Source organism: Globicephala melas, chromosome 2, assembly GCF_963455315.2.
Source record: "Globicephala melas chromosome 2, mGloMel1.2, whole genome shotgun sequence".
NCBI lineage: Eukaryota > Metazoa > Chordata > Mammalia > Artiodactyla > Delphinidae > Globicephala > Globicephala melas.
The window spans coordinates 13,224,068-13,721,920 of NC_083315.2; the positions used below are offsets into that span (position 1 = coordinate 13,224,068).

The 497,853-nt window shown below is 38.4% G+C and overlaps 2 protein-coding genes, 1 non-coding gene and 1 pseudogene across 18 annotated transcripts; 3 read left to right on the plus strand and 1 right to left on the minus strand.

The window, feature by feature from the left end:
- The first annotated feature begins 19,267 nt into the window (after positions 1-19,267).
- DNAJC1 (DnaJ heat shock protein family (Hsp40) member C1) lies at positions 19,268-226,869 on the plus strand. The gene is made up of 12 exons (XM_030837139.2): positions 19,268-19,708; positions 93,492-93,593; positions 94,089-94,135; positions 100,712-100,877; positions 101,754-101,851; positions 102,829-102,922; positions 119,479-119,569; positions 138,851-139,014; positions 193,858-193,977; positions 219,850-219,898; positions 221,489-221,919; positions 224,367-226,869. Exons 1-12 carry the CDS (start codon positions 19,511-19,513, stop codon positions 224,433-224,435), a joined length of 1,629 nt encoding a protein of 542 aa, XP_030692999.2. The 5' UTR covers positions 19,268-19,510; the 3' UTR covers positions 224,436-226,869.
- Positions 166,572-167,799, plus strand: LOC115842289 (non-histone chromosomal protein HMG-14 pseudogene; annotated as a pseudogene).
- Positions 226,870-237,999: 11,130 nt separating the features above from the next.
- Positions 238,000-487,192, minus strand: MLLT10 (MLLT10 histone lysine methyltransferase DOT1L cofactor). 16 transcript variants are annotated; one of them, XR_004035214.2, is made up of 24 exons: positions 486,910-486,976; positions 486,618-486,777; positions 484,026-484,105; positions 437,358-437,412; positions 396,689-396,798; positions 382,002-382,105; positions 378,667-378,760; positions 376,663-376,758; positions 349,086-349,181; positions 322,835-323,087; positions 318,987-319,556; positions 313,562-313,606; positions 312,679-312,711; positions 267,151-267,329; positions 254,623-254,740; positions 253,205-253,277; positions 249,780-249,934; positions 247,657-247,845; positions 246,976-247,064; positions 246,479-246,840; positions 245,328-245,424; positions 241,490-241,678; positions 240,687-240,813; positions 238,000-239,748 (listed from the first exon to the last, which is right to left on the minus strand). XR_004035214.2 is itself a non-coding variant. In XM_060292985.2 (23 exons), exons 2-23 carry the CDS (start codon positions 486,775-486,777, stop codon positions 239,704-239,706), a joined length of 3,198 nt encoding a protein of 1,065 aa, XP_060148968.1. In that variant the 5' UTR covers positions 487,035-487,192; the 3' UTR covers positions 238,000-239,703. The 16 variants fall into 16 exon arrangements, 14 of the variants coding, with proteins under 14 accessions (XP_060148968.1, XP_030692988.1, XP_030692986.1 ...); XR_004035213.2 differs by having other exon boundaries at positions 241,484-241,678; XM_060292985.2 differs by lacking the exons at positions 240,687-240,813; positions 486,910-486,976 and adding an exon at positions 487,035-487,192 and having other exon boundaries at positions 241,484-241,678.
- On the plus strand, positions 321,473-321,544 carry TRNAE-UUC (transfer RNA glutamic acid (anticodon UUC)). The gene has a single exon. It is a non-coding gene; the product is annotated as a tRNA-Glu (tRNA).
- Positions 487,193-497,853: the final 10,661 nt, after the last annotated feature.

A 497,853-nucleotide genomic window follows, 5' to 3' on the forward strand; every position in this document is an offset into this window, starting at 1 on the left:
ATACTCAAAGAACTAAGGGAAATTATGTCTAAAAAACGTAAGGAAAGTGTGAGAATGATGGCTCACTACATAAAGAATATCAATAAAGAAACAAATTATAAACAAGAACCAAAGGAAGATTCTAGAGTTGAAGAGTATAATAACTGAAATGAAAATTCACTTCAGGGGCTCAACAGAAGATTTAGGCTGACAGAGATTCTGTGGGCTTGAAGACAAATCAATTCATTTGATCTAGTTTGAGGAACAGAAAGAAGAAGAAAAACACAAAGACCTGTGGGACACCATTAAGTATATCTGAAAGAAAACACTGTCAACCAAGAATTCTTTATCCAGCAACACTGACCTTCAAAAACAAAAGAGCAATGAAGATATTCTCAGGTACTTACACATTGAGAGAATGTTCACAGGAGCATTATTCATAATACCAACAAGTAGAAATAATCCAAGTGTATCAAATGATGAATGAATAAACAAAAAGTGGCATATTCATATGATGGAATATTACTCAAGCATCAAAAGGAATATGCTTGGTATGCTGCAGCATGGGTGAATTTTGAGAATATCCTAAGTGAAAGAGCCACCAACAAAGGACCACATATTGTATGATTTCATTTATATGAAATTTTTAGAATAGTCAGATGTATAGAGATCAAAAGTAGATTAGTAGTTGCCTACGGCGGCAGGGTTGGGAAAAATAGGGCATGATAGCTATATGAAAGAGGATTTTTTTTCAGAGAGTGATGGAAATGTCCTAAAATTGATTGTGACAATGGTTGCACAACTCTGTGAATGTACTAAATATTACTGAATTGTATGCTTTAAATGGATGAATTGTATGGTATGTGAATTATATTTCATTAAAGCTGTTACCAAAAAGGGTGGGGGAGGAGTAAAACAATAAAACTCTTAGAAGAAAACATAGGCATAAATGTGAATGACTTTGGATTAAGCAGTTGTTTCTCAGGTATGACACCAGAAGCAGAGCAACAGAGGAAAAGAAAAGATAAATTATATTTTGTCATAACTAAAAACTTTTGTGCTTCAAAGGGCACCATCAAGAAAGTGAAAAGACAACCCAGAGAATGAAGAAAATATTTGTAAATCATATATCAGATAAGGAAACATATAAAGGATCCAGAATTATGAAAGAACTTTTACAACTCAATAAAAAAAAGACAGGGCTTCCCTGGTGGCACAGTGGTTGAGAGTCCGCCTGCCAATGCAGGGGACACGGGTTCGTGCCCTGGTCCAGGAAGATCCCACATGCCACAGAGCGGCTGGGCCCATGAGCCATGGCCGCTGAGCCTGCGCATCCAGAGCCTGTGCTCCGCAACAGGAGAGGCCACAACAGTGAGAGGCCCGCGTACCACAAAAAAAAAAAAAAAAAAAAGACAGTTAACTCTATTAAAAATGGGCAAAAAATTTGAATATACATTTTTCCAAAGAAGATATGCAAATAGCCAGTAAAACACATGAAAAGATGCTCAACATCATCAGTCATTGGGGAAATGCACCCAAAACCACAAAGAGATGCCACTTCACACCCACTAGGATGGCTATACCTTTAAAGAACAGAAAACAATAAGTGTTGGTGTGGATATAGAGAAATTGAAATCCTTGTATATTACTGGTAGGAAGGTAGAGTGATACAACCACTTTGGAAAACAGTTTGTCACTTCCTCAAAAATTTAAACATAGAATTATTAAATGACTGAGACATTTCACTACTAGTTCTGTGTTGGTTTTAAAATGTACCATGAATCACATTTTGACCAGCCAGAATATAGGGGAATTTGCTGGTTTGCTATACCATAAGGTCCAGAGGTCACAGTGGAAGAGTTTGGAAAGACGGAAAGGGGTGGGAAGGTAGGTCAATTAGTAGAAGCACAATTCATTTAATAAAGTTTTTGTTCTTACAATTTTAGAGCTTTCAGGGAGCAAAATTTAAATCAGTGTTCCCAGGAAGTTATGTGAAGAAACAGTAGTTGGCATTTGGTGGTGGGGGTGGGGAAGTCTCATGATGGTAGGAGCAGATCTTTCTGACAGGCAGCTGATCACCTTCCCCAGGAAAACATCACATCCTCAGCTGACTATATAGTCAAGTGTATCAGGAGAATAAAAAGCTGGGGTGTGTTAGGGGGAGCCCTTTACCCTCCCCCTTTACCTTTCAAAGAAGGGAGAAAATGCTCACTCAGTAAGAAAGAAAAATACGAGAGGAAATTTCTAGGTTTTTTCTGCCCCCTCATTCACTTCTTCCCAAAGTTGAGAAGTAACTTATACTTGAAGGGGTGGAGGATGTATGGTCCAGCCTCTTCTGGGCTTTTTTTTTTCTTTGATGCAGCTTGATATTAAGAGACTTACTCCCTACTCATCTTTCCCTAAACTTTCCAGGGCTGGATGAAGAAAGAGATCTACTAGGGATCCAGATAATGGCCACAGCTCAGATCCTGATCTTTAAGCCTAGCAGGAAAAAAGCTGATGATTCTATTTCAGTCTATCTGATTCCAGCATCTCTTTCTCATTCAGTGGGAGCAGGTCTTCCTGACAGGCAGCTGACCCCCTTGAGCATCCTTTGCTCCCCGTGGCAGTCACATGTCCTGAAGCAGGAAGCTGAGACTGCCACTTATTCTAGCAGAGTGGTAGGGTTGTGGCACTTGATTTAAATATAAACACTGGGTTCAATTAACTGCCCATCCATTTATTCAATATACCTTTGTTGAGCACACTCCCTGTACTCATTGCTTTGTACAAGGTGATGGAGATGTGAAGGGGAACGTGGCAGATGGAGGATACTGGCCCTTACAGACCTTTCATCTCCAATGGAAAGTTCTCTGCCCTTTGGGGGCAGCATTTCACCTCTAGAGTGGAGACTGGTTTTCCCTCTCAAGCCTCATGTACCTGGGACCAGAAGGAGGGGAGAGTCCTTTTTGCCCCCCAAATGCCATCTCAGGCGTTGTATCTCCCACCCTCCTTCAAAGTTCATATCATCAAACATCTTGCTGTACTGATTGTTCCACCTTAGTCACTGATGACTTTAACACCCGGCTCACTCTCTTCTCTTCCACCTCTACTCCTGTTTTTATTTTTTGACGACTTCATTCAACAGGCTCATGGATAAAATCCATCCGAGACAGGGTGTATCTCTAATTTCCTGTGTGCTTTCTGTGAATTTCTTCCCTCTTTTGCTCTCTTTAGAACCCTGAAGGCTGTTTTTCTTTCCCGAAGCACACAGTGAAGAAGAAACAGACTCAGAGGGGCCTCTGCTGCAGCTGTCAGAGAGAAAGATCCAGACCTGGGCTGCTGAGTATGCCGGGGCTCCAGGGAAAGGAAAGAGCAGGTAGGAGGATGGTTCACAGGGAAGAGGAAAGCCTTGGAGGAGCAGAGTTCTTGAAATGGGAAGGGAGAGAAGGACCCTTAGTTGAGTGAACCAGGAAGTGGAGTGGACAGAACTTGGTACTGAGCTATCCGTACTTGGGAAGGAAGCTCCCACCCACTGGGGATGTCCTGCTGCTCCCGGGCTTGTACTGCACCCTTGAGCAGAAGGTGAGGAACTTGGTCATCTTCTGTGCGGTTAGAGCCACAGAGGGAAAAATCACACCTCCTGACCAAGATGGGACAAAAGAGCATCAGATTAGACTTTCCTAACCCCTGCACTGCACTGACACAGCCCCGCTGCCACATGTTTATGCTGCGGTCTCTTAGTTCCTTGCCCTCCCACCTCTAGTGATCACTTCCTCAACCCACTTCAGATGCCCACTATCACGATGATGGTCTTGTCATCAGCCATGACCAAACCCAATCCACACCTTGCAAACCCCATGAACTTCCTGGTCCTCTCTCTCCGTCTGTTGTTCTCTGGCAAAGCCCCAGCCTGGTTAAAACCAACCCTCAGCCTGATCTGTGCCTGTCCCTGAGCAGCAGAGCGGTGCTGGAGAGAAAACGCATGGCCCCGCTGAAAAAACAGTCTCGCTGCAAATCTGTGACCACAAATCACAAAAGGATACTCAGCACTGCCCAGGGTCCTATTTTACATCCCTGGTGTGTTTGGTTTCCCAGCTCCAAAATTACTATTTTATACCTTCTTTCCCATCAAATTCCCTATGCACACCCCCTCCCCCACCTCACTTCCTCCCACAAGCATGTTCTCCCTGGTGGCGCAGTGGTTAAGAACCTGCCTGCCAGTGCAGGGGACACGGGTTCAAGCCCTGGTCCAGGAAGATCCCACATGCCGCGGAGCAACTAAGCCTGTGCGCCACAACTACTGAGTCTGCGCTCTAGAGCCCACGAGCCACAACTAATGAAGCCCACATGCCGCAACTAATGAAGCCTATGCACCTAGAGCCCATGCTCCGCAACGAGAGAAGCCACCACAATGAGAAACCCGCGCATCGCGATGAAGAGTAGCCCCCGCTTGCTGCAACTAGAGAAAGCCCGTGCACAGCAACGAAGACCCCATGTAGCAAAAAAAAAAAAAAAAAGAAAAGAAAAAGAAAGAAACTTATTAAAAAAAAAAAAGCAACACCTACACACGCCTCACCCTACCACGCTCCCTGCCAACTCCTCCTCGTGGGCTCCAGATCCCACCCCTTTCTTGTTCTCAAGGATGGGCTCCTACCATTCCCCCAACTCTTCTAGACTTTTCCTGCCAGCATCCAAACATGCTGTAATCTGTCCTATGAAAAAATAAAATCAAAACACCTCAAATGACCCCATAACACCTTTCAAATTCCCCTCTCATTTCTCTGCTCCCCTTCAAAGCAAAATATTTTGAAGGCAGTGATTATAATCACTAGTGTTTCCACAGTCTCTCCTCAACACACTCTATGCAGTTTCCGTCCACACCACTCCACCCAGACTGCTCTTGTCAAGGTCTCCCAGGGCCTTTGTGTTGCCAAGTCCAGCATCACGTCTCTGTCTTCATCTTACTCACCCAGTACTGGACCCAGCGAACTACTGCTGCTTCCCTCTGCCCTTTGGCAGTCTGAGAAGACAATATTAGAGCTTCTATTTTCACTTATTTTTTTTTTCCTCTAAAACAAGTAAGGAAGAAATTAATCTTTACTAATAGGTAAAACCCATTTTTATACTGGTGCCCTCACTTGGTTGCCATAGCAGACAAATAAATGTCACATGTGCCACACAGGGTGTGCTGAGGGATGCTCCACAATCAGAGGTATGCTGTAGTTTATTTGTGCACAGTTGTGTCGGCTTATGGATTACATTATCTTTAAAAAAAAAAAAAAGCTTTATTGTGGTGAAGCATACATATTGGAATGGCCAAGAAGTTCGTTCGGGCTTTTGGTAGCAGCTGACAGAAAACCCGAACGAACTTTTTGGCCAACCTGGTATCATGAAACTGACCATTTCAGCCATTTTAAAATGCACCATGTAGTGGCATTAGAAGTACATTCACATTGTTGTGCTACTGGGACTTCCCTGGTGGTCCAGTGGTTAAGACTGTGCCTCCATTGCGGGGGGCACATGATCGATCCCTGGTCAGGGAACTAAGATCCCGCATGCCGCGTGGTGTGGCCAAAAATAAATAAATGTAAATAAATTCCATTGCTGTGCTACCATCACCCCCATCCAGCTTCAGAACTTTTTCGTCTTCCCCCACTGTACCCATTAAGCAATAACTCTCCTTGTCCCCCTCCCCGCAGCCCTGGGAAACCATCATTCTAATTTCTGTCTTTCTGAATTTGACTACTCTAGGTACCTCAGAAGCAGAATCATACGTTATCTGTACTTTTGTGACTGACTTCTTTCCCTTAACATAATGCCTTCATAATGGATAAGCATAATGGATAAGCTTCACCCGTATTGCAGTATTTATCAGAATTTCAATCCTTTTTAAGGCTGACTGATATTCCATTTCGTTATATGCATATAGCACGTTTTGTTTATCCCCTCATCTGTCAATGAATATTTGGTTTTTTCTCCGGCTTTTGGGTACAGTGAATCATGCTGCAGTGAACATGGGTATACGAATATCCATTTGAGTCCCTGCTTTCAGTTCTTTGTGGTATATACCCAGAAGTGGAATTTCTGGGTCATATGGTGATTCTAGCTTGAATTTTTTGAAGAAGCACCATACTGTTTCCCACAGCAGCTGCACCATTTTACTGTCCCATTAGCAATGCACAAGGGTTCCAGTGTCTTCACATCCTCACAGACAGTTATTTTCTGTTTTGTTTTATTTTGTTGGTAATAGCCATTGTAATGGGTGTGAAGGGGTATCTCACTGAGGTTTTGATTTGCATTTCCCTAATTACTATTGATATCAAGCATCTTTTCACGTACTTGTTGGCCATCTGTATATCTTTTGGGAGAAATGTCTATTCAAATCTTCTCCTCATTTTGAGGGGTTGTTTTTTGTTTTTAAGCTGTAGGAGTTCTTTATATATTCTGGTTATTAATCCCTTATCAGATGTATGATTTTTTTCCCAGAAAATATATATCAGGTATATATTTTCTCCCAAAATGTGGATTGCCTTTTCACTCTGTTAATAGCATCCTTTGATACACAAAAGTTTTTAAGTTTTGATGAAATCTAATTTAACTGGTTTTCCCTTTTTGCCTGTACTTTTTGCGCCATATCCAAGAAATCATTGCCAAATCCACTGTCATGAAGATTTTCCCCTATGTTTTCTTCTAGGAGTTTTATGGTTTCAGATATTATGTTTAGGTCTTTAATCCATTTTGAATTAATGGGTTTTTTTGGGGTTTTTTTTACGGTATGTGGGCCTCTCACTGTTGTGGCCTCTCCCATTGCGGAGCACAGGCTCTGGACGCGCAGGCTCAGCGGCCATGGCTCACGGGCCCAGCCGCTCCACGGCATGTGGGATCCTCCCAGACCAGGGCACGAACCCGCATCCCCTGCATCAGCAGGCAGACTCTTAACCGCTGCGCCACCAGGGAAGCCCAGAATTAATGTTTTATATGTTGTAAGATAAGGGTCCAACTTCTTTCTTTTTTTTAAATCGATGGTTGTTTAGCAGTTAGTTGTGATTTGGGGTGTGCTCATGAGAGGAGGTGAGCTTCGAGTCCCTCTACCTGCCATCTTGTCTTTCCTGCATTTCCCAACTCTCTTTTGCATGTGGATATTCAGTTTTTGCAACCCTATTTGTGAAAAGACTGTCCTTTGGTCTAGTCGTCCTTGTCAAAAATCATTTGACCATATACGTGAAGGTCCATTTCTGGTCTCTGTATTCTACTCTATTCATCTATATGTCTGTCTTTATGCCAGTACCACACTGTTTTAATTGCTGTAACTTTGTAGTAAGTTTTGAAATCAGGAAACATGAGATCTCTAACTTTGTTCTTCTTTTTCAAGATTGTTTTGGCTATTTGGGGTCCCTTGAGATTGCATATGAATTTTAGGATGGATTTGTCTATTTCTGCAAGAAAAAAGTCATTGGGATTTTGATAGGGATTGCATTGAATCTGTAGAGCAATGCAGTACTTTAGGTAGTATTGACATCTTAACAATATTAAATTTTTCAATTCATGAAGACAGGATGTCTTTCCATTTATTAGTGTCTTTCATTTCTTTCAGCAATGTTTTGTTTTTTTCAGTGTATCTTTCACCTGCTTGGTTAAGCTTAATCCTAAATATTTTTTCTTTTTGATGCTATTGAAAGTGGAATTGTTTTCTAAATTTCCTTTTCAGATGGTTAGGTGTATAAAAACACAACTGATTTTTGTGTGATGGTTTAAAATCCTGTGACTTTCCTGAATTCATCTATTAGTTCTACCAGGTTTTTGTTGTTGTTGTTTTGTTTTGTTGTAGATTCTCAGGTTTGCACCTATCTTTGATACTTCCTCTTCTCTCTTGCTCTCTCATTCCTCTACATGCAAATAGCCACCAATTCATTTCAGTTTGTTTTGATTTCACAGTGTTTCTAATCTTTGACACTTTCTTTAGTATCATTATAATCCAGTGTGGTTGAATGAATATTTCTATCCATGATATCTAGGGCAATGTGTGAGAAATTAGTTTATAAAATAGTCCTTTTATCTCTCTCTCCCACTCAAATCTCTAGGAGTTCCATATAACAGTAGAGGCTCCAGCCTTCTCTCCCATCGTCTCAGAAGCAACACTGAGGCTATGGGCTCAGGAAGACCTAAGGTGGAAGCAGACATGCAGCTTACTAGCTGTGTGACCATAGGCATGTAATGTAGACCCTCCCTGGAAACTGGTGATGATAATAATAATAACTACCTCAAAGGGTTGTTGGGAGGTATAAACCCATTTGGGCTGCTGTAACAAAATACTGCAGATTGAGTGGCTTCCAAACAACAGGAATGTATTGCTCACAGTTCTGGAGGCTGGGAAGTCCAAGATGAAGGCACCAGCGTGGTCACATTCTGGTGAGAACACTCCTCCTGGTTCATAGCTGATACCTCCTTTCTGCGTCTTCACGTGGTAGAAGAGACTAAAGATCTCTTTTTTAAGAGCACTAACCCATTCATAAGGACTCCACCCTCAAGACTTAATCACCTCCCAAAGCGCCCCCCCCAACACTATCACACTGGGCATTATTATTCCAACGTGTGAATTTGCAGGGGTGGGAGGGAGAGGGACACAGACATTCAGACCATAGCAGGAGGCTTAAACAGGACGATGAACATAAAGCACTTCGTAAAACACCCCCTTTCTCCGACTCCCTTTCTCCAAAGACACAGATGGGATTGATCTCCTGAACCCTCTTGTCTTTATTACTCCTTTGGCACTTAACATCTACTGCCTTGTACTATTATCTTTTTATGTGTATCTGTGTTATCTTCCCCACAAAATATATAAATTCTCCAGAGGCTGAGAGTTTGTCTTTTTTTCTTTTTCCCTTCTTTTGTGCTTGTGGCATATTGTAATACAATACCTTATACATGGTAAATGCTCAGTCAATATTTGCTTTTCAGTTGTTTGACATAATGAAATCCTTTATTGCCTGGTTTCCAAAGTCTTCAGAATTGATGTTTCATTTATTTCAAGTAGTTTTTTCCCCCATTTTGATTTTAAAACATCTGACAACACTTAAAAATAGCTAACAAGAAAGTAATGAAGACATCACCACTTCCTGGAAGACCATTTGAATGTATTTCAACCTATGTCTCTATCAAAAGTGGAAAAAACAAAGACAGACCAGGGTTGCCAGATAACATACCCAGTTAAATTTGAATGTCAGATAAACAACAATTAATTTTTGTTAGTATAAGTATGTCCCATGTGATATTTGTTGTTTATCTGACATTCAAATTTAATTAGGTGTCCTGTATTTTTGTTTATTAAATACGACAACCCTACCACAAAGGCTTTAAGTTTAAAAAAAAAATTGTGAGCAAGCATTATTCTCTGTTGAAATGAGACTATTCCCGTGTGCTTAAAGTGTTCTTGTGTCAAAAGAATACAGCTTGAGACATCATTATGAAACAAGCTTTAACCACAACTATGACCTTACATGGAAGAAGCATGTGATGAAAAAGCTAATGAAAGATAACATTAACTGAAATATCAACACACATTGCTTTGGAATATAAATGAAAACAGTTATGTTTCCGTAAAATGCAATCCTGTACTAAATGAAAGAATTGGTTGGGCTTTAAAACCTTTTATAGTGAGTGTGTAAAATGATCATATTTGCATATCTAAGTCTTCTCAGAAATACTATTACTCTTCATGTTGAAGACATGACTTAGAACTTACAGGACAAATCTTGAGAAAAATTAGAATTATCTGTGGCATGTCCTATTGCCACTCGGGAGAATATAAGTATAAATTGTACCTGTCAGCTTTATTTATTCAAGATGTCAGTGAGAACTTCTATGTGACTGAAGAACTTTTGGACCTAGTCTTCATTTTGGCACCACATTAGAATCTGATTTGTTTTTAAAAGTCATGACTAGTTTAATATATACTGATCAAAATGACTAAGAATACCTACAGTGTCCCTGGGGAGTCAGTGTTACTTCAGACTTGTTACCCAACCACATAGTGCAACCAATGATTTGTATCAATACAGCATGTAGGTCAATTCATCACATCCTCCACCATGAACCACATGGTTCTACTAGGTAAAACATGGAACTTGTCATGCACGTAGCAGCTTACCTTGAGAGCTGGCTATTCTCCTATGGCTTGAACTCGGGCAATTCTCCACTTTACTTGATTGTTTTAGAAGTCTGATCCATAATACAATAGATTATTACCCTCGGAGAAAGAAAGGTGTTTTTCTTTTTCAATTCAACAATATTTATTGAAAGCCTAATATGGGCTAGGCACCATGTGGAGGAATGAGCAAGAGAGACATAGTCCTGCTCTCGTTGAGCTTGCATTCTAGTGAGTGGAATCACACAATAAACAAATAATGAATGAACAAGGAAGATAACTGAGAATGGTAAATGCTAGGCAGCGGATTGAATAGGGGCGTGATGTGAAAGAGAGCATCTGGGTGCCCTTTTAGGTTCGGGGATTAAGATAAGCCTACCAGAGGTGGTAGAATTTCAATGCAGGTCCAACGGAGGGAAGACGCCAGTCAGACAAAGATCTGGAAGAGTATTGGAGCAGAAGGAGGGCGAAGTCCCTAAAACGGGATGAGCCTGGTGTGCTCTGAAGGAGAACCAGTGTGCTGAGAGAGAGGATGGTACAAGGTGAGGCTGCAGGTAGACAGAGGCCAGATTATGGAGAATTTAAAAGAACGGGGATTTATTCTAAGTGTGATGGGAAGCCATGGGATTTTTCAATTAAAAAAATTAAATAAACACACAATATAATCCTTCAAAGTAAAGGTAGTGTTTTAACAATGAGGAAAAAGTAAATGCTTTGAAAGAAAATTAAGCAATGGAGAAAAATATTTTTAAAGTTAACCTTAAAATTGACCTAATCATTGTATCATGAAGTATTGATTAAACCAAGATTTTCTCCAAAAATGAAGAATATTATCACCATCTATTTTTATTGAGAGAAAGCTGGTTTAAAATGATGTGTTAATTTAGAAATCTGGTTGAACGTTTTGTGATAAATTAAAGGTCCAATTTTAATTTCAATTTATATAGATGCTTAGTTTGAATGGGTGTCATAGGTGAGAAAGATTCCTCACAAAGAGACATAGATCTAAATGCAAGAAGTGTATGCTTGGCTCTGCTACTAAGTCATAGGCTCTTTTTGCATTTCCATTCAGCAATTGTGCAAAGGTTTTTGCTAAAATTTAGCTTAGTAATTTTCCATCCTCCCTTATGTCAAATAATTATTCTTGAAAACGAACTGAAAATGAAGAGTTTTTATATTCTTAACAAAGGGACTTTAAATCCACTGAAAAGCTACATTTGGAAGATTTAAAACAAGTTCTTAAGAGTCCAGGTAGGAGAATTTTTATTAGTGACACATACCATTTTTGGCAAAAGAAAAAAATCATATTCACCCAATGATGAATTTCCAAACACCCATTTCCCTCCTTTCTCTATAGTATGAGATTCTTTCTCAGTCATTTTTAGAATATTGTCTTAACCTTTAACAGATTCTATGTGGTTTAAAGCTTTTTAGAAAATTGTAGATAGCGTGCTACTGACAACCATTTGCCATTACAAAAGGAGCTCAGAAAACGTGGCCCAAGGCAAGGAGCTTTCTGGGTGCACCTGTAGGAGGCTGGCGGAAGCAGCGTGGGAATGGTCACTGGCCCGAGGTTAGTTTACACACGAGGCAGAGCGGACTTGAAAGGATGCACCAAGTTATCTAACACAGGCTGTCAAGGTTCAGAATGGAAAGGTTAGCCTTCTCCGGCCTGCTGCCGGTGGCTGGGCAACAGCTTGAGGACACACTAGAAAGAAGGATTCCGTCAATTCACACTACAACAAATAGAAAAAAAAGCAAATTGACAACAGAAAAAAACCCGCCCTTTGTCTCTCCGTTTCCCTTTATCACTAATGTGTAAGTGGTGGGTCATAGAATGTTCTTTAGTGTGTGCCTCTAAATAAACCCTTAATGCTGACCTTTTGCAACTTCTCTTTCTCCTTAAGTTTGTAGTCCATATTTGTTTCAACATGATTTCATCTGGACAAAAATGTTCTGTAGGTGAACATACATACGGTGGTATCTGGCCCAATTCTGCACCCCCTGGAGACAGCCCTGGTGCCAGGGGGAGGGAGGGGGGAGGGGTGGGGGCGGCATGGGGGGCTGTGGCTGACAATGGAGATGCTGACCAGGCCCCGGGGAGCAGTAGAAGGAAAGAACAGTAGCAGAGCTTACCAGATCACTGTGTGTCCATTCTACTTCAGGCCTGATTTGAAATAGCGGTATCCTTATAATCGATTCAGGGAAATGTGGTTTCAGCAGCTACTTAGAAGCAGGAAGAGGGGAAAGAAAATAAGCCAAGGAATAAAATGTGGTTGTTTGCCTACACCACAGATACCTTGATTTCAGTTTCACTTCCATTACTGGAACATTCATCAACGTACAAGTCAGAAATAATCAAATCTCCTGAAACTTCAGGATACGGGACTTAACACGTGTTAGACCAAATTTTTCACCTCTGAACGGTAATTTACTATACAGATAATTCTGTTTATTGTCTATTCATGACTCTGGTACTTTCTTAGTAAATTCAACGATATCCAGGTCTCAAAAGAGGTAACTGGTGAATTGATGTGCTTATCAGTTATTTATATAATTTCTCAATTATAAAATTAACAAATGACAAAGCATTAATTGAGTCAATGAACCCAATTTTAGAAGGAGGTAAAGACCTGAGTACATCACTTAATCATATTAAGTTAACAAAAAAGCAGAGCTGAAGTACATGCTTAGGAAACCATTTGTCAAAAAATACCATGAGCTAAAAGCCATTTAAAGACCAGCATAGACAAAGGCTAAATTAATATTTCAAAAGTTCAAATTATGTTTTTCCTCCTCTTGTGCAAACATACAAAAGGAAAGGGAAAAGGGAGGTGGAAAATTTCTTTTTAAGCATCTAAAATGATAGTGAATGAAAGGGCACCTGGTTAATGGTAACTTGTACTATTTTATACACGATTCTTCCTTAAATTTAAAGGTTTCGGTTAGGATCTGTATCTCTTAATTTGAAGGTATTGAAATTCTAACAACAAAAACTGTGTTCACACGAGGTAACTCCTTTAGAATGTCAAAAATAATCTTTGCCTGTAAAAATGTTCTTTGCCCCCTGGTGGTGAAAATATTATTATTTAATTTTTTAAAAGTTAAAAGACTTCCATTATGGAGTCTTGGCACTAAAAATCCTTCCATGGTTGCAAAAAATAAGAGAGGATTATATATTGAAGTGGGAGAAATGAAGCTAGGCCATAGGTGTGGTAAAGGAATTTAAATTTCTCCTATCTTACCATTTAGAATTGTTGATTGCTAATTCAGTATTATTTCAAAACGCCACCTCCTTTTAATAAATTTAATAGTAAGCATTTATGAGGCATGGAATTTCTATGCATAATCTAATGCCTTAGCTGTGCGGCGTGTTGACCGAGGTGATCAGCAACTTTGCACTGTTTCCTTTGTGTTTCAGTTTGGCATCACAAACAACATTAGAGCTCAAGGGCACAATGCCAAAGCCAGCCTGTTGAGCCTGGAAGAATATGAAGAGGCCTGTTCAAATTTTCTTTTGCAGACTAATTGGAGCTTTTGTGTATGAGGGAAGTACAACGATTGCTGTACTCAGTCTGAATGGAGGAGTCGGGAGAGACTATCCTTGTTGGTTGGTTAAAGGTAAAAGGGGAAAAGCTAATTTTCAAATTTAAAAAGTCAGTGAGTTGATGGAAACCTTTGAAAAATGAGGGATAATCTTGGGATTATGTAAGATGTTAGGAGAAAGAAATTTTTACATGGATTCTACTGAGGCACGTTAAAGTCTATGTAAAGCAGAAGACATTATCTGAAAAGACAGAGCTACTTCAGGGTAAGACAATCACCAATGAGTCTTTAATGACTTAATGGTGAATGTATTTTCCTTTCCTCTTGTTCATGTGTGTCACGTGCTTTTAATTAGGTATTTATTAAAGCCGAATTTGGCAGGAAAATCATGAATAATATGTTTTATGGAGTTGGAACAAAAAAAAGTAAACTGACTTTGAGAACCAGTCATTATTTTGTAAAGGTGGTCTTGTCTGCCACCATCTTGGGCAGACAAGTGATTGGACAAATTTCCGGTGAAGTGGGCATTTGCAGCCTAAGTTTAATAACAAATGACTTTAAACACAAAATCTAAACATTTAAGAATAGGTAAGCTTTATTTATGGAGCCCTTAATACAAAGTAGATAGAGACCTTCCATAACATAATGGTAACATTTAAATAGCAATTACTATATACCAGGCTCTAATTATCTCACTTAGCTCCTACAACAATTTTGGTAGTATTTTATGGTCTTGGTAGTATTATTATCCAAATTTTATAGATGAGGTAACTGAAACACAGGGATCACCCAGCTAGTAAGTAATAGAGCCAGAATTCATACTGAATCATCTGGCTCTAGAATCTGTATTCTTTTGCACTATGAGATTAATTGAGTAAACAGTACATTATCCAGAGAAGTAAAAGCCATAGTGTCAACATGATAGAAGTGTATTTATTATTTATAACATGAAGAACATCTGCATTTATTTATGAGGCTCTTTAAAAGATTAAAATTCAGTACTGCAATAAAAAAGGGATTATTTTTCAAGAAGGTGCTTCCCCAAAACAATATTTTTCTAACCTTTGTCAACTCAATGTTTGTGAATGATGTTTGCATAAATAAATTACAAGATAATGTTCCATTAGAGAACAATGATATCTTAGAACTTTAAGTCCATATATTTGAGAAACAGCCAAAAAGGGGCAAAAGAGAAAATTTCAGAATAATATTCCATTGTATGGATATACCACATTTTGTTTATTCATTCATCAGTTGGTAGGCATTTAGGTTGTTTCCAACTCTGGTTAGTATGAATAATGTTGCTATGATCACTTGTATACAAGTTTTATGTTTTTACTTTTCTTGTGTATATACCTAAGAGTGGAATTCCTGGGTCATATAGTAACTCTATCTTTCGTTTTGTTTTATTGTTTTTTTTTGTTTTTTTATCTTTCGTTTTTTGAGGAACTGCCAGACGGTTTTCCCAAGGCGCTGCAGCATTTCACATTCCCACCAGCAATAAATGAGGGTTCCACTTTCTCCACATCTTTACTAACCTCTTTTTTGTCTGTCTTTTAAATTACTGCCATTGGAACGGGTGTAAAGTGGTATCTCTCTGTAGTTTTGATTTACATTTTCCTAATGACTAATGATGTTGAGAAGCCTTCATATACTTATTGGCCTTTTGTATATATCTTCTTTGGAGAAATCCATTGCCCATTCCAAAAAAATGTTGAGTTGCAAGAATTCTTTACATATTCTAGATGTAAGTCTCTTATCAAGTATATGATTTCCAAATATTTTTCTCCCGTTATCTTGGTTGTCTTTTCACTTTCTTGATGGTATTGTTTGTGACACAAAAGTTTTAAATTTCTGTGTAGTTCAATTTATTTTTTCCTCTGTCACATGCTTTTGGTGTCATATCTAAGGGACCACTGGCTAACCCAAGGTCACTAAAATTTACTCTTATTTTTTTAAATAAGAGTTTTATAGTTTTAGCTTTTACCTTTAGGTCTATCACCTATTTTGAGTTAATTTTTTTTTTATCTTTGGTTTCATGTCTTTCATTGGTTTTGTAAAATTCTTGGCCATTGTTTCTATAATTATTGCTTCTGCTTCATTCTCTCTCTCTCCTCTTTTTCTAGGACCCCAGTTATATATGTGCTAGATTTATTCACTGTGTCCCACATCATTTTTTTAAACATCTTTATTGGAGTATAATTGCTTTACAATGGTGTGTTAGTTTCTGCTTTATAACAAAGTGAATCAGCTATACGTATACATATATCCCCATATCTCCTCCCTCTTGCGTCTCCCTCCCACCCTCCCTATCTCACCCCTCTAGGTGGTCACAAAGCACCGAGCTGATCTCCCTGTGCTACCACATGCATTTAAAGCTCTGTTCTCTTACCATTCTTTTTTCTCTCTGCTTCAGTTTGGATGTTTTTTTCTTGACCTATCCTCAAATTCACTAATCCTCTCTTCTGCTGTGTCCAGTCTGCTGTTAAACTCATCCACTGAGTTCTTGATTTCAGATATTACATTTTTAAATTTGAGATTTTCCATTGATTCAATTCTCTGTTGAAATTCTGCATCTTCTAATCCATTTTGTCCACTTTTTCTTTTATTTTATTTTATAAACTATTGCTCTACTTTATAATAGTTATTTTAAAGTTCTTATCTGGACTCCAATAGCTGGCTTATCTGTGGGTCTTCTATTATCTATTTTTTTCTCTTGACTATTGGTAAAATTTTCCTGTTTTTCTCACATCTCATAATTTTTTTTATTATGTACCAGAGTTTTATATTAAAAACAATAGACAATAGGATTGATGTTATTTTCCCCTAGAGATGAAAATAGACAAATAGGGTGAGGATCAGGGATGGAGCTGGGTAGGGATTGGGTTGGAGTTTTAGTAAGATTCATTCAGCTTCTGGTTTCTCTGTTTCTTAGGTGTGATTCCTCTGGGCTTTTGATAGAGAGCCTGCAAGGTTTCTATCTCCTCAACCCAGCAGATTCACTTCTGCTTTTCAGAGGTTTTAAACTTAAATCTTTATCCTCCTATTCATATAACTTCAGAAATATTGCAAATGTCTTGAGGGAGAAGACTGCCTGTGTATTTAAGCAGGCTCCTCTTTTTCGGTAGAGTTCATTTTGTATGCACTGGTAGAATGTGGGGAGATTTTACTCTTCCTATCCTTCAGTCTTTCGGCCTCCTGCATGACCCCAGAATTCAGCAAATATTCTGTGGGAAAGCTGGCTGTAAGTCTGGGCCTCCTCTCTACATTTCCAATCCATTACACAACTCACAAGACTGTTAAACATTTCACTGGCTTCTCTCTTCCTGTGTACATTGCCTCTGCCCAGGTTAAGCGTCATCAGTCCATGCCCAGAATCATTAAATGTCACCAGATAAAGAAAACAGCTGTTCATTGTGAGCTCACTTAGTCCTGGCTTCAGCAAAAGAAGATTTATTCAACTGCATTGTCCTCTGGGGGATGAGACTGAACACGTGAAGATGCCAAATTAGAAGTCTAAATGTAAATAGCACTGTGGTCTTTGCAGAGACCTAGACCAGAACAAGCAAGGACATCATTTCAGAGTCGACTAGTGTTATTGGAACTGGTAGGAAGAAGCCTCCAGAGCAATACCTTATAGCAGTGAGAAGCAATAGCAGTGCTGTATTGAATAGACTTCAGTTCTGCTTTTCAGCTTGACCTTGGGAAGAGAACTATTCCCTTTAGATGGAGGAAGTCCTTGGGGTTCTTGGACAACATAAGAATAGAGCTCAAGAGGGAAATACCAGATCACTAAAATATCAGTGGCAATATGGCACCAGTTTCAAATGTTATACTGCACTTAATTTAATGGTCAAATTAGGAGAAAAGATGAATGTTGGGATATCATGTAGAAGTAGTTCTTAAGATTATTGCTCTCATTTTATTTTGATGTTTTAATCATTGAATAAACAGTAAGCTAACGTAGATGTGGTAAAAATGCCTCTCACTTTAAGAAAACTGATATATCAAAAAATCAAACTAAAAAACTGTAGGGGGAGGCATGGAGGTGGGGAGGTGTTCACAGGATTCCATTCAACTAATTGAATGCTAGCATGTGCTATGCATTGTGCTTGGAACTGGGAATACACAGAAAAGGTGATACCCTTTGCTATGGACTGAATGTTTGTGTCCTCCCCAAATTCATATTTTGAAGCCCTCATTCCCAATGTGATGGTGTTTGGAGGTGCAGCCTTTGGGAGATAATTAGGTTTAAATGAGTTCATGATGGTGGAGCCCACCTTGTGGGATTAGTGCCCTTGTAAGAGGAAATGCTAGATCTCTCTCCCCCTCCCCCACACTCCCACCATGTGAAGGTACAGCAAGAAAGCAGCCCTCTGCAACCTGGAAGAGGGCTCTCACCAGAACTCGACCATGCTGACCTTTCCCCATTACAGACTTCCCAGCCTCCAGAATTGTGAGAAATAAATGTCTGTTGTTTAAGCCACCCAGTCTATGGTATTTTGTTACAGCAGCCCTTGCTGACTGAGACACCCCTGCTCTTGTATCTTTGAAAGTTAAGCCTCATGATGAATTTAAAATGGGATTAATTCAAGCATATATATTATTTTTAAGCAAGATATACTTGCATTCATCTAACTATTTTAAAATATATATATATTTTTAACTCTGCAGTAATGGAATGATTTCTTCAGTAAGATTTACTTCCTGGATCCAGGTATTGTTTTTCTAACCTTTGACAAACATAATATATTTTTACTATGAGAGCTTTATCATTATCCTGTTGAGCTTAATTCAGCTGTCTGGATCCAAGATGGGAAAAGCATGAGATCAAACTCTCAAAACTGGTCAAGCAAAAGCTAAGAAGAAAATACGGTTCACACAAGAGAAAGCAATAGCGGTGAGGAGGAGGATGGAGTAGGAGGTGAGACACTGGTGGGAAAGAGAGGAGGTTTTTAGCCTAAATGTCATTAAAAATAGACCTCAGTTGGGAAGGGAACACCAGTTGGAAATCGGCTAAAGCAGATAAACTACACTTCCCCTAAGACTATGATTGAGTCACGCTTATTAATTTCTGCCAGGTTGCCTACTTTATGGTATTATGCCTATAAATCTTAATTCATTATTAGAAGTATGCTTTTTGTCTTGGTTCAAATTTCACTTCTTCTTCACCTCTCTCAAAAGGATACTTTAGACTACTCACTAGATTTGCCCCTTTCAAGTCCTAGGTTCAATTCCTCCTATATCTTTGGGGATGGAATAATGTGTGGAACAGAGGCCGTAATCAATAAATCAGTTTTCAAATATACTCTTAGTTTTCAATAATTGGGGGAGGGTAAGAAGGTAGCTGTTTCAGGGATATTTGGGATGTTCCAGGTGGATGCGCGATGTCTATAACCGTCCACGTCTCTTAATCTGTGTCAATACACGCACAGCTTCGCAGAGCGCGCCAGCGACTGAGAGGCATTTCGCGGAGGCCCAGCTCTGGGGCGCAGGTTTCTCTACTTCCGGCCCCGCCCCCTCTCCCGCGGTTGCTAGGAGACGTGATGTCACCGGAAGCAAGGCCTGGGATAGGCTAAGGCGAGGGGAAACCTCTCCCACCCGGTGCAACCTCAGCGCCCGGCGCTGGCTCGCCAGCTGTTTGTAGGCCTGGGTGAGGGGCGGGGGTCCGCGGAGGGTAGAACCGCCCGCGGCCCAGCCTGTCCCTCAGGCTAGGACCGGCCGCGGGGCGGGCGACTCCGGGGCGGCTGCCGGTGCTTCCGACTGACAAGCGCTGTTCCCATAGCCCGCGCTGCCCGCCGCGTCCCTGGTCTCGGCCGACGGCGCTGCGCGGCGGGTGACCTCTCCGAGCCCCGCGCGATGACGGCGCCCTGCTCCCGGCTGGCCCGGCTTCCTCCGCGCCGCCGGCTCCGGCTCGTGCCGTTCCCGCCGCCGCTACTGTTGCTGCTGCTGGCGGCCGCGGGGCCGGCGCGCGGCTGGGAGAGCGGAGACCTGGAGTTGTTTGACTTGGTGGAGGAGGTGCAGCTCAACTTCTACCAGTTCCTCGGGGTGCAGCAGGTAAGCGGGGCCGGCCGGCCGGCAGCCCGCCGGAGGGCTGCGCCTCCGGGGCAGAAAAGTGCGGGTACGGGCGGAAAGGAGGGGGTGGGGCGGACTCTGACCCAGTTTCCTCCGAGGGAGCCGGGCACGCGGGGCAAGACTTGGTCATACTGGGCTCGTCTGCCGTCCTCAGCCCGATCCACCAGGATCTCCTCGTAACCAGTCTCAGAGGGAATGACCCGCCTTCCCCAATTCCTCACCGCCCGGCTCCCCTTCTCGAGTTCCAGTCTCAGTGACAGCAGTCTCAGTGACAGCCTGGACGGTGCCACCAGCCTGGGGTGGCGATCCCTTCTCTTTCCTCTGCCATTCTGGGGGAGATCCTTGCACCCAGCTGTGCAGGAGGAAGACGGAAGAGTGGTGTGGGTAGATCTTTTACCCTTTCCTTGCCTGCCCCGTGAATGTGGGAAGGAGTAGTCGTGTCTGCCTCCAAATTTTCACCTTCCCAATTATACTTATCTATATTTTAGCAGCCTCCTTTCCTCTGCCTTTCCGGGAAGACAGGAATACATTTTGGTTGGCCTCTGGGTTGCAGAAATTTTTCTTGCACTGTACTTTGGAATCTTTGTAGCCTGTTGGATTAGGCGTTCGTATCATAGTTTAGAAATCTGGAGGAACTTGAAGCCTCTACAGTGTTGGTCCTGGAAGTCATAGAAGGAGCCATCAAGTGTTCGGGGCAGTAGAGGCACTTGGAGAGCTCCAGGAAGAGAAGTCCAACCAGTAACGCAGGATCGTTGTCTTTTTCTTTTCCTTTCGTTTCGTTTTCTTTCCTTTTCTAGCTTGAGACTTTAACTTGTAATGTCCGTTTGTTGCTATTTACTTACACCCTGGGAGTGGTGAATGAGGGTAGATATCCCGTCTCCGACGCCATTTTACTGGTTTAAGAATTATGGAGTTAAAGACTTAGAATTTCACACTATCTGATTGAGCCCTTCATAAAATGCTTTGAATAGTTATGGGGGAAAAAAAATGTTTACCAACAATTGTCATTCAAGGCACACTTCCCGTGACCAGATGTGAAGTGTACATTTCACTCCTACAGGTTATCATAAATTTGTGTGAACTGTTGAGCTTAACATTAAATGGAAATTTACTTTTCAATTAAATATATATAATTGAATATAAAATAGCAGTTGCCATGGCACCATGATTTTAACGAATTTCAATTTTGTAAGTTATAAAGTAGTTTAAGAATTTCACACTTCAAATTCTTCTGTGCAAACGATTATGTGGCAATTGTCTTTAGTCATTGTCTTCACCTGGTGCCACTTCCTGCTTGTAGAGATAAAGTATACCTCATTTCAAAGTAAATGGTGTCTCAATATGTGTAAAAATCACTAGTGAAATATAAATCTGAAGACTTTTAAGAATGCCTTTAATATTGAGAATATTTGTTAGAATTTACCATAGTTGATTAAATTCTGTAGCTAGAGTCTTTTACATAACCTATCCAAAGATTTTGAAGATATTTTCCAGTTATTCAAGGAAAATTAAGCCCCTTTCAGAGAATACAGAAACTTAGTAGCAGTGGTTTAAATTTTAGATTATGTAATCTAGCTTGCATGTGAACTCTCATAGAATTTTCATTTATAAATTCATGCAATTAAATTTGCAGAGTTAATTAGGCAGTGTGAACAACCAGAGCATTTAACTATATGGGCAAAGGTGGGAAAATAAAGAAGCATAGGTAATTGAGAAGATTCTGTGTGGAGGTAACATTTTAATAGAAGGATCCAGAAAATTGTTTTCATCTGTGTTTCTCTACCCAGTTGTGTTAAATTGGAAAGAATGCAGATGAAACTTTATTCTACCTAAGCAGAGAAACTGATTGGAACAAGTGCTTTACATTACATTGAATCTTAACTTTCTTAGGAGACTTTCAGGAGACCAGAAATTTGGTAGAGACAAATGCAGCCTGTCTTATGTCCTTAATGTGTAATTTTCAGGCTAAAGCCAACGAATCTCTTCTTGACTAGCCAGACATGAGGAACCAGAGCAAAGTAGGTAGGTTACTTAAGAGTGGTGACCTGGCTTTACACACTTAATCAGTTTTGTTGTCCATTCTACAGAGATTTGGTTCATACCTACTAAATATTAAACACTGGGAATTGACCAGTATGTAACACAAAACCCCTAGACTCATTTTAGTAGGGGGAAACAGTAAACAACCAAACAAGTAAATATAAATGTCAGATGGTCAGAGAAGTCCTCAGAAAGAAGTAAGGGAGTGAGCCATGTTGATAAGTGCATTCAAGGAAGGCAAACGGTTAAGCGCAAAGGCCTTGGAGCTTACTTAGTATTTGAGGAATGGCAAGGCAGCCAATGTGGCTGGAGCAGGGTGTATGGGGAGGACAGTAGTAGATGAGATCAGAGTCATGGGGGGCCGGGGAAGATCTTGTAGGGCTTCAACGTAAGTCATGAGGACTTTGGCTATTATAAGTAAGTTGGGGATCAAGGGGGGTTTTGAACAGAAGAGGTACATAATTTGACTTAAATTTCAAAACAATTATTGAGTTGGAGATCAATGATATGTATGTTATCAATTATTGGATAATTGTGGTGTACAATGTAGAATGGACCTGGGTGGTGCAAAGTGGTCAGATTCTGGATATAATTGGAACATAGAGCGGACAGCATTTTGCTAATTGTTTGAATGTGGGATGTGGAGGCGGGGAGTGGGGAAGAAAAGTTGAGGATAATTTGAAAGCTTTTTCTAAACCTCAGAAAGTGAATAAATACTTGTCTAATTGCACTTGCCACTTACTGAGATGGAGAAGCCTGGAATAGAAGCAGGTATGGTTGGGGGAAAATCAGTAATTTGGTTTTGGTCATGCCAAATGTGAGGCGTCTAATAAACTTTCAAGTTGGTTATCTAAGCCTGGAGTTGTAAGGAGAGGGTTTGGGCTGTGCATAATAAATTAGGGAGTCCCTGGCACTCCGTAGGTAATTTGAAGCCACAAAACCAGGTAAGTTCACCAGGGGAGTGAATGTAAAAGAGAAAAGAGGGGTCTGGGAGCTGGACCATGGGAGGAACCAGCAAAGGAGAAGAGGAAGGAACAGCCAGCGAAGTAGCAGGCAAATCAGCAAAAGATGGTCTCTTTCAAGTCAGGTGAGGAAAGTATTTTAAAGAGGAGGAAGCAATCAGCTGGGCTAAATGCTGATGATAATTCAAATAAGATGCGTTCTGAGCATTGACTGTTGAATTCAACAGTGTGGAGGTCATTGGCTACTTTAGCAAGAGCTGTTTCAGTGGAGTGGTGAGATCAATAGATTCGTTACATTGGGTTCAGGAGAGAAGGAAAGGGGCGGAATTGGAGACAATTAATAGAAAAAAACTTTTTTTTGAGATCTCCATACCCCAAACTAGACTCCAGGGATGATTAGTGACTTAATGTGGCATCCATTTTATCCCTTTTTCCACCAGGTCTAAAGTAGTTTGCTCAGTCACTCCCTAAACTCTATAATTGGAATAATCAATTAGATTATTAGACTTTTCGAACTTGAACTAGGCTTGAATTACACTTTTAGAACTTGAACCAGGCCACTTACTGACTTATGACCTTGTCAAGTTATTACTTCATTTTTAGGACAAATGGTATTTTCTTTCTTTATTTACTTCATAGGAGACACTTAAATATTTATTAAATGAAAAAATATGAACATGGTAACTAAAACTAAACAGTAATTCACCGAATGAGTAATTGCTTGACTGTTTTTATTCAATAGGTTATATTTATATTGGCCTTTTATTGCTCTCATCCAGCAAAGGAATCCCTCTCCTTGTATTCCCAAGTTTCAGATTGGTTCTAAAAGCTTTCAAAGGGATTCCAGAAGATTTTAGTGGACATGTGTATACAGGTGACATAGCAGAGGCTCACTCTATTTTTAGAATGGCTTTGATTGTTCACAGGGCATTCCAATTTGGATATTGCATCTTTTCAGAGAATACAAGGTAGAAGATTAGAAGAATGTAGGAGAAAAGTAGTGTTATTGAAATACCTCTCATTAGTAACTTAAATTCTAGGTCCCCAAACAGTATTTATATTTATTCTAACAGCCCCTGCTCCTTGGATACCTGTATTTCTTGTGGGATCAATTTTTTTCATTGTCTTTTGGGTCCATGACTTACTTTATACTTTGTACAGTGTTCTAGCCGACAATAAATACTTCATAGTCATTTAAAAATCTGTCAGTTGAAATTGTAACAAGCTAAGTTAGCTTAAATTTTGCAGCATTTACTTTCTGATGAAATCAGAGTAATTTTCTTGGTGCCAGTCATTACAGATTCCTATTCATAGAGCTAGAAAATGTGCCTCTTTCTCTTAGAAAATTTTTAATAACTGCAGCCTTACATTCAAATGAATGCTAAAACCTGGTTAAAAGAAGAAAACTATTGTTAAGTGACATGTGCTTACAAAATGTTGGATTTTAACTTTTTAATCAGAATTAATAAATCTTTTAAGCTCTTTCAGTCTGTATTTCAGATGCACAGAATGTACAGAGTAGCAGCCTGTATAAGGAAGGGACAGTTACGGCACACTCATCCTACATATACCCAAGGGGAAGGACTCCCTTAAAGAAACAACTGCTGATCTCTTGACTCATCTCTTACGTCTTTCCATGGATGAGTTACTTTGTTGGAGGGTGATCACCTTTGGCCTGCTTTGCTTGATTGGGGAGAGCTAACTAACTAAAAAGCGAGAAGTAATGAGGCTCATTCTTAACAGACCAGTAAGGCAGTTGTTATCCTGGCCAGACTTTCTCTTGAGTGTACTGTCTCAAAGTCTAGGCTGGATCATCAAAAACTCTAGAAACAATAAATGCTGGACAGGGTGTGGAGAAAAGGGAACACTCTTGCACTGCTGGTGGGAATGTGAATTGGTACAGCCACTGTGGAGAACAGTATGGAGGTTCCTTAAAAAACTACAGATAGAACTACCATATGACCCAGCAATCCCACTACTGGGCATATACCCTGAGAAAACCATAATTCAAAAAGAGTCATGTACCAAAATGTTCATTGCAGCTCTATTTACAATAGCCCAGAGATGGAAACAACCTAAGTGCCCATCATCAGATGAATGGATAAAGAAGATGTGGCACATATATACAATGGAATATTACTCAGCCATAAAAAGAAACAATTGAGCTATTTGTAATGAGGTGGATAGACCTAGAGTCTGTCATACAGAGTGAAGTAAGTCAGAAAGAGAAAAACAAATACCGTATGCTAACACATATATATGGAATTTAAGAAAAAAAAAGTCACGAAGAACCTAGGGGTAAGACAGGAATAAAGACACAGACCTACTAGAGCATGGACTTGAGGATATGGGGAGGGGGAAGGGTAAGCTGTGACAAAGCGAGAGAGTGGCATGGACATATATACACTACCAAATGTAAAGTAGATAGCTAGTGGGAAGCAGCCGCATAGCACAGGGAGATCAACTAGGTGGTTTGTGACCACCTAGGGGGGTGGGATAGGGAGGGTGGGAGGGAGGGAGACGCAAGAGGGAAGAGATATGGGAACATATGTATATGTATAACTGATTCAGTTTGTTATAAAGCAGAAACGAACACACCCATTTTAAAGCAATTATACTCTAATAAAGATGTAAAAAAAAAAAAAAGTCTAGGCTGGGAATGGGAGGGCCAGAATTTCTAGCAAGCCCACTTGGCTCCTATACGTAATCTCAATTCTCCAGTAGCTTTTCAGCAATAAAGGTGCTATTTGATCTCTATTTGCCTGACTTCTGTGTTCAGTTTTTTTGGGTGGGAAAAGCAGAAAGTCATTAATGGGGCCTTCTCGAACCCCGGCATAGGGGTTTGAGAAATAAAGAGGAAGATCTCTTTCATAAGTGACTGGTGAATCTGTACTGTGAGTATCAGTTCTCTCCAGTGATTCTTGTAGATTCCACTGAGTTTGTGGTGTTAGTTGAATATAGTGCAGTCTTTCTCTAGTGAGTCTGTTCCCTTGTAAATCTATGTCATGTGATAATCACTCCCCCATTTTCATTGTAAAATCCGAAATTATTTGTTGATTTGGAGAGAGGGAGATGTACAAAATCTGGAATGGTAGATAACCTTCCAGTCATTTATATTTCTGATGTAAAGCGTATCATGTATAGAGTTAGAGCCGAATAAATACTTGTTTAGTTGTATACATATTTGCATCAGCTTGGATTATTGTAAAATTGATTTACTTTTCTTACGTATACGCTGTTTAGTGGAGGTTGCCTGGACATATTTTATGGGACAAAGCAAGTTTATTGGGAAACTTGCCACATAATCTAGAGCTGATGGAACAGAAATCCTCTTCTAGTTGTAAGTTTCTGTTTTCTTTTTATACTGTTTTTTTTACACTAATTATGAGAACAATCCTAGAATAGTTTGTCTTTTATTATTCATAGATACACCCTAAGCTGAACTGGGAAATGGAATTGTCCTTTGTTATTACAATTATTCTTAGAGATACATTCTAAAATCTTTTTAATAAAAGTCACCATTTTACCCAGTGATTGGTGTAATGTGGTGAATTTCAACATCATATGTTTTATTCAGTGTTGGGAATGATACAGGTAGGATGGAGGTGAGGGTAGGTACTTGGCTTGATGATTGCTGAGAGAAGAACCTCCGTGGCAGTTATAAGTAACACCAGTTGATAAAATGCTTGGTATCTATATTAAACATGTTCTGACTTATTCCAAGACTATATGGTCTTGGGAATCTTTTTCTAAGTCAGGCATTATTGGGTCTATTTGGACAGTAATGACGTCAATTAATTTTACCCAGAATTAAAAACAAATCCAAAGCCTTTCTTTTCTTTTTTTTTTTTTTTCCTTTTTTTTTTTTTTTTTTTTTGCGGTAGGCGGGCCTCTCACTGCTGTGGCCTCTCCCGTTGCGGAGCACAGGCTCCGGACGCGCAGGCTCAGCGGCCATGGCTCACGGGCCCAGCCGCTCCACGGCATATGGGATCTTCCCGGACCAGGGCACGAACCCGTGTTCCCTGCATCGGCAGGCGGACTCTCAACCACTGCACCACCAGGGAAGCCCTCAAAGCCTTTCTTGTATAGAAGTGTGCAGAGATGGAAGGAAAGGAGTGGCAGTGAAAAGAGAGACTTCTGATTGGGTGAAGCAGGACCCTAGACCAACTGATAATGAAGCTATAGTCATATGTATTTTCAAAAACCTTTCTTTATTTTCATCAAAACACCTACTTTTGAAAGGTGGGTTCTATACTAATGAATGTAAAAATATGATTATGTTTTACGTAACATCATGGTATTCCATTTGAAGAGCTAAATTTTTTTTTTACTTATATTTACTGAAATTTTTGTCTAAGAGTGTTATTAGCACTTAATTAGAAACTTAATCTAGGATTTGTGTCTCATTCTCATCCTCCTTAATACTACGTTAAGTAAGGTTAGGACTCATGCACTTACTCAGAAAGTGTTTCTGATTACCGTCATCCAGCAACTGGAATCTCACGTGTAATCAGGCATGTTGCAAAAGCAAGGCATGCCGCTGTCTACATTTCTGGTTATAATATGTGCATAAAACAGTATGCTTCATTATTAGACAAAATGCCCATTTTAGTGCCAGTGAAGCAGTGGACATAAAGCTATGTGCAGCTACATGGTCAGCTAATAGAATTTGAATTAAATATTAAAGGTAAGAGTTTAAGATCAAGAATTAAATAAAAAGACACATGTCATGGTATAAGCAGCAGTATTTTTTTTTTAATCTTTATTGGAGTATAATTGCTTTACAATGGTGTGCTAGTTTCTGCTTTATAACGAAGTGAATCAGTTATACATATACATATGTTCCCATCTCTCTTCCCTCTTGCGTCTCCCTCCCTCCCACCCTCCCTATCCCACCCCTCTAGGTGGTCACAAAGCACCGAGCTGATCTCCCTGTGCTATGCGGCTGCTTCACACTAGCTATCTACTTTACGTTTGGTAGTGTATTAAGCAGCAGTATTAAAATGGAAAAAAAGCAGTATTAAAATGCCACTGAGTGCAAACACTAGAATTCTAAAAGGAAGTAATTAATTAAACAAATTCTGGAATACATACAACTCCTGATTATAGAAGGTACAAGAATTTTTAAAAGCTACATGAGACCCCACTGTGACATGTGTAGTAAGCAGTAGTCAAAATGAGTTAAGACCAGAAAAATTGTTGTTGTCATTTATTGGGAAGGTCTGAACAGACCATAGAGAAATCCTAGGGTCCATATATGTACCTGCTAAGGAAAGTAGAGGCTTCATATTTCTAGCCAATACTTAAGGACTTTATACCATTAAAATGGATCAGGTTAAGGAAGCTATCTCATGGCCAATTACCAAGAAGCCTCTGACATTTTTGGAATTAAAAAAAAAAAAAGCAAATCTTATTAGCAGTTATTTTCAATTACCACACTTTTAGTTAACATATAAGAGATTAGTATTTAGGTTCTTCTCTGACTTTAAGTTGTGTTTTGTATTAATATTGGTGATTAAATTTGATTTAAGGAAGTTAATATATGCATGTATAATGTAGGGTGACTGGAACTTGTTGTTCCTTGTACTTAAGTATATCATATAAAGTTCAAATGATTGCCATTCTATGCAGTTCTATAGTAGTTATACAGAATTAGTGTGACTTTTTGTATCACACATTTGCAAGTATATGTTTAACTTAGAGTAAATTAGATCTTGAAATTAGTTTTGTGGAAAGCTTTGCAGGTTTTCAACAATGCTGCCACCTCTCAAAACATTGTTGAAACTTCTTGTTTTGCGTTGCTTTAAAAGCCTGCAACATATTTGGCAGATTTACTCATTAATAGTAAACTTTTAAGATGGATTTGATTTTTGCCTATAGCTTATAGTCATTTGGAGCTAAATTTGATGACTAAATTGGGTTAGCAAACTTGGGTAAGTACGCTTTGGATTGATAAAGAGATCTGAAAATAAATTTCAAGTAAGGCTCATAAACTGCTTTGAGGACTGTTGTCAAAGAAGAATTCCAGGGAAGTTTGGAAGGGTATCAACATGAAGTAAATCTGTAGCCTTACAAAGCAACAGAATGTATTCCAGTAAATGGCTTTTGGAGTACTTATTACTTTGCGGGTAGCAAATTTTTTAAAGAATTTTTACCTATCAGAGAAAAATATGTAAATAAAAATCATCGTTAATTTTAGAGAGGCGGGAAAATATTGAGCTAGAAGTAAATATTTTAATTATTTGCCTGCTTTTAAAATTAAAAAGGATCATAAAAGTATTTATAATATTTCTCTAATAATGCTAGTTAAAACAGAGTGGTGGAGGAACCAATATAAACGTTAGGGATAGAGACAGTAGCTGAGAATACCACTGAAGGAGAAAGTAGGAAATACACAGAAAGAGGGACATGTACACAGAAAAAGAAATACATCAATACAAATACTGTAATGGAGTAGTATCTCCATCTTGTGGCCTTCTTTGTAGATTGTTGTTAAAAATGTTGAGGGGTTGTATTTTCACAACTGTAGGCATAAGTAAGAATAAAATGTAAGTCAGATGAAAATAAAATATGGTTCAGAGATTTTTTTGCAATGACCTTTGAGCCTGAGCTTCCCAGTTGGTGTGCAGTAAGTCAGTGTGCTGGGACGGTGCTGCCCTCCCTGGAAAGGGCTTAACCCCAGTGTGTCTTACAAATGTAATTTTCTGTGAAATGCCACGGTATGGAAAAAGTTGGAAGAGCACTGTGAAGGCATGCAGTTATAATGTTTTTCTTCCAGGGAAAATTTTATAAGCCTGTGTATATATGTGTATACATATAAAAATAAAATTGTCCTATGTAATTACTCTTATCAAAATCTTTGCTATACTAAAGATCTTCATTTAGCTCTTATAGAACCAAGAGCATTAGTTAACATATTGGTGAGTGAATCTGGATATAAAAGGAATCAAGGAATCTGATGAATTAGTGTCCTTCAGTTACTGCTTGATTACTTATTCTGGATGGTGGAGTGACCATTAAGTAACTATGGGTACTGCATACCCATAGTTTGCAGTAACTCAGAGGAATACTTTAATGGTTTGTAACAATCTGTGTGAAGAGGATACAAATGTCTTTGGAATGTATAAGTATACCAATTCTGAGTAGCCTATAATAATACTTTGTGAGAGTAGGAGATCAGGATTTGTAAGTAAAATACCACCTTACTGACATATATTTCAGATTTTTGACAGATGACTTTCTTTTTAAAGCCATTGATCCCTTAGAGCAGCACTGTGTAATAGATACGTAATACAAGCCACATACGTAATTAAAAATTTTTTTAAAGCCACATTTTAAAAAGTAAACAGGTAAAATTAATTTTAAAATATATTTTATTTAATCCCATGTATCAAAAATATTATTTCAACATGTAATCACATTTTTTAAAGTTATTGTGACTTTTCACATTTTAGCTTTTTTACTAAGTCATCAAAATCTGGTATATATTTTTAATTTATACTTCTTAGCACACTTCAATTTGAATACTCAATTTTGATTGAAAATACTTAATCTGTGTTGAGATTTCATAGAATGTGCAGCTAACAAGTAGATTCATGTAATCAAATTCTTCCAAGCTAACAAGTAGAGTCATGTATTCAGGTTCTTCCAAACATACTTAAAAAGCTTTCCAGTAACTGAATCAAGTATCATTAAAAAAATTTTAAATATAAATGACTCAAATTAAATAAAAAATTTGATTTCTGTGTTGCACTAACACATCTCAAGTACTCAGATATGGCTAATGGCTACCACATTGGATAGCACAACCTTAGAGAATGAACATTTCTGTGTTGTATAGATATATCTAAATATTTTTGGATAAAATCACTGATTGCTGTTTCCATTTTGTCAGGGACATTGTTTGTAGGTTTTGTTTTTGTGTCTTAACTCATTGTGGTTTTTACTGTTTTGCTTTTTTTTAGGATTGTTCCAGTTATGCTATATATCATCTTCCTAGTTAGTTTTCTGTCCGTTTTGTCCATTCTTTTCTTTGGCCTGTAAAGGCTGTTAGTATAGTACATGCTGCTCTTCTAGGGACGATGGGTTCTGAACGTCCATGCATAGAGGTCTGTCTGCTGAGGGTGTTTTCAGTAATCGGCTTAATCCAATTTGGTCGTTTACTTTTGCTGACTAGCCTGTTATATTTTATAATTCTTAAAGTGTTATTAAGTTAATATATTAGGTCTTTAATGATGCTTTGACCAAGAAATCACCAGTGTTCCTACTTAGTAATTTTAACTTTGAGGTTGCCTGTTCTCCCTAGTTATTCTGAAACTCATCCATCAAATATATTATTAGTTATGAAATATTCACCATATTCTCTACTGTCATCTATTTTGATTATTATAACATCTTTAATTAAGTAATTTTAAAAAGGGATTTCCAGGTGCAGTTCTATTTGTGTGCGAGTCTTTTGGCTCATTATAATATCAATTAGGGATTCCAGAGTCATCCTTTTCCACTAGCCACCTTTGCCATCTCCACACAGCTCCTAAAAGTACTGCTTTATTTTGGACTGATTAATTGCTGATCTTTTTGCTTTTGTCTTCTGTAATTTCATAAGTTAAGGAAAAGAAGTAAATCTTAATATTGATCGTTCTTATACCTGGCTATTATTGTTTTAAATAGTCCCGTTATAGGAAAGAATTGCAGTGGGGTCAGAGATGTTAAAAACTCTATGCTAAGGGAAAAAAAAACAGCAACGAAAATTGGAGAACGGATATAGAATCCTGAAGTTAGAAGAGACCTCACCAATATCTAACCTGTTTCTTCATGTAGGAGTCTCTTCTGTAGCTCTCCCCGAAGATGGTCATCCAGTCTGTTTGATTTACGTCTAACAATGGGGGATTATGAAACAACCTGTTAAGTTTTTGATAAAGTACTCAATGGGAATTTTATTCTTATGTAAAGCCAAAAATCATAATTCTTATACTTACTTTCAACTTTATTTGCAGTCTTCTTTTGGAGTACCTCTGAGTATATATTCCCTCTAAATTATTTTTCTGAAATGCCTTAAAATAAAATGCACAAGAGAAATAATTACTTGTTGATTCTCTCCACAACAGTAGAGTTATTTAAAAACAAACAAACCACAGTTCTTTGTATAGCAGTTATAACTCAATAAAGTTGTTTAAAAAAAAAATACAGGCAAGCTGAGAAGCCTACTTGGTTTCATGGTCTTTAGATATGTATTAAGTCCACCCTAGAGAAGACCCAAGCCACCGTAGTTACAGTTGTCTTGGAAGTACACCAAGCATGATTTGAAGTTACTATAAATAATTCCCTGGGCTCATCAAAGTCAGCAACAGGAAATTTCTGAACGTTGAAAGCATAAGATGATTTGGGGTATGTTGGCTTTGATAATATGGACCACGGGGTTGATTTAATTAAAACTGTACCCCAAAGTTGTTACAGACTCTTAAAGCAAGACCCGTGTGTACAGTTGTGCAGGTTGTGTGTCTGCTTCAAAACTATCGTGATACAAAGATGTTTTTAGGCTGAGGTTTTTATGAAGAATTGCACATAGGTAATTAAACTGTGAAGGAGATAATTTCTCTTTCATAATTAGAATGTTATGTTTCTGTAGGTAGAATTTTAGTTTTCAGGTCCATCTTGAGTGGCTGTTTCTCTCTCCTTTTTATTCACCCGTCCTCGCTTTATAGTGGCTTTCACTCCTTTCCCCGAGACACCTAGACAAGCAGTCGGTCTGATATAGGCAGCTTAGGGCTCCCTCCTGAGGTTATATTGAGGCCATTGCAGATCCAGATACCAAGCCTGCAGATTGTTTGGCCTGGTTTCAGCTGTTGGGCTGAAACTATGGCCTCTTAGCATCTCAGATACATAATATTTTATAAGCTTGTAGCCTCAGGCAGCGGACTTCTCACTTTTTTTCGCAGGCGGTGGAGTCCCACTGCAACCCTTGGTTTCCAGCATGAGTTTCCATCAGAGTCTGGCTCTGATCCCAGGCCTTTTGTAGAGTACTTTCAGTCCTCATTACTCTGTGGGAGTCACACTTCTCATTTCTCCTGCCTACTACAGGTGTGGAGTCCAGGCTTTTAGCTTAAGCTCTGTTGGTGGCTACACGTTTCCTTTAGTTTTTGTCTACAGAGATACTTAACTGGTTTTGGCCGTGGCTATATGTTTATGATTTTCTCTCTTTAAATTTTATCATTGGTACATATTTGGAGTAGGGTTTAGGAGGAGCAGTGCTACTTTGACTCCAGAGTATTTTTTAAAGCTGCACTTTTTAAATTATTATTTTTAATGCCATTTTTCTATTATCTAAGAACGTTTTACTACTTAACATCCAGAAATATAGTCAGGCCTATTACTCACAGCAATATAAGAGGCTGTTACTTAGGCATTGAAAGTAACAGTAAACCGTCAGTCCCTGTCGCTATCAGTCCACTATTCCTAGACTTGATCCAAGTCTGGGTGCTAAAACAGGCAAGTAACATTTCTAAAATAATCAGATCCCACAGGTTTTGAATATTGTAATAAGTAGATCCATTACCTCAGAGTGATATATGTGGCCCTGTTATTGGAGGTGTACAGAGGAGAGTCCTGAACTCTGTCTTGAATCTAGTTAGAAAACCATGCCAGGTGGAGAAATAGTTACTGAAACTCAGGTACCTGTCAGAAAAACCATTGCTGGAGGAAATGAATGGTCCTGAAATTAAGATATATGCAGATAATTTCATGTTGATGTTTTGTAAATATATACCAATCACAAACCTCTTAAAAAGACTTTTAAGAGAAAAAGTCTTACATATAGTCTTCAAAATTCTCTTACATATAGTCTCTTACATATAGTCTTCTCTTACATATAGTTCTCTTACATATAGTCTTCAAAATTCACAAAACAAAAAATAAGACAGTGAGGGTTAACCTCACTGAAAAACATTTTCAATAGTCAACTTGTTGGACAATACTAAAATCATAGAGTTTCAGTGGATATTAGCTTCACGGAATTGAGTGATCTTTAATCAAAGCTTCAAGCAGTTTGTAGAGTGCACATTTGGAATGTACTTTAAATTATTTTAAGGAAAGAAGTATACAATTCAGACTTACAAGAAAAGATAAAGGGTCTTTTCATATTAGATCCATAGGATTTAAATATAATCGGTTTACATACAATTTGAAGGACATGTTTATCTTATTATTGTATACCTTTAATATTGAGTTGTTAATCTAAGGGAAATCTTTAAAGATACTACCATGGATGAAAACCGTGGTATAATGATCTTCTTAAAAGACATTTCACTTACAGACTGTCATTGTTGCTTTTCTTTAACATGGATAACAATACTCTGTTTCTGCAGCAGTTCTCTGCAATAGTGTTTCTAACCTTTGTTTTTGTGACAAAATAGAATATGCACAGCTATGTAGGTTATGTTATGAAATTCTGATAAAGCCTGTTTTTCATATTTATTAATTCATTTGTTCTTTCTACAGCTCACTAATAATGGTAGAGAATGGAAACAATCAGATTCTAATAGTAGGAGAATATTTGAGTGAACTATGATATGTTCTTGGTGTGATATGTAATCATTAATAACAATATAAGTGAAAAGTACATAGCAACATGGAAAAATATGTATAAGTGGAAAAAGCTAAATAGCAAGTTTTATTCACATTTGATTATAATTTTGTAGGAATCATATATATGCACAAGGGTGAGACAGTAACATGGGCTAATGAGAACAGTTTAAATTGTGGAATTGGTAGAATCATTTTATTTAGGGGTGGATATTTCATTTAGAGTCCTGATAACATTACTAATATATGCTCATGTAAATTCTATTACTTTGGAAAAAAGAATGTTATATAATTAAACCACAATTGGATAAACTAAATTAGCAACATATCTCATATTTATGAGATAAAGTATATGGGTATTTTAAAGTTGCTTTTAACCTATAAGCTATTTAAAATTATGAGTGGGAAATTAAGTAAATCAAATAATTATAGACTAAAAATCCCATGTATTTATTTTGTTATTTAAAAATATTACCAAATAATTTCTAATAATTATTTCAGTGAATCAAACTGTTTCATCGTAAGTCTAATCTTCCAGAAAAGACTATAAAACTCTGTTGTTGAGCTTATAACACATAACGATTACTATATATGAAAATGATAGCACAAAGAAAGGGGCAAGAGATGAAGCTGTAATGGAGCAATGTTTTTATATTTTTCCAGAATAAAGTTAGTATTTATCTGAAATAAATCTTTTTTTAAAAAAAATTTATTTGGCTGTGTCAGGTCCTAGTTGCAGCACGCGGATCTTCATTGCAGTGCACAGGCTCTTCATTGCGGCACGCGGGCTTCTCTCTAGTTGTGGCACATGGGCTCAGTAGTTGTGGCGGATGGGCTTAGTTGCCCCGCGGCATGTGGGATCTTAATTCCCCAACCAGAGATTGAACCCACGTCCCCTGCATTGGCAGGCGGATTCTTAACCATTGGACCACCAGGGAAGTCCCTGAAATAGATCTTGGTAAGATACATATTGTAATCCTTAGAGCAACCACCAAGAACATAACTAAAAAATTTATATAGTAAAAATTCTAACAAAGGAGGTAACATAGATCACTAGGACATATCTATGTAACTAAAAAGAAGGCAGTAAAGGAGGAGAGGGGGAAAAAGACATGAGGTATATAGAAAACATAGCACAATGGCATATGGTAAATGATATGGTAAATCTGACCATATCAGTAACTAAATTAAATATGACCGGATTAAACATTCCAATAAAAAGGCAGAGAATGTTAGGCTGGATTTAAAAAAAAAAAAAAAGATAAAAGATTCAATGATATGCTTTCTACAAGAGACATACTTTAGATTCAAAGACACAAATAGATTGAATGTAAAAGGATGGAAAAAGCTCCCAATTTTTGGAACTTAACACATTTCTAAATAACCCATCAGTCAAAGAAGAAAATCATCAGGGAAATTAGGAAATGTTTTGAACTGAATGAAAATGAAAATAGAACGTATCACCATTTATGTGATGCAATTAAAGTAGTACTTAGGTGGAATTTATAGCTTCAAATACCTATAATAGCAAAGAAGACAGATTTTATTTTATTTTATTGTTTATTTATTTTGGCTGCATCAGGTCTTTGTTGCTGCGCACGGGCTTTCTCTAGTTGCGGTGAGCGGGGGATACTCTTTGTTGCGGTGCGTGGGATTCTCATTGCAGTAGCGTCTTTTGTTGTGGAGCGTGGACTGTAGGCATGTGGGCTTCAGCAGTTGTGGCATGTGGGCTCAGTAGTTGTGGCTCACGGGCTTAGTTGCTGCGCAGCATGTGGGATCTTCCCGGACCAGGGCTCAAACCCGTGTCCCCTGCATTGGCAGGCGAATTGTTAACCACTGTGCCACCAGGGAAGTCACACAAAGAAGACAGATTTAAAATCAATAACCTTACACTTTTGCCTTACAACACTAGGAGGGGAAAAAGTGCAAACTAAACACAAAGCAAGAAAAAGGAAGGAACAGTAAAGATAAGAGCAGAAACCAATGAAATATAAAACAGTTAATAGAAAAATCAGTGAAACCAAAATTTGCCCTTTGAAAAGAGCAACAAAATTGATAAACTGTTAGCTATACTGATCAAGAAACGAAAAGAAAGAAGACATAAACACCAGCCTCAGGAATGAAAGAGGTTGTATCACTGCCAACTCTACAGAAATTAAAAGGATTATAAGAGAGCACTATGAAGAACTTTGCCTGCAAATGCGACAGCTTAGATGAAATGAACAAAGTCCACTGACCAAAACTACTCTCAATAAAAAATCTGAATAGAATTATAACCAGTAAGTAAATTGAATTAGTATTTTAAAGTCTTCCCACAAAGAAAAGCCAGATGGCTTCATTGGTGAATTCTATCAAATATTTAAAGAAGAAATAATCACAAATTTTCAAAAACTTACAGAAAATAGAAGAGGAGGGGAGGGAATATTTCCTAACTCATTCTGTGAGATAAGTATTACCCTGATAACTAAAGCCAGACAAAGATGTCACAAGAAAAGAAAACTACAGACCAGTAACCCTCATGAATAGAGATGTAAAATTTCCAGCAAAAATGCTAGCCAGCTGTATCCAGCAACATATAAAATGGATTAAACTTAATGATCAAATGGGATTTATCCCAGGAATGCAAGGTTGTTTTAACATCTGAAAATCAATTAATATAATACACTGTATTAATAGAATCAAAGACAAAAACTGCATGATTATCTCAGACACAGAAAAAAAAAATTGGAAGACTCTAATACCTATTCATAATAAAAAACTCTCAGCAAACCAGGAATAGAAGGTAATTTCATCAACCTGATAAAGAGAATCTAAAAAGCTATCCGTGTAGACATTTCCCCCAAGAAGATATACAAATGGCTAGTAAGTGCATGAAAAAGTACTCAATGGTATTTGTCATTAAAGAAATGCAAATTAAAGCCATAAGGAGATAAAACATTACACCCACTAGGATGCCTATAATCAAAATAGTGGACAGGAAAAATCATTGGTGAGGATAAACTGGTGGTAATGTAAAATGGTACAGCAACTTTGGAAGACAGTGTGGCAGTTTTTTTGTTTTGTTTTTAAAGTTCAAGTAAACTTAGGATATGCCCCAGCAGTTCCTCCTAGATGTCTATAGTGTCTTAAGACAAAAGTGAAAGTATATGTCCATACAGATTTGTAGATGAATGTTCATAGGGCATTATTCATAAGAGCCAAAATTGGAAACAATCCAAGTGCCCAGCAGCCTACAAATGGATAAACAAAATGTGATATATCCATGTAATGGAATACTATTTAATATTTAGTACAAAAAGGAAGAACTTCTGATATAAACTACAACATGGATGAACCTTAAGAACATTATGCTAAGTAAGAGAAGTCTGACTCAAAAAGACTCCATGTTACATGATATCATTTATATGAAATGTCCAGAAAAGGTAAGTATGTAGTGACAGCAAGTAAGAGTAGTAGTTGTCATAGTCTGGGAATGAGGGTTGACTGAAAATGGCATGAGGGATCTTTTTTAGGGTGATAGAAGTGTTCTAAGACAGGATTTTAGTGATGATTGCATATCTTTGTAAATTTATTAAAATCACTGAATTGTGTACTTACAGTGTGTGAATTTCATGATATGTAAATTATACCTCAACAAAACCGTTAGAAAAAAGATATGTTATTTTATGGGAAACGTGAGGGTTCTCTGAATTGAGAGTCTTGTTTGGCAGATTACTCTGTAAGGAACCTAAATTGTGACTTGCGACATGTCTGAGCATTTAAAAGTTCTTATGATTTGTCCTCTTCCGTACAGATGCACACACACATACACATACCTATGTTAACCGAATATACAGACTTGTTTCTACCATTGCATCTTTGCGGTCAGGGACTTCCCTGGTGGCGCAGTGGTTAAGAATCCGCCTGCCAATTCAGGGGGCATGGGTTGGAGCCCTGGTCTGGGAAGATCCCACATGCTGCGGAGCAGCTAAGTCAGTGAGCCACAACTACTGAGCCTGTGCTCTAGAGCCTGCGAGCCGCAGCTACTGAAGCCTGCGGGCCTAGAGTCCATGCTCGGCAGCAAGAGAAGCCACCACAATGAGAAGCCCACATACCACAACGAAGAGTAGCCCCCTCTTGCAGCAACTAGAGAAAGCCCGCTCGTAGCAACAAAGACACAATGCAGCCAAAAATTAAATAAATAAATAAATAAAAAGAATTTGATCTCACTATGTTCTGGCTTTGATATTCATTAAAATGTAATTTTTTTTTAGTGTAAAATGTCCTAAAGACTTGTTAATGTGTATCTTTTTTATTAGATTTTATAGTTTTTAGAGGTGACTCCAAATAGTAAAGATGAAATTTTAGTTATGAAAAATGCTTTTAAGTATCTGAGGCAGGCTACTAACCATCTATCTATTTTTCTTTTCTTTAGTAGCAGAACCCCTGTATTATTAGATACTGGAGTTAAAAACAAAACAAAACAAAACAGCATTTTCCTGCCTTCTTTACAGGTAATGGTGGCCAGTGAACAGAAGACATAGGGTTGGGCTTCTAGTGAAGGAAGCCCTTAAAGGGCAGTACATCATTTTGTCCTTGTTTCTCCCTCCTTTCTGCTCACTGGAATGTATCAATAGATGAGATGTTAGTAGCTGCTGCAGCAGACATCTTGCAAGTAGAGGTGACCTTGAGAAACCAGGAGCAGAGAGATAGTAGGGGCCTGGGTCCTGGTGACTATGGAGCCACCGTAACTGCCCTGGATGCCCATTTCTGTACTTCTCTTATGTAAGAGAAAAATAGACCTCTATCATTTAAAAAGCCATTTGGTATATTGAGTTTCTATTACAAGCAGTCTATTTTTAATACACTGTTCTTACCTGTATGAGGGGTTGTTCTTTAAATATTTTTTATTAAATTTTTTTATGTAAAAGCAAAGAAAAACAAAATTTTAAAAATCCAAAGAAAACCACTTTTGACATTTTTACCTGTATCATTTCAGGGTTTTTTTCCTCATATATGTTTTTTTACCTAGTAACTCTGCTCATACTGTTAACTGTGCCTGAAGTTTCTTCCACCTCCAAAAATAATCTATGTGAGTACTTTTATGTGAGTACAGCATGCTAACTGCTCTTTTTAAAATTGTGGTAAAATACACATAGCATAAAATTTACTATTTTAACCATTTTTAAAGTATACAATTCATTGTGTATATTAACCGTGTTGTGCAACCATCATCACTATCCATTCCTAGAAATTCTCATCATCTCAAAAAGAAACTCTGTATCCATTAAAAAAAATTGCTCACTATTCCCTCCTCCCCCAGGCCCTGATAACCTCTAATCCATTTTCTGTCTCATAAGACCTTGCCTATTCCAGGCACCTCATATAAATGGAATCATACAATATTTATCCTTTTGTGTCTGGCTTATTTCACTTAAGTCTTCAAGGTTAATCCATGTTGTGGAATGTCTCCAAATTATATTCCTTTTTATGACTGAATAATATTCCATCGTATGTATACACCACATTTTGTGGAATATATACATTCATCTGTTGATAAACTGGGGTCCACCTCTGGCTATTGTAAATACAGTCGACTCTTGAACAACATGGGTCTAAACGGCACAGGTCCACTTATGCGCGGATTTTTTTCAGTAGTAAATACTACAGTGTTGCATGATCGGTGATTGGCTGAATCTGCAGATGAGGGGACTGAGTTTAAGTCGTATCTAGATTTTCAACTGCACGGAGGGTCCGTGCCCCTAAACACGCCCCCTCCCATCCCCACCAACATCGTTCAAGGGTTAGCTGTAAAGTTGCTTTAGACACCGGTTAACAAGGTATTTGCTGGAGCCCCTGCCTTCAATGCTTTTGGGGATATACCTAGAAGTAGAATTGCTAGATGATATATATGGTGATGATCTTTTCCACAGTGGCTGCATCATTTTACATGCCCACAAGCAATGAACAAGGGTTCTAATTTTCTCCACAGTATCACCAGCGTTTTTTTGTTTGTTTTTGTTTTGATAATAGTCTTCATAATGGATAAGAAGTGGTATCCTATTGTGGTTTTGATTTGCATTTCTCTAAAGGATTGGTGACGTTGAACGCCTTTTCATATGCTTGTTGACCGTCTGTATGTGTTCCTTGCACAAATGTGTATTCAAATCATTTGCCCATTTCGGGGGGGGGGATTGTTTGTTTTTTGTTGTTGTTGAGTTATGGGAGTCTTTGATATATCGTGGATATTAATCCCTTGTCAGGTATATGATTTGCAAACATGGATTGCCTTTTTACTCTCTTGATAGTGTCCTTTGATGCACAAAAGTTTTAGTTTTGATGAAGTCCTAACTTACCTCTTTTGTTTCTTTTGTTCCCTGTGTTTTTGGTGTCATGTCCAAGAAGTAATTGCCAAATCCCATGTCATGAAGTTTTTCCCCTATGTTTCTTCAAACAGTTTTATAACTTTAGCTCTTACCTTTAAGCCTTTGATCCCATTTTGAGTTAATTTTTGTATATGGTGTAATATAAGGGTCCAGTTTCATTCTTTTGCATACAATTTTTCTGGCACCATTTGATGAAAAGACTAACTGCTTGAGTATATATTATTTAATCACTAAAACAGTTCTATCAAGTTAGGTATTTTATCAATGAGGAAATGGAATTCCAAAGACTTCCCCAAAACTAATAATTGGCGGAGTTAGGATTTACACTCTTGTTTGTTAGGTTCAAAGATCATAACCATTATTCTGTATTATTTCTTACTATTCAAATGCTGCCTATTCTTAAAGTTCTAGCCTAAATTTAATCTCTTTATTAAGATTTTCCCTACCCTTCCAATCAGATATGACCACTCCATGGCAAATTTTTTATATACTCTTAATTCGTAGTACACTGCAAATGGTATGTATTCAGTACACGGCAAGTGAGTGATAGAATTGTAATTCAGAATAATCTAACTGGTACCCTTACCAGTGTAAAATATCAGCAGAAACCAGAAGGGTGGAAATAATCACAGAAAAAGGTAATTCCACATTTTGCTGAAAAAAATCACTTGCACAAGTATAAAATGGGAAGATCTAATTTGACCTTAGTAAACGCTCAAGTTTTAGTTGATCACAAACTGAATTACGCCAACTGTATGATGCATCTGCTTTTAAAAACCAGCTCTAGGTTGCATTAACATACATATAGTGACTTGATTGTATGAAGTGAGAAATATAATGCAATCTGTAACTGATTATGTACATTCCTGGTAACAAATGGAGTGTTTTAAAAGGGGAGCTGTAAGTATAGTAGGGGTTCTGGGAATCTTGTCCAATGCAGAACATATTAAATGTGAAAAAGAAAGGCTAAGGGGGTGTATGATCACTGACTTTGAATATTAGAATTAAGAAATATATTTTTTAACTTTTTACTTATCTTTCATTTTGGAATAATTTCAGATTTAATAAAAAAGTGGCAAAAGTAATGCAAAGAGTTCTTTTATACTCTTCTCCTAGTTTTCCCAAATGTCTTACATAACCTTAATAAAATGATCAAAATCAGGAAATTAAGATTGATACAGTACTATTAACTGACCTACAGATCTTATTCAAATTTTATCAGCTGTCCTACTAGCATCTTTTTTCTAGTCCTGAATCATACATTTAGTTCTTATCTCATTGATGTCCTCTACTCTGGGACAGTTCCTTAGTCTTTGTCATTCTTGACCTTGACACTTTCCAAGAGTATTAGATAGTTATATTTTAGAATGTCCCTCAGTTTGGGTTTGTTTCATGTTTTCTCATAATTAAATTCAGGTTATACATGTTTTGCATGAATACCATAGACTTGATGCTGTGCCCTTTTCAGTGTATCATGTCACCAGGCACATGATATTGATGTATCACATTGCCGCTGAGCTTAACTTTGATTACTTGGTTAAGTGTATGCCAAATTTTTTCATTGTAAAGCTACTGTTTTCCGTTTGTCATTTTTCATGTGGGAAAATACTTTAAGATTATGCAAATGTCTTATTTCTTTTTTTAAAATAAATTTATTTATTTTATTTATTTTTGGCTGCACTGGGTCTTTGTTGCTGCGCACGGGCTTTCCCTAGTTGCAGTGAGCGGGGACTTCTCATTGCGGTGGCTTCTCTTGTTGCGGAGCACGGGCTCTAGGCTCACAGGCTTCAGGAGTTGTGGCACGCGGGCTCAGTAGTTGGGGCGCACGGGCTTAGTTGCTCCACCGCATGTGGGATCTTCCCGGACCAGGGATTGAACCCATGTCCCCTGCATTGGCAGGCGGATTTTTAACCGCTGCGCCACCAGGGGAGCCCGTTTATTTCTCATCATTCTTTTGCCCAGTAATTTTAGCATCTGTCGATGATTCTTGCCTGTAGCCAACATTGCCATGGTACTTACCAAATGGTGATTTTTCTATTTCCATTATTCTTTCTGTACTGTAAGGAAGAGATAGCCCTTCTCAGTGGTCAGTTACTTATATCAGTATGAATATTTATTTTAATCTATGGATTATGTTCCATTACTATCATTTTTTTCTTGTTCATATTATACTACATTTGGCCATTAAGAACTCCTTCACATTGGATCCTGTGCCTTTTGTCTTACTCCTGTTGTTTTTCAGGGCACTTATTTTCTGGCACCGTAAGATGTTCCAGACTTATCTTTCACTTTCACTGCCCCAGCGCTGGAATCGGTCATTTTCCCAAGGAGCTCAGGTTCTTTTCATTGAAGAATAATATTTAGAAACCAAAATATGGACACTAAGTGTGCTTGTTGCTTTTGTGGTGCCCTTGCATCTAGTATTTCTCGATGGACAGAACTAGGAAATACATGTATGCATATGGTTTGCTCAGTGTCTGGATTTTGTGTCTTTTTGTTGTTGTTTACTGCAATTTCTTCAACAATTAGCACAGTGTTTAGCACTATGGTCAATAGGTATTCGTAACTAACAATATAGAAGGGATTCCTCACTTAGTGAGGTTAGACTATATAACCTAAGGACTTTCTAATCCCATAAATCTGTTGTGTTTTGATTCTGAGAAAGATAAACTGGGGAATTAGACAAAATATAAATTCAGAATAACGAAAATAAAAAGCTGTGGGAGAAGGAAGTTTTGATTATTATCAAAAACAGTGAAGGAGCTGGAGGCCTAGGACAAACTTTGCTCAGAGTAGTAGGTAAGCAAGAGAAGATTGATAGTCCTTTTATCCATTATGCCTTAGTCTGGCTGTCTTGAGAAGGTTGTATCAGTAAGCCATGGAGACATCCTCAGAGAAGCAAATGAGGATATCCCCTTCACTGGAATTCTGTCCTTTTATTTGCTTTCCATTATTTTCTACTTTATCCACGTGGACCAGATCCAATAAGTTATTTCTGCTACAATACCGTATTTGATTCCTTGTTCTGCAAAATCACACCGTGAAAATAACAGATTTTTAGGAGAAATAGGATTGAGTAGAGCCCTCAAAATCTATGGAACTTTATAAACACTAACAAAAGCAAAAAATACTTAAGAAACAATCTCCCACTGGCATTTGTACCTAGCCTCATAGTCAGTCAGTTCTTAGAACCCTTCAAACTCTTCTGTTCATGCTCCTTTATTTGAGATATAGATTTTTTAGGTCATTTGAATAAAAATTCAAAATATGATCCAGAGCAGAACACTTTTCACTGATATACAAGTTTAAAAATGGAGGAAATATACTTCTTCAATTATACTCACAGTTTCATCAGATAGCTTTACATAGTAGAAACCATAGATGTTCTCAGAGCCACTAAACCAGGTACTACTTACATTAAAGGAAGGCATTTCTGTGAATTTTTAGCTTTTTAAAATTTTTTTATTTTTTTAAGCTCTTCAGAAAGAGCTAAGGCTTTGTCTTTAATTGCAAGAAAGCTTGTTTCCAATCATTTAAAAAAAATGAATGAGCTGGGAAAAGATCAAATTGGGCTAACACAACTTCTACATTATAAGGACATCATACCACTATTTACTAATCACATAATAAGGTAGTTCAAGTTAAAGAAGCACATGTCATAGCAGTAATTAACTAACCTGCAATAAACTGAGTAATTGATTGCTAATATGTGTGCACTTCAATGACAGTGTTTAACCAGAGTGGCTATTTGCCTTTTCTTATAGCCTTAGATGTTTCTGATAACACTGTACAAGCATATCTTCTAGTCTTTGAATAGAAGATGGGCTTGTGTGATGTATGTAGTTCTTTAGTCTCTGGATTCTTGGGTTTTGGAGAGGTGCTTTTGGGTAGTGGTTTTGTGTGTGTTTCCACAGTTTTTTAAATTCTTTTCCCTTTTTTTCTATGCCTCTTTCTATTCCTCCATCTATTCTGTTAGTCCCTGGCACTGTGCTAGGTTTTATGGAATCTTTGAAAGAAGAATATAATATAATTCCTGCCGTTTATAGACAGGAGGTAATTTGGTTTCATTGCAAGACAAAATATAATCAGCTGATGGACTGCTCTGTGATGCCTGTAAACAGTAGGCCTGCCTGTGCTCTGCCTAGTTTGGCTGAACACATTTCAAGCTTAAGAAGTTGCTGACCCCAGTCTGACCAGGTTCTGAGCCAATGCTTTCACTTGCTAATTGACTTTCCCACTTTACTGAGAGACTTTCTGAATTCTATAAATTACTATATCAATACGTGAGTACTACGAAATCTTGTTTCAAGAAGTAATGGAGGGACTTCCCTGGCGGTCCAGTGGTTAAGACTCCATGCTTCCACGGCAAGGGATGTGGGTTCAATCCCTGGTCAGGGAACTAAGATCCCACATGCTGCATGGTGCAGACAAAAAAAAAAAAAAAAAAGTAACGGAAACTCTTGTAGAGTTTGCCTGTTGTATTTCTCTCCCTTTCTTCTTCCCTCCCTCCCTGTTAAAATTGCCCTCTCTTAGTGGAGATATGCTTCTAGGTGGCTAGTGGCCTTTTATATTTTGTATTCTTTAGTCTTCTTGACTATTGTATTACCTGTTAAAGAGTTAATCAAGAAAAATCTCTATATATTTGGTTGAGGAGGAAAGAGAAAGGTGTGGAAAGACTTGAAGTAGAAGAGCTTTAGAAAACTATTAAAGCTTATCTAACTTACAAAATAATCTACATGTTCCTATTTAGAAACTAGACACCCTCATTTTAAAAAAAAGGGCTTTTGTAGTTATATATTATCTAAATGTTGGCTTGATGTACAGAATGTAGAAAAATAACTTGGGCATGGATTTTATTCCCATGTCACTTTGAAAAGTATTTTCTTCATTTATTTATTACTTTCCTGTTGACTTTTCAAAGAATTTTTATATTAGACAATCTTGTCAGCTTTCCAAAATAGAGAAAAGACTGATTATCAACCCTTACTACCCAGGTGGGGAAGTGGAGATCCAGAGTGATACAAGGATCGCATGTAGGGTCAGCACTAGAACAAAAGCTTGACTTAAATGTTCTTTTGGATGTATTAAGATGTATTTGCTTTATTTAATGTGAAAAAATCATGGTAGCTGACTGTCGTCTCCTAGGTATGTGTATTTTGGTCCCCTGCACTGGGGATCAATTCTAAACTCAAGTCTAAAATTGGCTCCAGAGACTAGTGTTCAGAAGAGAAATAGGAAGAGATATCTGTACTTCTTCAAATCACACAAATAATTGCTTGGATTAAATTAATAATTACTACTTTTGGAAACCATTTCTCATTCTGAATTTTATTTTAATTCATATTATAGTTCGTGTTTATAAAACAAGGAAGTGAATTCCTGAAGAAAACCTGATAATAGTTGCTTTAGAGAAACCGAGCTTTGTAAATTAATTAATTAGACTATACTGCAGCTTTAAGCTAAATAATGTTTACTTGGCATAGTCTATTATTCATTTTTTACATTTGGTAGTTTTCTTTTTAAAAAAATCACTAAGATAAAACCTTGAATCTTGTCTGGCATTGAAGTACTAAGTACTATGACTTGCATTTGTGAGTGTGAGAATATGTCAAGGGAGCTGGAGGCCAGCTGTGTGAGTGTTCACCATATTCTCTTCCTACCTACAAAGAAGCATCATGTGCCTGACTCATTCATGAGACCAGATTTGGAGTCATCACTGCTCCTTTTTTCTGTCCCTTACCATTGGCCCCATTTCCTCCTCACTGATGCTGCTTGTCTTGATGCGTTGCTTTTGCAGTGGCTGTGTTGGTGCTGTTATGGAAGAAAAGAGAAGTAGGGGAACTTGGTGGGTGGCCTGCATTCAAGAAAAGACTTAGAGAAAGGCAAAGGCTGCTAGCCTTCTCTTCCTCCACTGATTTTTAACATAGCCATAGAAGTCAGTAAACAGCCTCTGTAGCTAGATGAGGGTTGAATTCGCCAGCTCCTTTGCCTTTTGTTACCCATTGAGAAGAACTGAGAAAAGCCACTAGAAAAAGTCCCTTGCTCCCCAAAGCAAGTGTAACCTTTTCAGACAGGTATTGATCTTCGTTGGGTTAAGAAATACAGTGTGTATTCCTTTAAACCCCACTTCAAAACTGTCTGTTGGCATTTTCCCAGTATTCAATTAGCATTTTAAAAATTACTGCTATTAAGACTCTGATAAATAACATGGCTAGGGGGAAGATTTGGCATGGAATTTTAGCTGATAGTGGGATGATATTGGTACCTTCAGGAGGGAGGTATGGGTAGTAGGGAAAAGAGAGTGTTAGGATTAACGAATAAATATTTATGTAGACTGTCTTAACTTACTATTGAACAACTATATTCTTTTATTATTGGCCCTCTTAGCTCATAGGAGCAACGCCTTTCACATATGCCAAACATTTTACAACATTGGTCATTACCAAATATTTGCATGCCTAGTATATGATACTTTTCTAGGTTTTATAGACTGTGTGGAAGGTACGATCCTTGCTCTCAAATATAATTTAAAGACGATACATGGCTGTATTTTGGAATCAGGAAGATGAATACAGTTTCCAGTGATAAACCTATTATTATCTTTAAAAAAAATCTTATATAGCCCTTCAAGATACAAAGTTTCCTTTATAGTAGTAAATTATAATTAGATACAATTGCTTATGCAGCAGCTGGTTGATTTACAAACCTCTTCAGTGCATATTAGGATTACATTTTTGCCCACTTAAATATGTTACTCTTTTCCTAATTTCCCCCTAATTTGTCTAGAAGAAATTTGAAGTGAACCTAACCTAAAAAAAAAACAAAAAATCATTTAGGCTGAAAAACTTGAGTAGTAGTCAATTCATAGTTTAATAAAGGACATGTGTAGTTTGAATTTCTGGATAACCACTCTTCCTTTGAAAGTGTTCCTTGATTAAATCCAGATGAGAGTAGCGAGGAAGGTATTCAGAATACTAAATAAATAAAATGGATGTGCTTCATGGAATTTGAAGAATTCATCAATACATGTAACAATGATTTATAATTGCATTTGGTCCTAACACATATCAGTGTAGATCTAACAGAGGCACAGTAAGGTAGCTAGTGTAAAACGCTAAGGTGAAAGGGTTAATTGGCCTTGCACAGTTCAATTTGCCACTCTAGTGGCACTTTCTGTTGTCTGTGTAAACAGAGCTGCTAAGTACTTTCTCACTAAGCTGCCCCCCTTTTATTTATGCAGTTGAACCACCAATAAGGAATGGATCAGTTTACCAGTTGTTAGGCCTTTTCTTCCTGCCTTTTCTGCCCACTTCATGCTTCCCTCCCCTCCCCCCAAGCTGTTGCTACATGCCTCTCTAATCTTTCCTCAGTCCTTATGCTTTTCGTGGGTTTTATTATTTTTTTTCCAGCTTTTTTCTCTCATTCATTGATTTAACTGTATGGGTGTATGTACACCTGGTTCTGCTCATCTGTACCTCATTCTTTCTCACCCCAACTCCCATTCATTCATTCTACTCCAATTGCTATCTCAAAACTTGCTGCAACTTTTCTATCTTTTTTCAAATAACATTTAAATATTCTTAAAGAATTTAAACATTATATATACAGCTAAAGGCCTCTCTAGCCAGACACTTTACCGTCTGAGAACCCCCCCCCCGGCTGTGAGTTAATATATTAGTATATATACACTTCTAAGCCATTTTAGTAATTTTATATTTGTACGTATACCTATTCATAATCATAATATGATTGCTGGAAATCTGCAGAAATGATAAAATTCTGGAAATATTGTTCTGCTTGTTGCTTTTTTTCACTCTACATTATATATATGTATTTTTCATGTATTTATTTTTGGCTGTGTTGGGTCTTCGTTGCTGCGCGGTCTTTCTCTAGTTGTGGTGAGCGGGGGCTACTCTTCGTTGCGATGCACGGACTTCTCATTGAAGTGGCTTCTCTTGTGGAACACGGGCTCTAGGAGCATGGGCTTCAGTAGTTATGGCATGTGGGCTCAATAGTTGTGGCTCGCTGGCTCTAGAGCACAGGCTCAGTAGTGGTGGCGCACGGGCTTAGTTGCTCCGAGGCACGTGGGATCTTCCCAGACCAGGGCTGGAACCGGTGTCCCCTGCATTGGCAGGTGGATTCTTAACCACTGCGCCACCAGGGAAGTCCCTACATTATATTTTAAAGATATATACATATTACATAGACAGATCTAATTTAAACAACTTTTTCATAATATTACATTGTATTTTGTATTTAAATTATGTGGTTGTGTGACACGATGGATATATAAGTTGTGTCCAGTTTTTTCTCTATTTTAAACAATGCCACAGTGGACACTTTTACAGATGATGTCTTGCACATATTACTACAGTTTTTTAGAGCAGTGTTTTCCAAACAGCAGGTAGTGAAATCGGTTTAGTAGGTTGGAATCTGCATTTTGAAAAAGAATAGAATGTAATAGAAAGTGTCAGTGTAAAGGGCACTTATTTTTTCATGAGACATGTATCACAACTCAGAACACAATTATATAAAATGTATTCCCTACTGCAGGTCTCAAATATATATTTTGTATGGTGTATCTCAGTCTGTTTTGGATTATATACCCAGAAGTGGATTAACTGGATCGTGGGCTACATAATATTTTGAATTTTGTTAGATACAGCCAAATTACTTTCCTTACTGTCTACATTAATTTACACTCCCTAGACCCGAATCGGTATTTGATAGTCTAGTCAGATTTTTACATTTTCTATATTCTTAAGGGTGAAAAATTCCATCTTATTTTCATTTTAAGTAGTGAAGTTGAGCATAACTTCCTTATCACTAAAAATAAAAGTGTTCGGACCCATCTAGTTGGTAAATTGCTATTCTTGCAGATCATATTTCAAACTAGAGAAACCTTCATCTCCACAATCTTTGCCAGCACTTTTTAAAGTAGTGAACGTAAAACTATATGACCTTAGTAAGTAATTGCTACTAAATATAATTTTGTTAACCATGCCACATTGTGTTACATTCAGGTTTATCTCAAATTTGTTTTGAAACACAGTTCTCTTACCCAATGTGAGTAACTTCGGGTAAAACAGCATATTTGAGGAATACTGATATCCCTCAGGGTGTGGATTTAGATTCATTTCAGCAAAATTCTGTCTATCATGCCTATTCCTTCTGTTGTAGAAGAAGAGTTCTAGCCAAGTGCTAGGACGTATTTCGTCACTTTGTGAGGACCACTGTGGACTGATAATGATCTTAGTATTGAGCAGAACATTAGAAAATAATTTTAGTTTAATTGTTATTACTTAGCTACCTTCTGTTTGATTTTCTCGGGTAATAAAGATATTGTCACTTTCTTTCTAGACAGTCTTTTTTGTTGTTAGTGTTGGTTATTAAATTTTAATCTGGGGCTTCCCTGGTGGCGCAGTGGTTGAGAGTCCGCCTGCCGATGCAGGGGACGCGGGTTCGTGCACCGGTCCGGGAAGATCCCACATGCCGCGGAGCGGCTGGGCCCGTGAGCCATGGCCACTGAGCCTGCGCGTCCGGAGCCTGTGCTCTGCAACGGGAGAGGCCACAACAGTAAGAGGCCCGTGTACCGCAAAAAAAAAAAAAAAAAAAAAAAATTTTAACCTGATACCTGTTGGTTTTATTCATTGGTGCCTTCAAGAGTCACATAGGAAAGACTGTACTTCTTTCATTAGGACAGCTCAATATTGGAAGCAACATAATTCTTTGTTATGGGAGTTTCGATCTTTAGAGAGTTGAGAGACCAGAACACACGACCAATAACACGACTCAATTTTTAGAGAATTGAGAAACGGCAACACACAGCCAATAACACAAGCAGCAACAACACACACTAGTATCACTTCTGGGTTTATTACTTCCTAAGGCTTATTCCATAAATTGCCAGTTTTTAGTATTACTTCACTTAAGTATGTGGTTTGTAAAGCTGTAAACAAAGTTGGAAGCTGATTTGAAAAATGGGGTTATATTTTGAAGAGCCTTTCAGCTTTCTTTCTTTTTCTTTTCTTCTTTTTTTTAAAATAAAGACTTTTTACTAGAGTGTATCATGCTATTTAGGTGATCTGGTTCTGTTTTTAACCTGAAATTGCCCTACTTCTGTTTTCTTGGTGTAGAGCATGAAATATACCAGCAACTATTCTCAAGTAGTAGAGTCAGGGTAGAAGTAGTTCTGGATTAAAACCAGTCGGTGATCATCAGTCCATTTGATGCTGCCCATGGCAGTAGCCTCCTGAGCGCTCATTTAGAGCGTTTAGAGTTTTATACTGGACAAGTGGGAATTGTTTATAGGACTGCTTGGACAACCCAGTGTTACTCTTGAGAGAAACAGATTAGATTAATTTATAGTTTCATTTATTTTCAAGACTTAATATTTTTCCTCATTTAAATTAATTGCATGCTCAAACATCATTCAAACTCAGCACTTGGCTTCAAATGTGATAAAGCTGCTGCTTAATTTTTAAGAAAATTGTATTCAATGCATTTCTTTTAGATTTAAATGTGTACTGTTAAACAGCAAATTTATGGAATACTTAGAACTTAAAGCTTTAGTCACTAATTCCGAATTAATTTCTTATTGTTACCTTCTTTCTTGTTTCTGAGATAGTGCTACTCAAGGTGTGGTCTGTGGACTGGTGCTGGTTTGTAAATTGTTACTTGTTTGCAATGAGATAAACACAGACATTGAGAGTAAGCATTTAGACATTTTTATAGCAATTTGACAGAAATTTTGTGCCTGTTGAATCTAATAATAACAAAATTTGTGGTTATATTTTATATATCCTTGTCTTAAAACTTGTTTTTCCAGTAATTAATTTATATTATATTTTAAAAAGTCTCCTTGAAAGCAAAATAAAGATTAGGTCACATTCCATATCAGTAAACAACTACAGTGGAGTGGAGTTCTTAATTTTATACAGCTGTATTAATATATTAAATAAGGAAGATAAAGGAAAAAGGGGGAGATGATGAGCTTAAATTATAGTATTCCAACTCCTGAAAATTTTTCTAAGAACATTTTATTTTGTATTTGAAATCTGTTTACATGATATATTTAGTCATGCTGTCTCGTCTTTCAGTATGCTCCAGTTACTCTATGCAGCTTATAATACCCTCCAGATCGCTCTAATATTCTAAAGTTCTATAAATTATTGAGTTTTTTTTAATGCTATATATTTATATTTGTGCCATTTGCTCTTTAGTTTTAATGTTTACTTTCAATAAATGTAATTTGAATAATGTCAAACTCTCAGTTCCAAATATTTTCCAAATAAGTTTTAGAGGAGTTTCTGATAAGAACAGAAATCAATTATGACAAGTCTTTTAAAAAGTACAGCATATCTTATGTTTCTCAAAGCAAGAAGCTTTAAAAATGACTCTGGGGCTTCCCTGGTGGCGCAGTGGTTGAGGGTCTGCCTGCCGATGCAGGGGACACGGGTTCGTGCCCCGGTCCGGGAAGATTCCACATGCCGCGGAGCGGCTGGGCCCGTGAGCCATGGCCGCTGAGCCTGTGCGTCCGGAGCCTGTGCTCCGCAACGGGAGAGGCCACAACAGTGAGAGGCCCGCGTACCGCAACAACAAAAAAAGGAAAACTTAGAAACATCAAAATGCTGACTAGAAAAAAAAAAAGCTAATAGAAATCAATGAGATTGTTAAAAATTTTCACGATAACAAGGATAATTTAAGAAAGTAACTTAAATGTCTAAAATATTTTTAGTTGTTTCCCCAGCCTTGCAAGTTATATATAGGTTAACATAAAGAACACTAGGAATTGTGTAAATTCAAAACTCATCAGAGAACATTATACTTTATGAATCAGAAAAAACTGGGAAAGTGCCAATGCTATATGATCTGGGTTTAACATCAGATTTTTATCCTCCATAATGCATAAGCTCCTGGTCAAAAGATGAGGTTGGGTGGAAGCGGGCATGATTTTATTGATGTTATATATGAAGCTCAATATTAAGATGTCCTATCGTGAATTATATAGTAAGCACTGGTTTTGCTATCATAGCATGTTGTACCATTATTTTATATACTACTTACAAGGAAAGCATACTGTCAAAACTTTTTACCATTTAGAATTTTCATGTTTATCAAAAGAACTCTGTCAGAATTAGTAAGACATAGATTTTATTGTTTATAATTCTTACACATACCTGAAAATGGAAAATACATGTGAAATAATTTGGTTAAGGGATTTTTAAAGTTCTTTACATTCAGAATCACTTTTTGACTCAGTCACTGATGTTCAGTTTTTTCACACGAAGTCTTCCTCTGTGCAGCATTTCTGACAAAGAATCAGGAACCCTTGGTGCTGAGCTCTTAAGCCAGCTTTGCACTTACGTGGAGTGAACCTACTTTTGATATCCACTTTGGGAGCGCTGCTAAGTGTGTCCGATTTTCCCCACCCCACCCTCTCCTCACAGTTGCTTGCTTCTTAGGAATTAAAAGGAGTGTTCCAAGATCATTTGTAGGATTTTCTTCCAACTCAAATTCTGGAAGTCTTGGTACTAGTACTTTGGAGGTTTGCATGCGCACAGGGAGTGACAGTTGCCACATTATTGTCACTTAGAATTGCTACAACAGCAACTGTAATATACCAACAATTTTAAGATTCACCCTGAATTTAGAGTTTCAAGTGTGGGGGAAACATTTATTTTAAAGCATAGTGGCTAAGAGCTCAGAGTTGGGTTGCTCTAATACTTAACTAATTGTATGATCTCGGGTAAGTAGCATAAAGTCTCTAAATCTTAGTTTTCTCATCTGTGAGATAAGCAGCCCTTACCTTATCAGGTGGTTGTGAGGTTTCAGTATTATGATACATGTAGTACACACTGCTTAATAAATGTTAGCTAATACTTTATCTTAGTTTTTTCGAGAATATAATTTTATTGAGCTCCTTGTATATTCTTTTACTTAACGTATGCTTTTACTTTGAAGGAAGTAATGACTTGTGGAGAAGAAAAGATACTGATAAATTTAGATACTGAGTGAAAATTCTGGAAAAAATTTCTAATGAAACAAGTGTTGGTGCAATATAAAACTATTCAAATATGCGTTATAATTAAAGGATGGTATTGTATATAATGGGTCATTTTGGAAACTTGACACTAAGTTATTTCTGTTGTTTTAGAAGCTAATTAATGATTTTAAGTTGTAGATTTTGAAATGCTACATTTTGTAACCATTATAAGGATAAAAGCTTAAAGCTATTTTGTAACCTTTGTTTTGGTTTTTGATCTGTGATCGTTCAATGAATTATTACCATCTTGTACAGTTTAAAAGAGTAGGCAGTAAATATTGTTTTTAATGTGGTGGAATGATCCTGAATGATCCTGTCAATTGAAACAATTGAAATCCTGAATGAAATGGGAAAAAAATTAAATGCATTGCTCAGCTAGCCTGAGTTCGCATGCCTTAGAGGGTCAAAACTTGCCTATCTCAACCTGGTTGCTTGGTAGAGAGGCAAAAACATCTCCCCTGAGATTTTGTAACCAGGAATGAGTCTTCATAAGTTGGTGGTCCTAAGTTATGTTACTTATGTAGGACAAAACCTCAAGTGGGGAATTTAATTTGAAGTGGTTCTAATTGGCACAGGGCCTCTTGTGCTAGTTATCCACAACGACTTCCTAGTTTATAGATGAATATATGGCTTATAGCTGCCAAGCTGGAAACTATTCACTAACTTCCCTTGAAGGTTGATATGGCTAAGGCTAAGTTTTGGCAATTGATTATGAACAGAAGTCATGTGTGGCCCTTCTATGTCTTGCCTTAAGAAGGAATGCCTGTGCACGACCCCCTGCCTATGTCCCTGTTGTGTACTGATAGCTGACGAAAACTCGAATCAGCAGAATCTGGACACAGAGATTGTAGTGTGTATGGAGCTGCCCGTCCAGCTATACACGGCTTATTTCTAGACTATTACATGAGAAGGAAATAAGCTTCTATCTTATTTAAGCCACTCTATTTTAGAATCTCTTTGTTACAGCAGCTTAGCCTGTATCCTAACTAATGCCCTTTAAAGAATAGCCAAACAGATTTTTAAAAGGACCAATTAGTACTTGTATAAATGAAAAAAAAAGAAATAAAAACTCACTGATTAAATTAAAAGAACCAGGGCTACATGGAGAAATGGTTGATTCCAGGGCTGGGTCATGAAAGATAGAAGATGAATCTCGAACACTGTGCTGCAAGAGAATAAGGCAGTGCTTAAAATATGATAAGGTTGGAATACTGCTCAGTAATTTTTTTAATAAATGAATAACTGATACATGTAATGACATGGGTGAACCTCAAAAATGTGCTCAATGAATGAAGCCAGATACGTACGACTAATGTTGAATTATTCCATTTGTATGAAATTTCTAGAAAAGATAAAACTAAAGAGATAAATTCGTGTTTGCCGTGGGTTGGAAGTTGGAGTGGGGATTGACTGCAAATGGATTTGAGGGAATGTTTGGGCTGATAGAAATACTCTAAAACTGGATTGTGGTGAAAGTTGCATAACTGGATAAATTTATTAAAAGTCATTGAGTTCTACACTTAAGATGGGTGAATTGTTTGTAAATGATAATTTCAGTAATGCTGTTAAAAATATTTGAGAGATACTATTAAAAAAATGATGGAGTGGCAAAAGCTAAATTAAACATAGCAAAAGAAAAAAGTCAGTAATAGTAGCAGGCCTTTAATTGTAGAACAGACTTTAGAGTAAAATTAGAGCCCTCTCCAATTTTGAGGAAGGTTTAAGAAGTGGCATGTCTTAGTAGTTGATCAATAGTTGTTGTTGTTGTTGTTGTTGTTTTTGCCGCACGCGGGCCTCTCACTGTTGTGGCCTCTCCCGTTGAGGAGCACAGGCTCCGGACGCGCAGGCTCAGCGGCCATGGCTCACGGGCCCAGCCGCTCCGCGGCATGTGGGATCTTCCCGGACCGGGGCACGAACCCGTGTCCCCTGCATCGGCAGGCGGACTCTCAACCACCGCGCCAACCAGGGAAGCCCGATCAATAGTCTTATATTAGTGATCAGAATAGTTCACTCTTCATTCACTCAACAGTGATTTATTGACTGCTTACGATGTGCCTGGCACTCTTTTAGGGACACAGCATTGAACAAAATAGACAAAATTCCTGCCATTATGGTGTTTACATTCTAAAGGAAGAGAATGATAATAAATTTGTGATTTATATATACACACACACACACACACACACACACACACACCAGATAAAGTGCAGTGGAGGAAAATAAAGTGGAGAAGAGGGATAGGACATGTTGGGGGAGGGGCTGAGTTTTGAACAGGATAGTCAGGGGAGCCCTTAGTGAAAGGGTGATATTTGAGCAAAGACCTAAAGGTGAGGGGGAAGTCCATTTCAGACAGACGGATCGGGATCAGCAGATGTAAAGGTTCTGACTGTGCCCGTGTGTGTTCGAGGAACATCAAGGAGGTGTGAGTGTGGAAAAAGCCAGAGGGAAAGTGGTTGGAGATGAGATCCAAGAGATAATGAGACATCAGGTCCTGGTGACTTTGTAGGCCCTTTAAAGGATTTTGGAGGTTTTAATGTGATTGTAAAACCTTTGGCTTTTAACAGAAGTGGTTAGGGAATTCCCTGGTGGTCCAGTGGTTAGTTCTCTGTGCTTCCACTGCAGGGGGCATGGGATCAGTCCCTGGTCGGGGAACTAAGATCCCGCAAGCTGCGCAGCACAGCCAAAAAAATAAATTTAAAAAATATAAAGGAAGGAAGGAAGGAAGAGTGGTTAAAATATGTAAAACAAAAAGGTTGCTATTTTAATTTTTAAGTATACAATTCAGTGACATTAAGTGCATTCACAGTGTTGTACATCCCTAACCACCATCTGTTTCCAAAGTTTTTTCATCACCCCAAACTGAGACTCTGTACATATTAAGCAGTAACTTCCCGTCCTTCCTCCCCCAGCCCCTGGTAACCTCTAGTCTATTATTTTTTGTCTCTGTGAGTTTGCCTATTGCAGGTGCTCACGTAAGTGGAATCATACAATATTTGCCCTTTTGTAGCTGGCTTAGCACAGAGTTTTCAAGGTTCATCCATGCTATAGCATATATCAGTACTTCATTGTTTTTATGGTTGAATAATTTTCCATCGTATATATATATACTACATTTTGTAGTATTTGCATTCATGTGTTGATGAACTTGGGTTATTTCCACTATTGTGAATAATGTTGCTGTGGACATTGGTATCCCTGTTGTCAGTTTTTTAGGGTATGTACTGAGAAGTGGAATTGTTGATCGTATTCTAATATGATGTTTGACTTTGTAAGGAACTGTCATACAAACTATTTTCCATAGTAACCACCATTTTACTTTCTCACCAGCAATGTGTAAGGGTTCCAATTTCTCTATATCCTCGTCTACACTTAACATTTTCCATTTTTAAAAATTACAGCCATCCTAGTAGTTTTGAAGTGGTATCCATTGTGTTTTTTTTCTTTTTTAAAATATTTATTTATTCATTCATTCATTCATCCATTCATTTTGGCTGTACCGGGTCTTCGTTGTGGCAGGCAGGATCTTTTAGTTGTGGCATGTGGACTTCTTAATTGTGGCATGCGTGAGGGATCTAGCTCCCCGACCAGGGATCGAACCCAGGCCCCCTGCTTTGGGAGGGTAGAGTCTTAACCACTGTACCACCAGGGAAGTCCCTCCATTATGGTTTTGATTAGCAGTTCCCTAATTATTAGTGATGTTGAGCATCTTTTCATGTACTTTTGGCCATTTGTATATCTTTGGAGAAATGTCTATTCAAGTCGTTTGCCCGATTTTTAACAGGATTGTTTGTCTTCTTGTTGTTGAGTTGCAGGCGTTTTATATGTATTCTGGATATTTACCCCTTATCAGGTATATGATTTGCAAACATTTTCCCTCTTTTGTGGTTGTCTTTTCAGTCTTTTGACAGTGTCCATTGATGTTATTTGATTTCTATAGCTTACGGGTTTTTGTCCCTCAGTTTCTCCATTACTGCCAGGTTTTGTATTTAGTTGAATTTTTGTAGCGCACCATTTTATTCCCTTATTTCTTTACAAATTTTTTTTAAAGTTATTTCTTAGTTGTTACATAGGTTGTTAAAAGTTAAACTAGATTGTTGTAAGTTTAAGGTGTTAATGGTAATCACTAAGGACTTGGACTTTTGATCTGAGTAAAAGGGAAAGCTGTTGGAGGTTTTTGACTGGATCTGTTTTTTGTTTTAGTCTGGCTGCTGTGCTGAAAACAGACTGTTGAAGGAAGGGGCCTGGCAAGGGCTGAAGTCAGGAGTTGTGTGAGAAGTTTTTGTTACGATCCAAGCAAAAAAGGATGGTGGCTTTGGACCATTGTGGTAATGGTGAAGGCATTAGTGTTCAGATCCTGAATATAATCGGATAATAGAACCATCAAGAGTTGCTAATGAATTGGATGTGGACTGTGAGAGAAAGAGGAGTAAGAGTGATGCCAGAATTTTTTGGAGGATGGATTTCTATTTGGAGATAGAATTCCACTTGGGGATAGAATCCCAAATGTTTAGAGACCTGTATTAAATGGATTTCTCATCAATTTTTAAAAAGTATATTCCACAGTTAGGAGAAACTAAAACATCTCAAGGAAACGATATGTTCTTATGTTGGATTTCTGTTTTGTTTTTCGATAAATTTATTTGATTTATTTTTATATTTGGCTGCGTTGAGTCTTCGTTGCTACACGTGGGCTTTCTCTAGTTGCGGTGAGCGGGGGCTACTCTTCGCTGCGGTGCGCGGGCTTCTCATTGCAGTGGCTTCTCTGGTTGTGGCCCACAGGGCTCTAGGCTCGCGGGCTTCAGTAGTTGTGGCCTGCAGGCTCGGTAGTTGTGGCTCACGGACTCTAGAGCGCAGGCTCAGTAGTTGTGGTGCATGGGCTTAGTTGCTTCATGGCATGTGGGATCTTCCTGGACCAGGGCTTGAACCCGTGTCCCCTGCATTGGCAGGCGGATTCTTAATCACTGCACCACCAGGGAAGTCCCTTGTTTTGTTTTTCATTAAACTATCAGGATATGTGTTGGAGTGGATATAGAAAGGTCCATTCCTTATACCTTCCATGTATACTGTATGGAAAACTGTGGTCTATTAACAGTGATGATCACTAAATACTGTAAGAGTGAAAACTGGCAAGAAGAAGAAAGGAAGGAAAGGAGGGAAGGAGGGAAAGAAGGAAAAGAGTTCAGTTATATTTATAGCATCCTTACCAAATGAGCAAAGCATGTTAACTTTTAGCAAAGACTTCAGCAAAATCTTTATGCAAAAAGTATTTTTTTTTTTTGCTACTAACTCTGATATTTAAATATATCAGAAAAACCTCATCCCTTCCATTTATATGAAATGTTCAGAAAAGGCAAATCTATAGAGATGGACATGAGAGATCTTTCTGGGGTGTTGGAAATATTCTAAAACTGGATTGTGATAACCTTGCACAGCCCTTTACATTTACTAAAAAATCATTGTGTACTTAAAACACGTGACTTTTATGGCTTATGCTTCAATAAAGCTGTTTAAAAAAAAGTACCAGAAAGAAAATAAAACCCTAGTTCCTTGATCATTCTGATTAATATTTTAAAACTTAGAGAGAATTTTTTTTTTTTTTTTGCCGTACGCGGGCCTCTTACTGTTGTGGCCTCTCCCGTTGAGGAGCACAGGCTCCGGACGCGCAGGCTCAGCGGCCATGGCTCACGGGCTTAGCCCCTCCGCGGCATGTGGGATCTTCCCGGACCGGGGCACGAACCCGTGTCCCCTGCATCGGCAGGCGGACTCTCAACCACTGCGCCACCAGGGAAGCCCTAAAGAGAATTATTTTTGTTAAACTTTTAAATCCAATTATAGTTTTAGTTTCAGGTCCCTACATATATATTTTATGTTAAAATAGTGTATGTTTTACACCATGGTATTTTCAATTAAATATTTCCAATAATAAGCCAAATCCTTGGTAAAACTAGTGTTACGTAGCATATCTTGTATGCAAATGAATATTAACATCAAAGCCCAGCAAAGCAATGTGTGAATGGACAAAAGCAGACATTAATTATGAGTTCTTTTTTTAATACAAGCAAAGTGCTTTGCTTATTGATGGTATAATATAAAGTGGAAGATTTCTACATGTACACATATGTGAAAGTAAATTAATTAAAAAAAGAAAAAAGATCTAGAAGTGTGTATATGCACCAAACTGATAACCATAATAACTTCTATTGGAGGAGTGGGCTTTGCCAGGGGGGGTAGCTAAGGGGGATGTTTTACTCTGTGTTATTTAAATTTTTATAATAAGATGTGTGTATTTATTCATCTATTACTTGTATAGCTAATAGCTAGCAAAAGTATAACGAGACTAAACAACTGAAAAGAAAAGGAAAAAAAAGATCAGAGCCTAAATAAAGGCAGTGAGGATAGAGAAGAAGGTAAAAATGTGAAAAATATTTAGTTGCCAAGTTGATATAGTAAAAAATCATTGCAGAGATCAACAGAATGGATAAGTAGATTATACTAAATTAAGTGGAACTGTGAACATTACTTGAACATAAACATTATAAATATTACTTTATTAAATTTATGAAACAAAATGGAAAATTGATATGTATACTGACTAAAAGAAAAGGATACAATGTAGTATGTACAATTTAGTTTACAGTAGTAAAAACAAGTAGGAAAATGAAGGAAAAGAAATAAAGATGACAATGAGAGAATTTAAAGTTAAATGAATAGAAGAGTACTTATTACTCTGTGTTTTCTTTAAAGGATTTCTGAATAATCAAAGTAACTGGAAAGAAAACTTGCTATGATTGGGGATTGGCAAAATGTACATGGTTAAAGTTATTGCACAGAGTTCTAGAAAAAATAAGAATTGTTTGAAAATTGTATACCCACTTTTATACACATCTTTAAGCAGCACTCTTGAAAAATACACCTCTAGTAGTCTTTTAATTTGTTATTCAGTTTACTAGTTTTCAAACCCATGGTTAACTATCTAGTTAATATTTTTTGTCTAAGTAAGCACGATTATTTTATCATGAATTTTATTATGAATTTGTTGTATTTCCTACATTAGTATGTAAGATAAAACATAACAGAGAGAAATATGGGAAAACCAGTGAAAACAGCTCATGGGAAAACATCAGTGAAAAAGATTCTTCCAGGCCCAGCACAGAGCATTATGCCCTCTGGAAGAATCGCTGCCTAGGGTGAGAGTGGCGTTTCCTAGGCCATACGTGGCAATGTGGGCCCTGAAGCAGCCTGGTCTGAGCTGTGGACTGAGGTGCTCAGCTTGAGGGCGGGGATGTGTTCTTTCTCTAGCCTAGGTGGACACCGGTTGCCTGGGTCCTTCCTCAGTCTAGCCTCCTTCCCATCTGCAACCCTGTAGTTAATAAGCATAACTGAAATGCTGATGTCAGAAAGAAAACGTTTTTCCTAAAATTTGGTTTCTCAGAAACTTAGTAAAAAACCAAAATGTTATTTGAAAAAAAAGTTAACACAGTACCAAAATACATAAAGTGAAAGGTGATATTCCCATACTTTGTCCCTCAGTCCCATTTGCCAGAGTTAACTACTTCTATAAATTTGGATGAAATTTATGTATCTCCTTATTATTTTCATGTTTGCCTACATAAACCTTGTATGAGGTTTGCCCCTCATATTATGATTTTTAATTATATGACATGTCATCCCCTAAATGGTAAGACTTAGAGTATTGCTATCCTAAACCATCTGTTTTAGATTTAAAATTTTCTGTATTGTGGTAAATAATTTAAAATGGAGGAAAACTAATTTCAGATTAATTGGTCGTCCTTTGTTTCTGCAGTGTTATAACAGATAAACTAATCTTATATCATTGATTTTTAACTGGGGGCAGTTCCCCACCCACCCTCCCTCCCTCCCCCCCCCCAGACATTTGGCAATGTTTGGAGACATTTTTGGTTATCATAACTGGGGGTAGGGGGGTGAGGTCATGTTAATGGCATCTGGTGGTAGATGCCAGGGATGCTGCCAAACATCTTGTAATACACCAAAGAGCACCCTCCCCCCCCAGGTAAAGAATTATCTGGTCAAAATGTCAATAGTGCCAAGATTGAGAAAACCTGCCTTATACCCAGGCAGACTACTTAGGTTCATATCTCATCCCTACACTTAGTGTGTGACTGTGGGTGGTTATTTAACCTCTCTGTGCTTCAGTTTCCTTATCTATATAATATTAATAGTACCTATCTTATAGCTTTGTTGAGAGAATATTTAATACATGTGAAACATCTAGAAAAATGCTTGGCACATATTAGGAACTCCATGAATGTTGGCTGCTATTGTTAATTAACATGGTAATTCATACCTATAATCAAAGCTACAAAATTTTCATGTTCTCTGTGATTTGTAAACAAGTGTCTCAGTAAAAATTTAAATCCAATCAAAAGAATAAAATCAGAGTACTCTGAAATTTTCATGTTACAAATATATAAAACAGAAAGAGTGGTCCATTAATATCTATTTTAGCAATGTTGGAAAATTTCTAAACATGATTATGAGATGAAGTTAACTACATTCCTACATACTATTTTGTATACAGATAATTTTAAAAAATATTTTAAAATTATATCATGAGTGATGCATCTCACATAGCAGCATTCCTTGAACTGAGACATTATTTCATGGGTCTTTTCCCCTAGGTTCTGTAGTTGTAGTTTTGTTTCTTTGACAGTCCTAACTCCTGTAACATAATTCAGGAAGTATATGTTCATTTAAAAAAAAAAAAGGAAAGATATTAAATAAATTTGAATTCACTTTTGACTTGTTTCCTCATGGTTAAATTTTTTACTTTTTCCTTCCACAATGTTAAATCATTATTCTGATCCTTCTCCATTCATAGGCTGTGGAAGACCTTTTGGGGATATTTTGCTATCACCACATCCTGAGAGTACAATGAGAGTGTTCAGTTTATTAAAATCTAGATTATTTGTAGAGGCAATAGAAAATCCTTATTTTAGCCACATCATTTTTTTAAATAACTGTTGTAATGCACTATAAAATTCATCAATCTTAAGTAATTCTTTGTGTTTCTCACTGCTATCCCTATCAGTGAAGTAATTTATGAACTGTAGTTACATTAAATATATCACTAAACTACATAATGACTTAATTCAAAGTATTTTTATGTACCTTGTAAATGTAAAAATATCCAGAAAAGTTTCTGATTTATAGGAAATGACTATTTTCTAGAAACAGATGGCAAATCAATTTTCTCTATAATCACTAAGATAGTAAATGACACAGGAAAAAAAAACAAACTTATTTTTTGAACCAAAAAAAGAGGGTACGTAAGTGGTATAGGTATATCATTTTTTTTCCTTTTTTTTTTTTTTTCTTTTTTCCTTTCTTCCTTTTTTTTTCTTTCAAAGTTCAGTTTTAGCTTTTTACCACTTGATGGCAGTGATGGAGCTAGAGCTACCCTAAGAAGGTTAGGTCAAGAACTCATCATGAATAACAAAAGGGTATATACAAAAGAAATCTCTGACATTTTAATATTATTCACATTTCTAGGTGATATTACTTATATTGCAAGTGACAGTAATAGGGCGAAAAGCCTCTAGATGGAGCTTCAGTACTTTCTAAGGGAGAATGTTTGCTGTATCTTTCCAAATATATGCTTTATATTGTTTTACATAAGATATTGAAGGCAGAATGGATTTTTATAAAATAATATTTAAGGATGAATATATGTCAGTTTTAACTAGGGAAGCTGATTCAGCAAGTCCACAAATAATTTGAAAAAATGGCTATTTAAGTATCTGTTTCATTGTTATTATTTGTTGAAAAAAGTATGTTAAAATTGTTAGTCAAAGGTTCCTAACTAGTATTAGAATGAGCTTGCATATCTAACAAGTTAGTAAAAGACATTTTATTAGTAGGAAATCAGGTGCTTAAAATCAGTATTGCACCATAATTAAACATGACCATCTATATTATTGTTATGCTTACTATCGTTCAACATTTGAGTTCTTAAGAGAACGTATTTTTCCAATTCAGTTCCCTGATTTTTAAAAAAATAAATCAATTTAAATTAATCCAAATTTAGGCATTTTTTTGTAAAATATTCTTATTAGGAACACACATGCTCTTTAAGTGGTAAATATTCTTACCCATCAGAAATGGTTTTCTTTCATAGTCAAATAAAGAGTCCATTGTCACTATATGTAGAAGTGTGGTGGAAATAGGGAAAAAATATGGATGTTAATGTTCTCTGTACACTGTTGATTTTAGTGTCTACTTCTTTTAGAATATCAAGAAAACTGGAAAAAAGAATAGTAAGTTTTCTTACCTTCCTACTCATATACCATTACCTGGATTAATTTTGATGTCTTATAAAGCATTTCAGTAGGTATGTGCCATTGGTTTACAATTGGTATTTTTAATCCTCAAAGTATTAGCAGCAAACCATGAGTAATATTTGGTTTGATATTTACATGAGATAATTGTTTTTTGTTGAAGGAGAATGTATAACTGGAAAATCATATTAGAAGTGTGAAAAATGATATACAGTGGTTTTTTAACTTTTCTTCAGTTTCTTAAATTCTTATTCTCTGTTGAGACAAAAAGCTCACTGAAACAGTCATTGCCAATAACTCTTTTTTTTTTTTTTTTTTTTTTTTTTTTTGCGGTACGCGGGCCTCTCACTGTTGTGGCCTCTCCCATTGCGGAGCACAGGCTCCGGATGCGCAGGCTCAGCAGCCATGGCTCACGGGCCCAGCCGCTCCGCGGCATGTGGGATCCTCCCATACCGGGGCACGAACCCGTGTCTCCTGCATCGGCAGGCGGATTCTCAACCACTGCACCACCAGGGAAGCCCGCCAATAATTCTTTATAATTAACGTTTAATGATAGTGTTAACAACAGTTGATTTTCTTTTCAGCTAAGCAAATATTGTATAAATTCATTTCAGGCTGTGTATAAAGTCAGCTAAATTTGCAGCATAGTTTGTTTGTGAATCACCTCAGTAGTAACAATCTCCTAGAAAGCTGTGTGTCGCTTTATTTGTTTCTTATCTTATTAAGTTTTGGGACTCTAGTAAGAAAGAAACATATTTCAAAAGCATCTTGTAATTTTCCAACCATTTCCTTTTGTTATTAATACCTCCGAAGCCAATATAATTGCATTAAATTAGCTTTTGGTTGTGTAATGACATGAACTTGAAAAGATATAGTCTGTTTATCATTGATAGGCAAACTCCAAATCAAAAAATTGTTATGCTACTACAAATATCTATAAATGGTAACCTTATAATAGTAGTTACTAATGAAATAAATTCATTTTAAGTAGTTATGGTTAAGTTTCAACTTAAGTTTTAACTTGAGGAATCTCTCTTGACAAAGGGAAACTGAAACATTCTCCATTTCTCTGAAGCACTTGCCCTATGAATAAATCAGTTATACGTATATCAAGTTAATTTTACATGTCAAACCTCTTTTAAAAGGATAAAGGATGCAGTTGTTACTTGCTACAGTTTAAGTTTAAAACTGTCTTTAATTCGGTGGAGGAAAAATTCCTCTGTTTTACATTGAGGTTGCTGAGTTGCTTTTTCTCCTTTTAACCAGTATGTTGGTGTTAGGTAGTATCATCTCTAACATTTAAAGTTTACTTAGCTTACCTTTTTATCATGCTGGTAGTAGCGCCGAAACCTGCAGTGAAGCATTCCTATCGCCCAGTACTTACTGTTAAGAGTATTATACTCACTTTCAGTATTAGTACTATAAACATCATTAACAGTAACTTTTGTCGATAAGACAAAAATAAATTAAGTAGAAAAGGACAAACTTCTCATTTCTTTTTGTAAACTAGTTTTTTTTTAAAATAAAATTTCCTGAAATGTAGTCTACTTAACAGGTTTTTATTAAACTGTATGTTGAAAGTATAATAAGCACAAGGAAATCTGTAGTAGTTATTATAGTGGCTAATAAAAATCTTTTGATTTGTCAAAGCATTCTATTAATAAACCAAAAAAAAAAACCCCACTGACACAGCCCCTGCTGTTAATACAGACTTTAAACAATGCAGATCACATTTGTCAATTCTTAGAATGTGTCTGGACAGCTCTATATCCCATTAACTATATATGTGTTCTAATACTGTCTTCTCACTCTGTGTTGAAGTTTCGATTTTACATTATTATTGCATAGCTTTCAGTACTATCTAAAATATGGTCGTACAGCAACTAGAAAAACAGTTTGGCTCTCTAGTTGTTATTTTGATTCAATAAAAATTTTATTCTTTTCATATATTTAGCATTAAAGATTTCCTGCTTTATTTTGCTTTTGAAAATAAAGTATATGTAGTAAAATAATCTAAGTTTCACTTTATTTTTATATCATCAGGCTACCTAAATAGCTATTGAAATACTTTTCAAAGCTCGCTTTCTTTTGAAAAAAATTTTTGTTTATGAAGTTGTACTACACAAATCATGTCTTGCGGTTGTCCCCAAACCTGGATCCATCCGCTTTCCTTAAATTTTTCATAATTAAGCAGAAAATATATATGATTACTTCTGTAACAGCACCATGGCCTTTTTAAACTAAAAAGCAAAATATGTCAATGAATAAACACTCTGAATTTAGTCTTCTCTATCCTTTAAATTTTTATGAAGGTAATTAACACTAAATGAAAGGCCATATTAATTAATATAGGTATAATTTTTAGTAAAGGCATTATTTTACTTTTAAGTATAAATTTTATGTTAATTCTCTTTTAAGTGAAGTAGCCCTGATTTATGAAACAAATTTATATGCATCCAAATACATGTTTGATGGTGTGCAAAATGGCAGTTGTATTTGTATCTCAAATTCATTGATATGCAAAAAAAATTTAGCTGATATCTGTAAAAGAAACTTCAGTATGAATTAGCTTACTAATGAAGGTTAACTAAAAAAGTCATGCCATGTGAGGCAAAGAGTGTATAAAGTATGTAGAGTGGATTATATACTGTATGAATATAATTATAGTACGTATGTCATATAATATTTTATGACACATTGAGGATAATGAAATAATTAGTTATCAATAAGAAGTAATAGTGTAAACATCAGGAACTGTGTAGAAAATTATCAAGTTTCTGTTCATCTGTTCTATAAATGTCAGCTAGATAGTTTATTATTTTAATATTTTGATAAGACCTTAAATTAATCTGTGTCGATTTAGTCCTCTTGCTAACATATTAATTGAACTGTAGTATAAAAGTAATAATTAATAGCTCAGTAAATTTATGTAACTGAGGATGACCAGCGAAAAGAAAATTGAATGGGCATTTATTATGTGTACGTAAAGAAACTAATAAAATAACTTTTAGGGTTATTTCATAAAGTTTATTTTCTTATAGGCTAGCATAAATACTGCATTTAAAACTAAATACATTTTATCTTTATGGGTATGATGTTTTGGTATGAAAAGCTATAACTTAAACCCTTTTATACCAAAAAACCGTAACATGTCAAAGTTTATAAATTAAGAATACTTAAGTACTTAATCAGTTATAGTTATTAAATACTTCATAACAATACATAAAATGATGAGGTTGCAGAATAATAAGAATTTAAGTGCAAAGTGAAACTTAAATCTTGCTTGGTATGCTTTTTTGCATTTAAAGTAATCATGACTGTTAAAAGATTTAAGAGCAGAGGATTAAAGAAACTTTCTCATCTGAATTCCTGACTTCTTGATCACAGGTACTTTTCTCTGTGTATACTAGTTCCTCTTTCTGATTCATTATATACACATGATCATTACAAAAGTATATGATTGTCGAGGTTTCTAAAGGAGAGTGTTTTGTTCTCAATGTAAGTTGTCTTTTAAAAATTAATTTGGTTTGACTTAAAAATTTTTTATCAAATTATCTTTAGTAGAGTTCCCTGCAAAATCACGTAGCCTCACAGAACTGTGTTTGTTACCATTAGCAAAGTAAGCCTAAATTATTCTGATAAGGAACTGTAAGTATAATTAATTATCATCATTCATAGTTTTGTTAGCTTATCAATTAAATTGTTTTCCACATAATTGTGATTTTAATCAATAATATCCAAAGGTTTGTTTTAATTTTAAGTACAATTTTTTTTTCAGAAAAGTTTTTCCAATTTATTTTTTTTAATTAATTTTTATTGGAGTATCATTGCTTTACAGTGTGTGTTAGTTTCTGCTGTACAGCAAAGTGAATCAACTATACGTATACATATATCCCCTCTTTTTTGGATTTCCTTCCCATTTAGGTCACCACAGAGCACTGAGTTCCTTGTGCTGTACAGTAGGTTCTCATTAGTTATCTATTTTATACATAGTAGTGTATATATGTCAATCCCAAACTCCCAGTTCATCCCACCCACCTTCCCTCCTTGGTATCCAGCTGTGTGTCTATTTCTGTTTGCAAATAAGTTCATCTGTATCATTTTTCTAGATTCCACATATAAGCAACGTTATATGATAATTTGTTTTTCTCTTTCTTACTTCAGTCTGATGACAGTCTCTAGGTACATGCATGTCTCTGCAGATGGCACAGTTTTGTTCCTTTTTATGGCTAATATTCCACTGTATATATGTACCACATCTTCTTTATCCATTCCTCTGTTGATGGACGTTTAGGTTGCTTCCGTGTCTTGGCTATTGTAAATAGTGCTGCGGTGAACATTGGGGTGCATGTGTCTTTTTGAATTATGATTTTCTCTGGATATATGCCCAGGAGTGGGATTGCTGGGTCGTATGGTAGTTCTACTTTTAGTTTTTTAAGGAACCTCCATACTGTTCACCATAATGGCTGTATCAATTTACATTCCCACCAACAGTGTAAGAGTGTTCCCTTTTCTCCACATCCTCTCCAGCATTCATTGTTTGTAGATTTTTTTGATGATGGCCATTTTGACCGGTGTGAGGTGATACCTCATTGTAGTTTTGATTTGCGTTTCTCTAATAATTAGTGATGTTGAGCATCTTTTCATGTGCCTCTTGGCCATCTGTATGTCTTATTTGGAGAAATGTCTATTTAGGTCTTCTGCCCATTTTTGGATTGGGTAGTTTGTTTTGTTGATATTGAGCTGCATAAGTTCTTGTATATTTTAGAGATTAATCCCTTATCAGTTGCTTCATTTGCAAATATTTTCTTCCATTCTGAGTGTTGTCTTTTCGTCTTGTTTATGGTTTCCTTTGTGCAAAAGCTTTTAAGTTTAATTGGGGTTAGATCTATTCTGGGTTGGGGTGGAAGTGTGTTTAGCTATTGAAGACTAGTTTGATTTCTCAGATATTTCTAATGTCATGATTCAAAGAAATTGGATATAATAAAAGTATTAGTACTAACCATTCCTTATTTCCTTACCAACTTGTAGTCTTAATATTCAAGTCTATGAGTCATCTGAAATTCTGCATATTTACTGCCTTTAAAAATGTCAGAAACCATTGCACAAAGTAATTTTGGGAACAAAATAAATGACAAAATATTGAATCCAAGGAGCACTTAGATGTAATATCACAACAGTCTCCAAATCATTGCTGGTAGAATCAGTATGGGAATTTAATAATTCCAGGCAGATTGTATTTGGTGACCTGTAGAGTACATTAGGATGAAAGGTCAAAAGAAGCTTAGGACAAGTTAAGAGCAAGCACCTCTTCTTTAAAATACTTGTCACTTGGGGCTTCCCTGGTGGCGCAGTGGTTGAGAGTCCGCCTGCCGATGCAGGGGACACGGGTTCGTGCCCCGGTCCGGGAAGATCCCACATGCCGCGGAGCGGCTGCGCCCGTGAGCCATGGCCGCTGAGCCTGCGCGTCCGGGGCCTGTGCTTTGCAATGGGAGAGGCCACAACAGTGAGAGGCCCGTGTACCACACACACACACACAAAATGTCACTTATTTCAGCTTCATTCTCCACTTCCTCCCAATTGGAGACTTTCTAGGAAAGCAATGTTACTAAAACACATTTAATTAATTCAGAAGAGTAGCTCAAAGAAATTGTGTCTGTCTTACTGAGAGGTCAGACTCCACCAGTTACACTGGAGGGAATATATTTTTAAATCTTTTACTCACCTTCAGTAGATAAAAGTTTTAAAATTTGGATACAGTATATTTGGGTTTTCCTTTTCTATCTTTTCTGTCTACTGCTTAAAAATGAAACAAACAAAAAACAAAAATAAGTAAGGTTCCAGAAAGAGAAGTGAAATATCCCTAACCAGTTTAAGAATGAAGTTTCAAAAAATTTCCCTTATGTTACCCATGTATGAGAACCAGGAATAAATTACTGCAATAATTTCTGGATTAATTTAAGGATAGGGTTTTTTTTCCCCTCTACCTTTAACTGATTTAATAAATGATTTAAAATCATTTCTGGATTCACAAGGATTATGTCCTATTCTCTTTTGAAGACCCCATGTTTCAATAAGTGATTGCTTTCTAACCTCCTTTGTAGCCTTCCAAGAGATAGTACTGTCATACTAATATATTATTTATAAATAAATAAGCATGTTTTGGTAATTCATGCTCAAAATTGTTTAGTGACCATTTCATTATGTTATCTTTGTAAGGTCTGATATAGTGACTCAGGCATTGTTCACTGCAGTAGTCTTTTTTCTTACCTTGTTCTCCTATTACTAAATCCTTTAATCTTGTAGACATTTCTAGCATCTAGTTGTTTTTTACCTTGCTCCCCAGATCACATCAGACTCCCAGGTAAACTCTTCTCTGTCTGCATACCACTGAGGCACTTCCTCCTTGCCTTTCATAGTCACTTTCTACTTCAGCTATTGCCATAATCTCCCCAACCCATTCAGGCCATGTACTAATTTATTGAAACGTAGGTGAGATAGAATTTAGATTTTAGTAAGCTATATTTGCCTTGTTTCTTTCTTTTGTGATCTGTGCAAAGGTGGGCTTACAAATTATTATAAATAATTTGACAAAAATTTTGGCCAACAGGTCAAATGTGACAAATATGCTAAAGCAAAATATTTTTTTTCAGAGGAAGAACTATCAATAGCTTCCTAGAGTGTAATGATCATAAAATAATCTGTAAGCAGCTATTGCATAATAAAATGCCCCTGAGGAAATTAGAGTCTTCTTAAATTCTCGGCATCAGGAGCTGCTAAAGTGCATAGAAAAGATACATAGTATCAAAGTATATGCTCTGACATAGATTTCCTTTTATTAAGTGTTGATTTGCTTCTTAGAAATTTGCTTCATAGAAATTAGACTACCCTTCAAAAAGGGAGAGAAATTATTGCAAATCTTCTCTCTGGTTACAGCCCTAACTACTAACTAAAGAGCTAAGCAGAAGAATAACTCAGGCCTCTATCATTTCATATAGTTTTATCTTTTGGAAGGCTACAAATGAGATGTCTTTACTTTTTTTGTTTCTTCAAGATAAGGAAAGGGAGGAAGTCCACATGCTCCTTGGAATGAAGGTGGTTGGCAGGCAGTTTTTGTTTAATTTCCGTGTAATTTTTTTCTTGTAATAACTATTTTTATTTTAAGTTTTTATTGGAGTATAGTTGATTTGCAGTGTTGTGTTAGTTTCAGGTGTACAGCAAAGTGAATCAGTTATACAAATATATATATCCACTTCTTTAGATTCTTTTCCCATATAGACCCCATGTAATGTTTCTTTTTCTTTTGGAAGAGAGGTTGCTTACATGTTTAGGTTATATATTTTATTTTCCATTGGATTGTTGCTATTTCTGTAAGGAGCTCATTTGAAGAGTCAAATCTACCAAAGTAGTTTAAGAGATACACAGTTTTCTGAAGTAAAGTTTTTATTGAAATGCACATTCGTACATTCAGAAAGATGCAAAAATCGTAAGTATATAGTGAAATGAATTTCCACAACTGAATCCATCCATGTAATCACCAAGGACAAGAAATAAAATGTTACCAGCACTCCAAAATCCCCTCTTGTGCTCTTTCTCAATTACTCTCCCCTCCAAGGACAACTGTTATCCTGCCTTCTAACATCATAAATTAGTTTTACCTTTTAAAAAAATTTACATTCACATAATCATACGGTATATGCTCTTTTTTTTTTTTTTTTGGCTTGGCTTCTTTTGCTCAACATTATGCTCATGAAAGTCATCCATATTGTGTCAAACAAAAGTTCACTTGTGTTCATTGCTGTCTGTGTATTCCATTGTATGGATGTATCCCAATGTATTTACCCATCCTATTGTTGATGGATATTTAGGTTGTTTCCCATTTGGAGCTGTTATGAACAGTGCTTCTGTGAACATTCTTGTACATGTTTTTTGATGAGCATATCTATGCATTTCTGTTGGGTTCATACGTAGGAACGAACTTGCTGGATCGCAGGGTATGTGTCTATTCAGCCTTAGCAGATACTGCCAAACAGTTTTCAGATGGTTGTACTAGTTTATAGTCCCTCTAGCAGTGCATTGATGGTGTAGTTGCTCCATATCCTGTCAACACTCGCTTGTTAATTATCTTTTTTATAAAGAGAAAATCTTTTACAAATTTTCATTGTACAAAAATAAAAAAATTACCTTCTTTATTTTGGCCATTTTGTTAGGTATGTAGTGGTATCATTGGGGCTTTAATTTGCTTTTCCCCAATGATTAATGAAGTTGAATACTTTTTCATTTGTTTGTTGGCCATTTGGATATGAAATACAGATTTTAAAGTATTATCTATTTCTATGTAATACTGCTACACAGAGAGAAAAGCTGAGAATTTGAACTTACTGATCATTTCTAGTATATCATTTCTAGTGATTGTCTAGTATAATTTTTGTGTGTGTGTGTGTGTGTGTGTGTGTGGTACGCGGGCCTCTCACTGCTGTGGCCTCTCCCGTTGCGGAGCACAGGCTCTGGACGCGCAGGCTCAGCGGCCATGGCTCACGGGCCTAGCCGCTCCGCGGCATGTGGGATCTTCCCAGACCGGGGCACAAACCCGTGTCCCCTGCATCGGCAGGTGGACTCTCAACCACTGTGCCACCAGGGAAGCCCTGTCTAGTATAATTTTGATTTTTCACCTGTCACTTCTCAAATTACTAAGTAAACAGTTATTTTGCATAAAATTGGAAATAAGATGAAACAGTAAAGTAGGAGAAAGGGTTAAGGTAAATGTGGAAATAGCCACTATGTACATCAGATCTTCTGTTAACGAATAGCTAGGCAAAGTTGTACAGACTGAATTACTAGTTCTGTCTCTCTGTCTACATGTCCACTTTTTTCCTTAGTATGACCTTCCTACTACCTCTAATGAAGAGTTCAGCCTAAAAGAACTCTCTCACCGTCAGCTTGCATTCTCATTCCTGTTAATTCAAAGAATCCCCCTCAACTTTTATTAGCAATGATATTTATGCATCATCAGGATTTATAACATTTACAGCCAGATACTTGCAGCTTCCCACAATCACCCTACAGACTTACTCTTACGTCTATCCTCTCCTTCTTCCTGAAGGCCAGTTTTTCTCTCACAATTTGGATTCTATCCCCACCTGCTCTGAAACAGTCTGTCAGTAATCCTGTGTATCACTTATATTTAAATTCTCCTGTCAGCTGAATCCTTCTTATCAGTGTCAAAAAGGAAAGAAAACCTTTCTCAATCCCACATCTCCTTTTAGCAGTCAGATCTCTTGAAAATCTGTCCTCATTTCCTCACTTCCCACCCATTCCTTACTGCTCTCTAGTTTGGCATCTGTACCCATTACTCTATCAAAACAGCTCTTCCCAAGGTCGTTGGTGATCTTCAAAATAGCAAATCCAGTCAGTATGTTTCAGTGTTTATTTTACCTAACAGTAGCAGTATTGATACTGCTGACCATTCTTTTATTCTTGGAATAAAAGAAAACCCTTCTGATTTTCTACCTAACTTTGGTTCTCTGTTATTTATTTAGATTCTTCAGACTCATTTAGGCCTTCATGTCTTACCACTCCATACTTTTTTCTTTAAGCAATCTTATTTGTGCCTGTGTTCGATTTTTCTTCATGTACCAATAGCCCCTAAATCTGTATGTCTAGCACAAACTACTTCTTTGAGCTTCAAACCTGTACATTCAGGTGCTTAATCGACAGTTCCACTTGACTACTTCAAAGGCATCTCCTGCTTGGTAAACTCATGATCTTCTCTGCCCTTCTAATCTTACTCTTACAGTATTCCCTATCTCCACCAATGGCACCAGTATCCTTACTTGTGCAAGTCTGACACTACAAGTCACCTGTCATTTACATCCCTCCCCCAATCTAAATTATCAACAGAAGTTCTCTTAATAACATTTCTTAAAGACTTTTTATTCTCTCTCCCCAAAGATTACCTAAGATAAACTCATTGCTACTTTTCTACAATACTGAATTCTGTCTCCCCTGTGATTATCCTAGACTTTTCCAATATCTCTTAATTGGACTGTACTATGATTGCTACAGTTAGGAAGCTATCGTGATCAGGGAACTGTCATGATCAGTTAGCCACTGCAACTGCTGCACTATACCTGTTCCACCCAAAGGAGTGTCTGGCAGCCATGAAGCTAGTGGTTGAAACAGGACTTCTTATACTATCACAGAAAAACCTGTGACCTTGTTTGGCAGCAGAAGTGGTCTTTGCCTCAGTTTTGCATACTAGATCAGAGTGCGTCTAACTTCTTTAGTATGGGAAGATGCTCTAGAAATTCATTGTTGAACATAGTAGCCGCTAACCACATGTGGCTATTTAAATTTAACTGAATTAAAATTAAATGAAATTTAAATTCAGTTCTTTAGTCATGCTTCCCACATCTCAAGTGCTCTGTGGCTACATGTGCAGGTCTGGAACATTTCTCTCATTGTGCAAAATTCTTTTTAGACAATGCTGGATTAGAAAGAAGGTGGACTGAATATCCACTTTATATACCAGAGGAGCCATGATATTTGAAGCAACATATACTTTGAACAGAGTCCCATAGAAGGGCCAAGAATAGGTTGCTTGGACTAGGATCAGGGGAGTGTGTGGACACCTGACAAATTACATAAGGAAGCTGAAGGAACGAAAATAATTGAGGTTTACCGTTAGATTTTTGGCTGTGGCTACTGAGTAGATAGTGGTGCCATTTACCTAAAAGGAAAAACTGGGAAAGGAGGAAGAACTGTATTATTATTGGGAGAACTGTATTATTTATGCTTTCTAGTGGGAACTTATAAAAACATAAATTGAAAGAATTGGTCTCTGTCTTCGGGGATTTACAATCCATACTATGAATAATTTAGAAATTTACCCTGACAGTCCTTGAAGAAAAGGAAAAATGTAGTGGACTATTACACGTCTTTATTTGGAGATAAAGGTTTCACCCTAAAGAAGTGAGTTAATTTCAGAGATCCAAAGAAAAGCATTCAAAAAGCATTTCCTGGTTTGCACATTTATTTTACAAATTTATCAGCTTTCTTAAATGCTGTAAGAATTTATATATTAAAATTAGAGGATGATGTGAGAAAACAAACCTTCTATGTAGTAAATACAGTGGATTGGTTTCAACATTTATTCCTTCCTTCTGGTGTGCTTTACTGTACAAAGCGTGGAAAGTTAATAACTATGTTTCTCAGACTCACTTGCAGTTAAGTGTTCTGGATATAATATAGCTTTGACCAATCAGACATACTTTGGTAAATTTTGGAAGGTGGAAATCAGATGGAGGCTGTGCTTCTGCTGCTTTTACATTTCTGTTAGTAGGCATGGACGCCTATCTGTTTTTCCTTTGGTGTGGCATGGATTTGAAATCATGAAATCACTTCCATTGACTGTAGCCACCTTCTCACTTACCATGTCAGAGTGGAAGCATACCAGTGGGAAAATGGACAAACCATTTAGCAGTAGCAGTCAGTTGACTGTTCTCTAAGAGGTCCAGCTGTGAGCCTTGGGGACTATTCCCTGGGCTGACATTCAGGAGTTGGGGCTTCTGTCATTGGGAAGAAGACTACCAGGGACAAGACATAGTCTGCAAGAAACACAGCAGAAAAAAGCCCTGCAAGGGGAACTGGTGCTCTGGTATTAAGAACCAATCTGTCGGGCTTCCCTGGTGGTGCAGTGGTTGGGAGTCCGCCTGCCGATGCAGGGGACACGGGTTCGTGCCGTGGTCCGGGAAGATCCCACATGCCGCGGAGCGGCTGGGCCCGTGAGCCATGGCCGCTGAGCCTGCGCGTCCGGAGCCTGTGCTCCGCAACAGGAGAGGCCACAGCAGTGAGAGGCCCGCGTACCGCAAAAAAAAAAAATCTGTCTCTGAAAGGGAGTAAATGCAAAACTGATTAGGTGAAGGACAGATTTTGAAAGTTCCCAGTACCACGTCTAGAACTTGTCTTGGCTGAGCTTTCAGATGAGATCGTTTGGCTCTGCTATTGGACAGTGCAGGAGGCGGGGTCAGCGGAAAGGAAAGGAAAGTTGATATGTGAGAATATTCAAGATACAGAAACTGAGGTTTTAAGTGACCATCAAGGCACTCTGTGTCTGGTACGTTTTATTCACTTTCCCAAAGAACCAGCTTTTTTTCCTTTTCGGTTTCATTACTTTCACCTTTTATGTATTTTTGTTCTTCCTATTTTCTTTTGTGTATTTTGTTGTTCTTTTTCTACTTTCTTAGGCTGGGCACTTCATTCATTTTCGGATTGTCTTGTTAAAAGAGTATTTAAAGCTACAAGTATTATCCTCTCAGTAGAGCTTTAGCTGTCATAGGTTTTGATACCAAATATTTTCCTTTTCATTAATTTTTAGGTAATATGTAATTTCAACTTTTATTTCTGCCTTGCTAAATTTTTTTAAAAATATACATTTGGTTCTGTCTCTCAAATCTCTTTAATATAGAACTGTCCATCCTGCTTTGTGCCCCTGCCATTGACTTCCCTTTCAAGATAAATTAGTTACAAAATATAGTCTAAGATAACTAATCTGGTTACCAGAAATGATGATTTTGTTTTGTGAATAGTTGATTTGATGTTCCTGCCAGCTCAGTCCCCCAGTAATTAGATATCAGAAGCAGCTGTCTCTTGAGGCTGCAGTATTTTGTTTATCTACATTTTGGAGAAGGCTTGCATTTTTAATCTTATGGGGAGGGCAGAGGTGTGTTCAACTTAAATAAACATGTTATTAATCCAAATTTATTTCAATGCAAGTTAAAAATAAGAGGATAGAATGCATTCCTCTTTTACTGTACTGGAAATTATCTGATTTGTCAACAAATTATTCTTACCAACCTTGATTCTCAAAAAATAATAAGATGTATGTTCTATATGAGCATCAATAACCAGGATTTTGATATAAACTAGCCCTTTATTGGTTCCTATATATAGTTTAAGGCTAAGAAAAGTGAACTAAAGCTGTCATCTTACATAAATTTTAGTAGTTTTCTCCAAAGGCAATTGACTTTTAACAGTGATCTCCAGTGGAAGAACCCAAAGCTTTCTCCCTGCTTCTTTTGTAGCAGGTCAACCATAGAAGCCCAGACTTAAAATTTATTATGAAGTAAATGACTTTATTATTTATTTATTATTGCCATGAAAAATCATTTGAAAAACATTTTCCTTTTTCAGTTTATTTTGATTTTTTTTTCCAATTTATTTTGAATTTTCTGTGAACCTGGAAAAAATCCCATAGTCCTGAAGTTATGGTGAGCACAAGTTTCCTGTCTTATCCTCCTGGTCCTTAAATGCCTCCTTAAATGCCTCTGTTATTTAGTTCTTCTAGTGGTAAATGCACTTGTATCCAGGCACATAGTTTTTTGTTTAGTTTTTGTTGTTGTTGGCTTTTTTGGGGGGTGGAGGGTGGGAGTGGACTATAAATTTAAGTGCAAAGGCCTGAGTAAAGAGGACAATGTCATTATCAAGAGTTCAGCTTGAGCTTTTTACTCAGTAATATCAGATGAGAAAATGACCCAAGGACTTAGAAAGATTGCATGGAATTACTAAGTTTGAGGCAGTTGACCTTGGGTAATAACATTACAGAAATTAAGATACCCAGATGTCAACCAGAGTTTGAAGTTCTTCAACTATGTGCCTAAATATATAGTTTGGATAACTATAGTCTTCCCTTTTTACTGAATCTGATATATGTTCTTCTCTTGGATTTAATACTCTTGAGTTTTTTCAAGGCAATAGGAAGTTTTATTAAGAACAGTTTACTGAAGATTGGTTCAAGATGATGGAGTAGAAGGACGTGCTCTCATTCCCTCTTGCGAGAGCACTGGAATCACAACTAACTGCTGAACAGTCATTGAGAGGAAGACACTGGAACTCATCAAGAAAGATACCCCACATCCAAAGACAAAGGAGAAGCCACAATGAGATGGTAGGAGGGGCGCAATAGCAATAAAATCAAATCCTATAACTGCTGGGTGGGTGACCCACAAACTGGAGAACACTTAAAGCACAGAAGTCCACCCACTGGAGTGAAGGTTCTGAGCCCCACATCTGGCTTCAGAACCTGTGGGTCCGGCAACGGGAGGAGGAATTCCTAGAGAATCAGACTTTGAAGGCTAGCGGGATTTGATTGCAGGACTTCGACAGGACTGGGGGAAACAGAGTCTCCACTCTTGGAGGGCACACACAAAGTAGTGTGTGCATGGGGACCGAGGAGAAGGAGCAATGACCCCATAGAGACTGAACCAGACCTACCTGGTAGTGGTGGGGGGTCTCCTGCAGAGGCAGGGGGTGGCTGTGTCTCACCGTGAGGACAAGGACACTGGCAGCAGAAGTTCTGGGAAGAACTCCTTGGCGTGAGCCCTCCCAGAGTCCGCCATTAGCCCCACCAAAGAGCCCAGGTAGGCTCCAGTGTTGGGTCACCTCAGGCCAAACAACCAACAGAGGTGGGACACAGCCCCACCCATCAGCAGGCAAGTGGATTAAAGTTGTACTGAGCTCTGCCCACCAGAGCAACAGCCAGCTCTACCCACCATCAGTCCTTCCCGTCAGGAAACTTGCACAAGCCTCTTAAATAGCCTCATCCACCAGAGGGCAGACAGCAGAAGCAAGAAGAACTACAATCCTGCAGCCTATAGAACAAAAACCACATTCGTAGAAAGATAGACAAGATGAAAAGGCAGAGGGCTATGTACCAGATGAAGGAACAAGATAAAACCCCAGAAAAACAACTAAATGAAGTGGAGATAGGCAACCTTCCAGAAAAAGAATTCAGAATAATGAGAGTGAAGATGATCCAGGACCTCGGAAAAAGAATGGAGGCAAAGATCGAGAAGATGCAGGAAATGTTTAACAAAGACCTAGAAGAATTAAAGAACAAACAAACAAAGATGAACAATAATACAATAATTGAACTGAAAAATACACTAGAAGGAATCAATAGCAGAAAAACTGAGGCAGAAGAATGGATAAGTGACCTGGAAGACAGAATGGTGGAATTCACTGCTGTGGAGAGAATAAAGAAAAAAGAATGAAAAGAAATGAAGACAGCCTAAGAGACCTCTGGGACAACATTAAACGCAGCAACATACACATTATAGGGGTCCCAGAAGGAGAAGGGAGAGAGAAAGGACCTGAGAAAATATTTGAAGAGATTATAGTCGAAAACTTCCCTAACATGGGAAAGGAAATAGCCACCCAAGTCCAGGAAGTGCAGAGAGTCCCAGGCAGAATAAACCCAAGGAGAAACACGCCGAGACACATAGTAATCAAATTGGCAAAAATTAAAGACAAAGAAAAATTCTTGAAAGCAAGGAAAAAATGACCAATAATGTACAAGGGAACTCCCATGAGGTTAACAGCTGATTTCTCAGCAGAAACTCTACAAGCCAGAAGGGAGTGGCATGATATACTTAAAGTGATGAAAGGGAAAAACCTACAACCAAGATTACTCTACCCAGCAAGGATCTCATTCAGATTCAATGGAGAAATCATAAGCTTTACAGACAAGCAAAAGCTAAGAGAATTCAGCACCACCAAAACAGCTCTACAACAAATGCTAAAGGAACTTTTCTAAGTGGGAAACACAAGAGAAGAAAAGGACCTACGAAAACAAACCCAAAACGATTAAGAAAATGGTAATAGGACTATACATATTGATAATTACCTTAAATGTGAATGGATTAAATGCTCCAACCAAAAGACACAGGCTTGCTGAATGGATACAAAAGCAAGACCCATATATATGCCATCCACTTCAGACCTAGGGACACATACAGACTGAAAGTGAGGGGTTGGAAAAAGGTATTCCATTCAAATGGAAATCAAAAGAAAGCTGGAGTAGCAATACTCATATCATATAAAATAGACTTTAAAATAAAGAATGTTACAAGAGACAAGGAAGGACACTACATAATGATCAAGGGATCAATCTAAGAAGAAGATATAACAATTATAAATATATATGCACCCAACATAGGAGCACCTCAATGTAGAAGGCAACTGCTAACAGCTATAAAAGAGGAAATCGACAGTGACACACTAATAGTGGGGGACTTTTTTTTTTTTTTTTTGCGGTACATGGGCCTCTCACTGTTGTGGCCTCTCCCGTTGCGGAGCACAGGCTCCAGACGCGCAGGCTCAGCAGCCATGGCTCCCCAGCCCAGCCACTCCGCTGCATGTGGGATCTTCCTGAACTGGGGCACGAACCTGTGTCCCCTGCATTGGCAGGTGGACTCTCAACCACTGCACCACCAGGGAAACCCTAGTGGGGGACTTTTAATACCTCACTTACACCAGTGGACAGATCATCCAAGCAGAAAATTAATAAGGAAACAGAAGCCTTAAATGACATAATAGACCAGATAGACGTAATTGATATTTATAGGACATTCCATCCAAAAACAGTGGATTACACTTTCTTCTCAAGTGGGCACGGAACATTCTCCAAGATAGATCACACCTTGAGTCACAAATCAAGCCTCAGTAAATTTAAGAATATTGAAATAATATCAAGCATCTTTTCTGACCACAACACTATGAGATTAGAAATGAATTACGGGAAAAAAACATAAAAAATACAAACACATGGAGGCTAAACAGTACGTTACTGAATAACCAAGAGATTACTGAAGAAATCAAAGAGGAAATAGAAAGATACCTAGAGACAAATGACAATGAAAACATGACGATCCAAAACCTATGGGATGCAGCAAAAGCAGTTCTAAGAGGGAAGTTTATAGCTATACAAGCCTACCTCAAGAAACAAGAAACATCTCAAATAAACAATCTAACCTTACACCTAAAGGAACTAGAGAAAGAAGAACAAACAAAACCCAAAGTTAGCAGAAGGAAAGAAATCTTACAGATCAGAGCAGAAATAAATGAGGTAGAAACAAAGAAAACAGTAGCAAAGATCAATAAAACTAAAAGCTGGATCTTTGAGAAGATAAACAAAATTCATAAACTGTTAGCCAGACTCATCAAGAAAAAGAGGGAGAGGACTCAAATCAATAAAATTAGAAATGAAAAAGGAGAAGTTACAACAGACACCACAGAAATACAAAGCATCCTAAGAGACTACTACAAGCAACTCTATGCCAATAGAATGGACAACCTGGAAGCAATGGACAAATTCTTACAAAGGTATAACCTTCCAAGACTGAACCAGGAAGAAATAGAAAATATGAACAGACCTATCACAAGTAATGAAATTGAAACTGTGATTACAAATCTTCCAACAAATGAAACTCCAGGACCAGATGGCTTCACAGGTGAATTCTGTCAAACATTCAGAGAAGAGCTAACACCCATCCTTCTCAAACCTTTCCAAAAAGTTACAGAGGAAGGAACACTCCCAAACTCATTCTATGAATCCACCATCATCCTGATACCAAAACTAGACAGAGATACTACAAAAAAGAAAATTACAGACCAGTATCACTGATGAATGTAGATGCAAAAATCCTCAACAAAATACTAGCAAACAGAATCCAACAACACATTAAAAGGGTCATACACCATGATCAAGTGGGATTTGTCCCAGGGATGCAAGGATTCTTCAGTGTACGCAAATCAATCAGTGTGATACACCATATTAACAAATTGAAGGAGAAAAACCATATGATCATCTCAATAGATGCAGAAAAAGCTTTTGGCAAAATTCAGCACCCATTTATGATAAAAGCTCTCCAGAAAGTGGACATAGAGGGAACCTACCTCAACATAATAAAGGCCATATATGACAAACCCACAGCAAACATCATTCTCAATGGTGAAAAACTGAAAGCATTTACTCTAAGATCAGGAACAAGACAAGGATGTCCACCCTCACCACTATTCAATGTAGTTTGGGAAGTCCTAGCCTCGGCAATCAGAGAAGAAAAAGAAATAAAAGGAATACAAATTGGAAAAGAAGAAGTAAAAGTGTCACAGTTTGCAGATGACATGATACTATACATAGAGGATCCGAAAGATGCCACCAGAAAACTACTAGAGCTAATCAGTGAATTTGGTAAAGTTGCAGGATACAAAATTAATGCACAGAAATCTCTGGCATTCCTATACACTAATGATGAAAAATCTGAAAGTGAAATTAAGAAAACACTCCCATTTACAATTGCAACAAAAAGAATAAAATACCTAGGAATAAACCTACCTAGGGGGACAAGACACCTGTATGCAGAAAACTATAAGACACTGATGAAAGAAATTAAAGATGATACAGATAGGTGGAGAGATATACCATGTTCTTGGATTGGAAGAGTCAACGTTGTGAAAATGACTCTACTACCCAAAGCAATCTACAGATTCAATGCAATCCCTATCAAACTACCACTGACATTTTTCACATAACTAGAGCAAAGAATTTCACAATTTGTATGGAAACACAAAAGACCCCAAATAGCCAAAGCAATCTTGAGAAAGAAAAACAAAGCTGGAGGAATCAGCCTTCTGGTCTTCAGACTATAAGCTACAGTAATCAAGACAGTACGGTACTGGCACAAAAACAGAACTGTAGATCAGTGGAACAGAATAGAAAGCCTAGAGACAAACCCACGCACCTATGGTCAACTAATCTATGACAAAGGAGGCAAGGATATACAATGGAGAAAAGACAGTCTCTTCAATAAGTGGTGCTGGGAAAACTGGACATTTACATGTAAAAGAATGAAATTAGAACACTCCTTAACACCATACAAAAAATAAACTCAAAATGGATTCTAAATGTAAGACCGAACCCTATAAATCTCTTAGAGGAAAACATAGGCAGAACACTCTATGACATAAATCACAGCAAGATCTTTTTTGATCCACCTCCTACAGTAATGGAAATCAAACCAAAAATAAACAAATGGGACCTAATGAAACTTAAAAGCTTTTGCACAGCAAAGGAAACCATAAACAGGACGAAATGACAACCCTCAGAATGGGAGAAAATATTTGCAAATGAATCAATGGACAAAGGAGTAATCTTCAAAATATATAAACAGCTCATGCAGCTCAATATTAAACAAACAACCCAATCCAAAATTGGGCAGAAGACCTAAACAGACATTTCTCCAAAGAAGACTTACAGATGGCCAAGAAGGACATGAAAAGCTGCTCGACCTCACTAATTATTAGAGAAATGCAAATTAAAACTACAATGAGGTATCACCTCACACCTGTTAGAATGGGCATCATCAGAAAATCTACAAGCAACAAATGCTGGAGAGGGTGTGGAGAAAAGGGAACCCTCTTGCACCATTAGTGGGAATGTAAATTGATACAGGCACTGTGGGGAACAGTATTGAGGTTCCTTAAAAAACTAAAAATAGGGCTTCCCTGGTGGCGGAGTGGTTGCGAGTCTGCCTGCCGATGGAGGGGACACGGGTTCGTGCCCTGGTCCAGGAAGATCCCACATGCCGTGGAGCGGCTGCGCCCGTGAGCCATGGCCACTGAGGCTGCGCGTCCGGAGCCTGTGCTCCGCAACGGGAGAGGCCACAACAGTGAGAAGCCCACATACCGAAAAAAAAACAAAAAAAAAACCTAAAAATAGAATTACCATATGACCCAGCAATCCCACTACTGGGAATATACCCAGAGAATACCATAGTTCAGAAAGATACATGCAGCCCAATGTTCATTGCAGCACTATTTACAGTAGCCAGGTCATGGAAGCAACCTAAATGCCCATCGACAGACGAATGGATAAAGAAGTTGTGGTACATATATACAATGGAATATTACTCAGCCATAAAAAGGAACGAAATTGGGTCATTTGTTGAGACGTGGATGGATGTAGAGACTGTCATACAGAGTGAAGTAAGTCAGAAAGAGAAAAACAAATATCATGTATTAACGCATATATGTGGAATCTAGAAAAATGGTACAGATGAACCGGTTTGCAGGGCAGAAATTGAGACACAGATGTAGAGAACAAATGTATGGACACTAAGGGGGGAAAACAGTGGGGGGTGCGGGTGGTGGTGTGCTGAATTGGGCGATTGGGATTGACATGTATACACTGATGTGTGTAAAATGGGTGAATAATAAGAACCTGCTGTTTAAAAAAATAAATTCAAAAAAAAACAGTTTACTTTTGTCAGATTCTGTATAAGGTCTTCTCATTTTTGTTTTGTTAACCTCCTGGCAGACCTAAAAATACGTGGGTCTCAAATTTGCAAAGACACTGTAAATAGAATGAGTTTTAGATTATTGGTAATCCACTGATATAAATCAGGGGTCAAACTACACTCCATGGGCCAAAACCAGGCACTAACTGTTGTTAAAAATAAAATTTCACTGGATCACCACCACACCCATTTGTTTATGTGTCGTCTGTGGCTGCTTTCTCACTACAGTGGCCGAGCTGAATAATTGCAGCAGAGACTTTTTTGCCTGCAAAGCCTCCAGTATTTACTATCTGGCCCTTTACAGAAAATGTTTGCCAATCCCTGATATAAAGTAAAATAAGAAACCCCTCTTGGATCACCTAAGACAGAATTTTCAGTGTTCTTACCTTGAAAAGCTTTTATGAGGATAGATTGGGTTTATTTTGTTCACTACTGTGTCCTCAATGGTGGTGCGTAGTAGGTACTCAATAAATATTGTCAAATCAATAAATAAAAACCATCCAAATTCATTTTACTCCTCAATTCCTTAGTACTCACGGTCTGAAGCACAAATCCAAATAAACTGCAAGTCAGGTTTGGTAAGTGTTAAAATGAAAGAGAAATAGTGACTTTCTAGCCTACATATTATAACAGTTTTCATTTACTCAACACTACTATGTGCCAGATGCTATAATAAGCACATTATGTACATATATGTATGTGTGTATGTATATTTACATACATGTATATATATTTAGGTGTTGTAACATTATTATTTCCATTTTATAGATGAGAACTTGAAACTTAGAGTAGGTAAATCGTCCAAAATCACATAGCTAGTAAGTGGCTTAGTTATTTTCAAGCCCATCTTCATCCTAAGCATCATAGTAAGTGGAAGCGGGCTAACTCTAATATAATCTAGAATACGAGTAAATTTCTCTGAGATTTGTCCCACATCTAACATCCTTATCAGATCTGTTCAAAAGTAAATTAGATAAGAATTTGTTCATTTAGATTAATGTATCTACCTCTAGAGGAGTGTTCACTGGGAACAATCCACACATTTTTTTTTTTTTTTTTCGCGGTACGCGGGCCTCTCACTGTTGTGGCCTCTCCCGTTGCGGAGCGCAGGCTCAGCGGCCATGGCTCACGGGCCCAGCCGCTCCGCGGCATGTGGGATCTTCCCGGACCCGGGCATGAACCCACGTCCCCTGCATCAGCAGGCGGACTCTCAACCACGGCCACCAGGGAAGCCCAATCCATACATTTAAAACATCTCTGGGTTGAGTTATATCAGGTTACTACTAATCCTGCTTTTCAGACTCCCAGAGATAGCTGGCTCCATTTTGATGTATATAGCTTAATTTACATTAGAGGATAATCAAGGAGTGGCCATAGGATATGCAGAAAATAGTCCTTAATTCTAGAAGAGGTAGCATGGGAGGTGAGACTAAATTTCTGTCAGGAAATTTCTGCTATGTAGTATCTATGTAACATTTTGGCAGATTACTAAGCCTTAGTTTAAGCCCCAGTTTCCTCATTAAAATAAAGATAATAATTATACCTATCACCAAGGGTTGTAAAAATCAAGGGAATTAACACATATTGTGTCTAGAATGGTGCCTAGCACATAGTGTGCAATAAAGATAATTCTGCATTGTTTCAATTTTTAAAAATTGAGATATTCATGAAACGTAAAATTCACCATTTTAAGTGTACAATTCCATGATCTCTAGTGTATTCACAGTGTTGTTCAGCCATCATCTAATTCCAGGACATTTTCAGCACCCCGAAAAGAAGCTCTGTGTGTATTAAGCAGTCACTCCTCATTCCCCTCTCTCCCTAGCCCCTGGGAACTACTGATTTGCTTTCAGTATCAATAGATTTGTCCACAAAGGACAAATGGACAGTTAAAGTGGAATCATGAAATACATGGCTTTCTGTGTCTGCTTTTCTCATTTAGCATCGGGTTTTCAAGATTCATTCATGTTGTAGCATATATCAGTACTTCATTCCTTTTATGTCTGAGTAATATTCATTGTATTGATATACCTATACCACATTTTGTTTATCCATTCATCAGTTAGCGGACGTTGGGTTGTTTCTACTTTTGGGCTATTGTGAATAGTATTGCTGTGGACATTTGTGTACAAGCTTTTGTTTGGACACCAGTTTTCATTCTTTTCAGTAAATACCTCGGAATATAATTAAAAGGTTATATGGTAACTCTATGTTTATTTTTTTAAGGAACCACCAAACTTGCACAGTGGCTGCAAAGTTTTAAATTCTGATTAAGTACAATTTGTATATTTTTTCTTTTTCTTTTGTTGCCTGTTCTTTTAATATCATAGCTAAGAATCCATTGTAAAAATCCAAGGTTGTATAGATTTACCTCTGTGTTTTCTTCTAAGAGTCTTATAGTTTTAGCTCTTATATTTGGGACTTTGATTCATTTCAAGTTAGTTTTTTTATATCATGTGAGATAAGGGTCCAACTTCTTTCTTTCTTTTTTTTTTTTTTTTTTTGCATGTGAATATCCAGTTATCTCAACATCATTTGTTGAAAAGATTGTTCTTTCTCTATTGAATGATGTTGGCACCTTGTTGAAAATCAATTTGACCATAGATGAATAGGTTTATTTTTGGATTCTGAATTCTTATATTGAGCTGTATGTCTGTCCATATGTCATGACCACACTGTCTTGATGACTATAGCTTTGCAGTAAGTTTTGAAATCAGGACATATGAATCTTCCAACTTTGTTTTCAGGGTATTGTAGCTATTCTGGGTCCCTGGCATTTCCCTATGAATTTTAGAATAAGCATGTAAATTTCTGCAAAATGCCAGGTGGGATTTTGGTAGGGATTGCATTGAATCTGTGGATCAACTTGCAAATTATTGCCATTTTAATATTGTCTTCCAGTCCATGAACATAGATGCCTCTCCATTTATTAAGACCTTCTTTCATTTCTTTCAGCAATGTTTTATAGTTCATAGTGTACAAATGTTACACTTCTTTTGTTAAACTTATTCCGAAGTATTTTATTAATTTTGATGCTATTGTCAAGGATTTGTTTTCTTAGTTTCATTTTTGGATTTTTAATTGCTAGTATGTAGAAATACAGCTGATCTTTATATATTGATCTTGTATCCTACAACTTAATACATTTACTTCTTAGCTCTAATACTAGTTCTGTGATGCTTTAGGATTTACCACGTATAGGATCATGTCATCTGTGAATACAGAGAGTATTAATTCTTCCATTCTAATTTGGATGCCTTTTATTTCTTTTTCTTGACTAATTGCTCAGGCCAGAACAGATATCCCTCTTACTATTGATCTTGGGGAAAAGGTTTCAGACTTCATTCACCATTCAGGTAGGAGGTTACCTGTGGGTTTTTCGTAGATGCCCTTTATTAACTTGAGAAAGTTTCCTTCTAGTCCTAGTTGAGTGTTTTTTTATTAAATGGTGTTGGATATGCTTTTTCTGCATCAATTGAGATGACTGTGGTTTTTTGTTCTTCATTTAATTAATATGATATATTGATTGGTTTTCATGCACTGAAACACCCTTGCATTCGTGGGTTAAATCTCACTTGGTCATGGTATGTAATTCTTTTTATATGCAGCTGGATGCAGTTTACTAGAAGTTTGCTGAGGAATTTTTGCATCTGTATTCATAAGGAATATTGATCTATAGTTTTCTTTCTTGAGGAGTTTTTCTGGTTTTGGTATCCTTCCTCTATGTTTTGGAAGAGTTTAAAGAGGACTGTGATTTCTTCAAATGTTTGACAGAATTCAGTAGTGAAAGTCATCTAGTTTTGAGGTTTCGGGCATTTCTGTGTAGGATGTTGGATTTTTTTGGTTTTTATTAACTGATCAATCTCTTTACCTGTTTTAGGTCTATTCATTTTTTCTGTTTCTTCATGAGTCAGTTTGTGTGTTTCTAGAAATTTGTCTATTTCATCTGGGTTTCCTAATTGGCATACAATTGTTCACAGTATTCTTAGTGTACTATTTGATTTGCTTTTTGTTTCTTTTACAGTAGATCTTTATTTTCTTAGTGTTTGCCATGGAGATTACAACTAATGTTAATTTATAGTAATCTAGTTTGAATTAATAGCAAGTTAGTTTCAATCGTATAAAAAATTTGGCTCCTGTATAGCTGTGTTCCCCTTCCTTATATAGTTATTGTCACAGATTACATCTTTATATGTGTATGCACATAGACGTAGATCTATATTATCATTTTATTTGAGACATAGACATTATTTAAGACATTTATTATTATTGCTTTAATAGTTGTCTTTTACATCATATAAAAAATTGGAGTTACTAACTAGAAATACATGAATATTGACTTTTATATTTATCTATATAGTTATCTTTATCAGTGTTCTTTATTTCTTTGTATGAATTGAGTGACTGCCTGGTATTTTTTTCTTTCAGCCTGAAGGACTCTCTGCAGCACTTTTTGTAGAGCAAGTCTACTAGAAATGAATTCTTATCTTTTGTTTAATTGGAATATCTTAATTTCTCTTTCTTTTTTGAGGAATAGCTTTGCTGGATATAGAATTCTTGCTTAACAGATTTTTTTAAGCACTTTGAATGTGTCATTGCATTAACTTCTGGCCACCATGGCTTCTGATGAGAAATTAGCTGTTAATGTTTTTGAGAATTCCTTGTACATAATGAATCACTCTGCTCTTCTCAGGATTCTCTGTGTCTTTGAACAGTTTGAGTGGAATGTTTCTAGGTATGGATTTCTTTGTGTTTACCCTACTTAGGATCTGTTGAGATTTCTTGGATGTGTATATTCATGTCTTTTATCAAATTTTAGAAGTTTTCAGTCTTTTTTTTTTTTTTTTTTTTTGCCCTTTTCTCTATTCTCCTTCTTGGACTCTTATTAAATGTATGTTGGTATACTTGGTGGTGTCCCACAGATCTCTTAGGCTCTGTTCATTTTTCTTCATTTTTTTTCTTCTTTTTGCTCCTATTATTGGAAAATCTCAATTGACCTATCTTCAAGTTCATAGATTTTTTTCTTCTACCTGCTCAAATCTGCTTTTGAGCCCCTCTAGTGATTTTTTAAATTTCAGTTATTGTATTTTTCAAGTCCAGAATTTTTCTTTAGTTCCTTTAAAAATTTTATGTCTCTGTTGATACTCTCAATTTGGTGAGACATCATTCTTGTTCTTTCTATTAGTTCTTTGTACATGCTCTTGAGCATATTTAAAACAGTTGATCAAAAGTCTTTCTCCAGTAAATCCAGTGTCTGGTCTTCATCAGGGACAATTTCTCTTAATTCCTTTTTTCTGTGTGTGTGGGCCATACTTCCTTGTTTCTTTGCATACTTCATAATTTTTAATGAGTACTGGACATTTTGAATATATAATGTAGTAATTAGATTATTTTACCTCATCAGGGGTTTTTTTGTTTGTTTGTTTTTTGCTGCCTGTGGTTGGTGTTGTTTGTCTAGTGATTTTTCTGAACTAATTTTGTAAAGTGTATATTCTTTGCCATGTGTGGCCACTGACATCTGTTTGATTAGCTTAGGGGTCAGCTAATGATTCAGCAGAGATTTCCTTAAAGGTTTGGGACCAGAAACAAACAAACAAAAAAACCTCAAAATCTTTGGCAGTGGGTCCTGCGTATATGTTGGGGCATGCCTTCAACACTCAGCTAGGCAGTTTACAACTCACCCTTAGACTTCACCTGCTGCTTGTATACAGCCTAAAGCTCAGCCAGAAATGAGAATTTAGGGCCGTCTCAGGTGTTTTTGAGCAGCTACTCTGCCTTGGGCGCACACGTGTGTGGGTCTTCTGGTGGGAGCATTTCAAATCCCATATTCCCCAAAGCATCTCACTTCCCAGTTTTTCCTCCTAAGCCTTTTGTTGTGTCTATTGTTTACCCCAGCTGCCATCCCTTGCCTCATTTGGCACCTGCTGATAAATTTGCCATTAAATGTTTTTGACAAATGTCCTGAACAGTTGCCTCTCTGCACTGGGAGAGATCTGAGCTTAGTAAAATAAAGGTAAGCCCTTTACACAGTCTGTCAGGGAACCAAAAGACAGGCCAGAACAAGCAGCCACAGTTCTTGGAGGACAGAAAAGTCCACTTTGCTTACTCTAACACTAGGAACCCACACCAGTAACTCAGATTGGCATCTTCAGGACCCTTACTGCAAATTAGCTACCTTTTGCTTGACTAAGTGTTTGACTGATTGCTGGAATCCTTTGACTAGTTTGAAGAGTTCAGATTAAGTTGATTCTGACAGGTTTTGCCAGGTTATTTGCTGTTTCTCTTTAGTGACAGGCCCTTGGAGTTCCCTACTCTGCCACTTTCATTGATGTCTCATCACATTTTTTTCAATTTTGACAAACATATTATTTTCATAGGTTGTTGTTATGGTTTTTTGAGTTTTTTTAAAATAAAGAATGACCAGGGACTTCCCTGGTGGTCCAGTGGTTAAGACTCTGCACTTCCAATGCAGGGGGCGTAGGTTTGATCCCTGGTCAGGGAACTAAGATCCCACATGCTGTGTGGCACAGCCCCCCACCAAAAAAAAAAACCCCAAAAAGAATGACCATATATCTCTTCTTTACAGAGGTCATCCAAGTATTATGATAATTCATGTCCAGCTTGCCAAAAAACCATATCGCATTTAGAAGGAAAAGAATTCTGGCAGTTGAACCCTGTAGATCTCCTGATGTCAACAGTGTTAAAGATGGCCAGTTCACCCATAGTCCTATCAAAAATTTTTCTCTGAAAGCCAGAGAGATAAAACGTCTAATTTACTGTGTATGTGAGATGAATGTTCTAACATTCAGGTCTCTAGTAGAAATACGATGTAAAATGTGCCGTAAAAGCCAACATATATCAGGATCTTTACCATTAAAACTGCAGTTGACCATATTCCATTGTAGTTATGTGGATGTTTTCCACATAGTTTATCAGCTCAGTAGGATTGTAGCAGTTGTTCTCACTGCCTTCCCAAAAGCTTTAGCCCTTGTGAAGTGGCTCAGATGAAATCTACTAACTGAATCTAAAGAATCAACATAGAGAGCTATGATTCTGATGCAATATTTTCTGGGTTTGAATTCTGTTTTCTTCTATTTGCCAGTAGTATGAACTTGAGCAGATTACTTCTTTTTGCCTCACTTACCTCATCAGTAAAATGGGCCTGCTAACAACTATACTTATCTTATAGCTTTGTTATGGGATAAAATAAGTTAAGATTCATTAAGTAATTAACTAAAATTTAATACATACATAAGCTAGTTTGAGGTGCATCTTGTCTAGAGCATGTCTTTTAGATAGGAAGACCTCTGAGTTTTTCAGTTCTGTCCACTTAGCATGAAACTAATAAGTTCTTTCCACTTATTAGTAAAATAAACCTACTGGGCAGATTCTCAAGAGGAAAATAGGCAGTATTTCTGTGTAGCCTGAGAGGCCCATTTCTAAGTCAGGAGAGAACTGTCTGTATCCACAGCTGGATGCAAAACAAAAACATCAAGTTGGAGAACAGCATCGTATCGTGTGATGGTTTGGGGGACAAGGAGGATGGACCAAGATAGTGGGATATAAAGCTAAAAAGACTGGAAAAGACAGATGATGAAGGTTCTTGGGCATTACTGAAGGGTTTGAAATAGGAGAGCCATCTGGCCACATTCACCCTTACGATATATACTGCGGCAGAAAAGTGGAGGATTGGGGTCAGCTTGCCAAGACTGGAAGGAGGGAAATGTCTTAGGTGACTGTTACGTAAGTCATAGATGTTCCATAATGAGCATGTATTAATTTTGTAACATAAGCAAATACATACACTCTTATTTTGTAAGAAATCTACTTTTGGAATTTCTCTGTGATATAGTCCCAATTTTAAAAAATCTAAAATTAAAGTCCCAATTAGGGAATGAGAATTCATTTGACACTTGACCTCTTTGCTCAACAAAATCTCCATCACAGAGTTTCAGTAAATAATCATCCTTTTCTGCTACATGCTGCCTATCATTTAAGTATAAGGAACACATCAATTCCATTGAGCAAATGAGAATGGAAATTATAACCATATTACCTGCGAAACTTACTCTGCTAATTTTATAGCTCCTTAGCCCTCCACAAGTGAGAAAAATATTCACACCTAAGTTGAAACTTTAAAGTAGAGTGATTGCCTGGAGCAATAAGCCCCAGAAAACTGGTAATGAAAGTATTGGTTTATAAAAGAGAGCTTGACAGACTAATTGTAGTCTCACTTTGCCTCTTTCCACCTCTGTTTCTTTAACAGCTATTTAGTCCCAGGTACACAGACTTTTGTTATGTTTTGTTTTTTTAGTCATTTGAACTTTTTAGTACATCAGTTTTAGGAATTAATTGAACAAATACTCAGCTAAAAAACAAGATAAAATTTAATAAGCAACTTTATCCTCATTTTGCCCCACTATGAATGTTAGTTTTTGCAATAACTTTTAAATTTAGTGGAGATCAAGTTTTATACCCAACTTAACAGTGTGTTATTTGTTATTGTCGTGTATTTTTTACTGGCCATGTAAAATGATGTTCTCTGAGTTTACACGTACACACGGGATTACATAAAATTCAACTTTAATATCCACTTAAACCAAAGTACTTTTCCTCAACTATTGTGACCTTTTAAAATATATTTAAACTATGTTAGTAATACATAAATAGTGGGCAAATTTATTTCTGCAAATCAGACTATGGAAACTGGACAGCATTGAAAATAACCTATAAAGTACTAACAAAAAAAGTTAAGGACAATATACATAACTATTTCTAATTATAATTATTTTGGGTAAATGCAAAGTTAACTGCCTTCAAATAGGCATACTTTTTGACATGTGAAATTGAGATTCCATAGGTTGTTGCTTCATGGTAAATTCAATATAAATAGCAATGAAGCAACCACATATGGTAAGCCTGGGCTTCAGACATTGGCTTTAGGATTCTCAGATAAATAAAGACCTTCCTTGAAGGCACACGGATGTATTAATTTTTAATTTGTTTCTTTTTGATCTCTTAATTACTGAAAAAGATTTATTGGTTAATTTTAGGAAGGCAAGTGTTTGAAAAGTTTTGCCAAATACTGTCTTCTTTAAATGAATGTATGGTAATGAAAAGTTAAGAGGAGAGCCAAATTAGATTGAATAATTGTTCAGTCATGTGGGTCAGGCTAGTTGCATAGCCTGGTTGTTAGACTGATTGCTCAAATTACATTGCCTGGGGTCCTGCACTTGGTTGGCTGTCTTCTCAGATCTTAACAAGGTTCTGGGAATTTCTTTTACTGACAAAGTTTGCTTTGTGTTTTTCCCCTCCCCCCCCCCAGGATGCTTCATCTGCAGACATTAGAAAAGCATATCGTAAGCTTTCACTAACTTTGCATCCAGACAAGAATAAAGATGAAAATGCAGAAACTCAGTTTAGACAAGTAAGTGAAATATGCTGTTATTGTATATGTATTTTTGTGATAATTTATAAATAAATGTTTATGGTAGAAACAGTAACCGACACGTAGAATATTTCCATTTAAAATGAGATTGTAGTTTAGAAATATAATGTATACGTATTTATTCAGTTTTTTACAAAATATGCTTTTACCAACATTTTTTTATATTAGAATCACTAAATTTTGGGGGGGTCATAATTGTCATAATTTTCTTGTCTAAATTACAGTTTTTGCTTTTAAAAATCACATGTTAAGATAATTATTAGTTTTGCGTTTTTCAAAAAGATTTTGGTATCAAGCCTTTTTTAACCTCTTAAGGTGCTACCAAAACCGTAAAATGTTACTTATAATTAAGATTTTATCTGTTCATTGTATATATGAGTGCATGGGGTTTTTGCATGTGAATTATAGTGTGTTCGTCTCCCTAAGTGATTTCCCTTAGTTGAGATTATTTTTAAAGTAATGCTTTTGTTTTAGTTGGTGGCCATTTATGAAGTTTTAAAGGATGATGAACGAAGGCAGAGGTGAGTGTTCATCTGCTTTTGAATTAAGATGTTATACTTTGATGTCTCAGTTTATAAAGGAGAGAATTGTCTCATTAAACATTTTATTATGTTAGTATTTTATTTTCGTTCCTTTCAAGATGTGCATTGTTTTTAAAATGTATGTTTATAGGAGAGTTAATTTCTATTGAAAATATTCACTAGGTTGATTCAGTACTTATAGACTTCAGGATCATGGCTTCATTAGCTAATATTTTTAACGTGAGTATCTATGCTCTGGGAAATAAAATTCTACTTGACTTCAAACAAATACCTATTCATTTTTGATATATCAGTAATTGCTCCTATCTGCGCTTGGGGGGCTTTTCCCCCCCTCTATTTCTTAAATGTTTTGCAATTAGGCGATTAGTGATATTCAAGTTATTACCATTTCTTGGTGTTTCCTCATCCTCAAAATAATAAACCCCATTTGTGAATGAGAGAACAGACTTGTATAAATCTGAAGAAGATAGGAGTAGAAGAAAAATATTTGCTTCTTTCTCCTATTTCTTTTGCCTCCATCCCTTCCCTTCCTCTGCTCCAGTGATTCTGTGTTTAGGGTCGAACGTCAGAGAAGAGGCAGCCACCTCACTTTGAGACTTCTCTGGGCCTCTTTCAGCAGAGTAGTAATGTATTTATACAGTGGTTTATATGCTAGTGACTTAAGAGGAGATTGCAGAGAGACCCCCTTACTCTGCTCTTCCGAATGTGTGGAAGGTAGACACTACTGTGACCGGTTTCAGTTTTTTTTAAGTCAGACCCACGGTAAGAAATACATTTTGCATCATGCCTCAGGACACACACACACACAGACACACACACACAGACACAACTGAAACAAAAATTTGACAAAACACTTATTGTGTGTGAAACAGACTGATGTTTTCTATTCTAGGCTAGTCTAGACCAGTCTTCTTTCTTTTTAAAAACAATGCTGATTGTGGTCCACTAAGTTGGTTTCAGGAGATATTAGTGAGCTACAATCTGTAGTTTGAAAACAGTGCTTTACAGTAAGAGTACCTTTAAAGAAAAAAGTAGGTATTTGAGATTTTAGGCTAACGCCAGCCTAAATATCTGTATCTCTCTATGGAGGCTAATATATCTTAAAGACAATCCAAAAAAGTATGCAGTGTGACCTTCTGAATCTTTCTTCAGATGTATTACCTGGAATTAGTCTGTATCCTACAATGTCAGCTGCCACTCTTGGTTCTCATCTTAACTCTTTAATTTGAATACCTCAGTTTGTCAGATTGCAAAGCAAGGACTCAGTATATTCTCTTGACGAGTTTTTTGCTTTATAATAAGGGGCTGGCATTGGTCCAGATACCATAGCAGACATTCCTCTGGTTTGAGATAATCCATAGTGTTGAAAGAGTCCTACGGGTGTGTTGAAAGCAGTGTTGGTCATTCTGTGCATATTTTCTAGTTGGTTTCTCTCACTGAGCCCCTAGTTTTGTTTCACACATCAAGAACGTGTCTGTAAAGATAGCTTTATTTAGTCTCTCTACATCTTTGGCATCAGATTTTACCTTTTTGTTTGTTGTTATTTTAAAAGTCAGTAAACTTTGTAACAATTTCTTCCAATTACCGAAATTATTTATATCTTTTCAGAACAAATCACTTCTCATGTAAAAATTGTTTCTTCATTAACATAGACTCACCTAACATTTTCTTTTTAGGATTAGTTTCCTTTGCATTTATTGTAGAGTGTTAGTAGAAAAAAATGGATCTGACAGTTACACAAACAGCTGTAGTATTTATACCCCTTGAGGCACAAGTAACTCTTTGGTAACTGGTTTTCCTTGAGGCAAAAGTCTTAGCTAATCAAGCTGAGAATCATTCCTCTAAAGCTTGCGCCTGAGGCCGGGTGACCTATGAGTATTTATACATATAGGAGAAATGCACCTCTACAGACAATTATCTAATGTTTATAATTCCTTTAGAAAAAAAAAAAACCATAGTTTTATCTTCAGAAAGAAGATTGTCTTATACTGATATTTAAAAATGCTCTTTGGTATCACAATTATTTATTATAAATATTCATTAAATAAGTAATGTGTAACCTTCCAGGAATTTGTAATTTGGAAAATTGTCATAGACATTTTTATCTATTTATTTCCCTTACAAATAATTGTATTTTCACTGAAATCAGGTGCATTTAAAAAATTTTGGTAGAAAAGAGAATAGCATTGAAATAGATAAAATAACAAACTGGGTAACCTTTTTTTTTTTTTTTTAAGGAATAGGCAAATTTTATTTTTTTAAACAGCCTTATTTAGGTATAATTTGCATACCATAAAAGTTACCTATTTTAAGTGTACAATTCCATGATTTTTAGTAAAAATACCTATTTTAAGTGTACAATTCCATGATTTTTAGTAAAGTTACAGAGTCGTGCAATCCACAACCAGTGTTAGACCATTTCTGTCACCTCAGAACATTCCCTCAAGTCCATTTGCAGGCATTTCCCATTCTGATCCCAGCCCCAGGCAATCACTGATCTCCTTTATGTGTCTATAAATGTGGTTTTTTCTGGACACTTCATATTAATGAAATCATCTAATATATAGTCTTTTGCATCTGACTTCTTTCTATTATCAAAATGTTTTTGAGGTACATCCATATTGTAGCATATACCAGTAGTTCATTCTTTTTTATTGCTGAATAGTATTCCACGTTCCACTTTTGTTTATCCATTCACCAACTGATAGACATTGAGGTCGTCTCCACTTTTTCGCTATGATGAACAACGCTGCAGTGAATTATCACACGCAAGTCTGTGTGAATGGGTATTTTTCATTTCTCTTGGGTAGATTCGTAGAAGTATAATTGTGAATAAACTTTTAAGCTTTTTTTCCCTCCCAAAGGCATAGACTATAGCATGAAAAAAAGTTTTCCTGGTTCTTGTAAGGGAGATTAATATAGGAGTCTTCTGAACTCCTTAGGTAACTTGCTTATTTTAGGAAATAGCAGCTCAGCTATGTTCTGACATAAAATTCTATCCAAGTGCCCTGAGTGTTAGCTGGAATAAAGTCCTGAGTAGATCCTAATCACTACATATATACACTAGATTGTGCTTTAGTAATATTAGTATATTTACTTTTGTTTAAAATCTATTTTAAATTTTACCAGTATTCTTTTGCTAATCCTCTTGTGCAACTTAAAATTTTTTTGTCTATTTTATGGTACTATATTTGTAAAAGTTCAGTGTATTTTTTTAGTTTACTAAGTAAAGTCACATTTTATATACAAATCCAATGGAAAGTATAGTTTTCTCAGCTTTAATCTATGAAACTTTTACAAATCCATTACCTCCTTATTGTAAATTTGATTACAGGTGTGTTTGAATAAAAATAAACATTAACCTGAGAATAAGAAATCTATCTTAGTACCTTCCCTAATTAGGAGATATTATAAGACACATATTATATACAATATATAAAGTGCTGTGTACCACAATTTTTGGCACATATGTACATTTTATAAAGGAGAATAAGATCAATTAATTTAAGCTTGTTTCCTGTTTATGATCTTTGTACAATTAATTTTTATTCTTAAGTTTCAGTATGTGACCTAAGTAGATGTTGTTACTCTTTTAAGCTAAAAATTCTAACTTTTTACAATGGGAGATTCACAATTCAGGCAAATGCTAGAATTATTTCAATATTCATTTTCATAATATACATGTTTTCTATTTTAATTTCATAGTTACTATTTTATTCTTCAAAGCATGCTAATAATATTTTTAATTTACATACTTTTTTTTCTTCTGGTAATTTAAACATTTTTAGATTTACTTTCCAGTGTTTGTATTAGGCTAAATATATTTGATGAATTGCAGACTATAGAATGGAACTCACATAATTATGTAACCATTATTATGTTCATCATGGGCATTTTAAGAAAATCAAATGATGTAAACATGTATTAGGCCATAGGTAGAATTGATGAATGTTTTCATTTCTAATTAATAGCTCCATATGATTTTTTATATTAGTGATATTTTTATCATAGAAATTTACTTTTGTATTTTCTTGTAATATTCATACATGTGTACATTCTTAATCTGATTTTAACAAATTGTTAAGAGCAGTTTGTATGAGCTTAATTATTTTAACAGTGTTATGTGTTAAATATAGAAAAGGCATAACAGTGATGTTTTAAATTTTATATGTTGTCAACACAACATTTTTTTCTTAAATAACTTATGAATATAATGTCTGTGTATATTTTAAGAAATACCTTTATTTTTTCAGTGTTTCAGGAAAGCAGTGATTTATCTTTTAACAGCATATATTCTAAAAAGTGAACTATAATAGAAGCTATCTTCCCTTAAAATGGCCAGTCGTGTGAGCCATAATGTTCATTGATAGTAAAATCAATAGAGCATTGATTCTAAGCTTAATCCTTGGAGACTGTTGTTTAGAGTGGCAGACGTAGCCTAGTAAATATCTAGTTTTGTTTAATGTGTTCAGTGCATAAGGTTTTGCTATCTTGAATTTAGCTGTGCACTAACAATTTATATGTGGGGTAGAAAATAGTAGCTATTAACAGACACATAGCATTTCAAAGATGATGGTGATAAAATATTTGATACGAGATTCGCAGCTATGAGCTCAGCTGGGTTTTCTTCCAGTACAGTTTAGATCTAAAACAAATTTAACACTTAGCAATGCTCTTAGGGAATTGTCGCCACTTTCTTAGATGTTCTTTATTAATAGCCACACTTTTTACCTGAAGTTATTTCGTGGGAGAGATGAGCTGAAAATAATTATTTTAATATTCTGCCTTTTTTCCTCAACAAATCAGAAGTAGAATGTAGATTCAGAATAAATTCAGGACTTCATTCACTGGACTTCATTCAGATGTTGTAATCTTGCATTATACCACTTGAAACCTTTTTGCCAATCCATTTCTAATCTAAAATGAGTCAGTTTTTACAGAAATAGATTTAAAGATAAATTTTTTGGACAGGAATGATAACTTTTGATGAAATCGTGTTATTATGTCTTGATATTAGTGTTCAAGAATTGCTGTGTAAATATCGAAAAGGAATATTTAACATCAAACTTTGGCCCAGCTACTACACAACTATATTTTAATTAGCAGATTCTTGTATACTACACAATTTGCCTGCCTTTAAGAGTTTAGTACCACTAATGTCCTTTGCTTTGAACATTGGTTATTCTGATCTGCCATTATTATTAATAATCTAAGTTGATCCTAAAAGTCACGTTTTCTAGATAGCCTGATAAAATATATTTTGAATTTATAACCAATATTTTTTGTACTGAAAAAAGAAGTTGCCTGTAATAAATCCTCTGCTTTATTTTTTTAAGCATATCTCCAAGGTATCAATTTAATAACTATCAAAGTAGCTACTGCAGTTGTTGCATTTAAATTGATTTACATGTCAAGACTGGCAGTTTAGCAGCTGCGCTATTATTCCTAGATCGGTCAATTTACTTGAGAAAAACCTACTACTGAGTTCTACTGACCTGCCTGACAATATAGGCCCTATTTCTATTCCTGTAATTAGGCCTGCGACTAACTCAGAATATTTTTAATTAAAATATTTTGGTCAATGTGTTGCACCAAATTAGGCCTTTCAGTGAAGATTTAATTCTGGAAATAGTGTGATTAGAATATTTAATGAGATGTGTTGAACTAAGATTAACAGGTTGTGTGTTTTGAACATTGTTTGTGTGTGACCATTTTGAGTTTTACAATCATAAATGTTATTCCTGATTTTTAACCTTAAAAATATATGCCCCAATAACTGTCTGACGGGTAAATTTAAATTCAGTTGAAATTTCCTTCTAAAGAAAGCAGATTTAAAATGCATCACTAGGAAAGCTGTTATTTGTTATGTTCTTCCCTTTCAGCAAAGCCAAAAAATGAGGAAATTGCCACTTAAATGTTTACAAATAAACAGTTTTATCGAGAAATTGGTTGTTTCCACATCTCCTAATTTGGGAATTTTTTATTCTCTAAAGGAATGTGACCAACATAAAATTAAAAAGTGCTCATTTTATAGGCTCTTTATGTCATTAAGAAGCTTTGATAAAATGATAAATATTTCAACCTTGAACCCTTGTAAAGGGGTGGAAATAAAAGCACTGACTAGAAAATTTATCCTGATTTTGATTCCATTAATATATAATTCATGGTAGCAAATAGAGCTCTTATCTTGATTTTCTCCCATTGAGAGCCTTCCTCTTGTTGCTGACTTTCATGGCGGGGCCCCTCTGCAGCCTGCAGTGGAGAGGTGGACTTTGGCTCCTTCAGCCTAGCTGCCATTACAGGAGTCACATCACTGGGGTTTAAACACACAGGGTCTGGGATCCACAGCAGATCACTGTGTGCCTTTTTGAAGGCTGTCTGTGATTGGATACAATGTTTTGATTTATAGGCCATTGTAATGCTGATAATCTATATAAATGTTATCTCTTCTGGAGAAATTCTTTTCTCTTTCCTCTTTTTACATATAAGTACAAATAAAGTTTTTTGTTTTTATTTTAAACTCCCTATGAAAAACTGTTACATTTGCTGCTGTAGGTATGATGATATTCTGATCAATGGACTTCCAGATTGGCGACAGCCTGTATTCTACTACAGGCGGGTGAGAAAAATGAGCAATGCTGAGCTGGCATTACTTTTGTTCATAATTCTCACAGTGGGTCATTATGCTGTGGTTTGGTCAATCTACCTGGAAAAACAACTGGTAAGTACTGGTAATAAATCAAATGATCTAGCCTCCTTAATTTTATATGGAATTTCAGACGTTTATTTTTTCAACTGATAAAAATTTCAACTTTTCTGTATATGCTCCTTATTCTAATATTTTTTGTACTCAGCATTTAGTATTTGATATGTTTCTATTTCAAGAATCCATGACATAAGAAGAAAATGTTTCTTTTTAAAAATGTGGCATTTGAGTTTGTTACAAAATTTTGTGAAGGCTCAAATATCTAGTTGAAAATTAGAAGGTAGAGCTATGTTTTGTTAATTGTCACCTTCCAGATATACATATTTTTTATGTAAAATGATTTTAGAAATTTTTGTGTCGCAGGCCCTTACATAAAGAATGATTATTTTAAAAGCTTTTAACTCAGTAAAACTTGAAATGAGTATAAGTTTATAATTTCAGAGATCAGTTGGTTAAAAAATATTACATTTTTCTTAGCCTAATATACTACTACATAGTTTATTCTGCTATAGGCTTTTATTTATATGCTAAAGATAAACATATTTATCAGTATTCATGAATTAGCATCTGTTTACTCATTCTTTTTGAAGTGACATTATTAAAGTTGGATGAATGAGAAAAAGTAAGTTGAATGCCTTCTCTTCTTAGAAAACTTTGATTGCTATGGAGATACACATGACTGACAGTGCTGAACTTCATGTGTGTTTAAGGACTGGTTACCATGGCAACAGTTATTGTTAAAGATTGATGATTTTACTTAATCATGTTGGACCCTACATACATTTGCATAAATGTTCTTCTATAATGTTTACCCTTCACAGAAGACTCTTGATAACATTTGAAGAGTACATGTTAATGATAACCTGTAACCATAATTTTTTCCACATTAAGGATGAACTGCTTAGTAGAAAAAAGAGAGAAAAGAAAAAAAAGACAGGCGGCAAGACTGTGGATGTATCAAAACTTGGTGCTTCAGAAAAAAATGAAAGGTGGGAGCATATAAAAACATTTTATAATTCAAAATTGTTTTAAAATATGTCTTTAATGTGATTCAACTTCATATGTATATCCATTTCAGATATGCTAACATTTACATCTGTATTCAGTTTATAAAAGACTAATACTGTGCCATAGTTTATGAAACACATTCTAATCTTAAGCAAAAGTTCTACAGGTTTTTCCCTTTGTAAAGTGTTCATATATATTTACATAATTAAACCCCTGAATTCTTGTTATTTGAAAATTTTATACTGAACTTTAGAAACGAAGTATTACTAGAAGAGTCTATCACTGTAGTGTTTAGCTCAGGAGTGACAGTATGTAGAGAGACAGTGATATGCAGCACACTCAAAGAGATACTACCATTTCTTCTATTGATTCATAGGAAGAAATAAAGGGTTTAAATAGTTCACACAGCAGGGCAGGAACTGGATCAATGTGAGATGGAGATCAGAGACTATTCTGCCTGTCTTCTGTTCTGATGACATCAGTGAGTAATGCTTCAGTGAACTGCAAATGACATTAATTTTTATGTATTGGTTTGTTTATGCTACAGTCTTCATATCTGCTTGTCAGCACTTGGGGACACTCTGATGATGTTTAGTCTTTTACCGCTGAAGTAATCATAAGGTCTAAGAATTCATTTTGCCAAACTGATGAAAAGTCCAGTTAGAAACAGGGCTTTTGTTTCTTTATCTTTATAACTTGATTACAAGTCCCCTTCCCCAAAATCTTAACCTAGATTCTCTTACTTATTATACATAATTGCATTTGTTGTACTAATATATTTTATGATAGAATACTTCAGATTAAGTGATAACTGTCATAAATATTTCATTGAAAAACTTCTTCCTTTGTTGAAATAGCCATTCAAAACAGAATTCATGATTATTATAAAAATATTTTTGTCTGTCAACTTTCTTTCTATATTTTGCTTCTTTATTTTTGCTTTTTGTTTTCCCTTTAGATTACTGGTGAAACCACAATGGCATGATTTGCTCCCCTGCAAGCTGGGAATTTGGTTTTGCCTTACAATAAAAGCATTGCCTCATCTAATCCAGGTAAAATGTACCTCTTTCTTATAATATTAGATGCTTTCACTTTAATTATTCATGAAATAATTTATGCCTGCTATCTGAATGCTGAATATACAGTAGATGCTTCCTAATGCTGATTGAATGAATAGTATAAGTATAAACGTAATTTAGAATAGTTCTAAAATTTATTTAGGTATCTATTCCTATAACTATCTCTTTTTTTTCCCTATAACTATCTCTTACACTGCTTTTATAACACCTTAGAATTCCAAGACACTAAAAAAAAGGAAAAAGCAATACTATCTTTTTTTTTTAACATCTTTATTGGAGTATAATTGCTTTACAATGTTGTGTTAGTTTCTGCTGTATAACAAAGTGAATCAGCTATATGTATACATATATCCCCATATCTCCTCCCTCTTGCATCTCTCACCCTCCCTATCACAGCCCTCTAGGTGGTCACAAAGCATCGAGCTGATCTCCCCGTGGGATGCAGCTGCTTCCCACTAGTTACCTATTTTACATTTCATAGTGTATATATGTCAATGCTACTCTCTCACTTCGTCCCAGCTTACCCTTCCGCCTCCCCGTGTCCTCAAGTCCATTCTATACGTCTGCATGTTTATTCCTGTCCTGTCCCTAGGTTCATCAGAACCTTTTTTTTTTTTTTAGATTCCATATATATGTGTTAGCATATGGTATTTATTTTTCTCTTTCTGACTTACTTCACTCTGTATGAGAGACTCTAGATCCATCCACCTCACTACAAATAACTCAATTTCATTTCTCTTTATGGCTGAGTAATATTCCATTGTATATATGTGTCACATCTTCCTTCTGATAAATTATTTTTTTTTATGGTTTTCAGTTTTATAATTTTTACTTCTTTTTTTTTTTTGCGGTACATGGGCCTCTCACTGTTGTGGCCTCTCCCGTTGCGGAGCACAGGCTCCAGACGCGCAGGCTCAGTGGCCATGGCTCACGGGCCTAGCCGCTCCGTGGCATGTGGTATCTTCCCGGACCGGGGCATGAGCCCGTGTCCCCTGCATCGGCAGGCGGACTCTCAACCACTGCGCCACCAGGGAAGCCCGACTTCATTTTTTTTAACATCTTTATTGGAGTATAATTGCTTTCCAATGGTGTGTTAGTTTCTGCTTTATAACAGAGTGAATCAGCTATACATATACACATATCCTCATATCTCCTCCCTCTTGTGTCTCCCTCCCACCCCCCCATCCCACCCCTCTAGGTGGTCACAAAGCACCGAGCTCATCTCCCTGTGCTACGTGGCTGCAGCAATACTATCTTTAGGACAGATATAAAAGCAATAAAAATTTAAGGCATATCCAGTAAAAAAGAACAAAGCTCAAATAGTTTGTCACCATATTTTAATAGCATTTAAGTACATAGTGTGAAAAAAAAAACACTTTACGTAAGCATTGGTATAATTAAGCAAAAATATATATAGCTTTCCATTTTATTTGCAACTTTAAGAGGAGTCAAGATATTTTGTCTTAAACTGGTAATCAAAGTTTCTGTTGCTAGTCAGTCTTCCTCAAACAATGGGATGTACATATCATATTGATATGGCAATTTCTTATTTTTTTATATTTAGCATACCAACACATATTCTATTATTTCTTTGCTAATTTTAATTGTTGCATCTGGTTAGAAAATTTCCAACACATAAACAGAATATTTGAAAGAATATATAATTGTTTTGGTGTACAAATTTTGAGATTCTTTGAAGTTGTAATTTTGGAGGAAATGTCTCATTTCAGAAAATACAAAGAGCAAGAGAGACAGATAATTTGTTTAATTCTACTCACTTTTTTTCATGAAACAGCTGTTTTTCCTAATTGTTTAAGGAAGTGAATGACTCCAACTTCTGTACTTTATTCCTCTTTTTCCTCTAATAATGAAAATTTTATATTTGAAGGGAAAATGAACTAAAAATTACTAGTGTGTTTCTTTCTAGCCTTTGAGAAATTATTTACCAGTTCTTTTGTCAAAATTGTTTATCTTAGTAGTTATTGCTTACAGAATCATATATTTTGTTAATAGAGACAATTGAAGTATTTTGGTAATTTAAAAGCTTTTGTTTTTAAGTTGTTTATTTTAAGTTTTATGTTGTTTATTTGAACAAAAATCCACAATCCTCATATGCTACGTATGTAAGAGTTAATAAGAGAGAGGGGAAAGTATATTTATCATGCTGGTATATTTATGAGAAGATGTGACAGAAAAATATTTTAGGACATGATTTCTTATATTTTTTAAAGAATGATTATTTTTTGCCGGCTTTAGAATCTGTGCAGTAGGCAAACCAGAATGTAGATGAATTTAAAAGTATAGTCATGAGGCAGTATAGATAAAGTATCACATAAAATGTCAGTCTGAAACACTTCTTTGTAATTTTAATCTAAGTCATTTGAAACAAAGTTTAGTTGGTAAAATTAACATATTTCTTGATTAGCGTGGAGTAATTTGCAAAAACAGAATCAATATATTAAGATGGCTTAGAATTACAAGTTATTATTTTGCCTTATCACAAATTTGTAGAAAGCTTACAAAAATAAGGAATTTTATAAAAACATTTTAGCCTCTTCAGAAACTTTCTTAAACTGTTGAATCAGTTTGAAGTTTAAAGTTTTACTCATGTTCACTAACAAAATAATGTAATATAGTAGACTCTGATACAAACTGTAATAGTGAAAGTATTTTACATTGATAAACATATAGCTTATACTTTCATAAGCATCAATCAGCAAAGCAATACTGAATAGTTGCTATTAAGATTAGATTGTCTGCTTTTTTTTGTCTGCTTTGACCTTTGTATTAATTTATCATTCATAAAATCGTGTAATATGAATACATATGCCTTATCTACAACACTGAAATTTTCATGTGACACTTCTATGAGATCTTCTTAAATAAGGTATTTATGAAATTTAGAGGAAGCCCTTTTTACCCGAAGTAGTCTGTATTAGTAACTGGCACAGTGGTGATAGAAGAGCCCTACTCAATATAAAAAAAATGATACACATGACCTTCAACATTTTCTTGACCACTCTTGTGATACAGGGCCATTGTTTTATTTTTAAGTAGGAGTCCCTTTTCTTGCGTAAACCATACCTATCATCTTGGTTTCTTTAAGGACAGATTTCCAGTTGATTTCTCTAAAGAAGAGTTAAACCATACTCTTGTGAAGCAATGTAGTTGTGTAAGCCTTAGAGATTTGTATGATATCCGTCGCTCAGTCTTTCATCATCGGCTTATTTACATCTAGTTAACAGCATTTTTAGCAACTCTTTCATTGAGCTTTCCAAAGCATCCACTTGGTTTTCATAGAAACAACTGTCATTTTCTACTCAATTTTCATCTTTTTAATATAATATTTAATTGAATCGTATAATTACAATAACATGTATCACTGACACAAATAGGTTTAAGAGCTAATACAACCAGCTCATATAAGCATACAGTTAGTTAAATAGGTATCAGTTAAGGGAGTTTTACTTCCGTGTGTGAATCCCTTGAATTTCATGGAAAGTTCATTAAAACTGAGCTGCAGATATTCTGTGTAAGCAGGCAGCTGTTGGATAAGATGGAGTATCCAAGCTAAAAGTGGGAGATTCAGAGACTTCCAGCAAATGGCCTCACACTAGCAGAACTGGTACCCAAATTTTGTCCTTGTCATATCAACAGCTCTTCATCTTCAACTGTTTTCCTCCCACTCTTCCTCTAAATACCCATTCCTTTATTACACTCCACATGCATATATGGTTGGTTATCTAGTAAGATTTGAAAAAGTGGCAGTTCTGGTTCAGCTTGTGCTCCTGAATTCACTGTTTATTACTTAGTATCTAAGATCCCTAAGAAAATTCCTTGTTCCCTACTTATTTTACCTAAATTCTTTTCTATCCCTCTCCCCAAAAAATTACAGATGAGAATAGTTATATCATAGTTATTTGATGTATAAAACTTCTTCTGGTTATATTTTTAGAAAAACAGTTTAGCAGGTTCAATAAAAATTTATTAAACACAATATCAGAACAAGAGGCTATAGAGATGAATATGCTTTCTTGGACCTTACAGTCAGGTAGAGGTTATATCACATGAATTAAAATAATTGGGACACAATATGGTATGTAAGCTTCATATATGTAGTATAAACAATGACTTCTGTAGATGTTCAGAGAAGTAAGATTGTCTCTATTTAGGATAACCAAGGAAAACTGAAAAGAGGAGCCACTTGAATTGAGTCTTGAAAGATGAATAGACACTTGACAGTGAAGTACCCACTCTGTGTACTAGTTTGTGTACAAAAATAATTTGATAGATACAGTAACTCCCATATAATCATATGTGTTAGGACTGGAAGAAACCTGAGGAAAACATTGTACAACTGCTTTTTAAAAAAAAAGAAAATTCCACATAGCCCATTGCTATCATCTAAGACTATATCCCAGGTCTCCAGACTCTGAATATAGCCATTTAGGAATTTATACCCTAATAGATAAATCTCACAAATCTATTAAAGGACATTGAGACAGAAGAGTGTTTCCATCGCACATGTCTGTCAAAGATATGTATACATTGTTAGGAATGGGAAAGTTAAAGTACATAGTGGGCAGAAAATACTCAAAGTGGTTCTGTGATCAAGCAGGGCAGAGGTAGAAGTATTTCTTTGATAGCTCCCCTTGCTTTTTGAGAAGGTCTTTATTACCTCCAGCACTGGGTTTTGTTCCTTTCCTTTGTTCTGAAAAATATATTGAAAGAATTATAAGATTTGGTAGATTAGAAGAATGAGGCCAGTAACTGAAAACGATTATACTTGATATGTGTAAAATATTCGATGTTAAGTTAATAACAAACATTTCCTAGATTGGAAAATATTGAAGGGAAAGATGCATGGATATTACTCTATTTAGCAAAGTGTATATCCCTGTATCATTCATGTACCCACATAGGCAGAGAAGAAAAAAGTCAAATGAGAAGCCATAGAAGAAGAATGTGGAGAGTGTTTTTAAATTGATGTGTCCATAGAGAGATGAGAGAACTTTAGAGAGGAGTAAAATGCATGACCGTGTGCAGAGAAGCTTGGGAAACTTGAGAAGAATGTGTTTAGACAGCGAAAACGGTAGGTGGAATGATCAACCGAAGACATGGAATGTGAATTAGAATATAACAAGGAACTTGGCCTATATCAGGAGAGGCATAGTGTGCTTTGAGGCTAGAATTTAATTTTAACATTAAAAGTATAGCCCTAAAAAAAAAAAAAAAAAGTATAGCCCTAGTGACACTTTCATATCTTACCAGTGTTTCTTTTTTCACGATAGTTTGAAGGGAGTACACAATCTCTTGGAATCTGACTAATCCAGTCTTCTGTGTTGACTATATTCAGCCTATAACCCCAAGAAATTTTTCTAACCTCCAAAATGCCCTTCTTGGATATTTTTTAATTGACCATATATGTTCTGAAATATATTCATAGCCATGAGGGTAGCAAACAACTGATGAAATATAACCAATGCTATGTGCATGTTTTCATTTTAACTCTTATAACTTAGTTTATTTTTGTCACTGCCTGTTTGTGTTGGAGCTTCATTTATTTAGGCCCATGATAATTTAGGTCATTAACACCACCGATTTCTCATACAAAGTCAGTAAGTACCAAATATCCCAAGTGATTACCAACCTAAATCATAGTTCATAGTTCTCTACATTTTCTGAGATGAAAGAGGTCTTCAGTATTCAGAATTTATTTGCTCGATAGTTTGTTTGATTTTCTGGGAACTCACCATTTAAATTTCTCTCTACCTGCTGTGTTACATTTCTCAGTAACGCAATTTATAAAATGTATAACTCCTTTAGGTGTGCATGGCCTAAGGTTGTTAATTTCTCTCATTGTTAAGTCCCAGTCCCATCTTTTCTCACTACCAAGCTGATCTAATATGAACACAGTTAGACTAGAAATTATTGTAGGAAATTTCCAGCATGTATATCTCCACCCTATCAGGATTTATAGGTTGCTGAGGAGCAGTGGCTGAGAAAATAATCTTTTCTGTAGTGCTATGATTTTTACCTTAAAAAAATTAAAATAAAGCTTGCCTAAGAGCGTAAACGGAATACTGTACTTTATACAACTATTTATAAATGGAGGCATCCTCCCTCCCAAGAAGCTTCTTCCATGGAAACTACAACTGTGGACAAGCCTGGAGGTCACCCTCTCTACAGTCAGGGCCCTTCATTTCTAGCCCCTTTGCTTCTGCTTGCTGGGACAGAAACCAAATAAACAAAACATTCACAGCTAATTAGCAGGGAGAAAAGCTTCTAAAAGGCTAGGAGGCATTTGTAGCAAGCTCAGTTGCCTGCCCTTCTACTCAGAGTTAAACACAGATTTTCCAAGGGATGAGAAAGCTTACTTTCAGTACTCCCATAACTCTTTGGAAAATTTTGCATACAAACATACTTTACATAGGGAATACGTAAACAAATAAAAAAGGTTGGGAAAAACTCGTCTGAATTTTTATAAGGCTGAAACTCTGCTGCTACAGAAGGACAAAGGGATACAGGAAAACTGGAAAGACCTCACAACATAACAAAGATTCCATTCCTTCTACCCTCTGAAAGGAGGCCATAAGATGCAATTATTCAGAGGTCCAAAGGCAGAATATAGAGGTTTGTAGAAAAGATTTTAAAATCACAAAATGTTAGGTAGGATGTTAGAGATGCATAGTCTCATCAATTCCATATTTTGTAGATGAAAAATAAGTTTAAGACTCAGACTGGTGAGACAATTTGCCTAAAGTGACACTACTAGTCAATGGTAGAAATGAAACTTAAAGCAGACGAAAATAGATTTAAAATATAAGAAATATAAAAGCCAAGAAAGAATAAATTTTTTCAACAGCTGGATAACAAGCTAGATATGTTATGGTGAGTGAATAAGCTGTCTGATCTTACATTCTCTATATGAATATTGAGGCAGACTGTAATTGTTATAAAAGTTGTAGAAGGATTCTTGTATTGAGCTGGGGCTGAATAGATGACTTCTGTGGTGTCTTCTGTCTCTTAGCACAAATGGAAAAAGTTGCTTTGGGCCTTCCCAAAGCCCAATACTGCCTGAATACTACTGACTCAGGCAGAGGAAAGCTGAGCTTGATTTCTGCTTTATTTTTATTACTTCTTGTAAATTTAGTGTTATCATCATTCTGTACAAGAAAATTTACTCTTATTCAGAGTATGAAATTTATAAGTTTTCCTGTATTCTTCATTGTAATTTTATACATTATATGTAATTACACATTAGATCTAATTCTGAGATTATAAGTCAGTTGGAGAACAAAATTTGATATAGAGAAATTGAACTTATGGGCAGATTTTCAGAAGTGCACTTAACGATATTCTCCTGTGTTGATGGTTATATGTAAGCTTCAAACAAGAGATTTGTGCTGTCACACAGTCAGAGAGAAATGTTCCCTATTCCCATTAGGACAGGTGGTACTATTTCCCTGCTTGTACAAATCTAAATTCCTTTCTTTCCTAAGATTTTTTTTGGATTGTTTAATATTTTAAGGTTCATATGGAGAAGTAAAAGAAAACCAAAACATGACGAGCAGTGCCAGCACAGCATGTTATCTTTATCACTTAGATAAACTATGTCGATAGAGTTAAAAAGAAAGATTTATAAGGGATGACTTCCATCTTGTAGCTAACTAACCTTGGGAATACTACATCTTCAAGGCTTAGCTAAATTGTCATCATCATTATGAAACCTTTCTTGATGCGGCCAACTGAAAATTTCCCATTGTATATTCTCTGTACTAACTTAGTAGCACTTACTATTTGTATTAATCAGAATAGACTATGGTGCAGATCACCCTGAAATTTCAGTGACTTAAAATTTTTTTCCAGTGTATGCGACTTATCTATCACTGGTTGGTGGGAAAAGGGACATTCTGCTCTAACTAGCAGCTCTAATTTAGGGACCCAGAATAATGACGTCTTCACCATCTTCTAGCTGTTCGCATCTGGAGCATGTGGCTTCCTTGCTCCCTGTGGCAAGAGTAGAGAGCTGGAGGACTGCACAAGTTTTTTGATGTTGGGTTTGAAATGACACATGATATTTCTAACCGCAGCCCATCCAGAACTAGTCCCATAACCCCACCTAATTTCAAGAGAATAAGAGAATGTGGGGAAACAAATAGAATGTTGGGAGAGCACCACTCTCTCTTTCAATAATTCATTCAGCAAATTTTTTTTTACTCTATTTTTAATTAGTTTTTATCAGAGTATGGTTGCTTTACAAAGCAAATATTTACTGAGTGCTTACTATGTGCTAAGTATTCTTTTAGGCTCTGGAAATACAAAAAATTTTCTAAAAAAGACCAAAATTCCTGTTCTCATGTAGTTTATATTCCTTATTTTGGTTGATATTCATAGATATTTTTACATATGCTTTAAGGGCAACTGCTTGTCTTATCATATAACCCCCATATATCCTAACAAAGTACAACACATATAATAGTGGTTCAGTAAGTAAGTATAAATAAATATTACTTTTTAAAGACCTTCTTGTGCAGGAGCCCATGCTCTACAATTAGATAAAGAACCACTCATAATATATAAATTCTTTAAGTCATAGTTCTATAATGTAAAATCAGTCCTCTGCTTGGTGTCTATGCAGACAAGCTTTGAGCCCTCCAAGAAATTTTAAGTATTAAGAGAATTGATTCTAGAGTAAAAGCTTTTCCTCATGTTCCATCCATAAGGATTATATAATGCTCCTCGAAGATAAGAACTCTATGTTTGGAACAGTGTAAACTCTGTAGTTTTAAGACAGTATTATGCAGCTAAACCTAGGCAGTCCAGAGTCCTGATTGATTAAGCATTCATTCACTCATTAAATACTTATTAAGCATCTATTATGTGCCAGGCAGTGTCTCCAAAGATGGATGAGAAGTTTATCCACAAGAAATTTATCCTTTCCTGTGTAGGTAAACTGGGGCTTATTCTGGGCTCAAAATGAGACTTTGTGTTTATTTTCCCTACTTAACAATGGTATTCACATGAATTAGCTTCTCTTGAAGAATGGGGTGGGGGGGGAGGTTGCAAACAACTGCTCTTATTCAACCTCTTTTGAATACATGACAGCCCAACCCCCAATCCCTACCCCCCACCCCTGTCACTAGCCTGGTCTTTTCTTGAATATTACCTGCAAAGCCAGTCTGTTTCATTTTCGGGTGATTATAATTATCAGCAAGCTCTTTTTTTGTATTTATCCAAAATCAAAACTTATCCCTAATCTTCTCATTTCCATTCCCTTTTAAATACAGTTTCAAGCCCAGATTCACAGACACAGAAGACAAACTTACGGTTACCAAAGGGGAAAGGGAGGAGGGGAGGGATAAATTAGGAGTATGAGGTTAACAGATATAAACTACTATACATAAAGTAGATATGCAACAAGGATTTACTGTATAGCACAGGGAACTATATTCAATATTGTATAATTACCTATAATAGAAAGTAATCTGAGTGTATGTATATGTATATAGTTTCAAGGCCCCTCACCATTTGATCACTTTCCTTTTAAAGTCTTCCAGTTTGTCAGTGCATCTTAAAGTATGGGACACCAAACTCTACAGAAGGATGGTTGGAACAAAGAGTTTGTTGAGTACAGTAGAATTATTTGAGATCGTAGGTTTATTAAAGAAGTAATGCTTCCTAGAGTGGACATATTGTAATTATAATTTGCAAGTACAAACAAGATATGAAGGAAAGAAAAAGCATGAGGAACATTTAAATAATTGCTTAGAAATGGGGCAAAAGGGAGATAGGATTCTTTGCCTAGAACAAACAGTGAGTGAGACAAGGGAATGTGTTAAAACTCTTGGAATTAGATGGAGTAGATTAAGGTGATTGGGTGCATTGCAGTCCTCAGATAAGTGTGGTTTTGAATCTAATGCATATTTCCAAAAGGAATTTTTAGTGGAATTCTGTGCTGCAGCAGAAGGAAGAAACATTTGCAGAGAAATGTTCAGATTTGTTAGAACCACTAGGAAGGGATTGTCCAGCAAAAGGTTTTTGCACTGAGCTGAAGAAGGTTCAGGTAAAGAGAAGTCGTGTAAGTGAGAAGATGCAGGATTCTGCAGGAGTTTTGGTTTACTATGAAGCAGAAAAACTCACCCTGTCTTTGTGGTGGAGAATAAGGTTCTTGGCAAAATGATGAAGTAATAATAAAAATAGGTACCATATATAAGGCCTAACTGTGTGCAAGATGTTATTCTAAGTGTTTCCCATATATTAACACATTTAATCTTTCCAACAACCTTATGAGTTAGGTACTTGTATTATCCCCGTTTGATGGGTGAGAAAATTCGCCCATAGGAAAGTGAAGTAATGCTGAATGTCACATGGCTAGTGAGATGGCAAAGCCGAGATCTTAATCCAGGCAGCTTGACTCTAAAATCTGCCCTCTTCATCACTATATTCTATCTCATTCTATTATACTATGGTGTTTGATTTCAACTCGTCATCTTTCACACCTCATAAATAACTTATCTGTGCCCTTCTTACATGGTGCAACCCTTCCTACTTCCCTAAGGAGGCAATGCCTTCCTGACCATTTCCCTACTATTAACAATTACTCTCTGGAAAGAAGCTAATAAGCCATTCATTCCTTCATACTGAGGAACGAATGACTGGTATGGTTTAATATAAAATAAGACTTTTCCAGGGTTGAGATTTTGGGGGTGCAGGGAGTGTTAAGGGACCATAAATTCTTAACCAAAACTCTGTTGAAATTTAAAGTAAATACGGGTAACCAAGAGATCACTGAAGAAATCAAAGAGGAAATCAAAAAATACCTAGAAACAAATGACAATGGGGACACAACGACCCAAAACCTATGGGATGCAGCAAAAGCAGTTCTAAGAGGGAAGTTTATAGCAATACAGTCCTACCTTAAGAAACAAGAAACATCTCAAATAAACAACCTAACCTAACACCTAAAGCAATTAGAGAAAGAAGAACAAAAAAAACCCAAAGTTAGCAGAAGGAAAGAAATCATAAAGATCAGATCAGAAATAAAAAGAAAAAAAGGAAATGATAGCAAAGATCAATAAAACTAAAAGCTTCTTTGAGAAGGTAAACAAAATTGAGAAACCATTAGTCAGACTCATCAAGAAAAAAAGGGAGAAGACTCAAATCAACAGAATTAGAAATGAAAAAGGAGAAGTAACAACTGACACTGCAGAAATACAAAGGATCATGAGAGATTACTACAAGCAACTATATGCCAATAAAATGGACAACCTGGAAGAAATGGACAAATTCTTAGAAATGCACAACTTTCCGTGACTGAACCAGGAAAAAATAGAAAATATGAACAGACCAATCACAAGCACTGAAATTGAAACTGTGATTAAAAGTCTTCCAAAAAACAAAAGCCCAGGACCAGATGACTTCACAGGCAAATTCTATCAAACATTTAGAGAAGAGCTAACACCTATCCTTCTCAAACTCTTCCTAAATATAGCAGAGGGAGGAACACTCCCAAACTCATTCTACAAGGCCACCATCACCCTGATACCAAAACCAGACAAGATGTCACAAAGAAAACTACATGCCAATATCACTGATGAACTTAGATGCAAAAATCCTCAACAGAATACTAGCAAACAGAATCCAGCACCACATTAAAAGGATCATACACCATGATAAAGTGGGGTTTATCCCAGGAATGCAAGGATTCTTCAATATACGCAAATCAATCAGTGTGATACACCATATTAACAAATTGAAGGAGGAAAACCATATGATCATCTCAATAGATGCAGAAAAAGCTTTTGACAAAATTCAACACCCATTTATGATAAAAACCCTCCAGAAAGTAGGCATAGAGGGAACTTTCCTCAACATAATAAAGGCCATATATGACAAACCCACAGCCAACATCATGCTCAATGGTGAAAACCTGAAACCATTTCCTCCAAGATCAGGAACAAGACAAAGTTGTGCACTCTCACCACTATTATTAGCCACAGCAATCAGAGAAGAAAAAGAAATAAAAGGAATCCAAATCGGAAAAGAAATAAAGCTGTTACTGTTTGCAGATGACATGATACTATACATAGAGAATCCTAAATATGCTACCAGAAAACTACTAGAGCTAATAAATGAATTTGGTAAAGTAGCAGGATACAAAATTAATGCACAGAAATCTCTCACATTCCTATACACTAATGGTGAAAAATCTGAAAATGAAATTAAGAAAACACTCCCATTTACCATTGCAACAAAAAGAATAAAATACCTAGGAATAAACCTACCTAAGGAGACAAAAGACCTGTATGCAGAAAACTATAAGACACTGATGAAAGAAATTAAAGATGATACAAGTAGGTGCAGAGATATACCATGTTCTTGGATTGAAAGAGTCAACATTGTGAAAATGACTCTACTACCCAAAGCAATCTACAGATTCAATGCAATCCCTATCAAACTACCACTGGCATTTTTCACAGAACTAGAACAAAGAATTTCACAATTTGTATGGAAACACAAAAGACCCCAAATAGCCAAAGCAAACTTGAGAAAGAAAAACAGATATGGAGGAATCAGGCTTCCAGACTTCACACTATACTACAAATCTACAGTAATCAAGACAGTATGGTACTAGCACAAAGACAGAAATATAGATCAGTGGAACAGAATAGAAAGCCCAGAGATACACCCACGCACATATGGTCACCTTATCTTTGATAAAGGAGGCAAGAATATACAATGGAGAAAAGACAGCCTCTTCAGTAAGTGGTGCTGGGAAAACTGGACAGCTACATGTAAAAATATGAAATTAGAACACTCCCTAACACCATACACAAAAATATACTCTAAATGGATTAAAGACCTAAATGTAAGGCCAGACACTGTCAAACTCTTAGAGGAAAACATAGGCAGAACACTTTATGACATAAATCACAGCAAGATCCTTTTTGACCGAGCTCCTAGAGAGATGGAAATAAAGCCAAAAATAAACAAATAGGACCTAATGAAACTTAAAAGCTTTTGCACAGCAAAGGAAACCATAAACAGGAAGAAAAGACAACCCTCAAAATGGGAGAAAATATTTGCAAATGAAGCAACTGACAAAGGATTAATCTCCAAAATTTACAAGCAGCTCATGCAGCTCAATTTCAAAAAAACAAACAGCCCAGTCCAAAAATGGGCAGAAGACCTAAATAGACATTTCTCCAAAGAAGATATACAGACTGCCAACGAACACATGAAAGGATGCTCAACATCACTAATCATTAGAGAAATGCAAATCAAAACTACAATGCTATATCACCTCACACTAGTCAGAATGGCCATCATCAAAACGTCTGCAGACAATAAATGCTGGAGAGGGTGTGGAGAAAAGGGAACCCTTTTGCACTGTTGGTGGGAATGTAAATTGATACAGCCACTATGGAGAACAGTATGGAGGTTCCTTAAAAAACTACAAATAGAACTACCATATGACCCAGCAATCCCACTACTGGGCATATACCCTGAGAAAACCATAACTCAAAAAGAGTCATGTACCACAATGTTCATTGCAGCTCTATTTACAATAGCCCGGAGGTGGAAACAACCTAAGTGTCCATCATCGGATGAATGGATAAAGTAGATGTGGCACATATATACAATGGAATATTACTCAGCCATAAAAAGAAACAAAATTGAGTTATTTGTAGTGAGGTGGATGGACCTAGAGTCTGTCATACAGAGTGAAGTAAGTCAGAAAGAGAAAAACAAATACCATATGCTAACACATATATATGGAATCTTAAAAAAAAAAATGTTCATGAAGAACCTAGGGGCAAGACGGGAATAAGGACACAGACCTACTAGAGAATGGACTTGAGGACACGGGGAGGGGGACGGGTAAGTGTATACAGGGACATATATACACTACCAAAGGTAAAATAGATAGCTAATGGGAAGCAGTAGCATAGCATAGGGAGATCAGCTCAGTGCTTTGTGACCAGCTAGAAGGGTGGGATAAGGAGCGCAAAAGGGAGGGAGATGCAAGAGGGAAGAGATATGGGGATATAAAGCAGAAACTAACACACCATTGTAAAGCAGTTATACTCCAATAACAATGTTAAGAAAAAAAAGAAAAAACAAAATAAAGTAAATATGGGGACTTCCTTGGTGGTCCAGTGGCTAAGACTCTGCACTCCCAATGTAAGGGGCCCTGGTTCGATCCCTGGTCAGGAGACTAGATCCCGCATGCCTCAACTAAGAGTTTGCGTGCTGCAACTAAAGATCCCACATGCCGCAACTAAGAAAATAATAATTAAAAAAATAAAGTAAATATGGGCATGGGAGGATAAGTCAGATGTATGACCTCTGTGCCCTTCAAATTATGCTGTTATTTAGCTGGCCCAGGGCTTGTAGAAATCCTTCTATGGGCTTCCCTGGTGGCGCAATGATTGAGAATCCGCCTGCTGATGCAGGGGACACGGGTTCGTGCCCCGGTCCAGGAAGATCCCACATGCTGCGGAGCGACTAAGCTTGTGAGCCATGGCCACTGAGCCTGCGCATCCGGAGCCTGTGCTCCGCAACGGGAGAGGCCACAACAGTGAGAGGCCCGCATACCACCAAAAAAAAAAAAAAAAAAAATCCTTCTAGAAGAAGTGAGGTAGGAACCTAAAAGTGGGAATGGAAGGAATAAGAGGTATATCTTTATTATATTGATTCAGTAATTTTAGAAGTGCCCTGTCGTTTCCCTGATTAATTATCAAGTAAAAGGGTTCTTTTATAACCCTAAGAAACATAGACCCCAGGAGAAAGCTTAAATTTGAACAGTCATAGCTGAAAAGAGATAATCTCATTCTAGGGTAGGTGTTCATGCATTTACATCTGAATTGAGGTAGAGCCAAGGATTGATTTTGTTCCTTCATTTCCTGCAGAACTAAAATCCTCTCAGACAGGTCTATGATTTATATGCTCTAGGAGTCATACAGTCTGGGAATGTTACTCTAGAGTTATCCTTGATATCTTTTTCTTATTCCACACCAGTCATTCATCAAGCTCTTTTACTTCTTTCTTTACTAGGTTTCTCATATATTTCAGTCTAGCTCAGTTCAAAGAATGCTTATTGAGTGCCTGTTTGATGCTAGATACTGTGCTCTGAGCATACAAGTAACCCTGTCTCAGATTTCTCATTTTCTAGAAGAGAATACAGCATGATACAAGCAACCATAGAAATGGGTTTAAATACAGAAGCAGTATACAGGAGAGAATTACTCTTCCAGGGAAGGTCAGAAAGACTTGCAAAAGAGGTGATGCTTGAATAGGGTTTTCAAGGATGAGTAGGAGTTCTTCAGAGTAATGGTAGGGGAGCAAAATGTTCTAGCTAGAATGCAAAGCATACAGAAAGACATGAAAGCATAGCACGGTGTAGCCTGGCAGCTACAAGTAGTATTGCTATAGAACAGATGGAGTTTGAGTCAAGGGGTGGTGGAAGATTATCTGTTTTTGCTTTTTTCACTGTCAGGATCTTCATATGCCTAGAGCACCAACTTGTTTATCTCCATGTCTGTGATTAAAGGCCTGGTCTTTTTTCGGTACTCTGCTAAAGTCTTACCTATCCTATTTGCCACTCCTTGAGACTTAGCCACTGTATCTTGACACCTAAGTATTTGCGTATAGTGTGTGTCCTCAATCCTCAACTCTCAGTGGAGTGACAACTTTCACTTGTATCTATATGGTCATAGAAGTTTCACAATCAGATTTGCATATAGTAATTTTGAAAATCTTTTGGAGTTAAGGGACTAATATGAAAATAGTGTTAGTACTTTGTTAGTCACAATAATATAATTTACTATGATATCAAATAATTCAGTTCAGCAAGTGTGTTTTTCTGCTCTCTGTCCATGCATAATACTGAGAAAATATACAATGGAAGAAAACAGGAAGAGGATACATCCCTTTCCTATCTGAGAGTAAAGGCTTTACTTAAACATATTTATACTCATGTAGTTTCTGGCTTTCATTAGTTCTCTAAGATAGAGAAATCGTAGATAACTGCTTATTCAGTTTCTTCTGTTCATCATAAAATTTGAAAGCATAAACGCAGAGGAAGACTACTTATTAAATGAATATACTGCTTTAAATAGTTTTTTTAATATTTATTTTATTTTTATTTATTTATTTTCCTTATTTTTTTTGGCTGCATCGGGTCTTAGTTGCAGCATACAGGATCTTCCATTATGGCTTCCTTGCAGCACGCGGGTTTCTCTCTAGTTGTGGCGTGCAGATTTTCTCTTCTCTAGTTGTGGTGCACGGGCTCCAGGGAGCGTGGGCTCTGTAGTTTGCGGCCTGTGGGCTCTCTCGTTGAGGTGTGCAAGCTTAGTAGTTGTGGTGCGCAGGCTTAGTTGCCCCGCAGCATGTGGGATCTTAGTTCCGCAGCCAGGCATTGAACCCGCGTCCCTGAATACACTGCTTTAAATTGAAGTTATGTGGAAAATACCATCAAAGCAAACTGACTTTTATGTTAATTTATTTGTTACTTCTTTTTTCAGGATGCTGGGCAGTTTTATGCTAAATATAAAGAAACAAGATTGAAGGAAAAGGAAGATGCATTGACTAGAGCCGAACTTGAAACACTTCAAAGTGAGTTTTAAACATTTTCTTACTGTATTAACTATATTATATAAAACTGATTATTTAAATTTGGATTTTCCCTTAAATTCAATAGTAATTAAATTTTCTGTGCTTTCTTTGCTACTCTGTAAATGGAGTTACTTGTACTTAATATACTATATGTGGAAAATACTATATTAGTAATTTCTGAACCACCCACAGCTCAATATCAGGAGGGGTAAAATTAACATGGGGTCATATAGTTCCTTTAATCTGAGAGGCATCCAAAATCTAGAAAGTCCTTAAATACTCCAGTGCTGCAGTTGTCATTGATATTTAGTGCTGAGTCTATCCAGTTGATCCCCAGCTTGCTGTATTACAGTAGTAAACAGGAAGCCTGAAAATGTCAATGATTTTTGTTTTGAAAGCCTTTGTTTCGTTTGTATTATTGTTATATAACATGAAAAACCTTGGCTAAAGTGTCAGTATGTTGAAATCTTCCATTGAACACTAAAGACAGCTCTTGCTGATTTTAGGAAAAGTTGAATATACTGTTAAGACATTTTACCAGCCCTGGTCTTTTTGTCTAAGTTTGTATATCTACATCTTTCCCACACGTATACGTTCTGTCCCTTTACGTTGCTTCATCTTTATCCAGAGCATTTAACGCTACTTAACTTTAATTTATATATTCATTCTGTTTACTCTCTGGTCCCCCCAATAGAATGTAAGCTTCATGAGGGTAAGGACTTCATCTGTTTTGTTCACTGTTATGACTATCCAAGGACCTTAAAGAGTCCCTGGCACATAGTAGGTTCTCAGTAGGTAATTGTTGACTGAATTCATGGAGGTGAAGTCTATTTTTTAAAAAATTCCAATATGAATGTTTTTGGTTCAGACTTCATTTCTGAATGCTATGCATGGTACCAATCTGGGCACAGAAGACAGTGTAAACACCCTTAATACCTGGTCACTTCACGCCTATAAGTGTATATAAATACACAGCATGTGTAGTTTAGAAAACAACTTGTGTGCTTTAAGGGTAAACAGTAAAAGCGTTTCTGCAGCGCATAGAAGTCATTTAGCCAAATCAAACTGGAAAAGAGCAACTGTGGTATTAGTATGCCACGCATTCGGTTCACACTTTCAGTATATACAGAAAAATGGTCATGGCCATTTCCCTTCACATACTGAAAGTCTAGCTTTCTGTCTTTACCCTGACGCTGACCGTGGTTTGAGAATAGAGGAGAATTATGTTCTCTCCAAACCCAAAGAGTACACTGCTACTACCTAAATGTGTGACTCTGAGGATTTTACTTTCCTCATCTGTCAGAAAAACATGTTGGACTAGATGATCCCAGTATTAGTTTTCTATTTTTGCACTAACAAATGGCCACAAATTTAGTGGCTTAAACACAAATGTATTATCTTATAGTTGTATGGCTCAGAGTCTGACATGAGTCTCGCTGGGCTAAAATCAAGGTTATCAAGCAAGGCTGCATTCCTTTTCCAGCTTCTAGAGGCCTTCCACACTCCTTGGATCTTGGCCCCCTTCCTCTTTCTTCAGATCCAGCAATGTTTCATCTCTCTGACTCTTCTGTTGTCACATCTCTGGCTGATCATAACTGGGAAAAGTTCTCTGCTTTTAAGGACTTGTGATTATATTGGGCCAACTTGGATAATTCAAGATAGTCTCCTATCTCAAGCTTAATCACATCTACAAAGTCTCTTTTGCCATGTAAGGTAAAATATTCCCAGGTCTGGGGATTAGAACATGGTCATGGTTAGGGGACCATTTTTTGCCTTATACAACCTTCAGGTGTCTGGGCAGCTTTAGAACAGGGACTTTCTTTTTCATCTTTGTGTCTGCAGCATTGAATATAGTGTCCTGGCACAGAGTAAATGTTTAATAAATGGATGAATGACTAAATATATGAATTAATATAATCCCATGAATATTAATGAGCGTTAATATTAGTGAAGAAGAAAACCAACTTACAGTTACCGGAGGGAAAGGGGTGGGGAGGGATAAATTGGGAGATTGGGATTGACATATACACACTGCTCTATATAAAACAGATAATAAGGACCTACTGTTTAGCACAGGGAACTCTTCTCAATACTCTGTAATGACCTATATGGGAAAAGAATCTAAAGAAGAGTGGATATATGTATATGTATAGCTGATTCACTTTGCTGTACAGCAGAAACTAACACAGCATTTTAAATCAATACTCCAATAAAAAAATAAAAGTTTCAACAGTTACAAACACAAAATAATATTCAGATAAACTATATCATTGTTTAAAGCAGACTTCTGTTTAAGAGGGAAAGTTTAGGATGTTAGAGAATTACGTATTAAGGTTGACTGATGTGTGTTTTGCAGAGCAGGGTAAGGGTGGACAAATGATTATTATTGTTATATTAAACCAAAGATTGAAACAGAAGTTGATGTTAGAGCAATTGTTGAAATAGTTTTAATGAAATTGAATAAATCAATGAATAAATGAAACTTTAAATGTAATTTTTATATAATTGTTACTTTTAAGTAAAACTGTTACATAAAAATTTTCTAAGCCTTTTAAGACTAGTCAAAAGGAGCAGGGGGAAGGGGCTTCCCTGGTGGCGCAGTGGTTGAGAGTCTGCCTGCCGATGCAGGGGACACGGGTTCGTGCCCTGGTCCTGGAAGATTCCACATGCCGCGGAGCGGCTGGGCCCGTGAGCCATGGCCGCTGAGCCTGCGCGTCCGGAGCCTGTGCTCTGCAACGGGAGAGGCCACAACAGTGAGAGGTCCGCGTACCGCAAAAAAAAAGAAAGGAGGGGGGGAAATGACATTTACAAGAAAAGAGAAAAATATCAAACTAAACCAAAATTTACCAGAGGCAGTATGAATACACTAATTTCATTGCTTTCATAGTCATGTTTTCATGACTATTTTTCCAAAATTGTTTAGAGACTTTTGTTCTGCCTAAGAATTTGATAATAATTCTCAAGCAGATTTGATAATGCTCTTTTAAAAAAATTTTTTTTAATTTTTATTTTTAAATTGAAGTAGAGTTGTTTTACAATGTTTCAGTTATACAGCAAAGTTATTCAGCTACACATATACATACATGTCTATTCTTTTTAAGATTCTTTTCCATTACAGGTTATTATAAGGTATTTAATACAGTTCCTTGTGCTATACAGTAGGTCCTTGTTGTTTATCTATTTTATATATAGAGGTGTATATCTGTTCATCTCAAAGACCAAATTTATCCCTCTCTCTCTTTCCCCCCCCGCTAACTGTAAGTTTTTCTATGTCTGGGAGTCTCTTTCTGTTTTGTAAATAAGTTCATTTGTATCATTTTCTTTAGATTCCACATATAAGTGGTATCATATGATATTCGTTATAATAATTTGTTATTATTTAATAAAAATATTGTGTAAAGAAACATTAATTTAAAAATAGGTAAATATCTGAAAACTCTGTATGCCAGCAAAAATGTGTGATAGTCTTCTAAAAAGGTGGAAAATTCATTACTAGCTTATGGTTTCTTGAAACTGAAAATGAGGAAATTAAATGCCAGAAACTTTATTAAAAACAATACTCATCCTAGGCTCTGAGTAATAAGACTTCTGTCGCTCATGTTTTGATATCAGTAGTATATTTAGAAAAGGTGATGGTATCAACATTAAGAATGTTAAAGAACAGTCACATTACTCTTAATAACGTCAAAAGCTGTCATGTATTTTTAAATGTAGTCTCTAATGGTTACATGCAAAGAATCTTTTAATTAATTTTGTTAACTTCATTACAGTGTTCTACATTGTATACTTTAGAACTAACACATAAAGGCCCCAGATCCCCCAGTGTGCATTTCATTTGCCCCCATCCTTCTTAATTTTAAAGACCATCATTGGAATACTGAATTCATAATAACATTTCCATCTGCTTAATTGAGTAAATTCATCTCATGCAGATTAACAATAGCTATTTTATGCTGCCTGTTTTTCATGACCTAATTGCTAATCTGCCCTCAAGTCTATTTGCTTTACTGCTGAGATTGTGCTGAGTCCTCTAAGAGCTACACTAGAACTACACTGAGTAGGGTGTGGTGGTGTTACTTGCTGAAATGGTATTTTAGGGGGGAAATCTGAAAAAAGGGTAATTTCTTAAAAATAAATATCGTTCTCCTGGGAAGTCTTTATGGAAAAAAATGTGATGATTTATTTGGAAATTTTTGAGCATTTCTTTCTTTATTATAAACTTTTAATCAATTTTATGTTTTAGGTTTAAATCCAAGTTGAATATTTATAAATATAAGACTTTTTCAGTGTTAATAATATTTTTATACATTCTCTAATTGTATGAGTTTTAATCTAAGTCAATAGATGTGAGTTCTAAGTACTATAATGAAACAGCCCATATTGTGAATGGAAAAAAATGAGTTATTTTATGAAGAAATTGATTGTAAAGGTTAAAATTTGAATAGAGAAAAGAGGGGAGGAAAGGTCGAAGGAAAACACAATATTTCCCTTTTTTACTGTGTACTTTATATGAGTTAAGAACAAAAGCAAAATCAAATAATCAAAACCCTACTGTCAAGTACTTCTTTTTTGTCTACAGAGATAATCATTCCAGACATTATATTTTTCTTCTTGTTGTGTGGTCCCCACTCCATGCCCCAGTGATAGCCTAAGTAGGGGTGCCAAGGGGACAGTAAGAACATGGTAGACAGAATATATCTCTTTAGGGTGGCAGGATGGGAAAACATTCACCTTCCCTAAGGTAATGGAAGACTGGTTTTCTAGAAAACTTAGGTTCATGAGGAAAGGAGTTGCTAGTGCTGATTTGTAAGCTAATTCAGGGGTTAATGGAGAAGGAGGACAAAGGAGGTAGGGCAGATGTAATCCCAATGGGTTCGAACATTTTTTCCTTTGGTAATATAGGGTGCTCATGGATGGGAGATTACTCTCTGAGATAATTTATGAAAAGGCATATGACACATCGCTAGCTCCAGTACATTTGGAAACATGACCAAATAGAAACTCTGTACCTTAACTTATTATATAGTAAAACCTGATAGGAGCCCTAGCCCCAAGAGTTTATATGTAGGCAAAGAATATCTTTAAAATAGTATTATTTCCTATGTACTTTGTTCTAATAACAATGGAATGTGAATTTTTAAAATCATATAGCTCAAATACAAATTACAGTTGCCTCGGTATTTCATAATCATAATGCTGTGATGCTTAAATATAATGCAATCTCAGTTTTCTCACTGAAATGATTCAGAAAAGCATTTATTCAATTTAATATATAAACAATTATGGCTATAGATTAACTGGTCAAATTTCAACTAAAATTTTACTTACTAATCTGGAAATGAGTACCTATTTAATGTAACTGTATATAAAATGATACATCACTTTATAAGATCCATGCAGGCAGGTATTTTCGTCTCTCTTGTCTATAGTCATAACCCCAGCACCTAGAATAATGCCAGGCATGTGGTAGCTCCTCAGTAACTATTAATTGAATGAATTAATGAATTTAGAAATACCGTATTGCTCTTTTCTACTTCATACTTCTTAAAGCAATTTATTTAAACTCTTCAGTAACATTTTTGACAGGAGGATTCTTGTCATCAGTAAAACTACTTTTTGAGTCATCAACACAGAGTAAATCATCTTTATTTCCATATATAATGAGGTATGATCTTTTTGATTCCATGTATGAGACTGACAGTGAAAATTTTATTCCAAGTCACAATTCATCTAATATTAGGATTTTTTCCTTTTTTTTAAATATATGATTGTTACAATAAAACCAATGTATTGCTTTATCCCCTCAATAATTTTCATTGTGGTAAAATATACATAACAAAATTTACCATCTTAACCATTTCTAAGTACAGCAGAGTTCAGTGGTATTAAATATATTCATAATGTACAACCATTACCCCCCTCCATCTCCCATAGCTGTTTTCATCTTGCAAAACTGAAACTGTACCCGTTAAATAATAACTCCCCATTCTCACCTCCACCCACCCTGTGGCAACCACTGTTCTGTGATTTCAGCTACTCTAAGTATCTCACATAAGTCTAATCATACAGTATTTATCTTTTTGTGATTGGCTTATTTCACTTTGCATAATGTCCTCAAGATTCATCCATGTTGTGGCATATGTCAGAATTTCCTTCCTTTTTAAGGCTGAATAATATTCCATTGTATGTATATACCACATTTTGTTTATCCATTCATCTGTCAATGAACACTTGGGTTGCTTCCACTTTTTAGCTGTTGTGCATACTACTACTGTGAACTTGGGTGTACAGATATCTCTTTGAGTCCCTGGTTTCAGCTCTTCTGGATATATATCCAGAAGTGGAATTGCTGGATCATATGATAATTCTATTTTTACTTTTTTTTAGGAACCTCCATAATGTTTTCCATAGCACTGTACCATTTTACATTCTCACCAACAGTGCACAGAGTTCCAATTTCTCCATATCCTTGCCAATGCTTTTTATTTTCTGGGGATTTTGTGTGTGTGTGTGTGTGTGTGTGTGTGTGTGTGTTTCCTATAGCCATCCTATTGCGTGTTTCTTTGGAGAAATTACTATTCAAGCCCTGTACCCAATTTTGAATCAGATTGTTCGTTGTTGAGTTTTAGAAGTTTTCTATATATTCTGTATATTATTCCTTATCAGATACATGATTTGCAAATATTTTCTCCTATTATATGGGTTGCCTTTTTACTCTGTTGATATTCTCTTTCGATGCACAAAATTTTTTAATCTTAATGAAGTCTAATTTGTCTATTTTTTCTTTCATTGCCTGTGCCTTTGGTGTCATATCAAAGAAATCATTGCCAAATCCATTGTCATGAAGCTTTTGCCCTATATTTTCTTGGAAGACCTTTAGAGTTTTAGTTCTTAGACTTAGGTAATTGATCCATTTTGAGTTAGTTTTTATATATGGTGTTGGGTAAGGGTCCAACTTCTTTATTTTCACATGGTATCTAGCTTTCCCAGCACCATTTGCCTAACTGTTGCTATTTTTGTTTCAATTTTTCTTTTTTTTTAATTTTGGCTGTGCTGTGCAGCTTGTAGCATCTCAGTTCCCTGACCAGGGATTGAACCCGGGTCACAGCAGTGAAAGCGCCAAATACTAACCACTAGACCACCAGGGAACTCCCGTGAACTGTTGCTTTTCTATTTAACTTTTTACTTTGAAATAATTATAGATTCATAGGAAGTTGCAAAGATAGTACAGAGAGGTCCCATGTACCCTCCTCTCAGTTTCCCCCATTGGTTATCTTATATAAGTATAGTATAATATCAAAACTAGGAACTGACATTGATAGAAAATGTATGTATAGTTCTCTGCCATTTTATCACATGCTTATATTAATGTAGCCACCACCCCAGTTATCCCCTACTGCTTTATCATCACAACCATCACCTTCTCCCATCCCCCCATTATCCCTAACACCTGGCAATTACTAATCTATTTTTCATCTGTCTAACATTGTAATTTTGACTGTATGATTTAGAGAATGTGAATTCGAGAACCATACAGTGTGTGACCTTTTGAGACTGGCTTTTTTCACTCATTGTATTGCCTTTGGGATTTATCCAAGTTGTTCCGTGTGTCAGTAATTCATTTCCTTTTATTAATGAATAATATTCCATAGTATGGATGTACCACCGTTTGTTTAACCATTCACCTATTGTGGGACATTTTGGTGGTTTATGGTTTTTGACTGTTACAAATAAGGCTGCTATGAACAGTCATATGTAAATTTTTGTGTGAACCCAGAAGTGTAATTGCTGGGTCATATGATAAGTTTATGTTTAGAGTTTTAAGAAATTGCCAAACTATTTTCCAGAGTTCCCATACCATGTTATACTCCTACCAGCGTTGTATGAGAGATTTAGTCTCTTTGCAGCCTCACCAGAATTTGATATTCTCACTATTTTTTATTTTAGCTGTTCTGATAAGGTGTGTAGAGATATCTCACCATGGTCTTAACTTGCATTTTCCTAATGGATAGGAATGTTGAAACATTTTTTCACGTGCTTATTTGCCACGTGTATATCGTCTCCAGTAAAATCTTTCTTCATGCCTTTGGCTTGTTTTCTAATTGGATTTTTATTTTTACTATTGAGTTTTAAGAATCCTTCATATATATGTTCTAGATATGATTCCTCTTTTATTTTTTTTTTATTTATTTTTTTTTAACATCTTTATTGGGGTATAATTGCTTTACAATGGTGTGTTAGTTTCTGCCTTATAACAAAGTGAATCAGCCATACATATACATATGTTCCCATATCTCTTCCCTCTTGCGTCTCCCTCCCTCCCACCCTCCCTATCCCACCCCTCCAGGCTGTCACAAAGCACCGAGCCAATATCCCTGTGCCATGCAGCTGCTTCCCACTAGCTATCTACCTTACTACGTTTGTTAGTGTGTATATGTCCATGACTCTCCCTCGCCCCGTCACAGCTCACCCTTCCCCCTCCCCATAACCTCAAGTCCGTTCTCTAGGAGGTCTGCGTCCTTATTCCTGCCCCACCCCCAGGTTCTTCATGACATTTTTTTTTTCTTAAATTCCATATATATGTGTTAGCATACGGTATTTGTCTTTTTCTTTCTGACTTACTTCACTGTGTATGACAGACTCTAGGTCTATCCACCTCATTACAAATAGCTCAATTTCGTTTCTTTTTATGGCTGAGTAATATTCCATTGTATATATGTGCCACATCTTCTTTATCCATTCATCCGATGATGGGCACTTAGGTTGTTTCCATCTCCAGGCTATTGTAAATAGAGCTGCAATGAACATTTTGGTACATGACAAATGACAATGGAGACCTGTGGGATGCAGCAAAAGCAGTTCTAAGGGGGAAGTTTATAGCAATACAAGCCCACCTTAAGAAGCAGGAAACATCTAGAATAAACAACCTAACCTTGCACCTCAAGCAATTAGAGAAAGAAGAACAAAAAAACCCCAAAGCTAGCAGAAGGAAAGAAATCATAAAAATCAGATCAGAAATAAATGAAAAAGAAATGAAGGAAACAATAGCAAAGATCAATAAAACTAAAAGCTGGTTCTTTGAGAAGATAAACAAAATAGATAAACCACTAGCCAGACTCATCAAGAAAAAAAGGGAGAAGACTCAAATCAATAGAATTAGAAATGATTCCTCTTTTAGATATGTGGTTTACAAATATGAAATCTTGATTATTGCAGCTCTACAATAATCTCAAAATTAGGTAGAGTGATTCTTCCCACTTTCTTCTTCTTTTTCAAAATGTTTTAGTTATTCTAGTTCCTTTGCCTTTCCGTTGTAAGTTTTAGGGTAATCTTGTGTGTATCTACAAAAAAAAATCTTGCTGGAATTTTGATACGAATTACGTTAAACTTGTATATCAATTTGGGGAGGATTGACCTATTTACTGTGTTGAATATATCTCTTCATTTATTTATAGCTTCATTAATTTCTTTGGTGTTTTGTAGTTTTTAGCTTACAGATCATGTATGTATCTTCTTAGATTTACATCTGTTTCTTTTTTTTTTTTTGAGTGATTAAATGGTATTGGGTTTTTAATTTCAGTCTCCAAATGTTTACTTTAAGTAAAGAAATTCAGCTGAATTTTGTATGTAGATATTGTATCCTGCACCTTTTCAGATTTACTTATTAGTTCTAGGAATTTTTATGTAGATTCTTTGCATTTTCTATGTAGATAGTCATGTCAGTATGACAATAGGGATAATTTTATTTTTTTCCTTTTTAATTTGTATGCATTTTGTTTCCTTTTCATGCCATATTTTGCTATCTAGAACTTCCAGAACTATGTTGAACATGAGTGGGGAGACAGGGCATCCTTCCTCTGTTCTAAACCTTAGGGGGGAAGCATTTAGTGTTATACCATTAAGTAGGGTGTTAGCTGTATGGTTTTTTGTTGTTGTTGTTGTTGTTGTTTAACATCTTTATTGGGGTATAATTGCTTTACAATGGTGTGTTAGTTTCTGCTTTATAACAAAGTGAATCAGATATACACATACATATGTTCCCATATCTCTTCCCTCTTGCGTCTCCCTCCCTCCCACCCTCCCTATCCCACCCCTCCAGGCAGTCACAAAGCATTGAGCCGATATCCCTGTGCCATGTGGCTGCTTCCCACTAGCTATCTACCTTACGTTTGTTAGTGTATATATGTCCATGACTCCCTCTCGCTCTGTCACAGCTCACCCTTCCCCCTCCCCATATCCTCAAGACTGTTCTCCAGTAGGTCTGTGTCTTTATTCCTGTCTTACCCCTAGGTTCTTCATGACATTTTTTTTTCTTAAATTCCATATATATGTGTTAGCATACAGTATTTGTCTTTTTCTTTCTGACTTACTTCACTCTGTATGACAGACTCTAGATCTATCCACCTCATTACAAATAGCTCAATTTCGTTTCTTTTTATGGCTGAGTAATATTCCATTGTATATACGTGCCACATCTTCTTTATCCATTCATCCGATGATGGGCACTTTGGTTGTTTCAATCTCCGGGCTATTGTAAATAGAGCTGCAATGAACATTTTGGTACGTGACTCTTTTTGAATTTTTGTTTTCTCAGGGTATATGCCCAGTAGTGGGATTGCTGGGTTATATGGTAGTTCTATTTGTAGTTTTTGAAGGAACCTGCATACTGTTCTCCATAGTGGCTGAACCAATTCACATTCCCACCAGCAGTGCAAGAGTGTTCCCTTTTCTCCACACCCTCTCCAGCATTTATTGTTTCTAGATTTTTTGATGATGACCATTCTGACTGGTGTGAGATGATATCTCATTGTAGTTTTGATTTGCATTTCTCTAATGATTAATGATGTTGAGCATTCTTTCATGTGTTTGTTGGCAGTCTGTATATCTTCTTTGGAGAAATGTCTATTTAGGTCTTCTGCCCATTTTTGGATTGGGTTGTTTGTTTTCTTGTTATTGAGCTGCATGAGCTGCTTGTAAATTTTGGAGATTAATCCTTTGTCAGTTGCTTTATTTGCAAATATTTTCTCCCATTCTGAGGGTTGTCTTTTGGTCTTGTTTATGGTTTCCTTTGCTGTGCAAAAGCTTTGAAGTTTCATTAGGTCCCATTTGTTTATTTTTGTTTTTATTTCCATTTCTCTAGGAGATGGGTCAGAAAGGATCTTGGTGTGATTTATGTCATAGAGTGTTCTGCCTATGTTTTCCTCTAAGAGTTTGATAGTTTCTGGCCTTACATTTAGGTCTTTAATCCATTTTGAGCTTATGTTTGTGTATGGTGTTAGGGAGTGATCTAATCTCATACTTTTACATGTATCTGTCCAGTTTTCCCAGCACCACTTATTGAAGAGGCTGTCCTTTCTCCACTGTACATTCCTGCCACCTTTATCAAGGATAAGGTGTCCATATGTGCGTGGGTTTATATCTGGGCTTTCTATCCTGTTCCATTGATCTATCTTTCTGTTTTTGTGCCAGTACCATACTGTCTTGATTACTGTAGCTTTGTAGTATAGTCTGAAGTCAGGGAGCCTGATTCCTCCAGCTCCGTTCTCAAGATTGCTTTGGCTATTCAGGGTCTTTAGTGTTTCCATACAAATTGCGAAATTTTTTGTTCTAGTTCTGTGAAAAATGCCAGTGGTAGTTTGATAGGGATTGCATTGAATCTGTAGATTGCTTTGGGTAGTAGAGTCATTTTCACAATGTTGATTCTTCCAATCCAAGAACATGGTATATCTCTCCATCTGTTTGTATCATCTTTAATTTCTTTCATCAGTGTCTTATAATTTTCTGCATACAGGTCTTTTGTCTCCTTAGGTAGGTTTATTCCTAGATATTTTATTCTTTTTGTTGCAATGGTAAATGGGAGTGTTTTCTTGATTTCACTTTAAGATTTTTCATCATGAGTATATAGGAATGCCAGAGATTTCTGTGCATTAATTTTGTATCCTGCTACTTTACCAAATTCATTAATTAGCTCTAGTAGTTTTCTGGTAGCATCTTTAGGATTCTCTATGTATAGTATCATGTCATCTGCAAACAGTGACAGCTTTACTTCTTCTTTTCCGATTTGGATTCCTTTTATTTCCTTTTCTTCTCTGATTGCTGTGGCTAAAACTTCCAAAACTATATTGAATAAGAGTGGTGGGAGTGGGCAACCTTGTCTTCTTCCTGATCGTAGTGGAAATGCTTTCAGTTTTTCACCATTGAGGATGATGTTGGCTGTGGGCTTGTCATATATGGCCTTTATTATGTTGAGGAAAGTTCCCTCTATGCCTACTTTCTGCAGGGTTTTTATCATAAATGGGTGTTGAATTTTGTCAAAAGCTTTCTCTGCATCTATTGAGATGATCATATGGTTTTTCTCCTTCAATTTGTTAATATGGTGTATCACGTTGATTGATTTGCGTATATTGAAGAATCCTTGCATTCCTGGAATAAACCCCACTTGATCATGGTGTATGATCCTTTTAATGTGCTGTTGGATTCTGTTTGTTAGTATTCTGTTGAGGATTTTTGCATCTATGTTCATCAGTGATATTGGCCTGTAGTTTTCTTTCTTTGTGACATCCTTGTCTGGTTTTGGTATCAAGGTGATGGTGGCCTCGTAGAAGGAATTTGGGAGTGTTCCTCCCTCTGCTATATTTTGGAAGAGTTTGAGAAGGATAGGTGTTAGCTCTTCTCTAAATGTTTGATAGAATTCGCCTGTGAAGCCATCTGGTCCTGGGCTTTTTGTTGGAAGATTTTTAATCACAGTTTCAATTTCAGTGCTTGTGATTGGTCTGTTCATATTTTCTATTTCTTCCTGATTCAGTCTTGGCAGGTTGTGCATTTCTAAGAATCTGTCCATTTCTTCCGATTGTCCATTTTATTGGCATAGAGTTGCTTGTAATCTCTCATGATCTTTTGTATTTCTGCAGTGTCAGTTGTTACTTCTCCTTTTTCATTTCTAATTCTATTGATTTGAGTCTTCTCCCTTTTTTTCTTGATGAGTCTGGCTAGCTGTTTATCTATTTTGTTTATGTTCTCAAAGAACCAGCTTTTAGTCTTATTGATCTTTGCTATCATTTCTTTTTCATTTATTTCTGATCTGATTTTTATGATTTCTTTCCTTCTGCTAGCTTTGGGGGTTTTTTGTTCTTCTTTCTCTAATTGCTTTAGGTGCAAGGTTAGGTTGTTTATTCTAGATGTTTCCTGCTTCTTAAGGTGGGCTTGTATTGCTATAAACTTCCCCCTTAGAACTGCTTTTGCTACATCCCATGGGTTTTGGGTCGTTGTGTCCCCATTGTCATTTGTTTCTAGGTATTTTTTTATTTCCTCTTTGATTTCTTCAGTGATCACTTCATTATTAAGTAGTGTATTTTTTAGCCTCTATGTGTTTGTGTTTTTTACAGATTTTTTCCTGTAATTGATATCTAGTCTCATGGCGTTGTGGTTGGAAAAGATACTTGATACAATTTCAATTTTCTTAAATTTACCAAGGCTTGATTTGTGACCCAAGATATGATCTATCCTGGAGAATGTTCCATGAGCACTTGAGAAAAATGTGTATTCTGTTGTTTTTGGATGGAATGTCCTATAAATATCAATTAAGTCCATCTTGTTTAATGTATCATTTAAAGCTTGTGTTTCCTTATTTATTTTCATTTTGGATGATCTGTCCATGGGTGAAATTGGGGTGTTAAAGTCCCCTACTATGAATGTGTTACTGTCGATTTTCCCTTTTATGGCTGTTAGTATTTGCCTTATGTATTGAGGTGCTAGCTGTATGTTTTTTATAGATGCCCTATATGAAGTTAAGGAAGTTTCCCTCTGTTCCTAGTTTTCTGAGTTTTTAATCATGACTGGGTGTTGAATTTTGTTAAATTTTTGTACATTTTTTTCATCAATTAATATGATTTTGTGATATTTCCTCTTTGGCCTGTTAATGTTGTGGATTACACTGATTGAATTTTGAATATGGAACCACACTTGCACCCCCCCACAGTAAATACCATGATGGTATATAATTCTTTTTATATATTGCTGAATTCTCTTTGCACATATTTTGTGAAGGATTTTTGCATCTATATTCATGAGAGATACTGGTCTATAGTTTTCTCTTTTTGTACTGTCTTTGTATGATTTCAGTATCAGGGTGCCCCCATATAATGAATTGGGAAGTCTTCTCTTCTATTTTCTGAAAGAAGCTGTGTAGAATTGGTGTTAATTCTTTAAACATTTGGTAGAATTCTCTAGTGAAGCCATCTAAGCCTGGATATTTCTTTTTGGCAGTTTTTAAATTATAAATTAAATTTCCTTTATAAATACAAGGCTATTCAAATATCTTATTTCATATATCTATTTAATGATTGAATTAAGGTAGTTTGTATTTTTCAAGCAGTTGGTCAGCTTCACCCAAATTGTCAAATTTGTGTGTTTAGCGTTGTTCACTTTATTATCCTTTTGATGTCTGCATGTCCTGTGGTGATTTCTCCAGTTTCAGTGCTAAAATACTGCTAACTTCTGTTTTCTCACTTTTTTGGTCAGTTTTCCAGATGTATATCAGTTTTATTGATCTTTTCAAAGATCCAGTTCCTTGTTTCATTGATTTTTCTCTATTGCTTTTCTTTTCAGTTTCATTGATTTTTGTTCTCATTTTTATTATTTTCTTTCTTCTGCTTGCTTTGGGCATCTTTTGGGTAAATTCCTTTGCTCTGAATTCTATTTACCTGATATTAATTAGCTACTCCTGCTTTCTTTTGATTAATGTTTTGATTAATTTGTAGTAAGTTTCTTGTAGATAGCATATACATAGGTCCTGGTTTTTCATCCACTGTACCAATCTTTATCTTTTAATTGGTGTATTTAGACCATTTGCCTGTAATGTAGTTATTGATATATTAGGGCTTAAGTGTGCCATTTTATTTTTTGTTTTCTATTTGTTCTGTTTTCTTCTTTCTGCTTTCTTGTGTAGGTTACTAGAATGTTTTTCTTTTTAGAATTCCATTTGAATTTATCTATAGTGTTGTTGTTGTTTTTTTTTTTTTTTTTTTGCGGTACGCGGGCCTCTCACTGTTGTGGCCTCTCCCGTTGTGGAGCACAGACTCTGGACGCGCAGGCTCAGAGGCCATGGCTCATGGCGCAGCTGCTCCACAGCATGTGGGATCCTCCCAGACCGGGGCATGAACCCGTGTCCCCTGCATCGGCAGGCGGACTCTCAACCACTGCGCCACCAGGGAAGCCCTATAGTGTTTTTTTAATATATTATTTTGTATAGCGTTTTTAGTGGGTGCTCTAGGTATTATGTTATATATACATAACTTATTACAATCTACTGGTGTAAACAATTTACCATTTCAAGTGATATATAGAAACATTACCTCACTTTACATCCATTTATGTCTCCCACTTATAACTGTCTTAAATATTTTCTCTACATATATTGAATGTTATAATTTCCATTCAGCTGTCAGATATAACATAGAAAACTCAAGAGGAGGAGGAAAATCTATTGTATTTACCCATATTTTTACTCTTGTTCTTTCTCCTTCCAGCTATTTTAAGATTTTTTTCTTTTATGATTTCCTTTCTGTTCAGATAACTAGCCATTATTATCAGATAGGTCTGCTGGTAACAGATTCTCTTAGTTTTCCTTCGTCTGCAGAGGTCTTGGTTTCCCCTTTATTCCTGAAGGATATTTTCACTGAATATGGAATTTTGAGTTGACAGTTGTTTGCATTTTGCACTTGAAAAATGTGCCAAATTCAGTTAGCATACTTCTCAGTTCTGGTATTTCTATTTGGTTCTTCTGTATATCTTCTGTTTCTTTGCTGTTGACTTTTTATTTCTTCCTCTGTTTTAAGAATGTGTACTATTGCTTGTCAGACCATTTTTATATGCTGTGTTAAAATCCTAGGCGGATAATTTGGATGTCTCTTTCATCTGTTGGCATCTATTGATTATCTTTTTCATTCAAATAGAGATATTCTTGGTTCTTGGCATGATGAGTGACTTTTTTTTTATTAAAACTTGGACATTTCAGGTATTACAAGACTCTGGATCTTATTTAAATCCTCTATTTTACCTGGTGTTCTCTAACAAAGCCTAGCAGTGGAAAGGGGAGGGCTGCTGCCCTGTTACAGTCAGGTAGGAGTGGAATTCCAGGTTCCCTTCATGACATGTATTACAGCTGAGGGGGAGGCTGGTTGTGAATCCTTTCAGGGTTGGGTGGGTGTGGGTGCTCTTGCTTGCCAGTAGGTCTCCACTTACCCCAGCCTTACTGCTCGCCACCTGGCCTCCTCTGACATTGTGGGGGGCAGGGGTGCCTCAGCTGGACAGTTGTGAAAGCCCTGATTGCCCTCTAGGCTTCCTCTGAAACCACCCTGGCAGGGAGGAGGAGGGACACCTCATTATTCCAAATCTACTATCCCTGGGTAGATTTGGAAACCCAGACTACCAACTTAGTGTCTGCTGTTCCCACATGGGAAGGGGGATCCACATCACCTCTCAGCAGACATGAAAGCTTGGCTTCTTACACAGCCTTCTCCCACATCACCCTGAGGTTGGGGTGCCTCATTACAGCCTCACTATGGCAGAAGTCTAGGCTTCCCACTAGCCTTCGCTGGCATGGGGGTGGGGTGTGGCCATAGTTTTTTCTGTGTTGTTTGCCTGAAGTAGATCGGTTATTATCTAAAAGTTTATCTTGATATGCTGCTGCTTTTCTGGTCCTTTTGGCTGGAAAGAGAAAGCTTTTTAAATTTTTTAATATTACCATTATTATTTCTGTGCCTTTCAGTGTTTTTAGGCTGCAAGCCTCCCTGGGACCAAGTCTGGGATATATGAGGCTGTAAGAAACCCAGGGAAGTTACCACCTTGGTGCTCATTGGGTCCTGCCATTCCTAGTTGGTCTGTCTTCTCTCCAACATTCAGATTATTCTTCTGTTTGTTTCATATATAACATTTAGAATTTTTAGTTTTTCTTAGTGAGAGGACTATGAAAAAGTACTTCTTCATTTTTCCAGGAGTGGAAGTTTTGTATTATTTTTTTAAGTGATTTTTTTAAATGCATATTTTAAAAGATTCAGATACTTGCAATTGTGATCAACACCCCAGAAATAAACCAAATTTATTTGCTTCCTTTTTATAACTGATTCTCTATAAGCAACCAAAACTGCATTCTAGTTTATGTGTATTTTCCCTTAGCAATAATTTGTTGCTCAAAATAAAGAAATTGTGAAAAATTGAGTAATATGACCAACTTCATAAGGAATCTTTTTTTTTTTAAATTTGGCTGCATTGGGTCTTCATTGCTGCACGTGGGCTTTCTCTGGTTGCAGCGAGCAGGGCTGTTCTTCATTGCAGCGCGGGCTTCCCATCATGGTGGCTTCTCTTGTTGTGGAGCATGGGCTGTAGGTGCACGGGCTTCAGTAGTTGTGGCGCACGGGCTTAGTTGCTCCGCGGCATGTGGGATCTTCGCGGACCAGGGCTCAAACCCGTATCCCCTGCATTGGCAGGCGGATTCTTAACCACTGCGCCACCAGGGAAGTCCCCATAAGGAGTCATTTATACGGTTTCTTCCTCTTTTCTGAAAAACAATTTTGAAAAACAAGAAAACCTGGCCTCCTATTTGGGCTCATATTGTACTCTGGTGACACTATGTTTTTATACTTTGAAATTAGACTCATATATCATTTAAGTTACTAATTTCCTATTTTGGTATTAGGGTGTTTTGTTTTTTTTTTAAGTCACCATTTCAAAAGCCTGGATGTATAAAGGTACTGAAGCAGTAGAGGATAAAATATGGTATTAGATACCATGTAATTTCTAGAAAGGTAACAGCCTTGTTAAGTAGAACTGTTCCCATAACACTGTATTCTTTTTTTTTTTTTTTTTTTTTTTTTTTTTGCGGTACGCGGGCCTCTCACTGCTGTGGCCTCTCCCGCTGCGGAGCAACAGGCTCCGGACGTGCAGGCTCAGCGGCCATGGCTCACGGGCGCAGCTGCTCCGCGGCATGTGGGATCCTCCCGGACCGGGGCACGAACCCATGTCCCATGCACCGGCAGGTGGACTCTCAACCACTGCGCCCCCAGGGAAGCCCAACCCTGTATTCTTAATGCACATTATTTTTGGCCATTTTTCTCTATTGGGCTGCCTATCCTTTTGTCAGTTTATAAGATCTCTTTATGTATTCTGTATATCAGGCTTCTGTTTGTACTCTGAATTGTAGATGATCTTTCCAAATCTGTTATTTCTCTCTTGATTTGTTTATTCTTTTATCTTTTTTTTTTATATAGCATTTGGGTTTTCAGTCTTAGTTAAGATTTTGTCTTCCTTTAAATAGTACAGGTAGTATTTTAGATTTCTTTTTGCAAGATTTTTATTGTTTTGGTTTTTAAAGTCAAGTCTCTTATCCAACTGGGATTTATTTTGGTATATATTGTAAGGTTGTGTCCAATTTTCTTTCAAATGGGTATTCATTTGTGACAGCATCATTTAATAAATCCTTTTCCCACTGAACTGAAACATTTATGAATTCTCTGTTCTATTCTAGGAATTTGTCTCTTCATATGCCAATATCATATTAATTTTATTACGTTAGTATTATAACAGATACATAGAGGATGGAGAAGATATGGTTATAAGGATGGATGAGTTTGACAGTAGTAATCAAGAGTGAAGTTGCTTCTCAGTGTTAACTTTCTAATCAGAAAGGGATTTAATGGAGAGGCCAATTGATAAGTATCTATTGATAACTACCCTTGATGTTGCCAGGTTATATTTTGCATTTGTGAAATATTGAAAAGATGAATGTATACCATTAATAGCTAATTTTCTGCCAAGTAGTATGTTAGGGGATATATAATTCTCCTCACATCAACTTTATGAGGTTAGATGTAGCTCCCTTTTACAGAAGAGAAAATGGACACTTGTTCTAAGGGTTAAGTTACTTGCCCAGTATTGTGCAACTATTAGATAGTAAAGGTAGGATTAAAACACTAATGACCAGGCTCTTTTCACTATGCCATAATGAAATGTTTCATGAACAGTACTTTGAACACTAAAGATATATACAAATTGATATGATGGTTATATCATAATCTTCTATCATTAGCACCCGTGAGTTTTATTTTAAAACAATGCAGTGGATAGGGCACAATAAAACTTTACAGCTAACTATTTATAGCAAAGCAATTCTATTTTGATGAAAGAACAATATATATTTATGTGTTCTTTCAAGAATGGTCTATGAATAAAATGTTAGAAGCTATTATGTTATTGATTGGTTCTTTTAAACATTTTTTTTTTTAGAGCAGAAGAAAGTTAAAGTAAAAAAACCAAAACCTGAATTTCCTGTATATACACCTTTAGAAAGTACATATATTCAATCTTATGATCATGGAACTTCTATAGAAGAAATTGAGGAACAAATGGATGATTGGCTGGAAAATAGAAACAGAGCACAGAAAAAACAGGTAAATTTTTAAAATTTTGTTTTAATTGAGTAAAATACATACTGAAAAGTACATAAAATATAGATGTACAGCTCAGTAAACTGTCACATGGTAAATCAAGTTACCATTGCCAAGATCAAGAAATAGAACATTGCCAGTGTCCAGAAGCCACACTCATGCTTCATCCTGGTCACTACCTTTCTTTTCTTCTACAAAGATAATGATCATCCTGACTTCTAACCATAGATTAGTTTTTCCGGCTGTTTGAAGTTTATAACTGGAATCGTCCTGTCTTAGTCCATTCAGGCTGCTGTAACAAAAATATAATAAACTGGGTGGTTTAAACAACAAACATTTATTTCTCACAGTTCTGAAGACTGGGAAGTTCAAGATCAAGATGCCGGCAGATTCGGTGTCTGGTGAGGGCCCTCTTCCTATTCATAGACAGCAGTCTTCTTGCTGTGTCCTCACATGGTGGAAGAGGTGAGAGAGCTCTCTGGGGTCTCTTTCATAAGGGCACTAATCCCATTCATGAGGGCTCCACCCTCATGACCTAAGGAACCCCCAAAGGCCCCACCCGCTACTGCCATCACATTGGGGGTTAGGATCGCAACATATGGATGGGGGGACGGACACAGACACTCAGTCCATAACACATTCCATATGTACTATTTTGCATCTGCTTTCCTCTATTCATATAGTATTTGTGATAGTTATTCATTATTGTGTGTAGTGGTAATTTGTTCATTTTCATTGCTGTATAATCCATTTAGAAATATAGCACAATTTATTTTTGTTGGAGATTGATGTTTCCAGTTTTTGACTATAATGAGTAAGTTTCCTTTGCACACTATTGTACTTTCAGTACACGTATGTGTAAATTTCTATTTTTGGAGTTAAGTTGCAGGGTCAGCTTTAGTAAATAATACTGAATTTTTTTTGAATAATTCAGAAAATAATATTAATTATATATATAATTATATATAAATATATAATTATATATTATTATATTTATATCAATATATTAATATATATTAATAATATAATATATATTATATTATATATACTTTATTATATATATTATAAATAATATATATTATTTATAATATATTATATATTTATATATTATATATAATTATGATTATATAATATATAATTATATATAATATAATATATATTTATATATATTATATGTAATTATAAATAATATATTATATTATATATTATATTATATATAAATATATATAATTATATATTATTATTTTATTAATAAAATAATAATAATTCAGTAAATAATTCTGAATTTTTTTTTTCAATGTTTGTATCAATTTATAGCTCAGCAACAGGATCTGAAAACTTCAATTACTTTACATCCTTGCCAACACTGGGTCAAGTCTTTTATGTTTTTAACCCTAGAGTTACGTGTGTAGTCATATTTAATTATGGTTTAATTTGTATAACCTTTGATGAATAAGTTTAAACACTTTTTCTTATGTTTATTGGACACTGATACTCTCCTATGTGAAATGCCTTTTCAAGTCTTTTTTTATTATTGGGTTGCCTTTGTTTTTTCTTACTGATTTGTAAAGAGGTTTTTAGTGTATTTCAGAAGTGAATCTTTGCACATTTTCTCCCACTTTGGCTTGCCTTTTCATTCTCTTAATGGTGTCTTGATGACCAGGGTTATTAATTTTAGTCATCAGTCTTTTCCTTTCCTTTATTTGATGTTTGTGTTGTGTTTAAGAAATCTTTTCCCACTTTGCAGTCATAAAGATATTTCCAAATTTTTCTAGAAGCTTTAGTATTCTACTTTTTACATTTAGATTCATAATCCCCTGGACTTTGTGTTTATTGTAAAGTAATGATCAAGTTTAATATTTTTTCAAAAGTTTTCCAAACCAACTGACCCAATACCAGTTAAAGAAAAGACTGCTTCCTACAGCTCTGCAAATGCCACCTTTATTATAGAACAAGTGTCCATAACCATGTGGTCTGTTTCTAGACTTTCTGCTTTGTTCCATTAATCTATTTCTCCATGCTTGTGCTGATACCACACAATCTGAATTACTGTAGCTATGTACTAGATATCTGGTATAGTAATTTTCCAACTTAGTTTTCCTCCTATAAGATTGCCACTTTACATTCACATATAAATTTTTTTATTTTATTTTATTTTATTTTATATTTGGCTGCGTTGGGTCTTCGTTGCTACACGTGGGCTTTCTCTAGTTGTGGTGAGTGGGGGCTACTCTTCCTGGTGGTGCGCAGGCTTCTCATTGCAGCGGCTTCTCTTGTTGCGGAGCACAGGCTCTAGGCGCGCGGGTTTCAGTAGTTGTGGCTCGTGGGCTCAGTAGTTGTGGCTCGTAGCTCTAGAGCACAGGCTCAGTAGTTGTGGCACACGTGCTTAGTTGTTCCGCGGCATGTGGGATCTTCCCAGACCAGGGCTCGAACCCACGTCGCCTGGCAGGCGGATTCTTAACCACTGCGCCACCAGGGAAGCCCTTACATATAAATTTTTAAAGTAATTTGCCATTTTCCACAAATTATTCAGCTTAGATATTCAATTGGGATTACATTGAATATATAGATTAATTTTGGAAGAACTGGCATCCAGACAGTATTGACTCTACAACCCATAAATAAATCCATTCATATAGGTCTTTAAAAAATTATTTTTAATGTGTTACAGGTTTTTGTGTGTATATACTGCACGTTTAAAAAAATATTCCTGGTCATTTAGTGTTTTTAGATGACATTATATATGATATTGTTTTTTTAAACTTCACTTTCCAATTATATTTGCTATATAGAAATACAATTGATTTTTGTATAATAACCTTGTGTCCTGCAACCTTGCTAAATTTATTTTATAATTTTAACGGTTTTTCTGAGTATTACACTTTTTTTTTCTTTTGTGCTAAGGATCTCTAGTACATGTAGAATAAAAGTGATATAATAAGTATCTTTGTTTCATTTGCAATCTCAAAAAAGCTTTCTTTATTAAAAGTTTTATTTCATTATTAAAATTATATATTCTTTTATTTAACTGTTAAATGTGATATATGCTGTAGGCTTTCTGTAGCATTTTTTACTGAGACGCACGTCACATAACATAAAATTCACCATTTAAAAGTGCACACAGTTCAGTGGTTGTCGTCTATTCACTATGTTGTGCAACCATCACCACTATCTAATTCAAGATTTTCATCACACCAAAAAAATAAAGAAATAACCCTCTACCTGTTAGCAGTTAGCTCCAATTCTCCTCTCTCCCCTTCCCTGGCAACTGCTAATCGATTTTCTGTCTATGGATTTGCCTGTTCTAGACATTTCACATAATTGGTATCATACAGTATGTGGCCTTTTTTTTCTTTTCAGTATGTGGCCTTTTGTGTTTTGCTTGGCATAAAGTATTCAGGGTTGTGTTATTTAACAGTACTTCATTTCTTCTTATGGCTAAATAATATTCCATCATGGATATATCACATACTGTTTATCCATTCTTCAGCTAATGGATATTTAGTTTGATTCCACTTTGGGGCTATGATAAAAATGCTATGAACATTCACATACAGGTCTTTATTCAGACATATATTTTGTGGTTTCTCTAGGGATTACATTAACATCTTAATTTATAACAATCTAGTTAGGATTAATGCCAACTTAGTTTCAGTAGTGTTAAACTTTCCGCCATATAATGTGTTATTGTCACAGATTAAATCTGTATATATTGTGTGCCTGTCAACTTAGATTTATAACTATTGCTTTATGCAGTTGTCTTTTAGTGAGATTAAAAATGAATTACAAACAAAAATTACATTTATGCTCTTTTGTATATTTACCTGTGTAAATACAAAAACACCTATCCTGGTGTTTATTTCTTCATATGCCATTGAGTAACTGTCTAATGTCCCTTCATTTCATTCTGAAGGAGTCCCTTTAAGCACTTGTAGGGCCAGACTGCTAGCAACAAACTCTCTCACATTTTGTTTATCTGGGAATGTCAAAATTTTTCCTTCATTTTTGACGGATAGTTTTGCCAGATAAATAATTTTGGTTTGACTGTTCTTTTCTTTCAGCACTTTGAGTACATCACCCCACTACCTTCTACCTTCTGGTTTCTGATTAGAAATCAGATGTTAATCTTATTGATGATCGCTTTTGCATGATGAGTTACTTGTCCTTTCCTGTTTTGAAGATTCTTTCTTTGTCTTTAGCTTTTGATCAGTTTGATTGTGATGTATGTAGATGTGGATTCCTGTGAGTTTATCCTTTTGGAGTTCATTGAGCTTCAAATTTTAGAAGTTTTGACCATTATTCTTCAAATATTCTCTCTTTCTCTCTCACCCCCCTTCCCCTTCCTCCTTTCACCTTTCTGTTACTCGTATTAAGCATATGTTGATATGTTTAATGGTATCCCACAGGCCTCTGAGGCTTTGCTTATTTTTCTTAATTCTCTTTTCTTTCTGTTCTTCAGACCAGATAATCTCAGTGGGTTTATTTGTCAGTTTGCTGATTCTTTTTCTGCCTGTTCAAACCTGCTGTTGAGACCCTCTAGTGAATTCTTAATTTGTTATTGCACTTTTCACCCTCAGAATTTCTGTTTTATTCCTTTTAATAATTTCTACCTATTTATTGATTTATTCTCAACTAGGTGACACATTGTTCTCATACTTTCCCTTTAGTTTTTTGGGCATGGTTTCCTTTAGCTTGTTGAATATTTAAAATAGCTGATTTACTCTTTTTTTTTTTTTTTTTTTTTTTTGCGGTACGCGGGCCTCTCACTGTTGTGGCCTCTCCTGCTGCGGAGCACAGGCTCCAGACGCGCAGGCCCAGCGGCCATGGCTCACGGGCCCAGCCACTCCGCGGCATGTGGGATCCTCCCGGACCAGGGCACGAACCCATGTCCCCTGCACCAGCAGGCGGACTCTCAACCACTGCACCACCAGGGAAGCCCTAAAATAGCTGATTTAAAGCCTTTGCCTAGAAATTCCAGTGTCTGGTCTTCCTCAGGCACAGTTTCTATTTATTTTTTCCTTTGTTTGGGCCATACTATATTGTTTCTTTGCAGGTATGGCAGTTATCGTTGTTCCTGTTGAAGACTGGGTATTGTGACAGTTATTAGTTGCAACTCTGAAAAAATCAGATTCTCTCCCCTTTCCAGGATTTATTGTTATGTTTGGCTTATTGTAGTTGTTGTTTGTTTGTTCACAGACTTTTCTGTACTAATTCTACAAACTCTGCTTGTTTTGTGTAGCCACTGAAGTCTCTATTCAGTTAACTTAGTGATCAGCTAATAATTGGACAGAGATTTCCTTGAATGCCTGTAGCCAAAATTTCTTCCAGTCTTTGCCATGGGCTCTGTGTATGTGTTGGGGCTCATCAGCTTCCACACCCAGTCAGGCAGTTGACAATTCTGCCTTAGCTTTTACTTTCTGCTTCCAGAGAGCCTCAAGAGCAACAGCAGGTGAGAACTTAAGTCCTTCTCAGGTCTTTTCTGACCATGCTCACAGCCTTGAGCATGCACGTGGCCTAGATTCTCAGAGCATCTTATTCCTCAGCCTTTCTTCTCAAGCTTTTTGGTTAATCTGTTGTTTGCCCAGCTTTTTTCTGTTGCTTCAGGAAGCAGTGGCTAAGATACTAGACAGTAACCATTTTCCCAAAATGCCCCCAGGGAAGAGCTTTTAGCATTAGGCCAGTTTTCAGTTAAGCAAAATAAAGACAAGCCTTTTGATCTTCCAAGGAGCCACGAAACAGATCAAAACAAATGATTACAGTTCCTTGAAAATTAGTTCATTCTGCTCCCTCTACAATCAAGAATATGGTTGTTATTTTCATAGGTAGTGCTGAGCTGTGGAACAGGGAATAAGACTGGGGTAAGTTAATGTAGCCCAGAGGTTGCTGTTCTTATCAAGAATCAGCTGTCTTTCTTTAGTACATGTTACCCATAGTACTGCAAGCCTTTGATTAATTTCCAGAGTTTAGAAAAACTTGATTCTGATAGATTCTGACCTTTTTTGTTGTTGCTTTTGTACAGAGAGTAAGTTTGGAGTTCCTTACTCTGCCATTTTTGTTAACGTCACACTGTGAATTTTAAAAATCAAAATTTCTTCCTAGATTTGCTAAGAATTTTTATTTATTAAAAATGAATGTTATAAAATGTTATCAAATATTTTTGTGTCCGTTATGATGATTATAGCTTTTTAACCTTTATTTTGTTAATGAGATGAATTATATAGATTGTTTTTCTAACATTAAACCACCTTGCTTTCTTAAACCCATTTGATTTGATATGATTTGATAGTACACAGAATTCTAGTGTACCTTTAACCCAGTTTTCCCTGATAGTTATATCTTATATAACTACAATACAATTTCAAAACCAAGAAATTGACATTAAGTACAATGGCTGTGTATAGTTGTATGCCATTTTATCACATGTGTAGATTAATGTAACAACCACTGCAATAAAGACATAGAACTAGTCAAGATACAGAACACAAATACATCACTCATGCTTCTTTATATTCACACCCATCACCTTCCCACCATCCTTAACCTCTGACAACCATTAATTTATTCTTTCTCAGGAGTTTTGTCATTTTGAGAACGTTATATAGACGGAATCATTCATTGTGTGACCTCTTGAGGTAGACATTTTTTAATGCCTTTTCATTTTTATTCCTTTCTTTTTTTTTAGTGAGATGTAATTGGCATATAACATAATAGTTTCATATTTACAACATAATGATTCGACTTTGTCTGTATTTTTTATTTATTTATTTTTGGCTGTGTTGGGTCCTTGTTGCTGTGCGCGGGCTTTCTCTAGTTGTGGGGAGAGTGGGCTACTCTTTGTTGCAGTACGCAGGGTTCTCATTGCAGTGGCTTCTCTTGTTAATGGAGCATGGGCTCTAGGCACGCGGGCTTCAGTAGTTGTGGCACACGGGCTCAGTAGTTGTGGTACGCAGGCTCTAGAGTGCAGGCTCAGTAGTTGTGGCACATGGGCTTAGTTGCTCTGCGGCACGTGGGACCAGGGCTCGAACCCATGTCCCCTGAGTTGGCAGGCGGATTCTTAACCACTGCGCCACCAGGGAAGTCCCTCGACTTTGTATGGATTGCAAAGGAATCACCACAGTAAGTATAGTTAACACCCATCACCACACGTAGTTACAAAACTTTGTTTTGTGATGAGAACTTTTAAGATCTACTCTCCTAGCACCTTTCAAATATGCAGTACAGTGTTATTAAGTATAGTCACCACGCTGTACATGACATCCCCATGACTTATTTATTCGTACCCTTTCACCCATTTCATCCACCCCTCACTGCCACAGCCACACCTCTTATAAAAACCAGTCTGGGCCTTCCCTGGTGGTGCAATGGTTAGGAATCCACCTGCCAATTCAGGGTACACGGATTCCAGCCCTGGTCCAGGAAGATCCCACATGCCATGAAGCAACTAAGCCCATGCGCCACAACTACTGAGCCTGTGCTCTAGAGCCCGTGAGCCACAACTACTGAGCCCGTGAGCCACAACTATGGAAGCCCGCACGCCTAGACCCCGTGCTCTGCAACAAGAGAAGCCACCGCAATGAGAAGCCCGTGCACCGCAACAAAGAGTAACCCCTGCTCACTGCAACTAGAGAAAGCCTGCGCACAGCAACGAAGACCCTACACAGCCAAAACTAAAAACAAATAAATAAGTTATAAAAAAAAAGAAAAAAAACAGTCTGTTCTCTTTTTTTTTGAGCTTAGTTTTCTTGGTTTTTGTTTGTTTTTGTTAAGATTCCTCTAAAAAAGTGAGATCATCTGGTATTTGTCTTTCTCTACCTGATTTATTTTACTTAGCATAATGCCCTCAAGGTCCATCCACGTTGTCACAAATGGTAAGATTTCCTTCTTTTTATGGTTGAATAATATTCCTGTGTGTGTCTGTGGATCTGTGTGTCACATTTTCTATATCAATTCATCCATCAAAGGACACTGAAGTCCTTTACATACCTTGGCTATTGTAACTAGTCTGCAACAAACATTGGGGTGCATATATCTTTTCAAATTAGTGTTTTCACTTTCTTTGGATAAATACCCAGAAGTGGAACTTCTAGATCATATGGTAGTTCTATTTTTAATACTTTGAGGAATCTCTGTACTGATTTCCATAGTGGTTGGACCAATATACATTCCCACCAACAGTGCACAAGAGTTTCCTTTTCTCCATATCCCCGCCACCACTTGTTATTTCTTGTCTTTTTGATAATTGCCATTCTAACAAGTGTGAGATGATATCTCATTTTGGTTTTGATTTGCATTTCCCTGTTGATTAGTGATGCTGAGCGTCTTTTCATGTGTTCAGTATGATGTTAGCTTTGGGCTTGTCACATACGGCCTTTATTATGTTGTGGTGCATTCCCTCTATACACACTTTGTTGAGAGTTTTTACCATAAATGAATGTTTTTGCCCAGTTTTGTCAAATGCATCTATTCAGATGATCATATGCTTAATCACCATACATCTGTGAGTTTTGCTTTCTTGTTGTAATTGATTTCTAATGTCAATACCATTGTGGTAGGAAAAGGTGCTTGATATGATTTCAATCTTCTTAAATTTAGGACTTGTTTTGTGGGCTAATTAACATCTGATCTATCCTGGAGATCCATGTGTACTTGAGAAGAATGTGTATTCTGTTGCTTTAGGATGGAATGTCCTGTATATGTCATTAATTCAGTCTGGTCTAACATGTCATTTAAGGCTAGTCTTCTTTATTGATTTTCTGTCTGGATGATCTACCCATTGATACAAGTGGGGTATTAATGTTTCCTACTATTATTGTATTGCTGTCTATTTCTCCCTTTATTCTGTTAATATTTGCTTTATAGATTTAGGTGCTCAGATTCACTTTTTTTTTTTTACTCACATTATGCCCTTAAGATACCTCCAAGTGTTTGAGTGTATCAGTAGTTTGTTTCTTTTTATCACTGAATAATAATCCATAGTGGGTTAGTTTGCATGATCTAACATGTTATGTATATAGGAGCATACAGTGCATACTCTGTTGTGAGATTTATTCATGTTTCTATAGTTTTCCCTTTTTAGTGCTGAGTAATATTCTATTGTATGGATACACTACAGTTTTTTAAGTTTATTAGTTGATAGACATTTGATTTGTTTCCAGTTTCTGGCCATTATAAATGAGTCTTCTATGAAGATTCATTTTACATGTCTTTGTATGGACTTATGCCTTCATTTCTCTTGGGTAAATACCATGCAGTAAAATGACTGGAAGGTGTGATGTGTGTATATCTAAATATTTTAAAAGTTGCCAAAGTGTTTTCCAGAGTGGCTATTAATTTTACATTCCCACGAGCAATGTGTAAGAGTTGCAGTTGCTCCACATCTTGGCCAACCTTTGCTGTTAACACTTTTTACCATTCTAGTGGATGTGTAGGACTATCTCATTGTGATTCTCATTTGCAGTTCTCTAATGATTAATAATGCTGAGCATCTTTTTATCTGTTTTTCATTAGAGTATCTTTTTTATGAAGTCTCTCTTCAAATCTATGGCCCATGCTTGTCTTATTATTGAGTTTAAAATTCTCTACATATTTTGAACACTTTTGTCACCTGTATGTTTTGCAGATATCTTCTCCTTGTTTATAACTTGCTTTTTTAAATATATAAATTATTTATTTATTTATTTTTGGCTGCGTTGGGTCTTCGATGCTGCGTGTGGGCTTTCTCTAGTTGTGGCGAATGGGTACTACTCTTCGTTGCAGTGCGTGGGCTTCTCATTGTGGTGGCTTTTCTTTCTGCGGAGCATGGGCTCTAGGTGCATGGGCTTCACTAGTTGTGGCACATGGGCTCAATATTTGTGGCGCATGGGCTTAGTTGCTCCATGGCATGTGGGATCTTCCTGGACCAGGGATCGAACCTGTGTCCCCTGCATTGGCAGGCAGATTCTTAACCACTGCGCCACCAGGGAAGCACCCTAACTTGCTTTTTATTTTAGTAATAGTGTCTTTTGAAGAGCAAAAGTTTTAAATTCAGATGTTCAGTTTATTAAATATTTTCTTTTATACTAAGTCCTTTTCCTGTCCTAATTAAGAAGTTTTTACCAAACCCAAAGTTACTGAGAGTTTCTCCCATGTTTCCATTTAGAAGTTTTACAATTTTAGCTCTTAAATTTAGGTCTGTGAGATTTCAAGTTAATTTTTGTATATAGTGGGAGGTAAGCGTTGAGGTGCTTTTTGTTTGTTTGCTTGACATTTAGATATCCAGTAGCCCCATTTGTTAAAAAAGTTATACTTTTCCTATTCAGTTGGCATGGGACCTTTGTTGAAAATAATTGACTGTATATGTGTTGGTTTATTACTGGGCTCTCTGTTCTGTTTTTTTAATCTGTATGTCTATATTTACACCAGTACAATTTGTCTTGATAATAAGCCTTGAAATCAGATAGTATAAATCCTCCAACTGTTATCTTCTTTTCAAAATTGTATTGGCTATTCTAGTTCTTTACATTTCTTTATAAAATTTAAAATCAAGTTGTCAATTTGTACAAAAGATTCTGCTGGAATTTTTATTGCAGTTGAATTGATCTGTAGATAAATTTGGGGAGGTTTCGCATCGTAACAATACTGAGTCTTTTTTTTTTTTTGGCTGTCTTGGGTCTTTGTTGCTGCACACGGGCTTTCTCTAGTTGCGGCGAGCGGAGGCTACTCTTTGTTGCAGTGCGTGGGCTTCTCGTTGAGGTGGCTTCTCTTGTTGCAGAACACAGGCTCCAGAGCGCAGGCTCAGTAGTTGTGGCACACAGGCTTAGTTGCTCCACAGCATGTGGGATATTCCTGGACCAAGGCTCAAACCCATGTACCCTGCATTGGCAGGCGGACTCTTAACCACTGTGCCACCAGGGAAGTCCCAGTATTGAGTCTTTTGATCCATTAACATGTATATCTCTTATTTTATTTAAGTCTTCTTTAATTTCTCTTAGGAACATATTTTGTCAAATTTATATCTAAATATTTCATATTTTATACTATTCTGAATTGTATTTTTAATTTCAGTTTCTGATATGAGTATATTGAAATACAATTAATTTTTGTATATTAGCCTTTTATCCTGTAACTTTGCTATGCTCACTTATTAGTCCTAGTAGCTTTCATGAAGGATAGGTCTACAATTTTGTTATATTTCAATGTTTTTGTGTCCTCTTCATATCAGGTAATACTGGCCTCATAGAATGCATTGGGAAGTGTTCCTTCCTCTTCTCTTTTCTACCAGCATTTGTGTGGAATTCCATCTATTTTTTTCTTAAGGTAGCTTTGGCTGTTTTTCTTTTTGAAGGGATTTGACTGTTTTATCCAGGTTGTTGAATATACTGGAATAAGTTGTTTATAATATTCCCTTATTATCATTTTAATGTCTGTAGTGATGTCTCTTTCATTTCTGATATTGGTAATTTGTGTCTTCTTTTCATTTTTTTTTTTAAAGAGAACGAGGAGGGGGAAGAAGGAAATACAGGGTGTTGGGGACTGCAGTTTTTTAAAATTTTTATTTATTTATTTATTTTTGGGTCTTTGTTTCTGTGCGTGGGCTTTCTCTAGTTGCGACGAGTGGGGGCCACTCTTCATCGCGGTGCGCGGGCCTCTCACTGTTGCGGCCTCTTGTTGCAGAGCACAAGCTCCAGGCGCGCAGGCTCAGTAGTTGTGGCTCACGGGCCTGGCTGCTCTGCGGCATGTGGGATCTTCCCAGACCAGGGCTCGAACCCGTGTCCCTTGCATTGGCAGGCAGACTCAACCACTGTGCCACCAGGCAAGCCCCGTGTCAGATTCTGTTTTATTTTTGGTCAGGGTCTCTAGAAATACATCCATTTTACTGATTTTCTTTAGAAATCAGCTTTTGGTTTCATTGATTTTCCTCTGTTGTTTTTTAGTCTTGTGTTCATTGATTTACGCTATTAATGTTTTCCTGTCTCCTACTTATTTGGGGTTTAATTTGCTCTTTTTCTAGTTTCTTAAGGTGGATGTTTAGGTCATTGATTTGAGAACTTCCTTCTTTTCTAAGTATTAATGCTGTAAGTTTTTTCTGAACACTGAATTATTTAAATGTAGAGCTTTATATTTGGTATTTTTAATATTTATACATTTGTATTTTAGCTGTATCCCACAAATTTTGATATTATGTATTCATTTTCATTCAGTTTGAAACAGTCTAATTTTCCTTGTGATTTCCTCTTCAACTCATGTTTATTTTCCTAAAAGATAGGTATTTCCAGATATCTTTCTGTTACTGCCTTCTGTTGCATATAGTTTTTTTATTATTTAAGTTTACCATTTTAGGTTTTTGGGATGAGCATTTAATTCATCTATATTTAGTATAATTAGTGATATTTTGGGGTTCAAATTTATCATCTTAGTATTTGCTTTCTATTTGTCCCTCTTTATCTGTTTCCTCTCTTGCTTTCTTTTGGATTAATTTTAAATTTCCATTTCTCCCTTCTATAAACTTGATGTCATTATACACTCTTTTAGTCTTCCTTTTGTGGATAATATGTAGTATTCAATATGCCTCTTATTATAGTCTTGCATGAGTTTCTGTTGCTACTCCCCAGACAATAAAATGACCTTTGACCCTTTACTTCATCTATTTTGTGGTGTATTTTGTGTGTTATTTGTTGAGCTGTGTCCCCCTAAAATTTATATGTTAAAGCCCTAACTCCCAGTACCTGAGAAAGTGACATTTGTAAATAAGGTCATTGCATATGTAAGTAGTTAAAATGAAGTCATACAGGAGTTTTTTGTGTGTATAACTGTGTGATGATACAGCATTTCATTTCCTGGATTCCTTTGTTTCAAAGCCTGTATTCTTTTCTCATTAGAATTTTTGCCTATGGTTTCTTTGGTTGAACTGACCGTAGAAATGTGCACACCTTATACTCTCAGTAGATATTTGTTAAATTGATCAAGTGTCCAGAGTAATTTATCATGGTGACTTCTGCTGAGAGACCATAATAATGGGGGGAGTGGGAGACAAAATACTGGATTCTTAAGATTTGAAGACCTAAGTTCTAGTTTTAGCATCACTGTTTATTACCTATATGATCCGGGTTTTTGTTTTCTTATTACTTAACACCATACAAAGAGTGTGAAATTATCTGATCTTTCTACCTTAGAGATAAAAGTATGTATGTTAAAACATTTTGTAAACTGAGAAACCCTAAACCAAAATGTTCCTTTTATTCTAGCCTTCTTTGGGATCTTCCTGTCATTTTCAAAGTTTTCATCTACATTAAAATTTTTCTTTTGTCCTTTTATTAGTAGAAACCAAATGAAGAGAAATATATGTCCCAGTTGACCTCTCTGCTGTTTGTATTAAGAAGTTGACTTTGTTCAAGAGCTTCTCCAATAATCTCCCTAACTCGTTTTTGTTTTGTCCAGTATATATTTGGAAAGGTTTTAAGTACCATGTTTGTAAGCTCTCACAAAATATTGCTGTAAAATGATGTAATGGAGAGATGAACTTCTAGGAATGGTTACCCTGGGCATATGACATGGTGGCAAATGACCGTAGACAGAGGCTATACCTCTGTATAGCTCATATAGACAAATTGCATAAGGAAAATACCATAGCAGAAAGCTAGCTGTTGACTTTACTGATAATTCCATGTCAAATAGGGGAAATACAAATTTTTATCATTATCATCATCATTCTTGACATCTTGTGTCAGATATTGTCCTATGTCCTACTGAACATTGAGTTGCTCATTTAACTCTCACAACCCTGGTAACATTTTTTCCATTTTGCAAGGGGTGTTTGATTATCAGGGACACTGTGCAATATTTAGTTCATTCATATGCAATTGTTGTTATTTAGGGTAAAAACATTCAAATATCAGGAATTTTACATGGCTCAACCAGTGTAAGTATATTAGGCATGAATCCATCTATGGAATTTCTTAACCTTCTTAAGCTCTTGAAAGGGTCAAACCCAGGTGATTTCTCCCAGAATTTGCCACAGCTTTCATTAGTGGCAGTGCCTGTAGCACTTTAAAGCAATAAGTAAAAGATGGCAAATATCCAAATAGTAGGAATATTAGATAAAAAGTGAAATACGAAAAGTTATTTCTGATTATAATTGCCCAACATTATAAGTTAAGTTGGTGATAGTAATTTTTTTTTCATTTTTGAAACAATGTAGTTAAGTATTTTAAGTCCAATGAGCAGATGTCAAACATTTTTTGTGCGAAAACAATCCATGTATATGATTAATAAAAGTGAGGTTTTAATGAGTCATTGGTAAGTCAAACAAAATAATTTTCCACCATAAATACTATAACAAATAAACTTTTCTAAAATAAAATAGTTTCTTCTTTTTCCCTCCTGTGACCTAGTGGTAATGTTCTGCAGTGTTTTATGTAGGAGACTTGGATTTCATTCCTGTTCTCGTTATCTCTCTCCCTGGGGCTGCAATGAATAAAATAAGAAATAAAATCACTATCCTGCATCCTTATTGCCATAGGCTGTACCCATGTCAGATTTCATAAACTAAGCTAGATGGGGCCTGATTAGTATTGGGATGGAAGACCTCAGAACAAAGTCTGTGGAACACACATCTTCCATACAGCCAGTATTTCATCTTCCTTGAACCCTTGTCTTGCAGTCATTATTGCACTTTACTCTTTGATTGATTTACTTGCTGTAGGAAAAAAGAAAAGAAAAGGTCTTTAAAGTAAATGCATTTCTAGTAATTTAAATCAATGAATTTATTTATTTTCCCTTTTCAAACTTGAAAGACTATTTAGTTTGAAAGGTGTTTGGATATATTCTTGAAAAGACAGTATTCCAACCAGCAATGTGTTTTATTGTCTAAAAATTTACTATCTCAGGGACTTCTCATTTTATTTATCTCTGTAAAGTGTTCTTTGTTTCTGTTTGTTTTGAGAGATAGTGTTGCCCTTGTTTTATAAAAAATATACAACACATGAACTTATTTTTTAAAACATATAATGTAATTATGTGAAGATTCAAAACTTAGAATTGTTTTCTTGTTCCCTTTAAAACTTAGATTATCTACATACTCTGTAACTTTAAATTGTAATTTAAAAAAACCTCGAATATCAGTAATTTAAATCAGTTAGATCTTTGTGTAGGTGTATATATAAAATATAATGCGTATAATTCAGTTAAAAATGCACTTGTGTTTTAACGATGAATAGACCCAATCTACCTATACCTGTTCCTCCCAAAACACACACAAACACACCTTGCATAATTACAGGTGGTACACATGCATGCATATGCACACACACACTCAAACATTGGCGTACCTAAGTTCTCTAACACACTGGTTTTCTTTTCTTTTCTCTTTCCACCTCCCTCCCTCCCTCCCTCCCTTCCTAGTGACATTTTACACATAACCCCAATATATGAAAGACAGCTACAAATGGCTGAGCTTCTCTGGTTAATGTCAGAATGAGGGAGGCTAGGGTCCCATCCGTATGGCCTCTTCCTCACCCCATGAGGCAAGGCATCTTGGAAAAACCCTGAAGTTCTAAGAAACATGGCTGCCCTCCTCAGTTTCACACTATTCCATATACACAAAAACTTAATGTTTTGAAAGAGTTATGGTGAGTACAGAAAAGTGAGTAAACAAAAAGAACAGAAACAAAATCAGATTATTGTCAGAAAAGAGATACTTGAGTAGGTGTGTGAATGTAAACAAGAGAAAGTTATTTAAGTGGAAAAGGGCATGTATCTTCATCAGGAAAACAACTTCCAGAATGCTGTTCCTATTTAAAAATGTTGATGGTAACACTTAGAGCTGTGAGCATGGGCCTGTGAAGTATTCATCAATGACTCTTGGTGGTTTCTTATTCTGCCCTTATGCCACATCCTCTTCATTTCCGTTTAGAATGACTCCAAACCAAAATTAAACCCCCAAAGTCATAGCAGTCAAAGAGGGGTGGCATATTTTTCTTTATAAAATAAAAAATCATTTATTTATATTCTGGAGTATTCCAGGATTGATCTAATTTATATTTTAGTAGCATTTAAGAGAATATTCCCTATTTGTCATCAATGATTTTTCAGGAAGTAGTTTTTTAAGTATTTCACAGTGTTACTGCTTTTAAACCAGCCATCCTTATACATATTTTTAGAATACCTCATGGTACTGGTAGGTAGGTGAATTTTTTAAAATTGATTCTTTGGAGGGAAAAAAGAAGCCTCAATTTGTAGCATTTGCCAATTTTACTGGTAATTTACTCTCATCATGGCTGATTTGAAATTATCAACATGAAGTCACTGAAAGTGGAGTTGGGAAAAGATGTGGAGCAGTAGTTTACCATTCTGTAATATTTCCATCATGTAGATACACTAGATGTGAATATCCTCAAAGGATACATAATAATAAAATGTAAAAGAGGAAGCAATGAATTTTGACTATTACCTTTTTTAGTATAATTTAATTAAAAGTTTATATAATCTAATTTTTAATAATGGGTATGTTTAATAACTGGCTCACACAGTTACTGAAACTTTGGCAATTGGCTCTCATGAGCTGGTGTAAGTGGGCTCCAGCACACCACTGTCCTTGGGAAAACTCCATTTCTTTACCTTTTACTGTATGTTTGATTCAGCCATCCGTCATCTGTTTCCAAGATTCACTACAGTTATGCAAATTATTTGACTATTGGTATTTAGGGGATACATAGAGGATATAAATATCAGCCTGTTTTCTTTCTTCTTTTTATCAGTTTGTCTCTATTATTAAGGCACCTACTATATTATCCTAAAGTCATTTAATATCTTACCTTCCTGTTACTTGCCTAGCAAGATGACTTTAAACCATTCAAAATTATTATCTTTCCCATGTCTTAACAACAGAACCAAAAGAAGCGATCCCTAAGTACATTGGAGTATTGGTGAGATTTTTTTGTTGCTAGACCGTCACCTACCTAAAACTGCCTAGATAGATCTGTTTTATTTGTAAGAACAAGGTTTTCATTTTAAAAGCTTTTTAATGTAATTAGTTTGATAACAGCTGAAGTCTCCAGTGAAAGGTCCCAGTCTGTTACCCAGCAGTTAACTGTTTGTGTTCATCGTTGATAATAGCAGCTTGCCACTGAATATTTTCATCATTCATTAGTTTACCCTTTAATAAAATTGTTTTACATACATTTTCTAAAGTGTATTATATTTTCAAAATAATTTGGCCATGGCCATATTAGATCTAGAATATCTGCCTTTTCCAAAAGATAAATTTGAACTTTGCATGTTAGAAAATCTTATATTTTGCTGAATTGGCCCTTTGTATTAAAGCTGTTTCTCACTTAAGTAAAGCTTCAGGAAGAAAAGGAAAACTCTTTTTAAACATTGTCTCTGACTATTATAGACTGGATAGCAGAAAAGACATCCCAATGAATGATTTACTATATGGTGCTGTTAAAAGTGCATTTCATGGTTTTCTTGATCATCAAGACAGAAAATGGCCAGTATATTTGAGAGCACGAAAAACTGAGATATTTATGTGTCTGGTAGTCTTATTTTATTAAAATCCTGTTTTAAGTCTACTAAAATCACTTTCAACAAATATTAAACACCTATATTTTATAAGATTCTTTTAGAGGTAACTTGTTTGATAACACTAGAGTACAAAAGATGTCAAATCTCTCAGTTTTTCCAAAGAAATTTCTGACTTTAAGCCCTCCCCCATCAGGGTCTGTGAGAAGCCCACTGTTAGTCATTCTTTGGGCCCTGGCCCCTTTCCCAGTTGTCTCTCCAAAAAGAAGTCACTCGGTCTGAGATTACTGCTTTGTTGATTATCTGAGAATGCCCTCTAATTTCTTCTGAAGTGAGTCCCCTTTGCTTGTCCTCCTGGTTTGGCCAGTGTGGTGTCTGTAGTCTCTGATACAGCAAGAGGCCCACTGGCAACTGCTCTCCTCATGCCAAGCTAACCAGGGGCCTCGCCACCGCTCTCAAGCTTGCCTCCAAGTGCAAGTATGTCATCATATCCTGTTACCAATTTTAGGGACTCTTCTGTCCCCCCAATTGTCTTGCCCTTTTCTTCAACGCTTCCATTTGCACTCAGATTTTCTTTTCCACCCTCATCTCTTCACACACAATTGGAGCCTAATGGCTTCGGTATGCACTGGATAGTCCTGAACTAGGACACATTTCTTTTAAGCAGTAAAAAGTAAACAATACAGCAGGTTTTTAGATCCTGCTGTATTAAATTCTTAGTAACTCATTTTGTTATAGAAGTTTTCTCTGAGTGGGAAAAAAGAATGAATATCACAGTCTTCAGTTTTACAGACTAAGATAAAATGAAAGCACACCATAAGAAACTACTTTTGTGCGGACTGAAATATGTACACCAGATTCATATATCTGTTTGTGTATATCACATTCATGCATATATTCAAGTACATACATGAGTAGACAACAAAGAATACTATGAGAATTAAATGAAACATGTAAAAGTGGCAGACACATCATAGCCCTTCAATAAAATTAATCTTAATTAGATAATTTTCTAAAAGAATTAGTGGTTTTATGGTTCAGGTGGGTGATTACCAGCATGTGTTATTCTACCAATATTCTCTAACACTGTCTTTAGTTTCATAATGTCTTAAGACTTTTTCCTAGATAGCTGAGAAACTTTTTTTTAAACGGTCATTTATTTTGTGATGGCTATTTGACTTTAACTTTTATTTATAAATTTGTTTTCTTCTTAGAAACTTTCTACAGTGGCAACAGTTTACAGTCAATTTGAAGAATGCTAAGATAATTGATAAGTCTTTAAAGTGTGTCTTTTGTTAAGCCCAGCTACCTTATAATTAATGACTGCTACCACACCACCTGCTCTCTTCTGCCTTGAGTCTTATCACATCGATGTTGCTTTGAAATCTGAGAATCCTTTCCACTTCCTGACAACTAATATGCTACTAGTTTTAGTCCGACATCATATTACTGATTAGCTGAATACTATTTCCTGGTTTTCTTTCCCTGTATCTCTAAATAAACCACTTTTGTCTTAGGATTATGATGTTACAGAAAAAACACTTAAATTAGATTTTTTTTTTTTTGGCAGAGGGAAGGAGATCATAGAGAAGGTGAATCATAGTATACTAAATGCTTTCTAAAAGGAAAATTTTGATAATATTTAAAATATAATTAGGTATACCTATGGAGAGAGAGTTTTTAAAAATCCACATTTGTTTCTCATCTTCCGTTTGTAATGTAAGGGTTTTTCTGTATACTGTAGTATAGAATTTAGTTTTTGTGCTTTGTATTGTTTCCCTTGCATCCAGTCTTATTAATAATATAAGTACGTATTTTTAGGAATAAGCTGAGATATAATTCTTATATTATAATTACCTGGGCACTTATATTGTTCCTCTCCTCCACTATAAACCACCTGATGGTTGTGCTCATACCCTTGTAATTTTATATCCCCTGTAGTGTCTATAGGGTAAATATTAATTGAATTCACTTGTTGAATTAAACTGATCCCACTAATTTATTTCACTCCATCACTCAATACCATTACATGTTCTTATCCTTTGTGTGTTTATCTTTCAAAAGATAATCTTACTTCCATGAGATTAAAGTTCCTGGGAGTATCTCACTATATTTGCCACTAGGAGTCACAGGGATAGGGCCAATTTATTTTGATACTGGATTAGATTCAACTTTCTGGACCAGAAAAGCAGTTTTCCAGTGTCGTTCTTTTAAGAAGAGATAACTCTGATACAACAATATGGTTAGTATTGAGAAAATAATAACTTCCTCTGCCTGAGTAAAATGCCCACAAGGCCAGACAGAGTGTGTTCCCGATGGCTAATTTATTCATCTGTTGTGTGGATCAGTCTGCTCCCATAAATGTGATCAGTTTATTCTCTCCCATGCTTAATCTGTAGGTTAAGCTAAATTACATGTAGAAGACCCTTTATCAATATACCATGAAAATCACTTTCTCATGACTCGGAGATACTCAAAGTAGAGAGGAGAGTGAATTCTTGGAAGAAAGACATGTTGAGCAAAGACACAAAGGTAAGACATTTCAAAACATGTTCAAGATGAGATGGCAGAACATTGTGTCTGGCTTCCAGAACACAGTGGGAGTAGACTGTGACCTAAGGCTGGAAGGACAGGTAGGTAACAAAATACACAAGTTTTTGAATGCCAGACTAAGAAGTTTATATTTTAGGTAGTAGGGAATCTTTGGATTTTGAGCTGGAAGGAGTGAGGTGGTGATGTGCTCTGATTTTTCTTTTTTTTTTTTTCTGGCATGCCATGCGGCCTGTGGGATCTTAGTTCCCCAACCAGGGATTGAACCAGGGCCCGGCAGTGAAAGCTCCAAGTCCTAACCACTGGACTGCCAGGGAATTCCCAATGTGTTCTGTTTTAGAAAGACGACTCTAGCAGCAGTAGACTGAAACTGTAGAGTGAGAGTAGAAAGAAAAGAAATTCCAGAAATGATACGGAAATAAAGTTCAGATTTGCCTGTAATCATAGCTAACTAGTCAGTAGTGGAGCCAGGGCTTAAATGGTCTGTCTGACTCTAAAACCACCTACTGTGCTCCCCTACAGTGTAAATGTGGTCACCCCTCAGTATTCCGAGGGGACTGGTTCCAGGACACCGCTCCCAACCCCAGGACACACAAATCCACAGATGCTCAAGTCCCTTTATTTGTGTAGTATTTGCATATAACCTATGTACATCCTTCTGTATACTTTAATCTCTGGATTACTTATAATACCTAATACAATGTAACTGCTATGTAAATAGTTGTAAATACAATGTAAATGCTGTGTAAACAGTTGCTAGCATGCAGCAAATTCAAGTTTTGTCCTTTTGGAACTTTCTAGAATTTTTTTTCTGATTATTTTCAATCCGGAGTTGATTGAATCTGCAGATGTGAAGCCCACAGATACAGAGAGCCAACTGTATACTGTTATTATAATTATTTAAATGTCTGTTTATTAGGAGAGAGAACCATGACTTTTCATTTTTATGTCCCAGGATCTTAGCACAGTGCCTAAAAAAACAGTGGGAACTTCATTAGTTCAATCAATAAACATTTATTGAGCACCTACTAGGCATTGTGCTAGGGTGTGCATATGATTCAGCTCTAGTAGATTACTGCCAGTTTTCTGAAGTAATTATAACCAATGTATGCATACACACCAATTTATGAGAGTTCCTGTTGTTCCATATCCCTGCCCACAGTTGGTATTTATGTCTTTTTTTCATTTTAGCTCTTCTAGTGGGTGGTATACCAATGTGGGTTTTTTAAACAATTTTTTTTAATTGAGGAGAAATTCATATAACATAAAATTAACCTTTTAAAAGTGAACTCTTCAGTAGCATTTACATTCACATTGTTGTACAACCACCTCTGTTTAGCACCAAAACACTTCATCACCCCAAAAGGAAACTCTGTACCCATTAGGCAGTTGCTCCCTATTCCCTACCCCTGTCCCCACCAGCCTATAGCAACCAGTAATCTTCATTTTGTCTCCAATCCATTTTGTGGATTTACCTATTTTGAATATATCTTTCTTTCTTTCTTTCTAAATTTATTTATTTTTTATTTATTTTTATTTTTGGCTGTGTTGGGTCTTCGTTGCTGCGCGCAGGCTCTCTCTAGTTGCAGCCAGCGAGGGCTACTTTTCATTGCGGTGTGCGGGCTTCTCATTGTGGTTTCTTGTCCTGTTGCAGAGCACGGGCTCTAGACACATGGGCTTCAGTAGTTGTGGCATGCGGGCTCAGTAGTTGTGGCTTGTGGGCTCCAGAGCGCAGGCTCAGTAGTTGTGGTGCACGGGCTTAGTTGCTCCATGGCATGTGGGATCTTCCCGGACCAGGGCTTGAACCCGTGTCTCCTGCATTGGGAGGTGGATTCTTTTTTTTTTTTTTTTTCTTTTTTTTTTTGTGGCATGCGGGCCTCTCACTGTTGTGGCCTCTCCCGTTGCGGAGCACAGGCTCCGGACGCGCAGGCTCAGCAGCCATGGCTCACGGGCCCAGCCACTCCACGGCATGTGGGATCCTCCCGGACCGGGGCACGAACCCGTGTCCCCTGCATCGGCAGGCGGACTCTCAACCACTGCGCCACCAGGGAATCCCAGGAGGTAGATTCTTAACCACTGAGCCACCAGGAAAGCCCTTGGTGGAGATTTTTTTGAATCTGTAGATTGCTTTGGGTAGAACTCATATCTAACGATATTGTCTTTTAGTCCATGAACATGGGATGTCTTTCTATTTATTTATGTCTTTAATTCCTTTCAGCAATGTTTTGTAGCTTTTATTGTACATGTCTTTCACCTCTTTGGTTAATTCCTAAGTATTTTATCCTTTTTGATGCTATTATAAAAGGATTGTTTCGTAATTTCCTTTTCAGATTGTTCATTATTAGTGTACAGAAATGCAACTGAGTTTGTTGGTTTTTTTATTTGTTTTTACTTCTTCCTGTTTTTATAAACCCAGTTTATTCTGGCTTTGTTTTCTCTCTCTGTTTCTATCCCTCCCTTTGAAATCCCTCAGTGCTAACCATCCTCGTCCAGTATCTCATGGCCTCATGACTGCTAACAGTTTCTTAACTATTATCCTATCAGTTCATCCTGTTTGCTTCTCTCTGATTAGAACTTTTCAAATACAATTTCACTGGGGAGTCACTCTTTCCTAGAGTATTTTCTTACTCATCTTACTTCCCTTATCTGAGTTCTTATAGCACTATTTCTGTACCACTTAATCTTATATTTGAGTGTATAGTGCCTTGAACTACCTAGTATTCTATTGGTTATAATTTTTTCCAATTAAAAAAAAAAACTTGCTGACTGCCTGCTATGTGGGAAATAATGTGAATGGGTGATACAATGATAAATAAGACGTGCCCAATTTTGTCCTTAATATTAGATAGCATTTATTAAGTGGCTACCATGTGTCTAATACTGTTCTATGAACTTTATATATAACTCAGTCCTCACAGCAACACCATGTGGTCTACACTATTTTCTTCATTTTACACAGGAGAAAACTGAGGTACAGAGAGGTAAAATAACTTTTTCCAAATTAGTTAGCTAATAAGTGACAAAACCATGATTCAAACCTACTTCACCAGCTTGAGAATCCATGCTGTTAGCCACTACCACTATATTATCCAGTTGAAAAGGTAAGACAGAGACCTAAATAAGCATATTTTGAGGTTTACTGTAACAGCTTTGTGAGAAGGTTAAAGAACTTTTACAGTCCAGCAGATGGCAAGATTACTTCCACCTAGGACAAAAACAAAGGCATTATGAAGGATTTGGAAGTGGGGTAGGGAGAAACATTCCACAGACAGGAACTTGCGTGATATAAAGCACTCTTGCGAGGAGACTCTTCAGAACATATTACCAGGCACAGTGAGTAATGTAGTTTAACTGCAAAGGATGCGTGAAATGGTAAAGGGAAATAAGTTTATAAAAGTGGGTTGCAGCCAAGTCATAGTTCTTGAATGTGAGATTAAGATGTTTAAGTCATATTTTGTAAGTAGTGCAGTGATATTTTAAAGTCTGTGTCACAGAAATGTTTGACTGTAATTATGTAAAAGGTCAAAGAGAGGAGAAGGACTAACTGGAAAGTTATTGCCGTAGGCTAAGTAAGAGATAATGAAGCCCTGAATTAGGTAGCTAGCAGGGAAAGTAGAGACTGGAGGAGAGACTGTGTGAATCTTCCTGAATCTTCAAGATTATCAACTGATTGATTGGCTATACAGCAAGGGTGGTGCTGGGAGACTAAAAATGCCTAGTGGGTGGTTGGAAGAGGCAGATGCCATTAACAGAGATAACAAAGAGCACAGTTAGGACATGACAGTTTGGGAGAAAGGAAGATATATAATCAGTTTGAGACATGCCAAGTTTATGATGCCAGTGGAAGGAAACATTCAGCGATAATGTAGATTGGTGGGGTTTTTTTTGGCTGCATTGGGTCTTAGTTGCGGCACGTGGCCTTTTCGTTGCTGCGCGCGGCCTCTTTGTGGCGCGTGGTCTCTTCGTTGCGGCGCTCGGGCTCCTCTCTAGTTGTGGCTCGCGGGTTTCTCTCTAGTTGTGGCGTGCGAGTTTTCTCTCTCTGTTTGTGGCATGCAGGCTCCAGAGTGCGTGGGCTCTGAAGTTTGCGGCACGCGGGCTCTCTCGTTGAGGCGCGCAAGCTCAGTAGTTGTCGCATGCGGGCTTAGTTGCCCCGCAGCACGTGGGATCTTAGTTTCCCGACCAGGGATTGAACCCAAGTCCCCTGCATTGTAAGGCGGATTCTTTACCACTGGATCACCCGAGAAGTCCAATAATGTAGAATTTAAGAGGTGAAAATTAGAGGTGTAACTATTAGAGACCTTGGTGTACATTTGATACCTAAATCCAGGGAAGCATGTAGAGGAAAAACATCTAGGGGACATATGGAAAAATCAGAACCACCAAAGGAATATTCCCAGGGTAAGGAGAGCCAGAAGATTACGGTGGATTAAAATCGGAAGTGAGAGAGTGGAATGTTTCAGAGAGGTAAAACACACGTGGCAGATTTCATAAAAAGCATTTATGAAATCTAGGTTGTGAGAACATGAGCTTTTGTGCTTATACATGCTATTTCGTATTGTTTTTCCCTTAGACCTTTGTTTTTCTTTGCTTCTATAATTGGCTGCTCTACTTCAAATTATTTTCTAGTTGTTATATCTTACAAGTGAATTCTAGATTCCCTCATAGCACTCAGAAATCATAGACTAACTGTGGTATCTACACATGTTATATAGACATGGATAAAGTGAATATTAGGTTATTAACTTAAGAGTAAATATAGATTAGCCCTCAGTAAGGCTCCCTTGGCAGATTTCTAGCAGCATAAAAGATGGAGCTGGTATGAATGAGCCCTGCCCTTCCAATATAAGATTAAGTGTTACGAACAAAAAAAATAATCATAGCCTTGATTAAAGGAATAAAAGGGAAATCCAGTTTTGTTTTAAGGCCAGCAACAGCTCAAAACCATAGTCAAAAGCAGGAAATGACACCACAGAATATAAGCCTTGGTGCCTGGGGTTTTAATACTTACTTGAAGCAAAAATTGTGCCTTTGGGTCCACAGGCAGCTGGAATTGGGCCCCCTGCATAAAGCCTAGTCTCAAAGGGCTACTGTTTTGTGAAAGAATGAGAAAAATTCAGTGGTCCAGAGCTATTAAAACCCTTAGGACCCTGACAGAAGCCAATGCAAAAACTGTTCTCTACCACAAAACTTAGGGCTTTGGGAGCTCCTGTTAAGGAAGTATTTTTTAAAAAAATCAAAAACCTCAGTGAAGATGTGCTCACAATATAAATATAAACTGTGAGGATAGTCAACAGATGCAACAAAGAGGAAAATTGTCCTTCTAAGAACAGGAGATAAGAAACCTAATCTGAAAGATGCCATAAAAATAATCATTTTAAAATAAACAATTAAAGAGAGAAAAGAAGGAATAAAACCTTAATGAAAGAACATGACAGGATAAGAGAAAAAAAAAAGAACTATAAATGAAATGTTCATTGATTTTTTTTTTTCTTTAATGGTTGGATTAAACTACTGAAATGAGAATTAGTGAATTGGAAGATGATCTGGTCAAATCACCCAGAATACAGAACCAAGAGATAAGGAAGGAAAATATGAGAATGCTTAGGAGACATGGGAGATAGAATGAGAAAGTACAGCATATATCTGTCTAATGACAGTTTAGAAGAAGCGAATGGGAGATGCAATATTACCATAAAATAATGGTTGAGATTTTCCAGAATTGGCAAGAAAGGCAAGTCCTCATATTTAAGAAGTGCACAGTATCCTGAACAGGATAAATAAAAACAATCCACATTTAAACAAACCATAGAGAAACTGTTCAGCATTAAAGCAAATAGAAAATTTAAAACCAATTGTAGAGCAAAAATTAAAGAACACCAGTTATACTAACAATTACCTTCCCATCTGAAACAAAAGGTATCAGAAAAAGATAGAAAAATATCTTCAAATTGCTTAGAGAAAATAATTGTCAATGTAGCATTTTATACCTTGTTAAAGTATTAGTTGAGAATAAAATAAAGATATTTTCAGGAAAATTAAGACTTATCAATTTGCCATTGACAGACCCTCACTTTGAAGGCAAATAAAGGGTATACCTCAGCAAGAAGAAAATTGAATACAGGAGGAAGGAGAGGGCAGCAAGAAAAAGTTGTAACTCAGAAAAAAGTAAGCATGTTGATAAATCTTAAGCACTGACTGTAAAAGAAATTATTGTAATGATGATGACTAATTTGGAGGGGTTTAAAAACAGTATGACAGTAAAACTTAGAAGATGGGAGAAGGAAATCAGAAACATTTTAGCATCCTTAGCGTCCTTGTATTGAGTGGGAGGAGGATAGAGATACTAATTAGACTTTGTCAATGATTATTTTTTAAATATAGGGGTAAAACTATAGTATGTACAATTTTCAAACCAATAGGTGGAGAAAAACACAGTAAGAAAAATAGAATATAGGAAAAGAGAGAATAAAAGATACATAAAAGAAGATACAAAAGCATAAGATAAAGAATAAATCCAAATATTTCAGTAATCACAATACATGAAAGTAGTATTCTCAAATTGAAAAACTAATACAAAATGTGGCCACGTGTTATTAGAGAAACATCTAAAACACAGTGTCACTGAAAGATGGCAAGTAAAGAGAAAGAAAAATTCAGAACTCTGACCCTTATAATCTTTATGCATCTAACAACATAACCTAAATTTACATGGCGAAAAAATGCACAAATACCACACTTTCAAGGACCAGATAACCTCTGTCTTATATAGGTATTCTAATATTTGTAGAGGAAAATCTCCCCAAGTTCTTTTATGAGGCTAATGTAAATCTTAATTTCAAAATTAAATATGTATTATGAAAAGGAAGAGATCACTGTTACATATGAACGTAGATACAAAAATTTCCTAAAAATGTTAGGTATTGAGTTTTAAAAAGTCATTTTCTAATCCCTGAGGTTTGCTTTAAAAGTTTCTGCTCTGTTAAATGAGTATGATAGTAATACCAACTTGGAAACATGTAATATAGGCAATCCGCCGGGGCTAGCCCAGCCTAGATCAGCCATCTCTGAGTGTCCCACAGACTCATGTGATAAATAAATGCCTGTTGTTTTATATACTGAGATTTTCAGTTGTTTGTTTTGTAATAACAAGCTAATACATCTGGCAAAGTTAAAATTTAGATGTTGCCGGGCTTCCCTGGTGGCACAGTGGATGAGAGTCCGCCTGCTGATAAAGGGGACACGGGTTCGTGCCCCAGTCTGGGAAGATCCCACATGCCGCGGAGCGGCTGGGCCCGTGAGCCATGGCCCCTGAGCCTGCACGTCCGGAACCTGTGCTCTGCAATGGGAGAGGCCACAGCAGTGAGAGGCCTGCGTACTGCAAAAAAAAAAAAAAAAAAATTTAGATGTTGCCAACTATGTGGAGGAAACATGGGAAATTTCCATTGCTTTTTAAAAAATATTTTTTTTATTTGCTTCTTGGCTGCGTTGGGTCTTAATTGCGGCACATTGGATCTTCATTGAGGCATTCGGGATCTTTTGTTGTGGCGCACGGTCTCTTCATTTTGGCGCTGGGGTTTCTCTCTAGTTGTGGCGTGCGGGTTTTCTCTCTCTAGTTGTGGTGCGCAGGTTCCAGGGCGCGTGGGATCTGTAGTTTGTGGCATGTGGGTTCTCTAGTTGTTGGGCGCGAGCTCAGTAGTTGTGGCGCGTGGGCTTAGTTGCCCGTCAGCATGTGGGATCTTAGTTCCCTGACTGGGGATTGAACCCGTGTCCCCTGGGTTGGAAGGTGGATTCTCTACCACTGGACCACCAGGGAAGTCCCAAATCTCCATTGCTTTTGATGGGAAAGTGAATTAATACAATTACTTTGGAGAAAAGTTTAGTGATACCTAATTGCAAATTTGAAGATACCCACATCCTATTGTCAGGAATCAGTAAACACACAAGTAGGTAAAGAGTCATTTAAAGGATATTCATTGGCGGGAGGAGCAGCAGCGGCCAGGCAGCCCAGCTTTGCGAAGGCTCTTGGCGTGCCGCGGCCCATAGGTACCCGGCAGGCGCCAGCCCCGCCGCCACGATGCCCAAGAGGAAGGTCAGCTCCAAGGAGGGGGCAGCGAAGGAGGAGCCCAAGAGGAGATGGGTGAGGTTGTCAGCTACACCGAGTCCTGCAAAAGTGGAAACGAAGCCAAAAAAGGCGGCAGGAAAGGATAAATCTTCAGACAAAAAAGTGCAGATAAAAGGGAAAGGGGGAGCAAAGGGAAAACAGGCTGAAGTGGCTAACCAAGAGACTAAAGAAGACTTACCTGCAGAAAATGGAGAAACTAAAAACCAGGAGAGCCCAGCCTCTGATGAAGCAGGAGAGAAAGAAGCCAAGTCTGATTAATACCACGCACCTGGTCCTATCACTGGTCCCTGTCTCCCTTCTTGTACAATCCAGAGGAATATTTTTGTCAACTATTTTGTAAATGCAAGTTTTTTAGTAGTTCTAGAAACATTTTTAAAAAGGAGGGAATCCCACCTCATCCCATTTTTTAAGTGTAAATGCTTTTTTTTAAGAGGTGATATCACTTGCTGGTTGTTTATTTTTTGGTACAACCAGAAAATAGTGGGATATTGAATATGGGAGGCTTTGATTGTCTTGGGTGTGAGCTTAACATTCCACAGATGGTGGGGTAGCTTTTATATCCTATAATACAAAGCATAGTCAGTTGTGCATTTAATGTCTTAAACACTTTAAATTACTACTCTTCCCACGTTGTTTTTGGTAGAATTGTTACCTAAAGCAAACCACTCACCCCTTGATCTTGGCTCTCCTGGGCAGAATTTTGTGCACTCTGTTAACATCTTTGGTCGTGGTAGTCCAGTTCTTCTAGTAACTGTTAATGCGCTGTGAACGATTGACAATTTGAGTATGTAGTGTATATGATATTAAATTGCGAATTAGTGGCACTTACGATGTAACAGCATATCAATATTTGAAGATATTGGTACTTGATATCCTGTGAAGGAAAATTTGCCTCCAAATTTTAAGCTGGAAAGTCACTGGAATAACTGTTCAGAAAAGAATCACAACTACATGATTTTTTAGATTTTTGGTACGTATGTTGAGAATTGTGTACAAATTGAAATGTCTGTGTACTGATCCTCAAAGCAACCAATAAAATCTCAATTATGAAAGAAAAAAGATATTCATTGCAGCATTCTAATAGTGAAGAATTGGAAACAACCTAAATGTCCATCAACAAGGGGAATGAATAGATAAATGAATTACATATTATAGTCATTTAATGTATAGTGAATAGTGCCCTCCCAAAAAGGGCACTATTCATGTCTACCCAGAACTTCAGGATATGATCTTATTCAGGAAGAGGGTCTTAGTTAATATGAGGTCGTACTGGATTAAGACAGGCCCTGAATCCAATAACTGCTGTCCTTATAAAAGGTGAAGATACACAGAAACACACAGGAGAGATTGGAGTGATACAGGTACGAGCCAAGGAACATCGAGATTACTGGCGACCACCAGAAGCTGGAGAGAGGTGTGGAACGGATTCTCCCACAGAGCCTCCAGAAAGAACCAACCTTACCAACACCTTGACTTTGGACTGCTAGCCTCCTGAACTATGAGGGAATAAATGTTTAAGCCACCCAGCTTGTAGTGTAATGTTTTATGGCAGCCCTAGGAACTAATACTACATAGCAGTTTAAACAAATGAACTAGAACTGTATGTATCAATACAGGTAAATCTTGAAAACTTAGTGTCAAATGGGAAAAAGCATATCTCATTACAATTTATGTAAACCCAAGGCAGACGGTGGGGGAGGGAGGAAACTGTGACCTCCAGTAAGCAAGTGGTACTGACTGGACAAAGTGGCTTTGAGCTTCATTTTAAAGATGAATGAAGTACACTGAAAACTACAAATCATTGGTGAAAGAAACTAAAGAAAAATAAATTGAGAGGCATCTTGTGTTCATGGATTGGAAGGCTTGCTACTGTTAGACGTGAATACTACTCAAAGCAATCTACAGGTTCAGTGCATCCCCATCAGAATGGAATCTCAAGGGACTCCAAATAGCCGAAACAATCTCGAAAATAACTAAATTGGAGGACTCATATTTCCTGATTTCAAAACTTACTACAAAACTATAGTAATCAAAACAGTGTGGGGGGCTTCCCTGGTGGCGCAGTGGTTGAGAGTCCGCCTGCCGATGCAGGGGACACGGGTTTGTGCCCCGGTCCGGGAAGATCCCACGTGCCGCGGAGCGGCTGGGCCCGTGAGCCATGGCCGCTGAGCCTGCGCGTCCGGAGCCTGTGCTCCACAGCGGGGGAGGCCACAACAGTGAAAGGCCCGCGTACAGCATAAAAAAAAAAAAAAAAAAAAACAGTGTGGGACTGCCATAAAGACAGACATATATATCAATGGAATAGAATAGAGTAAAAAAATATCCCTTGCATATATGTCAAATGATTTTCAACAAGAGTGCCAGGACTGTCCAATGGAGAAAGGACAGTCTTTCCACAAATGGTGTTGGGAAAACTGGATATCCATATTGAAAAGAATGAAGTTGGACCTTTGTTTTACACCATATAGAAAAACCAACTCAAAATGGATCAAAGACATAAATGCAAGAGCTAAAACTATGAAACTCTTAGAAGAAAACATGGGGAAAGCTTTATGGTATTGAATTTGGCAAGATTTCTTGGATGTGACACCAAAAGCACAACAACAAAAGAAAATATAGATAAATTGGACTTATCAAAATTAGAAACTTCTGTATATCAAAGGACACTATCAAGAGTGAAGATGGAACAGAATGGGAGAAAATATTTGCAAATCATATATCTGATAAGAGATTAATACACAGAATATATAAAGGACTCCTAAAACTCAGCAACAACAAAAAACAGCCCAATTCAAAGATGGGCAGAGGAGATATACTGATGGCCAATAAGCATGTGAAACGATGCTCAACATCATTAATCATTAGGGAAATGCAAATCAAAATCACAGTGAGATACCACTCACACCCTGTAAGCATGGCCGTATGAAAAAGAGGGGAAAATGAAAATAACAAATGTTGGCAAGGATATGGAGAAAATGAAATCCTCATAAATTACTGGAAAGTATGTAAAATGGTTCAGCTGCTGTGCAAAACAGGTTGGTGGGTCCTCAAAAAGTTAAGCATAGAGTTACGGTATGATCCGGCCCTTCCATTCACAGGTATATACTCAAGGGAGTTGAAACCAAGAGCTCAAATAAATACATGCATGTGCATGTTCATAGCAGCACCATTCACAATAGCCAAAAGGTGGAAACAGCCCAAATGTCCATCAATTAATGGATAAACAAATGTGGTCTAAATGTACAATGGAATATTACTCAGCCATAAAAAGGACTGACACATGTCACAATGTGGATGAATACTGAAACATTATAAGTAAATGAGCCAGAAACTAAAGGTCACGTATTGTATGATTCCATTTATATAAAATATCCAAAGTAAGCAAATCCATAGGGACATAACGTATGTTATGTATATTTTACCACGATAGAAACCATGAGTAAGGGCAGGTTTGTGACACTCCTGGGAGCTGGGTGGGAAGCGGAAGCTGGAGGGGAGCAGCATGGTGGCCCAGGCTGGTAGGAAGCAGACAGCAGACTTCCCTCACCCTCACCTCCCTCTGGAGGGCTGTTTGGAAATTCAGTAACCCACGGCTAACATTTATTAAATATTATTGGCCTTAATATATGTCCTTAACTTACAGCCTCACTTCAAATGATGGTAACTTTATCTGATTTACCATCGTGTGGTGCCAGATCTTTCCCGAAAGATTTGAATAATCTCTTACTCAGGTAGTGTTACGGACCTATAATGTCTGTGGAACTGGAACACTTAGCTGCACCGAGCAGTGAGAAGAAAGCCTCCAAAGCCCTTGTCCAGCTGTTGCTCCTCCCATTCTCTTCTCCCCAGCCTAGTTTTTGGTGTAAGGCTGTACCAACGGCTCTTAGTATTACTGTCTTTTGAACGGAAGCTTGACTCTTCCCTCCCTTAGCAAAGCGAGTCTAGTCTGCTTGGTTACGTGCAAGAACTGTTGAGTGCCAAATTCCAGCCACTGTCAAAATGGCCGGAATCTTTATTTCCGACATTCACTCAGCTAGTCAGTCAGCCATTCATTCAACATAATTATTATAAGCCTGCTATGTGTCAGGCACAGTGGTAGGTATGCTCAGGTAATCAAGGAGTTTTCCATACCTTTTCATTTACTGGTACATTTATTATGTCTAATTTTTATTCTCAAGTATGGAAACACATGAAGGAAGGACAGAGTACTTGATGTTTTATTATTGTTCAAACTAAAAATACTATTGACTGGTATTGTCTATATGTAAGTGGAAAGCATATCAGAAGCCATAAATTTTTAAGACTGAATAAGGAATGAAGAAAATATGACAGTTGAATAGCTTTCTCTTGAGAGTAAGGAAAATACACATCAGTGAGAGAAAAATCACAACTGTTAAGAAAAAATGGGAAAAGAATCTAAAAAGAATATATATGTACATACGTGCATATATATGTATGTGTATATATATAACTGAATCACTGTGCTCTGTACCTGAAACTAACACAACATTGTAGATCAATGATACTTCAATAAAAAATTCTAATTAAAACTACCCCATCTAAAAGTGCACTTAAATATATGGTGGCACACGTATGGGTATGAAGGTATCATTTATGACTTGATCCTGGTGTGAGATTGGTTTTTATACTTTTCACATCCATTTCCCTTATCCTGGGAACCACCTTACAGACATATACCACTGGTCATAAGGAAATCTGGATAAAACACGAAAATTTAAAGCCTTCACAAAGAAGCAGCTCTTCAGTGCACACTTCATCTAAGTTCTTATTTTCACTTAAAAAGCTCTAATAGGTTTGTTTGTGGTTTTCTAGATGTCAGTTCAAGTCTCCTTGAATTTGCAGAGATGAGTAAAGACCTAAATAACACATATTTTTAAAACTTACTATGATTTTATAAACTATTCCTATTTTTCCTAGCTGTATTCTTGTCTGTATCCCTCTTCTGCAAATTACGTAGGCCTTCCCTTGTTAGTGGTTAATACTCGAGACTATCCTATGGTATTCTTTCAGTCAATTTAACAAGTGTTTTCTGAGTACTTAGTATGTGTCTAGTGTCAACCAAAAAATAATGCAGGAGGCTGCAAATAAGAAAAGTGTTTATTTGGGGTCTTAAGGATCACAAATCAAGAGACACAGATTCTGGTAACTCTGAAAGAATGTTCCGAGGAAAAGAGTCAGGGGCTTATTAAAACAAAAAGCCAGAGGGTGTTGAAAGTTGCCTGGTGAGAATTATGATTGACTCTGACCTGAGTCAGACAGTATTTGTCCTTAAGAGATCACAACTTTGTTTTTATTTATTTTTTTATATTATTTTATTTTTTTGGCTGCGTTGTTGGGTCTTCATTGCTGCGCCCGGGCTTTCTCTAGTTGCGGCAAGCAGGGGCTACTCTTACTTGCAGTGCATGGGCTTGTCATTGCGGTGGCTTCTCTTGTTGCAGAGCATGGGCTCTAGGAGTGTGAGCTTCAGTAGTTGTGGCACGAGGGCTCGGTAGTTGTGGTGCATGGGCTTAGTTGCTCTGCAGCATGTGGGATCTTCCTGGACCAGGGGTCGAACCCGGGTCCCCTGCATTGACAGGCAGATTCTTAACCACTGCACCACCAGGGAAGTCCCGGGATCACAAGTTGTTTTAGGGTAGGGGTCTGATAAGTAGATAGACTGTCACAAGTTATTTTAGGGTAAGGGTCCTATAAGTATCTTGAGTTTCTGGCAGGTGTTCCGGATGACTTCATCAGGTCCAAAGGTCAGATTCCATCCAGGCTGAGACTTGCATAAGTCATACTTCCTTAATGGCCTCCCAGCTCCATTTAAGAGAGCTATCTGAGCCATACTGACTCTATTTTTATTTTCCTTTCACACTAGGACTTTGCTATCAGATGACATAAAACTGGAAAGGAAATTATGACATTTATACTAATTAAAAGAATTTGCAAGTATTGTCCTGACTGTGATGCTGTCTAAAATTATGATCCTACCTTAATTTTGTAGAAATATTTAAAAGGTATCCCACTTTCAGCAGTTTGGCTAAATATGTTTTTATGATATTGCATGATACAATATATATGCTCACTGTCAGCGATAACTTAACACTTTTATTTGTAATTTTAAAAACTCAGAATGGATTACTGGGCTAAAATTGGGAAACCTGAGATCTTATCCCAACTCCATCGCTGATTGCCCAGTGAACCTGAAGAAGCCTTTTCGGCTTCTGTAGGCTTCAGTTTCTTCTATCTTAAAAAGAGGGTGTTGGGCTAGGTTGTCTCTGTGACCCCTTGTAATTCTAAAATATTATTAAGTATTACAGCATATAGATAAACCATTGAAATGAGGCTGTTTTAAGGGAATGTAACTACTAAAAGTGTTACCCTTTAAGAAAGCTAGTTAGATTCCAGTGTATATACATGATTCCAGTTACTAAACTAAGAATCAGGTGTCATTCTGTTGAATAATATGACCTTTGACAAATACTGGATGCATTATAGTTGAACAACATGGAAAGAGTACTACAAATTTCCAGCTTCCCCCGTACTATTTACCAATACATCCTTTTATCATACGTCCTGATTTTTTAAAAATCCCTTCGGTTTCTTTTGTTTCAGTTATTTTTTCTCAAATAGGATAATGCAGAAAAATTTCTGCCTGTAGACAGAACAGTTGGTCCTTGAGGTCACATTTAATGTTAATAGCTATAAATCTATAAATTAAAATGTCCCTTAAGACATGAAAATGTCTCTGGTGGAATTCTAACTTTACTAAGCAAGAGATCTACATTTTGAGTATCACCAATCCTAGAGAAATACGTAATTATTGTCATTTTCCACTCATGTATGCGTTATCCACTTCTAATAATACATATAGAATTTATTGTCCTACCTCCAAAGGGGCCTGGTATGCTTCGCCTCTATTTTTCCTTTGGGTTTTTCAACTTTTTCCCAAAATACTCACTCAGTAATTATTCACTGACTTAATAATGTGCTCCAGGCATTGAGAATATATGCAGGAAAGGCATAGTCCCTAAGCCTTAGGAGATTATAATCCATGCAAAGAAACAGTTATATAAAGAGGCCATCACAATATAATGCAATAATTTTTATAAAAGTGTATATAGTTATGGAGGAAGCATAGCAGAGGGAGTACTTTAGTGTCTTGGGAGTTAGAAAGGCTTCACAGAGGAAACTTATTCTTAATGTAGGAGTAGTTATTAGATAGAAAATGCAGAATAGTGTATTCTAAGCATAGGGAAAATATTCAAAAAGGCACAGTGATATGAAACATCCTCCATGTTCAGCCAGTAGTTTCAGATGTCTGAAGCATTAGGATAGGAGGCAGAGATTAAGATGAAATAAAAGTGGAGAGGTAGGCAGGGGCCAGATACCCAGTCTTTAAATGCCTTGCATAGGAACTTGGATTTCTTCCTAAAGGAAATGAGAAAAATTGGTGGATTTTTAACAGTGGATCAAATCTGGGATGTCAAGGAGCTTACTGCCTATGTTGTCTTCCAGGAGTTTTATGGTTTCAGGTCTTACATTCAAGTCTTTAATCTGTTTTGGGTTAAGTTTTATGTATGGTGTAAGATAGTGGTCCAGTTTCATTCTTTTGCGTATGCCTGTCCAGTTTTCTCAGCACCATTTATTGAAGAGACTGTCCTTTCCCCATTGTATATTCTTGGCTCCTTTGTCATAAATCAATTGACCGTATATGAATGAGTTTATTTCTGTGATCTCTATTCTCTTCCATTGATCATATAATCTGACTTTATGCCAGTATCATACTGTTTGGTGGTGGTGGGGTGGCCATTTATTTTTTATTTTTCATACAATTTTTCATTCGTTTTTTCCATTTACGGTTACTACACAATATTGGCTGGGTTCCTTACGTTGTGCAGTACATCCTCGAGCCTGTCTTGCCCCCAGGAGTGTGTGCCTCCCTCTCCTCCACCCTTTTATTGCCGCCCGCCCACTCCCCCACTGGTAACCACTAGTTTATTCTCCATATCTGCGAGTCTGCTTCTTTTTTGTTTTATTCACTAGTTTGGTGTGTCTTTTAGATTCCACATATAAGTGATATCATATAGTATTTGTCTTTGACTTAGTTCATTTAGCATAATATCCTTCAGATCCATCCATGTTGCTGCAAATGGCAAAATTTCATTCTTTTTTTATAGCTGAGTAGTATTTCATGGTATAGATATACCACATCTTTATTCATCTGTTGACGGGCACTTAGTTTGTTTCCATATCTTGGCAATTGTAAATAATGCTGCTCTGAACATTGAGGTGCATGTAGCTTTCGAATTAGTGTTTTTGTCTTTTTCAGATGTGTACCCAGGAGTGGAATTGCTGGGTCATATGGTAGTTCTATTTTTAATTTTTTGAAAACCCCCCATACTGCTTTCCACAGTGGCTGCATCAGTTTACATTCCCACCAGCACTGTATGTGGGCTCCCTTTTCTCCACACACTCACCAACATTTGTTATTTGTGTTCTTTTTGATGATAGCCATTCTGACAGGTGTTAGGTGATATCTCATTGTGGTTTTCATTTGCATTTCCCTGATGATCAGTTATGTTGATCATCTTTTCATATGCCTCTTGGCCTGCATATGAAAAATCTGCATTTCCTCTGGAAAAATGTCTGTTCAGTTCTTCTGCCCCATTTTTTAATCGGGTTGTTTGTTTTTGGTTTTGTTTTTGCGGTACACGGGCCTCTCACTGCTGTGGCCTCTCCCGTTGCGGAGCACAGGCTCCGGACGTGCAGGCTCAGCGGCCATGGCTCACGAGCTCAGCCGCTCCGCAGCATGTGGGATCCTCCCGGACCGGGGCACGAACCCATGTCCCCTGCATCGGCAGGCAGACTCTTAACCACTGTGCCACCAGGGAAGCCCTTGGGTTGTTTTCTTGATGTTGAGTTTTATGAGCTATTTATATGTATTGGATATTAATCTCTTATCAGTAATATCATTTGCATTTCTCCCATTCAGTAGGTTGTCTCATACTATACTGTTTTGATTACTGTAGGTGTGTAATATAATTTGAAATCAGGGAGCAGTTTTGTACTTTGCTCCAGTTTTGTACTTCTTTCTCAAGATTGCTTTGGCTATTGGGGGTCCTTTGTGGTTCCACTCTAATTTTAGGATTGTTTTTCTATTTCTGTGAAAAATACCATTGAACTGTATTGAATCTGCAGATTGCTTTGGGTAGTATGGACATTTTAACATATTCTTCCAATCCATGAGCACAGACTGTCTCTCCATTTTTTTGTGTCTTCTTCAGTTTCTTTCATTAATGTCTTACGGTTTTCAGTATACAGATCTTTCACCTCCTTGGTTAAATTTATTCCTAGGTATTTTATTTTTTTGTAAATGGGATTGTTTTCTTAATTTCTTTTTGTGAGAGTTCATTACTAGTGCATAAAAACACAACAGGGCTTCCCTGGTGGCACAGTGGTTGAGAGTCTGCCTGCCGATGCAGGGGACACGGGTTCGTGCCCCTGTCCGGGAAGATCCCACATGCCGCAGAGCGGCTGGGCCCGTGAGCCATGGCCGCTGAGCCTGCTCGTCCGGAGTCTGTGCTCCGCAACGGGAGAGGCTGCAACAGTGAGAGGCCCGCGTACTGCAAAAAAAAAAAAAAAAAAAAACCACACAACAGATTGTTTTGATTGATTTTGTTTCCTGAAACTTTACTGAATTTACTAGTGCTAACAGTCTTTTGGTGGAGGCTTTAGGGTTTTCTATATATTATATCATATATCATCTGCAAAAAGTGACAGTTTTACATGTTTGCATGCATTTTCCGGTTTGCATGCATTTTATTTCTTGTCTACTTGCTTTGGCTAGGACTTTCCATACTATGTTGAATAAAAGTGGTAAGACTTGGCATCCTTGTCTTGTTCTTGATCTTAAAGAAAAAGCTTTCAGCTTTCCACCATTGAGTATAATGTTAGCTATGGGCTTGTCATATATGACCTTTATTATGTTGAAGTACATTCCCTCTGTACTCACTTTCTTGCGAGTTTTTATCATAAATGGATATTTATGGATTCTGTCAAATTCCTTTTCTGCATCTACTGAGATGATTATATGATTTTTATCCTTCATTTTGTTAATGTTGTTAACAAACCAATGTTGTTAATGTTGGTGTATCACATTGATTTGCACATGTTGAACCATTGTTGCATCCCTGGAATAAATTCCACGTGACCGTGGTGTATGATACTTTTACTGTATTAATGAATTTGGTTTGCTAATATTTTCTTGAGGATTTTAAAATGCATCTGTGTTCACCTGGGATTTTGGCCTGTAATTTTCTCTCCTTATGGCTTCCTTGTCTGGTTTTGGTATCAGGGTAATGCTGGCCTTGTAAAATGAGTTTGAAAGTGTTCTCTATTTTTTGGAAGAGTTAGAGAAGGATTGGTATTACAGTTGACCCTTGAACAACATGGGGATTAGGGGCACCAACCCTTCACACAGTGAAAAATTTGCATGTAACTTTATAGTCAGGCCTCCGTATCCCCAGTTCCACATCTGTGGATTCAACCGTGTTTCGTGTAGTACTATAGTACATATTTATTGAAAAAAATCTGCATGTAAGTGGACCCATGCAGTTCAAACCCATGTTGTACAAGGGTCAACTATAATTCTTTATAGTTTTGGAGGACATGCATTAGCCCATCAATACACTGACTACAAGAGACTGACTTCAGATATAAGGACACACATAAACTGAAAGTGAAGGGATGGGAAAAGATACTCTATACAAATGGAAACCAAAAGAAAGCTGGGGTAACTATACTTATATCAGACAAAGTAAACTTTAAAACAAAGATTATCATAAGAGACAGAGAAGGAGTATTACATAACGATAAAGGGGTCAATCCAACAAGAGGATATAATTTTAATTATGTCAGTGGTAAATCAATACTTTTTTTCCCTAAAGATTTAATTTTATTTTATTTTTGGCTGCGTTGGGTCTTCGTTGCTGCTCATGGGCTTTCTCTAGTTGCGGCGAGTGGGGGCTACTCTTTGTTGTGGTGCGCAGGCTTCTCTTTGTGGTGGCTTCTCTTGTTGCGGAGCACGGGCTCTGTAGTTGTGGCTCGCAGGCTGTAGAGCGCACGCTCAGTAGTTGTGGCGCACGGGCTTAGTTGCTCCGTGGCATGTGGGATCCTCCCAGACCAGAGATTGAACCCATGTCCCCTGCATTGGCAGGCAGATTCTTAACTGCTGTGCCACCAGGGAAGTCCCCAATACATTTTTTAAGCTTGAATTTCAAAGCGTGACTGACAAGCTGGTGGGCTAATGCATGTCCTCCAAAACTAAAAAAAACTAATTTGTACTGCTTTTTCATGAGGTCTTAAATCAAAGCCAGTGTCATGTTCTAAAGTTTTTCTGTTAACATTATGTTAATCTTAAATATGATATAACTTTATCCTAGGTAGTCTAACAGTATATATATATATCTAACTTTGGTTTTCTAGGCTTTACTATTCATTTTTCTCAAAAAAAAGTTTTAGGCAGTAAATAGTAATGTAATTCTTTATAAAGCTTTTCCTACTTTTCAACATTGAAAAAAAAACAATAGAGAACAAGTAATAATGACGGCACAAAGATTTTCTAACATAAATTTACCAATGCTCATTTTCAAAGAGTCTTTCTTTTGAATAATACAGTAAATGCACACTCACACATATCTTTTATATAATCTTAGTAAATAATATAGTAAATGTTGGGTCTTAATCATTTATAATTTTATCCAGAATACTTTTTTTTTTCTTTAAGAACTTTGAATCTTTGGCTTCTTGTATTGACTTTCTAGGTGGCCTTAAGAAAATTATTACATCTTTTTGCCAATTCCCTAACCTTATAGGTGATGATAGTGTTCTTATTTCAGGAAGAGTAAGACAGGATATAAGTTTTGTAGAGCATTAGAAAGGTGTAGCTAAAAAAGACAACAAAGACCCCAGGTCCTGATTCAGGTCCTTTTGCAGACTGTATAGCATTATTCCACAAGCAGGGATAAAGATTTAAATAGATGGAATATTTATTTGTAATTTAAAATAATTTTCATTCCCCCCCACAAAAGAAAGTTGTGATGTGCTACATCTTTAAAAAAATTAGCAGCACGACACTACAATTTTCTTACCTTATAATGGAAATTATATGGCATCCAATAGATAAATTGATCAATGTAACATTAAAAGAGCCCTGAAGTAGACACATACAGGCAGTTGATCTTTTTTAAGAATTTAAAATGTTTATATTTGCCTTTAGTGATTACATTCCTTTTCTTCTTGACTTCTCTTTGTTTCTCTTCTTTGTCTTTTTTTTTTTTAATTTTTATTAGAGTGTGGTTGCTTTACACTGTTGTGTTTGCCTGCACTGCACAACATAATGAATCAGCCATACACATACAGATATCCCCTCCCTTTTGGACTTCCCTCCCATTTAGGTCACCACAGTGCATTAGGTAGAGTTCCCTGTGCTATACAGTATGTTCCCATCAGTTGTCTACATAGTATCGATAATGTATAGTGGCAATCCCCGTCTCCCAATCCCTCCCACCACCCCTTTCCCCCTTGGTATCCATACATTTGTTCTCTACAGTCTATCAACTGATTTTTGACAGTTTGATATCAAGGCAATTCAGAAGGAGAAAGAATGTAGTCTTTTCAACAAATGGTATTGGAGCAGCTGTGAAATAGGAAATGAACCTTGACCCCTACCTTACCCTTGAGATTGATAAAGCCTTTAGAGACAGGGCACTCAAGTCACTAACCATAAAAGAAAACACTGATAAATTGGACTTCATGAAAATTAAAAACTTCTGTCATTCAAGAGGTACCATTAAGAAAATGAAAAGGTACATACTGTCAACAACTGTGAAGGGTCTACAATTTCACACTATTTGCAGACTAACAAGTTAGCCTGCCACAGTTTCATGAATGGTGATAGAAGAATAAGACTCCTGGTCAGAGATAAAGGACAGTTTATTACAGCAACAGCAGTAGTCAGAATATCAGCATTTTTAAGCCAGTTCCCCAAGCCTCTGGTATAGCAGGATGCTTTAGCAAGCTTCCGCCCTGGCCCACAGGAGGAATCTGTGGCAGTGGGGTCACCAGTAACAACCCTGGCCAGAAAGTTGAGGCTGATCTGAGTGTCTTCCACCACCATGGTAGTGTAATTGGTCAATTCAAATAGTCAGGAACAAATTTCATACCACCTTTTAAAATTAGATGATTCCCATCGTAGGGATACCTTCCTCAATGAGCACATGAACTACAAGTCAGTTATCCCTCATTTCGGAGGGATCTTCTCAGTCATCTGAGGGCTACATACCCTGCTGGTGGTGTTTCCTTAAACACTTGAATGTCTCTTATGACTACTCCCAGGGCGCAAGTCATTGTATTTTCAGGAATAAAGGAAAAAAAGATGGCTTGCTTCTGCACCAAAGTGTAGTCCTGAGGTGCAGGCACATGATGACCCTGTAAAGAAAGGTTATTTACAATTATTAGGGCAGTGGTAGTATATTACATATGAGACTTTTATGAGTCAGGGGGAGGAACAAGTCGACCCTGCTTCCTACACACCTCTCAGCTGGGCCAGTTCACTTTTAATAATGGAGTCTAGTCCTTGTTTTGTTGAGCAACTACCTGAAGTCGTCAGCCCAACCTGTCATGTTGGTCAGTGCCACCAGTCACATTTTTCTTCCCCACAGAATGATTGAGTGTGATGGCCATGGGGATGAGGATAGAGATGACAACCAAAGGTGCTGATGTACGTTTAGCATGGGATATACAGGATCTGGGCCATCTGCTATTTTTAATGGCATTGTCAGAAATATTTAAGGCAATAATAATCAAATTGTGGTACAGCCAGCTAAATTTAGGGCACTTGGAACAGTTTGAGAGAGTAGCACCAGGGTGTTTTCCTTCATGAGGAAGGTTCCAGGGCCTATTCTGAAAGACAAAATTATTAACACTCCTCCCTTCCCCATATCTCTCAGGATCTAAGCTGTTCCCTTTCCAGATTTTGAGATTGTTGTTCTCCCTCCATTGCCACAAAATTGGGGTATCTCATTCCAGAAGCTGTAGCTTCACCTTTTTTTCCCCCATTCACCCCTGACCTTGTACCAAGATCTTTTCCCCAGAAGGGTCAAGTACGAGAGGAAAAAGTCATTTTTATACATCTTATAGAGTTCCATTAGATCCCCCCACTTTGCACTGTATTGGTGACAAGTCTATTCACCTAAGTGATCATGACCTAGGACCATGTGACTCTAACAAGAGAATCCAGGTAGCTGAACCAGAATCGAGGTTGAAACGCCTATTCCCCCTTTTGGCTGGACTGCCACCCAGAAGGTATACCAGCCAGACTGGGCTGGGATTGTCATAAGGGAAAGAAGCATCATGCCAGAATCAGGTGGGAATCCCAAATTTTCTAAATACGTCTCTATAACCCGCATCTCCTTTCATCCTAATCATTACTCATTACCCAGGAAGTAGCTAAGAAGATAAGATTCCTTTCTAGAGAAAGTGACATTTAGTGACCAAACTGCTTTATTATAAGGTGTAAAGACCTGGAGGAGGTGAGGGAGATAGAGTCAAACATTTTTGAATCAATTTTTGAGTTTCATCAGATACGGTAACTCTTGAGTGGCTGTTGAGTGGCTTTTGCAATAAAAGGTGTAACTGTGGACAGACCGTGAATGGTCTGGAAAGCTGAAAAAATGGCAAAGACCACCTTCGAGAGCCATAATGACGTGGCTGATCGGATGGGAATGGCAGCTCAGTAACCTGGAAAAGTGTCGGTGGTGGGGAAGCGCCCCGCCTCCCGCCCCCAGCTCCACTCTCTCTACACAGCGACATCTGTTTTGTTTTTTCATAGCTGCTAACTGAGGTTGGATACCGTCAGGTTTCTCATTAGCCCAACCATCAGTGAACAAGGCCCAGGCATTTAATGGAACCTTTGTGAATTGAGGGCCCCACTGAGCCAGCAGCTTTGCTTCAGATGGTGGAATAGAGTAAAAGTTTCTCCCAAAGGGAAAGCTGCCACTTTTTCATGTAGAGACCAGATGCCAGTGGGCCGAGGCCAGCTGTGTTCTTGAACTTACCGTTTCCATTTAACAAGCGAGGCTTGTTAGGCCCCCTCAACTTATGAGTCATTGAATCTGCATTGACTCACCCCAAAATGGGAATATCAGACTGGAGAGTCACAAGGCTTCCTTAAACCAGGCATTCCTTTTGAAAATAGTTCAACAGCAAGCTAGTAGTTGCTTTTCAAAAAGGGTGCACCTCAGAATTCCCTGGTGGCCCAGTGTTTAGGACTCTGCGCTTCCACTGCAGGGGGCACGGGTTTGATCCCTGGTCAGGGAACTGAAACCCCACATGCTGTGCAATGAGGCCCCCAAAAAGGGGGGTGGTGTGCCTACCTGATAGCTGTGTCAGGGAGGCAGCAAGTCCAAAACCCAAGAGATGCCTCCAGGTCAAGGCTGTTTTCCTTTGTCATAGGTTCCAGGTCACAGGGTCATTAGTCATAGAGACTTACCTCCCAAAAGAGTCATGAAGATGTGGGACTTCAAAAGCAGACAGCATGTCAGCAGCTTGCTGAACAGGTGCAAATGCAGCCTGCTGGTCTGAGTCCCTTCAAAGTACTGTGATAAGTAGTTTAGTCCGTATAAAGTACCAGGTAGAGTGCTGAAATGAGACACATACTATCTCCAGTACTCAGAGATTTGGGTAAGGTGCTTCTAATTCTGAGCTGCACAAACCAAGTGCAGCTCCACTGTTTTGGGCGACCCGTGGTCACACCACGTGCGGTCAGGTGGTGAGGTCCTCATGGCGGATACCATCTGTTTCAGCTTTGAGAACTCTCTGACTCAGTGCCATAGCCACAGGGCTTTCTAGCTGAGGTCATGGGGTTGCCACTGGCTGGCTCAGGCTTGCACAGTGGTGACCTTCTTTGCCGAGTCCATCTTGATCCAGAGCAGTTGCTCTCCCATCACTAACATCTCTTAATTCTCACTCAGTTTCTACATAAGGGCTAGGGGAGTTTTCCAGGGTGGTAGGCTGACCACAAAAATTTACCTAAGTTTCTCTGGGTTAATTTCTCATTCTCTAGTTGGTCACTTATATCAGCATTCTAAATCCAATCTGAGGTAATAAGAACCTGAATACTAAGCAAGGCCTCATTCTTGGTTTCCTACAAGAGTTTATCTGTCTCTGGGAGACCTCCTGAAAGGATAAAAGCAGCCATGACCCACTTCCAAAACCTCTGAGACCTTTTACTGTCATTTCCAAATAGACTTGAGGTGGACAAGACAGACTGTAGGAAAGACAGCCCAGCTGATACCATTTGTCCTTAAGACCATTACACACCCCGCCCCCTCAACTCCCAAGTAAACCAGACATTGTTCTAATGACTGGCCTGATTTATGCCCATGAATTTCTCTCCTTTCATGGTCATTATAGATATGTGTCTCTGTAATTGTCTGAAAGAGAGCAGAACCTTTTGCCTGAAAGGGAACAGTACTGAAATGAATCTCCTGGTTGTTACTGTGGGACACACCTGAGGCTGATTAACAGGATGGTAAGGAAGTGCCCCAGCCCAGAAGAGATTTAGCAGCAGTGAGGACACCTGTTTCCTGGTGTTCAGCCTGCAGCCACCTCCGCAGTTCACCCTCAGTAATAGGCAGCGAAAGGAAGGGCCATTTGCTTCCATAACTGACCGTATGATTTGGTCAACGTGTTTACTGCAGATTCCCAAGGCCTTCCCTCAAGTCTCTGCAAGGCTCTCATCCTTCCTCTTTCAGAAAGTCGTGTCTTAGTCAGAATCCTATCCTTGTCACCCAAACTGTAAGGCATTGGAGATTCTACCCCACTCGCAAGTACATAAGTTAGCCTGCCACAGTTTCATGGATGCTGGTAGCAGACGTGAGACTCGTCGATCAGAGGTAAAGGACAGTTTGTCACTCACAGCAATAGCAGTAGCTAGAGTATCAGCATTTTTTCTGCTGGTTCCCTGAGCCCAGTTCCCCCAGAGCAATGCAGAGGGACAGATGACCCCCTCTGCAGCCAATGGGTTGTGGTGCAGAAGAGGAATCCTGAGCTTAAGGAACCCAAATCTTTTATAACAGGCAATAAGCATGGCTGTCCTTTTCTCCAGAGGGAGGCAATTATCTTCAGTACACCAGACAGTAAGAATGCTTGCCCCTTGATCTTGAGGGAGACACTGTCTCTTCCTATCACTGCCTGTCTATTGGGCTGCTTGAATGCCCTCACAACTGGGCAGTTGGCCTTCAGAGCCAAGTGATCCCAAAGACAGCAAGGCAGAAGCTGCAGTGTCTTTTATAAACTAGCCTTGGAAGTCACACACTGCCATTTCTACAATATCTTGTTAGTTACACAGGTCAGCTCTAGGCACTGTGGAAGGGGACTGAACAAGGAGGTAGACATCACTGAGGACCATCTTGGAGGCCTGTAACCACAGTAATTACATAAGCTATTAGCATCGTAGTTAGCTAGATAAAGAGTATATGGGAATTAGGTAAGTCTTCAGAAGTTGAAGAATTTTAAATGAAAATGTAAGTTACAGACTGGAAGAAAATATTCACAAAACATATATCTGACAAAGATCTTGTGTCCACAAAATATAAAGAATTCTTACAACTGACTGATAAAAAGACAACCCAGTTAACAAATGAACACATACTTCACAAAAGTAGATATTCAGTTGGTCTTTAAACACACGTAAAGATACTCAAGATCATTTGTTATCTGGGAAATGCAAATCGTCACCACAATAAGATACATTTCATTCCCACCAGAACAGTCAAAATAACTGGAGACTTCCCTGGAGGCCCAGTGGTTAAGACTCTGTCCTTCCAATGCAGGGGGCACCGGTTCGATCCCTGGTTGGGGAACTAAGATCCCGCATGCTGCATGGCATGGCCAAAAAGTAAAATTAAATAAAATTAAATTAATAACTAAATTCCTGATTATTCTTTTAAAATAAATAAATAAATAACTGGTGATATCGAGTGTGGGTGAGGATCTGGAGCAACAAGAACCCTCAGTTATCGCTGGTTAGAGTGCAAAGCAATACTTGGGAAAAATACTTACCTAGTTTCTTGTAAAGTGACATGTATACTTTCTCTATGACCTAGCGATTCCACCAGTAGGTATTTATCCAAGAGAAATTAAGACACATGACCACTAAGAGAGTTATACACAAATATCCATAGCGTCTGTATTCATAATACATTGTAACCCAGAGCCGGCAGCTACCCAGGTGTTTATCAGTAGGAGAATAGATGAACAAATTGCGATACAAATCTTGTTTTCTGATATGTGCTGTGAATATTTGCTCCTGGTTTGTGGCTTTCTTTTTCATTTTTTAAGCAGTTTCTTTAAAAGACCAAAAATTTAATTTTAGCAGTCCAAATACTTACGGTTTTAACACTTTAAAGTAATTAGCTGTACACAACTGGTATTCTAACTCAGAGAGAAAGTTGCCAAAACCTCTACAGTGAAGGAGTCTCTGGGGGGCACTAACAGGAGTGTCTGTTATTTTGCAGTTGGGACAGATTCTAGAGCCCTTTGTTAGAGGGGGCCCCATTCAAAGTGAGCTAATTTGCAAGTAACAGCATAAATGGGCTTGTGTACAAGTTGTAAATGAGAAATATGTTTCCTTCGGAACACAAAAAAAAGCCTAAAAGACGTTGTGGGTGCTGAGAGTCAACAGCTGTTTCTTGACAGTGTCACAGAGAGAGCAGCCTTCAGTTTCCCCAATAATTTTCAGGAATCTCATCGAGGTGGCAGGGGGGCCTTACCCTGTGTGTGAGGCAGTGGCCCATCCTCTTTTTGTGAGCACCTTGTATTATTTGTATGTCCCAAACGAGTGTGTCAAAGAGGAAATCATCAGGGTAATGTCATACCTGTGTCCCTAGAGAAAGAAGGATGTAGTTAAGGTCTTGCCCTCAGAGACTGCGTGCAATGACAGGGCTGTGAGCTACCCGCCCTGGGAGCTGGGTAAAGTATGTCCTAGCCCTTTGGAGGGGAAGGCAAACTTCAGTCAAGAGGCTGTTGAAATAGGCACCGAACAAAAGATATGCAGCAAATTCTATAATAGAAAAATATTTACCATTCGCTGATTGGATGAATTTGGTCAATTCAGTAGTACTGGCTACAGGGACCTTAACGCGGCCCACAGCAATCCAGGCTCATGGGTAATCCACTGTGAGGCACATTCATTCTTCCCAAGTTTAAGAGCAGGGTGAACTGGGCTCTTAAATGGCAGAGCAGTGGGGATACTCACCACTTCTCTAAATACATCTTGTCTAAAGGGTTTCAACCACGAAAGACTTTGTTTTAATTTACACTGGGCCACATTAACTATTTTAATGGGGGAAGAAGAGGTTCATGGGGTTCCATTTTATCAAGATAATTTGTGACAAATATTTATTACTCGTTGAGTCAGAGAGTCCATGAGCACTGGCACATTTTAGGACAATGGGTACTGTGATCACGAGAAATTTAGGCAAGACAGTAGTTCCTGTGGTTAAGGTAAGGCATACCTGTTTGTCCTCTTTATCACCTTTAGTGACTGCCCGATGATTATAGGGGGTACCTTATTTAAATTTAGTGGGATGCCCAGTGTAACTGTAATTTGAGCCCCGTTACTGATTAAGGCCATGAAGGTTATCCAACTGCTGTGTTTCAGCAAACGTTAAACTAATTCAGAACCAGTGTTATAGAGGTACAAAAGCCAATCTGCCCTTTTAATCTTTTTGTTGTAGAAATTCTTTTAGTAAAATTTCAGTTACCAATTGGGCCAAATTACAGACTTCCATTTCGGTTTTTGTTTGTTTCCTCCTTGTTACTGACTGAATTGTGTCCCAACTTCATATGCGGAAGTTCTAACCCTCACATGACTGTACTTGGAGATGGGGCCTTGAAGGAGGTGATTAATTAAGGTTAAGTGAGGTCATACGGGCAGGGCCCTAATCTGATAGGACTGGGGTCCTTATCAGAAGAGGAAGAGAGGCCAGGGATCTTCCCTCGCTTTGCCTGGGCACACACAGAGCAAAGGCCATGTGCAAGCCAGAAAGAGAGGTCTCATCAGAAATCAACCCTGATGACACCTTGATCTCCTACTTCTGACCTCCAGAACTGTGAAGAGATAGACTTCTGTTGTTTAAGCAACTCAGTTGCGGCAGCCCTAGCAGACCGCTGTGCTCACCCTGTAGGCTTTTTTTGTTTTGGTTTGGGGTTTTTTGGTGGTGGTAGTTACTGGGTATCCTTCAGGGAGGTCTTCTCTGCACTGCTCATATTTATAAATTTCTTCCTCCAGAAAGCCTCCAATCAGTATTGTCAGGGTTAGCGTCCTTCGCCGTGACAGCAGTTGAATTTACAACTTGGCTGTGCCACAGGGATGCCAGGGGTGTTCTTCTCTGTAACCCTGAGGATCAAGGTCTTTTTTTGCAACAGAGACATAAGCAGCAGAAGCAAACGTATCTTATAGGGTCCTAGTGAGCCATCTGCCTTTAGGAGCATGAATCTCAGTAATTCAACTGCTCTTCAAATAGGGACTGCTGTTCCTCCATACAGGTGACTACCCAGTGGGCCTAACCAAGCTCTTTCCCCCTGAGCCCTCTTTAGAACAGGGCCAACACCACCTGCTTGAGACACACAAGCAGTATCTCACAAGTTAAGAGTCTTTCTCCTGAGTCCATCAATCAAGACACACAACTCAGTCTAAGACACAGATGAGTCTGGACTGAGACACACAACCCAAGGCTACTTAAAGGAGCTCCTTGATCCCATACTCTTCTCTGTGAACACCAATCACTGACGCTTCCAACTTAGGTGGGTTAAATCTATGACAGAGGCTTGGTAGGACTCAGCAAATGCAGCACCAGGCAGCAGATCCAGTCAGCAAACCAAAGCAAGAGAAGATAACCCCGGGTGGTGGTCGCCCCCCTCTAGACATCCTGCTCCTAGTGTCAACTGCTGTGGCCACCTTGCAGGGACAGCATTACCACCTCCATACCCAAAATTTGGTTCCAGTGTCAGGACTGATAATGTCACACACACACACACACACACACACACACACACACACACACACACACACACACACACACACACACACACACACACACACACACACACACACACACACACACACACACACACACTCCCCCCACACACACACACACCCTCCCCCCCCAAGATAATACAAAAAGGTTGATTATGTAACGAGGCTTTCTGGGGAAAACAGGGCAGGCTTTCCATGTTGGCCCAAAAATTACCTGAGAAAGGAAAGGAGGCTGGTTTGGGATTTTTTTTTACTGCGGTTGGGGTGGGGCTGGGATGAGGGTTCTCACACACACGGAGGGACGGAGGGATGGAGGGACGGAGGGACGTGCGAGGTTTCAGCCTCCCAGGCTTCCTTCAGGCTTTAACCCAGATGTGGGGCACAAGGGGGACGGGAGAGGGGAGGCTTCAAAGCTATCGGCAGTCAAACATCTTCGATGGTGTCAGCTCTTTATTTCAATATTAAATTACCATGAATAGATGATTCTAGTACGTACTCTTTAGGTTAGAATTTGAATAATGTATATCATAGTTTTAAATAAGACTTCACAAACCTTTCAGGTAAAATCATATTCTTCTGGGTAAATATATCCCCTTGATCACATTTATGATTACTCCTTTCTGAATCCCCACAGGAGAGTAAAGGAATAAAAAAGGCAGAGCTTAGTACTGTCATTAAAGACCTCAGAGATTCTTATCACACCCTGATATTGTTCCTTCTCATCAACTGTGGGGCCTGTGCAGTAACTCATCACAGACCTAATTAGCCGTGGTTCTGGATGTGGTCATCTCAGGCCAGTTGCTGCCCTGCACCTGATTTCACTCTCACTACGTAAGCAGGCTGACTCTGGGCGTCTTCTCTTGCGGGTTTGAGCTGTCAGGACTGTCAGTGCACGAGCTCCTGCGGCTCCCCTCCACTCACACCTTTGTAAATAGCCCCTTTTGTAAATAAGCTCTCCACCAACGGAAGGGAGAAGAACCTCTCCAATAGCTGTGTGTCAGGCAGAGTAAATGAGTCAGAGTCCTTGTGGCCTCTGAGCCCTGCTGTGATTTTACCTCCTTGCCCCTCTGACCTCACCTCCTCCCCCTGCCACCTCGGCTTGCTTTGTTCTGGCCACCCTGGCCATCTTGCTGTTCCTCAGACATCCTAGACGTGCTCCCACTTCAAGGCCTCTGCAATTTGCTGTTCCCTGTACCTGGTGTAATCTTCTACTACGTGCCAAGTGCCCCCCCCCAACACTTAGTGGCATAAAATATTTTGCAAAGGAATGGATCAAACATCTTTGTTTCCATTTCTCAAGAGCTCCAAGTATTTACTGTTGCTCCTAAAAAAAAAAAAGGAGGTAAGAAGGAATTTGAACTATCTGCATTGTCTTGAGCAGTGTTTCTCAAATGATCTATAGTGAAGGACCAGGTTTTAAAAATTATTTCCGGCTACTGCTGACCAGGCTGTAGTCCTGCTGTGCCGAACGAGATTGCAGCTCGCACTTCATGGGACGCACATGCTAGCTTGACAACTAACCCACATGGCTTCTAGTCTCTAAAGGAAGAGCCTGCTGATTGCTCTTGGTTGTGGTGGCAGCGGTCAACTGCTGTAAGTGTCGGAACTTCGTCACAGGTGGGTAACAAACTCGTTTGCCGGTTCGCGCCAGACCACACTTTAGGATCACTGGTCCAGAGGGGATCTCTCTTTTGGCAAGGCAGCTAAATCATAGATGGGAAGACCTTTCTGGTCACAACGACTGCTGCTAAAGGATCACAACACTATAATAATAGGTTAGGATGAGTTGCAAGTTTTCTTCAAAGAAGAGTTTCTCCTCCTAAGAGTGAAAAGACATTAGAGGTGATTTGTTTTGTTTGTTTGTTTTCGGTATGCGGGCCTCTCACTGTTGTGGCCTCTCCCCGTTGCGGAGCACAGGCTCCGGACGCGCAGGCTCAGCGGCCATGGCTCACGGGCCCAGCCGCTCCGCGGCATGTGGGATCTTCCCGGACCGGGGCACGAACCCGTGTCCCCTGCATCGGCAGGCGGACTCTCAACCACTGAGCCACCAGGGAAGCCCCGAGGTGATTTGTTTTTAATTTTGTTGTTTGCGTTTTTTAATATACCATTTATCCACATATATAGTCAAGGTCAATTAACTGCTCAATTTTCAAATTGGAAATGAAAATTGTATAGCTGAAAGCCAAATGCACATTCTAAAACAAAATGTCTGTTCAGAATGTAGAATGAGAGGGTAGCAGGTTATTCGATCATTAGATATACCATCCACATTATTAGATGCATATGTGATATTTTAACTGGGTGATACTAAGTAAGGATATTATTTCTTAGGTAAAATTTGAGAATGCATGAATTGAGCTGAATCTATTAAAAGTTGTTGAATCCAAAATTGTAAGGTCTGTAATTACATAAATTACATTAAGTCATTTCAACAGAAATATTCTTCATTAGGCAGTTTCAATAAAGTGTGAAAATGCAGTAAATAAGTACATTTAAAATTTTTCTTTTAATTGGGTCATAAGTTTTCAGTACCAAATAAATTGCATGACAGTTTGTAATTAACATTTTACCGTCTAACTCTGTGAGGGGAAAGGTATGTATAGGTTACTTTAAAGGTACAGTGTGCTTTCCCCTACAGCCTCCAACTCCTATCCCCAAGAATATTAAGGATTTTCAAAGGCACTGAATCTTTGAACATTAGCTGGTTTTATGACAAAAATCTATCCCAAAGGGGTAGAGAGAATACAATTTAAATGTTATATCAGCTCTTACTTTAGCAGATATATTTTGGGGTCATTACATAAATATATTAAATAATTTGAAAACTTTTTATTTCTTATTCAGTATGGAGATTTATTCCCAGAGCGGGGCTTTTCTGATGCAAAATTGGAATGCTTGTGTAGTCAGAACAGCTGTCCCCACCCCATGGGGTGTCTTCCATTACTTTACAGTAGAGATGAATTTTTGGCCCAGTGTCTCAGTAGTATTGGACACACGTGGTTTTAAGTGGCAAAGCGGTATGCGTATGCATTCATTTGACTTTCAGAGCTACAGTTGGCTCCAGATTAGAACAAGGAGAATACATTCACACCAAGGCCACCCTCATGGCTGCTGCAGTAGCTGGATCACAGTAGGCTCTGTTGCTTCTAAAGACACAACCAACTATTGCTGAGGAATTACACATTCACCAAAGTGCCGTACAGCTGGAAGAGAGAGAATAATGAACTGCTAAAAGGATTCTTTCAAAGATTTCAGATTATGGTCCTAGTTATTATTGATCTAGTTTTTTAATATTAATAATAAAATCATGGCTGTGAAATAACAGTGAAACTAAAAGGAAGGATTTTCAAGGAAGTAGATGATTTTTCAGGATATTCATCCAAATATTTGATTTAAATCTTTTCCTTTCCAGAAAAAAGTGGCACTATCCTTTTAGACTCATTCACAAGGAATTAAAATTAGATTGATTCTTAATGCCCATTGTTGATATATGCAGCATATTTGGAAGGCCAATCTATTAAAAATAAAGAATTAGTTTACTCTGTGAAAGAATGGCTTATATTATTGACATTTTAGACAATTTTGTTTCCTACAAAAATGTGTTATAATTAATGCAGAAATAAGATCTGATTTAGCGTGAAATTGCATTGATACACTATATGGTTGGAATACTCTGTCTCTGTGCAGCGTCAACTTAATGCTGTTTATGTATGACCTTGTACTATAAGCTTATATTTAAATGCTTCGTAACTTTTGCATTTTGAAGCCAATTGGTATAGTTATTCAAGTTTCAGCTTTTTAGCAAAAGTGATTTCCTAGAAAATCCAATTATGCCTGTCTAAATAATATCTGAATAATGCTTTTTCCCCTAAGTAAAAACAAACAAGCAAAAAGTAAAAAACCTTCAGTGTAAATTTTTAATTTATCTGATATGGAGAACTAGATTTCTGATATTCATTAAATATCAAGGAAATTCCGACCATACTCAGTGTAGGCTACCTTTTTATAGAAGGGAATTTATGCATGTTTCGTAAGGGTTGTACTGATGAATATGTTTGAGGCTTTCAGCTTTTAGTGGATACAAAATAGAATGATTGATAAAATCCTCCCTACTATTGGCTATTATTTACTGACTCTTAAGTGGCAGGTTGTATTTATGCCAATTTATCTGCTTCAGGGAACATTCTTGATAGCAGAACAAAGTGAATAAAAGTAGTTTGCTTTGCAAATGAATGCAAATGGGAGAGCCTTTCGGAAAGCCCTTTAACAGGGGCAGTGCACTTTGATTATGAGTGAAGCTGCCATTTGGACATGGTGAAAAGAGCACGCTTGAACCATTGATTGGGGGAGACAGTAAAAAGTCAGGAAGGGCCCCCTTAAGCTTGCGGTGAGGCAGGCGGATGTCAGTGTGGTTAGAGCACAGTGGGAGAATGACAGGGAGGATTAGTGTCAGGGAGAAGCTTTGCTGTAGCTGTGGAGATAGTCCCTGGGGTCACTCACCTCTGGCTGTTGTCTGTGCTGATGGTCCTGTAATGCATACGGCCTGATGTATGCCTGTTCATTATCGGAAACAGTGATTAGAAAAGGTATTTGTCTCAGAGGTTTCCTTCCTTCCTTTCTTTTTTCTTTCTTTTTAATTAAAGGAAAATAAGGTGGCTTCCTCCATCTCTCTGCTGACTCCTAGAGTCTTGTGTTGTACCATTGTGGCTACTGCCTCTGGTAGGAAACGGTTTAGTGCTGTAATGTAAAATAATTGTAACGTGGCTATCTGTTCTTTGATGATGGTTTCTTTTGCTTTGCTCAACTTTGGGTTTCACCAAGTGGTAATGCTGAATAAAATGCAGAGAATATGCTTGCTCTGAGAATTTTGGCTTTTGCAAAAACAGATTTTTATCATCTTTAAGGTATTTTATTATTCAATTTAATAATCTGATCAACTTTTAGAAGCTATTTACCTTCTCAAAAAGGAAGTGTTGCTTTGCATGGACTGGGTGGTTTAAGTCTTGGCTGCAGGATTTTCTAATTTCTATTCTCAAGTTTTACAAAATGCTAGCACTTGATAAATTAACTTCTTGAAAATACATGCTTTTTAGAATTAAATATCGTTACGTAGAATGAACAAAAAATATATCTTTGTCTCGGTTCTGATTCTGAATCAGTCCATTTACTTGTTCACATTTTCATTTACACTTATAAAGTTTTTTTGCTTTTTTAATCATTTTTCTTAAAAACTTCAAGACCTTCTGTGGTAAGCTCACATGAGGCATTTGTGAGCATTAGTGACACAATGCACTTCAAAACAACTGTCTTTCTTTTTTTAATGTCTTTAAGAGCCTGGGTTCACAGTACTTCTTCTTTATTATTTGGTGTACGTTGGAGCATTTAAAAGGCTGCGGGAGCTTTGCATTCTAATGTTAAATATGCAACTCAGACCTTCACCTAAACTAGTAGATACGTTTTAACATTGTTATTTTTGCAGAAAGCATAATGCCAATACTTGGTTTCACAGGTTTATTAAATGTTTTAGCGAACATTCTCTGAATTATTTTTTTTCTTTAATGTTTTGCAGGCACCTGAATGGACAGAAGAGGACCTCAGCCAGCTGACAAGAAGTATGGTTAAGTTCCCAGGAGGAACCCCAGGTCGATGGGAGAAGATTGCCCACGAATTGGGTCGATCGGTGACAGATGTGAGTTCACTCAGATTTGCACTGTATGGAGAGTGACAAACCAGAATAAGCCAACTATGTAGAAGGCAGACATAGATGCGTCCAACATTATCTTTGGAGAAAGCCTACAATCTTTTTAAGGACCTGGAAGTGAACCGTTAACAAAATAAGCAAGAAGCAGATGTCAGCTAGTCCCCTGGTCTACAATTAACAGCTGTGTGAGGCATTCTGGTGTTTAGAGACTTAAGCTACTGTAACCTAATCACAGAAAAACAATGCTAGTTTTTGTTTCGAGTGACCCCTTTAGCTGTGGGGAAAAAAAATAGTTCTCTGATCAGAATTAGAGAAGTTGCATTTCAGCTGGATCTTTTTAACACTGAAGTACAGATTGCTATAGGTAGTTGACAGGTGGTTTGCATTAATTAAATGAGCAATAGTCCTATAATGTTTTTATTTCAAGGATGATACCTACGATTCATTTTGACAAGTTGTTTAACCAAAAAATTGTTCTATGCATATAGCTTTATAATTATATATAATGTACATTAGAAGTGTATAACTATAGATTTATATATATACTATAAACAATATATATTTAATTTATATATGATTATATGTGACCAGTAATACCTACCATTTAAAAGACAGTGTTTACCCGGAAAGTTTTCGATTTAACACTTTAGAAATATAGGGCAGAGAATCTTATAAAAGCACCTACTAGAGCACCTGATATATACTAAATATTCAGTAAATGTTTACTTGAAATGGAGGTCTTTATTTTCATCAATATGATCCTCATTTTCATAAATGATAGTAAATATTTACTGAATTTACTTTAAAATAAATCCTATAGCTCTAAAATATCTAAGGATACTGAAAGCAAAGATTCAGATTTCTTATGTTCTCTTCAATTGTATTAGTATACTTTGGGCCTTTTTTGATAATGAACAATTTAAAAACCCTGCAAAATGATTAATAAGCACAACCACCAAAAAAATAACCTTTTAATTTAGAAACAAATAATACGTATTACTGTCAATTTTTTTTCTTGGGTTTTTTTTCTTTTTTTTTTTTTCTGTTTCAGATAGGAGCTGCTTTGAGAATTTTAAATTATATAGGAATGTTTTTACTACCATATGGTAGGACTTTTTAAAATCACATTTTAAAGACACAAATTTTTGTAAGATGTTTTACATGATTTCGACTTAAGAGTTAGTCTGATCATGTGGAAAGTTAGCCCTTGTATCTTGTAACTTTTTTTTTGGCTATTTCATGATGAGACCCGTTATCTTAGGTTACTGGAGGAAAACCATAAGGATACCTTTTCCTCTGCTAAGAATGTTACTGGGATGTGCATTTTATCTTGTTGCAAGGTTGTAAAAGATCTAATAATGCCTTATCGGTAAATATCTGACCAGGTTAAAGATGTTCCATGGTTACTGATGTTTTAAGTACTATGATCCTCTAAATGTATAATTACTGTTAATATAGTGATTAACAAAAATGACTGAAATACTTTTTAGAAAGTTACAAAACAGGCATTGGTTTAAAAGGGCCTCAAAACTTGTAGTTCAATTGGTTGATGAGAGAGAATAGTTCACTAACTAACTTAGTGTCTCTGTTGAAGATAGCACTGCCTTTAACTTTTTATTTATTTATGGCTACATTGAGTCTTCGTTGCTGCATGCAGGCTTTTTCTAGTTTGCGGCAAGCGGGGGTACTCTTCGTTGCGGTGCGCGGGCTTCTCATTGTGGTGGCTTCTCTTGTTGCAGAGCACGGGCTCTAGGTGCGCAGGCTTCAGTAGTTGTGGTGCACGGGCTCAGTTGCTCCGCGGCACACGAGATCTTCCCGGACCAGGGCTCGAACCCATGTCCCCCCCATTGGCAGGCGGATTCTTAACTACTGCATCACCAGGGAAGTCCCAACACTGCCTTTAACTTTTTAAATAATATTTCTATGAGACATTATAGTTAATAATTCCAAAGGCAGATAAGAAATTGAATAGAGCAATATTTTACTTTGTTGTTGTCATTAAAATCTGGTTAAATTTTTAATCTATATTTTTAAGAGGAGCGAGATGAAAGTTTAAATGCTAATATACGTGATGTAACCAACAGAGCCTTGGGATGGCTGTTTAGTATCATAGATCTCGAAAATTGACGTAACTTACAAGAGCAGTCTTAGTGCAGCCTTGGTGTAGGTAAAGGCATCTTTTCACACTTTTGCAAATTCATCCCATAGTTTTTTTCTTCTTCTTCTTCTATACTTACCCAAGGAAGACTGATTCCATGTAATAGATATTTTTTCCTTTTATCATGGAAGTAGCAAACATGATTTTTTTTTTTTTTTTTTTTGCGGTACGCGGGCCTCTCACTGTTGTGGCCTCTCCCGTTGCGGAGCACAGGCTCCGGACGCGCAGGTTTAGCGGCCATAGCACACGGGCCCAGCCGCTCCGTGGCATGCGGGATCTTCCCGGACCGGGGCATGAACCTGTGTCCCCTGCATCGGCAGGCAGACTCTCAACCACTGCACCACCAGGGAAGCCCCCAAACATGACTTTTTGAGATATTTTTTTCCCCCTCCAAGTATTAGTTCTATTTTCATAATACCAAAAGTACCTTGGAAATACTTAGTAAACCTAAAATTTTGGGCACCAAAAGTGCCACTGTAACTTTGCTTCTATATCAGTATATACATATATAGACTCACACTGTATTTTCATTCTGTGAGCATCATCTCCATAGCTAGACTGTACGTTTCATTTCAGTAACTACATTTCAGTACCATACACACAAACACAAACTGTAAAGCACTCTCTCTCTAAAAGAGAACAAGTGTCTGAAGACAAAACTCATTTTACCGAACACACAGTGAGTTACACTGAAGCAGCTAAGATGGGTTTGGCTAATACAGTTCCTTTAGTAGAATGTTAAGTGAAAGCTAACCACACTTTAGAAGATCACTTAGACTTCTTTTTTGGCGTATGGTGTTAATTAGATTTGTTTTCATTAAGTGTTCCACTATGAAAAAGAAACCAAGTTGAGTTTGCTGTTATTGGAACCTCTACATACCGACCGGATCACCTGTACCAATTCACCCCAGCTCTGCACCATCTGCTCTTTGACCCGTTTTCCTTGCTAAATGTGTAGCTTCAGGCTGAGTTCTCTTTCCTTCGAGAAACAATTGACCTTTTTGGGAGGGGTGACAGGGTGCCGTGGTGGAATCTATATGTTCCTTATTTGGGTTGACAGATTACAGTGAAAAACCCATTTTGTTCCTCAATTAAGAAAGGAGTTTTCAGTGTATTAATTGTCATAATTCACTAGTTAAATTGCTAAATACTACTCCGGATAAATACAAAGAATTTGTTATTAGCTTTGTAAAAAAAAATCAATGCAAAGTATATTTTAACTCAGATATACCTAAACCGTAAGACTTTATTATAGATGCGATATTTTAAATGTTAATATATGCCTTTTAGCAAATAATTTTGGTAACCACAAAGAACACTCAAATTTTAAAAACAGGAAACAAAACCTGTCCGGCATGTAAAACCAACTTTAGTGTGATTATTAACTGCAGGTTTTCTAAATTAAGGTCAGGAAGCCTCACATTTCTTGCTTGTGCAGTAATATCATTCTCTTGCCTGTAAGGATGTAAACTGATTCTGCCCCTCTCCATAGTCACTAATCTCCTGCATCCTAGTTGTGATAACAGACTGATTGGAGATGTTCTGCCTGCTTGGAAAAGGCCCAGGTAGGTAGCAAAACAAAAGATAGGTGGATAGATTTAAACAGACTTTTGTAATTAGCTTAATGCCACCGTGAGATGTGTAGTTAGAGAAGCATTTCATATGCAGGTGAAAAGGAGGGAGAATAATAAAATTCCCAATTTTATTTTATATAGCCACAACTAGAGAGGAGATACCTGTTGGGGGAATATTTATATGTTATTATGGCAGTTGTTTCAAAAAATGTAAGCAGATTATTCAATAGAAAATAAACTTTTGTCAGTGAACTAAACATATAGTATATATAATGCTGAAAGGCATATATTAACATTTAAAATACTTCATCAATAGTAAAGTAGTTGTTACAGTTTAGGTATATCTCAGTTAAAATAGACTTTGCATTAATTTTTTAACAAAGCTAGTAACATTCCTTGTGTTTATCCAGAGTAGAATTCAGCAGTTTAACTCGTATATATTTGGGCAAATGTATCATTGCTATTACTTTTATTTAGAGTCAGACTAGTCCTACACAGGCTGTAAAGGGGACAAGAACTGTCGCCACCCCCTGCATCGGGCTCCCTGCCACAGCGGTTCTCCAGAGCAGCCTCATCTCCGCTCCTCTCGCTCCCCCACCTGCTCAACCCCACGACCTTCAAGGGTACTTAAATTTTTAAAAAGGAAGGGGTCCTTTATACCATTCTGCTTGCTAGATGAGTCACTAAAATCTAATAATCAGTTTTCAATCTGACATTAATAGATGATAATAATGTGTTATCAAATCTCTCTCTCACGCACACACTTTGTTGTATGTCATTCCAGACTTTAGTCTTCTTATATAGGCATATGACTACATAATTTTAACAGTATTAATCTGTATCCTGCCCTTTCCACTTTGCTATAAGCTTCTTTCCACAACAAAGATCCACGTCATCTTTCTAAACACCTGTACAATACTCCATGTTGTCTGGATATAATTAAGGAGCACCCAGGTGATTGTCACTTAAATTGCTTCCCTTTTTTTCTTCATTCATCTTTCCATTTATATCTGTTTCCTTAGCTTGTATGCCTAGGAGTAGAGAAGCTTGATTCAAGACTATGGATGTTTTTAGAACCTTTGGTGACTCTAAAATTGGCCTCCAGAGAGGTGATAATATTATACAATGCCCCTGGTGGTATGAGAGGACACTTCCTCATAGTCTCATAAACACAGAACGTTTGTTTTCTTTCCATCATTGCTCATCAAGTAAGTGAAACGTGCTATGGCACTGATTTTTATAACTTGCCTCCTTACTTACTGGTCTTATTTCGAATAGAGTTTGTGTTAATTCATTATAATTCGAGGATAGATAGTCCTACCGTTTTTTGTTGTTGTTTTTTTGGCTGTGTTGTTGGGTCTTTGTTGCAGTGCACAGGCTTCTCCGTGAGGTGGCTTCTCTCGTTGCAGAGCATGGGCTCTAGGCGCACAGGCTTCAGTAGTTGTGGCTCATGGGCTCTGGAGCGCAGGCTCTGTAGTTGCAGCACATGGGCTTAGCTGCTCTGCAGCATGTGGGATCTTCCTGGACCAGGGCTCGAACCTATGTCCCCTGCATTGGCAAGCATATTCTTAACCACTGTGCCACCAGGGAAGTCCTACCTTCTGCAAATAATACTTTGCCATTTTCTTCTGTTATATTGAGTGTATTAGCTAACAATTCCAGAGATATATTATAGTAAGAGTGATTCATGTAGACTTTTTGCTCAACATTTTAATAAGAAAACCTAATGTTTGGTCATTAATTAATTTTAATATTAGTCATTGATATGAGAAGTCCATTATTATGCTAGGGAAATTTTCTTCACTTTAATTTTTCCAATTCTAATTTATAGATGTGAAATTTTAACAGTGGTTTCTTCAACATCCCTTGACATGATCATATGACCTAATAAGGATGAATATATTACTAAGGTCCCCCTTTGTATTTCTAAGATAAAGTTTACTTGGTCATATAATATTATTCTTTCAATAAACAGCTGGATTTGATTTGTTAATTTATTTAGGATTCTTGCATTTATATATCTTAAAGTAAAAATATTCTAGAATTCTTGGTGTTTTGTTAATTGGATATCTTTAGGTAGGGTTATACCAGCCTTCTAGAATTAGTTCATTATACCTACCTTCTAACATCTAGAGCAGCGGTCCCCAACCTTTTTGGCACCAGGGACCCGTTTCGTGGAAGACAGTTTTTCCACACATGGGGCTGGGGGGATGGTTCAGGCAGTAATGTGAGCAATGGGGAGCGGTGGGGAGCGTCAGAAGAAGTGAGATGCCTCACTCACTTGCCTGCTGCTCACCTCCTGCTGTGTGGCCGGTCCTAATCAGGGGTTGGGGACCCCTGATCTAGAGAGTCAAGAAAATACTGAATTCATAAAACAAAAAAGTGTGCTATGGAAAAAAATCAGAACAAAAATAAGTATCCAAATAAATGAAGTAGAATGGTTGAAAATTATCATCTGGAAAATCTCCTAGAGAGCAGAACAAAAAGACAAGAAATACAGGGAATCAGTCCAAAAGGTCAAAATCTGATTAAAAGGAGTTCCAGTTAGACAGAGAAAACAGACATGAGAGCATTTTTCAATAAATGATACAATGAAGTTTTCCAGGATGAAGAAACACCTGAGACCAACAACGCATGAACACTGAGACTACACAGAAGATCTTTAAAGCTTTAAAGCTTCTAAAGGAGAAGAAGCCTCCAAAGTAAGGCAGGTCAGAGTGAGAGCAGATTGCTTGGCAGCACTAGATTCCGGGAGACAAGAGAGCATTGCCCTCACAGTTCAAGGCAGAAGGGTTCTGAATCTAGAACAGACCAACCAGCTATGATGGTCAATACGTGGGGTCCTCACGTATTGACCTCTCATTCTTAAGACAGTTTCCTGAGACTGCACACTCCAGCAAATGAGGGATAAGTCACCAAAGAGGAAGACACAGAATCCTCGGAATAGTGGACTGAGCCCAGTGAATGGAAATCCTGAGACCCCACGGCAATACAGCAGGCGAAGAGTGCAGAAAGTCCACGCTGGAGCAGGAGAACAAAAGACTGTGAGAGAGCAACCACGTGAACAAAAGGCAACTAGAAACTCCACCAACAGAAAACCATAGAAAAAAGGCATAGTCCAAATTTAAGTTCAGCCATACCTCAGTTTCAGTTCCAGACCACCGAAATAAAGCAAATATCACAATAAAGTGACCTACATGAATTTTTTGGTTTACACTATATTGTAGTCTGTTAAGTGTGCAATAGCATTATGTCCAAAAAATATACATACCTTAATTAAAGATAGTTTATTGCTAAAAAAAATGCTAACCATCATCTGAGCCTTCAGGGAGTCATAATCTTTTTGCAGTAGTAACATCAAAGACCACAGATCGCCATAACAAATATAATAATAATGAAAAAGTGTGAAATATTGTGAGAATTACCAAAATGTGACACAGAGACACAAAATGAGCAGATGCTACTGGGAGAATGGTGCCCACAGACTTTGTCAACAGAGTTGCCACAAACCTTCAACTTATAGAAACCGCAATCTGCCTGTGCAGTAAAAAAGTGGAACGATAGAAACAGCAAAAGAATCTGACACTGAGAACATTCTCCTTTAAGTGACACAAGAAGTGCGATCACAGTGCAGTACTTACCTCTACAGTGAGTAATGTTTACCATATCACAGTTATGTAAGATCTTACATAATGGCTATATTTTAAACATTTTATATACTTTCAGATGGTTTTTCAATTTTTAAAATCAACAGATTGTGGAAGACTATGGCAAGTTGTCCATCAAAATACGTTATCCCCTTTTCTAGTAATAGGGAAGGCAGGCACACATTTGCCCAGCAACACTGCACTTCCAAGCCCTCCAAGCTCTGCTATGGCTAGGTTACTAATTTCTTCTCAGAGGGACATAACTGAAGTAATGTGTGTCTCTAGGAGCTCTTGCTCACTTTTCCCTCCCACTGAACTGGAGTACCAATTTGCCTGCCGCTCAGCTGCGACCATGCAGGCAAAGACAGTTGCCCTAAAGAATGGCAGGGAAGCACAATGGAAAGAACACGAACATACGGAGTAAAATAAAAATTGTAAACAGTGACAAGCTCCATGAAGAAAAAAAAAGCAGAGTAAGAGGTTAGAGACCTAACCTAGGGAGTGCAATTTCAAGTGGGATTCTGAGGAAAGTCCTCTCGAAGAGGTAACATTTGAGCAGAGGCACAAAGCAACTGAGGGAGCGAGGTTGTCTGAGAAAGCGTTCCAGGTGGAGAGAACAGCAGTTGCAAAGGCTTTGAGGCAAGAGCCTGCTTTGGGTGTGCAGAGTCCAGCAAAGAGGTCAATACGGCTGACGAGGAGTGAGCAGGGGGGATTACAGAAGATGAGGCCAAGAGATAGTGGAGGACCAGAACACCTAGGACCTCCTTGGTCAAGGTAAAGATTTTGGATTTTACTCTGAGTGAGACAGGAAAGCACCAGATTTTGAGCAAAGGAGTGCAAGATCTAAAAGGGTCATTCTGACTTCTCTGTGGAGAAGATGCTGTGGCAGGGCAAGTGTGGGAGCAGGAAGGCAGGCCAAGTAAGAGGCTATTTCAGTTGTCCCTGCAAAAGACAGTGGTGGTTTGGACCAGGGCTTATTGGTAGAGGTGGGAAAAAGAGGCTGAATTCAGGATATAATATACCAAAAGCCTGTTAGTTAATTATGTGTACTTGTAAGCATCAGAAGAACTGTGAACATACAGATGGCCAACAGGCACATGAAAAGACACTCAGTATCACTAATTATTAGAGAAACGCAAATCAAAACTACAATGAGGTATCACCTCACACTGGTCAGAATGGCCATCATTAAAAACTCTACAAATAATAAAAATGCTGGAGAGAGTGTGGAGAAAAGGGAACCCTCCTACACTGCTGGTGGGAATGTAAATTGGTGCAGCCACTATGGAGAACAGTATGGAGGTTCCTTAAAAAACTAAAAATAGAGCTACCATACGATCCAGCAGTCCCACTCCTGGGCATATATCCAGAACTGACAAAAACTCTAATTCGAAAAGATACATGCACCCCAGTGTTCATAGCAGCACTGTTTACAATAGCCAAGACATGGAAGCAACCTAAGTGTCCATTGACAGATGAATAGATAAAGATGTGGTATATGAACACAATGGAATGTTACCAGCCATGAAAAAGAATGAAATAATGCCATCTGCAGCAACATGGATGAGCCTAAAGATTATCATACTAGTGAAGTAAGTCAGAGAAAGACAAATATCATATATCACTTACATGTGGAATCTTAAAAAATTGTATAAATGAAGTTATTTACAAAACAGAAACAGACTCACAGACATAGATAACAAACTCATGGTTACCAAAGGAAATGGCAGGGGGGAGATAAATTAGGAGCTTGGGATTAACATATACACACTACTATATATAAAATAACCAACAAGGACCTACTGTATAGCACAGGGAACTATATTCAATATCCTGTAATAACCTATAATGGAAAAGAATCTGAAAAGTGTGTGTGTGTGTGTGTGTGTGTGTGTGTGTAACCAGGTCACTTTGCTGTACACCCGAAACCAACACAACATTGTAAATTTATACTTCAATTTTTTTTAATGGTTAAAAAAAACAATGCTCAGAAAAAATATTTTAAAATTTCAAAAAAAGACTGTGAACAGAAATGCATGTTCTGGGTGTAGGGTACATGGCTTTTCATCAGAAGCCCTGGTTGTAAACTGACTTTTTTTTTTTTTAAAGCTGTGTGCATGTATTACCTTGATTTTTAAAACTACTTTTAAAAATCTAAAGAAAAAATATTTTGTATCTTTCCATGTCAGTATATATAGGCCTACCTCGTTCTTTTTAATTTTTTTTTTATTATAAAAGCTTTACTGATTTACAGAAATAGAAAAAAAATCCTAAAATTTGTATGGAACCACAATGGACCCCCAAATAGCCAGAACAATCTGGATAGAGAACAAAGCTTGGAGGCATCACATGTCCTGTTTTCAAAATATGTTATTAAGCTATGGTAATCAAAACAGTAAGGTACTTGACAGCCGACAGCTAGGCCGGGAGGGCAGTAGGAACATTCAGCCTCTACTGAAACACTTGCCAGACCATCCCCTCACCGAAAACAGCTTTACTAGTAGAATTCTAGAGCCATCTATTAATATTTTTGCTTGTCTATATTCCCCCATCAAAGGGCCTTGAGGGCTAATTTGAATGTTCTAGCAAAGTAATAACAACTACTTGCAGACCCTTGTCCAGAGAATGTCCTTCTTTTATCTGGTTCAGTTGTCTTCTTCCACAGAGGACACAGCTTAAGGAGGGGCAAACAGAATAGTGGAGAGAGAGAAACAAGATATCCACCCAGCCTGTTTATACATCAATAGGGTGACAGGTATCACCAACAGATCTCTGTGACACACACTGGGGAAATCAAAGTACAAAGGGCTTGAATCTTTACTAAATTCACCTAGTTGGTGATTGGCAGTAACTCGGGTAAAGTAGTACAGAATTGGCCTTCATGAGAGGTGAGGCCAGACTCCCAAACTGTCAGTACACAAGCCTGTTTTGGATTGCTCTTTCCTTACTTTAGCCAACATTGATTTAGAAGTAAAAAACTTTTAAAGCAGTAAACAATGATTTTCTTTCTTATAAGCACAGTCCTAATTAATTGGAAATCTGTTGAATGAGTATGCAAGGGAATAACCACGTTGGAAGCTCCTTGAGGTGGATAAGACTAGGTCTTATACATACACCACTGTTCTCAGTATAGTGATATGCTAAGTCAATACTTAATAAATCTTTGGTAATTCACCTAAATTGAAAGATAGTTCATTAATAATACCACATCTAGGGAATTCCCTGGCAGTCCAGTGGTTAGGACTCCGCACTCTCACTGCAGAGGGCCCGGGTTCAATCCCTGGTTGGGGAAATAAGATTCCACGTGCCACGTGGTGCAGCCAAAAAAATAATAATACTAAAATAATGTCACATCTAGTGAATCACAGAATATTTGATTTAAAAAGAAACCATTAATGCAATCTTTTGTTTTATGGATAAAGAAGTAAAGTAGAAAGAGAACAGAATTTAAAAGAAAACCTGGCTTTGGTATCCTATGCTACCATTTTATGGGCTGTGTGATTTTGTAGGTCCCCATGTCACTCTGAGCTTCAGTTTCTTGGCCTGTGATATGAATTTCACGGGGTATCTGGCGGGTGAAATGTGATAGCGTCATGAAAATACTTTGTAATTATGAACCATTACACAATTGTAAATCACTATAATAATCACTTATTACAGATGTGCGTTCTAGAAAGAAATAAAAGTTCAAGGCCATGGGCTTCCCTGGTGGTGCAGTGGTTGAGAGTCCACCTGCTGATGCAGGGGACACGGATTCGTGCCCCCGTCTGGGAAGATCCCACATGCCGTGGAGTGGCTGGGCCCGTGAGCCATGGCCGCTGAGCCTGCGCATCCAGAGCCTGTGCTCCGCAACGGGAGAGGCCACAACAGTGAGAGGCCCGCGTACCGCAAAAAAAAAAAAAAAAAAAGTTCAAGGCCACAGAGCTAGTTAATGGCAGCCTGGAACTAGAACCCAGATTGTTTGACTCTTATTTAAGCCACACTGTCCTCTTAGTTCAGCAAAGACTTGATTTTTACACCTTAACCCTGTGTGTAGGACAGCACTATTCTTTGTCAGCCATGCCCTAGATCAAATATCATCTTCAAAGTGAAATCTCTTGGTTTTCTGAGGTTCTGGGCCAAAGGAGGATAAATTTGAGAGCAAGGTATTTCATGTCCCAAGACACTGGCCAGTCCATGGGGCTGGAACTCCAGAGAGCTCCAAAAGCAGTTGCTTTCCTTTGAATATTTGAACCACAGAAATATTCAGCATTTCGTTAAGCTCTAACTGAACACTTGTTCATTTCCTCAGTGATTCATTCAAGCAAAGCATACTTGCAGATTGCATGAAAATTTTTCTATATATATCTCCCATTTACCATTCTTATATATGTTTTCTCCTGGATCTTATTTAGTGTCCTATATTACTAATATATTGAGTTTGTAATTTGTACTCACTCATCAGAACCCTGTATCTTACCAAGAGGACAGTATCCACTTTAAAGTCTAGATCTAATTTACTAGTTACAGTGATATTCACTTTGAATACCATGGATGTTTTATTCATGAAGGAACTGGTTTCTCACAGTATAATCTGTGGTCTGGGGATAGCATCGTACTTTATGGTGGGATTTCTTTTATTACCCTGAATTATTTGCTTAACTCTGTCTTATGTATAGCTTAGAGATGCAGCGAGTCAATAGATGGTGACCCTTGAGCAGATGCTAATGTTCTAATGCAATGTAAAATTGCTTCCTTGTGCTAAAAATTTGGGTAACCCATTTAAAAAAGAGGAAAGTGGGTGAATGTATGTTGGCTTGTTGCAATATCTTGCTGATAGACTAAAAATATCTGCAAAACTACACTATTGTCTGTTGGCATAAGTATTTTCTCCCAGTAATTGGCCATCTACATTACTTACAGAGGTGATCAGGAAGTTAATGGAAGGCCCTCTTTGTCAATGATTAAGATGTACACTATTATTATTTCTTGTATTTTCTATCCAGACAGAGGATCCAGAGAAAAATTTAAAGACATTGGAGAAATAATAAGAATGAACAGCACTGCTCTCTACCAGCTGGAAACATTTTTCAGGTGGTTTATTTAATGTTCAGGTAACAGAGTGCCGTTTTTATTTGAAAACTACAGTAGCTCCTGGTTATAACGAGTGCTAGATTCAACAGAAAGTTGGCCAAAATTAAATACAACTGAATGAAAATACAGTTGATCCCTGAACAACATGACAGTTAGGGGCACCAGTCCCCCGCACAGTTGAAAATCCACATATAACTTTACAGTCAACTGTGTATCCATAGTTCTGCCTCCTCAGATCCAACCAGCGGTGGATTGTGTAGTAGTTTAGTACATATTTATTGAAAAAAAAAAACACGTAAGGGGGTCTGCTCAGTTCAAACCTGTGTTACTCAGGGTCCAACTGTAGTGAACTTCACAGTTACATAATTTTTATTATTAGAATACTTAAAATATCATTAAGTCAGCCAGAATTTGAAAAATATGACTTGAGGTTATCACTAATAGCCAACATTTATTTTCTGAGTTATCTGAGGATGCCAGGAATATGAGTATACACTTTATATAGCTCAGAAAAATGGAAAACTCTTCTGTATGTTGAGTAGAAATGTGCCACTATATAACTATCCACTGATCCTAACTGTACCCTATGGAATACAGTTTTCATTTTGTTAATTAATTTTCTGTTACTTTCATCAGTGTTTTCACTGGAAGGAATGAAACCTATTTTAGGTTTCTTTCATTCACTCCACCCTAACCTATATATCCCAGATTTGCTCATAGAGCCCCCATTTCATAAGAATTTTAAAGATAGCTTTAGGTATAACTACATTAAGAAGAAGAATTATAAAAGTATTTTCTGCTTGGAATCAGAACATGATGAAACAAATTTCCCTACAATTCTACAATCCATGTAACTGTTAATACACATGTGGGTAGTGTTATCCAAAAGCCCACCTAAGCCAGTAGCCCACAATATTATTTGTTCACATACTGAGGAAGAAGAGAAGTCTTGTCTGTATGGACCTATAGGTCTTCTCCCAAAAGGAGGCTAGAAAAAAGTCATAAATCTCCATTAAGCCAGACAGAGCCCATACCTTCTACAATTGCACATGATATAAAAGCAGAATGAGTAACTGAAAAATTCATTATAGAATAGGTGAGAAGTAATACTAAACATTCATGACTAAATTGGCACCCGTGTTATCCACGTCATCTAGATCTATCAGAGAGAAATAAATTTGGTGATGAATATGTCACCTCCAATGTCATCTCTATTTGCAGATGACATGATATTACATATAGAGAACCCTAAAGACTCCACCGAAACTGTTAGAATTAATGAACTATTTCAGTAAAATCGTAAGCTACAAGATCAGTATACAGAAATCAGTTGTAACTCTGTACACCAACAACAAACTGTCAAAAAGAGAAATTAATTCCATTTACAATAGCATCAGAAAGAATAAAGTGCTAGTTTTACATTTAACCAAGAGGATGAATGATCTATACACTGAAAACTCTCAAGACACTCACGAAAGAAATTGAATGAGACACAAATAAATGGAAAGATATTTTGTGTTCATGACTGGAAGAATTTAATATTGTTAGAATGTCCATACCACCCAAAGCAATCTACAGATCCAGTGTAAACGCTCTCAAAATTCGAATGGCATTTTTCACTGAAATAAACAGTCTGAAAATGTGTATGGAACCACAAAAGATCCCAAATAGCCAAAGCAATCTTGAGAAGGAATAACAACCTGGAGGGATCACATTTCTGATTTCAACTTTTAAAGTGATAGTAATCAAAACAGTATGGTACTGGCATTAAAAACAGAATAGAGAGACCAGAAATAAATCCACTGGTTTATTTTACTAGTACAGGCAACTAATTTTTGACAAAGCCAAGAATATACAATGAGAAAAGGATAGTCTCTTCAATAAATGGTGTTGGGAAAACTGGACAGCCACACGTAAAAGAATAAAACCAGGCTTCTATCTTGTACTGTACGCAAAAACTAACTCAAAATGGATTAAAGACTTGAACATGAGACCTGAAACCATAAAACTAGCAGAAAATATAGGGAGCAAGCCCCTTGACATTAGTCTTGGTGTTGATTTTTTTGGATTTGACACCAAAAGCAAAGGTAACAAAAGCAAAAATAAGTGGGACTACATCAAACTAAAAAGCTTCTGCACAGCGAGGGAACCATCAACAAAATGAAAACCTATGGAATGGGAGAAAACACTTGCAAAGGACACATCCAATAAGGGGTTAATATCCAAAATATATAAGGATCTCACACAACACAATACCAAAAAAAAAAAAAATTCAATTTTAAAATGGGCAAAAGAGCTAAATAGACGTTTTTTCCAAAGAAGACCTATAAATGGCCAAGTATATGAAAAGATGTTCAACATCAGTAATCATCAAGGAAATGCAAATCAAAACCACAATGAGATATCACCTCAAACCTGTTAGGATATCTGTTATGAAAAAGACGAGATAACATGCTGGTGAGGATGTGGAGAAAAGAAAACCCTTGTAGACTTTTGGTGGGAACGTAAACTTGTACAGCCACGATGGAAAACAGTATGAAGGTTCCTCAAGAAATTAAAAATAGTACTACTGTATGATCCAGTAATCCCACTTCTGGGTATATATCCAAAGGCAACAAAATCATTATCTCCAAGAGATATCTGCACTCCCAATTTCATAGCAACAATATTCACCACAGCCAGTGTATGGAAACAACTTAAGTGTCCATCAACTGCTGGATGTATACAGAAAATGTGTTTATACACACACACACACACACAAAATGGAGTATTATTCAGCCAAAAAAAAGTAAAGCTTCATAGAAAAATTGTAGAAAAGTGGTTGCCAGGACTAGGAGATGGGGGAGATAGGGAGAGGTTGGTAAAAAGGTACAAACTTTCAGTTATAAGTTGAATAAGGTTTGAGGATCTAATGTATAACATAGTGACTACAGTTGACAACACTGTATTATAGAATTGAAGTTTGCTAAGAGAGAACTGAAATGTTCTCAACAACAAAAGTGAATATATGAGGTGATCGATATGTTAATTAACTTAATAGGGGGAATCCTTTTAAATGTATACATATATCATCATGTTGTTCGCTTTAAATATCTTACAATCTTATTTGTCAATTATACCTTTAAAAAAAAAAAGCAAACTGACACCCATGTAATTGAAGTTATCTAGATCTATAGGAAAGAAATAGAATTGGTGGTGACCAATGCTCACTGAAGGATGACTTTCCTTTCCTGAAGTGGCATACTGCCATACTCAGAGACACCCTGGACAGTGAGCTTTATTATTAGACTGTCACTTATTTGGAAACTTCTTAATCTGCCTAGAATAATAAATGATCTGCTGAGGATGCCAAATTTGCCCCCAAAACAGAACTATTTTGCCATATACATGCCTTCTCCTGAGATGGAAACTAATGAAAAGAAGAGAAATTCTCAAGAAAAAAAGGATCAGAGTTATCATTGTTATACAACCATCTCATGGCACCAGGAGATATGGACTTGGCAAAGAGGATAGAACATTAAAATAAATCTTGGACTACATAGAATTGGAAAGTTGACCAGTTGTGCTTTTTGCTTCTTTCTTATAGGTTCTAAGTTGCCTTTTTAAGTGAGAGAAAAGTTTGGCTCAAAGGTGACTATAGTGACATCCCATTCGTTTTATTATTTAGAACTGAGAATCTGAAAGACTCAGATTATAGCAGCTATTTGTTTTGTGTGGTATGGATAGGCCAGATTGTGACATATGCAGATGGTCCCCTACTTACAGTGGTTCAACTTAACTATTTTTCAACTTTATGATGGTGCGAAAGCAATACACCTTCAGTAGAAACCATACTTTGAATTCTGAATTTTGGTCTTTTCCTGGGTTAGTCGTATGCAGTACATACTCCTCGTGATGCTGGGCAGCGGCAGCAGCTGCAGCTCCCACTCAGCCAAGCGATTATGAGGGTGAACAACTGACACACTTACAACCATCCTTTTTTCCACTTTCTGTACAGTATTCAGTAAGTTATGTGAGATATTCAATACTTTATTATAAAATAGGCTTTGTGTTATATGACTTTGTCAAGTTTTAGGCTAATGTAAGTGTTCTGAGCATGTTTAAGGCAGGCTAGGCTAAAAGCTATGATGTTCAGTAGGCTAGGTGTATTGTAAGCATTTTCAACTCACTGAAACTTGTTGAAACTTTATTGGGCTGTAACTCCATCATAAGCTAAGGAAGACATGTACTGTATTCAGAATCCTCTGTCAGTACAAGGAATAACTAACCATGGATTCTCAAACCAACTCATGGATAATAACTCCTTCTCTAGGAGGAGTCCTCCAGGAGTCAGAATAAATATCACACATTGCCTTCAGAAACCATTCCTTCAAAGAAGCCACAATTTGATTTGATGTGATTGTAGAGCAGTTTATACCCTGGGGCATTTTGTAAACAATAAAGCATCAGCCAGCAGTTAATGTAGTTTATTAATGGGTGTGGTTAGGTAAAGAGAGGAAGAGAGTCCTACAGATACCACTAGCATCCCAAGATGACTGGGGATACCCATACCTGCAGTACCTGAGGAGCGACATCAGAGGCTTAATGCTGTAGGGGGCAGAGGGGCATAGGCTTCGCTAAATCCAGCCATCCATTAAACAAGCATGCAAATAACAACGACAGACCCTAACTTGGGGAAGGGTGTGGCGAGAGAAAAATCACTAACCAGAATTGCTGCAATATATTATCTAAATGTTCAGTTTTGAACAAAAATAATGAGCCATGAAAAGAAACAGGAAAATATGACCCGTACATTAGAAAAACAGAAGGCAACAGAAGCTGCCGTATAAGAGTGACCAAATGTCAGATTTCACAGAAAAAGACTTCAAAGTAACCCTTGTAAATATGTTCACAGAACTGAAGGAAAGGATGATGAAAGAAACAAGGGAAGATATAATGACAGTGTTGCATCAGACAAATAATATCAATAAAGAGATAGAAATTATTTTAAAAGAAATAAAAGAACCAAGTGGAAATTCTGGAGTTAAAAAGTACAATAATTGAAATTTTAAAAATTCGGGCTTCCCTGGTGGCGCAGTGGTTGAGACTCCGCCTGCCGATGCAGGGGACACGGGTTCGTGCCCCGATCCGGGAAGATCCCACATGCCGTGGAGCGGCTGGGCCCGTGAGCCATGGCCGCTGAGCCTGCGCGTCCGGAGCCTGTGCTCCACAACGGGAGAGGCCACAACAGTGAGAGGCCCACTTACCGCAAAAAAAAAAAAAAAAAAAAAATTCACTAGAGGACTTCCCTGGTGGCACAGTGGTTAAGAGTCTGCCTGCCAATGCAGGGGACAATGCAGGGTTCAAGCCCTGGTCCGGGAAGATCCCACATGACGCAGAGCAACTAAGCCCGTGTGCCACAACTACTGAGCCTGCGGTCTACATCCCGCGTGCCACAACTACTGAAGCCCGCATGCCTAGAGCCTGTGCTCTGCAACGAGAGAAGCCTGCACACCACAATGAAGAGTAGCCCCTGCTCACCACAGCCAGAGAAAGCCCGCACACAGCAACAAAGACCCAACACGGCCAGAGATAAATAAATAAATTCACTAGAGATGCTCCACAGAGAGTATTCAAGCTGAAGAACAGAGAGAAAAACAAAAGAGGAAGTGAACAGAGCCTCAGAGAAAAATGAGACACCATTAAGCACACCAACATACACATAATGGGAGTTAGGAGAGGAGAGAGAGAAAGGAGGGGGAAAAAAATCCAAAGAATGGTGGGTGAAAATTTCCCAAATACATTGAAAAAAGCTAACCTATATACATCAGGAAACATGCTGAATTCTGAGTCGGATAAGCTCAAAGATATCCACAAAGGATGCATCATAATAAAAATGCTGAAAGTAAAAAATAAGGAGAAAACCTTGAAGGCAGCGAGAAGTGACTTGTGACTAACAGGGAACCCCCGACACACACACACACCAATACGATTAACAGCTTACTTCTCAGCATAAACCACGTAGGCCAGGACAGTGGAATAACATATTCAGAGTACTCAAAGAAAAACTTGCCAACCAGAAATCCTACATCCAGCAAAGCTATTTATCAAAATGAATGCAAAATAAAACATTTTCAAGATAACAAAAACTGAAGTTCTTCAATCTGAAAACAAGTGACCTCAGATTGTAATTTGAATCCACATGAAAAAGAACACCAGTGAAGGTAATAAGGTAATTATGAAAGACAGTATTAATAAATGTTTTCTTCTTAACTTAGAAAGCAATTGTATCAAATAATAGATATATGTTACTGTCAGACCTGTAACATATAGAAAGGTAGTATTTGTCTAATATATTTGCCAATAACAGCACAAAGGAGGTGGGTGGGAGCAAAGCTGTATGGGGCTGAGTAAACCATTACAGATGGTAAAGTAGTAATTATAAGAATATTACTGAGTTTGTAACATGAATAGATACAATATGTATAATGGCCATACTACAGTATGGGGGTAAAGGGAATAGCGCTAGGGAATTCCCTGGCAGTCCAGTGGTTAGGACTCCATGCTTTCACTTCCGAGGGCCTGGGTTCAATCCCTGGTCAGGGACCTAAGATCCCACAAGACACGCAGCATGGCCAAAAAATGGTTGGGGTTGGGGCTGGGGTCGGGGGCCAAGGGATAGAGCTATACTGAAGTAACATTTCTGTATATCACTGGAATTAAGGTAGTATAAATCTGAAGCTGACTGTCATAAGATGTATATGGTAAACCCTAGAGCAACCTCTTAAAAAAAACAAAACTCAATATAGTAAAAAAAAAAAAAAAAAACAAAATCATTAATTAAAATGCTACATTAGAAAATACTCACTTATGCAAAAGAAAACAATAATAGAGGAATAGAGGAACAAAAAAGACATTAAAAGTTAAAAGAAATCAAATTCAACTATATGAACAACACTAAATGTGAATGGATTAAACAATCCAATCAAAAGAGAGATTATCCGACACGATAAAAAAAATCATGATTCATCTCTATGTGGTCTATGGGAGACACACTTTAGATTCACAAATAGAAATAAAATGAAAGTAAAAGGATAGAAAAAAGATAATCATGCAAATAGCAATTGTAAGAAAGCTGGAGTGGCTATACGAATATTAGATTAAGTAGACTTTAAAACAAAAAAATTACTAGAGATAAAGAGGAACATTTTATAATAATTAAAAGGCCAGTCCAGGAAAATATAACAGTGAAAATCATGTGCATCTAATAACAGATGATTCAACAATAAGAGTTGGAAACCTCAATGCCTCCACTTTTCAATAATGGATAAAACAACTAGACAGAAGATTAACAAGGAAAAATGGAATGATAATAAACCAGCTAGACCTAACAGACATCTCTATAACACCTCATCCAACAAAAACAGAATATACATTCTTCAAGTAAACTGAAATATATTCCAAGATAGACCATGTGCTAGGCCATCAAACAACCTCAATAAGTTTAAAAGGATAGAAATAATACAAATATATTCTCTGATCCCAAAGGAATGAGATTAGAAATCAGTGTCAGGGAAGAAATTGGGAAAATCAACAAATATGTCTAAATTAAACCGCAGACTCCTAAACAACAAATGAATCAAAGAAGAAATTCCAAGGGGAATAAAAATTCTTAAAGACAAATAAAAAATGAAGACACAACACACCAAAATTTAAGAAATTCAGCTAATGTAATTCGTAGAGGGAAATTTATAGCTGTAAATGCCTTTATTAAGAAAGAAGGCCTCAAACCAATAATTCAATCTTCCACATTGACAATGGGAAAATGACAACCTAAACTTAAAGGAAGGAGAAGAAAGGAAATAAAAAAGTAGAGCAGAAATGAATGAAATAAGACTAGAAAAGAAATAGAGAAAAGTCAATGAATCCAAAAGCTGATTCTTTGAAAATATAAATAAAATTGACAGACATTTAACTAGGCTGACAAAAAAGAAAAAGGACTCAATACAGTCAGAAATGAAAAAGGAGATCACTACCAACCTTACAGAAATAAAAAGGACTGTAAAGGAATACTGTGAACAAATGTATGCCAAGAAGTTAGATACCTGTTTTTCTAATAGATATAAATGAAATGAACAAATTCCTAGAAAGACATAAACTACTAAAACTGAATCAAGTTTAGAAAAAATAGACAATCGAAATAGGCCTATAACAAGTGAAGAGATCGAATTAGTAATTAAAAAAAAAAAAAAAACTATTCAAAAAGAAAAGCCCAGGGCTTCCCTGGTGGCGCAGTAGTTGAGAGTTCACCTGCCGATGCAGGGGATGCGGGTTTGTGCCCCGGTCTGGGAAGATCCCACATGCCGCGGAGCGGCTGGGCCCGTGAGCCATGGCCGCTGAGCCTGCGCGTCCGGAGCCTGTGCTACGCAACGGGAGAGGCCACAACAGTGAGAGGCCCGTGTACTGCAAAAAAAAAAAAAAAAAAAGAAAAAAGAAAAGCCCAGGCTCAGATGGCTTCACTGCTGAACTCTACCAAACATTTAAAGAAGAATGAATACCAAAACTTCACAAATCTTCCCCAAAATAGAAAAGGATGAATACTTCCCAACACATTTTGTGAAGCCAGTATTACTCTAATACCAAACCAAAGACATGAGAAGAAAACTACATACTAATAGTTCATATGAATATGGATGCAAAAATTCTCAACAAAATACAGCGAACCAAATCCAGTAACTTATAAAAATAATTATATACCCTAATCAAGTGGGTTTTATCCCAAGAATGCAAAGTTGATTCAATATCTGCAAATCAATTAATGTAAATTAATCATATCAATAGAGTTAAAAAACAAGATCATCTCAATAGGAGCACTTAACAAATCCAACATCCTTCCATGATAGAAACACTCAACAAATTAGGAATAAGAGGGAAGTGCCTCAACCTGATAAAGAACATCTACTAAAATCTCACAGTTAATATCATGCTTATTGGTGAAAGAGGGGATGTTTTCCTGCTAAGATAAAGAACAAGACAATAATGTCTGCTCTCACCACTTCTATTCAACATTATATGAGGTTCTAGCCAGGGCTGTTAGCTGAGAAAAAGAAATAAGATTGAAAAGGAAGAAGTAAACTGTCCCTATTTGCTAATGACATGATTTTATGTATACAAAATACTAAGTAATTAACTAAAAAACTATTGGAATTAGTACATCAAGATTGCAGTAAACATAAATATACAAAAATGTTTTAGTTTTATATACCTACAATGAACAACCTGAAAATGAAATAAAGAAAATAATTGCACTCACAATAGCATCAAAAAGAATAAAATACTTGGGAATAAATTTAACAAAAAATACAAACTTTAAAAACTACAAAACATTGTTGAAAGAAATTGAAGAAGATCAAAATAAGTGGAAAAATATCTCCTGTTCATGGATCAGAAGATTTAACATTGTTAAGATTGCAATATTCCCCTAAATGTAAGAGCTAAAACTATAAAACTCTTAGAAGAAAACAGAAGGGTAAATCTTCATGACCTTGAATTTGGCAAAAGGATTCTTAGATAGGACACCAAAAGTCCAAGCAACTAAAAAAAAAAGAAAGAAAGAAAAAAAATGTGTATGTCATCAAAATTTAAAACTTTTGTGCTTCACAGGACACCACTAAGCGGGAAAAGACAACCCACAGAATGGGAGAAAATATTTGCAAATCATTTATTTGATGAAGGACTTGTATCCAGAATATATAAAGAGCCCTTACAACTCAATGATAAAGACAAATCACCCAAATAAAAAATGAGCAAAGGATCTGAATACACATTTATCCAAAGAAGATATACAAATAGCCAATAAACATGAAAAAAAATGTTCAGTATCACTAGTCATTTGGGAAATGCAAATTAAAACCAAAGATACCACTTCACATCCACTAGGATGTGGGATAATACAAAAAGTTGGGTAATAACAAGTTTTAGGAAAGATGTAAAGAAATCAGAAGACTCATATACTGCTGATGTGAATGTAAAATATTGCAGCCACATTGGAAAACAGTACGACAGTTCCTCAAAAAGTTAAACACGGCTACCATATAACTCCTCAGTTCCACTCCTAGGTATATACCCAAGAGAAACGAAAACATATGCCCACACAAAAACTTATACACGAATGTTTATAGCAGCATTATTTATAATAGCCAAAAGATGGAAGCAATACGAATGTTTATCACCTGATAAATGGATAAACAAAATGTGGTATATCCATACAATGGAATACTGTTCTGCAATAAAAAGGAATAAAGTACTGATATATGCTACAACTTGGATGAACCTGGAAAACGTTACCCTAAGTGAAAGAAGCCAGCCACAAAAATCCACATATTGTATGATTCCATTCATATGGAAGTCCAGAACAGAGAAATCTGTAGAGACAGGGATTTGTAGTTGCTTATTGCTTGATGAGGGATGGGGTGGGATAAGGAGGATGGAGAATGATAGCTAAAGGATATGGGGGTTCTTTTCAAAGTGATGAAAATGTTCTCAAGTTGGCCACAATGATGGCTGCACATATCTGAATTTAGTAAAAACCACTGAATTATACACTTTAAGTGGATGAATTGTATAGTATATGAATTGTATCTCAGTTAAGCTGTTTCTTAAGAAACAGAACAAGGGAGGTCTTTGTGTACTATTCTGGAATAATCTCCAAAATATTTTGTTAAATAACAAGAGGCAGGAGAAAAAAAAGAATTATTCCATATCCTATATGTAGGTTGTGTATCCTATAGTTACATGAATCTATAAATGTGTTAAAACTCATAGAACTGTGCAACAGAAGAGGAAAAGGTAATTTTATTGTATTATGATGTAAAAATATAGAATCTTTAAAAATACAGTAGAAATTGAGAGAGGAGAGGTATTGTCACCAGACTTGGTAGTCCTGGTGGTGGGCATCTGGGAAGTCTTCAAGAACAAAGTCACACTTGCAAGTATTTCGAAGGATGACTTGGCTCTGGACGGATAGATATTTAAGGAGAGGTTTGATGAAGAAAAGAAAATCATTTAAGACAAATGTTAACAATGGCCAAGAGTACAGAGCAGAGAATTTCTGACCATCTGGAGAGCATTAATTGTTTAGTTCGCAGAAAGGAAGGATGCACACAGGAAAGAAAATAGATCAGACTGTGGATTTCCTTGTGTGTCAGGTTAAGAATTGAACACTTTGTTGTATGGTCATTGATGAGCCATGAAAGGTATCTGATCAGAACTCTGCCTTGGGGATATTATTCCATGGGAACTGCTAATAAATAAGTTGTAGACCAGTTAGAAGGCTGTTATATTAATTCAGTCAGAGAATGAAGGACTAATACAGGTGGTGGAGATCTGAGAGAGATGGGAACACATGGGGTCAGTATTGTGAAGAACGTGGCAGCTGGTTGGGGAGGGAGAAAAAAGTCCAAAAATTGGTTCTTTGGTTTTGCCCCTACGTGACTGGGATGATAGTACTGTTAGGAAAAGGAAGGGGGGAAAGCAGAGAAGTTGATGAGTTTAGGTTGGGAGTTGTTTAGTTTCAGGAGCTAGGAGACGTCTAAATAAGACACTTAACGGCAGTTACAGAGGGAAGCCCCACGGTATGGTCGGCACCACACCTGCAAATTCAACCAACCTCGGATGGAAAATATTTGGGGGGTGGGGGGGAATCCAGAAAGTTGTAAAAAGCAAAACACGTATTTGCCTCACAGTGGCAACTATTTACATAGCATTTAGATTGTATCAGGTATTGTAAGTAATGCAGAGGTGATTCAAAATGTACAAGAGCATATGTGTAGGTTATATAAAATGTGGGAAAGATATATGGCGGTGCAATCAGAAATTTGAGTTGGGAAAGTTGGAAGTCAGGGAAGCTCATGTTGGATAACTTCAAGTTTTTTCCCATAAAATACAAAGCAAGGTCATCTACAGAGAGGGAATAAAATTGAAGAGTGTTTCTAAGCAGCTTTAAATATTTTCTCTAATTCTGCCCTTTTGCATGAATGGAAAACAAATGATCCACATCAATTATAATAGGTAATTATAAGCCTTTAACATTTGCTAGGTATCATGCTAAGAGCTTATTTCAAACTTAAAACATCCCTACCAGACAAAAGGTATTAGCAGTTTTATCCACATATTACAGAGGGTAATACATGAGAGAGAGAGAGAGAGGATTGGAAATAGCTCAAGGTTACCCAGCTAATCAGAGGTGGAACCAAAACTGAATATGAGCTCTAACTCCGAGCTCTGAGGATGTTAGAGCATGCTTTCTGAGGTTTTCCTTTCAAATTTCATTAAAGCAGCAAAATGTTTGTTCAAGAATTTACACGGATTAAGGGGATAGAATACAAAGTATGTATTCCATGTATACAATGAAATGTAATTTTAATATAATTTTAATAAAGTTAACCTTTTAAATGGAGAAGGGATGGCTTGTTTAATAAGTGCATTGGGGCAGTTAACTATCCAACTTTAATTTTTTTTAATTAATTTTGATCTCCTGTTTATATATAATAGAAATCAGAACAGTGGTTGTCTATGGCAGGGTAGAGATGGATTTAGGGGAACAGGGAACTTTCTAGGATAACAGGAATTTTCTGTAATTTGATTAGAATGTAGGTTGCATGGGGGTTTTTTGGTCAAAACTCATTGAAATGTACATTTAAAAATCTGTACATTCCACTCTATGTAAATTTTATCTCAGTTTTAAAAAGGGAAATCTATCTAGACCTCCAATACATCATTAAATTTAAAAAAGCAAGCTAAAGGGTGAGACGTACAATATAATACCATTTATACAGAAGAAAGAAAACATTATTTCTGTGGATCCACACTTGTGTATGTAAATGTCTCATGGGTCTTGGGTCCATCTACTACTCCACCAAGAGGTCCTTCTGCTAGTGTCAGTCTTGGTGCTCTTAGGGTTTCTTTCTGGGATACGAAGAAAAGACTTTTGTATTATAACATCGTTAGCTTAAGAGTAAATTTCCCCATTGTTCATAATACCCCTATGGTATAATATTCTCCAGTGAAGAAAGATACTCTTTCAGGAAATTCTAACTAAAAAACACGACGTGTTTGTATAGTGATTCTGGAAACTAGTACATCTTCACAGGCAGCCTTGTATAATGGGGCTGTAATCAGGTGATCTGAATTCTTGGTCTGACTCTGCCACTTGATTAGATGGATATTTTGGAGTAATTCATTTAATCTCTCTGGGCTTCAGTTTCCATGTTGGTTAAGAAAATGGACTGAACTGATGACTGAGGGTCCATCCAGGCCTAAGATTCAGTAAACTCTGTTCCTTCACACGGACCTTCTATGAAAGAGGTCACTTGACCTACAGTAGACGTATGGAAAGTCAGATTTTTTCTGCTTTTATATTTTGAAACAGGTGACAACCAAAGCCAAGCAACTGAAGGATTCAGTTACCTGCTCCCCAGGTGAGTCAGCACCCACTCCATCCCATTAATCTAAAGCCGTGCCTTCAAAATAAATCCCTTTTTATAATAACTTGTTTTGCCCAATGGACTCTACTGGTCATCTCTGTGAAAGGGATCGAATTACAAGCACCCACAAGCCAATGCAGCCCTGCACACACAGTGGTGCTAAGATGTACTTAATAAGTTTGAAGAACTGTAAAAACCTTGTTCTTCTCTAGTATTGGGGGGAGGGGGGCATGCAGGGGAAAGCCAGTCTGCGCCATTTCCCCACACTGTGCACCATTGCCACCACACACACAAAGCGTCCTTTGGGACAGGCCAAGCAGCTTCTCCAAGAATCTATGTTTCTCAAAATCCATTTCCTCCAGGGACTTCCCTGGTGGTGCAGCAGTTACACGAGTTCAAGCCCTGGTCTGGGAAGATCCCATGTGCCACGGAGCAACTAAGCCCGTGCACCACAACTACTGAGCCCACATACCATAGCTACTGAAGCCCCGTTCTCCGCAACGAGAAGCCACCACAGTGAGAAGCCCGCGCACCACAACGAAGAGCAGCCCCTCCTCTCCACAACTAGAGAAAGCCGGCGCAGCAACGAAGTCCCAACGCAGCCAAAAATAATTTTTTAAAAAAAAAAAATCCATTTCCTCCAAGACTAAGTGGAATTTTGTTCAAGTCCCCATACTTTTTGCTCGGAACCAAGAAGAAAATACCTCCTAAACCTTCCAACTCCACTTAAATACAGGTCCCTGCACTCGATGTAACCTACTAGGGACCAGCAAACCCTGAGATCTCGAAACGTCTCCCCTGGAGAGGACGGGGCGTGCGGTTCTGCGGTCTCCAGCGAGGAGGGCATTTCCAGACTGCTCTCCTACCAGCGCGGCTGTTGGTCTGTGTGGAGGCCCAAGCGCGCAACGTGCTTCTGTGAAAGACGCTCCCCTCCGACACAGTCTCCAGAAACGTGCTCCTGAAAAGGCGGTGGGGCACAGACAGATCTTCCTAGAGCACAGGAGGGGTCGGGAGTGTGTGAGCAGGGCGGGAAAGGCGTGGCTGAACACACCCGTGGGTGGCACGAGGAGTGTGCTTTTCTGTCAAGCGAGGCATCGCGGTGGCACAGGAAGCAGCTTGGCTGGGGGGGGCGGTGGGGGGCGGTCCCCCGTGCAGGGTTAGCCCAGCGGGAGGTCTGACGGATTCACTGTACTTGCGCTCGCGGAACTAATAACAACCCTAGATTCTGAAGAACATCTTTCCATACCTCGAGAGTAGCCGCTTATCCCCTCTCTAAGAGACCTTCTCATCCTCTGATCGCAACCTGGCCCTGGGAGGCCCCCGAAGTCCTCAGAGCGGTGGAAGGACAAAGGCTTGGAATCAGACAGAAGTGGGTTCAGATCCCACCTCTGCTGCTTCTGAGACTGACTTCCCTCCTCTGTGCAGTTGGGGTCACGATGGCTGTCTTTATAGAATAGTGTGAACGTTAAGTATACAATACATGCAAAATGCCCAGCGCACTGTCTGCTGTGGTGAAGGCAGCTGTCCTGACTCTTGTCAACGGAACTGACCTTGCCCTTCCCCTCCGTGTGTCCTTTCTCACAGGGATGGTCAGACTCTCCGAACTCAGATCCACAGCCCAGAACTCCCGGCCCCCCAAGGCTGCCACCACCTTGCCGGACGACATCATCACTCAGCGGGAGGAGGCCAAGCAGGCTGGGGAGCTGGAGGAGGAGGACGGCGAGGAGGAGGCCGATCCGGAGGCCGCGGAGGAGAGCTGGCCTCGGAGGCGGAGGCCAGCCCGGCCGCCCGAGCCGGAGGAGAAGGTCCGGGGAAAGAGGCAGAAGGACTTCGACATGTCGGAACCGCACGAGTCCAGCGACGATGAGAGCCAGAAGAGAGAGCGAGCGCGAACCACGGAGGAGCCCTGGACTCAGAGCCAACAGAAGCTTCTGGAGTTAGCATTACAGCAGTACCCAAAGGGATCCTCTGACCGCTGGGATAAAATCGCCAAGTGTGTCCCGTCCAAGAGTAAGGTGGGTGACGCCGGGAAGGAAGGCCTCCGAGCGGGTCTAGATCACACGGACGCGGCCGCAGCGGGTCCACCGGCTTTCCCTCCTCCTACGCGTCTTTCTATCCGCCTCATCTCTTACCTGCCAGTTACCTTCCACTAGATGTCTCCCGAGAGCCTGTGAATCTGCACTCGACTGCTTAGTGTAAATGAGGTCAAGATTCCAAGCTGAATCGTTATACAGACCAGTTATGTTTTCTCAGCGAAAACCCCACGCATAGATCATAACCTGCCCCCACAGCAATCCCGCCAACCTTCTGGAGCGTTCGCTCGGCGGGGGCGGGGCGGGGCGGGGACGGCCGGGCAGCATCCTTGTCGCTGCGAGGGCCGCGCAGGGCCAGGCCTCCCTCGCAGGCGGAGGCTCCCTTCGGCCAGCAAGGAGAAGGTTTCCCACAGAATCACGAGCCCCTCCAGCGCTTCACAGCTCTTTAACCCGGGGAACACGTGTGGCGGCCGGCGTCGCCATGGTCACCAGTTCTGCCGTGTAACTTGTCTAGTCTCAGCGGTGGCATCTGTGGACCAAAGGCTGGAAGTGGTGTTGGGGGCGGGGTCAGGGAGAGGTTGCCCTCAGGATCAGGATCCAGCTTGTCCTCTGTAGCCCTTTCCTCCCAGTGTACAGCTTTCAGTGTCTGTTTAAACACATCTGCAGAGAGTTCCCAAATGCCAACTCAGATAGGAGGGAAGGGGGCAGCCCCTGTGGGAAGTCAGGCCCTGTCCGGCCTCTGTCTTCTGCTCCGACAGTTGGGAGCTGCAGAGCCTCCGGTGTGATGTTTTCAACCCAAGCCTTTCCTGATACAGCCTCCTGGGCGTCTTTCCTCGTAGCCATACCCTTCGTCTGAGGCACCAGGAACACCGAGAAATCAAAAGAGCCAGTCTCCTTTGCCTTCTCTGCCCATCACTCAGTAGCCTGTGGGCACACTGATGTTCATTTACATTCCTTTTTTTTTTTAATTGAAATTCGATGTCGGAAAATCTAGCTCGTGGCCATGGATGTCCCCATGCGTACAAGTCTAGTTATCTATCACCTACTTTAAAATGAGGAAGTTGAGAATTCCCGGGGAGAAAAATAAACCATTAGCAGTTGATCTATTTGAGAAACACAGATCCTCCCAGTCCCTCCAACTGGTTTGCCAGAAGTAATTATTTTCCCTGAATTTCTTTAGCATCTGTCGGGACACAGGCATTTACATGTGTGATGAATTGACACTGGCTTAAAATGAAGGAGCTGGAACCGTGGATTCCTGCGGACAGCACACTCAGAAACTCATTGCCTTGGGGGCTGGAAACCTTCCTGGTTCAGGGAGGAATGAGCAGCATGGTTTATTATCCTGCAGGTGTTCCCCTTACGCCTCCACATCAGAACCAGGTCCAGGGGAGGTTGCCTGCTGGCTCGCCCGCTACAGGGCGACTCCCTGGAAGTGGCCTGCAAGCCGCTGGGAGCCCTGGGCCTGAAGGAGGAGCCTCTGCCTGAGGCCCACACGGGGCTGGGCTGGGCCGCCCACCCTGGCAGGCCTGCTGCTCAGAGCCCAGGGTCCCCGCATCCCCCCACAGAGCACTGGGCCGGCCGGGCAGCTTGGCTGTTAGGGAAAGGGTGACACTTTAGGCAGGTGGCCCTTGGGGGTGCGGAAGAGGCACTTATTAGAAGATTCTCTCAGAACACTACTAGGCCAAAACTCCAGGAAGAGAACGAACACTCGTTCTCTGTCCAGGGCCTCTGATAAAGTCGTCTGCTGTGGAGCACAAACCAGTTCACGTGTGACCGTAAGTTAGTGAAGGCTTACAGTGCCTTTGGGGTGTTTTTGAACAGAAACAGAAATGGATTCTGGAAGGTACCTTGTGATAAACAAGAGAGCAATGAGGCCCTTCCCCTGCTTCATTAGGGGTCCTCACCCCAAGGGGTGACAGCGACAGGCAGCCGGCGTCTGAAGCTACTAGTTCTGTAGCCTGACTGGAAGGCTGGGAGACCTCGGCGGGCCTGGTACGAGCCGGAGGAAGAGCGGGGCACACTCCCCGTAGTAGCCTGTGGGGCTGGGCCGACGTGGCCCTACCGCAGGAAGGTCCCAGGGGCCCCCAGGGAGAGGCAAAGCATAATGAGAATGACGTTGTGGATGCCTGGCCTCAAGGCTTTTCGTTTCTCTGAAGTAATGTGTTGTGATGAAACGGTGAAATGTTAAAATGTTAAGTACCACTGGTGAGTCGAAAGTCACCATCACAGTAACCAAAGTCTCCATCCCACAGACAGCAGCCACCAGCCCCTCCCCCAGGGTGCACATCACACCTCCCGCCCGGGCACCCAGGGAATTCCAGGTGGACAGGACAGCCCTTGGTCAGCGCTGGGCACGGCAGGCTCACCCCACGAGGGTCACTCTGATTGTAACTGTCAACTCTCTGTCTCTCTCTCTCTCTCTCCAGGAAGACTGTATCGCTAGATACAAGCTGCTGGTTGAACTGGTCCAAAAGAAAAAGCAAGCTAAAAGCTGAATCCTCTGGAAGATGATGTTTACCTTATTTTCCAAAAGGATTATTTTAAAAATCTTATGCAGAAATTTGCATTTTGTACCTCACTATTTCTATACGTCATGTGCCTTAGTAAAAAAAAATTAAAAATGTAAAATAAATGTTGTGCTACATTGTTTAAACAAATACTGTGTTAAAGGAGAAAAAATCAGATTTGGGTATTTTATAGATTATTTTCTCTCTCATCACTGCAAAGTTTAATTTCCTGGGGAACAAACTGAATAGTGCTAACAGTGAGGAAAATGGATGATTTTGAAGGAACATATGAGTGAACTAATGTGTAAGAATGAAGACTTAATGTGTTTCTTTGACCAAAGATCACACCAGCTAATGAGTAGCAGGATGCCAGTATTTGGGAGAACAAACCAGCTTTGTATTGAGCTAGCTGGCTGGGAGTAGTGTGGGGTTATCTTAACTGTATGTATATGCATATGTTACATGTATGTAGAAAAAAATAAGTCTAAATGCACAAGGACATAATAAACTCTTAAGTTTGGATGGTTTGGTAGAAGTGCATACCCAACGGATAGAATTTCCAGATAACACGTAGGCAAGGTTTTTCGGATCTGATGACACTGGGTCCCACTTTTCAATACCTGAGTTAAAAATCACTATTTTGTGCTGTTACTTTTGACTGAACCATCACCATCAGCTGAGTGCTCCTTTTTAAATCTGTCATTTGCTCAGGGCTGAGAGCAGTTTGCTGAAGTACAGATTGCCTAAACTTGAAAACCATTAAGATCACCAGAACAGTGCTTCCCTGGTGCCGCAGTGGTTGAGAATCCGCCTGCCAATGCAGGGGACACGGGTTCAAGCCCTCGTCCGGGAAGATCAGGCGCTGCAGAGCGACTAATCCCATGAGCCACAACTACTGAGCCTGCGAGCCACAACTACTGAAGCCCGCGCACCTAGAGCCCGTGCTCCACAACAAGAGAAGCCACTGCAATGAGAAGCCCACACACCGCAACGAAGAGTAGACCCCGCTCGCTGCAACTAGAGAAAGCCTGCTGCGCAGCAACGAAGACCCAACGCAGCCAAAAATAAATAAATTTTTAAAAAAAAGATCACCAGAACACATTTCAGGGAGGTGATTTGATAAAATGCTATAAAGACGTCATTTTTCTCTAAGGATTGAAATGAGGTTAGATTCCCGGAGAAGGTTTGGGTGGCAGCAGCCACACTGGCTCTGTAACCTTTCAGCCTGAGCAGGACACACGTGGCTCCAGGTAGGCCCGCCTCTGATGCTGTGGACAACCTGCCACCTCTGCGACGTCAAAAAGAGCAGTGGAGAAACTGTTCCAAGTCATTGTTTTCATGAACTGAGTCCTCGGGCAGCAGCTCCCCTGAGCCTCATCCTGGTCGGGAAGGGGAGGCAGCCGGGGAGGGAGAGGCTGCCTGGCCTGCATGTCAGGAGGCCTCTTTCTAAGAACAAACAGGAGCCGGTCACAGGCGGCACCAGAGCCAACAGCTTCTGCCCCAGAACTTTCTCCTGGAGCCAATGGGGCCATGAGGTTATTACTGTGCATTCGCTTCGGGCCAAGGCCCACTCCCCATTGGTGTGGGACATCTCAGAGGAAGAAGCTGGTGCGTGGAGGGAATCAGGAAGGGATTGTTCTGGCTGCTTTCCAGGCCTTGGGTCCATCCTGTCTCCGAGTCCAGGGTCAGGCTTGTCACACAGCTTGGTTGTCCAGCCTGTGACATTCTGTGAGCATCCTTCCATGAAATCACCCTTTTCACTTATGGTACTTTGAATTGGGTTTCTGTTGCATGCACCCAAATCCCATGACCACATTTCTGGGCTTCCAGTGTGGGGAGAGACCCACAGGGGTCCAAAGATGCCTTAAGAGGTACAATTTAGGATGAAATGCCCTAATTTGCCTACCAACCTCATCTTTTGCACACTCACTGAGGAGGAGTCTTCTAGCATGGTTTTCTACTATCCCTGCCACCAGCCCCTTTCTGCGTGGCCTCCCCTATTTGGGGGACCTGGAGCTGCTGAGTTTTGTTGAAGTAGGACCAGTGGGCCGGGTGGGGCAGGGCTCAGGAGCTCAGCTGCACACAGGAGACCCGTGGGGTTCAGCTTGAGTGAGGTCACGGTCGGGAAAGCAATGGCACCTCCAAAAGGGGTTCCCGACACAGGTCTCATGGGGACCAGGCACGGCCCCCCCTCTCCTTCCTGACGCCCCAGGGAAGTGCTCTCTAAACCCACCCCTCAGCCCCGCCTTGTGACCTTATCTATCTGTTCACACCTCCGAGCTGTGTGACATCAGTGCCTTGTCTTACCTCTTTGTCTCGATTCCCTATCTGGAAAAATAGGGAATAACGGTGGCTGCTGCATAGGTTGTTACGATGATAATCTGGCTTGTTGAACACAATAAATGTTCTTTTTCTATCTGACCATCCAGGCTTCCTGTTACCATCATTTTCAGCAGCTGCAGACGCAGGTAGCAGGGCTGACAGGCCACCAGCCACGCTCATTTGGTCCCTCGCGGGCGGGAATCCCTAGCCTGGGCCCCAGGAGTCCTGGGCACTGTACAGGCCCCGGTGGTCTGGGAGCCCTGCCAAAGGTATGCAAAGTCTTTATTCTTTTGGACGTGTGGTTTTCTGGAGAGAGGGTACACATCTTTCACCAGTTGCCCCAAAGGTTCCTTACCCAAAAAGGTTAACTCAGGCCTCTGCTCAAGTGTTTACACTGACTGCAGCCCACCAAGGGCCCACGTGGTACAAGGACGATCCTCAGACTTGGCCTCTGACAAAGAGGCCCAGAATTCAACCTCAGAGTCGCCACCCCACTCAGACCCTGGCAGAGGGAACGGCAGGAGGTGTCTCTTCGTGCGGGGCTTGGAAAGCGCTGGCCTGGCCCCAGCACACGCCGCCCACCTGCGCCCCCTGGCCCCACACGGCTTGGGGTGTCTGCCCCCATCTTCCCGGAGAACTGGGCCCTTTGTCCTGTAGTAATTGACACTTACTTTCTCCACTGGGGCAAAAGCTTACAGCTCAGTTCTTCACACCACCGATGGCACCAGCTTTTAAGCCCATTCACACGTTCCCTCCTGTGTCCTCACGCAGCCCCTGACTGTTCTAGCAGGTTCCCGCCAGCAGCCAGCGCTGCTTCGAGGCCAGGTGCTGTCACCCGCTGCCCAGGGCCCGGCGGGGCTGGCAGGCCTGTGCCTCACGATGCTTTGTTACTAAGAACTGAGGTTCCCAGTGGACGACCTGGTGCTTCTGTGACATTTGCTTAGGAACCACCTAGAAGTCTTGCACTCTTATCTCCCTGATTGACCCATGTGTGCTTGGCAGACGTTCCACCCCACAAGACGGGATCCGTTTTGACTGGAATATTGCCCCCGTGGGCCGAGTCTTCTCCTGGGTTCCTATCTCAGTTTTAGAATAAATCATAAGCAGCTTTCCCCAGTCCATGTTCCGGATGCCTTAAAAAGGCCTCTTGCCTCTTGGTTATGTGCCAGCCCTGCCCTCACACCAAGTCCACCCACCCCTTTTGAAAGTAGAGAACTCATCCCTTTAAAATACCAACTACCTCAGCCTTACTTCCACCTGTAGGGTAGTTGTTGTAGTTGTTAGGTTTTTTTCCTAACACTTAAACGGCACAGTTTAAGTTGTGATGTTCTATACACACACGGTGACCACAGGTCCCAAGTGGCCCAGGACCGTCCCAGTTTATACCTGTCTCCGTGCACTCAGTCTGGACTGCACGTTATATGGTCACCCGTCTGTGAGGGGCTGCTGGAGGATGGCTGGTCCCAGAGGTCCCTGGGGGGTGGGGGGGACGGACTCTGAACCACACCCCCATCCCAGATGGCTCTGAGGCATCCGCGTTCGTTTTGCTCGCCTGTGGCTGAGAAAGCACAAGGACGCAGCGACTGTGCTGACCCTGAGCCCTGGTGCCCCCAGGGGCACAGGGACCCGCCTGAGTCGGGCCCATCCCGACCGGGGGGGCTCCTGCCAGCGTCAGGCAGGCTCCCCCTGCGCTCCCGCAGCTGCCCGGGCCGTGGCCCCCTTTAGCGGTTTGCCGCACGGCCTCCCCTCCCGCCGCCCCCGCCGCTCCACCTGTAGCTGGGATCACGGCGGGGCTGGCCTGGAAGCCACCCCACTGTCTTGGCAGGAGTCCCAGCCTCCTGTTTGAATAAACTGCTTGGCCCTCAGCCTTCGACTTGATTCACCAGAGAGCTAAATTAACACGCTGTAAAACTGAACGGCTGCAATTATTTTCCCCTCTGGTCTGGGGAGAAAAAGAATGGCTTCATGTAGGACAGAAAAAGGGAAACCACGTTCGCAATCGTATCCCCAGGGGGAAGCTACCAGTGTGTCCAGAGAGAGCCAGGGGCCAGCCCCGGGGCCGCCACCTGCCCTGGTGGGTGGGGGGGGCAGGGCAGCCCCTCCTCCCGCTGCCCCCACTGAGCACCTGGCCTGGCTGCTCTGGGACCCTCCAGCCTCAGCAGGGACCCGCGGGTCCAGCTCCCTTCCTCACGCCCTCCGTGCCCTCCCACTTCAGGAACTGCTACACGAACGAACAAAAAGACACCGGATTCTTCTGTAGGGAAAGTTGCCTGTTCACCTCTTGCCTTCACCACCTGTCATAAGCCAGGAGCCTGAGGGTCAGTATCCCCTGGATTATTAACAGGAGTTCAACTCAATTAAGCCCATCTTTGGTTAGTACAGTTTAAAATGAAATCCTACTTTTACAAAATGAAATGGACAAAGATTTGAGCGGCAATGAGGGAGTCGTCTTTTTTAATGAAGTATAGCTGACTTACAATGCTGTGTTAGTTTCTGAAGCACAGCAAAGTGATTCAGTTATACATACACACATATATATATATTCTTTTTCATATTTTTTTCCATTATGGTTTATTACAGGATATTGAATACAGTTCCTATCCTATACAGTAGGACCTTGTTATCTACTTTATATACAGTCGTTAGTAACTGTTAATCCCAAACTCCTAATTTATCCCTTCCCACCCCCTTTCCCCTTTGGTAATCAGAAGTTTGTTTTCTAGTCTGAGTCGTTTTTTAATTTTGTATGTCCTAAGTTACAAAGGAACACGAACAATCTCTGCCATGCTTTCTTTTCTGTTGTAACTCAAAAAGAAATATTTTGTAAAATTTAAGATAAAATATCAAATTGTTTATCCCAAATTATCTTGGTTCCAATCTGTCTCACAAAGGACGATGTTCCTGCAGTGACAACTAGATGCCTCCAGACGTCTGACCCAAGCTGGTCTCCTGTTTTTAAGAGGCCTGGCATAGGAAACTCCCTTGGAACTCTCCTCTGGCTAAACTAAGATCTATCCTGTTATGTTAAAACTGGAACCAAAGCATTGGACGTGGACGTTTTTGCCTGGGGCTGTGTTTCCATAACAGGAGAGAGGCCGACTCTGGCCTGGGGTGGGTGACGACGAACCCAAACTTGAACCCAAACTTGCTTTAATCCTGGGACCGGTCGGCTCCAAATACCTCTCCCCCCCCACCCCCCCACCCCCCCCCTCCCCCCGCCGCCGCTCAGCACCAGCTCCTGGCAGCAGCAAAAGCAGCTGTTTGCAGCCAGCTGAGTGGCCGGAGGGGCCACTTCCTCCCGGAGCAAAGCCTGGGGTGAGGCCGGGCCGCTTGGTACCTCCTTCCGGGTCTTGGCTTGGACATTAACTCCAAACCAGAACGAGGGCTGCAGTCATGGAGAAAGACTGTTCTGAGGGAGGAGTTAAACATGGGTCGTAAATCAGAAGAAAGTAAAGAAGCTTCCAAGGACCTGAGAAGCCCGAAGCTGTGAGAGCTGCGGGCAGGGAGGGCCGACGTTTACAAGGTCACGGGCCTGCCCACTGCGATGCTGAAGGCCACAGAGCTACCCTGGGCCCCCAGTAAAACCCAAGACCGAGCACTGACGCCTGCGGTTGAAGTGTCAAAGGCTCACATCGGGGTGAACAACAAGGCCACCTGATCCGCAGCTGGGACAGGCCAGTTCTTGAAATAGCCGCAAGGCCCACGATGGGCAGCTGCGAGGCTTCGCCCAGAGCCTGGGAAGGACGGGGGGCGTCAGGAGTGGGGTGGGGCAGAGGGCCTGGGAAGGGCAGGGAAAGCAGCCTGACGGCCCAGCAGTTTCTCACCGGAGCCCCCAGACACCCAGGGCAGGACCCCAGTCCACACTCCGCCTTCACAGGCGGCTGGAGGGAGGAGAACAACTGCACCAGGCCAAGAGTTTGCAAAGAAACTCTGCACCTTATTTTGTTCACAGACTGCCCGCACACGAAGGGTTCAGCTGCGGAAACACCTGTCCATCCTTGCTCCGGGAGGAGGGGGAGAACCAGCGAGATCGCTGCGGCAGGAGCAGCGGCGATGCCAAAAATGTAAAATCTCCTAATTAATCCGTCTGCTTGTTCAGTGAGCCAAGTGAAAAACAGCAGATGCATCAATCAGAATCTGAGGGAAACCAAATTAACTCCATCAGCAAAAAAGTGAACGTCTTGCTTCAAACTTCAGAAGGACCAGCACAGCCGGAACGCTGTGCACTCACAGCCGCCAATCGCGAGGTCCCCGCTTGGCCTGGCTGTGCAGCCCATCCTCCCTGACCCCTGCAGCTCACGCCACCCAAACCGCTCCTGGTCACGTCACTTTCTAAGCACTGGATCCAGGAGGCGTTTTCAGCGGGCGGTGTCACCTTTCAACTTTCTGCAGCCTCAAGTTTTTCGGGAATGAAGTGCGTGTAATTCAAGAAAACGGGGAGCCCTCCCGGCCCGTCCTCAGATCCCTGTACAGGCGCTTTATCTCCCACCTGCCTTCTAAACCTCAGGGTTCCCAAGGGCCAGCCTCCAGCATACCCTCCTCGCGGCTGTTGCCTGTACCGCCTGCACTGGCCTGATGGGGACCAGCCTCCCCGTGCCCGAGCCAACCATCATCCCCTCTGCTGAGGAAGCCTGGGGCCTCCCTCACGTCCAGTACCGCAGCAAGGCTGGGAAGTCTGCCCCTCTGGGCCCCCTCCCTGGGAAGCAGAGGTTAGAAGCCCTCCCACAGAACCGAGAAGCAAGACAACGCATCTCCAGCCCAAAGCCAGCGATGGAGTCTGTTCATTCCTTGCCCCTAAAGGCCTTAGCTTGGTCGAAACACCGCTGCAGTTTCCGGATCCTACTTGGGGGTCACTTCCCCCACGGGACCCAAACATGCCTGTCTTCCCCACCCTCCATTTGATCTCATCTGAACCTTCAAACCAGTTCAGTTCAGTTTGTCTGTTCCCCAGTTCTGCATGTGTGCCCAAAGCAGCCAGAGGTCTGGGGGTCAGAGTGGCCACAGCTGCAAGGATGTCACAGCACCACCCGGTCTCTGCCCCTGAGGACAGACTCACCAAGCCTGAACTGTGACCAAAGGCAGCTCACAGTTCACTGAAGTCTTTACTGAATTTACGGGATTGTAAACATTCAGTGATGGGTATGAAAGAGACATTTCCTTTGTTGCCAATACCAAGGTGAGGGGTGGGACTATAAGTGGAACAACAGTTGGCGTGAATTCTTCACAAGGTAAAATTATCTGAAAAAATCTAAAGGCTTCCCAATGTTTACAAAAGTTCACAACTATTTCATTTGGAAAGGCCTACTGTGATGTATACCAAAAGTGGTTTTCATCAGTGTGTGTTTTGTTTCCAGGAAGTGAAGTTTAAGATTAATGGTATGTATCTCACTGAGAGTTGTCAAATTCGAAACAAAAGTCCATCCCCTTCCTTTTTTTTTTTTTTTTTTTTTGCGGTACGCAGGCCTCTCACTGTTGTGGCCCCTCCCGTTGCGGAGCACAGGCTCCGGACGCGCAGGCTCCGAACGCGCAGGCTCAGCGGCCATGGCTCACGGGGCCCAGCCGCTCGGCGGCATGTGGGATCTTCCCAGACCGGGGCACGAACCCGTGTCCCCTGCATCGGCAGGCGGACTCTCAACCACTGCGCCACCAGGGAAGCCCCATCCCCTACTTTTAAAAGCAAAGCTACATTCTGTCGTGAGGCACCTTTTGCCTACAATGCCAGGGCCTCTGCTGTCTGTCTTGGGGAGTGTCCAGGGGCAGTGGTCATTCTGTCCTCTGCTTGGTTGATGGAGTGCTTAAGAAAGCCACCTGGCGACCTGCGTTCTCAGCCCTCCCGCCCGGCACCTGCTCTTGACCCTATGACCCAGCACACTCCCACAGCACTTCTGCAAAGAAGTCCAGACGGGAACCAGCCCATGGCATCCCGAGTCACATGCTGAGCACCCCTGCCCGAGGCTCTGTGCTGGGCAACGAGCAGTACCTGCTCAGAAACGTCTCTGAGCAAAACCCAACAGGGAAGCAGGAAGCAGCAGCCCAGGCGCATTTCATGCGGTGGGGGGACGGGGCTGCCCAGCACCTCCGGCGAGTTCCAACAGCGGCTTAAGCCCGTGGAGCCACACCAAGACACAGGCACAAGCCAAGAGCCCAGACGAGTGTCACGTGGTTAAGAACTGAAAAGGCGCACGGCCGGCTAACGTTCTGTGGAGGGCTGGGAGAGTGAAGACTGGGGCGGCGGCTAACAGGGACGAGGCACCGGCCCTCTGGAGGAAGGCGAGTCCTCAGACCTGCGGGAGACAAGACTCTGCAGAATCAGATCATCATTTTTCTATTCGTGTATCAAAAAGGAAGTCTTCCCAGGAACCTAAAATGCGCTCCTTAGTAAAGTTAAAAGCCTAAACCAGTTTTCCTTGTTTATTCAACTCTTAATTAAGAGGACCCAGTTACACAGATGAGGTATATTCTGGTTCAATTAAGTCTGAACCTTTGCAAGGCCCACAGGTGATCCTGATGCACACTGAGAGCCGGGAACCACCTGGGTTTCTCTTTGATTTAAATGCCTCTGGTTAAAGCTAACTGTGTAAAACAAGAATTTACTCTTTACCAAGTATGAATACAGCTTTACTGATGTGCTGTAATTCTCATCGGGAATTTACCTTCCTTTCATCTTCACTGCGATTATTTCCTTCCTCTTTCCGCTGCGGCAGTTTGCAGGGCTCTCTCTGTCTCACCTAATGATGTCTAAGAGTCGGACACAAGGTGGTGTGTTCGGCCGCTGCGCAGCGTCTACTCCCGAGCGAGCTTAAACAACCTCAAGATGGAACCACCCTGCTGCCGAAGCACAAAGCGCCCAGAGGCTCCTGGAGCGAATCGTCGCGAGGCACCAACGGCCTCAGGAGCGTCATCTTCTCCAAACAAGAACGGATGTCACCAAGCTGGTGATAGATACAGGTCCTTCCTGACCTCACTGCCCTCACAAGAACAACGAACAACTGTTCATGGACAACACACCCCTCAGAAAATCCTAGACTACGGGCGTGAGGCTGGAGCACCGCCGGCACCACAGAGACCACGACGCACCTCACCTGGCAGAGTCAGAGGAGCCGCCCCAGGCCCGCCCAGCACCGCCCAGCAGGGCCCCTGAGCCCACCGCTCCTCCGACGGACATCTAGCGCCCTCGCCCCAGCACTGTGGGCCGCTTCACGGGAGCCCCTACTGCAGCCACCCCGCCGCGTCACCGGGGGAGCTGCGCGGCTCGACCCCTGGGCATCTGTGGTGGAGAAGACCGTGGGGCTTCCGACAACCGGCACTCGGCCGACCGAGCTCCTACCTGCTAAGCCCAGGCGGCGGTTCCTGCCAGCGGCTCTGCCCGGCTGCGGCAGCACGTCCGACCAGGTAGCCCGGCAGGGCGCAGGCTGTGGGCCTGTGGGCCCGGAGCCGGCTTTTGCCCCCGCACGGGCGGCAGTTTACTCGGAGCCCCGCCCACCGGAGAGGCAGCTGGGACGCGGGCACGAGGGCGCCGAGGGCGCCGAACGGCCGCTCTCACAGCCCCGCCCACCGCCGAGTGGAGCTCTGCGGGCCCCCTGCCCAGGAAGGCGGCCGCAACGCCGGCAGAGCCGCACCGCCCACCCCGGCTGGAGCCCTGGAGCCGAGTCCCAGCAGGGGCAGAGCTCTGACGAGCAGATCCAGCGGCCCTGTTCAGCCAGGAAACTTGAGACACCGGTCGGCTTGAGTCGAGACCACGAAGCGCCTTACCTTGTCTTGGAGCCAGTTCTCCCACTCCACCTGGGCAGGGGAACTAATTTGTAGCCCCACCCACTGCTGAATACAGCTGCCCGCCCTCTCACCCAGGAAGCCTGACCAGAGCACACAGCAAGCTGTGTAGCCCATCCGAGAGCCGTGCTTACAGTGGCACTTAAACAGTGCACAGCCTGTGCTTCCCTGTCCGCAGAGCAACACCGGCGGCCCTGTCTGACCTGGGAATTCAGCGCATAGTTTAGCCTAATTAGGGTCCCCAAACAATGCTGCCCGGCCAGGGAGGGAAGCTAACTCAGAGCCCTGCTTAATACTGGGTAGAGTACCCCGTCCCGACAGTCTGATGAGCCTGACCAGAGACCCCAGGCAACAGCAAAGCCCACCCTACAGCCTTACTAGGGCAGGGAAACAAGCCAGCTTTCCTATCCAAGTGCTCTCAGCAGCACCACCACCCCTGCCCCCCACCTCAGGGTTCTGGGCAGTGGCCTTGCCCCAAAGTAGACCCTGATATAGCAGCGCCCCCCCCAGCCCACAAACATTACCAGCAGACACATCCAGAAACCCCAACAGGGCTGACTGGTGATAAACTGTCTCTGCCAAAATGAACCTGTAAAATCTGAAAGAGGAGCCCACTTACTCAAATGCTCAGATACCAACATAAGGAATCAAGGATCACAAAAATTCAGGTAAGCATGACACCACCAAAGTAGACTAGTAACTGATGCTAAAGAAATGGAGATCTATGAACTATCAGACAAAGAATTCAGAATAATCCTCTTGAACTTTAGTGAACTACAAGGACACACAGCTAAACGAAATTAGGAAGACAATATGTGAACAAAATGAGAAGTTGAACAAAGAAACAGAAACCATTAAAAGCAAACAAAAATCCTAGAGCTGAAAAATACAATGACTGAACTGAAGCATTCAACAGAGAGCTTCAAAATCAGACGACCATGCAGGAGAAACAATCAATGACCTAGAAGACAGGACATGTGAAATTACCCAGTCAGAGGAGCAAAAGGAAAAAAAAAGTGAAGAAAGCCTTATGGGGCACAATCAAAAGAACCAATATCTGCATTATGGGAATTTCAGGAGAAGAGAAAGGGAAAGGGACAGAAAGTATGTTCAAAGCAATAATGTGGAAAAGCTTCCCAAACTTGGGGAGAGAAAATAACAGATCCATGAGGCCCAGTAGACCCCAAACAGGTTGAGCCTAAATAGGGCTACACTGAAACACATTAAAAATATCAAAAGTCAAAGACAAATAATTTTGAAAGCAACAAGAGACAAGAGAGAAGTTACATACAAGGGAAACCCCATAAGACTATCAGCAGATTTCTCAAAAGAAACTTCAGGCCAGGAGAGATGGGATGATACATTCAAAATATTGAAAGTAAAAAACTGTCAACCAAGAAGCCTGTATCAGGCAAAACTGTCCTTCAGAAATGAAGGAGGGATAAAGATTTTCCTGAACAAGCAGAAGCTGAGGGAGCTCATCACCAGGAGACCTGCTTTACAAGAAATCCTAAAGGGAGTTGAGTGGAAGTAAAAGGATGCTAATTAACATTATACAATATAAGAAGGTACCATAAAATTCAATGATAATGGTAAATATACATTCAAAATTAGATTCTGTAATATGGTAATGGTGGTGCATAATTCACTTACAACTCTAAAAGTTAAAAAACAAACAGTAAAAGGAATCATAACTATAAAAATCTGTTATTGGATACACAATATGAAAAATATGTAAACTGTAATATCAGTAACATAAAATGTGAGGGGAAGAGAAGTAAAAGTATGAAGCTTAGGACAGCTATCTAAGTTAAGTTGTTGTCATTTTAAAATAGGGTGTGTTATAATTTTAAGGTATTTTATGTAAGACTCATGTACCCACATGGGGAAAATCTGTAGTAATTACACAAAAAGAACATGATAAAGAAGTCAAAGCATACTGGTACCCAAAGACATCAAAACACAGAAAGACAGCAGGATAAGGAACAAGGAACAATGGGTCTACAAAACAGCCAGAAAACAATGAACAAAATGGCAACAGCAAGTCCATACCTGTCAATAATTGCTTTAAACAAAAATAGATTAAATTCTCCAATAAAAATAAAAAGAATGACGGAATGGATAAAAACACAAGATCCAACAACATGCTGCTGCCTACAAGAGACTTGCTTTAGCCTTTAAGCCAATTAACTGAGAGTGAAGTGACAGAAAAAGACATCTCAAGCAAAACTAACCAAAAAGAAGCAGGGAGAGGTAGCTATACTTACATATATCAGACAAAATAGATTGTAAACTAAAAATGATAAAAAGAGACAAAGAAGGTCATTATATAATGATAAAGGGGTCAAACCATCAAGAAGATATAACAACAAACTGAAAAAGACAACCTATAGAATGGGAAAAAATATTTGCAAATCATGTATCTGATAAGGGATTAATATCCAAAATACATAAAGAACTCCGACAACTCAACAGAAAAAAATAAACCAAATAATCCAATTTTAAAATGGGCAAAGGACCTCAACAGACATTTTCCAAAGAAGACATACAGATGGCCAACAGATACATGAAAAGTCCCTTGAAAAGTTCAACATCACTAATCATCAGGGAAATGCATATCAAAACCACAATGAGATATCACCTCATGCCTGTTAGAATGGCTATTATCAAACTACCATCTGATCCAGCAACCTCACTTCTGGGAACATATCCAAAGGAAACAAAACCACTTATGTTGAAGAGATATCTATACCCCTATATGTTCACAGCAGCATTACTCACAATAGCCAAGATATGGAAATAACCTAAATGTCCACTGATGGATGAAGTTGTGGTATATGAGTCTGTACGTATTTGTGTGTGTATATATATGTATGTGTCAATACACACACACATATACATACATACATATGATGTATGATGGAATATTATTCAGCCATAAAAAAGGAAGGAAACCCTGCTATTGTGACAACATGGATGGACCTTGAAGGCACTGTGCTAAGTGAATTAAGTCAAACAGAGAAAGACAAATACTGTATGATCTCATATGTAGAATCTTATTAAAAGAACAAAATTTAACTCATAGAAAAGAGGTGGGGGTTGAGGGAGAGGGAACTGGACAAAGGTGGTCAAACAGTTCAGATTTCCAGTTATAAGATAAGTAAGTACTAGGACTGTAAAAGTACAACACGATTACTGTCGTGAAGTCTGCTGTACATGATATACAGGAAAGTGGTTAAAGAGAGTAAATTCTAAGAGTTCTCATCACAAGGAAAACACTCTTTTTGTCATTCTCTTTTTTTAGTATCTGTATGAGATGATGGATGTTAACTACACTTATTGTGGTAATCATTTCACAATATATGTAAGTCAAATTATTATGCTATCCACCTTAAACTTATACTGTGCTGTATGTCAAGTATATCTTAATAAAACTGGGAAAAAAAGCAGAGTTATAAACATTATTAAATTTTATTAACAAAAACTTTGTACATTTTAATACATGTGGAATTTTACATCTAAGTAAAATAACAACACGTTCAAAATTTACCATTTATACAAATTGTTACAGAATAACAACCAGTGGGTTAAATAAGTAAAATAAACCACACCGATTTTTTAAAATTATCTACAAAAGATTTGACTTTCTTTAAAATTCCCCTGAACATATAAAAATAAATTAATTTTACTTTTCAATTAAATCTACCAATTAGAAATATTACAAATCAAAATATCAATGTTATCTTATGAATTTTTCACAATACAAAACAGATTCACAAAACCTTATTTACAGAAATGAGGTAAGAACTGTGCAATGTTTATTAACCAAGAGACATATTGCAGAATTAACATGTTCTTCCAGCTAAGTACACAGTGGAGGTCTAATTACAGCTGGGTCTTTTCCACTAATAATTCACACATTTAAGAATAGTTCAATGATTACATCCCCAATTGTTTAATTTATACTCTGCTATACTGTCATACCAGGAGTGGGGATACCCAACATGGAAGGGCTGTAATACAGATTTCACCTGTTTCAGGAACTGCAGTGGTGGGTTTTTTGTCTTGTTTTGTTTGTTTCAAATCATTGTCAATAATGGGAAGTTGTCTAACTTAAGAAAAAAAGAAAATTCTTACCAAATCCACTCATTTTTCTTGTGACTCATTAGTGGATAAATACCCAGGTAATAGTTTTGCCTGAGCTAGCTACAGTGGCATAGAAAGTTCTTAATAAAGGCAGAACCATGGGGAAGGCTGCTGGTGCAACGCCGACTGTCCCTACTACTCCCAAGGACTGAAAGCGCAGGCTCAGCTGTCCAGAGCCACTTCAGCACAAGGCAGGTCCTAACAGGCACTTGATTCAGGCCAAACCCTACCAGCAGTTTCAGAGTGGCCCCTCTTTCACTTTGAATTGAGCTGGTTCCCTCAGCAGCCTTAGAAATCACTGAACTCAAGCTTTCTTTAAAATATGAGTAGGTCTTAACACTAAAGAAAAAGCATTTAGCAAAAGAAAATTACCTTTAGCAGAAGCAGACATTTACCATTCTAACTTGATTACCAAAATTGGCCAAATCCCATTAGAAAGGAAATTTTCGTAATAAAGATTGCCAACTCCAAGTGGATGACCTATTTATTTGTAATATTTAACCAATAAAACTCCAATAGAAGAAATTAGACAGTTCCTTGAAATTTGTTTTGACTCACAGAGCAAGCATACTGTAACCCAAACAAAAGATCATATTTCACGTTCCAACTTTTACATTAAAATCAAATGGTTTAAAAATGGAACAAGTCTTTAGTTTTGCTATTCATCTCGCCAATTCATAACAAAATTAGTTGTACACCAACTATATTAAATTCCTCTTAGGCTGATAAATTCATTGCATGTAAATTACTTCAATGACAAAAGTTAGCTATTAAATTTTCTTTCAAAATTCAAAAAATGTGGGTGAGGGGTGGGGGATATGGGAATTCCATTTCAGTGCAACAAAGCAACAAGAAAATCAATCAAAGCCTTACAAGAATGCTCTTGGGGCAATTAATCCTTTGTCGTGCAGCTGGTTTCTTGTTGCATTTCTTCATAGGTGTAGTAAGGGGACTGCAACAGCAGCCAGATGAAGTGCTAGAATAGCAGGATAGTCCATTTCTAGATGTTTCTCAAGTGTCAACTTTTTTCTTGAGCAACAGGCCCAGTTTTATCACTAAGTCTCTGCAGTTAAAACAAACAAAATAAGATGCATTAGCTAAATGAATTTTTGGCCCCCACTTAAGATAATATCCTCTTACTTGAAATTTTAACTGAGATAAAAGGTCATATATACGGTTATTCCTTTTTTTCTAAAAGTCAGCATGGCTACTTTTCAGCATAACATAAAGACATGAATTTACTGCTAAACATTCAGTTGCTTTATACTAAATTCAGCAGTATACAAAGACAGAAGTGCCCCTCTGAGGGAGGATTCATAAGGAATGAATGTAGAAACCATCCCCCCAGACTGACTTTTCCACAGAAGCAGTAACACAGTAGTGTGGAAAATCAACTAACAAAGTCTTGGGTTCTGATCCCACATGTGCTATGTGTCCTTTGAGCTTTAACCTCTTTGAATCTCCCTATTTAAAAAATGGGGTTACAGCCTATTAATATTTTAAAGATTGGAACCACGTATACTATTGTATCTAACAAAGATGCCTGCCACATAGCAGGATACTCATAAATATTATTTCCCAGCCTTGCTTTTCTACATTAATTAATATTGTTTATTTTATAGTGTTTATTTACTATTGTGATTTTCCATTAAAAATACATTTCATACTGTATAATTTTTTTAACACAAGAAAAAACTTAGGAAAAAACGGTTAAAAAAAATTCTAAATTAATACAGAATCAATGAAATTTTCCATGTCTGCAAAACTAGGTTTGTGATAATGACAGTATTCACAGTCAGGAAGTCAGAGGAACAGTGGGGCAAACAAAAAGCATTGAAGAGTTAATGAAAACCAATAATTCTATATTTTGAGCCAATTCTTGTTACTAAATACAAACTAAAGTTTCTGAAAACTAAAAGCACAGTAAAGAGCAAACTTTCAAAGTAATGGGAAAGAGCAAACATTGTGACTTTTAACACCATTTTTTGCCAAGTCTCCCACCTCATTCTTTCCCTTCTTCCTTTTCCTGATGTCCAGTCTCCATTCTATATCCCAATATCCTTCCTCTAACAGGGTTCTGCCCTGAACTGGAATTTAGGGGAAACATTTATACTCCAGTAAAGTAGACCTGATTGAAGGGGAGAATTAATAGAAAGAAACAGCCTTAAAATGTGTGCTACTATATGTATCGTATACTGTTCCTGCACCCATTTTTATTTCTCTTAACTTGTACATTGAAAGGGTAAGATGCTATCACTTACATGAGATTAATAAAGAATTTAAATTTCATTACAAATGTGATGATTTACTTTCTATCAGGTAGAATAACTGGATTGCCCTAAAGTTTATATATTAATTTTATTATAAATATAATTCAATTTTAGCATGTCTGAGCAAAATAATACAAATATTCCTAAATTATCTAGACTATTTCTATAATTAAACAAATTAGTTAAACAAAGATTCTCAAAACACCAACTACTATCTTCTGATTGGACTGTCCAATACCACTTACCATACCATACTAAAACACATTTTCATTTTGAAATTATAAAACAGTCTTCCAACCTTACATGCAAATTCAAACTGATATACTTAGAGGATATATAAATTGGCTTAGGTCCTTTGTGTTTACAATATCCAGGTGCTGAAACAACTGGTTTTAAGAAGAAATTATCAGGGGGATAATATATTTTAAGGGGGGTGGGGAGGAAGAGAGGGGCTGGACAGTCATCTCTGATTAATCAATAAAATTCGTTTTGGTATTTCACTAGCTGTAACAAAGCACAGACACTTACTGTTACCTTCTGACTTGCATTATCGCCATGGATGGTGAGGAACGGGTTGGTGGTGGCTGGATGAAGCGGAGGCGCCTGCGTGCCTGCGAGCAGGTTGTTGATGGGCATCTGCGTGGGTGCCGGGATCTGCAGCTGCTGGAGATCAGGCTGGTGGTGCTGCTGCACCAGCTGATACAGAAGGGCCTGGTGCTGCTCCTTAGGTAAGAACATGCAGGAGAGGGTGAGTCCCAGTGCAGACCCGGCCGTCAGGACAGCCTGCTTTCTCTCTTCTTTGCTCTGATGTTAGGTATTTAAATGACAGCAAAGTCATACTACTAAGAAAGACAACAAGAGTCTCACCTGGAAGAACACACTGCACTAGATAATAACCATCTACTGTAAAATGTCAATATCATCAGGGAATGGCCTTATTTTCAAAATGGGGCAAACAAACGTAGGAGACCCCTATTCATATGCGGTTGCCCATGATAATCAAGGAGAATGGCAACTTAGAGCAGCCATGTGACCTGCATTTGGCTTTAAAATGCACTGCATGGTGAAATCCCTCCCATAATTCTGGGTACTTAAAATAACTTTTAAAGTTCTCATTCATGCCAACAGAAAGAGTGCTTTCTTGATGCGGTTATGAGACCATGCCTTCCAGTGAGCACCCCTGAGCGCGTACTATGATGTGCCAGGCACTGTTCTGGGGTGAAGAAATGTTAGGAAATGAGTACTGCCCAGGGTCGGGGGGAACAGGAGTGTAAGAGAGAGGACAGCAGGGGCGGGGGTCAGGGTGGTTCTCACTTGGACACAGACACGAGGAGATGAGGGAATTCTCTATGTGGATATGGGGGGGCAGGGGTGGGTGGGTTCCAGGCAGAGAGAGTGCTAGCCAGTGCCGAGGGGCCCTGTGGCACACCCAGCATGACCCAGGATGAGCAAGGAGACCGGGCCGGAGTGCAGTGAGCAGGAAGGAGGCCAGAGAAGGATGAGGGCCTGGAGTGTTGGCCGAGAGAGCTCTGGTTTTTTCTCAAAGTAACGCGGGAAGGCAAAGGAAGGTTTTGAACAGAGGAGCGACACAACCTGACCCAGGATTCTTGATGGATTCAATGTGAGGTGTCAGAAAAAGAGAGGGGTGAAGGAATAACTGCTTGAGCAGCTGGAAGGATGGAGGTGCATCAGCTGAGGTGGGGCAGCCATGTGGAAGGTCAGCAGTTCTGTTTGGACACATTAATTATGCCTGCACCATCTATTAAGAGAGCCAAGTGGTGGCAACTAAGTAAGCAGTGGATATGGGAGCTTGAAATTCCAGAGAGCGGCCCGGGCTGGAGACGTTGGTATCAGCACAGACAGTATTTAAAGCTTTGCGGCTGGAGGAGATCCTGAATTCTAGGATGCTCTGAAATGAGTGGGGCTGAGGAGAAGAGGAGGACCCAGAAAAGGAAGCTAAAAAGGAAGAACCAGTTAGGTAGGAAGAAAACCAAGATAATGTGGTATCTTGGGAGCTAAGGGAAGAAAATGTTTCCAGTGGGCAGAAGCCGTTACCAGGTCAGGGAAGAGGCCAGGCAGAAATGGACAGGGCTGAGCATGGGGCAGCAGCTGGTGGGGAGGAGGGTCAGGAGGAGGTCGAGCAAGAGTTTTCCTTAAGGTGGGAGGGGGGAGGTGCCTCACAGCACCACTCCTGACTATGTGAAGTTTGATGCTTGTAAATAAACAAACCTCATGCCACAACCTTGGCTGCAAAGGAAACGTCAAGTCTAATCCACTCAGTCTTCCTGGTCTCTGGGTAATAATTTGTGCTAAAAATTCCTTGATCAACCACGTTCCAGAAACGAGACACCTGTATGTGCTGTTCTTAGAGTAAAATCTTGATTAACAGGAAGAACCCCAAATACACTGAATTCCAGAACTTCATATTAAGATGAGGCAAGAGATAAGAAAACAAGATTACATTTTAGTGTAAGCGTTTAAGAATTTATATAGACTCTATCCTTATACCACTGTTAAGAACAGTGACAGTGACAATGATCCAGAATTGTAAAACAGACATTTTCAATACATTTTTGACTAAAGCAAGAAAGTAGGTAGATGTATTTTAGAAAGAAGTTACAAACAAAGGCTGAAACCCCAAAGTTAATTAAATGGGTGTTCTCCTAGCAGTGAGGTGTGCTAGACACACCCTCCCACATCTGCCTTAGTTCTCTCCCCACCTCCAAGATATGTTCCACACCTTCCTTCTCTCCTCTAACTACAATATCCCTATCCCCCTCAGCTGATGACTTTACTTATAATTCCCATTTAAAAACTACAAACATTAGAAGTGGGCTTCCTCAACCTCCTGTCATAAAACCCACCGACAGCCTCTCTGCCTCCCTCTTATCACAGGGGAAGCTGCTCTCTGCTGAAGAGCTCTGCTGCCCTGGCGTTATCCCTCCTCTCTCTGCACCAGAAAATTCCCCATCAACATACACATACGCTGTCATTTTCAAAATGATTAGAAACTACCCCCCTTAGACCACGTCTTTCTAATGCTAGCTGCCGATTCATTTCTCTGCTCTTTACGGTAAAATATCTTGAGTTGCCTGTACCCCATCTTCGCTTCCTCTCCTATTTTCTTCCCAACCACTCAGTGAAGCTTTTCACTTCTCAGCAAAACCACGTTCTCAAAAAGCTCCAGACACCCAAATCCAATGGGCAGTTCTTACTTGTCTCACCAGAAGCATTCTACGCAGCTGAGTCCTCCCTTTCTTGAAATGTTTCTTCACACGGAACTAGGCCACCACTCTCTGTGCTAACTCACTGGCCACTTTTTCCCTAGACCCTTGACTAGATTACTCTTCTCCTCCAGGGTGCCCAGGGCTCAGTCCTGAGACATTAGATTTCATTCCCTACTGACTTCAGAGAATCCCGCGAATCTAAACGTCACTGTATGTCATGTCACTATTGTGTTCAAAGCCCTGCAATTACAGGACTTCCTTGGCAGTCCAGTGGTTAAGACTTCGAGCTTCCACTGCGGGGGGCGCGGGTTCAATCCCTGGTCAGGGAACTAAGATCCTGCATGCCATGCTACGCGGCCAAAATAACAAACAAACAAAAGCCCTACAATTAATTCTTTAAAATTCTGAAAGGAAAAATGAGGATATACGAAAAAAGAGTTTTTTAACTGGGATAATTATTAAAGCTAGGCAATCAGTATACCATACTCTCTACTTCTTATACACCTGAATGTTTATTTCCACAAAGAAAGGTTTTTTTAAAAAAAATCACCAATGGCTTTCCATCACACTTAAGGTAAATCTAAATTCCATGCCATGGAGAGCCAAACAAGGCAGCCCACAACCTTGCAGCCCACGCTCACCCGTCTGACTGCTCTCCTCCACACCAGCCCAGTCACACAGCACACAGGCCCTGGTCCCTCCACCTTGAGTGCATGTTCTCTTCCACACACCCCCATGTCAGAAAGTCATGCTCCTTCAACTTTTATTCAGGTGTGTGCTCAAAAGTCACCTACTCAGAGGCTGGACCATCCTATCTAAGATAGCTCTCATCCGACTGTTATCTACCACCTTATCCTGCTGCATTTTCCTTCCCAGTACTCATCACTACCAAAAGGTGTGTATGTATTTATCGTCCATCGCCCCTATCAGAATGAAGCTCCATGAAAATACAGAGTCTACCAGAGCTGCATAGACCACGTTCTAGTATTTGTCGATGAATCAATATAATGTAACTGCAGGTATCACAGACTACAGCACAATGTCATTTCACAAAGTGGGCAATCTATACCTATGCTGAATAGTTATTATAGCTTGGATCACTTGCTCCTAATAAAGATCAAGTATTATCAAAAGGAAGAACTTACTGGTGTGAGCTGTTGAGAATTTAACAACTGCTGGAATTGCTGTTGATGAAGAAATATTTGTCTTTGCTGGTCAGAAAGTAATCCGAGTCCTGAGGCACTGAAAAACGATGAAAATTCTTACTTTCTACCGTACACCTTTTAATGTTTTTTTTTTAATGTAAAATGAACAATTGTTTCAATTTGATGTTTAATAACTTAACAACTTTCTAACCATAACACTTTTTGAAAACAATGATGCACAAATTTCTTTTCTCTCTCTTTCTCTCTCTCTCTGCACATATACAGGTAAACAAGAATTCACATTGTCAGTAAATGTTTTGTTTCCCTTTATACTGTAAACCAAGCAGGCACTCAGTTGTTTTATGGAATAAAAATTTACATGTGTTTATAACATGAACATGTAATACTTTATTTTTAATCATTCAAGGATAATTTAACCCACACTAAGTGACACATATTTAAAACAAAGAAAGAATCCAAACATACTACTAATTGATTTGACCTAAACTTTTTTTACATTCCCAATGGTCGGTAAAATTAAGCACCAATGAAAAGAGAGCCAGAAGAAACAGTTTACTACTATCCATTGCAAATCCATTTAAAATGACTTATTCCTCAAAAGTATGTGCAATAACAACATGGCTTTGCCATTCAAATGAAATTCCACTACAGTGAAACAGTGAGTCTCACTCCCTGGAAATTCAAGATAAATATTTGACCTTCATATTATATCAAAATCTTTGACAACAAAGCTAACAAAATTACACAGCTGAATTTTAAGAAACCAACATTCCTATGTGATCTTCATTATAATATTACTTTTCTTCAGGATTTATGACACATGAAGGCAATATACACGGGGATAAGAAAAATTAGCATTTAAAACACACATCACAGATCAAAACTGAAATTTTCAGTATAGAATATACCTAATGCTTTGTTACGAAAGGTGATTTAATTTTGTTTTAACCTGAATTACTTAAGTGTCAAAAATAAATGGCTCTTGGTATAATATATTAAGTTTGGTGGGTTTTAATTTCTTAGAGTACATCTAACAAGGAGCACATTTAAAAATCCCAATCTAAAGTATGGACAGCACTGGTACCACGTTGCACTAAAAAACCCAAAAGGTATTTAAGTAAGTTTCTTACCTGTTAGTCAGTGTAGTTGGCATTGGATGTGCTGCATTAGGTGGTACAGTTGTGTGGGTGAGGGGGGTAGGGTTCTGGGATATTGTGACAGGGGTCTGAATAACCCCATTTAAAGCTCCTACAATGCCATTAATTGCCAGTTGGTTACCTGGCAAAGCTCCAATTATTCCACCCACTCCAGGCACGGCAGGAATGGTGGATGTTACAGTCTGCATTCCACTAGCCAGTGCCCCCACTGTCACACCATTGACCTGCTGAACTCCACTAAGGCCTGAGCCCTGCTGAGCTGGACTCTGCCCAGCAGGAGGTGGAGTAGAAAGAGCCGATGAGCTGCTGGTGCTTTGTCCACTGGAGGTTAAGTCCTAACGTAAGAAAGAATAGAAACTAAGTTGTAAACAACACAGCAAAACTGTTTAAAATAATTTTAAACCATCTAATGTGATATACTACTGTTCATAAGTGAAACACACAAATGAAACTAACCACACCCAAATTACCTGATTTAATACAGGAAGAGAATTATCAGGTAGAAAGCTGTTTCCTAGATGAGGGCTCTTACTGCTGTTCAAGGAATCAGTAGTAGGAGCTAGATTAAAAAAGACGAAGAAAAAGAAACCTATTTACCTGTTAAATTACATTATGTGTAAGATTAAAGGTTTGTCTAAAAAAGCTTACCCTGAAGCCCGCATTAAAAACACTTAAATATTAAGCCTTGTTATTCTTAAGACCAATTTGAATGAAAAAAATCTTTATCTATACTGAATATCATGGCTTTAAATCAATAAAGAGATCATTACATATTTAAATTTTACCATTAAATTCTGTACTGAAGAAGTGAGAGCAAATTCAAATTGAACACTGAACAGGATTCTTTTTTTTTGAATTTTTGAATTTTATTTTTTTATACAGCAGTTTCTTATTAGTTATCTATTTTATACATATTAGTGTATATACGTCAATCCCAATCTCCCAATTCATCCCCCCACCACCACTTTCCCCCTTGGTGTCCATACGTTTGTTCTCTACATGAACAGGATTCTTTATGCTCATAGAAAATAATTTATCATTCCTTTTCTACATCTGCATATAACTGGTGACCAGTTATTATTCAGTTATTATGAAAAAGATAATGGAAGTCCATCCTACTTTCTTTAGATCCACAATAAATTCATACTTACCATTCTGTGCTGAAAATGCATGCATTTGATGAGATGGGCTGGGATTTGTTGTTATTGTTGGAAAAGGCACTGAGAGCTGTGCATTCAATAATTGAAGGCGTTCCTTTTTGGCAGTCAAGTTTTTAATCTGTTCCTCTAATCTTCGATTTTCTACTTGAAGTTGGTGTAATGACTTCAGCATTCCTAAAACTAGCAGACATTTGAATGGTTTTTAATAAAGAATTTCATACACAGGACTAGGTATTTTATGGACTTAAGTGTCAATAACTTTAGAAATAAATTAAAATAGAAAAGTAGAAATTCTATAAAGCATTTCTAAGTGACTAGGTTCTATTCCTAAATTTATATGTAGATATAAATATACCATAATATATTTGTACCTATGTAAGCATAAAGAGATACTGTTCCTAGATATACCATGTGGAAACTTTGTCGCCACATACCAAAAAAACCCAACCTAGTTCAGGTAATTTCCATTCTCAAAGAAAAATCATGAGAACACTTTATTTTCATCAAAATGAAAACCTAATTAAAAATTCAAGGTGCTCGCCATGATTTTTCATTAAAATCATATTTCAAAGGGCAAAGAATCACACCAATATCCTTTGCCACAAATAAAGAGCACAAGTATTTGTTTGTTGCTTGGTTGAGTTAAGCAAGCCACCTGACACAGGACTAGGAAGCCCAGCCGCTAGGCCTGTGGATCCACACTCGCCCAGCAGAGAGCAGTGTGTGTGCACCGCAGTCCCTCTCCCGGCTCCATGGGAAGGCACGTCATCTGCATACAGGCTCAGCTTCTGTCCTGCCTTACCACCTCAAATACCATTTCCGTTCCTGCCACAGCTCTCAGACCTCTCGACACAGCAGAGAGAGAGGCCTGTGTGATGCTGCAGTGAATGACACTTTAAAAGTTCTATGTATTAAAAAGTTGTATTTGTTTAACATGCCCTCAGGGCCTTGAAAACACACAATTCTACTGGTACAGACACATACGGTCATTTCCCAAGGATTTAACTTTTATCCCTCCTCTTCAAGATCACACAAATAAACCCTTAGTATACCCAAATGAGATGCAGTAAGACTAAGCTAAACCTGTCCTCCAGCTATCATGTTCAAAGGATTATCCCGGCATGAATTTCCTCACAATTATCATTTTTTGTCAGAGCACCATTCATAAAAATACCAATTTGTGGCACCTGTGTAACAATAAGCAAAATATTTTGTTTTGTTTTAAAAAATTAAAGCAGCAAAAGCTTATACCTCCCACCCCCAAAATGATTAAAAACCAAACCAAAACACCTATTATTTCCTTCCCCCAGATATATATATATCCTTAACATTAGGCCACTTCTCTAGTTAACAGTATCTGCAGTAACAGTTTTTGTGTTTGGCATTTTTCACCCATGGCTCTCCTTAATACTTAAAACTGTAAAGATACTAAATATGTATATGTAATATATATTACATAATTTAGCAAGTAAATGATATAGATAATATATATAAGTTATATATATAATTTAGTAATTATTCTCCTTTCTCACCCAAATTGTAAAATCAAGAGAGTTGGCCATACTTGACTATACACATTTTTTAAAACAAATTCTCCAAAGATGAGCAAGTTTGATTCAAACAACTAAGCTAAAAGAAGCTATAACTCATATTTTAGTAAAACTTTTAAAAATTGATTAGAACAAAGTACAATGGAGAAACAATGTACCAATATTTTAATAATTATAAAAAGTAACAAAAACCAGTGAATTCCATGAGCCAGGCAACGTTCTTTATATATTCTATGTCATTTAACCCTCAAAACAATACTATGATATAGGTAATTATTCCCATCCTACAAATGGAAATCTAAAAGCACAATGACATTAAGAAACTTGCCTAAGATCACACTGTTAATAACAGGTAAAAACAAAATTCAAGTCCAAGCAGTAAACCTGTAGCATTTGTTCTACTGAGCCACTACATTACACTTTCTCACCATATTATGTAAGACATATCATAATTTCAATGCTATTGTTGATGAAGTGTGACTTCAACATCTATCCACCTATCTGTTCATCCATCCATCCATCCATCTATTGATCTTTCTTTAAAGACAAGAAGAGAATACTTACTGTCACTAGGAGTGCCCTGTTCTAATAAAAACTGCTGTCCTTCACTCCACTGCCTCTCCAGCAGCTGCTCTATGCTGGCTGCTACTGGGGGCAGGTTTTCCAAACTGCTGTTGCCTGGTTGATCGTAGCGGATCTGTAAGCTACTTACAGGGGACCTGTTGGAAACATTAATCCTCAGGTTAAACAGAAGAAGGACCCTTTGAAGGAAGCACATTCACATTTCTCACCTTACGCTGAGCCTTCTCCTGTACAAGTTTTCTAACACCGGGCTGCCTATGTTAGAACAATAAAACCATAATCTACCCTAAAATTTAGTAATTACCATCCTTCCTCCCCAAATGGTAAAAATCAAGGGAATAGCTGGCCATGCTCAATAATTAAAAACCACTAGAAAATATATAAACACACCACTAATAATCTCTGAAATAGGCTGTAAAAGAACTTGATGCAACTTTATAAGACAAAAGGGAGAAAGACAGGACTAGAAAGACACTGTACAATTATAATAAAGTAGAGAGCATTTTAATTCATAACCACAAAATCTCAAGTATCAGTAAAAAGAATTTTTAAACAATTTTGAAGGAGTATTTTGTTATACATTCAAAAATACTTAGTTTCAAGTATTTTTAGAATTAGGGAACATTATCCAGACCAAAGCAATTTTTGAGCCCTTTATACAAATTTTTTCTAAAATGTCTTACATCTGTACTTCAAATGATAACAACTTAAACCTCTTCCAAAACAAGTATCACTTATATTAAGATGAACATGTCATGTTCTCTCATCCACTTTTTGTTTTAAATAAGTAAATGTGGCCATTTCTGTTCTCCAGCCTCCATAAAAATATAATAAATTAGTAAAGGGCTTTAGAGTTTCTGAAGTGTTTCCACCCACTTAACTTCACAACAACCTAGTGAGAAGTCAAAACCTGCCTTACTGGCTCCATTTCTATCTGAGGAAACAAGATGGGGCTTTAGTGACTTGTCCAAAGATACGCCGCTAGTAAGTGACAGAGCTGGGCTACAGCTCAGGTCTTCCAACAGCCTGAGAGTGCTCTGCCGCATCCCTGATATGCATCTCTCCAAAAATCTCTTTAAATTAGAAGTTAAACAAATGAGGCTTTTTATTCTACATGTAAACATCACATGCTACATACAGCTGCCCATCCCTTTCCAAATAGTATATTATTGCCAGGATAATTTAGGCCATTATATTTCAGGCTGATTTTTAAAGAATAATATACAGTTGGAAATATGTGCTAAAGTAATTTAGTGCCATTTTTTTGTGTTAAATACCATTTAGCTAATGAAACACGAAGAACTGCACAATGCAAAATTGCAGTAAGGAATCCTGAATAATTTCTAGGTAGCTTGCATGATATTTTAAGTTTAAAAGGAGAACACAGGGGGGCTTCCCTGGTGGCACAGTGGTTGAGAGTCCACCTGCCGATGCAGGGGACGCGGGTTCGTGCCCCGGTCCGGGAAGATCCCGCATGCTGTGAAGCGGGTGGGCCCATGAGCCACAACTACTGAGCCTGTGCGTCCGGAGCCTGTGCTCTGCAACGGGAGAGGCCACAACAGTTAGAGGCTCGCGTACCGCAAAAAAAAAAAAAAAAAAAAAAAAAAGGAGATCACAGGGACTTCTCTGGTGGCGCAGTGGTTAAGAATTCGCCTGCCAAATGCAGGGGATACGGGTTTGAGCCCTGGTCCGGGAAGATCCCACATACCACAGAGTAACTGAGCCCGTGCGCTGCAACTACTGAATCCCGCGCGCCTAGAGCCCGTGCTCCACAACAAGAGAAGCCGCCGCAATGAGAAGCCCATGCACTGCAAAGAAGAGAAGCCCCCGCTTACCACAACTAGAGAAAGCCCAAGCGCAGCAACAAAGACCCAATGCAGCCAAAAATAAATTTAAAAAAAGAAAAAGGAGAACACAGAGACGCTTCCTCCACTAAACATATGAGCAAAAAAAATCCATTAACTTTCTTCTTTGAAAAAAAAAAGAATAAAACAGTACAGAAGTAACACAGCATAAATTATAAATTGGTCAGATGATGTTATAATTGTACTTCAAACTCCTAGTTTCAAAAGAATACTATTTAATTTTCTGCAGAGTTCAATTAGGAAAAACAATACTACCTTTAGTTCACTCAGGGATTAGAAAAAAGGCACTACTGATGCAGCACTAGAAAATAGCAAAATTAGAGGTTACTGGACTAATCTCTCTAACGTTAAAGATGTTCCTTAACAGACATTCCCATATATATTAGCAACATAACAACAGTGATATTTACGGTAGCCATGGCAGAAAAAATTTTATTTTTAATAGAATTTTAAAATTTCCACAGTTGAAAAAGATTCTTGAATGGGCTTCTTCCTCCTTCTGCTCCATTCTCACCCAATCTAATACTATGCTTGAGGCAGTTTACAAAATTAGAGAACAGAGAGAAAACAAACTAGAAAAAGGTATAGGAGTTGAGAGTGGAATAAAGTTAATAAAACGATAGCCTAATGTGCTATTCGCAGGAATAACCTTATATATTATATATTAATAAATGGTACCTGAACTCTTTCATATAATATCTAAGATAATTTCACAGAACAATGTAACATATTTGCTATACTTTGCTTCAGACAATTTTAAGAACTAGAGGGATTTCAGAGATGAGCCACAAGAACTTCATTTACTGAATTAGGAACTAGAGACTAAAGGGTTAAGTGCATTGCCCACAACAGAGCTAAAACTGGAACCCAAAGTTGAAAGCCTGGAGTCTACAGCTTTAAGAGACTTTTTTTGTTTGTTTTTGTTTGTTTGTTTTGTTTTTATTTTTGGCTGTGTCGGGTCTTTGTTGCTGCGTGGGGGCTTTCTCTAGTTGTGGCGAGCGGGGTCTACTCTTCTTTGCGGTGCACGGGCTGCTCATTGCAGTGGCTTCTCTTGTTGCAGAGCATGGGCTCTAGGCGCAGGGGTTTCAGTAGTTGTGGCACACGGACTCAGTTGCTCCGCAGCATGTGGGATCTTCCCGGGCCAAGGATCAAACCCGTGTCCCCCCTGCATTGGCAGGCAGATTCTTAACCACTGCACCACCAGGGAAGCCCTAAGAGACTTTTAAGACTATTTTCTAACCAAAAAGAATTACCCAAATTAATACATTAATAGTACCAGGAGCTAAATATACAAGAGAGCTGAAATTCATTAGAAATCCAAGAAAAGGTATATCTTTTACAAAGCTTACAAATCTAACCATGTGTTTAAATTAATATTCAAGTCAATTTAGAATCATTTTTCTTGACTGTCTAGACATGCTTCTTATCTATAGAATGCTTTTATAGCCTCACAAATGTATGCTCTGCTGATATGAGTTAAAGAAGTTTCCAAATCGCAAAATGTTTCCTTTGCCGATACTTTGCAGTGCAAATAACGCTTACCTTGGTGAGAGACTCCCTCTGGGTGAGCTTCCTCTGCCACCAAGGCTGCGGCTATTGTCTCCGAGTTCTTGATCTGCAGTGTAAATATTTCACAGCTGATAAAGTGACTCTCACTAGATAACAGGTTTTAAGCTCTGGCCCTGATTTTTTCTAAAACATACATAAAACGTTTACCACTATCTTTGCAGTTCCTATGAAAGTAGAAGATCTAGTATGTTGCTAGTTTAGAATTGCTGAACTGTGGCATGTAAGGCGTTGTCCCTACACGTTTTTTGTGGGTGGAGAAGGCCATGGATTATGTTCGTTCTTTCATTCCTTTCAATTTTACAGCACAGAAGCGTGGTTTCCATTTGCAGTACCCTCCCCTCAGCCACTTTTAATTTCTACGGTTAAAGTAATGAATCACAGCTGTGGACAGCTAATCTGTATGCTTATCACAGCAAATCCTTATGCTTTGTATATTTTAACACTTTGCATTCCAAGACAAGTCATAAAATACATATGTATTACATAGAGCTACACACTAAAAGTGTATCTATTATATGGATCATTTCACATAACACTAAATATCCAAATGGACAATAACAAGTAGGAATACAGAATTCTGTATTTAAAAGGAAAAAGAAATTAATTTCTTCAAAATATTCCTTAGGTAACACCGAATATCTCTGCTTGAAAAATAACTTGTATTTCCCCTACAGTTAGTTCCTTATAAAATCATCCTATCTGGCCTCTTTAAGGTTGTCCTCCCCTTACTCTGAGTCAGGTAACCTCTGACCCTTAAAGTGTAAAGACATGACTGATCCATTCTTGGTGAACTGCTAAACCCATTCCCTTCCCCCAAACAGGCATGACTACTTGGACATGTCAACAAATCCTTAAGGATGGAATGAGACAAAGCAAATCCAGTGGCTCATTAAAACAGTACAAGAGGCAAACGCTACAAAATGTCAACTGGTAAAAATTCACAGGATTACTAAACACTGTAGAAATTCTCTAACAGGATTTTTTTACCAAGTTTGTGTAATGCAATTTCATGAATTATGCAAATAAAGATTGAGGCTATTCACAGAAAAGCCCACTGTTATGTTACTTTCATTGCACAGAACTGAGCACTGAACACATCAATCACAAAAGTCACAGGAGACACTAGCATTCCTGCCTGCTGATGGCTCTGCTTAAACATTTACATTTCAGACAGTAAAAAAGCACATCACTATTTTGCAGCACAGCATACTATTTACTTCCAACTGTGATTCTTTTGATTTAAAAAGGGAGGGGCACCCCCCACCCACCTTTTAGATTTTACTTATCAACCACACCTTTAGATCTTTCAAATCAAATGACCTGAAGGGGGTAAAAATTACATTGGGGGAAGGGAACAGAATTTTAGAGTTTAAAAATTCTTGAAATCTTACCTGTTTGATTATTTTCAGACTGAGCTATAAGAGCTGCCATTGATGAATTTGGATTTATTCTATTGCCATATATATGAGATGATGCCTGACTAAGAGAAGATCCAGCTAGAGTATTTGCCTAAATGAAAAGAATTACAAAGACAAATGAATTATACTTAAAAATATCTTAATACTCTTCCTCCTAATAGAACTAGTAACAACTACTTTCTCCAACCTAAGAATATAAGAAAAATTTCTGACTTTCTGAAGAGCAAATTTCATTCTTGTTTCACCGTTCCAATATTCCAGTTTCTGGAAAGTTACATAACTCTAAATTTAAAAAAATAAAAAAGTGAGAGAGAGAAAGAAAAAGGATTGGCACAAAGTTAACTATTCATGCTTTAATTTCAAAGTACCTATTTGATACCAAAACCAGTGGCATGGTAACCATGTGAACATATGACTAGTTATTTAATCTTATTAAACCATTTACAAAATAAGGGCAGGGAGACAACAGATGTCTAACAAATGTTTCAATCTCTTACCTCACAGGCTGGCTGAGGAGGTCAAAAGGTCCAACTTCTACCTTTAGTATTTTAACTATACAGAGCCATATTTCTATTGCTTAACTCTGTCATTAGTAAAACCTGCACACTATTTTGTTACTTCCTATTCTGATAGACTTGGAAGCCTGCTGCTTTTTCTGTTTTGTTTTGTTTTATTTTAAAAGAAAGCAAACAGGCATCACAAGTATGTTTTCTATACAATGCAGGGCTCAACGAATCACAGCTTTGCCCTGACCCCATATAAGGCACTGTCTTTTTGGCAGTAAGCCAGCTCTACGAACTGAAGAGCTAGTCCACAGTTTGTGATTCATTCATGTTGCTAACCACAATTCTGAAGGCCTCCACTGGGACTTGTGCCAAACAAGCGAAAATGAACCCTTAAACAGATGAAGCTAAGGAGGCTGGCCAAAGTCTTGCGTAATCCAAAGTAATAAAAATGCCTTCTTTGATGTGAATACTTTCTCCCACTTTCCAAGAATATTATAACCTTAAAAATGTGGCATTTTAGAAGCAAATCTCTTGTACACAAAACACTGTTAACTCACAGAAGGCTATTACTAGCCTGAAATACTTTTCAGACTTAACAGAACCACGAATTTCAAAGTAGATTTCTTTTTCTTTTTCATGAATGAAATCAAACTTAACCTTTCATAAAAACAAAATCATTGTGTAGTTATTGCAAAACAAAATTCTGGAAAACAATTTAAAAGAACTGAGGCATTTTTAATATAAAGCAGCTGAATAACAGCAGAACAAAAGATGTGGGACATTTTGACATGTTTAACTGCACAAAAGAGAACAAGACGACATAATAGTGACAACAAGCAAAATATAAACAAGAGAATAAACTGTGTTTCTGGAAAGACTCAGACCCTGACATTAATATTCGGCCTCTAGCCAACTTCCTAAGCATAAAAGTTGGCCTTTACAATTCATAGTAATAGTTCCCGTGATGTAGAATCCTGTCCTTGCTTTCCATTGTTTCAAAGGGTATATTTCATAGTTCATACTGTAATGTCTAAGTTCAACTGGTCAATTTCTGGGCTTCATTTTTCCTCTTATTAAAGATACGTATACGAAGTCAGTAGTTTGGATTATATAGTACTGTTTAACAATCAATTAGCCCTTGGCAAAAGCTAAGTCGGCACTTTAACCTAAAGATCACACTAGACACTTACCATGTATAGAATATATAAAATATGAGTCAAAAATGGAAACATAGGAAGACTTTTTTTTTAACCTCTCCAGAATTTAACTACTTGGGAATCTTGGATACTTATAAAATAACTTAGAACAAGAAAAATCCAAAGAGACACGCAGAAAGATCAGATGTTACCAGTAACCCAGTTTAAAATCTTGGGCACCTCACACTTAAAAATGCTCTTTGCAGAGCGAACTTACTTACTCTAGACACAATTCTAAAAAGATCAACTAAGCATATAACAGATTAGAAGTGGAAAATTAATTAGAAAGACGAAGAAAAAGTAATATCTTGAGACATTTTGTTGGCAGCAAGAAGTAACAGCTGACAGCAAGAGAGGAGAGAGAAAAATACCAGCAAGAATGAGTGCATTCCCGACTGCTGGTGGGGCTGTGCTCTGAGTACATGGACAGGAGGGGCCTCTGCACCTGCACCCTATCCTTTGACTCTCGTGTTTGTGCACTCATCCACTGGCTGAATCAAAACTATTATCATACCAGTTGAACTGCTTTTCTAGTTCCAATTATCAGTTTTATGAGTTGCCTTAGTCTCTTGACAAGAATCAAAGATCCTATTCTCTTTCAGGAAGGGTTCCTTCTGTCAAGAGCTTTATATTTATCCTCGTTAGCTTCAAATTTCTTGATGTAGTCTCCAAATCATCTTACTTTCCGAATCACACACTACGCCCACTACACTAACAGATCAAAACGCAAAGCAGCACACCATAACTGATTTCCATAATGACTATCAACAGGAAGAGAATCAATCATCGTTAGCATGATTCCAAAGCAGGAAACATGTATTTTATAAGGATGGCAGGAAAAGGAAAAATTAATAATAAAATAATAAAATAAATTAGAAATACATTCTTCATTATCCTGAATGATAAATTTCCCAAATTTTCTGAATGTTTAAAAATTATCTGGTAGTTTTGTCTTTTAAAAATTATTGTATTTATCTAAACAAGAAATTTCCAAGAGAGACAAAATAAATGACTAATTTTACCATGTAGGATTCTGTGGTATATGAAAACATCTAAAGCACTCCACATTAAAATTCAAGTCATTACCATCATTTTAAGCAGGGAACATGAGCTACCAAAGATTCCACAAATGTCTGACACTGCTTGGCCAACACTTCTGAAATGGTATTTACAACGGTTACTGCTGGAAACTCTTGATAACTCTGTAGGCACCTTAGGACCAAGAAACTCCCAACATTTTAGTAAAAACATTCTTCAACTTAGTAGCAATAAAGAAGGATAAGTGAGTGAGCAGGGAAGAGACACACAACTTATGAGGACAGTACACATACAATGACTGGCATTTTGTAGACTCAAAAAAACCTTCGTTATTAATAAGTGAAAGCATTAAGATTCATGGAAGTCCATGAGAACCTAAAGAAGCTAGTTATGAAGCATAAAGGGCACTGAAAGCTTTTATATAAAAGGAATCTGGAACAAGGAATAAGGGAAACAATATATACACAGTTCTCCAAAGCACACTTTGAACATGGATTTTTAAAGTGCACCAAAAGCAAATTAGTAATGTACCACAGGTCTGCTTCAGAAGACCTGGTATAAAAACTGGCAGTTGTCATTGCTGGAGACAGTGTGGAGATAAAGGAGCCCTCCTACACTGCTGGTGGGAATGTAAATTGATGCAGCCACTATGGAGAACAGTATGGAGGATCATTAAAAAACTAAAAACAGAGCTACCACATGATCCAGCAATCCCACTCCTGGGCATATATCCAGAGAAAACCATAATTCAAAAAGATATATGCACCGCAATGTTCATAGCAGCACTATTTACAACAGCCAAGACATGGAAACAACCTAAATATCCACTGACAGATGAATGGATAAAGGAGATGTGGTACATATATACAATGGACTACTATTCAGCCATAAAAAGAGTGAAATAATGCCATTTGCAGCAACATGGATGCACCTAGAGATTATCATACTAAGTGAAGTAAGCCAGACAAAGACAAATATCATATCATAGAGCTCACATAAGGAATTTAAAAAAAAAAAAAAAAGAGAGAGAGATACAGATGAACTTATATACAAAACAGAAACATATCCACAGACATGGAAAACAAGCTTATGGTTACCAAAGAGGAAAGGGGAAGGGGCAGAGGGATAACTTAGGAGTTTGGGATTAACATATACACACAACTATATATAAAATAGATAACCAACAAGGACATACTGTATGGCACAGGGAACTATACTCAGTATTTTGTAATAACCTATAAGGGAAAAGAATCTGAAAAAAAAAAAAGAAATATATGTATGTATAACTGAATCACTTTGCTGTACACCTGAAATTAACACAACATTGTAAATCAACTAGACTTCAATGCAAAAAAACCAAAAAACTGGCAATTGTGTCTGGAAGGAAGTACATACCTTATTTCAATTCTATCTTGCCCTGGGAAAGAGAGTGTCTACTGTGGGCAAATATGTTCTCAGGCCTATTGGCACTATAAAGAGTATGAGTTGTTAAACACTGGGGGTGCTGAGTGAAGGTATCCACAAGACACATAAACTCTGTACTGGTTTTGCAACTTTTCTATACACCCCAAAATTATTTCAAAATAAGAAGCTGAAACAAAAAAGAATATGTAAGTGTCCATCGACAGATGAATGGATAAAGAAGATGTGGCACATATATGTAGTGGAACATTACTCAGCCATAAAAAGAAATGAAATTATTTGTAGTGAGGTGGATGGACCTGTCATACAGAGTGAAGTGGATCAGAAGGAGAAAAACAAATACCATATGCTCACACATATATATGGAATCTAAAAAAAAAAATGGTTCTGATGAACCTAGGGGCAGGACAGGTGTAAAGACACAGACGTAGAGAATGGACTTGAGGACACGGGGAGGGGGAAGGGTAAGCTGGGACGAAGTAAGAGTAGCATTGACATATATACACTACCAAATGTAAAAATAGACAGCTAGTGGGAAGCAGCCGCATAGCACAGGGAGATGAGCTCGGTGCTTTGTGACCACCTAGAGGGGTGGGATAGGGAGGGTGGGAGGGAGACACAAGAGGGAGGGGATATAGGGTATATGTATGCATATAGCTGATTCACTTTGTTATACAGCAGAAACTAACACACCACTGTAAAGCAATTATACTCCAATAAAGATGTTTAAAAAAAAAAAAGAATATGACCGCCAAAAAACTGGTCACTTGGCTTAATAGTGTCCTGATGAAATGAAGTCATCTACTCAAAATGTAAAAACCGGTTTTAGATCAAGATAAAAATATTTTATGAAATTTTAAGTTCATATTGCCTTAATAAACTTCTGCTTTCACTTCCAAATATATGATACCTTAGACAGGTTCTTTTTTCCCTCCCCAAGACTAATAACTGAAGGAACCACTTCACACAAGATGTTATATCTATTCTAATACCTTAGTAAAAGTCTCACTAAGTGTAACAATTATTTTACAAGATGGACCCAGAGCCAAGTAAAGTAAAAATAAACTGAATAATTACTGAGGTAAATCTAAGTCACGGTGAAGCAAAATATGCTTAGTACCTGAGTCAAAGAATACCCTTAGCAAATTTAGAATAACATACTATGTTAAGCATCTAGAAAGATATGCAAGTCCCTAGACCAAGGCAGTAGTGAAACTCAAAATAAATCATAGAAATTTAGTGCTTCCTAAGTAGACTGACATACCCTATTAAAATATTAACAAGATTAAAATTATATTTCAGCTTGAAGTTCACCTCTTACATTTCAAATGTCCCCTTAGGACCACAGAGAAGTTTTGAAAGAGTTCTAGTTGTAGAGTGAAGTAAGTCTACCAAATTCCTAGGCACTTGGCTCATTCTAAAGGAGTTAGTAGTAGAGAGGGAAAAAATCAGGCTAAATCTACTCAATTATCTGAGTATCAGACTTAAAAGTGGGTATTGTTTTGGTAGATTTTTTTTTCCTCCCTAATGTTGGTAAAGGCAGAAAAATAAAGTATGAAGAAGAAAAATTAGGTTTGAAAGAACAGTACCTATCAAAATTTCACCTTTGGAAAGTATCATAGCAATGCATCATCTAGAGGTGAGTATGAAACTTCATGCTTCAATCATATAGGAAGAGGTCATAGCAAGCATTTTTTAAATGCACAATTAACCTGTCAATAAACATTAAAGTCAAATGATTCAAACAAGCTCTAAAACACAGCAGCTTCTTCTTCAAACTTTCCAACACTGACACGATTTAAAAATGCGTTCTTCTGAAATACTGTCAGCTCACTAAACAGTATTATTTTTAAAAATTCCTACTTCGTCCATACTCTTACAAGAAAAAACTCTTTGTTATCACTGTATCGGCCATAAGACAAACTATCTCACCTTGGGTGAGGGACTAAAGCTCTCTGTCCTCAATTTCCATCTGTAAAAATGGAGATAGAAATAGTACCTTCATCATAAGAATACTGTGAGACTTGAGTTACTGCACGTAAGGGCTGAGAAGAATGCGTGGCAGATGGCAAGCACTCAAACTTTACCTTGTTATTTAAAACTTCTTTTCATAAACTATTATGGTTTCCATCTTTTCCATTAACTTCATTAGAGAACATAATTTGCCCATTATAGTCTGATATTAACATGGCTATATTTCAGAGTAAAACATTTCCCTAAGAAAAATTAGATAGTACTGTCTCATTATGCAATGATATCTTAATCTATATATTCTATAATAACATAGCAATACAGCAAATATAATGTAAGGATTCAAATATTTTAATGATAATTTATGCACAGTTTGTTTGACTAGAAAAGTTTCCAGGAAAAACTGGAGAACAGTAGAAAGTTTCATATATTCTCCAACTCAATCCTAACTTTGTACTCTAAAATGTATCCTGATAACAGACCCATTTCTGTGTCAGCTACCACCATCGGGCTTTAATACTCAGCATGTGATGAGAGAAGAAACCATGTGTGAACAACTTTCAGGTCCCATGAGCAGGCTGACTGTTAAAGCTGTCAGGTTCAATTGCATCATTCCACTTTATTCAATGCCCCAAACTGCTCCCTAATTGTTAGGAGCTTAACGTATTCAAAACCATTGTTTAGGCTAATGCTGAAATGCCCCACAATTGAGTTTATAAAGTAGTGGGAGGGATTAAATTGTAGTTAAACCATCAATGAACACTGATGATTGAGCAACAGGACTGTGCAGAATAACCACCAATTCTAAGCAGGTTTCTTAATTGGCCAATATCTAATCAATATATCACCTACCTTTTGGGGTAGAAATTAAGTCCCTAGAACTAAAGAGGCTATTGAAATAATTTAAGAATGAAAAGACCTTAGTCAACAGCTGTATGTGAAATGACTAAATGGGTGTAATAACCATTAATTCCAAAGTACTTCATGGTCTGCAAAGTACTTATTCTCACTTGAACTTCAGAATATACCTGTACTGCAGGTAGAACAGGTATTTAAAGTATTCCATTTCACATATGAAAAAAAAATCAACATCCACAAATGTAAAAGACCTACCCACAGACACACTAGTGAGCAGCAATGCTCCAGGAATCTAGGATTTCGGACCCCAGTTTCTGCTATTTTGCATTGTGCCACACAAACAGACACAGTAAAATTCCTAAGAATGTTTTTTCAAAGAGATACCCCTTAACACAGAGGCTCACAATCTATGTCACTTAACCTCTTCATCATCCAAAAGTAAGTAACGTTAGAAAGCACTTATAAAAACTTATTCTGCTCAGAATGTGGACTTCCTTAAAATTACAAGTCATTATGCAATTATTTAAAACAGGGACTTCCCTGGTGATGCAGAGGTTAAGAATCTGTCTGCCAATGCAGAGGACACAGGTTCAAGCCCTGGTCCGGGAAGATCTCACATGCTGCAGAGCAACTAAGCCCTTGTGCCACAACTACTGAGCCTGCGCTCTAGAGCCCGCAAGGCACAACTACTGAGCCCGCGTACCACAACAATTGAAGCCCACGTGCCTAGAGCCCATGCTCCACAACAAGAGAAGCCACCGCAATGAGAAGCCCGCGCACCGCAACGAAGAGTAGCCCCCGCTCGCCGCAACTAGAGAAAGCCTGTGTGCAGCAAGACCCAATGCAACCCCCAAAATAAATAAATAAATTAATTAATTAAAAAGCAGGATACAACAATAAAGTAAAGTAAAATAAAATAAAATAGATGAAACTTTCGTTCTGACCAATCAAGTCAGAGCTCCTCCAAAGATAGATGAATCGGCCTGGGAAACTGAACCATTTTCCCAAACAGAATTAAAGTGCCCTATCAGCCATCATCTGAAAGGAAATCAGGATTATATCTAAGACAGCTCCCCAACACACACACCAAAGTTAAGATACTTGAAGTAAAAGTCTCACAGAAATCTGCAAAACATTAGTCACTAAATTATACCCTTAAAATACTTAAATTTATCTGCATTTAGTAAATATCACATAAATAAACCTTAGAAGTTCCTTCAATTACTTTTAAACCTGTATCATTTTTATAATAGTAACACAGAGTAAACAAGGAACCATGATTATCTACATGAAGACTGTATCCAAAAGCAAAACTCAGAATGCAAGACATATTAGAATACAATTATTTTCATTACATTCTGTCTTAAACTCTATTAAAGCAATCATCCTTCACACAAAAGCACCAGGATTCTTCCAAAGACAAAACAGAATGAATGCAGAACTAAGAAACAGTGGAATTTGAAAGGCAAAATGAAATATTAATGGCACACCTATAGAAACTAATTTATACCTCTACCCATGATACAAGAGCAGAGCACCCATCATTAAAACATCACAAGGACAGCAGTTCTATCTTCCAATAATGTTAAGGAACTATAATTGTAACTATACTGCTGATATCTGTGAAGGAATAATTACCCTAAAAACAAGTTTATCAAATAAAACAAAAGGATTTGACATCAAACAATATAAAGCTAGGTTATCAAACATTTTTAAAGGTTTTTTTCAAATTAGGGCTGCTAAGCATCAGACTTTGTCTCCCCACATTTTTACAAGTGTCTCCTTTTTGCCCCATTAAAGGCACAAATCTAGTTTCAGTTTTTAATTTCTATTAGCTCTTCCTGATCTTACTTCCCTGACCACTTGCCTGGGAACAATCCTTAAGACAGCAAATAAACCAAAGAAGAGGCCTGTCTATCTTACTTAAACCAAGGCCAGAAAGATCAAGAATGACCTACGGATTTTTATCCTTCTGGCACCAAGCCCATCACTAAAAATTACTGCTTTCATTAAGGTTTTGGGAGGGAAAGGAGGAAAGTCAAAACATCGTTCAAATTTAACACTTCTATTCTCTGATTTATATTTTTTAAAACATTTGCTTGCTGGTGTGATGGTTTTCTCAATAATTGTAACAAGGCTTCTATAATTATATTTTAAACATTGATAGTTTTAATTTACACACTTATAGCACTACTCTCTTCATTTTTAAATCAACTACCTATAAAGAAACTCTAAATAAAAGGCTAGGGTGTGATTATCTAAACACAGTGAATTGCATGATCTGAAAACATACAAGGCCTATACAAAAGTTAAACAGAAATAAACTTCTGTCATTTGGAAAGAAGATTAAATTACCAAGTGCATCACAATTTTAGGAGTTCTATCTAAACATTCGATTTATTCTAAATATTTCTGTATCCTTTCCTTTGCACATTGCCTAGAAAATTCACACTTTGCACATTCAACACCAATACTATTGTCTAAGGCAGCTAAACTGAAGTAGTTCTGCACTCAGTTCAACTCAGAGGTCAACCTGCCTCAGTTGCCTGGAGACTGATGGTTGCTACAGCAGCACCAGATAAGCCAGGCTAAATAAGCTCCGGCTTCAAGGCAGAAAGTGTTTACTGCTGGACAGAAACACAGATGCAGCTGTCTCGGCATGCAGCATGGGAGTCTCACTGGATGATCATATTTATAAGAGACCCACCTTACTGAAACAGGGAGGAGGATAAACAGTGAAGATTTTAATTGGACTGAATCCTGGATTACTTGAAACTATGATTTCTTTGTTCTTCAGCTGAGTCATATGTTAAGTGGAATTTTCCCTCTAGCTATAAATTTCTCTTCACTACCACTTCCCCCACCCACCTCCCTAAAGTCAACCCCCAAAACCACAAACATAATGAATGGGAAGAAATGAGATTTTTGCTTAATTCAGCCTGGAATTAACCAGAGGGTAATTAAAACAGACTTTTAGAAAGAAAGGAAAGGAAAATGCACATTGAAAATGTTCATGTGAGACTCTTTCCAAGGATATAAAGCTATCAACAGCATATGGTTACACTTAATTAAAAGAGATAAAACTATTAATAAGAGCCATTTTCTCATTTATCCTTTCACCCTCTCTAACCCCAAACCCCTATCATTATGCCTATACCTCACCAAGGCTAGTGAAATGAGCTAGAGAAAAACTCTCCTAAACTAGTCAAACTTCCCTTCTTCAGGTTGAGAAGTTCACCAAATTGTTAACTTTCATTTTCAAAGACAATACCACTAACCATGCCATTGTTTTTCTGTGCTGAACTGTTGTTTATTCTAATTCTTGATCTAATTATAATGGTGATCGTTTGCACTGCACCACTACATACTTTAAAAATAACTTAATGCTGTGCTCTGATGTACAACTTACAGAAAATGCTGGAAAAGTGTACATATATTCTAAGGCCCGTACAATAGAAACTATGAACACATACATAAAGCAGAAGTTTACAGCAACTTACAAACAACTAACTACTAAACTAGTTGTTTATAACTAGACATTTGTCTTTGTCATAATTTTCTTAAAACTCTGAGACTATTAGAGGCATTGGGTAAAATGAAAATAATAAAATTATAAAGAATTCCAAATAAAGAAAAAATATATATACTTTAGGAATTTTAAATTATTACCTTTGAGGAAACATGGGGGTTGGGGATGGGGAGTGAGTGTGCGTGCTTGTGTGTGAGTGTGTGTGCGCACGTGTGTGTGTGTGTGTGTGTGTGCACGCACGTGCGCAGCTGTGGCCATTTACTATTCTATTTATATAATTATGATTTCTCTGGTTTGACTCTGGCTCTTAGAGCATTCCTGTAGACTAGGTCACCCATCAAGTTCCAGATCTAAAATGAAGGAAAAGGATAAATAAATGCAAAACCACCAACATAGTCACCATTATTTATAATATTATAAATATCCCTTCTTTCTCACAAGAAAGAACACCCTATAAGTACTTAAAAGAATCATTCACTCTTAATCCTATACTCTCCTTCACTGGTTTTTAAAAATTTACACCACAGATATTCATATATTATTTCTGCGATTTTAAAATTATGAAAGGAATTTTTAAAACCACAGAAGTCCAAAAGTGGTTCATACTTTGTAAGTCCTACTTTTAAAAGAGGGAATAAGAGCTCCCCCCAAATTACTATTTTACATCATTAGGACAAAATCAGGAACTCAGAAATTGAAAAGAATCAGTTGGTGCCAACATATTCTTTTGTGCTCTCCCATGAATATCATGTAAACGTGTGTATCATTTCCACTCGCGTCAATACAGATTGAGATATTTTATAAATTCCTATAGGAAGCCCTATTTCATTTATCTCCCCTATAATCTAACTTACTTTCGTTTGCAAATGAAGAAACTGACAAAGGATTAATCTCCAAAATATACAAGCAGCTCATGCAGCTCAATATCAACAAAACAAACTACCCAATCCAAAAATGGGCAGAAGACCTAAATAGACATTTCCCCAAAGAAGACACAGATTGCCAGCAAACACATGAAAGGATGCTCAACATCACTAATCATCAGAGAAATGCAAATCAAAACTACAATGAGGTATCACCTCACACCGGTCAGAATGACCATCATTAAAAAAATCTACAAACAATAAATGCCGGAGAGGGTGTGGAGAAAAGGGAACCCTCTTGCACTGTTGGTGGGAATGTAAATTGATACAGCCACTATGGAGAACAGTATAGAGGTTCCTTAAAAAACTAAAAATAGAACTACCATACGACCCAGCAATTCCACTACTGGGCATATACCCTGAGAAAACCATAATTCAAAAAGAGTCATGTACCACAATGTTCATCACAGCTCTATTTACAATAGCCAGGACATGGAAGCTACCTAAGTGTCCATCAACAGATGAATGGATAAAGAAGATGTGGCACATATATACAATGGAATATTACTCAGCCATAAAAAGAAACGAAACTGAGTTATTTGTAGTGAGGTGGATGGACCTAGATAGAGTCTGTCATACAGAGTGAAGTAAGTCAGAAAGAGAAAAACAAATACCGTATGCTAGCACATATATATGGACTCTAAAAAAAAAAAAAAAGGTTCTGAAGAACCTAGGGGCAGGATGAATAAAGACGCAGACGTAGAGAATGGACTTGAGGACACGGGGAGGGGGAAGGGTAAGCTGGGACAAAGTGAGAGTGGCATGGACATATATACACTACAAAATGTAAACAGATAGCTAGTGGGAAGCAGCCACATAGCACAGGGAGATCAGCTCCGAGCTCTGTGACCACCTAGCGGGGTGGGATAGGGAGGGTGAGAGGGAGACACAAGAGGGAGGAGATATGGGGATACATGAATATGTATAGCTGATTCACTTTGTTATACAGCAGAAACTAACACACCACTGTAAAGCAATTATACTCCAATAAAGATGTTTAGAAAAAAAAAAAAGACAAATGGATGTACATGTTACTTTGTAACACTGTAATAATTTACCTGAGTTGTAGCAACAGCAGAGGGTGCAGACGACCCAGCAGACGGGGAGAGCGCTCCCACTTGCTGTAAATGCCCAGAAGGTTGCTGAGGTAAATGAGAACTGGAGACAGGAGTACTGGATCCTGAGCCAGATGCTACATTTGGAAATGATACTGCTACATCACTGCTGCTATAAATACCTACAAGAAAAAAATCTTATTTAAATATTTTATAATTTAGCAGTCAAATTGGTCACAGACACCAACATTAATCGATGTTAGAATACCCACATTTCCTCCTGATCCCTCCCACAATGATAAATTTTATTGATGTCAAAAAAAAAAAAACACGGTCCGGGAAGATCCCACATGCCGCGGAGCGGCTGGGCCCGTGAGCCATGGCAGCTGAGCCTGCCTGCGCGTCCCGAGCCTGTGCTCCGCGACGGGAGAGGCTACAACGGTGAGAGGCCCGCGTACCGCAAAACAAAAAACAAAAAAAACCCAGTAACTAAATGTATAAATACTAACTTTTCATAAAGTACTTGTCTTAAAGAAACTAAGACTTTTTTTATACGTCAAAGATGATTTGTTAAGAGACAGAGATCACATCAGGAGGTGCTTTGTAAGAATAATAATAAGGGTTTTAGGAATTCCTAAGAGCAGTGACATGTTTCTGAAATAGGAGAATGAAGAAATTAGAGTTATATAAAAATCACTTGGTAAGCCTTTCAAAAATGCAGATACTAGAGCCCCAGCACTCATGATTGAGAAGGTATGAAATGGGAAGAGACTCTGTTTTTGAAAGGTCATCCACATTACAGAGCAGAAAAGAAAATGGAACAGGACTAGACTTGATATTCCGAGAACAACAAAGAGCCTGATGCCACTGGTGGGACACAGCAGTGAGAATAAAGAATACAGGTGGATTCTATAGATATTCAGGAGGTAGAATAAACAGGACTTTATGACTGACCGAATGAGGTATCTAAAGTAGCAGTCGGGGTGGCCAGGGAACAGAGCATTAAGAGATGATGGTGACGTGGAAAGCTAGGTGGTGGTAGCATTCACTTCAGAGAACACAGGAAAAGAGGAAAGAGATTTGAAAGTATTTTCAGTAGCACCACAGGGTTAAAAAGCCAGAAAGAAAGAGTAGAAGCAATTCACTCTAGAAAAGTGGATGGACAGAGGACAGAAAGAGAAAATGAGCAAAAGTTAAGAAGAAACTAGGAGTTACTTTAAAAAGTGTTTTGTGGGTTTTTGGGGGGTTTTTTTTCCCCAAAAGAGCATGGGTGATCATGCTCTTATGCTGATAACAAAAAGTCCACAGAGAAGGAAAGGCTCTTTGAGGATAAAGGTTAAGAGACAGGAATCTCTATAAACCAGTGGGGTTCTGAACCAGGGGTGATTCTGCTTCACAGGAGACATATGACAATGTCTGGACACATTTTTGGTTGTCAAAACTAGGAGGTACTACTGGCATCTAGTAGGTAATGGCCAGGGATGCTGCTAAACATTGTACAATGCACAAGCCAGCTCCTCACAACTAAGAATTATCTGGCCCATAGAGTTAATAGCAATGGAGGCTGAGAAATCTTATAATAAACCAGGGCTCTTGGGAGGGTGGGAGGGAATAAGACCTCAAGAACTTGACACTATAAACAAGAGGAAAGCAGAAAAAAAGAACCTAAGTATGCCATAGTCAAAAAAATTTTTTTGAGAAAACACAGTGGTTATATCAACAGTAAAATTTACTTTGTTCTAAAGAATATAAATATTATTGATTCATAATAAATAGAAGTACCTATAATCTTCAAACAAGGGGAATACAAAAATTGGGACATTTTTAAAGGCCTTACAACTATAATTGAGGCTCCTAAGATCCTTTTTATATCTACAATTTCTCCAGAATAATGATAATTTGTCCACTTAACAAATACATTCATTCCACAAACATCTGAGAGCTCACTGTTTGCCAGACATTATTCTAAGCCCTAGAGATACAAAGCCATTCGAGATATGTGGTCTCCGCCTTCAAGAAGCTTAGTGGAAAAAAGAGACAATTACAAAAGACCGTGAAGAGTATTATGATAGAGATATCCTCAGGAGGCTGTGAGTGCATAAAGAGGGTTATCTAACCCAGACCTGGAGTGAGAAAGGATGAGGTCAAAAAGCGAACTGGAAGAGATGGGTGCCTTTAAAGCTAATTTCTAAAGGAGCTGGAGGACAGAGGTGAAGGGCATTCTGAGGAAGAAACATGCGCCACAGAGCCAGGTAGATTCTAAGAACTTATAAGTGCCATCCGTGTAGCTTAAGCAAGAAATGAGGCTAAAAAATAAGCAGGAACCAAATCAAGAAGAACATTAAAAGTTAAAATGTTAGGGCTTCCCTGGTGGCGCAGTGGTTGACAGTCCACCTGCCGATGCAGGGGACACAGGTTCGTGCCCCGGTCTGGGAAGATCCCACATGCCGTGGAGCAGCTGGGCCCGTGAGCCATGGCCGCTGAGCCTGCGCGTCTGGAACCTGTGCTCACAACGGGAGAGGCCACAACAGTGAGAGGCCCGCATACCGCAAAAAAAAAAAAAAAAAAAAAGAAAGAAAGATGGACCACAAAGAACAAAATAAGGAAACAGAGAGAATCTTAGAAACCACCTAAGAGAATTTCAAAGGAAAAGGTCAAATGATTCTATTGATCATTTAAGGTAAGGCCAGAAAAAGAAGTCATGAAAAGTAACAAGAAATTTTGGCAAGATAACTCTTTTAAGAAGTTTGGCTGTGGAGGACAGAAAAGAGCACATAAATGCAGTGAATATTTATAAACCTACATTCCAAAGGACAGGCCCGTGGGTGAAGAAAAAAAATTGTTTTAAGTTGTTTACCCCATAGTTCTTTCAACAAATACTTATTGAGGTTCTAATAATAATTTTTAAAAAGGCAATGAAGATGGCAAAGAACAGAAAGGAATTCATCCTTCAAAGAACTTATAGTCTCACAGCACAGCTAATAAGTACTCCCAAGCTACTATGATACAGGAGGGAAATGCTAAATACCATAAGGACATATGATACAAAAAACGACTTAAGTTCAGAGGAAGAGACTGGGGTGGAAGAGTTCCAGAGAGAAGTACTTGAACTCAGCTTTTTCAAAGTACCTTAAAAGGTAGAGTGCTGATTTTTTTTTAATGTCGAAAAGCATACTATACGTGGAATCTCCAATTCCCAAAACCAAAAGACAAAAGCAAGCTGGAGGCAGTAGGCTGAAATCACAACAGGACAAGTTTTTGACTGAGACAAACGTCCTGGCTCTCCCAACCTTGTGATCTTAAACTTTGTGAGCCTCCATACTGTTCTTTTCTAAGAACCAAGATAATAGCTACCTTAAAGGTTTTTGGGAATACTCATGTAAAGGCTCTAACAGTGCCTAATACACAGTAAGTTGCCATAAATGGTAGCTATAGCTATTTTAGAGTTAGCGCTCTAGTTAAAAATTTATCTTTAAGTCAGGGAAGTATAGTATTTTAATTGTCAGGTCCTCTACTGTCCGTACTACACTTTGAAAACTGCAAATACCATTACCACATGCAATAATATATCATGAAAGTATAATACTGAGAAGCAAAACTGTGGTGTGTTTGAGGATCTTCAATCTCTAAACTTAAGTCTGTTTTCTAACTGCATTAGCTTGATCTTAAATGGGAAACTGCACAGCTAAAAACGCAGCAATCACACTTTGAAACTGGTACTCAGGTTACTGTAATAAAATAGAACAAATCAAAATTTTCCTTTCCTATCAAGTCAGGAAAGCATGGAATTCTAAATCTTTTTCTGAAAATGCGGATCACTGGCTCACCTCAACTCCCTCATACCCGGGTACGATGGTACAGCATTAACCGTTCACTAAGACCTCTAGATCCTTTTTCACAAGGCAAATAATCCTCCTTAGATTGTTCTGGACCTGCTTTCTATTTAACTTCACTCTATTTTCATCTTTTACAAGTTATATGCTATTTTAATCTAAATCAAGGTGACATTCATCTAATTAAATAGAACTGAATCCTGCAATGCACAAGCTCAAGGAAAATACCCTCAAATTCACCTGTTCAGGATACAATACTGTGCACCTGCCGTTCAGGGCAGTTGTACCGGTTTACACTTTCCACCAACAGAGACCAAGTGCCTCTTTTCCACCTCACACTCAATTTTATCTAGTCCTTAGATCTTTGTTAATCCAATGGGCAAACAAAGGTGCACTACCACACTTTTACCTGTGTGTAACCAGGCGTGGGAGGACGTGTGCAATGAGCACTGTCAGGAGGAGCGCTCCTCGTGTGGAATGAATTTTGGCGAATGGAACTGGAGAGAGAGGAGGCCCGGACTTAGGACCAGCCCGGGTCAGCCGTCGCATGTGACAGTGGCGGTGAGGACGGAGACCTGCTCACCCACCCATGGGCGCCCGAGGGAGAGAAGCAGCGCAGGTATAACGTGCAGCTGTCCCAAAAAAGGCTCCCCTCTGAGGTTCTTAGGGTCAGCGCGTGCCAGACAGACCGTGCTTGCGTCTCCTCCTCTGTCCGAAGTTTCCTTGGGTTCCTCACAGATGTCTTTGCACCCTTCAGGTCTCAGCTCAAATGGCACCTTCTCAGAGAGGACTTCCTTGACCACCCTATTGAGTACTGCAACCCCCTCACTGCCTCCATCTACTCCCCTGCTTTATTTTTCTCCATACTCATTATCACATTTATCATTCTGCATGTTTTCCTTATTCCTTTTGTTCACTGTCTTTCCCATGTCCCTCTGGAATGTACTCTCCATGAGGATGGGAGTCTGCTTTGTTCACTGCCTTATTCCCAGTATTGTACTTAGAGCAGTGTCAGGCATACTAGATTTGCAATACATGTTTATCACTATCATTCAGTACTGAATGAGTAAATTCTATTTGGCAAGGCAGTATAGCTTAGTAATTAAACTTGCAGGATGGGGCTCATTTGGACCTCAGATCAGCTGCGTGACTTTGGACAAGCAACTTAACTTCCCTAAGCTTCTTTCCTTAAAGGTGAAGTGGGGGGCTTCCCTGGTGGCACAGTGGTTAAGAATCTGCCTGCCAATGCAGGGGACACGGATTCGAGCCCTGGTCTGGGAGGATCCCACATGCCAGGGAGCAACTAGGCCCGTATGTCACAACTACTGAGCCTGCACTCTAGAGTCCGCAAGCCACAATTACTGAAGCCTGCGTGCCACAACTATTTAAGCCTGCATGCCACAACTACTGAAGCCCGCATGCCTAGAGCCCGTGATCCGCAACAAGAGGAGCCACAGCAATGAGAGACCCACGCAGCACAGCGAAGAGTAGCCCCTGCTTGCTGCCGGTAGAGAAAGCCCACATGCAGCAGCGAAGACCCAATGCAGCCATACATACATACATACATACATAAATCTATTTTAAAAAACAAAAAAACGAGGTGAAGTGAGGTTCGTAAGAACACCTTGTCCTTTATTGGGTTGTAAGGATTAAGTGCCTGGCACACACTAGACACTTAGAGGCTACTGTTATGTTTCATAAGCTGTGTAGACTAGGAGTCTTGATTTATCTTTTCTGTTTCTAGGCTGCTCATTTGAGGCAAGTGTGCATGTGTGTGCAAATGTGTGTGTGTGCACACATACGATCTAGCAAATTTATCATGCTGTGAACAAACTAGGCCACCTTCACAGGTACTTTTAAGAACTGGAGTTATCAGCACAAACAGTCCCCATTTTTTACTCATGACAATGGGATGTTTTATAATAAAGACACTGTAAATCAACTATATTTCAACAAAAAAAATTTTTTAAAGGATGAAATGAAAAACGAACAAAAAAGAAACAAAGATGCAGAATGATACAGAGAGTGGCAGTAACATACTGATTCATTTATCCATCCACCCAAGAAATATTTACTTCATATGTACTAAAAGACAGGCACTGTGCTAAGAGCAGAGAATAAAGTAGGGAACAAGACAGAAAAGATCTCTGTTCTCCAGGAATATACAATTAGGGAGGCAAACATCAAAACAAACACATGGGACTTCCCTGGTCAAGACTCCATGCTCCCAATGCAGGGGGCCCGGGTTTGATCCCTGGTCGGGAACTAGATCCCACATGCATGCTGCAACTAAGAGTTCGCATGCCACAACTAAGGAGCCCGTGAGCTGCAACTAAGGAGCCTGCTGGCAGCAGCTAAGACCCCGAGTAACCAAATAAATAAGTAAAAAAATAAAATATTAAAAAAAACAAACACGACTATAAATTGTTGCAAACACTATATGATGGAAGAGAAAGGGTATAATGAGGGTGAAAAATTAAGAAGCAGAAAAGATCTGTCTGAAGAAATGATATAATAAGACCTAAAGGTTAGGTATGTAGTTGTTAACTGAACAAAGAATGAAGCAGAAAAGCTCGTTCAAAAAACAAGTTAAGGGCTTCCCTGGTGGCGCAGTGGTTGAGAGTCCGCCTGCCGATGCAGGGGACGCAGGTTCGTGCCCCAGTCCGGAAAGATCCCACATGCTGCAGAGTGGCTGGGCCCGTGAGCCATGGCCGCTAGGCCTGCGCGACCAGAGCCTGTGCTCCGCAGCGGGAGAGGCCGCAACAGTGAGAGGCCCACATACCACAAAAAAAAAAAAAAAAAGACAAGTTAAAAAAAAAAGGTAATATGGCTAAAGTATAGTGGAGAGTGGTAGAAGACAAGGTTAGAGAGGGGAAGTAGATCTCACAGGACCTTGTAAGCCATGTAGAGGTGTTTAGAATTTAAGATCAATACGAAGGGGACTTCTCTGGTGGCACAGTGGTTAAGAATCCACCTGCCAATGCAGGGGACACGGGTTCAAGCCCTGGTCCAGGAAGATCCCACATGCTGCAGAGCAACTAAGCCTGTGTGCCACAACTACTGAGCCTGCACTCTAGAGCCACAAGCCACAACTACTGAAGCCTGCCTGCCTACAGCCCATGCTCCGCAACAGGAGAAACCACCACAATGAGAAGCCCACACACCACAACGAAGAGTAGTCCCCGCTCTCTGCAACTACAGAAAAGCCTGTGCGCAGCAACAAAGACCCAATGCAGCCAAAAATAAATAAATAAATATTTTTTAAAAAGATCAATGGGAAGACAATAAAGACGAATAGTGAGAACTGGATTTTTAAAATATCATCCCTCTAACTGCTGTGTAGCAAATGAATAGAAAGGAGGAAGAGTGGAAACAGAAAGATCATTTAAGAGGCTATTACATAAACTAGATGAAAGATTATGATCCTCTAAAAATGGTAGTAGAACTGACCATGGAGAAAGATGTGTCTGAAGTGCATCTACAAGTTAAAATCACCTAAACTTGATAAGCTATACTTGGTAGACAGTGTAAAGTATTTTGCATCAATCCCAATTTCGTTCATTATGTGTTGTTTCTTTTGAATTTACCCATAAAGACAACACATACTCATTATTAAAATTTTTAAGTAGATGGGAAAGTAGGAAAAAAAAAATCAACCACAAAGACTGTTAATATTTTTATATATTTTCAAACTTTTTGGTGCAGAGTTTACGGTTTTGCTCTATATAGTTGCCTATATACTGGACATAGAATTTTTAATCCTCTTACACTTACCATACATATTTTCTGATTTCATTTTAAAATATTTTTAAATGTTTTGAATATCATTTTGATATCAATTGAATACTGCAGAGTTGACCTGATTGTACAATATTCTACAAATATTTATGCACCTAATATGCCCAGATAAAATACTTCCTGCTAAAGATGCTACAAAGAAGAAAACAGATACCATCCTTGCACTCGTGGAGCTTAAAGTAAAGGAGTCACACGTTAAATAATCACACAAATATTAGTGCTATGATGAAAAAGTAGAATGTGCTATGACAGAATACGAGGGGTAACTTAAGATTAGCAGTACCAAAAACAAAAAAACAAAAAAACAAAAGAAAAATTCGCAGTAAAGGGTAGGCCTTTGTAAAGTGACACATAAACTAAAAGGAAGTCCTTAGGGGAAGTTCTAATTTTACTTGCCTAGACCTCCTTCCCATTTCTTTTCCAAATAGCACCCTATTTTCTATTAGGGAAGTACCCGTCCTCCACTTCATGCACTCCTGGCCCAGGGATGAACATGTAATCCAATCTGAGGCGAACCGTCTCTGCTGGGAACTTACACCTTGAATGTATGCTCATAAGGGCAGAGAATGATCAGACCTAAGTTAGTCTAATGGTAATAATATTAGGAGTCTATTAGTTCTTGTTCACCTTGCCCTTTAAACTACCCTGATTTCTCTCCTCCAAAAGTTTTAGAGTAAGGTCTTTCTACTAATTCTCTAAAATAACTGTATATATCCAATAAATTACTTTTTGCTTACATTCGACAGAACCTACTTCTGTGGCTTACATACAATGGACCCTAACAGACACAGCCACTGTGGTATAATAAACAAAGAAACAAGATACTCAAAATGAAGCTAGGGACTTCCCCCAGTGGTCCAGTGGTTAGGACCGCTGAAGGGGGATTAGGACCCATTCCAAGCTTCCAGTGCAGGAGGTGTAGGTTTGATCCTTGCTTGGAGAACTAAAAAAACAAAAGAAGCTAGAATCCAGCCCAGGAGTCAGCTCAGGTAAAACCTTGCAGGGCATAAAGGACTTCCCAATTTTGTAGTAATGGAAAGCCATTAAAGCGTCTTAACCAAGAGTGACATGATCATAATAGTATTTTTAAGAGATCACTTTGAATACAAAGTGAACAATGCCTTAAAAGAAAACAGAAGAGTAGAATCAGGGAGATAAATTAGGTCGTTACTGCAATACTTTACACAAAAGATTTTTTTTTTAGTTTCATTTATTTATTTATTTATTTTTGGCTGTGTTGGGTTTTCGTTGCTGCACACAGGCTTTCTCTAGTTGCAGCGAGTGGGGGCTACTCTTCGTTGCAGTGCGCGGGCTCCTCATTGCAGTGGCTTCTCTCATTGTGGAGCACGGGCTCTAGGCACGTGGGCTTCAGTAGCTGTGGCACATGGGCTCAGTAGCTGTGGCTCACGGGCTCTAGAGCACAGGCTCAGTACTTGTGGCACATGAGCTTAGTTGCTCCGCGGCATGTGGGATCTTCCCAGGCCAGGGATCGAACCCGTGTCCCCTGCATTGGTAGGCAGATTCTCAACCACTGCACCACCAGGGAAGCCCTACACGAAAGATTTTAAGTTACTTAAATTTGGTGAGAATTATGGAGTGACCAAAGCAGAGGCTCAGGAGTGAGTCCCAAGGAATTTCAATTTCAACACCAAATCAGGATAAAGGAGAAGTCACAAAAAACTAAAAAGAAATGGTCAAAACAGTAGGACAACCAAGTTAGGGAAAGTGGAAAAAGAAGAGAAGGGGAAGTGATGTAAGATGATCATGTAAGAAGAAAACTGAAAAATACTCACTTGGACTTGACAGTGTGAAAGCTATTCCTGACCCGAGTGGAGTAGTAGTTGCAGAAGCCAATATGAAGTGGTTTTAAAAAATCAGTCAATCAATCAATGGGGGAATTTCTGTTTCTGGCAACAAGGCAGACTCGACAACCTAAAAACCTTCCTAATTAAAAGTACCTAAATGTGAATAGTTAAACCCACAAAAAAAAAAATTAAGGGGTCCAAATAAAAAGGAAAGGCTTTAACAGCTGCCCTAAAGCAGCCAGCCTATGTCAGGAGCCTAGGACCTTTGGCTTTAATGCCCACCACAAGGAAAAGAGATAAAACCTTGGGTCTCCGATGGAGGGAAAGCTGAAATTGATGAGACCCTGATTATATAGTTTAGACTTTCCCATGGCTACAGTTTCAGGGGAAAACTAACCCATCCCTTCTCCACTCCACACCCAAAGACCCCCACAAAACACAAAACCCCCAAATCACGGCATACACAGGGAGAAAAATAAAATAAGGAAGTTTGTCCAATTTGATCTGAGCTTTGGATAGAGGACAGAAGATCTGCCTTGAGAATTTACAGCCACAGCCTTGTCTTCAAATAGGTTTTGGGTCTGAACTTACACCATCTGCCTGGTCTGGTAAATCCCAAATGCTGAATCAATATAAGGGGTCAGGCAGTACCGTCACTTGAATATATTAGCAGAAGCAAACGCAAAACCTCTTTCAAGGGATATATCCTCAACCCAGGCTAGAAAATGAGTTTGCAATCCAAAATTAGAAAACATGGAAAGAACAATCCCCTTGATCACAAGTTAGCGGACATTAAGATTTGACTATCTTCTAAAAACCTTAGAAAACAGAAAACAGCAAATAAAGATTATGAGATAAAGATTTTAAATGATTAAGAACCTAAGAGAAGAAATCAAAAATATGAGAAAGGAACAACATTCTATATAAAAAAGAAGAACCTGGGATATCCTTCTATGGTAAGCAGAATTCCCCAAGTTTCCCATCTCCTGGTTATTCAATCAAACACTAATCTAGGTACTGCTCTGAAGGCACTTGGCAGATTGAATTAAGGTACTCATCAGCTGACCTTAAAATAGGTGGATTATTCTGAATATGAGGGTGGGCCCAGTGTAATTGAATGAGCCCTTAAAAACCAAAGAAGGGCCGAAGAGTCAGTGGGAGATGCAGCAGAGAAAAGCAAGGGAAATGTGGCAGAAGGGGATATCAAGAGAGACTCTAGGTGTGAAAAGGATTCAAATCATCACCTTTTCTGGCTCTAAGATATAGAGACACATGTGCAAGGCTGGGAGAGAAGGCTCTAAGAGCTAAGGGAGGCCCTTAACTGACCGGAAATGGTGACCTTGGTTCTACCACTCCAAGGAAAGAACTAGATTCCACCAACAACCTGAATGAGCTTGGAAGTGGGTTGTTCCCAGAGCCTCCTGACAGTAAGAGCTGGCCAACACTGTGACATCAGCCTTGTGAGAATCTAAGCAGAGAAACCAACTTACCCAACCCAGACTTCTGACTGTGCACTAAGAAATTTGTCTGGTTTTAAGCTGCTAATATTTGTGGTAATTTGGTAGAGCAGCAAGAGGAAACTAATATACTTGCAGTGTCAGAAAGTAAAGAAGCATTAAAAGAATAGAGGGGACATATCAAAAGGACATGGAGTCAGCTTACAGGGCTCCCAATGCCTAATTGTGAACAATCTAAGCATCACAACAAATGGATTATAACCCATACAAATCCGTAAGTCCATACTGAAATAAACTGAAAGTTTGATGAGGAATGGAATATTTACATAGTCTCACAGTTTATTCCACAAAATACTAATTATAAGGGGGAAAGAAAACCTTTTCATTGGAAAAGTCTCATTATATGCCATGTGACAAAATGCAATGGAAAGATCACTTCTAAAATATATAACCCTGGGACTTCCCTGGCGGTCCAGTGGTTAAGAATCCACACTTCCACCACAGGGGGCACGGGTTGGATCCCTGGTCGGGAACTAAGATCCCTGCGTGCCACGTGGTGCGGCCAACAAAAAAAATAAATAAGATAAAACAAATAGCCTGAACCTAGTAACTTAAAAAAAAATCCAAAACAACTGGCCTATAATCCTCAAAAATTTAGGCAGCTGTCAAAACTCAGATGGTGTCTAAAGACTAGATGCTACTAATATGGCGATATTAATTTCCTGTTCTTGATAGCTGTACCATGATTTTGGAGGAGAATATCCTTGTTTGTAAGAAATACTTAGGTATTAAGGGCTGATGGGGCACTATGAGTGTAACTTACTCTCAAATGGTTGAGGAAAATAAAGTTCTCTATATTTGCAATTTTTCTATAAGTTTGACACTGTTTCAAAATAAAAATATTTTTAGATGTGAGGAAAGAGCTAAACACTCTTAAAAAACAAGAAAGAAAAACAAAACCAGACCAGGTCCATTAAAAAAAACAACAACAAAGAATTCCTAAAATTTAAAAACACATTCACTAAAGAGAAACAATTAATTAATAGAGCTAAAGAAATGATGAGTGAACAAAAAAGAGTTAAAGAAATTACACAGATACAGCACAGAGAGATTAAGAAGTGGAAATTATAAACGAGAGGGTAAGGGACATGAAAGACAGATGAAAATCTAAAAAAAATTGCTCAAGAATAGAAAGAATAAGAAGAGTAATAATTTAAGATATAATGGCTACAACTGTGTTCAGAATTGATAACAGACATGAATTCCCTCAGTGAGGAAGTACAAGAAGATCTTAAACAAGGGAGTGTGGGGAAAACAATGTGAGGTTTAGGCACACAAATAGGAATGTGGGATTAAAGACAGTTTGGGGGCTTCCCTGGTGGCGCAGTTGTTGGGAGTCTGCCTGCTGATGCAGGGGACGCGGGTTTGTGCCCTGATCCAGGAGGATCCCACGTGTCACGGAGCGGCTGGGCCCGCAAGCCATGGCCGCTGGGCCTGCGCGTCTGGAGCCTGTGCTCCGCAACGGGAGAGGCCACAGTAGTGAGAGGCCCGCGTACCGCAAAAAAAAAAGAAAAAAGACAGTTTGGGTTTTTTGGTGTTTTTTCCAAGAGGAAAAGACTAGAGCATGTTTAGATGTAGATGGGCAAAGATAAGTGATAGTGAAAGAGACAGTAAGGAAACTAAAATGGCAAGGTCTCTGAGAGGGCAAAAAAGGATGGATGAGATCCAGACCATAAGTAATGATTAGCCTTTGAGTGTAGGCAGGACTAGAGAGAAGGAAAAGAAGATGGACACAAATCAAGTAGGTTGCAGAACTGAGTTATGAGAAGATCAAGGTTTTTCTGGGAGTAAGAGGCAAAGACATCTAATACACTGGGGATGGGGAAAGGGGAGGAAAAGTTTTTAAAAAAAAGAACAATCAGGGGCTTCCGGGAAGATTGCAGAAGAGTAAGATGCGGAGATCACCTTCGTCCCCACAGATACACCAGAAATACATCTACACGTGGAAAAACTCCTACAGAACACCTACTGAACAATGGCAGAAGACCTCAGACCTCCCAAAAGGCAAGAAACCCCCCACGTACCTGGGTAGGGCAAAAGAAAAAAGAATAAACAGACACAAAAGGATGGGGACGGGACCTGCACCAGTGGGAGGGAGCTGTGAAGGAGGAGAGGTTTCCACACACTAGGAAGCCCCTTCGCAGGCGGAGACTGCGGGTGGCGGAGGGGGGAAGAAGCTTCAGAGCCGCGGAGGAGAGCGCACCCACAGGGGTGCGGAGGGCAAGGCGGGGAGATTCCCGAACAGAGGATCAGTGCCAATCGGCACTCACCAGCCCGAGAGGCTTGTCTGCTCACCCGCCGGGGCGGGCGGGGCTGGGAGCTGAGGCTCGGGCTTCTGTCAGAGCGCAGGGAGAGGACTGGGGTTGGCGGCGTGAACACAGCCTAAAGGGGGCTAGTGCGCCACAGCGAGCCGGGAGGGAGTCCGGGAAAAAGTCTGGAGCTGCCGAAGAGGCAAGAGACTTTTTCTTACCTCTTTGTTTCCCAGTGCGCGAAGAGAGGGGATTAAGAGCGCTGCTTAAAGGAGCTCCAGAGACAGGCGCGAGCTGTGGCTAACAGCGCGGACCCCAGAGACCAGCATGAAATGCAAAGGCTGCTGTTGCCGCCACCAAGAAGCCTGTGTGCGAGCACAGGTCACTATCCACACCCCACTTCCGGGGAGCCTGTGCAGCCCACAACTGACAGGGTCCGGGGATCCAGGGACAACTCCTCTGGGAGAGAACGCACAGCGCGCCTCAGGCTGGTGCAACGTCACGCTGGCCTCTGCAGCCACAGGCCCCACCCTCCTTCCCCCCCTCCCCGGCCTGAGGGCCTGAGTGAGCCAGAGCCCCGGAATCAGCCGCTCCTTTAACCCCTTCCTGTCTGAGCGAAGAACAGACGCCCTCCAGCGACCTGCCCTCCAGCGACCTACGAGCAGAGGCGGGGCCAAATCCAAAGCTGAGCCCCGGGAGATGTGAGAACAAAGAAGAGTAAGGGAAATCTCTCCCAGCAGCCTCAGAAGCAGCGGATTAAAGCTCCACAATCAACTTGATGTACCTGCATCTGTGGAATACCTGAATAGACAACGAATCATCCCAAATTGAGGAGGTGGACTTTGAGAGCAAGATTTATGATTTTTTCCCCTTTTCCTCTTTTTGTGAGTGTGTATGTGTATGCTTCTGTGTGAGATTTTGTCTGTATAGCTTTGCTTCCACCATTTGTCCTAGGGTTCTATCCGTCGCGTTTTTTTTTCTCTTAATAATCATTTTTTTATTTTAATAACTTTATTATATTTTATCTTACTCGATTTTATTTTACTTTATTTCCTTTCTTTTTTTCACTCCTTCCCTCCTTCCTTCTGTCCTCCCTCCCTCCGTTCTTACTTTCTTTCATTCTACTTCTACTGATTCTTTCTTTCTACTTTTTCTCCCTTTTATTCTGAGCTGTGTGGATGAAAGGCTCTTGGTGCTGGAGCCAGTAGTCAGTGCTGTACCTCTAAGGTGGGAGAGCCAACTTCCGGACACTGGTCCACAAGAGACCTCCCAGCTCCACATAATATCAAACGGAGAAAATCGCCCAGAGATCTCCATCTCAACACCAGCACCCAGCTTCACTCAACGACCAGCAAGCTACAGTGCTGGACATCCTATGCCAAACAACTAGCAAGACAGGAACACAAGCCCACCCAATAGCAGAGAGGCAGCCTAAAATCATAATAAGTCCACAGACACCCCAAAACACACCACCAGATGTGAACATGCCCACCAGAGAGACAAGATCCAGCCTCATCCACCAGAACACAGGCACTAGTACCCTCCACCAGGAAGCCTACACAACCCACTGAACCAACCTTAGCCACTGGGGACACACACCAAAAACAATGGGAACTACGAACCTGCAGCCTGCAAAAAGTAGACACCAAACACAGTAAGATAAGCAAAATGAGAAGACAGAAAAACACACAGCAGATGAAGGAGCAAGATAAAAACCCACCAGACCTAACAAATGAAGAGGAAATAGGCAGTCTACCTGAAAAAGAATTCAGAATAATGATAGTAAAGATGATCCAAAATCTTGGAAATAGAATAGAGAAAATGCAAGAAACATTTAACAAGGACCCAGAAGAACTAAAGATGAAAAAAACAACGATGAACAACACATAAATGAAATGAAAAATACTCTAGATGGGATCAATAGCAAAATAACTGAGGCAGAAGAACGGATAAGTGACCTAGAAGATAAAATAGTGGAAATAACTACTGCAGAGCAGAATAAAGAAAAGAGAATGAAAAGAACTGAGGACAGTCTCAGAGACCTCTGGGACAACATTAAATGCACCAACATTCGAATTATACGAGTTCCAGAAGAAAAAGAGAAAAAGAAAGGGACAGAGAAAATATTTGAAGAGATTATAGTTGAAAACTTCCCTAATATGGGAAAGGAAATAGTTAACCAACTCCAGGAAGCACAAAGAGCCCCATACAGGATAAATCCAAGGAGAAATACACCAAGAGACATATTAATCAAACTGTCAAAACTTAAATACAAAGAAAACATATTAAAAGTAGCAAGGGAAAAACAACAACACACAAGGGAATCCCCATAAGGTTAACAGCTGATCTTTCAGCAGAAACTCTGCAAGCCAGAAGGGAGTGGCAGGACATATTTAAAGTGATGAAGGAGAAAAACCTGCAACCAAGATTACTCTACCCAGCAAGGATCTCATTCAGATTTGATGGAGAAATTAAAATCTTTACAGACAAGCAAAAGCTGAGATAGTTCAGGACCACCAAACCAGCTCTACAACAACTGCTGAAGGAACTTCTCTAGGCAAGAAACACAAGAGAAGGAAAAGACCTACAATAATGAACCCAAAACAATTAAGAAAATGGGAATAGGAACATACATATCGATAATTACCTTAAATGTAAATGGACTAAATGCTCCCACCAAAAGACACAGATTGGCTGAATGGATACAAAAACAAGACCCATATATTTGCTGTCTACAAGAGACCCACTTCAGACCTAGAGACACATACAGACTGAAAGTAAGGGGATGGAAAAAGATATTTCATGCAAATGGAAACCAAAAGAAAGCTGGAGTAGCAATTCTCATATCAGACAAAATAGACTTTAAAATAAAGACTATTAGAAGAGACAAAGAAGGACACTACATGATGATCAAGGGATCGATCCAAGAAGAAGATATAACAATTGTAAATATTAATGCACCCAACATAGGAGCACCTCAATACATAAGGCAAATACTAACAGGCATAAAAGGGGAAATCGACAGTAACACATTCATAGTAGGGGACTTTAACACCCCACTATCACCAATGGACACATCACCCAAAATGAAAAAAAATAAGGAAACACAAGCTTTAAATGATACATTAAACAAGATGGACTTAACTGATATTTATAGGACACTCCATCCAAAAAAAACAGAATACACATTTTTCTCAAGTGCTCATGGAACATTCTCCAGGATACATCATATCTTGGGTCACAAATCAAGCCTTGGTAAATTTAAGAAAACTGAAATTTTATCAAGTATCTTTTCCGATCACAACGCTATGACTAGATATCAATTACAGGAAAAGATCTGTAAAAAACACAAACACATGGTGGCTAAACGATACACTAATTAATAACGAAGTGATCACTGAAGAAATCAAAGAGGAAATTTAAAAATACCTAGAAGCAAAAGACAATGAAGACACGACAACCCAAAATCTATGGGATGCAGCAAAAGCAGGTCTAAGAGGGAAGTTTATAGCAATACAATCCTACCTTAAGAAAAGAAACAGGAAACATCTCGAATAAACAACTAACCTTGCACCTAAAGCAATTAGAGAAAGAAGAACAAAAAAACCCCAAAGTGGGCTTCCCTGGTGGCGCAGTGGTTGAGAGTCCGCCCACCGATGCAGCGGACACGGGTTCGTGCCCCGGTCCGGGAAGATCCCACATGCCGCAGAGTAGCTGGGCCGGTGAGCCATGGCCGCTGAGCCTGCGCATCCAGAGCCTGTGCTCCGCAACAGGAGAGGCCACAACAGTGAGAGGCCCACGTACCAAAACAAAAAACAAAAAACCCCCAAAGTTAGCAGAAGGAAACAAATCATAAAAATCAGATCAGAAATAAATGAAAAAGAAATGAAGGAAACGATAGCAAAGATCAATAAAACTAAAAGCTTGTTCTTTGAGAAGATAAACAAAATTGATAAACCATTAGCCAGACTCATCAAGAAAAAAAGGGAGAAGACTCAAATCAATAGAATTAGAAATGAAAAAGGAGAAGTAACAACTGACACTGCAGAAATACAAAAGATCATGAGAGATTACTACAAGCAACTCTATGCCAATAAAATGGACAACCTGGAAGAAATGGACAAATTCTTAGAAATGCACAACCTGCCAAGACTGAATCAGGAAAAAATAGAAAATATGAACAGACCAATCACAAGCACTGAAATTAAAACTGTGATTAAAAATCTTCCAACAAACAGAAGCCCAGGACCAGATGGCTTCACAGGCAAATGCTATCAAACATTTAGAGAAGAGCTAACACCTATCCTTCTCAAACTCTTCCAAAATATAGCAGAGGGAGGAACACTCCCAAACTCATTCTACGAGGCCCCCATCACCCTGATACCAAAACTAGACAAGGATGTCACAAAGAAAGAAAACTACAGGCCCATATCACTGATGAACATAGATGCAAAAATCCTCAACAACATACTAGCAAACAGAAGCCAACAGTTCATTAAACGGAACATACACCATGATCAAGTGGGGTTTATTCCAGGAATGCAAGGATTCTTCAATATATGCAAATCAATCAACGTGATACACCATATTAACAAATTGAAGGAGAAAAACCATATGATCATCTCAAGAGATGCAGAGAAAGCTTTCGACAAAATTCAACACCCATTTATGATAAAAACTCTGCAGAAAGTAGGAATAGAGGGAACTTTCCTCAACATAATAAAGGCCATATATGACAAACCCACAGCCAACATCGTCCTCAATGGTGAAAAGCTGAAAGCATTTCCACTAAGATCAGGAACAAGACAAGGTTGCCCACTCTCACCACTCTTATTCAACATAGTTTTGGAAGTTTTAGCCACAGCAATCAGAGAAGAAAAGGAATCCAAATCGGAAAAGAAGAAGTAAAGCTGTCACTGTTTGCAGATGACATGATACTATACATAGAGAATCCTAAAGATGCTACCAGAAAACTACTAGAGCTAATCAATGAATTTGGTAAAGTAGTGGGATACAAAATTAATGCACAGAAATCTCTGGCATTCCTATACACTAATGATGAAAAATCTGAAAGTGAAATCAAGAAAACACTCCCATTTACCACTGCAACAGAAAGCATAAAACATCTAGGAATAAACCTACCTAAGGAGACAAAAGACCTGTATGCAGATAATTATAAGACACTGATGAAAGAAATTAAAGATGATACAAATAGATGGAGAGATATACCATGTGCTTGGATTGGAAGAATCAACATTGTGAAAATGAGTCTACTACCTAAAGCAATCTACAGATTCAATGCAATCCCTATCAAACTACCACTGGCATTTTTCACAGAACTAGAACAAAAAATTTCACAATTTGTATGCAAACACAAAACACCCCGAATAGCCAAAGCAATCTTGAGAATGAAACACGGAGCTGGAAGAATCAGGCTCCCTGACTTCAGACTATACTACAAAGCTACAGTGAGCAAGACAGTATGGTACTGGCACAAAAACAGAAATATAGATCAATGGAACAGGATAAAAATCCCAGAGATAAACCCATGCACATATGGTCACCTTATCTTTGATAAAGGAGGCAGGAATGTACAGTGGAGAAAGGACAGCCTCTTCAATAAGTGGTGCCGGGAAAACTGGATAGGTACATGTAAAAGTATGAGATTAGGTCACTCCCTAACAACATACACAAATATAAGCTCAAAATGGATTGAAGACCTAAATGTAAGGCCAGAAACTATCAAACTCTTAGAGGAAAACATAGGCGGGACACTCTATGACATATAAATCACAGCAAGATCCTTTTTTACCCACGTCCTAGAGAAATGGAAATAAAAACAAAAATAAACAAATGGGACCTAATGAAACTTCAAAGCTTTTGCACAGCAAAGGAAACCATAAACAAGACCAAAAGACAACCCTCAGAATGGGAGAAAATATTTGCAAATGAAGCAACTGACAAAGGATTAATCTCCAAAATTTATAAGCAGCTCATGGAGCTTAATAACAAAAAACAAACAGCCCAATCCAAAAATGGGCAGAAGACCTAAGCAGACATTTCTCCAAAGAAGAAATACAGACTGCCAACAAACACATGAAAGAATGCTCAACATTACTCATCATTAGAGAAATGCAAATCAAAACTACCATGAGATATCATCTCACACCAGTCAGAATGGCCATCATCAAAATATCTACAAACAATAAATGCTTGTTAGGATGTAGAGAAAAGGGAACCCTCTTGCACTGCTGGTGGGAATGTAAATGGATACAGCTGCTGTGGAGAACAGTGTGGAGGCGCCTTAAAAAACTACACATAGCACTACCATATAACCCAGCAATCCCACTACTGGGCATATACCCTGAGAAAACCATAATACAAAAATAGTCATGTACCAAAATGTTCATTGCAGCTCTATTTACAATAGGCTGGAGAAGGAAACAACCTAAGTGTCCATCATCAGATGAATGGATAAAGAAGATGTGGCACATATACACAATGGAATATTACTCAGCCATAAAAAGAAACGAAACTGAGCTATTTGTATTGAGGTGGATAGACCTAATGTCTGTCATACAGAGTGAAGTAAGTCAGAAAGAGAGAGACAAATACCGTATGCTAACACATATATATGGAATTTAAGAAAAAAAAAGTCATGAAAAACCTAGGGGTAAGACAGGAATAAAGACACAGACCTACTAGAGAATGGACTTGAGGATATGGGGAGGGGGAAGGGTAAGCTGTGACAAAGCGAGAGAGAGGAATGGACATATATACACTACCAAACGTAAGGTAGATAGCTAGTGCAAAGCAGCTGCATAGCACAGGGAGATCAGCTCGGTGCTCTGTGACTGCCTGGAGGGGTGGGATAGGGAGGGTGGCAGGGAGGGAGACGCAAGAGAGAAGAGATATGGGAACATATGTATATATATAACTGATTCATTCTGTTGTAAAGTAGAAACTAACAAACCATTGTAAAGCAATTATACTCCAATAAAGATGTTAAAAAAAAAAAGAACAATCATGGCAAAAATTAAGAGCTTCCTAGAGATGTGTACTAACACTGTGAAGCAATTTAAATATCACTCAAGGGTAATATCATGAATCTACAATGGCAGGAATTCGTACATGGTGTGATTTTGTCTACAGAAACACTTAGCTAAGACGAAGTATAGAAATATAGGTGGGAGGGCTTCCCTGGTGGCACAGTGGTTAAGAGTCCGCCTGCCGATGCAGGGAACACAGGTTTGTGCCCCGGTCTGGGAAGATCCCACATGCCGCGGAGCGGCTGGGTCGGTAAGCCATGGCCACTGAGCCTCTGCGTCCGGAGCCTGTGCTCCGCAACGGGAGAGGCCACAACAGTGAGCGCGCTCGGCAAAAAAAAAAAAAAATATATATATATATATATATGGGAGGAGGAACGAAGATGGCAGAGTAGAAGGACATGCTCTTACTCCCTCTTGCGAGAACACAGAATCACAACTAGCTGCTGGACAATCATCGACAGGAAGACACTGGATCTCACCAAAAAAGATACCCGACATCCAAAGACATAGGAGAAGCCACAATGAGATGGTAGGAGGGGTGCAATCACAGTAAAATCAAATCCCATAACTGGTGGGTGGGTGACTCACAGACTGGTGAACACTTATACCACAGAAGTCAACCCAGTGTAGTGAAGGTTCTGAGCCTCACGTCAGGCTTCCAAAACTGGGGGTCCAGAAACGGGAGGAGGAATTCCTAGAGAATCAGATTTTGAAGCCAAGTGGGAACTGATAGCAGGACTTTGGCAGGACTGGGCGGGAGGTGGGGCTGTGGCTCGCCGTGGGGACAAGGACACTAGCAGAAGAAGTTCTGGGAAGTACTCATTGGCGTGAGCCCTTCCAGAGTCTACCATTAGCCCCACCAAAGAGCCCAGGTAGGCTCCAGTGTTGGGTGGCCTCAGGCCAAACAACCAACAGGGAGGGAACCCAGCCACTCCCAACAACAGTCAACTGGAAAAAGTTTTACTGAGCTCAGCCCACCAGAGCAACAGTAAGCTCTACCTGCCACCAGTCCCTCCCATCAAGCCTCTTAGATAGCCTCATCCACCAGAGAGCAGACAGCAGAAAAAAGAACTACAGTTCTGCAGCCTGTGGAAGAAAAACCACACTCACAGAAACATAGACAAGATGAAAAGGCAGAGGGCTATGTACCAGATGAAGGAAAAAGATAAAACCTCAGAAAAACAACTAAATAAAGCGGAGATATGCAACCTTCCAGAAAAAGAATTCAGAATTATAATAGTGAGGATGATCCAGGACCTAGGAAAAAGAATGGAGGGAAAGATCGAGAAGATGCAAGAAATGTTTAACAAAGACCTAGAAGAATTAAAGAACAAACAGAGATAAACAATAGAATAACTGAAATGTAAACTACACTAGAAGAAATCAATAGCAGAATAACTGAGGCAGAAGAACGGATAAGTGATCTGGAAAACAGAATGGTGGAATTCACTGCTGTGGAACAGAATAAAGAAAAAAGAATGAAAAGAAATGAAGACAGCCTAAGAGACCTCTGGGACAACATTAAATGCAACAATATTAGCATTATAGAGGTCCCAGAAGAATAGAGAGAGAAAGGACCAAAGAAAATATATGAAGAGATTATAGTCGAAAACTTCCCTAACATGGGAAAGGAAATAGCCACCGGGAAGCACAGCGAGTCCCATACAGGATAAACCCAAGGAGAAACAGGCTGAGACACATAGTAATCAAATTGGCAAAAACTAAAGACAAAGAAAAATTATTGAAATCAGCAAGGGAAAAACGAAAAATAACATGCAAGGGAAAAACGAAAATAACATACAAGGGAGCCCCCATAAGGTTAACAGCTGATTTCTCAGCAGAAACGCTACAAGCCAGAAGACAGTGGCATGATATACTTAAAGTGATGAAAAGGAACAACCTACAACCAAGATTACTCTACCCGTCAAGGATCTCATTCAGATTCGATGGAGAAATCAAAAGCTTTACAGACAAGCAAAAGCTAAGAGAATGCAGCACCACCAAACCAACTCTACAACAAATGCTAAAGGAACTTCTCTAAGTGGGAAACACAGAGAAGAAAAGGACCTACAAAAACAAACCCAAAACTATTAAGAAAATGGTCACAGGAACATACATATTGATAACTGCCTTAAATGTGAACGGATTAAATGCCCCAACCAAAAGACACAGGCTTGCTGAATGGATACAAAAACAAGACCCATATATATGCTGCCTACAAGAGACCCACTTCAGACCTAGGGACACATACAGACTGAAAGTGAGGGGATGGAAAAAGATATTCCATGCAAATGGAAATCAAAAGAAAGCTGGAGTAGCAATACTCAAATCAGGTAATATAGAGTTTAAAATAAAGAATGTTACAAGAGACAAGGAAGGACACTACATAATGATCAAGGGATCAAACCAAGAAGAAGATATAACAATGATAAATATATATGCACCCAACATAGGAGCACGTCAATACATAAGGCAACTGCTAACAGCTATAAAAGACGAAATCGACAGTAACACAATAATAGTGGGGGACTTTAACACCTCACTTACACCAATGGACAGATCATTCAAAATGAAAATAAATAAGGAAACACAAGCTTTAAATGACACAACAGACCAGATAGATTTAATTGATATTTATAGGACATTCCATCCAAAAACAGCAGATTACACTTTCTTCTCAAGTGGGCATGGAACATTCTCCAGAATAGATCACATCTTGGGTCACAAATCAAGCCTCAGTAAATTTAATAAAACTGAAATCATATCAAGCATCTTTTCTGACCACAACCCTATGAGATTAGAAATGAATTACAGGGGAAAAAAAGTAAAAAACACAAACACATGGAGGCTAAACAATACGTTACTAAATAACCAAGAGATCACTGAAGCACTCAACCTAGAGACAAATGACAATGAAAACACAGTGATCCAAAACCTATGGGATGCAGCAACAGCAGTTCTAAGAGGGAAGTTTATAGCTATACAAGCCTACCTCAAGAAACATCTCAAATAAACAATCTAACCTTACAACTAAAGGAACTAGAGAAAGAAGAACAAATAAAACCCAAAGTTAGCAGAAGGAAAGAAATCATAAAGACCAGAGCAGAAATAAATGAAATAGAAACAAAAAACAATAGCAAATATCAATAAAACTAAAAGCTGGTGCTTTGAGAAGATAAACAAAATTCATAAACCATTAGCCAGACTCATCAAGAAAAAGAGGGAGAGGACTCAAATCAAAAAAATTAGAAATGACAAAGGAGAAGTTACAATAGACACCGCAGAAATACAAAGCATCCTAAGAGACTACTACAAGCAACTCTATGCCAATAAAATGGACAACCTGGAAGAAATGGACAAATTCTTAGAAAGGTATAACCTTCTAAGACTGAACCAGGAAGAAACAGAAAATATGAACAGACCAATCACAAGTAATGAAATTGAAACTGTGATTAAAAATCTCCCAACAAACAAAAGTCCAGGACCAGATGGCTTCACAGGTGAATTCAATCAAACATTTAGAGAAGAGCTAACACCCATCCTTCTCAAACTCTTCCAAAAAATTGCAGAGGAAGGAACACTCTCAAACTCATTCTATGAGGCCACCATCACCCTGATACCAAAACCAGACAAACATACTACAAAAAAAAATTACAGGCCAATATCACTGATGAATATAAATGCAAAAATCCTCAACAAAATACTAGCAAACAGAATCCAACAACACATTAAAAGGATCATACACCATGATCAAGTGGGATTTATCCCAGGGATGCAAAGATTCTTCAATATATGCAAATCAATCGTGATACACCATGATAACTAATTGAAGAAGAAAAACCATATGACCATCTCAATAGATGCAGAAAAAGCTTCTGACAAAATGCAACACCCATTTATGATAAAAACGCTCCAGAGGGCTTCCCTGGTGGTGCAGTGGTTGAGAGTCTGCCTGCCGATGCAGGGGACACGGGTTCGTGCCCCGGTCCGGGAAGATCCCACATGCCGCGGAGCAGCTAGGCCCATGAGCCATGGCCGCTGAGCCTGCACGTCCGGAGCTTGTGCTCCACAACGGGAGAGGCCACAACAGTGAGAGGCCCGTGTACTGCAAAAAAAAAAAAACTCTCCAGAAAGTGGGCATAGAGGGAACCTACCTCAACATAATAAAGGCCATATATGACAAACAGCAAACATCATTCTCAATGGTGAAAAACTGAAAGCATTTCCTCTAAGATCAGGAATGAGACAAGGATGTCCACTCTCACCACTATCATTCAACATTGTTTTGGAAGTCCTAGCCGCAGCAATCAGAGAAGAAAAAGAAATAAAAGGAATACAAATTGGAAAAGAAGAAATAAAACTGTCACTGTTTGCAGCTGCCATGATAGTATACATAGAGCATCCTAAAAATGCCACCAGAAAACTACTAGAGCTAATCAATGTATTTGGTAAAGTTGTAGGATACAACATTAATGCACAGAAATCACTTGCATTCCTATATACTAATGATGAAAAATCTGGAAGAGAATTTATGGAAACACTCCCATTTACCATTGCAACAAAAAGAATAAAATACCTAGGAATAAACCTACCTAGGGAGACAAAAGACCTGTATGCAGAAAACTATAAGACACTGATGAAAGAAATTAAAAATGATACCAACAGATGGAGAGATATACCATGTTCTTGGATAGGAAGAATCAATATTGTGAAAATGACTATACTACCCAAAGCAATCTACAGATTCAATGCAATCCCTGTCAAATTACCAATGCCATTTTTTACGGAACTAGAACAAATCATCTCAAAATTTGTATGGAGACACAAAAGTCCCCGAATAGCCAAAGCAGTCTTGAGGGAAAAAAACAGAGCTGGAGGAATCAGACTCCCTGGCTTCAGACTATACTACAAAGCTACAGTAATCAAGACAATATGGTACTGGCACAAAAACAGAAACATAGATCAATGGAACAAGATAGAAAGCCCAGAGATAAACCCATACACATAGGGTCAACTAATCTATGACAAAGGAGGCAAAGACATACAGTGGAGAAAAGACTGTCTCTTCAATAAGTGGTGCTGGGAAAACTAGACAGCTACATGTAAAAGAATGAAATTAGAACACTCCCTAACACCATACACAAAAATAAACTCAAAATGGATTAGAGACCTAAATGTAAGACTAGACACTATAAAACTCTTAGAGGAAAACATAGGAAGAACACTCTTTGACATAAATCACAGCAAGATCTTTTTTGATCCACCTCCTACAGTAATGGAAATAAAAACAAAAATAAACAAATAGGATCTAATGAAACTTAAAAGCTTTTGCACAGCAAAGGAAACCACAGACAAGACGAAAAGACAACCCTCAGAATGGGAAAAAATAGTTGCAAATGAATCAACAGACAAAGGATTAATCTCCAGAATATATAAACAGCTCATGCAGCTCAATATTAAAGAAACAAACAACCCAATCAAAAAATAGGCAGAAAAAAAAAAATAGGCAGAAGACCTCAATAGACATTTCTCCAAAGAAGACATACAGATGGCCAAGAAGCACATGAAAAGCTGCTCAACATCACTAATTATTAGAGAAATGCAAATCAAAACTATGAGGTATCACCTCACACCACTTAGAATGGGCATCATCAGCAAATCTACCAACAACAAATGCTGGAGAGGGTGTGGAGAAAAGGGAACCCTCTTGCACTGTTGGTGGGAATGTAAACTGATACAGCCACTATGGAGCACAGTATGGAGGTTCCTTTAAAAAACTAAAAATAGAATTACCATATGATCCAGCAATCCCACTATTGGGCATATACCCAGAGAAAACCATAATTCAAAGACACATACATGCACCCCAATGTTCACTGCAGCACTGTTTACAATAGCCAGGTCATGGAAGCAACCTAAATGCCCATCGACAGAGGAATGGATAAAGAAGAAGTGGTACATATATACAATGGAATATTACTCAGCCATAAAAAGAAACGAAATTGAGTCATTTGTTGAGATGTGGATGGATCTAGAGACTGTCATACAGAGTGAAATTAAGTTAGAAAAACAACTATCGCATATTAATGCATATATACGGAACCTAGAAAAATGGTACAGATGAACCGGTTTGCAGGGCAGATATTGAGACACAGATGTAGAGAACAAATGTATGGACACCAAGGGGGGAAAGCCACAGTGGGTGGGGATGGTGGTGTGATGAATAGGGCGACTAGGATTGACATGTATACACTGATGTGTATAAAACTGATAACTAATAGGAACCTGCAGTATATAAAAACAAACAGAAAAAAACAACTAATATTAAACTTTCTTTCAAGTATTTGTATGGAAATATGTTAATATAAATGTTTCAGAAATTACATGAAATTTCTAAAAATCTTATACGTTCTGGTATAATGTTGTAAGTCATAATTCTAGCTATTACTTTAAAATGTATGTCTCAGAAATAACTAAATTTCCTTGTCAACTGCATTATTATGAACTTTCATCAAATCTTTAACCATGGTCATCTTTAAGTCTTTTGTCATTTACAGACAGTTATGGGTGTACTCTGATGCTTTTGCAAGTATGTTCCTATAAAAGGGTTTCAACTTCAAGGAATTCACGGAAAAGACTGACAAGTACAGGTTTCTGGTAACTGACTATAATGCTGAACTGAATGAATAAGCATTTTCACAACTCTAATGGAAAACTGATGAATTCATAAAAGTGCTAACAAAAGATCAAGATGGAAAAAAATTAATTACATGGGACTGAGTGAACTGATGAGGATGATTATAATTTTTTTGACTTTCTGTTTGAATAAAAAAAAAAGTCCCACAAGGATTCAGAGGCAAAAAGTATACAAATCAATTCTCACTGCAAAGTAAAGGAGCTGTTACAGAGGAGGATTACTGGAATGAATGTCAATATTATGACATAGTATGAGTGTGTTTCGTGTTTGGTAATTGCTGTCATTGTTGCTTTTCTTGTGGTCATCCATTAAAAAAAAAAATATATATATATATATGGTCAGTTTAATGAAGAGAGTACTTCACTAAGAAGAGATAAGACACACATAAATTAGTATCAATCATAATCCTAGATGAGAAACATGAAGTTCATTACACAGTGATTTTTTTGTTCTGTTTCTTTAGCTTAAGGAAGTTAAAAGGAAGGTTTAATAGGAAAAGAAAAATTGCCAATTAAAATGAAGAACATAATCTTATTAGGTGTGGCAGCTATTAAAACAATTTGCCATTCTTCATTAAAATGTTTTGTGATTTAATTGAAAACATAAGGACTTCCCTGGTGGTCCAATCGGTAAGACTCTGTGCTCCAAATGCAGGGGGCCCGGATTCGATCTCTGGTCGGGGAACTAGATCCCGCATGCATGCTGCAAGTAAAGAGTTCGCGTGCAGCAACTAAAGTCCACACGCCGCAACTAAGAAGTCCGCATGCTGCAATGAAGACCCCACATGCAGCAACTACGACCCGGCATGGAATGAATGAATATAATGACCATATTCAATTTTAGGAAATGAAGACAAGGAAAAAACTACTCTCAAATCTATAACATAAATCTTTAACATATCCACTATGATAATTTTGTCTAACATTTTATTCTGTAATTACTCATTTACATTTCTGACTCTTCCAACTAGAATCTGAGCACCAAGAAAACAAGCATCATATTATAAGGAATCAACAGTCCTTTACCATGTAATTATTATTTATGCATAATAATATACAATTTGTTGTCCTGGGTTTGGTGTCTGGGAAAATATATCCTGGATATATTTTCAAGTTACTTAGGTAAACTTCCTAAATAAAACTTGATAATCAAATCCAGGAGATACTACAAGAAATAGGAGTATAATTTTCACATTCCCAGTCCTTCCACTTTTTTTGTCATGATAAATCTATCTGTAAGTCTAGCTTTTTCATATGTTGTACCATTTCCTTAGAATAGTAATCACTTCTATTTAGACCTTTTAAATCTCCCCAAGAAGCACTTCACAATAGTCCATGTATTTCTTTTTTTTTTGCGGTACGCGGGCCTCTCACTGCCGTGGCCTCTCCCGTTGCGGAGCACGGCTCCAGAAGCGCAGGCTCAGCGGCCATGGCTCATGGGCTCAGCCGCTCCGCGGCACGTGGGATCTTCCCGGACCGGGGCACGAACTTGTGTCCCCTGCATCGGCAGGCAGACTCTCAACCACTGCGCCACCAGGGAAGCCCCCATGTATTTCTTTGATATGTCTAAATTTCCCAATAATGTGTCCAGATGAAGATTGTTTGTTTGTTTATGACTGCATTGGGTCTTCGTTGCTGTGCACAGGCTTTCTCTAGTTGCGGTGTTCAGGCTTCTCATTGAGGTGGCTTCTCTTGTTGCGGAGCACAGGCTCTAGGCGCGCAGACTCAGTAGTTGTGGCACACAGACTCAGTAGTTGTGGCTCGCGGGCTCTAGAGCGCAGGCTCAGTAGTTGTGGCACACTGGGCTTAGGTGCTCCGTGGCATGTGGGATCTTCCCGGACAAGGGCTCGAACCTGTGTCCCCTGCATTGGCAGGCGGTTTCTTAACCACTGTGCCACCAGGGAAGCCCTCCTTCACTCTTTTCTTTGACACTTCATGGGCTGTTTCAATCTAAGACCTCATTTTTTTTTTTTTTTTTTAAGGAAGTTTACCTCCATTATTTCTTCAGGTTATTTTCCTCTTCTCCATCCTTCTCTCTCCACCTTTCTGGGGCTCCTGTTACCTGGATTCTACTTCTATCCTCCATATGATATTGTTTTCATTTTTTATATATAGATCCTCTCTGCCTTTCTAGGGATTTCCTTAATCTGAACTTTCCATTAATTATTTTCTTCCTTGGCTGTATTTATCCCATATATTGCATTCTTTACTTCAACCATTAAAATAGTCTTCCATACCTAAAATTTCTACTTCTTTCCGTTTATAATATTTTCTTTGTTTCAAATTATTTTCCCTTACGTCTTTATATGTTTATTACACTGATTTGTTTCCTCTCCAAAGTTGCTTTAAGGACTGATCTGGGTAGGTCAGATTTTTAGTCTCCTAAATCTTGACACACGCAGAACAACTTTCAATATAAGTTTCCTAATACACTTTTGAATAAAAATATTAGTTGCACCTAATATTACAAGCATCCTGGAGAGAAATCTGAGAAACATAATTCCAAATACTGAGTTGTTATTACATAAATATACTATTCTGTCAGAAATAGGTATATACATAAATCTAGATATCCTGAAATAAAATGACCCTATGAATGTGAAACAAGTAATATCGGCCATCTATAGAAACAGCTCACCATAAGACATGGTCTATAACTCCAGGTTTAATCAAGGTGATTGGGACAGATTTTCAGAAAACACATGACCTGACATTAATGTAAAAGGAAGCTGCAAAGCAATGAACTGCATTATAAAGAGAGAAAAAAGAATGTTATCAAGATGGTGACAGTCTTTAAACATAAACTAACTCCTTATTCTGGTAGCAGATTCACTAAGCAAGTAACTTCCCAATTATGATGTGTTTCCCAAGATTGTTTTAAGGAAGAATAAGACAAGCAACATTTGGCATTCTTGACAGTTTATGTTTTTATCATTAATGATTAAATAACATTCTTTCCTACCTTCATTTCTGAGATAGTGTCTTGGGTCAGCCCACCTGACCAACTCTAGGTATACTGACAAAACCAAAAGGAGTCTAGTATATCACAATAATCTGTGAAAGAGGTTAAGTAAGGATCTGAACCAACCCATGGCCATGAAGAAGAAGATGGAGTCTGAAAATAATAAAGAAATCACATATAAAAGTCATATCTAGGAAGCTTCAAATTAATTAATTAGAAAAAATATTTAGAAGGGTACCACTTGGTGACTGATTCAGTTAGGCGAAGGCAGAGAATACAATGAGAGACAGACAGACACATTTTTGACAAAAGGAGAGGAGGTAACTTCTCAGGAGACAGTATTACAAAAGAAAATACTGTAGCTCAGAACCATAATCTTTACATATATAGGTATCATTATTTGTTACTCATATAATCATTAAAACATTATTCTGAAGTACACTAAAAGGATACCACTTTTGTAGTAAACACATTCAAGTTACTACACATACCTCAAAGTAACAATCATTTCTTTTGGAGGGAAAAGGCTACTTTTAAAATTTCTACTAATTTAAACATGCATTCATCCAAAATTATGAATACTGTGGGGTTTTTTACATTGAATGTTTCTACTTGTTTTCTACTTGTTCACTTGATCTCTTCCCATCTGTCCACATTCTTTGGTCCATCAAATATTCTTCTCTTATGTCTTGATCCTTGATCTTTCTAGAGTCTTCCTTTCCACCCTGACTTTCCTATCTTAAAATAAACCTGATCCAACCTTTCTTCTTCTTCTCTATCAATATTTCTCAGCCTTGACCAATCTTGGAGTTTTAGTTATTTACCCCTATGTGGAGGACTACTATCAATACTCCTTCATGCGCAAACTCTAATCTCATCTATCCATTTGCATGCTAAACGTCTCTACCTAAATACCTTGTTAGTAAATGAATACCCATCCTTCCCAAGCTCCTGCCATTCAGTTCATTGACAATTACTACCAGTTTCTTCCTGGGTAATATATGTCCCATCAGTCTGACTTCATTATTCTCATTCAGGCACTCAATACATTTGGCTACGTTATATTAAAAATCTAATTGGTTTCTCTGTTCCAGCATTAGCTCCTTTTAATCTTTTTATATGCTACAGCCAGATGAACCTTCATAAACAACAGGTTTTATCTTTTTTTCCCAGCTCAAACACTAACTACTCTCAACCCTTTGGCCTAGTATCTAAGGGTGTTATTTTTCTTAATTCATATCAAATAGCAGTATCACCATCACTTTACACAGCCTGCTTATTCTTTTTTTTTTTTTTTTTTTTTGCGGTACGCGGACCTCTCACTGCCGTGGCCTCTCCCGTTGCGGAGCACAGGCTCCGGATGCGCAGGCTCAGCGGCCATGGCTCACGGGCCCAGCCGCTCCACGGCATGTGGGATCTTCCCGGACCGGGGCACGAACCCGTGTCCCCTGCATCGGCAGGCGGACTCTCAACCACTGTGCCACCAGGGAAGCCCCTGTGTATTCTCATTTATGTGCCACTGCTTGTGCTGGTTTGTATTCCTGAGATTAGGAGTCTGGCCCCGATCCCTATTCTCCATATAGCTAAATTCTACATGCTCTTTAAGCATCAGGTAAAATGTTACATTCTCTGGACATCTCCTTCTCTCAGTTGAAAGTAATTTCCTCTCACCCTGAACTCTTATTATACTGTAGATCATTAAAGAAGTTAAAACTACGTATCTTGAAATTATTTATATACACATTTCTTTTCCTTTTAGATTTTATCTTTCCTAAAGGCAGGATCCATTTACAGTATATACTTATTTCTGCCAAAGCAACTAACCAGGATCTTAGATATAGAAAGAACTTAATACGTACTTGTCAAATGAAAAATAGTTTCGACACTCTTTAGAAGGAATGCATCGTATTGCAGATACAGCCTGCAAGATTCCTTTTATTAATATGTGAAACTAAGGGTTTAAGGAGAGAGAAAGGGGTGGAGTAGATGCGTACATTAATTGGTTAAGAGTAGTGGATTCAGAATACACACGCTCACTCTCAAACTATTCCAGAAGTATTAGAGACACATTACAGAATTAGATAATTATTATAAATCATAGAATATGGTTCAGATTCTTCTTTCACTCAGTGAGAGAGAAGGGTCACAGTTGTAGAAAGTGTTCTTAAAAAAGCAAAGACTTGGGGCTTCCCTGGTGGCGCAGTGTTTGAGAGTCCGCCTGCCAATGCAGGGGACGCGGGTTCGTGCCCCGGTCCAGGAGGATCCCGCATGCCGCAGAGCGGCTGGGCTCGTGGGCCATGGCTGCTGAGCCTGCGCGTCCGGAGCCTCTGCTCCACAGCGGGAGAGGCCACAGCAGTGAGAGGCCCGCGCACAGCAAAAAAAAAAAAAAGAAAGAAAGAAAGGAAAAAAAAAATCAAAGACTTAAGGTGTCTAGACCCTGACAGGTAAAGAGTTTAAGGAATCCTAAAACCCACCGTACCATGTCTTAATATAACAAATCCAAACAAGTACAACAATAAGAACATCATAAAATTCTTCATCCCACCAACCATCCAAAATTATGGAGCATTCCTTTCAGCTATCATTTCTGTGACTACAGATCTCTAATACTGCTTTATATGTGGAGTCTTCCAAGGTACATTAGGATTAATTTAACACTATTACCTTTAGAATCATGCTTGAGTTTGCTATATACCTATGAATTTAAGTTCCTGCTTTGTTAGTGTAGAATTGTCATCTCTGTCTAAAGAAAGGACACACTTTAATTTTGAATTTTTAATAACCAGTTCCTAAAAACTACCATGATAGACAAGTTGAGGAACTTAAGACATTATGAGGAGGAAAACTCAGTAGGGTTAAAGTCAAAAAGGGGGGAAGGGGAATTTTCAATCATTATAAATTTATTTTTCACTAAAATAAAAAGGTAGCACCCTAAATAAAGATATTATCAATGGCAGTACCATTTAATTAATTTAAAGCTCGGTGCTTTGTGACCACCTAGAGAGGTGGGATAGGGAGGGTGGGAGGGAGGGAGACGCAAGAGGGAAGAGATATGGGAACGTATGTATATGTATAACTGATTCACTTTGTTATTAAGCTGAAACTAACACACCATTGTAAAACAATTATACTCCAATAAAGATGTTAAAAAAAAAAGAGCAACTTCTTACCATTTCCAGCAGGGTAGAAGAAGGGTTGGGGATAGTGTCTGCTGCATGTATGGAGAGGGATTTGGCCTGCTGAGATTTTATTTGGGTTTGTTTTGGATGAGAGGATAAATGGACAGACATGATCAGAAACTAGAGTTTAAGGGGAGCTGCCGGAGTACTGAGGGGATATAAATGATCAAGGACACACCTATAATATACTAAACACAAATCATGTGTGCTAATAGCTTCTCATTTCAACAGCCAAGGAATCTACCCTGAAAAAAAGTATTTGATTAGACATTTTTGACATTTGAAAGGTGATTTTTTCAAACAAATTTATATATCTTAGTGGAAATGTAATAGCCTTGGCATTTAAAAATGGACAGTGAGTATTTGGGTCGACTTTTCAAATTAATAAATGCAATGTTCTTTTAAAAAAAAGTAATTCTTATAAATTCATTTCCATTTACACTAATTCCTTCACTCAATAAGAACTTTTCAGGGTCTTCTTCTCTTGGAGTTTCAATGAGATGCTTATAAATTCATTTCACTTTATAAGTACATGCATACTGAAAATGACTTTATCTCCCTAGTGGCTGATTCACCATCCAAATGTTAATATCCTTCTCTGTTGATCACTTAAGAGTCTCTGAAGGCTACCTTTCAGGAACTTAAAGAGATCCAAGAGACAAAGTAGCTTGGATGCTTTGAAATAGAAAAAGTCTTACTGTCTTATCTATAGTATATGTCTTATACTACTTAGCAAGGCTATACAGTAATCAGTCAAATTCCTTCCTACACAGGAACAAACATTGAAACAAACAGCAGCATTTGCTGTATCCTGGGATGTTAACAATTTATTGTATAAAAATAACACACCAACTAATTGGGTAAGAAGGAAAAACAAGTCTATTGTGATTAAAAAGAAATTAGATCTAGAATAATCTAGATCCACTGTTCTCAATATCCACACTGTTCACAGAGACAGCTTCTGCCATCAGTAATGCCTCATTACACATAGTGAATCTTTTTTTTTTTTTTTGGCAGCGCCGAGCAGCATGTGAGATCTTAGTTCCCCAACTAGGGATGGAACCCACGTCCCCAGCACTGGAAGCTTGGAGTCCTAACCACTGCACCACCAGGGAAGCCCCCACACAGTGACTCTCAAATGATTCACAGATGTACTACAGAACTGTTCTGTCTGATAACTACTCATCTTTGTTCTTAAATCCCTACATCTCAATGCTTCCCTGAAACGAAAAGGGGACACATATGAAGAATAAAAATCTAGTTTCCTACAAACTATTCTGAAAAAACCTGGATAGGATCCCATATTTGAGGGAGAATGTTCACCCCCAAAATCAATTAGCATCCCTATTACTCTCAATCCTATAGGAGAAATCTATGAATAACTGGTTGGCATTACTTTGCCGCCTCCATCAAGTGAGATGTGTTTGATGAGCGTGGCTGTGACAAATTCCGGGCGCCATAATTAAAGGGCATTCAGCAGCGTAGGAAACGGGCACAGAAATCGATTAGCAATGTTACTGTGGTGAAAACAGATCCAAGCTCTCTAGCTACTTTTATCTTCTATTTCAAAGTTATATTAAAAGTGAGAACTGCCAAGACAAACAAATGAAGCAACTCCATTACTGCAGCAAAGAACCAAGTTCCTACTCTGACAGAAACAAGACTGCCTAAGGCAAAGTTTAATTCCTGAAGAAAATAAACACATTACAAAGAATATATAAAACCTATTCAAGGGCTGTGTAGTAACTGACGACAATTTATTCATTTAACATTAATGGAGAGTCTATTAGATGATGAACTAAATACCAATGAAATAAAGAAAAAACTCAATTCCTATGCTAAACAGCTTTATACTCCAGTGAGGAAGAAAAACTATGAACAAATAAATAAATTATTAAACCACCTAGAAAGCACTAGAGCAAAATCATACCTGAAATAGGATGATGAAAACCAGGCTGATGATGTGCTAGTTTTTAACTGGACTATGAAACTAAACTGTAATCCCTATATACATAGTACTTGTTTCATCATTATTATAAGAATTTTAAATACACCTACCAAATGAAACAGAAATTAAACTTAGAGTTTAATAATGTTGTGAAATCTAAATTCTCTTACTCAAGCTGGCTAGTTCCAAGGTACCACCATAAAGCAAAATGTTATGAAATACAAGGCCCTTCACTTCATGGACATCTATTCAAAGTTTACAGCCCCCATACATTGTTTTCTAAAATAGTCAAATGACTATTTTGCCTTTCCAAATTGCCTTAAAAGTTTCAAACATTTACTAAAAGATTTTTACATTATATCTTTCTCCTATCTGTTTAGTTTTCTTTTTCCTCTGTTAGTACAATAATTTTACTTCTTCAACTCTTAAGTTTCCTAAATTTCTCTGATGACATAAAATTCAACCCACTGGGCCTATTTTTTACAAATATACTGGTGAAGTGTTTTCCTGAAAGTATTTTGCTTTGTATTGATGATATTCTTATTTCCTTATTGAGAAACACGAATTTCAACGTACAGCTGATTCATGTTGCTATACAACAGAAACTAACACAACATTGTAAAGCAACTATACTCCAATAAAAAAAATAAAAATACACACAATAAAGGGAAAAATTTATATGCATTAAAAAAAAGTTTATGGAATATTTTACACACATTCAAAAAACCCGCCACCATTAAGTCCTAAGATCCTCTATGAGAAACACCAAGTCAAGATAGATGCTTAAAATTCAACATCTATGACTATTAAACATACAATATTTCCTTGGTTCTTATAGTTTCCAAAACAAGTCTCAGTGAAATACTAAATTTTAATTTTATAAAGTTCTATATAGTAAAACATTTTGAGATGTATCAGATACTAGAGAGTAAATAATGAAAGTAATCCAGTCTTCAACTTTTCAGAATTTCAACTTTCTAACGGAAGAGTTTATGGGTTTGTCTTTTTTTTTTTTAAGTTTCACAAATGTGCAACAAATATGACTAAGATATAGATCACAGAAACAAAAACAACTGTCCGGAGGAGCAGTAGAAATAGAATGAAGAAAATATTAGATCACTATGTACAAGAACCCAGAAGTGTTTTCTTTGTTTTTGTTTTTTAGTTAATAATTCTATCAAAAGACTTTGGAAAAAACTCTGTAGGAGATAAATCTATGCTTAGTTTTAAATTCTACTTTCATTAGTAAGGAAAGGAGGAAGGCCATACCAGCAGCAGACACAACCAAAGTCTATATCATAGATTTTGCAGAGAACAGTCTATCGGGAAACTATGAGTAGATTATACTGATGCAGCAAGAAGTGGGAGAGAAGAAATGAGACTGGAGAGGCAGGTCAGTGCCAGAAAAACTCCTTATGCCTTGCTAAACAATATAAATTTATCCCATTAATACCAGAAAATCCTTAAAGGATTTAAGTAAGACAGTGACATGGTCTGATCTGCATCTTTATTTGTTAAAAAAAAATTTAATATTTATTTATTCATACATTAATTTATTTTGGCTGCACCAGGTCTTAGTTGCGGCATGTGGTATCTTTAGTTGTGGCATGCAGACCTCTTAGTTGCGGCATGCACGTGGGATCTAGTTCCCTTACCAGGGATGGAACCTGGGCCCCCTGCATTGGGAGCCTGAAGTCTTACCCACTGGACCACCAGGGAAGTCCCTGATCTGCATCTTTACATAGACCCTAATAGATTCTGGTAACACCTAGAGAATGAGCTGGATAACAGAATAAAGGTTAAGAGGTTGCTGAAAGAGTTCATATAACAAATTACGCAGAATTGCCAAAGCAGGAGCAGTGGAAACATAAAGGAAAAGACAAGTTAAAGTGATGAATAACAGGAAAAACCTTTAAAAAAACAAATGGTGACAAACTAAACTCTTCCCTCTCATTTCTTTAAGTCCCTAGCATAACTCTGGTTTAGAACTTTTAATTCTTTTAATCTATCATATACAGATAAGGAACACCAGAGAAGAAGCAGGCTTAGAGTGGGAATGTAAGAAGAACTGAGGTTTATTACGTTGTTGGGAATGAGTCTGAAAATCAAGATAAAATTCTACACTGGAGGCAGAGATTTGGCAATCTAACGAATATAGATGACTGCTCAATCTGTAGGTATGAATAAGATATCTTCCAACAGAATAGGCATAGAATGAGAAGTGAATAAGTAGAGGAGAGGATACTGGGAATAAAACAAGAGGTACACAAAGAAATCGTAAAAGATACTGTTAATACTCTCAGGAAGACATTGCTGTAAAGACCTACTTTCAAAAAAAAGATCTGAAATAAATAATCTAACCTCCTATCTTAAGGAATCAGAAAAAGAAGAGCAAATAAAACTCAAAGCAAGCAGAAGGAAGAAAAAAAATAAATAGCAGAAATACAATAAAGAACAGGAAAACTATTTTTAAAAAAAGAATGAAATCACAAGTTGGTTTAAAAGAACAAAATGGCATATAAAGCAATTATACTCCAATTAAAAGAAAAGAACAAAACTGCTAAACTTCAGCTTAAATGACAAAGGAAAAAGGACTCAAATATACTATAATCAGGAATAAAAGGGGATATTACTACCCATATTACCAAAAAAATTTTTAAAGGATTATGAAGAGAATACTATGAATAACTGTATGCCAACAAATTTAAAAATCTAGATGAAATGGGCAAATTCTTAGAAACATCCAAACTACAAAAATTGATACAAGAAGATATAAATAGATTTTTCTCAAAAGAAAATATACAAATGGCCAAAAAGAACATGAAAAGATGCTAATTCATTAGTCATAAGGTAAATGCAAATTGAAACCACAATAAGATACCATTTCACACTCACTTGGATGGCTAGGGAAAAAAAATAGAAAATAACAAGTCTTGGTGAGGATGTGGTGAAGTTAGAACCCTCATATACTACTAATGGAAATGTAAAGTAGTACAGCTGCTGTGGGAAATAGTTTGGCAGTTCCTCAAAAAGTTAAACAGGAGTTACCATAATGACCCAGCAATTCTATCCTAAGTATATACACAAGACAAATTTAAAAAATATGTTCAAACAAAAACCTGTGTGAAAGTTCACAGCAGTTTCATACCAGTCAAGAAGTGGAAACAACCCAAATGTCCATCAACTGATGACTGGATAAACCAAATGTGATGTATATTCATATAATTTGTATCATCAAGCCATAGAAAAAAGAATGAAGTGCTGATATGTGCTACAACATAGACAAAACTTATGCTTAAATATGGAAAACATTATGCCAAGTAAAAGGAACCAGACACGAACTCCCTCTACATGTAGTGTCAACTCAACAAAAGGCAAATCCACAGAGACAGAAAGTATATTACTGATTGCCAGGGTATAGAGGGGGAGGGGAATATATTGGGATGTATGTGATTTATTTCCGGATTGATAAAAATGTTCTAGCATTAGGCTTCCCTGGTGGCGCACTGGTTAAGAATCCGCCGGCCAATGCAGGGGACACGGGTTCGAGCCCTGGTCTGGGAAGATCCCACATACCGCGGAGCAACTAAGTGCCACAACTACTGAGCCTGCGCTCTAGAGCCCGCGAGCCACAATTACTGAAGCCCGTGTGCCACAACTACTGAAGCCCATGCGCCTAGAGCCCGTGCTCCACAACAAGAGAAGCCCACACACTGCAACAAAGAGTAGCCCCGCTCTCAGCAACTAGAGAAAACCCCCGTGCAGCAGTGATGACCCAATGCAGCCAAAAATTAAATAAATGAATAAAATAAAATTTTTAAAAAATGTTCTGGCATTAGATAGTGGTTACAGTTGCACCACATTATGAATACAGTTGACCATTTACCAATATGGATTTGAACTGCATGGGTCCACTTACATGTGAATTTTTTTCAACAGTAAGTACTGCATTACTACATGATCCTCGGTTGGTTGAATCCATGGATGCAAAACTGACAATAGGGATGAAAGCTGTATACAAAGAGCCAACTATAAATTTTATCCAAATTTTTCTACATGTGAGGAGCGTCAGGGCCCCTAACCCCTGAGTTATTCAAGGGCCAACTGTGTACCAAAAACCTTTGAATTATATACTTTTAAATGGTTAAAACTGTGACTTTTATATTACATAAATTTTACTTCATTAAAAATTTTGGGGGGAAAAGATAAGATACTGGAGAAGTAGAACAAGAACCATTTACTCTGAAAAAGGATGAGAGAAGTATGAAAAAAGAAAAAGAAATAAGGGGTGTAATTTTATACGTACATGCAAAACAATTAATTAAATCAAAGGAATGATAAACAAAATTCAGGATAGTCATTAACCTTGGGGAATGCAATGGTGAAAAGCATGCACTATATTCAACAGTGCTGGTAACATTCTATTTCTTAAATTGGTGGTAGATTCCTGAGTGCTCATTTTATTAGTGTGGCCACATAACTTACACATATTGCTTTCAATGTATCAAATATTTCAGAATAAAAGCTGAAAAAGGATGTATGAAAATATGGCAAAATATTAACAGGTGTTATATTTCTAATAAATTCATAATCTCTGTACTTTTCTATAAATTTGAAGTATTTTATAATTTATAAAAAAGATAGAGGAGAATGCTATAATGGAATACAGAAAGCTTCAAAAGAGAATGGCCGGGCTTCCCTGGTGGCACAGTGGTTGAGAGTCCACCTGCCGATGCAGGGGACGCGGGTTCGTGCCCCGGTCTGGGAAGATCCCACATGCCGTGGAGCGGCTGGGCCCGGGAGCCATGGCCGCTGAGCCTGCGCGTCCAGAGCCTGTGCTCCGCAAAGGGAGAGGCCACAACAGTGAGAGGCCCGCGTACCACAAAAAAAAAAAAAAGAGAATGGCCAACAATTTCTCTGAAATGAAATCAAGTAAGATAAAAACCTGTCTCCGGGAATTGGCAACCAGAACTGGTCACTAGTAATTTATCGGAAAAAAGCTAACAAAAAAGGTGCTAAAACCAAAACTATTCAAAAAATACATGTACTAATAAATCCTAACCCTGGAAATGATTTTAGTAACATCTTCTTAAAGTATGGCAGTTAGAATAATTGTGAGCAGACATGGTATACAGAATAATGCCCCCCCACCTGTCCCCAAGGTGTCCATGCCTTAATGTCCAGAACCCGTGAATACGTTACCTTAAATAGCAAAAGGGACTACACAAATTTATCTAAGTTAAGGACCCAGAGATGCAGAGCTTATCCTGAATTGTCTGGGTGGGCCCAACCTAATCATAAGAGTTCTCATAAAGTGTATCTGAGAACCAGACGGACTGAAGCATTAGAGGGACTTCCCCATAATTGATGGCTCTGAAGATGGAGGACGGGGGCCACAAGGCAAGGAGAGCAGGCAGCCTCCCAAAACTGGAAAATATAAGGAAAGAGATCCTCCTCTAGAAATTTTGAAAAGGTTCAAAGCCTGCCAACACCTTAATTTTAACCCAGTGAGGTCCATGTCAGACTTCTACAGAACTGTAATAAATTTGTTCTGCTTTAAGTTTGTGATAAGTTGTTAGAGCAACCATAAAAAACAAATACAGAAGAATAAAATGGAATGTAAATTCTTCTTTTTCTTTCCTCCCCCCAGAGACAAGTCTCACAGTTTTTATTGCTTGATACTCAATATAATGAAGAAGAAAAAAAATTTTAAGCTAACATTTGACACCTCACACCCATTAGGATGGTTACTATCAAAAAAAAAAAAAGCAAAAACAATTAAGTGTTGGCAAGGATATTGAAAAATTGGAATCCTTGTACACTGTTGGTGGGAATTTTTAAAATGGTGCAGTCACCTTGGAAACAGATTTTGAAAATTAAAACTATAAGTGTATATTGGGCTTCCCTGGTGGCACAGTGGTTGAGAGTCCGCCTGCCGATGCAGGGGACACGGGTTCGTGCCCTGGTCCGGAAAAGATCCCACGTGCCACGGAGCAGCTGGGCCTGTGAGCCACGGCCGCTGAGCCTGCGCATCCGTAGCCTGTGCTCCGCAACGGGAGAGGCCACAACAGTGAGAGGCCCGCGTACCACAAAAAAAAATATATATATATATATATGTATATATATATAACTGTATAAAATAAATATGCTACAAAGATCTACTGTACAGCACAGGGATGTACAATAGCCAATAATGTATAATAACTTTAAATGGAGTATAATCTATAAACATTCTGAATCACTATGTTGTACACCTGAAACTAATATAATATTGTAAATCAACTATACCTCAATTAAAAAAATTTTTAAATATAACTACCATATGATCCAGCAATTGCACTTCTGGGTAAAATGGAGATTCGAAAAGATATCTGAACATCCATGTTCAAAGCAGCTTATTTACAACAGCCAAAAGGTGAATGCAACCCAAGTGTCCCTTAACAGATAAATGGTAAGATGTGGTATATAATACAATGCAGTATTAGTATTATTCAGACTTAAAAAGGAAGGAAATTTTGACACATCCTATAACATGGATGCACCTTGAGGACATTATGCTAAGTGAAGTAAGTCAGTCACAAAAAGACAAATACTACATGATTCTAACTCACATGAGGTATCTAGAGTAGTTGAATTCATACAAACAAAGTAAAATGCTGGTTGTCAGGGGCTGTGGGGAAGGGGAAATGGGGAGCTGTTGTTTAATGACTATAGTTTCAGTTTTTGTAAAATTAAAAAATTCTGGAGATTGGGTGTACAACAATGTGAATATATTAAACACTACTTAACTGTACACTTAAAAATGGTTAAAATGACAAATTTTATATTATGTGTATTTTACCACAATTAAAACCAAAAAAATGGAATACATTTGAAAAAGGAGAAAACACAAACATATGGATTTTTCCAACTAAGTCCAAGCAACTCTCCTTCAATCCTCCACAGGCTAAATATTACTTCACTAGGTGCCAATTCTACACTTGTCTTTGTAATTAAAAATATAAGTCCAGAGCAATTAGGCAAGAAAACAAAATAAAAGACATCGAATTGGAAGCGAAGACGTAAAACCGTCACTATTTGCAGATGACATGATACTATATATAGAAAACCCTACAGACTCCACAAAAGAAAACGTTAAACAAATAAACAAATTCAGTAAAGTTGCAGAATATAAAATCAATATACAAAATCAGTTGCATTTCTATACACTAATAACAAACTATCAGAAAGAGAAATTAATAAAACAATCCCACTAACAACTGCATCATAAAGAATAATACATAGGAATTAATTTAACCAAGGAGGTGAAAGATCTCTACACTGAAAACTAAATGACATTAATGAAAGAAATTGAAGGCACAAACAATGGAAAGATATTCTGTAGTCACGGGATGGAAGAATTAATATTGTTAAAATGTCCACACTACCCAAAGGAAGCCATAGATTCAGTGTAATCCATATGAAGATTCCAATGGCACTTTTCCGAGAAATAGAAAAAACAATCCCAAAATTTGTATGGAACCACAAAAGGCCCCAAATAGACAAAGCAATTGTGAGAAACAACAAACCTGGAGGCATCATGCTCCCTGATTTCAACTATATTACAAAGCTACACTAGTCAAAACAGTATGGTACTGGCATAAAAGCAGACACATAGATCAACGGAACAGAACAGGGAGCCCAGAAATACACCCAAGCGTATACGGTCAATTTGTGGCAAAAGAGACAAAATGGATTAAAGACTTGAATGTAAGACCTGAAACCATAAAACTCCTATAAGAAAACATAGGCAGTCAGCTCCTTGACATTGCTCTTGGTGATGATTTTTTGGACTTGATACCAAAAACAAAAATAAACAAGTGGTAATACATCAAAAATAAACAAGTGGTAAAAAGCTACCACAAAGCCAAGGAAACCATCAACAAAATGAAAAGGCAACCTACCAAAAGGGAGAAAATATCTGCAAATCATACACAGCTGACCCCTGAATATGGGTTTAAACTGTGCAAGTACACTTAATGTTTTGTTTTTTTCAATAAACATAGTACCTGGGGCTTTCCTGGTGGCGCAGTGGTTGAGAGTCCGCCTGCCGATGCAGGGGACACGGGTTCGCGCCCCAGTCCAGGAGGATCCCACATGCCGCAGAGCGGCTGGGCCCGTGAGCCATGGCCGCTGAGCCTGCGTGTCCAGAGCCTGTGCTCCGCAACGGGAGAGGCCACAACAGTGAGAGGCCCGCATACCGCAAAAAAAAAAAAACAAAAAACATAGTACCTGTATTTTCATTTTACAAATCTTTAAGTGTGGGGGAAAGTTTGTGTGTGCTTCTAAATCATAATACGTGGAATCAAATGAACCAGGGTTTAAGTTTTGATTCTATCTAAACTGTTTCTGCTTCCTGCTTTGGGTGAGTCATTTGTCATTTCCTTTGTTTCTGAGGCAGAGATAGCAGTACTTGATTTTCAACTGCTCAGGGGTCAGCACCCCAACCCCTAGTTGTTTCAACTGTTGAAGGGTCAATTGTATCTGATAAGGGGTTGATATCCAAAATATATAAAGAACTCCTATAATTCAAGAGGGAAACAAAATCCGATTAAAAACTGAGCAGAGGATCTGAAGAGACATTTTTTCAAAGAAGACACACAGATGGCCAACAGACATATGAAAAGATGCTTAACATCGCTAATCATCAGGGAAATGCAAATGAGAGTCACGAGATATCGCCTCACATCTGTTAGAATGGCTATTATCAAAAATACAAGAAATAAGTATTGGTGAGAATGTGGAGAAAAGGGAACCCTTGTTGGTGAGAATGTAAATTGGTGCAGCCACTACTGGGAAACTGTTTGGAGGTTCCTTTAAAAAACAAAAATGTCCTACCATATGGATCCACTTCTGGGTATTTATTTGAAGAAGACAAAAGCATTAATTCAAAAAGATCTATGTACCCCCATGTTCGCTGCAGCACTATTTACAATAGCCAAGACACGGAAACAACCTAAATGTCCATCAATGGATGGGATGGAATGGGTGATGGGGGTCAAATTTCCAGTTACAAAATAACCCAAGATTTTAAAGAAAACCTGTGTTCATTATATTAATCCCATGACATTAACTTCATTCACCAATGCAAAGAAACATGACAATTTGCCTGTTAAATTAATACAACCCAGTACTATGTCAGTTAATAACGACAAAGGATTTAGGTGGCTCCCAACAGTATCTACTTCCTTTTTTACCCCAAATATACTCTTTTCAAACTTTCAGCATGCCTCCAAATTCTAATATTCCAAAATTAAAGAGCAAGTCTAAATTTACCTATGCAAACTGAAAATGATGTTTTATACTTTCCTATCAAAGAATGGTAACATATTTGGTTTATTCTTAAGAATGCTTCTAATCCCTTTCCTCTAGATACCCAATATTCAAGAGTTCCTTTTTATCTGGAATATTTATTCTAAGAGTCTGCAGTTCCAGGTTACACAGGGAAGCAAGAGTTATTTTAAAAATGTACCCATTAATAAAATGCTCATTATGGGTTTCCCATCCCAACCACACTAGCCCTCAAATCAACACAGTGTCTATGCCTGTTCATCGTGCCATTAGTCTCTTGCTGGCTATAGATTTGTAAACACCTGACAATTTAATCCAAATGCAATGCAAAACGACGTGCAAATTAAATTACATTAGCAAAATATGCAAAATTTCAGAAAGTTAATGAAAATGTGTTGGGGAAACTGCTTGGAATCATTTAAACAGTCTTGAACAAATAAGAGGTATGTCAGCTAATGACTAAAAAAGATAATCAACAAAGATGATACTAGATTCAAGAATTTTCTTTAAACAGCAAATAATTAAGGAAGGTTCTTGGAACTGAAGAAACTCCCTACCACTTTTGCAAAAATAAACTCCATTATAATTGTATCTTAAAAGTTAAAAAAAATGATAGCATTTGCCTTATATTCTGATTTCAGAACCCAATCCTGCAAAAGATGCAAGTCCCTGTAAAAACCTGGCCTCAAATTAGACATAATGTAGAAGGTTATCTTATGTTTATTCACTAAATGGAATAGAGAAATAGAATAATAAAACTATTATTATTATTTTAATCCTAAAAATAAAATTCACATTCCTAGTTGTGGAAGAAGCAGCAAATTCCTGATGTAGGTACCAATCACCAACTGCACTGGCAAGCCAGAGCTCATAAGAACTAGAAAAAACTATCTGCAAAAATAGAAAAATGACTTTCATAAAGGTAGAACAACACTATCACCATTTTGCCTTACAAAGAGACAACAGAAGCCAAACTGATGAACTAAGTTGACCTATAATCCTCCTGTAGGCAATCCACAAAAAGTTTTCACTAAGGTGCTGAACAATTGATTCAGAGCTAGGTTTCACTTCATCAATGGAACATGCAAGCTTTCAATTGGGAATCTCTACAAAAGGCAACCTTTGTAATAAATGAACCACCAGAGAAGATTCTAATAAAACTTACCATTGTGTATTGCATTCAGCAACTCTGAGAAAGCTTTTAAGTAAGGAAAAAAGGACTTCAGGTTAAGATCATTCTCAAACACACAAAAGAAATACATAGGCATAGGCTGCATCAGTATAATAAAATCTCAGTAAATCTACCTTGGATCATTGCTTAAATCATTAAAACTACAAGCTTGGCTCAGTCTTCACATGGTATAAATTTCTAGATACTGCATTTCACTTGCCAATATAGTACCTACTAAATTTAAATAACATGTCAGATATACTGTCATAATGATGACAAATCTCCTTAGTAATAAACAAAGCTACTTTTAAAAAGACATTTAGTAGTCTAACTATGCAATGTCTTTCTGGCTGAAAGTCAGTATCTATAAGATGCAATCCTATACAGGTAAATCCACCTTTGGTCACACTTAATAGTATTTATTATAACGAAAAACCTCATTTTATCATCTAACCTGATCAAACATTCTCAATTCCTAGACTTTAGTATAATAGGCTCAAGATATGCAGAGGCCTAAGCAAAAAAAGATATCTAAAGACAATATACAAATATTAACATTAAGATTAGTGAAAAACAAAAAAATTGGAAATATTACTTCATTGGGGAACAGAAGTCACAATTCTACAATGGAAGCACCATATTAAAAGGTCAGCAATCAACAAAATTTGGTCACAATTTGACTCTAATATGGATCCTGAACACAGGACAAAGCAGCAAGTTAAGCTACCTTTGTAGGAGAAAGAAATCTATTCAATTAAGTACCAACTGCATCTGAGAAAATTAAAATTTAAAGGTTCAGAAGTGGCATAATATACTAGAAAAAGCACTAGAGTAGGAGTCAAAAAGTCTGGGTTACCAACCCAGTTATACAACTTACTAGTTGTTGGACAAGCTCCATCATGCCGATACTGCATGGAAATTTCTGTTGGGAGGGAGGAGAAAGGAAATCAGCAAAGAAGTTGCCAGTGAGTTAAGGGCAGAAAAGAAACAGGCCAGAAAAACAGGAAAACATTCACCTAAAAGTCTAGCTGAGCAGGGCAAACAGAAATGCAAGAACAGAAATTATGAGCCAGTAATTGGGACATAAGGGGTAGGAGGACCAAACATGATGGCATTCTCACAAATCTTAACAGGACAGTGTAGAAATGTGTGTGCATGTATATGTGTGCAACGAATGAGGAAAAGACAGAAGGGCTTACAAATGAATCTGTATAACAAGCATTTAAGAATAAATGGATTCACTTCTATGAGGAAGTAGAGTTAGGCAATGAGATAAACTAATGTGCTTTATGTAATTCATTAGATGAGAACAGTGTATCAAACACATTTGAATGTTATGTTCAATTAGAAATTACAATTTAAGTATGAAAATTATTTAGTTTATATCTGAGCAGAAATCCATTATGACTTACATAACAATAAAAAACTCATTAAACTACAGTCTGCTTACTTTCTTCTACCTTTCATTTTTGATGATGATAATGAATGAAAAGCCATTACTCTTATTCTTTTACTCCACCCAAATGAGGAGAACGAGCAGAGGGTGACATGAAGCAACAAAACACTGCTAAAAGCAAAATCTGCTCAGAAATGGGAAATAAATTTCCATATGACACTCCAAAGGAAAAGTAATCGATAAAACCAGTGCTAAGGCTTTGACTCAAAATTCCTGGCCTGGGAACTCCCTGGCGGCCCAGTGGTTAAGATTCTGCACTTCCACTGCAGGAGGCAAGGGTTCGATCCCTGGCTGGGGAACTAAGATCCCGCAAGCCGCCGCAGGAAGCCGCAGGAATTCTCTGGCTATTACTTAACCAAAAACATGACTTCTAGGAACCATGTGCACAGCAGAGCCTTCCAGGCAACCATCACTCACACATCTACCTCAGAACTCAAGTCTAATCATTGGCCCACTCTGAATAACTTGAGATTAAGAAGAAAGACAAAGCAAGGTAGAGGAAGCCAGCACTCACTTGCAATCACTGTAATGTTAAAAGAACTTGACATTAGATACTGTTAAAAAATCAAACACTTAGGCCAGTTTAGTGTAAGTCCTTTCCAGATGACCCTCGAAAATGAGTCATGGTGGGAGAATTTGCCACCTTAATGCTTCAGTAACAAATGCAATACAAGTGAGATTTTAAAAGGCTATTAAAGAGATAGACATGTTACATTATAGAGAAATGGTAGTTGTTTGGAATGGTCCTAAAAAATAATCAAAGGACACTCATGCAGAAGGATTTTCTCAGTGGGGACAAAAAACTGGAATATGGCTATTCTGGCCTTTGATCTAGTACTTTTATAGAAAGACAGCCATGACATAGGGCCAGCAAATTTTCAGATCATCAAAAGCCAAAACAAAATCAGGGGATTTTCTAAGAAAGCAAATGCCAAGGTATATCCTGGTCTTAGCAGCATCCAATATCCTTTATGATTTTCATTTATAACCCAATATAATCAATGTATATAAAATCATGAACCTGAGTCATTTAGATGTGAATTATGTTCACTAACTGTAACTACTCCTTCATCTACAATACTGTGTTAGTAACTCTACTCTCATGAGTTTATTAGATTAATATTTTATCTATATGATTCCCTTACCTGTTTACAGAATCAGTCTATTTCTAATTAAAATATTTTATCAAAAAAAGACTCCTCAGTTTCACTTTACCAACAGAAGTAGATATGACATAAACAGGGATACATTTAACAAGTTCCCTTTCATAGTTACACAGGCTCAAGTTAAACTTTCATAACCTTCATATTTCAGGAGAAGCCAGAAGAAACTTCTATTGAGGCGATCTACTCATAGTAATAACTTGTCTTTGTGAAATCAGGAACAATTTAAGATTAAGTACATAGTCTCACAACCAAAGGACTGCCTTTCCAGAATCTCCTTTTATAGCATGTATCACCACTAAAGAATTCTATCACTGAAATAGATTTCAGGTATCTTAACTGAGAAAGGTATAGAGGCATTCTATTAAAGAATTAGAGACTGAGTTTAAAAAACAAAAAACAGGGAACCCTATACTTTGAAAGGACAGAGCGTGCCCAAAGAAAAGAAATTAATGTTAAACCACCATCATTTAACGAATACCAAACTTTTCTCAGAGAAAATAAGATGATGATTTTTGTGAAGAAAAAATGCTAACCTTCACTTTACTAAATCATAAACTCTCCTAATGTGGTTGAGATAAAAAGGAAAACAGGGACTTCCCTGGTGGTGCAGTGGTTAAGAATCCGCCCGCCAAAGCAGGACACGGGTTTGAGCCCTGGTACAGGAAGATCCCACATGCCGCGGAGCAACTAAGCCCATGCGCCACGACTACTGCGTCTACGCTCTAGAGACAGAGAGCCACAACTACAGAAGCCCGTGCACCTAGAGCCTGCACACCACAACGAAGAGTAGCCCCCGCTTGCAGCAACTAGAGAAAGGCCGTGCATAGCAACGAAGACCCAACGCAGCCGAAAACAAACAAACAAATAAATAAATAAATAAAAGGAAAACAGAAAAGGACAAATACAGCACGTCAACTCTTCCAAAATATTCAATGTTTTCAACATCTTAATTTTCAATGTTTCAAAAGACCAGGTGCCTATTAAGAGCTCAAAAGAACATACGTAGGAAAGAATTCAATCAAAAGTTTAATATAATTTGTAAGCCAAAACTTACAACCTTTAGTAGCCATTTAAAACATTTTGTACAAGTCAGTATAAAACAGTAGGTCATTTATCAGGATGTACTGTGATTTAATAAAAATCTTACAATACAAACCCTTGATCAGACAAGTTTAGAGGTGTTTTCTGGGTTTCTATTCTGACTGGATCTAGGCCTCCTAGAATAAATATCTTGCTACATATGCTCTACTATAATTTGAACATGTCATGAGAGAATTTTGATTACTCTAAAATTCTTTTAATAGTAAGTTGCCAGAATTAAGTCCAGAATGCTAATTCTAGGAGAAAGACCACTAGCCTCAAAGTCTGATTTCTTCAGCCTGGCATTCAACTCTCCATAAACTCATCCTGCTCTATTTAATCAACATTACTTCTAACTATCCCACAAACACAAGCTTCTTGTTTCTATGAAGTTTACCCTTCAAATATACCTTTACTATCTTTTCTGATAATAATGTTGGCCTTCTTTTTCTGCCTACTCCAAAGTACAATTCAAATTTCATCTTGTCCATGGTCTTCTCCAACTAATTATATATCCTAAAACTGGTCTGTAATACTATTGATACGTGAAAAGCTTTACAATAAATAATTTCACTTGCAACCTGGCAAAAACATTTGAAAGACAAGTACAAAATCACACAGGATACTACCAAACACATGATAACATTCTCAGTGATTACTAATAGTATTCATTCTTTTTTTTGTTTTTTAATGTTTAGCATTTATTATGGTCAAAGCACTGTGCTGGCAGTGGGGAGACAGTAATGAACATGACAAACACAGCCCCTAACCTCCTGGAGCTAGGATTATAGTGCTTGTTACAGTCTAACCTTATAATTAACAGGTGTTTACAAGGTCACCTGCATTGTTACTTGCACATGAATCTTTAAAAGGGCATCATGGAAAACAATTCTTGATAACACGGTACACATTTTCTCCTTCTGACTTATTTACACAGGAGCGAGTTTTCTGCTCTTACAATTACTAAGTGCTTTCTCAATCTAAAATTAGGCCAAAGGAAAAATTAACATTTTGATACTAGTAGGAGGTACTATTGTTGCAAGTTAAATTATTGGCTCAAACTCTCTTGTTGATCCCATTGCTTAAAGCATGACTGACAGTATACTAGCAAGGTTTTACACCCTCATCAGCAAACATCCCTTGAATTTTATAATTAAGTGTCTCTGGAATCAAGGAAAATGCATAGCTCCACCACTTAGAGCTGTGAGAATTCTGTCTCTGTTTCCTCTTCTATATAATGAGCGATAATACTTGATGCTTGTCAAGTGCTTAAGACAGTGTGCAGCACATGCTAAGTTTCAACAGCAGTTAGCAATTCTTAACTTATGGTAAGAAGGCGTAATTCCTAAATACTCATGGCATTTAGCCAGCTTCTTCTAGATAAGCATAGACTTTTTAGTACTAAGCTTATCAGTGAGAGAGTGCTCTGATCTAGTCATAAAACTTTTATTAAAATGTGTAAGATTAAATAATATATTACCTCAAATAGTTTTCAACAACTAATCTTATTTCCTAAGTATGGCTTTAACAAGATACATACACTCTTCAGAGTGATTTTAAAACTCAAGTTTAAGAAAAAAAAAAAAATCCTAGGGCTTCCCTGGTGGCACAGTGGTTGAGAGTCTGCCTGCCGATGCAGGGGACGCGGGTTCGTGCCCCGGTCTGGAAGATCCCACATGCCGCGGAGCGGCTGGGCCCGTGAGCCATGGCCGCTGAGCCTGCGCGTCCGGAGCCTGTGCTCCGCAACGGGAGAGGCCACAACAGTGAGAGGCCCGCGTACCACAAAAAAAAAAAAAAAAAAAACTTGACAAGTCTAAATTTAAGTCATTTATTTTGGTGAAATAATATTTATGGGAATTTCTCCCTAAATTTCTGTCTACCTACTGGTGAGGTAAAAGGGATACAAATTCATATTTTTCTGCCACAGATGTACCACAGACACTGCCCTCACAAAGTAATCAGTGATCAGTAAAAAACATGATTTCCCACACACAAAATTTCCCTAAATCAATAACAGCTAGGAAAATCTTTTAAGAATTTATCTTTTAACTATTTAGCCTATATTAAGTAAAACTGGATTAGTGCCAAATGTCTTTTCCAAAGACCAAACTGTCCTCCTAAGATCGTAACACTTTTCATTAAGATAATTAAACGTCACTTAGCAACTCACAGTATTATCATAATGATAGTTTAAAATGAATTTGTGGGGACTTCCCTGGTGGTACAGTGGTTAGGAATCCACCTGCCAATGCAGGGGACACAGGCTCGAGCCCTGGTCCAGGAAGATCCCACATGCCGTGGAGCAACTAACCCCGTTGAAGCCCACGTGCCTAGAGCCCGTGCTCCGCAACAAGAGAAGCCACTGCAACAAGAAGCCTGCACACTGCAACGAAGAGTAGCCCCAGCTCGCCAAAACTAGAGAAAGCCCGTGCGCAGCAACAGACCCAATGCAGCCAAAAATAAATAAAATTTTAAAAAAATAAAATTAAATAAATTTGCTTGGTGGTGGTGGCAGTGGCAGTGGCAGTGGCGGTGGGTGGGTGGGTGAGAGGGAGGGAGGGAGAGAGGGAGGGAGGGAGAAAACAAGGGGCCAAGCCTACCTGAACCAAGTGGAGAGGAGCCCACACTAAGACTCTGCACACTCCCATTCCTGAGCGGCGTGGGGGATTTCTGGAGACTAGAGCTGGTTACACTTCCTGCAGCTGACGCTACAGATGACGTTGGTGAAGCAGAAGAAACTGAGAGATGAGAAACATTCTCTTGACTTTTGTTTCCTTTGGGTCTACCAGGCCCATGCTTACTTTGTTTATTTCCTTTTCTTTTCTTTTCCTTTACAGTTTCTTCTTCTATGCCAGAAGTTTGAGCCCGCTTATATCCTGCTGTAGGAAGGCTGGAATTACCCAAATCTCCAGGTGAATTTTCAAAGTTTTTAGGCTGCGGAATAACAGCTGAGGTTGAAGGGAGACCAATTATGGAACTAAAACTATTTACCCCCCCTTCCTGGCTTCCAGACTCTCCTTTATGTACATCTTTGGTTGATGATGACTGTTGGGAGTGAGTGTAACTGTCATTACGCAGATCTGAGTCTGTAAAGCTCAAGAAATCCTGGGGAGACTGTACTGAACTTCCCGAAGATGATTTTACACTGCCTGGAGTTCCTGAAAAACTGCCTGTAGTGGGGGAAAAAAAAAAATGGGGTAGGAAAAGAAAAAATTGGATGCAAAAGTTCCCATGAGCAGTAGAAATGACACAATCATCAAAAAGAGAGGATGAAAAAAATTATAAAACTTAGGACATCAGTATGTAACAAAGCTAGATTTTTTAAGGATTATTACTGAAATCAAGTTTATCTATAAAATTGTTTTAAAAATACTTTTTATAGTTATTAAACTGAATATTAACTCTTGAATTATACGCTATTACTTGTACAATTACCAAGATATAAGATGTGCTTTATTTAACCTACCTTTTACCATGGCAGCATTCCTCTACTCTCCCCCAAATGCCTTGTGTATGCTTGAGGAAGGACCAAAGAAAAGCGAAGTCTCAAGGAGACTCTGAAATGACTATGATTGAACTCTGCATGGCTTTGGGAACTTCCTTTCTTGCAATTATTGAAGGTATGATTATAAATGTTCCCAACATACAATAAGATCCAAAAGATGTTGCTCAGGTCGTAAGTTCTGAGTTTTAACTTCAAGATAATGTTGGCAAATGTTATCTTTCAGTTATATCTACCCCACCAAAACACGGATTTGATATAATCATCATCATATGGAACCTAATCTATATAACTCACATTCTCCCAGTCCACCTCCCACGGAGATGCATAAAGAAAAGAAACCAGCCACTTATATTCTGCTATTGCTTTTATGAAAGTAAAATCATAGGAGGGGCACCTTTCATGAATCTCTCACAACTGCTTATTTTTTCCCCACTCTTTAAAGAATATTAATAAGCCCACCGTGCCATTATGAGATATAAAAACCTCAAGGTTCTTATTTACCAGGTTAAAACTAATGGCTGGGCTGAAACAAATTCGATCCACCATCCCACTTCATCAAACACTCTCGCCACGCTTGCCAAATGAAGTAACAAGTGTTTAGACTCAGTTTTGACCAACATCTATTGTGTTTCATAAAACTAAACTATGTCATGTTTTACCTAATGTCTTCAAGAAACGAAAGCTCAAAATAAAGTGTTCTGTTGGCAGTGGAAAGGAAATTCCAAGCTAAGTGTTAAATTTTACTGTAGAGAACATTCGTAAGTAATCACACATAAATCTGCCTAAATATTTACAAAGATATTTTTTCCCTACACATAAGAAATAATTTTTTTAACTAAAGTCTCAAGGTTTTGGTTTTTAAATTTTAAGCTCTTCTAAAATGGCTCATTAAAAAAAATTAATAGTTCTAAAATTTAACTCCTTCAAGAGAATATCTGCCTTATTAATCTACAAAATTACTTGTACCGATGTGACCATTTGCAGGCCATTTCTGTGTAAAAAAATATATACATATTAAGAAGCCATTTACATTACATCAATCATTTAAGGATAACTGCAATTTGCCACTTAATTAACAGCTATAAAGAAGTTCTTTATTATCCATTCTGATCTGTCACCATCTGTTTTTTTTTCTGCACATTTTTGTTTTTACAGCTGGTGTTAAAAGCTCACGACAGCATAGCAAATACTTTAAAACACTTAGTATACACAGTATTTTAAATGTGTATTTTCTAAAATTCACATACTACCTGCAATTTTAAAAAAAAAATTACCTTAAATGCCCTACCTTTAAATTTCAACTTTTAAAACTTTTCAGGATATTACTTCAGATATAAAAACATAACACGTTCTCTACCATATCTTAACAGAAGCAGGGAAAGACTCTCCAATATTGTGAAATTTAAGAAAATGAGAGCTCGCTTTTCTAAATGAATTAGTACTTCAAAGATAACATTAAAAACTCAATGCAATTTTACAAGTACAAAATAAGGTCTTAGTTATAGAGAAGAGATGACTGAATTCTGCTAATCACATTCAAAACGTGAATGAAGTTACATTAAAACTTAGTTTTACAGGAATTCCCTGGTGGTCCAGTGGTTAGGACTTGGCACTTTCACTGCCGTGGCCCAGGTTTGATCCCTGGTCAGGGAACTAAGATCCCGAAACCCAGGTGGCAAAAACAAACAAACAAAAAAACCAAAAACTACAGTTTTACTATTTGTTTTCCAAAGTATCATAAAAATAATATACAGTAAATTTATTAAACATAAAACAGCAAATTTAGCATTTCATTTCTTTTCTACTTGTCTAACTTTTTGTTATATGAGGCAAAAAGAAAAAAAAATCTAGGACTTGAAAATCTTGAAGCACAAAATAACTTAGTTTAAAAATATATGAATATACTTTTTAATGAAGAGGTCAGCAGACAGCATCTCTCTACATATTCAAATTATGTCCTGGTAGATTATGGGCATAATTTTTATTGTCAGCAAAAGCTTTAACAGGGTAAAGAAAAGGACAACTTTTTCCCTCATTTACTCCTAGGGGACAAAGGGCTGGGGTGGGGGCGAGGGAGAGGAGGCCTTTATTTTACTAAATGTATTTGTCTCGAACAGTTTTAGCACTTACATTTCTCAACATATTTATTTCAAAATAAAAACCTAGAACATTGGGCTAATGTATTCTAAGGTTTAGCTGAGTTATTTTGTTCTCCATAAAACAGACTTGTCATATAAAACACAAAATGCCTAGTTAATTCTGAATATCAGTTAAACAACAAATTATTTTTCAGTATAAGTATGTCCCAAATAAATGCATGGGACACACACTGAAAAAAATAATTTGTTGTTTAACTAAAACTCAAAACTAGCTGGGCATCCTGTACATACAGCAGCCATAATTACCAAAAGATATGTAGGCTGAGCAGAATTCTACTTTCATCTTCAAGCTTTATAATAAATGCATTAATAATCAGCAAGTATTATTTACCGAGAACTATTTAGCTCCCCTAAAAATTACTGAGTACTTATTCACTTATTGAAAATGTATACCTTAACCGTTTTAGTGTTCAACGGGAAAAGACAAATAAAAACAATTTATAAATTAGAATGACTTTTCTGTTGAGCAGAAAGGAAAGGAAAACTCCAGCTTTTATTGTTTTTCTCCTCAGACTTAAACTTTATTCCACATCTATTTAAACATTAAAAAAAATTACAGTTCAACTTTAGCAGCACAGGTCATAACACAAAAAGAAAGCAAAGTTCCCAGAAACATTTGAAGAAGGAATACTAGTCTTTAAAGTAATCTTACTATAGCAACTAATCATAAAATAATCTCTAATTATCCAATAGTTATAAGTAAAAGGTAAATTCTTTTATAAAACTTAACTACTATTGATCATCACAAGAACAAGTATTTCAACTAAAATATCATAATTAATACCTTGCTGGAAAGGACTAGCTGCTGATACAGTCGTTCCTGGATTTCTTCCACCAGGCTTTCTTCCCCTTTGACCTGAGCTGTGAGCTGAAGATTTCTTCCCTTTGCCCTCTGACCCTCTAGCCTCTGAAACATCTTTTGCACTAGTAGTGTGCGCAGAGACTTCCTGGAAATTTGCATTTGTAAATCGTGCTGCAGTATCTTCCAAGCGCTTCAATGATCCAGATATAGAGTTGCTGCTAGTGCTTGTATAAGTCTAACATTTTGATTGAGAAAGGAAGTAAAAGGAAAAAGAACTGATTACAATTTGGCTACAGGGGGAAAAAAAGATGGCACATTAATAATAAATAATTATTGGACTTGAAAGATAAACATATGAAAGTTTCAGTTATAAAAACATGTCACTCTGCCTAAGAAAATCATGTAAGAACAATTTAGAGTCTGGTACAAATATTTCTTTTAAAAATGTAGATAATTTATAATATGACTGAGCATCAAATTGCAGCGATTAGTAAAAGTACATATTAGTTGTTTTTATTAAGTGACACACAGTAAGTAATACAGAAGATACTTGTTTCTCAAGCAACATAATTTTCAACAAGAACAATCTACTTCTTAGACATGAAATTAAAATCAGCTTTAGTGTTCATCACTGAAAGGCAACAACTAGAGAGAAGTAAGGTACTACAATTTCACTACTGGACTATATCCTTGATATTATACAGATCTAGCATAGGTCAGAGCAAGAATTTTTTAAATTCAGATGAAGGTTGCTTTTCAAAAGAGAAATATTTAAAACCTTGAAACAGAAAAGATTTCTTCCCAGTATTAAGTTGAGGAAACAGTTACATTTTGCAGTTAAGATTTCTAAAAAAATTAAAAGTACAATTATACCATAAAATTGATTCACAATCACCCCCTATAATTAGTTATGGTAGGGAAACAAAGCAAGATAAAGACAAACTTAAACAGTTTCCAGTTTTTAATCATTTTAATATAAGGTGCATGCAAATAATGACAAATTAAATGACTATTAAAGTGTGATGCCAGATGTAAATTAATCAACATGCTTTGAAATTAAAGATTTATATGGGGGCTTCCCTGGTGGCGCAGTGGTTGAGAATCTGCCTGCGAATGCAGGGGACACGGGTTCAAGCCCTGGTCTGGGAAGATCCCACATGCCGCGGAGCAACTAGGCCCGTGAGCCACAACTACTGAGCCTGCGTGTCTGGAGCCTGTGCTCCACAGCAAGAGAGACCGCGACAGTGAGAGGCCCATGCACCACAATGAAGAGTAGCCCTCACTCACTGCAACTAGAGAAAGCCCTCCCACAGAAACAAAGACCCAACACACCCAAAAATAAATTAATTGATTAATTTTTAAAAAAAGATTTATATGGTCCAAAGGGTCAGGGATTTTTGTTGCCATTGTTAAACTGGTGTCTGAACTATAACTAGCCCTAAATTTCTGTTGAATAAATAAATAATTTTCTAATACTTCTATCTGATATCTCCAATGTAACATAAGTGAAAAATCTGAAAATATGCAAAACTGAAATCTGCCACATATTAACAACCACTCAGTACAAAACATCAGAAAAATTTTAAAAATGAAAAAGTGACAATAAAAATCAGGTTTGTTAGCAAATCAGTGTTCAGAAAAAAGGAGTAAGAGGAAACTTCAACTGTTTTGAAAACCAAATCTTTACTACTACTCTTCTGCTACTTGCCCAGTGTTGCTGCTGCACCCCACAGCATCTCACTGCCAAGAACAGATTTTCACCATCAAGTACAAGAGACATTATGATCTCATAAAAAACTAATCACTATTGTAATAAACTATAATCCACAAATAAGAAAAAGGTTTTCAAACTAAATTTCAGGAGGAAACACACTCCCATTTAACAAAACAATCATATTTAAGCTGATTAAACTTCATGGATGACTACCTTTCCCAGCCAGACAGGTCACTTTCAAAATCACCTGACACTTCACTTTTCCAATATTTTAAGTTGATCCTGAGATTTTCCAACCCACTCATTTGACCCTAGTAAAGTTTAAAAGTCATCTAAAAAAACCACAATGGTGTTCTTCATTCAAGTCCTCTATGTGTCAAATAAGGAAAAGGAGAGAAAACTGGGTAGAATACCAACAACAGAAATATGCTGTTTCCACGTAACAACCTAAATTAGGGTTGGTCAATTTTCCCAGTCATTTAGTAGAATATACTGGCTTACCCCTGAAGTATAAATATGTCCATAAATCCAATGAAAACATGATATTTGGAAGAGAAGGTATTACAAAGAAAGCATTTAATGAAAATTACACAAATTTCAGTGACCAAAGTCATATTAAATAAAACCATAACATTTTATTTTTTACAAACCTCAACACCTTGTAAGTTTAAAAAAAAAAAAAAAAGTACTACAGGGACTTCCCTGGTGGCACAAGTGGTTAAGAATCCATCTGCCAATGCAGAGGACACGGGTTCAAGCCCTGGTCCCGGAAGATCCCACATTCCACAGAGCAACTAAGCCTGTGTACCACAACTACTGAGCCTGCGCTCTAGAGCCCGCACGCCACAACTACTGAAGCTCGCCTGCCTAGAGCTCATGCTCCACAACAAGAGAAGCCACCACAATGAGAAGCTCACACATCACAGCGAAGAGTAGCCCTCACTCACTGCAACTAGAGAAAGCCCGCGTGCAGCAACAAAGACCCAACGCAGCCGTAAGTAAATAAATAAAATATACATAAATTTTTTTAAAAAGATACCACAGGTTTCTTAGTAAGGAAAAAAAAAAATAACAAAAATAACTTTAGCTGAAGATTCTAACGGTTAAAAAAAATTTTATACATGCCCCCAACATCACAAACCTGTTTCCTCAGTCAGTTTCACAACCTAAGTAACTCTCATAGCATTAGCATGTCATTGCTCTGAGAGCCACTATAGTGCTTAAAAATACATATTCATGTAAATTGATCATAAAATACAAACTAACTACATCAATTGGTACTCAACTAAGTAAAATATAGCCTTCCTTTTTTTTATTTTCCACTAGAGAGAAAATTGGATATCTGGCTATATTGATAGTCTTTAGAGAAGTGCATAAACACTTTGTGATTTACAGGCAACTTAATGAATCTTTCAAAATAGACATCTACAATGTGTCTGATTTTTCTTTCATGGCCAACTAAAATTATTAGTCCTCAGATGAGATGCAAACCCTATATACCTACTAAATAGCATTAATTAGGAACAAAAAAATATTTCTAACTTCAAATAGAAATTTTTAGACTCATAATTAATCAAAGGCTATCAGAGGTAACCAAAGAAATAGCAGTTATTATATTTTAAAGGTATGGTTGCCTTAGGTTTTATTCTACAAGGCTCTGTAATCCATGTTTGGAAGAAGGAGGCAGAGGGAAGGAAAACAACCAATAGCTTTGCCTTTCACCAACATGGTGAAACAGAATAATGCTTGTTAAAAATTTTTTTTTAATTATATACTATTCAAGTCTCCCATAAAAGTCACATTTTTCACTAGCCCAATTCTTAGAATACAGCACAGAAACTATCAAACATGAAGCACAAAAAGAATGAAAACTTTTTAAGGGGGGAGGGGTGCCAGTAAGCTGTGGGACAACATTAAGAAACCTAATGTACATGCTATTGCAGTACCCAAAAAAAAGCAGGGGGAAGGGACTTAAAAATAATAATAGCAGGGGGAAAAAAGAAAAAAAATAAAGAAATAATAGAAAAACTATGAAATTTGATGAAAACTATAAACCTACAGATCAACTAACCCCAAGTATAAGAAACATAAAGAAAATGCCATGAATGCACATCATAATCATATGGCTTCTCGCTAAAAACCAACAATAAACAGAAAATGATAAAAGCAGCTGGGGGGGCGGTTAAATATGCCTATGTGCTAAGAAATAAGGATGAAAACAGATTTCTCATGAAAAAGATGCTAGCTAGAAAAGAGAAGAGTAAAATCTTCAATGTACTAAAAGAAACAAACTATCATTAACCTAGAATTCTATACCGAGCTAAAATACCTTTCAAAAACACAGGCAAAATAATTGTTTTTCAGATAAAAAAGCTGAAAGAACTAATCACCAGCGGTTAACACTATAGTAAATGCTAAAGGTTGTCTTTCAGGCAGGAGGAAAACAACAAAGGAAATGTGGATGTACACAAAGTAATTAAGAGCACTAGAAACAGTAATTACATGGATAAATACAGAAGATTTTTTAATTATTTAAGTCTCTTTATAAGGTAACTGATGATCTAGAGCAAAAATAATAACAATGAATTGTGAGGTTTATAAAATATGTAAAAACTTTAAAACATGACAAAAATAGGCCCAAAGCCAAAAGGGTAGCAATGGAAGTACACAGTTGTAAGGTTCTTATATAATATGTGAAATGGTATAATATCACTTGAAGGCAGACTGTGACAAGCTAAAGATATATAAACCCTAAAGCAACTAATAAAAAAATACAATTATTACTAATCAGCCAAAATGCAATCATACAAAATATTCAATGAGAAAAAAAAGAAAATAGGAAGATGAGAAATAATGGGCAAATTAAAAAGGACTAACAAAGGATAGATTTAAATACAACCATATCAATAATCACATTATATGTAAATTACCTAAACATCCCCACTGAAAGACAGAGATTGTAACAGTGAAAAAAGAAACTCAAGACTTTATGTTGTCTACAAGACACCCATTTAAAACATAAATACAGAAAGATATTAAAAGTATGGGGAACACATATCAATCTAACACTAATCCAAAGAAAGCTGAATTCACAACATTAATATCAGACAAAGTACACTTCAGAACAAGAAATATTACCAGGATAAAGAGGTCTATTAATCAAGAGGATATAAAAATCCTAAATGTTTCTGCAAATTATGAGACCTTCAAAATAAATGAAGCGAAAACTGAATAGAGAAAACAAAGAAACAGCAAAATGTAGAGTTATAGTAAGAGAGGTTCATTCTTTTTCTCAATAACTGACTGAACAAATAGACCAAAAAAAATGAGGATATAAAGAAACTTAAACAATATAAGTCAACTTGACCTAACTGATATTTATAGAAAAACTTCGTACAATAAGAGCAGAATGAATACACATCCTTTTGAAAAGCACACAGAAAAACAAAATAATCCATGTTCTGTGTCATTAAGAAAATCTCAAAAAAATTTAAAATAAATTATAACACAAAGACATTAAATGAGAAATCAACAAGAAGATACGTGAAAAACCCCTAAATATTTCAAAAGTAAATAAAATGCTTCTAAGTAACCTATGGTCAAAGAAGAAATCAAAAAGAAACCTTAAGGTATTTGTTCAACTAAGTAAAAATGAAAATACAACATATAATTTGCAAGTGGAGCTTAGAACAAAGTTTTTAGCATTAAATGTCCATATTAGCACTTTCTGGTCAGCATGTAATAAGGAACTTTGAAGTCTTCATTCCATCCTAACAAGTAAAAAGCCTAACAAACTGAAAAGTCAATAACTCTTCTTAGATCCATCAGAGAAGCGAGGTCACAGAGCAAACCACTGCCACCAAAATTAGAGAGACAGACAGACAGATACAGAGAATCGGAGCGTACCCAAACAGAAATCTCTATGGCAACCAGTATCAGGGTAGGAAAACCTCAAGTATAATTGACAAATTGTTGAAGGCTCAGTGTGGACAAGTCTGAGAGATTAAAAACTCCAGGAGGGGCTTCCCTGTTGGTGCAAAGGTTAAGAATCTGCCTGCCAATGCAAGGGACATGGGTTCGAGCCCTGATCAGGGAAGATCCCCCATGCTGCGGAGCAACTAAGCCTGTGCGCCGCAACTACTGAGCCCGAGCTCTAGAGCCTGGGAGTCACAACTACTGAGCCTGTGTGCCACAACTACTGAAGCCCGCGCGCCTAGAGCCCATGCTCCACAACAAGAGAAGCCACTGCAATGAGACACTCACGCACCGCAACGAAGAGTAGCCCTCGCTGACCGCAACTAGAGAAAACATGTGCACAGCAACAGACCCAACACAGCCAAAAATAAATAAATAAAATATATAAATTTATTTTTTAAAAAAGATAAAGGTAAGGCAGAGATAGGTCTCATTAAAAAAAAAAAAAAAACCCCAAAAAAAGAACTCCTCACACTTTTCAAGTTTTACCTCCAGGAGCTCTACCAAGTCTTGACAGTGAATACCAGAAGAAAAATATACACTCATGCTTCCAGCAGGGGAGGCAGAAAGGAACTATTCTAATATGCCAAGGTATTCTGTTCTTCTTAATAAGGCCTGTTATCAGGAGAATATATTTTACCAGAGCATAACCTGCTGAGGTTGTATCAGAGCCTCAAGTATGTGAAGGAAGGGAAATACCCAACTACAACCCCCAACAGTATCCTGTCCCAGCAAAGCAGGGTAGGGGGTGAGACTCACTTGTGAGGTTTACAGTCCAGGGGCACAGGCTCACCAAAAGACTGAGAACTAACCATAGGACTATAGAATGCTTCCTGTCCCTCTTACCATCACATTATTAAAGGCCTATTTACCACACTTCCTTTTATCCAGTAAATCATATACATCTTTTAACAAAAAACTACAAGGTGCACTAAGAGGCAAATAGACCGTGTGAAGAGAACGAACAAACATCAGAACCAAAAACAGAGATGGCACGACTGTGGGAATTACCAACCCAGAAATTTTTTAAACTATGATTAGTATGCTAAGGGTTTTAATGTAAAAAATAGACAGCATGCAACAACAGATGGATATTGTAAGCAGAAAGAAATTCTAAAAAAAAATTTAAAAGGACTCTTTGAGATAAAAAAACCCATAACAAAAATGAAGAATTCCTTTGATGCGCTCATTAGTAGACTGGGCATGGCTATGGAAAGCATCTCAGAGAGTGAGGATATGAAAATAGAAACTTCCAAAAATAGAAAGCAAAGAGAAAAAGAAACTATGAAACAGAGAACAATATCCAAGAACCACAGGACAACTACAAAAGGTGTAACATAGGTGTAATGGGAATACCAGAAGGAAAACAAAGGAACTGAGGCAATATCTGAAGCAATAATGACTAAGAATTTAACCAAATTAATGTCAGAAACCAAATGACAGGTCTAGGAAGCTCTGAGAATACCAAGCAAGATAAATGCCAAAAAGCAAGCAAGCAAACAAAAACAACACCTAGGCATATCATATTCAAAATGCAGAAAATCAAAGATAAAAGAAAAAACACTCAAAGAAGCCAGAAGGGGGGAAAGCCTTAACTACAAAGGAGCAAAGATAAGAATTACATCTGACTTCTCTTCAGAAACAATGCAAACTACGGAGTGATGTGAAATATTTAAAGTGTTGAGAGAAAAAAAACAACCTAGAATTCTGCACACTGCAAAATTATCCTGTAAGAGTGAAAGACAAAGACTTTCTCAGACAAACAAAAATTGAGGGAATTTGTTGCCAGTAGGACTGCCTTGCAAGAAATGTGAAAAGTTCTTTGGAGAGCAGGAAAATGAAACAGGTCAGAAACGTGGATTTACATAAAAAATACCATTAGAGAATGAATCAGTGAAGGTAAAATTAAACTTTGATTTTTTTAATTCTTAATTGACCTTAACAGCTTGCTCAATGATGTATTTGATTATATAGTTTTATGCATTCATATGCTTATGTATGTTCATGTATAAGTGAAATGAATGACAGCATTGACAGAAAAGATGGGAGGGAGAAATTAGGAATATTTTGTTATTATAAGGTACTTGTGCTACCATGAAGCAGTATAGTGTTACTGAAAGACGCCTTAGATATGCCGTAAAGATATATTGCGAGCATGAGGACAACCATGAAGGAAAACAAGTATAACTGATATATTAAGAAATGAAAAGAAAATGGAATCGTATAAAATGCTCAGTTAAAACCACAAAAGTTAGAAAACATGTGGAAGACAAAAACAGGAACAAAGACCAAGAACAAATAAAAAACAGTAACAAGTTTTGTAGATACTAACCTAACTGTATCAACAATCATCCTAAACACAAATGGTCTAAATATGCCAATTAAAAAACAGAAATTGTCAGAGTGGATCAAAAAGCAAGACTCAGGTACAGTAAATATAGAGACACATCATGATTTAAAAAAAAAATCAATGGATGGAAAAAGGTATAACATGCTATCACTAATCTAAACAAGGCAAGAATAGCTGTATTTCAGACAGAGTAGACTTCACAGCAAGGAAAGTTAACAGGGATAAACAGTGACATTATATAACAACAAAGGAATGAAGACTACAAGATGACACAACAATCCTTCATGTGTATATGCCTAAAAACAAAACATTAAATACATGAGGCAGGGACTTCCCTGGTGGCACAGTAGTTCAGAAATGAAAGATGGAACATTAACTACAGATCTCATGGATATTAAGGGATAATCAAGGAATTTTACACACAAAAAGAAACAGACAATCTGAACAGACCTATATCTATTAAAGAAATTTAATTAATAATTAAGCATCCCACCAAAACACACAAAGCACCAGGACCAGATGGGTTCACTGTTAAATTCTACAAAATTCTTAAGGAAAAAAATTATACCAGTTCTCTACAACCTCTTCCAGAAAACAGAAGCAGAAGAAATAATTCCTAACTCTCTCTATGAGGACAGCAATACTATATCAAAACAGATAAAGACATTATAAGAAAGAAAACACAGAATAATATCGCTCATGAAATAGATGCAAAAATTCTCTACAAAGTATTGGCAAATCAAACCCAAAAATGTATAAAAAGAATTATAGAGACTTGCAAGATGGCGGAGGAGTAAGATGTGGAGATCACCTTCCTCCCGACAAATACATCAGAAATACGTCTACACGTGCAACAACTACAGAACACCTACTGAACGCTGGCAGAAGACCTCAGACCTCCCAAAAGGCAAGAAATGCCCCATGTACCAGGGTAGGGAAAAGAAAACAACGAAAAACAGAGACAAAAGAATAGGGGTGGGATCTGCACCACTGGGACAGAGCTGTGAAGGAGGAAAAGTTTCCACACACTAGGAAGGCCCTTCACTGGTGGTGACAGGGGCTGCTGGGGTCGAAGCTTCAGAGCCAAAGACGAGAACACAGCAACAGGGGTGCAGAGGGCAAAGTGGAGAGGCTGCCACACAGAGGATTGGTGCAGACCGGAACTCACCAGCCCGAGAGGCTTGTCTGCTTACCCGCCGGGGCGGGCAGGGCTGGGAGTTGAGGCTTGGGCTTCGGTCGGTCGGAGCGCTGGGAGCGGGAGGACTGGGGTTGGCAGCGTGAACACAGCCTGCAGGGGATTAGTGCACCACGGCTAGAGGGAGCACTAGGGAGCACACGGGAGGGAGTCCGGGGAAAAGTCTGGATCTGCCTAAGAGGCAAGAGACCATTGTTTCGGGGTGCGCGAGGAGAGGGGATTCAGAGCACCGCCTAAACAAGCTCCAGGGATGGGCGCAAGCCACCGCTATCAGCACGGACACCAGAGATGGGCGTGAGATGCTAAGGCTGCTGGTGCAGGCACCAAGAAGCCTGTGTGCAAGCACATGTCACTATCCACACCTCCCCTCCTGGAGCCTGTGCAGCCCGCCACTGCCAGGGTCCCGTGATCCAGGGACAACTTCCCCGGGAGAATGCACGGCGCGCCTCAGGCTAGTGCAACGTCACGCTGGCCTCTGCCGCCTCAGGCTCTCCCCGCATCCGCACCCCTCCCTCCCCCAAGCCTGAGTGAGCCAGAGCCCCCTAATCAGCTGCTCCATTAACCCTGTCCTGTCTGGATGGGGAACAGATGCCCTCAGGCGACCTACACGCAGAGGCGGGGCCAAGTCCAAAGCTGAACCCTGGGAGCTACGAAGAAGAGAAAGGGAAATCTCTCCCACCAGCCTCAGGAGCAGCTGAATAAATCTCCACAATCAACTTAAGGTACCTGCATCTGTGGAATACCTGAATAGACAAAGAATCATCCCAAATGGAGGCGGTGGACTTTGGGAGCAACTGTAGACTTGGACTTTGCTTTCTGCATCTAATTCCTTTATGATTTTATGTTTATCTTAGTTTAATATTTAGAGTTTAATATTCAGACTTTCTTATCACTGGTAGATTTGTTTACTGACTTGGTTGCTCTCTTCCTTTTTTTTTATATACAGATATATATTTTTTTCATTTTTCACTTTTAGTGAGAGTGTATGTGTATGCTTCTTTGTGTGATTCTGTCTGTATAGCTTTGCTTTTACCATTTGTCCTAGGGTTCTGTCTGTTTTTCTTTTTTTTTTAAGTATACTTTTTAGTGCTTGTTATCATTGGTGGATTTGTTTATTGGTTTGGTTGCTCTCTTCTTTCTTTTTTTAATTTTTTTTATTTTTAATAATTTTTTTATTTTAATAACTTTATTATTTTTTTCTTTCTTTTTTTTTCCTCCCTTTTCTTCTGAGCGTGTGGCTGAAAGGGTCTTCATGATCTGGACAGGTGTCAGGCCGATGCCTCTGAGGTGGGAGAGCCAAGTTCAGGACATTGCTCCATCAAAGACCTCCCGGCTCCACATAATATCAAACAGTGAAAGCTCTCCCAGAGACCTCCATCTCAACGCTAAGACCCAGCTCCACTCAGCGACCAGCAAGCTACAGTGCTAGACACCGTATGCCAAACAACTAGCAAGACAGGAACATAGCCCCACCCATTAGCAGAGAGGCTGCCTAAAATCATAATAAGGTCACAGACAACCCAAAACACACCACCTGATGCAGTCCTGCCAACCACAAAGACAAGATCCAGCCACATCCACCATAACACAGGCACCAGTCCCCTCCACGAGGAAGCCTACATAACCCACTGAACCAACCTTACACACTGGGGGCAGACACCAAAAACAACGGGAATTACGAACCTGCAGCCTGTGAAAAGGAGACCCAAAAGAGAAACACACAGCAGATGAAGGAGCAAGGTAAAACCCACCAGACCAAAGAAATGAAGAGGAAATAGGCAGTCTACCTGAAAAAGAATTAAGAGTAATGAAAGTAAAGATCATCCAATCTTGGAAATAGAATGGAGAAAATACAAGAAAACTTTAACAAGGACCCAGAAGAACAAAAGAGCAAAAAACAATGATGAACAACACCATAAATGAAATTAAAAATTCTCTAGAAGGAATCAACAGCGGAATAACTGAGGTAGAAGAACGGATACGTGACCTGGAAGATAAAATAGTGGAAATAACTACCACAGAGCCGAACAAAGAAAAAATAATGAACAGAATTGAGGGCAGTCTGAGACACCTCTGGGACAACATTAAACACACCAACATTCTAATTACAGGGGTCCCAGAAGAAGAGAAAGAGACTGAGAAAATATTTGAAGAGATTATAGTTGAAAATTTCCCTAATATGGGAAAGCTAACAGTCAATCAAGTCCAGGTAGCACAGAGACTCCTATACAGGATAAATCCAAGGAAAAACATTCCAAGACACATATTAATCAAACTATCAAAAATAAATACAAAGAAAAAACATTAAAAGCAGTAAGGGAAAAAAATAACATACAAGGGAATCCCCATAAGGTTAACAGCTGATCTTTCAGCAGAAACTCTGCAAGCCAGAAGGGAGTGGCGGACATATTTAAAGTGATGAAAGGGAAAAATCTACAACCAAGATTACTCTACCCAGCAAAGATCTCGTTCAGATGTGGCGGAGAAATTAAAACCTTTACAGACAAGCAAAAGCTAAGACAATTAAGCACCACAAAACCAGCTTTACAACAAATGCAAAAGGAACTTCTCTAGACAGAAAACACAAGAGAAGGAAAAGACCTACAAAAACAAACCCAAACAATTAAGAAAATGGTCATAGGAACATACATACCCATAACTACCTTAAATGTAAATGGATTAAATGCTCCAACAAAAAGACACAGACTGGCTGAATGGATACAAAAACAAGACCTGTACATATGCTGTCTACATGAGACCCACTTCAGACCTAGGGACACGTACAGACTGAAAGTGAGGGGGTGGAAAAAGATATTCTGTGCAAATGGAAATCAAAAGAAAGCTGGAGTAGCGATTCTCGTATCAGGCTAAATAGACTAAAATAAAGACTACTACAAGCGAAAAAGAAGGACACTACATAATGATCAAGGGATCAATCCAAGAAGAAAACGTAACAATTGTAAATATTTATGCACCCAACATAGGAGCACCTCAATACATAAGGCAAATGCTAACAGCCATAAAAGGGGAAATTGACAGTAACAGGATAAAAAGAGGGGAGTTTAACACCCCACTTTCACCAATGGACAGATAATCCAAAATGAAAATAAACAAACACAAGCTTTAAATGATACGTTACACAGGATGGACTTAATTGATATTTATAGGACACTCCATCTAAAAACAACAGAATACACTTTCTTCTCAAGAGCTCATGGAACATTCTGCAGGCTAGATCATATCTTGGATCACAAATCAACCCTTGGTAAATTTAAGAAAATTGAAATCGTATCAAATATCTATTCCGACCACAACGCTATGAGACTAGATATCAATTACAGAAAAAAAAATCTGTAAAAAATAAAAACACATGGAGGCTAAACAATATACTACTAAATAACCAGGAGAACACTGAAGAAATCAAAGAGGAAATCAAAAAATACCTAGAAACAAATGACAATGAAAACACAACGACCCAAAACCTATGGGATGTGGCAAAAGCAGTTCTAAGAGGGAAGTTTATAGCAATAAAATCCTACCTCAGGAAACAAGAAACATCTCAAATAAACAACCTAACCTTACACCTAAAGCAATTAAAGAAAGAAGAACAAAAAAAACCCCCAAAGTTAGGAGAAGGAAAGAAATCATAAAGATCAGATCAGAAATAAATGAAAAGGAAGTGAAGGAAATGGTAGCAAAGATCAATAAAACTAAAAGCTGGTTCTTTGAGAAGATAAACAAAATTGATAAACCATTAGCCAGACTCATCAAGAAAAGAAGGGAGAAGACTCAAATCAACAGAATTAGAAATGAAAAAGGAGAAGTAACAACTGACACTGAAGAAATACAAAGGATCATGAGAGATTACTACAAAAGCTCTAGGCCAATAAAATGGACAACCTGGAAGAAATGGACAAATTCTTAGAAATACACAACCTGCCAAGACTGAATCAGGAAGAAATAGAAAATATGAACAGACCAATCACAAGCACTGAAATTGAAACTGTGATGAAAAATCCTCCAACAAACAAAAGCCCAGGACCAGATGGCTTCACAGGTGAATTCTTTCAAACACTTAGAGAAGAGCTAACACCTATCCTTCTCAAACTCTTCCAAAATATAGCAGAGGGAGGAACACTCCCAAACTCATTCTACGAGGCCACCATCACCCTGATACCAAAATCAGACAAGGATGTCACAAAGAAAGAAAACTACAGGCCAATATCACTGATGAACATAGATGCAAAAATCCTCCACAAAATACTAGCAAACAGATCCAACAGCACATTAAAAGGATCATACACCATGATCAAGTGGGGTTTATTCCAGGAATGCAAGGATTCTTCAATATACGCAGATCAATCAATGTGATACACCACATTAACAAATTGAAGGAGAAAAACCATATGGTCATCTCAATAGATGCAGAGAAAGCTTTCGACAAAATTCAACACCCATTTATGATAAAAACCCTGCAGAAAGTAGGCATAGAGGGAACTTTCCTCAACACAATAAAGGCCACATATGACAAACCCACAGCCAATATCATCCTCAATGGTGAAAAACTGAAAGCATTTCCACTAAGATCAGGAACAAGACAAGGTTGCCCACTCTCACCACTCTTATTCAACATAGTTTTGGAAGTTTTAGCCACAGCAATCAGAGAAGAAAAGGAAATAAAAGGAATCCAAATCGGAAAAGAAGAAGTAAAACTGTCACTGTTTGCAGATGACATGATACTATACATAGAGAATCCTAAGGATGCTACCAGAAAACTACTAGAGCTAATCAATGAATTTGGTAAAGTAGTGGGATACAAAATTAATGCACAGAAATCTCTGGCATTCCTATACACTAATGATGAAAAAATCTGAAAGTGAAATCAAGAAAACACTCCCGTTTACCATTTCAACAAAAAGAATAAAATATCTAGGAATAAACCTACCTAAGGAGACAAAAGACCTGTATGCAGAAAATTTTAAGACACTGATGAAAGAAATTAAAGATGATACAAAGAGGTGGAGAGATGTACCATGTTCTTGGATTGGAAGAATCAACATTGTGAAAATGACTCTACTACCCAAAGCAATCTACAGATTCAATGCAATCCCTATCAAACTACCAATGGCATTTTTCACAGAACTAGGACAAAAAATTTCACAATTTGTATGCAAACACAAAACACCCCGAATAGCCACAGCAATCTTGAGAACAAAAAACGGAGCTGGAGGAATCAGGCTTCCTGACTTCGGACTATACTACAAAGCTACAGTAATCAAGACAGTATGGTACTGGCACAAAAACAGAGAGATAGATCAATGGAACACGATAGAAAGCCCAGAGATAAACCCACCACATACGGTCACCTTATCTTTGATAAAGGAGGCAGAAATGTACAGTGGAGAAAGGACAGCCTCTTCAATAAGTGGTGCTGAGAAAACTGGACAGGTACATGTAAAAGTATGAGATTAGGTCACTCCCTAATACCATACACAAAAATAAGCTTAAAATGGATTAAAGACCTAAATGTAAGGCCAGACACTATCAAACTCTTAGAGGAAAACATAGGCAGAACACTCTATGACATAAATCACAGCAAGATCCTTTTTGACCCACCTCCTAGAGAAATGGGAGGGAAGGAGATGCAAGAGGTAAGAGATATGGGAACATATGTATATGTATAACTGATTCACTTTGTTATAAAGCAGAAACTAACACACCATTGTAAAGCAATTATACCCCAATAAAGATGTTTAAAAAAAAAAAAACTGAACCCTAATGCCAACTGTGGATTTTAAGCCTTAATGATGTGTCAGTGGAAGTTCACAGATTGTAACAAATGTATCACTCTGGTGTGGGATGCTGACAGTGCGGGAAGGTGTCAGGAGTTATATAGGAAATCTCTTTACTTTCCAATTTTTCTCTGAATCTAAAACCACTCTAAAAAATAACGTTTTTTTTAAGCTGCCTATTTTAGAGAAAAGAAAGGTCTTGAATAAATTCATATTACACCTTAATAAATTAGAAAATGAAGAGGAAAAGAAACCCAAAGCAAGCAGTTAAAAGGAAAAGATAAAATTAGAACAGAAATCACTAAAATATAAAACATAATAACAACAGAGAAAAATCACTGGAACCCAAAGGTAATAATTTAAGATCATAAAAATTCATAGCCAGCCTGGTTACAAAAAAGAGAAAAGACTGTCAAAGCTCACTCAAGAAGAAATAGATAACCTGAATATAGCCCTGTATCTATTTTCTTTTAATGAAATTACAGTTGAAAACGTTCCCCTACAGAAAACTCTAGGCCCAGATGGCCTTAAAAGAGAATACTAGCAGGAGTTCCCTGGTGGTCCAGTGGTCAGGACTCTGCACTCTTACTGCCAAGGACCCAGGTTCAGTCCCTGTCAGGGAACTAAGATCCTACAAGCTGTGCAGTGCAGCAAAAAGAAAAAAAAAAAAAAAAAAAGTGAATAATATTAAACATTAAGAAATATTACCAAATTTACATAAACTCTTCCAGAAAACAAGAGTGAATACCTGCAATGCATTTTATAAGGCCAGCATTCCTTTTAACACCAAAACCAAAGACATTGGGGCTTCCCTGGTGGCGCAGTGATTGAGAGTCTGCATGCCAATGCAGGGGATGTGGGTTCGTGCCCCGGTCCGGGAAGATCCCACATGCCACGGAGCGGCTGGGCCCGTGAGCCACGGCCGCTGTGCCTGCACGTCCGGAGCCTGTGCTCCGCAATGGGAGAGGCCACAACAGTGAGAGGCCCGCGTACCGCAAAAAAAAAAAAAACCAAAGACATTGTAAGAAAACATGGGTCAATATCCCTCATGGGGCTTTCCTGGTGGCGCAGAGGTTGAGAGTCCGCCTGCCGATGCGGGGGACGCAGGTTCGTGCCCCGGTCCGGGAGGATCCCACAATGCCACGGAGCGGCTGGGCCCGTGGGCCGTGGCCGCTGGGCATGCGCGTCCAGAGCCTGTGCTCCACGACGGGAGAGGCCACAGCAGTGAGAGGCCCATGTACCGCAAAAACAAAAACAAAAACAAACAAACAAACAAATATATATATATATCCCTCATGAATACAGAGGCAAAAATTCCTGTAAAATTTCTAAAAGTAGAATCAAACAGTATATAAAAATGGTAATACATCAAGACCAAGTGGGATTTCCCCAGGAATGCAAGGTTTTTCAACACTGGAAAATCAACCCTCGGAAAATCAACGTACTTCATCATATTAACAGATTAAAAAGGAAAAAAATCAATATATCTATTAAAAATATATTAACAGTCTCTTCAGCAAGGGGTGCTGGGAAACCCTCATGTCAATTAATGAAATCAGAACACTCTGACACCATATACAAAAATAAACTCAAAATGGCTTTAAGATCTAAATGTAAGACATAACACTATAAAACTCCCAGAAAACATAGGCAAAACATTCTGTGATATAAATCATAACAATATTTTCTTAGATCAGTCTCCCAAGGCAAAAGAAATAAAAGCAAAAATAAACAAATGGGGCCTAATCAAACTTAAAAGCTTTTGCACAGTGAAGGAAACCATCAACAAAACCAAAAAAACCTACAGACTGGGAGAAAATGTTTGCAAATGATGCAACCAACAAGGGCTTAATTTCCAAAATATACAAACAGTTCATACAACTCAATGTCAGAAAAACAACAACATAATCAAAAAATGGGCAGAAGACCTAAACAGACATTTCTCCAAAGAAGACATACAGACAGCCCAAAGGCACATGAAAAGATGCTCAACACTGCTAATTATTAGAGAAATGCAAATCAAAACCACAACAAAGTATCACCTCACACCAGTCAGAATGGCTATCAAAGAGTCTACAAATAATAAATGCTGGAGAGGGCGTGGAGAAAAGGGAACCCTCCTACACTGTCAGTGGGAATGTAACTTGGTGCAACCACTACCGAAAACAGTACGGAGATTCCTTCAAAAACTAAAAATAGAGCTACCATATGATCCAGCAATCCCACTTCGGGGCATATATCTGGAGAAAAACTTGGTTCGAAAGTATACATGCACGCCAATGTTCACTGCAGCACTGTTTACAATAGCCAAGACATGGAAACAACCTAAATGTGCACTGGCAGATCAATGGATAAAGAAGATGTTGGGTGTACACACACACACACACACACACACACGTTCACAGGTTAGAAGACTCAATGTTATTGAGGGATCAATTATCCCCCAAAACAATTTGAAGATTCATTACAGTTCAAGTCAAAATACCAGTAGTTTTATTTCTATAAATTGACAATTCTAAAATTCATATAAAAATGCAGAGAACCTAGAACAGATCAAACAACTGAAAGAGAACAAAGTTGGAAGTGGACCCTATCTGACCTCAAGAGTCATTATAAAGCCACAGTAATCAAGATTGTGTGGTATGGAACAGAACAGAGTCCAGAAATAGACCAATACATATATGGTCAACTGTTTTTATACAAATGGGAGTAAAGGTAATTCAGTGGAGAAAGGGCAGTCTGTTCCACAAATGGCTCAGGAAAAACTGAATATCAGTATTCAAATAAGTGGATTTTGATGTGTAACTCACATCATATGCAAAAATTAACTCAAAAAGGATCATCGACCTAAATGTAAAACATAAAAATATAAAACTTCTAAAAGAAAACATATAACATATCTGATAAAGGATTTGCATCGGAACATATAATGTCTCACAAAACTCAGTAATAAGAAAACAAACAAACCAATAAAAAGGAAAAAATAAATAAATGGCAACTATTCACATGAAAAGATGTTTAACATAATTTAGGTCATTAAGGAAATGCAAATCAAAACCACAATGAGAAACTGATACGTACCTAACTAGAATGGCTAAAATTAAAACAACTGATTATACCAAGTGTTGCAGAGAACATAGAGGAACAAGAACTCTCGTACACTGATGGTAGAATTGTTAAATGGTATAACCACTTTGGAAGATAGTCTGACACTATCTTAAATAATTAAGGACATACCTACCATGTGACCCAGCTATTCTGCTCCTTGGTATTTATGCAAGAAAAATTAAAGTGCATGCCCATACAAATATTGTACAATGTTCCTAGCAGCTTTATTTTTAATAGCCCAAAACTGGAAACAACCTGAATGTCCATCAATTGTTAAATGGATTAACAAATTATGGTAAGCCCATACAACAGAATACTAGTCAGGAATAAAAGGGAATGAACTCTTCATACACACAATATGGATGAGTCTCAAAATAATTATGCTGAGTGAAAGAAGTCAGATAAAGAAGTGTACATACTATATGTTTCCATTTTTAAAATTCTAGAAAATTCAAACTAATTTACAGTGACAGAAAACACAATAGTTGCCAGGGCAAGGGTAGTCATGTGAAGGCAAGAAGGGCATTACACTAAATCACAAGGAAACTTTTGCTAATCATTTAGCAAATCAAGTCACAAATTTATGGAATTTTCCACTTCAAATATGTGCAATTTATTGTATGTCAATTTTACCTCAAGAAAGCTAACAGAAGGTCCAATGTATTTGATACAATAAAATTTTGAATACTTTTATTATCATAAGATTATTGTGTATGTGTGTGTATTTCCTTAAAAATTAAGTCTCCAAAAAAATTTGTTTAAGCATGATTAGCATTCAAGGGTGTTGTGTTGCTGAATAACACAAGAAAAGAACAGAGATTGACATATACTAAAAACATAGTGGATAAATCTACACCTGGATTTCTTAGTAAGTTAAAACTTCTACAGATTTCTTTAAAAGTTAATCTTTAAAGAAGCATATTAGAAGTTTTTAAACATTAAGAAATCAATTAACCTACTTTACAGAAAAATGTTTGTTCTACTATCAAAAAATCTTAGAAAAACAGTATAAACTGTAACAGTTTTATTTAAAAGTTATACTTACTGAAAGGCCAAGAGATACAAGAAAACAGAACTTAACTATGGCTTTCCCTCATTCAAATATTTTTTTCAGAAAAATAACACGGACACCAAACAAATCGGCACAAGGTAAAGAGCTAAGACTTTCTTCTCTTATCCTTCCTTGACAATACACCCTTCTACTAACACTATGGAAAGAAGGAAACAGATTTGAAGTGCTCGGAAAGACCAAACTGAGGAAATCAGGGGAAGCTACCATGCTGTCCTACAAACACAAGGTGAGCCTCCTTTTCTGCTTTCTCAACTTGATGTATTATATTAAAGGATTCCCTTAATTCAAGTCTCTGCAGAATCTAATCCCATCTGTTCCATCTAATCCCCTTATACCTAAAAACCTAAACCTCCCAATGACAGAAACAACAAGCTATGTTTTCCAGGAAGGACACTTATATATACAATCTTAATGATGAATATGAAAATCCTACTCTATTCCTAGTGACTTTAATATATCTATGTATCACCAGTAGTACACTACCATGGTTATCAAGGATTTATGTGAAAATATTATATTGATAAATTAACGTTGCAGTATTTAAAGGATTACAGTGACATCACACTGACATGACATCGAGGCATTTACCTGCTGCTAATTCCTAGCCTGAAAAATGTTTAGAGTCAAAAAAGGGTTAAAAATTATACATAAAGTACAATTAAAAATTCTAAGACCAGCAGAGTCGATTCTAAGTTAATAAAGAAATAAACAAAATGGAATTTTGCCTTAAGGTGTAAGAAATGACAAATGCAAGGTTCAAAAATGTACAATCAAAACTGGCTATAGGGCTTCCCTGGTGGCGCAGTGGTTGAGAGTCCGCCTGCCGATGCAGGGGACGCGGGTTCGTGCCCCAGTCTGGGAAGATCCCACATGCCACGGAGCGGCTGGGCCCGTGAGCCATGGCCGCTGAGCCTGCGCATCCGGAGCCTGTGCTCTGCAACGGGAGAGGCCACAACAGTGAGAGGCCCGCGTACCGCAAAAAACAAACAAACAAAAAACTGGCTATATAGTACAGGTATTTAAAAACTGCAATAGTAAATTAAACTTCCCAGTGACTCAATTTAAATATGCTCTACAATTTTATTATTATTTTTTTTTTTTGCGGTGCGCGGGCCTCTCACTGTTGTGGCCTCTCCCCTTGTGGAGCACAGGCTCCGGACGCGCAGGCTCAGCGGCCATGGCTCACGGGCCCAGCCGCTCCGCGACATGTGGGATCTTCCCGGACCGGGGCACGAACCCGCGTCCCCTGCATCGGCAGGCGGACTCTCAACCTCTGTGCCACCAGGGAAGCCCAAATGTGCTCTACAAATTTTAACCATGGGATCTAAAAGGAGCCTTGAAGATCAAAATAAAACTCAGCCTTACATTCCTTGATATAGTCCTATGTTTCCATCAATAGAAGGTAATAAAAAGTGTGGTGCACCAACAGTAAAGGAACACTCTCCTCCTAAAAGGAATCTATGGCTCAAATCCTCTACCATCCATCCACCAGGTCAAGAAGGAGCCCACACTACCTGCCCCTTTCAAATACTCAAGGCCTGGGCTTCCCTGGCGGCGCAGTGGTTAAGAATCCGCCTGCCAATGCAGGGGACACGGGTTCGATCCCTGGTCCGGGAAGATTCCACATGCCGCGGAGCAACTAAGCCCGTGAGCCACAACTACTGAGCCCATGGGCTGCAACTACTGAAGCCCATGTGCCTAGAGCCCGTGCCCCGCAACAAGAGAAGCCACCACAATGAGAAGCCCGCACACCGCAACGAAGACTGAACACAGCCATACATACATACATACATACATACATACTCAAGGCCTCACCAGATTATTTTCCTTCAATCTCCTAGGGTTAATCTGATTACGACTTTACCAAAAGACAGACTCCAGGTCAATCCTCACCTGCCTCTTTGCCACTCACTAACAGAAAGCCCAGAATCCAGTTTAATCCTCTCCTCCGTCTTTCCCACTCAGCCATGAACATTTTGTCCACACACTCCCGCTGCTCCCTCTTCAACAGCTGAAACCCTTCCACTGTTCTCTCTGGAACTCAGAATGATCAAGAAAAGCTGCTATATTAAACTCAACCTTGGGACTGCCATGGTGGTCCAGTGGTTAAGACTCCACACTCCCAATGCTGGGGGCCCAGGTTCGATCCCTGGTCAGAGAACTAGATTCCCACACGCCACAACTAAGACATGGCACAGCCAAATAAATAAATAAATATTAAAAAATAAATAAGCTCAACCTTTTCTGAGAATATTCCCTGCAGATTCTTGCTCTAAGAAAATCAGGGGTCACCCTGAACACCCTGTTTACCTCACAGCTACTTCAAGTAATAGATACTCTACTCCAGCTACTCTACTCTGGTTTCACTGGCTATGCAGGTGGGCTGGGTTCCCTTGCTCTTCCATGCTGATTCTAAACCCCTCTCTCTCTCTAAAGCCCTCCAGGTATAAAACCTCAAAACATCAGACCTTATCACTCACTAGGTCTCACTGTTACAGTTATTATCAATCCCTTAGAGCAGAATTTGGGAAAGTATAAGCTTAGTTGTATCTTGGGTCTTATTTGAGGCACACAGGATCTTTGCTGCCGAGTGCAGAATCTTCATTGCAGTGTGTGGGATCTTTAGTTGCAGCATGCAGGATACAGTTCCCTGACCAGGAATCAAAGCCAGGGCCCCTGCATTGGCAGCATGGAGTCTTAACCACTGGACCAACAGGGAAATCCCAGGCTTTTTTTGTTGCTGTTGAATTGTATGAGCTGTTCGTATATTTTGGAAATTAAGCCCTTGTTGGTTGCATCATTTGCAAATATTTTCTCCAAGTCCGTAGGTTGTCTTTTTGTTTTGTTTATGGTCTCCTTTGCTGTGCAAAAGCTTATAAGTTTATTTAGGTCCCATTTGTTTATTTTTGCTTTTATTTTTATCGCCTGGGGAGACTGACCTAAAAAAACACTGCTACGATTTATTTCAGAGAATGTTTTGCCTGTGTCCTCTTCTAGGAGTTTTATGGTGTCCTGTCTTATATTTAAGTCTTTAAGCATTTTGAGTTTACTTTTGTGTATGGTGTAAGGGTGTGTTCTAACTTCACTGACTGACATACAGCTGTCCAACTTTCCCAACACACTTGCTGAAGGGACTGTCTTTTACCATTGTATATTCTTGCGTCCTTTGTCGAAGGCTGCCCATAGATAGGTGTGTGGGTTTATTTCTGGGCTCTTTATTCTGTTCCACTGACCTGTCTGTTTTTGTATCAATACCATACTGTTTTGATTACTGTAGCTTTGTAGTATTGTCTGAAGTCTGGGAGAGTCATAACTCCTGCCTTGTCCTTTTTCCTCAGGATTGTTTTGGCAATTCTGGGTCTTTTATAAAGTTTCCATATAAATTTTCTGATTATTTGTTCTACTTCTGTGAAAAATGTCATGGGTAATTTGATAGGGATCACATTAAATCTATAGATAGCTTTGGGTAGTACGGCCATTTTAACAATATTAATTCTTCCAATCCAAGAGCAGGGGATATCTTTCCATTACTCTGAATCATCTTCAGTTTCCTTTATTAAGGTTTTGTAGTTCTCAGCATATAAGTCTTTTACCTCCTTGGTAAGGTTCACTCCTAAGTTTCTTTTTTTTTTTTTTTTGAAGCAATTTTAAAAGGGATTGTTTGCTTGCATTCCTGTTCTGTTATTTCACTGTTACTGTAAAGGAATGCAACTGATTCCTGTATGTTAATCTTGTATACTGTTACCTTGCTAAATTCGTTCATCAGTTTTTGTGTGGAGTCTTCAGGGTTTTCTACATATAGCATCATATCATTTGTGTATATGACAACTTTACCTCTTCCCTACCAGTTTGAATACCTTTATTTCTTTTTCTTGTCTCATTGTTGTGGCTAAAACTTCCAATATTATGCTGAAGAGAAGTGGTGAGAGTGGGCATCCTTGTCTTGTTTTGGGCAGGAATGCTTTCAGCTTTTCAACGCTGAGTATTACATTCGCTGTGGCTCTGTTGTAAATAGCTTTTATTATGTTAAGATATGTTCCCTCTAGAACCACTTTTGCAAGATACTCATCGCTAATTATTAGAGAAATGCAACTCAAAACTACAATGAGGTACCACTTCACACCAGTCAGAGGGGCCACCATTAAAAAGTCTACAAACAACAAATGCTGGAGAGGGTGTGGAGAAAAGGGAACACTCTTATACTGTTGGTGGGAATGTAAATTGGTGCAGCCACTATGGAAAACAGTATGGAGGTTCCTCAAAAACTAGAGTTGCCATATGATCCAGCAATCCCACTCCTGGGCATATACCCAGACAAAACTATAATTCGAAAAGCTACATGCACCGTTATGTTTATAGCAGCACTATTTACAATAGCCAAGACATGGAAGCAACCTAAATGTCCATCAACAGACAAATGGATAAAAAAACGTGGTATATACTGCGTTGGCCAAAAAGTTTGTTCCGGTTTTTCCGTAAGATTTTACAGGAAAACCCCAACGAACTTTTTGGACAACCCTAAACACAAACACACACACACACACACACACACACACAGGAATATTGCCCAGCCATTAAAAAGAATGAAATAATGCCATTTGCAGCAGCATAGATGGACCTAGAGATTATCATACTAAGCGAAAAAAGTCAGAAAGAGAAAGACAAATATCAGATGATATCACTTACATGTGGAATCTAAAATACGACACAAATGAACATATCTATGAAACAGAAAGAGACTCACAGACATAGAGAACAGACTTGTGCTTGCCATGGGGCAGGGATGTGGAGGAGGAAAGAATTGGAAGTTTGGAGATTAGTAGATACAACCCATTATATATAGGATGGATAAATAACAAGGTCCTACTGTACAGCACAAGGAACTATATTCAGTATCCTGTGATAAGCCATAATGGAAAAGAATATGAAAAAAAATATGTATATATGTATGGCTGTGTCACTCTGCTATACAGAAAAAATTAACACAACACTGTAAATCAACTATACTTCAATTTTTAAAAATTTTAAAAAGAACAAATACCATACCCAAAACTGAATTCCTCTTCTTCCCCTAAACCTACCACACCCACAGTCTTTCACATCTTTGTCAACAGCAGTTCCATTCCTTCTAGTTATGTGGGCTAACATCTTTGGAATCATCTTTGGATCCTCTTTCTCTTACACTTTTTATCTATAAGAAAGTTACGTGGGTTCTACTTTTGAATGTATTCATAACCTGATCACCTTTCACCACCCCCCAGTGTCACAACCATCCCTTTCTGGATTATTGCAATAACCTCCTAATGGCCTCCCTCCTTTCATTCTTGACTCTCTATAGTCCATTTACAACAAAGCAGCCACAGGTTCTTACAAAACTTAAGTAACACCATGTTACATCTCAGATCAGAACTCTTTAACGGAGGGGTCCCCAATCCCCGGGCTGGTACCAGTCCGTGGCCTGTTAGGAACCGGGCTGCACAGCAGGAGGTGAGTGGCAGGCGAGCAAGCGATGCTTCATCTATATTTACAGCCGCTCTCCACTGCTCACGTTACTGCCTGAGCTCCGCCTCCTGTGATCAGCAGCGGCATTAGATTCTCATAGGAGCGCAAACCCTACGGTGAACTGCACACGCGAGGGATCTAGCTTGCGTGCTCCTTATGAGAATCTAATGCCTGATGATCTGAGGGGGAGATGAGGTGGTGATGCTAGCACTGGGGAGCGGGCTGCAAATACAGATTATCATTATCAGAGAGGTTTGACTGCAGAGACCATAATAAATCAATCGCTTGCAGACTCCTATCAAAACCCTATCAGTTAGTGGCAAGTGAAAACTAGCTCAGGGCTCGCACTGATTCTGCATTATGGTGAGTTGTATAATTACTTCACTATATATTACAATGTAATAATAACAGTAATAAAGTGCACAATAAACAATGCGCTTCAATCATGCTGAAACCATCACCCCACCACCCCCCATCTGTGGAAAAATTATCTTCCACAAGACCAGTCCCTGGGGCTTCCCTGGTGGCGCAGTGGTTGAGAATCTGCCTGCCAATGCAGGGGACACGGGTTTGTGCCCTGGTCTGGGAAGATCCCACATGCCGCGGAGCAACCAGGCCCGTGAGCCACAACTACTGAGCCTGCGCATCTGGAGCCTGTGCTCCGCAACAAGAGAGGCCGCGACAGTGAGAGGCCCGCACACCACGATGAAGAGTGGCCCCCACTTGCCGCAACTAGAGGAAGCCCTCCCACAGAAATGAAGACCCTACACAGCCAAAAATTAAAATATAAATAAATAACTTAATTAAAAAAAAAAAACAGTCCCTGGTGCCAAAAAGGTTGGGGACCGCTGCTCTAATGGCTATCTTTACACTCAGACTAAAAACTACGTCCTTATACATAAGGCTTATACAGCCTTATGTGATTGGTCTCTCATCCTGGCCTCTTCTACTGCACCCCTCCCACCTCCCTTTCTTACTCTGTCCCAGCTGCCCAGCACCATCCCCACTTGTTTTCCTGTTACCCACATGATTATAATCTTAATAATATTTAACATTTACTAAGTAATACTTACTATGAACTAGACATTGTTCTAACTGCTTCATATGCATTACCTCATTCAATTCCAACAATTATCTCCCCCACTTTAACGAATGATGAAATTGAGTTACAAAGAGGTTAATTAACCTAAGAGCTTGGTCTGTAAGTGATGAAGCCAAAATTCAAAAGCACAGGTGGACAAAGCCCACTGCACAGCCCAAAGTTTACATCTCAATGATGCCCCCCACTTGTTATCCTCACTTAACATTCTTCAGAAATCAGCATAGAATAAACAGAAGATAGAATAAAGGACTAAGAATAGAAAACCTAAAGCACTTGATGCAGGGTTAGAGAGGTGGAAATGCTTAGAAGGAACCAGGACACTTCCTCAAGTATTTTCAAAATTCAGCACATAACTAGTTAAACGGTAAAAGTCAGCACATAACTAGTTATTATGTAGAACAAAATATGACACTTAAAACTTACTTTTTCTGTAGTAACAGTCAAGGAAGGAACCAATGCAGGTGATGGTTCTGGTTGCTTCTTGTGTTTTTGTTTGTGTTTGTCCTTTTCTTTATATTTCTAAAAGTGAATAGAAGTAAAATCCAATTTAAATTTAAATCATAACCCACATATACATAATAAAGATGAGATTTCTATGTAATTGTGTTTAAGTAATTTACAATGTTAACAAATATTTGTCAAAAATAACAATCACTTCTAACCATGATCATATTATTTTATATATAAACAATACTAGTAATATACTTATGGCATTACTATATATATTACTATATATTAAAATATATAGTAATACTAGTATAACTTATTTTAAGGTGACTTCAGTTCCCTTATCCTTGACCAACGTAGAACAATATATAAACAACTAAAGTCTACAATTATTTGCTACTTTTATATCTGACAAACTTTTTCTTCTGTTAAAAACACCAAATACTGTTGCGTACATTTCATAAATAGCACTTTAAAATTTACATAGCACTTTGACATGCACTATCACATCATAATGATGTCGGATTCTCCAACACCATGCATTAAATTCTATGGCCCACAAACTACAAAACAGAGCATAGAAACTCAGGCAAAAAATTCTTTCTGAGGTTTACTCCAAAAATAGATGAATTAGTTATCTCTGCTAAAACTGATGAATTGAAATATAACAAAGGAATTCAATTAATAAGAAATTAATTACATATTAGGAGCCCAACCTTATTTAACACCAAAAACTTTTAACGAAATCACTCTCAGATGTTTGAATCAGTAGGTAAGAGTCAGTATTGGGTGTGAAGTTTACTACTATTTAGTTAATTCAACTTATTTGCAATAGTTCATAAATTTAAACATTCGGAGAACTTAATCTATTCAAGGCATGAAAGAGTAATATCACTGGCTCTGCCCTAAAAGAGAATACACACCAGCAAAACAAAAAGCATAAAAATTAAGGATAGATGTTTTACTGTAATACCCAAGAGTACTGCCACTCTTTGCTTTTAACTCCTGATTTAATAAGTACATTAGATACCTCTTGACTGCAATGTTAATACTTTAGTAAAAGAAAATGTAAAATAACACAATAATAGTTTTTATTCAGATTTTTTTAGGAAACTTTCTTACTATGAAGATATTTTAACTGTGACAGATCATAAGGACTCATGCCTCCAATTCTTTGTAATAGGATGTCATGTACAAGTTCTGGAGCCAAGAAGAGCCTTGAGAAGTCTTCTACGTCTTTCACCTTTGCCCCCTTAGATCCCAGTCATCATGTAAAGAGTCTGAATAAGAACAAGATAAACAATCTCTACAATCTTGGAAAGCACACGAGAGTAAAAAGTAAAGTATGCATGTGTAAATCTATGAAAATGTGAATGTATGGAACTCATCATGAAATAACACAGAACTTTGGTCCTTTGTAATACGCCAAGAAATACATCCTGAGATGAGGATTTCAAATGCTCAGTGGAAGAGGCTATCGATAGATTATATTCATAATATTGGCCGGTAAGATATGAATCAACACAGTCTAATGACTTTCACACTAAAAAGATAGGCTGATTTTAATAGAACAATAGAACAAAAGGAAATTCCAGGAAAATATTCAATTAATATAAATATTTAGCATATGACAAAGATGGGATTCCAAATCAGCAAGGAAAGACTGAAATTATTTAGTAATGGTACTACAATAACTGGTTAATAATTTAGGGGAAAGTATCATACAAAGTAAGACAAAATCCAAATGGATTACTTTAAATAGTTAAATAAAAATTAAAATAATCTAAGAGGTTTAAGAAAATATTTTTTAAAACTTTAAAGAAAGACTTTTTCTAAGAGTAAAAAACTCACTAAAAAATCAGAAATGGACACCGTATGCTAACTCACATATAAGGAATCTAAAAAAATGGTACTGATGAACCTAGTGGTGGAGCAGAAATAAAGACACAGACATAGAGAACAGACTTGAGGACGCAGCGGGGGAAGGGGAAGCTGGCGAAGTGCGAGAGTAGCGTTGACATATATACACTACCAAATGTAAAATAGCTAGCTAGTGGGAAGCTGCTGCATAGCACAGGGAGATCAGCTCAGCGCTTTGTGACCACCTAGAGGGGTGGGATACAGAGGGTGGGAGGGAGGCTCAAGAGGGAGGGGATATGGGGATATATGCATACATACAGCTGATTCACTTTGTTGTATAGCAGAAACTAACACAACATTGTAAAGCAACTATACTCCAATAAGATTAAAAACAAAATCAGAAATGGAAAAGGCAGTTTTAGCTATTCAAATTCAAAATACTTCTACATCAATTTAAAAACCATTAAAAAGCTAAAAACAAACTGAGAAGTGAGTTAATATGTTCCGTATTTCAGTGCTGTTTAAATTTTTTATAAATCAGTAAGAAAAAATATATATGCCATAAAACAATGTACAAAGGGCAATTTATAAAAGAAACTGAGTCACTAAACAACAATAACAAAGAATGTGCAACCCAACTACTAGAGAACTTAATGGTAATATTTTTCTATTACCTAGTGATCAAAATTGTTGGGTTTTTGTTTATAATAAGACCCAATGTTGCCCAAGTTACAGTGAAATGAGTACCTGCATACATTACTTGAGAGAATGTAAAAATGCAAAGGACCATTTTAAAGGTAAGAGTTAGAAACCATGAATACTTTATCTGATCTAGTAATTTCACCTCTAGGAAGTGAACAAAGGATTAAATACAGTTTATTATGCTACTATTTGCAATGATAAAAAACCTGAAAACAATCTGAATGTCCAGTGACACAGATGTGGTTGAAAAATTATTATACAACCATGTAATGGCCACTTAAAAAGCATGTTCTAAAGGAATATTTAAAGATGTGGGGAAATGGTTAATATGATATGAATTCTGCTTTAAAATTTTATGCAAGGAGCCAAAGAAATCTGAGAAAGAAGAACAAAGCTGGAGGTATCACAGACCCTGATTTCAAACTATACTGCAAAACTATGGTAATCAAAATACTACGGTACTAGCACAAAAACAGACACACAGATCAACGGGACAGAACAGAGAGTCCAGAAATAAACCCATGCTTACATGGTCAGTTAATCTGTAACAAAGGAGGCCAGAATATGCAATGAGGAAAAGACAGCCTCTTCAATAAATGATGTTGTGAAAACTGGACAGCTACATACAAAAGAGTCAAACTAGACTACTTTCTTACACCATATACAAAAATAAACTCAAAATGACTTAAAAAGAAGACCTGAAACCATAAAACCAGAAGAAAACATGGGCAGCATGCTTTTCGAAACTGGTCTTAGCAGAATCTTTCCAGATATGTCTCCTGAGGCAAGGGAAGCAAAAGCAAAAATAAACAAAAGGGACATCAAACTGAGAATGAAAAGTTTTTGCACAGTGAAGGAAACCAGCAACAAAATGAAAAGGCCACCTACTGAATGGGACAAGATACTTGCAAACAACATATCTGATAAGGGATTAATATCCAAAATACACAAAGAACTCATACAAATCAACATCCAAAAACCAACAACCCAATTAAAAAATAAGCAGAGGGGGCTTCCCTGGTGGTGCAGTGGTTGAGAGTCCACCTGCTGATGCAGGGAACACGGGTTCGTGCCCCGGTCCGGGAAGATCCCACATGCTGTGGAGCGGCTGGGCCCGTGAGCCATGGCCGCTGAGCCTGCGCGTCCGGAGCCTGTGCTCCGCAACGGGAGAGGCCACAACAGTGAGAGGCCCGCGTACCGCAAAATAAAACAAAATAAATAAGCAGGGGACCTGAATAGACATTTTTCCAAAAAAGACATACAGATGGCCAACAGACACATGAGAAGATGCTCAATATCACTAATCATCAGGGAAATGTAAATCAGAACCACGATGAGATACCACGTCACACCTGTCACAATGGCTATCATCAAAAAGACAACAAATTATAAGTGTTGGCAAGGATGCAGAGAAAAGAGAACCCTTGTGAACTGTCGGTGGTATTGGAAATTAGTGCAGCCACTATGGAAAACAATGTGAAGATTCCTCAAAAAATTAAAAATAGAACTGCCATATGATCCAGCAATTTCATTTCTGGGTATTTACCCAAAGAAAACAAAAACACTAATTCAAAAAGACATATGCACAATGTCCATTGCAGCATTATTTGCAATAGCCAAGATATGGAAGCAATCTAAGCGGCCATCAGTAGATAAATGGATAAAGAAGACAGTGTGCGTGTCATATTACTCAGCCATTAAAAAAATAAAATTTTGCCATTTTACATGAATGGATTTAGACAGTATTACACTAAGTTAAATAAGTCAGACTAAGAAAGACAAGTACCATATGACCTTCCTTTTATGTGGAATCTAAAAAACAAAACAAACAAACCGAACAAAAACAGACTCAGATGCAGAGAACAAACTGAGCAGGGTGGGGGAGAAAACTTCCAGCTATAAAATAAGTGAGCAAAGGGGCTATAATACACACCATAAAGAATATGGTCAATAACATTGTTAAGAAATTTGTACAGGGACAGATAGTTACTAGACTTATTATGGCGATCATTTCATAATGTATGTAAATATCAAGTCACTACATAGTACACCTAAAACTAATATACTTTACATCAACTATATTATTTCCATAAAAAATAAATTTAATAAATAAGTGAATAAAATTTTATGCTAAAAGAGAGTACCAACCAGAAGGAAATAAACAAATACTGAATATTTTTATGTAAAACCATAGGTAAGGACAACCAGTGTCACTCCTAAATATATTAGTGTGTATAATTAACAATAAAAATAATCAGAATTGTAGCAATTTGTAATTTACAAATATATATATTATCTCATTTAATCTTTAAAACAGCCCTGTAAGGATCTGTTTTTACAGATCACAAAGGAATGGCTTAAACAAGCACAAAATAGACTTTAACCTACACCTCCCAAGAAAGTTAACTGAAACCTTTAAAAATATATATATTTTTTTTAATTTAAATAAAAATATAGGTAAGTTACCCATGATGACGAATTATAAAATGGAAATTTGGACTTCCCTGGTGGTGCAGTGGTTAAGAATCCACCTGCCAACGCAGGGGACACGGGTTCAATCCCTGGTCTGGGAAGATCCCACATGCTGTGGAGCAACTAAGCCCATGTGCCACAACTACTGAGCCCACACACCACAACTAATGAAGCCCGCGCACCTAGAGCCCGTGTTCCGCAACAAGAGAAGCCACCACAATGAGAAGCCCATGCACCACAACGAAGAGTAGCCCCTGCTCACCGCAACTAGAGAAAGCCCACGTGCAGCAACGAAGACCCAACACAGCCAAAAAACAAAAAAAAAGGAAACTTGAAAGAGTAGGGAAAAGAAGAAAAGATATAAAAGAAGGGAGAGAAAATGTTTCCATTTTAAAGTAGCTTTAGCTCCAGAATGAACTACTTTCCATGTAGAAGTTCGGGACGATACAGGAGTTTTTAACCTAAGTTTAGAGCAAGATAAGCAACTAAGAGACATCCAATGTTTCCAGTGTTCAAACTGGAATGGGTAAAGAAATTAACGGTTAAAGGAAAACTAAAGTACAATACAGTAGAGATAACACCTGAAATAAGTTCATGTCTTCAGACACAGAGAAATCAGATATCTCAGAGTTTGAAAAGTACACGTGCAATCACTGAACAACTGGTAGAAATATTGGGGGTAAATCAGAAAGTGAATTCTAAAAGGAATGCAATATTTGGCTTGAGGTTATTACTTCCCCAGAAAAATTCTAAATTATCAACAAAGATTTGCTCATATGTAGGAAAGAATTTCATCATCACTAAGTGCAAAGAAGAGTTCATCAGGAAGCCCAATATTAGAAATTAAATTTCTACTAAGGAGAGTGTGTCTAGATTTAATAACTCCTAACGCTTAAAAAACGGTGATCTGAAATCACATCAAATTTTTCCAATGTTAACGATTCAAAATCTAACAAACAAAAACCAGTGAAAACAACAAACCAAACAGCAACCAAAACTGCGGGATTGGCAGAGGCAGATAATAATGCATTAAACAAAAACTGGCAAGCAAGCAGTGAAATAGAAGACTTCAGAAATAGAGGAGAAAATGCCCTGGACTGAACTATAGAATTCAGCTATTAATAATCCTGCTTCCAAAATTAGTTAAAATTCTGAGAATATCACAAAAACCCCTCATTCTGCAGAGAAGCAATCTTTTCATTTTGTTTTCCTGCCTACTTAATTTGTTCTCTGCCTAAAGAGTAGTGCAAGCTTCAGGGCAGAAACAGGAAAAACTAGAGGAAGAGAGAGTACTTACTCTTTGGAAGTAAAGGATCTAGGCTAGGAGTGAATTATATAAAATCAGAGGGTATTCTTAACTGTATGAGATACCCCACACAGTTAAGAGATTAAAATCTAGTATAAGACATTTAATCAAAAATTAGAAAAGAAAGCTGAGCCTGAGGTTTTACCAAAAACTATACTGCCCCAGCTGAGCTTCTACACTGCATCCTTGCCATTCCCGCTGGCGTCAGGAAAAGGCAAAATACTTAGCCCTCAAACCCTAGTCTCAAAAATGGTGAGAAGAGATTCAAGAAATTACCTAAACTATAGTGGAGCAAATATCTACAAGAGCCTCACAAAAATGAGCAAGAGGGAAAAAAGTTGCATGGCAAAGAAATCACAGCCAAAAACGAAACAATATAAAGAACACAACGTGCATAAGAGAACCAAAAATCTTACCCTACAAATAAATATAACTCAGCATAAAGATATTTCTCAGAATTCTCTGGCGGCGCAGTGGTTAAGAATCCGCCTGCCAATGCAGGGGTCATGGGTTCGAGCCCTGGTCCGGGAAGATCCCACATGCCGCAGAGCAACTAAGCCCGTGTGCCACAACTACTGAGCCTACGCTCTAGAGCTCACAAGCCGCAACTACTGAAGACTGCGCGCCTAGAGCCCATGCTGCGCAACAAGGGAAGGCACCGCAATGAGAAGCCCATGCACTGCAACGAAGAGTAGCCCCCGCTCGCCACAACTAGAGGAAGCCCGCGCGCAGCAACAAAGACCCAACACAGCCATAAATAAATAAATACAATTTTTTTAAAAAAATGCAATTTGAAGATATTTCTCAAAACTGCTTCACGCTAAATAAAACTTCGAACAAAGCACAAAAATGAGATAATGAAACAAAAAAAGGTCAAAGATAGGGATTATACAACCAAAGTAATTTAAAAACTAAAACAGAATTAGTAAATAACATAGAATCAGCAAGGAAAAAAATATACATTCTTGAGAATAAAAATACTGCTTAAAAAGGGGCATGAAACAATCCTAGCAATGCAAGTGAAAAATCAGCAGATATTAAAGTGGTTATGTCCAAAAGGGAAGGGATATCTGTATGTGGATGGCTGATTCATGTTGTTGTGTAGTGGAGGCTAACACAACATTGTAAAGCAACCATACTCCAATAAAAATTTAAAAAAAAAAAAAGAAAGTGGGTAGAAGGAATTCTCTGAGGGTCCAATGGTTAGGACTGGGCACTTTCACTGCTGTGGCCCGGGTTCGATCCCTGGTCAGGGAACTAAGATTCCACAAGCCACGGAGCGTGGCCAAGAATAAAAGGGGGGTAGGGGGTTAGAGAGGAACTAAGAGCTACATAAAACAAGATAATCAAACATAAGTATAACCTGTGTCCCTAAAGTAGAAAATCCAATGAATGGAGAACAGAAGATGTATTCAAACATAAAAGCCCACAAAATAAAAATTGGAAAAAACGCATTCTGAAAAATTCAGTTACAGAATGTTCAACGGCAAGACTTACTGTAGTTAAACTCAGTTGACTGCAAGGGGGTCAGGGGGGTGGGACTGTCCCTGGTCCTCCCCACAGCAATACTCTCCAGGTCCACTGCTTGAATTCTTAAAAGGAAAGAAAGTGTGACCTAATGATATTATATATAGCCAAGATACAATTCAAAAATTAGGACAATAAGGAAATACTTTCCATTATGAACAAACTCAGAATACAGGTCTGCAGAACTTATTCTTGAAAAAAGATACTGAACAATAAAGTTCTGCCAATTTAAGACATGATATAAAGAACTCACTGGAGAAGCTGTGGTGAAAGGACTGGTAGTGACCATCCTACAAATTTAAATTAAATACAGAACAAATGGGACTTCTCTGGTGGTCCAGTGGGTAAGACTCCATGCTCCCAATGCAGGGGCCCGGGTTCCATCCCTGGTTGGGGAACTGGATTCCACACACATGCACAACTAAGAGTTTGCATGCCACAACTAAGAGTCTGTATGCCACAACTAAGAGCCCACATGCCACAACTAAAAAAAAAAGATCCCATGCGCCACAACTAAGAAGCCCATGTGCTACAACTAAGACCTGTCAGAGCGAGACTTCCCTGGCGGTCCAGCGGTTAAGAATCCATCTTGCAAAGTGGGGTACACCAGTTCCATCCCTGGTCGGGGAACTAAGATCCCACATGCCATGGGGCAACTAAGCCCACACACTGCAAATACTGAGCCCGCATGCCACAACTAATGACGCTGCGCACCGCAACTAAGACCCAACGCAGGGAAAAAAAAAAAAAGAAGACCCGCCACAGCCAAATAAATAAATAAATATTTTTTAAAAATACAGAACAAATCCCTAAAACAACTCTGAGGATTGTGTTTACAGAAGAGAATGCCCCAGACCTGAAAAATATAACATAAAGATCTTTGAAAAACAAACAAACTGGAGGGCACAGGAAATGAGAAGAGTATGGGGATGCTGTTAGCCTTTCAAGGCAGGAGCTCAATACAGATTTTGAAGCATGTAGTTAAAACAAAATAGTTTGCCACCAAATAGTAATTACACATAAATCCTCTCCTTGTAGACAAAGTCTGGTTTTCTTTGGCTAATCACCCTCTCACATCCTCAAACTCCAGCCCAGAGGTGAACATGGTATATCTAAGTCAATTTAGATAAATCTACCCTCCCTACCCACTGACTGCCTTAGGTCCAGGATAGATTTAGGTCAGGATAATAAAACAGAAGGGTAAATTTTCTGTGAGATGGCTGGGAATGTTCTCTCTCTTAAAAACGTACTCCCTTCCTGCCTTCAGATGCTCAAGTGTTAGGCCATGACCCTTGGAACAACTGTAATGACCTTACAACTATGCCTAGAAAAGCCAAGAGAACCAAAAGAAAGACAACAATGCCCTGCTACTGTTGAACTGGCTATTGTTAAATTAACTAATCTTAGAAAAGCCTCTGAACATCTTATGCAAAACAATAAATTTCCTACTGCTTTAGCAATATTCTGTTACAGCTAAAAGCATCTGAACTGGAAAGACAATCTTACCTCTCAATGTTTTGTTTGTTTTTGTAATCTCTATTATTAAGCTTCAAGGTATAAATTTAAGGAAATAATATCTCTTGTGGTAAGGAAATTTTATATGAAGTTCAACATTATCTATTTTGCTTCACTTTCTTTTTCTTCTATATAGCCAAATAAATCTAACTAATATTTTAAAAATTAAGGTATATCATTTTAATATTTTTTATTGCTCTAACTACCCTTTTTAAAATCTATTTTCCATCTGTATATAAAAATCTGGATTATATAGCTATCTATATATAAAAATTTACTTAGTAGTAATAATGGCTATTTCTGGATGGTGGATTCTGGAGTGGGTCTTTTTTTTTTTTTTTTAATTAACTTGCATTTTTTTAAATGCTTTGTTTTGTTTGAATTTTTATTTTTTTTTTTTGCTGTACGCGGGCCTCTCACTGTTGTGGCCTCTCCTGTTGTGGAGCACAGGCTCCGGACACACAGGCTCAGCGGCCATGGCTCACGGGCCCAGCCGCTCCGCGGCATGTGGGATCTTCCCAGACCAGGGCACGAACCTGTGTCCCCTGCATCGGCAGGCGGACTCTCAACCACTGCGCCACCAGGGAAGCCCTGAATTTTTTTTAATAATTACATATGGCTTAACAAAAAGAATGGGCTAAAATGAGGTAGAGACAGCTAGCTATTCACCAAACCCATTTCCTTTTCTTATTCAGAGTATAACTAGATATTTCCCAGTTTCCTTTTGCAGTTCAATGTGTCACTCAACTGCGTTGAAGTCAAACGCAATCTGAATGAAAAACGACGTGTGCTGCCTCTAGGCCTGGTCCTTCACAGCCCCAAGTATTGAGTGTCCATGCTCCTTCCTCTTCCAGAGATTAATGCAAGTGAACACGGCAGCCACGAAGGAACAATGAAAAGAAGGCCGAGTTACAAGGTGGAAGGAACTTAAATTCCTGATTCATGCCTTATAAGAAAGAAAGCTGTCTGCAACATCCATTCTGGACTTAGCTGTGAATGAAAAATAAACATTGTATTAATCCTCATAATCTGAAGATTGTCATGTGTTAGGAGAAAGTTCTTACATGAGTCTCTACTGTTAGTGTATGTCTTGAGAATGAGGCAATGACTTGCCCGTCATTCTGAACTATCTTTTCAAGGTTGTTCATATAATGATCAGACTTAGAAAACAGAATGTGTACCTTAGGAGCAAAGGGCAGCCACACTTACTGGCTATTACAAAAGATTCAGGTGCCCTAAGATCACCTCTACTGCAATGCAAAAGACTGCATGAGCAGATGTCATCTGGTCCTCTTTGCACTGCCCTATGGAAACTGGATCTTGGGGGAGCAGTGCAGAAACACTGATACTCTGGCTACTTCTACTGCTTTAAGTAATAAACTATACTTCATCTCTGACTCAGAATTTTCTTGTCTCCTAACTAGTTACCTTGTAAGTAGAGTAAAATCACAGACCTCTTTCAAAGTTCTTGACAGTTTGGTAATAGGAATGTGATGCTGTTAGAGACATGGCTTTCTGGAAGAGGAAGAACAAGGGCCTCAAGGGCCAATTAATGGGATTTGAGGGAAGTCTGTGGGAATGACTAACAAACATTGAGCAAATCATATGGTCAATCAATCAAGTAGTAAATGGTCCTTCATTTTACTGCCTGATAATGAGGAAGAACTGAGGAGGTGGCTGTTAAAACCTCCTCCAGGTTACAAGGATATATTGTACAACACAGTGAATATAGCCAATATTTTATAACTATAGAGTATAAACTTTAAAAACTGTAAATCACTATATGTACACCTGCAACATATATAATTTTGTACATCAACTATACTTCAATTGAAAAAAAAAAAAAACCTTCAGGTAGGATGATTTCCTCACCAATCTGGCAGTTGGCTTCAGTTCCATCCTACCGTAATAGTAACTAGTGAACAGAAAGTTCTAACCCTTTTCAGACAACAGTAACAGAGCCACTCACCTATACTGGGCATGAAAGGAGGGAAACTGGCAAGCAATCACTATGGGCAGAAACAAGGTGAATCATAGGAACCCTGGTTCACTTGAAAAATGCAGGTAGAGGGGCCTTAATGTATGTTAAGGAAGAATGGCAATAGCTGGGTTGCCTCACAGCTCAATACCACCTGCGATCTATCGAGCCAACTTCAAATTCAATTAGAGATGACAATAAAAGACTTCAGATATTTTTGCAGTGGATACTGGTTGCTATAAGGCAGCTTTGGTCAGGAAATCTCAGGGAGATTTCCCAGAGGCAGACCAACACCCATAAGAAATTACAGTTGAGACTTAGAAGAGTAGTATTCAGGCTCTTGATGCCCCAGGTTGGATTTACAATATTAATAAAGCATTTACAGTATAATAAAGATGACCCACTGGAGAATGAGAAATCCAGAAAAATTCTTCCAATCACCACTGCCACCCTGAAAAACTTTCCCAGTCTTTATGAAACTAGCACCTTATTGAAACTAGGTGAAAACCTGAGAGTTTAACTTTGTATTGGGTGGCAGATACCCTGGACTAAGGAGAGCTCTCCAAAACGGGTTCCTACTGTGTGAGCCAAAATCAAGTTGACCAGAGAGTGCAAAGTGGCTGCTGAATCACGGGGTCCCCTGGGCTGAAATAAATGGTGTCACCCATGAGGATGTCACAATATGGAGCACTGTGAATGCTGAAAACACGGGAAATTTGTTTGGTTAACCCACCAGCAGCCGTCATGCCCTTGGAAATTGAAACTAAACCCAAAGGTGAATTTAACAGTGTGGAGCCATCTCTACCCCCCCGAGTCTCTCACTCTTCCTCAACCTCCTCAGCCTTTAAGGTGATCACAGTTGCTTTAATAAGAAAAATGATTAGAGATGAGGATAAGACTTCCCAGTCCCCAAAGAGAAATCAAGTAATGGCCACAGGCGCCCATCCAAGTATGCTGGAGAATTTGGAGACAGCAGAGACACAAATTTTTATGGTTCTGTCACACAGAGTTACCCAGATTACTATCTTACCGGGACTTATGGCAGAAAAAGGCACCAGCATCAGTGGAAAGATTCACAGTGGGAAGAAGGAAGCTAATACTTTCTACCTTCAGCGCCCCACAATCCTCATTATGCACTTGAGCTACAAGTTTTGTGACTGATGATTTTGCTCATTTGAGACTCTGGCAAAAAGCCTCTACCCAGAGGCTCCCATTGGGGTTCTAGATTTGTTGCCTCCCTGACACAGCTATCAGGGGCACCCCTTTTTGAAAAGTAGCTATTAGCTTGCCAGTGGGCTCTTGTCAAAACTAGACCCACAGAACAATGTGACTCTCCAGCCTATGATGTCTAATATTAAGTCAGACTTAATGACTAACAATGTGGCAAGGGCCCCAAATTCCTCACTTGCCAAATGGAAATGGTATATTCAAGAACACAACTGCCCTGGTCCCATCAGCATCTCAGCTTTGTATTTAAAATGTGACAGCTACCTCTGTTCTGTCACCTGATGCAAAGCTGTTGGCTTAATGTGGACCTCAATTCATAGAGCTTCCCTTCAACACTGAGCTTGGTTCACTGACTAGTTCAACTAAACCGAAACCAAATGGTATGTGGTATGCACTGGGTTGCAGCAGCTATTCAGCCTCAGTACCTGCTAAACTGATCCAAAAATACATGTCATCACTGCACTAGGAGGCAGAATTCAAGCCATTCTCACAGCACCAGACAACACTTCCGTGGAAGGTAAAATAATGGTACTGAAAGACGTCTAAACCCTAACCCTCAGAATCTGTAAATATGTTACCTTACATGGCAAAAGGCACTTTGCATATATAAGTATATCTACTTATCCTGGATTATCCAGCAGGCCCAATGCAATCACAGGGATCCTTAAAGTGAAAAAAGGAGGCAAAAGAAGAGAGTCAATGGAAGATATATGACTACGGAAGACGATCAGAGAGCTGCAACGTTGCTGGCTTTAAAGAGACGAAGTGGGCCATGAAGCAAGGGATGTGGGCATACTCTAGAGGCTGAAAAAGTTAAGGAAACAAACTATGTAATCACACAAAGGAATGAATAATAAATGATTTAATGCTCACTTCAACTTCTCTCTGCCTGCTTAACAAGTATATCCATTTTGCAACATTAAATACTAAATCATTTTCTTCTTCCATGGATAAAAGTCCATCCCTTCTCAACGTCTCATCAGAGATTATCCCTTTTCATGACCTCAGCAGACCCCTCTTACTCCATTAACATCCTGTGCTCCAGTTTCATATTCCTATAAATGTATATGTAACTACTACAGTATAGTCAATGCAACTAAAACTATAAATCCTCCCAAATCAGTTCTTAATTACTCAAAACTTGTCAATAATACTACCTTTATTTCATTACTCCTATACTTAAAACTCTGGGTTTGTTTAAAAAGCAAGCATTTCACATGGTTTCACTGTGTTCAAGAAACCATATTTTTAGGCACTGTGGAAAAAACAGTAAAGTACAAAAGATACGGATCAGTTTTGAAACACAATGTAGGGAATTCCCTGGTGGTCCAGTGGTTAGGACTCCGAGCTTCCACTGCAAGGGGCATGGGCTTGATCCCTGGTCAGGGAACTATCCCCCAAATGCCACACAGCACGGCCAAAAACAAAAAACAAAACAAAACACAATATAGCCTGGCAGTTAGACATATACTAATGACAACTAGTAGTAAAAAAGTGAAATGAAAACATAAGAAAATTGTGTAAAAGATATCCAAAGCAAGAGATACAGCGTGAGTCACACAAGACAAAGTCTAGCTTCATGAGAAAGACAGAACTAAGTGCTGGACTTGAACTGAGATGGAAGAAAGAAAAGAAGAAGATGAAAACTGAAGAGAGCATCATTATTTGACAAAAAAAGAATAATTGGAGCACATAGAATAATGTTTAAAAAAAAAAAAAACCAAAGCTTGTTTGGAGGCAATGGGTAGAATATGATTCAAACAAATTGTTTTTCCCTTCTGTTACGTGTAATGTGCCAATACCTCAGTCCAAGCAAAGCCTCATCACTTAAGTCTTTCTGACAACGCTTCGTTTTTACTATCAAATCAATCTCCTTATTTTACAATATTAATCATAATTTACAACTCTTAAAATAATAATAATTTCACTTATTTGAATCAAATATACATCTAGCCTAACCCATCTCAAACTCCAGTCTCACACTTCTAACTGCCTTTAAAATGTTTCCCATTCCACCAGACCTAATGTGACTAAAATCAGAATTATCAGTTCCTCCTTTTTATAATGTTTACTCATTATAATGAGTAATTATAATGTTTATTTTTTCCTCAAGGCCCTACTTGTATTTATGGTGGTAGCATGTCCCCTAGTGAAGACAGCCTGTAACCATCTATCACTTACAATGCACTCTTCCCCTTGCCCCACTACTACCAATCAGATCCCGGGCCTTATAGATTTTATTGCTTCAGTGCCTTGAATATCATTTCCCGTATCTTTCCATTCATATAAACTCAGTTTAGACTTCATTACTTTTAATCTGATTCAGGTTAACGTGCTTAAGCAACATAATATAGTGGTTAAAGAGCATGGACTCAGGAGCCTGACTATGTGGGTTCACATCTGGCTCTATCTTATTCACTATTAGCTTGTGCACGCTGTTAAACTTCTATGGCATAGTTTTCATATCTGTAAAAACTAATAATAATTGTACTTATCGTACAAGTTTGTTGTTGGGGATTCTATGAGTTAATAATACATGTAAAGTACCTAGAACAAGGTCTAACATACAGTAAATGTTAATTATCGCTGCTTGGTTGTCATTGTAGTTGTCATCATCATCATTCTACAAACTGGTCTCCTTATTTCAATTACTTATTAAGTAAAATTATTTATTTATTCAGTACACAAATGCTGATAATACAAATGTAAACAGGACAAAAATTTATGGTGAAATTCCATTGTTTCAATGGGGAAGACAAATACATAAAACTTAGATAAATGTTATAAACAGAACTATCAGTCATCATAGTAGTTCACAAATTCTGTCCCCTCATACAAAACTGGGTGAACAATCTTCCTCATACCACTATTAAATGCAAACTCCTCTTACTGAAATTGTCATAAATGGCCCCAACCTATATTTTCACGCTTATCATTCTTATTCCCCTACCCCATGTTTTCAACAAACTGAACCTTCTCCATGTTCAAAATACTATGAAGTTTCTAGCTTTTGTACTCTGAAGATATTGTTCATGTAATTGAGAACACTGTCCTCTCATATCTCCTTAAGAAAAATCAATGACAACATTCAAAACGTTTCTAAAATAACACTGCTTTCATTTAGCATTTCCTACTGCCTCACAGGAAACTTCTGCCAAATTTCCACAAGGACTTTATTTTCTTCTCACTGGACCAATCTCGCTCTGACTCACGTGTATATTTATTTTAACCATTCAGCCTAACCTAAGCTAGCAGTACTCAATTTCAGAAACCACTACCACTTCACATTTCTTTTAAAAAAATTCAGCTGTGTTTACATATGACAATTAAGGTTTGAAAAAAAATAGGCCTACACAACAATTTATTCAGTAAAAACGTTATTGAGTGATTGATTTTACCACACAGAATCATAATAGGTAACTATCCTCTAAGCAGAGTCACCTAATAATTCATCAATTAAGAATAAATTATTATTGGGGACTTCCTCGGTGGTCCAGTGGTTAAGAATCTGCCTTCCAATGCAGAGGATGCAGGTTGGATTCCTGGTCGGGGAACTAAGATCCCACATGCCCCAGGGCAGCTAAGCCCAGGCGATGCAACTACTGAGCCCATGCCCTCTAGAGCCCATGTGCCGCAACTAAAATCCAACACAGCCAAATAAATAAATATTTTAAAAAAGAATAAATTATTATTATGCCCGTTATTTTTTTATCACAAAAACTTTCCAGTCTACTGGTTACCTGGAAGACTTAGTACAAAGTAATTCCTTACCTATTAGTGGTTGAACCTAAAGCTTTTTAGTGCCCACGTGATTCCCACATTTACTTCATGATGAAGTAAACAAAAAACTGAATAAAAACACTTCATAATTTAAACAAAGTAACACTAATATTTATCCAGAAACCGTAAACATGAACCAGGCTCTCACTATCTTCTAAAGCCATGCTTCCAATATGGTATCTACTTGCCACATGTGGCTATTTAACTTACTTAACTGTGGTCTAGTCTAGAACTTCACAATAAATCAATAAAAATTTACATTTGAATGTACTCCTCTCACTTCTCCTCTAATGTAACTATGAGACAAAGTTTATTTAACAATAATCAGCCCCAAGAAAATAAACAAAGAGCTGAAGACCAAATAACTTATCATAATGAAGGAACAAAACTACCACTGAGAAAAGCAAAAACAAAAAATAAGTGTTGGCAAGGATGTGGAGAAACTGGAAACCCTGTTGGTAGAAATGTAAAATGGTACAGCTGCTATGGAAAATAGTATAGCGGCTCCTCAAAAAATTAAACACAGAATCACCATGTGGTCAGCAATTCCACTTCTGGATATATACCCAAAAGAGTTGAAAGCAGAGGCTTGAAGAGTTATTGTATACCCACCCATGTTCACAGCAGCATTATTCATTCGCAACAGCTAGAATGTGGAAGCAACCCAAGTCTCCATCAACAAATATCAATAAGCAAAATGTGGCATGTACATATAACAGAATATTCCACTTATAAGAGGAATCTAGAGTAGTCAAATTACTAAAAGCACAAAGTAGAATAGTGGCTGCCAGGGGCTTGAGGGGGGAGTTGGGGGGAGGGGGAGTTACTGCTTACTGGTTGCAGAGTTTCCGTTCTGCAAGATGAAAAGAGTTTTGCAGATGGATGGTGGTGATGGGTGCACAGCAATATAAATGTATTTAATGCCTCTGAACTGCACATTTTAAAATGGTTTAAACAGTAGATCTTATGTATATTCTACCACTTTAAAAATTAGGAGTGATAACTACTACAGACAGAGAGAAACCTAGGGCCCTTGTCATTATCACTATCATTAAAGAATTGAAACAAGCTCACACAGAGAAGTTTAAGCAGTTGGAGAGCTGCCCCAAACTGTTTATATAATACATTCTGTCTATACACTGTTTACTTTTTCTTCATCCATTCCCCCACTTAATTGAAATGCTACAACTGAGATTATTTTTTCAGTTTAAAAATAGGGAATAGCAGGGGCTTCCCCGGTGGCACAGTGGTTAAGAATCCGCCTGCCAATGCAGGAGACACGGGTTCGAGCCCTGGTCCGGGAAGATCCCACATGCCGCGGAGCAACTAAGCTCGTGTGCCACAACTGAGCCCGCGTGCCACAACTACTGAAGCCTGCACGCCTAGAGCCTGTGCTCCGCAATAAGAGAAGCCACGGCAATGAGAAGCCCACACAAGGGAGAGTAGCCCCCGCTCGCCACAACTAGAGAAAGCCTGCGCACAGCAACAAAGACCCAACGCAGCCAAAAATAAATAAATAAAATGAATAAATTTATTTAAAAAAAAATAGGGAATAGCAGAAACAAACCAAACAAAACAAAATCACTTGCTTTTAAAATACAACTGTTATGTCACAAAGTATTTGGTACAACAGTACTGTAAAAGTACTTTGTACTACTACTACCTCAGACAATAAGATAACTGATATACGATTAACATATGAAAGTCAATAGTCTTTATAAACAGACAATAAAAGAAGATACAAGAATAGTGAACCCCCTTTTAAAGTAACAAGAAAAGGCTTCCCTGGTGGCACAGTAGTTAAGAATCCACCTGCCAATGCAGGGGACACGGGTTCGAGACCTGATCCGGGAAGATCCCAGATGCCACAGAGCAGCTAAGCCCATGTGCCACAACTACTGAGTCTGAACCCTAGAGCCCATGAGCCACAACTACTGAGCCCACGTGCCACAACTACTGAAGCCCATGAGCCTAGAGCCCATACTCCGCAACGAGAAGCCACCACAATGAGAAGCCCACGCACCGCAACAAAGAGTAGCCCCAGCTCACCACAACCAGAGAAAAGCCCGCGTGCAGCAACAAAGACCCAACTCAGCCAAAAATAAAATAAATAAAATAAATAATAAAAGAACAAGAAAGAAATTAACAAAGGAAAGATGGTGGCAACAGAGTAGTTTCTCAATCTCTCTGAATCCCCATATAAAAACAGACAATTTAGGAAAACCAAAAATCCATGGAATAACATTTTACAACAAAACCAAGTGTCAAAGTATTTCCATCAACCCCAAAATACAAACAGAGTGGAACAAAGAACTACAAGATCTGCATGGTAACAGCATTTGTGAGGGGAGAAGGAAACCACAAGAAAACCACAAAATCACCAACGGTATCCACTGCAAAGCACTAAGTGCTAATTTGAGGACAGCAGCTGAAACAAGAAAGGGTTTTGCAATGGCCAATACCAGATAAATGCAAGCAGCCTCATGTAAGAAGGGCTGAAGTAGGGTCTCAATTAACCTTCCAGGTAAGGGTCCATTCTAGGACAGGGACTTACTCCAAAGAAAAATGGTTTCTAAATACCATCCCCACTGAAAGAATATGATACAATGATAGCAAAAAAAAAAAAAAAAAAGGTTATGAGGCACTGTGAACAATACACCACTTATGTGGTATTTCTACCAAGTATGCTTAACATAAATCTAATCAAAAGGAAATGAAAAAGACAAATCCCAGTTGAGGGACATGCTGCAAAACAACTAGTATAGAACCTTCAAAAATGTCAACATTGCGAAAGGTAGAAAAGCTTGAGGACTAAAGAGATGTAACTAAATGCAATGTTTGACACTTAACTGAATCCTGGATCAATTTCTTTTAAGGCAGCTACAAAGAACATTATTGGGACAACAGGAAATATTTGGATATGGACTATATAAAGTAGATGCTACATAAACATTTATTAAATTCAATTAAACATTAATGTCCCTATTCTTCATCTATGGAAAAGGAAATTAAACTAGATAGTGTAACATAGGAAATAAGTATATTAACAAATTTTTACTATTAATGGAAAATATTTGTTACAGTCACCATAATTCTAAGATTTTAGACAGTTGGAATTCAACTCTAAACACCTAAATGAATTAAGTCTTCACATTATGTGTAATCTCAACTTTATAAAAGATAGTAACTCTACTGAATAAAGAAATTAGTCCCTCAGCCAATTCAATTAGTCACAAAATTCCATTTCATGGGCATGGTATTTAATTGATGCAAACTGTATTAATGTTTATCTTTAATATCTAAATTCAAGCAAAATTTCAAAAAGGCTGTTCACATCTACTTGTAACTTGGCTGTTAATCCTCTTTTGACAAGGAATCTTTCCCTCCTAAGTTACAAGCTCTTTATAAATCTCTTCTCCCAAACGCTAGTCTAAGTAAGAACTTCCTGGAACAAAGCAGAGGATTCACGAGAGATTCTTTGTATTAGAATTCTTTTTAGAACACGTGAAAACTGCACCATTCGTACTAAGACCAAAAAAAGTTCAATTTGTAATACATCTGATTTATCTAACTTTTAAAGAAATGTGATTATTAAACCTCCACGTAAAAGGCAGAAAGACTTGTGAAAAAAAGATCCACAGACTTTGGAGTCAGGCATGCCTGGTCTTAAATCCTTGCTCCATCATTTATTAACAGATATCTCCTGTTTTTGTCTGCCCATTATTTTTCTTTAGGTAACTCTTCCCTACTCCTTGTGACCTTGCTAAGATCTTCAACCACAGTAACCCAATACTCCGGACCACAAGAGTGGGTGTGTTAAACAGGTAAGGCCAATCCTATGTGGACAACCCTCGGGGTCCCCAAACATTCTCAGTTCCAATGGCTTTCACTTAAGATTCTCCTTTGGTATGCCTATAATCACATCTTGTGCCCCAAAACTTGAAAGGTCTAAGATCTTACCGTACTTACAAGCTAACAATTAGCCCACCAGTTTCATGAGTGCTGGAAGAAGACACAAGACTCCTGGGTTGGACACAGAGGGCTCTATTACTCATAGCAATAGCAGTAGCCAGAGTGTCAGCATTTGCATCATTCCCCAACCCCCAATTCTGACAGGATAACCCGAAGGAGGCCAGATGACACTTGCACACAGAGGGGGTTGCATTTAAGGAGAGCAATCTTGGGCTTAGGGAACCCAATTCTGAACAGTAAGCATGCCTGCCAATTACCCCAGAAAGAGGTATTATCTCTGTATCTCCCAAGACTATATGCAACTCTGCCCTTGCTCTGGATGGTGCCTCCATTTTCCAAGGCTATTTATTATATAAAAACTTCGAAAAGATAAACAAAGGCAGTTGAAGTCTCCGCTCACAAGACGTGTACAAATGTCAGAGTCCCATGGAGAACTGTCTCCCAACAACTGATGCCAAAACAGACCAATGAAATATTCAACCACTATGATCTATTCTTTCTTCACAACCTTGAAGTTAACTCACTCTCTTAACTTGTTCTTGGGACCTCACTGAGTTCTTCCAGGCCCTTGCTCCAACACTTCCTCCAAATCTATATGCCCCATTCCCTAGTTTCACTTTAAACACTTTTGAAAATAACTTGTCTCCTTATCCTAATACCCAACCTGCTTAGCAATATCTCCCCTAGGATTCTGCCCTCGTCTACTTTCTCTGCTCCACTATCCAGGTGACCCGAACTTGTAAGCACATCGGGTAGGGGGTCTCGGAGAAAGAGAACCAGGCATGGCTTTCTTGACATAAGAGAAGCCATTTCTGGCCTAAGCCATTTTGTGATCTAAGCCTGGCCGCAATGGAACAGGTCTCCATAATTATTGATCTTACAGGAAATGAGGGAAATGCAGGAACAAAGGAAAATTAACAGGGAAGAGCTAAATCAGACTGCAAGTTCGATCTGTTTGATTTTAACCTTTGCTTTTTGTTGCTTTTGTTATTTTAATCATATATAATGGCCTGCCTCAGGGAACCCTGCCCCTCTGCCTGAATGTTAAACTAAAGTGCCTCTGTTCAGCTCACCGGGAGACAATCTGACCCTGCCCGCCTGTGGATGGCTGCAAGAAAGAAGAAATTAACACACTCCCTCACAGAGGCTGGCCATTCCAGGGGATATTTGCAAAACTTACAGCCTTTTTACTTTACTTCCTCATCTCCCCCTCCCTGTGCTATAAAAGAAACTGGCATCCAAACCCCATATATAATATGGTTTTACGGAGACACCAGTCTGCCACCTTCTTGGTCTGCCAACTTTCCGAATAAAGTTGTATTCCTTGCCTCAACACCTCGTCTGCGCTTCACTGGCCTGTCTTGATGCAAGTAGAGCGAGCTTGGACTTGGTAACAGAAATGCAGTCAAGAACCAATAATTCAAGACTTCCCTGGTGGCGCAGTGGTTAAGAATCTGCCTGCCAATGCAGGGGACACGGGTTCGAGCCCTGGTCAGGGAAGATCCCACATGCCGCGGAGCAACTAAGCCCGTGTACCACAACTACTGAGCCTGTGCTCTAGAGCCCGCGAGCCACAACGACTGAGCCCATATGCCACAACTATGAAGCCTGTGCGCCTAGAGCCTGTGCTCTGCAACAAGAGAAGCCACCGTAATGAGAAGCCCACGCACAAGGAAGAGTAGCCCCTGCTCACCACAACTAGAGAAAGCCCACGTGCAGCAACAAAGACCCAACACAGCCATAAATTAATTTTTTAAAAAAGAAACAAATAGTTCAGCAATAAAACAGGGTCCTAGTTCCTCCTCAAGGGATATACATAACAATCTGATACCTGTCTTGAGTTCTGCAGGAATTAAGGCCCCCCACCCAAGGTGGAGGATGAAACAGATGATGTCGACCTTTTCTGACCCCTCCTGACTTTAATCAACTAAAGCTTGGACTCTCAACTTCTGCCCCAATTCTATGCTGAATTCTCCTCTGCTCAAGCCCCTTCATGAATATGCATGTACCCTTGGCTTAAAACTTCCCCACTTCTGCTGTTTGAAGAGATACCACTTTGGGAGAGATCCCTGGTGTTCTCCTTACTTGCTGTAAATAATAAATCTTTCCCCCTTCCCAGTCTTTGGCTTGGTTGTGTCTTTTGGCTCAACACCCACCAAGAGGCGAACCCAGTTTTCAGGTAGCGAAGTTACTCACATACACGCCACCTCTTTTCTTCCACCCCTCCCACCACCCCCCAAACAGGGCAAGACAATATTCTTCTTTGTCCATTACCATACCTTAATCTTACATATTCCTCCAGGTATTACCCTATTTCTCAGTGGGCAGGAGCTGGAAGAATTTTTAGGAGATGATGCGTGAAAGCCTAACGAGCATGGAAGAGACTATTCCTAGCCTTTCAGGAGGCTGCTAAGGAGGGCTTAAAAGAGAAAAAAATGTACTTGAAAATTAGAGGAAAGGGGGTTCTTGTTATGTAGTAACAACATTCAGCAACATTATGCCCATGGTAACATAGAAAAGAGAAAGTGTACTCAATGTGTTGTATGATTTAACAAGGAGATTTTCTAGGTAATATGTTGGAAGTGCAGTCTTTTTGCTATTTATAGTAAAAAGCAGTATAGAGATAAACTAGGAAAACCACTGACAAAAAAGGAACCAAGACCTGCTGGTTTTATAAGTTGCCAGTCTTTCCAGACAGCAAACAATGCTAAAGTAAGGACTAGCTTCCAGAAAAACATAAAATCTAGGCTACTGTCAGAAAACCACTATATGAGAGCAAAGCAAGGGTATGACTGTAAAATCCACTGTTAAGATTTAGTGAGCCTCAGAGAACCTGAAACAATGTCAGGTGTCAGGGTCAGGAAAGACAAAGAAAGAATGAGGAAATATTCCAGACTGGGAAAAACTAAGAGACAGGACAACTGACTGCAACGTGTCATCCTGGATTGGATTCTGAACCAGAACTAAAAAAGTCTCCCTCTTTTAGTTAGTATGGAGGACATTAGTGGGTGGAATTCAAATAGGATCTATAGATCTAATAGTTCTGCAACAATGTTAATTTACTGCCTTTGATCATTGTACTGTAATCATGTAGGAAATTTCCCCTTTTATTAAAACTACACATTAAAGGACTTAGGCTAACAGGGCATTATAATTTACTGTCTCAAGTTCAGAAAAAAGATTATACATAGAAAAGTGAGCGAAAGAGGGCAAAGGCGGGAGAGGAAGGGAGGACATGATAAAGCTAACAGGATGAAATGCTAACATCTTGGGAGTCTGGGTGAATGGTGCAGAGAAATAATGTGTAGTATTTTTGCAACTTTTCCCACAGGTCTAAAATTACTGCAAAATCAAAAGTTTAAAAAAAAAAAAAGATGTTAATCCTTCTGGCTGGCTGCCCAACACCCCAGGATGAAGGATAAAACTAGCATTACTTATAAAACTATTCATGAAATGACACCTTTTTTTTTAATTGGGGTATAGTTGTTTTACAGTGTTGTGTTAGTTTCTACTGTACAGCAAAGTGTAGTTCCCTGTGCTATACAGCAGGTTTTCGTTAGTTATCTATTTTATACATATTAGTGTATATATGTTAATCCCAACCTCCCAGTTCATCCCACCCACCCCCTTTCCCCCTGCGGTGTCCATACGTTTGTTCTCTACTTCTGTGGAAATGACCTTCTTAATTAAATAGTCTCATCTCCTGTCACTCTTCGGCCCCACCACACACTCCAAACATTCTAAATTACTGTTCCTGCAAAGCCCTGCCCTCTCCCCCCTCTTAACTCTTTGCACACATAGAAGCTTAAAGCTTTAACCTGAGTGGAAGATTTCCAAAGGGAAGTACAAAAAGGGTGTGTGTGTGCGTGTGTGTTTGTGTGTGTGTGTGTGTGTGTAAAGGGTGACTCTCAAACTGAAAACTTAAAAAAAACACAAAAATACAGAGAAGTAATGACAGCTCTGTGATTGAGTTTTATTCCTCCAAGGACCAAAGAAGTAGCCCAGTTCTCTTCGAAGAGATGAACAGTCCTAAACAAAAGGGAAGTCCAGTCAATTCCCTGAGGTTCACAAAACACTAACCAAAAAGTCTATCTCCCCCAACCTCCCAAAGCACCCTAACAGTATTTATACTAGCAATAACTCCTTCATTTGTTGCCAGTTATTAATAACATAATGGAACCAAGGGCAAGTAAGGGGGTGGAGTACAGGATGGGAAATAAATCCCTCTAATTGTAGTAGGGGACAGCTGGATTTCTGTCATACCTATTTGGAACTGAGTAAATTTCCATAAGATACACTGCCACTAATGTTAATGTGGCTGTAAAGTATTGTAAGTCTAGTCTAGCATAATACTGTACTACTGATACAATATAAGTTAACATTGATGAGTGGGAAGAGCATAAAGTGAGGATCAAATGAACTGGTACAGATTATCTCAATGCAAAAAATAAGCACTGATTTCTAAATGATGACCTCCAACATAGCCTTTAGAAAAAATATCCTTTCTGAAGCTCGGAGCCTCGCAAAACAATGGCATGTCTCCAAGTCTGATATGCATCTCCATTTCCTAACTTTTGCCCACATCTCACTCTATGGCAGTGCTTCTGTAAACACAAAAACACTAGGCTTAAAAAAAAAAATTCTATTTTACAATGAGCATTAATTGACATTAATAGTCTTAGAAGATATTCTTCTTAAATAGTAATGATCATGATCCAAGCTATTTCATGATTGAATTAAGACCCTCCTATAATATGCATAGCTTTTCATTCATTTCAAACATGTACTTTGATTCTTTTAAAAATATATAAGCCAATTTTTAGAGAAACTGTCTCTAATTCAAAGGTATATCTCACCATTAGCTTTTCCTCTCTCCTTGCTGGCATTTCACAGTTAATATCTAACCAGTAATAATATATCTTAGGCCACACAGAAATTCTCTCAAAAGCGAAGGCTAAATATTGGGTTGGCCAAAAAGTTCGTTCTGGTTTTTGTAGCTTATGGAAATCCCGAACGAACTTTTTGGCCAGCCCAATATTTTTTTAATTTTCTTATAGTTATATATAAAAAGTTAACTTATAAATTGATTTGATTTAAAAATAAGTGAGTTGGATAATACAATATTTAGTATTAAATGTTCTTTATCATCACTTATTTATAACTTAATAAACATGTGACAGAATGAACACGGATAAAAGAATTCACAGGGAACATGATTCTAACATATCTTATGAACAATATCACCAAATTTTAGTTCATAATATATAGTATTTTAAATTAGTAAAATCCAAATAGATTATAAGTACTACTTGTCAAAACATTTTATAACACGATATGCATATTTTCAAGACAACCCTATTAGATGTTAAAGTCTTAAAAGAGGTAAGGAGGGATGAAGAGAAAGACAGTCTGTAACACCCTATCTTTACAGCTACGTCATCACTTAACATCATACCATAATAAAAAAGTCCCTCCCCGAATATTCCTAAGGCAAGCAAACAAGTCTAACAATAATAATAAATTTATAGTATGTTTATCTCACAGCCTTTATAGATTATCAGAAAATCTTAATTATTAGAAAATAAAATGCACAAACTGATTTTAAGTCTGACAACAAAATCAAGTTGTACTAAACTTATACGTGTTAAAGGTAAAATTCAAATTGTATTTATATACTAATGAAAATACCAACAGCTAGAATTTAAAGTTAAACAAGTTTGACTAACTTAATACATTGTTTTTTAATACAGTATTCAACGACTGCAAAAACTCATAAAATGAAAACTTTAATTCATTCCTAGAAGGAAAAAAAGATTAATAAATAAATAGTCACCAGTACCGTATTTATTAAATACTGTACTACATTTAATAATTGTCCATTAAAAATAACATGACAGGGCATAGATTAAGATAAATATGGTCATACAGCAAATACTTCTTTAAACAGATAATCCTCATGAAATGGCAGAATATAAGAACATCATTGGTACGACTTCCCTTTTCACAATTTATAATAAGCCCTACCTAAGACTTCCTCAATCATGATTAAAAAGTTTAAATAGAATCTCACAATGCTTGTTACAAAAACTGCTAATTAAACCAAATCTGCCATTTTTCCATGAGCAACACAAGCAACAATAAACAGCAAAATCAAACCCTACTATTGTCACTATCACAAAACCACCTCGTTAAAGAACTCAAAATGAATATGTGTACTTGTTGCCTAAGATCTACCAAAAATATATAAACCTAACAAATGTTCGGAAGGAGAATATAAAGTTATAATTATTATTCACTAATAATTGGAAAATTAATCTCAAAACAAAAAATTTAAGCTTTCAAAATGTTTACCTTGAAAAAAGAAACAAATTCTAACCAAATTCCTAAGTATTTACAAACATGAAAATGTTAAGTGATTTAGTTTTTCACACAATCTGTAGAAATATCTTCCAAACCAGTTTATACCAACTGTTTAAAAGTAATATTCTTTCCTAATTGAAGAAGTCCTCTGTATCTTCACTTTGTTGAAAACAATCCATAGCAGTATCCTTTTCTTATGTGGGCAATATGTCCTATGAATGACTCTACAGTACTTATCATTAGTTCACTAAAAATTACTCATATCCTTTACAATAAGTAAAAATGTAAGCAGAAAACAGGTAAGTCAGAAGAAGACAGATTAGTATTAGGCAAGCTTTTAGTGTTTTAATTAAAAGACAGAATATTCTCAAACAAATTGTATGACATTTGGTCATTAAAAAAAATAATAATCCATTAGTACCACTGGGGAAAAAATAACAGTCAAGACTATATAGAACTTCAAAATTGTTCTATATTATAAAGGGAAAAGGCTGATGAGATTTTTACTTACATGTGAAATAATCAGTTAATAATATCTAGCAACAAACCATTATTGCTAAAGTTACCCAAAGATTTCAAAAGATGACCAGAGTAACACATGCAAGAAATCCCTCACATGCCTTCAATAAAGTTTTCAATATTTCAAATTTTCAGTTGAAATGGGTACAACCATATTCACAAATATGGCGTATTATTTTAAACCTACTCTTTGACTTAATACTCTGTATTAGCCAAAATTTTTCAGTATTTCAATGTTCTCATTCAGCTATCAAGAAACTTAATTTTATCTAAAAACGGGAAAAAAATCTATTAAGTAGATGTGCTACATATTTAGCAACAACAAATCCACTTACTTTTTTCTCTTTCTCATGATGTTTATCCTGAGAGTGAGAGGAAGAATCACTTAAACTTTGATCATATGACCTATTACATCCCCGTTTGCTCTTTTTCTAAAAAAGAAAATATGTATACATATAGGTATATGTATATAAAATTTGAAATCTTTTGTTAGGTTTAAACCAATTCAAGTGTGAAGTACTATAAAATGTCTACTGAAGGAAAAAAAAAGTCTATTTCAAACTATATACTCCAGACACCATCCATATATTATATATTGCATTATAAAGGAAAATCTAACCCTAAATCTAAGATTAATGCCATGTTTTTGTACGTTTATTAAAAAGTGTGAAAACAGACTATACTTTCAAACAAGCAGTAGCTTATTTGTCATTTTATTACAAAACCACCTCATTAAAGAGATCAACTATAGTTTTCAACATCTGGTTTAAAAAACTAAAGATGTTTCAACCAAAAATAGAGAATGCCATATTGAAAAAGGATGCCAAGACTAGAAGAAAAGAAAAGAAAATATCTGAAGAGTTACTTTATGCCACTAGGAAAAGCAAGAAGCCTTTTAATCTCATACGTTCAGTATTAAGGCATACGATTTTCTAAAAATTTGTCTCTGCAGTTCATATAGAAAAAAAAAAAAATGAAAGGAAATGTCAGCATTAGACCCATGCATTTTTCAAAGCATTACTAAAATTATTACACATTTCTATTTAAAATACTTACACAGATTCATAATAAAGTATGACAGAGTTACTGGAGGTGTTAAAATTTGGTGGTACCATAACTAATTAAACTAGATAAAAGTGACTATAAAAGATGATCAAATTCCATGCAAACATAGATCTTATACAATCTTATTAAATTATTAAACAGACTTTTTCCCCCAACCACCAAATGGGATAACAGCATATTAATAAGTAACAATGAAAAAATTCTATTTACGCAAAGGTCAAAATCCACTTTCATTATTTCTATATTTTATCTATATCATCTCTGATTTAGAAAATGAACATTCCAATGTGGTTTTAAAGCAAATTTTCAATTTTACTATCTCAAGATTTCTCTTAGAACACTAGAATGTTCTTTGACAGTCATTAAAATAAATCAAAGTCTTCAATATTAAACAATATATATGTACAATCTTAAATATTTTATATGCACAAAACAGAATACTGGAGTCATGAGTTGCTCATTTCTTAAGAAAGGGGCCCCTAATGATATTATTTATTTTTAAAAAAGAAAGAAATAGCCCTTCACAGGGGAGAGGTAACAATAAAAAGTAACAATGAGACACTAAAGAAAAACAAAGAAGCCTTATATTTTCAGTATACAGATCTGATACCACTAAAGACTGAGAAATAGACAATGGGGCATTAAGGAAATATTGATCTGTCAAAGGAACATGGACACAAAATACGTAATGGTTAATCAAATAATACTAACTCATCCATGCTACTATGTGACAGTAAAGAGTGATCAAATCTAAAATATTTCCAAAGTTGTATTTAAATATATTTTTCTCAAGATCTTTAACCAAGAAGTTACAAAAGAGCCTTGTTTCAGGTTTACTATCTCCAAGTAAATAAAAATGAAAATAAATAATAAAATGGGTAATAGTAATAAAGCAAAAAGATGAGAAACAAGTGATAATCACAAAATACATAATCAAACATCAAAAATTAAATTAACTGAAAACGGTGGTAAATTACAAAGAGTTCTTTACACATTTGTATTTTCTACTAAATGTATACCAACATTTACTATTAACTATTAATATATATTCTAAAGTAGAATATTCACCTTCATAAATGAACCCAAGCAAAGCAAAATCTTTTAAAATTACTAGAGCTTTTAATTCCCAACAAAGAACACGCTAAGCAAACTTAATCTGAAGCATAAACAACCAAAAAAAGTAATGGCTATTATGCCTTTTCTATAAAAGACTCAACTCTATTGTCAAAACTAATTATTATCATTTTAAAATTAAATTCAAGAAAAACTCTTACCAGCTTACTGAAATGGTATTTACAGTAGCCACAGTATTGGACGTTATCTGCACCATTACCTTCTTCTTCACAAAGTAGTCCTGCAAACTGAGCACTGAAAAAGAAAGCCAAGTATATCAACAAAATTTCAAACCATGGTGTGTGTATATATATCTCTATATATTATATATATAGATATATATAAAACTTAAAATTCACTTCCAAGCATGTAGGGTTTATAAGAAAACCTTACATCTCCTAAGAGAAAAAGGGAAAATAAAAGGCTTTACTCTAGCTGAGACCAAGAACATTTCATCCCATCCTATGACTGATATATTTTTAAAGTTATATACATGGTTTAAAATAAACTTTTTATCCATCTCTAACAAGGATGAAGATTTATTCACGTTTTATGTCACCAAGCAGACATTAAATTTCTTTTAAGATATCTCCACACCGCAAACTTAACACTTCATTTTACTTTTTCAATCTCTATCACAGGTACAACTGGAAAGGCCAGGCGTCTAAAGGGCTGACATGACATATGATGCAGATTACATACTGTTAGAAGGAAAATGCTTCAAGTCATACCATAGTACAGTAGGTAAGAGAAACGTAAACTGTGTTTTTCTAGTTAAAAACAATGGAAGAAATGGAACTGAAACCTAAAGCTATGATATTCATATTTTTAAAAAACACGAAGTGCTAAAGTTTAGAATCATTATCTTGTCAATTTGACCTTCCACTTTTAACATTCCAAAATTAAAGTACCAGTATGTATCTCATACCCAAAAAAGGTCTTTCATCTTTGGAAATTTAAATACAATATTAAGAGAATTCTTTTTATTTTTTATTGAGATATAGCTGAATTACAATGTTGTGTTAATTACTGAGGTACTACAGCAAAGTGACTCAGTTATACACATATGTACATTCTTTTCCACTATGGTTTATCACAGGATACTGAATATAGTTCCCTGTGCTATACAGTAAGACCTTGTTGTTTATCCATTCCATATATACCAGCTTGCACCTGCTAATCCCAAACTCCCAATCCATCCCCCTCCCCCTTGGAAACCACCAGTCTATTATCTGTGTCCCTGATTCTGTTTCTGTTTCATTGATAGGTTCATTTGTGTCATGTTTTAGATTCTACATATAAGTGATATCATATGGTATTTGTCTTTTTCTTTTTGAATTACTTTGCTTAGTATGATAATCTCTAGTTGCATCCATGTTGCTACAAATGGCATTCTTTCATTCTTTTTATGGCTGAGTAGTATTCCACTCTGTGTGTGTGTGTGTGTGTGTGTGTGTGTGTGTGTGTGTGTGTGTGTGTGTGTGTGTGTATACACCACATCTTCTTTATCCATTCATCTGTCGATGGACATTTAGGGTGTTTCCATGTCTTGGCTATTGTGACTAGTGCTGCTATGAACGTAGGGGTGCATGTATATTTTTGAATTATACAGCTTTGTCTGGATATATTCTCAGGAGTGGGAATGCTGGATCATATGGTTATTCTAGTTTTAGTTTTCTGAGGAACCTCTATACTGTTTTCCACAGTGGCTGTACCAACTTACATTCCCACCAACAGTGTAGGAGGGTTCCCTTTTCTCTACACCCCCTCCAGCATTTGTTATTTGTAGACTTTTTAATGATGGCCATTCTGACTGGTGTGAGGTGGTACCTCACTGTAGTTTTGATTTGCATTTCTCTAATAATTAGTGATTTGAGCATCTTTTCACGTACTTAGTGGCCACCTGTATTTCTTCTTTGAAGAAATGTCTCTTTAGGTCTTCTGTCCATTTTTCAATTAAGAGAATTTAAAAGAAACAAAAATCTTTTCCATGGGACTTCTCTGGTGGTCCAGTGGCTAAGACTCCATGCCACAGGGGGCCCATGCCGCAGGGGGCCCAGGTTCAATCCCTGGTCAGGGATTTACATCCCACATACCACAACTAAAAGATCCCGCATGCTGCAACTAAAGATCCAGCAGGCTGCAATGAAGATCCCGCATACCGCAACTAAGACACAGCGCAGCCAAAAGAATAAATAAATATTAAAATATATATATTTTCCATTCCCCAAAAGTAATCTAAAATGGACTTCATAAATCCACATACTAAAAGCTCAGGAAATAAAGCCTGTTCCTATACTGGCTGATAAATATAGACTGATTTTTAAAATTAATAACTATATGAGTTACACCCAAACTTTTATTTTTTATTTTATTTATACTTTTTTGGCCGCACAGCATGTGGGATCTTAATTCCCCAACCAGGGATCGAATCCGTGCCCCTTGCAGTGGAAGCGTGGAGTCCTAACCACTGGACTACCAGGGAAGTCTCGCCAAACTTTTAGTTTTAATTGTTGTCTATTATGTTGAATGTTTTGTTTTAGGATAATTTGTGCTTTTGAAATTTTATGCTCAAAAAAACATATAAGTACAAGTTTTAGTATCAATTTACACTGCCTCCAAAAATTTAGTAACACGTGTTAAGAACAATAATAATGTTCACAATTTTTGCCCTGAAATCCGACTCCATGGAACTGTGCCCACTTCATAGTAAATACTCAATACATAATAGCTATTAATTATCATTAGTTACTATTCTAAGGAAATTACATTTATGTTTGTTGAATGCACAAAATGTTCTTTACAGCACCACATATTATAAAACAATTTGGAAACAATGTGTCTCAAATTGGTGAAACATTAAATAAAATACTAACATTTGATAGGATATAATGCAGCCATTTCCATGTTGCTAGTGGACTATATCATCTTACCAAAATTTTTGGTGAAAAAATTATCAAAAAACAATGTTACATTTAAACTGTGATTTTAACAAATTATGCAACAAATAGGTACATGGATAAAAACTGAAAAGAAACATGAACAAAATAAAACTAGAATGTTATTTAAAAAAACATTTAAGTAACTTTTTAAGGAACAGCCACTATAATACAGAGAATCATGGCGATTGCTTTTTTTTCCCCTCTTGAAACACAGACAGTGAAAAAATGCTATCATTCATTAAATCCTTACTAGTATTTCAGGTACTGCACTAAATTTATCTACATCAGCTCTTTTAATCCTAATGACAAATCCAAGGGTAGGTAACCAACAGAAGTATTTTAAACAAAATGTAACTGAATAAGGCACTAGAACCAGGGTCCACCTACTGGACTCTGGTAAATACACTCAATTATTAGAATTATCTTTATTACAGTAAATATAAACATAGACACTATCCTAACGAAATTTACTTTAATAATATTTGGGTACCTAAGTTTTTAACTTACAAGGTATTCCCAATTTCACTTCTGTACAATGACAGAAACATACTTACCATGTCACATGGAAAGCCTGTCGACATCCATGTTTATTACATGTCATGCAAGCACCAGTGGCTGCTTTGCTTTCTCTTCCTTGTTCATCACAAATGTAGCAAGTCTTAGGGTAAAGAAACAAAACAAATTGAAAAGAAAACAAAAACTTTACGAGTGCTTCACACAAATAAGGATTTTATAGTTATCTTCAGAAGTCAAGATCAGGTTTACTATCTAACCTACTCCAAATCATGAATTCATTTTTTTTCTGACTGTAATCTAATTTTTCCAAACATGAAAACATCAATACAGACATAAACGGTCCTAGTACGATTTCACAAGGCAGTGTTTCCTTAGACTCAAAAACCCCACAAGATAAGAAGAATCTTCGCAGGAACTGAGGCCAGGGGGCAGGACACAGCCTACCCCACCTCAGTATTAATATACTCCTCCTCACCAATATTTAACTGATTCCTGTAACAAAGGTGTAAAAAGAGGTTTGCTTTCTTTTCTGCTGGAAGTAAGCATAAATAAAGGAGGTTGATACAGGGAGTTAGGACTTAGAGGTGAAGGACAGTCCTAAATGAGTGAGCAAGGTTTAGGTCATTCCAACTGTCCACAAAATCCCACATGACCTACCATTCAGCCCTGCCAACCTGACAAAACAGGCCTGGGAGGAAGACACTTTAGGAGATCAGAGATGTCCCCAAGAGGTATTGGCCAATGAACACTCCCAGCAACTTTGACATCTATCTGGTCCTTCTCCCAGTTGAAAATAGCTGATAGACCGCACCACATATTCATGAAAGACTAAATTATAAAAATGGCAATCTACAAGTGTATAATGAATAAAATTATCAACTGACTGTAAGTTGAGTATACAAAAATTAATGCCTAACTACATATACTCAGATGATACAATTCTAAAAAGAAACCAATTTCTCAACAGTAACAAGGTATAACCTAGCAAACTTCAATAGGACCACATGTATTTTTAAATTTGGAGAAGTTTCCCCCACTATGCACTGTGGTGCCAAATAACACCGTTCAACAATATTGATAAGAACACAGTTTCAAAAAAAGAGTAATATATAGTAAAGTCAGGTAAATGAATTTCAACTCCTCTGTTGAAAGACATGGATTCAGACTGAACTGAATTACAAAAATTATCTTATATCTCTAAAAAGTAAAATCCTTAGTTACAACAAAACTAACCTAGACACACTGAATAAGAGCATCTCTAGAGACCTCCCTGGTGGTCCAGTGGCTGAGAATCTACCTTCCAATGCAGGCGACGTGAGTTCGATCCCTGCTTGGGGAACTAAGATCCCATGTGCCATGGGGCAACGAAGCACACGTGCCACAGCTACTGAGCCTGCACGCTCTACAGCCTGCACCGTAACTAGAGAGAAGCCCAAACACCGTAACGAAGAGCCCGCTCGCTGCAACAAAACTAAGCCCACATGCTGCAACTACTGAGCCCATGCACTCTAGAGTCCACGTGCCACGCTAGAGAGAAGCCCACTCACCGCAACAAAAGATCCCACATGCCGCAACTTAGACCTGATGCAGCCAAATTAATTCATTAATTAATTAATTTTTAAAAAGAGCATCTCTAACTGTTCAAATTACCAGAAGGCAATATCAAACAATTACAATGGAAACATTTAACATACATCTTTTAGCCTATAAATGATCAATAAAATTTTAAAAAGAAAAGTACAGAGCAGATTGAAACAGTAACTTTTTTTTAATTAATTTATTCTATTTATTTATTTTTAGCTGCATTGGGTCTTCGGTGCTGCGTGAAGATTTTCTCTAGTTGCAGTGAGCGGGGGTTACCCTTCATTGTGGTGCACAGGCTTCTCATTGCAGTTGCTTCTCTTGTTGAGGAGCACAGGCTCTAGGCGCATGGGCTTCAGCAGTTGTGGCACACAGGCTCAGCAGTTGTGGCTCATGGGCTCTAGAGCGCAGGCTCAGCACTTGTGGCACATGGGCTTAGCTGCTCCACGGCATGTGGGATCTTCCCGGACCAGGGCTCGAACCCGTGTCCCCTGCATTGGCAGGCAGACTCCCAACCACTGCACCCCCACAGAAGTCCCGAAACAGTAACATTTTAAATGGCAAAATTCAGGGAAAATATGCAAATAGGCCTCAAAGAATATCTCAGTAACTTCCAACAGAGCTGACAGTGAAAAGACACCATCATTTGACCACTCAATAAAACTAAAATTATGACAGATTTTTTTTTTTAAAGAAGTTAGGCCTTCCAGACTTCTGAAATACCAGAGTGAAGAGGTCCACGGATCCTCTCCTCAGTAAATTAACCATTTCATAGGTGAAAAAGAACCATTTAAAGTCTCTGTATAGAATAAGCTACAAGGATATATGGTACAACACAGGGAATATAGCCAATATTTTATAATAACTATAAATGGAGTATAACCTTTAAGAATTATGAGTTACAAAAAAAATGAGTTACTATATTGAAAATCTGTAACTTACATGGTACTGTATATCAATTACACTTCAATAAAGAAAAATAATAAAGTCTCTGAAAATTGTCCTGAAGACATGCAGAAAGCAGAAGATTTTACCCAAGACAATCTACTAAATCTCAATAAGAACAGTGAGAGCCGGTGGCATTTGAGCCATGATCTGCCCCCATCACCACCACCACCCCCACATACTGCTTCCTGTGATGGAAGTTCCTTTCTGGGTGGCGCTGTCAAGAAGATGAGGGCTCCCTCTCTCCACAGATCCTAGTCTAAGGCTACAATTTTACCCGAGGAGGGCCAGGTCTCCAGTGACTCTCATACTACTACTCATCCTGGTAGCTCCCACTCATAGCCTCCCACCCTAAAAACAGGCCAAGTTTCCTGGGGCCCTATCATTCCTTCCCCAGCTTGCTAGCAGAATGGAAGTTCCATGCTAGGAGGGATAAGCTGGGCTACTATACCCTTCCCTCCTTCCAGCACCCTGTCAGAGTACACGTGCCTCTTCAGGAGAAGCAAAGTGCTGTCACCATCCCCAGCTCCAGAGCACTAGTGCAGAGGTTCTGTCTCTACAAGGAGAAGGAAGACTCATTCTCTAGAGGGGCTACTATCTAAAATGTCTAATTTTTAGGGACTTCTCTGGTGGTCCAGTGGTAAAGAAACTGCCTTCCAATGCAGGGGACGTGGGTTCGATCCCTGGTAGAAGAACTAAGACCCCACATGTTGCAGGGCAATTAAGCCCACATGCCACAGCTATTGAGCTCACATGCCTCAACGAGAGAGCCCATGTGCCGCAAACTACAGAGCACACGCATCACTAGATAGAGAGAAAGAAAAAATAAATAAAACCAGCACGCCACAATTAAAGACAAGCCTGCGCGCCACAACTAGTGAGAAACCTGAGCAGACCACGTGCCTTAATGAAAAAGATCCCACGTGCCTCCACAAAGATCCCGTGTGCCACAACTAAGACCCGACGCAGCCAAAAAAATAAATAAAATAAAATGTCTAATTTTCAACAAAAAATTATAAGACATGCAAAGAAAGAGAAAAGTATGACCCATTCATAAGAAAAAAAAAAAGCAGGCATCGATAACTGTCTTTGCGGGGAACCAAGATATTGGACTTAGGAGACCAAAACCAACCAAACAGAAATTCTCGATTTTAAAATTCACTAAAAGGGGGGCTTCCCTGGTGGCGCAGTGGTTGAGAGTCCGCCTGCCGATGCAGGGGACACGGGTTCGCGTCCTGGTCCGGGAAGATCCCACATGCCGCGGAGCGGCTGGGCCCGTGAGCCATGGCCGCTGAGCCTGCGCATCCGGAGCCTGTGCTCCACAATAGGAGAGGCCACAACAGTGAGAGGCCCGCGTACAGCAAAAAAAAAAAAAAAAAAAACCCACACTAAAAGGGCTCAATGGTAGATTTGAGTTGGCAGTAGGGAAAGAATCAACTTTAAAAATAGATCAATAGAGAATTTACAATCTAAGGAACAGATTTTTTAGATTATACTACCTAAAGAACAGTTTCAGAGAAACGTGGTATGCCATTAACTGCATTAACAGATGTGTAATGAGAAAATCAGGAGAGGAAAGAAAAGGATAGAAACTGTACCTGAAGAAATAATGGTCGAAAACTTCCCAAATGTGATGAAAAACAATAACGTACACATCCAAAAAGCTCACCAAACTCCATACAGGATAAATACAAACAGATGGACACTCAAAATGCTGAAAGGCAAAATAAAGAGAAAATCTCGAAAGCGAAATGAGGGAAATGGATCATCAAATACAAGTAAACCTGAGGTTTCATTAGGAATAAAATAGGGGACAGAAAGCAGTGGAATAACATTCAAAATGCTGAAAGAACAAAACTATCAGCCAAGAATCCTATATCCAGAAGAGCTATATTGCAGAAATAATGGCAAAATAACATTCTCAGGCCCAAAAAAACTGAGATACTTTGTTGCTCCAAACCTCACTAACAAGAACTACAAAAAGAAATTCCTTAGGCTAAAATTAAGTGACACTAGACAGTAATTGCAATCCACACAAAAAAACAAAGAGTTCCTCAATAAAGCTGAAATTTTAAAAAATAAATATATAGGGCTTCCCTGGTGGCTCAGTGGTTGAGAGTCCGCCTGCCGATGCAGGGGACACGAGTTCATGCCCCAGTCCGGGAAGATCCCACGTGCCGGGGAGCGGCTGGGCCCGTGAGCCATGGCCACTGAGCCTGCACGTCCGGAGCCTGTGCTCCGCAACGGGAGAGGCCACAACAGTGAGAGGCCCGCGTACCGCAAAAAAAAATAAGTAAATAAATAAATATATAGACCAATTAAAAAACAAAGAAAGAGTTCTGACAAAGGTAATTATATACGAAATGATAAAAGATAGTATGATGAGATATTTCTTTCTCATTCTCTTAATTTAAAAAACAATCACATAAAACAATGTCCATAAATTGTATTGTTGGGACTATAACATATAGAAATGTAATATATGTGACAATGACGACACAATGAAAGAGAGTGGGAATAAGTTATTTTGGAGTAAGGAAATAACACGAGATGGTAACTGGAACCCATAGGAAGAAATGAAGAGAAATAAAAATGGTAAACAGGAAAACACACACTCTATAAATATATCTGTGGTCTTCATCTCTTAGCTTCTTTAAAAAATGTAAGATTATATAAAGCAATAATTTTAACTACTTTGGGTCTTGTAGTATATATAGAGACATGATATCTATAATACTAATAGCACAAAGGTGGAGAGGAAAGAAATAAAATGAATGCTATAAATTTTTTATATCTTACTGGAGTTAAGTAGATTCTGGTAAGTTAAGATGAATATTGTAAGCCCTAGAGCAACCACTAAGAATATAACCCAAGAAAATATAATTTAAAAATCATGAAAGGAATGAAAACGGTACACCAGAAAACATCCACTTATAAACATTAAAGAAGATAGTGTACAAAGAGAAAAAACAAAGTAGTCACAAGACGAAGAAAACAAATTAAGGGACTTCCCTGGTGGCGCAGTGGTTGAGAATCTGACTGCCAATGCAGAGGACACAGGTTCAATCCCTGGTCTGGGAAGATCCCACATGCCACAGAGCAACTAAGCCTGTGCGCCACAACTACTGAGCCTGCACTCTAAAGCCCGTGAGCCACAACTACTGAAGCTCATGCACCTATAGCCTGCGCTCTGCAACAAGAGAAGCCACTGCAATGAGAAACTCACACACCATAACAAACAGTAGCCCCTATTGGCCTCAACTATAGAAAGCCCACAGACAACAACGAAGACCCAGCACAGCCAAAAAAACAAAACATTGCTGTTAATAAAAAAAAGTAAAACAGAAAACAAAGTAAAACGGCAGATGTAAACCCAACCACATTAATAGCACTGAATATGAAAATAATCCAATCAAAAGGCAGAGACTGATTAACTGAATTAAAAAAAAAAGTTCCAGGCTTCCCTGGTGGCACAGTGGTTGAGAGTCCGCCTGCCGATGCAGGGGACACGGGTTCGTGCCCCGGTCCGGGAAGATCCCACATGCCGCGGAGTGGCTGGGCCCGTGAGCCATGGCTGCTGAGCCTGCTCGTCTGGAGCCTGTGCTCCGCAACGGGAGAGCCCACAACAGTGAGAGGCCCGCGTACCGCCAAAAAAAAAAAAAAAAAAAGTTCCATATGCCATCTATAGGATGCATACTTTAGATCTGAAGACACAAGTAAGTTAAAAGTAAAACGATGAAAAAAGATATACCATGCAAAAGGCAAGCAAACACAAGGCAATGCATACTTTAGATTTGAAGACACAAGTAAGTTCAAAGTAAAAGGATGAAAATAGATATACCATGCAAAAGGCAAGCAAATACAAGTGGTTTATTATCAGACAAAAAAATAGACGGTTGAGGGACTCCCCTGGTGGCGCAGGGGTTAAGAATCTGCCTGTCAATGCAGGGGACACCGGTTCGATCTATGGTCCAGGAAGACCCCACATGCTATGGAGCAACTAAGCCCATGTCCACTACTATAAATAAATAAATTTATTTTAAAAAAAAGAAAAATAGACTGTTGAGAGAGATTTTATAATAATAAAACAGATATAACAATTATAAGCATATATACATGCAACCAACAAGAGCTTCCAAGACACATGAATCAAAGGAGGAAAAAAGTGATTTGCAAATTTTAAATTTCGCAATTAAATAGCTATTGGATCGAGAAGAAAAATTATAAACTAACTTGAGGATTATTTAGAAAATGATCCCAAACAACAAAATCGCATCTAAATAAAATGTCAAGTATGTGAATAAAGCTATACTCAGAGGCAAACTTATAGCCTGAAAACTTTCATTTTAAGGGGGGAAAAAGTCATAGTTTGACCTAATATTTTGAATAAAAGAAACAGTGTTCATATCAAAAGAATTCAGGGGCCAAATTCCACCTCTACCTAAAAAGTAGAGAGCTGAAAGAACATCACTCTAAACCTATCAAGAAAAAGCCATTTAATCTATAAAACCCACAACTTTTCTTGAAACTATGAAAGATTTGCACCTGCAAAGGCAACCAAATAGTTTGAAATCCAAGGGCAGACACACTCTCCTTCAGCTGCCTAAAAACCACAAGACACTCAGACTATCCACTAACGACAGAGCAAGGGAAGAAAATGTGGAGGAAGACATGCAGATAAGAAACCAGCTAAAATTTTAACAAATTGCTCAAGGCTGATTGTGGGCTACTGCAGTAGTACAGAACCACTGGAACCACAGACAGGAGTTCACACTCACTCACAGGCTCTACTCCATGAAGATTTACAAGGAGCTCTTGGGGAAGACTGGAAGCAAGGAGACAAAACAACCAGAAAGAATCTCCCTTGGTGGTGCAGGCATGAAGGAGAGGATCAGGTGCCACTGAGGCAAAGATATGAAATCCCATCTCTTGCCCAGACACTACTCTCAAAAGCCTTGAGCGTCTGGGGGATTGGCAGCAAATCCTGTCACACCCAGGGCATAAGTAAAGACCCATGATGGCTAGGAGGACAAAGGAGAAAATCTTTTTCCCCTAAACAAGGGGCAGGAAAAATTCCTGACCCCAGGATCTGTTATCGGAGATCTTCTAACACTTGGGGAGAGACGGGAAGCTGTCTCCCTCCCAAGTCCTTCCACAGATGTAAAGTCTGCCAAAGGCAGGAGGCAATGAATTGGTGAAACCCTGAGGCCCAGATATACAGAGCCCACCAAGGACTGAGGCTGGACCAAAACCACCAAGAAATCAAAAGCCCAAAACATCAAATAATAAACGACAGCAGTCTAGCACTAACAGGTGGGACAAAAGTGTGGTAAAAGGAAGAGCACAGAAAGAAACCAACCTCTGTGGCACCAAATCACCCAATATTCCAGCCCTCAACCTAAACATAAGGTATCATTAGAGGAGGATGAAGGGGCAGGGCCACCCCAATGGACTCAGAAAACAGATCATCAAGCCACAGAGAGAGGTCACACAATGTTACTTCCACCGCACTTTATTAGCCAAAACAAGTTACAGAGCAGCCTAGATACAAGAGATGAGGCATTTACTTTTGGTACGAATGTAAACTGGTGCAGCCACTATGGAAGACAGTATGGAGGTTCCTTAAAAAACTAAAAATAGAGTTAACATATGATCCAGCAATCCCACTCCTGGGCATATATCCAGAGAAAACTATAACTCAAAAAGACACATGCACCCCACTGTTCGTATTTACAATAGCCAAGCAGCACTATTTACAATAGCCAAGACATGGAAGCAACATAAATGTCCACCATCGACATATAAATGGATAAAGAACATGTGACACACACACACCCCACGTGGGGGATAAATTTGGAATTGGGGATTAACATATACACACTACTATATATAAAATAGGTAAACAACAAGGACCTACTGTATAGCACAGGGAACTATATTCAATATCTTGTAATAACCTATAACAGAGAAGAATCTGAAAAAGCATATATATGTATGTATGTGTATACAGACATAGATATAACTGAATCACTTTACTATACACCTGAAACCAACACAACTTTGTAAATCAACTATACTTCAAGAAAAAATAATTAATAGCTTTCCACATCTATTCCTTTAGAAAAAAGATAAAGGGAAGTTGGGCTAGCAATTTCTAAGTTTTCCTCTACCATTATCCTCTTATAGTTCAATGACACCATGTTTTATAGTATTTTTGGTTTGTTTGGTTGGTCTGTTATGATCCTTCCTATACTTATAAACACTCATTCCTTCATGGCCATTCAGTAAATAAAAGCTATTCAAAAGGATAAATCCAGGATATACCCATCATCTGCCAACTACTTTCTATGGAAATTGCAGCTTTCTAAACTAAATGCTTCCTTGACTCTAAAGAACACAAGACCACCCAAAAAAGTTCCCAAATATCTATGTTGCCCCAATCTTCCCATTTCTTAAAAATTATTGAAACGTAATTAAAGGTAACATATGCCACTCACATTTATTAACAAAATGTATATGTTAGTGAAATAAGGAATTGATACAAGAAAATATGAGAGGTCAAAAAATAAAAACAAGAATCTGATGACAAATGGTACAGAAACTGGCCACTATATATATAATGACGTGGAAATTTTAACAAAATAAGTCAACACAGTGAGTTCTCTGCAACTGGATATACTATACAAATAGTCTAGAAATTTTCCTTTTTTTCTTCTAAATCTTACAGTGTTCCAGCCACACAGGATTTATTATTCTCTGAACTGCCTAGCACCTCCCCTTTGTACCTATTACCCTAATTTATGCTACTTTCTCTGTCTAGAATTATTATTTGATTCTTTCTTCCACAGGTCAAATTTCTTATTATCATGCACAGCCGTTATATAATATCTTTGTGTGCCTTATTCAATTCCTTAGACAAAAATAATCCCTCCTTTCATTATGTTCCATAATACTCTATTCAGATTTTTTATTATTTATAATTTCTTATTATTTTCATACATCGTAGTTATATATTTACTTGACTGTCTAAGTGTCACTTGGAGATAAACCCTGTATTTTATGAAAATCTGAACTCTTAGCGTCTAGCACAATGCAAAGCAGGTCCATTTTAAGTGCCCAATACATTTATTAATAATCTCCACATTATCCTTTACTACCACTCATTAAGGACTGATGTATTCCAGGGGAGCTCCCTGGCAGTCCAGTGGTTAGGACTTGGCGTTTTCACTGCCATGGTCCAGGTTCAATCCCTGGTCAGGGAACGCCCCCACACGTCCCCCAAAGAGAAAAAAAAGATTGATGTCTTCCAAAATGCAACAATCCATTTTCCCATTGTTCCTATCATTTCAGAATTCCATGTCCCCTATTAACCATACTGAATATTCACGAACAGAATATTATTCTTTTTAAGGTTAACTATACAGACCAACAACCATAAGAATCCAAGAAACATATAAGGAAAAAATGTGACAGAGAGATACACCATGCTTCTGGAAGGGGAGATGCAATATTCCAAGAAGATCAATTTTTCCCCAAAATAGTATTTCACTGTAGCACCAGTAAAATTAAAATTGTATTGTTACTCTTAAGGTTCATCTAAAAAAAGAAATACATGACAATATTTGTTCTACCATGTACCAAGATGTATTTAAAGCCATAATAATTTAAAACAGTGTGGTAGTAGACTAAGAATAGAAAGACACATCAATGGAACAGAAAAAATGTCAAGAATAGCCAAGAATTTAATAATGATTCAAACAGTATTTCAAATCACTGTGCAAAACATAGATTATTCAATAATAGTGTTGAAAAGGTTGACTAAACCACATGGGAGGGGAAAAATTACACACACATCTCACCATATTCTAAAATTAACTCTAAGTGGATAGAAGATTTATACCTAAATTAATTCATTCTGCCTCTATACTCCCTCCCTTACTTCTTGAGTACTTTAGTCTTAAAGCCATGAGGTGGGGCCAAGCATGCTAGCATCTATCCTGGGAAGGAAGGGGCAGGCCAACTCAACTATCAGAGCCCCAGTAGTGTTGGCGCTCATGAGAGTGTTGGGGGCTGGGGTGGAGGTAGTGTCCAAGTGAGTTGTAAGAACCTGAGCAAAGTGAGCAAAGTGAGGGGAGAAGGGGTAGTTCTGGACTGAAGCTGGGTGTCAAACCCCCAAAATGGTTTTAAAAAATAAAGGCAGACATGCAGGGAAGCAGCAGCAACCCAGAGTGAGGTCTGAGCCTGAAAATGGTTAGGCTGGCCTCTGTATTATGGGATGGCAGCGACAGAAGATTTGTCAATATAAGAGAGAATGATCAAATAAATATATTGAGGATAATGGGAGTCACGTTTCTCATTGTCTGGCATGAGAGTCATAACACAAAAACAAAAAAACATTAGAATGAACCCTGTGCTGTTGGATTAGGTTTAGGGAAATTACTAGGAAATTCCTAGGAGTTTATGGTTCGATAAATAAATAGATACAAAGACAGACAGATACAGAAATACATATAGATATGTTTGTGTTTAATACATAAATCCATATACTAAATCAGAAGTATCTATGTGACCTCACCAACTTCAAAATTTAAAGAAGATATAGATGTGAATGTGCGTTTATCTCTGCATCTATACACACTGAGAGGGTCTGGAAGTAGCAACATCCTAACAGCAATGAGCACACCTAGTGTCCACTTTGGTTTCTAAATACCATTCTCACCTAAAACAAATCAAGGCTCCCTGGAGAAATGTTATTCTAGGGCTAAGACAAGGAATGGTTCAAGATGTGCCTAGAACATACTGTCATGTCAGAAGTAAAGAAGTGCTCAAACAATGACAGAACCATGTCAAAAGACACAGGAACCCACATGAAGAGGTACCACTGGCCAAACCTGAGACAATATGAACATCACAATAAGTGACAGTAATGGGGAATGACCCATTAAAATAAAATATTAACATGTAAGTCAATATTAGTCCATACTAATATAAATAATTGCAGAGTGGAGAAAGCTTTTCCTTAAAATGGAATGCCACCTGATGAATGTAAAAGATGGAATTAGGAAACCACCACTTGCCATCAATCTAATAGACTAATTAAGCAAAGAAACAACAATGAATGCTAAAATTAGTGAGTAAAAGGCACAAGAACAAGATATTTACATAAAAAGTACTTCCCGGGGCTTCCCTGGTGGCGCAGTGGTTGAGAGTCCGCCTGCCGATGCAGGGGACACAGGTTCGTGCCCCGGTCCAGGAAGATCCCACAGGCCGCGGAGGGCTGGGCCCGTGAGCCATGGCCGCTGAGCCTGCACGTCCGGAGCCTGTGCTCCGCAACGGGAGAGGCCGCAACATGAGAGGCCTGCGTACCGCAAAAAAAAAGAAAGTACTTCCCCACAAAATGCTTACTGATTATAAAGGGAATAAAGATTAACCTCCCAGTGGAGAAATCTTGTAGACACTGCCTTAACCAAGTGATCAAGGTAAAATCACCAGTAATGGGAAAAGCTGAAATCATGTACCACCTGACAGGATGCAATGAGAAGAACATAGCATCGTGTCTGTGATATTCCTGCCAAAAACACATAATCTGAATTTAATCATGTGGAAACATTATAAAAATCCATTCTACAAATAACTGGCCTATACCATTCAGAAGTATCAAAGTTATGAGAGTCAGAGAAAGACTGAGTTACTATTCAGGAGACCTAAGAGACAAAAAGCAATCTGTGATCTTTTTGCTATGAAAGGGAAAAAAGAAAACATGAATGAAAATTAGGCAAATAATGATGGGGTCTCTGGATTAGACAGTAATAATGCATAAATGTTAATTTCCTGATTTTGGCTGTATTCTGGTCATGCAGAAGAAAGTCCTTCTTTATAGGAAATACAAACTAAAGCATTCAGAGGTGTCGGTGTTATATGATAAATTACTCTCAGATGGTTTAGGAGAGGAAGAAGTCTTTGTACTATTAATGCAACCTTAATTTAAGTTTGAAATTATTTCAAAATTGAAAGGAAAAAAACAAGTATTTTTAGAAATGAATTTTGAAAGTACTAAAAAAATAGACATTAGTGTAGAGAAAGATTTTCTTTGCATGGCAACAAAGGCAGAAACAATAAAGAGTAGTTGTGTAAATTACATAAAAATTTTAAACTTCAAACTAGAAGAAATTAACCTGCTAGAATACCGACAACAATAAAAACCATCAAGACTTAATGAAAAATAAACAGAAAATGTTAAGTTATGGGCAAAAGCATCCACAGCAAGTATATAAGAATAAAAAATAACATCTCCAATATAAAAAACATTTTGTAAGAAAAAATTAAAACATTACAATATTAAACTGAACGAAGAGCTATTCAAGATCAATTAACAAACATGAATAACCTTTTTAAAAAACTTTAAAATATCTAACCTTACCAATATTCAAAGAAAATCATTCAAACACTAATATTTTTCACTAAAAAGAATAGCAAAGCCTGTTTTAATGGTAATATACAGTGCACTTAACAGGATATAAGATTATGTGCACTCTCACATATAACTAGTGTGATTAATAAATGAGAAACTACATTCTAGAACAACTTCACACAATATATTTACTGAAGCCTCCAAAATGTTCATACTCGTTTACACAGAGATTTGGCTGGTATGTACATGCCAAACACCAGGTGAGGCTCTTCAACAAGAAGGTGTTCCTAAGGCGTTCCTAATAAATTATATTTTATCAAAACTAATAATACTTTGTATTAGACGCTAAATATCCACTAGAAATAATGGCAAAATATAATTTATTAACAAAAAATGATGTTCAGGGTTATTAAGTTTCAAAAACAGAACAGTATGAGCACTATGATCCAAACTTTTTACAGTTATATAGTATATGTAAAAATGCACACAAAAAAGATTTTAGATGATTTCTGTCTCGCGTTTTCCTATTTTTTTATCCATATTTTCCTTTTTTTTTTTAATAAATACTAACGATCTACATTACAAAATGTTTAGTATTTTGAAACCTTAGAACTGGCTGCAGTGACACTTTCTTCACCAATGGAATAAATCAACAGGTACCTTTAGTTAAAAATGGTAACACTATATTTAAAGACACAGTGGTTAATAGAAAAAAATCATCCAATAATATGCAAGAGAATGAAACAATAATATAAATGTACTAAATTAATAAAAAGATACAGGAAAAAAGTGAACATTAACTAAGGTTTTTAAAAAAGGCAACAATAGGGCTTCCCTGGTGGCGCAGTGGTTGAGAGTCCGCCTGCCGATGCAGGGCATGCAGGAGGATCCCACGTGCCGCGGAGCGGCTGGGCCCGTGAACCATGGCCGCTGAGCCTGCGCATCCGGAGCCTGTGCTCCGCAACGGGAGAGGCCACAGCAGTGAGAGGCCCACGTACCTCCAAAAAAAAAAAAAAAAAAGGCAACAATAAAAATCCTATCTCGGGGGAACGAAATAATGTGGAGAGGAGAGATGAGCAAATAATATTCTGTGATAAGACAGGATGTGTAGCATCATAACAAATATTATACCAAATAATGATTAATTCAAATTTAACAGATCCTCAATGTCTGAAAGAACATAAAAGTTAGTAATTCTTAAAGAACAAATCTAAGGACTTCCCTGGTGGTCCAATGGGTAAGACTCTGCGCTCCCAATGCAGGGGGCTTGGGTTCGATCCCTGGTCGGGGAACCAGGCATATATGCATGCTGCGACTAAGAGTTCACATGCCACAACAAAGAAGTCTGCATGCCGCAACTAAGAAGTCCACATGCCGCAACTATAAGATTCTACATACTGTAACTAAAGATCCTGCATGCTGCAACGAAGATCCCAAGTGCCACAACTAAGACCTGGTGCAGCCGAAATAATAAATAAATATTTTTTTTAAAAAAAGAACAAATCTATACAGATTAAAATGTTAGAAGCTTAAATACTTAGGTTAATGTAAAAGGTAATATAGTTTTGTTTGTGTGTGTTTGTTTTGTACTCCTGTGACCTTAATAACATATTTTAATACTTGTAGTTTACCACAGTAATTACACTTTTTCCAAATCAATGGAGGCATTTAATTTAAATTTTTTAATGAAGGGCTGTAATAAAACAAAATTTAAAAATTCCTTTATACTTCCCAGTTTTAAAACAAAAAAATTATATTCAAACATCAATAAAATAATATCTACTATACCTTATTATAACGATCATGTGGCACAGACTGTAAAACAATTGGTTCCATTGTTGAAACATTGGCAAACTGTACCTCTGGAATATACAGGGCACAAACCACATGAGCCCAACCTAAAAATAAACAAAAATAATGTCATTTTTCAATAAAGCTTTTTCAAAGATAAATTAAATTATTAACTTTATGAACAGGTCCCTTAAATGTCCATTTTAGGAAATGCACAACAAAAACATTAACAAATTATCACTACTGACTGATCATCAAACCACTACTGATAAGACTCTTAGTCGTTTCTCCAGTTAATACACACAGTAACACAAATAAACAGAAACTTTGGGGGTTTTTTTGGCTGTGCCACAAGGCTCGCTGGATGGATCTCAGTTCCCCGACCAGGGACCGAACCCGGGCCACAGCAGTGAAAGCCCAGAATCCTAACCACTGGACCACCAGGGAACTCCCCAAGGGAAAATTTTTTTTTTTCTTTTTTGGCTGTGTTGAGCCATCGTTTCTGTGTGAGGGCTTTCTCTTGTTGCGGTGAGAGGGGGCCACTCTTCATCACGGTGAGCGGGTACTCACTGTCGCGGCCTCTCTTGTTGCGGAGCACAAGCTCCAGATGTGCAGGCTCAGTAGTTGTAAGCTCACGGGCCTAGCTGCTCCGCGGCATGTGGGATCCTCCCAGACCAGGGCTCGAACCCATGTCCCCTGCAATGGCAGGCAGAACCTCAATCACTGTGCCACCAGGGAAGCCCCCCAAGGGAAATTTTTAATTCAGATGCTGGCACTGACACTTTTCATAAGAGTAAACTGAATAATTCAGATCAATAATTCCTCTGAGAACCACTATAAAAGTATGAAGTTTTGGGACTTCCCTGGTGGTGCAGTGGTTAACAATCCGCCTGCCAATGCAGGGGACATGGGTTCGAGCCCTGGTCTGGGAAGATCCCATATGCTGCGGAGCAACTAAGCCCACGTGCCACAACTACTGAGCCTGTGCTCTAGAGCCCACAAGCCACAACTACTGAGCCCGTGTGCCACAACTACTGAGCCCGTGTGCCACAACTACTGAAGCCCGGTGCGTAGACCCCTGCTCCGCAACAAGAGAAGCCACTGCAATGAGAAGCTCACACACAGCAACAAAGAGTAGCCCCTGCTGGCTGCAACTAGAGAAAGCCGGCGCACAGCAACAAAGATCCAACTCATCCAAAAATTAATTAATTGATTAATTAATTTTAAAAGTATGAAGTTTTATAGCTGAAAACCTATAATAAAAATTTTAATACTTTAAATCTTAAATGTCAGTATTAAATTTTTAACTGTTATACAAATGTTTACATTTTAAACACTAATACTAACGATCATTGTTCTATTTTAAGATTTCACTTAAAATATATTAACAATTTATCAATTTAAATATTAATATTAAATGCTGTTTCTTTTAATTTTCAAAATGTGACTAAAGGTATCAAAGAGCTGATGTCATAGTAAGGAATTACTGGGCCAAAACTTGAAAAGGATGGAAGTCAAGGGAGTTTAGTACAACTTTTGACCATTTTGTCACCCAGGGGACATTTGCCTATTTCAAAGAAAGCAGCTGAGAGAGTGAAAGGTACTTCTGACAAACTCAGAAGGCTGAAAGTACAGGGATCTACATCCATAGACAACTAAGGGAAAAGAAGAACACTAGTAAATCCCTTCCCTCTTTCAGCGGCAACACTGAGGGGCTGCAAGCCAGGAATGACAATAAACTAAAAGTACATAGGCCCACCCAGAGACTGCAGCTGGGCTTTGATCATCTCAAACTCTGAAATTTGACTCACATAACCCTAAATTACAAGTGCCCCCAGACACCAGACAGAAGCTAATATACATCCTCTTTGAAAAACAATGTCATTTTGGCTACAAATAATTTCTAATACTAGTTCATTACCATTTTCGGCACAATGAAAAATACTAAACACATGAGAGTCAAGACAACATGAATGAAAACCAGTAGAAACATGAAGATCAAAACATATTTGTATTTTGGAGTTTCAGATACAGACATTTATAAAAAGTATGTTTATTATGTTCAAATACACACAACACAAAATTTAAAATTTCTTCAAAGAACTGAAAACTCTAAATCAAAAAATTACAGGAGTAAAAACAAAAATTATAAAATCAATAAATGGGATTAACAATGGCTGAAAACAGCCATTAGCTGAAAACAGAATTAGAACAACAACAAAATAGGTCAGAAGAAAATATTCAGAACATTAGCACAGAAGTATGAAGAATAGGGCTTCCCTGGTGGCACAGTGGTTGAGAGTCCGCCTGCCGATGCAGGGGACGCGGGTTCGTGCCCCGGTCTGGGAAGATCCCATATGCCACGGAGCGGCTGGACCCGTGAGCCATGGCCGCTGAGCCTGCGCATCCGGAGCCTGTGCTCCACAACGGGAGAGGCCACAACAGTGAGAGGCCCGCGTACCACAAAAAAAAAAAAAGAAAAAGAAAAATACAAAAAGACAGGAAACGAAAACAACATGATGGGCAGGCCTAACACACATGTAATTAGAGTCCCAGAGAAATATGAGAGGGAAAAAAATGGTACAAAAGCAATATTTAAAATGATAATAACTGGGACGTCCCTGGTGGTCCAGTGGTAAAGAATCCGCCTTACAGTGCAGGGGACGCGGGTTCAATCCCTGGTCAAGGAGCTAAGATCCCACATGCCGTGGGGCAACTAAGCCCACGTGCCACAACTACTGAGTTCATGCGCCTCAACTAGAAAGCCCGTGTGCTGCAAACTACAGAGCCCACACGCTCTGGAGCCCGTGCATCACAACTACAGAGCTCACATGCCCTGGAGCCTGCGTGCCACAACTAGAGAGAAGCCCGCACGCCACAACAAAGAGTCCAAGCAACGCCACGAAAGATCCCGCATGCTTCAACAAAGATCCTGCATGCCTCAATGAAGATCCCGCATGCCACAACTAAGACCCAATGCAGCCAAAAATAAACACATAAATAGATATAGATAGATAAATAAATAATAAATCTTTTAAAAAATGATAATAACTGAAAACTTTCTAAAACAGAAGAAAGATGGCAAGTCATAGACTGAAGAACCACAATAAATCCCAGGGTAAATAAATATAAATCCACACATAGGCACATTAATAAAACTACAGAAAACCAAAAAGAGAAATAAAAATCTTAATATAACCCAAAGGGAAGTTATCACTAAAAGAACTGGATAAATAACAAAGCCAAAAAATATCTCTAAACAAATTTCCATTAAAGGGAATACCAAACAATTTTCCTCGGGCAGAAAACAATGACCCAAGAAGTAAGCTCCAAGATGAAGGGGAAAATGAAGCATGATAAACATGCAGGTAGTTTTGATAGATTATTGGCTGATAAAACAATCATAATACCTCCTTTCACTTAAAATACATATGACTGCTTACATCAAAAGTTAAAATGCTGTCTTGTAAAGTTTTCAATGTGTGTAAAACTATAACAAAGATTGGGGAAGGAGCAGGTAAAAGAGATCTATACAGTTTCAAGGTTTCTACATTTTGTGTGAAGTGGTACACATAGTAGACTGAACTTATTTGTATGAAATTTGTAATCCCTGGAGCAACCACTACACAGATATTAATACTTGTATATATAGAAAGCGATATGGCCCAAAAGGTAATTTAATTTACAATTACATTTAAATGCAATATTAAATAACCGCATTATTAAACTGATTAAAATGCAATGTTAAAAATATTCATTATAATCACAAATAAGGAAGAAAAGAGGGAACAGAAGAATAATAAAATAAGAGAAAAAAATCAAGGCTAAGGAGAAATAGTAGGAGATTGGTCAAGATGGAATAACAAGGACCAAATTTATCCTCCTGCATGAAACAATGCATACCCCACACACTCAAAAAAAAAAAAAGGACAAAATAATTTAGACAGTGGTTCTCAAGATACCTGTGTATCAGCTACAGAAAGACAACAATCTCAAAGAGGTAACAGACAAATGAGGTGAGCCCTCTGTTTGCCCCCTCTTAATGTCTTGAGAGTTCTTCCAGGCCAAGACTCAGGGAGAGAAACTGAGGCCAAGCCCAGGACACTCTCAAAGTATAGGAGATGGGTGAGACCAAGAAAGCTAAAATTGGCAAAGCCAAGTACCAGAAATGAAAGCCCTTCAGAGAGAGAACACTCAAAGACAGAGAAAGAGAAACAGCACTACATGAGTATTAAACAGAGAACATGTGAGTAGAGAAATTACCTGAGGCTGGAAAAAGAACCAGCCAAAAAGATTAGAGCGAACAGTATCCAGCTGGCACAAAGGTCTAGGAACAGTGCCTGTTCCCTGAGCCAGACTGGAAAAACTCCCAACTCACAGGGCTTTCACTGGGTAAAAGACTCATAAAGGTCTTGCCTCAGTAGTGGGAATAAGTACCCCTAGACTGAGCACTGCTCTGGACCCACTGAATAAATCATAAGAGCAGGACCTGAAAAGATCAAACTGTTTCCAAGGAACATAACTGTATTTCAGAACAAAACTCAAGGAGACTTACAGGGATGCAAAAATGTCCAGATTTATGTTAGCAAAAATGGGGGAGAAGGCAGCTCCAAGGGCACATTCCACCACAGAAACATCAAGAAGTCAAGCAGAAACTATCAGAACCAATTTTGTCAGGACTCTGGGAAAGAAAGTGAAAGGTTTGCAGCAACCAAGCAAACGCTCAGTCAGAAAAAAGCAACTTAAAAATGGCAGGAAAGGGCTTCCCCGGTGGTGCAGTGGTTGAGAGTCCGCCTGCCGATGCAGGGGACACGAGTTCGTGCCTCGGTCTGGGAAGATCCCACATGCTGTGGAGCGGCTGGGCCCGTGAGCCATGGCCGCTGAGGCTGCGCGTCCGGAGCCTGTGCTCCACAACGGGAGAGGCCACAACAGTGAGAGGCCCGCGTACAGCAAAAAAAAAAAAAAAATGGCAGGAAAGTGGGGAGTTCCCTTGAGGTCCAGCGGTTAGGACTCAAGTGCTCTCACTGCCATGGGCCCAAGTTCAGTCCTTGGTCAGGGAACTAAGATCCCGCAATCCACGCAGCGCACCCCCCCCCAAAAAAAAGGCAGGAAAGCTTTGGGAATTTTTACTTTCCCTTGACCCATGGATTCAGCAGAGGTCTTGAAGATAGCATCTTGTATTCCCAGTGAAGAACCCCAGCTTCTGGTTTCAGAAGTAGCAGAGCAGACTTTATTTGCAAAGAATTGTGTTTCTCTAAAGTGTCTGTTGGCTACTGAAGAACTGACACAACATGCTTATTCTTTTGACAAGCTCAGAACTCACTCAGGGCAGAAAAGTGGTGGGTATCCTCAAATCACTGTAAGGCAGACAAAATACCCACAGGTCCCTGGGGCGAAAGATCATGGTTCAAGCAAATAACCTAGTGCCAAGAGCCTAAGAGGAAAAGCTGGGGACAAAGTTTCTCTTGGAAATTGGGGCACTGGAAAGTGTCTGTTCATTCTAGGGAATTTAGACAGCACCACATGCCCAGGGCAGGATGCATATTCCTAAAAGACCTGATGAGACACTAACCTTTCATCTCTGGTCTATCTCCTGGTACAGGGCAAGTAGGGAGTGAAGGCTAAGTAAGGGAGAGTGGTAAGAAGACTGGCTAGCCACTGAAGGAACAGTCCTAGCACAGAGCCAATCTGCAAAGACTGGAAGAGGTGTTGCTTTTTTCCTTTTTTTTTTTTTTTTTTCTTTTTGATTCTCCCTCTCTCTCACTATTTTGGCACCTGGTATTCAAGCAAAACTCTGTCAAAAAACTAGTTGAACACAAACTACAGAAACAGACTTTAGAGAACAAAGTGACAAAGAATGTACACTTTTTTAAAAATTACATAGAAGACCACTAAAAAGGCAAATAACTGCAGCATACAGCAAGCAACATAATTAAACCGTGAGTAAAGAACCCACTTTCCAGAGTTACCATATCATAATATTCAGTACATCCAGTTTTCAAGAGAGTTACAAAGCATGCAAAGAAAAAGAAAGTACAGCCCATTCACAGGAGAACTGAAGAGAATCTGTCTCTGTAGAAGCACAGACATTTAGTGCAGACTTTAAATCAACTGTCTTAGATCTGCTCAAAGATAAAGGAGAGCAAGGTCAAGGAGCTAAAGGACACCAGGACAATGATGTCTCAACAGAGAATCAACAGTCATTTCAAAAAGGAACCAAACAGAGACACTGACATTGAAAATTGTAATAACCAGAATGAAAACTACACTAGAGGGTCTCAACAACAGATGTGAGTAGGTAAAGAAAAAAACTCAGTAAACTTAAAGGTAGACCAATTGAAATTATCCAGTTTCAGGATCATTTAAAAAAGGGGAGCAGAGGAGTTCCTACGAAACCTGTAGGACACAATCATGCCTACTAACATACAAACAATGGGAATTCCAGAAGAAAAGGAAAAAGAGGAACAGAGAAAATATTTTAAGAAATATTGGCCAAAAACTTCCGAATTAGATAATTACGTGAATCTACACATTCAAGAGGCTCAAGAAACCACGAGAAGAATAAACACAAAGAGATCTGCACTGAGATAAAATAATAATCACTGCTAAAAGCCAAGAAAAAAGAGAATCTTTAAAAGATTAACAGAAAAGCAACTTGTCACATACAAAGAATCCTCAGTAAGATTAAACAACAAATTTCTCACCGAATTCAACAGGGGCCATTAGGGTGTGTACAATGACATTTTTAAATTTCTGAAAGAAAAAAACCTGTCACCCAAGAATTCTAAATCAAGCAAAGCTATCCTTCAAATATGCAAAAAGACAGACATTCCCAACGAAACAGAAGGTGAGGGAATCTGTTGCTAAGAGACCTGCCCTACAAGAAATTGGAAAGGGGGTCCTTCTGGCTAAACGAAAGAACACTAGACAGTAACTAAAAGCCGTACCAAAAAAAAATTTTTAACGCCAGTAAAAGTTAAATATAGGTAAAAATTAAAGCCAGCATTATGATAGTTTTGATTTGTAACTCTTCTTTATATTTCCTGCATGGTTTAAAAGACAAATGCATGAAAAAAATAACTATATGTCTATGTTAATGGGCACACGATATGTATAAAGACACAAATTTTGAAAAAACAATAGAAAGGTGGGGGAATGTGAGCAGAATTTTTTGTATGCTACTGAAGCTAAGTTGGTATCAATTCAAAGTGGGACTTCCCTGGTGGCGCAGTGGTTAAGAATCCGGCTGCCAATGCAGGGGGCACGGGTTCAAACCCTGGTCCGGGAAGATCCTGCGTGTCACGGAGCAACTAAGCCCGTACGCCACAACTACTGAGCCCGTGCTCTAGAGCCCACAACCCACAACTAGTGAGCCCACACACCACAACTATTGAAGCCTGCATGCCCTAGAGCCCATGCATCACAACTACTGAAGTCCATGCGCTCTAAGGCCTGCATGCCACAACTACTGAAGCCCACATGCTGCAACTACTGAAGCCTATACGCCTAGAGCCCGTGCTCCGCAACAAGAAGCCACCACAATGAGAAGCCCGTGCAATGCAACGAAGAGTAGCCCCCACTCACCACAACTAGAGAAAGCCCACGCACAGCAACGAAGACCCAACGCAGCCAAAAATAATTTTTTTAAAAAAATTCAAAGTTATTACAAATTTAGGATGTTAATTGTAATCCTCATAGAAACCAGCAAGAAAATGAAGTTGGCCCTTGTAAAACACAGGTTTGAACTGTGCAGGTCCACTTACATGCAATTTGTCCATAGTAAATACTACAGTACTACACAATCCAGAGTTTGTTGAATCCGTGGACGTGGAACCTTGGATATGGAGGAATCACATATATATAGAGGGCCAACTATACATTATACTTGGATTTTTGACTACACAGTGGGTCAGTGCCCCTATCTCCCATGTTGTTCAAAGGTCAACTGTGCCTTAAAAATATACACAAAAGAAAAGGAAGGCGGGGGACTTCCCTGGTGGTTCAGTGGTAAAGAATCCACCTTGCAATGCAGGGGACATGGGTTCAATCCCTGGTCAGGGAACTAAGATCCCACATAATGTGGGGCAACTAAGCCCACACGCCACAGCTACTGAGCTTGCACGTCTCAACTTACAGCCCACGTGCCACAAACTACAGAGCCTATGTGCTCTGGAACCTGCACAACACAACGACAGAGCCCACACGCCCTGGAGCCTGCGAGCCCCAACTAGAGAAGAGAAAACCCGCACACCACAACTAGAGAGAAGCCCGCGCACCACAACAAAGAGCCCTCACGCCGCAACGAAAGATCCCATGTGCCTCAACAAAGATCCCACATGCTACAACTAAGACCCAACGCAGCCTAAAATAAATCTTAAAATAAAAAAAAAAAAAAAAAAAGGAAGGCAGGACTTCCCTGGTGGTCCAGTGGTTAAGACTCCACACTTCCACTTCAGGGGGCACGGGTTCAATCCCTGGTCAGGGAACTAAGATCCCGCATGCTGGGGGAGGAAACGAAAAAAAGAAAGAAAGAAAGAAATGAAAATAAAAGGAAAAAAAAAAGGAAGGCAATCAAAAGGGCACAAAGCCAAAAAAATTAATTTAAGAAAAAAGGCAGTATTGGAGAAATAGAAGAACAAAGGGGGGCATAAAACGTACAGGAAAAATAGTAAAATGGCATAAATTATCAGTACCTACTTTAAATGGAAACGGGTTAAACTATCCCGTCAAAAACAAGAGAGAGAGATTGGCTAAGTGAATTAAGAATACGCTCCAGGGCTTCCCTGGTGGCGCAGTGGTTGAGAGTCTGCCTGCCGATGCAGGGGACATGGGTTCGTGCCCCAGTCCGGGAGGATCCCACATGCCATGGAGCGGCTGGGCCCATGAGCCATGGCTGCTGAGCCTGCGTGTCCAGAGCCTGTGCTCCACAACGGGAGAAGCCACAATGGGAGAGGCCACAACGGTGAGAGGCCCGCGCACCACAAAAAAAAAACAAAAAAAAAACACAATGCTCCAACTATACAGGCATACCTCATTTTACTGTTCTTCACAGATGTTGCATTTTTTATAAATTGAAGGTCTGTGGCAATTCTGCATCAAGCAAGTCTACTGGCACCATTTTTCCAACATTTGCTTGCTTCATGCCTCTTTGTCACATTTTGTAATTTTCGCAATATCTCAGCTTTTTCGTTATTATATTTGTCATAGTATCCACGATCAGTGATGTTTGACGTTACTATTTAATTGTTTTGGGGTGCCACACCCATTCACAACAGCAAATTTAATTCAACAAATGTTGTATGTTCTGACTGTTCCATTGACCAGCTGTTCCCCTATCTCTCTCCCTCTCCTCAGACCTCCCTATTCCAAGACACAACAATACTGAAATTGTGTTCAATTCAAGTAGTGTTTAAGCGAAAGGAAGAATTGCGCATCTCTCACTTTAAATCAAAAGCTAAAAATGATTAAGCTCAGTGAGGAAGGCATGTCAAAAGCCAAGGGAGGCTGAAAGCTAGGCCTCTTGTACCAAAGAGCCAGCTATGTTGTGAATGCAAAGGAAAAATTCCTAAAGAAAATTAAAAGTGACACTATTGTGAACACACAAATGATAAGAAAACAAAACACCCTTACTGTTGATATGGAAAAAGTTTCAGGAGTCTGGATAGAAGATCAAGCCAGCCACAACAAAGCCAAATGCAGAGCAAGGCCTTAATTCTCTTCAATTCTAAGAAGACTGAGAGAGATGAGGAAGCTGCAGAAGAAATGTATAAAGCTAGCAGAGTTTGTTTCATGAGGTTTAAGGAATGAAGCTGCCTCCGTAACATTAAAGTGCAAGGTGAAGCAGCAAGTGCTGATACAGAAGCTACAGCAAGTTATCCAGAAGAGCTAGCGAAGATAATTAATGAAGGTGGCTACACTAAACAACAGATTTTCAATGTAGATGAAACAGCCTTCAATTGGAAGATGACATCTAGGAGTTTCATAGCTAGAGAAGCCAATGTCTGGCTTCAATGTTTCAAGGGCCCTGACAACACCCCCGACTATCTTACTAGGCACTACTGCAGCTGGTGACTTAAAGTTGAAGCCAATGCTCATTTAGTACTTCAAAACTCCTAGAATCCTTAAGAATTATGCTAAATCTACTGTCTATGCTCTAAAAATGGAACAACAAATCCTGGACGACTGTACATCTGTTTACAACATGGGTTACTGAATATTTTAAGCCCACAGTTGAGATCTACTGCTCAGAAAAAAGATTCCTTCCAATATAATACTGCTCAATGACAATGTACCTCATCACCCAAGAACGCTAATGGAGATGTACAATGAGTTTTATGTTGCTTTCAGGCCTGTTAACATATTTTCCATTCTGCAGCCTATGGATCAAACAATAATTTCAAAGTTTTAAAAATTAAGAAGTAAATTTTGTAAGGTTAGAGAGAGGAGTCAAGATGACAGTGTGGGAAGATGCAGAGCGCGCATCTCCCCACAACTGGGGCACTTGCCAGACACCAGTGGGGGACCCTGATGCCCAAGGAGACGGGAAGAACCCCCAAGAAAACCGGTAGGATGTGGGGGCACTGAGGGGGGAGGAGAAGTGGAGGCCGGACAGGACCGGCACCCCTGAGGGGTGGCTGAGGGGGGGAAGGGTATCCACGCCTGGAGGGACCCTCAGGGGCTCGGATCAGGGGGCAACAGGCCCAGCATTTCCCCTGCCCAATTAGCCGGGGATGTTTGCCCGTCTCGGGCTAGGCCGGGTCCTATGCTCTCAAAGGTCCCCGCTGGGCTGGGTTGGCCCTGGGGGCATAGGAGGAAGGCTGGGGAGATGTGGAGAGGCAGGCGCAAGGGGCCCTCCATGACTGTAGGAGCAGGAGAGGAAGGCGTCTACCCCATCCACTCAAGCCAGAAAGCCTTCTGGGCTCCCAGGTGGGGTCCCCCAGCCTCTGAGACCAGAGGCAGGAGGCATGCCTGGGCCCCTTCTGTTCTGTTGAGCCTAAGCCGCCCCCCCCCCCACACACACACCCCGGGCCTTTTCCACCCCTGTGGGTACTAAGCATACACCCCGCCCACCACCCAAACCTCACCCCTGCTTCGGCCCCGCCCTCCAAAGCCAAGGCCTTTTCCACCTTTCTTACTTTTTTTTTTCCCTCCTCTTTTTTACTATCGTGGTTCTCTTTTACCTTTTGGTTGTTCTTTCACCTATATCTTTATTTTTGTATTTTTTTAACATAGGTGTTAGTTCCCTAGTCTAATTTTATTTTTCACTTTGTTATTGTTATCCTTACTTTTTCCCCCCAACCCGGCCAGCACGACTTGCGGGATCTGATTTCACAGCAGAAACTCTATAAGCCAGAAGGGAGTGGCATGATACACTTACAGTGATGAAAGGGAAGAACCTACAACCAAGATTACTCTACCCGACGAGGATCTCATTCAAGATCTCATTCAGATTGTCTTACAGACAAGCAAAAGCTAAGAGAATTCAGCACCACCAAACCAGCTCTACAACAAATGCTAAAGGAACTTCTCTAAGTGGGAAACACAAGAGAAAAAAAGGACCTACAAAAATAAACGCAAAACGATTAAGAAAATGGTCATAGGAACATACATATTGATAATTACCTTAAGCGTGAATGGATTAAATGCTCCAACCAAAAGACACAGGCTTGCTGAATGGATACAAAAACAAGACCCATATATATGCTGTCTACAAGACACCCACTTCAGACCTAGGAAAACACACAGACTGAAAGTGAGGTGATGGAAAAAGATATTCCATGCACATGGAAATCAAAAGAAAGCTGGAGTAGCAACACTCATATCAGATAAAATAGACTTTAACACAAAGAATGCTACAAGAGACAAGGAAGTACACTACATAATGATCAAGGGATCAACCCAAGAAGAAGATATAACAATTATAAATATATATGCACCCAACATAGGAGCACCTCAATACATAAGGCAACTGCTAACAGCTATAAAAGAGGAAACCGACAGTGACACAATAATAGTGGGAGACTTTAACACCTCACTTACACCAATGGACAGATCCAAACAGAAAATTAATAAGGAAACACAAGCTTTAAATGACACAATAGACAAGATAGATTTAATTGATATTTATAGGACATTCCATCCAAAAACAGCATATAACACTTTCTTCTCAACTGTGCATGGGAACATTCTCCAGGATAGATCACATCTTAGGTCACAAATCAAGTCTCAGTAAATTTAAGAAAACTGAAATCATATCAAGCATCTTTTCTAACCACAACGCTATGAGATTAGAAATCAATTACACGGGAAAAAACGTAAAAAACACAAACACATGGAAGCTAAACAATACGTTACTGAATAACCAAGTGATCACTGAAGAAATCAAAGAGGAAATCAAAAAACACCTAGAGACAAATGACAATGAAAACACGACGATCCAAAACCTATGGGATGCAGCAAAAGAAGTTCTAAGAGAGAAGTTTATAGCAATAAAATCCTACCTCAAGAAACAAGAAATATCTCAAATAAACAACCTAACCTTACACCTAAGCAACTAGAGAAAGAAGAACAAACAAAACCCAAAGCTAGCAGAAGGAAAGAAATCATAAAGATCAGAGCAGAAATAAATGAAATAGAAACAAAGAAAACAATAGCAAAGATCAATAAAACCAAAAGCTGGTTCTTTGAGAAGATAAACAAAATTGATAAAACATTAGCCAAACTCATCAAGAAAAAGAGGGAGAGGACTGAAATCAATAAAATTAGAAATGAAAAAGAAGTTACAACAGACACCGCAGAAATACAAAGCATCCTAAGAGACAACTACAAGCAACTCTATGCCAATAAAATGGACAACCTGGAAGAAATGGACAAATTCTTAGAAAGGTGTAACCTCCCATGACTGAAACAGGAAGAAATAGAAAATATGAACAGACCAATCACAAGGAATGAAATTGAAACTGTGATTTAAAATCTTCCAACAAACAAAAGTCCAGGACCAGATGGCTTCACAGGTGAATTCTATCAAACATTTAGAGAAGAGCTAACACCCATCCTTCTCAAACTCTTCCAAAAAATTGCAGAGGAAGGAACACTCCCAAACTCATTTTATGAGGCCACCATCACCCTGATACCAAAACCAGACAAAGATACTACAAGAAAAGAAAATTACAGGCCAATATCACTGATGAATATAGATGCAAAAATCCTCAACAAAATACTAGCAAACAGAATCCAACAACACATTAAAAGGATCATACACCATGATCATCTGGGATTTATCCCAGGGATGCAAGGATTCTTCAATATATGCAAATCAATCAATGTGATACATCATATTAACAAATTTAAGAATAAAAACCACATGATCATCTCAATAGATGCAGAAAAAGCTTTTGACAAAATTCAGCACCCATTTATGATAAAAAATCTCCAGAAAGTGGGCACAGAGGGAATCCACCTCAACATAAGAAAGGCCATATATGACAAACCCACAGCAAACATCATTCTCAATGGTGAAAAACTGAAAGCATTTCCTCTAAGATCAGGAACAAGACAAGGATGTCCACTCTCACCACTATCATTCAACATAGTTTTGGAAGTCCTAGCCATGGCAATCAGAGAAGAAAAAGAAATAAAAGGAATACAAATTGGAAAAGAAGAAGTAAAACTGTCACCCTTTGCAGATGACATGATACTATACATAGAGAATCCGAAAGATGCCACCAGAAACTACTAGAGCTAATCAATGAATTCGGTAAAGTTGCAGGATACAAAATTAATGCACAGAAATCTCCTGCATTCCTATACACTAATGATGAAAAATCTGAAAGAGAAATTAAAAACACTCCCATTTACCATTGCAACAAAAGAATAAAATACCTAGGAATAAACCTACCTAGGGGGACAAAAGACCTGTATGCAGATAATTATAAGACACTGATGAAAGAAATTAAAGATGATACCAACAGAAGGAGAGATATACCATGTTCTTGGATAGGAAGAATCAATATTGTGAAAATGACTCTACTACCCAAAGCAATCTACAGATTCAATGCAATCTGTATCCAATTACCAATGGCATTTTTTACGGAACAAGAACAAAAAAAAATCTCAAAATCTGTATGGATACACAAAAGACCCCAAATAGCCAAAGCAGTCTTGAGGGAAAAAAACAGAGCTGGAGGAATCAGACTCCCTGACTTCAGACTATACTACAAAGCTACAGTAATCAAGACAATATGGTACTGGCACAAAAACAGAAACATAGATCAATGGAACAAGATAGAAAGCCCAGAGATAAACCCACGCACCTATGGTCAACTAATCTGTGACAAAGGAGGCAAGGATATACAATGGAGAAAAGACAGCCTCTTCAATAAGTGGTGCTGGGAAAAATGGACAGCTACATGTGAAAGAATGAAATTAGAACACTCCCTAACACCATACACAAAAATAAACTCAAAATGGATTAGAAACCTAAATGTAAGACCAGACACTATAAAACTCTTAGAGGAAAACATAGGAAGAACACTCTTTGACATAAATCACAGCAAGATCTTTTTTGATCCACCTCCTAGAGTAATGGAAATAAAAACAAAAATAAACAAATGGGACCTAATGCAATTTAAAAGCTTTTGCACAGCAAAGGAAACCATAATCAAGACAAAAAGACAACCCTCAGAATGGGAGAAAATATTTGCAAACGAATCAACGGACAAAGGAGTAATCTCCAAAATATACAAACAGCTCATGCAGCTCGATATTAAAGAAACAAACAACCCAATCCAAAAATGGGCAGAAGACCTAAACAGACACTTCTCCAAACAAGATATACAGATGGCCAAGAAGCACATGAAAAGCTGCTCAATATCACTAAGTATTAGATAAATGCAAATCAAAACTACAATGAGGTATCACCTCACACCAGTTAGAATGGGCATCATCAGAAAATTTACAAGTAACAAATGCTGGAGAGGGTGTGGAGAAAAGAGAACCCTCTTGCACTGCTGGTGGGAAGGTAAATTGACACAGCCGCTAAGGAGAATAGCATGGAGGTTCCTTAAAAAATTAAAAATAGAATTACCATATGACCTAGCAATTCCACTACTGGGCATATACCCAGAGAAAACCATAATTCAAAAAGACACATGCACCCCAATGTTCACTGTAGCACTATTTACAATAGCCAGGTCATGGAAGCAACCTAAATGCCCATCGACAGATGAATGGATAAAGAAGATGTGGCACATATATACAGTGGAATATTACTCAGCCATAAAAAGGAACGAAATTGGGTCATTTGTAGAGACATGGATGGATCTAGAGACTGTCATACAGAGTGAAGTAAGTCAGAAAGAGAAAAACAAATATCGTATATTAACGCATATATGTGGAACCTAGAAATACGGTACAGATGAACCAGTCTGCAGGACAGAAATTGAGACACAGATGTAGAGAACAAACATATGGTCACCAAGGGGGGAAAGCGGCGGGGGGTGGGGGGGGGTGATGAATTGGGAGATTGGGACTGACATGTATACAGTGATGTGTATAAAATTGATGACTAATAAGAAGACTAATAAAATTGATGACTATACTGCTGTATAAAAAAATTAATTAAATTCAAAAAAAACTTAAATTACATACTTTTACTGAATTCATCTCACAAATATAATGCTGAGCAAAAGAAGCCAGACACACAAAAAGTATTTACTAAATGAGTCCAATTACTAAATTTCAAAGATACACAGAACTCACCTATGATGCTGTAAGAAGTCAGGATACTGGTTACCCTTGATTAAAAGGGGGGCATGAGGGCTTCTGGGGTAATGGTCTGTTTCTTGATCTAGTGCTGACTATATAAATGTGCTCACTCTGTGAACATTTATTGACTTATACATTTATAATTTGCAGACTTTTCTGTATTAGTATTATGTTTCAAAAAAGCCTGTGTTAGAAAGTTAAAAAAAAAAAGGCTCAGATGATGGCTATCATTTTCTGGCAATAAAGTATTTTTTAATTAAGACACGTACATTGTTTTTTTTTTAAGCCATAATGCTATTGTACGCTTAATAAAGTATAGTATAGATGTAACTTTTATATGCAGAAGGAAACCAAAAAATTCATGTGATTCACTTTACTGCAGTGATTGGAACCAAAATCAAAGTATCTCCAAGCTTTGCCTGAATACTGTCTACAAGAAACTTAATTTGGATACAGAGGCACAAACATTAAAAGTAAAGGGATGGAAAAAGATATTCCATGCAAATAGTAACCAAACCAGACCTTGATGGCTACAGTAATACCACACAAAAAGACCTTAAGTCAAAAGCTGTTGAGAGAGAGAGAGAGAGAGAGGAAGGAAGGGAGGGAAAGAGAGGAGGGAGGGAGACTAACAAGGACATTATATGTTAATTTAAAAGTCAATTCATCAGTGTTAAAATTATAGTGTTAAAAGTTTAAAAACACACACACCAAACAACAGAGCCCCAAATTACGAGGCAAAAATGGACAGAACTGATAGACAGTTCTAATACTTAGAGACTTCAACACCCCACCTTCAATAATGGATATAACATCTAGACTGAAGATAAACCAGGAAACAGAAGACGTGAACAACACTATAAACCAGCTAAACCTAAAAGAACAATCAACCCAACAACAGCAGAATACACATTCTTCTCAATTGCACATGAAACATTCTCCAAGACAGACTCTATGTTAGAACATAAATCTCAATAAATTTAAAAAGAATTAAAGCATACAATGTATCTTCTCCAACTCCAGTGGAATGAAGCTAGAAATCATTAAAAGAGGGAAATGAAAAAATTAGAAATATTTAGAAATTAAATAACACAGTCTTAAAGAACCAGTGAGTCAGACAAGAAATGAGGGTAATAGGAAGCAAATGTTTAAAGGGTAGAGGGTTCCCTTTTGAGGTGATAAAAACATTTTACAATTACGTAGAGGTGGTGGTTGTACAACGTCATGAATGTTCTAAATGCCAATGAATAGTTCACTTTAAAATAGTTAATTTTGTTATGTTAATGTTATCTGTTTTTAAAATTGCATACACACACGAAGCCAGCACCCAAAATAGTATAATCCACAATGTCTGGAATCCATTCAAAGATTACCATGCATGCAAAGAAGCAGGAAAACACAACCCACAATGAGAATAATCAATCAAGAACTGATATAAATGATAAAATTAACAGAAAAAGCAATAAAACAGTTACTATAACTTTACTCCATATATTTAAAAAGTTAAGTAGAGTCATGGAAGAGTCTAACAAATAATTATTTAAACAAAATTAATAATTCATTGTGGGGTTTATAACAAAGATAAATACATGACAACAATTGCATAAAGGCCAAAAAAAGAGAAATGGAACTGTATTATTTTGAAGGTCTTATACTATAGGTGACATAGAATAATAACATCACTTGATGGTAGACTGTACTGAGGAAAAGATTTATTATACTTTAAACCCTAAGGCAATGAGTAACACAACAAAACAAAATATATAGCTAGTAACACAACAAAGAAGATAAAACAGAATCATAAAAATCAAAAGCCAAAAAAGAATACAAGAGAGCAAAAGACAGTTGGAGCAAATGAAAACAAGTATCTAGATGATAGATTTAAATCTAACCACATCATTAATCACACTAAAAGTAAATGCACTAAACACTCCAATTAAAAGGCACAGATTGTCAGAACACACGTAAATAAGTGGTCAATAAGCACATGAAAACATGTTCAACATCATCACTCATTCAATAAATACAAATCAAAAAATGAAATACCACTTCACATCTATCAGGATGGCTAAAATAAAAAAGACAAACATTAAAAAGCGTTGACAAGGATCTGGAGAAATAGGACATCTAACACACCAGTAGTAGGAATGTAAAATGGTACACCAACTTTGGGAAATAGACTGGCAATTTTTCAAAAGGGTATGAGTTTTAACATATGACCCAGGAATTCCACTCCTAAGAATAACCTGAAGGGAAATTAAAACATATTTACACATACACTAAAAAAAAAAAAAGTGAAAACAACCCCAAATATCCCTCCACTGTTGAATGGATAAACAAAATCTGGCATATCCATACACTGGAATATCACTCGGCAATTAAAACAAATGAAGTACTGATACATGCTACAACATGAATAAAAGTCAAAAATAGGAAACCAGTCACAAAGGACCACATACTGTAGATTCCATTTATACGATATGTCCAGAATAGGCAAATGGACAGAGACTGAGCTAATAGCTGCCTAGGTTGGAGGTGTTGAAGGCAAGTGAGAAGTGAATGCTAATGATTAGTGTATATTTTTGGCTGGATGAAAGTATTAATTGTGATGATGGTTGCACAAGTCTTTGAATACTGTAAAAAAACATTGAATTACATGCTTTAAATGGTTCAGTTGATTGTATAATAGATGAATAAAGCTGTTATATTTTAAAAATCAACAATAGAGAACTGATTTTTTTTAAAAGGGCAAAAGATTTGAACATACACATCACCAAAGAGATGTGAGAATGGCAAGCCCATGAAAAGGAGCTCAAACTTATTTACTCATTAAGGAAATTCAAATTAAAACTACAAAGATACCACAGACATAGAAAACAAACTTACGGTTACCAAAGGGGGAGGGGGGGAGATAAATGAAAGTATGGGATTGATACCCACTACTACATAAAACAGATAAGCAAAAATGATTTACTGTATAACACAGGAAGCTATATTTAATATCTTGTAATAACCGATGACAGAAAATCATCTCAAAGATGTACATATACACATACCTGGAAAAAAAAACCCACAAGGATACCAACTGTACACTTCTTTAATGGCAACTTTAAAAAAAAAAAAAAGCCTGACTATATACTGAGTGTTGAACAGGATGCAGAGCAAGTGGAACTCTCACATGCTCCTGATAGGAATGTAAAATGTTACAACCACTTTAGAAAAGAGTTTGTCAGTTCCTTAAACAATTAAGCATGCACTTACTATAAACTAGCCATTTCATTCCTATTTACCCATAGAGTATGTGTCTATTATATATTTGTGTGTCTAGACACACAAACACACGTATAGATTCCATTTATATAAAACTCTAGAAAATGCAAATTAATCTATGGTAACAGAAAACAGAACACTGGTTACCTGCGACAAGGCTGAAAGGAGGAACAGGTGGTTCAGATATAGTAAAAGAAATCAGAGTAAAGTTTTAGGAATGATGGATATGTTCACTGACTTGATTGGGTGGATGGTTTCATGTACATACATTAGTCAGAACTTTTCAAATTGTTCACTTTAAATATATGTCGTATACTGAAAGTCAATCATATCTGAATAAACCTGTTTTTAAAAGAAAAATCTTAAAATAGATCTCAATCCAAATTTTAATTTACATTAAATGTTATATCATTTATACACAACAGTTGATGGGACAAGGTAAGATTAAAGACAGACTGAAAAGGACAGAGTAGATTTTTTTTTTTAATGACCAAATGATATGCTGCCTATAAGAGAAACACTTTTAATAAACAAAGACTCTGATAAGTTTAAAGAAAATAAAGCAAATGGATGGGAAATTAAATACCCTGCTAACAGTAAGAATATAAAGCCTGGAGTGACTATTTTGAAATCAAATATACACTATAAAACACTCTATAGAAATGGACATTTCATAACAATAAAGGAATAATTTAATAGAAAGACATAACAATTAGAAAAGTGTATGAACCTAATAATAAAGCCTTAAAATACATGAAGCAACACTTGACAGGATTAAAGGAAGAAACTGACAACGTTCCAATCATAACAGATTTTTAACACACCATTTTCAGCAAATGACAGGTGTACTAGACCAAAAAAAGAAAAAAATCGGGCTTCCCTGGTGGTCCAGTAGTTAAGAACCTGCCTGCCAACACAGGGGACACAGGTTTGAGCCCTGGTCCGGGAAGATCCCACATGTTGCAGAGCAACTAAGCCCATGTGCCACAACTACTGAGCCTGTGCTCTAGAGCCCACGAGTCACAACTATTGAAGCCCGCACACCTAGAGTCTATGCTCCGCAACAAGAGAAGCCACTGCAATGAGAAGCCTGCGCACTGCAACCAAGAGTAGCCTCCACTCACTGCAACTAGAGAAAGCCTGCGCGCAGCAACGAAGACCCAACACAGCCAAAAATAAATAAATTTATTTTAAAAAAAAAAGAATAAAAAAATCAATAAATACATAAAAGAGCTTACCTATAACAAGCATCTTGATCTAACTAATTAGAACACTACATTCAACAGTAGAGGGACTTCCCTGGTGGCGCAGTGGTTAAGAATCCGCCTGCCAATGCAGAAGACAGGGGTTCGAGCCCTGGTCCGGGAAGCTCCCACATGCCGTGGAGCAACTAAGCGATGTGCCACAACTACTGAGCCTGCGCTCTACAGACCACAAGCCACAACTACTGAGCCTGCATGCCACAACTACTGAAGCCTGCGCACCTAGAGCCCGTGCTCCACAAGAGAATCCACTGCAATGAGAAGCCCGAGCACCACAACAAACAGTAGCCCCCGCTCGCCTCAACTAGAGAAAGCCCTAGTGCAGCAATGAAGACCCAACACAGCCAAAAATAAATAAATAAATAAATATTTTTTTAAAAAACAGTAGAATACAGATGCCTTTTCAAATACATATGGTACATTCACCAACGCAGACCATATGCTGGGCCCTAAAATAAGTCTTAGTGAATTTTAAAGGACTAAAATCATCTAGAGTGTAATCACTAACCACAATGAAATTAAATTAGCAACCAACAATAATTAGCTATCTAGCAAAACCACTAATATATGGCAAATAAATAATAGACTTCTAAATAATTTATGGATCAAAGAGAAAAATCACAAGGCAAATTTGGAAAACATTTTGAAATGAATGGCAACAAATACACAACATATCAAATCTTGTGAAATGCAGCAAAAGTGTTAGGAGGGAAACTTGCAGCTTTAAATACTTTTACTAGAAAAGAAGATCTGAAATCAAAGACCTAAAGTGCCCCATGAAGAAATTTAAAAATTAGAGCTAAATACATACAAAGTAAATAGAAAGAAGGAAATCATAAAGATTAATCAGTAAAACAGAAAACAGGCAGATGACTTTAAAAATTAAAGCCAAACACTATTTCTTTAAAAAGGTTAACAAAACTGACAAATTCTAGGTACACAGGTTAAAGAAAAACCAAACACCAAACTCCAAAACCCAAACCAAGAAAACAACAAAAACAAAATAAAGCAAAACAAAAAGCTGAGACCACAAATTACCAATATTAAGAATAAAAATAGGGTTATGACTACTGACACACTACTGATCCAACAAACATTAACAGGCTAATAAAAAAATACTATATATACTTACTCTTCAAAAATAATTTTTTTATCAAAAAATCTTCCCGAGAAAAGTTTCACTCTAACACTAAAAGGTTTAGCTGGTAAATTCTGCCAAACCATTCAAGTAGAAAGTAGCACCTATTACACAAACCTTTTCATTTCAAAGGACTATTATAGCCCTTGCATAAAAAATCTGACAAAAATATTACAATTTTTGAAGAAATGGAGAATTAAAGTACATAACAACAATAAGATTTATGTCAGGAGTTTAATAAATGAATTTCAAATTCATAGGGTTCAGAAAGAGCGTAAAAGCAAATATAAATATTAAATTTTATCAAGCTAACAGAAGGGGTAGAACAGAATAAGAAGTAATCCAATAGGAACGTCTGCACACCTATTAACATGGCCAAAATTCAGAACACTGACAACACGAACTATTGGCAAGGGTGAAGGGTAACAGGAACTCTCATTCCCTGATAGTGAGAATGCAAAAGAGTACAATACTTTGGAAAACACTTCGGCTATTTATTAAAAAAATGAAACATACCTTTCCCATACAATCAAGCTTATGCTCCTTAGTATTTACAAAAATAGTTGAAAACTCATGTACACACAAAATCTTGCACATGGATGTTTACAGCAGCTTTATTCATAATTTCCAAAACTTAACAGGCAACCAAGAGGTCCTTCCACAGGTGAATGGATAAAATGAGGTACCTCCAGACAAACAATAAATCCGCATTAACAATAAGTGAGCTGTCAAGCCATGAAGAGACATGGAGGAAACTTAAAAGCATATTACTAAGTGAAAGAAGTCAATCTGTAAAGGCTACATAACTATATGATTACAAGTATATTACATTCTAGAAAACACAAAACTATGAAAACCATAAAAAGATCAGTGGTTTTCAGGGTTTAGGAGGTAGTGAGGGATGAATAGGCAGAGCACAAAGGGTTATTCAGGGCCATGAAAATACTCTGTGTGATATTATAATAATATAATATTATATTATAATGACATATGTCATTATAAATTTGTCCAGACCCAGAGAATGTACACCACCAAGAGAGACCCCTACTGTAAATAACAAACTTTGGATGATAATTATGTGTCATTATAGGTTCATCAATAGTAACAAATGTCCCAATCTGGTGGGGGATGTTGATAATGAGAGAGGCTATGCATCTGTGGGGACAAAGGACATATGGGAAATCTCTGTACCTTCTGTTCAATACTGTTGGGAACATTCAACTCCTCTAAAAAATAAAGTCTATTTTTTAAACATGTAATTCAAAAAAAGACAAGAATGAAAACGAACATAAAACAAGAAAAACAAATAGAAAACATTTAGTAAAATGGAAAGTGTAAATTCAAATACAAATACACACACATGCACACAAACACACAAAAACCCACGTGCATACATTAAACGTAAACAAACTAAAATTTACTTAAAATACAAAAACTGTTTGACTAGGGAAAAAGGCGACTATTTGCTGTTAACGAGAGACAAATCTAACACATTCAAATAAAGAAAAATTAAAACTAAAAAGAAGATATACCATTTGAAAACAAAAACTGATAGAAAGCTGAGGTAGTTATGTTAATATAAGTTGAAATATACATACTTTGAGGTAAAGAATAGCACCAGAGAAAAAGAGTATTCCACAATGAAAAAAAATCAATTCTTAAGTAAGAGAGAGTAATAGTAAATATGCATGCATTTAATAACATCATCAAAACATATAAGGCAAAAACTGAGACTACACAATTACAATGAGAAATATTAGCATACCTTTCTTGGTAAATGACAGAACACATTCAACAAATCAGAAAGGATACGGAAACTGTTAACAACCCAAATATCAAATCCAACAAGCCAAATATCAAATTTTATGTAAATGCAGATTTATACAAAATACTACATTCCAAAACCACAGAACTTTTTAAAAGCACACAGAGAACCTCTTTAAAAACTGACCATATCCTATCCATAAACCAAGTCTGATAACATTCCATAGGATTAAAATCAAAGAGTATGTTTTCTGACAATGGTGAAATCAAACTAGAAATCGATAATAAAGATAAAAATACTCATGTATTTGGAAATTAAGAAATAAACATCTTAATTATCAATAGGTCAAAGTAGTAATTAGAAAGGAAATTATAAAAGTTTTAACTTATGATAAAAATAATATCTAAGTTGCAGGTTAAACTAAATTTCTCCCTAGAAATAAAGTTTTTAAAGCAGTATTAGAAAGACTGGAACTTAATGAGCTAAATAAATTTGCATCTTAAAATTTTTAAAAATAGCTAAATAACCCCAAAAAAGTAGAAGAAAATAAAAATATTTGCAAGTATTAACAGCTTCTTGTAAATAAAGACATATGGGTAAACCCATCACTAGACTAACTTAGGAAAAAAGAGATGGCACTAATAACCAAGGACATTTTAACTCTGCAGATAGTAAGAAGGTAATGAAGAACTTTTGCCAGTAATTTTAAAATTTAGATGTGAAACTGATGGATTCCCCAAAAGTATAACTTATCAAAACTAACCACAATAAAAAATAGAAATTTTAGGGGCTTCCCTGGTGGTGCAGTGGTTGAGAGTCCGCCTGCCGATGCAGGCGACATGGGTTCGTGCCCCGGTCCGAGAGGATCCCACATGCCGCAGAGCGGCTGGGCCCGTGAGCCATGGCCGCTGAGCCTGCGCATCCGGAGCCTGTGCTCCGCAAAGAGAGAGGCCACGGCAGGGAGAGGCCCGCGTACCGCAAAAAAAAAAAGAAAGAAAGAAATTTTAAACAGTTCTTTAATCACTAAAGAAAATAAATACATAATTATAATTTTGGAAAACTCAAGACACAGACAGGTTTGCCAGAGAATCCTATCAAACACCAGGGATAAAATATGCCAACCTTATACAAATGCTTCCAGAAAATAAAAAAAGAGAGAATACTTCCTAACCTGTTATGACATCCTCATAACGTTGAAATCAAAATCTGACAAGGCCATAATAAGAAAAAAAAATTACATACTAATGTCCCTCGTAAACACGGGTGCCAAAATTATAAATAGCCAACTGAATCCCAGAATAACAATTTGAGCTTACTCTAGGAAAACAAGGTATATTTAACATTCAAAACTGAATCAATTCCTAACAGAATAAGGTAGAACAATTATATCATCTCAGTAGACACAAAAATATCTCCTCTCTTTTTTTTTAATTGAAGTACAATTGATTTACAATGTTAGTGTTAGTTTCAGGTGTACAGCAAAGTGATTCAGACGTATTTTATATATATATATAATATTCTTTTTTCAGATTCTTTTCCATCATCTGTTATTACAAGATATTGAATATAGTTCCCTGTGTTATACAATAGGTCCTTGTTTATCTGTTTTATATATAGTAGTGTGTATCTATTCTTGATTTAAAAAAAAAAAAAAAACTCGTATCAGGGTAGAAATAGTTACCCAAAAACTAAACAAAAGCCAAGAAAAAACCAAAACAGGGAATTCCCTAGTGGTCCAGTAGTTCGGACTCAGCGCATTCACTGCCATGGCCCAATCCCTGGTCAGGGAACTAAGATCCTGCAAGCTCCGTGGTGTGGCCAAAAAACAACAACAACAACAAAAATTTTTAATAAAATATACACATATCAGCATAATTAATGGTGAAATGCTCAACACAATGTCTTTGAAATGGAGAAAAAGAATGCTTGCTATCACCACTTCTATTCAATGTTGTGTTGTAAGTCCTGGCCAAAGTATTAAGGCAAAAAATAAATAAATAAGATGATAAAGATTTACTTTTACTGTAATTTTTTAAAGCACATAACCAAATTCAGTGTGTTAACCATGCTTTAAGTGTACAGTTCAGTAATGTTAAGTATATTCACGTTGTTGTGAGACAGATCTCCAGAACTTTTTTATCTTGCAAATCAATATCCAATAAACACCCATTCCCTTTCTACCCCTCCCTCCAAACCCTAGTAACCACCATTACACTTTCTGTCTCTATGAATTTAACTAAGCACCTTATATTGTGGAATCATACAGTATTTGTCCTTTGTGACTGGCTTATTTCACTTAACAATAATGATCTTAAGGTTCAACCATGTTGTGGCACACTGCAGAATTCCCCTCCTTTTTAAGACTGAATAATATCCCATTTTATGTATATACCACATTTTGCTTATCCATTAATCCACTGATAGACATTTGAGTTGCTTATACTTCTTGGCTACTGCAAATAGTGCTGCTATGAACATGAGCACACAAACCTCTTAAGAGACTCTGCTTTCAGATATATACTTGGAAGTGGAATTGCTGGATCATTTTTTTTTATGGTAGTCCTTTTTAAATTTTTTGAAGGAACTCCATACTGTTTTCCATAGCGGTTACAACATTTTACAATTCCACCAAGAGTGTACAAGGGTTCCAATTTCTCCACAGCCTCACTAACACTGGGTTTGCTTTTTTTTTTTTTTAAATAGTAGCCATTCTAATGGGTGTCCTGTCATCTCACTGTGGTAATGTTGAGTATTTTTTTCATATCAGTGATTTCATATGGATATCTGTACCCTGGATAAGATATGATGAGACAAGGACTTAACTTTTGTGGTATTCTTTCCCCAAACCCATAAATCCAATCTAATCATGAGAAAAACATCAGACAAATGGAGATTGGGGACATTCAACAGGTACCTGGCCAGTATTCCTCAAGACTGTCAAGGTCATGAAAAACAAGAAAAGACTGAGAAATTGCTATAGACCAGAGGAGATCAGGAGACATGGCAACTAAATGCAAAAGGACATTAATGACAAAAATTGATGAAAACTGTTTTAAAGTGTAGCATTCAGTTAATAGTAATATATCATTGGCAGTTTCTTAGTTTTCACAGATATACCACAGTAATGTAAAAAGTTAATAATGGGAGAAACTGGGTAAAGGGTATACAGGAACTGGAACTTCCCTGGTAGTCCAACAGTTAAGAATCCGCCTTCCAATGCAGGGGATGCAGGTTCAATCCCTGGTTGGGGACCTAAGATCTCACCTGCCGCAGGGCCACTAAGCCCATGCACCGCAACTATGGAGCCCGCGTGCCACAACTACAGAGCCCACACGCTCTGTAGCCCAAGTGCCACAACTAGAGAGAAGCCCATGCACCACAACTAGAGAGAAGCTCACACGCCACAACTAGAGAAAGCCCGCACACAGCAACGAAAGACCCAACGCAGGCAAAATATTAATTAATTAATTAAATCTGTTTTTTTAATTTTTTTAATTATTCCAAAACAAAAAATTAATTAAAACAAATTAAACAAACTGATTAAAAAGTTTCCTAAAGGAAAATTAAACGAGTAGAGCCAAAAACACCATTAGTAGTTTTTTTAAATTAAAAAAAATTTTAAAGACAAGAAAATGTGGGAGAGAAGAAAAAAGAAGGGAGGAAGAGGAAGACAGTAATAAGGAAGGGCTATATCTGCAAGATATAAAACTAAAACAATTAAAACAGTGTGGTGCTGGCCCATAAAAAGACACATCACTGAATACAATGAAAGTCCAGAAATAAAGTCAAATCACATGTGAACTTTGTATTTAAAAAAGTGTCGTTTGGAATCAACAAGGGAAAACAGATTATTCAAAATAGGTATTTGGAACAAATGGATAGTCATCTAGGTGAAAAATAAATAGCTCCATACCCCACAGCTTACATTACAATAAATTCTGGATGGATCAACAATCTAAATTTTTTTTTTAACCACCTACTAGAAAAAAATGTACAAAAAGTTTAAAATAATCTTGGTGTAGAAAACAGTCCTTCTAGTGTGCTACAAAATTAGGAAAATATTTGTTAATAATAATAATAAGCATGATTATAAACTTAAATTTCTGTATGGCCAAAAGCAAAATCAAAACACAAACCACCATCTAGGAGGAAAAAATTCTGCAATACCCCAGACAAAGGACTAATTTCCATAATACATTAAGAGTTCTTACACAACAATCAACAAATCTGCCAGGACTTCCCTGGTGGTCCAGTGGGTAAGACTCTGCGGTCCCAAGGCAGGGGGCCTAGGTTCGATTCCTGGTGGGGGACCTAGATCCCACATGCATGCCACAACTAAGAGTCCGCATGCCACAACTAAGAAGCCCACATGCCGCAACTAAGAAGCCCACATGCCGCAACTAAGAGTCCGTGTGCCACAACTAAGAAGTCCACATGCTGCAACTAAAAGATCCCACATAATGCACCTAAGACCTGGCACAGCCAAAATAAATAAATAAATATTAAAAAAAAAAAAGTGCCATGAGGAATGTACCAAGAGGAAAATGAGCTAACAATATGAATGAATACTTCACATAAAGAAAATACAAATAGCTTTTAAGCACATGAAAAGTTGCTCAACTCCTCTCATAATAAGAGAAATACAGATTAAGGCTAGCTTTACATAATTCTTACCTACCAGAATGGCAAATATAAAAAGATTCTTAATACTGACAGATGGAAAGAGTTAAAAGCTGTATTTTGAATCTCTCTTTCAGGCCCCTGAAGAAAATATCTTCACAGTTCTTGCAAGATCAACCCTGAAGATAGACGAGAGTCCTACAGTGTCTGCCATGTACTAATAATGTATCCAAGAATGCTCTTTAGCCTGCTGTACTTGGCTGTCAGGAATGTATATTGTATAACTTATAATTTATAGTCTATACTACATTAAAATAAAAGAGCTAGCCACTTACAGATACAGAGGCTATATGGCAAGTAGGCATATTTAAACTGAGGGTCCCCAAACCTGGAGGCTTCCCTCTGCTAATGGGACCTGCACTCGCATTAGCTTCTTGTCAACCTTACAATCAAAATGCTGGAAACATCAAAACCTGCATCAGAGTTTGGAGGCCTCTGTATCGCAACAGAGTATGCTTTTCCTTTATAGTATATTTGGTGCTGGAAAAGCCGATTGTGACTTGTGAGTCTGATCAACAATCCAGAACTGAAACTGACTCGGGTGGTCATGCAACTGTGCTGAGGAAAATATGATGAAAACAGGCTCTTTGCATGTATTGTGAATATACTGTGAATTAGTACATCTCAATAGCGGGGAATTAGGCAAAATCCACTGAAATTTCAGATGCACATACCCTCTGACCCAGCAATCCCACTTCTAGGAATTTTTGCCTATAGCTAATCACCCACTTATCCATGATTACATTGTACATGGTTATTCACTGCAGTACTGTTTAAAAATAATAATAATAACTAAATGTTCATCAAGAGAATGGTTAAATAAATTACGGTTCATTTTTACAATTAAGTATCTTGCAGATGTATATGAGAGTTTTTTATTACTTATGTGCAATGATCTCCAAGGTATATTATTAAATGAAGAAGCAATTCATAAAACACTATATCCTACATTTGTGTAAAAAATGTTTATGTATGCAGAAAATAGCTCCGGACAGATATCAAGAATGCAGTAACCTCCCCAGGAAGGAAACTACATGGTAAGGAAGCAGGAACAGTAAGAGCTAAAAGCTGGTAATTATATCCAATTTCCTACTGACATATACATTTTTCAGCAATCTCACCATCACCTTAAACTCAACACATGAAAAGTATATCTCCACATTGATCTTTACTCCCAAAACAACCCTCTGCCCAACACTCTCTACCTCAGTTAAGACCATCAACATTCAGCTGTCCACAGAGAAATCTGAGCAGCTCCCTTCCCTCATCTCAACCCATATCCATTAAGTCATATGATACTACTGTAGATAGCCATGATTTAAGCTTATTCACGGGCTTCTGTGGTGGCACAGTGGTTAAGAATCCGCCTGCCAATGCAGGGGACATGGGTTCGAGCCCTGGTCCAGGAAGATCCCACATGCCGCGGAGCAACTAAGCCTGTGCACCACAACTACTGAGCCTGCGCTCTAGAGCCCATGAACCACAACTACTGAAGCCCGTGTGCCTAGAGCCTGTGCTCCGTAACAAGAGAGGCCACCGCAATGAGAGGCCCGCACACCGCAAATAAGAGGAGCCCCCGCTCACTGCAACTAGAGAAAGCCGGGCGCAGCAACGAAGACCCAACGCAGCCAAAAATAAATAAATTTAATAAATAAATTTTTTTTAAAAAAAGCTTATTCAGTATCCATTTCCTCTTCTTGTTAGAATACCACGCTTCAGGAGATTCTATTCATTTCTGGTTCCAGTCACTCCAAAATGCAAACACTCGAGCACTCAATTTTTCCTGAAGTCTGTGAGTTATATCTTTTCATATATTATTTTTGCTTCAGTTATCCAGAATCTATTTCTGTTACTGGCAACCAAATAATATACCTGTCTCTTGAAAACTGGTAAATAAGAGTTAAAAATGAAGCATTTGGACCTATGGCATCTCCAAGAGCCTGTGCTGTCACAGAAACACCAGAAAATGGAGAATAAAATGTCACAATCAACTTTGTCAGAACTCTGGAAGATAGTCAAACGTTTATGCACCCAAGTAAAAAATAAAGAAAGAGGCAACCTGGGACTTCCCTAGTGGTCCAGACTCTGCACTTCCACTGCAGAGGGCATGGCTTCAATCCCTGGTCGGGGAACTAAGATCCCACATGCCACACTGCGTGGCCAAAACCAAACAAAAAAAAAAAAAAAGAAAGAGGCAACTTAAAAACAGTAAGAGTTTTGCGTCATTTTTACTTGCCCTGGCTCTACCCCTCATTGGCTTGACAATGGTCTTGAAGACAGCACCCCACGTTCCTAGTGCCAAACTCTGGTCCCTGGTTCCAAAAGAGGTTGAGCAGAGCTTGTTCTCAAAGAACTGTGATTTTAAGTTTTGACCTAACTGTGGGAGGGGGACAGAAAGAACCCAAAGGACTGACTCAAGGCATTTGCCTTTGTATCCCCTAACCTGGGTGTTTCTCAGGGTGTTATAAGTTTAAGAAGTTAATTGCAATCCCCAGGATAGCTACTAGAAATATATATATGGAAAATGAAATAAGAATTAAAACCTGTTACAAGGAACAGAGAAGAACATTATATATTGAAAAACAGGTCAAAACACCAAGAAGAGGGACTTCCCTGGTGGCACAAGGGTTAAGAATCCACCTGCCAATGCAGGGGACACAGGTTCGATCCCTGGTCCAGGAAGATCCCACATGCCACGGAGCAACTAAGCCTGTGGGCCACAGCTACTGAGCCCACGTGCTGCAACTACTGAAGCCTGCACGCCTAGAGCCCGTGCTCCGCAACAAGAGAAGCCACCGCAATGAGAAGCCCGCACACCGCAAAGAAGAGTAGCCCCCACTTGCCACAACTAGAGAAAGCCCACGTGCAGCAATGAAGACCCAACACAGCCAAAAATAAATAAATAAATTTATTTTTTAAAAAACACCAAGGGGCTTCCCTAGTGGTGCAGTGGTTAAAAATCCTCCTGCCAATGCAGGGGACATGGGTTCGAGCCCTGGTCGGGGAAGATCCCACATGCCGTGGAGCAACTAAGCCCGTGCGCCACAACTACTGAGCCTGCACTCTAGAGCCTGCGAGCCATAACTATTGTGCCTGTGCTCCACAACGAGAAGCCACCACAATGAGAAGCCCATGCACCACAACGAAGAGTAGCCCCCGCTCACCGCAACTAAAGAAAGCCCGTGCACAGCAATGAGTACCCAAAGCAGTCAAAATTTTTTTTAAAAATGCCAAGATAAAACAATGATAAACATATATGCACCAAACATCAGAGCTCCAAAATACATGAAACAAAAATGAACAAAACTGAAGGGAGAAACAGACCATTCTTTAGTAATAGCTGGAAATTTCAGTACCCAAGTTTCAATAATGGATAGAACTTATCAGAAAATCAGTAAATAAATCGAAGAATTGAATAACACTACAATACATCTAGGCCCAATATATATATATATAGAACACTGAAATAAAAACAGCAAAATACACATTCTTCTCAAATACCCATGAACATTCTCCAAGATCACAATTAATTCAGGTCACAAAACTAGTGTCAATAAATTTGAAAAGATCTGAAATCAGATCTTATCAATCCACAGTGGAATGAAAATACAAATCCACAACAGAAGGAAAACTGGAAAATTCACAAATACATGGAAATTAAACAATATTCTCTTAAATAACCAATGAGTCAAAGAAGAAACCACAATGGAAACTAGAAAATACCCTAAGACAAATGAAAAACACAATATACAAAACCTCATGTGATACATAGGAAGCAGCACTCAGAGTTAAATTCATACCTGTAAATATCTATGTTGGAAAGAAGATGCTTGAGGGGGTGAAATGGGGTAGGGTGGACAGATAAGGGAGTGATAGTTTAAAAATACAGGGTTTCTTTTGTTTTTTTAATTGAAGTATCGCTGATTTACAATTTTGTCTTAGTGTCTGGTGTACAGCAAAATGATTCAGTTTTATATACATATATATTGTTTTTCAGATTCTTTTCCATTATAGTTTATTACAAGATATTTATACAGTTCCCTGTCCTATACAAAAACAAACAAACAAACAGGGTTTCTTTATGAAGTGATGAAAATGTTCTAAAATTGACTGTGGTGTGTTGCACATAACTGTAAATACTTAGAAAAAAAAATTGTTGCACACTTCAAATGAGTGAAACACATGACATAAACCATCTCCTAATAAAGCTGTTTAAAACAAAGCAAAAATGGGGCTTCCCTGGTGGTGCAGTGGTTGAGAATCTGCCTGCTAATGCAGGGGACACAGGTTCGAGCCCTGGTCTGGGAGGATCCCACGTGTCGCGGAGCAACTAGGCCCGTGAGCCACAACTACTGAGCCTGCGCATCTGGAGCTTGTGCTCCACAAAAAGAGAGGCCACGATAGTGAGAGGCCCACGCACCGTGATGAAGAGTGGCCCCCGCTTACCACAACTAGAGAAAGCCCTCGCATAGAAACGAAGACCCAACACAGCAAAAATTAATTAATTAATTTAAAAAAAAAAAGATGATCTCAAATTCATAAACTAATTATATACCTATGCTAAGGAGCTAGAAAAAGAGCAAACTAAACCCAAAGCCAGCAGAAGGAAGAAAGGTGTAAAAATCAGAGATAAAATGAGAATAGAAAAATAACAGGGACAATCAACAAAACCAAAAGTTCTTTGAAAAGATCAACAAAATTGACAAGCTTTTAGATTGACTAAGAAAAAAAAGGACTCAAATTACTAAATTCAGAAATAAGAGTGCGAACATTATTACTGACCTTAACAAAAAGAAAGAGAATTATAAGAGAACACCATGAGCAAATACAGACCAACAAATTAGATAACCTATAGGAAATGGACAAATTCCTAGAAACACAAACTAACAAAGCTGACTCAAGAAAATCAGGGTTTCCCTGGTGGCGCCGTGGTTGAGAGTCCGCCTGCCGATGCAAGGGACACGGGTTCAAGCCCCAGTCCTGAAAGATCCCACATGCCGCAGAGAGGCTGGGCCTGTGAGCCATGGCCGCTGAGCCTGCGCGTCCGGAGCCTGTGCTCCGCAACGGGAGAGGCCACAGCAGTGAGAGGTCCGCGTACCGCAAAAAAAAAGGAAGAGAAAATCTGAACAGACCTATAACAAGAGATTGAATCAACCAACAAGCAAAAACCTCCCCACAAAGAAAAGCCCTGGACCAGATGCCTTCATAAGTGAATTCTACCAAACATTTAAAGAAATATTAACAAAAATCCTTCTCAAACTCTTCCAAAAATCTTGAAGAGGGAACACTTCCTAGCTCATTCTATGAGGCCAGTATGATAGCAAATGCCCCCAAGGTCAGACAAACATAAGAAAACAAAATAACAGCCCAATACCCCTTATGAATATAAATGCAAATATTCTCAAAACAAGTGTATCAGTGTCCTAGAACAGCCATAAAAAATGTCAACAAATTTGGTAGCTTAAGAAAACAGAAATACATTCTCTCACAGTTCTGGAAGCTCTAAGTCCAAAATCAACATGCTTCTCTCCTACCTCCTCGTGGCTCTCACAATCCTTGACATTTCTTGATTTATAGCTACATTACTCCAATGTCCACCTTACTCTTTTGTTTTTTTAACCTTAGTCTTCACATGGCCATCTCCCCATCTCTGTGTCTCCACATACTTTCACAAGGACATCTGTCATTGGATTGAGTGTCTACAACAGGCCAGGATGATCTCATTCAAGATTTTTACACTGAAAACTACAAAACATTGCTGAAAGAACTTAAAGACATAAATAAATGGAAAGACATCCTGTGTTCATATTATGGAAGACTTAATATTGTTAAGACAGCAATACTATCCAAAGCAATCTACAGATGCAATGCAACCCCTTATCAAAATTCCAATGGCCTTTTTCACAATCCTTGAATTCATATGGAATTTCCATAGAACACAAGGAGCCAAAGCAATATTGAAAAAAAAAGAGTAAAATTGGAACAAACTTCCCAATTTCAAAACTTATTACCAAAGCTACAGTCATCACAACAGTGCGCACTGGCATAAGAATACATAAAAAGAGCAATAGGATATAATAGAGTCCAGGAATAAACCCATGCATATATAGCCAACTGATTTTTAACAAGGATACCAAGACCATTCAATGGGGGAAAGAACAGTCTCTTCAACAAATGGTGCTGGGACATCTGGATACCCACAAGAAAAAAAAATGAAGTTGGACCCCTAACTCACATCATATACAAAAATTAACTCAAAATGGTCTTCACTGGTGGCACAGTGGTTAAGAATCGCCTGCCAATGCAGGGGACACAGGTTCGATCCCTGGTCCAGGAAGATCCTACATGTCATGGAACAACTAAGCCCATGCGCCACAACTGCTGAGCCTGCACTCTAGAGCCCATGCTCCACAACAAGAGAAGCCGCTGCAATGAGAAAAGCCCGTGCACTGCAACGAAGAGTAGCCCCTGCTCACCACAACTAGAGAAAGCCCGCACGCAGCAACAAAGACCCAAAGCAGCCAAAAGAACAAAACAAAACAAAAACTCAAAGCAGATCAACAGGGGAATTCCCTAGCAGTCCAGTGGTTAGGACTCTGTGCTTCCACTGCAGGGGACACAGGTTCGATCTCTGGTTGGGGAACTAGGATCCTGCATGCTGCACAGCACAGCCAAAAGAAAAAAGAAAAAAAGATCCTATCTCTGAATGTAGTCACATTCTGAGCAGCTGGGGATTAGGACTTCAACCATGAAGTGTGTCAACTTCCTTGTCTGTTAAAGAAAAAAAAATTTTTTTAATGGATCAACAACCTAAAAAGAGCTAAAAACATAAAACTCTAAGGAAGGAAATGGGTGTAAAATCTTTATAACTTCGGGTAGTAATGGATTCTTAGGACACTAAAAGCATAAGCAACAAAAGAAAAATTAGATAAATTGGACTTCATCAAATTAAAAACTATAGTGAACCAACGGACAATATAAAGAAAATGAAAAAACAACCCACAGAGTGGGAGAAAAGATTTGTAAATCATGCATCTCTGATAGGTGTCTAGCTCAACAAAAAAAAAGACAAACAACCCAATTACAAAATGGACGAAGAATATGAACAGGGGAACTTCCCTGGCAGTCCAGTGGTTAAGACTCCACACTTCCACTGCAGGAGGGCATGGGTTCGATCCCTGGTCGGGGAACGCCCGACACAGCCAAAAAAAAAAAAAAAAAGAATACGAACAGGTATTTTTCCAAAGAAGATTTACAAATGGCCAACAAGCACTCATCATTCATGATTAGAGAAATGCAAATCAAAACCACAATGAGGGCTTCCCTGGTGGCGCAGTGGTTGAGAGTCCCCCTGCCAATGCAGGGGACACGGGTTCGTGCCCCGGTCCGGGAAGATCCCACATGCCGCGGAGCAGCTGGGCCCGTGAGCCATGGCCGCTGAGCCTGTGCGTCCGGAGCCTGTGCTCCGCAACGGGAGAGGCCACAGCAGTGAGAGGCCTGCGTACCACAAAAAAAAAAAAAAAAACACAATGAGGTACCACTTCATATCCACTAAGATAGCTATAATCTAAAAATTCAGATAATATTAAGTGTTGGTGATAATGAGAAGGAAATGGATCCCTCATACACTGCTTGTGGGAATGTAAAAATGGTGTAGCCACTATGAAAACCAGTTTGGTGGTTCCTTGAAAAGTTAAATACAGAAGCATCATATGACCCATCAATGCCACTAGTATATACCCCCCAAAATACCAATGTTCTAACATCTATACCAGTGTTCACAGCAGCACTATTCACAACAGCAAAGAGATGGATACAACCCAAATGTCTTTCAACGAATGAAAGGACAGATAAAATGTGGCCTGTATATATACAATGGGGTATCAATCAGCCATAAAGAGGAATGAAGTACTAATACAGACTGCAACGTTGCTGAATCTGAAAATGCATCTAGACACTGATAAACAGTTGTTAACACACACACACACACACACAAAACAAATATCATATGCCTCCTGAAGGAAATATACAACACTATCTATGAAGTATTCTTGACTGTCCCCACAATAAACTGATTATGATCAAGTCTCTGAATATATCTAACTACTAATGTACAGAAAATACATGGAACAAAGTGACATGTTAACACACACACACACACACACACACACACACACACACCCCATCTAAGATTAATCAACAAAGTCTGCTGTGTACAAACTCTACAGGACAAATGACCTAGATTTTTTCCATAAGTAAACTGACAAATGGGGGAAAGAAGACAAAGGAGATTACAGAGAGACCTAAGAGACATACCAAGCTACTGCAATGTATGCACCTTATTTGGATCCAGCTTATGGACCTTACGGGATCCTGATTCAACAACTATAAAAGAAAACAGGAGACAGTCAGGAAATTCTGAACAATGACTAGATATTTGATGGGTTTAAGAAATCCCTGTCAATTATTTTAGGTGTGATAATATATTGTGCATTTTTAAAATATACACGTAAACTAGAAATGCTCACAGAATTCAAAATAATCAGAAGACTGGGGTAGGGAAGGGTATAGAAGAAACAGCTGGCCATGACTTGGTCACTGTTAAAGCTAGGTACCAAGGTGGGGATTCTCTCTATTTGTATTTTTCAATAATATTTTGAAAATTTTCAATAATAAAAGTATTTTTGAAATTTTTCAATAATAAAAGTATTTTTTTTAATATACCTGTAAAAATTTACCACTTTAGTATCTCTGATGTCCATTCCCTCATTTTTATCCCTCCTCCTACTTCTGACTCAAACAGTTCCTCAGTATCTCTCCCTTGGACTTAATACAATAAAGCAGAGTCTTACCTCTGTGGAGCGTAGATTCTAACATCAGAGTACAAAACCCAAAACAGTATGTATAATCAAAACTATCCTTGAAAAACCCCTTAAAATCCCAATAGAGAAAGTGCATGACACTGTACGTCATTTTGAATACACAACACTGCTTTATTCAAGTTCTTCTAACTGCGCTGTCAGATAGTATCTATCAACGATCCTCAACTCACTTTAAAACTTCCTCTTCAAGAATATAAGTAAGCCGACACCACCTCTTGCCTGGCCCCCTCAATAATAGTATACTTCATGTCTTTGTCAGCGATGGTTGGGAAAGCTTTACAATAATTCACAAGGGATTTCCATATAGGTTTGCCTAGAGCTCAGTGAGTAAAATGGCAGACTGAATTACCTCCATAATTTATTTTTTTTCTATCTCCCCCCACCCGCTAGGCCATATAGCTGGTTTTAAGCATGTTAAATGCACTTATGATCCAGCTCTGCCTTTCTTTTTTATAGTTGGTCTGGTCTCATGTCCTTCCAATCCATTTACCACAACGCTGTCAGAGTGATCTTTCTAAAACAGAAAACTCATACGTTATTCCTCAGTTTCAGTGGCTCCCCATAATCAACAGGATCAAGTCCTTAGTATGAAAGGGTGGAGCAGGGGCCGGAAGAAAGAGGGAGGGGGAAGGTGGGGAAGGACGGAGGGAAGGCAAGCCAAGGCGAGGGGAGGAAGGAAGGAAAAGGATGAGCAGGGGAAAGGGAAAAGAAAGAAAATCTTGCCTATACCATCAGCTCCACCTCTCAGAAGGCCTACTATTCAAACTCTACAATGCAAATCCCTGATATACCTGTGTCTTTTGTCATTTACTTCTCCCTTTGCCTATAATAACCCACTTTTCACACACCGATCTATGTTAAAACACTTACCGTCAACAACTGAGAACTATGGAGTGATTAACACTGAAGAAAGGTAACAGTTAAATTGAAAAATTCCTAATCCTGATCACCAGAAAAACAAAACTAAAATTTGGAACATATTTTCTGGTATGAAAAATGGGTATTAGATATTAAAGAACAGCATCACTGATACTATATACATCAGGTACATTGTGAGGTTTCGCTAACCAGTCTGGAAATACAATTGGCATTTCTAAAATAAAATGCATTCCAGGCTCCAAAATAATTTTGGAACACAATTTAGTCAGAATTTTTTAAATACACATCAAATTTAGACTATAACAAAGATGGCATTGCAAATCAATATGAAAAAAATGAACTGTTCAATAAATGGTGATGGGACAAATGGTAGCATTTTAGCATCTAGGAAAAAATTAAGTTGGAACCATACCTCACATTGTATTTGCTGCATACATTCCAAATGTATCAAAGATTAACTGTTAAAAAAAAAGAAAAGAAAGAAAGAAACTATAAAAATACTAAAGGAGGGAGGGGCTTCCCTGGTGGTGCAGTGGTTAAGAATCCGCCTGCCAATGCAGGGGGACACAGATTCGAGCCCTGGTCCAAGAAGATCCCACATGCCACAGAGCAACTAAGCCCGTGCGCCACAACTACTGAGGCTGCACTCTAGAGCCTGCGAGCCACAACTACTGAGCCTCTGTGCCACAACTACTGAAGCCCGCGCTCCTAGAGTCCCTGCTCCACAACAAGAGAAGCCACCACGAGAAGCACACGCACCGCAATGAAGAGTAGCCCCTGCTCGCCACAACTAGAGAAAGCCCACACACAACAAAGACCCAACGTAGCCAAAAATAAATAAAATAAATTTACTAAAAAAAAAAAAAAAATATATATATATATATATATAAAAGAAGAGGGAGTTCCCTGGTGATCCAGTGGTTACGACTCTGCATTTCCACTGCAGGGGGCACAGGTTCACTCACTGGTCGGCGAACAATCCTATATGCCATGCGTTGTGGCCAAGAAAAAAAAAAAGCTTAAGGAAAAACATGAAAGAATTCCTTTATAACTTTGAAGTAGGGAAAGCCTTAACTAATGGTTCAAAACACAGAAACCAAGAAAGACAAGATTAAGAAATTCAACTAAATAAAAATCAAAATTTTCTGCATGAGAAAAAGCCACATGAGCAAGATCAAAAACAGGGCCAAAACTAGTCCAACTCATCACAAAAGCCTAATATATGAAGTACTCCTATGAAAGCTCCAACAAATCAAAAAGGAAAAAATCAACAACCAAACAGAAAAAGAACAGATCACATATGGGACAATACCAGTTGAATTGCTCTTAAAAACATGAAAAGATGCTCAGATTCACTCATAATAAGAGAAATGCAAAATGCATGGTTTGAGACACCAACTTTCATCTACTGGATTACAAAAGATGTGTGCTGCTGGGAACACAAATTGGTACCACCACTAAAGAGAATAATTTGGGAATATCTACCAAAATTAATTGTAAAATCTCTCTGACCCAACAGTTCAACTGTTGGGAATTAATAAAAACCTACAGATGTCTTTGCACAGAAGCAAAATGACATATATATATACAAGCATTAGTCATAAAAGCAAAAGATTAGAAACAGGCAGCTGATTATATAACATATGATAATAAAGAAAGCTCTATACTAATAATAGATAAACTGTTCAGGAAAACTTAAGATGCAAGAGAGTATATATAATATTCATCCATTTGTATAAAATTGCAGAAAATTTTTGTTTCCTCATATTTATTTGTGTATCCAAAAAAGTAGTAACAGCAACTATGCTGGTGGCAGAAACTGTACTGAGAAACTGTGCAGATAATGGTGTACAGGGGTAGGAGCGAGGATTTTTAATATTTAAAATTTTGGATAATGTGACTTATAGTCTAAACATCAGATTTAAATATTTATATATATGTATATAGTGCTAGTCAAAAACATTGTATTTTCCCCATTTACTCATGCCATGAAACTATTCTATGCCAAAAATACTTTAGAGCTGGCTTCCCAAAATGGAAGTACATACTAATAGTACTAGTTTTATCTCTACTATTTTGAGTTTCTCCATCAGTTACTTAATTTTCATAAAATGCCACAGTTTAATAAATTGAAGTCTACACATTTAAGAATGGTACTGAGCTATAAAGAAACATGGATTTCTCTAAGAAAGGTAACTAAAAACGGAAATGGGGCTTCCCTGGTGGCGCAGTGGTTGAGAATCTGCCTGCCAATGCAGGGGACACGGGTTCGAGCCCTGGTCTGGGAAGATCCCACATGCCGCGGAGCAACTGGGCCCGTGAGCCACAACTACTGAGCCTGCACGTCTGGAGCCTGTGCTCCGCAACAAGAGAGGCCGCAACAGTGAGAGGCCCGCGCACCGCGATGAAGAGTGGCCCCCGCTTGCCACTAGAGAAAGCCCTCGCACAGAAACAAACACCCAACACAGCCATAAATAAATAAATAAATAAATAAATAAATTTATTTAAAAAATAATAATAAAATAAAAATGGAAATAAAAATTAGAAATACAAAAGGGGTCTTATGAAAGCACACCAAAATTTAAGAAAAGTCAGAATGTGTTTATATTCAAGCAACAAGGATCCACAGGGTGTTAAAATTAACATGCATTAGAAACATCATTTGTCTAGCAATACGCAAAACAGGAGGAAAAGAATATAAAACAGATTTTTATCTCTAACGAAGAAAAAAAAAGAGTGGCTTATTTTCCCAACAGTAATATAAGAAACTGTATCCATTTAAAAAAAAAAATCAAGATTTTAATTAGAAGTATCTGGATCATTCTGCACCAAAACAAAACAAAACTTAAGTTTGTCCAGAAAGTAGAAAAGCTATTTCAATTTTTAAAAATTAAAAATTACATCCAGTACTGTTAAAAATATTTGAGCAGCAAACAGTTTGATATAATATGAATTACCAGATATTTTAAAATACATCTGCACTCCAGTGTTCAAGAAAATTTTTCTCAGAATTCTCTGCACTTACCGCCATTATCTGTTCTTTTTAAAGCTCCATCCTTATGAGGACACAGTTCACATCTCTATTAAAAGGGGGGGGGGAAACAAAGAGATTTTTCAGATTACCAAAGTATAACATCTTCCCTGTAACTTGAAAACTATTAAAAATATGGTAGTGGCATTTGTACTAGTTGCCACCAAGAGTGTATCAGAAAGATCCTCACAAAGTAATTCTCCTTGACATTTGGTCTTCCTCAGAGTACCAGACAACAACTTTTAAAAAGTAATTTTACTTAACATTTAAATTCCTGCCACAATTTTTTTTCTAATGTTATATTAATAAAAATAAAAAGATTCTCTCAACATAGGATTGGGGCACAGTTTTTAACCTGTGCCTCTACTCCTTTGCTTTCTGAGTAGAATCAACCAGGATTATTACATACTCAGTTGGATCTGGTTTCTCCTGAAATAAAGAGCCAAACTCAAATTCAGAATTTTGATTCAAGTAGGAAGGCATGATCTCACATGCGCTTACCTGCCTTTGGAAGAAAAGAACTGCTCTAATTATTCTAGTTACTCTTTTTATTCACAGCCCAATGATACTCAGAATTATTATGGATCCCTCTCTACCACTCCCACAATTTAAAACCAGAAATAAACACCAAGCCAGTATTGCCATTTCTTTTCACTACTGACAAGAGGACTGAAATAATTGTAAAAATAATAAAGAGTTTCAGTGGCACTGCCTTACTGTGAAGACTACATTCCTAGAAATCATATATGATACTTATTATTTGTACCCTATCTTACTCTCCAAAGAGGTTTGAAGCATATAATATAGTAATATAAATGAGTTACACAGTAAAATATGAGCAAGAAATTAAAATAAAATAGTGAATAAGCACGCAATAAGCTGGTAAGGGGGTTAAAAGACAAAAGTACTAAAAATCATCTATATCCACAATAAGCAGTTAAGGGATACACAAAACAATTAGATGTAAACTATGATATCAGAAACAGTAATCATGGGCTTCCCTGGTGGTGCAGTGGATAAGCATCCATCCGCCAATGCAGGGGATACGGGTTCAAGCCCTGGTCCGGGAAGATCCCACATGCCGCAGAGCAACTAAGCCTGTGTGCCACAACTACTGACCCTGCACTCTAGAGCCTGCAAGCCACAACTACTGAAGCCCGCGTGCCTAGAGCCCATGCTCTGCAACAAGAGGAGCCACCGCAATGAGAAGCCCGCACACTGCAACGAAGAGTAGCCCCCACTCGCCACAACTAGAGAGAAAGCCTGCGTGCAGCAATGAAGACCCAATGCAGCCAACGATTAATTAATTTTTAAAAAAAAAAACAGTAATCATGAAGGGAGGAGAATACAGATGCAGGGTTTTTTGAGTGCATTTGAAATTAAGAGATCAGCAACTTAAAACAATCCCGTATATATAAATAGACTGCTATACCAAATCCTCATGGTAACTGCAAGCCAGAAATCTATGATAGATATACACATGAAAAAGGAAAAGAAATCCAACCATAACCCAAAAGATAGTCATCAAATCATGAGAAGAAAACAACAGAAGAAGAAGAATGGGAAAAAAAGACCTACAAAAACAAATCCAAAACAACAAAATGGCAATAAGAACATACATATAGATAATTACCTTAAATGTAAATGGACTAAATGCTCCAACCAAAAGACATGGGCTGGCTGAATGGATACAGAAACAAGACCCACATATATGCTGCCTACAACAGACTCACTTCAGATCTAGAGACACACAAATACTCAAAGTGAGGGGATAGAAAAGGTATTCCATGCAAATGGAAAAATGAAAAGAAAGCTGGAGCAGCAATACCGGTATCAAACAAAACAGACTTTAAAATAAAGACTGTTATGAAAGACAAAGAACACTACATAATGACCATGGGATCAGTCCAAAAAGAGGATATAACAATTGTAAAAGTATACGTACCCAACATACAAACACCTAAATATACAAGGCAAATACTAATGAACATAAAATGAGAAATTGACAGGAATACAATAATGGTAAGGGACTGTAATTCCCCACTTACATCAATGGCCAGATCATCCAGACAGAAAAGCACTAAGTAAACGCTGCCTAAAATGACACATTAAAGCAGATGCACTTAATTGATATATATAGATATGTATATCTATATATATGAGCACTCCATCCGAAAGAAGCAGAATACACATTCTTTTCAAGCGCACATGCAACATTCTCCAGGATAGATCGTGTACATACTAGGCAACAAAACAAGCCTCAGTAAATTTTAAGAAAACTGAAATCATATCAAGCATCTTCTACAACACTATGATTGGAAATCAGCTACAAGAAAAATCAGCTACAAGAAATTGGAAATCAGCTACAAGAAAAAAACTATGAAAAACACAAACACGTGGAGGCTAAACAATACGCCACTAAACAACCAATGGATCACTAGCGAAATCAAAAGAGAAAATCAAAGAATACCAAGAGACAAATGAAAACAAAAACCTGATGATCCAGCGAGTTCCCTGGTGGCCTAGTGGTTAGGATTCCGGGCTTTCATTGTCATGGCCCAGGTTCAATCCATGGACAAGGAACTGAGATCCCGCAAGCCACGTGATGTGGTCAAAAAAGAAAAAAAAAACACAGGATGATACAAAACGTATGGGATGCAGCAAAAGCAGTTGCAAAAAAAGGGAAGTTTACAGCAATACAAGCTTGTACCTCAGGAAACAAAAAAATCTCAAATAAACAACCTAACTTTACATCTAAAGCAACTAGAGAAAGAAGAACAAACAAAACCCAACATTAGTAGAAAGAAAGAAATCATAAGGATCAGAGCAAAAATAAATGAAACAGAAATGGAAAAAACAACAGAAAAGATCAATAAAACTAAGCTGGTTCTTTGAAAAGATAAACAAGTGATAAACCTTTAGCCAAACTCATCAAGAAAAAAAGGGAGGACTTCCCTGGTGGTCCAGTGGTTAAGACCTCCACTGCAGGGGGCAGAGGTTCAATCCCTGTTCAGGGAATTTCCACATGCTGTGGCGTGTGGCCAAAAAAAATTAAAAAGAAAAAAGGGAGAGGGCTCAAATCAATAAAATGAGAAATGAAAAAGAAGTTACAACTGACAGGACAGAAATACAAAGCATCATAAACTACTACTACTACTAGCAACTATACACAACTAAAATGGAAAATCTAGAAGAGATGGACAAATTCTTAGAAAGGTACAGTCTCCCAAGACTGAAGCAGGAAGAAGTAGAAAATATGAACAGATCAAGTACTGAAATTGAATCAGTAACTTAAAAACTCCCAACAGGAAATTCCCTGGCAGTCCAGTGGTTAGGACTCTGCACTTTCACTGCTGAGGGCCCGGGTTCAATCTCTGGTCAGGGAACTAAGATCCCGCAAGCTATGCAGTGCAGCCAAAACAAAAAAGTTAAAATACATAAAAAATAAAAGCTCCCAACAAACAAAAGTCTAGGACCAGATGGCTTCACAGATGAATTCTACCAAACATTCGAATATTTAAAGAAGAGTTAACACCTATCCTTCTTAAACTATTCCAAAAAACAGCAGAGGAAGGAACACTTCCAAAGTCATTCTATGAGGCCACCATCACCCTGATACCAAAACCACACAAAGACATCACCAAAAAAAAAAAAATTGCAGGCCATTATCACTGATGAACATAGATACAAAAATCCTCAACAAAATAGTAGCAAACCATATCCAACAATACATTAAAAGAATTATACACCATGATCAAGTGGGATTTATCCAAGGGATGCAAGGGTTTTTCAATGTCTGCAAATTAATCAATGTGTCATATAACACATTAACAAATTGAAGAATAAAAATCATACAATCATCTCAATATATGGAGAAAAAGCTTTTGATAAAGTTCAACGTCCATTTATGCTCCCCAGAAAATGAGCAGAGAGGAAACTTACCTCAACATAATAAAGGCCATATATGAAAAACCCACAGCTAACATCATACTCAATGATTAAAAGCTGAAAACATTTCCTCTAAGATCAGGAATAAAATAAGGATGCCCAATTTCATTATTCAACATTGTTTTCTAAGTTCTAACCACAGCAATCAAAGAAAAAAACAAAAAAAAAGAAAGAAAAGGAATGCAAATTAGAAAAGAAAAAGTAAAAATGCCACTGTTTGAAGATGGCATGATACTCCACATAGAAAATCCTGAAGACGTTACCAGAAAACTACTAGGAAAAAAAAAAAAAAAAAACTACTAGAGCCCATCAATGAAATTCAGTAAAGTTGCAGGGAACAAAACTAATATACAGGACTTCCCTGGTGGCATAGTGGTTAAGAATCCACTTGCCGATGCAGGCGACAAGGGTTCGAGTCCCGGTCCGGGAAGATCCCACATGCCACGGAGCAACTAAGCCCATGTGCCACAACTACTGAGCCTGTATGCCACAACTACTGAGCCTGCGCCCTAGAGCCCGTGACACAACTACTGAGCTCGCATGCCACGACTACTGAAGCCTGCGCACCTAGAGCCTGTGCTCTGCAACAAGAGAAGCCACCGCAATGAGAAGCCTGCTCACCACAACAAAGAGTAGCCCCCACTAGCCGTAACTAGAGAAAGCCCACGCACAGCAATAAAGACCCAATGCAGCCAAAAATAAACTAATATACAGAAATCTGTTACATTTCTATACACTAACAACAAACTATCAAAAAGAGAAATTAAGGAAACAATCCCATTTACCACTGCATCAAAAAGAATAAAATACCTAGGAGGTAAAAGACCTGTACTCAGAAAACTATAGGACACTGATGAAAGAAACTGAAGATGACCCAATCAGATGGAAAGATGTTCTTGGATTGAAGAATTAATATTGTTAAAATGACCATACTACCCAAGGCAATCTCCAGGCTCAATGAAATCCCTACCAAATGAGTAATGGCATTTTTCACAGAACTAGAACAGATGATTTTTTAATTTCTATGGAAACATAAAAGACCCCGAATAGACAAAACAATCTAGAGAAAGAAGAACAGAGCTGGAGGAATCCCACTCCCTGACTTCAGACTGTACTACAAAGCTACAAAACAGTATGGTACTGGCAAAAAAAAAAAAAAAAAAAAAAAAAAAAGACACATAGGTCAATGGAACAGAATAGAGAGCCCAGAAATAAATCCACATACCTATAGTCAATCTATGACAAAAGAGGCAAGAATACACAATGGAGAAAAGACAGTCTCTTCAACAAAAGGTGGTGGTAACGCGGGACAGCTACATATAAAAGAATAAAATTAGAACATTCTCTAACACCATATACAAAAATAAACTCAAAATGGATTAAAGACCTAAATTTAAGGCAAGATACTATAAAATTCCTAGAGTAAAACAGGCAGAACATTCTTTGACATAAATCACACCAGTTTTTTTTTAATCTGTGTCCTAAATCAAAGGAAACACAAGCAAAAATAAACAAATAAGACCTAATTAACTTAAAAGCTTTTGCACATCAAAGGAAACCATAGACAAAACAAAAGACAACCTGCTGAATGGGAGGTTGAATGAATGGGAGAAATTTTTGCAAAGATGTGACTGATAAGGGGTTAATACCCAACATATATAAACAGCTCATGCAACTCAACATCAAAAAACCGCCCAATTGAAAAATGGGCAGAAGGGGACTTCCCTGGTGGCACAGTGGATAGGAATCTGCCTGCCAATGCAGCGGACACGGGTTCGAGCCCTGGTCCTGGAAGACCCCACATGCCGCGGAGCAACTAAGCCCGTGCGCCACAACTACTGGGCCTGCGCTCTAGAGCCCACGAACCACAACTATCAAGCCCGCATGCCACAACTACTGAAGCCCACACGCCTACAGCCTGTGTTCCGCAACAAGAGAAGCCACCACACTGAGAAGCCCGCACACCGCAATGAAGAGTCGCTCCCGCTCACCACAACTGGAAAAAGCTCACGCACAGCAACAAAGACCCAATGCAGCCAAAAATAAATGAATTAATTTTTTTTAAAAAAAGGGGGGCAGAAGAACTGAACATTTTTCCAAAGAGGAAATGCAGATGGCCAACAGGCACATGAAAAGATGTTCAATATCGCTAATTATTAGAGAAATGCAAATCAAAACTACAATGAGGTATCACCTCACACTGGTCAGAATGGCCATCATTAAAGTCTACAAATAGGAGTTCCCTGATGGTCCAGTGGTTAAGAATCCGCCGTCCAATGCAGAGGACACGGGTTCGATCCCTGGTCAAGGAACTAAGATCCCACATGCCACGGGGCAACTAAGCCCATGCGCCACAACTACTGAGCCCACGCACTCTGGAGCTTACACACCACAACTAGAAAGAAGCCTGCACGCCACAACTAGAGAGAAGCCCGCGCACCGCAACAAAGATCTCGCGTGCCACAACTAAGTCCCAATGCAGCCAAATAAATAAATTTTTAAAAATATTTTTTAAATCAATGAAAGCATTCTGTGAGAATCAATGTACTATATGAAATTTACAATAAAGACAATAGTATCATTCATTATAAAAAAAGAAAAATACTGATTCAATTACTTCACTTCTACAGAGCCAAAGGAAATATGATAGAAATGGCAATTATTAAGTACTGTGTCATCTTCATATCACTTACACACTTTAATTTCAAGATATGAAAAGACATGTGTACAGAAATATTTTATATCACTGTTTATGACTATAAAGTTTTTATTATAAGTCCAACTGTATAACAATGAGGGAACTAATGCTATATTCACAAATATTTTAAATGAGTTATAAAATGCAGAGAAGAAAATTCTAAAAGAGAACTACATGCTAATAAGTAAAATACTATTACTATGTCTTTACCTTTAGTCTTCTACTAAAGGTAAAAATAGATATATAGAAGACTTGAGAGAAAGAAATAACTACAGACAAAGAAGGTTAAGTTATAATTAGAGGCTATACCCTAAGCTCAGAAAAAAAGTATCAGGTTCTGGACAATAGAGATTCCAGACCCTACAGTAAACTAATCCAACCTGAAAAGTTTCACAGGGCAGGCTGCAGCTGTACATGTTACTATTAAAGTTCCACAGATGCATTCTTATTTAATAAGTGAGAGGTACTGTTTAAATGCACAAGTAAATCCTGTAAGAGAGTACACAGATTATAAGGAGACCAAAAAAAAAAAAAAACACACACATTGAAGATCTTACTTTTTTTTTTCTATTTTATACATAGTAGTTTATATCTCTTAATCCCCTGCCTTGCCCCTCCCCTGCTCCTTCCTTCCCCACTGGTAAACACTTGTTTGTTCTTGGTATCTGTGAATCTGTTTCTGTTTTGTTTGTTTCTATATTATTTTACTATTTATTTGGCTGCATCGGATAGCAGGATCTTCACTGAGGCATGCGGGATCTTTAGTTGTGGCATGTGATTTCTAATTCCCTGACTAGGGATCAAACCAGGCCCCGTGCACTGGGAGTGCGGAGTCTTAGCCACTGGACTACCAGGAAAGTCCCTCTGTTTTGTTATATACATTCATTTGTTTTATTTTTTGGATTCCAAGATCTCACATTTTAACAAAGGGGGGGAAAAACGTTTTAATTGAAACGGTCCAAACAAGCGGAAGTTATGTAAGGTGGTTCCTTCTTTTTTACATCACGTAGTATGCTAAGAAAGCATGCAACCACTTTCCATCTTTATAACACAGGCATCAATTTCCAAATACTTTTCCTACTTTACTTTAGATTATTTTCCAAAATATAAAACTCAGTATACTTCACTAAATCAAGTTCACCCAAAATAATGACTTTTAGGAGGTTGTGGCTATTAACAAGCCATTCAGGGCTTCCCTGGTGGCGCAGTGGTTGAGAGTCCGCCTGCCGATGCAGGGGACACGGGTTCGTGCCCTGGTCCGGGAAGATCCCACAGGCCGTGGAGCGGCTGGGCCCGTGAGCCATGGCCGCTGAGCCTGCGTACCGCAAAAAAAAACAAAAAAACAAACAACAACAACAACAAAAAGCCATTCAGCTATACTGGTTTACTCAGACTTCGAACACCATTGTATTACAGAAAGCAACAAGATAATTATTTTTTTATAAACAGTATAGGCTAAATAAGAATAAATTCAAGCTTTAAGTTTGATCTTCCTCATATTATATAAAAGATGTAATTGTGGCATTAAAAAAGTATGTGTAGGGAGGGGCTTCCCTGGTGGTGCAGTGATTGAGAATCTGCCTGCTAATGCAGGGGACACGGGTTCGAGCCCTGGTCTGGAAGGATCCCACATGTCGTGGAGCTCTAGGCCCGTGAGCCACAACTACTGAGCCTGCGCGTCTGGAGCTTGTGCTCCGCAACAAGAGAGGCCGCGACAGTGAGAGGCCCGCGCACCACGATGAAGAGTGGCCCCCGCTTGCCACAACTAGAGAAAGCCCTCTGACAGAAACGAAGACCCAACACAGCAAAAATTAATTAATTAATTAATAAACTCCTACTCCCAACATCTTCTTTAAAAAAAAAAAGTATGTGTAGGATAAAACATTTACCATCATTACTTCTTCTTTTAGGCAAAAGATAAAAATACATATTAATTAACCTATTTTTTCTTGTGTTTTAGAAAGACTCGTGACTACCAGAGTAGAAATAAGCACCCAGAGCACCCAGGCTGGGGTCTCCAAACAGCATTTCCCAAAGGAACCAGAACTGCTGAAAGAAGTGGATGATTCCAGGTCTAGGTCAAGTATGCCCTGAATACCTCATTCTATCAAATAGCAAGGAAGCTATAAAAGACTGCTTTAGTCATATGAAAAGGACCTATGGTCCAACCTAAAGAGGCTCCTGATGGCCAAAGATGAAATCATCTAATGCTAACAGAGATAAAAACTGCAATAAACTGAAAACTACCAAATATTTTTAAATCCATCATAAAATGAATTTCTACTTCAAAAATTGCTGAGTGGACTACCCTGGTGGCACAGTGGTTAAGAATCCACCTGCCAATGCAGGGGACATGGGTTTGAGCCCTGGGCTGGGAAGATCCCACATGCTGCGGAGCAACTGGGCCAGTGCGCCACAACTACTGCGCCTGCGCTCTAGAGCCCATGAGCCACAACTACCGAGCCTGTGTGCCACAGCTACTGAAGCCCATGCGCCTAGAGCCCGTGCTCTGCAACAAGAGAAGCCACCGTGATGAGAAGCCTGCGCACCACAACGAAGAGCAGCCCCCGCTTGCCACAACTAGAGAAAGTCCATGCGCAGCAACAAAGACCCAACGCAGCAATCAATCAGTCAATAAATATTAAAACGAAAAGAAAAGGAAAGAACTAAACAGGGAATTCCCTGATGGTCCAGTGTTAAAGAATCCGCCTTCCAATACAGCGGATGCGGGTTTGATCCCTGGTCGGGGAACTAAGATCCCACATGCCACGGGGCAACTTAGCCTGAGCACCACAATCACTGAGCTCGCGCGCCTCAACTAGAGTCCGCGTGCCGCAAACTACAGAGCCCATGTGCTCTGGAACCCACTCATGACAACTACAGAGCCCCCATGCCCTGGAGCCTGCGTGACACAAATAGAGAAGAGAAAACCCACAGGCCACAACTAGAGAGAAGCCCACGCGCTGCAACAAAAGATCCCACATGCCTCAACAAAGATCCTGCGTGCTGCAAATAAGACCCGATGCAGCCAAAAATAAAGAAAATAAATCTTTAAAAACAAAAAAGAACTAAATAAAAATTCTTAAACTTAAAAATATAATACATGAAGTGAAAAATTCATTGGATGGGCTTAACAACAGAATCAAGATGACAAAGGAAAGAGTCAGTGAGCTTGAAGCTACATCAATAGATAGGATCTATCTGAAAAAGAGAAAATGGTAAAAAAAATGAACAGAGCTTCAGGGACCTATTGAACAGTATCAAGAAGCCACCATGTATAATTGAAGGCCTGGAAGAGGAGGAGGAGGTGAGGGAGAGAATATGAATATGAGAATATGGCAGTAAAGAAAATTTTGAAAAAACAATGGATGAAAATTTCCTCTATTTGAAGACAAATTTATGGATTCCAGAAGCACAGTGAATCCCAAACAAGCAAAACCGCTTCATGAAAAGCAAACAAAAGTCTTCAAGAGGCAGCCAAAAGAAAAGGACACACCAAAGACAGGGAAACAGTGATTGAATTAATAGCTGATCTCTCATCATAAACTATGGAAGTCAAAACAGTAAAACAAACATCTCTAAAGTGCTTGAAGAAAAAGAACTGTCAATCCAGAATTCTGTATCTAATATATCCTTCAAAATGAAGGTGAAACAGACGTTTTTAGGTAAGAAAGAGCAAACAGAATTCATCACCAGGTGATACAGACTACAATAAAGGCTACAAGAAATTCTTCGGAATAAAGGGAAATGGTACTAGATGAAAAACACAAATCTTCAGGAGGCAAAGAAGAACACCATAAATGGTAAATATCTGGGTAAATATTGCGTTGGCCAAAAAGTTCGTTTGGGTTTTTTCGTAAGAGCTTATGGAAAAATCCGAACAAACTTTTTGGCCAACCCAATATAAAAGACTTTTAGTTCTTAAATTCTTAAAAATACATATGATTACTGAAAACAAAAATTGTAATACTGTCTTCTGGGGTTTATAATATATGTAGCTCTAATATATATGACAATAGACAATAGCATAAGTAACAATGGACAGAGGTGATGTGATGTAAAAGAATCTCTACAGTTACAAGATTTCTACACTTTACAAGAAGTGATACAATATTAACTATAAGTGGGTACGCTAAATAGACTGTAAAAAAGGTAAGGAAATATACTGAAATTGCTAGAGAAACACTAAGAAACTAATGTAAACAGAAATAGCTCTATAAAACTGGCACATTAAAAATTCTCTACATGCAAAAAATTAAGTTGGACCCCTTATGCATATGATATATAAAAGTAACTCAAAATGGATCATATACTTAAATGTAAGAGCTAACACTATAAAACTCTTAGAATGAAACTGGAGTAAATTCTTCATGACTCAGGGCTGGATAATGGTTTCTTAGATACAACACCAAAAACAGAGGCAACAAGAGAAATAATAGATAAATTGGAATTTTCCAAACCTAAAACCTTTTGTTCTGCAAATGATACCATCAAGTAAAAAACCCCATAGAATAAAATACTTACAAGATATATATCTGATAAGGGACTTATACCCAGAAAATATAAAGAGCTCTATAACTCAATAATAAAAAGATATATAGGGACTTCCCTGGTGGTTCAGTGGTTAAGACCCCGTGCTTCCACTGCAGGGGGCTCGAGTTTGATCCCTGGTTGGGGAACTAAGATCCCACATGCTGCAAGGCATGGCCTAAAAAAAATAAATAAAATCTTAAAAAAAAAAAAAAAGATAAATATCCTAATTAAAAACTGGGGCAAGGATCTGAATAGCCATTTCTCCAAAGAAAACACATAAATAACCAAAACAAGCCTGTGAAAAGATGTCTAACATTCATTAAAGAAATACAAATCAGGCTTCCCTGGTGGTGCAGTGGTTAAGAATCCTCCTGCCAATGCAGGAGACACAGGTTCGAGCCCTGGTCCAGGAAGATCCCACATGCTGCAGAGCAACTAGGCCCGTGCGCCACAACTGCTGAGCCTGCACTCTAGAGCCTATGAACCACAATTACTGAGCCCACATGCCACAACTACTGAAGCCCGCGTGCCTAGAGCCCGTGCTCCACAACAACAGAAGCCACTGTGATGAGAAGCCCGTGCACCGCAACAAAGAGTAGCCCCCACTCGCCACAACTAGAGAAAGCCCATGCGCAGCAACGAAGACCCAATGCAGCCAAAAGGAAATAATTAAAATAAATAAATTTATAAAAAAGAAAAAAAGGAAATACAAATCAACACCACAATGAGATACCACGAGGATGGCTAAAATCAAAAGATAAACAAATCCTGTTAGCAAGACTGTGGAGAAATCAGAACCCTCATATATCGCTGATGGGAGTTTAAAATGGTGTGGCTGCTTCGGCAGTTCCTCAAAAAGTTAAACACAGTTACCACATGGGTCAAAAATTCCACACCCAAAAGAAATGAAACCATACATTTACACAAAAAACATGTATGGAAATGTTCAAAACAGCATTATTCAGAATAGCTAAAATATAGATAAAATCTAAATGCCGATCAACTGAGTGAACAAATAAAATGTGCCAGATCCGGACAATGGAATGTTATTCAACACAAAAAAGGAATAAAGTTCTAATACATGCTAAAACATGAGTGAACCTTAAAAACATTTTGCTAAAAGCAAAAAGCCGCTCACACAAAGTCACCACACAGTGTATGACTCCATCTATATGAAATGTCCATTCCTTTCAAGTGACTATGGTACATTCACCACAAAATAAGACACAATGAATTAAAAGGAATGAAATCATACAAAGGCAACTTCCCTGGTGGTGCAGTGGTTAAGAATCCGCCTGCAACACAGGGGCCACGGGTTCCAGCCCTAGTCTGGGAAGATCCCACATGCCATGCAGCAACTGAGCCCGTGCGCCACAACTACTGAGCATGCGCTCTAGAGACAAGCCACAAATACTGAGCTCGCATGCTGCAACTACTGAAACCCACGGGCCTAGAGCCTGTGCTCCACAACAGGAGAAGCCACTGCAATGAGAAGCCCGTGCACCTCAACAAAGCCCACGAGCAGCAGCCAAGACCAACGCAGCCAAAAATAAAATTAAAAAAATAAGGAAAGAAAGAAATCTTACAAAGTATGTTCCCTGACCATGCTAGGGGAAAAAGCTATAAAATTAATTAATAACCTAAGATTTCACCTAAAGAAATCTACAAAGGTGCAAACTAAACCCAAAGTGAGAAGAAGAAAGTAAATAGTAAAGAGCAGAAAAAGATGAGATAGAAACACTAAAGAAAATTTTAAATCAAAGACTGTCCTTTGGAAAAATAAAGTTGATAAACTTCTAGCTAAACTAATTTAAAACATACACAAAAATTACCAATATCAGGAATAAAGGAGGAATTATCACTATAGAACCCACAGATACTAAAAAACCAAGATTATTAACTTTACACTAACCAATTCAACAACTTAGATGAAATGGAAAAATGCCTTGAAAAATACAATTTACCAAAATTGACAAGATGAAACAAAATTTGAAGAGCCCTTAAGTTGAATCCATCATCAAAATCCTTCCTCAAGGGCTTCCCTGGTGGCACAGTGGTTGAGAGTTCGCCTGCCGATGCAGGGGACACGGGTTCATGCCCCGGTCTGGGAGGATCCCACATGCTACAGAGCGACTGGGCCTGTGAGCCATGGCCGCTGGGCCTGCACGTCCGGAGCCTGTGCTCGGCAACGGGAGAGGCCGCGGCAGTGAGAGGCCCGTGTACCGCAAAAAAAAAAAAAAAAAAAAAATCCTTCCCCAAAATACAACTCTAGGCTCAGATTTTTTCACTGGTAAATTCCATCAAACACCAAGGAGAAAACAGAATCAATCTCACACAAACACTTCTAGAAAACAGACTACTTCTGAAATCATTTTCTAAGTTCAGCACAAAAAATACTAATGAATATACCAATACTACCAAAACCTAAAAAGAAACTACAAAAAAAATTACAGACTAACATCTCTGAAGTACACAGATGCAAAAATATTTAATAATAATACTAGCAATGTAAATACTGCAATACAAAAAAAGAATAATACACCATGACCAAGCAGAGTTTATCCCAGGAATACAAGGTTGATATATGAAAATATTAATTCTGCAAAAACATCACATAATCATCTCAAAAGATGCAGAAAAGGCATTTGACAAAACAACATCCACTCATGTCATAAACTGTCACAAAACTAGGAAGAGAAGAGATCCTACTCAACCTGTTAATCATACCTTTTCATTCTGTATTTTTGATACTTGGAGGCCTTGCTGACCCTGGAGGGCTGTCCCTCCCAAGGCTAGCTAATTCCTGGAGATAGCAAACAACTCCCCAGCTTGCTTTCATATGCAAACCAACCAACTCAAAGCTCATACCCCCAACCATCTCTATCTATTTTACACTGGCTACTATATTCCCCTGCCCTAATCACCCCAGGGCCAGGTACCAGACAACTAGGGGCAGGCCCCATACCCCAAAGCCCTTGATATTATTCAAACTAGACAATCCTAAACCTGATTACAAGTTCTTCACTATTTCTTCCCACAGAAACCAAAATAAAGGCTCTTGCCTTTACTTTCCCCCCACCCCCACCCCGTTCACACCTGCTGCATCCTAATTAGGGTGCTTCCCCATGTGTCTTCCTAGGCTGTGGTATACCCGCCCTCCTCTGGGGAATCTGTGAGTATAACAAATTATCTTTTCAATGGCAATCATCTCCTGATCTGTTAGCCTTCCCTGCCATACTTAAGCAATAATAAAACCTGTATTTTAAAACAACCTGATAATGATCATCAATAAAAGTCTACAGCTCACATAATTAATGGCATAAAACTGAATGCTTTCCCCCAAAGAATGGGACCAAGACCTAAGTGCATGTGATAAGGGAAGAAAATAAAAATACAAATTGGAAAGAGGTAAAAAGCTTTATAACGTGATCACTATTAGAAAAATCGAATTAAATTGTCTACCAAAAAAACTCAATAGAACCAACATGAGTTAAGGTTGTTAAGACACAAATCAATAAACATAAGTCAATTCTATTTCCATATACTAAGAATAACTAAAAATTGAATTCTTTAAAATACTCCCTCCAATAATATCAAATAACATGAAATATTTCTAAATAAAAATAACTTTAAAAACAAAAGACATGCAAAACCAAAGGCTGAAAACTACAAAACACTGCTCAGGAAAACACAAAGATGACCTAAATAAATGGAGAGATATGCCATACTAATGAACAGGAATATCTAACATTGTCAACATGTCAATTCTCCTCAAATTCATCTACAGATTCAAAGCAATTGCAATCATAATCCCATCAGCCTTTCAGAGAAATGCAAAAGCAAATATCAAACTTTTTATGGAAGTGCTAAGGACTTAGCAAAGCAATCTTGAAAAAGATGAAAAAGACTGAGACTTGCAAATCTGATTTCAAGACTTTCTATAAAGTGACAAATAATCAAAAGTTTGGTAATGATATAAGGACAAACAGATCAGTGTAACAGAATAAAGATTTCTGAAATCGAACCCACTTCTGCAGCCATGTAATGTTTCACCAAAGCAACCCAGTGAGGAAAGGAAACTCTTCTCAATAAAATAGTGCAGGGCTTCCCCAGTGGCACAGTAGTTAAGAATCTGCCTGCCAATGCAGGAGTCATGGGTTCAAGCCCTGGTCCGGGAAGATACCACAACTGGTGGGATCCCTTTAAAAAAAAAAAGATAAAATTCACAACAACTAAAAGAAAAAAAGACATATACAGAAGCAGGAAATTATACCCCATAATAAAACAAAAACCAAACCTTGAAAGGTCAATCTTGAAATGACAAGAAGAATTAGTATACAAGTCCTTTCAAACAATTATTATGAATACAGTTCATAAAGATCTTCTCTTAGTTGCCACAGAGCAACTAAGCCCATGCACCACAACTACTGAGCCTGCACTCTAGAGCCCGTGAGCCACAACTACTGAGCCCACATGCCACAACTACTGAAGCCTGCGCACCCAGAGCCCGTGCTCTGCAACAAGAGAAGCCCTCACTCGTCGCAACTAGAGAAAAGCCCACGTGCAGCAACGAAGACCCAATGCAGCCAAAAAATATTTTTTTAAGTTACATTTTCATAAAATGGTGCAGAAACAATTATGCAAAAAACCTATAAAACTTAATTTGAGATGCATCACAGACCTAAATATAAATTAGCAAAACCAAAAAGTTTTAGAGGAAACAAAGGAAATTACCTTCATGACTTCAGGGTTAGGCAAAAGTGTCTTAGCTCACAGTAAGCAATAACTATAAAAGAAAAAACTGATAAATTAGACTTCATCAGACTTAGACATTTCTGCTCATCAAAAGGCACAGTTAAGAAAATAAATAGGAAAAAACAGACTTGGAGAAAGTACTTACAAAACACTTATCTAACAGAGGACTGGTATCCAAGACATATAAGGACCTTCTGCAATGCAAAAAAAAAAAAAGAAAGAAAAAACAGACAAAGAAAAAATAAGGAGAGAAAGAAGGAAAAAGGCTAAAGCTTTAAACAAACTCTTCCCAAGAGAAACACATGAATGGTCAATAAGCAAATTAAAATGTGTTCAATATCACTGGTCAATATGAAAACACAAAATAAAACCACAATAATACCACTTCCAGTCAAGATGGAATGAAAGAGACCAGATTTAGCCTTCTGCATGAAATAATAAAAACCTAACAAAATGTATGAAACAATAATACTGAGGATTTTAGACATGTAACAAAAGACAGTGATCCCTGGGAGACAAGAAACAAATAACACAAGCATACATTTGCCCAGCTTACTGCCTTGAGAGTCTCCAGGCCGTGGAAGGAACCCAGGCAGAACCTGTGGGCTCCCCAAGTTGAGGAAATGGAGCTGGGAGTCCAAGGAAGCCAAGGTGGCTAGAGCTCACAAGGGAGACCAGCACTGAGTAGAAAGCTGGAGAGAGAGAGAAAAATGAAGAGATCTACAGAGGCTCACCCTACAATATGTTGAGTAACTAATCAGCACTTGGGTGTGAGAGAACTATTCAAGGCCAGGGAAAGAACCACCAAATATTTAGAAGTGACAGCACCCACACCTCACACAAGGATACAAATAATGGCTGTTCTCGAGAGCCAGAATAGAAAACCAACTAATTCATACTGCATTAGAGTACTAAGAAGCATAATGCCTCAGAAGGAGGGGAAAAATTAACCTAGACTAAACCTAGCTCTGGTCCATTCAAACAAAACATAAAAGCAAGACCCAAAAGCAACAAACTGTTTTCCAGTAACTTAACCATGTCATAGAACAAAGTCCAAAAATATTTTTAGGCATACTTTATAAAATAGAGAATCTAACAAGATAAAATTCACGGCCTTTCTCACCTTCTGAGATGGCCCACACTCCGCCTGTGAAGTGTGTTTCTCTCTAAATAAATCCACTTTTTACCTATCACTTTGTCTCTCACTGAATTCTTTCTGCGATGAGACATCAAGAACCTGAGCTTCATTAAGTCCTGAAACCAGTCATTCTACAGGAACTGAGACCCCCACACTCAGGTGGAGGGTGGCGACTGACTACCTGCTGAGCACAAGCACTAGACCCCAGACTGTTCGGACCACAAAGTTGATGGTTAAGATTCCTAAAACACCACACTGTTACTTCACAACATATCAATGAGAAGAAAGTCATGAATCCTACAGCCTTCACCCCCAAATGTTGCCTTTAAAACTGCTCCCCTGAAAGCCATTGGGGACTTTGGGTCTTTTGAGCATGAGCTGCCTGTTCTCTTTGCATGGCCCTGAAATAAATTTTTCTCTGCTCCAAAAGAAAAAAAAAAAGATAAAATTCACAACAACTAAAAGAAAAAAAAAAAAAAAAGACATATACAGAAGCAGGAAATTATACGCCATAATAAAACAAAAACCATTCAAACCTTGAAATGTCAATCTTGAAAAGAGAAGAATTAGTATACAAGTCCTTTCAATTATTATGAATACAGTTCATATGTTCAAGGAGACAGAGGAAATATTAAACTTGTTAAGTAGAAACATCAAATTAAAAAAAGTGAACTTCTAAAGATGAAAATCATTAAGGTCTAAGAGGAAAAACATACTGTATGAGATTTACAGCACAGGAAACCAAGTAACAGTTACTAACCAAAATGAAACAGAAAAAAGTACTTTTAAAAAATGAATAGAGGGGCTTCCCTGGTGGCGCAGTGGTTGAGAGTCCGCCTGCCGATGCAGGGGACACGGGTTCGTGCCCCGGTCCGGGAAGATCCCACAGGCTGCGGAGCGGCTAGGCCCGTAAGCCACAAAGGAGATAATACAGAAAAAGATACTTGAAGAAATAACATCAACCATTTTCCAAATTTGATGAAAACTTAACAGCTAAGACAAAGCACTCTTTAAATAAACACCAAGCAATAAAAACATGAAGAAATGTAAACCAAAACATATTATGATCAAATCGCCTACAACCAGAAATAAAGATCTTTAAAGCAGCCAGAGAAAAAGGACATATTACATTACATACTGCAGAATCAAAGAAAATTGAAATGGTTATATTAATTTCATATAAAGTAGAATAAATAAAAATCAACAATATTGGGACTTCCCTGGGGGCACAGTGGTTAAGAATCCGCCTGCCTGTGCAGAGGACACAGGTTTGAGCCCTGGACCAGGAAGATCCCACATGCCGCGGAGCAAGTGGGCCAGTGCGCCACAACTACTGAGCCTGCTCTCTAGAGCCTGCAAGCCACAACTACTGAGCATGTGCCACAACTACTGAAGCCTGGGTACCTAGAGCCTGCGCTCCGCAACAAGAGAAGCCACCACAATGAGAAGCCCGCGCACCACAACAAAGAGTAGCCCCCACTCGCCGCAACTAGAGAAAGCCTGCACATAGCAATGAAGACCCAATGCAGCCAAAAATTAAACAAAATAAAATTTTTAAATTTAAAATCAATAATATTATCACCAAAAAAAGAGGATCATTTCTCAAAGATAAAGGGTATAACTCATTAAGAAGATATGAAAAATCCAAAACATTTATTCACCTAATAACAGCTTCAAAAAACATAAAGTAAAAATAACAGAACTATAAGAAGAAAAGTTCCACAATTATATTTGGAGATTTCAACAAACTTCTCTCAATAATTGATAGAACCAATAAACATAAAATCAGTAACGATACAGAAGTCTTGAACAATACTATCAACCAGAAAAATAGCATCAACCAAACTGATGTTAAATGACATTTATAGAACACTAATACAAACTAGCACAATATTCTGTTCAAGGACATAGGGAACATTTACCAAGACCAATCATATTCGGACCATGAAACATCTCTTATATTTAAAAGATTTTAAGTCATAAAAAGAATTTTCTCTGACCATAATGTAATTAATTTAGAAATAAATGATGGAAAAATCTCAATATTTGGAATCCAAATATACCTCTAAATAACCAATGGGTCAAAGAAGAAATCCAAAAAGAAAATATACAGTATTTTTAAATAAATGAAAATGAAAAAAAAAATTTACTGAACTTTGTGGAAGGCAGTTAAAAGCAATAAATGAGGGGGAAATTTATAGCACTAAATGCCTGTTTTCTAGAAAAGAAACAACTCAAATCAATAACTTCACCTTGCACCTTACAAACCTAGACAAGCAAAGAATAAAGATCAGAACAGAAATCAATGTAATATAAAACAGAAAAGACAAAGGACTTCCCTGACTCTGCCATTCCACTGCAGGGGGCGTAGTTCAATCCCTGGTCAGGGAAGTAAGACCCCGCATGCCGCAAAAAAACAATACAGTGAACGATGAAATCAAAGGCTATACTTAATCCATTTCTGGGAGGATGGAATAGAAAGAAGTACTTTTTCCTATTCCTCCTACTAAGTACAAGCAAAAACTGTGAACACTAAAAATAAAATAAATATATTCTGAAAGGTGGTGAGAAGGCAAATTAACTAGAGACCACAGGACCCAAGAAACAACATGGCAGTGAGCTCCTGGACTTTCTTTTTGCCTAATATATCTCACTCTTGGTATGGAAGAATTCAGCAACCCAAAAGCACCACCAAGCAGAGCCAAAAAAAAAAGTCCCAATGAAAGGCTTCTCTCTCTAGACAAAGGACCAGGAAGAGGGCATAATAGGTAGAAAGAAAACTGTTAGACAGTAGCTGCTCATCACAGGAAAAACTGACGCTACCCACTCCTGCAATGGTCAAGTGGGGAACAAACCTAGACATCCACCTTTGTGATTCTATAAATCAGCTGAAGACTCCCACTGGAGTAGTGTAAGAGCAGGTCAAGTAAGGAATCAGAACTTTCATCCTCACTAACAGGTAATGAGCACCTTTCCCCATACTATCGATGAAGACAACACGGGAAGCCTGGACTTCCACCCCCATCTGGCAGTAATGAGGGAACCCACCCTGTCCTCACTGGTATGGTATCAGTAAAAGTCAAGCACAGAATCAGGCCTTTCACCAAAACACAGTGTTAAATGAGGCCACATCCACTGTGGAGATCAAGTATGGAGCCATAACTCCGAACTCTGCTTGGCATTAATAAGCAGTTTCCCTCAAATGTCAACAGAGGCCAAGTAGGAAACCTGAACTTCACCCCTACCTGCTATAAGGAGAAGATGTCCTCACTCTTCCCGTCAGACAAATGTCAGAGAAAGAAAGCCAGGTAAAACAGGTTTATAAAAGATGCAAAGTCCCATAATACAAAAATGTTCAAGTTTCAATGAAAAATCAACATTGAGATGTTTGTAATCTTTTTGTTTGTGTTTTTTGGGTTTTGGCTGTGCAGTGGGGCTTGTGGGATCGTAGTTCCCCGACCAGGGATTGAACCCGCACCCTTGGCAGTGAAAGCACAAAGTCCTAACCACTGGACTGCCAGGGGATTCCAAGATGTTTGTAATTTTAACATCTGACATGGATGTTAGAATCATCTAATGAAGATTTTAAAGCAGCCCTGATAAAAATTATTCAACACACAATTATGAACATAAAAATGAAAACTAGAAAACTTTAGTAAAAAATTGAAGATATACGGAAGAACAAAATGGAAATTTTAGAACTGAAAAGTACAGTAAGAAAGAGCTCTCTGGGGGCTTCCCTGGTGGCGCAGTGGTTGAGAGTCCGCCTGCCGATGCAGGGGACACGGGTTCATGCCCCAGTCCGGGAAGATCCCACATGGCGTGGAGCGGCTGGGCCCGTGAGCTATGGCTGCTGAGCCTGCGTGACCAGAGCCTGTGCTCTGCTACGGGAGAGGCCACAAGAGTGAGAGGCCTGCATATCGCAGAAAAGAAAAAAAAATGCAAAATCAGTGAATGTAATCTACCATATTAACAGGCTAAAGGAAAAAGATTACATGCATCAATTGATGCAGAATAATTAACAAAATTCAGCACCCATACATGACTTTCAAAAAGCTGAGAATAATAGGAAAATAGGTAAATTTCCTCAACTGCATATAGAACATCTACAAAAAAACCTACTTAGTGACATCCTACTTAGTGATCTGCATCACTGAGTGAATGCCTTCCCCCTAAGGTCAGAAAAAAGTATGTCCACCCTCAACAATCTTAATGAACATGGTGCTGAAATTTCTAGTCAAAACAATTAGGGAAGCATAAAAGGGCATATAAATTGAGAAGGAAGAAATAAAAATAACCCTATTTGCAGATGACACAATAATCAGAAAATAAAACTCCCAGAATAAGTAAATTCAACAAGGTCATAGGATGCAAGGTACATATAAAAATCAGTTGTTATTTCGAAACACTACCAATAAATGCGTGGACACCAAAATTAAACATACAACATTGTATACAATTGCTTCCCACAAAATTAAATACTTATAAATCCACAAAACATGCACAGGACTTATAGACTGAAAACTATGCCAAACTGAACAACAACAACAGAAAAAAAAAAAAACAAGGAAGACCTAAATAAATGGAAAAACACAGAACGTTCATGGATTAGAACACTCAACAGAGTAAAGATGTCAGTTCTCCACAAATTGATATTCAGTTTAATGGTATCCTATCAAAATTCTAGCAAGATTTTTGGACAGATAAAGACAGGTTATTCTAAAATACACTTTTTTTTTTTTTTTTTTGGCTGCTTTGGGTCTTCATTGCTGCGTGCAGGCCTCCTCTAGTTGCAGCAAGCAGGGACTACTCTTTGTTGCGGTGGCTTCTCTTGTTGCGGAGCACGGGCTCTAGGCGCGCAGGCTAGCGGGCTCAACAGTTGTGGCACACGGGCTTAGTTGCTCCGCAGCACGTGGGATCTTCCTGGACCAGGGCTCGAATCTATGTCCCCTGCATTGGCAGGCGGATTTTTAACCACTGCGCCACAAGGGAAGTTCCTATACATATTTGTAAAAACCAACAATGCGGACTTCCCTGGTGGCGCAGTGGTTGGGGGTCCACCTGCCAATGCAGGAGACACAGGTTTCGGCCCTGGTCCAGGAGGACTCCACGTGCTGCGGAGCAGCTGAGCCCCTGCGCCACAGCTGCTGGGCCTGCACTCTGGAGCCCGCGTGCCACGGATACTGGGCTCGCATGCTGCAGCTGCTGAGGCCTGCGTGCCTGGAGCCCATGGTCCGTGGCCGGGGAGGCCACCGCAGTAAAAGGCCCGCGCACCACGGCGGGGAGTGGCCCCCGTTCACCGCAGCTGGAGGGGGCCCACGCGTGGCAGTGAGGACCTAACGCAGCCAAAAATAAAATTAAAAATAAATAAGGACTTCCCTGGTGGCGCAGTGGTTAAGATTCCGCCTGCCACTGCAGGGATCGAACACGGTTTCGATCCCTGGTCCAGGAAGATCCCACATGCCATGTAGCAACTAAGCCCGTGCGCCACAACTACTGAGCCTGCACTCTAGAGCCCAAGCACAACAACTACTGAAGCCCACACACCCTAGAGCCCATGAGCAGCAACTACTGAGCCCACGCACTGCAACTACTGAAGCCCAAACGCCTAGAGCCCATGCTCCACAACAAGAGAAGCCACTGCAATGAGAAACCCGCACACAGCAACAAAAGAACAGCCCCCGCTCGCCACAACTAGAGGAAGCTTGCACACAGCAACGATGCCTCAACGCAGCCAAAAATAAATTTAAAAATTTAAAAAAAAGAAAAAGAAAAGAACACAAACAACAAATGTTGGTGAGGATGTGGAGAAAATGGAACCCTTATGCATCGTTAGTGGGAAGGTACATTGGTGCAGCCACTGTGGTAAACAGTATGGCGGTTTTTAAAAAAACTAAAAATAGAACTACCATATGACCCAGCAATTCTACTCCTAGATATACACCTGAAGAAAATAAGAACACTAATTTGAAAAGATATTTGCACCCCAATGTTCACAGCAGCATTATTTACAATTGCCAAGATACAGAAACAACCTAAGTGTCTATCAACAGATGAATGGATAAAGAAGATGTGACACATACATTACACACACACACATATACATGTATATATATATATACCATGCAACACTACTTGGCCATAAAAAAGAATGAAATTTTGCCATTTGCAACAACATGGATGGACCTGGAGGGTATTGTGCTATGTGAAACAAGTCAGAGAGAGAAAGACAAATACTGTATGCTTTCACTTATATGTGGAACCTAAAAAACAAAACAAATTAATGAATATAACAAAACAGAACAGACTCAGATGCAGAGGAAAAACTAGCGGTTACCAGTGGGGAAGGGCAAGACAGGGGTAGGGAATTAAGAGCTACAAACTACTATGTATAAAATAAATAAGCTACAAGGATATAACTGCACAACACAGAAAATATAGCCAATATTTTATAATAACTATAAATGAAGTATAACCTTTAAAAACTGTGAATCACTATGTTATACACCTGTAACTCACATAATATTATATATCAACTATACCTCAACAAAAAACAATAATTAAAAATATATATATATAAGTAGTTACAAGGGACTAAGCCTGGGGGCAGAAAGGAAACAGGTGTAGCTGTAAAAAGAGTACCATGAGGGATCCTTGTGGTAATGGATATATTCTGTTTGTTAACTGCATCAATTTCAATATCCTGGTGGGGATACCATCCTACAGTTCTTCAAGATGTTATTAGCATTGGGGAAAATGGATAAATGGAAACTGGGTAAATAGTAATTATATTATTTCTTACACCTGTATGTGACTCTACATTTGACACAAAAGGTTTAATTTAAAAATAATTGTAGGGACATCCCTGGTGGCGCAGTGCTTAAGAATCCACCTGCCAATGCAGGGGACACGGGTTCAAGCCCTGGTCCGGGAAGATCCCACATGCTGCAGAGCAACTAAGCCCGTGCACCAGAACGACTGAGCCTGTGCTCTAGAGCCCGTGAGCCACAACTACTGAGTGTGCGTGCTGCAACTACTGAAGCCTGCATGCCTAGAGCCCATCCTCGGCAACAAAATAAGCCACTGCAATAAGAAGCCCGTGAAGCACAACAAAGAGTAGCCTCTGCTTGACGCAACCAGAGAAAACGCACACGCAGCAACGAAGATCCAATGCAGCCATAAATAAATAAATAAATTTATTTAAAAATATAATAATAATAATTGTAGGGGACTTCCCTGTTGGCACAGTGGTTAAGAATCCGCCTGCCAATGCAGGGGACACGGGTTCGAGCCCTGGTCCAGGAAGACCCCACATGCCGCGGAGCAACTAAGCCCATGCACTACAATTACTGAGCCTGCACTCTAGAGCCCATGAGCCACAACTACTGAGCCTGCATGCTGCAACTACTGAAGCCCACACGCCTAGAGCCCATGCTCCGTAACAAAAGCCACCACAATGAGAAGCCTGTGCACTGCAATAAAGAGTAGCCCCCGCTCGCCACAACTAGAGAAACCCCACACAGCAACGAAGACCCAATGCAGCCAAAAATAAAATAAATAAATAAAAAGTTTTTTAAAAAAAAATATTGATTAAAAAAAAAAATTGTAGGGACTTCCCTGCTGGTCCAGTGTTAAAGAATCCGCCTTCCAATGCAGGGGACGTGGGTTCAATCCCTGGTCAGGGAACTAAGATCCCACATGCCACGGGACAACTAAGCCCGCACACCGCAACTACCAAGCCCTCACATCTCAACTAGAGAGGCTGCACACTGCACGCTACAGAGCCCACACGCTCTGGAGCCCGTGCACCACAACTAGAAAGAGAAAACACACCACAACTAGAGAGAAGCCCACACGCCTCAACGAAGATCCCGCATACCACAACTAGGACCCAATGCAGCCAAAAAATAATAAATAAAATAAATAAATAAAATATAATTATAAACGAACAATCCGAAAAGAAAATTAAGAAAACAATTAACTGCATTTATAAGACCATCAAAAAAGAAAGAACGAAAATCTTGGGAATAAACTTATCCAGAGGCAAAAAACTTATACACTGAAAACTACATAATGTTGCTGAAAAAAATTAAAAGTGACACAAATAAATATAAGTTCACAGACTGGAAGAATGTTAATATGTCATCACTATCCAAAGTGATCTACAGATTCAATGCAATTGATACCAAAATCCCAAGAACATTTTACGCAGAAATAGAAAAATTATTCCTAAAATTCGTTTGGAATCTCAAGGAACCCTGAATAGACACTAAAATCATGAAAATGAAGAACAAAGTCAGAGGACTCACACTTCCTGATTTCAAAACTTACTGCAAAGCTACAGTAACCAAAGTGGTCTGTACAGGCATAAAGGCAGACATACCAAAGAGAATAGAGAGCCCAGAAATAAATCCTTGCATGTACTACGGTCAAATGACTTTTGATAAGGACGCCAAACCATTCAATGGGGGAAAATCACCTTTTCAATAAATGATGCTAGGAAAACTGGATATTCACATGCAAAACAATAAAGTTGGACTCTTACCTTACACCATATACAAAAATTAACCCAAAACGGATCAAAGACCTAAATAAATGTTAAGGGCTAAAACTTAAAAAACACTTAAAAGAGAAAATGTTAAAAAAAAAAAAGAGAGAGAGAGAGAGAAAGAAAATATAAGGGAAATCTTCATGACACTGGATATGGCAATGATTTCTTGGACATGACACCAAAAGCACAGGCATCAAAAAACAAAAATAGATAAACTGAACATCATTAAAATTAAAACTTTTGTGCATCAAAGAACATCAGCCTAAGAATGAAAAAACCCACAGAATAGGAGAAAATATTTGTAAATCGTATATCTGATAAGGGTCTAGATCCAAAACTAGATAAAGAATTCTTACAATTCAACAACAAAAAGACAAACAACCCAAATACAAAATGGGCAAAGAATTGAATAGGCATTTCTCCAAAGACTTACAAATGGCCAAAAAGCACATGAAAAGACATTCAGCATCACTAATCATTAGGGAGATACAAATCAAAACCATAAGGAGGTAATACCACTTCATACCATTAACATGGTTATTATCAAAAAAAATGAGCTGGAGGGGATGTGGAGAAATTGGAACCCTCATGCATTGCCAATAGGAACGTAAAACAGTGCAGCCATGGTGAAAAACATTTTGGCAGTTCCTCAGAAAGTTGAACATAGAATTACCATATGATCCAGCAATTTCACTCCTAGTATATATCCCAAAAAAACTGAAAGAGGGACTCAAGTAGATACCTGTACACCAATGTTCATAGTAGCATTATTCACAATAGTCAAAAGGTAGAAACAATGCCAGAGTCCATCAAAGCATGAATGGATAAATAAAATGTGGTACATACATAAAATGGACTATTATTCAGCCATAAAAAGTAAACTCTGACGCATCTACAACATGGATGAACATTAAATGCTTTAATAACTAAGTGAAATAAAGGACAAATATTGCATGATCCCACTTAAATGAGGCATCTATAGCAGACAAATTTCATAAAATAGAAACTAGAATACTAGAAGTTACCAGGGGCTGGGGAGAGGGTGGTAGGGGGATTTCTTTAATGGGTACAGAGTGTCTGTTTGGGATGATGAAAAAGTTCCAGAAATAGATACTGGTGATGGTTGTAAAACATTATGAATGTACTTAATGCCACTGAACTGAATTGCATACTCAAAAATAGTTAAAATGGTAAATTTTTTGTTGTATACATTTTATCAGAATTAAAAAAGAAAACCTAACAACTAGACATTACTATGTTCATAGATTGAAAGATTCAAAACTGTAAATAGATGTCTCAAATTGATTTACAGAATCAATGCAAAGCTAATCAAAACACTAAATGGATTTTTCATGGAACAATAAGATTCTAAATGGTTATCAAATGCAAAGAGCAAGAGGCGAAATATTAAAAAGAAGAAAAAGACAAGAGGGAAATACTAATTTTATCTGACATATGTCCAGACTTTAAAAAGCTAGAGTAAAAAAGAAAAGTAGAAGCTAGAGTAATTTTAAAACTGGTATCGGCATAAAGAACAGAACAGCAAGTCCAGAAACAAATATACACATATATGAACTGCTAATTCATGACACAGTGGCACAGTACAGCAAAAGTGGAAAGAATGGTGTTAAAGTAACTGGATGTTCCTCTTTAACATAATATGTAATATATATTATGTGTACAATATGTATAAAACATATAAATATATAATGTATGTAAAATAAATACGTTTTTCCCCCATTTCATTCTATACATAAAATCAAATCCAGATGAGTTGGTTACAGACCTAAATGTAAAAAGCAGTTAAAAAAAATAATTCTTTTATAGGAAAATCATTTCATGCCCTCAAGTTAGTAAAAGATTTAACAGGTTGCAAAAAACACTAAGCACCAAAAAAAAAAACCCTGAGAACAAAAAAAACCCACCTGAAAATTTTGACTACAGTGAAATTGAGAACTTTGCATTAAAAGGATAAAAAAATGAACCACTGACACAGAGAAGCCATCTGCAAGTCACAAGTAAGAAAATCTTAATGGACTATAAATATACAAAAAGGGTTTCACCATCATTAGTAATCATGGAATTGCAAAGTAAAAACCACAGTGAGACTACCAAAATGACTAAACTTAAAAAGACTGACATACTAAGCACTGGGTAAGGATGTAGAGCAAAAAAGCCATTCACTGGTGGGAAAGTAAAGTGAAATAACCACTTCTAAAAAAGGAGTGGCCTCCCTGGCAACCCAGCAACTCCACCTCTTCGTACATATCCTAGAGTAACATTTCTCAAGCTTTTTTGACCACGAACCACTCTGAGAAATATGTTTTATACTGCAACCCCACTACACAGAATACTAAAACTGCACTGTCAATTTTTTTCTGCTCTAGTTCATTTTTTAATGCTGGTTGCTCCCCACTAAATTGATTTTATGACCCTTTTTGGAGCAACCCCAGCAGTCTGATTAGTAGTGAGCTGAATTCCTGCAAATGTACAAGAATATTCACAAAAGTGTTCATAAATTGCAAAACACAGACAAAAATCTACATGGCCATCAACAGGAGAATGGACACTGGTGTAATTCAAATGCTGAAATCATGGAACAAAAGAAATTAATAAACTACAGCTATATGCATCAAATAGATGAATCTCAAAAACAAAATGTAAATCAAAAAAATCAATACAGCATTACTCCATTCACATGAAGTTCAAAACAGCCACAACTAAATAAAATACTGTTTAGAAGTAAAGGAAGAACAATTAACACAAAATTCAGCAGTTTCTCCTTCAGGTGAAGAGAGGAATGTGCTCAAAGGGAGGCACACAAGAGTCAAAGGTATGGGCAAAATGCTCTCTTTATTAAGCTTGGTCGCTAAATATATGAATACTGACTTTATTATTTTAAGTGTCCATATACTGGGTACACCCTCTTTTCTTTGCATCACAGATCTTACAATTAAAAATAAGTAAAAAAAATAAAATAAAATAAGTGATGAGGGGCTTCCCTGGTGGCACAGTGGTTAAGAATCCACCTGCAATGCACGGGACACTGGTTTGAGTCCTGGTCCGGGAAGATCCCACATGCCATGGAGCAACTAAGCCTGGACGCCACAACTACTGAGCCTGCGCTCTACAGCCTGCGAGCCACAACTAATGAAGCCCGTGCGCCTAGGTCCCATGCTCCGCAACAAGAGAAGCCACCACAATGAGAAGCCTGCACACCGCAACGAAGAGTAGCCCCCGCTTGCCGCAACTAGAGAAAGCCCGCGCACAGCAACGAAGACCCAACACAGCCAAAAATAATCTTTTAAAAATAATAATAGGTGATGAAAATTCTACACATAAACACACACAAGTGAGAAAAGTAAATTAAAATGCACAGGGTTGGTCCAAAGAAATTAGGAGTCTTTGTTTGAATATGAGTAAAATATCAATACTCTTACGGTTTATAATGCACAACTATTTGTGCAAAGGACAAAAGAAATATATTTTGACATACATTATCCATATATCAAAGAAACACAAAGGATGGAGTGTGTTTGGCTGAGAAAACTAGCACTTCCCCCCAAAAGTCAATCGCCAAAAGCACTCAAACATCCATAAATATTCATCATATGTTGCCAAAGAAGTGAAGATAAAAAAAGCTTCTGGAAAGTCCTTTTTATTTTTTTTTTAATTTATTTATTTATTTTTGCCTGCATTGGGTCTTCGTTGCTGCACACGAGCTTTCTCTAGTTGCGGCGAGCTGGAGCTACCCTTTACTGCGGTGAGCGGGCTTCTCACTGCGGTGGCTTCTCATCTTACGGAGCACGGGCTCTAGATGTGCGGGCTTCAGTCATTGTGGCACATGGGCTCAAGTAGTTGTGGCACACGGGCTTAGCTGCTCCATGGCATGTGGGATCTTCCCGGACCAGGGCTCGAACCCGTGTCCCCTGCGTTGGCAGGCAGATTCTTAACCACCGCACCACTAGGGAAGCCCTGGAAAGTCTTAAGTGAAATGAAACTTTCATGTACAGAGATACAGCTCATCTAAACTACCCCATCCTAATTTGTTTTTTTTTGGCCACACAGCACGGCGGAACTTCCCCAACCAGGAATCAAACCCTGTGCCCCTTGCAGTGGAAGCGTGGAGTCTTAACCACTGGACCACCAGGGAAGTCCACGCTATCCTAATTTTAAAGACAAAAGGAATCAGCTAGGAACTACGGGGGTTAAAACGTACACATACAATAGCAGAAACTAATGAACCTCAGAAATGATCCAAACATGAGGGAATAGTGTCCTTATTATTGATAATATACTTCCTAATCCTACCATATTGATGCTATTTCACTTTCTCCTATCCTAAAATAACACCAAGGACTTCCTTGGTGGCACAGTGGTTAAGAATCTGCCTGCCAATGCATGGGACAGGGGTTCAAGCCCTGATCCGGGAAGATTCCACATGCCGCGGAGCAACTAAGCCTGTGCGCCACAACTACTGAGTCTGTGCACTCTGGAGCCCACGTGTCACAACTAGAGAGAAGCCCACATGCCACAACCAGAGAAGCCCACACACCGCATCGAAAGATCCCACATGCCGCAATGAAGATCCTGCATGCCGCAACTAAGACCCGATGCAGCTAAATAAATAAATAAATAACATCATCTCTGGAGAGCCCATAAATAAATAACATCATCTCTGGAGAGCCCAGGGTTCAAAACCTGGCTTACCCATTTTTATGTGACCCTGAACAAATCATTAAACCTCTTTGCCTCAAGTTGCCTCCTCATTAAAAAAATTGAGATTAAAATAGTACCTCTAATTTCATTGTCCTGTTGAGAGGGTGAAGTGATGTATTCCTCTGTATTAAGCACCTGACACTACTTGGCACGTTATTAGAGCTCCATGACATTTTGCACATGAGGAAACTGAGGCTTACGAGATAAAATTGCACAGGCATAAATCTAGTCCGTCTGACTCCAAAGCCCATGATCTTAACACTACTACCATACTACTTGGATATCTCTGCATGAGATTATGGATTTTTTTTTTTTTTTTTGCAGTACGTGGGCCTCTCACTGCTGTGGCCTCTCCCGCCGCGGAGCACAGGCTCGGGACGCGCAGACTCAGCGGCCACGGCCCACGGGCCCAGCCGCTCCGCGGAACCTGGGATCCTCCCGGACCGGGGCACGAACCCGCGTCCCCTGCATCGGCAGGCGGACTCTCAACCACTGCGTCACCAGGGAAGCCCTGGATTATGGATTTTTTTTTTCCAGTTATCTTTCTTTCTTTCCCTAATTATCAAAAATGAGTAGGCCTGCACTATACTAAAATCAGAGCAAAATTTTTTTTAGAAGATAACAAATACTCTGCGCTTTGGGAGTCAGAGAACAGAAAAGCACTTGTAGCATCTGAAAATAAAATGCTGAAGTAATCTTTTGGGGTTATCTGTCTATTCATGGCTATGTGGAGGATACAGTGCAGAAAGTGAAAATAGGAGGGGTAGGGACAAGACATAGAAAAAGAAAAATTTACATCATGTTAGGGCAGCTATAATTTCTACTTGTCTCTAGAGCAATACCACCATAAATTTCTGACCCTACTATGTAACTACAGAACTAAATTTTTTATTGTTGGGGCCGGGGGGCGGTGGGGGAGGTTACCCAGCCATACCCTGTGCACATGTGTGAGAGTGGAAATACTGTGGACCTGACAAAAGAATTTTCACTGCACCAACAGTTAAGTAACACTATAGGAGATTGGGAAATAACAATCATATTTGCTTTATAGGAGATAATCTTGAAATGTTGGGGAGGGGGACAGTACTGAAAGGAGAGAGGTAAAAAGACAAGGGAGAAAAGTTCACTCTAAAAGTGTGTAATATGCTACCTTTTTGTAGAAAAGGAAGAAAAACAAGAGTCTATATATGTAGAAATATATACATACATGAATAAACTAGAAAAATGAATTAAAAACTAGTAACAACAGAGAAAGATGGAAAGCTAAACTGGGCAAATAAGAGGCAGGTTTGGGAAGAATTTTCACTGTGTATCTTTTTATATTTTTTGAGCCATGTCAATATATTATCTAACCAAAAGTTACATAATTTAAGCTGTTGAAATAATCTAGACAAAAAAATAATCAAGATTATGTCAGTGACTACAGAAGTAGAGAAATTAAATTTAAGATGCCTAGGATATCTAAACAGAGATATCCAAAAGCCAACTGCAAATATGGATCTAAAGACTAGAAAATTGTTCAGGTGATAGTGATGCCTCGAGGCATCCATCAGCATGCCTAAGTTTACCTAGTGTGAGGTAATCAAATAAACGGCCAGAAAAGTAATCATCTAACATAAATTTTAAACAAGTAAATAAGTAATGCCAAATAGGAATCCAAAAGGCAATGTTTAAAGAGGTACAAGTAGAAAACAGTTTATCAGAAGTTATGAGTAAAGAGAGTTGCAAGAAAGATGAGTGATCATAGTTTTAAATGCTGAAAGTAGATCAAGTATAATGAAAAGTGAAAAAAAATTTTTGAATTTGGCCATGTGAAGTTAATAGCAAAATCAATAGAGTGGGAGACTTAAGAGTCAAATGTAACAATGTGAAGAATGAATGAACAGCAATTTGTGATATTTTATTTACTTATTTATACCTAAGTTTTTTTTCAGAAAAGGGTTTGAGGCAGACTACAAATAAAGGACCTGTATTATAACAATAAAAAAAACAGAAAAATGAACAGTGAAAGCCAGTATGAGGGACATCCCCTGATTTAGGGAAACTGCTCTTACCCCTGACTCCAACTATGTAGTTCTAGTGAGGGTTGTCATTCATAGCACCCTCCCTACTCCAGCCACAGGGATGGTGGGTACATGATCCAAGACAGGCCAATCAGAGTCCTTCCCAGGATTCTTCAAGACAGCCCCTTCTTCTGGTAGAAGGGGCTAGGAAGATGAGAGCCAAGAGCTGCCAGCAGTCATGGTTCCAGCCTCATGAAGTAGAGAGTCTGTAGTATGAGAGAATGAAATCAACACGCAGAGAAACAGAGATAAGAGGTGAAGTCCTAAATCCCACAGGACGAGGAGGAGAAAACAAATATATCAATAATCAGATTAACATAGCTGATGTAACTAAAGACCAGATTTGGTTCTGGGCTGCCTGATAGCCAGAACAAAAAGAAAAACAGAATACGTATCATAGAGCTGTCAAAAAGGAGGAAATATACCAGATTCTAATGGGAGACACTTTTCCTTATGCTAAATTATTAAAAGAATCTCTTGTACATGGATTTTCATATAAGGGTCACTGAAAGACAAAACGGACAGTGTCCATAATGAGAATGTTACAGCAAATGCTGATTTCATATGCTACTGCTTAAAATGACAATTAAGGGACTTCTCTAGCAGCCCAGTGGTTGTTAAGACTCCTTGCTTCCACTGCAGGGGGCACGGGTTCAATGCCTGGTCAGGGAACTAAGATCCTGCATGCCATGCAGTGCGACCAAAAAAAAAAAAAACAATACGATTAAGTTACACCTTAATCATTAAGCACAACTGGAAGGCTAGACCACAGTAGGCAGTTGAAGAAGCAGAGATAACAACTAATGGTTTTATTCTTCCAGGAAGCCTGCAAGTAAAAGGTGAAAAATGTAAAGGGAAAGTAAAATCCATGGGAAGATTGAAAAACGACTGTGAGCTGCGTGGGAAAAAATCAAGTAAAAAGGACAGACTAAAAGGAAAAACAAGACCCTGGAAGAAGTGGGAAAAGACTACATCATGAGAACAGGCAGTTAATTCCACTTGAAAACTAACTCCTCTCCTTCCACTGAATGACATAAAAAGGGCAAAATCACAAATCACAAAAGGGAAACAAACATAAAGAAAGACAACAGTTCTAAAACTTTGGAAGCTAAAAGGAAAAGAATAGCAAATGACTTAGCAGATGAGAAAAGGCTGCTGCAGTAAGGCAAGTCCAAAAGCAACACGTCTCGGGCCACACGGCGCCCCAGCTGAGGGACCTCAGGCGCCACATCACAGTGGTGGTGCATGCCCCTGAGAGGGACGGGTTCAAGTAGGGCTCAAAACACGACGAGGGATAAGATAAAACCGGAAAGATAATCAACACCCCACACACACAATCCCTTCTCTACACACTACCAGGTAACTCTCTCTCCCACAGCCGAGAAAACTGCACAAAGGGTAAGCAAAAGGAAATCTGGACCTGGAGACATCTGAGCAAAGGCATACTGAAAAATCTAGTTCTAGATCGTGAAATTCCAGCAACCAATGCCTCAAGGAATACTGGTAACCAGGTTGTGAATCCCAAACAGCTGACTGGAGGATTTTTCTCTGAATAAACTAACCAGTTGGTGGCATCCCAATAAAAGAACCCAGCTAGACACCTATAATGAAGCCAATCTGCCAACAATTTCTGCCACACACACAGAACTTCCAGTCACCTCATTAGGAGCTTGTCTTAAATTCAAATGTACGGCTACCAGTCACTAGATTTGTAAGCAAAGTCCGTAACAAGACAGGCCAAAACAAATGGTACAAAGGAACTCTGAGGAAAAGACTCCCAGGAGCAGAAGAAAACTTCAGAACACTGAAACGAAACAAAAACAACCATCTGGTTAACATCCTCAGAGAATTAAGAGAAAATATTGCACTTAAGAAACAAAAGCAGAGGATAAAAAATAAACATTCAGAAAGCATAAAAGAGCCTCTGGAAATTAAAAGTATAATAGAATTTAGAAATTTAAGTGAAAGAATGGAAAATAAAGTAAGAAACTGCCTCAGAGAGTAAAACAGAAAGAAATAGATTAACTTAAATGCAAGATCAGTTCAAAATGTCCAACATCCAAATAAAGAAAAATACAGAAAAAGCAAACAATGATAATAGAACTGAGGAACTGTCAAAAGTAATTCCAAAAAATTCTCCCTTAACTCAACTCATGTTCCCTAACACGATTTACCAAATTGAAAGGGCCACTGTGTGCCCAGTACAATGAGTGAGGGTCAGTACACTACCTACCATGAGAAATAGCTGGTAAACTGGCCACAGGAAACACACCAAATCCAGAGAGAACAATCACATGTAAAGCATTAGAAATCAGAACTTCACTGGTCTTCTCAAAAGAAACACTGACAGCTAAAAAGTAATGGAGAAATACCTTCAAAATTTTGAAGGAAACTTATTTCCAACCAAGAAAGAATTCCATACTCAGGCAAACTATCCATCAAGTAAGATGGTAAAACTTTTTTCCTTTTTGGAATTTTATAATGTATAGAAAATTGCATTTATAGACTACCTGATTCATTAAACAAGTGGAAAATTACATGAAGTGACTAGAAAGTATGCAAAGATTTAGCCTTAAATAAAGAACACAAGGAAAATGAAAATACAAGACAATTATTAATCCCAGGGAAAAAAAAATTTAAAAAGAAAACAATCTTAGTATGCTTTTGGCTCAGAAATGAACAAAATACTTAAATAGTCATAATAACGTAGAATTTTCTGTTTAATACTCCTGACTTAACCAAAATTTGTGATATACTGAAAGACAACATCTAAAACTGATATGTCAAGAATAGCTGCTTCAGGCTTCCCTCATGGCACGGTGATTAAGAATCCACCTGCCAATGCAGGGGACACGGGTTCAAGCCCTGGTCCGGGAAGATCCCACATGCCACAGAGCAACTAAGCCCATGCACCACAACTACTAAGCCTGCGTGCTGTAACTACTGAAGCCCACGTGCCTAGAGCCTGTGCTCCACAACAAGACACCGCGATGAGAAGCCCGCACATCACAACAAAGATTGGCCCCTGCTCGCCACAACTAGAGAAAGCCCACGCACAGCAATGAAGACCCAGTGCCACCAAAAATAAATAAATAAAAATAAATAAATAAATTTATTTTTTAAAAAAAAGAATAGCTGCTTCTACATTCCTCGTCAAGAGTCAAGCAGCAAGGTACTGTTTTACTGTGTGTGCAAAAGAATCTTTTGGTACTACTGACTGTGCATTTTTCACTTTGATAAACATAAAAATTAAATCTAAACAAAAAATGGAATAAATAGGTACAATGGGCAATGTATCAATGTACCCAATGTTTTCATTTCTCTTACTAGTTATGTAGGCAGGTTAGAAAAGGATACAAGCAAGTACTAAACACCTACTTCATGTCAGTTGTTATGCTAAGTTTTTCTCACAGTAAAAGAAAGCAATTCAAGAAGTGAGACAACGGAAATTGGCTATTTGCTATTTTATGTATGGTGGTAAGCACTAAATCTGTTAACTTTTTAAAATCACCTGTTTCAAAGCTATAGGAACTCAGGATGCTACACTGAATTTAAAAGCAAAGAGTAGACATGAATCATCAGTAAGTGAAAAAAACGTTAGCAAATGTTAAACTTTGAAGGCATTCTATTTAAAGTATATAGGCTGGGACTTCCCTGGCAGTCCAGTGGTTAAGACTTCACCTTACAATGCAAGGGGGTGCAGGTTCGATTCCTGGTCAGGGAGATAAGATCCCACATGCCTCACGACCAGAAAACCAAAACATAAAACTGAAGCAATACTGTAACAAATTCAATAAAGACTTTAAAAGTGGTCCACATCAAAAACAAAATTTTAAATAAATAAAGCAAGCATACAGGCTAAAAAGCTCATACAGGAATAAAACGAAAAAAGTTATATATAATTTTTTTTTTTTTAATTTTTGGCTGTATTGGGTCTTCGTTGCTGCACGCAGGCTTTTCTCTTGTTGCAGCAAGCAGGGGCTACTCTTCACTGTGGTGTGCAGGCTTCTCATCACAGTGGCTTCTCTTGTTGCAGAGCACGGGCTCTAGGCGCACGGGCTTCAGTAGTTGTGGCACACGGGCTCAGTATTTGTGGCTCGCAGGCTCTAGAGTGCAGGCTCAGTAGTTGTGGTACACAGGCTTAGTTGCTCCTCGGCATGTGGGATCTTCCAGGGCCAGGACTCAAACCCATGTCCCTACGTTAACCACTGCACCACGAGGGAAGCCCCTACAATACCTGTAGGAAGCCCCTACAATACCTGCGCGGAGCACAGGCTCCAGACACGCAGGCTCAGCGGCCATGGCCCACGGGCCCAGCCACTCCGCGGCATGTGGGATCCTCCCGGACCGGGGCATGAACCCATGTCCCCTGAATCAGCAGGCGGACCCTCAACCACTGTGCCACCAGGGAAGCCCCACAATATCTTTTTTAGACTGCCACTGAAGACGCCCCATCCTGGCTTCTTGTACTCTTAAGTCAGAGGTATATAAGATAAATAAATTGGAAAACAAATTTTTAATTATGTAGATAAAGGTAAATCTTCTTGTGGTACAAATAAAAAAGAACTTAAAAGCTAAAAGAATCAACATTAGTTCAAGCTGAGGCAGTCAATGAAGATACCTGATCTAATATATACCTTAGAGGCTGGGATTGACTATGACACCAGCACAGACCCTAGATGTGCTGTGTAAGGACAGGAAATGGAAAAGGCCAATCCTACCGCAGGGGAATCTATCTCAAAAAAACATGGACTGGACCACTAAGACTAGAGAAAATTCATTCAAGAGGATAACTCAGCTGGGAGGAGAACCACTTTCAACCTTGCCCTCCCTTCTTTCTGCCTGGAACACCTCTCTGCAGTCACAATGACTGTCATGCTGTGACCGTAGAACAATGCTGAAAATGAAAACTATCTGCTAAGGTTGGTATAGTAGAAAGAAAGAAAGTCTGATCCCTAAAGATTTCACAGAGGGACTTCCCTGGTGGTCCAGTGGTTAGGACTCCGTGCTTCCACTACAGGGGGAACAGGTTCAATCCCTGGTCAGGGAACTAAGATCCCGCATGCCATGTGGTGCAGACTAAATAAATAAAGACCTCACAGAGCTATCATAAAAGCTTCAAAGGAGTTTCTCAACTCCTTTCAAATAAGAAATCAGTAAATTTGTAAATTGCTAATCTGTAGAAGCCAGATTAATCTGTAATCTGGTCTTTGTTACTAGCAGCCAAAAGCAATTCTTAACAGTTACAGAGCAAATGAAAAAACTTCCCTCAGTGACACCTCCACAAACCCAGGTTAGAGGACCAGGAATCCCAAGAAAGAAAACAACGATTAGCTCACAGTCAAAAATTACAAAGTATGTGAAGACATCTACCACCACAGTTAAAAAACAAAAAAAATGAAAGAATTCCAGAATCTCTGAGAAATTTTAAAGTAAGTATGTTTTGGGGACTTCCCTGGTGGTGCAGTGGTTAAGAATCTGCCTGCCAATGCAGGGGACACGGGTTCGAGCCCTGGTCCGGGAAGATCCCACATGCCACAGATGAACTAAGCCCAGACGCCACAACTACTAAGCCTGCACTCTGGAGCCCACGAGCCACAACTACTGAGCCCACGTGCCGCAACTACTGAAGCCCATATGCCTAGAGCCCATGCTCTGCAACAAGAGAAGCCACTGCAATGAGAAGCACGTGCACCACAGCAAAGAGAAGCCCCCACTCGCCTCAACTAGAGAGAGTCCACGCTCAGCAATGAAGACCCAACGCAGCCATAAATAAATAAATAAATTTATTTATTTTTATAAAAAGTACGTTTTGGCCACGACTAAGAAGCCCGCATGCCACATTGAAGATCCCGCATGCCACAACTAAGACTTGGCACAGCCAAAATAAATAAATAATGAATACTTCTTTCTTAATAAAGTTTTTTTTTTTTAAGTGAAAGAAGGTTTTATTCAGGCAGAAACCCACTCCATAGACAGAGCGTGGGCCATCTCAGAAGGCAAGAGGCCAAAATAAGTTATGTTTTAAATATTCAAATAAATAAATATACTCCTTAAGACTATAATAGGGACTTCCCTGGTGGCGCAGTGGTTAAAAATACACCTGCCAATGCAGGGGACATGCATTCGATCCCTGGTCTGGGAAGATCCCACATGCCGTGGAGCAACTAAGCTTGTGCACCATAACTACTGAGACTGCACTCTAGAGGCCATGAGCCACAACTACTGAGCCCACGTGCCACAACTACTGAAGTCCGTGCTCCTAGAACCCGTGCTCTGCAACAAGAAGCCACCACAATGAGAGGCCCATGCATCGTAACGAAGAGTAGCCCCCGCTCGCCACAACTACAGAAAACCCACGTGTAACAACAAAGACCCAAAGCAACCAAAAATAAATAACTAAATAAAATTGATTCTTTAAAAAAAAATAAGGTGGAATTAAAATGTAAACAACAATAACACTGATTTTGCAAGATAAAGAGAGTGAACATAAGGTGTCCTAAGGTCCTTGGTTTTGTTCAAAAGGAGTACAAAGATTAATCTTAGGGCTTCCCTGGTGGCACAGTGGTTAAGAATCCGCCTGCCAATGCACGGGACACAGGTTCGAGCCCTGACCCAGGAAGATCTCATGTGCCTCGAAGCAACTAAGCCCGTGCACCACAACTACTGAAGCCCGTGCACCTAGAGCCTGTGCTCTGCACGCAACAAGAGAAGTCACTGCAACGAGAAGCCCGCGCAACGCAACGAAAAGTAGCCCCCGCTCACTGCAACTAAAGAAAGCCCCGTGCACAGAAACAAAGACCCAGTGCAGCCAAAATTAATTAATTAATTTTTTAAGAAAAAGATTAATCTTAGACTCACAGAAAAAATATAAAGTATGCACATTAAAATATTAAGGGCAATCACTAAAAGAAAAGAAATGTAACATATAACCTCCAAATCAGACCAGATTTTTTAAAAGAAGAATAAAGAATAATCACTCCAACTGAAGAAAATAAAGAGGAAAAAAAATAAGCATGGTAAATAGATAACACAAAAATAGATAACACAAAATAGATAATACAAAATAAAAATTTAAGAAGCCCAAATGTATCAGTCATTACTATAAATGTAAACAAATAATCTGTAGACCATGTTAATACAGATTCTTAGACTACATTTTTTTAAAAAACCAAGCTTCACTATATTTACAAGGATGTTCACTGCAGCACTATTTGTGGTTATGAAAAACTGGAAACCTAAATGACAATCAATAAAGGAATTAAATAAATTACAGTACATTTTGTGACAGAATACTAAAAAGCAGATAAAAAGAACGAACTAGATCAATATATATCAGTGTAGTGATGTCACAAGTAGCTATGTCACAAATCACAGAACACATATAGAATTTACCATTCCTGTAAAATAATACACTAGTTGGTGGTGTGTATGGATATATACGTGTAATAAGAAGGAGTAAAACATAGATGGTGGTATATATATACAACGGACTATTACTCAGTCTTAAAAACAAGGAAATTCTGCCATCTGTGACAACATAGATGGACCCTGAAGGCATTATGCTAAATGAAACAAGTCAGACAGAAAAAACAAATACTATATGATCTCACTTATACATGGAACCTAAAAAAACCAAACTCAGAAACAGAGAACAGATTGGTGGTTGCCAGATGCAGTGGGTAGTGGGTTGGGGGAAATGGGTGAACGTGGTCAAAAGGCACAAACTTCCGGTTATAAGATAAGGGAGCTCTGGGGATGTAATGTACAGCATGGTGACTGTAGTTAACAACACTGTATTGTGTATTTGAAAGCTGCTAAGAATAAATCTTAAAAGTTCTCATCAAAAGAAAAAACAATTTGCAACTAGGTGAGGTGATGGATGTTAACTAAACCCTCTGTGGTAATCATTTTGCAATACATACGTATATCAAATCATTACGTTGTACACCTTAAACATTCTGGTGTTACATATCAATTATAGCTCAATAAAACTGGCAAGAAAAACATATAGAGAGACTGGCCCCACAGACATTAAAAGGGTAATGGCTGACCCAGACTGGGGAGAATACAAATAGTACTTCAACTTAATTTTTTAATTTATTGTTCTTTTTAAGCAGAAGGGAAGATTTGAAGCAAATATGAAGAATGGACATTTGTTCATTCTGGGTAGGGAACACACAGATGGTCATTTTATGTTTTATACTGCTCAGAACTACTCGTGATAATCAAATGCATATTAATATAATTTTAATTTGTAGAATTAAATCTAAATATACTTACTGTGATTAAGTGTATTTCATATGGTTTTACAGATTTATAGTAATTTATTTGCATTATGTATCTCAGTAAGAAAAAAATTTAAAAATAAAATAGTGCATCCCTAGATCAATCCCTAAAGCCCTGGTTTTGAGTCCATCCAGTGGTTCCTCCCGAACAATGTAAAAAGCCAGGAAGAACTGAAATAAAGAGAGGCAGAGCAATAGAAGAAAGTTACAGCTCACCTCCTGGAGGAAAGGAATCATCTTTCATTTAGAGCAAGAAGAGCAAGACCTAAACAATGCAAATACTTAATGAGCTTTTGGCCATTTTATTTATTACACAATGCACTGTCAACACATTTTCCAAGCAGAATAATTAAATATCTAAAATATCCTCTCTCAGGCTTCCCTGGTGGCGCAGTGGTTGAGAGTCCGCCTGCCAATGCAGAGGACAAGGGTTCGCGCCCCGGTCCGGGAATATCCCACATGCCGCGGAGCGGCTAGGCCCATGAGCCATGGCCGCTGAGTCTGCGCATCTGGAGCCTGTGATCCGCAGCGGGAGAGGCCGCAACAGTGAGAGGCCCACGTACCGCAAAAATAAATAAATAAATTAATTAAATTAAATATCCTCTCTCTGTATCTCATTAAAATTGTATAAGTAGGTAAAATTTCTAATAAATCTCTTCAGCCTGTGGTAGTTACGAACAGATACACAGTAAACACAAAAACAGTCATCAGAATTTCCCTGGTATCACAGTGGTTAAGAATCCACCTGCCAATGCAGGAGACATGGGTTTGATCCCTAATCCAGGAAGATCCCACATGCCGTGGAGCAACTACACCCATGTGCCACAACTACTGAAGCCTGCGTGCCTAGAGCCCGTGCTCTGTAACAAGAGAATCCACTGCAATGAGACGCCCACGTGACGCAATGAAGAGTAGCCCCCCCCCGCAACTAGAGAAAGCCCATGCGCATCAATGAAGACCCATCACAGCCAAAAATAAATAAAATAAATTTACTTTTTAAAAATGTTAATTTAAAAAAAAAGAACACATACACATTAAATACAAAAACAGTCATCAGAACTTCCCTGGTGGCACAGTGGTTAAGAATCCACCTGCCAATGCAGGGGACATGGGTTTGATCCCTGACCCAGGAAGATCCCACATGCCACGGAACAACTAAGCCCATGTGCCACAACTACTGAGTCGGCGCTCTAGAGCCAGCAAGCCACAACTACAGAGCCCGCGCACCACAACTACTGAAGCCTGCGCGCCTAGAATCCACGCTCCCCAACAAGAGAAGCCACCGCAATAAGAAGCCTGCGCATAGCAACAAAGAGTATGAAGCCCGCAACTAGAGAAAACCCACGCACAGCAACAAAGACCCAATGCAGCCAAAAATAAATAAATAAATTTATTAAAGAAAAAAAAAAAAACAGTCATCAATGAGTGTTTTAACCTCTAACCTTGGGACTGACCTGGTGGTGCAGTGGTTAAGAATCCGTCAGCCAATGCAGGGGACGAGGGTTCGAGCCCTGGTCCAGGAAGATCCCACATGCCGCAGAGCAACTAATCCTGTGCACCACAACTACTGAGCCTGTGCTCTAGAGTCCACGAGCCACAACTACTGCAGCCCGCATGCCTAGAGCCCGTGCTCCGCAACAAGAGAAGCCACCGCAATGAGAAGCCTGCGGACCACAAGGAAGAGCAGCCCCCGCTCACCGCAACTAGGGGAAAGCCCACGCTCAGCAACAAAGACCCAATGCAGACAAAAATAAATAAATTTATTTTTAAAAACAAAACCTCTAAACACTGTGACAGCAGTTAGTAAACAATGAAGTCTAATGAAAATATTTCAATAAAAATTCTTGGGCTTCCCTGGTGGCACAGTGGTTGGGAATCCACCTTCCAATGCAGGGGACACGGGTTCGATCCCTGGTCCGGGAAGATCCCACATGCCGTGCAGCAACTAAACCCGTGTGCCACAACTACTAAGCCTGTGCTCTAGAGCCCATGCGCCACAACTACTGAAGCCTGTGCACCCTAGAGCCCGTGCTCCACAACAAGAGAAGCCACCCAATGAGAAGCCTTTGCACCACAACGAACAGTAGCCCCCACTTGCTGCAACTAGAGAAAGCCTGCACACAGGAACCAAGACCCAACGCAGCCAAAAATAAATTAATTTTAAAAAAAAATTCTTATTCACTTGAGGTGAATAAAGCAATTCGAGTGTTTTTTCCAAACAATGAATGCCTAACAAAGAGCTTCCCTTAAAAACCAACCAAACTTTCCCTCAATTCCCCATCTATTTTTATTTTCCTCTTTCCTTATTTTCAACATTCAATCTAACCCTGCAATCCTTACTCTTTTCGATGCCCTATCATGAGGGTTCTGCCCAAACCAGAGAACTACAATTGCTGTCTCAAGTACTTATCTTAGTCCTTCAGCATCCTTGGCAGCAATGTCACTATCAAAAACTCTTTCTTAAAAAAAATAATTGTGGACCTCCCTGGTGGCGCAGCAGCTAAGAATCCACCTGCCAATGCAGGCAACACAGGTTCGAGCCCTGGTCCGGGAAGATCCCACGTGCCACGGAGTAACTAAGCCCGTGTACAACTACTGAGCCTGCGCTCTACAGCCTGCGCGCCATGACTACTGAAGCCCGCGCACCTGGAGCCTGTGCTCCGCAACAAGAAAAGCCACCAGAATGAGAAGTCCCCGCACCACAACAAAGAGTAGCCCCTGCTCGCCACAACTAGAGAAAGCCCGTGCGCAGCAACGAAGACTCAACACAGTCAAAAATAAATTAATTTAAAAAACAAATTAAAAATAAAATGGGGGTCTTCCCTGGTGTCACAGTGGTTGAGAGGCCGCCTGCCGATGCGGGGGACGCGGGTTCGTGCCCCGGTCCAGGAAGATCCCACATGCCACGGAGCGGCTGGGCCCGTGAGCCATGGCTGCTGAGCCTGCGCGTCCGGAGCCTGTGCTCCGCAACGGGAGAGGCCACAACAGTGAGAGGCCCATGTACCGCAAAAAAAATAAAAATAAAAATAAAATAAAAAATAAAATGGGTATACAATGTTAATATTAAAAAAAAAAAAACTGTCTTTGTTGCTACTGGACCCTGCAGGTTCTCCTTTCCTGACAGTTCATTATCCATCCTTGGAAACTCGTTCTTACTCTCCCAAATGTGAACATTCACCGTAGTTCTGTCTTCACTCTTCTTTTCTCTAACAAAAAATGTCACTTGTTTCCCAATCTTCCTTCTATGCAGCTCCAACTCTAACTTGTCCTCATTACTTTAACCCTAAATTTCCAAAGAAAAATCCTAGCGGCATCAAAACCAACATGCCCAAAACAACTTTCCTTACTCTTCAAATTTGCTCTCTTTCCTTTGCTACTGTTAATGGTATCACCATTCCAGAGTGCTCAACCTTGACATCTCAGAATCATCTCTGATTATTCCCTTTCCTTCACCCCACATCCATTTGTCATTTCCTCCTTCAAAATGCTCCCTCTTTCTTTCTACTCCCTCCCTTTCTACTCTCACATTTTTATAGTAACAGCATCCTAAGACTTTCAGTTTCTAACCTCCCCTTTCAAAGCCATTCTATATACAACCAAACTTCTTGTCTAAAAATACTTTATTTGTTCTGGATTTTTACTCCTCAGTATCTGTCAAGGTACCACCAGTTCATAATTCCCCCTCTTCTGAAAAGTGAGCTATCCCAAACCCACAGGGATCTCCCTGTGTCTGAGCAACTCAACCCTATTGTCTAGCCATGGCTAGCTAACTGGTCCAGAACTAGACAAGCCAAGACAGTTTTTTTTCCCCCAAGAGGAACATGAGATTCACACTGCGATTTAGCCTCTTGAGACAGGAGACAGAAAATATTAAGAGCTGAAGTATGGCCATCTTTCACCACAGGAGGCAATATACAACACCTTGGTTGAGAGCTTCATCACAGCCCAGACTCCAACTAGATATGTATTTCTCTTAAAAGTACAATATCTTGGGCTTCCCCTGGTGGCGCAGCGGTTGGGAGTCCGCCTGCCGATGCAGGGGACATGGGTTCGTGCCCCGGTCCGGGAAGATCCCACATGCCGCGGAGCGGCTGGGCCTGTGAGCCATGGCCGCTGAGCCTGCACGTCTGGAGCCTGTGCTCCGCGACGGGAGAGGCCACAACAGTGAGAGGCCCGCGTACCGCAAAAAAAAAAAAAAAAAAAGTACGATATCTTTATCTATGAAATGAAAGTAACAGAATATCTACCTCATATATTTGATAGGTAAAGAAAATAATTGGTATAGAACATTCAGCACAGTATCTGACAAATGGTAAACAATCAAAAAAGTTAACTATTGATTTTTGGAGTAAGTAGCAGAGAAAATCTGCAGAAAAGAAAAGAATGAAGCAGACACACAGAGAAAAGCAGAAATAATATTAAAACTAATTCCATTCCCGTTCTAATTCATGGGTACATTTTCAGGTTAGGTTTCTTGGCTACTATATCCTTATAACAAAATGCCCTTTCTTTGCTTATTTAAGCTTGGAATGAGTTTTTGTTTTTTACAAACAATCCTACCTTGTATAATTGTACACTACAGGAATTTAGAAGACTCTGTGCCTCTTCTTTCATTAACGACCCCCACCATCCTACCAAATAAAGCTAAAATAAAATGGGTCCTCCAATATACCTTTATATACCTTTTAAGATAAATACTTTATTCACCTAAATATCCTGACCATGACCTCAGAGAGGAAAAAGAAATAGAAACAGGCAACAAGTGGCATTTGAGGCAAATAATGCTGCCATTTTACCACTCCCCATTCAACTCTTTATCCTCCCTCTCTTGATACCCACTTTCCTATTTTCTAATCTTTCTCTGGCCATGTATCTACTGTGACATCCCCTGGAAGAGCCTCACCTTACTGTCAGTGTTTACTAACAAATTAAAGCATAACTTCCTTTGCTTGGTGACCCATCAACCCCAAACCATAACATGCTACAAAGAGGAAAAAAGACAGAGTAAACCTATACATACTTTAAGTCCTAAAATTTTCATTATTAATTTCATCCTCCACTTGCCAGTTCCCATTTCTGTAACACTAGAATAGCTGAAACTCTGGTACAGTGCATTCCCACACACAAAGAAAACACATCAACAGAATATTGCTCTGAGTTTCACAATCCTATATAAGCTACTCAGCCATTATTTCTGATCAAAAATTGCCCAAACAAAAATAAAAGCTTCTGTTCATACTATCCATGTAGGTAAAGAAGTTGAAATATTTGTTTTCTACCTGCTGTCACATACTCTAGTCAACAACAAAAGGAAGAAACTATCACACTGCAAATGGTAATACTTTCATGTGATTAATGAAGATTAAATCTTTTTCTCCCTCATATTTCCAGAAGTTCAACTGGAAAAATGATTTTGGCCACAAAGAATAAACATTCCTCCCTCATTCTTACAGAAGGTTTACAGAAGTGTTCAGAAAGAAGGTTAGCCAGCCAAGTCAAAAAAAGGAAGATTTTTATGTTGCTTTGCCAAAGGGACTGAATGTCTGAAAATACTAAGCAAAGTTAAACTTTACCTGTACAGATATAGTAAAAAGAAATATGAATCATTAAACACTTATTTTTAACTCAGTAAACAGAACCTAGCAAAATTATCTCAATATAACTTATGTCCTACTGCCATTATATTCCAACTATGATTAGCCAATTTAACCCTCAAACCAGTAGGCACGGCTAAGAAAGCCCAAATACAACTTTATATTTTACCTGTTCTAAATATCCATCAGTATATACTTATGTGATTCAATTTGTTTTTCAGATCTTATAAAACCAGTTTAAAACTGTAAGTCAATACTTGGCCCAAATTCAATATTTGAACAAAAGACTGAAAACCCTTCAAACTGAAACATGAGTGTGTAGCATCCTAAGCTACTCACTGAAGTATTTTAATGTTTTTGATAAACAGTCCTTACCACTCTGGCTGCTCTCTCCTGAGATTCACATTTCCTGCAAAACCATGGTCCAGTGGGTACTTGAACAATGCCATAGCAAGCTGTTGGGAAATAAATGTTTTAAAGTAAGTTAAGATTTGAATAATTATGTAAAATCAAATACCCTTTCAAAGCCCTATTAAAGTAATTACCTCTGAAACTATTCACATAAACCACCTGCTTTGTAAAGAACTTAAACATGATATATTTATGTTTATAATTTATCACCTAGTTAAAAAAAATACTAGAAAAATAATCTTTTTCTATTCTATTTCAATTAAAAAGTATAAACACAAATTTTATTCTTATAACAGAAAAAATATTAGATAAAATTTAACATTTTTCTTTACATAGAATAACTCAAATTAATTAATTCATTCCTATATCCTGAAATTTAAATAGCAAGCATTTTAGATACATGAAAGTGAAAATTATTTCCAAACCACCTTTCAAAACAAACAAGACATTGCAGGAAAGAAAATGAAATGTAATGTTAAAAGTAAAATGCTTCTATTTAAATGAAATGTCCAGAATAGACATTTGTCTATCTGTCTATAGAGACAGAAGGTACATTACTGGTTGTCTAGGACTGGGGGAGTTAGGAAGAAATGGGGAATAACTGTTAACAGGTTCAAGGTTTCTTATTAGGGTGATGAAAATGTTCTAAAATTGACTGTAGTAACAAATCCAAAACTGTGAATATACTAAAAACCAGTGAATTGTACACTTTAAGTGGGTTAATTGTATGGTATGTGAGTTACATCTCAATAAACCCGTCAGAAACAAAAAGTAAACTACACGTTTATTTCTAACATATAATGTTCCAACAAGTGATCTGTATATCACACATCCAAATCACAGTCTAGTTACGTACAAAACTGTTTTTATATTAACATTTACCTAACTCAAAACTTAACATTTTCCAAAAACCTTAAAACACTAATATCCAACTGACATTCTCTTGAATGAGCTTGCTCAGAGGTAACTTGAAAATATATCAAATATTGGAAAGCACTTAAAGAATATAAAATCAGCACAAATTTTTAAAACTCCAAAAGCTAAACTTCTAATCCCTTTTAAAATGTATCGGAGTAAAAATATTCTATCAGCCAAGAAATACAGCATCACAGCCCAAAAACTTATATTTTAATTCAGAAATACTTCTAAAAAAGAAATTTTAACACTTAAATGAACACCTTCTAAATTGGGAGATGAGACTACTTAGCATCATTTATCATCCAATTCATAAGAAATACCTCTCTACAAGTGCCAATGAACACTATAACGGAAATACACTATACCAGTTCTGAGACCTTACAATCAGTACCTAGTTTTAATACACATGGTTTTCACTCCTTAGAAGAGTAAGGTGTGCAACTCCGCCCTTCTTTAAAAGAACTGGGGATACATGCATGCTCAGGTTCGGTTACTCACTATCTCCTAAGTCCCCCTTCCCAGTTCTGAGATTCCGTTCTATAAAGAATACAGTTTAGTCCCTTACGCTCAGGCTTTCTCTCGTTTAGTAGCGCCCGATACACTACTGAATCTCTGCCTCACTCAACGCCAGATTTAGAAACGGGAAGGGGGGCCGGGTTGGTGCACAACAAGGGGAGTACAAGAGCCACCAAAAAAAGTGACCTGTTTTTCGGCCCCCAAATTTTCAGCCTCAATTCCTTACCACGTGAAATGGAAAAAGTCAGAACCTTCAAACGGCCAGAAAACTACCTTAACTAGTGTCCTCGGCTTTTCTGTATATCCCCAAAACTCACCCAATGGAAACACCCAGACACAAACTAAGATGCTCCCCGAGTCACTGGCGGCGCCACCACCTCCTCTTCTGTCCAGTCACTGAAGCTGAGGAAGGGGCCCGATGAGGCCACTCAACAGTCTCATCCACCACCCCGAGCAGCTCAGCCCAGCCGCGCCCGCGGCGGCGCGACTGCGGCGACGGCCTTCCGCCTCTTCTCCGCGGGAAGCTCCAGTCCGCAGGAGCGGCAGCAAGGTCTCGGCCAGAAAGCTTGGGGTGCGGCAGCCGGCGCCCTCCCCCCCCAAATCTAAAGCGGCACGGCAGACCCCCGAGCTCCGGATCCGCCCCGGCGCCGCGCGCCGCGCTCCCGAGCCCGACTCCATGGTACAGGAAGTCTCCAGACACTGCGGCAGACGGCGCGGCGGGAGGGGGAGGGGGCTCCCCACTACCCAACCCGAACCCACAGCCGCGGGGCCACGGCCGAGGGGCGCGCGCCCGGGCCCCGACACCCCCTCGCCGCCGACCCCCGCCTCCGAGAGTCCGCAGACCCGCGGCTCCGGGCGCAGGCGGCGGCCGAATGACACTTGAGAGTGAACGCAGCATCACATGACAGTCCAGGCCACACACACTTTCTCCCACATGCGCAGCCCACACCCCTTCCGCCCCGCCGCCGACCCTCCGAGTCAATCCCCGGCCGCAGAACGGGGCGGGGGCGGGGGCGGGGGCGGGGCGGGGCGGGAGGGGAACTGGCAGTTGCTGCCAAGGTGGGGGAAGTGGTGACGGTTGGGAGAGGCCGGGTTCGGCCCGGAGGGCGGTTGGGTGTTTACCTTGATGCACCGCGACGCTGCAGCCGTGCCCGTCGCAATAAACCAGCGGGTTCTCGGCCCAGCCTCTCTCGTCTGAGCAAACGCAACAGCCTCCAATCATCTCCTTCATACTATGGGAGACCTCGTCCTCCAGTGACACGGGCCGGTCGCTAGAGACCATCTAAGAGGGAGTTGGGGGGGACCATTAAAAAACACATGCAAGCCAATGAGTGCTTCCCCCCGCCCAGTCCCCCGCGCCCCCGCTCCCTTCCCGGCGCCCCGGCCCCCGCCCGCCGCTCGGCCGCTCGCTCACTCGGGCTTTGCCGCTCAGTCACTCACGTTCCGCACAGGAGTCAGGAGCCATGTCCTTGCTGACTCCCCCCACCTCCCCTCCACCGCCTCCTCCGCCTCCTCCTCCTCGTCTTCTTCCCTCCCCACCTCCACCCGGCGGCTAACGCTGGAGCCCGGAGAGGGCACACATAATCAAGTAGGCCTCCGCACAGGCGCACTGGGGGGGTTCCCGCTGGGCCAGGGGCAGCGAGGGAGGGGAAGGGGGTTGCGCTTCCTCCTCCGAGCGTCACTCGGCGTGCGCGCCCGCCCGGCGACCGGCGTGAGGGAGAAGGCCCGGGAGAGGCGAGGCCTGCGTGCGCGTCGCCGCGTCCGGCCCGCAGCCCGGGCCTGCCTCCCGGCCCCTTCCCCTCCCCCGCGCCGCTCGCAGCCGCCGAGGTGTGCTGAGGGGGAGGGGGCGAGGGGAGCCCGTGGCGCGCCGAGGCCGGAACAAGCCAACTGGAGGGCGCGGGGGCGCGCACGCGGGGGCGGGGACGTTGCGGCCGTCTTCTGCAGTGCCGGCCGCGCGGGCTGCGTGTGCACGTCGCGAAGAGGCCTCGGCGGGAGGGAGGGTGGGAAGGGAGGATTCCGAGGACCGGCAGGGAGGACGAGTTTTGTCTGAGTAGCTGGAGGGGACTCCCAGCGAGCATCTGAGACCCTACCTGCAGGCCTTTTCCTCAACAACTGGCCCGTGGGTAACAAGGGTTGGGCAAGTCGGCCAACTTCCATGAAAGGTGCAATGAAGCATGGCTTCCTGCAGTTGGCCGCGCGAACTTCACTGTAGTGCCGAAGCCTTTCCACCCATTAAGTTCACATCCTGGACTCTACCCAAAGTTCACCCAGTGGAAGTGCCACCAAGTCGGCTGCCCGTTTACACACCACACTGGGCCCAGTGACAACTGAAAGTGCATCACAGACAGGGTCAAAAGCCTAGGTTGGGTTGTATTCGAAGAGGGAACACCTATGCTACCCGCAACTTGCTGTGTAGGAGTACAAACGGTTGTTAATCAGGAATTAGCAATATAATGTGAGTATCAGGAAATCGCAGTTTGAGGGAACCCAAGTTCTAGTCAGGCACCAAATGATCTCTAACACCATGTGACAGTGGAGTCCTTTCAATTGAGGATTTCTCTGATCTGGCTCTGTACTCCAAATTTACTCTTGAAAATTTGTCAATTTTTTATTAAGGCCACTTAAGTGGCAGGAAGATGGGAGCTCACTCACATACAAATAGAAAATGGATCAGGCCTATCTGAATAATTAGCTGGATATTGAGCAGTTTTGAGCTGTGAAATCTTCCGCTGTTGCCCTACCCCCTATGTATCCTTTTTAGTCCAATATTGATTTTAGGCCAAAAAAGTTTAACATGAAATAGGAATATAGATAGATTGTTTAAATGACAAGCATAGTTACAAGGCGAATTCATGACTTTGATAAATACCTTACAGGTACAAAATGACTGTTTATCAGGAATTAGCAATATAATGTGGGGATCTGGGAAATGCAGTTATATAAAATGCTAAAAGATGAAGGAACCCAAGTTCTCCTAGTCAGTCACCAAAAGATAATGGTTTATGTTCTAAGAGCATTCCAAGTGTTCTCATACAGAAAAAAAAAAATTGGTGGCATGGCTGCTTTTTCTATTGCAAATTAATTGCTAGAAATCTATTTAAGAATTATAATAGATATACTACAATGCAAGCATATATCAGCAAATATATTCAAACATTCTAAAAGCGAAGTGAGATGGCTACAGTAATGCAAATCTAGAAGTGTAAGATAGGGGAAAAATGTACACTAAAGAGACCAAAAAATGAGAATTTAGTTATATTAGTGCATTTTAAAAAGGTGACTACAAGATTACATACTTATAAAATGCAACTTCTTTTGGAGGGTATGGTAATAATAAATTTCCAAACATATAATAATGATGTTCTTAAAATACCACTAATATTTTTAAAACTAAAACCGTGTTCAAACAAATCTATATTGTTTTGTGTATCTCTACTGTATATCTTATCTTTACCCCTTTACAAGGGATACCAGTTCAACATCCAATTCCTGATCAGGTTCACACTCTTAATGAAGAGTAATTTTTAGTTAAAATTAATGTGAAATTTCCCTTGCTAAACACTGCAGTCGAACCTTAATGAAATAAATTATTTTAAAATACATTCATTTTATTTTTAATGCATTGGAGCTTAGTTTTTGTGATGGAATTAATTTATATGTAAAGAAAGATGGGTACTTTACCCTATCCTGTAACACTTAATAGAAGAAATGTAGGTAAACGCTTACTGTTTCCAAAACAAAACAAAAAAGTTCATCATTTGTAATACATTTTTGAAATTTAGAAAAATAGAGAAAATACACTATTTCTTAAGAACAGGCCTATATATAAATAATAGTATCTGAAGAAGAAATTTTATTAAAGATGTACATATAAATGTTGACAAAATATAAGTCAAATTATTTAAAACTGATATTTAACATATTAAATGTTATGAAAACTGTAAGAAAAAACATAATGAGCTAAATAGGTCATTCTAATTTTAACTCATGTACCAGATATAGAACTTTTTCTTATGTTATATATCAGAAGTATAATATTTAATATATTTCTAAAAAATATTAGGTGATAAGAATAACAGACATTACAAAATAGTTCAGAGATACAATTAATTATTCATTCAGTAAATATTTATGGAACATTTACTGTGAGCCAGGGAACATTTACTAGATACAGGAAATACAGCAGTGAGCAAGTTATATTTGTCCTTTGTGCTATATGTATGTGTATGATTGGCTGATTATGCTAATTCTCATAACTCAGAATGGATACAACTTATAAAGTGCCAGAATCGTTAAAGTTCGAGCAAGTTTTTAACAACACATGGTAATGTTAAAAAAAAAAAAAGTTCATGGGATTTATAGAATAACTTCATAGAAAAGTACAATTTCAATCTTAAAATAATGTTATCCTTTAAATCTGATTCCACATTCTCAAAATATTCTTTGAAAAAGTACACCTAGTACCTGTAGAATAAAACAAAAGCCTGTGGTCCCAGTATACTTCCTCACATAACAGCAGCTAACTCAGTAATGGCTCATCTGTTTCTCTGAACTAATCATCTGAGGCAAACCACAAAAAACTCAAGTAAAGTATTTTATGATGTAACCTCTAACCCTACTATAATGGGAAACTATATTTTCTTCCTGTATGGGTAATATATCTTCTTATAATTTTCTTTATTCCTCATCCTGGGCACCAAATTTTTGGATTTGCTTTTCCATAATCATTTACATTAGTAGATACTTACGAACGAAATATTTAAAACCAAACTTGGTTCCTAGGTTAATATTGCTTATATTTATCTCCTTTTTAAATTGAAGTTTTATTTGCCTTCTGCTATTTGCCTGTTATGTTTAGTCTATTATACCCATTGTTGAAGTATATTTCTTTAATGAGGTATAGAAATTGAGGTATATTTCTATAATGTTAAGACTAGATGCACTTTCCTTAACTCAGATTCTTAACTTCCATAAAGTGTTTAAAATTCTGTATTGGCTCTGATACCTAGGTTTTTAAACAAAAAGCAATTATCAGAATTCATTCATCTACTAAACCTCATCAGAAACTATAATTTTCTTTCTAAATAAATTAGTTGGAAAAAGCAATAAGGCAATTCCTTATGATCTGCACAAACTTTAAGATACGCCCTCTTCTAAAGGAATCTCTGAATAAAATTTTGTTTTGCTCATTTGGTATCCAAGGTTTCTTACCTTTTACATGAAAAGTTTATGAGCCATATGTTTATACTAGTATGATTAAAATATTGAGGTATTTGTGATACTAGTTTTGTTATTTATCTCACAATAAGTGAGTATTGTGTCTTTATAGGTACAAACCCATGCATGGCACCTATATCATGGAGCACTATCAGAAATTTCATTAAAAGGTATTCATTTCAATTATATTTTCAGTTGATATTCCGTTAATGGCTTTTGGAAAATTCCATTTAACGAAGCATATTAATCTTACTAGGTGATTTTTTTAAACTCACCATACCGCCTAGCAAGTGTCCTGCACGTAGTAGGCCCACAATAAATATTCATTTAATGTACAGTATTGGTGTTTAAAAGTTAATTGCTGTCTGAGCTTTCTTCTTCAGAGTAAAGCAAGGCTTTATTTTGTATGTACACCTGAACTAAAATTTCTAAGTAATGATTAGGAAATTTTCAGATAAATTGGCTTTAAAGATTTTCAATAGTTGAAATTAATATAGGTGAAGAGTTTTTATTTACCGGGTAATTTAGAATTGTCTGTATTTAAATAGCCCTCAACTGTTAACCACCTCTCCATGTAAAAGTCATTTTCTTACAAAACAGACTCTAACTTAGAATCAATCATAATTAATATTATTGTTACATACACTTAATTGTTAAAAAGTTTAGTTAGGTAATTCTGAAATTTAAATTGTATGTAATTTACATTTTAAAATCTTTTTAAGAATCAAGGCCTAATATTTACTTTAAAGGGTTTAGTTTGGTTAATCCTGTGTTTGGCTTCAGAGCCACGCCTTTTGCTATAAAATTGATATGCATTGGTTATATTTACATTTTTGGGTAAAACACCGTGTAATTACCAACAGAAAAATAATATCTAAAAGATGCCTTTAGATCCTCTAGGCGTTACACAAACCCCAATAACATTTCAGAGCTGGGCTATTTTTTTCCATGATGCAATAATACTTAAAGGTGTTACACTTTAGACTTTTCAGAGTATCATCAATATAATGTAAGGGCAGGAGTGTAAGGTCCATGTTCCCATTTTTTTACTGACACTGAAGATTTGCATTTCTGTTATAATTAAAGTGTGATTAAAGTGACATATTTAAGTGTCTGTTTATAGGATACAATAAGGTTATCCAAGTGAAAAGATTCTGGACATGGAAAAGAGGAAAATCAGTTTTTGAAATGGAAGAGAACCTTGCAAGAAATGAAACATATCTTGGACTGAAAAAAAAGAAGAATCAGAAATTAAACTGAATTGCTAAATACTATTTGGACCAAAGAAGACTACTTTTTAAGATTTAAATGTTTTCCTCTCTGAAAGGGGCCACTGCTTACCAAATCCAGAAACAAGCCCTAGAATATGTTAATTAACTGCATTGTGTCCCAGAAAGAATGAGGTTGACAAATTCATTTTTTTATTCCTTCAATCAATAAACTGTTTGCCTAGTACATCTTAGATTTTTTAAATCTATAATGTGTATATTTACTTCTTGGAATTGTACAGTAACAGTGCCAAATACCACCATGGCCCCATAGGGTGCATCTTATGAAGCTTAACATTCCTGGCGAATTAAACACACAAGCCTCCGATCACTTTTTGTCAGTCTTTACTGTGGCGCGTAACAGCCAAACTGTAGGTAATTTTTATATGGTGGCAATTTACCCCAATTTAAAAAGCAATGATCTTTGATGCAAGCAGAAGTGGAAAATATAATGACAGAAAACTAAAGAAAGGTATTACAAAGACTGACCTGGAACGCTTCTTGTCCCTCTCCATCCCCACCCCCATTCATGCCCTTTTTTTCCGCCCATTTGTTGTTTTTCTCACAAGTATATCATGACTTGCAACATATTTTTTTTTAATTTAAATAAAACCCCCAAATGCCTGAAACACTAAAAGATGTAAAAAGATTCACCTTCTGCAATCAACTACATAGCAGATAAACTTATAAAGCTATTCTAAACATCCAAAGACTTATAAATAAAAAATGTAAATTGAATCCAAGTAGTTGGGGAGGGGGACGATGGGAGGATGAGTGTGGGAGGAATGAACAGATTGAGAATATCTAATTTCAACACCAATTTTTTTTCCGTTCAAACCTTTCCATAGTTACACCTCAAATGATTTCTTATATAAGAATTTCTCCCTATATCTCGAAATAACTGAATGATTTCCGTGAGGAAATGCAAGTTTAGGAAGATCCGCAAAATGAAAGTGTTAAAATGCAAACCACTTCTATAGCATTTCAAATGCAAAATCACAACCACCACTACCTTTAACTGACTCTTAAGGGTTCTTTTCAAACAGAGGCTGTTTATGAACATCATCTGTTAACTTCTTTCTGGTAATTCAAAACTCTTGTCAAATGATGTTTTCAAGATGACGTGTAAATATAATATTCCACTAGAGATCAATTCTAATTGGTTTTTAAAAATCCACCTTGGGAAACCAGTGCTGTATAATACACAGACTAGTAATGGGCATTTTAGAAGGAATTTCCGCAAAGTCTATTATCAATCTAAGTCGAAATTACTGTCTTGCCCCAGTAAGGTTTGGGCAAAAGGACTGAAATTATTTCTCCATGAGTTTTCACGCACGATGACTTTGGTCTTGTCTTCAAGATTCGCGAGCACTTGTTGGAAATCTTCGTTTTTTAAAACTGTGATGCTTGCCAGAAATATTTTTTCCACATGCCTCACAAAGGAAAACAGGCAGAGTTTCGTAGGTTGCTTACAATTATTTCTTTCTAAAACGTGGTATAAAAGCTAATGACACGTTTTTCCCTTTTGAATTTCACTGTTATTTTGAAAATGCATTTCACGTTAAGAAACCAAGCCTGTTTTTGTTAGGGGTAGCTCAACCCAGCCTTTTAAAATTAGACTCCTTGTATACAACAAAGAGCTGAATAATAACAAATAGAGACAGCGAAACGTGCTTTTCCGAACTCCTTTGAATCCCGACATTCATTTTCGAATCCATACATTTAAAGAGATTTAAAATAGGATATGATGGGCTCTAACTTTCCAGATCCAGAAAAAAAAATCGCCCACATTTGTCTCTATCTACTTATCACTTTGCAAACATATCTATGCTGCTTTCCCTCTTCTTTTCGTGTGTGAGTCGCAGCCTTGCCCAGCTTCCTCCAATTTAGCGGCACGTTGTAAAGCCTCCTTCCTACGCGGTCTGGAGTTGGGAACCCCTCGCCGGCCGACACTGATCATAAAACTTGCCGCGCCGACCCGACCCGGCCCAAGCGTTGCAGTTCGGGGAGGTGGGGGTGGGGGCCGAGTCGGGCCGGGGGACCCCTCCCTCGGGAAGGACGCACTCGGCGAACTGCCGCACGAGGTCCGAACAATGGGGGCGTCCGGGCGAGCGGGACCCGGCTCCCGCTTCCTCGGCGGCGCCGGCCGCGCGCCCGGCCGCCCCCGCCCACCGCGGCCCTCCCCGCCCGCGGTTTCGCGCTCTCACTGCCGGCCTCAGCCTTCCTCCCGAGCGCTGCGGCCCGGCCCGCCGCTCGCCCCGCCGCCGCGCGCCTCCTTCCCGTCCCCGGGCTGTCCCTCCTTTCTCCGACTGAGACACCGAGGCGCTGCCTTCGGCTACTCCAGCTTTCGCTGCGGCCGCCTTCCCGCTATTTCCTTAATATATTTTCTAAATTTCTCCTTTATTTTCGGAAGTGGTTGAGATGTCTCACTTCCACCTTAATTTCCATTTGCTATTTCCCTCAGGAAAAGATTCCCCCAGGAAATCCAAAACCTAGACGGAACTACAGCAAATCCCATAAAACCTTTAACTCTAAATACGTTTTTTTTTTTATTTTAACGCATTTATGTCGTCTAACCTGGCAAAAGAACTCTCTTCTCTTTTTATTTCCTCCTTTAAATATTGTTATTTTAAACTCTCCATCAAGTGCATTTTGATGAGAGGGCAGAGAATGTGTCCGGCAGCACGCAGCAAATCAGAGGTTTTATCTTACGCCTCCTGGGATGGTAAAAAAGTGGAACGTGGACGAGTAAGCTTCTAGGGAAGAAAAGCAACACAATTCGCTGGAGACGAAGCCAGGCCAGGCGGGGGGAGGCGCAGCGGGGGCGTCGAGGGCCCTCGGGCTCCGGGCAGGGGAGCTAGTCTGGGAAAGAGAGAAGGTTTTAAATAGCGGGGGCCGGGAGGGCGGCGGGCCCGCGCATGACGGTACTTTATGAGAAAGGATGGCGCAGCGGATGAGATTACTTTGCTTTCTCATCCCCTAAGAAAAAACTAAAGTTGGAGGGAGGCGGAGAGAACAGCCATCCTTATTTCCTCCCCACGTTTCCGCAGAAGGACCGGGACTGCGGCGGGCAGGGAGAGGGAGCAGGACGAGGTGGACCAATAGCAGTCAACAGGTCCAGGCCGCCGCAGGGCAGCGGGGCCGGGCCTCCGGGCCCCCTCCTCTCAGATCCCCTCCCCCCTTCCCTTTCCCCTTCCCTCCCCTCCCCCGCAGGCCCGGCCCGGCAGGGGAGGCCGGCTCTGCACTCCCCGCCCCACCCGGTCGGACTGCGGCCGCCTAGGCCTGGGCTCTCGGGGTGGGGGTGGGGCGGGGGTTCCCTGCCGGAGAATCCTCCCCCAGGGCTGGCGGCGGGAGGGGGAGGGGATGGAAATCGGGGAATGGAGGATTAAGAAGGACTCGAGCTCGGCACGAGCGCGGCCCGCGCGAGGGATCCTGGGTAAAAAGTGGCCGCGCGGCACCGGGAGAGCGCGGAGAGGAGCCGGGGTCAGAGGTCAGGGCCCTGGAGCCCTGCGTGCAGATCCCCCCCACGTGAACGCAGCGAGCAGGAGGAACCTTTTTGTTTTCGACCGCGCCAGCATGCTCCCCTATTGACCGCGCTGCTTTTCCCGGGCCGCTGGAGCAGAGGAGCTCCATCCCGTATCTCCTAACCCCACCCACCCCACCTTCCACCACCAACACACTACCCAACTCTACCCTTCCTCTCAACTCACTTCCCAGCCCCCCGTACCGGGCTTGCAATAACGCAGTAAATTTGCTTTAACAACAAGTGGGGGTGGTTGCATTTACTCCTCCCTCTCTTCTCTCCTCCCCCTTCTCTTGCTGCGGCTCTTGACACTACTACAAACCAGGACTATAAACATAAACATGTGTCACTGTAACTGGGCAGGTAATATACGGATTTGGGGGTGGGGTGGAGAGGGGCTTGGTCGCCGCTTGGGGGGCAGTAAAAAAATGTGTGTTTCACGTGCTCGTCGGCTGTGGGGGCTGCCCACACACACCGATCCACTTATATAATGCCGACTGCACTCGGTCACTTACTCATTCAGCCACACAGACCCACAAAGGCAGACTTGCCGATAACCACCATACCCAAAAGCAAACACATTTAAATACGACTCTCTCTCCTTTCCCAGCCACCGCTGCTGCCATTTCTTCTACCAGCAAACAGTAGTGTCAATTCTTGAATCCCCTTTCCTTTAGAAAAATTTTTTTCCACGTAGCAATAGAGAACATTTTTCGAGCTAAACAGTATGCCGCTCTTTTTTCCCATAGACAGTAACCTACATATTTTGTGCGCAGAAATCATTTCAAAAAGCAAGTAAGGCCATTTAAGTGACTGAGTTTGAAATCTGTAAAGGTTCTTTCTTGGGCTTTCCCTTCCTGCATTTAGCAACTTCTGCTCTAAGTTGTTGCGACTGGAGCTGTGGAGATTAGCCACAGCGAGCCTTTATTATTATTATTTAGTCTATATTTACACTGCCGATCAACTTCTTTCTCTTTCTTAGTTCAGCAAGCCTAGCAACAACTGCTTACGGTAGAGTAAAGCGAATCCTCTCGCAAGCTTTCTGGCTTGAAACGGAGGGATATTCAGAAAATGTTCAGATGGAGAAGTGGTTCCCTTTGTTCTTTCATTGTTTCTCTACGAACTGGTGGATACAAGGACAAACACTTACCTTCTCTTCTTTTTGCTCCCAAAACCAGACGTTCCCATCAGCCTTAAAATACACAATCCACCTTGAAAGTAACTACGAATGTCGGGAGAGTTTGTATTCCATTCTTTTTCGTTCTCTGCCCTCTTTTAGCGTAGGATTAAGTTGCCGAGCACGTTGCTGCAAGCTGTAGCCCCCCGCCTTAGTGAATCGGTCACGTTTAGGACCCTCTAAGTCCATCCTAATTCTGCCAGTAGAACTGAGGGTATTGGAGCTCTAAACTTTCAAAAGGAAAGGGGCCCGCAAGTATCCAGAAAACTTATGTATCCCTTGAAATTTTTTACCAGTGTATTTTTGTACCACATCACCAAATAGAATTTGCCAAGAAATATTAGATATTTCTTCGAGGAAAGTGTGTGTGTGTGTAAGTTTCTTCTTAGCAATGTGCTGCTTAGACAGATGGAGTAACAAGGCAGGTTTGTATGGACATTTAACGGAACGAGTGGGTTTTCCATAACGTTTGTTATGCCATGTGTTTTTTCAAAACACTACTGGAACTGAGAAAGGAAGCAAAGAGAAATTTGAATTATAACGTTGCGGAATGACTTAAAGAGGGGCGCTTGCTTGAAATGAATTAGTGTAAAAATTGGCCTCAAAAGCAAAAAGTGAGATTTTTTAAGTTGAAAGACAATTTTAAATCTATGATTCCAAAATTTAGCAAGTGACTTTTCTGGTTAGCGTGTTATACATGTCAGTGTTTAGTGTCCAGCCTGGTGGGCATTCCTGCCCAAACCCTGTTTAAATCTGATTATGATGTGATTTGTTGAAGTCATGAATACGAAATGATCCTTGTGTATCCATAAATGTGAACTTGGGGTTTTTTGATCTCCCGCTTTTTTGTGTGCGCCCAGTAGCTGCAGCAGTGGAAGACAGTGATTGGCTCCAGTGCTCCTAGAAGGATTTGGGCTGAAGCCAGGGGAACAGAACCAGAGGATTCCCTTTCCAGAGACCATCAGGCCCCACATGCCTTATCTTTCCCTTCTCCCCTCATGGGTGCTCAGAATTTCAGTATGGCTTCAGCAGCCCATAGGTAGGCCTCAACACTGAGTGTCATCGCTTAGGTTTCTACACGTTTGGCCCTGATGGGAAATAAACAAAAATTGGGGTAATCCAAATAAATTGTGGGTCTTGAGGTTTGTGTATTATTTGATACACCAACATTGA

Bases quoted from the DNA above. Each gene is read 5' to 3' on its own strand.
- DNAJC1 (XM_030837139.2), top strand. From the start codon at position 19,511: ATGACGGCGCCCTGCTCCCGGCTGGCCCGGCTTCCTCCGCGCCGCCGG. The intron at 100,878-101,753 runs GTAAGTACTGGT...TTCCACATTAAG, and splicing joins TCTACCTGGAAAAACAACTG to GATGAACTGCTTAGTAGAAA. The intron at 193,978-219,849 runs GTGAGTTCACTC...ATTTTGAAACAG, and splicing joins TGGGTCGATCGGTGACAGAT to GTGACAACCAAAGCCAAGCA.
- MLLT10 (XM_060292985.2), bottom strand. From the start codon at position 486,777: ATGGTCTCTAGCGACCGGCCCGTGTCACTGGAGGACGAGGTCTCCCAT. The intron at 254,741-267,150 runs GTAAATTATTAC...CTTTTCATTTAG, and splicing joins CTGCTGTTGCTACAACTCAG to GCAAATACTCTAGCTGGATC. The intron at 246,841-246,975 runs GTAATTTGGGTG...TTCTTACGTTAG, and splicing joins CTCTTCCTGTATTAAATCAG to GACTTAACCTCCAGTGGACA.